This window comes from Pristis pectinata, chromosome 27 (assembly GCF_009764475.1).
Source record: "Pristis pectinata isolate sPriPec2 chromosome 27, sPriPec2.1.pri, whole genome shotgun sequence".
NCBI classification, from domain to species: Eukaryota; Metazoa; Chordata; class Chondrichthyes; order Rhinopristiformes; family Pristidae; genus Pristis; species Pristis pectinata.
Window position 1 is genome coordinate 24,198,119 of NC_067431.1, and position 576,716 is coordinate 24,774,834.

Below are 576,716 nucleotides of genomic sequence, written 5' to 3' on the forward strand. Positions count from 1 at the left end.
AATGCCAACATCTCCAAATGAAATTGCAGCACTTCCTCAAAAGCAGTGGAGTGTAAACAGATTGCAATTTTATCATCCAAGAGAGGTATCAACTAATTCAAGTGAAATATAACCAAGTAAGGTGTTGGATCATGTAGTGCTTGGATTCACTAATTCTACCTCCCTATTACTGAAGGCAAGTAGATTCATAAAATAATTAGAACAGAAGGCCACTTGGCCATCAAGCTTATGCCAAAAATTCTGAATATAGTAGAGAGAAATAACATCTCCCAATGCCCTGTGAGATTCAGAAAATAGTTTTAATACAAGGATTTTCACAGCTCATTGCTCATGAACATTTCTAGCTGAAATTTAATTTTTAGTAGACATTTCTTTCAAATTGAAGTACTTTAACAACACAAATAATACAAAATAAATCTACAAATAATCAACATTTTTATAATGTAACACATAACTGCAATATAAATATTATTGTCAAGCAAATCATTTTAATCAACAGTATGTGTGAGAGACAAAATATTAAAATTATAGGACTTGATATCAACCCTTTCTCACCTATTTTAAGTTGTTCCTTGCTGTACTTCTTTGCTTCAGCTGTTGCCTAGATCCCAAGGATCCTTGTATATATCACTCAGCAGTTATCTCATCTGATAAGGAAGAGAACTATAAACTGAGCTTTGTAAGTTTTAGTTATGTGGAAGTATAGAGATCAACGGCCAGAGTTCCCAACTTCCAACAAACACCAGAATAGTGCAAAGATCAACTGACCGTATAACCAGTCTTATCAAGAGGTTGTGTTTAACCATTTTCTTCCTATAAAACTAACTTTGGCTCCTTTTAACTGTACCATCTCACCTATTTCCTACTTAATGCCTTGCTAAAATTATTTGCAATTGTTTTTATCTTCTATTTCTTTAAGCTTCTACCCCTCTTAATCATTCCTCTCTGCAATGGTACTAACACAGATCAATGCATGTATCCTTATGCTCCTTCACTCAGAGTTATTCTAATGCAAGGTAAACATTGGTATGTTATTTAACCTGGAAGCCTTCACAGCTAACCTTTCAGCAAATTCATCAATTGCAATTAGAGAGAGGAACCCTAAAGGATTATTGAAGTTTTCCTTCTTAATCTAATCAAAATCTATTAACTTATCCCAGACTCCCATTTGGAAGGGTACTATCTGGTCCATAATGATTCAACGCCACACAAATTGACCAGCTCCCTCAAATTAGTGAAGGCAAATGACACCTTTGAAGAAGGGACCAGATGAGGAAACAAAGCTGAGTTACAGACCTTGATCCTGAGCTCAGTAGTTACACCTACCTGTGCCATACAGCACTGAGCCTGCTAGAATGCAGGGTCAGTGGGAAGGTATCGTCTTAGCATGAAAAGGTGGGAACAAATTTTACTACAGGTGCATCACTGATGCCAAACACCACGGGTGGCGGGTGTTGTCCAAACCTATCTTTGATTGCAGGCTGAGAAAGAGGACCAATCCCAAAATATCTCAATTAAGTACTTGAAGGGTTCTTTGGGATTGGCATTTTCTTGGCACGGATCCCAAGTGTCCACTTCAGCCATATAGACCACATCTGATTTAGCACACTGGACCTCTTGGTCCTGACCCCAAGGAGCTGCATCCCCTATGCTGAGTGTTCCTACTACTAATTCCAACACTTTGCCATCATTTACTTTGCAAGTGTCAGGAAAAAATTCACACTTCAAGCCAACTAGAAGACTCCTGCAAGGGCAGAGGTCTAGTTCAAACAGTCATCTTCCATTTAGTATGGTTTCCACTGGTCTCCTGTTGAATTATGGCACAAGCAGACATCTACCACTTTAAAAAAAAGATGACGACATTAGGTGTTTTATTGGGGGTGCCTTCCCCACATTCAAGTACTTAACCACCAACTTTCATCAAATCAACACTTTCCTGGGCTTTGGGCTGTGGGGGCGGGGGGGGGGGGGGTGGTGTTGCTGGAGGGAGCATTTTATATCATCAACATCCTTTGCAAGATCAATCTCACCATGACAAATTTTATGAATGAATTCAATAAATCTGTGAGCTGGAATCAGACAAGCTGACTGATTCACTAACATATTTGAAGGATATGAACTCATCTCTCCTACCTGTTCAGGCCTTTGTCACTTGCTCATTCTAAAACTTTCAATTCCTTCTTAAGTGATCTAGAAACAATAGTTAGCACTCATTCAGGACAGTGGGTCATCTCAACCTTCCAGAAATAAGAAAAAGAGGTCAACAAATCTAGTCTTGCCAGGATTATTCACAGCCCAAATGTAGACAATTTTTAAAAGCAGGCAGTAATTTTATATGGTTCCTTCTTTCACTTCTTTGCCAATAAAAATTATGCTATATTTCATTGCTGCTTCTGCCTTGAACACCACAAACAAATAAAAATGAGAAAGATTTGCATTCATACAATGCCTCAATGTGTCTCTTAAAATTTAAATATACAGTACTTTTAAGTAATTAATTTGATGCCTCTGGTCAGAGTATTTTCAAGTACACAAATCAATGCAAACTTTATCAAAGGTATCAATGGAAGTTGGTGGAAGAGAGTACTATGAGTGAGAATTGTTTCTCTGGCCAAAGCACTTCTAGACATTATGAAGCAAGTAAGGTGCAATCCAAAATAGAACACTATCACTGACTTTTTTTTCTACTTCTTGATGTCACAGAGTTCAATCACATTTTGGTGATTGACAGTGGTTGGAAGCTTAAGGCTAAAGTCAGTAGCAAGGGAACAGTTTCTGATGAGAATCAAAATCAGTGGTTTTGGTCTTCCCAACAGCAGGAAATTTCTGCCTATACAGTACTACATGCTGGACATGTAAGGCACTGATAAAAAAAAATCACGTTATACTTGACCAATCAGATTTAAGCCATAAACATGGAAAACAGTTACATGTTCCACAATTGATATCCTTCACTCTAATGGCTGCTTGTTTTATTTCAATTTAGTAATAATATAATTTCACACAAAATTAAGAGGCATATTTGAAGTTTGTATTTCTCTTTAAAAAAATGAGTCATGCAATCAGGCTCTTCCACCCACTAAATCCATGCTGACCATCAAGCACCATTTATACTTATTCCATTTATTATTCTCCTCACATTCCCATCAACTTTCTCCCCAGATTCCACCACTCACCCATGATCTGCAGTGGCGAATCAACCCACCAACTTGCATACCTTTGTGATGTGAGAGGAAACCAGAGCATCTGGAGGAATCCCATGAAGTCACAGGGAGAACACGGGAACTTTACGTAGACTATAAAAAAATAACATGGGTTAATAATGTGCACAGTTCTGGATATTTAATGGAACGTGCTCAAATTTTGATGGCTCCATATATGCTACATTTACTGGATTCTGAGCTCACAACATCCCCCTTGTTTGCAGCTGCTCACACCTAACAGTTCTGTTTTGAATTTGCACAGTCTAATCTGACAATGGCATAATGAATTGGACCTTCCTGGGAATCCACAAAACAATAAAGGAACTAAAATGGAGGAGGTAGGAGACTAATCTCAAGAGACTGTGTTTCAGACTTTAATGATCTAAGGCATTGTGTAAATTCATGTTGTTCCTTAGTCCAAGAATTTCTAGTTTGCACTGATTATAAAATGTCATGGCAAGAAACTCTTAAACTACCATAAGCATTTGTGTTTTGGATACATTTCCATAATAACTGCAAAAATTTTACTTGATGTTATGGATTAATATAAATAGAGATCAATGTTCCAAATTAAACACAAATTTCTCATAGACCAGCATCAAATGCTTTATACCGTGGTAGGCCATGGCAGTGTAGCGGTTAGTGTAACGCTATTACAGCGCCAGCGACCCGGGTTCAAATCCGGCCGCTGTCTGTAAGGAGCTTGTACGTTCTCCCCATGTCTGCATGGGTTTCCTCCGGGTGCTCAGGTTTCCTCCCGCATTCCAAAGACGTACGGGTTAGGAAGCTGTGGGCATGCTATGTTGGCGCTGGAAGCGTGGCGACACCTGCGGGCTGCCCCCAGAACACCCTACGCAAAATATGCATTTCACTGTGTTTCGACATACATGTGACTAATAAAGAGCTCTCATCTCTCATCTTAAATGTTCAGGTTTAGACCTTTATCATTAACTATCAAATGTGTATGTCATTGCCACCACACAACTCAACAGGTCAACTGCAAGCACTGTATTTTGGACCAATGTAATTGTGCTAGTAAAATCATAAATGTATTATGATACATTGTGCAACTGAGAAACAACATTGGTGATAACTTAACAAAATCTAAATAATAACAATTGTCAGGTCAAATTACATAGGTTTTATTTGTCATGATCCCACTTTCCAACTAAATTACTAGTTGCAAGTGACCCACACAATGTACTAGATCACTGAACCTTTTGTCCAACATAAACAAGAAAAAGGTACTTTCAACATTTCCGAAACAGAAATAGCAAAGTATATTAATATACATTCAACATATACTGCGTATTGATTACTACAATACAAAGCAACATTAAAAATGTGTTACAGATGAGAGATGGCACTGCATTTCAGTTCTGATTTTTTTCCTTGGATTGGCAGTTGACTCTCCCATAAATACAGTGTCATGTAAACAAAGAAAAGATACATACAATAAAAGCTTTCAGTGTTTTCTTGGTACCTTCCCGTTAAACAGCTGAATATCAAGTTTTTGACTTTTTTTTCATCAAATAAATGTAACAAAAAATTTACAAATGACAGAAATTGGACAGATATGTAGTTTAGAAGCAGATAAATGGATGATATTTTAATTTTCAATCAGGTCTAAAAATTCTCTGTCCCAAGCTACTTTTCTGTTTTTGTTAAAAAACCATGATTACTAAAATCACAGTTCAACACTGCTTGACTGGGTTAGCTGTAGTCTCTCTTTCCATTCGTGCAAATTCCTTTCAAAGTTCTGCCTCTTACACTTTTTGAAGCAGATAAATCTTTCAATCTAAATGTATTTTTTTTCTGATAAATTTTAGAGTTCAGAAAGTAGCCCAAAACCTGGTCTTTTTGGCAGGCTCTAGGTGTTTTTTTTATATAAAAAAAGACATAGAAACATAATACGCACTGTGAAATTTCAAAGGGTTAACATTAACAAGTTTCACCTGGCACAAGGAAACAAGTCACAATTACAATGCCATAAAAAGGGAAAAATACTTTAACAAAGGTGCAAGTTACAATTCAAATATAACAAAATCATCTATTTTGACAATTTCCTTTTAAACACAGTTCATTTAATTCATATCGTAAAGTAACATAACAGGTTCTACATGGATGGGAAATAAAAACCATAAAATCTAACTTGCCTTAAAAGAAATGGCCGTACACTTTTTTTTGGTAAATGACGCAGATATTAACAAGAGAAAGAAAGCACAGTGATCAACACGGGTAAAGAAACATGAAAAACAAAGCATATTGCACCACTGTTAGGCAAAAATTGAAAATGGAGGAGTACCAGAGGGACAGCAAGCAGTCTTATTGCTCACAGAGTAAATTAGGCCTCAGGGCGCATGCTGAACTACTCAGTTACTCTCCCTGGATAAAGTGACATCACAGGGCTTGGTGGGTTTTTGTTTCGGCAGGCTTAGGTCAGGAGAGGGCTTGACATACGAGACTGCCTGGGAGCCAGGGCTGTTTGCACTTTCACTTTTGTAATCTTGAAAACTTCAGTCTTCTCTTCTCCACATGACTGGTACTGACAGGTGTGGCAAGTAGCGCAACCACTCAACTGACAGGGGACGAGTCACGATATTGTGCTGGAAAGAAATACAATGAAGTTTGGGCATGATGCTGATAGATACTGTTGGCAAAATGGACCTTTCACCTCAAAGCTGAACACACTCGTCTGCAGAAGAACAAAAAAGAACTGACGATTAGCTTGATGTGATGGATGAATGAAAAATATTTTGACTGTATAACTAGTTTGTGACCTAGTTCCCTTGATACCTCAGTGAGTGGCTGAGACCAACAGAGCAACAAGGATCCAATTGTGATCTCCGATCAGTGTAAAGTTAACAAGACTCTCAATTTAAGCAGCACTGGGTTAGTAATCAGAAAAATAATAAGCAGGAAAGAACTTTGCTGGAGCCTGTGCTTGGATGTGGACATAATGGGAAGATAAAGATTGAGTTCCACTGTAAAGGAAAATAAATTGTCAACAAAGTTTGCACAAAATTAATGGTGATATCAACCATGCATTGAAAAAAAACGTAGGTGTGGCAACAGCAACGAAGGACTTCAGAAGAACAACAAAATGGAACAATCCTGACCCAATCAACTACAGAGTGATGCACTTCCCCAAGCACAAATAAATGTACGCATAGAAATCTAGCAAAAGGTATAGTCTATCAGGCAGATGTGGTAGGGGATTTCATGTCCAGTAACACTTCTGTCGTCAAGTAAATTGAGCAGCCAATCACATTGAAGAATTTTTGACAGACATCAAATCAAAAAGTAAAAAGCCAAATGGTTAACTAGCTTTTTAATCGTCAAGAACTTGAAACAATAATTAGAATATACATGTGAAATATGAAGCAGCCAATATAAAACATTTTCATTGTTTTAACTAAGGCAGAATTTCAAAATACGGCAATGTTGATGAAAGGTCATTGACCTGAAGCATCAACTCCATTCCATTCTTCACTGATAATGCCCGGCTTGCTGAGTATTTCTATCATTTCTTATTTTTTTATTAATGAAATACTAGATGAACCAAATATGCACAAAATCCTCAGAACAACACTGTAGCTCACCACTCTATCCGCTACACTCCTGCTTGCTCCATTCCAAAGGCCAAATCAGGATGTTTGTAGGGACATAGTTTGTTGTCAAATGGTGGATTCAGTTCTTTCAGGATGTCAGTGATGCATTTGGCAGGGCAGCAAGAACTGTTTGAATGTGCTGAGCCCTCTCCTGGGTTTGGTTCGGCAGAACTTTGCGAACTTCCATCACGCTCTGTGAAAAACAAATAAGAATCAAATAATAATCAATAAGATTATTAAACAAAAACATTTTAAATTAAACCTTTATACATGGTTTTTTATTCAAATTATCGTCAGCTATACTGAGGGTCAGTGGTAGCACTTGCAGAAACAATGAATTTACCAGTGTTTTAGGATATACGTTTCCTAATTCTAGCTATTCTTAGCTAGGTTCACTTGTTTACAATCAAGTAAAATCCTGCTTTTATTATGTGATATTACAGTATTTTAATCAACATTTCTATGATCAAATTCTAGAGATTCACCCACTTTCCAGTGAAAAACCACAAGCCAGTAGCCTCACTAAATATTTTTTCTGAAGTTTCATTAAAATGGAGTTTCCATTTTTTTTTACAAAGATCTGCTTCTTTTGATTTTCAATTGCCATTTTAGGATGGAGAGAGGCTACAATATTTTGTTCCATGTTAGCATTGCAGAGATTTTACACCTTGTCATGCAGGGAATGGTCAACTCCAGCCAATAATAGTGAAGTAACTCCTACAAGGCATGAAGTATGGCTCACCCTCACCTTTCCTTCTGGTTATATCTCCTTTCCTGCTGAGGGACATTTACCTGTGGCACTTCAGACAAGATCTGAAATTCTACACCCTGCCATTCTTGGCCATTCATTCTCACTTTGTCTTCAGACTTTGCTGCAGAAAATTGAATCAAGGTTGTTCATAATTGACTATTGCTAGCAATCTGAACATATATTGCTGAAATCATTCTTTCAGTGTTCATGAGACATTCTCAAAATTACATTGAATTCTTGTCCCTGCCCTGGATGGATACTGCTTTCTACCTTTAGAAGCAACTTAAAGAGTCAGCATTTTCACAGCATCACAGAACAGATATAGCATGAAAGGAGGCCACTTGACCTGTTGTGTTCATACTAGCTCTACACAAGTGCAATCCAGCTTGTCCCACTCTCGCCTCCTCTCTCCACAGCCCTGAAAATTATTTCTTTTGAAAACTTATCCAGCTCTCTTTTGAACACCACAAAGAAATCTGCCTACTATGTAGTTAATTGCTGCTTCCACATCTAATATTTTGCACAATGCTTTAAATTCTCTTTAATGTTACTGATTTAAGCGTTTAAAAAGAACAATTTTTTTTGGTGCCAAGGCAATCAAAAGATATGGCAACTGGGCTGGAGGGAAGGCTTGAAGAACAGTTCAAAAAGCAATAAACAACACAAGTTCAAGAGGCAATATTATCTCAAGCTCAAAAGGCAACATGATTTATCCTGCTTCTAATTACATTCTTGTATATAATGCAGAAAGATAGCCAGATCAGTGAGATCTCATAATATTCCTAGCTATACGATAAGTGTAAATTGAACTATAATCTGATACACTGGGAAAAACTCTCATAAATTAGTCAGGATTTATTTAGAAACATAGAGAACCTGCAGCACAATTCAGGCCCTTCGGCCCACAAAGCTGTGCCAAACATGTCCCTACCTTAGCAATTACTAGGCTTACCCACAGCCCTCTATTTTTCTCAGCTCCGTGTACCTATCCAAAAGTCTCTTAAAAGACCCTATTATATCTGCCTCCACCACCATTGCCGGTAGCCCATTCCACACACTCACCACGCCATCTACTTTTAATGAGACATATACAAGTAGTGAAAGTTCAGTGCTCTCCATTTTGTTACAAAGTTTGAGGAATTTTTCTTCCCTCATTCTACATACGACTCTCCATCTGAAAACAACTTAAGAGGGGAAGAAATATTATACTCATGAAAGTCTCATGGGACTCCTTTGACAACTGACCATAGACCTAATGTGATTTTATTTTCAGGATATTATACATTTAAAAACACCACTTTTTAAAAATAAATCCTCACTTTGATTATACCCAATTTTAAACTAGATTGTTTTATTCAACTAAATCATGATCACCCTGATAATAAATGAAATAACATTCAATGTGGGAACTGGATTAACATAAAATCCTTTATGCAGCTGGAGAAGAGATTAATCATAAGGAAAGAGTTTGTTACACCCAAAACCATTCTCTCAGAAATCACCTATGAACAGTGAATACTTGTGCACCATGGAATATCCAACTTATGCCATCTCAACAAAAACAAGATTAATGTGCACAGAATTGCAATTTTCCTTATTCCATTTGCTTCAAAAATACTACAGCTAATTATTAATGCACAAATATCATCTCAAAGCAAAAAAAAAGTTGGTTTGGCCTAATTGCAGATGTGCATCTTTATGGATATTATGTTTTAAGATATAATTTGTATTTAAAATATCACTGTTTATCACATTTCAGAAGCTCTCACCTTCACTCTCTCTGTTCTGCAGTTGTTGACTCCCCGTGAGTGACGACTGGCTAAGAACATCTGACATACGAGCAGAGCTAAGCACCTTTCCAGCTAATAAACTCATCCCTGAAGGTTCTGCCTGGTCCTTTAAGATGAATGAAAAGCAAAATTAAATCTGGCAATAAATGTAGAATGGATTTGTAAAATTAAGGAATAAGCAGCAAAATCAGTACTTTAAAAACTATAAAGATTTCCTTTTCTTTTTTTTAAAATGAGACTGGTGATGACATCACATGAAGGACCTGGCTCGGAAGTGTTTCCTCCAAATGACGGTGTAGCTTCTCCAGCACAGTTCTTTTAACCATTACTATTTAAACAACCTCCCAAGGGAACACACACCAGAGGGCACACAGTTAAGGTGAGGAGTAAGATGTTTAGAGGGGATCTGAGAAAAAAGTTTTCATCCAGCCATAGTTGCAATCTGGACACACTGTCTGAGAAAATGGTGGAAGCAGGTACTCTCACATTTAATTAGCATCAGGATGAGCAATTGAATCACCAAGGCACAGTAGGCTTCAGTTGGTAAATGGGATTATTACAGATAGGAATTGAATGTCAGTCTGGACATGGAGGGCCGAAGGGCCTGTTTCTGTGCTGTGGTACTCTATATTTCCCATAGCTGATTTTCTTTCCTCCTGTTGAATCCTTGATGCTGCAACTTAGTCTTTAGTTGACCAATTAAGTTGTTGTGTCATCTTAGAGTTTTATGATACACACACACACAGAGGCACACCAACACCTCAGAGGGTCTTCATGGGACACAGGGATCAAACCTGGAGGTGTTATAGTGGATGTTGCAAATCTGTGGAATAAAATGAACTACTCAGTTGGAACTGCTCGGTAGGTCAGGCAGATGTGTGGTAAGGGAAATCTGAGTTAATGCTACAGAGGGACGACCTTACATCCCAACTTGAAACCTCACCAAGTCTGCCACAGTTGGGAAAGGCTAGTTATCTGAAATCGTTCAATTCAATATCAAATACGGAGAAACACAGAGATAGGCCTTTGGAAGCTTTTGTAAATTAAATAGAGGTGCCGTGCAAAGTGATCACCCAATTTGAGTCTTGTTTCACCAATGTATGGGGTAGCTCATCGTGAGCACTGTATGCAATACACTGGATTGGAAGAAGTTCAGCTGAATTGCTGCTTTATCTGGAATGACATAGCTTGGGTGATCACTTTGCAGAGCACTTATGCTCAATCTGCAGGAGTGACCCTGAGGTTATTGTTGCCTGGCACTTTAATTCTCCAGCCCACTCCCACTCTGGGCTATCCACCTAGGACTTCCTGCATTATTACCATGAGGCCCAATGCAAGATCAAGGAACATCAACTCATCTTTTGTCTGGGTACATTTCCAGACAATAATGGATTCTCCAATTTTAGGTAACTCACTTCCAGAGGTGATCTGTTGACTATGAAGGCTAGAAAGGTGGAAGGTGTGTAAAATAGGGAACTGCATTCTTGCTGTGGCTTGGAGGGGGTGAGAACAGAAGCAAGGAAAATAGAAGAGATACAGTTGAGAGCCCACCCAAATAAAATAAAGGGGAAGTCACAGTTAACGAAAAAGGAAATGGTATGGAAAATCTCATCATCAGAACAGATATGACAGAGACAGAGAAACTGGGAGAAGGGAATGGAATCCTTACAGGAAGCAGAGTGTGAGCAGCTGCGGTTGAGAACACCATGGGAGTCTGTGGGCTTGAAATCGGTTGCTGATTATCCCTTGAGATGGAGTTAGAGAAGAAATGTCAAAGTGGAAAGTGTCAGCAAAACTACTGAGAGTTTCAAGTTGAATGCATGACGCAGCTTCAATACAATGATCAATATACCTGGAAAAGAGTTGAGGAAGGGGCCCTGAATGTCAATGTTCTATGGACTGCTCTACAAAGAGATAAGCATAGCTCGGTTCCACACTGATTCACATAGCTACACCTTTGATTTAGAGAAAGTGAGTGGAGTAGAAGGAGAAGCTGGTTAATGTAAGAACAAGTTCAACTAGGTGTATGAGAGTGGTGGTGGAAGGAAGTAATTGGGCCTCTGTTCGAGAGAGATATGCATGTTCCTCATACCATCCCAATGAGGTGTAGAGGGGTGTCTATAGTGACCATGAAACTGGGTGGAGGGCATCAGAAGTATCACGGATGTAAGTGGGATGGGGCTGGACAAGGGGAGAAAGGATAGCGAAGATAGGAAGAAATAAATCTTGTGGGACACGAGCAGGTTGAAACAATTGGTCTACCCACCCAGCCCTGCTTGTCGATCACAAGAGGAAGTAGAAGTGGGCTGGGGTTCCCTTTGTTCTCTCCACCTCTCCCCCACTCTGGAGCATTATGTGCCGTTCTGGTCACCAAACTATAGGAAGGATGTGGTTTCACTGGAGAGAGTACAGAGGAGATTCACCAGGATGTTGCTTGGACTGGAGGACTTTAGTTAGGGGAAAGATTGGATAGGCTGGGCTTGCTTTTGAAGCCAACGGGTGACCTGATAGAAGTATAAATAACTTATAGGAGCCACAGATAGAACAGAGAGTCAGAATCTTTTCCCAGTGGTAGGGGTATCCAAAACAAGAGGGTATACAAGGTTTAAGGTGAGAGGAAGGAATTTTAAGGAGGATTTGAGGGGAAAGTGTTTTTTTTACACAGAGAGTGGTTGACATCTGGAATAGGCTGCAGAGAGGAGGTGGAATCAGATAAAATCACTACATTTCAGACACATTTAGACAGGCACTTAAATAGGCAAGACATAGAAGAACATGGACCTAATCCTGGTAAATGGGATTATTGTAGATAGCTAAAAGGTTAGCATAGACATGGTGGGCCAAAGGGCCATTTCTATGCTGTACAACTATGACTCTGCAACTTATAACGTGCACATTTTCTCACTTTTTCGGTTCTGATGAAGGGTAATTGACCTACAATGTAAGTTCAGTTTCTCTCCCTACAAATACTGCCTGACCTGTTGAGTATTTCCAGTTTTATTTTTCCTTTTACTGCACTATGGAAGAGTTGGGATAAAGCCAGAGCTGAAGAGAAGAAATTTAGAGGAAGATTTGGTCAATGTTTTAAGGGACCATAGTTAGAAATCATGCATTTTTAATTCTTTGGTGATTCCCAGTCATATTATTTAGTTAAGTCAATGGTAATGAGCTTTGAATTTTGCTGGGCCAAGATTGAAAAAACACCACTGTTTCTGGTTAATACTTGTTTAACAGTCTGAAATATGAAAAGCACAAAACCGAACATATTAATCTTGAAGCAAGTATGTCATTTTGTTCAGAACTCATCAATTACATTATAAACCAAGGGAATAATTTGCCACTTAATAACTACTGATGCAAGAGAATTAAATATTGTGCACATACATAAGCATCATCACTTGTCTGAATGGTGTGATGCCGTTGGAGAGTTCTAGTTGACTGTCTTATTGTGTAACCAATTCCGTTGTGATCATTTACTTCCATTGGCTGCATGGGAGCCCTTCCATCCATTCGATCCCCTGTCATGGACTCTGAAATAAGAGAGCGATTTGAAGTAGTTTCAGTGCTAGTATCTGTTATAACTTTAGCAGCTGCAATGATCTTTATTGTGGTATTGTTCGTGATCTCATAACACTTTCTATATCCACCTCCCTCTCTGCATTTGTGTCATTTGTCACAAAATAGCATCCAAAGGCTGATCAACATATTGTTTCCTGGTAGTCCTAATAGCTGATCCATTTGCACTTTGGATCACTTGAACTATACACGAGAACAAAGGAACACGAGAAAGAACACAAGGAGTAGGAGTAGACCACCTGGCTTCACAAGCCTGCCCTGCCATTCAATATGATCATGGCTGATCTACCCCAGGCCTTAATACCTCCTCTGTTCCAGAACCCCCCTCCCACAGCCTTCAAGCCCAATCTTTCAGAAATTTATCTACCTCCACCTTAAATATTTTAATGAGTTAGCCTCCAGAACTCTCTGGAGCAGAGAACTCCAGAGATTCACCGCCCTCTAAGGGAAGTTTCTACATACCTCAGTTTTAAATGACCGGCCCCTTATTTTGAAACCATGTCCTCTTGTTCAAGATTCTCTCACAAATGAAAACACCCCAACATCTAACCCGTCATACCCCCTTAGGACCTTATTTTGTTTCAAGAAGATCACCCTTCATTCTTCTAAATGCAAAAGAATTCAGAACCAACTTCTTTAGCATCTCAACAGGTCATTCTTCTCATCCCAGGAAACAGTCTGGTGAATCTCTTTTGGGCTGCCTCCAATGCTACTATATCCTTTCTTAGGTAAAGAGGCCAGGGCCATGCACAGCATTCCTGGTGTGGCCTCAACAACACCCTGAACAATACTAATAAAACATCCCTTATTGCAGTAAAGGCCAATATGCCACTTGCCCTCTTAACTACTTGCCGTACCTCTCTCTGTTAACTTCTTATGATTCATGCACAAGAACCTAAATCCCTCTGTACTTTTCTCATTTGTAATAATTTTCCATTGCGATAATAATCTGCCTTTTGATTCCACTTAGTGAAGTACATGACCTTACACTTTCCCACATTAAACTCCATTTACCAAGTTTTCGCCCACTCAGTCTATCTATATCCCAATGCCGTCACAATATCCTCATCACAACTTACTCTTGCACCCATTTTCATGTCATCAACAAATACACTGGTTTTAATCATGTCATTAGCAGTGAAGCTCTCATTACTGTAAGAATTAATGAAGTTTTTATTGGAAGAGGCATGATTTTTACATTGGTGACTAATAGAAAGATACATGACAAATGTGAAGGAGCAATAACTTGTCACAACCTATTGAATCAAAAGCATGTAGTAGCAGCTAACAGCTGTTTAAATGCCAGACTTCTTTTCTGGGACAAAGTTAGTCCTGAAGTATTGGGTCTGCGCCAATTATCAATGCATAGAATGTAAAACTAAGTAAGAAACTAAGTTCAGACTGGAAAGAGAATAAAATTCTTCCTTCGGGAGCCAACAGAAAAGAAAATCCATCCTTCTAAATCTGAGACATTCTCATCAAATGTAAAAGTGATCTATGACACATCAGTAGTTGACATTTCAGGTATGTAATATTGTAGGATCAATGGCATTAGCTTCACTATTGCTGGTTTTAATTAAAGAAAAACTGAATTGTTTTTTGCAGTTATTCAGATGGTTTTAATATGTGAACACAATTTTGAGTGCATTCATTAACAATTCTAAGATAATCATCATCTGAGACTCCGACCCTCGTGGTTCAGGTTTGAAATGTTTCATTATCTGGAACACTTGTGGGAAGGAAGTTCTTTGATTCTTGACACTACTGAAGGTCACTGCAATTGTATCAGCTCAGAAAGGTGTTTGAGTGGTCCTCGTACCACAATGGTAATGGACATTATTTCATAATTTATAGTCCTGAGTTTGTGACTTCCAGACCAATTGCTGTTCATCATCCAGAGCTCGGCATTCAACACAATCATCCCATCCAACCTCAACATCAAGCTTCAAGACCTGGGCCTCTGTACCTCTCTCTGCAATTGCATACTTGACTTCCTCATCAGCAGACCTCAGTCAGTGAGGATTGGCAAAAACATCTCCTCCTCGCTGATCATCAACACAGGTGTACCTCAAGGCTGCACGCTTAACCCCCCTGCTCTACTCTCTACACACACGACTGTGTGGCTAGGCACAGCTCCAACGCTATTTCCAAATTCACCGATAACACTACTGTTGTTGGACAAATCACAGGTGGCGATGAGTCAGCTTACCGGAGTGAGATTCGACACCTGGTTGAAATGTGCAGCAACAGCAACTTCTCGCTAAACATCAGCAAAACTAAAGAGCTGATTGTTGACTTCAGAAAGGGAAAGGAGGGCGAACATGTGCCAGTCTACATTGGGCAATCAGCGATGGGGAGAGTCAGCAGCTTTAAATTCCTGGGTGTTAACACATCGGATGACCGGTCCTGGGCCCGGCACATAGATGCAATCAGAAGGAAAGCATGTCAGCATCTTTATTTTCTTAACAGGATGACATTCAGCTTGTAACCAAACACTCTAACACACTTCTACAGATGTACTGTTCAAAGTATCCTGACTGGTTGCATCACAGTCTGCTACAGCTATTTGAACTCACAGGAACGTAAGAAGCTGCAGAGAGTAGACTCAGCCCAATACATCACAGGCACATCCCTCCCCAACATCAGTAGTATCTACAGGAGGTGCTGCCTCAAGAAGGCAACATCCATCATCAAAGATCCCCACCATCCAGGCCATGCCATCTTCTCGCAGTTACCATCAGGCAGGAGGTACAGAATCCTGAAGTCCCACACCATCAGATTCAAGAACAATTACTTCCCTTCAACCATTTGGTTCTTGAACCAACCGCAAAAGTCCAATCACCACTACAGTTTAGCAATATTATAACCACTGTGATCACTTTGCATTGAAATGGACTTTGTTCTTTTTTTCTAATTGTGTTTTTTTTCTTGTAAAAATTGTGTATAATTTATGCTTAATTTGTGTTTTTCTTGTGAATGTTGCTTATCTGATGCTATGTGCCTGTGATGCTGCTACAAGCAAGTTTTTCATTGCACCTGTGCATACATGTACTTGTGCATATGACAATAAACTCAGCTTTGACTTTGAAGATTGTGGCCTCTCCTAAAATGTGGAGAACAGTGTGATAAGAGTGTTGCTTCTGAGTAATAAACTGGAATTTGTTTTCCTTTTTCAGTACAGAGAGGAATATTTCCTGTTTCCATATTTTAATATGACATAGGAAGAGGCCACTTTGGCCCATCGAGTCTGTGCCTGGTCAGATAGCAATCCTATTAACCTGATAATTTTCCCTGTAACTTATTCTCCCCACATTCTCATCAACACCCCACAGATTCTACCACTCACCTTTGTAGGAGCAATTTACAGTATCTAAGTAACCTACCAACCCACACACATTTGGAAGGTGGGAGATAACCAGGTTCCATTTAGCCATTCCATTTGCGTCATGAAATTATGCAAGATGAACAAATATTATGAGTGAATTTTTTGAAAAAAGTATCACAAACTCAAACCCGAGCTCAGCAACTCTACACTATATGGGGTGAGACCAAAATTATACCTAGCACTTCTAAATATCACTTTCTGATACTTCTGTACTTTCTGCCAGGTGACACAAGACAAATATAATGGTTCAGTTATTAGCAGTTAAGGAATGGTGCCTAGAAAGTCAAGTGCACCTTAATGGATCCGTGAGGTGGGACATAGTGGCAGGGTGCCAACAATGTCAATGATGGTCCCTCACTGTGAACCTCAGTTTAAAAGCCCTCAGGCAAGTGTAGCGAGGGTGGCACAGTAACGTAGCGGTTAGCGCGATGCTATTACAGCGCCAGTGATTGGGGTTCAATTCTCGTTGCTGTCTGCAAGGAGCTTGTACGTTCTCCCCGTGTCTGTGTGGGTTTCCTCTAGGTGCTCTGGTTTCCTCCCACATTCTAAAGACATACGGGTAGGTAAACATGGGTTTAAAAAATGGGCGGCGCGGACTCATTGGGCCAGAAGGGCCTGTTACCGTACTGTATGAATAAAGTAAATAAATAATATGTGCCCTCGAATGCTATGCTGCTTAGGTTAAGGATGGCTGAACTGTGGCCAAGGGAGTGAAACTGGAACACATGCAACATCTGAATGTTGGTAGGGTCAAAAATCTGTACACTGGCAAGTTAGCTGGGGGGGAAATGTGGATACCCACAAATCTGAATAGTGGCAACATGGGCAAGGTTCGAGGTGGGGGGGATGCATTGGGAAAGAAAATTGTGAGGCTACTGAAGTTTGAAAGGGGAGGAAAATTGAGGAGCTGGAGTGTGGAAATTAGCTGATCTCAGGGCTGAGGCTGCAGATCAAGGTAATCCCAGGTCTGGCAGGGAAAAGGGGTCAAAGCCTTGGACTTGGGAAGTGACAGGAAGGGTGGGAGGTTTAGGGTTGGGACTTGGGCAATCATGGAATTAGACAGGCAGAGCTGAGATTGGGGGCTGATGTGAAGCTGATGAAGTATGGGCAATAAGGATGAAGGGTGAAGGTAGACGTCCCAATCCAACACTGTCCTTGGAAGACCAGGTTGTCCCAGAAGAGCCCAATCCCAAAACAACTTGGTCCAAGTTCCTCTGTAATGCTCCAGAAGGGGCAATGCAGGAGAAATTACAGCGTCCCTTAAGCCCCTGTTATGAAAGTGGTAGCAGGAGGTGAGATGTTCCTGGTCTAATTTCTGAAATGGTGTGAAATGACTGGGAAGTTGTCAATGCTGCACGTGAATTTTGAGGCAAGTGGAGAGAAGATGGAGGCAGAGTATGGGGCGAAGGTGGAGACAATGTGTTCCAGTGCATTTCATGCCCAGTGCCCAATATCACAGGGACAAGTGGGTTACCTGCTTTTTTCTAGTAAGTAGTGTACAGAATGGATGGTAGAATTAAAATTAGGGAGATACTTAATGAGGGACTAGAAACAACAGAGCAAATTATTTTTTTTTTAAGTGAGATTTTTTTCTCTGCTCTGCTCAGCTTTATCATTCACCATCTGCTCTAAACCTCCTCTCCAGGATGCCTATTGCTGTACCCAAGAATCTGTATGCCTGCATCCACTTAATTCACCTTTGCAGTAAAACGACATATTCACCACCCCTACCTCTGAACCCACCCCTCCCCCGACTTTAGGAGTGAGAATATCTGGTATCAGTCTGTAATCATATTTATTCTATTACGCAGCAATCAGGAATGCAGAGAATAGGCTGAACTTTAACTCAAAGAGTCACAAACTGCAGGAAACTAGGCTTAGTCCCATCTTCTTGAAGAAAAAGATTATCTCACCAACAATGACAAATTCCAAAATTTCCTGAATATGAAAATATACACTATCTGCAAAGTATGTTAAGAAACTCAGAAATTAATTCTTAGACGTCACTATTGTTGACAAAATATGTATTTTACTTAGTGTGTAGCTACCTCCTTTCACGGACTGTTACAATTGTGAAGAATTTTCTGGATGAAAAGTGAGGCAAAGAGTTGTTTCTCTATTTTTGTTCGACTCTAACATATTCATTGCTAAAACCATCTAGTTACCTCCCCATTTTTCCCCTCTTTCCTAACATAGGACAGTACAGCACAGGAATAAGCCCTTCAGCCCACAATGTCTGCACCGAACGAAATCTCTTCTGCCTGTACATAATCCATATCCCTCCATTCCCAGCACATTCATGTATCTAACAACCTCTTAAACACCACTATCATATCTGCTTCCACCACTACCCCGGCAGCCAGTTCTAGGCACCAACCACACTGTGTAAAAGACTTGCTCTGCATATCTCCTTTAAACTTTCCCCCATCACCTTAAATGCATGTCCTCTACTACTTGACATTTCTACCCTGGGAAAAAGATTCTGTCTACCCATCTATGCCCCTCATAATTTCCCACCACCCTTGGTATCAGTCTTTGTCCACAGGGGCTCCCTATCACATATCCACTTGCACAAACTGGTGTGGGTGTCCCATGTAGACTACTTTAACATGCCTTTTCAGGCCACACCCTGGCATTGGACTTCAGGGATTTTGAAGACTTTTAGTAATACAAACTTGTTATCACTCCACTTTCCATATCTTAGGTTTATCTGCTCTCTGATTCTTTGGAACCTTGCATTGAACTTCTCCCACCATTTGGTAACCATAAATTCAATATATTCTCATGTCTTATCTAAGACACTGCTACTTCTTGATGTAAATTTCAGCACAAACATCACACACACACACAATATGAAAGGTATAGTGATCATAATCTTTTACACTGATGTGTTTAAATGCTGACATAATCAGATAAAGCTCTCATTTTTATCACTGTTGAGTTTTAATTCCTATCATACTAATTACACAGAATTTTAATTAAACTAGATAACAATGCAAAACATAAGATCTTACAGACAAGTAATCAGATCAATCCGACAGCTGAATCCCTATTCCATTCTTGGCCTGAAAAGACATGTTAAAATAGTGCTACATGGGGCACCCAACACCAATTTTGTGCAAATGGATATGTTTTGAGGATGCCAAAGAACAGCAACCTGGAGATGGTAGGATGGTGGGAGCAAACATCAAGAAAAATCACTTAAAGGAGGGCACAGCATGAGGGCAATGGATATCACAACTTGCCCGAAAGTGGATCAGTTGAGATCAGCCTCCTTTTAACTCCAATCCTTAAGACTTGCTTCAGTGTGTGGCGCCAAAGGTACTCACTACTCAGCTACTTAAAAAGACACGTATAAGGGATTGACCACAGTTTGGCATCACTATATGTGCCTCGCGTTCTCTGTATTTATGCACAGAGAAGCTAGAACAAATTGCCAAGTGTACACTACCCAGCACTAAGTATCTGACTGTGTTCAGCAATTAGTCTTCTGATAAAATTCAATTGCACTGTACGTAAAAGTACAACAGAATATTTAGTTCTAGAAGTGTCTAATTATCTGTTGTACCTAAATTACTTTGCAAGTGGGCAGGACACAAGGGTAGTGATGTGGGTGTAGGGAGTTTGGGACAGAAAACTCTAATGTTCAGTTTTCCATGAATGCCTTAGCATTTTCACTCTTACTGCAGTCAGTGGCCTGAAGGCTGGGTGCTGGGTAAAACAGGCAGCCAAAACATATTGTTCCCTTTATACCATCCTCCTAAAAAGAAAATCACTCCCTTAACGTATTAACAAATCATCCAACTCTAATCCAAAAGCTAAAATGCTTGGTATATACGTTCAACAAAACAAAAATGAGAAAGCAACAAGTGTAGACTTACATAGCATTATGGTAGAAAACAGTGCAGGCATAAGTAAACAAAGAGTAGGTATAAATGGATCTTTTTCTGGTTGGCAACATGTAACAAATGGCATGCTACAAGGATTGATGCTGGGGCCTCAATGCTTTACAAGTTATATAGATGACTCTGATGAAGGTACTGATAACACAAAGATAGGTGGGAAATTAAATTATGAAGAGCATGCAAGGAGGATACAAAGGGAAATAGATGGGTTAACAGCATGGCAAAGATCTAGCAAGTAGGGAATAGTGTTAGAAAATGTAACATTGCCCAATTGACAGGAAAAATAAAAAAATATTGTTATCTGAATAGTGAGAGATTTCAGGAATTTCTTATCAGGAATTAAAAGTGTTCATCAAGGTTTCATAAGGAAACCTGAGTCATCCTCTACCTGCAACACCCTGTCTCCAGCTGTTCTTTTATTCCTTTCTTCCAGCCACAATCCTTTCTGAACTCCTTAACAAATTAACAAAGTTTCAGCAATCATTCTGCTGAGCCCCTGGTTTCTCATGCCTGAAATCTACCTCCTTTTCCCTGGGCAAGTAATGATTCCCACCAATACAATTATGACCTCCTGTATGGAAAGCTATTTCTCTGGGATCTTGCATGTCAATAGCATGCAACTTGTCAAGCATCAGTCCACCCACCAGTGAAATCATTCCGGTACTGGATTTTGGAAATAGCAAATAAAAATAAATCTGCTGAATGTAAAATCATGTCAGACTTGATCTATAACTAACAAAATTTGTAAGTGATACCCAAACATTAATTAAGTGACTGAGTGTTATTCTGGACCACAAATATTTATGATGGACCAGTCTGTACAAAATCATTTAAGATGCAACACCAGGAAAATTTTCTTTCTGTAAGAATCAAGTGTTAAGGATATGGTATGAAAAATCATCACAATTAGTGATAAATACTACTTCTTATCACTTACCTCTGCTTGGCACTTTGCTTCCGGCAAAGCCAGGGACTGCCTGGTGACTGTAAGGCTGTGAAACACCCATTTTGTGCACATGATTTATATTTGCTAGTAGTGGCTCTGCAGCCCCACACCTAATAGCATTGAGCAGCACTGGATTCTCTTGGCAGCATTTGGTGGATGTGTCAGTTGAGTCTGTATTGTCCTGATACCCCTCCCTGTTCCCCTCATTCACACAATCCTCTTCCATACTCTCCGAATGCATCAGTGGGGGATGACGTACAAAACTGTGGCCTTGGGATGACGAAGGGGGCTGTGGAATATGATCTTGGCCTCTGACCTGGAGCAGACGATGCTGATGATACGTTTCTGTACTCTGATAAGGCATATTTAATGTCTGTCGCTCTGATAAAGTCTGTTGCTGCCCACACAAGTTGGCAGTCATATTTCCAGCATCCCCCACCCCTTGGTTCATGTGCCTCAGCAAGTCATATTCTTGCTGTTGTTGCTGCCGCTGGTGACGTTTTAAAAAATGTGGCATTTCAGCAGGAGGTAAACGCAGGTCCTGTTGGCCTGTCAAAGAGTGCCTGGGTGATAGCAGTCCCTGAATCATATGGCCATACTGCTGAGAAACTTGCTGGTGTCTTGTGTAGTCAGATGGCGTTGGAGAAAGCAATGCCTGATGTAGTGATGAAGCTGTGAAATCTTGTTGTTGATGTTCGTGCTGCATGACGGCTTTACCAGCTATATTTTGGTTATAGTTTGAAAGTGAGTCCATCTGTGCAATTTTCATGCCTTGGGAAAACATTGCTGTTGCTGGATTGAAGTTGTTAGTTAAAAATCGGAACTGCTCCTGGAAAAGGTGAGGGTGCAAGTGCGTCTGGTCATAGCTCAAAGGAGAAAACCGACTAATAGGTCGACTGAAAATAAACAGAAATCAGTGTTAAAAAAGTTAAGATCATTATGAATCAAACTGACAGTCACATATAAGCCAGTCCAGGTAGGAGTGTCAGGATATTAGCGAGCAAGTTGGGTTTTTAATCATTATCTGGACCCAGAAATTATTATATTTATAGAATTCAACAGCAGATCTTGCCAGGTGGTTTTTGAAACCATGACCTGGGTTTTGATTCTGAACATAAATCAGTGAACTTCCATACACATCAGAGATTTGAAAAGGTTCAAAGACAGATTGAAGCAACATCTGCCTTTCACTTAATGGTATTACCACACATGTTGACCCCTATAATGACAGGGCAGTTTGGTAAGCAGGGGGAAGGAGGTGGTTTTGCTTGGGAAATATCTAAGTATGGGTTTTCCTGCATTGTGTGCATTCAACTTTCCAGTAAGCAGATTTGACCTGTAACTGTATTATTGCCTTGGGAGTCAACCTGATTAGCAGGCTTGGAATCCAGTTGGTTAGACAGCACTCCAAAACAGACTACTATTATAGGAAAAAAACCTTCAGCTACTAATGTAAGAGTTGCATACTAGTGGTGGGGGATTTGGGAGGAGGGTGCAAAGGGAGGGAGTAAAACAACTTATTTCCAACAAGAGAGGGGGTAGGGAATCTGATCCCCAAGTAGGATTCTGATCCAATATTATTAGCTAAGCTTGGTAGAGTAGGAGGAAGTACTGCTGCTTTTCCTTGCATACTTTTCCTTGCAATAAAGCAATTTACATTATTCCCTAAGCTCCTCCCTTTAACTGTTGGGAAGCCAAGGAAATTAACTGGAAGGCTCCCAATCTCATTAAAACATTTAAAAGGTCAGGCCACCTCTTTGGGAGCAAATTAGTTGCATGCCTTTTCCTACTTCTGTTGCATCAGGAAGTAGGGAGTTTTTAAACAGTTTGGGGTTGGACTTGAGAACTGGACAACCTACCCAACCCAAAATAACCTTCCATGGCTTTTCCTCTCACTATCTCTGCAATCTTCTCTAGTCCTACGCCCTCCATGATATTGGCTCTCCTTCAGCTCTGGCCTCTTGATATTAATCTCTTCAACACTCATGACCATTTCTTCAACTGCCAAAGCCTTAAGCAGCCAACCCAACTTCATTTTTCTTTCCTCTCATTAAGATAATTCTTATAACCCAGCTTTATGATTACCTGCCCTGAAATTTCTTTTACAATTTGGTCAAATTTAGTAATGTTCCTATGAAGCACCTTAGGATGTTTTACTATTTTACAGGTGATGTATAAATATGTTGCTTTTGTAGCAGATTTCTTTCTGAACTTATTAAGCTTTAAAAGCTATTATGTTGTCATTTACAAATCATGAAGAACTCCATAACCAAGCTAAACCACACAGTACTAAATTGTTGCCAGATTTTTCTAAAAAATTCAGAAGCATTAATCATCTTAATTTTTCAACAAATATTATTTGATCTATAAATCTCAGTGGAAATATAATAATTAAAACAATTTTTAAAAGTCAGATTTCACGTGCTGTGTGATGATTTTCATTTAAAGACAATTATTAACCATATTAAAATGCAAATTAAGGATAATATCCAACATTAAGAACAAAAGGCTAATTAAAAAAAATTCAACTTGTCATTTTAAATCTGTAATTTTCAGAGATGGTTCTAACTGATATTGAAAATGCACTGCTGGCAGCGGAACCAATGCCTGCATAACTCTGGAAGTTAGCAGATTCCTTACTAACTTTTAATTCCAATCAGCTAGAGTACTAAAACTTAGCAATCAGATTCAAGTGTACTCTTACCTGTTTACCTCTGCACTGTCAGCACTCAGTTGTTTTGCCAGGGCCCTGTGTTGTCCAAGCCCAAGAGATGGCATGTGCAACCCTCTCTGTTGAAGGGGAATCTGATTCCCTGAACTGATGATTCCACGGGGACGTGTGGTGTGCAGATTTTGCCCAGCACCTTGTAGCAAGTTGTTGCTGAGCATATCTGGAGGTTCCTGGACTTGAATTGTAACTGGCTGTGTTTGCGACTGCTGTGACAATCCAGACTGTAAATTCATTCGAGGAAGATTAAGGTTTGGGGGAGGGGGGCTATTACTGGGCTGTTGAAACAGAGCATGTTGGGATGGTATGCCTTGAAACTGGGATGGAGAGGCAGCACAACCTAAGAAATTAAAAGTGTAAAAACAAACATTTCAGACAGTGAACTTCCACTGTACAAGCAATGGTCTAGTCAGTACTCAATCCAGTGAAACACTTCCAGCAATACCCCACATTAGCCTGGGAACCTGCAAATAGCTCAGTACTAACAGAAGACCCAATTAACTCATTAATTCAACTGAACAGCTTTGCTCAGAATCTCTAGACTCATTTTATATCCAAATAATGATTTAGCAACCGTGGATTTTTATTGCCAGAAGAAAACTCAAGCAACTATATATAATTTGATAATGAGCATCAAGATGCAAGAAGTTAAATGGAGTATTTCACATTTGAGAATGCACTACAGTTCTTAGTTGATCTCAGTTACTTTAGAACTGGACAGTGCCATAAAACAAAGTATATAAAAAAAAATTAAAAGTGGCTTAGCTGAGCAATATTATACGCCACTGAAGAATATATTTTGTTTGTTCCATCAGCCAGCTATCTTGTATGCTTGGAGAACAATCAACCTGTTCAAATTTACAAATAAAACTACAGACAAATCTATGTATGCAGAATTTCTGTTTGCTTATGGCAAGATATTCAAAGCTCTTTACGATATAAAAACATTATTCAGAATGGAGACACAAGAGTCTGCAAATGCTGGAATATGAAGCAAAAACAAACAGCTGGAGGAACTCAGCAGGTCAAGCAGCATCTATGGAGGCAAAGGGATGGTTGTTGTTTTGGGTTAAGACCCTGCATCGGGACTGAATTATCCAGAATGATTAGAAGCAGGCGAGTAATACCAGAATGCTATTTTGATTAAGATTCTTACTGCTTGAACATATTCGTGCATTAGCTTGCAAGACTATGTTAAGCCAAGAAGAAAGAATCCTGGTTTGCCAATGATTGATTTACCTTCCATTAGTCAATCAAGTAGGTGGTCAATCAATAATGTCCTGCAGTATACGGGTCTTAGTATACTATAAAGAATGAACAATTCCAAACTTCTTCCAACATGGAATCACCTCTATTTCACTTACATAGTTGGGGAAAAAAAACAAATAATAAACAAAAATACAGTTTCAAAAGATGTTTAGCCTGGAAAACCTAGTCTCTAAAATTGACATTGGACTATACTTACTGCTGGACTGCATGATGGCTGTGGTGCCAGGTGGAGGACTATTATTAGACTTGCTGAAGAGATGATTGTTGGGATGATTTGGAGGGGGGCTTGACTGTTCATGTTGAATTCGTAACCTGTAGAAGGCATTTTATTTTAAGTTGTAACTTGGAGGCAGATACAGGTAGTTCAATTAATGAACCTTTGTCTCATAATTCCCAAATGCTGCTTTCAACTGAACTGTAGAGATGCCCATTGACCTTATTAAATAGCAACTTCCCAATAATGTATCACATCTAAAGTAAATGGGATTTAACAAGCTTATGCAATATATTCGGCTTATGGCTTTAGCATGCTTCATGTAATAGGTTTTAGATGTTTTTTGACAAATGGTGCTAGGTGTGGTTGGAAATAAGCTTATAAACACAAGATTAGAATGTTCCAAGTATCATTTCACGAATACTTCAATTACAGTTTTAAGAGCACTAACTGTATTCCAATTAATAAAGTTTGAAAGATACTGTAAAATATACTTATTAAAAGGACATTTAATTCAACATGGCACTTCTTTACAATCTGTTTGAAAATTTTAAAGAGTATTCTAAATGCGGTACTTTCAAACTAATTCCATTGTTAATAATACCAGTGCCAACTTTTTCTTGTGTAAACGAAAGTTTTAAGCAAAGTATAAGGGTTAATGGCAAGTCAACGAAACCCATGCTGCCTTATCATTGCATTGTTCCTTAAGTAACTTAACATGCGAGTTCACCTACTCCAATTGATATGACAGCTTATTCTCCATCAAAATATTTTAAGACATTCACATACCAAATTATTTTTGAAAAATCATTATGCATCTGACAACAATGATTAGTTAACTTATTTATTGCCAAAGAAATGTCCCGGATACCGGAAGAACTCCATGCCCCCTTATTTGCAAATTGGATCTTTCATGCTCACTTGAATCGTCAGAACACGCGGAGGATCAAAGCCGAACATCTGGTCTGTCATTACAACAGAACAGCACTCTCTTAGTGTTACCCTTGATTATGAGAGCTCAGAAGCTGGTATGAGACTTAAACTCACAATAAAGGATCACAGGTATCAGTCAATTAGATATACAATATTAATAAAATTATTAACATACAGTAGTTACAAAACAGAAATTTAAAAAATAGTACATTATTATTTAGTTACTTAACCCAGACTAAGATGTGCTTGGATTGCTCACCTTTGGAGCTGATGAGTTATTAATGCTGGTTGGTTTTCCACATGTTGTACCAATGAAGCTGTTGACAATGGAGGTGAAGGCTGAGCTGGCCGAATACATTCCTTTAGGGGCAAAGAAATGAATGGTTGCATTTGGCAGTAAAAAAATATAAACAGGAATCATATGCACCGATTGCCAGCTAGGACTACAACAATCACAATTTAATTTTTATTTTAATGTTTTCTGTGACATTAAAACTATATAAATCTTCCATAACCTGGATATCCTGCGTCCCTTAGTTTAACACTCCTGAAAGACTAAAAAGGCTGGAATATTTTTTCATCCACTGAACCTAAAAAAATCCTGTGGCACAACTGAACCTTTCATCATCTTAATCTCACAAATTGTTGCTACCATTCAACAAGCTATAATGTTAAAAGTTTCCATATATATTCTCTCTGAAGTCTGCTCTTCTCAACTGAAAATCATTCGGTTCAATAACACTCTCAGTACAAGGGGTATGTCATTTTAAATCACTCCCTACCTGAATCTGTTGGTGTCGGATTTGTTGTTGCTGTTCTTGTTGGTAAAGAATGTGCTGTTGTTGAGTCTTCTCAAATATTTTTTCATCCACTGCATTTCCATATATCTTTTGCAAATGTTCACATTCCTAAACATGAAAAGAGCTTAGAAGTGGTCACTTGGATACAAGATTTGCAATTTGAGCTTCTGAAATCTGTAGTAATAAAACCAAGATCAAAATAATTCTATCAATCAAAACACAGGAATCGCTAGATTTATACACAAGATAAATGTTGTATTTTCTGATTTTCATTTTTGGAAGACAACAATAATCATCCAACAGGTGCATCATGAAATATTTACAGCATATGTTTACTTCTGGTGCAATGTGCCAATATTTTGCTTTGTTACCAAGGGTAAACTGTACCAACAACCCTCAGTATTCAGAAGAAATTTTTTCCCTATTTGCAGTTCAGGTTTAGCTATCAGTCAATAATCATGTAGCTGATCAAGCAGGCAGCTCTGAATCAAATTCCCAAAGGGAAATAAATGATGGGCAATTAACAATGGCGTTGCCAGCAATGCCCAGATCATGAATTATGAAAACAAAATTATCCAAAATTGTTGGTTAAAATAGTTTCTTTTCCATTTTCATCTTATGACATAAGTGCATAATTGTCAAGACGCGATAGATTAGGCCTGTACTTGATGCCTAACACACCCACGGGAAATTCAAATTTGGCTGTTCCCTAACAAAACTTCAATTACAGTTATGGACAAAGAATCAAGCTAAATGGTAAAAATGTTCACATTTACAAAGGAATCTTTCGCATCATAGGTACCTCGTACAGATGAATCCAATTTTGAGTATTTTCTTTGGCTGTGAAACTAGTAAAGAGATATTATTGAAAGATGAAATTCTTCTCCTTACTGGCATTGCCCTTTTCCGTTAAATCGACTCAGTCTGAATAGCAGGGTGGATAAAATAGTAGTATGGCCATCTATTTAGGTAGGCAATATTCAATACGAGCATCTGGTCAGTGTCCCTCTGAAGATGTCCTGCCTCCGGGCATTTATGGGCATGATGGTGCAGCTGAGTAACTGATGGGTCAGAATTTTAATACTCTGGGGCTTTCAGTGGGATTTGGATTTCAGATGACATGAAAATTGGTGGTGTTGTAGACAGCAAGAAAGGTTATCCCAGGCGACAGTGGGATATAGATCAGGTGGAAAGTTGGTTGGAGTGTTGGCAGATGGGATTTAATCCCAACAAGTGCAAGGAGATGCACTTTGGGAAGTCAAATAGGGGTAGGTCAAATACAGTAGATGTAGGGCACAAAGAAATGTTGATGAATTGAGGGATCTTGGGGTTCAAGTCTGTAGTTCCCTGAAATAGGCAACACTGGTAGATAGGCTGGTGAAGAAGGCATATGCCATATTTGCCTTTATAGGCTGGGGCACAGAACATAAGGTTTAGGACATAATGTTGTAAATTACCAAGCACTGGATAGACTGCACTTGGAATACTGTGTGCAGTTCTGCTTGGCACACTATGAGAAGAGTGTGGTTGCACTGGAGAAAATGCAGAGGAGAATCATCAGGAGCAAAAAACAAACTGCTAGAGGAGCTGAGCGGGTCAACCACCTCCTTCTGCCTTCCACAAGGATCTCCCTCCCCACTGACCCTTCCATGTCCCCAAGCATTTTCCCCTGCAACCATAAGAGATGCAACACCTATCCCTACACCTTCTCCTTCACCAACATCCAAGGACCTAAACAGCCCTTCCAGGTGAGGCATGCCATTTCAACTCCCTTTCCCATTCCCACACAGACTTGTCTGTCCCTATTCTTCTCCACTGCCAAGGGAGGCCAAACGCAGACTGGAAGAACAGCACCTCATATTCTGTCTGGGTAGTCTACAACCCAATGTTATGAACTGAATTTTCCAATTTCAGGTAACCCACACCATCTGTGTTCATTTCTCTCTCCTTCTGACCCAGAATCTCTCAATCCTCCCTTCTTTCCAAACCCTCCAAGCCCCTTACCCAGTTTCTTTCCACTCCCCTACTTGGTTCCACCTGCCCATTATCCACACACTTAATCCAATTGGTCTCCCATCCTCTTCCCTCCACTGGTTCAATCTGCCCATCATCTCTCTCTTCTCTGGTTCCACATCACCTTCCTTACTAATCAGATTGCAGAATTCGACAGCCCTTTGTTGTCTCCACCTATCACCTTCCAGTCTCTGACTCTACCTTCACCTTCCCCTCCTGGCTCCATCTGCCCATCATCCCCCACCCCACCTGGTTCCATCTATCACCTGCTGGCTCCTGCCTCACCACTCCCCTTTACCTCTTTATACTGGCTATCTGCCCTCTACACTCTCAGTCCTGATGCAATGTCTCGACCTGAAATGCCAACTGCCCATTTCCCTCCACAGGTGCTGCCTAACCCATTGAGTTCCTCCAGTAGTTTGTTTTCTTCTGCAGATTCCAGCATCTCCAGATTTACCAGGATGCTGCCTGGATTGGAGGACTTATGGGGAGGAATTGGATGTACTGGGTTTATTTTCCTGAGAGCTAAGGAGGCTGAGGGCTGACCCGATACAAGTATATAAAATTATGAGAGGCATAAATATGGTAAGTAGCAAGAATCTGTTTTTCCATGGTAGGGGTATCAAAATCAAGAGGGCATAGGTTTAAGGTGAGAGGAAGGAGTCTTAAATACACACAGAGTGATTGATATCTGGAATGCCCTGCTGGAGGAGGTGTTGGAATCAGATTCAATTGATATGTTTAAGAGGTTTAGAAGGATACGGACCTAATGCGGGCAAATGGGATTAGTACAGGTGGGCAAAAGGTCAGCACGAACGGTGGGCCAAAGGCCATTTTTTTTGCAGTACACTGTTATCTACAATTATGTGCCATCACTGGGAATGACTAATGAGATTAAATTACTTCCCAGCCTTAGGTCTTGTGGCAGCTTTACTCTACCCTTGGCTGCTTGACTTTATCTAATCACTGCTGTCAAACTGCCTACCTGCTGCAGCTGCTTTATGCTACTGTTTGTGTTTGTGCTTTTCTCCATTTTCTCTAGATGAGCTTTGAATGCCTGTATGGTAGCAGCACCATCTGAGAAACGACGAACTGGAGAGAATCGTTCAGTTGGAAGGTGCAGGGTATTGGGGTCTTTGTAGCAAACACTGCAAAACAGACAAAACTTAGAAAATTAATAGGTTCTGTGAAAGTGCAACAAATCAAACTCCATTTACCACCCTAACCTCAAATTCGCATCATCTTGTTTCATTTTAGGGCTGTGTAAAGATCATGTTTTCTCAGATGCAGCTCTTTCCAAATCCCTACACATATAATTCCTATAATTTATTCACAACTTATTTATTTTCCTCTGTACAAACTTGCACTAAAGAAATCATGAGCGATCAATAACAGTTATGTTGCAGAAAGATTCTGGAAATTGTAAAAATCTGATAAAATATGTTTAAGATCAGTAATTCTTCTAAGCCAAATTGCTAAATTGAAATGTAAGCTATATCGAACAATAAAGAACAGACTGGACTAATAGGATGGTAAGGTATATTGTACTGCATTTACCTTTTTCTGCAGAACACTGATTTCATTCTCACCCACCCCACGAAGTATTTTATAGAAGTAGAGATATTTTCCAAGCTGTTACTTGTTACAAAGAAAATGCTACAGAAAGATAAATTTACCAATCCATATTCTTATGGGTCCTACAATAGATAATTTTACCTCCCACCTTCACTGGGAGAGCAAGATTGGTGAATTTACCCATTGCACACAAAAAAAATCTATTTATTTTCTACTTTAATATATTTCTTAGATGAATTGTTTTATGTATTTAATAATCATACATTTAGATCTGCCAAAAGAATACCAATCAATTTCTGTAAAAATTTAATTATAGCTGCGCTGAACTAACATCACCTGAGCACTTGATGTTAGGCATGGCACCACCTCAAGAAGCAAGTATTTTCTAATTCTATCTCTGTATCAGCTGCATAATAGTTAAAAATAATGCAAATTTTATCTTAGACACTAAAATTGAAGAAAACATCCATGACCTAGAAATTCTATCACTCTCTCAGATGGTAGCAAGAGACCTCATGGCTAGTTGGACGGTGATGGGACCTGATGGTTTGAACAGGAGTACTTTCCACATATTGTTACTAGTTGCCCTGATTTGACACTACTTTTAAAATTGTTAAGGGAATCAAAGCTCTGACTCGATCACATAAAATGAAATAGTCGATTATTAAGAATTCTTCTATACTGTGCTCCATAATAATATTCATAATAAAATGGGAGAATATTTTAATAATACAATGTTAATGAGTTAGTGTTACTTATGAAAAGCACTGATTTTGAACAATAAACACTGTTCATTTGTGGGTTCCTCCAGTGATCATTGTTACCACTTAAATTCATTTTATGAAGCTGAACAATAATTTAGCTAGTCAATACTAAATTGACAAAATACATGAATTGTCAAATATAACAGTTACTTGCATAGTTAGCACCAATGAGTATTAGTTCCTGCACATTTGTTTTACAATCATTGCTCTTAAAATAATAAAGTTAAATTTTAGCATTATCTCAAGGGAAATTGAACCAAACCACTTGATAATTAAATATCTTGATACTAACATGAATAAAGAAACATGACCATAGTACAGATTATAAAATTACAAAATCTAGCGATAAATTTAAGAAAATGCCTAATTTATGTAATCTGAATTACAAGTTCAAGACTTTCTAACAAATGAACAAAAATTAAGCTTTAGGATCATGGTTCAAAAGTTAGAAATCTTGATTGCTCTGACGTTTCTGTTAAATCAGTAAGTAGAACTACCAAGTCCTGGCAACGCCACTGAATTGGACAGTAGTTGGCAATTTGTTGCTATTAACAGCTTCCATATCTCACCAATTATCTCCTTTACTGAGAATTCCAATGTAGCGGCTACCATGTGGTTCATGTGAATACCAAGTGTAAACTACATTCAAGTGTGTGCTTTCAGATTTTAGTTCTGTCAATCTGTTGAATATATCTGATGGAATAGCAAATTAAGTAAAATTCTTGGTAACCACATGAAATACAAGCAAAATTCTGAGATTAGGTAAAATATTTTTTCAAGCCCAAATCACTTTGCTACGTTACTAGCTTATAAAAGCTGTAAACAGTGTAGTATTAAACATGTGCAAGCAGTTATGTAAACTCTTTTGCATATTATTCTCCTCAGATCACCGTGCAACAATAGGATTACATGTGAACCTGGGTTCAGTTATCTGTGTACCACTTAGCCTGTAGAAAACATCATTCATGAAATGTTAAGTGTCTGTCTTTTTCAATGAGAGTAATTATTATCTTTAGGACTTCCAATGTCCTTACTCTTCCCCATCTCTGTAATCTACAAACAACCAAGATCGATGCAGGTCTCCAATTCTGGCATCTTGTGCTTTTCTCTCTTCAGTCACTCCACCGCTGACAGCCAAACTTTCCATTGACAAGGCCTAAAAGTCTGGAAATGTTCTCTTTAAATCATTCCACCTTTGTGCATCTCCCTCCTCCTTTAGAAGCCTATCATTTTGACCAAGGTTTAGGTCACTTTTAGCAAATATCTGGACCTGTCAAATTTGATTTGACAATTCTCCTTGAGCTATTTAACGAGGTCAATAGTGCTATATAAATGCAAGTTGTTGCTGCAATAGAAAATTTAATAACCAATATTAGATTAAAAGACTATGAAACCAGTATTTATTCACAAATAGCAAATGGCAAAACTATATATATTAAAATAGTGATGAATAGCAAGATACCAGAAAACTGAATTAAAAACTAGATGTTGAAAGTAGTCAGTGAGTCAGCCAGCAGCTATGAAAAGGGAAGGAGAGTTAATGCGTCAGACTGGTGAACTGTCATCATACAAGTTGTTTCATTTCAAAATTTTTCAGTTTAAGTTGCAGAGAAATGGTGGAGGGAAATTAAGAAATGAGAAGGAAAGTCTGTGATAGGGTGGAAGATACAAATGTCAGAAGAGATGAAAATGAAGGACCAGCTGGGAAGGTAATAAGTAAAAACACAAAAGATCGATCTAAAGATGGAAGTAGCAGAATCATTAGAAGAACCTGTTTAACTCGGGCTTGAGTCAGGAAAGATGTATTATATAGGTCAAAAGATGAGGTAGCCTTCCTCATGCTTACACTAAATATTATTGGAGTAATGTAGAGAGCCAAAGACAGAGAGGTTAGTGTGGGAGTGAGCTGGAGGAAATAAAGAGAATTAAATATGGTCAGTTGCTGCAATAGTTCAAAAATATTGCATCTATTGCTGCAAAGGTTATAATTTGTATCATATTATGTACAGCAGTGACTATCTAATGTTTCAACACAGCCCCACTGCACTGTTGCTAAATTCTCTAAGCTGTGCGATGTAAAATGTCAAGGAGATGAACTTGATCATTTACACTGGAAGTGATGATCTATTTCCATCCCCCATTTCCCTCCATAACTTTTTTTTTGAAATTATTATCCATTGCTCATTATTGAGGGGAAGGGGTGGCGAGGAGGTCCGCAAGCAATAAAACAAATCCCTCCAGCCCCACATAGCAAAAAGAATCTGAGCCAACTTCTCTTGCCCATTAATCAGAAAACCTGACTTGGTACACATCTCTCTCCCATCCCTTTCCCCCACCAAACTGGGCATTGGTGACTTCATCCACAGATCTGTCTACAGCATTGCCAGTGCTCTCTCAGACTAATTCATTTACCCTGACTTTCCATGAGCATAGCCAAGGGAGATCCACTAGGACCATCATGTACACAGAGAAGTTATTAACAACATTAATAACTGAGGGTGTGAATAGAGTGGCATTACGGTTGTGTTATTGGGAGAGAATCAGAGATCTGGACTAAAGATTCTGTGACATGAATCCCACCTTGGCAGATGGGGAATTACAAGTCAATTAATAAAATAGGTCTGGAATAAAAATCTGGTATCATTAGCAGTGATTATGAACCTATCAGGTTGTCATAAAACTCATCTAGTTCACAAAATGTCCTTCAGGGAAGTAAACACATTTCCCTTACCAGACCTGGCTCATAAACTCACAACAATGTAGTTGACTCTTAACAACCTACTGAAATAGCAGTTTAGGAGCAAGTAGGAATGGATAACAAAAGCTGCACCTGTCAGTGAAGGCCACAAATTGTGAATGAATAAAATAAAGAACACAAAAGAGCAAAATAAAAATTGCCCATTGATTTAATCAAGTTTTTATGGAATGTGGAAATTAACACTCTCAGGTTTTGTCCTTAAGTGGTCAGTTATGTTTACAAAATATAATTTTATTGCCATATAGCTTTGGAAGTATTTCCTCTATTCTCCAACCCCACCCCAAAACTTCCATTTTTTTTCCATTATTCCGTTTAGTGATTTTCATCAGAATCTCAGCATAGAAAGAGGCCGTTTGAAGTACCGTGCCTGTGCCAATGCTTCCTCTCCAGTGAGGTGATTTTACCTCATTCAGTTTCTGTATTCTTTTCTTATACATCTTAATTTTCCTTTTTGTGTTTTATTCTCTTAAGTGTTCTGCCATAATCATCTACCAACTGTCATTCATGATTACAGGTCCTTGCTGCATTACGAACACCTAACTTATGTACAGCCTGTACACGAGCGAGCATTTGGGAGACTGGCGGTATGGACTTGCCAGATGCTGTGACTGTAGGCATCTTCTCAGTGTGGGAACAGTTCACAACCGCAGTTCCGACTTGCTAACCGTTTGGCTTATGAACGGTTCACAGGAATGGAACCCTGCCATAACCTGGGGAGGACATGTATACATTTTCCCCCCTTTATGCCACCAGCCCTAACAATGGGTAAGAAATAACAAGAATTAAGTGTACACGTGTGATCTGTTGCATTAATTACTTAACTGATAATGATATATTAAGTAGTTTCTTGATTCCTCATACTATTCGTATTCTCCTACGTTTTCCTATTTTCACACTATTCCCTGCCACAAAGGGCAAGCAACTAACATATTCCCAATTCTTGCTGCTCTGTAACGGATTGCTTCGACTTGGCTCAGGACATTCTAGGATCGCTTGCTAACTGATGTACTCCTTCAGCCTCTCCAGAAGATTCAGCTGGATTGGAAACTAGTATTATGGATTTAACTGATGTACAAAAACAACATCCTTTTCCTCCTAGGTATGCCACCTGAGGTGTATTAGCATTGAAAGTTATAGATAAGCACGTGGACTACTATTCTTTTCCTTTCAATTTTTTTTAAAATGGGGCACAGGAGATCTCTCAAATAATCTATTCTACTTCCTCTGGAATGCTGAAACCAGCAGTAGTTCCACGGTGACATCTGAGGTTTAGACTCAGACTTCTGTGCAAAAGCCACTCACCGGCTGTGCTGCTCAGGGTGAGGAACCCAGGCCCGTGAACGGATTGCCTGCTGCTGTCCCAGCTGCCTCTGCAAATCTAGGGGAACCTCAGCTGTAGGATTGGTCATTGCGAGAGTGTGGCGTTTAGACCTGTTAGCCAGATACCTGCAACACAAGTGTATGTTTAAGTTGAAATTTATCTACATAAGGTAGATACTGTAATACTACAGTCTAGTAGATAGAAAGCTATAGTTAAATTTAGTTTAGAAATTTTTGATAACTATATCTGGTTTAACTTTATTTTTAGAAGTGATATTAACTCTTAAAAGTAGTTTTGTGCTTATTAATGTTAATATAGATTGTTTCTTTGTATTAAGTAGCAGCATCAAGCATGCCAGGGTTAGTTAATGATGAGAATAGATATAATTTATCACTGTTATCTACCAGTTTCATTTCTTTTTATTAATTAGCTTGACTTATGTATCAGATATTATCAAATAAACATTGTTTCTCTATGGGTTATTTTGCTCTCAAGAGCAACATATGCAAGGCAAGGCAGTGTTTCTGGAGCAAGCAAAGGCTAAATTATTTTACGTCAATGAAAACTGAATTAGATTATTTAAATAAAAAGCCATTTATTGGAAGGACAGAGCCCAAAAGCTGCCCACCAAGATACAGCTCACAATAATCCTCAAAGTGGCATGACATCAATAAAACTGATCTCTTCTTTATACAATTACTAAACATTTATGATCTCCCATGGCATTGCTCAGGTAATAAGCTGCAACAGATACCTTGTTTCATTTCAACAGCTGTGCTTCAGCATGTGTAATGTACTATTGTAGAACACAAAGACAATTTGATCTTTTCTGTTCAGTGCAGGTTCTAGATTGGAAATGATAGAAGATATTTGACAATGTGATTGTTGTGCAAAGGTTGCTGGTTCATCCGGTGGTAATAACTTTCCTTCTCTGCCTAACGATAGTCAGATATTTAAAAAAAATCAAAAGGCTTACCTGAGCAGGGACTATCAGAGCAGAAAATAGTTATGTTGGTATTTTAAATTTTAAATGCAAGACATTTAGTTGTGTATGGATTTAAATATGGTTTCTTCCCCCTTCGGGATAAGATTTTCTCTGATTAACCTATTCCAATGATATTGATTTAATTTTTGAATGAAGGTTCTTTCCAGCACTTAAACATAGACACCCACCATTATTACTAATTTCTCCTCCTTCCAAGCAGCTGTTTCTGAAATATCAACAACTGCAACTTGCACTTGTAGAGCATCAAAAGCACAGAGGACATTGGAAGGTGCTTCAGAGAGGCATAACCAGGAAGGTAAACACTAAGCCAAAAAAGATCTGAGAGCAGATTAAAAGATTGTTCAAAAAGGTGGATTTTAAGGAAGGTTACAGAAAAAGTGGTGTTGGCCCTAAGGATTTTAAAAGAGAGGGTGTGTCAAAGTCTAGGCTACCAGATGTGAATGAATTCAGGGAGAACTGACAAAAGTCAGAGCCACAGAAAGATACAAGGCCACGAAGGGATTTAAAAACACAAGGTGAGATGGACTTTGTACACTAGAGCGTAACAACAGAACATAGGATGAGTTGAAGCTTATGTAAGATAAAGGTCAGCCATGAGAATGCTTAAAGTTGATTCCAGGGAATCGTGAAGCTGTGGTTGATACTTTCAGCAGTTGATGGACTGAGGCAAAGCCAAGGCACACAGAAGTAGAAGTAAACAAAACCAAACTGGAAACATTCAAGGCATGCCTCTTTCTGGAAAAATCCAAAGGTTGTAAGTGAGTAAATGAACTCACCAGTACTGCTACATACCTTTCCACAGCTTCCTGGTCTGGCTCACCATCTGAGCCCTCCTCATCCACTGGTGTCACGACTGGCACAGCATGCTGTGAGAAAAAGAAGCGAGTACACACTGATGTGTAAGGTATAGAGAAACTACAAGGGAAGGGAACCAATTGTATAAAGATATGCTGGACTACATTCACAGAATCATAGAAACATTCACAGAAATGGGCCCTTGAGGCCCACCACGTCCATGCCAAGCATGATGCATATCTACACTAATCCCATTTGCCTGCATTAGGCCTGTATATCTCTACTCCTTTCCTATCCAAGTATCTATCTAAATGCTTTTTAAATATTGTAATTATATCTGCCTCCACCACCCCTTCTGACAGCTCATTCCAAATAGTCACCATCTCTATGTGATAAACGTACCCCTCAGATCTCCTTCATATTTCTCTATTCTCGCCTTAAACCTGTGTCCTCTAGTTCTGAACTCCCCTGCCCTGGAAAAACGATTCTATCGATCCTATCTATGCCCCTCATAATTTTGAAAACCTCTATAAAGTCACCCAACAGCTTCCTATATTCCAGTGAGAATAAATCCAGCCTATTCAACCTCTCCTTAATAACTATATAGCCCTCCATCCCAGGCAACATCCTGGTGAATTTTTTTGGCACTCCCTCTTTTGCTACCACATTTTTCCTGTAGTGTGGCAACCAGCACTCCACACAATACACTAAATGAAGTCTAACCAATGCTATGTACAACTGCAACATGACGTCCTAACTCTTATACTCTCAATAAAGAAAAACAAATGTGCAACTTTGCAAGATATTTTTTAGGAGCAACATTATCCCAAAAGAGAGCGCACTGTGGTGTCAGCCAGTGTATAATTATGGCAAACAGCCTTGAAAAGATCAAGGAATTGGAAAGACCTTGAACAAACTACTGCAATAATAGACTTTAACTTAAAGATGGTAAATGTCAATTAAGTGACTTCTGCAAATTTATGAATCAATTAACAACTGCTCAGTATGTTGCTTACTGGCAAGGAAAGAAAATCTCTTCAAGAATCTTCAGTGGCTCTAAACTAAATAGATAAGCCTAAGCTATTGTTTCCTACAAGATAAATACCTTAAAAAGCATACCAGTGATTATAAATATGGTGATACATGGTAGTTATAAAATGTTTTACATTCTCTTGCAGTTTTTTATCAAGGCAAATGCTCAAAGTGAAAACAAAGAAAATTTTGCTTTCACAGGCAGATGAAAATTGCCACCACCCTGCTCACTAACACATCCAATCACCAGCTCAATGTCAGCACTCCCTTGGGAGATACGACATAGTCAGAGTTGCTATAAGCCAAGCTGAGAAACTAATCAGATATTTTAAGTTCTACCACATTCCTAGCTGTGCACATTTAATGTTTCATATATAAATATTAATACTAGCTCTTTTAAATTCCTGTTGATGTTAGTTTTCTATATTGATCTATTTGGTTTACTACTTACTGGATTCATGGTGACCAAAGGTGAAGGGCCTCTTGGACGTTTTAGTAACTGCTGGGCATGCAACTGGATGTTGGCTCCACCATCAGAAGCACGGCGACCGAGAGGTCCCATACCATTTAGCAATTGTAGAGTTGGAGGTTGAAGTAAGGATTGTTCCTTAGGAATTCAAAACAGAGATGCAGGAACATATATACATGAAATTCTGTTCACTGAATGATGGTAACTTCCTGACCAGAAATGATGAGAGAGAGAGAAATAAACTATAATACCTTTCCCTTAATTACCTTTTTTTCCCAATAATAAGTTTACCATTAATTGATCTGAAAATGCAATTTTTTTTTACTGAATGAGTGATTTGTGTAATGGGAAATCAATTTAATACCAGAATGGAAGGTAATAAAAAAAAATTACTGGAGGAAGAAAAAGAAACAAAGAAACTCAAAATAAAAAGATAACACAGAAATTAAGAATTAAATATATACAACGCATGCAAACTCTGTAACCTGGGCCATTATGCTTGATTACACAGAGTAAATATTTGTTGCTTGCTCTAAAGGTTTTCAAAGAGCTACAATGACATCTCTGGGAGAAACAAAACTAGCAGCGTTTCTTATACCATATCAGAAGTGCCTCAATCCAGTCAGAACATTATGGGCAATTAAGAGTCAATCATCTTGGTGGGTCAAGAGTCGCATTTAGGCCTTGCTGCATAAGGATGCAAGATTTTCTTCTTTGAAGGTCCTTAATGAATATGTGTTTGTATAACAATCAGTAAATCAGTCATTCATTACTACAGCTAGCATTTTATTGCAGATGTACTTAATTACTTGAATTCAAATTTCCAAGCTGCCCTTTGAAATCATACCTCTGGTTTACAGTCTGGATCTCTGAATACTATTCCAGTAACTTAACCAATATGCTACTTTGACCTTGGCTCAGCAGCCCTGAACTAAAGGGAGACCCAAGACTGCACCTTGCCATTCCCGATTTGGAAAGCATTAAAGTGATTGCTTTTTAAGAATTATTAACATAATCTTAATAAATTAAAATTTGTACTTGTCACTACTAAACTGATCTGTTCTGAAAGTGAATGTGACACGCACTCAGGCTCAACTTTGATATTCTGCTTAATACAGAGAAAATTACTAACACAGCAATGAAAAACATTATAGAATCATTCATTTTGGAAATGGAATGTTTATTATCATTGATTTATTAAAACCTGCCAAAAGTCCAAGGACAAGGCAGAAATACAGTTGTTGCACTGTAATATTTTATTCTCTAGAAAGATGATCGAGTACTTCACCATTAAGAATGAAGTGGTGAGCTTGTACCTTTATTATGAACTCATAATTTAGGTTGAGATCTGCAATTATCATGTTTTTCTTCCCTAGAATACTAACAAATATTCATTGTAGTTTTTTTAGAAAATGGGTCTTCCTTGGCAAACCTGAAAGAATTTTGCAGAGTTTAATTCCCAGAATGTTTCCTACTTTGATTTAGAAGTAGCTAAAAAGGGATATCCAACTGATCCAAATGATTCATCCACCTACACTGGGGACTTCAATGTCAGTTACCAAAAGTGGCTGGAAGTGGAATGTTGGAGAGATTTTTCTCAATTTTCATGTATATGTTGCTGAATGATTTTCTTCTGCACTGTCTAGTTCTCTGATTCAGCCATAATATTCCATCACTGAGTCAAAACTGTGGAACTCCTTACCTACTACATAATATTGCAGCTGTGGCAGTTAGAGAAGGTGAAGCCACATTGCCACCTCATTAGAAATGGACAATGAATGACGGTCTTGTAGCAATACCAACATTTATAAATAAAAAAGGGTTTAAGAAATTCAAAAACTTTGAAGGGTAAATTTTACAATTACACATTCCTGCAATGTGGCTTCACCTTCTGAATGAACGCTGCAGAATATTACACATAGGCAGCCCACAACATCTTGTCCATTCATTTTAATATCTGAAAATTTATCAGCTACACAAATTAGATTTCCAGCTAGAAACATATGGCAGGCAAACTCTTTTATGATACTTCAGACTCATTAGAGAGTGTGACCAGCATTGTTAGTGTGCAGTCACAGAACAGGAACTAGGTTTAAAGTAAGGTTTAAAAGATTTAGAGGGGATCTGAAGAACTTTTCTCATCCAGAGGGTGGCTGGACTCTGGAATACAGTGTCTGAGTGAGTAGTGTAGGCAGGTACTCTCAACATTTAAGAGTACATGAATTACCCAGGCACAGGCAGCTAACAGACCAATTGCTGTTGAATGGGATTAATATAGATGAAAACTTGATGGTCAGCATGAACATGGTGGGGGAGGAACCTGTTTCTGTGCTGTATGATGCAGGTGAATAAGCAGCCAGAACCAAACGTTGGGGACAGAACCCAGAATGCAGCCAGGTTTGGAAGTTAAAAACTGCACCATAGCAAGAAGGGAGTGAAAAGACAGGAGGAGGGAGTGGGCAAGGACTTCTGTGCCTGACAGGTGTGAGGGCAAGGATTACCAGGTGGACAGAGGAAAGGGATGTGCTCAAAGCTTCCTTGAAGAAATGCAACATACCACTTGACTGTAGGAATCACTGGCTCATGACCATTCAAAGAGAAGGAACATATGGGGTGGTATTGAGAATGTCAAGACAAAGGAAGCACGCCCCCTCACAAGCTACCCATCCCATCAGTCATGACCTTCTCCACCTACGTAGGAGTCTGTGGTTCCTATACTGGCCTCATTAGTCACCTTAAAGCCCACAAAACTAGGGTGGAAGTAAGTCATCTTAATCCCAAGAATTCCTCTAGTTTAGACATATTCACATATACCTAGATACAAATTCCACAATGCAATTACTTTCATCTGTTGAATCGTTTAAGAAATGGAGATTTTAAATTGCATGATTTATATCTGAAAACTCTGGACATAGTTGCTGCGCTTCCAATTCCTCATAAAGGCAATGTTGATTTATGGTTCTGTTCAGGGGCACAACGACAGATTTGTATTAATTAAATTTATAATTTGCATGGAAATCCGGTTACAAAATTTCTGGGATCAACAGTGACAACTGGTTGGTGCTTCCAATGCAGGGACACTACTGATACTTAACTTAGGGACTGCAGGGTATTTCAGTTAAATCCCGTTTATTATTTACTAATAAATTTTAAGCAGAGGCATCCATACCTTGTATTCCAGCTGTGTGGCTGGCTGTAAATTCTGCGTGGGAAGCATGTTCTGCATTAAATTAACATTTGGAACAACTTGCAGGAAAGGAGCCTGAGGCACGGTACGTGGAAAACCAGGCAGGTGGCATTTCTGCAGATCTTCTGGAACTTCAGTTCTACATTATAAAAGAATCAGAATATTGTTAATTATAATTAGTTTTATTATTTAATTTCTTTATATACTTAACCACTTTCTTCCAAAGCTGGGAATTTAGCTTATTATATTGAGCTTGCACAATAAGGGGTAACTTCGTCAGACATCCTAGATGCTAGGGTCAGAGAATGAGTATCTGCAACTTGTCTGTCTACTAAGTTTTGAGGAGTGGGTGGGGGTCTGTGGAATCACAGCCAGGCTTGATCATGTCCTTCATATTGCCTTTACATGAAAATTTGCTTGAAAGAATAACTTCATTGCAGTTAAACCTGGGAAGCATATGCAATTTCCCCTCTCCATAGCACTAGAACACTGAGCTTAGTTATGAAGTCTCCATCATCATTCTGGCACAGCACACTGATCTGATACTGCAACTGGAACCTTTCTGCATAAGAATTCTGTGCTGCACCAAGTCATGCTTTATCCACTGGACCACTGGGGGCACTGTAACACCATCTTTTAGAACATGAAGGCTGTAAGTTTTCTAACAAAACTATGTTTAACTTTTGATTTATGAAATAAACATTACAACTGAAGTTCAATAAGTAGTTTTACGGTGTATATTTCTTTCCCCTCTGTTCAAACCACCCAGATCCTGAGAGTTTTCAAGTACATGTAACTTCTCACCACACCTCTGCATACCTGTTAATCCACTGAAGCTAATTCATATCTGAGAATGGACAACTCCATTTTGCCTAATTTTCCAGTAAAGTGTATTTCCCAAACTACACAAACTCCTGTTCCTTTTCTTCTTCGTGCCTCTCCCAACCTCAGTTGCTATACAATTTTCATATCTGCACATGAATTTCAAATTTATTATTGAACATACATCTAAAATATGATGAAAATCAAAAAGTAAATTTAAGTTGCTTGTTGCATAACGGTCCCTCATATTTGCTACATCTGATTAAAACAAAAAATGAGGAATGAAATCACCTTTCCTCTTTCTAATGCATACATTTGAATTTTATCACATTTCTCAAAAACAAGAGCCAATCAAGCCTGGGGATGACTACATTCAGTTTGGATTAAATTTAAATGTGCAGGCATCCAGTTGTTTTTTTTTCATGTATTGGTTGCATTGACAAAGTCATTAAAATACTAGTACCAACCTGGGGTCAGCAACGCCAACAGTATGTCTTCTCATGGAGAGATATCGTGCCAATGCTTCTGGTGATGGCTCTTCACCTTCATCACTATCTAGATTCATGTTACCATCAGTCTAAGGAAGAAAACCAACACTACATGTGACAAGTAGCAGTAATAACAGGATCTGTCAGTATTAATCTCATTCATCACAATCAAACCTAATCTGGTGTTTCAATTCTAAAATAAATTTAGAATTGGTGGGAAAAAATCTCAATCTTAGTAAAGAAATCTCTGAATCCATAAATTTTATTAACAAGAGTTCTTAAAACTAATACTTTGGAGTACTTTCAAAAGTCTATTCTAATTAAAAGTAATATGATTAAGCAAGTAATTTACAAGACAAAATGATAAAAATGTGACTTATTCCAGTGACTAGCCTGGAAAATACTATGGCAATGGTAATCTAATTGGAATTAGAATTATAAGAAATAATAATAATCTTGAAGATTTTGGTTAATTTGTTTCTAAAAACAAAAATTTAAAAGCCCAACCCACAAATATAAGCAATAGAGTCTTCAGTTAATAGAAAAAACAATTTACAGTGTACCTTATCAATTGCACTGAGATGATGAGTAGTAATTATCCATACTCATAAGTCAGACAAAAATCTGCACTCCATTTCTTAAATAGTAAATAAATAGTTTGGGTAGAAAATGTATTTGCAGTGAGCATGGTATTACATAAAACCCTTTTTATTTTTCAACACTATTTAGTTAACAAATATTCCCATTATATTATCAAAATACTTTCTCGTAAGAAGAACATGGCACAAAGAAACTGATGGACCTACTTCATCTATATGGGATATCAAGAATGCTGAGATTTTGGTGGGTTCAGATAAACTGAGGTAAAGAGAAAGGGAGAAAGGAATATTTTTTATTTCATCAAGGATGATGGAAGCCTGCCAAGACCAGCATTTTTGCCCTATCTAGTAGCCCTTGAGATAGTGGTAGTCATCTGCCTTCTTAAACCATTACAGTCCACGTGGCAAAGTTACTCCCACATTGCTGTTAGGTAACCGATTCAGAATTTTGATTTGGCAATAATGGCAATATATTTCCAAGTCAAATGGTGTGGGACACAGAAGGATAAGCTGCCAGGGGTAACTTTCCTGTGTCACTGTTGCTCTTGATTTTGGGGGAGTGGTGTCACAGAATTTGCGTTGAGCTGTTAAGGGAATCTTGTATATGGTAAATACTGTGGCAATAATGCACTCTTGTTCAAAGGAGTGAACACACAAGGAGGTAGATAGAGGATCAATCAACCAGGTACATCATTCTGGATGGTGTTGAGATTCTTGAGTGTTGTTAGAACAGCACACATTCTGGAAATTAAAGACTATTCTGTCATATTCCCTTTCTGTAGTTTATCAATGGAGAAAATGTTTTGGGGAGTCAAGTGAGTCACTCGCTACAGAGTACTCAGCCTCTGAGCAGTTCCTGTCACCAAGGCATTTATGTGGCTGGTCTGGTTAGGTTTTTGAGAATATTGATGGTACTGGATTTGGCAATGGTAATACTATAGAATGTTACGATGAGGAGGTGAGATTCTCTTATAGTGGAGATAATCATTGCTTGGCTTTTAAGAAATGATAATCTGAATGGTCTTTTTTCTTCAAGTGTTCATATGTCATTTTTACTTATATTCTCTATTTTTTTGTTGTCAAAATCCAAAATTTTGCTTACTGGTAGATTCTACTGACCATTAATAAAAGAAAATAAGCTAACTCTTGTAAATGTTTTTGCAACAAATATAAAGCTCTTTCAGAAAGATAATCCATTATAAATAAACTCCAAAAAGAATCCTGTTTGTTATCAACAGTGGAGCTTGGTGAATTTTTCATATTTTTATATAAATGAAAGAAAGAAACATCAGTATTTCATCAAGATAACTCAATCAATTATAAGTATTTTCAATTTTATGCAAGCGTGGGCAACATTACAAATGCCATAACTGACATATGCTGCAAAAAAACAAATTTCATGACATATGTCAGTGATAATAAACCTGATTCTGAAACAATAGCATTAAAACAAATCACACTGGAACAGTACGTATTTACCATAAAACATCCAATGGTGCAAAAGAGCGTCATAACTGACCTGCACTATCTGGTTCTCTGGATTGATGAGCTGTACCTGTGGCACATTTAGGCTCAATGTGTTACCCGTCTGCTCAGCCTGATTTATTGATCATAGGAAAAACAGAAAAGTAGTAATCAGATCCTCCACACTTCCAACCTCAACATGAAAGTCAAACTGTTTAATATCTAAAGATTTCCATTCAGATATCTGTGAAAACATTAGTTTTTTTAAGGTACAGTTAGCATTCAAAATATATTAGATGTACATAACAACTGGATAAAGATGAACAAGATAGGGATGCAGTCCACAAAAAAGGCAAGGACTTATGACTTTAAATGTCACAAAGAAAGGGTAAGATCCCAGTTCAAGAAAACAAATACTCAGTAACAAAAGGACAATGTAAACAAAGGGAGAGCATTAGTTATAAACATCCATATGCTAGAAATAAGCTCAAATTAGCAATGCACTCCTAAAATAAATGATGATGCTCTGCATGTTCTAGAAACATAGGTTTGATTCCAATAAGAGATGAAGGCGGCTCCAGTGGATAGGGAGAACAATATAGGAAAGGAAGGTGGGAAATGTAGAGGCATGAACTGACGTTCAGACAGATGACAGACGATGATAGCCCCTGGTCTGAATTAATAAGTAGGTATGGGACCAAAGAGAGTGAGATGACAAGGATATGTGCAAACCTTAATACATTTTCAACGTTTACTTTTAATCATCCCAAAGTGAAAATGAGGTAATAAATCAAAATTAATATTATTAGCAGTGGATCTTCTGGTGATCACAACCTCAATAGGATAACTTTGAAAATGTTTTGGCATCTGTTTTATGTGGAAAGCATATGCTTTTTAGAAAGAAGAATAAATCAGGATGTCTCTATTAAAATCAGTGGAAGTATTACTGAAATTTAACTCAGTCAAGGAACTGCAAATTGGGACACTGACATTATAATTGATCTTATGTAAATGATTATAAATGTTTTAAAAATAAAATGTACAAAATCTGCAGGGAAAAGGGGAGAATATTTTCTCGAACAGGCTGAAAGAAATATTAGATGCAAAAGGAACCAGTAAGTAATAAGTGAAGTTGGTAATGAGAAAATGTTCTTCTGTTATTAGAAGCTAAAGTGGTAGTACAGACAAAATAACTGAAATACTTATTAATACTTTTCACAAGAATTCATTGAAGCATTATTCCAATTTGTTGTTCATTTTGTTAATAGTGCTAATGCTCCAGAAAATTCTCAGTTCACCATATCCAAGGCATAAGCTTGCTACAGTTTAAGGCCAGTGAAATCCTTGAAGAAAGTAGTACAAAATTTGCAAAGTAGAAGGAGCCTTGGGAAGAAAATTAGGTGAGGAACCACTGGAGGACGTGACTGAGAATTTCATTGGATTGAGAATGAGCTAATATTACACAGAAGCTCTGTTAAAAGGGCTACACACCTGACCTGCGTCAATATCCAAGCATCAATAGTGAGTAAAAAAAGTGTAATCTCTCTAAGGAGTAAGCTAACTGAGTTCTTGTACAGCAGGGATTATGAACTATATTCATTTCCACCTACCTCTCATTAATCTAAAATATCATTAAAAATTTTGAAGATAAAACCAATGAAAAGAATGTAGGTCTGTTAAACTTAAAGTTCATAATGAACATGCAAGACCACCATTAGAGTGGTTTAATTTATGGTACTATGCCACAAAAAGAAATTGATACATAAATTTTAAAAAGGGCACAAATACAAAGAAGATAAATCATGAAGGTAGATCAAAGCTTTACATGCTAAAGAGGATCTCTTTGAAATGCATAAGATATTGATTGTACACTTAAAATAAACCTATACTGTCATTTTAAAGGAAGACAGAAAAAAAGGGCAAGACTGATGGAACCAAATGGAAATTTAAAGTTAAGCTTAAACTTAAAGCTAATAAAAACTTCTTAAAGACAAGGGATAAGGTACTAATTTGCTGAGCTTCAGTTGATTCAAATGCTTTTTTTCCCTTCAAGTTGCTATGCGACAAAGCACTCCACAGTGTACATAATAGTAGCTCAGGCTACAACCATCTGCTATTTTGTAAGAAGTTTGTTTCATGGACAGAAAAATTAATTGTTTTGTCAAGGTCCCTCACCATAAAGGAAATGAGCCACACCAAACCTTTATATCTGGCATATAAAACTATTGGCAACTATGCATGTCTGACATGTGACAGTTCACTTATTCTTTTAATGGCACAAAATTAAGCTGCACAACCAGATATTACTGGATTCAAACAGCACAAAAGCATCTTTAATGTCACTGTTGAGAGTTGTACCTCTTTCTATTTTAGAAAACAGTTTCAAAAAGCAAAAAGAAACAGCAAATGCTGGAAATTTTAAATAGAAACAAAAAATGCTGGGAAGACTCAGCAGATCAGGTCAGGCAGTGTCCGTGGAGAGAAAACCAGAATTAACGTCTCGAGTTGATAACCTTTCATCAGTTCTGATTCTGATGAGGTCGCTGACCTGAAATGTTAATTCTGTTCCTCTTTCAACTGCTGAATGTTTCCAGAGTCTTCATTTTCATTACCCAATAGTCTATTGTTGTTTTCTTTATTGATATTTTGTGTGTTGATTGTTGTACGATTACTTTTCGTCATAAAGAGCAGGAATATAGTGTATGGTCTTATTGCAATGACATATTACGACACCTTAAGTGGATTGATTGGATCATAATTTGTTTTTCTAACTCCACTTATGTGCTTCTATTTCTCATTAATATCACCACCTTTCATTCAGAATATGTACACTGAACCTCATTTTCTTATATTATTAAGATTTATGCAAATTATGTACTTTACTATGTCAGACAAATAGGGAGAAATTCATCAATGGTTACAAGCACTAACAGTGTGTGAGGGTACCAGCCACTGGTTACCCTTACCTCCCCATATTTGGTTTCAAATACTTCAGTGAAACTTAATATGTAGAGGTGAGTACAACTGGTAGCTGATACTCTCACACACTGCATGGGGTATAGTTGCACAACCATTAAGTTATTGGACTAGCAGCCAGAGGACTGGACTATTGATCTAGACACACGAGTCTGAATTTATATGAAGGAACATAAATTCAAATAACTGAATAAAATCTGGAAATACAAAGAAAATCTCGTGTCATTAACCATGACTACTGGACTGTCATAAAATGCCTTCAGGTTCACTAATGTCCTTCAGGAAAGCAAATCTGCAATCTTTCTCCGGTCTGGCTGCACGTGACTCCAAACCCACCAATGTGGATGACTTTTAACAGCTTCCTTTGTTCAGGGCAATTCGGGAAGGACAATAAATGCCAGTGAAAGTCTTCATGCCATGAACTAATGCATTTTTAAAAATGGTGCTTGTAACCAAAGATGAATTTCACCCCCCATTAAAGTTCAATTATTACACCATCATGGGGCAGATAGGTTCAATGAAATTTATTGCCACTGCATCAGCACTCCCAGTCAGGAATCTGACTTATCAAGGCAGCAAATTTCTAATCACAGCTTTGCATTTTTAAGAAGTAACCAGCATGGTAGATTACTCTCCATATCTGCTACTTCTCCAAATCATTGTGTTTTTTTTCAAGAGCAGTATCAATACAAAAAACAGACACAATTAAAGCTTGAAAAATAGAAATAGATTAACAATAGAGATATTCAGTTGAGTTGGAAGTGTACCGATATATGTGTGCAAGAGTAACGATTATATTTTCAAAGCTAAAAATGCTCTCCAGAATAAGGCACCGGACAGTCAAATCAAAACAGGAATGAATTTCACAGCTTTCCTTTAGACTAGTAAGATTTTTAAAAACTCACTCAAAAATAATTAAGGTGTGATAAGAACATAAGTCTTTAAATGCTTTAAAATAAACAACACAAACATATGAAACAACCCTCATAATTAACCATTACAAACATTACTTCAATTTTTTCCCTTAATTATCAGAAATTATATAAAATCATGTCCATGAAAAACTGCTTGGCATTCAATGTCACAGGTAATTTATTGAAACTAGCCAATTCACCACACCTAGCTTCCTAATTTTATTCTGATTTTTATAATATGGGTTAGGAAAGCAAGAAAATGATAGAAACCCAAGATATACAGTGCTCACAGTGATTTTTTCAATAGCATATCAGTTTTTTTTTCACTTTGGGAATGGATTCAAATACTTCCACAAAAAATGTATGGTATTAGAATTCCACACCACCCTCTCCTTGCACGTAGACCCATTGGAATATCTAATTTCAAGTGAGATAAATGGGTAGATCAACCCAAGTACTAAAGTTAACTTTTCAAACTCCATTTAACCCAGAAAATGGGTTGAAATATCTGATTTTGTCAGCAGATGAAAACTTTTGATGTGCTAAGTGGCAATTATTGTGAATAGTCCCGAGAGCTTTCTGGAGCATTTTCCATGACTGCAAAATTTCCATTACCTCCCAAACTCCAAAGTAAAATTACATTCTAGCAAAATGTACACAGTGATTTCCAATGCACCCATTTTCAAACAGAACTTGTCTATAAAGTGAATCAATCTGCATCCAATTGGTATGCACAAATAGTACCTAAAAGCAATTTAACCCAGGTTAGGTCTTTCTGGTTATCATTTCCTGATGAAGTAGCACCCATTGTGTAACAAGACCCATCACCTCTGCATGCTTTTCATGTAAGTGCAACCTATGTTTTTCCCACAGCAAATGATGTCACAATTTGCACAATGCCCTTACTCACATAGGACTGGATCTTCAATGTAACCTACAAGCATAGTTGATCAGTTACAATACAACTGAGAGTACACTCTGCAAACTCGTTGCACTAATCCGTTTCATTACTTAAGGGACAACTGATTACACACCTTTAGAACTTGTTCCAGGCTATGGAAACAACTTCAAAAATCCACTGTGTGCGCAGAGTAATGCTGTGTGCTTTCTCTGGCATTTATACACTCTTTCAATAGATGCCTCAGTTGGGATTCCTCTGGCAGTAATCTATTACTGGAGCCATTGTTATGGTAATGACTGGCCAGATAGAATGGGTTGGGAACCTTAGGGTAAGAGGTAAAGACATTCTCATTTGCAAAGTCCCAGAGGTGAACTTCAGTATTTGCCCAGCTGGTCTATGGTTATGTACCATGTTCTGCACAAACCAGCAATCCAAAACAGCAGCCTACGCAAGAGGAAGAGTAACATGCAAACACAGAGCCCAAGGGTTCTGAAGCATGGGCAAAAGAATAGCAGGAGCAGGAGGACGAGAAAAGTTACTGGGGGAAGTCTCAGTAGAATGCTACCAGTCTCATTGGCCTATGAAGCAAAGGTGGGAGGCATTGACTTTACAAACAATATAGGACTCCTTGATTGAGAGATACTTTCCATAAGAAACATGCATTATGGGTGTGTTGACCTATGATGAAAGATTAGACAGGCTAGGATTGTATCTGCTGGAGTTTAGAAGAATTAACTCCCCTTAACTGAAACAAGTAAGGTCCTGAAGGGTCTTGACAGGGTGGGTGCAGAGAATCTTTTGGGAGGATATACAACTAGAAGTCACTGTTTAAAAATAAGGGATTGCCATATAAGACAGATATTTTTTTCCCCTCAGAGGGTCATGAACCTTTGGAACTTCCTGCCACAAAGAGTTATGAAAGTAAGAATGTCTTTATGGCAGAGTTTGATAGATTCCTAAGAGCAAACCAGCCATCTCTGGAACCATTCCCATAAACCTTCACTGCACCTCCTGTAAGAAATTTCATGTTAACTTGTCGAAAGATGATCATGCAACATTTAGCAACATTAGCCACAAATCTATGGAATTCACTGGAACTTTACCTGGACATTAGCAGGCGACTGAAAGGGCATAGAGCGAGGAACACTTGGCGGTGCAGAGATGCGCAATGTCTTATGCCGCTTTAGCTTGTCGCACAGCAGACTGTAAATTGCACTAAAGGGATCATAGGCATCTGCTTTCAATGACTAGAAATAAAATTAAAGACAGAGTCAAACTGACCTATATAGAAACTGATTGGAAAACAATATTAATTTACTCATACTCAGAGCCAGATCAATTTCTTAATGTATGCAGCATTCAACAAGTTGTGTTTTCTGACCATGATACCAATGGTAACCCATTACTTGCAAACTAGTTGCTGTTGGTAACTCAATCAGAAAATCACTGCTGACGTAGACAGACAAATTAAAAACATACAACAAAAAATAATCAAATAAAAGAATTCAAATGTTAAAAAATGAATAACTGCACACACTTTGGACTGTACAAAAAACACGAAAGACTGTCACAGTACCTGTAGTGTGCGTTCTCTTTCCAAACCCAATTCCGTCATGTACATGAGTACCTGCTCATTCAGAGGCTCTGTCTTGATTTCTACTTTGACTTGTTTGGATTCTGTTATTAACTATGAAAAGCAATAGCATAATTTTTAAAAACTGGCCTGCAACTTTACAGCATTTTGCATTTTAACTGCATTAACTGGAAGTTTTATTTGTGCATAGGATGCATAAAACTAATAGCTACTTAACACCAGCCATTTGTAAAGGAAAAAAAATGAACATGAAGTTTTAAATCTGAATCATCCTGACGCAAAATGACAGAATCAGTCAATTTCACTGCAGATTTCAATTTACTGCACTTTACATCTCCTCAAGACTTCCCAAGGCCCATAACAGTCAATTAATTACTTTGAAGTGCATTCATTTGGTGGTATAAGCAAATGATCACATCAAGTCAGTGAATAGCATAGTCAGTGGAAGCAATCTTATTTCAGATTTAGAAGTCTATGCATTTTAGGTTGTCATTCAATGCAGTGCTCCACATCAGCACTGTTACCTTTCAGATCAGGAAAGCACAAGAGACCCGACAGCTCTTTTGAAGACAGGGGATGCTCACTGGTTCCAGGTCAACATTTATCCCTCAACCACCACTAAAAAACTCTTTGTCTGCTGTACCTTACAATATGTAAAATGGTTGCCATGTAATAGTGATTTAATTTCAAGAAATGGGCTGGCTATGAAGCACCTTGGAATGTCCTGAAGCTATGAAAAGTACTATATTAGTGCAAACATTTATCTATTTGATTTGGTTTTGGTAAGATTGGATGAAAGATGAATGTTGGGCAAGACAATGAGAGACCTCTCGTACTCCAATCCTTGATCTTAACAGCAGACATGACCTTGGTTTAAATTCTTATTTGATGGCAGCATCTCCGACAACTTCTGTACTACACTGAAGTGTCAGCCTTGGCTTAGCTCAAGAACTTGGACTTGAATCAACAACATTCTTAGAGGCAAGGTACAAGTACTCAGCAAAACTGACATGATAAGGACTTGTTTCTATTTTCTTTACTCACAACTTTAACACTCATTACTCAGCCCTGATACCCTAGATGTGAAAAAAAATCCTCTTCATTACAACCCATAATCTGTATTAAACTGCATATAAATCATAACCATCATCATCACCAGCAGTAGAAAAGCTTCCTTATTTCCTCCCAAACCAGTACCTCAGATTGCACTCTCCTTTTCACAATGTTGACATTAATTGAATTTGGTGAAATCTGTCTGCTGGCAAATGATTCACCCATATATCATTTGAGCTAAATCTATTGTTTTCCTCAGCCACCATTAGTGAACAGGGACTTTAAACAGTATTTTTCCTTTCTAGGGTTAAGGATTTTGAGGTCAGCTGTAGTGGTTGTAACATCATAGTTAATGTCAACCAAATCAATATGCCCTGCAAGTAAAAGCTGAAGCTACTTAGTGAAAAAATTTACCAAGGCACTGGCAGCAGAACAGAATACACTGATGAAACACATGGATCCATACCCACCTCAATTAATTTCATCACAAGGCTTTGAAATTTTTTTTTACTATATTCACTGAGGTGGCAAAAGTCATTTTTTTTAAAAATGGAAATGAGATAAAATAAGAAAGTCCAATATTGCAATTCCATCTTCACATGTAAAGAATTGATTCTTTCTTGACTGAGCCACTGTTTTGTTTACAAAATGTGATGTTTCACTTTCGACCAAAGAAATCGAATAATTGTCCGACTTACTTGCTATAATACCTCTCGTCATACAGTAACAGTGACAGCACAGTCAAGAAACAACAAGTGACCAGTGTTTCCCTTTACTTTTCAACAAAAGTGTTTTTAAAAAAAGTGCAGGTTTTTAGAGTGAGACAGAAGAGATCCAGGGACACAGTCAGTCTGGAGTTTGCACATTCTCCATGCAATTGTATGGGTTTCCACTAGGTGCTCCAGTTGCTTCCCACATACCAAAGCTATGCAGGTAGGTTAAATGTTTACTGTAAATTACTCATTCGTGTAGGTGAGTGGCAAAAGAATCAAAAGGTAGTTGTTCGGCATGTGAGAGAGAACAAGTTGCAGGGAAAGAAGAGAGGGAAAACAGGACTGGTGGGATTGCTCTGCTCAGAGCTAGTAAGGACCTAATGGGCTGAAGGTTTCCTTCTACAGCATAGTAAGTAGATACTGAATTACCCTCACCCGGTCAAACTCTGGATCAGGGTCACCTATTTTCATCCATTTATGTTTGCAGATTTGTTCCACAGATAGGCGTTTGCTTGGGTCTAGCACAAGCATATGTCGAATCAAGTGTTCACATTCTGAAAGGAAACAAGTGTAATCAGCAAACAGACATACACATTTAGCATTGGTTACTTTGTGGATCAAAATGATCAAAAATGCAATGTGTTATTACTTTATAGTAAACAAACAATCAAAAATACTTTAAATAAAAATGCCACCTTATATGGTAGATATAAGCACATGTTTTGAGGGATTTTAAGTCATTACGTTGACTTTTCCACAAATTCTCTTCCCATATTATAAAGAACCTGCTGGTGCAAGGGACAATTTAAAATAGGATTATTCTGTAAAAGATGCATACCCTATAAGCAACCTATTATGGGATCTAATGACCAAGAGATTGTTCCATACCATTTGATTACCATTAAAACAGCACTGTAGGTCACCCTAATGGTGTTTATGAAAATAGCATAAAAATCAAAACTTTCAACTGCAACAGCATTGTTGTATAACAATGCCCTAAAACTAATTTCAATGTGGCCTTCTATATTAATGTACTGCAAGTTCTTGCAGTCTCAAGAAAGTAGCACAGTAGGTATGATCTTTGCAGCCAGTTCTTCAGGGACACACCACAATACAATCAACTCTTTTAGGTATAAAAAGAGTATTACTACTGAATGAGTGGATGCTGCATGATGGGAGGAGATGGAAGATTGTTCTTAGGGCTCTTTGGGATCTGGACAGACCCGTAAAGAACACTGCCACAAGAGATATGTTCTTTCTACATAGGGCCGTGGAACCCTCCAAACCTCCAGCCAGGTGTTCCTGGTAAGACGTTGCCATGGAGTTCTCTGTTAGGTCTCTGAATGCTTGTGCCCACTCTGCCTGCTCATTATGAGCAATAGGAAAATCAAATAAAGTTTCCTCGCCTTGAGTGAAAAGTCTGGGTGCTATTCCTAATTCAGTGGTGAGAAACAGACTGTAAGATGTGGTAGAGTTCAGCAGCAACAGCTTGTAATAATTTTAAGGCTAGGAAGCTAAGAGTAATCAAGATCCTAACCTCTTGGACAGGGCAGTTCAGATGCACTTGGGGTTGTTTTTGAGGTCATAGGAGATCAGGGGTCTCAATGAGGACAAAGAATGCACTTTGAGTGTTGTCCTTTTAAGTTGTACAGTTTCAGGGAAATGGGATTCACAAAACATGATTGTCCTTGAGTAAATAAGAACCATCCTTTGTCAGACCAGTGAGGTCCAGAAAACTTTAAGTGTGTTACGTGGGGGGGGGGGGGGGGGGGGGGTGGTTTAACCACAGAAGAAATATGTTCAGAAGAAATACGTTCAGAAGAAAATCAATAAAAACCCTACAGGGAAACGAGAAGACGAATTTCACAGCAGATGGTAAGGTACCAGAAATGTCCACAAAATTACATTAATCCAGAGTAATCAGATTTTCAACACAAAAGTACCATTCTTGTTTTTGGAACTATGTATATTTCTAGTCCAAAAACTCTAACCAACCCCAATGACAATTTTATTTGCATGCTATAAATAAAGTTCAATGACCGTGATGAAAGCCAATCAAAATGTTGCATACACAGACAAATCCTAGCTGCAGTATTCCAACTTAGGAAATTTGGCAATTAATTATTGTCTTGCAACTGCAAGAGCACTACATGACAATAGGCTGGAACCTTGTGCAGTGTAAGCTTCGCAATCACATGAACACTGCAAATTGAGAAGATTGACCAATTTATAATACAGCAAAGCTTCAGCTTCTTTGTAAATGTTATGCATTAAACATTAGTACCATAATGTGGGGAGACAGAAATTCAGTTGCAACCTATCAATTTCCATTGGTTTATTCACCTCCAAGTCCATAAAAATACACTGTCTACCTATTAAAATGGTTCAGTGTTACAATAACCCACAACATGATGGCAAATGGGGATCAAATTATACCACATCTCAAAATTAATTTTACCTTACAATACATCTTGTGGCCACCAAGTAATTTAGTGGCTTGAGTTCTTGGCACTTAGAGGAATCCCAAGTGCCAAACAGGATCAGTAAACAACAAATAACTGTCTAACTATGCACTTTCAGATCTTGTATTGCATTATGTATTTCTGAAACACTACCTAGCTCCACTCTGTCTGGACTATAATTAAAACATATACTTAAAGTCTGCATCAGAAATAATTAGTCAAACAGCTTGCCTTTGCTCATGAAGCAACAGAAATAATCATGAAAGCACATAAGATTTAATTTCTTGTTTTTAGTAAGAACGATTTTAACATACAGGTTTTAGTAGTACAGCAAGTTATCATAGTGCCCTCTTAATTCTCGGAATTGGGTCTGAATACAGCACAGAAAGATATTGGTATTGGTTTGTTATTGTCACTTGTACCGAGGTACAGTGAAAAGTTTGTCTTACAAACCGATCGTACAGGTCAATTCATTACACAGTGCAGTTACACTGAGTTAGTAGAGAGTGCATAGATGTAGTACGGGTAAAACAATAACAGTACAGAGTAAAGTGGCACAGCTACAGAGAAAGTGCAGTGCAATAAGGTGCAAGGTCACAACAAGGTAGATCATGAGGTCATAGTCCATCTCATTGTATAAGGGAACCATTCAATAGTCTTATCACAGTGAGGTAGAAACTGTCCTTAAGTCTGGTGGTACGTGCCTTCAGGCTCCTGTATCTTCTACCCGATGGAAGAGGAGAAAAGAGGGAATGTCCAGGGTGGGTGGGGTCTTTGATTATGCTGGCTGCTTCACTGAATACCTCTTGTAACTGTTATCTAGAATGCTGTATCAGCAGTTTCAATGAGCAAATGAGGACAATCACACACTTCTAGACAGAAATACATATGTGTGCACACACATACATCCACACATATTTGATCTGTGTTATTTTCAGAAAACTAAATTTATTTTGTTGCACAATAACAGATTACAAACTACAATAAAAGTTAGCACACTTCATTCAGTGCATGTGATATTCTATGTGTATTCCTTCTGTGTTTACAAATTGCTAATTATTAACTTATGTGCAAGTGTTCTTTTAACTGATGATGGATAGCAGCTTAGATAACTGGGGATCACAAGTCTTATGAAGATACATCAAGGTCAGAAAGTCAGAAGCTGAATTCACTTTGGGCTTGGTTCTTTTGGGGCTGAAGTATAAATTACTTAACACTGGCCTTCTTCATAGCACTGAAAACCATAACTGGCAACTGCTGCTCGTGCTTCTTTGTACAGAGCATTATTGGTGGACATTAATATGTAAGCAAAGGAAACTGGAATATTGCAGATATCTGAATTCCTCCCTCATGGCTAGCTGTAGTTCTTCTCCAACTGAGTTCAAACCAGCAAGTTGTTCCAACAGCTGAGCCATTAATAAGAGGTAATCTTACTACTATGTTCACCCCTGAACTACAGGCCAGTACATGTATACACTCAAGTACTGAAATATAGCCCACGTGTGTCCTCGAAGACCTCACCTGTGCTTCTTTAACCCCAGATGTGGTCCTAGAGGGCTGGAGAATAGCCAATAATGTTTCTGTGTTGAGGAAGGGCAATAGAGGCAAACCAGGAAATTATATGCTGGTGAGCCTTCCATCAGTGATAGGGAAGCTTTTGGAGAAGATTCTTAGGAATATGATCTACCCGCATCTGGAAAAGCATAGACTTATTTGGGATAGTCAGCATGGCTTTGTGTGGGGGAGGTTGTGTCTTAGAGGTTTTTGAGAAGATGACTTTAGTAAAGGTTTTGACAAGGTCCCTCATGGTAGGCTGATCTAGAAGATTAAGGCACATGGGATCCATGGAGACTTGGCACACTGGATTCAAAACTGGACTGGCCATAGAAGACAGAGGATAATAGTGAAAGGGATGTTATTCTGACTGGAGGTCTGTGACCAGTGATGCTCAGCAAGGATCAGTGCTGGGATCTCTGTCATTTGTGATATATTTAAAAGATTTGGATGAAAATGTACGTGGGCTGATTAGTAAGTTGGCAGACGACACAAAAATGGGATAATGAGAAAGTTTGTCAAAGGATTCAGCAGGATATAGACCAGTTGGAAATGTTGGCAGAGAAATTGCAGATGGAGTTTAATCTGAACAAGTGTGAGGTGTTGCACTTTGGGAGGTCAAATGTAAGAGGAAAGTATAAAGTAAATGGCAGGACTCTGAGGAGCACTGATGTATAGTTCTGGCTGCTGCATTATAGGGAAGATGGGGAGGCTTTGTAGAGATTCAGAAGGATGTTGCCTGGATTAGAGAGTATTAGGTCTAAGGAGGGCATGGACAAATTTGGATTGTTTTCCCTGGAGTTTCGGAGGCTGAGGGGTGACCTGATAGAAGTATATAAGATTATGAGAGGCATAGATAGATAGTCAGAGACTTTTTCCCAGGGTGAAAATGTCAAATACTAGAAGGTGAGAGGGAGAAAGTTTAAAGGAGATTTACACAGAGAGTGGTAGGTGCCCAGAACACCAGGGGAAGTGGTGGAAGCAGATACGTTATCAACATTTAAGAGGCACTTGGATAGGCACAGGAGCAGACAGGGAATGGAATAATATAGACCATGTTCAGGCAGACGGGATTAGTTTAAATTGGCATCATGGTCAGCACAGACATCATGGGCCGAAGGGCCTATTCCTGTGCTGAACTGCTCTATGTTCTATGTTCTCTCATCATCCATTGGAAAACAGGCCACTTAAGGTCTGTATCCAGAAGCAACTCGCGAGGAGATATCAGCACATCAAACCTTCACTCTAAATTTGCTGACCATCAAATTCCAATTCATTTCATTATCAGCATAGCTCTCGGTTTCCTTAGCTATGTGTCATCGTGCATTAATGCTGCTGTTTAATGAAAGTGCATGTGGTGACAATTGGTACTCCGATGGCTCTTGCTCCTTAAGTGATTATCTTTCTCCTGCAAAGAGGAAAATTGGAACATTATGAATATAAATAAACATTTCTAAATTTGGGAACTGTAGCATTCCATGAATAAGCAAATGAATTCTGCAAATGTTTACAATGAAGATACCATTTGATACTTTAAGTATTACAAGTTGTATCAATTGGCTTCCATATCACTGTAATTTACTGATGCTCAACATCTTTGAACACACATTTGCCGATAATTAATTCCACATTTTTCATTCAAATACTTGCTCTCTTTTTAAAGATAACTTTGTCTTTTGGCAGTGTTAATTGATGCACGGTAATTTGGAGCATCGAATTTTTTTGTGTAGTACACTTTTAAATCTTAGCATTATTATCATAATTTTAACAGCATGGCTACTTTCCCTGCTAAATGGTGAACATTTTAAAATGTGAGCTCAGTTTTTTCCTCCATGTATATAAGTAGTAAACTTTAAATCAGTAATTTTTATGTTACAATGATATCTTTTTCATACCTTGGTGTTTTTTTCAAGTGGTGGAACTTCATTCTAGCCTCCTTCCAGGTCCTCAAAGTTTTTGACCCCAAGCTCCATTTTAGCACCACACAGTTTGCTGTGAGATTATGTTTGCAGGTCTACTTTTAGGCACAGAAAGGTCATTCTGTTTCTTCATAATGCAAACAAAGATCTAAAAGGCTTGATCTTTTGCTGCAAACAATTTCTCCAAACTTCACAGATGACACAAAAATATCAAGCACGAGGTCCTTAAGTAACGGCTTAAGGTGCAGACTGATTAATAGGTTGCGCAGATAAATATAAATAAGCAGATAAAATTTTGTTCACAAGCATGATACATTTGGGAGGCCAAACAAATTGAAAACATAAACTAACTAATATAACCTAACAATAATAAGAGACAGGGTTGTAAGTGAGAGGAAAAATTACAAATATGCAAATCTACAAAAATGAAAGCTAGGTGTACTATGTAGGAGTATAAATTGCTAAGGCTGAGCTAGTATTTAATCTTGAAAAAATCCACTTAGCCATAGTTAGAATTTCAGCTATTAGAAATAATGTCACAAAATAATTTACTAAATTAACACTGGGGATGAGGGTGTTTAATTAAAAGACTAGACAAACTAGGGTGGTTTCTAATAGCACTGAGAAGGGTGTAGGTGAACTTAAAAGGAAGTTTACAATTATGAAGGTTTATCTTATAAATAGTGCAGAATTATTTCCTGGATTCAAAGCCAGTTAGTACAGTACATCCATTAAATATTTTCATCAAAAGAGCACAAAACCATAAGAAATAGAAGGAAGAATATGCCACACACACACTTGAGCCTGCTCAGACATTCAGTATCATGGCTGATCCCTGTATCTCAAATCTGTTTTCCTGTCTGATCCCCATGTCCTTGAATTCCCTGGTGTCCAAAAGCTCATTATCCCAGCAGTGAATTTACTTCTATGATACATGTCTACAATAATATGCATTGTATGATATTGATACTCTAGAGGTCCAAAGATTCAAAATCCCCTTTGAGAAAAAGTTATCCTCATCTTAGTGCCAAATGGCCAAACATTTATTCTGAGCCTCTAAATTCTATTTCTAAATGCTCCATGGAGATAAAACAGCCTCTCAGCATTTGTCCTGTCAATTCCTCTCAGAATAATTTATTTACCTTTCATTTTTGTAAACTTCACTGAATAGAGCGGCCAATCCTGTTCAATCTCTTCTTCCAGATTCCAGGGATCACTCTAGTGAATTTGAGTTTGAACACTGAAACAAGTACTTCATTTTTTTTAGGAAAGGAGACTAAACTGCAGAGAATACTCCAAGTATGGTCTTATTAAAATGCTGTTGAATCGCAACAAGACCAAGTTATATTCTAAAGCCAACATCAACTCCAACCACAGATGCAGTTTTTTTGAAAAATTTATTTATACAATAGGCTGTTAGGACATGGAAAATTCTACCAGGAACAATAGTAAATGCAAAATCCGTGTTAGCTCTTAAAAGCAATGCAAACAGAATATTTAACAAAAAAAATTAAACAAGAAAATTGGAGGTGAGTAACCCTTTTGAGCAGTCTGTACCAACATCATTGGTCAAATTATCTGTCTTTGTTGTAAAATTCAATGACGTACAAGGACACCAGATTGAAACAGGGAGATTTTGTAAAGATACAGAGTGGCTTTGCCAATACCAGGTGGTAAATAAACTTGGAATACTATGCGAGATTAACATTGAGATGTTTTAAACAGGGTATTACAGAGCAGGAGAATAACATGTACCATTTAATGAGACTACCTCAAATAACCTGTGGATAAATAAAACAATTAGAAACAAATGATAATTAAAGCAGGTGTATGTAAATATGACAACAATTATTAAAAATACTGGAAAGCATAAAACAAGTGTAGCAATCAGAGCAGTGTCAAGTATCCCATCAGGATCTAGGAAGACACACTGATGGCTAGGAAGAGATGCTGGGAACCACAGAACAAAGAAGCACAGTGAAGGAAGGTCATGTAATCGACACTTGGTCGGTATTAACTGAGAACACAGATGAAACAGCTTTACAGCCCTGTGAAATATCCCATTGTAAGCCATCCCACTGTGAGCTATCCAGAAGACAGAACAAGCAAATGGGAATTGACATCTTATGAAATGGACAATTTGATAAATTGCAAAAAAGAGCAAATATTCTGGTAATTAAGGAACCAAATGGTTAAGTAATTGTGGAATTGCACCAGCAGGAATTTGTAGAACTTAAAGAAACATTTATTCATATGGATAAGGTTTGGAATTACAGCTGTGTAAATGGCAATAAAGAACTAAACAATATTTGGAAGGAATTCAAAGAAGTGTATAAAAGCGTGTCTTAAGATATGACCAGCAGCAGTGACTCTGGAGACCAACCACTGAAGAAGAGGCTGAGCCAAGATCGAACCCCAGCCAGGTTCATCAAGAGTGGGTAATATCTGAATACAAGTAGTGGGTTTCGGAATTTGTTAAAGTAAACTAAAGAGTGGTGTAACTAAAAGAATTCTGAAACTAAAGAGTTAATGAGCCTTGTTTGAAACTACGTGGTGAACCTTTGAGTTGTTTGAATCAATTGCAAGTAATAAACTATAGATGTTAGGCAAAGTCCTTGTCTAGTATGCTTTATTGTGTGCTGCATTTAATTGGCAACACAAGTCAAAAAATAATTAAAGGGACAGTACAAATATGAATCAATGAGATTAGGATGTTCAATGCGAGGTCAACTCTAGTGGGGAAAAAAGTGAGTTAGCAGATAATGTGGAAATTATCAAGAGATACACACCTGATATTTACAGAGTTCTACCAAGCAATTCCAGGGCAGTTAATTAAATCTGATCCAGGAAAATGTTTTAAAATAGAGATGAAAATGATTATATAGATCAAATCTGAAGCAGACATCAATTTCAATGGGGAATGTGTTTGACAAACCAGTCAGAATTCTTTTCAAGAGAAGTAGATATAGCAAATGGATGTAATTCTGTGGAAAATTTTTTCAGAAAGCTTTTGATAAAGTGCCACAAAGAAGACTTTTGGCAAAAATGCTGGGGAACAGAAGAGAAAAGTCACAAAGAGGAATTAAAAATTGGTTGGAACAGAGGAAAGGAAGAGTAGGAGTTATGGGCAGCTTTGAGTGTGGCTGGATGCGAGAACTCGTGCTGTTCAAGGTTTTGTTTTGGATTCACTTGTGCTTCCTGTGTCCAAAGATTTGGGCTTGGAACGGTACCCAAGCTTTCAGATGGTGCTAAAATAGAAAAGATATACAAAATTCTAATGAGTAAAGAAAGTTGTAAATGAACATTGAACTGTCAATGGGAACAGGAAAGACATGTTGGATTAGAGTAACTGCACGAGTGAACCATAAACACCACTGCAGACTGGTTAAGGTAAAGAGCATGTTCTATGTGGTAATTTCTATGTAGTTCCATACAAGTGATCACTAAGACATTTGATGATAGTGCAGAAACAGGAGTGGCCACAGTCAATACATTAGCATGCAACTAAAATGATCAGTAAAGTAAAAGAATAAGAAGGATGCTGAAGCATCAGCAGTATGTGCATCTCAAGTCCTCACTGGGGCTCTGTACAATACAAAGAACCGTTTGCCATAGTTGTTAGTATTTCATTACCAATCATTGGACAAAAACATATTGGTCAACTGCATAATATTCAAAAGTACACAGAAGTAATCAATGGCATTAATCTAAGTCAACTACAAGCAACATAAATAAAGTTACAAAACTAGCAATTGCATTTCTTAATTAAGGCTGAATAGATGTTTAAGGCAACGAGAAAGGATCATTTAAGAGAAGATGGTTGGATACTAAATGAGATGGATGTTGAGCCAAGACTTTATGGGTACTAGAGTGGGAATCTAAGCTAATGCACAAAATACTTCAAGGAAAAAAAAAATCAGAAGTTCAAAGAAAGTGATGATGGAAAAGAAAAAGAAATCGCTTGTTGGGTACTTGATGACAGGGCAAGGGGAGGGAAGGAGCCTGAGGCTGGAACAGGGAACTCTGCATTAAAAGCTTCAACTTTAAAGCAAGACTGATGAAATTTGAATTATTTGGCCTTGAAAAGATTTGACAGATTTTCAGCTGTTTTTCCACAATTTTTTCTTTGACCATTAAACAGTGCAACTTCTAAACTGTTGGGCATAAAATGTTATCAAATAATACGTTGTTATGTGTATTCAGAACTGGTGGTTCACATTATTTTTTCCATAGAGAACTCCTGAAAGCAATAACGCACGCCTAAAGAGCCCTTCTCCAAACTTTCAAAATAGAGTTTTTACATTCGGTATCTGACACAGGATCTTAAGAAAGCAAACTGTACACAAAAGATCAATTTGAAACACTAGAATTGAGTCACAACAGTTGAACACGAGGGCACAGGTGCAAACAAAAGAGGCATGTATATTTTTGAATTAATATCAGGACATTCACAGAACATTTAACATGTAATTTCAAATGTGACAATGGAAGGAAAAAACTTTGGAATAATTTAAGATAGAAATTGTTGCTTTATTGGAAGTACTGAATTGTAGGGGCTTCCTGGATAAATGAGCTAATATGTGACAATTGTTCTCCCTCATCTGCAGATATTTTAAGACCTCCTGCGCATAAACAGATTTGTACAGGACGAAATAGGCAGTCTGAAAATCAGATGTACCAAAAGCAGCAGCATGAAAATTCTTGTCAGTGAGGTTGAGAGCATATAATTGCAGGAGAAAAAGGTGTCGGAAATGTAGAACAGAATATTGCTCAAGAGATGGAAAAGAAATACTAAATTAAACTGTAAAAAGTGACAAACAAGATAACAAAATACAGGCACGTATCACCAGAAGCCAAGGTTTGCTTACTACCTCGATAAAACACCTTAAGATCTAGAGGCATTAAAAGAAATGATATAAATATATCAGAAATAATATTTGACAGTAATGCATGTCGAGTTATACTGAGAAGTCAGCTCCATTTTAAAATACTGTCCACAACTTGCAAAACTCTGAAAACATTGAAGTTGGTGGATTTTCAAACACAAAAAAAATCTTCTGAATATTAGACAGTGCAGTTTCTAAGTAATTTTATACTAAATATTATTAAATGTTTCCAAATTTATTCATAACAGTTGTTTACATTATTTTATTCACGTACAACCCCTGAAAACAATGATGCATTTCCAAGGAGACTTCTCTGAACTTTCAAAAGATAGCTTTTATTTTGTATTTCTGATATCAGCAGCAGAATGGATTATTTGTAATAATACTATAGAATTAAAAGGTTACCAAGTCAACAAATGTAGAAATTTTATGGTAAATGATGATGTATGATAATCCTGTGAAACCTCATTGACTCCTTTTCCAACAGTCAGAACAATAATTGGAAGAGAAACATAAAGCAAAGTGTGCAGTAAATAAGTAAAAAAAAAAGGCATTACCAGGAAGTTTCCATCCAATTGAAATGCTATAGCAATAATAAAATCTACATTGTCAGTAAAATCAAAAGCATCAGAGCTCTACTCTGCAGTTATGGAAATCAGAGCAATTTTATCACCAACGGTATTGACAATGCAGACTTGTATCAGTCAACAGGGTACAGTGCCAAGCACCAGAAATAATTAATATCTGGAAGCAACTGTGGAGGTGTGAACCAACTGTTTAATTACTGAACCAGAGAAATATATTTAGATGAAGGCAAATGGGAACTCCTCGTTGCAAATCTGGAATTAAATTTACATCTCTGATTAAAATTGATGTTCAGATCAATGAAAAGACCAATCCTAACTGACCTAGATTTCCCTAACCACAAATGATTCCCTGGAAAAATCACTAATTAGTTTTCTTTACATGTTGCTCTTTAAAAATGTCCTACTTGACAATTTAATTATAAAAAAATTATTTTATTGAACATGAATAAAGATGTTTTCTAAGTTTTACCTAGACTTTTGTTTCTTTGTAAATCCAGCACCAACTCTAAAGCACTCTAATTCATGAAAAGTTAATAGAAATGAGCATAGAATATATTAAGTGTTATGCAATTAGCCTAGAATATCGGAGGAAATTTCTAATCTACCAAACACACAAACATTAATTGATGCTTGAAAAAATTTTCTAATGTTGAAAAAAAAACTGTAAATTTTGCTATATGGCAGACACTTTCAAAAATTCAAGAACTGGAAACTTCAGAAAATGTTATAACATAAACTGTACAGTGGAGTGGCCAGTACAATACCAACAACAGTAAACTGACTGAGAAGTAAACTGGAATTCCAATTGCTTTTCTTTCATTTAAACCCTCAGATCAGACAAAAAGTTTAATAACTGTCAGTCTTTAAATTATTCTTTATGGAACCTGGCAAATTTTAGGACTTGCAGAAATCCAGAACCTTTTTGTTCAGTATGACTCAGTAGAACACTCCGTACTTCTATGCCAATACTAATGATTTTATTATTGATATCAGAATTCTATATGGCACTTCTAGCAAAGAAAATTCTAACAGTTATAATAGCAAGAGACATTATAAAAAATGTCACAGGGATTGTAACGACATCTAAATAGAGATATAAATTATTGAACCCGGTGTACTCCAACAACCAGTTAGTACCTTTTTAAAGTATTTCTACCAATACTTTGAATTCCTTTACTAACATTATTCAATTTGACAATTAAATTATGAAATAACAATGACTTTATAAGTTGTTTGAGAGAAAAGCTCAAAGAAGAACAAGAATGTTTCTGTAATACTAAAAGGACACAACAGATCAGACAGGATGTCAAAATTAACTAAATCAGATAGATCAAAATAAATTACGGTGGCCAGGAAGGCAAAGTCTGCTTTCAAATAAAATTAAGAGCTACCCAACACCACAATAACTAATTCTACAATTGCTGTACTAATGCCAGTGTGCTAACCAATGTCAAATATAGCCAGTGACTTGTACACACTATTGCTTCCAATAGACTATGGAGACTATGACATAATAAGGGTGCTATCACAAAGAATGGAAACATTGCCTGGTAGATTAAGAACAATGGTCTATATATTTAGGCTAATTTATTGAATGCTGAATTAATACCCTATAGAATAATGTGTATTCAATACAAGTACGTATTTATAATTTAAATTAGGCGATTGTGACTGGGAGTAGTTACTCATGGAGTTTCATAGGGCTCAGTAATCAGTCTTTTGCTTGTTGTGATATATATCAATGATTTAGACTTGAATGTAGATGACAGAAAATAGCCCTTATTTTTGACAGTGGGGGGGGGGGGGATACTTTACACTACAGGAAGGTACAGTTTGGTCAGCCGGAAGAAAAGTGGTGAAAGGAAGTTAATCCAGAGAAGTGTGAGGTAATGCATTTGGGGAGGTGCAACAATGAAAGGAAATACACAATAAATGGGAGGATTTATTGTGCATTTCCTTGCCTTGTTGTACCAGAAAGATGTGAAGAACTGGGGAATTCATATCCACAGTTCCTTAAAAACAGCAGAGCAGATTAATAAGAGAATTAAAAAGCACACGGATGTTTTCCTTTATTAGACAAGGCATAGAACACAAGAGCAGAGAGGCTATAATAAAATTGCTTAACAGTAGTAATACCATGGCATGAATATGAGGTACAGTTCTGTACACAAGTATATATGTGAGATTCCAATGGATAGAGTAAAAAGAAAATTTGAGGATGTTGCCAGGACAGGAAAATTTCAGCTATGACAAAAGACTAAGTAGGCTGGGGTAGATCTTTGCAGCACTCTGAATTCAGTTTATATAATTTTACCATTTACAATCACACGTAACATCCGTAAAAGCACTAAAGGAAATTTTAAAACCAATAAATTATAAAATATTGCTAGCAACAATATTCACAGCTTAATTTTAAACACAAAATAGTGATATTCTGAGATGGTGTTTCTGCTATAACATGACTCCTTTTCTGAAAGTATTGACTACTGTAAATGGTTGTTCCACAAGCTCCAACAAACTTCTGGTGGTCAATTCTTTGCATGTGGACATAGAGAATGAAAGCCTATAGACTACCTGGTCAAGAACACCAGTACCATCAAACTTGTTCCTGCCTTCAATCCAATTAAATACCAATTTGAAATCCAAATCCACCTCTCTCTATCTCCATCTCTCTTTCTCATCAGCTTCCCATATTTCTGATGCGATGCTCTCATTCCTCTTTCCTCCAACCCCGAAAACATGTTTAACTCCCCCCACTGATATCTCATGTACAACTCTGCCCTCCCAAAATGTTTGTCCCATTCCCTTCTTCTCCCTGCCCTTTAACCACCCCCTTACCCTCCCCTATCTACATCTGAATCACCTCTGCACTGTTAGCTGCCTTCCCGTCCATCTAACAACCAGACTCTCTATCTTGCTGGCTGTGGCCAAGACGCCAATACAAGAACAGAACAAAGCAGTTCTCGCCATTAGACTTGCCAAGGTCTCCAGAAACTCTTTGGTTCTAACTTTCCTGGATGATAAACCACTTCCAAATTTCCAGGCTACTAAACTTTCATCTCTATTAAGACCAGACACTTTCCGCCCTGCTTGACCATCATTAACATGCAATAATCTTCTCTGTATCTGCTGAAATCCATTCCCTGGTAAAATGAAAGAAATAGGTGACTCAAGACGACTCAGATTAGTCTTGCCCTAGCTTATTTGAGAAATGCTGAGATTAGATATTTGGTTTTTCACTTTCTCAAATACAGGATAAGATTCCAAATATCTTTTCTGAAATCAATTTTGTGCCTTCTGAAAAAAATATGCATCTATAGGCTGCAACCAAGAGCTCAACATCCAGCAAGTTATGTAGATGTCACTTTAGGCCACACTTAAAATTCTGAAATGGAACACTGAATACAACTGCTGTAGTTGAAAATCATTGTCTATCTACCATGCAAATCAAATTGGTATTCAAAATGGAATGAACCTTTCTTACATCTCAAAATAATTAACAAATATAATGAATCAGATTTTGGTGTTTAATGCTGACAGCTCCAAATGGAATCACAGGCACTTAGCCACTTAAGTGTTTTAGGTTTGACACTACTGCACATGCATTGTCAAATGTAGAAGTTCTGACTTATTTTTAGATTCAGAATACTAAATCTATCAGATTACACTGCCACTGATCCAATAGCAAACTGCCATCTTGCTGAGGTTCCCCAACATTTGTACTAGGGAAACTGTCTATCAGCTCCTGTGCCAGATTACACTGAGACCCAACTGATTTCAATGGTGATTGTGGTGCTATGGACTAGGAGGCACAGGGTAGGGTTGCTTTCCTAAAAACATATTTAGCTTAATTATTTGTGTGCTTTACCATCTTTTTTAATTTGCTTTAATTATTTACTTCAATTTTTAATAGTTTAAATGTTTCTGAATGTTAGTAACATTTAAAACCTGTAAAATGATGCCAACAAGCCTCAGGTGCCAACTGTCAAAGCTTTTGGGGGACAGGACTTCCTTAGTGCATAGCCAAAGGTCCTGCTGTGGTTCAAAACCATGCTGCTGTCCAGGATGCTTTACGCCAGCAAGGTAAGACAATCATGAAGAAGGCACGCCAGTGGCTCTGCCTCATTAGGAGTGTGAGGAGATTTGGTATGTCACCAAAGACTCTTGCAAATTTCTACAGATGTACAGTGGAGAGCATGCTGACTGGTTGCATCACTGCCTGGTTGGAGGCGCCAATGTGCTGGATCAAGAGAGGCTGCAGAGGGTTGTAGACTCAGCCAGCTCCACCACGGGCACAACCCTCCCAGCTATCGAGGACATCTTCAAGAGGCGGTGCCTCAAGGCACCATCCAGGACATGCCCCCTTCATGTTATTACCCTCGGGGAGGAGGTACAGAAGCCTGAAGACTCAACATTTCAGGAACAGCTTCTTCCCCTCTACCATCAGATTTCTGAACGGTCCATTATTCCCTCTTTTGCTCTACTTATTTATTTTTGTAACATAGTAATTTTTACGTCTTTATGTCTTACACTGTATTGCTGCCGTAAAACAACACATTTCATGATATATGTCAGTGATCATGAACCTGATGCTGATTCTGTAAGCCTCCACATCTTGATGCGGTAAGGACAAGCATGTGAAGACCACAGGTGGTTATTCTGAGCAAATGATCAGGCCAGTAAGACCTGGTCCATCACATGATTAAATTTCCAACCCTGAGAATTATGAATACCATCCCCAACATTGTCAATAAATGCTGACAAGATTGAAGAAACCACTTAAACAATAAACTACAATGTCTACTTTTGAAATAGCATCATACATATTTGATTAAAATAATATTTTTAGATTTTTTTACCCTCAGCAAAGCAATTACCTTCACATTATGGAAATGTTAATAGCGAAAATTACCTCATATCAAAGCAACTTTCAAAATTCTCTAACATACAGAAGTGCCAGTTTAGTTAGTTAATAGTTAATATTTCCATCAAACATAAAGGCGGCACACTATTAGTAATATTCCACATCTTTAAACTGTAAAAGGCAAACATATCCTAAGAATCTACATCTACTCCTTGCATCTGCAGAAACTACAAAGGGATTTAGTTTAAAATCACACACACAAATGAAAACATACTGGCAATTGCTTCCTTATTATAGCTAAACAGGATAAAAGATTATATCAATTCCTAAATATGTTCAATCACAAAGGATGCTTTTTCAAAGTGTTATGTTAATAAAATCTCAGAATCAAGATGTATTAATCATATCCTCATGACTGGATTTACCCCTTAAAATTTGTAGCTCAGAATTCCATCAATATTTTAAGGCCCCATTTCTATTCACTGATTCATGCAAAATCACTTTTCTTACCTGTAGACATAAAGAATGGAATTCGAAATTTGCCACTTAGTACCCTGGCCCGCAAGTTCTGCAGTGTGTTGCCATCAAACGGTAGGGCTCCACACACCAGCACGTATAACACCACCCCCAAGCTCTGAAAGAAAAAATATATATAATGAGATGAATCGTATTACCACAACTCATACTTTGTATTTGACTATTTATTCTGTTCTTTCTTTCTCATCTGCCGCTAATATCTGGTGTGAACATGTAAAATAAAAATGCAGACTCCTCAACAACACTTTAATGAGTCTTACACCATCAACTCAGCTAGATGAACATCTCCATCTTCAGTAAGATGAAATTAGCTACATACTTCACATTTTTCAGGGAACTGCAAGCATAACAAAGAGGTTGAGATTACTGGGTTGAGTATGAAACTGATGGCATGACACATTTCTCTAAAAGTGCTACAAACATAGAATCAGCAAAACTTTTGTCATATATTCAGAAGAAAAGTTGTATTGCCTGTAATTTGATAATCTTACTTTCTTGTGTGAAATATAGAAGTTGTTTTATTTAATGCAGTGCTAAATGTGAAAAAGACAGTACCAGGGACAGCGGGAGAGGGTGGAGAAAAGTTTCTGAATGCAATGTATGAGAATACTGCAATCAACTTAAAAATTGATATTAATCACCTCAATTTGTCAGCAGTAGTGAGAAATACTTTTGCTCCTTGATTATACAGTAAAACAAAATTATCTTTCAATAGACAAACATTGAAATAATACATTAATTCATCAAGGAGTTAACGATAAAAGAATGCAGATTACATGAATAATTGGGACAAAGCAACTTATCAAAGAGCAAACTAAAAGATGTCAAAGACAGTATGTATGAAAAATAAAATTAGTCTTTAAAACTCACCCAAATATCCACTTTGGGGCCATCATATTCTTTTCCTTCAAATAGTTCAGGAGCTGCATACGGTGGACTCCCACACCATGTTTTCAGCAACTGTCCTGGTGTAAAGATGTTACTGAATCCAAAGTCTGAAACACAAATTAATTTAGTTTAGTGTGTCTAAGTAGTGTGGGTTACAGTGTATGTTATCTTTACACTTAAACGACACATTATTTTATATTAATCACTGATATTTGCGAAAATAGTTTTCTTTATTCATCTTTTGGGATACAAGATGTACTAGCAGGCCTAGCGTTTACTATTCATCCCTATATACACTCGAGAAGGTAGAGGTGAGTCCACTTCTTGAACTGAAGTTCTTCTGGTGAAACTATTTGCACAGTGCTGTTGGGTAGACAGATTCAGGCCCAGCAACAATGAAGGAATGGCAATATATTTCTAAGTGGAGTTAACGTGCAACTTGTAGAGGGATATACAGGGGGCACCATTCCCATATGCCTTACGCCCTTGTCTTCCTGATTGATGAGGGTGCGTGTACGAGAGGCTATGCCAGAGTATCCTAAGCAAGTGTCTGCAGTGCATTTTGTTGATAGTATATATTTTAGCCACAGTTTTCTGGTGGTGGAAGGAATGAGTGCCAAGCCAGTAGGCCATTTGTCCTGGATGGCACTGAGCTCCTTAAGCCAGATAAGTGGAGAGTATTCATCACATTCTTGATGTGCCCTGAGGATAGTGGAATGGAATTGTTGAGTCACATTGGTGTGTCACTCACTGTGGGATACCCAGCCTCTGACCTGTCCCTGTAGCCATAGTATTCACTTGGCTGGTCCAGCAGAGATTCTGGTTAAAGATAACATCTAGGATATTTATGATGGGGGACTTGGTGATGATAATGCCACTGAATTCCAAGGTAGTTAGACCCTCTCTCATAGGAGACAGTCGCTGATGGTACTCTTGTGATGCATGTATCTCTAGTCACATATTAGCTACCAAGCCTGAATATTGTGTACATCCTGCTGCATTTGGAAATGGACTGCTTCATTTACAAGGAGTTGGACATGCAATTGAAAAGTATTCAATCATCACCAAACATCCATACTTCTGACCTCACGATGGAAGGAAAGAGGGTGCTCTCAGGGTGAACATACGAGTTTGTTTCCACAGGGACTATGGGTTGGTCATTTTTACCAGGTATTTTGGTGAGGACAAGGTCAAGGAGGTTTATCGTTCAGTAGATGTATATCTCATGTTAGCTTGCTCACTATCCACCACAGATCTGATCTGGTAAGTATGTGTTTCAAGACTCTACCAACTCACTCAGTGGTGGTGATGATCAAAGTCCCTTATCCAGAGATTATTCTGTGCCCTGCTACTTTCAATGTTTCTTTTAAGTGTTCATCATAGAGGAGCACTGATTCATCAGATGAAGGAGGACAGAAGGCGGCAATCAGGATAAGCCATTATTCTGGTCTGCACATACATTCAGAAGGCTAATGAAAGCAGATTAAACCAATAATGAGCAGATCCAACAGGACATGACAATAAGCAAGAAGCACTCAACTACATTATAGAGGAAAAAGTGATATGCCTTGAACAGAACTGTTTCAATCAGCACTGTTATTTATCACACTGATTAAGTAAAAGCAATTACGGGACAAAAATCTGGAAGCTGAAATATGATGAGCTATGCCTATAAACTGCTGCATTTCAACAAACTAATGTAAGGGTAGCATTTCAATTGATATATACGTACAATGCATCACTTACTGAAGTTCAAAAATATTAATCAAGAAAGGTGACAAAGAACATTGCCAAGTGGAGATATCATGGCCTAGAAACAGTACCATGACTAAATATATTTGCTAAAATAGCACTACACAGGGTTCCGCAGGTATCTTATCAGGAGGCTCCCTAAGATTTTGTGCATGGCGAAATAGTTAAGAAAATGGGCATAAAAGTTTCTCCTCTGCAAACTCCTGTCAGAGTAGACTGGTGAATATCATGGAAGGAACGAATTGAGGATGGGAAGATAATTGGGACAGGGGGGGGGGGGGGGGGGGTGGGAGGGGTAAGGTGTGGAGGGGAAGAATGGGATCATTGCAGAGGAGGGAGAGACAGCCAGCATGTTGGAAGGTTAGGAAAGGATCAGGAAGGTCATGTAACAATGATCCTATTGTAGAGATGGTCAAACAAATAATACACCCTACAAGATTTGATCAGGGAGATATCAGATGATTGTTGGGGAGCTAGTGTCAAAGGAGCTGGGAAGATGATCAGGTAGGTTGGGGCCAAGAACATTGGCAAGGGGAGAAGGGTAAATAATCTCTCAGAAGATATAAGGTAAACACACACCTGGAAGAGATGGGCAACCATCAATCCCCATCAGCTGGCCGTATAAAGTTCAGCTCTTTAAATGAAAGTCAAAGCAAATTCCGACTCTTATTTGAAACTTACTTTGATTGGTTGTAGAGTGAGGTTATTGTTTGCAAGTCTCATCTGCCCAGTACAATTTCTTGCAAATGCACACCATTCGATGTCAATGTGCATGCCCAGCAGATCCTGTGCATATTGTACTGTTTGGGCAAATGACCTGCACCTAACTTCCAGAATGTGCTACTAGTGCACAATGCACACAATTGCTTTCTAAAAATACTTTATCATATAAAATCCTTGTACTGTGTGACAAAATTTCCAGGCCTTTGTTCTGTATCTGTTTCTCTTTGTTTTAAATTTAATCTTATTGAGTGGCATGGATTAGAAACAGATTCTTTGGATTGTGTAGCTGAAAATAAAGACCGTAATGGTTGCTCAGTTGTTATTAATAGGACAGTGAAAGATAAAATAGTTAGTCAGGAGCCAAGCAGCTAAAACAGTGGGTGAGAAGTCCCTCCTTTCTGTGTTCTTTTGAACAAAGCAAGCTGTCATCATGTGAACTTTGTTTGGTTTTATGCTATTATTTCTAAACCAAAATCTCTTCTGAGGAGGGTATTGTATTTTCCACTGCTCCATCATATTGGCTGCAATAAACTGTTCAGAGTGCCTTTACTAGAAATTAGTAACCACTTATCAGCTGATACTTAGAATGTTCTCACCCACACACTAATTGTATCAATGTACAGAGTACTGTAAACAAATGATCAGAATGACCAGACAAGCAAGAAAAACATCAATGGCAAAAATCTACATTACTTGATTGAACTTAACACCATGACTGCACGATTACATAATGCATTATTTGATGTACTCATATTCATAATAATACTCTAGTACCCTGCATAATGGAATTGAAGAGCTTATTCAGATGTCTCACTCAGTACCGTCAACTTTCTATTGCAACTCTACACTATCCATCACCAAAGAATGGCATACAATTAGGCATAGAAATCCATAAACAATTGCCAGAAAGAATACCTTTATCCATGGTCCAATGAAAGAAACTTATTCCAACATGTCCACTAATAGCTACAGATCACTACAATATACATACTCCTCGCTCCAGGGCATTGAGGATTTTAACCAACTGACAGATTCTGTTATCACCACGTTTTCTCTGTCACCACTCGAGCAAACTACCACTCAGTCAAACATGTACTACTGCTTCAAACAATTTAGTAAAATGGAGCAAAAGTCATCATTGAAACAAGTTTTCTATTCCAACAGTAAATGACAAGTGCTTTGCTGCATGTAACCACAGACCAACTGCTCTACAAAAAATATAATTCACTATGAGGAAATTAGTTAATAAAAGGCAAAGACTCGTGATACTTCCAAATAGAAAGAAAATACCCAAATTAAAAATTACAATTAATTTTTCACAATATTCCTTTTTGTTTTTGATAAATCCAGCACTGAAAAGCAAGCTGTAGTTGAACTGAATTACAATTAAAAGGGACACAAGAGACTGCAGATGCTGGAATTTGGAGCAAAAAACAAACTACTGGAAGAACTGAGGTCAGGCAGCATCTGTGGAGGCAAAGGGGTAGTTGACATTTTGGGTCAAGACCGTTCATTAGGTCTGAGAGCATAGAGGGGAGATAACCAGTATAAAGAGATGAGAGGGAGGGTTGAGACAGAGGTTGATAGGTGTTAGGTAGAACCAGGTGAGGTGGGGGATGATGGGCAGATGGAGAAGGGGTAGGGAAGAGTTTAGAGACAGAGGCTGGTGGGTAACAGGTGGAAAAAGATAAGGAAAAATATTGGGAAGATGGAGACAGGCGAGAAGAAGGGAGGACGAAGATAGAGACAGAGGCTGGAAGGTATTGTGGAACCAGATAGATAAGGGAGATGATGGGCAAATGAAACCAAATCAGGGAGGGGATTAGAAGAGTAGGCCAAAGGAGAAGAAAGACAGGTGAATAGGTGTGTGGATAATGGACAGATAGAGGTGTAGGGGAGGGCAACTGATTTAGGTAGCCTGGGGCGGGGGTGGTGTGGGGTGGGGGGGGGGGGAGGAACAAAGGGAAAGAGAACCTCGGTTGACCAGTAGGAGTGGGAAAGGAAGACAGGGAGTGTGGGTTACTTGAAATTGGAAAATTGAAAATTCAGTGCTTATATCATTGGGCTGTAGGCTATGCAAGTGAAATATGAGATGATGTTCTTTAAGTTTGTGTTTGGCCTTATCGTGGCAGTGGAGAAGGCCGAGGGCAGTGTGGGAATAGGAAGGGGAGTTGAAATGGCATGCAACCGGAACCCCAAGATGGCCATTGCAGACAGAATGAAGGTGCTCTGCAAAACAGTCACTGAGTCTATGCTTGGTCTTCCAATGTAGAGGAGACCACATCAAGAGCACCAATGCATTAGACGAGGTTAGAGGAGGTATACCAGAATCTCTGCCTCACCCAGAACAGTTGTTTAGGTCCCTGGATGGTGGTAAGGGAGGAGGATGGGAGGTGAATTACGATTAAGGTATTTTAAATCTCTTGGAGTAACAATTTTAGTGCAGGAACAACAATGTCAGAAGACATCAAAGTGGATTTGAATTTTATATGGTTGAGGTTTAAAATTGTAGTCATCATCCCATTCAAGCTGCTGAATTCAAAACTACTCACAGTTAAAGAAAAACTCCTCAAACAAATTCAGACAGAGCAATCAGGAGACTGTATTAAAAATTGCTCTGACATATAAACATTTCCAAGACTGTTGTTAATGCCACAATAAAATCACTAGAAAGCAAGTTTGAGCATCATCAGAAAGGACTTATTCTTAGCCAGCTTTAACACTGCACAGAAAACTCTAAAAAGACAACCTCACCAGCACTGTCTTACAGAAGTGTGAAGCACTTGATGACTTCTCAATAAAACTGAGCTAAATTACATTCCATTCTCCCACCAATCCAAACCTAATTTCAAAGAACCATTGAGTCAGTGATTTATTCTGTGATAGAGAAAAGCCTGGGACTCAACCTACTGTATTATAGTACTCCATGTTTCATCTCTTTTTCCTGATATTCAGTTTGAACTGAAGAAGATGGGGTAGTTCTCACTGAAACATTATCAGAAGGATCAAGAACCAGAGGGCATAGAATAAAGGTGTGTGGCAGAAGAACCAAAAATGACAAAAAGAACATTTGCAGCAGAATCTGAAATGCACAGCAGGAGGGGTAATGGAGTCAGATTCAATGGTGGTTTCTGAAAGGGAAATAATTAAGTACTCGAAAGGAAAAATTGCAGAGTTATGGGGAGAAGGCAGGGTAGTGAGACGAGCTGGATTGCTCTTGCATAGAATTGGCTCAATCCTGATGGACCAAATGGCCTTATGTGTCGTGATTTTTCTGCAATTCTGTGATATTTATTTAAGCTGAGCTCTCTTCTTTTATGATATGCTAACAAGCCAACTTGTAAGCTTGTTCTTGTCAAGTAATGTTAAAAAGTTACAGAGTCATACTATGGCACACTTGAATATATTTTCAGGCACTGACCAACTTGAAATCATGAAAACATGCAGAGTTCTTCCATAACAAAGATTGATGATATAGGACAAATTCATACGATGGCCACGATGCAACAGTGGATTCTTCCCCCCCCCACCCCCACCCCATCACTTAGAGCAATCCTAAATGACGATTCAAAAGCTCATAATTTGGGTTAAATTGCTGTCTTTATTCATTTTAATGAAAGGAAAAAGGAAGAATTAATCAGACATATTTTATTTTCCATGACAGTAATTATCAGGTCCATCATTATAATTTAACACACGCAGCAGCCTGTGCTTTGGTTGCTTGAAAACATTTAACATGTTGTATTTAAATATTAACTGGAAGCAATACATCAACAAAGATGTCCAATCTTTTGAAGTTGGGTGCTGGGGAGGGGAGGAGTGGTTGTGACTAGAAATGTGCCAGAACTGGTTAGCAAACCGCATATCTTCAGATAATAATGCAAGCCTATTGTACACTCAAAGAAACACAAACAAGGAAGTAAAACTCTAATGTCCTATCTTTCTCTACCTCAATTTTTTCCACTCTCAGCCTTTCTATCAAGTATGATTCTTCCAATTCATTTTTTTTTAATCTTTGCAGCTTCCTCCCAAGACCTTTTCCCCGTTTGATGAAGATCACAGACAAAGAGCACAGCAGCACTGCACTCTGATTCATCTGTTCACATGTCCTCGGACCAAAGAGGTCGCAGCAAAGGAGGGGCTTGGCTGTGACTGCCAACCCAATCAACAGAGAGATGTCATATCCAAATCTTATTGCCCCCCAGTTTTAGAACATAGAACAGTACTGCACAGTACGGGCCCTTCGGCCCACAATGTTGTGCCGACCTATATAAACCTACTCCACAATCAATCTAATCCTTCCCTCCTACACAGCCCATAACCCTTCATTTTTCTTACATCCACGTGCCTATCTAACAGTCTTTTAAATGTTCCTATTGTATCAGCCTCTGCCACCAACCCCAGCAGTGAGTTCCAGACATCCAACACTCTGTGTGTAAAATTACCTACTTCTGACATCTCCCCTAAACCCTGGGAAAAAGGTACTGGCTGTCCACTCTGTCTATGCCTCTCATAATCTTATACACCTCTATCGTCTCCTCTCATCCTTCATCGCTCCAAAGAGAAGAGCCCTAGTTCGCTCAACCTTTCTTCATAAGACGTGTTCTCTAATCCAGACAGCATCCTGGTAAATCTCCTCTGCACCCTCTCTAAAGCTTCCACATCCTTCCAATAATGAGGCAACCAGAAATGAACACATAATGTGGTCTAACCAGAGTTTTATTGAGCTGCAACATTACCTTGTGGCTCTTGAACTCAGTCCCCCGACTAATGAAGGCCAGCACACCTTACTCCTTAACCACCTAATCTATGGACTTAATCTATGAACTTGGACCCCAAGATTCACCATTCTACCTTCATCAATTTGTTTTGTCACATCCTTGAAAAACTCAATTAGGCTTGTGAGGCACAACCTGTCCCTCACAAAGTCATGCTGACTATCCCTAATAAGACTATGCTCTTCCAAATGCTCATAAATCCTGTCCCTAAGAATCTTTTCCAAAAGTTTGCCCACTACTGATGTAAGATCCACAGGTCTATAATTCCCAGGTTTATCCCTAGTACCTTTCTTGAACAACGGAACAACATTTGCCTTCCTCCAATCCTCTGGTACCACTCCTGTGACCAGGGAGGACGCAAATATCATTGTCAACACCCCAGCAATCTCTTCCCTCGCTTCCCATAGTAACCTGAGGTATATCCCGTCTAGCCCCGGGGACTTATCTATCTTAATGTTTTTCAGAAGCTCCAACACTACCTCTTTCTTAACCTCGACATGTTCCAGCACATTAGCTTGTTCTACACCAACGTCAAATTCATCAAAGTCCTTCGCCCTGGTGAACACTGAAGCATTAAGGACCTCCCCTACCTCCTCTGCCTCCAGGTAGATGTTTCCCCCTTTATCCCCGAGTGGTCCTCCTGTTCTTCCTCCTGTTCTTCACGCATGTATAGAGATCTTTGGGGGTTTCCTTAATCCTACTCGCCAAGGCTTTCTCATGCCCCTTCTAGCTCTCCTAAGTCCCTTCTTAAGCTTCTTCCTGGCTACCTTATAATTCTCAAGAGCCCTCCCTGATTTTTGCTTCCTAAACCTTAAGTATCTTACCTTCTTTCTCTTGACGAAATGTTCTACCTTTCTTGTTAACCATGGTCATTCCTTCACCCTACCATCCTTTCCCTGTCTCAGTGGAAAAAAACAATCCAGAACTCCATGCTAGTGGTCTCTAAACAACCTCCACATTTCTATTGTGCACTTCCCTGAGAACATCCATTCCCAATTTACACTCCCAATTTCTTGCCTAATACATTGTGATATTGAGTGACTAAAAATAAAAATTAACAAAACTTGTTGTTTCTTTCTCAGTTGTGTTTATTTATTTTTCCCCACAAGTTCTGTAAAAGCAAATTTTATTCTGTACTTCAAATTTTTGGGTAGTGATTTGTGAATTTCTTAAGGGTGAATCTCCGTAACCCAAACGGCCGGAATGCGGGGATTGCCTGCAGTGTTCCTCAACTCATTTTCACACTTGACTAATAATTAAACTGACACAAACTGCTCATCTTGCATTTAAGCAAGCTGACAAATCTGTCTCGTCTGTGATCATTTAACAGAATTTTCCAATTGAATTTGCACTATACACCAAACACATGTGTGACATGTGAGCTCTTACAGCTAACAGCATTAATGTTTCAAGCTAATTAACTGAACAGCCCACACAAATCCTTTGAGGACTACAGTACACAGCCTGAATAAAAATTAAATTTTATCAGCAGCATACTAGACAGGAATACAAATGTGATAAAATCAGGTCTGTTCCTGCAATTCCCAAGATGATCAGTTCTGGCATAAACTGCTAATGAAGGGAAGAAAATTAAAATGAAATGATGCCATCTTTGACCACTAGCACCTGACCAACACTGATACTGCAACATCCTTTTCCATAGATTAAATTGCACATATTTCCCTAATTACCTAATACTATAACCAATATTACAGATGTAAAGAAAATCACATCAACAGCAATTAATGGAAAACTGCAGAAGAGCTTTTGGTTAATCTGGTCTCCAAAGGTCAAAAATTCATGATTAGTTCTGGTCTTTGTAATAAAACATGCAAATTAAATGTATAATCATGATTCTTTCTGATTTTTGTGGAAAAGTCCATTAATGCACATCTCTGCAATTCATTACTCTAAACCAGGGATACAGTTGGTTTGGTTCGCAGGATCTGCTGTAAAAACAGACTAATCTTGATTTCTGGGATTGTGTGGGAAATGGCAAGCCCAAGGTGTGACCAATAGGGATGTCTGAGACCCCAGGAGTAGAGTCTCTGAGATGGTCAGACATTCTGAAAGCAGGACTAGGTCAGATAATCTAGCCCAATGCTGTAAAGGCCTAATAAGGTGGAATCTGCAATTTCTGCAGAGCCATATTAATTGTCTTTTCTTTCTGGTGCAACTTTGCACATATGGTAACATTAAACTAATTTCAAAGTACAAGGTTAAGGCATTGACACAGAAGTATTTCCACAACTTCAAGCAACACGATTTCATCTATATGACTGAATCCAGCCAGTGTTAACTTCAGTAACCAAACAGTCTTTGACCCGAAATATTAACTCTGTTTGTCTTTCCACAGATGCTGTCTGACCTGCTGAGGATTTTCAGCATTTTCTTTATTTCAGATTTCCAGCATCTGCAGTTTTAATGATTTCCACCAATTTGTAGTGATCACACATCAAATAGTCACAGAATCATACAGCATGGAATCAGGCTATTCAGCCCATCACATCCATGCTGACCAGTGGGGAACCCATCAAGATTAATCCTATCTACGAGTCCTTAGCCCACAGCTTTTCACGCCAAAGTGATTTGTGTTTGTTGCAACACTTCTTAAATGCTGTCAGTGCCTCTGCTTCTACCATTCTCTCAGACAGTGTATTCCAGGTACTCACCACTCTCTGGGTGGAAAAGGTCCCTCTCAGATCCCCTCTAAATCTCTTAATCCTTACCCTAAATCTATGCCCTCCAGTTTTATATATCTATGATATAGGGAATAATTTCCTGCAGTCTATCTATACCCCTGATAATTTTATGTACCTCAATCATGTCCCCTCTTAACCTCCTCCACCCCAGTACCCAGTCTCTCCTCATAACAGAAACTTTCCATCCCAAGCAATATCCTGCTGAATCTCCTCTGCACCCTCTCCAGCAGTATCACAACTTTCCTAATGTGTTCTGAATCATAGGACCCAACTTCATGAATGACTAGCTAAACCAACTTCTGCTGATTAAAGCCAGTCTACACCTAAAGTGGAACTGCCTTGTGAGTAGAAACGGCAGTGTAATTCATTCCAGAAGCACTTATAGCTTATTGGATGAAATGAGAAAACAGCAGTGAGTCTGACCAACCAGATTTTCCAATTCTCCACAGGAAGTCCTACTCGACAGGCTAAAGAAATGTGTCCTGTACCTTCAAGATCCAGGAGGCTCTCCCTGCACATGCTAACATAAAAGAGACATAAAAACGGAAAATACTGTAAACTCTCAAGAGGTCAGGCAGTAACTGTAAAAGACTAAACTGAGTTAATGCTTCAGTTTAAAGACCCTTCATCAAAACTCTTTCCCACTTCCCAGAGTCTTTGAACGAATTCTGATGAAGGATCTTTGAACTGAAATGTTAACTCTTTCTGGTTCCACAGGTGCTACCTGACTTGCTGAGTGTTTCCAGCATTTTCGTTTTTATTTCAGAATTTACAGTACTTTTTCTGATGGGAAAAGACAGGCATAAGTGAAGAGCACAGTCCCAAGGTCTGGATGCAAAGAAGGTCAACGATATCCACCTTGATTAGGATCAGTGAATTTTTTTTTTTCCAAATTTCATCTCACTCCAACTGTACCACTAGGCTCACACATTTATTAATGCACTGAACCACAAAAATCAGGACCTAATCTTCATCTGTTTCACCACATATACATAGCAATCTTAATCTCACACTGATATTTCACAACTTGCGCACATTTCCAGCTATTCAACCATGCTGGACAATATCCTAATCACCCATAATACACGTTACTCAACCTTGCAAGCTATAGTGATGCAGCACTGCCACTAGTAGCAACAAACAAGGAACAAACACAATCATAACACTTCAATGGAGAGAGGGCGCTGGCCATAACTGGTCTACAAAATCTGTGGCCAACTGTAGGATTGCAACCATTAACCATGTGCTGAGAGGCAATACTTTCCACATTCACTTCAGTCTCATCCAACAGTTTCTTCTATTTTACAAGATGTAAATGGTATAAGGATGCACTCGCTCTATCTCCTTCCACTACCATAACCCTATACTTGTGCCTTTCTCCTTGCAGCCAGCAAGAACTCCAATCTGCCCACAGACAGGATTGAACAGCAAGAAAGTGAAGATGAAGGCAACCCTTCACTTAAATTGGTTCACTGATATCAGCTTAGACATAGTCACACTACAAAATAACTTAAAGGCATAATCTAGATGTGGTGAAACATTCAGCATGGGTGGTGGAGGATGGGGTTGGGCAGGAGAAGGTACTTCAATGAAGCAGCCTGCAGAAGAACATTTATCAATACACATAATTCACTATTAAGGCTCAGCCTCCCATTGTCCACTCTGTCCAGTCCCCTCATCGTTTTATATACTTCTATCAAATGTCTCCTCAGCCTTCTCTTCTCCAATGGAAAGAGTACCAAACTCACTAATCTATGCTAGTAACTGCAGTCTTTTAGTGCAGGACATGTTTAGTACATTTTGGTTTGGTCCTTCTCTAATGCCTCCTGTCATGTAGCAGCCAGAATTACACTTAATCCTCCAGCTGAGGCCAGACCTGTATTTTGTAAAGAATCAGCATAACTTCGGCTGCTTTTACATTCTACGCCTCTATTGATAAAGCCCAGAATTGTGTTTGCCATGGCTTTCTGTTGTCAGTCTTCATACCCATGGGTCATCAATGCTTTTTTTTTGTGTCACGCGTTTCAATTTTGCTGATAAGCCTGTTGTGTGGCATCCTATCAAGTCTTCTAGGACTGCACATACTGTACACATCATTTGCATTACCCTCATCAACTCTCTCACCAAAAAATTCTATCAAGGAGCCAGGAGGGGGGTGGTGGAGTCCTGCTCCAACCTTACTCAGGACTGTGTATAATGGAAACCAATTCTTTCCAATATGGGAGTGGTAAACAGCACTATTTCAATACTTGCTAATCTAATCATCGTACATCACCTGATAACCAATGTCTCAGCTAATTTCAGCACAAGCTGAAGCCACACCTGAGGTCAGCAGTGGAAACTCAAATTCCTGCCACACAAGCTCAGACCGCTCTCATTATGGCACCAATATTAGTGTGGAAAGGGGCTTTGTGGGCATCTTGACACTTCAATCTGTTCACCAATGCTTTATTTGGAATGGTATGGCACTGCCCTGGGGAAAGTAGCAGTGGGTTTATGGAACAGAAACTTGGTGCCCTCTCATAGCATGACACCATTGGTGACTTTATCACTCCCACCGTGTCAATGCCCTTGCTATCACCCAGATTGTCCAAACTGCTGTTGCTCATGCTGAAATGGTACAGTATGAAGCCAGTCTTTCTAAGCCCAGAGCTGCCAGAGATCACCTTCCAAGGCCATGTACAGCCTCCACCAGTTTTCTACCAATCACGTATTGAGGCATGGATGCGCAGAGGACCGGCTATAAGGAAATGCACAGAGTATATATTTGTTTATTTTCTCAGGACAGGATGTATAAATGTGGTTTTAATGTTCCTTTGGTGTTTTTATTCCATTATTATGATCAAGTTAGTAATAGAAGGAAGATAAGATGGAAACAGTTCTGGAATGTGGAAATGAGAACGTGTTCATTTATAAGACTACATTAACTGGTCATTCTTGTGGTACTGGATGCATAATGGATCCCTTGTTGATAATGCTCGCATTAGCTCTACAATATGTGCTGTGTATTATTTTCAAGGTATTGCTTGGAATTCAACATTTTTTTTTAAGAAAGCATTTACTATATCGATTGGTTTTGGACAACAGTACTCTAAGGTCAGGGTATTCTCCTGATGTCGTTTGGAAGTGAGTTCCAGAATTTTGACTGTGGTATTGAACGGGCTCCTAACATTACCTCCTTCCCACCTTGCCATAACGTACCATCAACTTACTGTTGCTCCCCCTCCTGCTTCATAGTTGCTGGCAAGGGCTGATCCCATATAATTGCATGGTTGTGCGGTATAAAGCAGATCACAACAAATTTTGAGACACTTCAATCCTCAAGTTACTTCCATTGCACTTCTGCCCCGACCACTCAACCTCACTCCTGCATCCCCCCCATCCCACCTACTGTAGTGAAGAAACTTGTCCTAGATGTCTGCAACTTTTGCATTAGCAACTGTAAGTGAACATTTCCCTCTATCAAAGTGCCAGCTTTCCTCACATTCATCACAAAAAAAATTCAAAGCAATCAACCTAACCATACGCAGTCCCATTGTATGGCCTGCTCTTCTACCCAATGGTGGCACAATATTTTAATACATAATTTAGCCCTAATGCATCAGTTATTTTCTTTTAGTTAACCTGCTAAATCTGCATTTTACTCTATACAGTAGACAGAAAATATTTTCATCAACAGGGTAGATGCTTAACAGTTAAAAGTTATTCTGCCACAGCTACTGAATCTATGGACCCTTCACACGATAAGCAAACCAAACATCAATTTGCCCTCCAGAACTTGCATGCTATCTACTGCTCTTTCTTTCCCTTCCACTGATTTCCTCTGTTCCCCGCACTATTCATTTACAATAAACAACTGTGTCCTCTAATAAATGTCAACATTTACACAAGGTTCATTACACTAGGTAAAGCATGTCATGTGTGTGTGTAAGTGAGTCAACTATTCATCTTTCCAGTGTGCAAAGATCACACAATATTTAACTCCTTTAACTGGCCTACTGCCTTAAATATAATTTCATTGCCTACCTGCACTACACTTTGTCTGTAACTGTAACACCATAGTCTGCATTCTGTTATTACTTTTCCCTTACACTACCTGAATGTACTGATGTGATGAAATGGTCTGTACGGCTTGCATGCAAAACAGTTTTTCACCTCAGTACATGTGACAATAATAAACCAATTTACCAATTTAAAGCTTAATATTAAAAAGCTTCTAATGGTGATATTTCTTCCCAACAGAAGTGCTATAAAACCAACAACTAAATATAAAATTGTCATGTAATTTTAAAGGAGGGAATGTTTTGGTGCTGTGTAATTCCTTTGTCCAACTTTGCTACAAATATTAACTTACAAAAACATTTTCACAGATGTAATATATTTTTAAAATACTTATTTTTATTTTTTTCACAAGAACTGCAATCTCAAAATATATATGTTTATAATTGACAGTTCCAGCTTTAAAGACCTACTTCCAGAAAATGTTACATTCTGGAAATACTTGGCGGTATCTGTGAAGAGGGACAATCATAGCTGATGAGAGGTCAGATATTTGAAATGTTAACACTGATTCTCTTTTTTACAGATGCTGCTTTGACCTGCTGAAAATGTCCAGCAGTTTTGTGTTTCTGCAATTCAAAAAAATATAATTCATTATACAAAGCAATTTAAGCAGATAAAATCGGTGTAATGTTCAGCTGAAATCTAACAATAAATGCAGTATATCTTAAGGAGAAATGGCCCAGAAAAGCTTGCAATCTAGTTTCCCCTGTAACTAAATGCAAGACTCGTGTATTGAGAGAATACTACTGAAATTCTACATGAGGAAATACTGCCTTGTCCTGAACAACACAAACATCAGCAGCAACTGATTAAATTCTAGGCCTTTCTTATTAGCAAGCTATAGAATAACAATAAGAAGCACCCTCAAAACTAGATATCAGAAACAAAATGCATATTTTAAAAGTTGGAAAATGGGGTAAAACAAAAGTAGTACCAACATTTTTATTAGATTTTTAATCCAAAAATTAAGTTTTAAAGAGACCTCGTATTAATAAAATATCTTTCACAGATTACAAAAATAAATACAATCCCTATGTGAAATAGCAGGGAAAAGATATTTCATTTGCTTTTCTGCAGTCTAGCTAATCAAAAAAGGCAATCAATTTTCAATCTAAATTCAGCATTATTGCCATTGCTCCATATAGTAGTGACTGGGACACAATGTGCTCCAAAAGACCAAATTCATTATTTTAAAATGATGAAATAAAACAAAATATATGTTGCAAAATGTTTTTAAACAACATCCAATTGGCATTTAAATGAAATGCAATACATAGAGGTAAGATTATCCAACTGTATATTCAACCACAATTTTTCAAACAACAAGGAACTGGGGATATAAAATGTAAAAGGAGAGCAAGTTCAATTTCTTGAGTACTATTTTACAACAGACATGAACGAGCCATCCACATTACAACCCAAGTTTGGGAATGCCTATTTAAATTACCTGACTTGCCTTAAATTGTGCAAAATAAAAATTTTGACTGATATCATATTCCACTATAGCTATAAACTTTAAGGTTTTAAAAGATATTAAGTACACGATTTGAGTCACAAGAAAAACTAAGTACTCAAAATGATTATACTGAATGAATGCACACAAGAAACTCAGGAAGGACCAACAGTAAACATGAAAGTTGAGCAGTTTACAACTATAATATGTTTACATTCCTGAGTCCATTTCCCTAAATAAATGGTTTAATTTTTATATTATGTAATACCAACAGGCCCAATGTTTATTCAATGCAGACTAGAGACTTGTTAATTGAAAAGCTCTGCAGTCTTATTTGCAAACTTCATGATTATGAACAATATGAACCATACAACTTCTATTTAAATCAATGTCACTTTCATTGATTTTAAAATTACAAAGACCTCACAAGGTTCTCAGATAATCTTGGCAGTCCAGGAATATAGGCTTACATATATAACACATGAATGTACTCTGAGTTCTGAAGGACTTAACATTTTTGGTGAGTCTTGCACATAGATAAGGTGGAAATAAATGAAGACAAAATAGAATGTGAATAATGGAATCTGGAACAGAAAACAGAATACTGGAAGAACTGAGCCGTGAAGCAACATCTGTGAGGACAAAAGCTGCAAGTCAGCGTTTCGGGTCCAGACCCTGCATCAAGACTGAGAGGGAAGAGGTAAAGTTGCCAGTACAGGGCAGGGGTGCGGGATGGAGGGGGATAGAGCCTGGGTAGATGATAGGTGGAACCATATGGGGAGGGGATGATGGGGTGATGGACGGAGGCTGGTAGGTAATTAGGTGGAACCAGATGGGGAGGGGATTTTGGGTAGATGGAACCACCGGAAGGAGAGGTGGGTGACATACAAAGGGAAAAGAAAAATAGGCGAATAGGTGAGTGTCTGTGGGAGGAAAACACCAGGGGTGTCAGTTATCTGAAATTGGGAAATTCAGTGTTCACAACACTGGGTTGTAAGCTACCCAAGCAGAATATAACATACTGTTCTTCCAATTTGTGCTTGTCCTCTCTGCAGCAATGAAGACAGAGGACAGACAGGTCAGTGTCTGAGTGAGAAGGAGAGTTAAAAGAGAAAAAGTAACTGTAAGCTTAAGATGGCCGGAGTGAACAGAGTGCAGGTGCTCTACAAAACAGTCACCTAGTCTATGTTTGGTTTCACCAACACAGAGGAGGCCACACTGTGAGCACCAAATGCAGTACACCAGATTGGAAGAGGTACAGGTGAACTTCTGCCTCACCTAGAAGAGCTATTTAGGTCCCTGAATGGTGGTGAAGGAAGAGGTGAAGGGACAAGAGTTAGACCCCCTATGGTTGCAGTGCAAATGTACCAGGGGACTGGGAGAGGTGCATGGGAAGGGACGAGTGGACCAGGGAGTCCCGAAGAGAACAGTCCCTGCAGAAAGCAGAAAGTTAGGGGGCTGGGGTGGGGAGGAGAAGATGTGACTGGTGGTGAGGTCATGTTCGAGCTGGCAGAAATGGCAGAGGATGATGTGTTGGATGCAGAGACTGGTGGGGTGAAAGGCGAGGATAAGTTAGGTCAAAATAAATATTCTAAGGATGAAACAACATAGAACACAATAAAATATGAGTACGCCTCCTGGCCCTAACGAGCCTTCTCTGCCATTCAGTATGATCATGGCTAATCTGCCCCAAACCTCTTCTGTGCCAGTTCAACATTGTCCTCAATTCCCTGATCTATCAAAAAGTTATCTACCTCCTCTTTAAATATGTCCATTGTTCTAGCCTCCACAATCCTCTGGGGAAGAGAATTCCTGAGATTTGCCATCCTCTGAGAGAAGAAATCCCTATCCACTTCAGTTTTAAATGACTTCTCCTCATCCTGTTACTGTGTTCCCTCCTTTGGGACCCTCTCACTAATGGAGAAAAAAACTACCATCGTGCTCACTTAAGATTTTAAATGTTTGAATAATATCACCCTTCCTTCTTCTGAACTACAAAGAATATGGGCCTAACTTTTTTTAGCCATTCATGATAGGACAACCCTCTCAAGCCCAGAAGAAATTCTTAAATAAGGGGACCAAAATAGTGAGTCCCCACCGACCAGTGACTACCCATTTTACACAAAATTACATGAATCCCATTTTTTATTCTCCCCACATTCTCTTCAACCACCTCCACCCACCCCCCAATTCAACCACTCACTGACACACATGGGACAACATTTTTCTTGTGAGTGCTGCTTATATGATGTTATGTGCCTGTGATGCTGTAAGTTTTTCATGGCCTGTGATGCAAGTAAGTTTTTCATGGCACCAGTGCATACATGTACTTGTGCATATGACAATAAACTCAACTTGACTTGTTTCTCTTCTGATTCAGGGAATGCATTCTGATCTTTTCAAGAATGGATGAAGCTCAAGCATCAAAAGCAAAAAATAATTTCACAAAAGTTATTGCAAATTCATTAGGTAGTTTATTTAGGACCATGATATATTCATACATCTTATAAAATAAAAAGTAAATCAAAACTTAATTTATTTTACTGATACCTTCGGGAAATCTTTGATGCTCTATTATTCAAAGAAGACAATAATATGAAGGCATTTTGCTGATGTCATCAAAGGAACATGAAATTAAACCTTGAGCACAAAGAAAGCAAATTTTTGTCACCAGACAGATCTAACCATGAACAAAATAGAAAGGGAAATACAAAATTCTGATTTATAGGCATTACAGCAGCAATTATGGGATGATTCAGGGTTTATGGAAAATAAAATTCTCTGTACACTGCAACTACTTTTAGAACAGAGGGATGTTATCAAGTTTCCTTTTACTTGCTCCAATGAATGTAATTACTCATAACTGGAGGCATGTAGGTAGGAACATATCTCAATCTCCTGAGCCTAATACACCAGCTTGAATTTAAAGTGCATCTGGATTTATATGCAACATTTTCCATGAAAAATAAAACAGCTTGGTCTTTTAAGAGAAACATGCCAAGAAATAGACACAAGATTTATAATTCAGGAAAGTTCCAGTGTCGGACGATTTCAAGAAAGATGAAAATGAAGTTTAAAACGTACTCTACCAGTCATCCAATCTACCATAATGGCAACTACCAAAATGTAAAACTGATCCAGATGTTGTAGATACTAATTTCAGTGCATGCCATTGTCACATACACAATCCTGCCAGCAGAATTTACACTTTTCCTCTCATAAGAGCAAAGCTGCATTCAGCGATTAGGAACGCAGGATAGATGGAATGGTACGGGGGGGGGCGGGGGGTACTGATTGAATATCAAGTTTTGTAAAGTTAACACAGCATCAGTGGATACCTGCCACCAACCTATAATAGTTAGTTAAAGGCAATGAAAGTATGAATTTTATCAGTTATTTTAAATAAAATTTCTAGCCTTAAAAACTGTCAGTACAAGATTCATAAACATAATTTCTGACGCTTATAAAATTCCTTTGCCTTATATTGTTAACTTTACCTTGCCTCCACTAAAGATTAATAGTGGCTTGCTGCTTCTAAGTTATATTTGTAATTGAAAACAGTTCTTTCCAGTTAAGCAATAGATTTCAAGGAAAACAAATACATTTGGGAGCATGTGGTGGAAAACACATCACCTAGAAAATTTTAATCACTTCAAAATCATGGCAAACTTATGTTGTGGAGAGAACTCATGCTAGTGTTAGGAAACATTTTCCCTACATGCATAAAAAGAAAGAAACCTTGGGAATAACTATAACAGAAACAATGCATAATGATCAAAGATAAGCAAAAAACACAATTCCAACATCCTGAAGGAGTACTTAAAGTGATAGTTCTCAATGCTTTGTAATACTACTACAACTAATTTAGCTTGATTAAGAAGTTAACTGGCATATTTAAGATGAAAAATCATATTACAATAAAATGCCCAGGAACTGGAGTGTACAAAATTGATGATTGAATTACATTGTGCAAAGGTGTCAGAGGATCACAGTCCTTGTCTGTGCACAATTTTGGATTTGCAGTGCTTATGACTCTATTGAGCATGCCAAGCAGCCTGCAGCCATGTGCACGTCATATGCACACCTAATTTACATCTAATTTAAGGAAGTAAGCTACTGGCACACTAAGCATCGGATCAAATTTACTGATTATATTTTTGTTTAATTCAATAGAGTGGTGCACATGAAGTGTACGCTCGATTAAAGAATTTCTTGGCAACTGTACTGAAAAGTTTTCATTTGAAACATGTGAATTACACCCAAGCTTGGACCTTGAAAAACAGGCCAAAAATGTTATTTCCTACTCTATTCCTTTCCCTTGGTTCAGTTCTTCAATCTACCATCTGTATAAATTTTCTGTCCCCACAGAACCTTGGGTAAAGAATCATTCTTACTCTGTTTGTTTTACCAGTCAACTATGTCTCCTCTGCCCTTTGCCCAACCATGCTTGATGCATCTCACTGAATGCTACTTCTCACACAAACTGCTACTCTCCTAAGGCACAATTCCTGATTCTTATTACTACTTGAAGCTGTCCACTTTGTATTTCTGCCAACTTGGTCAGATAAAGAGAGAGCACAACATCTCTCTTAATTTGAACAAGGGATAAGAATGGCATTTGAGAAACAAGTTTTCTGTGCCTTGCAAACCTACAGGATGTCATCTCCATTTTACGGAAATCTTTGGACTCATTTTTATCTTCCGGCTATATTTCCAGCACTGTATTGAGTTATGTTAATTCCTTCATCACAATATTATCTTGAGGCTTCCCACCACCAATTCAATTCCATTCATAATTGGCGTAATGCATAAAGTAGAATATTCTACATTATTTAGATTTATTTGTTCAGTATTTAAATTTTTGTTGCTTGCATTGGTTAGATTGGCAAATTTTCCATAATAAAGAGAAGGGCAATTTAAATATCTGTATTTACAAACAGAATTTAGGTCTAGAAGCAGGGCGGCACAGTTGTACGGCTAGTAGACCTGCTGCCTCAGCTCCAGCAACCTGGATCCAATCCTGACCCCTGGTGATGTCTATGTGGAATTTGAAAATTCTTCCTGTGACTGTGTGGATTTCCTCTGGGTGTTCCAGCATCCTCCACATCCCAAGGACATGTAGTTAGTAGGTTAACTAGCCACTGTAATTATCCCTAACGTGCAGGTGAGTGGTAGAATTTGGCGGGACTTGATGACAATGCAGGGAGATTAAAAAAATGGGATTAGCATAAATAGATGCTTGATAGTTGGTGCGGACTCAGTGGACCAAAGGTCTTGTTTCTGTGCTGTATCACTCTAAGTGCTTACCATATACAATATTACTGTTCTAGTTTTTTTGTTTATCTTCGGGGGTACAAGTCCATAGCTCCCTGAAAGTGGCAACACAAGTGATTAGGGTAGTAAAGAAAGAGCATGGCATGCTTGCCTTAAATCGGTCAGGCCATTGAGTACAAACATTGGGAAGTCATGTTGTAGCTGTACAAGAGTTTGGTTAGGCCACATTTGGGGTATTGTGCGCAGTTCTGGTTGCCAAACTATAGGAAGGGCATGGAGGCTATGAAGAAGTTTGCCAAGATGTTGCCTGGAATGGAGTGTATTAGCTATAAGCAGAGGTTGGATAAGCTTGGATTGTTTTCTCTCGAGCTATGGAGGCTGAAGGGTGACATGATAGAAATATATAAAATTAAGAGAGACACCGATCGGGTGGATAGTCTTTTTCCCCCCAGAGTGGAAATGTCAAATATTTAAGGGTTTAAGGTAAAAGGGGGAAAACTTAAAGGAAATTTGCTAGGCAAGTGTGTTTTTTATTTTAAACACACAGAGTGATAGGTGCCTGGAACGCATTGCTAGGGGAGGTAGTTGAAGCAAATATGATGGCAATGTTCAAGCTGCATTTAGACAGACACATGAACAGGCAGAGAACAAAGCGATATGGACCATGTGCAGGCAGATGGCATTAGTTACTCAGGTGTCACGGTCAGTGCAGATTTAGTGGGCCACATGGCCTGTTTCTATGCTGTAGTGCCCTATGTTCTTTACTATTCACTTGGAGAAGCATATGAAAAAGTGGCATGACTTGCTAGCTGGCTACCAGGCTGCAAAATGAATGTTCCTTACAAACCTATAACCATCTCTACACCAGCGGATAGGTTGGTCAATCCCACAATTGCCATTCCCAACTCCTGCAGGTCCAAGAGAATGAAGAGGTGTCCAACAATAAGTGTAAATTTCTGGTATAACTAATTCCCACCCAGGGCAGGCAGTCATGCTCAATTACATGGAGCATGAAGTAGGAATTAGCAGCAGAGCAAGTAGGAGTAAAACCGAGACCCACAGCAGGACAATTCTTGCTTACTCGGAGAACAACCTGCCTTAACTAATCCTGTTTCCCCATGCTATTTAAAAGGGACAACACTCAAACAGCACCTTTTTGTCAGACTGCTCCACAGCATTCTATGACCTCATTGCCTACTCTTAAGACTCAGCCGCAATGATATTTCTGCACTCCAAATTAATTTCCTGTGAGGTTTTTTCTCCACCTAATACTTCTCTTGCCAGTGTGCATGGAGATGGATTATAGGCATCGGAGACATTGTAGGGACCATCAGGCAGGAGGCATAGAAGGGCTTATCCACCCACATGGCTATACTTTTCTGAGTTGCAATATCTATATAGGTAACCTCCTGCAACCTCAAACAAACTCTAATACGAGTGAAAATTTTAAAAAACCCCAACACTGGAAATCTGAAATAAAAAAAGACAATGTTGGAAACTCTCAGAATCAATGAGTGTCTTGGAACCGAAATGTTAAACATTCTCCTGTTCAGGTCCCTCTGATGCCTTGGGAATACAGTGAACCCCCACATTACGGAGGGGTTGCATTCCTAGAAAACTGCCTGTATCACAATTTTCCATAATGCAAACCCTTGACCAAAATTGACAAAATATGTTTTTTTTTCACATCGTGTTTATCTAGTTATTTTTTCCTCTCACATAAATTCTGTAAGAGCGAATTTTTGTTCAGTATCTCAAAATTTTTGATAGTGATTTGTGAATTCCATAAGGGGAAATTTCTGTAAACCAAACTGCTGTGACGTGGAGGTACACTGTACTATCCCTTCATTTCTGATCATTGCAGCAACCATTCTTGAAACAGCGTCACTCTGCAGTAGATGGAAAAATGCTGCTTATATTGTGAGAATGCCCCTTTAATGACTGACTCCTGAGTTTGCAACTGCAAGGGTAAGTCCTGGCAACAGGTCAATACAACAGCATGCAAAGAAACAATGCTGATCTGAGAACCTCACAACTGAAGAATGAATCCTTCATGGGCATTCGGACAACAGGATGGTGTTTTAATACTATTAAAACAGGAAAGCAATTTTGGGGCTTATAATGTTATCTTAAAAGTTATATTCTAATGAAAATCTCATTTCCCTTGTGTATATTTGTAATAACACTAAAATTATAATATTTTGTTTAACACCATCAAAAACCAATAGAAAATAAGGGAGGGGGTGGAAATCAGAGCACAGAACAGTAAATCATGAAAATCAATGAAATTCAGTTCTTATTTTAAACACTAACTCAAGGAAAAATGCAAGAGGTTAACAAAGAGTTAAGCTACATGTAAACACAGTGATTTACACGGTTTGTGGCCACCATTTTCTGAGATTCAACAGTAGTTTTTAAAGCTACTTTAGGAGTAAATATATTTAATTGTGGCACAATAGTGGTACAAAAGATGACTGAAATACATGTTTATGCAACATGTTACTATTATAGTATAATAAAGGAAAATTTATATTTAAAATGCAAAATGAAATAATTAATACAGTATACCAATCTACGCCAAATGGTATACTGTGGCCATTATACATAGTCTATTTTGTTAATAACATTACAGTCATCATGATCTAAACACTTCAGTGTGTGTGATGACATTACAAATGTTACAAGCACACTTTGACTTTGCTAAGAAGAAATTGGGAAAATTTCTTGGAGTTTTCTTCAAATCTGCATCTAACATTAAATCAAAATAACACATTTATCAGAGGAAATTACTTTAAACTGATTTAAAGGATTCAAAGGTATGTGAAATATTATGAAAAAACAGTCTGCTTTAACAGATCTGGCAAGAACCATCACAGTCTGCCTACAGAATTTAGAACATTTGGCTACATGTTAAACCAAAACAGTTTATAAGAATGAAGGTCTGTTTTATAGAACAGTGGAAGCCAGGCACTTCCTCAAGGTTATAGCGAGAGAGAGAGACAGACAGACAGACAGAGACAGACACAGAGAGAGACAGAGAGAGAGAGAGAGAGAGAGAGAGACAGAGAGAGAGAGAGAGAGAGAGAGCTGCCAACCTGCTGCAGACTCAAAACATTAGCAAAGGCCTTGCAGCAACTCTTTTTGAATGAGGACTTCAATTTCTTGGATTACTAATAATGGATGTTAAATTATCCTTAAGATGCATACTTACACTAATTGCACCTGCTTTATTTCAACCGGATAGTTAAATCAAGGTGCCCTCCCAACAAAGCAGCTAGCTAAAGAAATCTGATCAATTGACTCCATGCATAAATGAACATAAAACTTGGGACCATGGATGAAACTGCAAATCAACCACTGAGTTGAGAGCAATAGTTTTGTGTCGAGAAGTATGAATCAAAATGGATTAGGGTAGCTTTTGTGCTAATTGTTAATATAGTAATCAAAATTACAACAGCAAATTTAATCCTTCAGTTTCGAAGGACCGGTAGGTTTCTTCTGGTACCAATCAAAAACAGGAAAATATGCACCAAAGAGATTTTGAAATCTTAAAAACTTCTATTCAATTGCTGGTCTTGATCATTTATTACCTTGACACATTACAAAAACACATTGAAAACAATACTGTGGTTGCAAAATCAGTATGAAAAAGGAGAGAAGTAACAGACATCATGATCTTTCATGGGAGCTGCAGTGAGAAACAGCTTAATGTTGGTGAGAACGTTTTCTTAATTTATTCATATTTCAGGATCTGGTCATCGTTGGCATCAATCAACCTAGTTGGGACTTTTTTTTAAAAACAATTCAGTCCTTTTGAAATTGTCATTACCAATCTCCAGTTCTTTTTATATAATTCCAGATTATTAACAGAATTTATATTCCACATCTTTAAGATTTAAACTCGATTCTCTGGATTGTTGGTCCAGACCTCTTGATTACTACTCCAATTACTAAGTCGGTGTGCCACCACCAACATAAAAAAATCTATAGAGCTGTCTTTAATGATCTGGTGAATCACCGTCTTCAGTTGATAAGAGAATTAATCTAAAGTTCTGCAAAGAATACTTTCCACCAATGGAAATACACCACCCATAGTATGAGCAAAGCAACAGTAACATGAATAATGTGGTTTTCTATTTAATGATTTGGATTGGTTAATGACTTCTGTGAACAACTGCAGACACTTAGTCTATTACAAAAAAGTAAAAAAAGTAATAACATGATTCACACATATACTCTCCATGTTTATGCTGTCTCCATGTTGCACCTTTGACACTAATGCCGTGCCAAAACTAGCTCCAGCAGATGGTAAAACAATGCTAATGCCGACTAGAATTGGAGGAAGCAAGAACATCTCCATGGGATGATTGCCTGAATGGTGTGAAGCCTGCATATTTTTTTTTAAAAGAAAAAAAAATTGGTGGTACTCATTTTCAGATTCTTGTGTACAAATGATCGCTCTTCCAGCAGTGCTTCTCAAGTAGGGGAACAATATTTAAGTTACCTACTAGATCATATAACATGCAGGGTCTGCACTATAGTCTCATACCTGTTAAGCCTTACAGATTACCCACACTTCTTTGGCTTTTTATAAAGTTTTGTATCTTACAGTGCAAGATTAAAATCTTAAAAAGAAATCACACTGGGGTGCAACACATTTCAAGATGTTAATAAACCATAGGTCGAGGTATATGTGCATGTAACTCAGGGGAGATTGTGATGCAGGGAAGTATGCGCACCACACTTTGCCCCATTACCACAAAACTGTTGGGACCCCAGCGGGTTCAGCATGCTGTCAGACAGACACACACCACCCCACCCAGCCTTACAAGTTTGAAAACTCTTGCATTTAAGTTGGGCTCAAAAAAATGGTTGATAGACATGCAATCCTGGTGTGGGAATGTTACTGGGCTGTTTAAGTATGACTTGCCACTGCATCAGGACTAAAATACTAATTCATTATCAGGTTCTGATTTCTTGTAAATAAGAACATTGTTACAGAAGTAAAATATTCTGCACTGCACACATCCCCATCCACCCACCTACCTACCTACCTATCTACCCCAAGCCTGTTCTCCCATTGAACTACAAATGGCTGATCTGTGCTTCAACTAAATTTACTCAGTAGAGATGCTAAATTTAATTGATATAGCTATTTAAATTAGCTTATTTCTGAAGAACTTGCATGAAGAATGAGAAATGCATCTAAATGTGTTACTATCTGTAGGAACCCTAATTTACATTATAAATAGCTTTAAAAGCCAGAATCTTAGAGTTTTACTGGCAGGCTCTTAAGGAGTATATTCATCTTCAGTTACTTGCAGTAACGATGCAATATAATCATGGTTTTCTGTTGTATTCTGTTTCAGAAATTCTGTACCAGAAATGACAACACACAGCCAATACCATATGCACAGTCAGTGTATGTGACCAATGACAATTTTCAAAGTTATAGTCCTTGGAAGGAATTACTGGAAAATTAGCATTAATTTTGGCCATCAATATATTATTATGATTATGAATGTGTTAGGAGGCAGCAACCAACAGTGATTCACAGATCGGGCAGACAACTATCAATGATTCATGCCAAGATATTAATAGCACTGAAGTGAGAAATGAACAATTGTGTGACACAATAATTTTATTTGCACATCCTCCTCCTTTTATATTCTTCCTCCAAACCTTTTTCATACGAGTGTCATTGTCCTTCAAAAGTTTTTCTGAAGTAATCAACTGAGTATTTTTGGCTAACCCAAGAAAATACGCTCGTCCACACCCAGGCCTTCAATTAAGGGATTGTTCACTTCACCTCACTCTGATGATACAATCTCTAATACCTGGAGGTCGCTGTTCAGTTTTAATCTCTTATCTAAGGAACCATAGATCGGTTTCGAGACAATGCAGCACAGATTTATCAGAATCTTTCCTGGGATGAAATCTCTTTGAAATAAATAAAATTCTTAGAATACTTCATAGATGCTGACAGGTGAATTTCGCTGGTTGGAGAGTCTAGAACTAGGTGTTACAGTTAGCTTCTTAGAATGAAGATAAGGAGGAATCACCATGCTAGAGGACTCTCTGAATCTCTGAAATTCTATACTCCAGAGGGTTAGGTTCTTAGCCTTTGAGCATATTCATGAAAAAGATGGATACAGTTTTGGACATTACGGGATTCATGGAATATGGGGATGGAAAAGTAGAGCGGAGATTGTAAATCCAGCATGGTAACATCAAACTGCAGAGGAGGCTTGAGGGGTAGTATACTTCTACAATTTTTTTTTTTAAGTGTTCAGTAATAATTTATCCTGGAGAATTTTCATGGAAGGAAGCGAGTAGTAGAAGCTCATGAGTGAGAGCCAACATTTTTCTCAAATAAAATGTCGAAGAGAGCTTATCTTACACAATAAACTTTTCTAACATAGAACAGTAAACTTGTCTAATTATGAAGGTGCATTAGAGCCTTTTGAACTCAACAATCAGTTCAACAGTTTCAGGTAATCGGCCAATCCAATCTTGTATCTCACACTTCCAGCATTCAGTACTTTCTTCGCTTCTCTCCCCCCTCCTTCTGGTATTTCAGATTTCATTCATATCCTTCAAGTTACACCTCCTCCAAATGTACCTTTTCATATTCATGAGCCTTTATTGCATTTTTTTCCATCACCACTTATGTCACTCAACCTCTCTCAGTTTCCATCTCATCAGAGACCTTCTATGTTCTACCCACTCTCCTTTCTGCGACTTTAAGTGTGTTTAATTTCTGACTTTATCCAGTTCTAATGAAAAGTCATTAACTAGAAACTTCGATTTGGTTCCTCTCATCGTGAGTGCTGCCTGATCAGTCAACATTTCAGGTCGGGACCTTCATCTGGACTCCAGATGAAGGATCTCAACCCAAAACATCGACTGTCCATTTCCCTCCATTGATACTGCCTGACCCACTGAGTTCCTTCAGGGCTTTGTGCAAAAAGGGAAACCTTCAATGGAATCAGGCATAAATGTGATAAATTAAAAGAGAAGCAAAAGAAGCCTCTTCAGGAAAAATGGAAAATTTCTAAAACTACATTGAAAATGCAGATTTTAGCAACTCAAAAAAATGAGGAGTTTGTAGGCAGACTGCACATTGCATGAACAGCCTAATAAAAACTGAAATTAAGAAAAAGTGAAAAGTTGATACAAAGCCGACAGAAAAGAGATGGGTGAAAACTACATGATGGAAACAAAGGTCATTAGGTACAATTGGACTAGGATGCTGAAGACAGCAAGAACTTTGTAATCGGTTTAGAGTAGTATTATACATTCTACTTAATTAATCAAACTTTTACGACGTGCAGCTAATTGTTAAACTGGTATGGTAATGCTTAATGTGGTAAACAGCTTGAATAAAGCTGGTTTCAGTAATGATCTGTCATGTGACCAGAAGTACTTGTCATGCAACAGGAAGTTGTCTGATGATGTGTATAACAAGAGGTTTTGCCATTGATAGTGAGAACCTCTTTGGACTAGAGTTGGAAGTAGTGTCAAGGACCATAAATAGAGAAAACATGCCTACGTTTGCTTTTGCCAAGGCCTTGCAACTGTAGAAGGGATGTCAGGGCATTGTTTTGTTTTCTCTTGAGAACTATTTGTTTCCTGGATTGAATGAGAAAACTTTGCCTTCAAACTGTAGTTGTGCTGATTAGGATCAGTGGGTTACTGAAGACTCTTACATTTGCTATTGCCAGGAACTGCAGGCAAGATATGAGAATTCTGTTTGCTTGAAGAGTGTAAGCTGCTTGTTCTTGTTACTAATGGTGTAATAAAACAATTTTCTTGAACATATTGATTGGATCAGAACCATATTGTAATAAACCAGTGCAAACAATGCAAATGTTTTGCTATTGCCTGGAATAGATAAAAGTAGCTAAAGAATTTGGTTCTAATTCTAGAAGAGATTCTGCAATATACTGTATAAGGTGACCAAAGCAATAAATAGGAAATTAAGGAAAAGTGTCTTTATCCAGCAACTGGTATAATTTGCTACTGCAAAGAATTGAGGTGAATGGCATCAATGCAATTAAGAGGACGCTAACTAATGGGGAAGATATAAAAGGAACACAAGGTAATGTTGATATTCCGGGTAGGAGGCGGCATCTTTGGTATATAAACATCATCATACACCAGTTGAGTTAAATAATCTGTGCAGTTCATTGACTGTAAAGCTGTGGTGAATTAGAAGAAATAATTAACAACTATTAAGTAAAACATAAGATTTGAGATGGAACAAATGCTAAATCGTTGAAATCAATGATGTAACGATGGGCTAAAACGACTGAGTAAAGGTTGGTAGAGATATTAAGGGATTTCACAGTATGATAGTTCACAAAGTGCCAGAAGATGATCAATTATCTTTTGACTGTTCTTTGCTTTGATTAATAGTCCTCATGTTAAATACTTCCCACTTCTTTCTGTGAGGACATGTCCAATTTACCTTCTCTCCTAGGCAGAGATACCAGGTAAAAAGTCAAGTACCTCAAGGAACAGCATGTGAAATTTACAAATCTTTGTTCTGTGATTATCAAAAAATAAAACTGCAAAAGCGTGCATCATACCAAATGTATGAATAAAAACTGGCACAAAAATAAGTAGCCATAGTTAAAAGTAAAATGTGACATCTCTAATGTATGTTGACAATAATTTATTCAATGTTACATTTACTCCAATTCACATGCTTCAATCCATGCAAAGTGGTTCATATAAAATTCAGTAGTTTATAAACAGTGGGAAATTAAAATCTATGTACCTGCAATCTTTATGTTAAGGTTAGCATCCAGGAGTAGGTTTTCAGCTTTCAGGTCTCTATGTACAATATTTCGACAGTGACAAAAATGGACAGCTGCAACAATTTGCTTGAATTTCTTTCGGGCTTCCTTCTCTGCCATTCGTCCATGGGCCACAAGGTGATCTACAGTTTTGAAAGAGGAGTGGAAAAAGGAGGTAGAATGTGAAGTACATGAATTAAAGAGCAGCTTCAACAAGTGATACCTCACATTTTTCTGGCTTACAGCCAGTAAATGTGATGATACTAAATAATAATAACATAAAAGGTAGTTGTTGGTAAATTTATCAAGACCAAAAGCTATATACTTTTTCTTTAGGCACCACTGCATTACCTCCCTGTACAACTAACAGATCCCTTCATATGTATTTTTGTTTCAACCAATACAAAAGAATTAATGCAGAGAAAAGGAAAATAATCCATTATGGTAGAGTTTAGCTTGGAGGCAAGTCCATCCTACTTGGAACATATTTTAGAAAAGTCAACTATAACTGGTACTCACTCATGATTCCAGCAGCAAATACTGCATAATGCTTTTATTAGTTAAAACTAAAATATTGAAACCCTAAGTTTAAAGGACCACTCTCTCCCGTAACTCAACCACCAGTTAGACCATTACCTCCAACTACAGTAAACACTGCTGAACTCATGCAAGACCACTGGTACATAGGGTTTACTGCGTTCAGGTTGTAACCATGCTACAGACTGAGATGCCAGAACCTAGACAGCTCAGTTCAGACTCGGAGAGGAAAAAGTAAATGGTCTCCCTTCGCCAGGCTGAGCCCTCGTACCTCCTGGTAGATTTTCAAAAGCAACATTTACAGCAACCAGAGGAACTGGGCATCTACAATGAATGGCATGCTTTCCTTAAGGATACTATGTACATTCAACCAAAAAGAGGAAAAACTACAATGATGCCAAACACATCACTTAATGCTCTACTATGCAGATTTGAGTTCAATGTATATTCTTGCTAATTTCAGACAAGGTACTATCAGAAATTTAGTTTTCCCAAATTAATTCTCTGTTAAAGACTTCAGAATAGCTGGATTTAGCAGTTATCCATAGTTAGCTTGAGAAGGTTGTTGGTAATTTGACAAGATTCCTTGATCTGCTGCATTCCTTGCTCCAACACTGTTGCTAAATATAAAGTGCAAGGATTCTTAGCCAGCAACAATAAAGGAACAATGATGCATCTAAGTCAGGACAGAATACAAGTTGGAGGGAGACTTCCAGGTGATAATCCTCTAGAGGGTAGAGTCATAGGGTACAAAGTACTCATTTAAGACTATACACTGAGGGCTTTAATATTTTGGTTTTAGTACGTAAAAACATTCTGTGTCACACCCCACCCCTCCATTCAAAGGGACTTCTTGGAAAAATCCCTTTCCACCCCCGCCCCCCCCCCAAACCAATAATATTCTATGCTAACAATTAATAGCAACCATGCAGTATATATAATTTTCTTTCAGAATATGATGTATGGTTTTCAAAATGAGCATTGATCAATGCTCTGGTGGTAGTGAAAAAAGAACTAAAGAACAAAAGCACAGATGGAAATGGGGTGTAAAATCAAAGGAGTGCACGATTGCATGGAAGAAAACTAAATAAAATAAAGGAAAAGCTTGAAGAAGTCTGCAAATAGAGTTGTTACTTTCTATGGTTATCAACAAAACTGCCTGTTAGATTTAGGAGCAACTACATGATGAATCACACAAAGTCAAAACATCCAGTCTCAACCTCTGGTGCAATAGAAATATTAGACAGAAGTTGTAACTAAAATAAAAAGAAAGAAGATATCAATACAAATGACTTTATATGGGCAATGGTGCAAATGAGGATCACATTGAACTAAACAGACAGACCTGTCAGTGAACTGCTTTGCAAGAGAGCCCAGCAGTGAGAACTCTACAGAGTACCCACACTAGCCTTACAGAAAGGATTTGCCGATGGTTATTAAAATGATTTGTGACCCATTGCCAGCATGATGGGTAATAAAAATATTCTTTAGGAAAGCCTGGAGATACCTGGCAATCCAGCTGCAAATGTGCAGAACACACAGGTCGCTATTTTAATTTAGTTGCACTTATTGAAATTGCACTGATTGAAAGATAATGCATCTTATTCACTGAAGATTTTAAATGAATTAAAATAAAAAACTGAAAGATTTAACCCCATATATATTACAGATACAACAAACTGGTGGTAAACACTGGTAAGTTCAAATTTCAGTTAATGGAAATCATCAGGACATAAGCACTAATGCAGCTTCAATGGAACTGATTTTCAGTACTGAATTCTACATTGAAAGTACAATACGTACAACTGAAGACAATTTTTTGCACCAAGGTCTTTGTCCTTCTACCCTGTGCTGAAAGTATAAATCTGTTTTGACCTTCCACACCAAGTATGACAACCATCTGCTCCATGACCAGCTTCCTTTAACACGATTTATACAATTTTGATTTCACTCCAAGCAAGAAATTACACTTTTTTATAACAATATTATTTAATGATAATTCTACATTAAATTCTGTCAAGTATATAAATCTCAAACTTACAAGATATCCTGATGCAGCAAAGAAGCTATGCTCTAAAGAAAATATAGATTCCATGTAAGTATCACAGAAATATTTTATCTACTCATTCTCACAATGTTATTCATAAGAACATATCATGTGTAAATTAGCTGCCACATTTGCAGTAATGTAACAGCATCTACATTTCAAAAGCAATTAATTTATTGTAAAGTGCTTTGGAAGGTTGAGGTTGGGAAAGCCACTAAGTAAATGTAAGTGAAGACACAAGAGACTGCAGATGCTGGAATCTGGAGTGAAAATGAGATGCTGGAGGAACTCAACGGGTCAGGCAGCATCTGTGGAGGGAAATGGGCAGTTGACATCTCAGGACAAGACTCTTCATCTGGACTGAAAGATCAGAAGGAAGATAGCTAATATAGAGAGATGGGGTGGGTGGGGGAGACGAGGCAAGAACTGGCAAGTAACAGGTGGATCCAGGTGAGGAGGGGTTGATTGGTGGACGGAGTCAAATGGGGGGAGGGAAGAGTGGAAATAATGATAGAGACTGGGAGGTGAAAAGTGGAGACAACAAAGGGCTGCAAATTATGGAATCTGATAAGAAAGGAAGGTGAAGAGTGGAATCAAATAATGGAGAGATAGTGGGCAGTTAGGAACAGTGGGGGGAGGGAGGAAGAGAGAGACATAGGGAATCTAGGGAGTAATACATGGGTGACAGGAAGATGGAGCAGATAGGGAAGGGAAAACTGGATGATGGGGGCTGGATTGGAGAGAAGGGTATGTGTGGGAGGACCTGGGTAGATCAGAAGGAGGGAGAAGGAGACAGAGAAGAGGCAGGATACCTGAAATTGGAGAATTCAATGTTCTTGGAATTGGGTTGTAAACAACCCAGACAGCATTGGTAATTGGTTTATTACTGTCATATGTACAGAGATACAGTGAAAAACTTTGTTTTGCATGCCATCCAGATCATTCCATATACAAGTACATCAAGGTAGTACAAAGGGAAAAGCAATAACAGAATGCAGAATACAACGTTACTGTTATAGAGGAAGAACAGTGCAAGGGCTATGACGAGGTAGATTGAGAGATCAAGGGTTCATCTTTATTGTACAAAAGGTCTGTTCGAGAGTCTTATAACAGTGGGATAGAAGCTGTCCTTCAGCCTAGTGGTTTCATGTTTTTAAGCTTTTGTATCTTCTGCCTGATGGAAAGGGGAGAAGAGAATGACTGGGATGGGAGGAGTCTTTGATTATGTTGGCTGCTTTCATGAGGTGTTCTTCTAGTTTGCATTTTGCCTCACCCTGCCAGCGGAGGAAGCAGAGGACAGACAAGTTGGTGTGGAAATGGGAAGAGGAATTAAAATGGCTTGCAACCAGGAGTTCCAAATAGCCAGTGTGGTCAGAGGACAGATGTTCGGCAGTGGTCACCTAGTTTGCGCTTGGTCTCACCAATGTAGGAGGCATCATCAAGAGCACCAAATGAAGTAGACGAGGTCAGAGGATATGCATGTGAATTTTTGCCTTGCCTGGAAGGGCTGTTTAGGTCCATGGGTGGAGGCAAGGGAGGAGGTACAGGAATAGGTTCAGTCTAGGGATTCTTTCCGTCCTGATGAAGGGTCTCGAACTGAAACGTTGACTGTCCTTTCCTTCCCAGATGCTGCCTTGACCCCCTGAGTTCTTCCAGCATCTCATTTTTTGCTTAAATAAATGCAAATATGTTTTTTTCAAACACTTCTTTCAGAAATGTGTTGCTAAAATGAGGCATTAAGTTCACCCTCACAAGAATACAGTTTTATAATGAGAGCTTAGTCATTGAGTAGCACAATCAGGAAATGCATTTTCACTCCAAGGGTGATAGCACTTCAAAATCTACGGATGTTAGGACAACCGAAGCTTTCAAGACTGGGAGACACACATTTCTGTTAGGTGCAGTTATCAAGGAATTTGCACTAAAGCAGGAAATTGGATTTGTCGTCCAGATTAGTCATAATGTAATGAACAGCAGAGTAGGCCCTCAAATGCATACAGTGGTTTATTCTTGTTCCTATATTTCTATGTTTATTTGATCCAAATTCAAAGTATTCCAGATGTTATGAAATAGGACCCCATGATATCAGTTTGGTTGGCAAAATAAATATTTCACTTTCATGTGAAATGCTAAACTGGCAAAATAAATCAAAGGATAGCATGTGCCAACAGATTAATGTTCTGCCAAGGGACGGATACATTGATAGCTGTAAAAGTTTATATTTTAACAAATGTACAAATGAATCACAACTACTGAAAAGTTGAATTGCATGGAGGTTAACAAAATCTGAAAGCAAGGTCATCCATGAGCAAATATATTAAGTTTTCATTAATTCATTGGGCATTTAACATTTGGATTAAAAAGGGATATTTTACTGCAAAAAAATGAAGCATTTTACAATTTTATAAAGACATTCCCTCAAGTCCAAGCAGCAGAGATTTGGAAGTATCTGCCACATCACCAATACAGTCCTCCATCATGAAATCCATCTGGACCACAAAGTACAATTAGACCCTGCTCTCTTTTGATAAAACCACTCAATTCTACAGGATCATTCACAGATGTAGAAACGCTATCTTTTTCTTTCACTTCAAATTTCTTCTGAAATCCTTCTCTCATGCCCCACATTGAGTGCACCCATATTACACATTTGTGCAAAGGCTTACTTGTCACAGATTAATACTACTAATTTAATTACTTCTGCTGCATTCCACTTCCCAGCCTAAAAAAGGCAACTATCTACCAAGATTCTACTTCTAAATAGCTCTCGACTCACTTCTTGGAGTTTCCTTCCTATCAAACTCTTTCGTGGCTCATTTCTCCAGGAGACCTCTGAACCTCATGGTCCTTCCCAGTGAAACTCTCACAAATTCCCCTCCAGACCTCCGCGATTCCAAACTATGGTCCCACTTCTAATGTTCTTACCTTTTCAAAATTCCTCAAACATGATGCATATCCATGGCTTTCTCTTCAACCTCTTGTGTGAATGTCTCCAACCAATATTCCATCCTTGTTATAGCACTAAATTAACTTCAACTGAAGTTACACTTTGTATCATTGACTGTGGTGCATTATCCCTGCTTCATAACACAGTAGTCTTTGTCATATTTCTGAACCATTTGTCATGGTCAAGCATTCCTCCACTACCCCTCCTCTACTGTGAATCGGTAGAACTAACTCCCCTTCGTTGACTTCACTCCTATGTATAATATAACCAAAGCATCTTAGCCATGGTTTCCCTTCCCAATCCCACAAAATTATTTCCAATGTCCCCCAAGGATCCATCTCTATCCACATCCTTTTCATCTGACCGCTACTCCTTGATGACCCCGACCAAAGATACAAGATCAGCTTACATGGGATCACCATTCCACAATCATGTAGCTTTTCCAAAACCTATCACCAAATCTATAAATCCAACCACCAATTCTATCTTTCAGGTCAAATTCCACTACATTCTCTTCAATCTGAACTTCCAATTCCACATACTTCCCATCATTATAATCCACAGACACTCCATATCACTGTACTCACCTCATACCAGCCTATCTATTATTGCAAGCTTCATCCACACTTGTGTTACCTGTAGACACAGCTATTTAAACCCTCCCCAGGCTAGTATATCATCCTCAGCTCTCTACAAACTTCAGTTCATCCAGCACATTGCTTATATTCTTTCCCTCCCTCAATACAACATGTCAAATCATCCTTCAGGGCCTCCCCAATGAAACAGGGAAGCTGAAAGTAATCATGCATTGGGGAGAAGCAGACACAGTAGATATATCTAACTGCAGGAAAATCAGGATTGGGAATTAAACATTGCAGGGCATAACACATTCAGAAAAGATACAAGCGGAAAAAAACGTGAGTGGATTCACAATACTTATTAGGGTTAATCTAATGGCAGTACAAAAAGAGTGACACAGCGAAAAGGAAGACCAAAAATAGAATCCACATAGACAGATATACAAGGATCAATCACATTAATATGCATAAACTACAAGTTACCCAAAGTAGGTGAAAGAAAAATTATACAGACAAATAACAGAAGTAAAAAGCATAGTTATAATCAAGGGGATTTCACCCACCACAATATTAACTAAAGAATCCAGTGAAGAGATAGAGGTGTTACTACACATATTTAATAATTCATTATAGTAAGATGTAGTGCTAGAGGACAAACCATTGGCTAATATGATACCTATATTTTAGAAGGGGGCTAGAACATATCGAGATAACTTAAACCAGTCAGTTTAATATTGGTTTTGAGAAAAATAATGGAATTCCTATTAGAGGTGACAATAGAAGAACAGCTAGAAAAAATGATGAATAGTCAGCATCCATTTCAAAAGAGAAAATCTTGTTTGAGTTGAAGATATTAAACAAAGTAGATAATGGCAAAACAATCTGCTGGAGGAACTCATCAGGTTAAGGAGCATCCGTGTGGGAAAGGAATTTTCGGTGTTTCGGGTCGAAACCCTGGATTAGGACAGGCTCATGTCTGGATAATGGTAATGCACCTAATTTGACAAGGTACCCCATAATAAATCAGAGAATGCAGAGCCAGGAAACAAGCAGCAGAATGAATTTCAAGCAGGCTTCAAGATAGAAGGCAGGATAGTCATTCACAGTGGGAAGGATGGGTGATTGTGTTCCATAGCTCCCATTAATGCTTTAAACCCTGGGAGTCAAAAACAGAATTCCTATTTGCAGATGATACCAATTTTTTTGGTGGGTGTTGCAAGTACTCAATAGTGAGGAGGACTACAACAAATTACAGGATAACATAAACTTGCAAAATGGACAAATAATTGGCAAAAGAAATTCAACATTAGTAATGCAAGATAGTATATTTTGGTAAAAAGAATAGGAAGGTCATTGTTACTTGGAAGTTGCAAGTCTGGCTTGGATAGAGGCACAAAAGGATCTTGAATACAAATACACCAATCAGTAAAGTTATGCCACAAGCTAAAGGCCGTAAAAGAGCAAACCAGCAGCTCCGAGTGAAAGCGAATGTTTATAACGATGATACCAGAAATGTGAGGGAATGAGACCAGAGTTCTTTTCTCTTGAGTAAAAAGATCCAAAATACAGTCTAACAGAGGTCTTTAATATCGTTGAAGGTTTTTTTTAGAGTGGAAAGAGAGAGCATGTTTCCATTTGTGGAGACAAGCATAGCTACAGGTCACCTGTCCTAAAGTGTGGCTGAGGCAAATATGACAGATGCATTTACAGAAAGGCTGGACAAATCTGTAAGGGAGAAGGAAACAAAAAATTGTTGATGGACTCAGATATAAAAAAGGCAGGGGAGGCTCGAATGGAACATAAATGCCAGCAATAGACAGGTTAAATCAAATGTTTCTTTCCTACATAATCCGATTGCTGGGTTGCGTTCAGCTCAGTGACAAATCCTTGCTTTGTATATTCTACTGACTCAAGCCAAGCATCACCATTTCCGTCGCACCACAAACGGCTGCCATTCCTTTGTTGCCTAGGGTGGGTGCTCTAGTATTGATGCCCTCTAATCTTCAGTTTCACTTGCCTTAAAACTTCCCACTTTTACAAAGTTTTTAGTCATCCCACCCAAAGCTCAATGTTCATTTTTCCCTTATATGCCTATGAAGTGCCCTGAGCCATTTTTTGTACAACATAGGCACCATAGGACAACACTAAACTTCCGCTGCAGCTAAATTGATGTAGTAATGACAAGCTACAGATTTATATAGTCAAATAAATGCACTTTGGTTTTGAATATTTTATTAGGACAGATATGAGTGTACACAAACTATATTACAGCACTGCCATGGCCAAGCAAACCTTCAGTCCCTCTGTCACTTTGACATAGAACATGCTGTCACTATTGTGAAAATAGTGTCTATTCAAAATTGCTCAAATCAAAAATTATTTTAAAATCAAGCAGATGAAAGTGGAATTACACAATAATCAAAACTGGAATTATGCAACCCTAAATACAGGTTACAATTTCTAACTAACTTATCAATGAATATTTTGACTAGACAAAACAATTTTTGACCTGCATAGCCTTTTAAAAGTGGAAGGTAATTACAATTCTCTTACTGATGTTTCTCAAAATTATATTTATTACATCATTCATTTGCTGTCACCTTTATGATTAAATCTAAAATGATAAAGCACAGCAACTTTCAATATTGAAGTTCTACTTACGTCTACAAAACACCCCAGCTTTTCTCTAATGGCTTAGGACAGAAAAATATTTAACTGAATTACTGTATTCTAACCTTCTGTTAGCCATTTTTACCCCAGACAGGAAACTGCAATTAGGTAAACAATTTTCTCCTTTAGTCCTAATAGCTCCCACCTCACACTTTTCCAAGCCAATTCCCAATGTAAAAGCCTTTACTCTAAAGACAATTGTCATATTTTCTCCATAAATTATTTTATAAATTAATTCTTCTCATTTTCTAACTTTAATCACATCCTGTGCCATTATCTAACCTCTGCTGATATCATTCTCTATCTGGTTAATCTGAAATATTCAGCTTTCTCAGCTCTGTAACCAAGTTGGTTTTAAAGATTTTTCAGAATGATAAATTCTCAACTCAAGCAAGAAACCAGCTCAAAAGTTAGAAAGAAGTACTTCCTTTATGTTAAACTGTCAGTTGGCTAAACTACTACAGCAACTGAATCCTCACTTTGCACTAATGATTCCCACTTGCCAAGTATAGTTTTAATTGTAAGAGAAAATGATGGTGCCAAAATCAGATACTTCCCTAAGAAGGCAGAGAAAAACTACCATATACTTTGACCCAAGGAGCTTCTCAGTACTTGGTGGTTGATTGCAGGTTAAGAGATTTAGAGCACAGCCTTATCAGGCAACATTGTACAAGAGGTCCTAGCAAAGGCAAGAATAAAATCTGAATTCAGTTAGGAATAAAATAAAGGGCATAAAGTGAAGGGGAAGGTTTCTGACACAATAGTGCTCTTGGAAAATATCAAGGAATTAAAATAAATCTTTCAGCCGATTTTCTTAAAAGTCGTAATTTGATAAAGAATAATGGTCATTGAATTTAGCAAAGGGTAGCAGATATTTTAAAAAATGTACAACTGGCATAAGTTTTTTGAGAAATCTTAAGACTAAGCACTCTTGCAAACTAGGCATTTAAAAACAAATCCTTTTGTCAGATCAAAATTAGGGCACAAAATTCTTAATGCTTTTGTGAAAATCCTGTTAATAAACTTGCCAAATTGTTATCCATTAACATTAATTGACAGCAATGCTGTAAAGATTGGAAGAGTTGTTTTACCAGAATAATAATAATGTACTCTTCAACTGAGAACCCTGATGAAAATAATTTTCCTAAGTTGAATTAACATCAAGGCTGTAGCACAGTAAAGGTGAAGAACACTGAAAAAATTCTAAATCTGTCCAAAGAGCTTGAATATAATTAATATCCTGACAATTAGTGATATGAATCATGAGAAAAACTGCAAATAAGTGAAGTAAATGACACTCTTGGTGCAGAACATCAGAGCTGTTGCTAGAAACAAGTGTCGTATCAATGTTGAATATGAGATCGTGTCACTAGGAAAGATTATACAAGGGTTTCAACAAGGAAAATCTTAAAAGGGACTGTGTTCTGTAATTATCTCTATTCCTTCTCAATTGTATGACAGCCTATTAATTTACTTTCCTGCTTTTTCTAAAGCAAAGGATTCAATCTTTGCAGCTTACAATTTCAAAAACTATTTTTGGATCCTAAAATATGTAGCTTGTTAGCTATTTGATGCAATTTCAGATACTCATACTCCTATTAATTTGTTAGCAAGTCATTATGATAGCTGGAAAGTTCATAAAGGAAGTAAATGATCATTAAGACATCAAGATCTTTATTGGTAATCCACAATTCCAGCAAAAAAATAAGTTATCAACAGCTGCAATAAATTAAAAATTAAACAAGTGGCTAAAAAGGTAACTATTTATCTCATTTGTGGGTCAAATAAGCATAATTAGATGCAGGACTTAGGACCAAACATAAGAAAAGATTCAGGAAATTCGCTGGAAAAGGAAAATGGTTAGCTGATTGACAAGCCGGTCCACCAATGACAAGCCAACAAGCACTTATTCTCACATAGTAACACAGCTAGAAAAACATCTCTGCATGTTTCACATGTTGTAGGGGTCCAGTGAGAAAATTCACACGTGAGCAGACAGGTATGGAAAATTAAGTAGTACTTGAAGGCACAGTTTAAGATACAGATTTTAAAAAGCCTTTTGATATTAGAGAAGTACATTTAGAAGCGCAAGGCAAGTATGGAGGACAAATACTAGTGAACAATATGATAATAAGTGACAGTTCATAAACAGGAATAAGCATAGCCATTTTTTATTGCAAACGTTGAAGTTATCAAGAAGGGTGATCTCAGTTGAAAATAAGTTATTTTGCTTTTGTTGAAAATCACAATTATCACTTAATTTACACTATTCTTAATTGCACAAGCTGCAATAAAAAACATAAAAGATAAAATGATTTGTAAGTTGGTGCTCCCTGTCTTCATTAACCAAATTAACAATTATGTGTCATCAAAATTTTAAATCAGGCTTTTTCCCCCTGCAGAAACTATTCAGTAAGAAAATTAGTGATTTCACTAATTAACCCAAACAAACTGCACTCTATAAACACTGTGATAAAGAGATGCCTTGGGAAACTGAGTTTAAGGTTTAATGCCTCAAATTAGAGTCAGAGTTCGGCCCACCATGTCCATGCCAACCTTTTTGCTCATCTATACTAATCCCATTTGCCCACACAAGGTCCGGATCCTTCTTATATCTTGACTATTTGAGTGCCTGTCTAAATGCCTCTTAAACAAAGTGATTATATCTGACTCCACCACATCCTCTGGCAGCACATTCCAGATATCAGCCACAATCTGCGTAAAAAACTTTCCCCTCAAAACCGCTTTAAAACTCCTACCTCTCACCTTAAAACTATGCCCAACCATGTGAAAAAGATTTGGACTTTCTACCATATCTATACCTCTCATAATTTTATACACCTCTGTCAGGTCATCCCCCAGCCCCCTTTGCTCCAGGGAAAACAAGTCCAGCCTATACAATCTCTTCCCATAACTAAAGCCCTCCAATCCAGGCAGCATCCTGGTGAATATTCTCAAAATCCTCTGCATTCTCTCCAGCGCAACCATAAGGTGGCAACTAGCACTGCACACAATACTCCAAGTGCAGCCTAACCAGCATCCTGTAAAGTTGCAACATACTGTCCCAACTTTAATATTCTATGCCAGCATGCCACGCCTTCTTCATCATCTTATGTTGCTACTTTCAGGGAAGTATGGACTTGCACCCCAAGGTCCCTTTGTTCATCAACATTCCTTAACACCCTACCACTTATACATATCCTACCTCCATTTGACTTCCCAAAATGCATCATCTGGCACTTATTGAAATTAAATTCCATATGCCATCACTCTGCCCAACTTCCCATCTGATCTATATCCTACTGTAGTTCTAAACAACATTCCTCGCTATCCATAACACCACCAACTTTCATGTTATTCACAAACTTACTAATCACACCAACAACATTCACATACAAGTCATTAATGTATATCACAAACAAGGGTTCCAGCACTGATCCCTGCAGTACACTAGTCACAGACTTCCAATCAGAAAACCTTCTTCTGCAAGTATCTTCTGCAAGTATCTTCTGCCTCCCATCACCTATTTTGCCTATATAAACATAAGTAACAAAGGAGCCTAGCAGCTGTCGTCATACTTCCTACCTTAAAATATTTCACTCGTAACAGCAGAATTTAATGCGGTTAGTATGCATGCATGCAAACTTGATTTCATCTACTTTTAGTGCACTAAAATGCCTCAGGAATTAACATTAATGCTGATTTTAGTTACCCACAAAATCTACGAGGATACTGGAAAAGATATTTGAAACAGTGCTAGGGTGATTTATACCCAGAAAGATGCACAAATGGAATCTGTGCTTTTCCCAATGGCAGCTGCATAGAATCAATGTAATTGGGGCATCTTTGCCAAGCTGTACACAAAGAGGCTCATCAGACCTTAAAGATCCCAACCCCATGGCAGCTATACACCAGCTGCATAAAACGCTGGCATGGTAAGGAAAACGTGAATGGACAATGCAGTCTTCAGTTTATGTGGCCACACTTCCCCACCCCCAACCCTCACACCATCCCCAATGCAATCCACTGTCGTAGAGAAGTTCTATGCAAGGAGTTAAATTATCAGTGAGGAAGAGATATAGAATACAACAGTAAACTGATGGGAAACAAAACTGAACTGTAAAGAAATGTAAACTATAGGTATATAAAACTAAAATACCAGCGAGGGCAAATGTGGGTCTCCCACAGACAGAAGGGAATAAGGAAATGAGAAAGAATTTAAACAAATATCTTGAGTCTGTCTTCACAAAAAAGCAAAATCTACTGAGAAATACTGGAAAATTAAGGGTCTAGTGAGAAAGAGGAACTGGAGGAAATTAGTATTAGTAACAAAACAGTACTAAAACTATTGGTAAAATTGAAAGCTAATAAATCCCAAGGGTCCAATGATCTACATCTCAGTTTTGAAAGTAATGGTTACATCGATAGTGAATGCATTGGCTTTCACCTTTCTAAATTCTAGATTCTGAAATTGTTACTGCAGATTGGAGGGTAGGAAATGTGATCTCACTTTTTGAGCAGGAAGACTCATGACTGTGTGGTCAGATTCTGCTGTAAATTATCTACAAGTTCGCAGACAACACCACCATAGTGGGCCAGATGTCAAATAACTATGAGACGAAGTACAAGAAGGAGATAGGGAGCCTAGTGGCATGGTGTCAAGACAACAACCTTTCTTTCAATGTCAGCAAAACAAATGAGCCGATCATTGACTTCAGGAAGTGGGGCAGAGCACACACCCCTGTATGTATCAATGGTGCTGAGGTGGAGATGGTTGAGAGCTTCAAGTTCCTAGGTACAAAATTCACCAGTAGGTTGTTCTTGTCCAGCCATGTCAACACTATGGCCAAGAAAGCACATTAGCACCTCTACTTCCTCAGAAGGCTAAGGAAATTCGGCATGTCCCTGTTGACACTCACTAATTTTTATAAATGTGCCACAGAAAGCATCCTATCTGGATGCATCACAGCTTGGTACAGCAACTGCTCTGCCCAAGACAGCAAGAAATTGCAGAGAGTTGCGAACACAGCTCAATCCATCACGAAAACCAGCCACCCCTACACTACCCGCTGCCTCAGAAAACCAGCCAACATAATCAAGGACCCCTCCCATCCCAGTCATTCTCTCTTCTCCCCCTTCCATCGGGCAGAAGATACAAAAGCTTGAAAACACACACCACCAGGCTCAAGGACAGCTTCTACCCCACTGCTATAAGACTCTTGAACGGACCTCTTGTATGATAAAGATTAATTTTTGACCTCAGAATCTACCTCGTCATGGCCTTTGCACCTTATTGTCTACCTGCACCGCACTCTCTCTGAAACCGTAACACTATATTCTGCATTCTGTTATTGCTTTTCCCTTTGTACTGCCTCAATGTTCTTATGTTTTGAAATGATCGGTATGGATGGCATGCAAAGCAAAGTTTTTCCACTGTATCTCGGTACATGTAACGATAATAAACTAATTACCAATTACCAGGAGGAAAAGGGTGAACTATTTAGCCTAACATTAGTGGGGAAAATGCTGGAATCTATAATGATGTAATAACTAAACATCTGGAAAATCATTAAAAGGACTGAGCAGAGTAGACATAGACTGAATGAAAGGAAAACTATATCTGACTAATCTTTTGGAGTTCTTTGAAGATATGATGTGGAATAGATAAGAGGGAACCCAGCTGATGCAGTGTACTTGAATTTTCAGATGCCTTTGATAAATTCCCAAACAGGAGGCTAGTCAGCAAGAGTAGAGCTCACTGAATTGGGGGTTATATGCCAACGCAGTTTGAGAACTGGTTAACAACAAGGTTGAGAGTTTCTCAGGTTGGCAGGCTTCTGACAAGTGGAGTACCAGATTGGAACAGTGCTTGGGTCCCAGCTGTTCACAATCTTTATCTATATTTTGGCTGAGGGGAGAAGTAGCATGCTGCCAAGTTACTCAATGATACAAAACCAGGTGGAATTATGATGAAGAGGAGGATGTAAAGAAACTTCAGGGGGGGGGGGGGGGGGGGGGGGGAGACAAGGTAGTTAAATGGGCAACTGGAATACAACATGCAAAGATGTGAGATCGTCCACTTCAGTGTAGAAAATAGAAAGGCTGAGCATTTTTTAAATAGATTGGGAAACAATGATGTGCACAAGTCATTGAAAACTGACATGTAGGTGCAACAAGCAATTAAGAAGGTAAATTGTATGCTAGGCTTTATTTCGAGAGGATTTAAGTAAAGTAAATTTGTCTTGCTGTAATTATAAAGCACCTTGGTGAGACTGGATCTGCAGTATTGTACACAGCTTTTATCTCCTTTCCTAAAAAAAGGACGGATTTGTCATAAAGGGAGGGCAGTGAAAATTCACCAGACTGGTTCCCAAAATGATGGGTTTGCCACAAGAAGAGAGATTGAGTAGGCAAGAGCTATATTCTCTACAGTTTAGAAAGAAGAGTTAGGGAAGATCCTATTAAAACTTACAAAGTTCTTTCAGGGCTTAACAAGCTGGAGGATGCTTCCCCTGCTTGTGGAGTCCCAAATCAGGGATCAGTGTCTCAGAACAAGTGCTATGTTATTTAAACAGATGAGCAGAAATTTCTTCAAGCAGGGGGTGTCAAATCTTTGAAATTCTCTATCCCTGAGGGCTGTAAAGACCTTTAAAACAGAGATTACTAGATTTCAGGATATGGTGTTGAGGTAGAAGATCAGCCATGAACTTGATGAATGGCAGAGCAGGCTCTAAAGGCCAGCTGGCCTTTTCCTGCTTCTAATTCTCAAATCTTATGTTCTGCAATTTTCCCCTTCCCATACAACTCAACCCCACCAACATACACTACTTGTACCAATCCACATCAGAACCATCAAGATCAAATGTTGCTCTCTGAATTCTGATTCGCCATTCCCCAATCTCTACCTACCAAGACTAGGACCTGCTCCTAATCCCCCATAAGTACCAAGACCATTCAAGTTCCCAAGCCGTGGTTCCCAACCCTAAAACACCCTGCCATCCAGTAGTTATGGTAGAGGGCTAATCTCCTAAACAGTCACTGATGCCAAGCTGCTGATCCTTTTTGATACATCTGTTAGGGTGCATTAAAATGTCTAAACAATTAAAAGTGCAAGGAGTGAATACTGATATCTGTTGAGCAAAGAGCTAAATAACCTAAGTCTTTGACATGACAAGTACTTTGACCCTCACCACATGCCTCTATAAATCCTTTAAAGTGAAAACAATGTAATTTGGACACTAGCTTTGAGTAGAAATATTATTTTGCCAATTTATTAAATTAAACAATAATACTTTTAAAATATTTAACCAAGAGCTGGGAGGTTAAGAACATCTCTTTCTACTTTCTCCTTCTCCATCATGTTAAAAGAAATTCACGTTCCAAACTATTTTCCAAATGGGCAAATCGTTTTATTTTCATATGGTAATCGTTGTAGTCAACCTAAAATGAAGTTTCAATCCATGATACTGGAACATTTATTTCATTCAAAGAAAGGGAGTGCGAGGCCTGGAACGTGTGTGTGTGTGTGTGTGTGTGTGTGTGTGTGTGTGTGTGTGTGTGTGTGTGTGTGTGTGTGTGTGTGTGTGTGTGTGTGTGTGTGTGTGTGTGTGTGTGTGTGTGTGTGTGTTTGTGTGTGTTTGTGTGTGTGTGTGTATTTAGAGATAATTCCATGATCCCATACTTTAAGGGCCAATTCCATATTCACACAACCTGGGTTAGGATAGGATAACATACTTCAACGTGCAATCTTTATGACCTGCATTGGGGAAATTATTTGCAAAATTACTCCAACTTTTTCACGTTACTCCTTAATAACTGACAAACAAAAGGCACAAACGGATCTTTGACAATTTATGTAATGTTTCTATTTACACTAGCATTCACTTCCCTCCCAACAGCTTTATTATTTTTTTCTCTCATTATGATATGCCCCACAAAAAGTACACTATAGAATGTGTTCATTTTGGAAATCCAGATAAATGAACACTGTACAATTCAGTCAATGACTGCAATGATTGTAATTCAAACTTGGGAACCTGTGTCACATCCCAACCTATACCACTTTGAAACAAAGATAAAATTAGCCTTTGCTTGGTAGTGCTTAAATGGACACGATAGTAAAGGCTGTTCATTATGCTCCACCCCAATATTCAATCCCATTCAATGAAATGAACCCAAGTATTAGATGACTGATATTACATTGTCCATTTCGCAAAAGTGACAAAAGACAAATTTCTGTCACTGACAGGAAACTTCAAGATCTTCTAAGTTTAATGCAAGTATGGTACTCTAAAAACAGAGAACCCTGTGCAATCTCCTTCATGTGACTGTGGAATTTGCTCAGTATATGCCAGAGTGCTGTATGTGTGCTGTTATAGATGGGCCTTTGTACAGTGTTCAATTAAGCTGAGCTAAAGGAATGTGACACGTGCTGTTCTGTAAACATTGCTATGCTAGTTTCCATCTTTCTTCTATGCCTTTATTATTTATTTTTTAACAAAACTCAAGACAAGGAGCTATTTATTATAAAGTTCTAGCTTAGAGCTAAATAAAAATACTGTGCCAGTGACAAACAGGCCGACGTGTGCTTGGAGGACAGTATTTCAAATATACAGATATATTAATTTTACAGCTGTGAACACTTTCACATATTTTCTGAATAATTAAGAAATCTATGATTAGAAATATGAAAACTGAAATGTTTTCTCCGGAGGCATTTAGCTTCTTAGAAAGCCAAACGTAATTACAGGGTGGCATTTACAAACATATAGCAATTATTCTGACATGATACAAATCTGCAGTTAGCATTATATGACAATGTGAGCACTGGAGAAAGTGCAGACCAGATTTACAGAGTAATACCACAAAACAATGGGAATACGTATTATGAATAAACAGACTAGGTCTCTTTTCTCTTGTGAAAATAAGGCTAAAGTCTTTAAAATTATGAAAACTTTTCACAGAGTGGATACAGGGAGAGTGTTTCCACTTGTGGGGATGAGCATAACTAGACGCCAACAATATGAGACTGTTATGAAAATTTAACAGGAAGTACTAAAGAAACCTCTTTATCTGACAGAACTTGCTCTCGTGAGTGGTTGATGCAAGTAGGATAGATGCATGTCGGTGGAAGCTAGACTGGCATACGAGGGAGAAGGGAATATTGATAAATTTAGCTGAGGAAAGATGCAGGTTTTGAGTGGAGCATAAATTCTATGTGGACTGGTTAGGGCAAGTGGCCTGTTTCTATGCAGTACATTCTATATTATACAATGTAAAGGCTAAAAATATACCATATCACAAGACCCAATTTGTTGCATATTGGCTGCTGGATATAAAGAAAGGTTTCATTGTTGGGGATTTGGGAGAATGGTGTGGAGGGGATGGTGAAAGTTAGGCTTGCATTCAACTTGAGGAAGGGGGTAGTGAGACTGAAGGAGAAGACATGAGTTTGTGGGGCCCAAGGGAAGAGCCATCAAGACAGGCAAGTATGCTGCTTCAGGAGGCCCTTTCTGAGAAGGATCTCCAGCCGTGGACTCAGTAGCTTAGGATTTCCTCAGGCAGAATATCTTTAAATGACACCAAAACCATGCATTATGAAAGCCCGTTTTTGCATGAGTAACCTGTCCTTCCCCCAGGTAAAGCACGTGTGGTGGAAAACTATGGAAGTTACATCAAAATGCATGCAAGGCACCAATGGATACCCTCTTGCATGCCTCCATTCTTAAATGCATGAAGTGCAGAGAAAATCTGGAAGGAAAATTGAGACTTTCCTTAACAAAGACATTTTCATAGAAATTCACTTACGCAGTCTACATAACACTGCCGTATGTGATGGTATTTCTAAGCAATGAAATACTAATGAAAGGACAAAAAAGAAAATGCCTCTAAAAAGGGATTTGAAAATTAACCACTTTTGAATGAAGTCAATATTGTTCCACTTAGTCAGGAAATTATTTTATTTTACAAGTGTTCCAAGCCATCAAATTGTTCGATGTTTCAACAACTTTAACATTCTAAATATAGCACCCGAATACCACTTTATGACATCAGAGAGAACAGAAAGACTGAAGGATTGATTACTTGCCAATTAGTCAATTATTATTAGCTTCATATGGTGAATTAGTTTAGTCTAGGCTAAAACTGGAGGAAAATGCTGTATGATAGATATTGTAATTTGTCAAATTATTCAAATATGTTTTAATATTTTGATAGTAACAAACACATTTTTCCAAAATTAAGATAATTCAACATTGAAGGGACCCGACTTCCAAAATATCTTTTTTTTAATGTGCCGGCCTGAATTTCTGTCACAAAATCTTCATTCTGCAAAATTTATATTCCGCAATTTTCTTAAAAGCCCAGATTTTGCTGTTAAAGGTTGAGAGCCATGGTGGTCACTGTTATTTATCGGAGATACCACAGCAACATCAGAAGAGGACCAGGTGAATTCAAATGCCAGTTTACAAAGGTTGCAATCTAATTGTGCCACCTTTGCTGTTAACTTGCAAAAGAAAAGGCATCTCACTAACTCTTTGGCCTTCAAAATGCGCTGAATGGCATGAAGCCCATGTATGTGTGTCGTTGACACCAACTAAACTTGCCTCAAAAAATTTTTGTATTTCATGTTTGAATATCCTCTTGAGATAGAATCTAGTTACAGGAGAATGCAGTGCTTCCCTTCAGTAATATGATTGCTCTTCAGATATCATTGCTCCAGTTGCCAGCCCCTCAGTTCTGTCCTGTGCAACAGTAGATGGCATCCTTTTCAGCAATACAGACTCTGCCTAGATTTTTTTAAGCACACCTGGAATGCTGAGTGACAAGAAACCTCTGAGTGCGTGAGGCCTTGGGAAGACATGGAGATCTGTGGTTCAACAGGGCTGGTGGGTGGGAGGCAGAAGGGAAGTTGCTGAAGGAATTGAGCTTGGTCTCCTAGTGGGGGAGGGGATTAAGATATACTTTTCCACCCAGGTGATTGACATGGAAAATCTTAGTGACATTTCTCAGTTATGTCCTGGTTTGAAGTGAGGATAGGCATGAGGCCCACAAGGACACAATGAAGAAATGCCTGTTAATCACCTGGGAGGCCCAAGAATTACAAATCACTAGCTCGCAACAAGGCTGGTCACATAGCCTCTTCTGAATATGACTGATCAACGAGCCAGCACAGAGTTCACCATCAGCTTGGCCTGCTAAATTCATTGGAAGTTTGGCAGCTCGCTGGCAATAATCATATGCTGCATGTTGCTGCTGCAAACTAGACACAAGTCACGTTAAGATGTCCAATTGGACAATCCAGCCCAACTTATTGCCGGTTTTGCAAGGCCAGTGGACTATTTTTTTTCCATAAGAAATTCAATTAGGGCAATATGTATTGAGATAGAAATCTGTCCAATGTCACAGCATGAATTACCTAATATTGAAGGAGGGGCATTTTGTACTCCTCTTTAATTCAATGGAACCACATTAAGAAACTAAAGTTTAACACTCATGTGCTAATATAGTACATATACAGTGCTTGCAGCTAAGGATGAACATCTATCCCATTAGATTTTATTGAAAGGTCAGGCATATACCTAGCAAAGATGACAGATTCTTATTTAAGCTACCAAATTAGGAAAGCCAAGGAACTGCAATGGATGAGGTCAACGATAACTAATAAATAATTTTCTCTTCACTGTTGTTTGACTTCAATCTCAATGAGAGAAACAATGAGTTAAAAGGGCTTTTTGTCAAGATAATCCTGGTGTATTCACCAAGAGGCAACAACACTGAAGGATCAAAAGATTCGGTCTTCTGAAGGGCTCAGTTATAGGACAGAATGCTAAAATAGTTACTGAGACTCCTTTAAACCAACCAGAACCATAGATATTACCCTGTTGTAGGGCATATTGCCAAATGTGAGGGATAGTATGCATAGTATGTGAGATTTGGTAATATCCTATTCACAATAATAAAGACCTGCTTTGTTGCCTGGTCTAAATAGCGTGGTTTATCCATTATGCAAGCTTCCAGCTCAAAGGAAACAATTCACAGCACAAATTAATTGCCACAGAATGTATCTTCATATTCCTTGGTCTATGTGAGACTTTTCCCAAAAAATACCTTTAAGGTAGCACTGTAAGGAATGAAGGAATATCCCATAGTTGATCCATTATTATAATTTTGTGAGAGTGAAATAATTATAGATATAGATAGCCTTTAATTAATCAAAGTTTGTAAGTTCACTATAAAAATGTACAAATGTAGTGAACTAGCCTTCTGTAGATCCAAGCTTAGTTCTTTAGTCATATCTCTTTTTGCTGAATATAGCAAGTTGTGGGATGATTTCTCTATCAACAAAATAATTCCTAAATGAAGGAGAAAACAAGCCCTTATTTATAGAAAATCAAAGCAGCTCAAGTAGGGATAGGAAGCAGATGCGGAAAAATTTCTGACAGATCACTGATTTCATTAAATGTGTGTAAAGGCATTCCTTCTGATGTGGGCTACCACAGCAGAAAAGTATCTTATAAGTAGAATGATGATGAGCAAAAAAAAAATAGGAACTTTGAACTGCAGACTCTTGGCATCTCTCAAATGTAGAGAATCAATTCACACAAAACAATGTATCATTTTTAATGACATCAGCTGCTTTGGATCAAAGGCGAGAATACAGGCAAACATCTTAGAACCACAGATTGTTCACAGTCAGTAAAATCAACTGACCCAGAAAGTAAAACAGCAGCCTTGCTCATCAATAAAACTGATAGTGAGAATCATCAATTTATTGGGTATCTGAATGTTTTTGAAAAGTCATCACATTGCTGTCAATTTGATTTGCAACTCATTTTTTTAAAACAATATTTTCCAACTTAAAATCATTAAAAACTGAAAATTTCAAGAGAGAATTGGAAGTGGATTCTCATCCTTTTTCCAGAGCCAAACAGACTTATTCTTCTTCGGCTTTGTTCCTTACATCTCTAAACATGGATGAAAAAATTCTAACAAGAAAATGATTATCCTGATTGTTAAAGTAGCTCAAGAACAAGTGAATTCTCCGCAATATTTAAATATTTTTTTCGATATCTGGCTTTAGGATAGATTCACATATTCCTCCTTCATGACACTATATTTTTGCAAATAGTTTATCTAACACTATCCTGGAACTCCAGCATTGTCTGCACTATTGTTATAGCTTCTAGTGGAGATCACCTCTTTTCAACCCTACTAATATTCTTATCCAGCCTCCAAAGACAATTTAGTATTAGAATACAAGAGTTTTATAGATATGTAAAAATGAAATTAAAATCATTACTGTATTAGTACCTGGGATGTAGGACAGTCAAAAGTTAAGAATTCTAGTGAACTTTTTCTTACAGTGTCTTTAATTTATACCTATTTTTATCTCATGTCAACAGTAATTATATTTGTATCATCTTCTGATAAGGACAACTTGAGCTAATATTCCAATCTCTGATAAGTTTATTTCCCACAGTAAAATTGGGAAGAAAGTAACTTGCAATGCAACAACTACACTTCTGCTATCAGGAATTTAACTACTCTGCAAGTCAGGTCACCCAGATAGTTCAAGAAATCCCATTTTGTGGTAAAAGTATGTACTAGATAAAATTACTATGAAGGCTTTTCGTAGTCATATCATGAACTACAAACGATAGGTGAATGGTTGTTCTTTCATAACTTGATTAGCCAAAGGTGGCCTATCTTTAAAAAAGCTCTTACAAGGGACAGATAACTCAATAGTTTTCTGGCTGGATCATTGGCATAGGAGAGCAAACCAGACATTAAATAACATGGAGGAGAGTTAACTAGTCAAATCAAAGCAGTATCACTAAAATATTAATAAAACAGATGAAAATTAACAGTAACTGTAGTTTGTACTGATAGGTTAAATGACTACTGCAAATTACTCCTTAGTATAGGTATGTGAAGAAAGAATCATACTGGAGTTGTTGGGCATATGAGAGACAATAAGTTGCATGACTACAGGGAAATACGGAGGGGAAATGAGACCAGTGTGATTGCTCTGCTGGAGCCAGCAGAGATATGATGGGCTTCTGTGTCATAATAAGTAATTAATTGGAAAAGACTGTTGATCTCATTTTACATATAATGAAGTAGAATGTAATGATCGACTATTTAATTCAATATGTCTGATTTGATGCAAATTCTTAGCAGCATAACAACAGATGATCAGATTTGTTGAAAGATTGGAGCATCCGTTACATATCAAAGATAAATACACTCACCAAATATCTCTCCGCCACTTGCATACTCTGTCACCAAATAAATCATTCTTTCCGTCTCCATAACCTGTGGCACAAAGACATAGAGAAGCCAAAGTTAATACACCAAAATTAAATAATAACGTCCATAAAGACCAGCAGGTGATGGTGGTTAAATATACAACATCAACTTAAAAAGCAAACCCCTTCAATTCATATTTATAAAACTGAATGACTTCCAATGTTGCTCACAATCAAAAAAATTACTCTTCATGCAACTCTCTTATTCATAATTTTTATGAAACTCACTTTATCATGTTTTCCTCCACTTTCTCCCCCTCTGTAATTTAAAATACACTTGATTTCTCACTTTTCTCAGTTCTAATGAAAGGTCATTGAACTGACACGTTAATTCAATTTCTTGCTCCACAGATACTGTCTGATCTGATGAGTATTTCCAGTATTTTCTGTTTTAACTCCTTTTTCCATCCTCCAACTGAGGTAATATCTTCTGTTGTATTTATCGGTGGAAATGTGGGCCTCACCCTTTATCTTCTTATTAGTTTCTTCTCTCAGTGTCCTAATACTGGTATTCTCCTGCCCTATGTATATAGTACATTGTTTATATTTTACCCTGTATTTGATTGTACTACTTTAAATCTCTAATCCTTTTAGTCTTTCTTCCTTTCAAAACATCAGATAATTTATATCCTTGTCACATCATTTATTTAATACTCCTGTATAAACTTCCTTTGTTACATTTATCTTTCAGACTTCTACTTTTCTTGTATACACTTCTAATATTCTATTTAAATTCACCATTTAATTCTCCATTTCTATACCTGCAGAAATGAGTTAAGGTAAAGGCTAGGATGGAAGCGAGATGGAATGAGCCATTAAACTCATAAAACCATCATGCTTACAGGGAAGTGAGATTTGGACTGTGGAAAACAAATGAGTTGGACCCCTAATACATGACAGTGCTTAGAGAGAAAATTCTGGTTATGGAGGCTCAGTCACCTGACATCTCAGTCCTGTAGGTATGCTTAGAAGGAAAGAGATTTGAGATAGATGCAGCAAAGAGAGTGAGAGAGTCGGAACCTCAATAGCAGGCAAAGCTGAACAGATTTGGATTCAAGACAGCTTTGAAGCATAGCAATTCAAAAACCAGTTGCACAGGAAAAATCATAAGTAATATACTTTTTTGAATAAAAATAAGACATCTTTCTGTTACCCAGAGAAGCAGATTTCATACACCATGAATTACCATCATTCATACACAAGTCAAGGGCAATTGTGAAAACCTAGCCTAAAATCTTCAGTCAATATACCTTCTATTATGCACTTTGCCTAGTTATTTAAAAAAAAGAGCAAGAATAAATAGAACAGGGCCTTATGAAAACAGTTTACACATGAACAGCAATGAATAGCAGAATGCAGAGCAAAACTGAAGTATTCCCAACTTTAGTTCAAACCACTAACACACCCAACAGCATTTGACATCTGTTGCACAGACCATTGCCTGTGGTTTGAAACACCAATAGATAAGTGTCCTCATTCTGTAATCCCTAGCCAACAAATAGAAGGAAATATTTTTAAAAACCATGTCAATACTATTGACACGTTTTCAGTATTGCAAAGACACACCCACTACACTGAAACATGGCAGACACCAGACAGTTTTAAATCTCGAAAGAACAGTAGAAATGCACCATTACGTGGTACAGTATTTTTGAGTTTCATAGTATTACTGGATGAAAAAGATTTCTGTGATGTAAGCTGCCATCTTTTACTCACGTAATTAATGCTCACTGGAAGGGAAAAACACCAGTGCAATACCAAAGAGAATATTAGGGCAATGTAATGTAAAATCTGTATCAGAAGTCTGTACTGAAAAGCTGAGTCATCCTAACCCCCAAGTATTGTCCTGCAGTGCACATTTCTTTTGTATTTAAGAATTGCTAACTATATGGCCTGGAAAGGAATACAGTGATCTATGTCAAAGTTCCCCCTGAGCAGTAACAGAGGAGATTGTGCTCTTGGGGCTGTTCTCAGATACACATACTATCTATTCAGTGACAGACACACATTGGTCTGCCCAAAACTTGTTAGCTTTCCAGTGCAAGGAGATGTCCACAAGAGAATCATGCCGACTGACACATACAGCTGCAGAAGTACGTGCTAAGGGTTGCACTGAAGCTAGATGCAGCCACTGCATAGACTATTGTCTAGGGTCCTGGCACCACAGTCCAATGAAGGGCTGAGCCCTGTGTAACAGCCTCTCAAGTGTTTTACTAATGCAATATTTAAAGATGAAACATTAGTGAAATTGAAATGTTGTAAATGAATGAAGTGAATTGCTTGGTGCAGTGAATGAAGATAATAACATGTCTCTATGATATTATGTTATATATTATGAATAAAGTACATTTTGGAAAAAAATCCTCTCGATATGATAACAAGTAATGTTCCTTTAAAGTGGTCATTTTTTTAATCTAAATGTTAGGTTAGGTATGTTAAGCAAATGTTTATTGTTTTATCTGACTGGAACAGGACATTGCAATGAAAACAGAGTACAAAACAATGGTTGAATCAAAGTAAATGCAGATTTCATTACTTTAACTCAACCCAGAGTAAAACTGCAATCCAAATACCATTCTGCTTCTAAAAATACATATAAGCAGTTTTAAAACTGTACACTGTGGTTCTTTTACAAGAAATAAGCAGAAAATATGGAAATAGAAGATCAGGCAGCATCTGTGGAGAGAGAAAGAGAGAACATTTCTAGATGAATGGCCACTGATCAGAATTGACAAAAGGCCAACTACATGAAATCCAAGACACTTATGGCACAGAATGAGGCCATTTGGACCACCATATCCACACTAGTTAATCCCACTTCCCAACTCTTGTTCCATTGCTCTTCAGGTTTTTTTAAAAATGTGGCTAGCATTTCAGGCAGCAAGTTCCACAACCCCAACAGTTATTGTCTAGAAAAGTTCTCAGTCCCACCACTCCCACCCACCCAATCCTTCTACTAATTAACATAGCTATGTCCTCCACTTACTGACCTCTCTGATATGGGAAATGGGTCCTTTTGTTTCCTGCCTAGGCCTCTCATAATTTTAGATACCTCAATTAAATCTCCCCTCAGTTCCAGTTGTTGCAAAGGAAAAAGAAACAGCATTGACTGTTTTTCCTCATAATCATAATTAGGCAGCCCTCATAAAACTATCCTCCATGCACCCCAACACTATCACACATTTCCCAGTTTGTTCAGTAAAAGTGTACAGTCCTCCAGCTGTGGGATAACTAATGTTTTATACAGTTCTAGTGTGACCTCCCTGCTTTTGTATTCCATGGGTCAGACTCCCACACTTATTCTGACTACACATCCTCCCACTGTGTCTCCTATAACAATACCATTCTATTCTCCCAGTTTCTCAGACTCCATCACATCTGTTCTGACAATAAAACTTTCCAGATAGATGCTTCTGAGAAGTCTTCATCACATGTTCCTATCCCCCCACCCCACCCAAGGTGACAGGGCTCTTAATCATATCTGCTCCACTTCTAGCACTTCAGCTCTCAACCCCTCTCCTCCCACCAGTGACCACAATTCTGCTAATGGAAAAAAGATAGGACTAGTCCACAAATTAAAGTCCTCAATTGGGGAAGCCTAATTTTGATGGTAATAGGCAAGAATTTGCAAAGGTTGACTGGGAAAGGCTGTTAGCATGTAAAGGAACATCTGACAAGTGGGAGGATTTTAAAAATAAGATAGGAAGAGTTCAGGGCCAGCATGTTCCCATTAGAGTGAAAGGCAAAGCTGGCAGGAGTAGGGAACCCTGGTTGACGAGAGATATTGATACTCTGGTAAGGAAAATGGAGGCATATGTCAGGTTTAGGCAGCTGGGATCAAGCGAGTCCTCTGGGTATAACAGATTGAGAAGTGATCTTGTACCTTTATTTAAGGGCTGCAAGGACAAGCCAGGGAACTACAGGCCAGTGATCCTTATATCAGTGGTGGGAAAGCTACTGGAAGGAATTCTGAGAGACAGGATTTATTTGCATTTGGAAAGGCAAGGACTGGTTAGGGGTAGTCATCACTGCTTTGTTCATGGGAAATCAAGTCTCTCAAATTTGATTGAGTTTTTTTTTAAAAAAGAGGTGACCAAGAGGATTGATGAGGGCAGGGCAGGGCTGTGGACGTCGTCCACATGGACATTAGCAAGGTCTTTGTCAAGGTCCCACATGGTGGGCTGGTCAGGAAAGTTAGAACACATAGGATCCTGGGTGAACTAGCCAATTCGATACAAAATTGGCTCGGTGTTGGGAGGCACGAGGGTGGTAGTGAAGAGCTGTTTTTGCAGATTGAAGGCCTTTGACCAGTGGTGTGCAGGGATCAGCACTGGGTCTCCTGTTGTTTGTCATATATATTAATGACTTGGATGAGAATGTAGCTGGCATGATTAGTAAGTTTGCAGATAACACTAAAATTGGTGATATAGTGGACAGTGAAGGTGGTTGTTTTGGTTACAACAGGATATCGACAATTGGAAAAGTGTGCAAAGGAATGGTAGATGGAAGTTAATCCAGACAAGTGTGAAGTGATGCATTTTGAGAAGTTAAACAAGGCCAGGACATAAACAGTGAATGGCAAGGCCCTGGGGGTGTTGTTGAACAGAGAGACCTAGGGATACAAGTACATAACTTCCCCAAAAGTGGCAACACATGTAGACAGGGTAGTTTAGAAGGTGACTGGCATGCTTGCCTTCATCAGCCATGGCAGAGTATAAGAGGTTGTGTCAGACTTGTACAAAACTTTGATTGACCATACTTGGAATATTGTGTACAGTTCTGGTCACCACACGATTGGAAGGATGCGGTTAAGCTAGAGAGGGTGCAGAAAAGATTCACTAGGATGAAGATTGGATAGACTGGGACTGTTTTCCTGGAGCGAAGGAGGCTAAGAGGTGACCTTACAGAGATTTATAAAATTATGAGAGGCATGGATGGGGTCACAATCTTTTTCCCAGGATTGAGCAGTCTAAAACTAGGGTGCATAGGTTTAAGGTGAGAGGGGAAAATATTTAAAGGAGATTAACAGGCTAGTTTTTTTCCCCCCCCACACAGAGGGTGGTAGGTATATGGAACGAGCTGCCAGATGAGGTAGGAGAGGTGGGTACTATTACAACATTTGGGCAGGTACATGGATAGGAAAGGATTAAAGGGATATGGACCAAATGCAGGCAAATGGGATTAGCTTAGATAGGCATCTTGATCAGCATGGATAAATTGAGCCCAGGGACCTGTTTCTGTGCTGTATATTTCTATGAATCTATGATCACTCACAGAAAGGATTGGGGTCTTCTTGTCCTCACCTTCTGCTCTACCAGCCACCATATTCAATGGATCATCCTTCTTACTTTCTGTCACCTTCAATAAGATGCCACAAACAGACATACCTTTCCTCTATCCCCTTTTTCTCCATGATTCGCTGGTTTGCTCTTCCATCTCCATTCTCATTGCACTTTCCCATTCAAAAGCAGGAGATGCAACATCTACCCTTTTGCTTCTTCCCTTCCCATGAACCAGGGATCCAAACACTCCTTCCAAATGAAATAGCAATTCACCTGCACTTCTTTCAATTTAGTGTACTGCATTTGTTGTTCATGATATGGTATCTCTGCATTGGGAAAACCAAATGCAGATTGGATGACTGCTTTTCAGAATATTCCCATTTAGTCTACAAGGGTGACCCTGAGTTTCCAGTGCCTGTCACTTTGATTCTCCATCCCATTCCTACTCTGACCTCTCTGTGTCTCTGGCCTCCAATACTACTCTATTGAAGCCCAACATACACTCAAGGAACACTGGTCAGTTCAGATGCAAGGTCAGCTACTTGTAACAATAACTCAGTTCTTCTTTTTCTACAAATGTTACCCGACCTGCTGAGTATTTCAACCATTCTCTTTTATTTCAGATTTCCAACATCTGCTGTGTTCTGCATCTCAAAGTTTTCTCCTCTCTTCTATCCCAATTCGTCTCCCTACATTCATACCTACTCAAGACAGATCAGCCATGGTTAATAAGGAATCACCATCCTTTCTCAGACAGCACCAACCACATTTGTGTCATCTGGATTCTCTTGATCGCCACCATATCACAGACATTACCTTTGTTCTCTCTACCTCTCGACAACTCAAAATATGTTTGTTTTCTCATTTTCTAATTCTATAAACAATCATTGACCTGAAACATTAACTTTGTTTCTCTCTTCGTAGATGCTGCTGGCCCTACTGAGTTTCTCCAGTAGTTTGTTTTTATTTATGTTCTATGCCTCTCCAATAAAAACAAGTATCCTACATGCCTTCTTAAGCTCCTTATCTACCTGCCCAGTTATCTTCAGGAGTAAAAATCAAGAGTTTTTCTTTCTCAAAGATATTGCTTGACTGGCTTACTCTTTCCAACACTTTTTGTTCTTGTTTCAGTTTTGCAGTATTTAAGCTTTGTAAAATGATTCGTAATGATGAGCTGTTTAGTTACAATATTTGTTGCACAATATTAATTTCCAGTAAAAGTAGAAATATTTTGATCAGTATAACAAAGGTACTTGATATTAATGGTCTAACAGAAATAAAAAATGCAAATTAAATTTTATAAAAGGTGTAACTGTCTCACCTGATACAACCTAATTATGTGAGGGTGCCTTAACATTTTCATGATTTGAACTTCTCTGAAGATCTTCTTCAGATTTTCCTCTTCCAGCTGTGTCTTATCTACTATCTTTATAGCAACCTGAAAAGCAGAAATTCTGAAGATTAGAAAATTTAAAGAGAATCTGTGCTATTATCACAGGTAAGGAAAAGTGTAATTTCAATCTATCTTGCAAAAGTTGCAACCTTCTCAATAAATCCTTTTATTCTCAGACAGCATAAGCTTCTGACTGCAGGTTATTCTTCTGGCCATGACTCTGCTTATGTCACAAACACTTCCACAATCTCAAGACCCCATCAAGCAAATAACAAAAGGATTAGGAGAGACTAGGTTAGGTGTTCACCATTGTTCAAAACATTATCAAAGTCAGCACCACTGATGAGCTAAGAACTGTTGGGTGCAGCATCTCTTCCAGCACCAACTTCTTCAGAAACAAAGAACATCATAATTTGTATATAGTTGATTTCCAAAGAGGATAATTAACACACAGAATTTATCATTTCACAAAATAATATGACCCTTCACCAACTAATATTACATAGAGTTAATAGATCTCTTGCAACACTGATCACAGCAAGTTAGAGGACGTTTCTTTACAAAGACATAGTGAACAATATTTCTTTCTCAATGAACACCTCTGAGCATTAGCACATTCTTGATTCTGGGAGTTTGCTGTGTGACCTCATATCCCGCATTAAGATAGTGACTACCTTCAAAAGGTAATTTGTTGTGTACAAGTACCCTGCTGTGTCTAGTGTATTTGAAAAATGATTGATTGATTTATTTCCTGTGCATAAATTAGAAGTAGCTATATCCTCCATTCACTGCATTTTCTGGAAATAATTAACATGCTTTCATTGGGAGAAGTCATTGTGGCTTTTGTTGTCTCTAGTCTTTAATAATACTTGTTTACAAGTAAATTTACTTTGGCAATGCAATTACTTTGTGAGTCACCTGCCCTGCCTTAAGCAAATTTTAGCAAATATTACCTTATGTCCAATGAAACTACCCCATTGTGTAGAAGAAATGGATACTGTAGTAGTGCATAAAATGTACAAGATAAAGTGGCACTTATTGTGAACAGCCATTTGTACACAATGGCTTAGAACCAATGCATAGGAAGTTCATTACATCAGAACTATTTTTATTTCAATATTCAAGTTGCCATAAATTTCTTACAGTTGTATTTATGTTTAATAGAACTGTAAAAGTTTACATAACAGAGATCCCATCACACCAAATATTTTACACCCTATCAACAAATTCACACTGAAATGTTCAAATGCCCAATAGTACCATAAAAACTATGCAAACAAAAATCAACTGCATATTCTGCAGTGAGTATGTGCACTCCTTTGGAATGATTTCTTTTTCTTCTTATGGAGTCCCTCAAGGTGGAGGATGATTTGGTTTCACTCCAGTTCTGTGGGTTCTGAGGTGGCTGACAAGGGATATGCAGGTTCCATGGGCCCAGTTGGGATAGGAGATTCATCAGGATGGATGGGCAAGTTTGTGGAAGGCTCTGCACTCATCGGTTACTTTCATGTGGCCCACGCATGCTCCCACAGAGACTCGAAATGGTCAGTGCCTTCCCAGATACTCATTTGAAATTTGAGCAAATGCAGGCCAGGGGTTCCCAGGTGTCAGAGAGATCTCACATTTTTGAAGAGTGTTGAGAACATGTTGGAGGTGTTTTCTCTGTCCTCGTAAAGGAGCTCAGAGTGTTATTTTCAGAAGTCAGATTGGTCTCAGGCATGTGATCAATGTGGTCTATTCAATGAAGCTGGCTGAGCATAACTAGAGTCTGGGTGGGCCTGGAAGGCCATGTTGATTGGTATGTTTATTCTGCTGCTCAACTTGGTGCACACTGTGGAGACTGCATCAGTGGTCAAGTCTGCAGTGCTTTGAGGTGCCTGCTCCTGGTAGTCAAAGCCTCCAAATCTTACAGAACAGAGATCACTTCTGCTGGTAAATAACCAGGACTTCATCTTCGAATACTCTCATCTGTGGTGAATTGGTTCTATGGTGCACCCATTGGTTAGAATCCATCATTGTGCCAATGAAGACAACCTTCTCAGGTGAACCAAAAATGACTAAGACTCTCCACAATCTCTCTCATTTGACAGTTGAAGGCTTTTGTGAAGTTGAAAAGGTCAAGAACAATTTCAAACTCAAAACTGTGGTAATTTTTTTAAAGAAATGTCACATTTAATATTTTCAGATGAACTTTCCAAATTAAATTTAATATTTTTAACAAGCATTTCCTCAATTATATATATTCTCAATTATTTTACCATAAAGAATTACAGAATATTTATAGCAGAAGTGTGTGCTAACTTTCTGCACCAATGCAATGACATTAGTATCGTGTCCAGAGTTGGTTTGGTGCATTGACATTAAAAACACACTGGCCTAACAGTTAGATAACATCAGCACTGAGCAAGTGGGGCTAATGCAATTCCAATGCAGACACAACTGGAATAAACTCTGGATGGAATCAAACAAGATAAAGTCCATTTCAGAGTCTTTTTCAATAATTCCAGAAACTCAGCCAAACACTTCCCTGCATATGAGTCACAGTTATGCAGAATCACGGCGTCACTGTCATCAATGTAGGAGACATAGAAAAGAGACAAATATATGATGGATATTTCTTCATTGGTCACTTCCAGAAGAGCTATATTTCACAATGCACCACCAGACCAGGACCCCACTCTCTATCCTTACTCCATCTCATCTCCAAAAAACACTGTAACAATTCCACCCATTCACCACAAGCCCCCACCCAGACAATGCCCATTCCCAAATCCGAAGACCCTAACACCCCCCGCCCCCCCAAGGCCCCAAACCACTGACCCATTTACTTCAGGATTCTGAACAGTGACCATGATCCCCAACCAAACACACACCAAATCCCCACCACTCACCCAACCATGGCCACCTTCCTGGACACAATCTTGTCCTCCCCCATCATCGTACAACCCCACACCTACCCCACCCCTGCTCCCCAGACAAAACCTCAGCCCCAAGAGGCATACTTTTGTTCACAAAGTTCAATCTTTATTCAGTAGCATGCAAAACCTTGGACCTCTGATACTACTGTTTACAGTGGCAAATCCACAATCAAGGCAGTTATTGGCACACCAGGCAGAACTACATTGCTTGCCTTTAATAGTGTACTACAATTTTCAGGCCACTTTCTTTTGGTAAAAATTTTAATTATACCTCTCATTTCAAAACCACTATTATGTGATAGGACTGAAATAATGTAACATCAATATAATTCCTTGACATTTTAATTATTGTTATTCATTAATGAGAGTACAAAACAAACAAAATTCTTTTTTTCCACAAAGACATCACAAATTAAATGGTACATTATTCCACTGACAATTCTGACAAAATGGTGTGTGCTCAATTTACTTGTATGATTTTCCATCAGACATTACCTTAAATCATGTGACACAAAATAGAAACAAACTCACAATTACTCAGGTTTCATATGGAAACAATGAGACTATTACTTGCTCCCTTGCATACAATAGACCTTTAGACAAGCTCCCTGGCCTAAAAATTCAAAGGCTTATGTTTTTTGCCATACACTACGCAACTGAATTAGAGCATAAAATTGATCACTGCAGCACTTCCAAATGCACAAAATAGATATTGGGAATTATAATTGGCACCTAACATACAGGCCACTGGCCATGCAACAACAACAGGCATGCAATGCATTTTTGACATAATCGCTAAAACACTAAAGTGCTCGTACATGACTGACAAACGGAGTTGGCCTCAAACTTAAAAGCAAGCCTTAACGTCACAAAGATTAATCTTTTCCTGGGTCGTTATCATGAAGGCCAGCATGGAAGACAATGATAAATTCATCACCAGTGAACCAGACGTAGATGAATTTTGCATGTAACATCTTGCACTTTCTTTGATAGGAGGGAAGCCCCAATTACTCTCTTTGCCTGCTGCCACAATGTCCAGTCTTGAACTGGAGTGCTCACTCCCAAATCCAGTCTATCAATTCTGGCATTAGGTCAGTCAATGTAGGCCCTGTGAGAACTGCTCATTAAGAGCTCCCTCATGACAGGAGATCTTACAGGGCAAGTTTATGCCCCCATACAACTTCTGGAATTGTGTGGTTACTGCACATGACCACAATAAAGACCAGGAAATTATGCAATTTACACGATTAGAAAATTCTCCTGTATATCCTTGTAAGGAACTGATACAGATCCACAGGACATCATGCAAATTAATTTCTAGTCCCAATTAACAGTGTCAAGAATTACAGATCATTTTTTTATGGATTAACGTGTCCTTTAAGTTCTACATTAAAATATGGTTTTAAAAAATTCTTACTAAATCTGGGTCGAATAACATTTTAAACCAAGTCCACATTAAGTCCCTGAATAGACTGAATTTCAATTTATGGTCTGTCAGGGAAAATTTATTTTTAATCTATTATGTATATATTCAGTGTATGTGTATGAGGTCAGTGACCTTGTATTGAGTGTTTTGCCCCGTGCACAAATTTAATTCTAAATAAATGCTTATTTTTGCCTGAAATGGATATGGTCTGCTTGTAAGATATTTACAGTGTTTTACAGTAGACAGGCAAATGTAATCTTCATTGGGATATCCTGTAGTTAAAAAATACTTGTCAGTCCCACACCAAAATATTCAACATTAGGCATGTATAACTATGTTGATTTCAGCTTAAAAGTCTGTGTGCTTATGAAAGTGCCCTTTATGCTGTAACACAAATTAATCATTTTCCAGAAAAACCAAAATGTAACACCAGGCTTGTTTTATTAGCAAATAAAAATCATTTACTCTCTTGGCCTCTTTCTCTAGAAATAAATGCTGGTCATTACAAGTAGAGATGTCAAGAGTCAGAGACAATACCAATTTTCAAACATTCAAGAATTTGTCAGCACATCAAAAAAATCTATCAGCATTGTAAGGTTCCATGGAACACATCGACTGATTCACACACTCCTCGTATCAAAAATGCTCTTTTCTCTAGACCCAGTGATTAAGGGAATGACTGACTTCAACTCCTAGTTTATGTCCAATTCAATCAAGCCAGTGATACAGCTCCATAAACTAAGATTACTATCTGCTCTTTGGGTCAAGGTAATGAGAGCTAAAATTGTTTAACACTTGCCACTGCAAGCAGACTTTCAAGAGCATTTTCTAAAGCTTCTTTCACATTCATATGCTTTTACTCAGGCTCCAAAAAATATACAAATTTTCCTTAAAGTTCAAATGAACTCACTCAAATTTGATGATGGTAGAGAGCTTCGTCATTAATTCATACTATGGTATGATGAAGGATGTGTTCCAATAATAAGTGGGAGATGAACTCTGGATTTTAATGTAGCTTCAGCCAGAACTGAAAGTATATACGTATGTTGATGAGTCATGGAACAGGAATCATAAGCCACATGACAGCTGACTTAATAACTCTTGCAAGAGGATCAATGACAAAATTTAAGTGGAGATCATAAAGAAAATTCTAATCATCCATTCTGTGAATATTACACATGGTTTAATAAATGTGATTAAGGATCAGAAATAATTGTATTTACTCTGCATTGCTGTTTAGACTGCAGTATAATTCTCAATGTACCAAATGCTAAGAGCATAAAATGAGCATTTTAGTGAGATGTTTACAATGCATTGCTCATGGACTTGCCTATTGCAATGTTAGAGCTTGACTGCAGCTTACAGTTAGAATTTTGTTTTGACAGACAAAACAAGCTCAATGCTACCCAAGGCATATATTGTTCAACAATACATAGATTTTCAACAATATATACAGATATTGTTTAATATCTATATTTAATACATTATTCAACAATACCAACAAGGCACACAACAAGGGAACATTTTGAAACACAATTATCAGAAATGACAAATGTCTGCCAGAAATGCCAAAACATAATTGACCATAGGTGAAAAAAAGTCAATACAACTAATGGAACTTCACAAAATCAGACACTAAAATTAATGTCTACATTCGTGCATATTGTGTATTGAACTGAAGTTTTAAGTAAATGAAAGCCACTTTAAAGTTGTGAACTGTATGATACTCAATTTATTGGAGCTCAGCAAAAATTACTTTCATTTTAGCTGGAAGCTGAAAAAGGAGCTAACATGACACAGGTCGAAACTATCCAGTCTAGTACCCTTGTGACCTCACTGGTTCCAGACCACAGAAATTGCCCCAATCATCTTCCTCTCGCTGTCTCGGTGAAGCAGCCAGCAAAATCAAAGACCCCAGCCATCCCAGACATTCTCTCTTCTCCCCCCTCCCATTTGACAAAAGACACAAAAGCCTGAAAGCATGTACCACTAGGCTCAAGGACAGCTTCGATTACACTTTTATAAGACTATTGAACAGTTCCCTAGTGTGATAATATGGACTCTTGACCTCACAATCTATCTCGTTATGGCCTTGTACCTTATTCTCTACCTGCGCTGCACTTTCTCTGTAACTATAACACTTTTTTCTGCACTCTGTTATTATCTTACCTTGTACTAACTCAATGCACTGTTGTAATGAATTGATCTGTATGAATGGTATGCAAGACAAGCTTTTCACTGTACCTCAGTACATGTGACAATAATAAACCAATTTATCAATATTCTGAGCAGGAGAATTGTTCTTTTTGTTATAGACACTGCCCGGATCACACAAGGGTTCCCAAGTTGTCAGTAATCTGAAGTTTCCGTAAATCAGAAACACTGTTGGCTGAGATCACAAAAGTTGCACTGGTAGGTTAATTAAGTAGAGATTACCGCAAATCTTAGTTTTTGATCTTCATTAGGTCTTAGTCAGAATTAGTCAACTAGTATAAACCTGTACTACAAATTCAAAACATGCTGGATCGTGGGAGTTGGCAGACCACAGAATGCTGGACTAGAGAGCTTCAACCTGTATGACAATCTCAGAGATACAATACTGCAAATGCTTATTAATTTATTTAAAAGGGACAAGTAAAAATGCTGCTACAGATTCAGAAATAGTAGGAACAGTTATCATATGGCCAAAGGAACTGAGAACCCAATTAAAATACAAAGATATTGAATTCCACACATCCACAAAACTTGTCTTGATTAATTTGATCTCTAAATTAAACCTTTGCCAGCCATTTGATAGCAGCATCACAAAGATGTAACAAAGGGTGTATAGTGTCAGTAAATGAACTTTATTTGACTGGTGTATTTCTAATATTCGCAGGTGAAAAAGACCATTTATTTGGAGAACTGCTGCACTGCAACTGGAAAGTTGAGAGTGTCATTGAATGTCTTCATTAATACAGCTACACATGAATCTGAATTGGTCACAAATCATTACCCAGCAACAGGGATGATCAATGTCAGTTCTTTTGGGCTTGTATCTGTGTGCTTTAGCTGTGGATAGAAAATGGGTCAAATTTACTTCAATCTTCACTGCATGACAAATACAAAAGGGCTATTAAGAGCCATCCAGGTGCATGGATGCTTTGTGTTAGTTTTCCCTCTACAAAATGAATTGGGGTTCTCTATGGCTATCACTGAGTTTGGAGAAGATTTCGGAGAGGGGTGCACAGAAAACCAGATGTCCCACTCAAAAAAAAAGTTTATAATGCCTGATGCTGATATAATGCTGATGCAAAAGCTGCAATCTAAAATAAAGCAGTATCCCAATCCAAATTTCTGAAGGCATTTTGAGTACTAGAAAAGGCACTGCTTTGCAGTCTTGCTGACAGATTTTAATTTGTCCTTTTCTCCTGTTGAGCTCCAATATGATGCCTATAAAAGTAGGATCAGCCTTGGTTAATGCTTTTCTGCCACACCATTTTGCAAACTGCTCCCAGGAATTCAAGTTGATAATCACAGTCTCCTTTTAACAAATATTGTTTGAACACACCTCTGTGAAATATGTTGCTCTGTCAGCCACAGAAAACAATCTTTTGCAGCCTGTCATTAGATCTCCATAGGAAATGCCACAGACATCCCAGATGAACCTTAATAGTCTTGATCTGTGCCAACATAGAATAAGCCAAATCTTGAGAGATTGGCATCTTGCTGTTTAATGTACACAATGGTGCAGAAATTGTGATGGTGGAAGATTTCAAAGTCTTTTAAAATAACTGATCAGTTTCATAATGCTTACAAGCATGTGGTAAAGATTTTGCCAACACCTTGCAGAGTTCAACCACCATGTAAACGGGTCTATAATTTTCACAAGGATATTTCTCATTACTGTCTTTTAGGACAATAGCAAACCTAGATGCCAATTTTACCATCCGTGCTTCACATTAATTAGAAACATAACTAAAGTTAGAATAGAAGCAAAAATGCAATCCATAAGCTCATTAATTAATAAATGTTGGAATAAATTACTGCTTGGAAATCAAATCACATTGCTCCAGGTTTTGTGCACTACATGATACAATTTCTATGAAAAATAAATCACGAACGTAAATCAGGGATTTACAATGAGGAACACAACATCCACAATTTTCATTCCATGTTCCTAAATGCATCTAAATGTTACCTGAAATGGAGGGCTATAGTTGTAAGGAGAGATTCGATAAGCTAGATTTATTCTAGCAATGGAGGGCAGAGGCTTAGGGGTGACCTTAGAGAGATTTATAAAATTATGAAAGGGCATATATTGGACAGATAATCAAAATCTCCCCCCCACCCCCCCCCCCCCCCCCCCCCGGGGCAGGGGAGTCTAGGACTAGAGGGCACAGGTTTAAGAAAAGAGGAGAGAAATTTAAAGGAGATCTGAGGGGCACGTTTTTCCACACAAAGGGTGGTGAATATCTGAAACAAACTGTCTAAGGAGATAGTGGAGGCAGATACAATTACAATATTTAAAAGGCATTTATGCAGGTACTTGGATAGGAAAGACAGAAGGATCCAGGCCTAATGCGGGCAAATGGTATTGGCATGGACAGGCATCACAGTCAGCATGGACGAAGTGGGCCAAAAGAGCTGTTTCTGTGCTGTACATTTCTATGATTCTAATGCATAATGCTCAAAAGAACCATACGTGTATTGCATCATCCAATACGTGGTGCAATACAATGTCTTAAAACACTTTCATTTGCAACCAAGTGGGCTGTATAGTATGTAGGCCATTCCTGTAGAAGCAGGCATTCATGTTACCCAAGGAGGATCTCTCAGAGCAGGTTCCAGCATGATATTGACCCAGGTGGTTCCCTTTAGTTATTTATAATGTTTGTCATTCCACTACGCATCCTACTCACCAAGGATAAGGTAAATCCCCACCCAGCACGCCTCAATCCTGCCTTCTTCCTGCCTCCCAACCAACATCACCACTGATGGTCAGCAGTCAACTCTCACCCCATTCCATTCTTTTAACCCATAACCTCACTGCCATTTAGTCCATTCACTCTCTATTCCATATTGCCAACAATTCCCTAGGATTTACCTAGTTTCCTTTGCACAATTTTGAAGGTTAATTCAGTAGTGTACACACCATCAGCATTGAATACTACTGAACTTCTGTGTGCCAGGTCCTTAACCAAGACAATCATTGGCATGTTTTAACTGTGACTACTTATCACATCATTGCAGATGTTAAAACAATTCCAAGCTCAATTCTTTATGTACTCAAATGCCTTTAACTTCTACTGATTTTTAAATTTAAAAAAAAGGTTAGTTTATGATTGTCATATCATCTCTGTAACCTCTAATCAAAAGATGGAAAATCCACAGTTCACTTTACTCTTGCATCATGGAATATATCACATTCAAAGGTCTTAAAGCTAAGTTGCATCTTCTCTGCATCCATAACATGAAATACTCATGTGAATCTGATGAAAATAATACAAAAATGTTTCAGAGAATCCAAGCAATCATACTAGTAGTATCTAAGCCAAGGAAACAGTATACCACTGGGTGCTCATGCAAAAATCTGTATCTTACTGTATTGCAAATATTCACTATAAAATGTGCTACCCTGAAAAAAAAAATTGCCACAATCCATTTCATTTCTCAGACTTGTGTTTTAGGGCATCTCTCCCAAAGAAACAAGAATTAACAATTTCCCATTTCGCAAACCTTTTGCTTTGCTCTTTCAACTTGGATGTGAAATTTAAAATACACAAAATCATTGTGGCAGGGCAGAGCACAAAAAATATCACATACATATCATGCCCTTTACACCCTAAAGGAAAATGAAGTTATGTAATAGTTCTACCATGAGAGCTATTAAACCTTTCAGTGCTCTTTAATAAGAATAACAATTTCATTTCACCCAGAACATTTTTCCACCAAATCAACCATTCCAAGTCACTGGCAGGCATAGGAAGTTTCTTGCTCAACCAATAAAGAAAACGAAAAACTTAAGGACATTATTTCATGCCTTTTTTCCCCCCGTAAGAAGAAAAAATTATTTTATGGCACTTTCCATAATGCCCGAAAATACTTGAAGTCCAGTGTTTTTAAAATGAACACTGTAATAATGTAGAAAAGAATGGCCAATTTGTACAAAGCAAGCTCCCACGCACTCTCAAAGAATTGCAATAAAAATACACTGGATAAAAAACAAAAGGGACGTCAATTAGCTCCCTATATAATAAATGAATGTCCACCTCCTTAACAACCATTGCGAATTTTATTACTTTAAAACAAGTTCAAAATTTTACAACTAAGATGTGTATTGACTATCTCATGGTATAATACTATCACAATGTCTTTCAGAATACTTTATTAGAGCATTTATAATTTTATAAAATATACATTTTGAACAACCATTCTGATTGTTTCAATATGACAGAAAAGGATGATTATATTGATGTGTGTACAATGATGATTCAAAGTTTCAGCACAGTATCCTATAAAAAAATAGTAAGAGATGGAACCTCTGTTCAACTTCATCTGCCCCTCAAACAGGATAAGGTATCTTTATTAGTCACCTGTACATCGAAGCACACAGTGAAATGCATCTTTTGTGCAGAGTGTTATGGGGGCAGCCCGCAAAAGTGTCGCCACGCTGCCAGCACCAACACAGCATGCCCACAATTTCCTAACCTGTACATCTTTGGAATGTGGGAGGAAACCGGAGCACCCGGAGGAAACCCACGCAGTCACAGGGAGAACGTACAAACTCCTTACAGACAGCGGCCGGAATTGAACCCGGGTCATCGGCGCTGTAAAGCATTACGCTAACCGCTACACTACCATGACTGAATAAAGTTCAAAGGCTTGGAAGCTTCAGTATTAATTCTGTTACTGTTCAAAATGTTGCTGCCATAATTTAATAGCTTCAAAGATAATTAAATATCTCTAAGGTGTTTAAAAATGTTAACAATTTTCATTTTTTTTCCAGCATCTTTGGATACTTCTTTACTTACATCTTCATTCTGCAGTACCAATGTATCATAACTCAATCCATCACAGTATAAAGCAATTATAAAGCAAACCAGTATGTTTAATACAGGCCTAAGAATAAAGATAGCTATTACTAATTTTGCTGACAAGATGCACTGCCACTGCAGTACATTCATCATTACATAATTACATTAAGTGCCAATAAAATCTGTTGTTTCACTGTGGCTGACAAGAGTTTAATATCATTTGCTTTGGCATCAAGATCATATTTTTTCACTTATTTCAGGGCAAGATCACTTTCTTTTAGTTGCTCAATTATTTTCGTTTGGTTGCTCCATTATTTTCATCACTGATATTAATTTCAAACTAAGTGTTGCTACTTCAGGCTTTCAAGTACTGGAATAAAAAAGAATGGCAAAACAAAAGAATAGGTCTTTGATATAAATTAATACTGGTTTGCTTGACACCAAGACAGGGGTTACTCATCACCAAGTCAGGGGTTATGGAATTCCCCTCTATTCCAGGACCCCAGCAGCTAACCAAGGCTAAAAATCCAATGAAATATTGGTGGAATGGAGGGAGTGACAATGCACAGGTTTAATCATTACACAAAAGCTCTTCCAAATGGCTCTGGAGCCTTGTGGACAATATGAAAATCTCCTTATGTCCTTGCTAATATTTCTCTCTCAAATATACAAAGTCATTCATTCATTTACTATTTACAATATAAACTGCAGGTCCACAGCAGATACCATCTCCTTGGCCTAGGCTATCTGGATAACAAAGACACCCATGTCAGACTCCATTTATTGACAACAGCTCCTCCTTCAATACCATAATTCCAAACAAACTCATCTCCAAACTCCTACACCTAGGACTCAGCAGCTCCATCTGCAACTGAATCCTTGACTTCCTAACCAACAGACAGCAATCAGTAAGGATAGGAAGCAACACCTCCACCATGATTATCCTCAACACTGGTGCCCTACAAGGCTGTCTCCTCAGTCCCTTACTTTACTCCTTATACACTCATGACTAAGTGGCCAGATTCTGCACTAACTCCATCTACAAGTTCACAGACAACATCACCATAGTGGGCTGGATTTCAAATAACGATGAGACAGTGCACAGGAAGGAGATAGAGTGCCTAGTGGCATGGCGTTGAGACAACATTTTCCCTTAATGTCAGCAAAACAAAAAAGCTGGTCATTGACTTCAGGAAGTAGGGCGGAACACACGCCCCTGTATGTATCAATGGTGCTGAGGTGGAGGTGGTTGAGAGCTTGAAGTTCCTAAGTGTAATTATCACCAATAGCTTGTCCTGGTCCAATCTCGTAGATGCTATGGCCAAGAAAGCACACCAGCACCTCTACTTCCTTAGAAGTCTAAGGAAATTTGTATGTCCCCATCAACCTTACCGATTTTTATAGACGTGCTACAGAAAGCATCCTATCTAGATGCATCATAGCTTGCTATGGCAACTGCTCTGCCCAAGACCACAAGAAATTGCAGAGAGTTGTGCACACAGCTCAGTCCAACACAAAAACCAGCCTCCTTCCATGGACTCTGTCTACAGTCCCCGCTGCTTCGGGAAAGCAGCCAACATAATCAAAGATCCTTGTATGATAAGATGGACTCCTGACCTCACAACCTACCTCGTCATAGCCTTGCACCTTATTATCTGCCAGCACTGCACATTCTCTGTAACATTTTATCCTGCATTCTGTTATTGCTTTTCCCTTGTACTACCTCAATGCACTGATGTGATGAAATGATCTGTATGGATGGCATACAAAACAAAGTTTTTCACTGTACCTCTGTACATGTGACAATAATAAACCAATTTACCACCTCAGTCATTCTCTATCCACCCTTCCATTGGGCAGAAGATATAAAAGCTTGAAAACGTGTACCACCAAGCTCAAGGATAGCTTCTATCTATGCTGCTATAAGACTCTTGAATGGGCCTCTTGTACAATTAAGATGAAGTCTTGATCTTACAGTCTACCTCATTGCGGCCCTTGCATCTTCTTGTCTACCTGCACTGCACTTTCTCTGTAACTGTAACACAATATTCTGCATTCTGTTATTGCTTTTCCCTTTGTATTACCTCAATGTACTTATGTTTTGAAATGATCTGTATGGATGGCATGCAAAACTAAGTTTTTCACTGTATCTCGGTACATGTGATAATAATAAACCAATTACCAAAAGTGTACTTTAAAGTAAATACGCAGGGACATCCTCAGGTGCAATAAGGTGCTACACAGATCTTTTGTCCTTTTCTCTCACTGTCCTGGCCAATATATTTCCCTTGAGTAATGTCACTAAATTGGGTGATGCAATAATTTATAATGATATTTTTTAAATGAAATACCAGAAGCAGACTAGGTGTGTTTCTGTTAACAAGGGGATCAGAAATCATGAGCAGTTGGTGCTCCAGATGTAGTCATCCAAGGGGCTGTCCAACAATTTCACTCTTTTGGGAAATTACAATTTAGACTAAAAAGATGCCTGTGACAGGCTTGAAAGGGTCACAAACTGAGCCCATGTAGTAGACTAAAAGGGAAGATGGGATAAAGAAAGAGAGCAGTTGACAATTTGTGTTGTTAGTGGATTGCATTAGTTTAAAGGTAGAATTTAACACAAATAAGACCCACAAAGACAACTAATGTACGTCTCCGAAGACCCCATTTGAAAGTCCAAGGTTTATAAAAAGTTAGGGGGAATGTGGGAGGCCAAACAGATAAACTACAAAAATCATTATTATGTTGATCAAAAACCAACATGCCAAGCTTTCATCCTTGTACCTTAAATTCAAAGAAAGAACAAGTGTATTTTCTTAAATCAGGTTTCTGATTTCTCAGAAGGGCTGCTTTTGCATTACAGAAGCTTACAGAGATTTCATAGGTTCTACTGAAACAAACAGCTTTTCAAGACTAGCTCGAGCTAGATGCAAATGGTGAGGATTGTTTAAACAAGATACTGGGGTGGTGGTATTGACACAAGGGGGCAGCTTTGCTGCTCAGTGCAAGCCTGAAAAAGGTGAACAGTGAAAATATAAATAAAAATATTAGGTTGTGGGAGATAAATCACATAAAAAGTTAATATATTACATGGAGAAAGCAAACAATTAATGAAGCAATCTTGCATTAATTCATGGAATTTACAACAAAGTTATTATATCACTTCTTGTTAATGGAGGTAAACAAGTAGAAAATGTATGCTTATTTATGGAAGAATTGATCTAGATTTGTGTGAGGAGATAGAAGGCTTTTGAAGAATTAGTACAATAAGTATAATATTTAGGGATTTTAGGAGAAATTGATGGATGATGGGTGTGTCCACTCTTAGGACCAGTAAAGGGATTTCAACAGTCAAAAGCTTAAAAGGGCTGACAACAGCTTGGATTTGATTATGAATAACAGGAACAATCAAACTCCAACATAAAGATGGATAAGGTTTAGGTAACAATGATTTTACTGTCATCAGATTTAATTTTTTTTTACAAGCACTAGTGAGGTTACAAAATATTAAACAAAAGCCAAATTTTAAAAATGGCCAACTTTTCATGCTTAAGATGCCTTGTCAGGTTTAAATAGGTCGAGGGGAATTAAGTAACTGCAGAATTCCATTCGGGATTTTGAATGCAAGGTGTGATCATGTACCAAGCTAAGGCACTCATACCTGACTGGATGGGTCAACCAAGCCAAAACGCATACCAGAATTATAAATAAAAGAAATTTGAACTTAGTAGAATTTTGAATCCAGAATGGCAAGGGAAGTTGAATAAGAAAAATAAGTGGAATATCATCATTGTAGCATCATTTGTCATGTTCTTAGCTTCAAAGATATGAATATATAAAACTGATGGGCAGACAAAGGCTGCGGAAGGATAGCTTCAGTTTTCATGAAGAAGGCAACATTACTTGTTTGACCTGGAAAGAGGATGGAAAAGTGTGGCAGAGGCAAGTTGTGTCACTATTCACATTAATATCAACATGGCTGCCAAACAGCTGTGCATAAATATAAAAATAAATCTCAAGGGCTAGATAAATTACAACTTAGGGAGTTTAACAAACTAAGTGATGAAACTGCAGGAACGTTTGATATGAACATGCCAGAAAACATTGAATATTGTAGTGCGGCTCCTATTGTTAATTACATTTTTTTAAAAGAACAAAAAATATCCAGCAAATTATAGAACAGTAAACAATATCCACTACAGATAAAATTACGGAGATGCATATTAAGGTAGGATCATGAAGTATCTAGATAGAAAGAAAATTATAAAATATAACCAAGATGGATTCAAGGGAATATTTTTCATTTAAATTTATCGACTTTGCTTGAAGAATTGATAAGGATGCTGGATGAAGACAAGAGAGTACAGATGCTGGAATATGGATCAAAGAGCTGCAAGAATTCAGAAGGTCATGAAGCATCTGTGGAGGCAAAAGGTGCAAGTCTACCTTTCGAGATACTAAATAATGTCCAGCATTATTTTTATATACATGCTCAGGCAGCATCTATGAAGAGATAAACAGAGTAAATATTTTGGGTCTATAACCTTTCAGCAGAACAGTTTGGATTCGCATATGACATAGTTGCTGCATTCGAATCAGGTGACCCTGAGCTTTACAAGAAATCTAGATACAACTTCCGTAAAGCCATCAGGAATGCCAAGAGACAATACTGATTCAAAATAGAGTCCCAGACCAGCCGCCAGTTGTGGCAGGGCTTACATGCTATAACGGGCTACAAAATGAAGTCAGGCAGCATAGTCAACAACAGTGCATCCCTTCCTGATGAGCTTAACATGTTCTATGTATATTTTGAACAGAAGGGGAGTGGTTTGTCACCACCTACCCTGACAGCCTCCAATGCAACTGTACCCATGGTCACCGTCGAGGATGCAAGATCAGTCTTCTGGAGAGTGAACCCGAGGAAAGCATCTGGCCCGGATGGTGTCCCTGGCTGTGTGCTCAGATATTGTGCTGATCAGCTAGTGGGAGTACTTGCAGACATATTTAACCTCTCCCTGCTTCAATCTGAGGTTCCCACCTGTTTTAAGACCAATATCATCCTGGCACCTATGAAAACCAAGGTAACTTGCCTTAATGACTACCGACCAGTGGCTCTGACATCCACCATCATGAAGTGCTTCGAGAAGCTGGTCATGGCATGCATTAACTCCAGCCCACACAATCTTGATCCACTGCAATTCGCCTACCGCCAAAACAGGTCTACAGTGGATGCCATCTCCTTAGTCCTACACTCTGGAGCATCTGGCCAACAAAGACATGCATGTTAGACTATCGTTTATTGACTACAGCTCCACCTTCAATACTATAATTCCAAACAAACTCAACACCAAGCTCTAAGACCTGGGACTCAATACCTCCCTCTGCAACCAGATCCTTGACTTTCTGACCAACAGGCCACAATCAGTGAGGATAAGCAGCAACACCTCCAGCATGATTATTCTCAATACTGGTGCCCCACAAGACTGCTCCCTTAGCCCTCTACCCTCCTCCCTATATACTCATGCCTGTGTGGCCAGATTCTGCTCTAACTCCATCTATAAGTTTGTAGACGATACCTCCGTAGTGGGCTGCATCTCAAATAACAATGAGTTGGAGTGCAGGAAGGAGGCAGAGAGCTTAGTGACATGGTGTCATGACAACAACCTTTCCCTCAATGTCAACAAAAGAGCTGGTCATTGACTTCAGGAAACGGGGCAGTGTACATGCATGTGTCTACATCAATAATGCTGAGGTCGAGAGGGTTGAGCGCTTCAAGTTCCTTGGAGTGAACATCATCAACAGCTTGTCCTGGCCCAACCACGTAGATGCCATGGCCAAGAAAGCTCACCAGCATCTCTACTTCCTCAGGAGACTGAAGAAATCTGGTATGTCCCCTTTGACACTCGCCAACTTTTATTAATGCACCATAGAAAGCATCCTATCTGGATGCATCACAGCTTGATAATGGCAACTGCTCTGCCCGGGACCAGAAGAAACCACAGAGAGCTGTGGACACAGCCCAGCACATCACAGAAACCAGCCTCCCCTCCGTGTCTACACTTCTCACTGCCTCAGTAAAGCAGCCAGCATAATCAGAGCCCCCACCCACCCAGGTCATTCTCTCTTCTTCCCTCTCCCATCAGGCAGAAGATACAGAAGCCTGATGGCACATACCACCAGGCTCAATGACAGCTTCTATCCCATTGTGATAAGCCTACTGAACAGTTCCCTTATACGATGAGATGGACTTTTGACCTCTCAATCTACCTTGTTTGACCTTGCACCTTATTGTCTATCTGCAATGCACTTTCCTGCAGCTGTGACACGTTACTCTGTATTCTGTTATTGTTTTTACCCTGTACTACCTCAGTGCACTGTGTAATGAATTGATCTGTACGAATAGTATGCAAGACAAGTTTTTCACTGTACCTGGTACAAGTAACGATAATAAACCAATACCTATACCTCCTGAAAACCTGGCAATATAAATGAAGCAGAGATCAAAAAAAATCTTAAGTTGATATGTAATAGTTTGATTAATAGAACACTGATATTTGAGGTTCAGGGATTGCGGGAAGGATTGAATATTATCCACCAGTGTTCCACAGGGATCTATTTTTGAGACTTCTTTTACTCAACCATAAATATTCTAAAGTTTTTGATGAACTTTTGGAATAAGCCTCTTAAAAATGCAGTGCAAGCAGTAATTCCTATTCATTTCGATACAAGATTCATTTAGATTGAGATGAGCAATCTGAGAGACAAAATAATCCAAGTGTAGCACGTTTCAGAGAAACTACTTTGAATACATGATTGCTAAAGGTTTCTAAAGATTTTCACCATTTGCAGTGGTGTTTCTATGTGCCTATGTTGGGTCTGTTTAAGAATCATTCAAATAGATCAATTGCCATGATTAGCCTGTTGTATCATGCAACACAACTCACAAGGATATGGTCTTTTCTCAACCAGCAATTCCAATGTTACACATAGCCCAGTGTAGGATACTGCTGTATATACAACATGTTATCGCATTTGGTTACATATTAGTCAGATTTCACCTTCCAACCAAAGCACAGATTAGAAGTTTATATTGATGAAAATTTTGTGAGCAAAACACTTTCTGGTTAGTGGAAATGTAAACTAAAATAAAAAACAGCATCCAGACAATTTCTTGCAGCAACAGAAAACAAAGACCAAATGTTTGGATGATAAGCATTTTTTCTGTGATAAGTAATTTTAGAACCCTTTCAACAAAGATATAGACACATGATCAAAATATGGATCAAAGCAGGATTAAAGTTCAGGAGACAAATTAATTTGAAGAATTTGCATATCATCATGTAGATTGAGCATTACGACGACATTCTGCTATCACAGCATTTTCCATCTTTTTATATAATTGCCCGTTTCATAAGAAGCTAAAGTTTAAATGTGATCTGTTAGGGTTGCAGTGTTCTGCCAACAACAATATCTACTGTGCCATATACTATATTAATGCCTATCATCGTTTTGAGAAAGTTAGCTGGGGGATTGTTCAGACTGTGCTAACCATCAGGTTGAAACATTTGAGTGCCCTCATGGATAATTGGCTCAAATAAAACTTTCTACTGAGGCTACAAGAAGGGGCAAATACAATAACTCACTGCAGCCATACAAAGGTGGTAAGTAGTATTACCCAGCATTAACAGTTCAACTAGGTCAATCATGTCTTCAATAAATCATTATTTAAAATTTCACACTGGATGTCATACAAGAGCGAACAAAAATAAGCACTGATGGCTGTCGGATTGGTATCAATCCTCTCAGATGTACAAATGAGGACGGTCTCAAGTGACCTGTGGTGAGTGATGAACCTCTGGCAAGGTAACAACGAAGGCATTACGATTATTTGGCACCAGCTATGGTTTCATAAAGGAGGAAGTTGACAGGCTTTATAATACTAACTTTATAATCCACTGTAACAAGTGAGTAATTGGACCCACAAAGATGGTCACAAAGGCATAAAACCTGTATCCCATCCAATGTATTCACTCCAGAGATTAGAGAATGTTACCTCTTTTCTCGGTCATCAACTGCAGTTTTCACCAACAGACTCAATTCTGGCACTTCAATCACTTAAATGACAAAAGAATGACTTTTCTTCTAAATTGGTGGGCAGGAGGGAGATAGGGGCAAGGGAAGGGGGAGGATTTCTTTAGTTGTTCCTGCGGCTAAACAGAAGGTTTCCAAATTCTGGCATTATTTGCTGGATCATTCCAGTCAAATTTGACAAGACTACCAACAAATTACTGTAGCACAAATAGGATCGCAAGCAATTGGCTAATCTGTACATGTCCAACATGCAGTCTCTGCTACACTATCCAATTTGTAAAATACCCATGCCTCATTAAAACATGCCCTGGTGATTTGAGATGCAAATAGGAAGCAACTTGACAAAAAAAGAACAAAATAGGATCCAATTTTGTAGCTTTATAAACTATAAACATTTATAGTGGTGGACAATGCACCTACCAAACAGATATTCTGACTTGAAAATTGTAGAGCTACTTGAGTAAGCCTATACAATTGTTATTATTGTTGGTTTCATTTAGATCATTACTTTGTCTTGCAAAAAAAAAGCCGATAAAAATCTTATAGTACTGCTCTCTATGAACTGGATAGTATACTTTTATTATCAAATCACTGCCCAATGAAATGCAAATACGTTATTCTTCTACTGAGCAAAAACTTAGCTTAATAGGCCTGGGTGGGTTTTTTCTGCCTTAAAATCTGTCATAAGCATCCTGTGATCAATTACAGTCAGTGAGGAAAATTGGGTAATTTATAGAAGTTTCTGGCACATTATCAGAACAATATGTGATAGCAAAATAGAAAATGATGGAAGAACTCAACTAGTCAAGCAGCATCTATGGAAAGAGAAACGAGTTAACATTTCAGATCAGACTCCTCCTCAGAACTTGAAGGGTGGAGGGTTTACAATTTTCAAAATAGAAGTGGGGAGAGGAGTGAAGTACAAGACAAAAAACTAAATGCAGATTGGTTAAGACAGATCAGGTGATAAGGATCATAGGTACTTAGCATTAGGAAGGCATTTTATAAATACAAGCAGGACATAAGCAGGATAATGAAAAACGATGAGGGAGCAGTTTCCCCTTAAGTTAGAAAATTCAATGCTCATTCCAGAAGGTTGCAAAGTGCCCAGACAGATGATGTTCCTCTAGTTTACATTGGGCCTCACTGTGGCAGTGGAGGAGGCTGCAGACAGATAGGTCGGAATAGGAATGGGATTGAGAATTTAAGTGGTATGAGCTTCCTGTTGCATCAGTATTCAGAAATAGTCAGGCTTACCGCTTTTTTGGCAAAATTATAAATATTTTTCAAAAACCTTTTCCCTTTATCTAACACTATTCTTTGCTGTTGAATAATCGAGGTACAAATCAAGGCTGGTCCATTTCTCTATATTTAACTTTTAAACAATATATTAATTAAGTGTTATCCATTGCTTGTTCACTGTCACAGTTTTCCAAACTATCTTTGCTGACTCACACCCCATGCCTTGTGGTTTGCTATATTCAGATTTAAGACCCTGGTTTCATATTGAATTAAATTATATCCATTTGTATACAAAATTCTATCGTATTAGGTTCCTGATAGGTCATTAACTAGGAGATCATTATTTTCATCATTTATGCAATACTAGATCTAAAATAACCTGTTCCTTCATAAGATCCTTAGTGTACTGATCCAGAAAACTCTTACTTATACATTCCATGAATTTGTCCTCCACACTTTTACTGCTAATTGGTTTGCTTAATCTATATATAGATTAAATTCCCACAGAACTATCATATTACCAATGCTACATGCATTTTGGGAAGACAAATGAGGGTAGGACTTTAACAGTGAACAGTAGGGCCCAGGGGAATGTCGTAGAATTGAGGGACCTAGGAGTACATGTTTCCCTGAAAGTAGTGTCACAGGTAGACAAGGTAATGGAGGCAGCTTTTGGCACGATGGTCTTAATCAGTCAGGACACTTATAGAAGTCGGGATGTTGTAATTGTACAAAATATTGATGAGGCCGCATTTGGAACATTGTGTACAGTTTTGGTCACCCTGCTATAAGGAAAGATGCCATTAAGCTGGAAATAGTGCAGAGGAGATTTATGAGGATGTTGCCAAGACTCAAAGGATTGAGTTACAGAGATTGAGCAGGTTGGGACTTTTTTTCCTGCATTGGAGCAAAGCAGAATGAGGGGTGATCTTAAAGAGGTATATAAAATCATGAGGGGCATAGATAGGGTGAATGTGTCTTTTCTCCCCAGGGTTAGGGAGTCAAAAACTAGAGCACATAGGTTTAAGGTGAGAGGGGACAGATTTAATAGGAACCTGAGGGGCAACTTTTCAAAGAGAGAGTGGTCAGTATATGGAATGAACTTCCAAAGGAAGTGGTTGAGACAGATACATTAATAACATTTAAAAGGTAGTTTGACATGTACATGGATAGGAAAGGTTTAGAGGGATATGAGCCAAAAGCAGGCAAAAGGGACTAGCTTAGATAGGAACCTTGGCCAGTAACTCTGCAACTTCTAATTTCCTGACCTGTACCTTTGGAGGCTTTATACAATTCTCACCCATGTTTCTGTCCTTTGCTCTTCCTAAGCCGTCCCTGAACATATTTTTCTTGATTTTCTGAGCTTTTTCTTGTCTCCTCGTTTATCCCATTCTTTATTATCAGAGCTACCCCAACCCATTTCCCATTTTGCCCATCTCTTTTGAAAGTAGTATTCTGGAATATTTAATTTGTTGTGTAACCATGTTTCTCTAATGGCTCTTAGATGATAGCCATTTATTTCTATTTGTGCATTGACTGGTTCACCTACTATGTTATGAATGCTGTATGCATTCAGATTAACAACTTTCATTTTTTGCAGGTGAAACCTTGGTTAACATCTCATCCAAAAGATACCATATCTGACCAGACTATAATTCTCAATATTCTACCCAGGTTTATGCCTAAGCTACGAATACAAGTCTCCGGAATGGGCTTTGAATCCCTGGCTGTCTGACATAGAGATCAGAGTTCTACCAAAAGTACCTCAAGAAATTTTTGAAACAAATTCATTGTTCAGTAAGTGACTGCTTTTCACAAAGGAAAACGTTATTAATTGAGATGATGATCATGATCAACAAGAGGACAAGAACATAAATATTAATTAATATTTTATATTGCTATATATTTTCCCCATTCATAACATTCTTCAGATTGCAGAACCCCAATGCAAATTCTTTATTCAGGATTTCAATACATCATCCAAAATATTTTTCACCCAGCACAACCCATATTGTCTATTTTATCAAAACTGTTATAACTACCATTTCCTTAAACTGTTTTCTCATTCACTCTAACCCCTAAATCATCCCCTTCTTCGGCAGTCCAGTTCAGTTATGCAGTTCTGAGGTGGTGATGAGGCCATTGTAGAAATTGCAGACTCTACAGGACAGGTGGGTGGATAGTGTGGGAAGCAATATAGTCCTTCCACCATTTGGCCGGGCTTCCACAAGCTCTTGATGAAGAGACTTAAGGTTTTCAGTAAAATCATGGATGTTCCTTCTCCATTTTGAGCAGTCATGAGCCAGGGATTCCCAAAAGTTGGTGAGAATGTTACTTTTTGTTAAGGAGGCTGTGAGAACATCCTTGACTTGTTTTCTCTGTCCTCTAATAATGTCATGACAAAGTTCAGGAACCAGGAGGGCAGAGATCACTGTTGCCTGTTAGACTATGAGCCATTTAATGGGTTTGAGCTCTTAATCTTCAATCTTTTTTTCAGGTGGCCAAAACTCTATTGGTGCTGTGGAGACAGTGTTGAACCTCATCAATGATGCCTGTTTTCGAGTAGCTCCTGGGAAATGGAAAATGGTCCACTGTAACCCTGTTAGCACTAATTGCCCTTGCTGTATCCTCTCTTGAAAGTAAGATTAAACAGTGTCACAGTCTGATTCATATTTCACAATCTCCAACATAGTTATGAAGCAAGCTTTTAAAACTCATGTTTGTTGTTAACAATGATCACTTTGTTTAACTCGTTTGTTCCTTACTTTCTGTTGATAGTATACCCACATTATACATCTTAGTACTTCACTTAATTTTCTTAATTTATAAGAGGTAACATTTTTATCGTCAACTTTGTAGTAATGCTTCTCTTTTATTATGCAAGTACAAAATTAACTCTGCTCACAATACCAACACAACTATTGGTAAAATGCTTCTGCTATTCAAGTAATGAAATTGTTTGCTTTAGGACACATAGGCACAAATTAAAAACAGGAATACTGGTATTCATTACCAAGGAATGTATAGAATGCAATGCCATTTTTGAAACTAAAACATGAACTAATCAACTCAATCTAGACTTTTGTGAATATTTGCTAATTGACTTTAAATTATTTCCAATCGTGAAGAATTAAATCAGCATCAAATATAAAAAATTTGAAATTCTATTTTATTTGAATGCTGGCTTTGGTACTTTGTGGAAATTTCTTATAATCACTGATCAAAAATTCTATTTTTGGAAAGCTACATAAACCTAAAAAAAATTCAGAAGAGTTTAATCGCATAAATACAAAAGCAAAATACTGGGATGGTAGCTCTCTGAAATAAAATAGAAAATGCTAGAAAATGTCTGCATCAGGCAGTACCTGTGGAGAGTGAAACAGTTAACATTTCAGTTAAATGACCCTGTTTCAGAACATACTGCATCTTTGCAACCATTTTGATGAAGGTCAGAGACCTGAACTGGTATGTCTATCCACAGATCCTGTCTAACAAGCCAAGTATTTTCAACAATTTTTTTTTGTTTTTGTTAACATTACATAAACTCTGAAGACTACTTATGATTATACTGCTGAGCTTAAATAACTCAATCTTTGTACAACACACTCCAAATTAACTTGGAATTCATGCACACAAATATTTAGAAATCTAGATCCAAACTTCAAAATTGGTACACTTGAAGCATGATTGTCTAAGTACGTTGAGTGCCAAATTAGCAACGTTTGCAAAGATTCACTAAAAATACTTCATACTTGGATAAAATAAATGATCAAACAACTAACTTATTTGAATGCTTGCAGTGGTTCATGTGAGACATGCAAAAGGAAGTATAAAATAGGCCAAAGGAAAATATCAAGGGGAGCTATGTGATTGTGCCACAGGAAAAGGTAATTAAAAATAAGTAGGTGACCAGCCATGTTTAGTAATTTCATATTTTTCTCAAATCAGTAATAATAAGTGTTAACTGACCCTTACATGCTGCTTCCATTGTCAAAACAGTAATAATGCTTCAGGTTGAACAACAGGAACTTGCAGTGTACAGCAGTATTTCCTGTTGTTTGACTTTCAGCATGCTTGGTTCCTTTTAATGAACGCTGATATACAAGTTGTGAACAACGTGCAACAGTGCACTGCATTAACGATTATTTTTAAAAGGTGGTGAAACTATTTCTGAAAATGCTCAGCAAGATTAGTTCAAAATAGTATCTAACATCACCGATCATTTAGCTGAAATCATGTCCAAACAAGGGCAAGTATGATCTAACTTCAGCAAATCCACCATGGATATACAGCGGCTTATCTTTGATTTAAAATACCTGCTCCAAGCGAACAGGGAGAGATATGAATAACATAATTTGTCTGCTGTGATGCCATTTCTCAGAAATTGCATGGGAATTACATGACACAACCATTCCAAAGATACCAATTAGGAATTCATACAATATACCACTGCTTCCGCAAGCAATTTAATATTTGAATTAAGAGAATTACGCATGGCATTTGGGATAAAAAAAAATCAGAATTTAAATACAATATTATTTCTTCTTAGACTCTTCTGCTATTTTCTGCCCTGACCCTTTTATGTTTTAAGATTTTATGTATAGTACCAACATTATTAAGGCAGTATTTGCAAAGAGCTACATAAATAGATAAGAGTCACCACTCCATAGCAGTAATATGCTGACCTACAAACACTCTGTTGACTAAGTAGCTATCAGAAACCTTGCAATATAATCACGTGCTTCTGTATCAGGCAATGCCTCTAGCCAGACAATTCCCACTACTATCCCTGGTACAATTTAGTACCAGCTACAAAAGTTCCCAGCTATCTTCAGCATTCATTCTCCTCCTTCATGTAGATGGATTTTGTTAAAAATCTGCATAGTTAGCTAAATCAAGCTTTCTTACCAAATGTCACCAACTTAACCTTCCCAATTTAAAGGATGTACAACTACTTATAGGGTGGCATCATTCAAAAAAATCAGCTATGAATTTAGGTACTCAAGTATGGTGAAACTATTTATTGTAAACCAGTATTTGCACTTCAGTGGTTCTTTACAGTCTTGTGATCTTGGTTTATTAACAACACATTTTAGTTAATGCTCTATAGTCATGTTAATAAGTTCCTTCATTCATTTCTTAATTCATACCTCTTATTTCTCACAGCACAACTATTATCTGGAATCACAGTTAAATAGCAGAGAAAACTTTTTCCAGGGACAGCATGGAGTTTAGAGGGACAAACCTCTGTTAACTGTACTTCTTGACTCATAATTCAAGTAAGATTAACCAACTTTTCAGGCACAAATGATGTGTTAATGAGAGCTAGATATTACAATTGTTCTAGAAAACTTGACAAAAATTGAATATATCCAGCCGGACTTTGAGGAAAGCAATGATCAATTGGTATCACTTCTAAACTATAACATATTGTTGCATTAATGTTTTTGATCCAAATCAAACTGGCAAGATGGCCAATTTTTCTGAATTGATGCCAGAAGTTCTACTTCATTTCCACAAGCATTCGCACAATCAGCCATTTCGAAAGTTGTCAAGGTTCATTGAGAGGGCAGCTGCAATAGTGGGACAGGTGATTTCATTGCAATGCTAGACAATGATGGAGATACTTGTAAAGAGACAAATAAAAATAAATTAACCAAAATGATGCTACTGAAACAAGGTGAAAGCCAACCATTATTTCAGTTACATTCCATTCCAATGTAGAAAGAATTGTTTTTTAAATATACTTCTATAGCACTTCTCATATTCCTGGGATATCCCTAATCAATCTGTAATCCATTCATTACATTTTTTTAAGTGTGATCCCTGCTGTTAATAAAGGCAGACATGGCATCTAATTGCACACAAGCTTGTATAAGAAGAGAATGAAAGAAATTTTACAACAGAAAAGGAGACCACTTGGCCTGCCCAGTAAAACAAAAGTGTTATCTCATCTAATCCCACCTTTCAGTACTAGGTACGTCACTCTGCAGATGAAAGTTGGCAAATACACATCAAAATACTGTTTTAAAATATGATGAAGAGTGTGTGCCTCTGATGTTCTGACAGAGGGTTTTCAACCTGAATCATTAAGTCTGCCTCTTCCACAAATGTGGCTTGACCTGTTGAGTATTTCCAGAATTTTTAGTTTTTATTTCTGCCTCTGCTTCTCTTTCAGGCAGCAAGTTCCAGACCACCATACCCTGGGTGGAATGTTTTTCTTCATCTCCCTTCTTATACTTCTACCAATTACCTTAAATTTATAGCCCTTGCTTTTTAAGCTCCCTGACAAGGAAAAAGCCCCAATTCAATTCAAGCCCCCTACAATTTTATGCAATTAAGTATCCCCTGACCCTGCTCTGATACAAGAAAAACAACCCAAATTTATCCAATCTTTCTTCAAATTTTAATTTAATTGAGAGATAGATGCCAACCACAGATACTTGCCGGTTCTGTTAAGTACATGTGCTCAGTGTGCATGTGTAGTTAACCTCAAATGAAATCCACTGTAGTGAGTACAGACTTATGCACACAAGTCACGGGGAACAGAAACTAAGCGTATCTGGTTTATCGAAGGATTCTTCACAGACTGTCACTTGAACTTTCCATATATATTGCTGCAGGCCAGAAAACAGTCACGTAAGACAATCCTTAAGTGTATAAAAGCCTCAAAGTAACAATTATTCATATTACCTGTTCCAAAAGATCGAGAGTGATTCTTCTCAATAATGGTGGACACATTAATTTAATTTTGTATTTTTTTTCCAAAAAACTAGTAAAAATATTAACCACAGTTTGTAGTGTCCCTGAATTTTGAGAAAGTTCAATAATTTCTTACATTGTCTGTACTATGTCATAGCTCAATCTCGGAGACAAAAATTAAAAATATATAACTGGGTCACAGAGATAAGGAAGGAGATGGTTCTAAGTTAAATCAAGTTACCTTAGCCAAGATTGTATGTCCTCAAATCTTTATTTAGTGACTGAAAAATACACATGCATTAACACCTGTTCTTGACAGTCCTCTCTAACATTTGTCTCCCTAACTCTCATTGACAACTGACACAGAGCTCACAAAACGTCAAGAGTTACGCATCAGATAGCTTTTGCTACCTATGAAGCTCAAATTTCCATGGGTGAAATTGAGGAAAAGTTAAAACATCCAGCAAATAAGCTAAACTCTATAGATAGGAGCTACACCACAATTAAGGCAAACACAAAATTAGCCATTCATATGTTACAGTCATATCTCATGATTTGATAATCACATCCAACAGAATCCCGATGTGACTCTTCAACAGACAACATAAATTTAAAAATCATTAATTAAACTGATCTGAACATGTGCAGTTACAAACTCTGTGGATCAAGACTGAGAAAGGACCAAGATTTCACAATGATCTGTAAGCATTTAGGATCCCAATCATCACACAATCTTAAAATTCAATTTCATTAAATGAATGAAGTATAGTGTCTATCCATAAATCCTATTACTAAAAGTCTAGGGATTAGATTTAAGTCAGAAGTGAATCCTCTTATGCAATTACAATTATATATGATTTAGTTGCATAGCTAGTCCTAAAATCAGACTGTCCTTTACAAATTATCAGCCTAATTTATTTATTATTTTCTTTTGTGGATTTCTTTATAACATCCAGTAGGTGGTGCTCTAAAGGTGACTATTTTAGCTAAGATATATTCCATTTAGAACAACACTTCACTGAGAATGATGGGTTATCGAAATCATGGAATAGTATAAAAATGGGGATGCTGAAGCTAGTTATAAGAGTCGTTCCAGGATGAGATTGTTTTCTTTTGAACACTGAGGGGCAATTTAATTGAACTGTATAAAGAGATGAGACCCCTTGACAATAAACATTACAGATAAGTTTCCTTTCTCAGAGAATCAGTAATTAGAGATGTTAACTGTAAGTTAATTGGTAAGAAGATTGGAGAATGGTTGAAAAAAAATTATTTCGTGAAATGAATGGAGGGGATTTGGAACTCACTGCCCTGCAAAGAGTGATGGAGGCAAAACCCTCATACATTTGAAGTTCTCATACATTTAAGAGCCATAATGTGCAGGGCTACAAATCAAAAATTGGGAAGCATCATTTATCTATTCTTATCAGTATCAATGTGATGGGCCAAATGATTTCTTTCCGTTCCATTTTTTTTAAAATGATCTTATGATTTGTAAAAGTTGTCCACAGTTTGAAAATGTTTATTATCAGAGGCACATTTCAACCTACTCTATCTTTTTCCCTTAATGATGGACTGTAACCAGGTCAGACAATCTGTTATAGAGAAAAAGTACCAGGACCAAATGGATGCACAACTGTTAGAAATACTAAAGAATAGTTCTTTCCATTCCTACTTTTAGATAGCACTCTATCAAACTTAATAACAAATCAAAGAATTATTCAGATCACAAATGATCGAATCTAGTTACAGGTAATGTTTAAGAGTGTAGAAAGGAATATAATCTACTCCTTGTCCTCTCTTCAGTGAAGACATGAAATCAAATTCTTATCCACCAATTCAAGTCAAAATAAAAGATCAAATGGTATGCAGAATAGTGTTCTGATATCCAGCAAACATCAAAACAAATTATCTGGTCATTTGTAAATCCTTCACAAGGACATAAAAACATGGAGTAGGAGGAGGCCAGGGTATCTAGCCCTACAAACCCGCTCCACCATTGGTCCACAGCTGGTCCAATCTTGGCCTCATCACCACTTTCCCCATTCTCTCCCATACCCTTTGACATTCTTATGGTTTAAAATACCTTTCAAGCTCCATCTGAATATATTCAATGACTTTGCCTCTACAACTTACTTGAATAGAAAATTCAAAAGATTCTCAATCTTCTGAGAAAAGTTGTTCTTCCTCATTCTCTTATTCTGAAATTATGCACCATAGTTGTAAATATCCTGTCAAACCCATTAGCAACTTGCATGTTTCAATAAGATCACCTCATCCTGATCAAAGATCACCTCATTCTTATCCCATGGATGAGGTGGGCCAAAACAGCCCCTTTTGGCCCACCTCATCCGTGCAAACTGTGATGCCCATCTACGCAAATCCTCTTTGCCCCTATTAAGCCTATATCCCTTTACACCTTTCCTAGCCAAGTACCAGTCCAAACACCTCTTAAATATATCTGCATCCATGTTCTCTGGGAGCTCATTCCAGGTATGCACAAAGCTCTATATTCCAATGAGCATAGGCCCAACCTACTCAACCTTTCTTCATATATCACAGTCCTCACTCCAAGAATCAACCAAATGAACCTTTTCTGCACTGCCTCCAATGTAAGCACATCCTTCTGTAAATATGAAGACCAAAACTATATGCAGGTGCAGTCTCACCAATGCTCTGTAAAGAGTCAGAGTTATACAGCATGGATACAAGCCCTTCAGCCAAACTCATCCATGCTAACCAAGTTGTCGACCTGAGCTAGTCCCATGTGCCTGCCTTTGGCCCATATCCCTCCAAACCTTTCCTGTCCGTGCACCTGTCTGAGTGTCTTTTAATTGTCGTAATTGTACCTGCCTCTATAGCTTCCTCTGGCAGCTCGTTCCATATACCCAACACCGTGTGTGTGAAAAAGTTGCCCCTCAGGCCCCTTTTCAATCTTTCACCTCTCACCTTAAACCTATGCCCTCTGGTTGTACCCTACCATGGGAAAAAGACTGACTATTCACCCTATCTATGCCCCTCATGATTTTATAAACCTCTACAAGGTCACTTCTTAGCCTCCTTCGCACCAGAAACACAGTCCCAATCTATCTAAACTTTCATTATAACTCAAGCCTTCCAGTGCAGGCAACATCCTCATAACCAGGGAACTATGTACCTGTAACCCTCTTTGTTCTACAACACTCTCCAAGGCCCTACCATTTACTGTACAAGTCCTGAACATGCAAAACTCCACAAAGACAGGACTTGAGGTCAGGATTTAACCAGAGTCTCTAGCACTGCGAGACCAATGACTCTCTTACTGCGCCACCATGGCACAATGTAAACTGCATCAAAACTTCTCTTGTACTCGATAGTCCTTGCAACAAAGGCCAATAATCCATTGGTGTTTCCTAATCACTTGCTATACCCACATGCTAACATTTTGTGTTTCAGTTACTTGGACTTTCAGATCCCTTTGTACTGCAAAACTTTGTGGTTTCATTCAATGTAAATAATAATTTACCCTTGCATTCTCATTTCAAAATGGATATCCTCACATTTTTCCACAATAAGCTCCATCTACCACTTTCTTACTCACTTATCAATATCGCTCAATAAGCTCTGTGTGTCCTGTTCACAGCTTACTAACTTACCTATTTTTCTATCAGCAGAAAATTTGGCTACAGCACTCCTGATTACCTTCATCCAAATAGTCAATATAGATTATAAATAGTTAAGGCCACAGCACTGATCCCAGTGGCACCCCACACGTTACTGACTGCCAATCCAAAATAACCCATTTGTCTCGACTTTCTTTTCTTTTAGTTAGACACTCCCCTATCCATTTTAAAATATTAATCCCAACCCCATGCACTCTTACCATGTGCAGTAACCTTATGTGGTATCATATCGAATGCCCTCTGGAAATCCAAATACAAGCCAAACAAGATTTCCTTTCATAAAACCATGTTGACTCTGCTTGATTATCTTATGATTTTCTGAACATCCTCCTATTAGCTGTGTGCTAATCCCAGTTGTTCATCTAAACAATAAAACATAGCTCAAAAATACTTCATTGTCTTTGAGGTTCTCTGCGATACCTGAGAATATTAAAGTGATTTATAAATTCACATTTTCTCTTTCTTCTAGTCATTATTATGCAAATGTGGTTTAAAATGCATTTAGATGATAATGCAGTTTATTAAATCCCCAACAAACTGCTGATATTTAAATAACGTAGAGAACATAGGTAGAGATCTCCAAATCTTCATTTCCTGAGTTTTCAATCCATGTTACAATAGGAAGATATCAGAGGAGGGACCACTGGAAAAAAGATATCCAGCCTATTCTAAGTCACTTAACCTAGTAAGAAAGCAGTACTGTCAACCATCCAAGTCCAGGTATTTCACTACTGCTTAATTGGTGTACGTCAAGAGAATACTTAAAGATATTTAATCTGTGATCATTTACACTGGCTATATAAATGTAATTATTTCAGAAAGTCTGGTTGAGACCTATTTATAGCCTAGAAAAAGTTGAAGCTTACTTGGAAAAGAAAGAACATCTATTAGAAAAAAAGAACTTATCACATTTCTTTAATGTTCCATACAAACTATTTCATGTACAATTAATTACATTGTGCCATTGCTGATTAATAGGAAAACATGGCAGCCAATTTGCATATTCTAATCACACAGAAAGAGCTGTAAAACAAGAGGCGAATTAATCCAGTACAATCAAGTTATTCAAACATGACCTTTTACTACCTCCACCAAAGCAAGAAATCAACATAAAGTCACATCTGGATGGCAGCACTTCTGACAACGCAGTACTCAATATAACACCGACTCACAACTTCTGACTTTATGGTGAAATGCTTATGCAAGGTCTGAATCCATAACATTTCGACTGAGAAAAGTGTTACCAAAGGAATTATAATGATAATAGCTGAGGCTTCCATTACCAGATTATGCCCATGATGAATTACAATACTTTTAGCTAGTTCCCTAATCAGACAGGTATTCAAAAGAGCCACACAATTGATATTTGTTCTTGAATAAAACAAAAACATCTTGCATTCAAGTAGCATCTTGCACGTTCTCAGAATATCTCAAAGTGTTTTCTCACAATACAATATACTGAATTGTACTGTCTTCTTACGTAGGGAAACTATTTTCCTACTTTGTCAAAACTAACTGAACATCTTGAACTAATCAGCATCACCATTATTTTAAACGTGTCCATATGAATGATGATTTTATGTTAAGCATCTCTGAATCTCTGCTTTGAAAATTAGCGTGAACCACATATTGTCAAGAATATTTCCAATATTATCTTAGACAAGATCTAGGGCCATGAACTGGAAAATAAATTTCCATTATATCTTCCACAAAGCTTGGTTACCTAGATTCCTCTAAAATCATACCATATTTAACGAAATAGATCATTCTCTTCCGTATTCTGCTTCAAAAATTTCCCAGAACTGTACTCTCATCCTTTTGCATTTCAATTTCTGCCCACTTCATCCTGATGAGACCATTTTGATCTTTACCATATTTGTAAATGCAACAGGAAAATAGATTCCTTCAATTTTTAATTTCATTCATGTGTCTCAGATACAACAGCAATTAAAACCTTACTTCTTGGACACACTGATTGCCTTTTTCTGCCCATGCATGATGTTTGTCTTCTAGCCATGCACTTGGACAGCTCAACTGCAGCAAACCCCTAAATTGACAAATCTTCTTCAATCATATTTTAACACAGTTTGCTGTACAGAATGCTGGCCAAAAGCTGGTTCTACTGGTTCCATCCTCATTAATTGGTCTCATCATCTCCTCTGGTATTACTGATCCACTACTAAAAGCTCTGTCCAAAAAAAAAACTTACTTCCCCTTTATACCAAACATTCATCCAAGTCCACAATGTTGCTGTGACATCTACTGAAGCTTTTCCAAGCCACAACTTATCTTTTGATTAGCAAGCATTTCAGATCTCACCACAGGGAACTATTTCTGTTGCAAGAGTTTTATTTTTGGCTTTTAACAATATTGTTGTATTTACAGCTCCTCTTCATCTTCCCAAGCTGCAAATATATCTCCCTAAAAACACTTCTTGCTTCCTGCATCCTCACTAATGAAATCAACGTTTATTGTTCAAATTCCAACACTTTCATTCTTTGAAGATCTCAAAATCATGTAACACTTTGCATCATTCTCTCCCTGCATCATTCAAACTTTACAAACTAAACATTGGCTAAACACCACTTCTTAATTTACCTCTTTCTATCTTTGTGATATCTTGTACTTTTGACTTCAGCTCCACACCCTGAATTACAAATTTTAATAAGACCCAAAAGTAAAATCGGTTCTAGTTGTTTGATGAAACTATAGAAGGCCACTGACCCTATTGTGCCTGTGTGGATCAATAAAGACCTACCCAACCTAAACCCACCTTCCAACACCAGCTCTTACAGCCCTACAAGTTATGGCTCTTCTAGTACGCATTTAAGAATGTTTTTAATAAAACGTGATGAGTGTTTCTGCCTTTAGCTTCAGCCAACAAGTTCCTGACATCTGGGTGAAAATGTTGTTCCTCTTCTACCCTTTAATCTTCTACGATTACTTTAAACTATACGCACTAAGAATTATCAAGCTTTCCTATTTAATTTTATATAAATTATGCCTCCCCTCAGCCTCTTCTGTTCTAAAGAAAACAACCCTAGCACCAATCTTTTCTCATGATTACAATTTCCAGTCCTGGCAACATCCTCGTAATTCTCTTCTGTGATCTCTCCAATGATATAAACCTTGCCTATCATGTGGTGAGCAGAACTGTACACTGTATTCAATCTGTGGACTATCTAGTGTCACAGTCACAGAGTCGGAAGTAGTTCTAACATAATACCTTGTTCTTATATTTTATGCCTCAACTGAAAGGAAAGCATTGTGCACGTCTAAGCATCATGCTGACTTTTCCAGCTTCCTTTCTGGATCTGTCTACCTCTTAATATCCTCTCATTTATTGTATATTCCCTCACTGTGCTACACCTCCCCAAATACAGGATTTTACACTTCTCTGGGTTAAACTGCACTTGCTATTTTTTTGCCAACTGGATGAGCGCATCTTATTTTCTTACAGTCTAAACTCTTCTCCTCTATGTTAATCACAGGGTCAATTTTTGTATCACCTGCAATCTTCTTTATCCAGCCCCCTACATTCAGGTCTAAATAATTAATATGCATTTTGCAAAGCAAGGGACCAAGTACTGAACACTATGGAACCATATTGGTAACAGTCTTCAAGTCATAAACACCAGTCAACCATCTCCCTTCGCTTCCCATCACTGAGCCAATTTTGGATCCAATTTGCCATGCTCCTTTGGATCACTTGGACTTTTACTTTTTTTTTCCACTAGCCTGCCACACAAGACCTTGTCATAAGCCTTGCTAAAATCCATGAAAACCACATTTGAAGCACTGCCCTCTGTCTCCTCAAAAATTAAATCAAATTAGTCAGACACGATTTTTTTTCTTACAAATCCATGCTGACTGTTCCTATTTGTATGTGCGTCTTTCTAAATTAAGGTTTATACTGCCCTTTAGAATGGATTCCAATAATTTTGCCAAAATTAAAGCAACCGTCATGTAACTACTTGGTTTATCTCGTCCTCTCTTTTCAAACAAAAGGGCATAATGTTAGTGGACCTCCAACTGAAGACTGAAGAATTGTCATCAGACCTTCACAATTTCCTCCCTTGCTTCTTTTAACAGATTGGGATATATTCATTTGGGCCTAGATATTTGTCCACTTTCAAAATTGCTCAATGCTGCCTCTTTCTATGGTTACCCCCATCTAATATTTCACACACTTAACTACAAAGCAGCATTATCATCCTCATTTGGAAAGAGAGTTGCAAAGTATTCATTAAGAAACATACACATATACCACCTTCACACTCAGGTTATCTTAATTTTTTTTAAATTTCTGCTACTAAGAACATTGTTAACAAAAAATTAGATATAATTAGGTTTTCACATACATGAAAATAGATTGGAGACATGACAGACTGCAGATGTTGGAATCTGGAGCAACAAACAATCCGCTGGAAGAACTCACTGGGTCAAGTAGCATCTGTGTGGGGGGAGGAATTATCAAGGCTTCAGATCAAAACCCTGCACCAGTCCTGATGCAGGGTATTAACCCGAAATGTCAACAATATGGTGTCGATCCAAGCTGGGCCCAATGTTCAAGAGTCTCATTCTGTTTTGTTCTATCGGATTGGATTTAGCACAACTTTAACATTCGTGTAAAATTGTGCTGTTTCACAGTAGCACTGCAGCTGTCGTAAAAATGCGATCTTCATCAAATATCAGGATACGTCTGAACATCTGATTAGCTTTGTTGATTATGACTTCACATATACTAAAATATAAATACATGTCATCACACAGCCTTAGTTAAACAACAATATGTACACAATTAGTAGGCATCAAATCAATACTGCTCGAGTACAATGTACTTTATAGAGGCACTGCTAAATTCCAAAATGTTTTGCGATACACCAGCAATCACACAACTTGCAAGTCAATCATGGCAAAAACCTGGTTTCTTGGAGAAGTAGCTTACTATAGATTGAAACTCTCTAGTCTGGCACCCTTGGGACTTGACTGATGCTGGACCACAGAAAATCCAGAGCACAGAAATGACAGCCCCCCCCACCCTCCCAATCATCTTCCTTTGAGCAGGAGAACTGTTCTTTTTAAGTACAGCCTTACCGGATCACAAAAGGGTTCCGAGAACTCTGCATAACCCAAAGTTTCCCTAAGTCGGAAACGCTATCAGCTGAGATCACAAAAGTTGCACTGGCAGATTAATCAGTTACAGGTTAGTATAGATCTTAGTTAATTTTAGATCTTATTTAAAATGAGTTAATTAGTTTGGATTTGAACTACCGATTCAAAATATGCCAGACCACAGAAGTTGACAGACTAGAGAATGTCAGGTCAGAGTTCAACCTGTACTTTATATTTAAAGAAAATCGGTAATAATGTGTATGTGGAAAAGCACTGTTGCAGATGCAAGTCTTTATATGTGCTGTAATAATGGAAACAAATTTAGGCCATTAATGAGTAACTGGTATTTTTCTTACATTAAAGCTAAATGATTGTACTGCTAACTTCTGCAGCATCACTGTTCAGATCTTCCTCGCCATCATCTTTTTCACACCACTATCAATTGCTTGTCCAACATACAGTAACAGATAAGCAGGTATTCCGATTAAATATTGGGAAGAACAAAGCACTCAAGTTCAGAGTCGAAAACTCTGCTCCCCAGAATTTCTCCCATTTCATTGCTTCCTCCCAGCTACTTAAAACTGAACAAGACTGCTTATAGCCTGGGTGTTATGGTTAAGCCACAGACAAGCTGCGGTTCAGACTACATATTAATGGCATCACTGGCCACCTATTTCCATCTCATAGTATAATCTGCTTCAGCTAATTTACTGCCAAAAGCCTCATCCACATTTTTGTCACCAAGAGATTAGCCTTCTCCAACAGATTCTCGGAGAGCTTCCCACATTCTGCTTTCCAGAAACTTGTCATCCAAAAAGTTTGTTTCCCTTGTCCTAAGTTGTACCAAGTCTCAATCACACATCATCCATAAGCTTGCTGACCCACACTGGCCTTCAGTTAAACAATGCAGTACTTTGACTTTAAAAAGTCTCAATCCATGTTTTCAAATTTCTCCAAGGTCTCACTCCTCCATATTTCCTGCTTGAGTTCTCACTAAAACAAACTGGACTAGATATTCTATTGTCTAGCATGTTTTTTTTAAATATGTGCCATATGAAAGATATGAAATAACGAATTGATCACAAAATGCAAATAGCTCATTTGTATACAGTATTAAAATTATATCACAGTAATGCCCTGACTCACTGAGGCTGCTGAGCATACAGCAGCAATGCTGATTAGAATGTAATGCATATATGCAGGTTATTTTAAACTTATATTTTCCAAACATGCACAATTTCCCTATTCAAGAACTTCTTCTCTATCATTATTGTCTGAACCTACCACTGAGAAATACATGCAAGGGTAACATTTATTTCCCCTGCAGTCAAACCAATGAGCAATTCCTGCATTGTATCCCACTAATGTTTACAGTTGGGATAACAAAGTGGGATATACAGGTAAATATCCCACCTCCTCAGTGTAAGCGTAACAGCTTTGCCACTTATTTTTCTTCTCAGATAAGCTTCAGTTTAATCTTGAAATCTTATTGGGTTTTTGAGTTTTTTCATTCCATCTAAGAAGCATCTTTTGGCCAAGGGGATCTATCTATGCCACTTCCAAACCAAGCATTTGGAAGTACACAATATTTCCCTGATCTTTTGTAGTCCTCGAGTTAGGAAATGCACAGTATATAAGTGCATGTTGTTCAATATCTTTCCTAAAGAGAAAACAAAGAAATCTGGATAGAGTTGCAGTTAAGAACCAAATGGTGACCAAAAAGTGTAGAGGCTGGTTTTGTTGCATAAACCAAAACTGCTTTAACTATATTCCATTCTGATAAGAACTTGTTAAAGGTACCTTTAAAGCACTTGGCTTCTTCAGAAATCAAATGTTACCTTCTGCAGGTTCTCAGCTTGTTGTTCAACTTCAGCTGAGCACAAGTAAATGCTTTCTCCATTTAGGCTGATAGCAAATTATTTCTGAGTTTTAAAATTATTGGACTAGTCAGAGCTATGGTCTATCTTGGGATGAAAGGGATAGATTCTGAACTCTTTTAACTCTTATCAGGAGAGAATATGGCATCAATTACTTAAATCCCTGAAATTTACAATAATATTTTAATTATAATTGATTACCCTCACATCAGTTCAAATGAGCTGCTAAGTGAACTAAACTATGAACTCTGATAGCCAGATCTTTGGAGGAGTAAGATCTTACAGTCCAGAAAGTCTGCCAGATCTGCACCACTAACACACCAAAACATTTAATTCACCTTTTTTAAAAAAAAGTTGCATAGTAGAATGATAATTTTCCAGTGAACCACCACATTTTTTAAGTGAGCATGAGAATGGGGCTCTGGAGAGAAAGGAAGTATGGAACAGTGCCCAGTGAGTTGAAGGTGAGCATAGAATGAGGCACCAGCAAGTTAAAAGAGCAGGTTGGAATGGGAACCTGGTCAATCAGATACCAAGCCATCTGGATTTCCAAACTATTGGGTACCAGATTATTGGAGTTTTATTGAAGTGTGAAAAGAATGCCACTTTGGTTTTGAAGGAAAAAGCATCCTAAACCCAGTCTAGTACAAAAGTACATTCCTATCAAATAGCCACATGGTAAAGAAGAATCCTGATTTTGCACCTTCTCTCAGCTACTTAAAAAAGAATTGTATAAAGTATTATAATTTTAATTTTCTTATAGAACAGCAATATGTAAATATCAAACCTTAATGGTTTGTTTAAATGAGTTTACCTGGAAATCACTTTTTTTCTGTTCACAAAATATGATACTAAAACATGAACAAATCAATTTAAATGCCAAGAAATTTAATTATTTTGACATTAATCTTAACACCAAATTAAGCTGTTCAATTCCATTTCCAACACTTTATACTTCTCACCCTGCATTTCCTTTTTCACTATCCTTCCCCTCTTTTAATTCGTCACCATTTTCATTTTGAAAAGCTTCCAAGTTTAGCAAAATATACAAACTTTCCTCCTTTCCTATTCTACATTTTCTTGTGACTCTTAAACTCTTTCCCTTTCACCCACAAATAGAAAATGTGAATCTGTGAATACCAGATGACAAAGTTAACTTTTATTGCGGTTTACACATTAATATCTCACCCAAGTGAGAAGTGCCTGAAGAGTGCCTTTAAAGAAGATCACTAGTAGAAGAAAAGGAAATTAACAAAGAGACTCATATAGTAAAGACCAACTGAGCACTGAAGGGGGCAAAAAAACTTGAAAGAATATGGAGAACTGGAAATTTATCTTTTATTAAATTAGACAGACAGCAGATAATAGAAGTAAATAAAGTTCCAGAGTAAACTCTTTAGATTTGAGTGTTACCAAATGAAACAACAAATTATAAGTAATTGCCTGTTCGGTTTCACCAATCAAAAAAAAGACATTCTTTTAATTTTCAAGAAGAAACAAACTTTTCTACATGCACATATAAATATGAATCACCAGCCAGAATTTAATCTCAGGGCCAGAGGTCATATGTTTGACATTTAATAATAAATTCTATATGAAAGGCAAAAGAGAAAATGCCAACATACTAAGATATACTCTGGATACCCACCCTTTGGAAATTGAGCTAAGAGTCTGATGAGAGCAACACCATATAATAAGCACTCTCATAGCAATAGATGACAGGAAGTTTGAAAATTTGATTTCAGATGAAATGTGTTTTATTTTGTCATAAATTTGTATAAAATTCATTGACCAGCTGATTTTTTTCCCCAAAATGCCACAAATTTGAACATGCAAAATAGAAGTCTTTCACAGGGCTTAGTACTCCACGACTGACAGTACACTTTTCCAGAATTCTGAGACACTGCAGTGCCTACAGTTTGTGAATTATGCATGGTGGACACAAAACTATTGATTAACGATTAAAGTGTACTTTATGAAAAATGTGATCAGAGGACAAATCAGATGTATTGAATAAATAAGCATTGATTATTTTTTCTATAGACAGCTCTCTCACTGATTTCATTAATCCAGGCATATGACAATACCCAATCCAGGATCAGATTCAGATTAGTTTATTGTCATATACACCAGGGTGCAATGAAATTCCTTGCTCGTGTAAAGCTCACAGAGTAAACAGTATACATGGTAATAATAAATACAACAATACAGTAACAAACGCAAAACAAAATGATGCAAAGTACAGTAGTGCAAAAAGAAATACTGAAGTGACAATAACAAGAGAGGAAGAAATAAGGGTTCAAGAACATGGCAGCACCACCAGGAAGGGGACGTGAAAGATGATTGCTTCAGAAGTCTGATAGCAGCGGGGAAGAAGCTGTTCTTGAGTCTGGACATCTGTGCTTTCAAACTCATATATCTTTTCTTAGAAGGTAGATGAGAGAAAAAGGGAACAGCCAAGGTGGCAGGCATCCTTGTCAATGCTATTAACCTTCCTGATGCAATGCACGATGAAGATGGACTGGACAGAATAAAATGATGAACCTGTGATTGACTGGGCAGTGTTTATCACTCTCTACAGGCTCCATTGGTCCGGAGCAGAGCAGTTACCATATCAGGCTGAGATGCAACCCATCAGGATACTTTCTAGACTGTATCTGCAGAAGTTCAAGAGAATTCTCAGATGCCCAAATACATATACCGATGTGCTTTTTTGATCACTGTGTCAATATGGAGGGACCAGGAGAGGTTGGTGGTGACACGATGGATGCCTAGGACCTGGAAGCGGTCAACCATCTCTACAGCAGCTCCATCAACAAGGACAGGTTGTGTTCACCCCTGCTTCCTTAGGTCAACAATCAGCAGCACTACTACACTAGTGCCGCTCCTCAGACATCAACACTGAACACAAATGAAAACATTTGCCAAACACTGGATACTCATATAGTCAAGTGTCTGCACTCAATTCTCCCTGTACCATTGGGAAGCACATATTCCTTAGAAGTCATATGCACATGCTCTCTTGTTGCTCTCTTCCAAGTGAGAATGCCATTACTAATTCCACTGATCATTATTCCTGAGGAGTCAGATCTAATTCCAAAGAGTACATAATTAAATATGTAAGCAATGTCCCTTTTTTTGGTCACATTGGATTATTTTAATAACAAAACCTATAAATGTGTAAAGAATTGTGTGGAATGTACACTTTGTCTTTTGCTAATCCTACATTTGGAATTTTTTTCTAACCCATAACTGTTTTCATAATTTATGTACATACTTCAAAAACAATCCTACCTGAAATCTATCTGTAGAAAGAAGGTCAACTTCACAACCTCAGTTTTTCAGTAATTCTTTTCAAATAGACCAAGACATTTGCAAATAATTGCAATTCACAACTCCTCTGAAAATTATGCAGACCATAATTGCTGCACAAGATCTGGACAACATTAAGACACATATGGATAATTAGGTGGCAAATAAACATGCAAGCCTCACATGTGCCTGGCAATAACCATCTTCAATAAGACAGAATCTAATCACCATTTACATTTAACAGTATCACTATTGCTGGGTCCCCCACCATCAACATCCTGGGGTTCACCAATGACCAGAACTTTAACTGGACCAGCAACATAAATGCGACAAAAGCAGGTCAGAGGCTGGGTATGATGCTGCAAGTTACTCACCTCCTCAAAGTCTTTCCACCATCTTCAAGGCACAGCAGTGTGATGGAATACTCTCCACTTGCCTGAGTGCAGCTCCAACATCACTCAAGCAGCTCAAAACTACTTGAGAAATTCAAGACCATCCAGTACAAGGTAGTCTGCTTGATTGGCACCACATCAACCCCCTAAACATTCACTCCTTCCAACAGTAGTGCACAGTGAGTGCAGAATGTGGCATCTATAATGTGCAGAAAATACATGTGATCTTCAACAGCACCTTCCAAACTCTCAACCTCTACCACCTAAAAGGACCACAGCAGAAAACATGGAGTAGGCCACTATCTGCAAGTACCCTTCCCTGTCACACACCATCCTGACTTATAAATTTCCTTCCTTTCGTTCATTCTCCATAGACCAAAATAGTGCAACTCCCTAGCTAACAGCACAGTAGGACTATATTTTACCTGGTGAACTGCCACAGTTTAAGGCGGCAACTCACCACTACTTTAAGAATGCACAATAAATACTGACCTTGTTAGCAATGCCCACATTCTAGAAATGGATAAATAAAAATTAATTCTACATGTTGATGCCATTATTAATTTTGCACTATAAAAATTATAAATATAGCATAATTCAAAACTGAAGACAAATGATGGTGACAGAAAATCACAATGAGACAAAAATAAAACAGTAGAAAATATTCTTAATTTTGATGACTGAGTTTATCAGTAGAGGAATCACTATGTTTAAGAAAAATATAAAAAGTGGTGAATTATGCAAAGTTATGAGAGGCACTCTTTATTTTCTGGCAATATTTGAAACATTGTCCATTTAAACTAAATATAATGGAAAACAGAAACCTAGGTTTGGCCCATTTGCAGAGCTTTAGCAGGCAATAACACTATTTCCATTAACTTAGACCAGCAATTACTACCATGCATGCATGCACTTGGTTATGTAACACAGGCTGCTGAAGCACATTAAATAATTTCTGCTGCTTAACAGAAGTAGGTCGCCCACACACAAAAAATACAAGACAAGGCTAACCAGCTTCATTTCTCAGTGAAAATTATCCAGTTAATGTACATTTATTATAAAAGGTACCCCTGTACTTTTAATTTTTGTTTTACATACAGAAATAGATATCAAAGAAAGCACTGGTTTACATATGAAAAAGAAAATTCAGGCCAATGTTCAAGTAGCAGTAAAATTTCAAACCATCCAAAAGAAATATCTGCAGGATACTTGCCAAGGAAGACCAGGTTGCCTAGAGACAGGAGAGAAAGAAGAACTATACAATGTAACCTTTAACTCAAGAGGTAGGCTTTGAGTAATCAACACCCTGTGTTAATACCATTGAGCCAGTTGTCACTTAAAGACTGTTGTGGAACAATTGCTTTTATCTTTTGTATTAAAACATTTAAAACAGATGAATAATAGCAAATAATATGAAGTTAGAGTTAAAGAAAAAGCCCTGTTTGTAAATCTTGCCATATTTATGTGGAATTCCTGTAAAATTATTCCACAAGTTCAATTCCATGGACAAGTATAACCAAAGGAATTGAGAGGAAGGTGAGGAGTGGGGGAAGGAAAGAGATGGTGGAGATGGCTATGAAAGAGAGAATGCCTTTACAGTGACTTAAAAGTAGATGAAGCCTAAACCAACCATACAACATGCAATGCAGAATTACAATGTAGATGGTGAATATACAGCTATAATCACTTCAATAATTATGTCAGGTCAGCATATAACTGCACAGGCTTATAAAACAGCAGGCAGGTCACATCACTGATTTATCACACTTTTTTTGTTTTCCTCAAGGGTTAAGGCTAACTGGATTCAAAGCTGCAAAACTGAGATCTAACTGTGTATGATGCAAATCAACAAACTAAACCAGTCACAAGCAGTGGCTTAATATTCCTGAAATGCCTGGCTCACAAACAATCACAAATAAAATCATCAGTTCTAAACACCATAATTGAAGTGGAACTTGAAACTGTTATAGCAGAAGAGGACACCTTTTTTTGTCTTACACACAATTAGCTAACAGGTAATGGCATTTTATTTTTGATGCAATTCCAATGAACTTTCATCAGCTCATCAGCTGTTAATTCTACAGGCATCTCTATCCTTCCCTGTAGAAAATCTGCTAGGAAATGAATTTAGGGTATAGTAAAACCTATGATAAAGTCTACTTGATTGGCACCACATAAAGTGACGACGTATCAAATGTCACAATTGTGTCATGTCACAAAACCAAATCAAAGATTGGCTGCAGTTTCATTGTTCAATATGTTCCAAGAACCAGAAGGTAGACAAATAATCTGACTGAGTAGCCAATCCAGTTGAAAAATTCTTTCAGAAGGAAAAATAATCACAATTTTTAGCTATTATTTTAAATAATTTATAGAGTGCAAACTGTAGAACATATACTGTACATAAGATAATACAAATCCAATGTTCTTTTATTCATATCTGGGCTTCGCTGTCAAGGCCATTCCTAATTGCCCTTGTGTAAATGGCGGTGGGTCAATTTCTTAAACCACTGCAACCTTCTGGGTGATGGTACTGCCATAGTGCTGCGTGAAGAGAGTTCCAGGACTAAATCCCAGAGAGAGTTACTTTCCAGTCAGGCTGGTGTGCGACTTGGAAGGGAACCTGCAGGTAATGATGTTCCATGCACCTACTGTTCTTGTCCTCTTGGCGGCAGAGGTCATGGGTTTGCGGGGTGACTTTAGAAGCAAGACTGCAACCACTGTCCACTGGTGATGGAGTATATGAATGCTTAGGATGCTTGATGGAGTACCAATTAGGTGGGCCGCTTTGCCTTCGATGGTGTCAAGCTTCTTGAGAATTGTTGGCATTGCACTCATGCAGCAAAGTGGACAGTATTCCATCACACTCCTGACTTGTGCCTCACAGATGGCAGAAAGACCTTGCAGTATAGGGAGGAGAATAACTCACTATTATATCCAGCTTCCAACCTGCTCTGATAGCCATGGTATTTTTTTGGCTGGACCAGTCAAGTTTCTGGTCAATGGTGACCCATGGATATTGATGGAGGGGTACTCAGCAATGATAATGCCATCCAACGTCAAGGCTGGATGGTCAGACTATATCTTGGTGAAGATGGCCATTACCTAGCATTTTTATGGCATGATTGTTACTTGCTATTATCATCCCATGCCAGAAATATTGTGTCTGGGTATTGCTGCATGCAGGCACAGACTGCTTCTTTTGCTAATGAGTTGCAGTTTGAATTGAACATTGTACAGTCATCTGCAAACATCTCCCCACCCCACCTTCTGATCTAAAGATGTAAGATTATTGATGAGGTAGATGAAGATGGCTGAGCCTTAGACACTGCTGTGAGGAACTCTTGCAATGATATTCCAGTGTTGAAATGATTGACCTTGCACAACCATTACCATCTTCCTGGCAAGGTATGACTACACCATTGACTTCAGTTTTACCAGAGCACCTTCATATCTCACTCAGTAAAATGCTGACTTGATATCAAATGGAGTCATTCCCACCTCATGTCTGAAATTGGACCTAGGCTGTGGGCTTCAAAGTAGTCCAAATGAGCCCAAACTGAGCACCATTAGTAGGTAATTAGTGAATGTGCCCCTTGATAGCATGGTTTACAACAGCTTCCCTCATTTTGCTGCTTGTTGACTAATTGGGCAGTAATTACCAAATTGGATTTGTCCTGCTTTTTGTGAGCAGGACAAAACTGGGCAACTTGGATGTACTAATGTTGGAGAGGGTTCAGAGAAGATTTACGAGGATGATTCTCAGAATGAAAGGGCTTACATACGATGAGCGTTTGTCGGCTCTTGGACTGTACTCACTGGAGTACAAAAGAATGAGAGGGAACCTCATAGAAACATTTCGAATGTTGAAAGGACAGGACAGAGTAGATGTGGCTAAGCTGTTTTCCTTGGTGGGTGAGTCCAGAACTAGAGGGCACAGTCTTAGAATTAGAGGGTACCCGTTTAGAACAGAAATGAGGAGAAATTTCTTTAGCCAGAGGGTTGTGGATTTATGGAATTCTTTGCCACATACAGCTGTGGAGGCCCAATCATTGGGGGTGTTTAAGGATGAGATTGATAGCTATCTAATTAGTCAAGGTATCAAGGAATATGGGGAAAAGGCAGGAAATTGGGGCTAGATAGGAATAGTTTAGTTTAGCTCACGGAGCAGACTCGATGAGCCGAAAGGCCTACTCCTGCTCCTCTGTCTTGTGATCTTTCCATATTGTTCGGTGAGCACCAGTACCGCAACTGTACTGGATCAGCTTGGCTGGAAGCACAGCTAGTTCCAGGTCAGTACTACAAATAAGATGCTGTCTGGTCCCATGGCCTTTGCTGTATTCAGTGTTCTTAGTTGTTTCTTGACATCACATGGAGTGAATCAAATTGGCTGATGGAAGGGATTCTCAGAGATGGATCATCTAATGACACATCTGACTGAACATGTTATCTACTAAACATCAAAACAAACTAAAAACTTTTAACACTCACTTTTGAACCATGTATCTGGCGGGAATGCAATCCACATACTTATAATTAGAGGCTGCTAAAAACAGTTAATGTGCCATTAAAAATGTGCTGCACAATGTTGTACGAGGAATACATTCAGGGTGTTCTGCTAGAAAAATAGTTGATCCTTGTCAGTTCACCGATTTCCAGAGATCGTACAGGAGAAGGCGATATTTGAACTCTGCTTGGAAGAAATGTTCACAGCTGTGTTGGGATTTCTGGATTAAGCTACACATACATGGATATCCTTAAGTTTCTCTAGACATTACGATGCTATAAAGACAAATACAAAGAAACAATCTCAAGATCCAAGCCACACTCTTAATTTGTGATGTAGATTGGCTTTCCAAAGCTAAATCAAATACTTTTGTCCAAGTTCAACTTAATATCAAAAAGCAAGCCTCTCTTCCTTCCGTAAAACTTGAAATAAGTTTTGTCTAACATTTGTCAAAATTACATAATTTGTCTTGTACCCTCAAACAGTGTTTCAAAGAAGACAGGCTACATATAGTTATTAAACTCAAGGTACGGTTAAATCGCTATCCCTGAGAACAAAATATTATTTGTACTAGAGCAAAAGGAATATTATTGCAAAGCTATCAGCCAAGGCCCCATGAGACAAAAGAGATAGTGTTTCCTTGGAGAATCATATAAAAAGGATGATGCTTACATGCTTTCATTTTGTGCCAAAAAGCATTATAATCCTCTCGGCCATGAAGTTTCCTTACATGTTTCCTTTCAAAATTCTTCCAAATCTTATCTTTAATATGGCAATTTTTCTGGCCAAGTTTATCAGCACATATAATGCTATGAAATGTCACAAACAATGGTTTCAAACACCATTGTTCACGTGCTTGTTTATACTGATATAGGATGCTAATTTCACTATCACCTGACATTCAAATCTCCTGCAGCTTTCAGATTAATTCATCTTTTGAAATCGTCTCTATCCTGCATTGGCTCTAAGAAATAGCATAGCCAATGTCCATTCTTATAGCAGTCTCTAACGGACATCTCGGTGTACTGGAAGACCAACAAGTTTCGGTCAGACCAGAATATGTCTTTTACCGAATTGATAATCTTCCAGCAGCACATGATTTTTGTTTCAGCATGCATCCCTGGGGGAAGCCCGTAATCAGCTGCTCGGAGTGAACCGTGACAAGGACCCTTGCATTCTTTTCCAGACTTTCTTTGCAAATGCACAGTCCAGAAAGTGGTATCCTCTTCATGACCAAACTGAGGGCAGCACAGATTAGGAATGAGACTCCGACCATGCAGGAAGGATTTGATGAGAAGGGCCCCTCTCAGAACCAGCCAAGTGAGATCTTGGTGTTTGTTGGTGAGTTCTGGCTGATGAGGCATTCTGCCAAATGGTCTTGACAATCTGCTCAGGGAGCCATCCCACAGGATCCACCATAGCCTTCTCCCACATTCCGTGCTGACCAGTGCCTGATGGATGTGTGGTCAAAGGTGTTTTTCCAAAATAACTTTTCCCATGAAGGACGGGTAGTTTGGCAATGTCCAACTGAATGTGACACTGCACAGCAACAAAGCCAGGCCCATCCTTTGCAACACCGGGGACAGGTAGAACCTCAGCACAGTGACACTTCGTGTCCATGTACTTTGGTTCTATAGGCAGCTTGATGCAGCCACACACAAAGGTAGCCATCAGGATCAGGGTGTTATTGAGTATGCTTTTCACCCCATTGTCTGGGGACTTGTGCATCACAACCCATCAGACAAAACTGAAGATGGTTTGGGTGACTGCCACGGCAGAGGAGCAGGGTATGGGCCAAACCTGCGCCAAGGACAAGTGACCTCCACGTTACAGCAGTTCAGGGAATGGAAATTCACCCTTACGGAGTTTAAAATCACAAACCAAAAAATCTGGGATACAGAATAAAAATTCGCTCTTACAAAAATTATGTGAAAAAATGTAAATAGACAAAATTTGTTTTCTTTCAACTCAGTTTCTTGACACATATGCAGATGACGTAGATTCACATTATGGAAAATTGCAAAACAGACCATTTTCTAGGAACACAACCCCCACCTGCACAACATGGAGGTCACCTGTACAGCAACCCTGAGAGCACCTCGTACCTGATGACCAGGTTCTTGCCAGTCATCAAGAGGAAGTGCTGCTCCCACAGTCCCAATTTTCCTTTAACCTTGCCTATCCACTCCAGCCAATTTTTGTTACACATCTTGACCCCTCCAAACCAGATCCCCAGCACCATCAGGTAGTCAAATTAGACAGCAAAGGGAATGGTGGACTAGTTGAGCCAGTGATCTGAATGCCCCAACTGCCTGCCATTGCCACTCCTCTTATGCCCATGTTCTTCCTAATGAATTCAGCAAAAAGTTTTATGCAGTACACAAACCAAACAATGGACAGTGGGAAACTCTGCCTTACACCTGACTTGATGGAGAAGCTCTCCATTTCCCATCCATTGATTTGAACTGCACTACTGACGTCTGTATAGAGCACTTAGATCCTATTCAGAATTCCCTCTCCAGAGCCTATTTTGGAGAGCATGTCCATCTCATATATGTCACCATCTAGAAATGTGCTGGTTTGAGCTGCAGAGAAAGAGGTTTATATTTTTAAATTTTTAATGTAGTTTCATTTGTTTAATGCATTTTTAGTTAACGATGTTTGGGAGGATTATTTTTATGGGGTAGGGGTTACAGAGGGGTTCTGGACTAAGAGATGCTTTGTCAAAGTTGCCATTACCAATGTCAATCTTGGTTTGGAAAGTATTGAGATAAGGTTGTGTTTCGCTGTAATCAAATTACAATCCAAACAGACATCCATTCTTCCACACATTCCAATAAGTGCCGATGTATTAGTTAAAAACTGTAAAAGCCCTGACAGATTTTTCTCTTCCTAATTCCTTAATACTAACACAAAATATAGCCGAGGTCAGTTAACAGAGTACAAACCAAGAAATGACCTGAAGACCTTCAGGTTTTATGATTCAGTTACATGTCAGCTTTAGCAACATCCATTAGATGAGCTCATCTCTTTGCATATGATATTTATGATATTTCAAAATTCCCACTGTATAGCTGAAATGTATAACAAATATTCTAGAAATAACGAAAGACATGCAAAGGCAACATCAATAAATATGAAGCTAGCAAATGTGTTCAAGACTAATGAAGACCCCTTTCAAAATTAACCCTCAGATTAAATGCTTCTAAGTTTTGAAACATCAGCTTAATACTGGGTAACAGGAACCTTAAATATCACTTTCTATTTATTATCTGGAATGCAAATAAGTTTTCTGTAGTAGTTTCCTTTTATTAACATTTCTGTTTGCAATTATCCTTATCATAAAAAAATTGCAGTAGAAAAGAAAACAGATGCTGTCATGTGCCCCAGGATTAAATCAATTGTAGATTAACTTAGTTTGCCTGAAAGTTAAGGGGCAAAATCCAAATAAAAGGCAAGTCTTGCACCATGAAAATTGCCAAGCAACCACTACCCAAGGTGTCTTCACGTTCAGAAATAAATCACTTCTTTATCACCCAAATAAAAAGCTAGACTTCTGATCAAAGTAAATGTACTGCTTACACAATGTGCAAAATACTTAACTGTGCAGTGTTCCTTTTTCAACAACTCATCAGTTCATTTCAGACAAATTTCTTCATGATCAAAAACAAAGTTTCCAATTAATAAATAAAGCTGTGCAGTAATATTATTTTAAAATATCCAAACAATGTAATAAAAACTGAAGCCAATATCCTTCCCTTATCTGGTCCACTCCACACCTTCCTATTTTTTAAAATCAGATTCCATAATCTGCAGCCCTTTGTTATCTCCACTTATCACCTCCCAGCCTCTGTAGCGATCTCCACCCTTCCCTTCCCGCCTGGCTCCATCTACACATTAACCTCTCCTCCCCTAGATCCACCTTGCCAGCTCCTACCTCATCCTTCCCCCTCACCTCTCTATACTGGCCATCTCCCCTTTACACACTCAGTCCTGATGCAGGGTCTCAACCTGAAACATCAACTATCCCTTTGGCTCCACAGATGCTGCCTAACCTGCTGAGCTCCTCCAGCAGTTTGTTTTTTGCTCCATTACATTAACAATTTTATGAACTCACATCCTTGTTTTTAAAATCACTTCATACCTCATTGTTTCATTTTTCCCTCAAGCCTCACACTCCTGTAATGCTCTCTTACTGACTAACTGCCTCTAACTCAATGGATTGGTGAAGTGTAGAATTTTTTTTGAATAAAATTTGGTATATTAATTACAAATCTCTAATGTAGCCCAATAAAAATGTAAAAGGCGGTCTGTAAATTGACCAGTTTATATGAACGACAAACCCAAAACTTGAATTTGCACGCTGAGGTGACCAGAGGTCCTTAAGACTTAAAGTTTCCCAAGTTTGTACAAGATTCCACTAATTGTTAACAATTCATCTCAGAAATGTTATTCTGGTGTGGTAAATAAAATTCTGATATTCATGCTGCATATTTGTTAAGTATTGTATGTACATATTTTGCAGGTGTATTTTAATTGTTTTTTCCATACCACAGTCTTCACAAGCAAATGGGCCAAGTATAAAAATGTTCATGAATCATAATTTGATTATTCATAAAATATCTATCAAGAGGCTGACAGCAAACACTTCATAGTTGCATGAAATTTCATCTCAGAAAGGTACTTTAAAATGTTTTCCAAGATACGTCCACAATAAAAAGTGAGAATTAATGCTCATTATATCCTTTAAATATCAAGGCCAAAACTACTTGCCATCACAAGAAACAGAATAGCAAACAGCCATAATATCAAATCAGCAAGTCTAAAATTCATGACTTCAGTGGCTACAATTTACCATCTGATGTGGTAAATGCGGGCTCGCTCTTAACTTTTAAGAGTAAATTGGATAGATACATGGACGAGAGAGGTCTGGAGGGGTAGGGGCTGGGGGCGGTAAATGGGACTAGCCAAATAATGTTTTGGCACAGACTAGAAGGGCCGAATGGCCTGTTTTATGTGCTGTAGTTTTTCTATGGTTCTATGGTTCTAATTTACAAGATGCACCAGCAATTCATCCAGCTTCTTCGACAATACCTAGCATGACCTTAACCATGAAGCAGAACAAGGCAGCAACCACATGGAAAGACCACAACTCAAATAAACATCCAAATTATGCATATCCATATTTGGAAATAGATCGCTAATCCTTCAACATTGCTAGCTCAAAATCCTAGCAGCATTGTGGGAGCACACAGCCTCCAGCTGTTCAAGTTGATAGCTCACCACCACCTTCTAAATAGGAATTAGGGACAGGAAATAAATGCTAGTCATGCCAGTTGTACCCACATACCTTGCAAACAGAAATAAGATCCTGTCACACAACTTTTCACCCACCAGAGTCCTGAACAGAATTTGTGACAACTTCTGTTAATGGTGAACAAAGCATTTCTATTCACTAATAAAGTTTTCATTACTGAACCTCAAAAAAAACATCACAACATCTAGTGATCATGTCATGGATTTCACCTTTTGTGATATTAATTTTATTTCACTGTCAGCTACAGCAGGATTTGTGGGATTCAATCACAACAAAATCATCAAACAAGCTGAAAGACCAATCACACTGAAGAATTCTCATGAACTGTAAATCAGGAAGTAAGCTCATTTTTTATCCTTTTTTAATGTGTTTACAAGAACAAAATAATAACATAAATGGAGTTTAGCAAGTATCATTAACTTTAAGAACAAATATCTACAAAATTTTTATCCTACAGTGAAAAGATTTAACATTCCAGAAATTTAAATTAATTTTTCAAAGCTAGCCAGATTGTCCAGTACTAATTACAACTTCAAACACCTTAAATAACTTAGTTACACATTCAACAAGGTCTAAAGTTTTTAAGGCGTTCATACCAAAAATAGTATGTAAAATGTTGGTCAATTCAGTTATTTCAAAAATGATTTCCATCTGCACTTCAACAGTAGACCCTGTGGAGAAACAGGATATTACAGATATACTGCAACCTTGATATAATGCGCTTTGTTATATCAGTTTCAGATAGGCTGCAAGTGTTATGTCCCCAAAACAGAAATTAAGTAAACCTTAGTTCACTTAAATGCAGATAGCTTATATCGCAGGAATTAAGGTTGTCCCCCAAAACCCACTTTATATCAAGGCTACACTGTAGTAATTTCTCAATACACATATTTTAACTTGCACATATTGACTCCAGAAGGTACCGTCAGCTTCACCATGCAAAAGTTGTTTTGCTGATGATACCAGGACTAAAGGTAAACAACGGAATATGCAGCATGATCAAGATACTGTATTTAGTAGTATATGTGTCAGGCCAATACATGAACCCAATAATTTTTCCTGGAATCTAAAATTGGAATAAAACTGCTTAAAAGCTAATAAAAACTGAAAATGCTAAAAATACTCTGAAGATCAGCAGCATCCATGGGTAAGGAAAAAATGTTAGTTCAATAACCTTCAGAGTTATAAGAAGTTTTAAAGCAAGTCCTGAGGCAGGGAAAAAACAAGGTCAGAAACAACAAAAGGGATGGTCTGTAAAAAGTGAAATAGAGATACTACTTGACAAAAAGGAAAATGATACAAAGTAAAATGGAGAGACTTCACAGTCAGGAGGAAAAGTAAGTGGTTTGTAAAGGGGCAAATACAGAAAATTAAAAACCTGTCTGGAGCTCATAAGTGGCAAAATTAAATGGAAACAGTGAGTTCCAATGAATCATCAACTAGAAAGATTTATGAATCAAAAGTAATTAGAAGTGGGTAAGTGAAAAAGTCGAGATATCAAAAAACATTTTAGATAAAAAGTCATAAATTTAATGAAATTAAGCATCCCTCTTAGAAAGAAATGGTCCAGGTACTTCAGCTATTTTATAGTTAAGTGACTACAAGCAACCTCTGTCCTACAGAGGAATCGCATTCTTAGAAAACTGTCCGTATTGTGATTTTCTGTAACGCGAACCCACATTTCCCATTGAATCCCATGTTATAAGAGGAGATACATTCCTACAGGATGTTTTTCTCTCACATTAAGCCATTTTATTAGTGACGATAAGTGACCCACCACCATTATTTAGCAGCTGAGCAACATTAGACTCGGGGTATGTCGAAACAAACAACAATCTTTGTCGATTTTTATTTTTTGTTGCCCCACAGTACTGAGTGACAAGATTTGGATATGTCGTCACCGTGTCGATTAGGTTGGTAGTCACAGCCAAGTCCCTCCATTGTCATGCCCTTTCCAATGCAAGGACATGTATCAGAGTGCAGCGCTATTCATCTGCAAGATATTTTCTCTGATGGTTAAGGCTCATGGATAAGGAAAGGGCTTTGGAATTGGGGATATCAGGGAAAGGGATGGGATTCGAAGATCAGGGTTCATAGGAGAAAGGTGGTGTAGAAAGAGTTCAGGGGGGTAATGAGTTAAAGCACAGTGACTTAATGGAGTGGAGTAAAGGCCGAGGAATTACTTTAAGGTCCTGGCCATGGCTACTGGTGATCCCCACAATATACTGAAGACGGCTTGACAGAGGAGGGACTTGGCTACGATTGCCAACCCTATCAACACAGTCACATTTTATCCAAATCTTACTGCCATACGGTATTGAGTGGCAAAAAATAAAGATTGACAAAACTTGTTTCTTTCGCAATTTGTATTTATTTATTTTTCCCCACATAAATCCCATAATTTTATTCCCCATCTCAAATTTTTGGGTAGTGATTTGTGAATTCTCTAAGGGTGAATTTCTATAACCTGAACGGCCATAATATGGAGGTCACCTGAAATTGAAAAGTTTAAAAAAAATTGCAAATGCTGTATATTTGAAGTTAAAATTAAAAAAAATGATGGATGCTCTCAGAAAGTGAGACAGAATTTGTGGAAAGATAGAGAGAGATAACAAAGAGAACTGATGAAAAGTCATTGACCTGAAACATTAATTCTGTTTCTCTCTCCATAGATGCTGTTTCACCTGACAGCTTTTTCTGTTTCATTATAATTAAGCTAGTCTAATTGCATTCCCTGCATATGATCAGAGTTGTTACAGTAAGTTGTTGCATGATTTAGCTATGGCACGTCATGCATTATATTTCAAACCCAGGGAGACTTCCGTAATGCTTACAGAAACTTACAAACAACTATTCTTTCCATTATAATCAAAAAACACACAATTGTTACACTTCAGATTCTCTCCCAATGCACCTTACTCATGTTCACAGCAAGAGTAATTTGACATTTTTAGCTACACTAAGAGCCTTCCATAAAAGACTATGGGACCATTGAAATATTTTCCAACACAAGTTGGAAAGCTTTCTCAGGACTTATCATAGATATAAAATAATTTTTAATAACTTTTTTTCATTTGAAAATAGTGCTCAACCAACAGCAATGTTGTGCAGTTAATAGTAAAAATGACAGTATTAAAACAGATGCAAGTGTAATCTTGGAGACAATAAGGAATTTAAACAAAGATCAAGATACCAGCCCAGATCTTGAGTAACAGTCATCTCATCAATTTGACAATTAATAATTAAAATGCTTGATGATATCACAAGATATAATATCTGATATTCAAAACTGAGATACCATCATCTGGAACTCTCAGATGCTGTTTCCAGAGAAGAAAGATGTACCTAATTTCTTTAAAGAAGTTACTATATTGGGGAATATTTCCCTGAACTTTAAGAAAGCTTCTGATAGGATGCCTCACAAGAATCTACTGCAATGGATAAAGAAGAGGATTAAGGCCAAAAGGGAGGAAGTTGTCTATAGATTTCAGTTTGTTTGGAAGCTGCTTACCAGCACTACAGGGAACAATATTAATATTCTTGCTCCATTTGATCTTTCACAACGGCCTAGATATGTGTGTTTGGTGATTGATCTACAAGTTTACATTCACTCATCGTTTCATGTCTTCTGTAAGGACTGTGTATGGACAGATTCAATGCTAAAAATAAATACACACAGGAAATAGAAATGCAACCAGCAAAGAGAGAATAAAAATTGGGAGTTTTTGTGGATTACACTTTAAAAAGCTTTACATCCAATGCATTAAAGATATATATAAAGCAAAAAGAGCCAATGTTATATTCAGAGAATAGTTCATAACCAAATAAAACTATTTTGTCATAGCACAAGAACTATGTGTGCCTTATTTAAGATATCCTATCCAGATTTGTTCCCCTCACGTGCTGAGGGGTGTAAAGATTTTTGAGAGTGCAAGAGGGTTGCAAGATCGATTTCCAATTCAGCTGTTATTGCCACTCAGAAAGACAAGACCATGGAAAGATTTTGTACCCCTGCAGTAAAAGAGATTTCACCATAACATTTTAATTTTTTTTTGTATCTACCCAATTTCCTTTTGAAAATTAATACTGAATCTGTTTTGATAACCTTTTCAGACAGTACCTTCCTGATTGTAACAAACTGCTTCATTTCCCACCTGAGTAACATACAAAAAGCGAGAGGAACTCAGCAGGTCGGGCAGCATCTATGGAGGGAAATGGACAGTTGATGTTTTGGGTCGAGTTGAGATAGCCAGTATAAAAAGGTGAAGGGAAGAGGTGAGCAAGAGGGGGGAGGGAGGTGGAAATGATAGGCACTTGGGAGAGGAGAGGGTGGGAATAGCTTCAGAAGCTGGGAGGGACAAAGGGACGAAGATGATGGAATCATAGGAGTGGAAGGTGGAGCATGGAATAAAGGGAGGAAGGGTGAGGAAGGGCTGTGTGGAAGGGGAAACTAGTGGGAGGAGTGTGTGGATGATGGGCAGATGGAGAAGGTGAGCAAGGGGAAAGAGACATGGTTATGAGGCCAGGTGGATCAAGAGGAGCGAGGAAAGAGAAAAAAGGACAGGAGGAGCAGTTATTGGAAAATTCAAATGTTCATGCCGCTAGGTTATGGCTATCCATGCAGGATATGAGGTGCTGTTCCTCTAGTTTGCATTTAGCCTCAACTTGGCAGCGAACGAGGCCAAGGATAGACATGTCGGTGTGGGAATGGAGAGTTGAATTAAAATGGCTTGCAACTAGGAGATCCAGATGGCCACAGCGGACAGAGCACAAGTGCTCAGCGAGGCGCTTGCTCAGTTTAACCAATGTAGAGAAGGCCACAATGGAGCACTGGATGCAATAAATAACGTTGGGGGTTTTACATGTAAAAGACTGTGTCACCTGGAAGGGCTGTTTAGGGCCCTGGATGGTTGTGAGGGAGGAGGCATAGGGACAGGTGTTACACCTCTTGCAGTTGCAGGGGAAAGAGTGCCTGGGAAGGGAGAGGGTGGATGGGGAGGGATAAGCAGATCAGGGTCTTGACAAAATGGACAAGAAGATGTTTCTTCTTGTAGGAGAATCTAGAACAGGTCACTGTTTAAAAATAAGGGGTCTCAGAGGGCCATGAATCTTTACAACTTTCTTCTTCAAAGCTAGTGGAAACAGACCCCGAATATTTTTAAAGCAGGGATAGACAAATACTTGTTCAGCAAGAGGTTTAAAAGGTTACCAAGGGTATACAGGAATGCAATAACAATCAGACCAGGTACAATCTTAGTAAATAGCGTGGTCTAATATTTGATTCTCTGAATTGGTTTACCAAGAAAAAAGTATGTTGATGATAAATATGGCCTTACCCATGATAGTCACATGTAATAAGCGCAAGTAACTAGTTCATCCCCTTTGGCGTTTTGGACATGGAGGCAAGAGCTTCAAATAAAGAACAGTTTGAATGCTAGAAATAATTGGCTTAGGATCAACAAACAAAATGCAGTTTCCATTTCAATGATAAGTAGGAAAATATATTGCAATTTGAGAAAAAGATGTACATCAGTTGAATCAAAGAAGCTGCTCTGCAGTACTGAGTAAAGAGGTACAAACTTATGTGTAGCAATATCACTGCCAGCAAGAGGACATGATTACATTGATACATTTATATAGACATAAATACGGGCAGAGGAACGATGTGTAGAAAAATGCCAACTATCACTAATTTTAATATATTACAAATGGCTACATGCAGGTAAATAAACTAATTCAATATTGAAATTCTGATACTCATGAAACATTTAAAGATTATCTTGTGGTTCTGTACATCTTCAATTTAATTGCAGCATCATAACTCACACATGTTCATCCTCTATTCCCCAAGCATAAATAAATCAGAAACCAAGTACCACAGTGGATTATTAATACATAGTTCTTTCACCTCTTTGCCTAGCCTAACAGGGCAAGGGTCTTCGAACTCTACCCACTATAAATGGACACAAACTAGATCTGAGCTGCCTCACCTGTTTTCAACACACAAGCCTATACACAGAAGAGCCTTTAATATGACTTAATTGAGAATGTCCAGTGTAAGAAATGTAGCTGTCACAATTTACAGTACAATAGTTGAAAAATTGGTAAATTGGTTTATTATTGTAACATATACTGAGGTACAGTGAAAAACTTTGTTTTGCATGCCACCCATACAGATCATTTCATCACATCAGTGCATTGAAGTAGTATAAGGAAAAGCAATAACAAAATGCAGAATAAAGTGTTACAGAGAAAGTGCAGCGCAGGCAGACAATAAGGTGCAAGGACATAACGAGGTAGATTGTGAGATCGAGAGTCTGTCTTATTGTATGGGACTGTTCAATAGTCTTATAATAACCATTCAATAGTCTTATAGACTACAGTATATTTTGCTGCAAGGGCCCACTCTTCACGACCGATACTTGAAATGGAAAACAGCCCAATTTTTCAAACATTAATATGCTTGGTCAGATTTATTGGAAGGGAAAGAAAATATATAAAAAAAAGTAAGAGAAAAAGGTAGAGGAGAAGCAAGAAAGAAAAAGAAAGATGTAAAAGAAAGGAGAGAAAGAAAAAAAAAATCAAACCAAAAAGAGCATTGGACAAACATCGTGCCTTTCACAAATTCAGCATGCCTTTACAGATTAAGTATTTTCTTTTAAAAAAAATCTGTTGTAGTATCGGAAAAAAAAAATCACAGCCAGATTGAATTAATCAACCACAATAATATGATAATGAGCAAATAACTTTATTGTAATAATGGGGATAAATAAAGATTGCACAGGATATCACAGATAGTTATAAGATAAGATTTCTTTATTAGTCACATGTACATCGAAACACACAGTGAAATGCATCTTTTGCATAGAGTGTTCTGGGGGCAGCCCACAAGTGTCGCCACGCTTCCGATGCCAACATAGCATGCCCACAACTTCCTAACCCGTACATCTTTGGAATGTGGGAGGAAACTGGAGCACCTGGAGGAAACCCATGCAGACATGGGGAGAACGTACAAACTCCTTACAGACAATGGCCGGAATTGAACCCCAGAACATTCTACACAAAAGATGCATTTTGATGTACATGTGACTAATAAAGATATCTTATCTTATAACTATCTGTGATATCCTGTGCAATCTTTATTTATCCCCGTTATTACAATTATTTGCTCATTATCAAATTGTTATTATCAAGTTGATTAATTCAATCTGGCTGTGATTTTTTTCTGATATTACAACAGTTTTTTTAAAAAGAAAATACTTAATCAGTAATGCTGCTCTTCTTCAATGTATTGCTGCACAAACTTTTGCATCTGGCGTCATCTGTGAACAGAAAAATAGATTAAACATTTCAAGCTAAAGACCTGATGTACTGGTCCCCCTTCTGACACAGCTAACAATGCCATCCTCCTCCAGCTACATTGGACTGCACTCACTTATTCTGCCAAACCTTGAGATCCTCCATCATAACTTGTACCAAATCCCATGCTTGATGGCTTCTACTGGCTCCAAGATGACCAACGCCTTCTTTTTTGAAATTTTCACCTTTGTTTTCAATTCTCTCCATAACTCTACCATCCAGTAACAGAATCATGGATTATAGCCAAGAAGCAGTCCTTTTGTCCTATCATGTCAGTGTTAGACAAAAATAGATTTTAGAATAATCACACTTTCCACTATTTAATCCATATCCTTCTGCCACAACACTTCAAGCATCATCCAGACACTTAGTAAAAGGCTGAGGGTTTCTGTCACAACCTCCCATTCAGTCAGTGAGCTTCTGATGTATGGTAACCAGAACTGCACACAGTGCTCCTAGTTGAGTCTTAACTGATGTTTTGTACAGATCTAGCATGACCTCACTTCCCTTGTATTCTGTACTTCAGCTGGTAAAACAACTATCCCATGTGTCTTCTTAATCACTTTATTTATGTTCAGGGATTTGCTCACCAAGAGCCTTCTGTCCTCTACCCTTCTCAGCATCCTACTTTATAATCATTTAAGTTCTTGTTTTTGGTTGGGCAAACAACACATCTCACTTCTCAAACTGAAATCTATTTGTCACCTAACCAATTCACTGTTACCTTTTTGTGGCAGAAAACATTCAACCCTACTATCAACCATACCTGGCCAATCCGACCAAATGTGAGGTGTTGCACTTTGGGAGTTCAAATTTAAAGAGTACACCGTTAATGACAAGGCCCTTAACAGTGTTGATGTACAGAGGGATCTTGGGGTCCAAGTCCATAGCTCCCTGAAAGTGGCTGCACAGGTTGATAGGGTGGTAAAGGCGGTGTATCTCATGCCTGCCTTTATTAGTCGAGGCATTGAGTTCAAGAATCAGATAGATATCTTCATTAGTCACATGTATATCGAAACACACAGTGAAATGCATCTTTTTGCATAGCATTCTGGGGGCAACCCACAAGTGTCGCCACGCTTCCGGCGCAAGTTACGTTGCAGCATTATAAAACTCTAGTTGGGCCGCATCTGGAGTATTGCATTCAATTCTGATCACCCCATTATAGGAAGGATGTGGAAGTTTTGGAGAGGGTGCAGAAGTAGTTTATCAGGACAGTGCCTGCAATAAAGGGCATGTGCTACAAGGAGAGGTTGGACAAACTTGGGTTGTTTTCTCTGAAGTGGCGGAGGCCGAGGGGAGACCTGATAGAGGTTTCTAAGATTATAACAGGCATAGAGAGAGTAGACAGCCAGTACCTTTATCCCCAGGGTCGAAATATCTAATACTAGAAGGCAGGCATTTAAGATGAGAGGTGGTAGAGGCAAATACAATAGAGATGTTTAAAAGACTCTTAGATAGGCACATGAATGTGCAAAGAATGGAGGGATATGGACATTTTGAGGGCAGAAGACAAGTTTAATTAATTAGGCACAACGTCATGAGTTGAAGGGCCTGTTGCTGTACTGTTCTATGTCAATACTGCCAATTTTGATATCTTCAGCAAACTTCTATATTGTGGTTCCTCTATTTAAATCTGAATCATTTACGTATACACACAATAAGCAAGGAGTTTAGCACCAAGCCCTGCAGAACTCACTGCAGAGAGTCATTACACTTTCTTGACCGATCTGTCACATAGACAATACATTAGTCAATTATTTGACAAAATCCTATCAAATACTCCTTCCTGATCAACACTTCTTGTAACCTCAAAAAATTCAATTAAGTTAACCAGACACAATCTTCTCTTAACAAATCCAAGCTGGCTGTCCTTGATTCACCTGTGCTTCTTTAAATGCTAATTTATGCTGTTCTTCAGAATTTGTTTCCAACAAATTCCTTGTCAACAACACCAGCACGATAGGAATGCATTTCATCCAAACCTGGCTAATTTCTGCAGATGCTGAAATCTGGAGCAACACACACAAAATGCTGGAGGAACTCAGCAGGTCAGGCAGCATCTATGGAGGGAAATAAAGAGTCGACATTTCGGGTCAAGACTGTTCATCAGGATTCTGTCGACATTTCGGACTGGAAACATCAACTTGCTGCCTGACCTGCTGAGTTCCTCCAGCATTTTGTGTGTGTTGCTTTTGTTCATATCTTTTTTTATGTCTATTATTTCCTGTGATTTTGTCCTCATTAATTCCAATGCATGTATCATTCCCCTCTTTAACAAAGACTAATGCCAAGTATTCATCCACAACGTTATGCGTCTTCTATCAAGCCCCTGTATACACCTGTGCTCCTTCAACTGTGCTCTCTTGATCATCCCCAAAGTTAATCATTATACTCTTTACCACATGCTATCAAAGCCCCAAGCTTTAAAACATCCTTTCTGAACCTTTATCTCTATATCATTCTTTAGAACATTGCTTAAAATCTCTCTTTGACCAAGCCTTTGGGTCAACATGGCCCAAAAGTTCCTGTGAGTTTGCTACATTACAGATGCTACATAAATAGAAGTTGTTGAAATGACATTGACCTAAAACATATTTTACATGCAGCTAAAAGAGAAAATAAATCACAGCTGAATAGCCCTTTTAAAGGACAATATCAAGGTCATCAATACCACACTGGAACGTCAACCTAAATTTTGGCGCTCAAGTCTCTAAGGTGAAAGTTGAACCTTCAACCTTCGATCTCCAAGGCGAGATTGACTCAAATGGAACCACAACTGACATGACTAAGCAGATACAAGATTGATAAGCTTTGTAATGGATATAACTACACAAATCAAAATACAATCAATTACATGTGACAGAAATGCACTTCATCTTTCTTTATAGTAACAGTTACTGGCTCACTTTATATTAATACTCAGTTTTCTACAGGCAAGGCTGGATTTTTACCTTTCTTTATGACGGACCTTCAGACCAAGGGGAAATATATACAACTATTTTGTGAATTAGCATGAGAAGCGCTGCATCAGCATCATACTCTTGCATAACGATTGGTAGTATCTACAGGATGCACTGTTCAAGTTGGCATCTCACCATCCCCTTCTCAAGAGCAGTTAGAGATGGACAATACATGCTGGCCTTGCCAATAAAGCCCAGATTCCAAAAACTGGATACAATTTTTTTAATTAAATTCCTCAGCTATTGTTGTGAGATTTGAATTCACGTAGTGGATTCTGCCCAATACATCACAGGCACATCCCTCCCCACTATCAGTAATATCTACAAGAGTAGCTACCTCAAGAAGGCAACATCCATCATCAAAGATCCCCATCATCCGGACCATGCCATCTTCTTGCAGCTACCATTGGGCAAGAGGTACAGAAGCCTGAAGTCCCATACCACCAGGTTCAAGAACAGCTACTTCCCTTCAACTATTGGGTTCTACAGTTCAGCAACGCTATGACCACTTTCATCACTTTGCATTAAAATGGACTTTTTTTTGTTCTAATTGAGTTCTTTCTTGTAAAGATTGTTTAATTTATGTTTTTCTTGTGAATGCTGCTTATATGATGCTATGAAACTGTGTTGCTGCTGCAAGTAAGTTTTTCTCTGCACCTGTGCATATATATACTTGTGCATATGACAAACTCGACTTTGACGGGCATTTAATATGTAAATGTTACAAGTATGAGATTTATTTACTACCTTTGTTCAGCAATGCTCAGAAGTGATCTGAACATCTTATTGTTGTGTCTACGTTGCCCATCACCTAACCAATTTAGAGTGAACAACATGAATGTAAAAAAAAAAGGATACTATCGCAAGTTCAACTCGGTATTTCCATTTTTCATGTGGACCCTCGTGTGCTTCTCTTTAGTCATATTAAAGGTTACAAAAAACAAGTAAGACAGGACCAGTTTGTTAAAATGATTTATTGAAACAATAGAGTAATAAGTATAAGTATAAACTTACTTACATAAGTCAGTCAACAAAATAAAGAACATGGCACATTACCTAATACAAGAGGTTGGTTGACAGGTTTAATACTTCCAACTACTCTTTTCCATTCTACTGACATTATGACAGAGAGCAAAAGCCTACCCTATAATGCTTCCTATTGAAAAGAAATCTAGTTACTTGAATTTCTCTCTCTCCTGATTTTATCTTTGTGCTCATGGCAGAGTACCATGTAGTAAAAACAATCCAACACAATTGGTGCAAAGTATTTATCGATAGTTTATCCTGGCAAATGGGTTTACTTGCATCTTTGCTTTCATTCATGTTTTAACATAGAACAGGTTTATGAGAACATATGGAAAAAAAAGTTCATTGGAGCATGCTCCACATCAGAATAAGATCATTGCAGATTCTGTGATACATGTCCACTAGAGTCAGATCACCTTATCCCCAATCCCCTTAAGTGTCCAAAAATCTTTTACTCTCAGCCTTGAATATATTTCATCACTCACATTGTACAGTCCTCTGACATAAATTGCAGATTTACAACCCACTGCATAAAGAAATGTCTCCATAACTCAGTCCTAAATGATCAACCCCAGCTCTGGAAGCAAACAGCTTCTTGGCATACATTCTCTCAGTCCCTTTCAATATCTTAACTCTTTCCAAAATCCTTCTGTGAAGAATTGGTTAAAAATCCCAAAGCACTAATAGAATAAAATATGGTATTTAAAAACAATGATACCTGGAAAATGGAAGAAAATTATAATATACTACTACAAAACAAAAAAAAACTTATTTGACACATTTGATGCATTCATTATAATCACAGAATAAAGAGAAAACTCTACATGGAAGAGTAATTCAGAAAATACTTCCTCAAACCTGTTCTTCCATTCTATTAGAACATGGCTAATATGCATTTCAACTTTAATTGCCCTTGCTACCTTTAGCAAAAATTTAATTCAGTCTTGAAAGTTTCAATTACTTTACTTTTTGGGGAAGAGTTTTCCAGATTCAGAATATCCTTTGAAGTGCTTCCTGTTTTTTCTTCTTGAACTGCATAGCCAAGTCTCAGACTAACTGTTTTATATCTACTCTTGATTCTATCAAAGGTATTTAACTAAATCCATCGACCTTTTTCAAGATTTTCAACCTTTCTTAGATCATCCCTCAATCTTCTATGCTCAAACAGCAAGTTTCTGCATTTTGTCCTCAGTCATTTCTTAAGCTGTTGTTAATTTTGACAAAAATTGCTTTGCACTCCCTCAAAAGGTCAATATATCCTTACCTGCAGTTCTCAAAACAGATACAGAATGGTTCTGAATAATATTCTATATAATGGAAGCTGATTTTCCCTCCTCCTCGTCCACACTCTCCCTAATGCTTTTGTATTTCCCCATAATAAACTATTTTTCCCCATTTAATTGATTTGTCAATATTTGGTTGTAACTGGCTCTTCCTAACTGCCACTCCAATTACTTATAAAATTCACTATCCTTATCAATAAAACGATAAAGAACAGGTCCCTGGGTACACTACTTCTCAAATCCCACCAACATGAATACACATCTTTGCTTCCTACCTCCCAACCAATTTCAAAATAAAATCTAAAAACTATCTATCTCTGTTTCCATTTGCTCTAATCTTTGTCAGACCTGCCATAGGATCTGAAGGGAGATTCTTAGGCTGGAGATTCCAAGGAAAGATATTTATGTATTGTAATACATTTAATTATATCTTGGTGGTTTAATGTGTTATTAACAATTTTAAGGCAACTTTAATAAATTTATATGTCTGAATATCATGAACAATTATAAATCTTTAGAAAGGCTTGCAGATATAACATAAGGCACAGGGCCTCAGCAGTTACACCAGCCAGGTCTCACACTACAGAAGCCTTTCTGGACACCTCCTGGGTATGAAGGTCCAACTCTGTCAGCCCTCTGCATCTGACCTAAGCAAGTGTGGGCAGGTGGAGAAACCTTTGAAGCTGACAGGACTAGTTAACAAAGCTAGCAATAAAACCTCTGGGATCCTTAACTTTGTCTCTTTATTTATAAAGTACAAATTCAACACTACATTAATTCTATATAGTTCAGTAAATCAGTCCCATGGGCACATCATTTAGGAAGGTTGTGAAAGCTTTGGAATGCATACAAAAAAGATTTACTAAAATAATTTTAGGAATGGGTTACATTGAGGGACACACAACAAAACATATAGGCTCACAGAAGCAAAATTCAGCAGTACCAGAGGCCCAAGGCATGCTATACTATTGAAAGGCCTTTATGTACTCCACCATTATATCAGTCCAATCACAGTTTGGTATCCAATGCAAGGAGGAAAGAGCACCAGCAAATGGGGATATGAGGTCTAATTTGGGACTGGCAGGCTGGAAGGGGCAGTGTACAAAGTGTCATTCAGTGAACAATTGGGATGTTGGCCAAAAAAGTAATCAATGGAAAAGATATTGTTGCTTCCAGAGAGGATGAATGGGAAGCCACAGAAAGTCAGTAAGTAAATAAATAAAGGGAAACCTACCATGGGCTGAGACCTGTTCAGAAAGATTCCTTTTAAACTGAATTGTTGAGGAGGCAGCAGTATTCCTAAAACCTTTTTGCTCCAGTTGTGGTCAATTACAAGCACAGTCCAGAATAATTTCCCAGACAATACTCACAACAACTGTTGCATGGAGAGTACACAGAATTAAGATGATTGTCAAACAATCAAAGACAACATAAGAGGGCATTTTTATGGAACAAATGACTAAGATTTGGAACAATGCCCTGACGTAACTGACAGATGATCCCCAATTGCATGGAATAGCTTAACAGTTTATGCCCTAATTTTATCTTTATAAAATAACTGTAATAGATAGTTTATCACCAATGCTGCCTTCATTAGCTGAGGCATAGAATACATGAACATGGAGGTCATGGTGCAATTTTATATAACTTTGGTTTGGTCACAGATGGAGAATTGTATGCAGTTCTGGTTGCCATGCTGTAGGAAGGAAGCAATTGAATGGTTTATCACCATTTGTCTACCTCAAATAACTGTAACTTTCATTCAACCATCTTTTATCTGGAGTAGTCAGTATTTAATAGTAATTGCAATCAATGAAAAATTTTCAAATTACTAACATGTGATTTCTAAGAAATCCAGCAATCTGATTTTGCCAAAATAATACATATTCAGATTCCTGCCAAATCAATTATCTGCTGAAATGCATTACAAGCCTTCTGTTCATTATAAAACTGTGGCATATTACTTTTTTGTGACTTAGTAAAACAAAATGTATTGCATGCCACTATCAAGCCAGCAATCAAATATATAGACTACTCAATTCAATATCTTTATAACTTCTGTTAGAAAACTGCTGTAAACTGCAATGTACACCTTTGAGTGAGATGATAAACCAGGCTGTAATTTAGTTTTACGGTTCTATCACACTATTCAGAAGGGAGAATGTTCTCTGGTATTCCAAACAACATATTTCCTAAGTTATCATAGCCAAGAAACAGACAAAAGAATATAGTTAAATATAATTCATCAACTGTAATACACCTAGGTGGCTAAATAAAAATGTGGAAAGTATTGTTCTTTCTTTTACAATTCAAAGACCCATGTTCAGAATCCATCCAAAGACCTACACAAAAAGCCCTGTGTTTTGGGACTTTATCACACACCATTGTCATGTATTCTATCTCCCTGCACTTAAACATTTTTATGCAACCACTTCAGCATAAAACATTTTAGTTCCAATAATAAGCAATTAAACTAATAAGATAAATTCACAAATTCTTTACTAGAACCAAAAGTTAAGATCTCACTTATGAAAATCACAACAATCAAGTACAACATGTTGCAAATCAAATCAGATGATTAGTATGGAGTAATAGAGTCATACAGCACAGAAAAAGAGCCCTTGACCTACCATGTCCATATCAACCATCAAGTACCCATCTATACTTATCCCATTTACCAGCACTTGGTTCATAGTCTTCTATGCCCTGGTGATTCAAGTTTTTGTCTAGATGTGTGTTAAATATTGTAGGAGTTCCTTAAACCTATGCGTTCCAATTTTAAAGTTTCTCTCTATTCACCCTGTCTGTGCCCTTCATAATTTTGTATACTTCTTTTATGTCCCCCTTCAGCCTTCTTAACTCCAAAGGGAAATAACCCACCTATCTAGTCTCTCTTTGTAACAGAAACATTCCATCCCAGGTAACATCCTGACAAATCTCCTCTGCACCTTCCTTAGTCAATCGCTTCCTTCCTACAGTGTGGCAACCAGAACTGCATACAATTCTCCATCTGTGACCAAACCAAAGTTATATAAAATTGTACCATGACCTCCATGTTCTTGTATTCTATGCCTCAGCTAATGAAGGCCGGTATCCTGTATGCCTTCACCACTTTGTCTACCTGCGCTCCCACCTTTAGGGATCTATGGACTTGTATACCAAGGTCCCTCTATTCCTCAATACTCTCGATTTTGTGTTTGTCCTCCCCTTACTAGACCTTCCAAAATGCATCATCCCACATTTACTGGGATTAAACTTCATCTGTCGTTGTTCTGCCCAATATGTCGATATGGTTCTATAACGCAAGATGATCAACATCAAAATCCTCACCATCAACACCACCACTATTTTTCAATATGGCAGCAAATATTTTGAATCAGCAAGTTATTGAACCAAACAAATAAATTATTGAAACCAATCTACCAATTGTAGATTTCGACTACTTAGTAATATGTTTGCACTACATTATAAGTTAGAAACATTGAATTAATGTTAAATTTGTAAAGCATACAGAAACAGAAAAATAATTTTTAGGGGTCCCACCATTTCGCTATGCTGATCCACCAAACTAGCACTGTAAAACATTTGAAGAAAGTGGTTCATGGAATTTTTACACTTTGTATTGATAATAAAGTAAATCATACCACAATGTAATAATCTTAAGCAAACTTATCCTGATATTGTACGTAGATTTGCCCAGGTTTCTGTACCTGAACCTACAGCGCAGGACATTAATCTGTCAATTTAAAACACTCCAGGATTTGCAGAGTGATACAGATCGTAACCGTAATGTTCAAAAATGTTCGAAAGACAATATTGCCATAAAATAAAACAGAAAATGCTGAAAGGACTTCGCAGGTCAGACAGTATCTGTGGAAAGAGAAAAAGTTAACTTTTCAGGTCAAAGACCCTTCTGTTTTTATTTGGGTTTTCCAGCATCTACAGTATTTTTGACTTTCGTCTAAAATAGTACCAACTGCATAACAAACATCAAACATCAACTGAAGTCAGAAACTGTGTGAATATGTGTTAGAAGAAACTGTGGAAGGACATTGTCAATGACTTCGCCAGGTTTCCCCCTCTGATTGAAAACGAATTACATAGTTAAGATTACTATAAAGCCAGCACACGAGGAAGGAGAGGAGCAATTTGATGATCTAGTGGAAGAAGAAATGAATGAACTGCTTGGGACGGAAACATTTAGAAGACCTTGTGATAAGTGGAAGTGATGAGGGCGATGAAGGCAACAGTGAGGAAAGGACTTGGGATCTTCATAAAATGGCTAGAGTTCAGAGCAAGAAAGATACTAACTGGTTTGCTCTTTGACTGCTACCGGAGTGCAACAATAAAATGAAGTGAGGAATTGAGTTTCTACAATACCATATCAGAACAAAAAGAACAAAAATGGAAAGCAAGGCACCCATTCGGGATCAAAGATACCTAAAAATGAAATGCCAACCTGGTGAAGTTACAACACATAAATACATACAAGCTAAACAGCAAAGCAACAGTTTATGGTCAAAGCTAAGTTATCCCCACAACCAAAAGATTAAATAAAAACTCTGCAGCCTTTCTACCTTCCATCATGAAGCACTGAGAAAAATTAAGCAGAGTGAATGAACATCTACGTCCAATGATGGTGGAGCAAAACACGAATGCAAAAAACAAGACTGAAACTTTTGCAACCAACTTAATCAAAAGCATTAATTGGACGACAATCCATAGTTGCTTTTTCCACAATACCTCAGGAAGGCAGTATCCAACCAATTCTATTCACCCCACGTGATTCAAGAAACAAGCGAATGCAAAGCTAAAGATATAGAAAAGTCTATGGATCTTGACAAATCCCCAATATAATGTTAAAATCCTGCATTCCGGGATGATATGCATGTCTAACCAGTCTATTTCAATACAACCATAACATTAGGACCTACCTAACAATGTTAGCAATTATCTAATTATTGCTTTGTACATAAAATGTAGAACCAATCCAAGCTGGTCAATTGCCAACCCAACAGTATACTCGCTAATCATCAGCTATGTAAGGGAAGGTGCCATTCACAGAGTTATCATGCCCCATCTACCAATGCACAGTTTGGGCTTCAGCTGGAGAACTCAACTTCATAGCCTTCATTAAAATATGAACAGAACATCTTAACGAGGCAAGGCAAGGTAAAGACAGTCCTAATAAAATTGAAATTGTTGGGAGTCAGAGTCATAGCCATCAGAAAAGATGACAGCTGTTGTTAGTCAACAACTCAGCCCAGGTCATTTTCTTTCTTTCATTTTTTGAACCTAGGAGTCACCGACAAGGCCTAACCCCAATTGCTCTCTGGAAGGAAATGAAGAACTACTTTCTTGAAGAGCTGCAGTTCTTCTGGTAACGGTACTCCCAGAGTGTTGTTGATAAACCCAACAATGATAAAGGAATGGCAATGTTTCTTCCCAAGTCAGAATGGCGTACAACATGGATAAAAACATGCAGGTGGTGATGTTCCCATTGGCCTGAGCCATTGCTCTTCTTGAACAATGAAGAGTGTGGGTTTGTGAAGTGCTATCAGGGTTGCCTAGGCGAGTAATTGCTGTGCACTTTAACAATGATACACATTAAAGCCAATGTGCTTCAGTGGTGAAGGGGGTACCAATCAAGTGGTGTCAATATCAAGTTCTTGAATATCAATATCAAGTTCCACATGGATTCTCTTGAACTTCTACAGATGTGCCATAGAAAGTATCCTGACAGGTTGCATCTCAGCCCAGTATGGCAACTGCTCTGCTCTGGACCTAAAGAATCTGCACTGCACCTTAGGAGAGTGGTAAACACAGGCTCGTCACTTCCTTCCATCCAATCCATCTTCATCGTGCATTGCTTCAAGGTGGTTAATAGATTTGTCAAGGATGCCTGCCACCCTAGTCATTACTCTTCTCGCTTAGAGTAATACAGCATGGAAACAGGCCCTTCAGCCCAACTAGTCCATGCTAACCAAGATGCCCATCTTAGCTAGTCCCATTTGCCTGCGTTTGGACCATATCCCTCTAAACCTTTCCTATCCACGTACCTGACCAAATGTCTTTTAAATGTTGTTATTTTACCTGCCCCAACCACTTCTGCTGGCTACTTCTACCTTCTGTAAGATACAGAAACTTGAAAGCCCAGATGACCAGACTCTAGAACAGCTTCTTCCCCACTGCTATCAGACTTCTAAACCAATCACCTTTATCACATCGCCCTTCCCTGTAACGCTGTCACATCTTGGTCTCTTAATTTTACCTCCATCGGCTATTCTGTTATTGTAATTTTAGCATTTCTTCCTGCACTACGTCAGATTGCACTTCTATCTTTGCACTATTCTGTTGTTCTGCGCTCATCGCTGTATTTATTTTATATTATTACAATGTATACTATTTACTCTGCGAGCTTCACATAAGCAAGGAATTTAATTGCACCCTGGTGTCTATTAACAATAAACTAATCTGAATCTAATGTCAGGGCTGCACTCACCCAGGCAAATGGACAGTGTTCGATCACACTACTATCTTGTGCCTTATAGGTGGTGAAAAGGTTCTGGGGTAATTTTTTTTTTAATATTTCAAAAATAAACTTTATTCATAATAAAATATACAGTGGCATGCAAAAGTTTGGGCACCCCAGTCAAAATTTCTGTTACTGTGAATAGCTAAGCGAGTAAAAGATGACCTGATTTCCAAAAGGCATAAAGTTAAAGATGACACATTTCTTTAACATTTTAAGCAAGATTACTTTTTTTTTTATTTCCATCTTTTACAGTTTCAAAATAACAAAAAAGGGCCCCAAGCAAAAGTTTGGGCACCCTGCATGGTCAGTACTTAGTAACACCCCCTTTGGCAAGTATCACAGCTCGTAAACGCTCTCTGTATTCTTGTTTGGGAGAGTTTCGCCCATTCTTCCTTGCAAAAGGCTTCTAGTTCTGTGAGATTCTTGGTCAGTCTTGCACTGCTCTTTTGAGGTCCATCCACAGATTTTCGATGATGTTTAGGTCACGGGACTGTGAGGGCCATGGCAAAACCTTCAGCTTGTGCCTCTTGAGGTAGTCTATTGTGGATTTTGAGGTATGTTTAGGATCATTATCCTGTTGTAGAAGCCATCCTCTTTTCATCTTCAGCTTTTTTTTTACAGACGGTGTGATGTTTACTTCCAGAATTTGTTGGTATTTAATTGAATTCATTCTTCCCTCTACCAGCGAGATGTTCCCATGCCACTGGCTACAACACAAGCCCAAAGCATGATCGATCCACCCTCATGCTTAACAGTTGGAGAGGTGTTCTTTTCATGAAATTCTGCACCCTTTTTTCTCCCAACATACCTTTGCTCATTGCAGCCAAAAAGTTCTATTTTAACTTCAACAGTCCACAGGACTTATTTCCAAAATGCATCAGGCTTGTTTAGATGTTCCTTTGCAAACTTCTGATGCTGAATTTTGTGGTGAGGACGCAGGAAAGGTTTTCTTCTGATGACTCTTCCATGAAGGTCATATCTTTGCAGGTGTCGCTGCACAGTAGAACAGTGCACCACCACTCCAGAGTCTGCTCAGTCTTCCTGAAGGTCTTTTGCAGTCAAATGGGGGTTTTGATTTGCCTTTCTAGCAATCCTACGAGCAGTTCTCTTGGAAAGTTTTCTTGGTCTTCCAGACCTTAACTTGACCTCCACCATTCCTGTTAACTGCCATTTCTTAATTTCATTATGAACTGAAGAAACGGCTACCTGAAAACGCTTTGCTATCTTCTTACAGCCTTCCCCTGCTTTGTGGGCATCATTTTAATTTTCAGAGTGCTAGGCAGCTGCTTAGAGAAGCCCATGGCTGCTGATTGTTGGGACAAGGTTTATGAAGTCAGGGTATTTATAAAGCTTTGAAATTTACATCATCTGGCCTTTCCTACCGATGACTGAGAACAAGCCATAGCCCTAACAAGCTAATGAAGGTCTGAGACCTTGGTAAAAGTTATCTGAGAGCTCAAATCTCTTGGGGTGCCCAAACTTTTGCATGGTGCCCCTTTCCTTTTTTTTCCAACTCTAAAATTGTACAAAACAAAAATAATACACTAATCTTGCTTAAAATGTTGAAAAGAATGTTTCATCTTTAACTTTATGACTTTTGTAGATCAGTTCATCTTCTATTCATTTAACTATTCACAGTAACAGAAAGTTTGGCCAGGGGTGCCCAAACTTTTGCATGCCACTGTATATGTGCACAAAAAGAAAAACACAATGCAAAAACATTCTTATTGTCATTTGGTTCATACATTTATGAGTGTTAACATTTTTTTTAAAACGATGAAACCATTGTCACTTGTGGCCCCCTGGGGTGATACATCCTTTCAATGTTGGAGGGATTCCCCACCCGATTCAGCAACTCCACGTCCAGTTGCAGAAGGACCCTAGACTGTGATCCTTTCCCATAGAGCCTTTGTGTTGGCTGCACCAAACTTCAGTGCATCCCTCAGCATGTACTCCTCCAGTCTGGAATGTGCCAGTTGGCAGCATTCCCTAATGGACATCTCACTGTGCTGGAAGATGTACAAGTTTCTGGCAGACCAAAGAGCGTCTTTCACCAAGTTGATGATCTTCCAGCAGCGCTTGATGTCTGTCTCAGTGCGTGACCCTTGGAACAGCCCATAGATCAGAGAGTCCTCTGCTGCACAGCTGTTTGGGAGTCACTCTACAGGATACACAGGCAATGACCTGCTCTTATAGCCACAGTATTTATGTGACTAGTCCAGTTTTATTCAATGATCAACCCAGTATGGTTACAGTGGGGGACTTGGTGAAGGAAATACTATTGAATCATCACTAAAGGGGTTCCTCAGAACACCAGTCCAGACCAATAATTGTTTTTTTTGGACAAGGTTACATGGACAATCCAAATCTACGGTCACGTCTCATGTACCTGAAAGTTTTAAACATCCTAAGAGCTTCTCTTCACCACCATTCTGATACACTGCAACAGATTGTTTATGGAGTCTAGTGGCAGACCACCATGTTCTCAAAGATTCCCAAAAATTAAAATTGAAAATCTGGATGCTGTTCCTTGACCAAGCTGGACCATTTCCCAGAAGAGGAACAGCTCTACAAGATTTAGGCAAATTTGAAGTAATTTACAAGTAATACACTTTTTTTGGAATTGAGTTAATTCAGATGCATTTAAATTATGGAATTTAAATATTTTCTGATACTTATATGTTAATTCTTTTTAAAATAATTTTAATTTATTTAATATCAGAAGTAACTGCATGCAACATAGGTAGAGCTGGACCAAGGCTATAACAAGGTGGACCAAGCATCCTGCAAGCAGATATGACCCATAAGTCTTATGTTATGGACCACAGTGCTAGACTCAACCACTTTCAGCTGGTTCATCTCAATTAACTCAGTCACGAGGTTAGAAATTGGGATAGGGTTATGAATGCACGCAATCTTTAGCTCCATTCACAACTCCTCAGATAATGTACCAATTATGTTAGCATGCAATAAGACAAGGACAACACTCAAGCATGGGCTGGTAAGTGGCGTGCAACATTTGCACCATTCAAGTGAAGGCAAAGACCATCTCAAACAACAAGAACTCTAACCACCCAGCTTTGATATGCAGTGGCATATCACTAGGATTTCCTCCCCCCCTCCCCCATATCAACAATATAAGCATCAATGACCAGACATTTAACTGGACAAGCCACTTATATATTTTGACCATTAAAAGACATCACAGGCTGTAAATCCTATGATGTGACTCATCTACTGACTCTCTATCACCCACACAGCATAAGTTAAGAGTGTGAAAGAACAATCTATATGCCTGAACAAGTGCAAAGTGGAAAAAAAAGTAAAAGAATGAATGTACTACACAACATTTTTGATAACAGATGTCCTCTATCTCAGGTGTTCTGGAGTTCTTCTTCCAAATCTCTCAAAATTTGATTCTGATCGCAATCAGGTTAGCTGTAGAAATTGTATTCATTTACAAATTTTACATGATTTTTTTTAAAACCACAGGAAACCCAGATTACAAACAACTTCAAGCAAGAATAAACCTTGATCTCCAAGGTGCACTAACACTGCCTCTCAATTTCTTCCTATAATCAAATAAAAAGGATCACCAAAAAAGAGCAAGATAGCCAAGTGGCCGAATGTTGCAACTACTTTAAAAGACTTTAAAATCTGGTCTGGTTTTAAAAATCAGAAGACTCTAATCCAGTTATGCCCATGGGTTTGTGCATGGCTGCATAGCAGCAACATGGATTAAGGATTCAACTAATGCAGACCCTTAAGAAACAGTAGGTTGTTTCAGGAAAAAAGCTAACTATGCTTCTACAGAGATCTCTTGTATGAAACAGAGCAAGTTCAGCATCTATAAAACAGTAATAAAAACTCTCTAAGAACTATAACCTTACACTGAATTGTCAGAGAAAAAAATAAAACGCTTTGCTGGAGTTACACTAAACTCAGCAAAGCAATTTATAGAAGAATCTCAAACTGTTTAGCTCTAGTGCATCTGATAATCTATTAGATCACATTGCCATATTGTGCTGATGCTGACACCCAACACTACAAAGCTACTATCTAAAAATGCTGGGTGACATAACTCCTTCCTAAATCTCATTCTACAAGAATTGGGAAAGGACGGGTACATCTAACCGTCAATTAAATAATACCATATTTTTCGGTTGGGAAACAAATAGTGATAAGTTTTGCGAGTGAGGGGTTGAGGGAGAACAAGTGCGAGAAGAGATAACTGGTTCAGTGGTTCCTCAGCAAGAAGCCAAGCTCACGAAAGCCTGTACCAGGACAGCCTGCGACTTAACTAGTGGTGGCACTGGGGAAAGGGACGGTGGGGTGGTAATGGAGGGGTCACTGAATTCTGGAAGAACTAACAGATCAGATCTTTGAAGGAGACGATGAGGGGATAACTATGGATGGAGATAAGGTTACCCACGCAAACAAGGAAAAAAAAGTTAACTTGATGAGTCGGGAGGAATCACCGTTTCATCTTGGCCAACAACCAATATTATAAAGGTATATAATACTTCCATACAGTAAGCATTGCCTCCAATTAGCTGCCACGTTTCCAGGAACCAGCTAGGGTTAAACACAGGTGACAGGTACATTTGAAACAGAACCTTACAGTTAACATTTAAATGCCCAACTCAACTCCTGGGATCAAGTTGGTCACCCCAGCCCCACCCCCTACCCTCCCTCGACCTCCACCTCTCTGAGAAGTTGAGGCAAACATGTTAATGGCCAGTTAGGGAAAATATTGTGAATGGATATTTTCACATTTCACCTGACCTAAATCCACCCATTTTTTGTTTTGAGGCTACATTTCCTACCACCCCTACCCATCCCCTCCTCCTCCACTGAATGTATACATGTTATCATCTCCCGAACTTCAAATAGTTTTAATACTTGTGTGTTTGTAAGTATTCATGTACTATTTTGTGATGCATAAAGAATGACTTGAGTTCTTCTTCTATCCAAATTATAAATGAGGTTATTGCTAGAAGTCCAGATGGGTCACATTTGGGTTCATGTGTGACTAGGTCATTATGCCAGACCATAAAGGTTATAACTGTATCCTCTGTGGAAGTGGTGTGCTGGATGGCCATCCATCAATGGGCACTTTAATGTCTATTTTAGTTCTCTGCATGAACAGCAATGTCTTAGCCAGTGTTACTTATCAGGATAGTGCGTTGAATAACCGGAAAAAATAGTGCAGAATAAGGAGAGAGATGAAATAATGTGGCTAAACAGTTAAAGTTTTAAGTAAATCGATAGAAGTTTACTTGTAATATGTGTTGGAACTAAAATATTATGGAAAGCAAAATAGTAAATATGCCATGAAGAAACTGGTGATCACGAAAGTGCAGGTGCTCATAAAGATCACTGACTTCAAATGTTAACTGTGTTTCTACATGTACAAATGCTGTCTGGCTTGCTGACCATTCCCATTATTTCCTGATTTTATAACAGAATTGTGGATAACGAGGAAAAGCAGCAGGAAATAGAAAAATCTGAGCAAATATTAATAGATATAGTTGTAAAGAGCAATTAATAATGATGGAAGATGAAAATGTTACAAGAATTTTTAAGTCCTAATACACAATGTAAATACCAATATGCACTAAGATAAGATTTTTCGTGGTGCGTAGTATTTCATACATGTTAAATACACCAAATAAAACATTCTTATGGAAGGCATAAAGAGAGGAGAGTGCAAAAAATATTACAGATCTTGTCAACATTAGCACCTATAAAAAGCAACTTCAGTGATGTAGAAGCATTTTTTTAATGTTTTCTTTTTGTAAATAACAAATGTTGATGACATCAGTGACTTGAGGGATTTACAGATGACATCTCAGCAAGAAGAAAACAAGGAAGATCTTGAATTTATATTGATCCTTTCAGCTCTTCAAGAATATAAAATGGTTACAGTCGTTCACCTAGAATATAATTATACAATTTCAGTTGGACAGACTTATTCTCACAGGTGTTCAGTTCACTTTCTCAACACCACTCTTCAATACAAAACAATGATTGGAAAAGAAAAAGAAAAACAAGGACACTAAAGTTATATTGAAAATCTTAATGATGACTTAATTAACAAAATGGGGCTCCCTGTCAAATTTATTCTTTAAAATTATCCCATTATAATAGCCAAAACCAATGAAAAGGAGGTTTCAGCCTTCTGTTATTTCTCCAATTCCTAAATAACATGGTTGATTTTGTAACCATTATGATTGTTTTCTCAAGCACATAAAATAGTATCTTTGGTTTGTTTTCCTCAATTCTCATCAACCAATTGCACCAACTTCAATGAACATTTTAATAAAAGTACACAATTACAACATAAATGAAACATGGCATCTTTTAAATCTACAAGGAAAACTTGCGTGTTTAATTCACTGAAATAATATGTACTGTTTAGCTTCATTCTTCCTAAATAATATTGGCAAGCATCTAACAGTAAACAGCAGGAAAAGGTGCTAATGTATGAATTTGATCAAAAATGTACTACCACAAAAGTACTGTGGCTTTAAAAGTAAAACAAATGATAAAAACAGTGTCACAAGTCCCTTGCTAGAAATGTAACATATGATGGCTCACCTTGAACTGTTTTACAATTATATATACATTTGCTTTTACTTTAACAACAATGTAATTACATGAACCTTGAGGAATGAATAACTACTTTTGCTGACAAATGTTTTGCATACTATATTTTAACTGAAAAGTTATAGCATTCATAGAGTTAAAAGGGACTGCCACACATCTGGCGCAAGATCTCATATACAATTATGTCTCTTCACTGAACACTATATAAACCAGTTTAATAATATCTGGAAGTTCAACTAAACCCAGGATTGACCATCTCATAAATCAGTGCTCTCAAATCTGAAACTATGACGCAGAGTAGTGTATTCTTGAAGCTTTGCTGATATTGAACATAAAGAGACAATGCAGACAGCAGAAATTCAATATCCCATTTCCTCTACTTGCTTTATTCCTTTAAACAGCATCATTATTCTTGTTAGTTTCAGTATAGTTTTCAGACATTTACTAAAATATTTAGTTTACAAAAATCTAGGCATACTAACAATTTAACTTTTAAACTTTGCTATAATACCACTTGACAATGTAACTACAGCACAGAGTACCTTTAATGCAGAAAAAGATCCCAGAATGCTTCATAGGGGAAAATCATACACAAGCAAGAACCAAAGGAAAGAAAACACTATTCAGCACAGTTACTAGGAACCTAAGAGTTGGATTTTAAGAAAGGTCAATGAACCAAGAGGCAGAGGGGCTCAGGAAGGGAATTTTTGAGCACAAGATCTAAATGGCTGTCAAAAGTGGCTGTCAGTGCATAAAAGGGTGGAGTTGCAGGAAATCTTGGAGGAACATAAATGCAGTGCTAAAGGAGGTTTTGAAGGAAAGATGAGGCTATGAAAGGATTTGAAAACTTTAAATTGGAGAATTTGAAACCAATGTACGTCAGCAAGGACAAGGAGATACGAGAGCCTAGACAATATCACAATAGTCTAGTCTGAAGGAGATAAATGCACAAATGAAAATTTCAGTAGCACATGAACTGAGGTATAGGTGAAGATGTTAGATAAGGGAGGAGGGGAAGTAGGTAGTCTTTATGATGGAGAGGATAAATTATCAGAAGTTCATAACATAATTGAATAAGACACTAAGGTGTGAATAATATTGTTGACTTATAACAATGGCTGGGAAGGGAGTTCTGAATCTCTCAAAATCGTAATGAATTGTTGCTGGAACCAAAGATCATAGCTTCCATTTTCCCAAATTTAGATGGAGGAAACTGCAACTCAGGAATCTCAACCATAACATGTTTATATTGTGCCTTTAACATAGCATAACATAAAATGAGTTAATATAGTGTTTAATAGAAGCATTATCAAAGTTTAATACCAGGCCACATAAGAAATTAGGACAGATAACCAAAAGCTTACTCAAAGAGGTGAGCTTCAGCAGTGTCCTAAAGCAAGAAACACAGGTTTAGAGATGGTAGTACTTTATGAAATATTGGAGCTTCAAGTGTAGTTTATTGTCATGTGCACAAGTATGGACAGGTACGGGTACAATGAAAAACTTGCTTGCAGCAACATCATGGGAACACAGATTTAGACAACGCACAGAATATAAATTATACAAGATAATGAAGAGAAAGAAAGACTGTGCAAACCAAGACATCAGTGCAAAAAGAACTTGGGGAAATGATAGTCAAAGGGACATCTGCAAATGACAGATTAAATTCAGGGATGATCAACAAGTCAAAATTGGAGAAGTGCATGAATGGCAGGAAGAGTCTGAAGTCATCCAAGATTGACACAATCTTTATGTAAAAACATTGAACATTTATCAACCATACAAACCTTCTAGTTTTAGACTACGTGGCCTTCTGGTGTATACAAAATACTTGAAAATTCAATTTATTGAATCAATTATTTTTAATTATAACTAGATTCTTTATTCTCCACATTATAACTTAAATTGCTTTGAAGCAATTACGTCAAGCTCAAATCAGGACTGCCGTGCAAACAATGCCTTAGTTGCTAAGTGCTGCCAGTAACGTTATGTAGTGCGTAATGGACACATCATGTTCATTATCTGGTGTCTAGCCAGTTAACTTACAACAAGGGCAGAAACCATGGGGAAAGAGGGGAGGAAGTGCATCAGTGGTAACAACATGGTGTCATGACAACAACCTTTCCCTCAATGTCAGCAAAACAAAAGAGCTGGTCATTGATTTCAGGAAGTGGAGGTGGTACAACATGCTCCTGTCTACATCAATGGTGTTGAGTTGAGAGGATGGAGTACTTCAAGTTCTTAGGAGTGAACATCACCAATAGCCTATCCTAGTCCAACCACGTTGATGCCATAGCCAAGAAAGCTCACCAGCACCTCTATGTCCTCAGGAGGCTAAAGAAATTTGGCATATCCCTTTTGACCCTCACCAATTTTTATTGATGCACGAAAGAAAGCATCCTATCCAGATGCATCATGGCTCGGTATGGCAACTGCTCTGCCCGTGACCGCAAGAAACTGCAGAGAGTTGTGGATATAGCTCAGCACATTACAGAAACCAGCCTCCTCTCTGTGGACTCTGTCTACACTTCTCGCTGCCTTGGTAAAAGCAGTCAGCATAATCAAAGACCCCACCCACCCCAGACATTCTCTCTTCTCCCCCCTCCCATCAGGCAGAAGATACAAAAGCCTGAAAGCACGTACCACCTGGCTCAAGGACAGCTTCTATCCCACTGTTACAAGACTATTGAACAGTTCCCAAGTACGATATAATGGACTCTCGACCTTACAATCTACCTCATTGTGACTTTGCACCTTATTGTCTACCTGCACTGCACTGTCTCTATAACCATACACTTTATTCTACACTCTTATGGTTTTACCTTGTACTACCTCAATGCACTGTTGTAATGAATTGATCTGTATGAACGGTATGCAAGACAAGCTTTTCACTGTACCTCAGTACATGTGACAATAATAAACCAATTTACCAAATAGTTCGGGTGGAGTACAGAAGGTGAAGAGAAAAGAGAAAAACAGTCAGCATTTGCATTTTAATCACTATCTAATGATCTTGGCTACAAAATGCCATGTGCAGATGCTGGGCAAGAATAGAATCAGAGTTGACTATAACAACTCTGTGGATGAGTAAACAGCTAATATTCATTTTCCATGATGCAATACATTTGTTGAAGAATGCAAGAAAATTGGGAAATGAATGCAAAAATACTTAGCCAGATCATCAGACAAATAAATGAAAGATGGTATTACAAAAATAAAATAGATTTTTGTTCTTGCAATTGAAAGTATAAATAGATTTGATTTGTGATGATCTTTGGATCACATTCTTTAACCACACAATTCCTGAATAATGCAAGATACTCAAGTGTCAGGTGTACTCACAAAAAAAATGAGAAAATAAGCAAAAATTGAAGGATAATAGCTTAAATGAACATCACACAGGTTATGTAAATCTGGATGATTCTTGGGATTTGTAAGCTGCAACTTAAGTAGAAAAATGTGATATACAATCCTTTCCAGTTTTTACAAATCATTATCAGATATCATTATTTTCTGTTACTTTTAAGACAAAAAAAATTCTGGAATTATTAAATCACCAAACCAGGAAACATTCTCTCACCTGCTTAGCCCTACACATCTCAGGGTTAAAAATCTATCAGCAGCTCTCAGTAAGTGTGCAGAGATAACCTTGTGCACACTTGCCTGCAGCCGTCAACAACAGAAATAGGTTGTCATTCTGGTTGTTTCTCTCAGTAGACTTCAGTAAAGTAGGAGTGATTCACCTCTCTATCAAAACCTGCCAGCTCCAGGTAAAAATCTACACAAAATAAATCTAAGGACAAAGCAAATCTATCTATAGATAACATGCCGAACCCTGTTATGCAATGTAAAATCTACACTGTTTTGAAGTCGCATTCGTTCTGTAAAAATGAACTGCCTCAAATACGAGATGCACAACATATTGTGCATGTGCAGAATATATTCTGATTTCAAAATATTGAAAGAAAATGTTTGGGAAAAAAGTTAGCAATCTAAGAAGATCTGCCTCATTCAACACAGCTAAGCAGCAAATGTTAAAAATCTGAAAGAAAAGCAGAAAACGCCAAAACACACAGCAAGTCAGTTAGTTTCTATAGAGAAAAACAACGCAGCTGCTTCAAGCAATTTCCCTCTACAGAGCCAGATTTGGAGCATTTTTGGTTCTTCCCACTGTTGGTTTTATAAGGAATGTAATGGCACTGAGGAGCATACACAAAATAGATGATATTAATTTATATTCTAAGCTACACTATCACCCATTTAATTTAATTACCTCTGCCTATTCTTCTCTTCTCCCTTATCCATATTGACCCTCCCAGTAAATGCTTCAATAATTGAAAGACAGCATCTCCAACGATACAGCATGTATCATCCTTGCTCATGTCTTCAAGTCTGTAATATGCCAAACCCTCAAAAGCTAAATTGGCAGTCGCATGTACATTGAGAAAATTGTCAGGAAAAATAATAATAATCATGCATTTTGGAAATATTGGTGTAGTGTTGCATATTTATCCTCAAACAATTATCACATTTGAAAATATGAATGAAGATCGCCACATGCATCACAAGTGTTCACAATTCAGAGTTGGTTTAAGGTATTTTGCTTCTATGGTTCAAAAAAAACTTAGAAATCCTCTTAAATCCTACTTACATCTCATTACTGACAAGCCTCAACCTGCAAATTCCTTTTCTCCATCTACCCTTGGAAGAAGGTAAACAAAACGGGTCTTAGGTTGTAAAGAACAGTCACTATAATTGTAGCACTCATTTCTTGAATGAAGACCAGTTATTTCTGCTATAGGCTTTGCTTTGGATTAGCATGTGCAGTGGGAAGGAAAGAGATTATTTTGGTGCAGGGTCTCCAATACTTTTTTTTTTGTTTCAGATTTCCAGCATCTGTCTTGTTCTGATATTTTGAGGGGACTTTTTTTTGCAAAAGAACTAAAATCTTAAACGATGTCACTTTCTCATAATAGTGACTTACACGATTCAAAAAAGCTCCTGTAAGAAAAAGTGGAAAACACCTTGTGTACAATAAACATCCAAGAGCAGAAGAAGAAATCCAACAGAGCATGCTTAAATTATATATTTCAAGGAGCGGCAATTAACTAAACACCTGGAAAAAAAAACAACTGCTAATTTCCTTCATGATTTATTTAAAATGAGTCTATTCCTATGATTCCTGCTTTCTCAATGTATAACTCTTCTAATTTTCAATATATCCCTTGGTATTGTTTCAATGGGCTCTCCTTTTCAAAAGAAAAAAGGCACAAAAGTAAAATTTTCATTTCAGCCACACTATTAGATTATTTTTGCCACTGAAATGTTCCTTTGTAAACCTATTGATAAAAATGAGGCAGATTAGCAAGAGCAGCACATTAAACAAAAAAAATCTAGCATGTGGTTTACACGAGGACAACATGGAGAACTTTGTAGCAAGGAATTTTCTTTATATCTGTTCATATTCATTTACTTGTAAATTGAAATGTCTTTTCTCTCAAAAACAAAACCCACATTAAATAACATCATGTTTTCAGGTACTATATATAGATCTCTGTTTACTGCAATATGTCAGCAAAAAAATTGTCACCTTCAAGAATATATTTGTCCATTAAATATAGAAATATAGTATTTTGAATAGATGATTTTCCATATGAAAGCAATATGGTGATATCAAATGCAAGGTGATAACTCAATCCATAAAAATGGAAGTCAGCTTCTATTAGGAAATAGCCTGGTACTGCATTTGTAACTAATCAACAGACCAATTCCTCGTAGCATAATTTCAAAATGGTACTGAGTGACAACTTTTAATGAAGGAATTGTAATCTTTAGACGCATCAGTGCTCATGGTACAAATTGTCAAGAACACCAGTTCTGGGCAATGTCATTGCAAGCCCATAATGCTGAGCAGACATTTTTAGTTAAATTCAGTACTGCAAAGAATCAACTTCCAACATGGCCTATTTGTTCATAAACAAAAGAGGAGTTTCATCAACAATACACATGATTTACTGTTCATCTCATTTTCCCTGCAATTTATAGTCAGTGTCTATTTAACCACTTTGCAACAGAGGAAAACTTTCCAGTTTTCCCAAAAATGATGCCCTGTACTTTTAAGAAAATACAAAATTTAAATTTGTTGATACAGAGCAAATCCTAGAAAAGATTGTCTCCATCTTAAAAACTGTTAGATTTTAGAGAGTACAAACCATCGAAAGTGACAAATTTCCCACAGTAATGGTAACTACATATACATGAGTAATATGTTTCAACTAATCCTTTGCACTCCACTATCTGCAGTCAATTAAAACTCAGAATTTCCTTCCATTATTTTCAGTGCATTATGAAAAAAGGAAGCATACTACCAAAATGCATTATTCACAAAATCCATCTCTACATTTTTGGTATGTGGCCTTCTGTGGAAAAAGATGGAACTCTAATAAATTTGAAAGATTTGAGGGTTTTGAAAAAGCCACCGGAAAGGTGCAGATTTTTTTTAAATGGGGAAGTTATTTTCTGCATGCTAATTATCTATCTTTGGCCTCCTACTTAGCATTACTACTTCCTTTGCATACAACTGCAAAAGCAATTGAATTCTTGCACAATACATCCATGAGCAACTTCTAGAAGCTGTAGTTTTATGGCCACATTATTTCTCAAAGGAAAATAATTATTAAAACCAAATACAAAAAAATTTTTAATACTAACTTAGGAGTCTTCCTCTTTTCGTAAAAGAAACTTTTTTCCAGTATTTCTGATGAGCAGATATACTGACGATTTTAATCAAAGGATTTGCTCGAGAACATTAGCACCACATAAAGATGCAATGAAGAAGCTTTATTGAAATAAGTTGAATTAAATGTCACTAATTACCTTAAATTAATAACCATGACATTCCAGTATGGAATAATTGCATGTGAGTGCTAATATAAACTAATGAGGGTTAGCTCACATACCAGCTTCAACCTCACATCAAAGTCTATTTTACACCGCAAACCTGAAGTTAATGTGCACACTTCTAAGAAAACACTCAGATCATACTGGAGCTACTTCAGCAAAAGTGCAGCACCAAAATGCAGCATTTTGCAGTTCAGATTCAGAGCAGAGCAAGGACACAAATGAATGCTCCCAGAAAGGAAGGGATATAAATAAAAAAAGTCTTTAAAAAATCTGTGGATAACGCAAGAAGTTTTTTTAATTAGTTATATATTTAACTAAGAGGCAGGTGCATATGCATCACGGTATAATCATTCAGTCATCACAAAGCAAAAACATCACTGTACTGGCTATTTAAATCCACAAAATATAAATCAGATTTTGAAGAGCCACGATAAGTCAACTCTCCATTAGTAAACAGGGAAGCAATTCCCTTTCTATGGTGTGAATGCACAATGAAAATCTTCTGACTAGTATTTTAAGTTTAAATCTGTGTAACTTTATAAATAATTCTGGACTTTTCCAGAGCCACAAAGAAAAATTCATAATTCATCATTAGCCAGAGAAGGATCCTCAGTGCACAAATCCTCAGTAAAAAATATTTTGACTGGATTGTGAAAATGATGCATATTAATGCACACAACAATATAAATGTAAACTTAAAACAAAGATCCACCAGGGAGCATTGTATGAATAGAGGCAAATGCTCGTCTATCAGCTGGGGGAAATCTGCTGTCTGATGGAAACAAATGCAAGACTCAAAAAAAATATATACAGTGTCATCATGGAAGTATTTGCAACTGCAGGATTACATGTTCTGAATAAACACATATTACTTATGATATTAGAAGTTTTAACCTTATATGAAACTGTGTAATAGGGAATTTCCATGTCTACTGATAATGACCATCACATTTTCCTCATAACCAAAGCTTGGGTTTTTCCAGACAAATCACATTATTTGTAAAGCAAGACAGGAGAAGGAACAGCCATATGCAGAGATTAGGGAACATGTTTTATTTTTTTTTAAAATGTAGCATTGATATAGTTCAGACTTGCTGATAAACTTTGGTATTCAACAGGGTGATAGATGTCACTGCTTGTGAATGAAGTGTTTTTTTGGACAACCAGTACAATAATCTCTCAAGTCAGATACAGCACTGGAGGTACTTCAATGGTCTCAGTCTTGATTTTGTCCTCAGATCTCTGGACATTTATGGTTATCCAAAGGGAGAAAATTTGTATATTACTACTTAAAAGACATACAGGTTAGGAAGTTGTGGGCGTGCTATGTTGGCACTAGAAACATGGCAACACTTGCGGGCTGCCCCCAGAACACGCAACGCAAAAGATGCACTTCACTGTGTGTTTTGATGTACATGTGACTAATAAAGATATCTTATCTAAGGAAAGACGAGATATTGGAATTATTTCCACTGGAATTTTAAAAAAACTCAAATTATAAAAGGTTTTGCAATGGTGGATTGAGAAAGTTTATTGCTTTTGTTTTGTAAATCGGTGACATGGAGGCATTGATTCAAATTTGTCAAAGTATAAGAGAGGCTAGGGGATTCATTTCACTGAGCTACACTGCAACTAAGGAGCAGTATATAGAAATGAATCTTTTAAAAGAAAGCTGGATACATTTCTGAAGGAGAAAAAGCTACATGGCTATGGGAGAAATAGAGCCAGTAGGAACAGTATTAGACTGTCCTAACAAAACCACCACAGACAAAAAAGTCATTCTTCTTTATTCTAAAGTACAAAACATATTTAAGTTGCAAGGTTAACACAGCAAAACATTCCAAGGTGTTTCACAGGAGCATTATCAAAGTCTGACGCTCAAGCACACATGCAGTTTTACACCACAAGGCTCCTACATCTAAAATTAACATGTTTGCTGGAGTACTGGAACTTCCACCAATTTAGACCAATCAATAATAATTTCCATCCCATCAGTTCCTAGACATTTGTAATTATTCTATGAAAAATATATGTGATATGGCACTAAGGTTATACTTCCTTCATGAAACATTCTCAGTGTTGCTTTTGTCAACCTTGTAAGTATAATGAAAAGTGCAGTGTGATAGATTCATAAATCACTACAGGTTATAAAGATTTTGCTAACTGAGAGTATTTGATTTAAAAAAAATAGATTCACTTTGTGTTTGAAGCATTTTCAGTACCAGTAGAATGTTGGTGCAAACATACCTTTGCATTGATGCTGTTGCCTTAAAAATACCAGACTAATTTCAATTTCTTTTTACCTGAAGAGTGCACGTCAGCAATAACAGAACACATTCATGTGTTTAGAAGTTTCATTTTGTATCAAGTCAGCTCCCTATTTTACCCACAGAGAGCCATAAAGTTACACAGCATGGAAGCAGGCCCATCAGCCTCAGTCCATCAAGCACCCATTTACTGCACTAATCCCATTTTAATCTGTGTCTTTAGGACGTGGAAGGAAAACTGCAGCACCCAGGGGAACCCATTGCAGTTCACAGGAAGACTGTGCAAACAACTCACTGAAAGCACTGGAGTTCAGGTCAACACCCAGGTTCCTGGAGCTGCAAAGGTAACAGTTTCCACGAGCTGTAGCCACTGTGGTATTGGTATTGGTTTATTATTGTCACTTGTATCGAGGTTACCAGTGAACGATGTCTACAAACCGACGTACAGGTCAATTCATTACACAGTGACCGTTACATTGAGTCAGTACAGAGTGCATTGATGGTAGTACAGGTAAAAACAGTAACAGTACAGAGTAAAGTGTCACAGCTACAGAGAAAGTGCAGTGCAATAAGGTACGAGGTCACAACAAGGTAGATCATGAGGTCATAGTCATCTCATCGTATGGGGAACTGTCAATAGTCTCATCACAGTGGGATAGAAGTCTGGTGGTACGTGCCTTCAGGCTCCTGTATCTTCTACCCGATGGAAGAGGAGAGACAGAGAGAATGTCCCGGGTGGGTGGAGGTCTTTGATTATGCTGGCTACTTCAGCAAGACAATGAGAGGTAAAGACAGAGTCCAAGGAGGGGAGGCTGGTGTCTGTAATGCGCTGGGCTGTGTCCACAACCCAATTTTGTCACCATGTAGTTTTAAAAAAAAAGACAGGCACCAGTCCAAGTCACCTTCTCGGGATTCTCAAAAGAGTGATATAGTGGCACAGCCAATAGAACCACTGCCTCACAACACCACAGACCCAGGTTCAATCCTGACCTGTAGTGAGTTTGTACATTCTACCTATGAGTGGATTTCCTCAGTGCACTTCCATTTCTTCCCACATTCCAAAGACGTGAGGCTTGGTAGCTTAATTGGCCACTGTAAGTTGCCCTTTGCGTGCAGATGAATGATAGAATTTGGAAGAAATTGATGAATACATGTAGAGAATAAAAATCGGATTAATGTCAGCTTTGGTGCAAATGGGGTGATTGATGGTCAGCACTGATTTAATGGGCTGAAGGGCCTGTTTCTGTGCTGTATGTCTCCTTGACTTTATATCTCTATGATTTTTAAGAGTACAGCTTAACTCATTTTGTGCGTCTTTCAGGACAAAAAATGCATTTGACCATGTGAAGGTCAAAGCACTTCTTGAACAACAAGTACCTCACAATCACCAACAGTTTCAAACATTAACATTAATTTATAAAGTTTAACCGTCTTATATTTTTACAACTGCAGTGTGATGCAATTCTTCAGTCACATTAAAACTAACATTGCAAGCTCAGTCTCTTTTTAATTAAATTGAAAGAGGAGACATATTTGCAATAATTCATTTCCAATAAGATTTTCTAATTCTCTCCTCATTCCAATATTTAAAATGTTCCTGATTGGAAAGTAATGCTTTTCTACATCAAAAATTCAAGAAATTATTGCATCTCCCATATGCAAATGAACACAAACCAAACATCTAATTTTAAATAAACATCAAAAACTATGTTAAAATGCTGCTTTACACCTTCTGGTTAAACCACACAAGATGCACCACAAAACTGTTACTGGTTTCCAATACAATACTTATCTTAAAAGTCTGGCCACACCATCCTCCTCAAATGCCACTCTTCTGTTTTCCAGTTCAACTAGCCTCACTTCCATCTGTCCAATTGTGACTATCTACAGCAAGGTCTTTTTTAGCTCTTCATTGGATTCAAGGCAACAAGAGATGAATCCTATGAACAAGTTTAGATCAGACAGCTTAGCAAGGAGAAACTAAAGAAACACCCGAGTATTGGGTTAGTATAATGGAGATGGTGGCAAATTCTTTCATACAAGTAAGTTGATTCAACAAATCTCTGATCTTTAAGGGTGAGCACTAAAATATATTTTGCTGCTAAGGACAAAAGATTTTCTTAAATTGAGCAAAAAAATGAAAAATTGTAGCTCACTTTGTCATTCCATTTATGTCAATTGAAGAATTACTGTTGCAATGTGTAAAAGAGTTGAAAGTTAACAGATCATAAAACCACATCTTTCTAAACATTACTTCCAAAAGAACAAATCTGCATACAGGACTCAGAAGTCATTCTAACCGCAACACAGCCAATAATGCGTTATTTCACGTCCTCCAAAAGAAATAAACTGGGTTAGGGAGGGCTGGAAGTCAACTCCTCTCAACTAAAACTAGCTATGGTATATTCAAATACTATACTTCACATCCACTGCAGCTCTTTTTCCATATGCCTAGCTGTCATGGGGGTCTGAAAAACAAGTTTTGATTTTAACTCCTCCACCTGTGAAATAAAACAGCAAATGATGCAACAACTTCAGATGGGTGGCAGATGTCTGATTAAATACAAAGGTTTGCTGTCCAAAGTGCAGCAGTTTTCAGTTAGCTATCCAGAGACAACACAACTGCCTCAAACATTGATAATGAGCTGAATAACGTGTTGTATTTGTACTGAAGTTGCATACTCAATTTGATGCAAAATTTCTAGTCCAAATGTCTGAGCTGCTGAGGTGCAGGGACATATCTAACTAATGGCAAATGCCTTTAGATACTATGCTTCAGCAAAAATCTGGCCCAATGTTTTTAAAGTGGACTTTTACAAATCAATTACTGGATTCATTATGCAAACAAATGTAAGTTGTATGAATCCAGTAATTCACTTATTATATTAATAAAAACACAATGACATTCCTTTCTATATAAACTAATCTAATCCTTCTCTCCTACAAATCCACTACCAGCTTTATTGAATTCACCAGAAGACAAATGCACTCAGTGCTATAAAAGACGTAGAATGTAACAACTCAGTTTTAGGTTCAAAGTCATTTTAATATTATGCAGAGGAATAGGCCTTTGTCCTATGATTGTCTGTGCCAACCATAATGCCAAATTAAACCAATCCCATCTGCCTGCACACGATTCATATCCCTCCATTCCCTGCATGTTCATGTGTATGTTTAAATGCCTGTTAAACATTACTATCATCTCTGCTTCCACCAGCTGCTTCTGGCAGTGTGTTCCAGGCACCTACCACTCTGTGTAAAACAAAAACCTTCCCTCACACATATCCTTTAAACTTTGCCCCTCTCACATTAAAGCTATGCCCTCTAGTATTTGACATTTCCACCCTGAGCTAAAGGCTACCCTATCTATGCCTCTCATTCTAAAATTATAACTTGGGTGGTTGTTCTATCAGTTCACCCCTCAACCTCCAGAGATAACCACCCAAGTTCGTCCAAACTCTCCTTGTAGCTAATACTCTCTAATCCAGGCAACATCCTGGTGAACCTCTTCTGCACTTTCTCCAAAGCCTCCTACAATACAGCAACCAGAACTGCACACAATATTCCAAATGTGACCTAACAAAGTTTTATATAGCTGCAACATGACTTCTTGACTTTTATACTCAATGCCCTAACCAATGAAGGCAAGCATGCCATACACTTTCTTTAGCCCATATCAACTCGTGTTGCCACTTTCAGAGAGCTATGGATTTACATCCCAAGATCGCTCTGTACATCAATGCTGTTAAGGGTCCTGCCATTTACTGCATAATTTCCCCTTACATTTGACCCCCCAAAGTGCAATACCCAAAGTCCAGATTAAAGTCTATCCGCCATTTCTCAGCCCACATCTTCAACTGCTCTATATCTTGCTGTATCCTTTGACAACCTTCTTCATAATCCACAACCCCATCAATTTTTGTGCCATCTGCAAACTCAATAATCAGCTCATCTAGATGTTTATCCAAATAATTTATATACATCACAAACAACAGAGACCCCAGCACTGATGCCTGCAGAACTCCACGGATTATAGACCTCCAGTCAGAGAAATACCCCTCCACCGCTACCCTCCATCTTCTATGGCCAAGCCAATTTTGAATCCAATCTACCAAGTCACCATTGATCCCAGGTGGCTAAATTTTCTGGATCAGCCTACCATGAGGGACCTTGCCAAATGCCTTACTAAAGTCCATGTAGCCAACATTCACTGCCCAATTCTCAATCTTCATCACCTCCTCAAAATCTCAATTACTCATGAGACATGACCTGCCCCTCACTAAGTCATGCTGACTGTCCCTAATAAATTCCATGCTGTTCCAAATGCGAGTAAATCCTATCCCTAACAACCCTCTCCAATAGCTTCCATGTTCTTAATATAAAGCTCACTGGCCTATAATTTGATGAATTATCCTTTCTTCAACAAAGGAACAACATTGGCTACTCTCCAGTCCTCTTGGGACCTTGCCTGTGCCTACAGAGGGTACAAAGATCTCTGTCAAGGCCCCAGCAATATCCTCTTTTGCTCTCACAATAACTATCAGATAGATCCCATCAGGCCCTGGGAACTTATCCACCTTAATATTCTTCAAGAGACCACCTCCTTCTTGATATCAACTTGGCTGGAATATTAGCATTCTCTACACTGATCTCACTACCATCCGTGTCCTTTTCCTTGGCGAATACCTTAGCAAAGTATTCATTTTGTTAACTTACCCACAACCTCCAACTCCAGGCACAAATTCCCTCCTTAATCCTACTTGCCAAAGACATTTTATGGCCCCTTTAGGCCATCCTAATTCCCTGTTTAAGTTCTTTCTTGCTTTCTTTATATTCCTTAAGGGCCCTGTCTAATTTCAGCTTCCTAAACCTTACATATGCGTCCTTTTTCATTTTGACTAAGTTTGCAACATCTCATCATCCAAGGTTCCTGAACCTTGCCATCCTTGTCTCTATTCCTCACTAGAACATGCCAGTCCTGAATTCTGACCCACGAACACTACCTTGTCATTCCTTTTTTTTAAATGCAGTATTTATTTAGTTTTGTAATTTATAGTAATTTTATGTCTTTGCAGTATACTGCTGCTGCAAAACAACAAATTTCACGTCATCTAAGTCACTGATAATAAATCTAATTCTGATCTTTAAAAGACTCCCACAGGTCAGATGTAGATTTATCCAATAACAGCTGCCCCAATCTATTTTCCCCAATTCCTGCCTAATAACATCGCAATTTGCCTTCCCCCAATTTAGCACCTTCCCCCAAAATCCAGAATTATCCTGATGCATGTTGATTACAATTTAAATCCAAACATTGCTGCATTCAAGAACCAGAGGTATTAATGTGATTTCCTACATACTGAGTTACAAAATTTCATAGCTTTCACTAAAACCTGGATTCTCTTCAACAGAAAGGGAGACAGAGTACAATTAATAAAGGAAATTCAATAAATAGTTTGCTTTGTTGAAGCAAAGGGTTTAGGGTGCTGTCTGATAAATTTATAAAAATAATAGACTTTAAGTCAGAAATTTCAGCCAGTCACAAATTAGTTTACTAAGCACTTTGTATGAATCTTTCTACAGGAAGTTTTGTCAAAATTCACTGTAAAAATAAAGTGTGTTTTTTTCACGATTTGAGTTTCAGCAATTATCTCCTCTACATTTTGTTTTTAAGTTGGGACATGATATTATTGTATAATGACAAATCTGTCTCATTCAGGATGCACAGGGATTCACAAATGATGTTTTGGAATTGATTAAATCTTACTTGAAATGGGCAAGTAACAGTGAAGATACATATGCACTTCTTATTTAAAAATCAAAGCAACATGATTTACTCAGTTGAACAATAATGTCCTCCCCTGTTTCACTTTACATACGAGTCATCCAATAGAAGCAAAGAATAGTTTTCCTATTTCATCTTGTAGCAATCAGTTTTAATAACTAGCTATCATTATTAGGAATGACAGATATAACTTTCAAGCAATAAAGATTATAACAACATGCCTCAACTTCCAAAAAAAAACACTAATATAAACTTCAAAGTTACTCCATGTCAGCAGCTGAACCATACTGAACAGGAAGTTGTCAAGTTCTATGGCGTAACTGTGCTGAGATAACTGATTTTGGGCAGGATGATGGTAGCATGCCACAAATGCATTAACAATCTTGGGACAAGGAGGGGAAAATGAGTCAGGGTTTCTACTCCTGATCTTTATCTTGTGACCTCAATTAGAATCATACATACAATTTAATCAAGACAACTATGCTCAGCTGTGATGCCTCAAGGCTGCCAACATTGCCTGCACTCAGGCTTAAATAATGGCCATTTGTGTGAGGCATACCTCAGCGAACAGCCAATACCTTCAGGAAAGGGTAAGAGGCAACACTTAGACAAGAGAAAAACAGTTCATATGACACACAATGCCGCATATTGTTTTCCTTTTTCTACAATAATAGATGAGGTCATTCTACTTCACTATATAGGATGCATAACAATATCAAATAACTTGCAAACATACATTGTAATTTGCTACATTGAGGAAATCTTTCCACTAAGATGGAACTACTTAACCTGGCCACATAGTTCTCTAAGACTAAGATCACACACATTCTGAGCTTAAAAGAGATCCATTGAACATCATCAAACTCAAGTTTAAGCACTGTCTCTTGTTTTAGGCTTCACCTGTAGGAAAGATATAAAAGTTTCAATGTACATTCATTAAAATCTTACCAGAAATTAGGGTCACTGTAATCAAAGATAAGAAATTTCAGCGTTTACCTCCTGAAGAATCAAACAATGAAGTGAATAATTAATGTTACTATCAATGCAACTATTAATGTTTCAAAGTTCTTTCCAATATTATTAGTCCTTAACTGTATGTATCTACCCAAAAAATAAATCTTGATACAATTCCTAGCCATTCCACTTTTTAAAAATGTGTCACCAACAATGCTATTTACAACTCTGTGCACATTTCTGGGCATCTTGACCTCACAATCTACCGCATTTTGACCTTGCACCTTATTGTCTGCCTGCACTGCACTTTCTCTGTAACTGTAACACTATTCTGCATTCTGTTATTGCTTTACCTTGTACTACGTCAATGCACTGTTGTAATGAATTGATCTGTGTGAACAGTATGCAAGACAAATTTTTCACTGTACTTTGGTACATGTGGCAATAATAATAATAGACCAATACCACAATGCCCATTGAGAAATTAATCTCCTTGCTGTTTGCTGGAACTTTTGTTCTGCCTGGTATACTATTCTTTGCATAAAACTACCCCAAATGACATCAACAATAGTGGAATGTAGAAAACTCATCTCTGGTGAAATTTACAATATCACTGATTTGAAAAGCAAGATTTCTTATTCACTCACACAGCAATCAGCTTTACCAATCCTGTTTCCCCTGAAAAAACGCTACTTTAGGGTCAACATTCAAAGTGTAGTGTAATCACAGAAACCTCTGTCCACCTATGACCTCAAAAACAATCTCATGTGTTCCTGGACCGCTCTGCCCATGGAGATCAGGATCATGGTCACTCCCAGCTTCCTAGCCTCAGGATCACTCTAGGCTGTTGTTATTGATCTCTGCCACATCTCAGAGTTTTCAATTCACTCCTACATTAGGGAGGTCACCAAAATTCCATAATCAAAGGGAGCAGAGTCCATTCTTTTTCTTCAGATTACAAGACCAGGTCTGCATGCATTCTTGACTGCATTTTCCTGGCAGGAATGCCTGTCTGTATTCCTGGAGGGTCTCTGAAATGCTGCACAAGAAACATGCCCCTGTTCTTCACCAGTCTGTCCATGGCAATCAGACTCCTTGGCGGCAGTCTCCCACTATCTTCCAGCCCACCTTCACTGCCCAATGGTGGAGCTTGGGGCAGGTGCACACCCACAACCAGGGTTACTGAAACGAACAATCTGTTGGAGGAACTCTGTGGGCCAAGCAGCATTTGTGGAAGAAAGGGAATTGTCAACATTTCAGGTCAAAACCCTGCATCAGGCGTTGGTGACGTGGACCATATGGAACAGGGAATCTGGAATGTGGGTCATGTATGTGACCTAACCCAACAAATGGAAACATGGTCTAGGTGCACAGCCCAAGCCAGTGGTCTGAGATGTAGGCCAGGCATTCAGTCAGGCCCAGGGATCAGTAATATGGGCCATGTGTGCAGCTTGAACCAGGGATCAGGGAACATGGGCTGGGCACATAGCCAGGCTTGGGATTTGGTGACCAGGTGAGAGGTGAGAAAGAAGACATGAGCTCCTATGCCCGAAGCAACACATGTATATGCATCCGCACCTACAAGTGGGTCCTGTACACACATGCTATGCGCCCACCTTTATGTGTAAAAATTATTATCCATGCAGCAGAGCCTGGTTTCCAAGTGTCTTGCTTCCCCCTTGCCACTGGATTAAAGTCTTGATTGTTACCCCATATTTAAAGAGAGCACATACAGGCAACTTCTAATCCACAATATGAAGCTGGAGAAACTGCAATGTCACAACCCTTATGGCCAACCCCAAGTGACCTACCTAAACACTCTTTACATATATGAAAAATCTTTTGGTATCTTCTTTCATATTATTGGCTAGCTTACCTTCACATTTCATCTTTTCTCCCCTTATTTGCTTTTGTTGTTTTTTTTAAAAACTTTTTGCGATTTGTCGTAGAAAGATTACCAGGTGGGCAGAGAAAAAGATTTAAGAATGTACTCAAAGCTTCTTTGAAGTGCAATGTCCCTACTGACTGTTGGGAACATATGGTGCACGATTGCTCAAAGTGGAGAAGGAGCATTCACAACAGTATTGATGACCCAAGCGCATACATCAGAAGCATGTAGAAGCCATCCATAAATGGCTAATAAAGCACACCATCCCACCAACTACCCAGCTGCCTGCTCAGTCATCACCTCCTGTGCAACCTGTGGAAGAGTGTCTGCGGTTCCCACAATGGCCTCATTGGCTTCCTCAGAAGCAACTAAAGCAGAGTCATCCTTGATCCCTGGAGACTGCCAAAGGAGGAGGAATTCAGCATCCATTTATTTAGCACTAACAGTCCCCGTAACTGGAAGAGTGTTGCTTGTATTGCGGTATGAACATTTAAGAGCTAGCTGCAAATATCAGACTTCAGGCCCTACATGCTAGCAACTGCAAAAACCTGCAAAGCATCAATAATGATCACCATGCTGAAACCAAAAATGTCTGCTTCGGTGCAACATTACACAGGGAAACCCAATGATTCTGTTCTGTGAACATTGGAAATGAAGTAGGCACTCTTTTTGCAATTTCCACAAACAGTTTTACAGTTATGCACAACAAAGTTGAAGCACCAAAAAAAAACTGAAGAAATCTCTGGACCATAGGCTACAAGCTATAGAAAATGTATATAACATCTCAAATCTGAAATAACTTTTAAAACTTTAAAATAACTTTCATGTTTTGCTTCAATGTCTCAGATTTATTACTTGTTTATGTTGATAGAGTATCGCCTAGATTTTCACTCCATGCCAAACATTTTGACCACAATATGGAAAAATTTACTGAATCTACCTTCGTTAAAGTGGCTGTTCCAGCAAAGTTATAACTATTCATGGAACAACTTAAAGCATAACTCAGGTACCCAATTTCTAACTATGTAAAACAAAAATCAGATTCAAAAAAACAGAACCAATTTCAAAGAGATGAACATGCTAAATACCAACAACAAAATATTGAAGATGACAGTAACTCAATCTTTAAGAAGGCATGTTGCAATACAAGGAAGGCCATATTTATAGGTTAACCCTGGCTACTTTAAGCAGTTTTGAATTTTGAACTTTGAACTGTGTTTTTTTTTGTCACAATTTACTTCTATTTCAACTGTCAATGCACCAATGGAGATATCCAGAATCCTCAACAGAACTTTTGCTTCCATTTAAGCCAATTCCACTTTCATTATTAACAATCATCGATTAGCTAACTTTGACAACATAAGCAACAGCACGATTTGAGGCATATCATCTTCAACATCCACTCACCTATTACAATGTTTCTCGCCCCTGTATTTAGGGCTATAAACTCCAGAACAAAGAGGGCAAGCCAAACTCCATCATTCCACTACTTTGATAGAACACTGGGAGAAATTTAAAGAAGATCTAAGGGACAATTTTTTCCACACAGAGTGTGGTGGTTCTATGGAACGAACTGCCAGAGAAGGTGGTAGAGGCAGATACAATGACAACATTTAAAAGGCATTTGGACAGGTACTTGGATAGGAAAGGAGTAGTGGCATAGGGGCCGTGGTTCTATGACCCAACTGAAAGAATATGAGAGCACTAGAGATTATGCAAAGGAGATTCACAAAAATGTAGACTGGCAGTGATATTGATAACTAAGGAACACAGACAGATTAGAAGGCAGATGAGGAAGAAAACAAAATCATTAAAAAATTGGAATTCTGGAACTCACTATCTGAAAGGTTAGTGGAAGTAGAAATGCTCATTATATTTAAAAAGTATTTGAAAATACATTTAAAGAGCCATGCCACATAAGTCCAATATCTGGGAAGCAACAGTTAACCAAATACTTCCATTTTTGTCCAACATCAATGCGATGCACAAATGGCCTCCTGTGTAAATTTCAATAAGAATGTGTCATCTTGTGGCAAATTCAGCTGACTAAAAGATGACTAATTATTTTCAGAAACCTAGTCTGATGAGTCAGAAACAACAAATAGTTTGCTTCAACATGACTTAATAAGTGTGTTCTAACATGCTCTATAGTAAATACACTGTAATTTTAAGCATTCAAGTTACCATAGTTATTGTATCTTTGCATCAAGATCTGGCAATATTTTGTCACATTTGCAGGTTTTGATTCTTGGACAGTAATCAAGCTCACTTAGGAACAAAGAAATAGGAATAGTAAATTTATCCCTCCATCCCATTCTATTAATGAGGTTAAGGCTATTATCTGATCTAACTCTATATAACTACTTTTCCCCAGTTCTTTAAACACTCGGTTAGCAAAAATCCATCAATTTTCTATTTCAAATTAATAATTTGATTTTGTATCAATTGCTGTTTGTAACAGTAGCTTCTAAGCTTTTACTCCCACTTTGACTCTATAACTGGTTCTGTAGTTACAGTTACACGGTAAAGAAACAGCCCTTTAGGCACACTGAGTCTGCACCAACCATCAAGAACCCACTTACAATAATTCCATTTTATTCTCCTGAGAATCTCACAACTCCCTGCTCCCATATTCTTTCACTACACCTTAGTGGCAATTTACATTGGCCTATTAACCTACCAACCCATACATGAAGGGGAAGAAGCCAGGGCACCTGGAGGAAACCCACCTGGTCACAGGGAGAACATACAAACTCCATACAGACAGCACTAAAGGCGAGGAGTGAATCTGGGATGTTGGAGAAATGAAGCAGTAGCTCTACTAGCTATGCCACAGTTCTTTTAGTTCTATACTTTTAATGTAACTCCTAACTTCAGCCTCAAAAAAACCTGGGTCTAATTTTCAGACTGATTCCTGGTGTGAGACTTCCCAACAAATGGAAACAATTTCAGGGAGAAATTTCATCTTTAGTTCCTTGTACTCATTTCAAAAGAACAAAATGTGCAGGGCTGAATACTGCCAGCAGCTGATACTCTAGCCTTAATTTAGCATTATTTTCCAAAGACAAATTTCTCTCTTCTTGGTCCTGAATCAGACAACTGACGATGGTTGCACCGACTATGCAAAGGCAGGCCGTTCTCTTTTCTCAGTATGATTACACAATCGAATGTAGAACCTCACAACAAAATGTCATTGCAGATACGTTGTCAAGGTTACCATATAAGAATTCAGTAAGGGAACATCACTTTCACATTGAAAATACTGGAAGATTGTTACAGTAATGGAGCTAGCCAAGATGACACAAAAAAAATCATTGTCAAATGCGAATTGGAAAATACTTTTAAAGGATGGACTGAACCATGCCCAGATGAAGGCAAACGGCCATACTATAACTGACAACACGAGTTGTCAATGGAACAAACTGTATTTAATTAGGACACATGGTCATGTTGAAAAGACAGATTTTGGAAAAGTTTCTCAGTGGGAGTTCTGGTATTATGAGTATATAGTTAACTGCCCAAAGTTTTGTGGCACATATAAAGAACTTAAAGTGCTTGTAGACTGTCATTCTACCTGCTAAGATTGCAGAGCCAAGACAGCAAAGGTACCTTTAAAAAGTTGGAAATTGCAAATGAGTTCTTTCCAAAGAGTACTCATTAATTATTGTGAGAAAAGGATTGACAACTTCTTAGTACTTATGGGTAATCATTGGAAATTGAAGTGAAACATGTCTGGTATAATACTACACAAGAACATACTATTGGAGAACTCAGATTAATTTTCTCATATCTTGTCACATCATATCATGGCTTACCAGAACAATCAGGCTTGGACAATGGACCTCAATTTCTTTCATTTCTAGTTGAATTAAACAAAATGGAATTAGACACTTATTTCATCAATATCCTCTTGCATCCAATAGTGAAATGGAGAGATATGCAAGTGTTGTCAAAAAGTTCTGAAGAAATAAATATTACAAGGGTGCTCAAAGTTTAACGAGTCATCCATTAACAACTTTCCATAAATAATTACACTTCTGCTGAGTTACTAACACAGAAGAATCAGTACACAACTGAGCTTACTTTAGTCAAATTCTTAAAGGGAGAGTGGAAAAGAAACAATTATGATAAAAATGAAATTATGCCTTACGCCTCAAAGAGAAATATTTTAAACAATATGACCTTCTTCTTCAAGATCAAGGATGATTTGTTACCACTCCACTTCTGTGGCTATCAGGATGGCTAATGAAGCCAATGTGGACCCAAAAAATCTACAGTTACGGAGCAGAAAGTGCTTACCAGAAACAGGCAGGCAGGCAATTTGAGAGGTATAATACTACCTCTCAAATTGCCTGCCTTATACTGAAAAGTCTCTATGCCCCAGGACACATGAACTTGAAGCTGTCAATACCATCCTATATGCATTTTGCCACTTTGAGCAGTCGTGAGCCAGGGATTCCAGGAGTCAATAGGGATGCTGCATTTCTTCCAGCAAGCTTTAAGATCACCCCTTACTCAGTGGATTTGGAGGATTTCACAGAGACAGCATTGGTGGCATCACCAGTATTGAAGTTGTCCAAATTTCAGAAACATCTAGGAAGGCAGGAATCACTGCTGCTTGATAGACCATCAGCTTAGTACCAGTTTTTCAGCCTTGGTCTTCAAGCATAATTTTCCTCAGATGGCCAAGATTGTTCTAACACATTAAAGGTGATGGGGCTCATCATCAAGTTTCCGATCTTTAATGAGAAGTGGCCCTCAAAATATGGGAAGTAGTTTGCTTTATCCAGGATATTACGGTGGAGGGCAATGTTGTACAGCAGCAGCAGCTGGCAGAGCACCTTTGTTTGTGGATGTTCAGTGTAAGGTACATCCTCTCATATGCTTCTGTTAACAAAGTTAACAACAACTTGGAACTTGACTTCTGAACAGCGCAAACGCAAGTGTCAAGAGATTAGGATGATCTTTGCTGAAGTAAATAGTTTCTCATTCCAGGTCATTCCCAGGTTACAGCGGGATTCCATTCTTGTGAACTGTCTGTAACATGACAGTTTGCAAGTTGGTAAAGCAGCCGCAAACAGAGTTCCCACACAGCAGAAGATGCCTGCAGCCCCCGCACCAGCCAGCAAATCCATACCGTCGGTCTCCCAAACACTTGTTTCGTATGTAGGGCTGTACACAAGCAGACATTTGTGAGCCGGAGAGCACTTGCAGTCCTGTAGCTCAGTTCCACTCCAGAGAGAAACTTGCTGGAGGCAAGATGCAGCATTGCAGCCAGAAAGATCTAAAAGCATCAGAGCAATAGCAATACAGTCAGTGCTGAGATTGGCTCTCTCGTGCGTGACGTTGATTATGCCATCATGAAGCAAGTGTAAAATAGAGACGAATTTGATTGTGCTCTTCACAACTGATAAGAGTCAAAGGCGTTTGTGAGATCAGAAAAGGCCACATACAGCACGGCTCGCTGCACTTCCCTTGGAGCTATCAAATGATGAAGATATCCATTGTGCCTCTAGATGACAGAATCCAGACTGCAATTCAGGGAGCAGCTTTCCATCCATTGAGAAGTGGTAGTCAAGGAGGACCCTAACAATATCTTTCCAAAAACAGCAAATAGATCCTTCTGTAGTTGGAGTTCTCCCCTTTTTTGAAGGCAATAATAATTATGGTATCTCTGGTCCAATAGAATACCCTTATCTTCCTAGATGTAGAGGATGAGGTTGTGAATTTGTGACGGATGTTCCTCATCATCAAGTTTTAGAACTTCATGCACCTAAAGTCTGAATTTTTTAGCAGGCATATGATATTTTCAATGTCTTGTCACTCAGCAGTGGCAATCAGAAGGCAATAGAACAGTCAGAGGGCCACAAAATGTTCACTTATTCCATGTGAGAATTGTGAAACAGAAGACTTGTGAAACCCACTTGATGAATATCGTATTGCTCTTCCAGTTTATCCCTCCAAAAGAAGTATATCCACTGAGTCAGCCATCTCCTGAACAGTGTTTCACTCAAGGCAGCAATGTCAATGTTAAAGTGCCTGACTTCCTGAGTTACGATAGCAATGCAACACTCAGACCTGTCTCTGTTACAGCTGCCTGCAGAGGTCCTAACTGACATTCTGGGTCCTAAACTTCATATTGTGAAGAGGAAGCATACCCACTACTACACAGAATTGACAAAAGTAAGGAAAGGGCAACCAAGACAATTATGAACCAGTTTTGGAGATACAAAACATTCTGCAGATGCTGGAATCTGGAGCAATACACAAAAAGTGCTGGAGGAACTCAGGTCAGGCAGCATCCAAGGAGGGAAATAAACAGTCGACGTTTTGATCCTGATGAAAGGTCTCAGCCCGATATGTCAACTGTTTATTTCCCTCCTTGGATGCTGCCTGACCTGCTGAGTTCCTCCAGCACTGTGTATTGTGAACCAGTTTCTGTTGTTTGGCTATTGCTACTTACACCCACCCTCCTCGACCCCTCACAGCCCACCTCTACTGAATCTCATCTCTTTAAGATCTCCCCAATGCTCCCCCAAGCCCCTGCACCATCTTCCCTCCCAAATATACAATCCTCCTGCCTTTACACCCCCTCACTCTCCGGACACACCCACCCATGTTCCCAGCCATGCACCATCAAACCCATTCCTGGCCTTGGATGAGGTCACACACCTGCCCATGCTCCCAGCAGTACACTGGTACTCATTCCCAGGTTTGCTGTCCCAAATGCACACCTGGCCCCATTCCCAGCCATGTTCCCACTCCTGGAGATGTAGGATGTTGTGCCTAATAAATAACTAAGGCAGAAGCAGGTGAGCTTGGCTTCTGTTATCAGCCTTCTTGGACAATCTTGAATACCACCTAACAAATCTGATATTTGAAAATGGTTATGTTGGAGGTAACAGTGAAAGTATATGACACAAAGATAGTATCTTGCTAAAACAGGGAGCAGAATTAGAAGTGTACACATAAATCTGTTCATTTCTACAACAAGTGTACAAGCACCAGTTATTTGATCATGAGTGCAATCCAGAACTTAATCCAGTGAAGACCTGGGAAGAAATTATACTAAACAAAACCTAGTTACATGAACTTGTCGAAGTCAATGTCAAGACCCGAAGGGTACACTTGCATTTCTTCCAATCTAGTGTTTTGCATTTGGTGCTCACAACATTGTTTCTCGACAATGAAAAAAACAAATGCTGATTGGATGACCACTTTGCAGCATGACTCTGTTCAGTCAGACCCCTAGCTTCTAGTTGCCTGTCACTTCACTTCTCTATTGTCTGGCATCCCACACAGCTCCAACAAGACCTAACATAAGCTTGAAGAGCAATTCATCTTCTGTCTGGGCATGCTGTAGCCTTGGGGTCTCAATATCAAATGGAACAATTTCAGGTAGATGGCTTTTTCCATTTCTATCACACTGGCCAGTTCAGCTGTAAGGCTATCCAGCTGTAATATGAACTCAGTATTTTACTCTGCACAGACAATGTCTGATGTGCTGGGCATTTACAGCACTCTCCTTACGTCTTCAGACTCTGTCTCTCATTGCCCTCATTAATCTATTAACCAGATGTCTCAGTGAATATTGGAATCGCCTCAGCAACCCTAGCCTCCCCTTAGCCATCCCTTCCCCACCCCCTTGCAACTTGTTTTCTCATGTTCACAGTTCTTAGGGTCTTCAACCTAAAATATTAATCATGGTTTTCTCTCTAACTATCTAACCAGCTGAGTTTCCAACATTTTCTATTTTTATTCACAGTATTGGAAGTAATTCTACCGTTCTTAGTCAAAGTAGCCTTGAGAAAAGGTCACTTAAGAACATTCAACCAAGAAAATGGGAAAACAAGTTCAAAAATAACTTCAGGATTAAAAAAAGTGAACTGGAATTTATATTTTTCCAACTGAAGTAAATCAAACATCACAAATAAAGTTATCGTGGATACCATACTTACGACATTTATTTTTATTACTACTTTTACAGACAAGGAAAGATAAATTAGAAGTCACCAACAGTTTCTCCATGCCCCCCCCCACTGTTGATTTAGTCATATTTTTTAAAATCTATGAAGTAAAAAGAATAACAAATGAGATTCATAGCATCAGCAATACAATGGAGGTTACTGAACGTACACATTATAAGGTTGCAGTGGATTATTCATACAATAATAATTCCATGTAAAAAGTGCTGTAGAACATTAATTTTAAGCATTTTTGCATCTGTATTAAAGTCAGTAATAAACATTGTGTTTTTCAAGATTGTGAGAGTTGGAAGCTGTAACCATGCTCCTTCAAACCATATTGCAGCTCCCAAAACAAAGCTCACCTCAAGACTGAGGAATGTAATCATTAGGCATAGAGTAAATGAACTATTTCTCTCTTTATCTCACGCATCTGTCCATGCATACATACAATGTGGAAAATACACCCCATACATGAGATTTTAGAATAGTCACGACTGATTATCTATTTTTAAAATCACTAAATAGTTCTTAGCCATTTGACTAGTAAAACATCCAATATGAAGCCACAAGTTGCAACAGTACAAACATGTACTAAAGCAATTGTTACTCATCATTTATATTTCTGAAGTTTGAATTGTGAAATAACAGCCAACAGCTGCCACTGTCATTAGTTTGATATCCAGCTTACTTCGTTACTGTGTTATTTTAACCTTGTGTAGATCATTAGTGAGGCCACACTGGAATACTGTGCAAACTTTTGGCCAGTGCTTAGGAAATGTTTCAGGCAATTGCAAGCACCAAGGATAGTTGCGGACAGTTACATCCCACCACAAGAACATTTTCAATGGAAAAAAAAGTTTAGGAAGTTGTGATCTTGGTTTTCAATGGGGAGAAGAATGAATAATAGTATTGCAAGCACGCTATTTTACCTGGGCCACAAGTACAAAATTCACATATTTAATTGCAAAATTATTTTTAAAGTGTTAACTACATAGCAGTGAATATGTGGCACATGCACCTTATAAAAGCAGATGGCTGGCAATAAATTATTTAAAAAGCTGGAAAAAAAAACAGAAAAAGATTGAAAATTACAAATGTAATATTAAAGAGAAATGGCCTATTATCTGCTATCAAAATATAAGTGTGCACCCTATTATTCATGTATTATTGTTACAACAACTTCAGACAATTAAAAGCAGCAATCCAAAAATTGCCTTGCATACCATAAAAAGCCATTGAACATTAAGAAATGGGTGTTCTTGCACAAAGGGCTTATTTAGGAGCTATTTGAGGACAATTAAATAAGCCTGGATTAGCAGTCTATTAATGACAGACACCAATTAACCTCTCTAATATCAGCTATAATAACTATGGAGGTTCTTTGTTCCTTTGTTGTTGCGTTTCTTAAAAATGTAAAACATTGGTTATGAAGAAGAGGGAAAATAGACAATCTTTCATTTTCTCCATTTCTCTTTCTTTCCCAGATTTAGTTGCAAATTTACCCTCTCCAATTATGATAGTCTCAGCACTATTACTCATTTCATAATTTTCCCCAAATACATTTGATTGAAAGAGATAAATCACTCAATTTCCTGATTCCCTTTCCTCCTTTGGGTTTGACCAGCTCACAATATCAAATTATGGACTCAATACTTGCTAATTTTAAAAGACGTGTGTGGAAAAAAAAACAAATATTTTTCATAGTTGAAGATACCACTTAGCTCCACAAGTAATTTTGGAGGCAGGTAAGAAGCAGAGATAATCTGCCAATAGAAACCAGAACAATTTTAGTAGCCACAGCAATTACAAATAATCTTGAGATTATTGAACAAACTATTACAGTCATACATGGAAATGGCATAGCACGATACTTTTCCAAACCATCTAAAGTTTTCGGTATTTGAAAAATTAGAAATGGCTTCTCATGCATGGTCACAAAGATTAGCCATCATATGCAGTCAATACAGGCAACCCCTACGTTACAGCCATTCAGGGAATGGAAATTCACCCTTACAGAATTTACACATCACTAACCAAAATTTTGAGTCAAGGAATAAAATTCGCTCTCACAAAATTTGTGTGAACGAAAGGTAAATAAATAAACAATTTTTTTTCAACTCACATTTCTTTACACTTGGAGTTACTGTTCTTCGACACCAAACCCTCATTATTCTCGAGGAATAAGGACACAGACTTCCCGCACATTATAAAAAAATGTGGATACGAAAGGCCATGTGTTTCAGGTTGTCTTGATAAGTATTTCAGCCAGCCCACACTCAGACCCTGGCTCTGGCCTTGCATCCAACCCACATTCTGGACCAAACTCCATGAGTACAATTAAGCATCCCTGTTTTTTTTGGTCATTTCAAAATAAATTTGATGTGGAATCGTGGGCGGACCTCACGGATATGTGGATCCACAGATAGTAAGTCAATGGATATCAAGGATATAGTGTACGCATCCAAGTACTGTATAAACACAAAGGTTGATGCCTTTGCCACCCTTTCAGGCCGAGAGTTCCAGACCACATCTACCTTCTGGGTGACATTTTATTTTCTTCATCTCACCTCAACAGCACTTCTACAGACTTTTTGTATTTCTCATCCTGCTTAATAACTCCCTTCTCTAGTTATCATTCTACCGTCATGCAAGATTTTATTAAATGGCTCATCTCATTCTAATCCTTCTACTTGTTACTTAAAATCTATGCCCACTGATTTTTGACCCCCTCAACACCTTCTGTTCTGAAGAAGGTAACCACAGCCCATCTAATCTTTTACTAGTTTTTTTTCCATCCTGGCAACATTCTCATAAATCTCTACATCTTCCCCAAGACCACATTTTTCTCAGGAGATTCAACTTTTCACTACAATCCACTTTATCCTGACTTTCGTGGAATTGCTAGAGTATCAGTGGAACCTTCCTTAACATATTGCCAAATTCTATCTTTTACTATCATTAAACCCACACATGAACAAAAGGTATGAAGCTGCACATAGCAATAAATTGTTACTGTGTATGAAATTCTGTGTCAATTTTTCTCCACCCACATAGCAACTTATGTCATACTATCAGCAAGTGGCAAAAAGTGGAAGTTATTTTTCCTTCAGGAAGAGAATAGCTTGCAACAGTAATCTACAGTTGCCGACTTCTTAGCAACTATAGTCACCAGCACTTCCGATCAACATATAGGATGTACTTTGAAGATGATGGATGGTGCGGGATGTAACAATCAAACTAAAGACAGTGATTAGAGGAAATTATACTGTAAATAATATCAAAATATTTATCAATGCACTTTATTCTTTTGTTTTCAAATACTGACCAAAAAGGAAAAAAAAACAAACACTTTCAAGTGGCGTGCTAATATCTCAGTTTGCATTAGTTAAGGGAGAAAGGGTTAGTTAAGTACCTCAAAAAAGTCCTTCTCTTGACATGGCAGCAAAGAAACAGAGAAGGAACCTCACTAACTTCCCATTCCAGAATAGCACCTCTGACTCTGCAGCTCTCCCTCAGAGCGGTACCCAAATACCAATATCATTAGTGAGTGGGGAGTGCTGTGTAATTAATTGCTTTATTCTCCAAGAATGATGTGCCATAAATTATCTCCAGATAGTACATATATACTGTCCATTAATTATGTTGGAAAAGATATAACCTGAAACTTATTACTAAACAGAAACTGATTAGTCAATATCAAACTAGTTCTATTATCAGATTTCGCACTGTGGAAACAGGTGCTACAACAATCTTGCTATCTGAACTGAAGTGCTACTGTCACATTTGAAGTAAACCATAGTCATGCTAGTGTAATTATTTTTATTGCTTTAAGGACTAGAATATATAATTGGAAAATTCAAAAACACTTTTTTTTAAGGAACTGATGCCATTGCTTTATTCAGGAGCCTATTAAAACCAACATCCAATTACTTTCTTCCACCTTCCCCCATTTTGTCTTCCAGCATCAAATGCAAAGAGCTCAAAGGCTGCTTTATCTCAGCTCAGTACTACCTGCAAAAATGTCTCAAACACATCCTCTTACTCCCCATAATTCCCTTCAAATTCTCTCATACACTTGTACTAGCCAGGACAACTCTTCAGCTTGTACCCTCTCACGTTCAACTTCATCATGCTCATCTCCCCAGGATGAACAACCACACTGTTATCACGCTTCAACCAATCTTTACATGTAACATCAACGTCATCAGGTGCAATCCTTGCACCCACAATCTTTCTCTTAAAAATAATCCTTGAAACCTCTGCTCTCTTCAAATATCAGTAAATATTCAATCCCTTTCACCCTAAGGTTCTCATATATCATCAAACCACCCAAATCTATATCCAGGTATTCTTTCAGTGCATCATGCCTGTGAAATGCAAAACCTTTGGGTCTAGAAACTAAATTATGCAGCATATTAGTTTCAGAAAACTGACATTTCGGACCTCATGCTTCTATGCACATAAAGTGTAAGTGTGTGTGTGTATATTAGATACACACACACACAGACAAAAAGATGTTGTTCACACAGCAGTGATATCAATATCATGCAATGCACTGCCACAAGTGACTGTGCATTTGCTACTAAGAAACAATATGGGCTGTACACAGGAAAGAAGGCCCTAACTTAAGGAAGCAGGCCAATTCATTTGTGCAGTATTTAAAAGAGATATACCTTTCCTGTTTCTTTGTTACAGAAGGAATTGAAGGTGCCTACTCAGCTACAAAGATGACCAAATTTCTGAAGGTGTATACTCAGCTACAATAACTGAAATCCTCAATGAGATTCAAGAATTTTTCTATATTCACTTAAAAGATCAACTAAACTTACTAGCCACTATTACAGCATATAAATTAACATGAAAGTAGTCAATATTACATTTTTTAAAATACTCTCTCATCTAGTATCCCTTAAAGTCACATTTTTACTCTAAAAATCAACTTAACTTAAATTCTCAAATGACTTTTTCATACCCTTTTGCAATTTTTTTCTTCTGAAAATGTTATGCACTTAGCTTCAACTACCATTTCAAGTTTTCAGGTTATTTACATCACGTAAGAACTATAACAAAATGCAGGAAAGTTACTCAGTCCTCTTACTTTTGTCCACATATTCATACCACTTCTGTCCAATTTCTTGGAAGTCTAAAGCTGCCGTTTCAACCCACATAAACAAATGAAACGAGTCAGAACAGATGAATTGAATCAGTAATACAGATAAAAATCAAAAAAGTTTGGTTTGCAACTCCAAAAGTACTGGGAAAGGAAGAATGCAGACTGAGGTTTCATTATCTCCTAACAGGCTTTCCATCCATTGAGAGCAAATGGAACAGCAGTGCAATTGTGCAACATTAATGAGAAAAAACAATTTTATTTTGGTAGGTGCTGACCATGTGATTAACCTATCAAGAGGATACAAGGGCATACAAGAGGATAAATTTCTTCCTCAGCAGGGCATACATATTCCAGTAACTAAGAACTATCAGGAGGATGCATAGTAGTTATTTTCTGTTATGCTGAGAGGGCACATCAGGACAAGGAATAGTAAAGTTGTAAAAACCATTGGTTTGACTACAGTTAAGAATATCACGTGCAACTTTGAGGTGCCTATTGTAAAGGACATCATAGCTGTAAGAAACAGAACGGATTAACCTGAGTGATAGTAGAGATAGTGAACGATAGTTACAAGGCCAAATTTGAATTATTGGGTCTATTATCCAAAACAGAGAGATCTGAAATTAAGTTAGACCAAAATTTTAAAATACTAGATAGTTTTAAATTATGAAAGCAAAGAAAGACTAAATTCACCCTGACATGATGTCATCAACTGATGATTTTCACCAAGGCAGCAAGGACATTAAGAAATCAGTCCGTATAAAGTGGAACACAGAAAGTATACCACAGACAGTGGTTGCGGTACCTTTGAGGGAAAAGGTGAATAAGCACGCAGAATATATAGGACTTTGAGAAGGTGGTGAGTAGTGAGATTAATTTGGACTTCCTTAGTATACAGCTGGAATTGCTACATATGACAAAGCAGTCTCATTCTGTCCTGGTGTTCCTCTGTATAATCCTTCATGGTTCTGTACTCTAATGAAGGTTTTCAGACCTCCACATTTCCCCAGGAACGGCAAGTAAGGTCAATTTTACATCATAAATGGCTACAGACCAAAGAGTACAATGAGGAAAACACTGTTTGCACTGCTGAAGATACCAGCTCTCAGCAGGGGCTGCTAGATTTCGAACAGGACCATCCTTTACTTTCTTATGAATAAAACTGAAATGCTACAGGTGGTTATTACAATTAGAAATCACGCTAACCTTTTAAATTTATATTTTCTCTCTACTGGAAGTAGAATTTAAAAAGTTAGCTGAGGGGGTGGGGTTGGAATTAGGAATCTTTGAACCAGTATTGGCCTCAGGTTTGAGAATATTTCAAGAAAAGAAGTGCAATTCTAAAGTAAACTCAAGAAAAGTAATTGTAAAAAATATTAATAATTTTTGTTCATTGGGCACAGACATAGTACTTATTGCTCATCTCTAATTGCCTAAGTTCCTCCTCTTCCTTAAACTTCTACTTATAATAGATAGGAAATTTCAGGATACTGATCCAGCAATGATGAAGAAATGGCAAAAGATGTTTGAGGAGGCATTTTAACCATAATAACTGTGTCAAGAGGTTCGACTTCACTCCAATGTTGGAGCCCAACTCCAGAGTTAAAAACAGGTCGGACACTAAAACTAAGTGTATTGTCACAGTACCTAAAGAATCAGTTCTCATGTTAGTTAAGAGTTGATTTGGCTTTCAAATCCAAGTTACATTCCCAAGATTGTCAGTGTGAAACAATTTCAGTTTTAGTATGAAAGCTCTTAAGTATTCATAGACTGTAAAATTATTGCCTCATACTATATTTGATGATACATTTACAATGATTTGTTTTCCACTACTGTGATGCAAAATTGTTTATAACTTAAATTGAAAACAGATAAGTCAACAAAACAAAATACTTTCTTCCACATAAACAGAGCTAATGTTAACAGAATGCCATAATAACTAGCATCTGATGACAGATTATGCACACACATACCCTCCATCCCACATTTCTCCATTTTATATTTTTGTTCTTTTAAAAAAAACAATTCTGCTGAACATATCCCACATTATTTAAAAGGAAAACGATCAGACAAACAGACAAGGTTTTAAACCTTAACTTGCTAAATACTTTTTCAAAACACATAAGTGGAAGTGAGGAAGCAATGCTTTCTCTTGGCAAATGGAAAGAAAGAAATAGGGTTTTGATCTCAAAATCCAATTGTATAATTTAGAACAAGCTACTTTTACTCTGACGGTCTATACACCTCTGACCACAGTCATAGCTAGAAAAGCTACAATACACAATGACAAACATGAAAAATACATTTTTCATTAGTTATTACACTATTATTAAGTACGCAATTTGTGATCTAAATTGTTTTTACTTCTGTGTCATTTGTGTCCTCAGATGTTATGTTAGTGTGCAAAGGAATAATCAAACAGCATACTTACACAGAAACCATTGTTGCAGATTAAACTTAGTACCTCTAGGCCAACTGAGTATACTACTGGAGGATTGCCACCTACATAATACAAACTTCCAAGACCATAAACAAGATAAAGAGAATCTTACAATAACTTGTGCACACCTACGTGTTCAAATTTCTCTCTTACAGAAAGATTTTTTATGCAATAACCTGAGAAATAACATTAACTGGTGTGTCCAAATTCAATGACCCAATAGCCTCTGGTAATATGGAGTGAACAAAAGCTACTTATCCAGCATGGGATCCAAGTAACCCATGGCTCACAAAATACTTTATGATTTGACCAACTCACTATTGTCACACATCAAGCTACTGGAGGGAGACGGCAATCTTTACATGATTCTCAAAGCTTAATGCATTCCAACATTGCTTATTCAAACAGAGCTCATAAGCTGCACGGTATTTCAGGTCCTGTGTTCCAGCATGTGTACATTATACAAAAAAAAAGGAATAATGACAGAAATGTGCGGATTCATCCAAAATATCACAGACAAATATGCTATTTTGTTCATTGTCCGTTCCAATATTATCAAGGCAATCAATTTTCAATCAATGTCACTAACAGTCCATAAAGCCAACAAAAGTGCTGAGAAAAAGTTCATACGATCAGATTATTGCTCAATAAGTAAAAGGGAGATGATATAACATGTTATGAAGTGAAGGGTGGAAAAGAATAATCCAAAACTGCTGGTGGTTCATGTAGCTTTGCAAGTCTTGATACTGCAAAACATATTCGATGTTTCTACAGGGAACAAAATATAATCTTTAGCAGAAAGGGGAACTTTTACTGCAGTTAGAAAACCTACTGTAATATTATGACATCTCATAAGAATAAAGTCCACTGTGATTTACAAACCATGATAATCCAATTAGCACGCAAACTGCAATATGTTGTCAGAAAATGAGTTAAATCTAAACAATAATCTTTACCGACCTGGTGGAATACATCATCCACCGCTGTAGGGCAACAGAAATTCTACACAAATAAATTATTCTGTTCACATAATCTCATGCCATGCTGTCCAGTCTCTTTCCCTGAAGCAAGAAGGATTTTTACCAACATTTACCAACTAACATTTCCAAAGCTCACCCCAAATACTGACATTTCTTCGTAAAGTGCACAAAAAAAATGACTGCTGAACAGAAATGATGATGATGAATGTGTTGAAATCAGAGGGGAGGATTTTTAGATGACCTGAAAGCAAAATGGGGGTTGAGCTGGTAGGACAGAGAGATTGGCAGTCTGAAGGAAAGAGGCATAATAGCTGAAAGAAAAGGCTGCAACACTAGAAAACAAGATGTGATTTGGATTTGGAAAAGAACAGGGTTCATGTGGGGACATAGTGATGTCACCAAGCAGGGTGGATATGGTTGTGGAGAGATTTTAAAGTACTGACAAGGTTTTGGGGAAAACAGTACATTGACAGTGGAGTAATGGAAACATAACTGAGGATGTAAGCAGTGACAGTCAAAATGAATCATAACTTGCTGAGGCTGGTTTGAGAAGCCAAGCCTTCAGGTGATAAAAGTGTGTTTTTTGATTTTCGTAGCAGAGAACATGAGGAAGGGATGGAGCTAAATGTTACTGGCCCAATGACAATAATAGAATGGATGCAGGAAGAGAGGTAGAACAACATATCACAGTTCACATTACCAAACTTAGTTTACACAGTAACAAGAGTGATCAAGTCAAGACTTGAAACATGTAGGCATTGGTATAAAGGATAGCTTCAGTTTTCTCAGCTCCTGTGCTGAAGGAAATTCAGCTGAAGTTGGACATAATCAAGACTGTGTAATTGGAATGTGCAACAACATCGCACAAGAAAGGTAGGAGTACAGTGACCAAGTTCAGCCTTATCAATAAACATAAAATTAAGACCATTATTCCATTTAGCAATAAGACTGTTAGGACTGTTTGTATAGGTTTAGTTTACATATGGTTCTGTGTTTTCATTTTCACATTATGTATAAATGAGAAGCAGAAAGACAAAAATCACACAAATGAGAAACATCACAAGATGTAACTGCTGGTATCTGGATGCCCAATTACAAGAAAATTTTGGTGGATTTTAAATATCAGAAATAATTAATTTAAATTTCTTTAAAATTACATGACATCCTCACACATGGCAGAGACTGGATTGTACTCTTCACCTATGCTATGCCTGACTCCTCTACTTACCAATACTTGCTGTGTCTATCTCCACTTCCGACTACTTATCATTCTTGTTCTCCCTTAACAAAAAAAATAAAAATCACAAGCACATGCTCTACCTATGTGCACAACTGCAGAGAGTGTGATGTCAGAGTCAGATCAGTAATGATGCAGGAACTGCAACTGTTTCCCTGGAAACACACAGAGGTAAGCAAACTGGTTTCAAATGGTATGCATCTCTGACAAAATGAAAAAGAGGTTATAACAATAGCACAGATCATAATTATGGACTTCAGTACCAACAGCAGAGAATTTTAAATTTATGAGCACAGTGCAGATTGTTGTTATTACTGCCTCAACTCAAACCTGCAAAATTACTGCAAAGCCTGCTTTCGCCAGCTTTGGCCCAGAATACTGTCAATGAAATAGAATAACAGCATATATTTATTTAGCACCTTTAATCTAGTAGAAGATAAAAGTTACTTCAAGTATGTAAAAAGAAAAATTGTAGCAAAAGAAACATGGTTCACTTACAAGCAGAAATGAAAAAAATTATAATGGGTAATAAAGACAACTACTTTGCGTCCATCTTTACAGAAAGACAAAAAAAATTGATGAAATTACCAAATAACCAGGAATCTAAGAAGAATATAAGGAATTCAAAAAAATAAGTACCAGTGAAAAATAGTACCAAAAAAGTTGGTGAGACGAAAAACTGATAAATCCCATGGACCTGATGACACAACCCAGAGTTTTAAAAGATGTTGCTATACAGACAATTATCTGGTTATCAATTCCAAAATGCTTTGGATTTTGTAACCTTTTCTGTGGATTGGAGGGTAGAAAATGTGACCCCACTATTTAGGGAAGGGAGAAAAAAAAAGAAAATACCTTCCTATTGGGGGTAACGTCAGTAGGGAAAATGCTAAAATCTAAAATAAAAAATGTAATAACAGATGACTTGAAAACAATAATTGAATTGAGCAGATAAAACATGAATTTATGAAATTTATGTTTAAATAATCTATGCACTTCTTTGTAGCTGTGATAAATAGAACAGAAAAGGGGGAACCAGTGGATGTGCTGTATTCAGACTTTCATAAGGCTTTTGAGAAGATCCTACACATGGGGAATGGTTGACTAGGGTTAAAGTCTCATAATAAAGAGCAAGCCATACAAGACATGCAGAGGATGATGAATCTGGGAATTCTCTACCCCAAATGGACTCCAAACAATGATTGTTAGATATATGGATATTAAGTAAAGTATGAAAATGGGGATAATGCAGGAAAATGGTACTGAGGTAGATTATCCATGATCTTTATAAATGGCAGAGTGGGCTCAAAGGGCCAAATGGTCCACTGTTCCTATTTCTTAAGTTTTTACATGACAGAGCATTCTGATAAGCAAGCACTGGCTAAAAATGAAAGAAACTGACTCTTTCCGGTCACATATTTATTCCCCTTTGAGCTTGCTAGAAAGTAGCCCAGGATTATGCAATTACTGACTAGCAGACTATTTTAAAGCAAAAATGTAGTTTCAGATGTCGCCAGACAATAAATTTGCACAAAGAGAGCAGACTTTACAACATTTCTGTCCTTTATGAGGATTGTTGAGTGATGGCATGGCCTCACAATGACAGTACAGGACTCAACTCTACACTAAGAATATCTTAGGCTACAATTTTCAGGCACAGTGAAGTCTACCTCAAAGTAAAGGTTATTAATCCAAATTACGTATTATTCAGTTACGCAGCACAAAAACAAATGTGAATGAATAGCAGTAGCATGAAGTAACGTGAAAAACATATTTAAGTTAAATGTTATCAATGATAAACTGTTACTCCTATATATTTATTTCTCTACCAAATTGTCAGAGAGTTGTAGAATCTCCATACTTTATCACTTCAAAACATCTACTATTAATTTAAAACAATAATTTAATCAAATAATTTGCTTATTTTAGGATTTTCAGAAATCTAACTCGCATATTAAAAAATGACTTGGGTTGATTGAGAAGTACTAAAATAAAACCAGACCAATTCAAATTTTTGGCACATGCTACCCTACCTGTTTTCAAGTGTTCCGTCTCATTAAGTGTGCCACTCAGACCTTTCTGGTCAGGTCTATGCCAGCATAACTCAAAGTCAACAGTGCACAACATTCTCTCAAAGAAGTACCACAATATTTCATTGGCTTTCATTCCACTTCCACAGAATCAAAATAAAATCCTTTCTTGGCACCATCATAAAATGGAACGTTCCACCTCAAGGGCAGGAAAAAAAATTCAGAGATCCTTTTCCTGAATTACGAAAGTACTTATCAAGGAAGCCAGTTACAGGATCACCTTGACTGCAGCTGTGGGCAAGATGTAACTTAGACCACCTCCTCACTCTTCTCACCAAAGGAAAAACAAGGCAGAGACAATGAGTCTCAGTGAGATAACAAGGAAAAAAATACAGACAAAAATAAAGGAAAAACAGTTTCTTGACATAACATATACAGAACTATTCTCATCTTTCATGAATACAATGACAATCCAGAACCAAAATGAAAACCACCATAGGATTATGTAATAAATTCACAACATCGAAAACACTGATAAGATTCTCCCACAGTCAAGGCAGATGACTTACTTTGGGTCACCCTTTCCAAATCTTCATGTCCACGTGCACAGCAGCACAGGCAGAAGTCTAGAGTAAATCATGTGCCTGTTCACTCAGTTATAAACTGATGTACAACGCAGGAAAGAAAAAGACCAAATTGTAGGGATGTAAGATGAGGATATACAGAGACATCATTAGCGCTCTTTGTCACAGAATAGCTGTAGTCAAAAAAATTCCAAAAGCAATTCCAAATAAAAAAATGCTGAAGGAAAAACAAATGCTATAAAGTTTTAACACATCACAACATAGCATCATTGATTAAGCAACAGTCAGTAAAATAACAACATCTATAATATGATTTAGTATATCTGCTCTCAACTAATTGTGGTTTAATTGGGTTGCCCAGCTAAAATATTATGAAGTATAAAAACTGTCATAAAATAGAGATTCCCTTTCATTTTTATTTTTTAACATTTTCCAGATTCTGCAAATTTGACTAGAAAGCACAAATTTCACCACAAATGGTAAAAATGGTGTGAACAACATCAAGAATTCCTTTCTGCAGTACAACGCAGAGATTTTTTTATGCAAGATTATTGAAGGTTAGCAAGCAGCACATCTACAGTTGAGCAATGACAACACATTCAACAATTGTTCAAAGAATTCCTAGCATAGAAATACAAATGTTGGTGCTTAATATACAAGTGTACGTCAGTCATCATGGCACAGCAAATTTTTTTTAAAGGGCACATCAAAAATAGTTGACTAAGATTAACTCGCAGAAAAGTGTAAATTAATCAGTCCCCTGACCATATGGCATATATTAAAGAATTTTCTAATACAGAAATCAGCTACAACATCCACAAACATCAGCAACTATGATGAATGAAATTAAGGCAATAAAATTATACTTAATCATTGGCTCATATGTAAATAATGTGGATAATTACCTATTGCTTTAAAAAGAATCTGTCTCAATATGAAAAAAATAATGCAGCACAAAAATACCGATGGCACTAAAACATAAGTGTACTTCCATATTTGTACCTTTTAAAAGGCAAATGAAATTGCATTGCACTGAGAAAAGTTCACTGTTTGATAGAAACCAACCGGAAACCTATTTAATCACCCAAAAATTATAAACTAGTCTCTGTGATACATGTTATTATAAAAGAATAAATACTGAACTGAAACTGACCTCTCAACCTTTAACTTTTAGGAAATATATTGCACATCAAATGACAAATGTGTAGCCTCCTCTTCATTTCTAAGCTCTGACACTAGAGATTCTCCATTAAATATTTCCAGCAAATCCAAAATTTCATTTTACCAAACATTGTATGATTAATATGACCCACACTGAGCAATTACAAGAAATGTATATATGGCAATAATAATTTCACTCAATTTACAAAAAATAGGTAAACACCCATGTTTTCCTCTGCAAATAATAATGTAACCATACTTTTAATTAAATCGAGTATGTTTTCTCAGGTCAGTTTTTTTTTTCTTAAATTATCGCAGATCAGCACAATAACCATGATCAGTGTACGTAAACAGTAAATGCACTATGAAAATGATTCTAATCTGGTCAATCCCGGACTGTGATAGGGGTGTTTTCAGTTCAATTCACGGACTGAGAATAACTGAATATTGAACTCTGTACATTGAGCGCGGAATGCTCATGTAGTGCGTTGCAAGTTAGTTACTTTAAGAAGAGTGTGGGGTCCAAGAGCGACAAACAGTCCCCGGAACTTCTGGAAAAACTTCTTATGTTAGGAAAAACACATTGGCGGTGGACGGGCTACGGAGCTGAGGACAGGCCGAGTTGACAGCTCCGGCCCGGCCTTGCCTGACCCCCTCCGGCCGAACACTGAATAGAGGGGCTGAAGTGACATCTCCAACAACTACAGGGGAAACAGAACAGTAAACCTCACTGGTAATAAAATCCAAGTTGCGGGCTGTTTTTACAAAAAAAATGGGGGTGAAAGTGAGAAGGGGGGAGGCAGGAAAGGAGACGTTTCTGCCCCGACTGGACCACTGACAGCTGTCAAACCCGTGGGGCTATACCCTGAAATGGGCCACCTCAGGGAGCAAACCTTCCCTGGCCGGCGGTAAACTCCAGCGGAAAGAAGGTGACCGTGACTCGGTGGGGAAGGAAATAACACGACGTTACACATTATACCCCGAGAGACATTCGCGAGGGGGGGGGGGGGGATACGTTACTTTAGCCTTGGTGACGATGTGGGTGGCCAGCTTGACCACGGCGAAGTTGCCCTTGCCGATGGTCCTCTCGATCTCGTAGTAGCCGATCCTGGCCGACCCGGTTTTGTGCGGCGAGGGCTGAGGGAGGCTGCCGTTCCTCGCTGCACCGCCGGACGCCATCTTGTCGAAAACACCAGCGGGCGGGCGGGCGGCCGCGCGCGAGCCGAGAGGGGGAGGGAGGCGGGGCTTCCCGGGCACGCGAGCGCGCGCGCTCCACCCCTTCGGCTTCCCCACCCCCCCCCTCCGCCCCGTGCGCGCACACTGGCGGTCGTGGGTCACGTGACACCTGGTCGGGCGATCAGCCTGGGAGCGCTGACGTCAATGCAAATGAGGCGAGTGTCCTGAAGGTTATTTCCGATAAGGCGCTGCATGCATTCGCAGGCTGGTGGCCGCGCACGGTCACAGGGAGCTGCCTGCTTGCAGGATTATCACCCAGACAGTGTGTAAACATCTTACTCAAATACGATTTGCTGCTATCTTTGACAATGCTCTGTTTTTTTTCTTTTAAATAACTCATCTTGCACCAGTTCTGAGGAACTAAAACAAAATGCAAACTACTGCAGTTGCTGGAACATCAGAAGTAAAATGAGATCTGCAAATACTCAGCGAGATAAGCCGCATCTGCGGAGAATGCCGAGTTAATGTTACTGAACTTTTATCCGATGTAACGTAATCGACCCGCAACGATGACCATATACTCTAAAGAGTGCAATTGAAAATAACATTTGTTTTCTTCAGATGTGTTTCAAACGAGAAAATGCTGGACGTAGCAAGTGCATCGGCACCTTGAAGAGAAACATTATGTTTTAATTGAAGTGTGCAGTCAGATGCTAATAGACTTTTTATGCTCTGTACATTTCTGCTTTTACTTCAGAACACAAAAAGTTGCAGACTTTGTGAAACAACTTTCTTCGCTCCCTCTCTTTCCTCCTGAAATCGCAAGCTTTTTAAAACTAGTGTTACCATTCAATACTAACTGCCCTGGGGACATGAGTTCAAATCCCACTGTGACAGCTTGTATAGCAGAATCCAATAAATCTGAGTGATTGCAGGCTAGCACCAGAATATAACCATGCTTTTGAATTGTCATTAAATACCCAGCTGGTTCACTAACATCCTTCAGGCAAGAAACCTTCCCCATTCCCCCCCACCCCCCCCCCCCCATCCCTGTACATAACTTCAGATTATGCGCTTGTCTCTTAACGCCCTCCAGGCAAGTGGAAAGGAGCAATAAATACTGGCTTATTAGCATCAGACAAACACCATGAGCAAACCCCATGATTTACCTAATTTCACAAAGCATATTTACAATGGCCTATTATTTGTCACTTGGCAGCAGCAGGTTAAAATGGAAGTTTCTAACAATCGTTGGAATTTCTGGAAAATCTTCTTGTGGAAGGGAAAAACAAAGATGTGGTGGACAAGCTTTGGAGATGGAGGACAAACCGAGTGAACAGCTCCAGCCCGGCCTCCGTGTACCTATCCAAGTGCTACTTAAATGATACTATTGTACCTGCCTCAACCACTTCCTCTGGCAGCTCGTTTCATATACTCACCACACTCTGCTCGAAAAAGTTGCCCCTCAGGTCCTTTTCAAAATTTTCCCCTTTCACCCTAAACCTAAGCCCTCTAATTTTGGACTCCCCTACCCTGGGGAAAAGACCGTTACCATCCACCTTATCTATGCCTCTCGTAATCATTTGGCATTCAGGATGAAGTAGTCAATTGGATTAAACATTGGCTTAGCAGGAGAAGCCAAAGAGTGGTAGTGGATAGTTGTCTGTCTGACTGGAGGCCTGTGTCTACTGGTTGGTCAGTGCTGGGTCTGTTGTTGTTTATCATCTATATTAATGATTTAGGTGATAATGTGGTAAACTTGGCAAATTTGGGGATGACACCAAGATTGGGGGCGTAGTGGACAGCGAGGAAGGCTATCAAAGCTTGCAGCATGATCTTGACCAGCTAAGTAAATGGGCTGAAAAATGGCAGATGGAATTTAATACAGACAAGCATGAAGTGTTGCACTTTAGGAGAACAAACCAGGGTAGGACTTACACAGTGAATGATAGGGCTCTGAGGTGTGTGGTAGAACAAAGGGACCTAGGAATACAGATCCATAGTCCCTTGAAAGTGGTGTCACAGGTAGATAGGGTTGTAAAGAGAGCTTTTGGCACTTTGGCCTTCATAAATCAGGGCATTGAGTACAGGAGTTGGGATGTTATGTTGAAGTGGTACAAGACATTGGTGAGGGCGAATTTGGAGTATTGTGTGCAGTTCTGGTCACCTACCTACAGGAAAAATATCAATAAGCTTGAAAGAGTGCGGAGAAAATTTACAAGGATGCTGGTGGGACTTGAAAACCTGAGTTATAGGGAAAGGTTGAATAGGTTCGGACTTTATCCCCTGGAGCACAGGAGAAAATTATGAGGGGTATAGACAGGGTGAATTTTGCAGGCTTTTTCCCCTAAGGTTGGGTGAGACTACTAGAACTAGAGAACATAGGTTTAGGGAGAAGGGTCAAATATTTAAGTGGAATCTTCTTCACTCAGAGGGTGGTGCAGTGTAGAATGAGCTGCTAGCAGAAGTGGTAGATCCGGGTTCAACTGAAACATTTAAGAGAAGTTTGGATAGGTACATAGATGGGAGGGGTTTGGAGGGATATGGTCCGTGTGCAGGTAGATGGGACTAGGCAGAAGATCAGGCTGCATGGACTAGATGGGCCGAAGGGCCTGGTTCTCTGCTCTAGTACTCTATGACTCTATAATTATAAACACTCCTATGAGGTCGCCCGTCATTCTGCTACGTTCCAGGATTAAAGACCTAGCCTGGCCAATCTCTCCCTATGACTCAGGGCCTCTGAAACTCAGGCCCTCAGTGAGCTGAAGACTCTTCCACAGATGGAGCAGGAGGTGCCTGATGGGGCAAGTGGCTGGGTTGCATGTGAGGTGATGCATTCCTCCCACCGCTTATACTAGTGTTGCTGTGTGTTCCCAGTGTATGGGCTTGATGTTCTCCATATCATCCTGAATGCTCCTTCTCCACCTTGAGTGTCCGAGGGAGTAGAGATTCCCTGGAGTCAGTGGGGACATTGCATTTCTTCGAGGAGAGTTGGTCCATTAGGTAATGAAATGAAGGCGAACGTACTCTGGAGAGCCACTTGGTGTGACCTTGATACATTTCTGTCCAAGTGCTACCGATTAGTTGGAGAATGGTTCCCTTTAAAATGTATGTTTTGTTGTCAGCTCTGTTTAGGCCTTGCAGCAACACCAAGGAAACACACAGACACAACACTGCTGACAAGTTTGGGATGTTGCTACTTGTGAGATTAACAGGAGACAGCAACCCAGCATGGTGAAACTAAAGGACCTGGCTCTTCATGCAAAAGCACGTGAGGTGAGAATGGCCAGAAACGGATGTCTAAGGTGTCAGGAAGCTCGACCGGTATGACCATACTCAGCAACTTGCCCTGTTCGTGGACCAGGTGGAGTTGTATTTTAAGGTGAACAACATCATTGAAGTTCTGGAGAGCATGACGATATGTGAGGAGAGGAAGATAATGTTGCTGCTGACAGAAGAAGATCAAGCAGCATGGACTAGATGGTCTGAAGGGCCTGTTTCTGTGCTGTATACTATGACTCAAAGGGGCAGAGACAAATGAGTTTGGTCGATCCACTGGTGCCATGAACAAGGTTCTTTTTCAAGGACATTGTTCAAATCTTGAAGAGATATTCTAATCTGACACTTTGGAAGGCTGTTGAGAGAATTCATGCAAAGTTAGTTAATAGGATGGACTAGTGCTCAAGGGAGGATGCAGGGATATTTTGCATGAGGATGTGAATCTGCTTTGCATGGAGTTAAATCTGTGGTGCAATCAAGGAACTGGCTCAGAAACAGTAACAGCAACCTGCTGTTCTTCAACATGGCTGAGTCCTATGTTCTTCAACATGGCTGAGTCCTATGTTCTTCAACATGGCTGAGTCCTATGTTCTTCAACATGGCTGAGTCCTATGTTCTTCAACATGGCTGAGTCCTATGTTCTTCAACATGGCTGAGTCCTATGTTTGTTCCAAATGGGTAAGCAGCAGGGGCAAGATGGTGTTGTGTACTCCTCAGTATCATTGGTGAAATGGACTGCTGGGTGTCCAGGAAGGACAGTTGGATCTAGTTCTTACTGAAGTTTAAGGTATCTTTATCTTTATTAGTCACATGTACGTCAAAACACACTGAAATGCATATTTTTTGCATAGAGTGTTCTGGGGGCAGCCCACAAGTTATGGGCTATGAGCAATCACTAGCAATCAGTCCTGGGAGTGGACAGATTGAGTAACTCAGACTGGGGCTGAGAGATGATCTGAATCCTCTCATGCTTACCACGGGTCAGGTGAGCTTGGATGGCACAGAGGAGTCTACAGCAAGCAGATCCTTGCAGATGGGGATAACAGCGTGCAGTTTAAATGAACTAGCTGTGGAGAATATGAGTTGACGGCCACAGTGCTACTGAGGAAGCAAAATAGTTGAGAATAATGAATGTAGCATTTTGATGAATGGAAGGCATATTTCAGGAAATATGGCTGACAACAAAGTCTTTGGAAGAAATATAGCTTTTACTTGGTACTAGTCTTCAGATGAAGCTGGAAGATTCAAAAAGGCAGGTAGATGATCTCCGAAATATGTTGGAGCTGTCATCAACTGAACAGAAGGGGAAACAGAAGGTTTCAGATAAGACTTTCCAATAATGTGGGAAACAAGAGCAAGGCGATGTTTCAGAGTGAGGAATTGGTAGAGGCTGCAAAGGGGAAGAAACAGTTCATGAAGAAGTTGCACCACTAGCAAGGAAGAAGTTGATGAAAACTCACAGCAGAAACCAGTTGTAAGAAGGTGTTTGTTAAGAATCTTCCATATAAAATAATGCTGGCTGGACACAAAGAGATCTTCAGGTGTGCCACAAATGTTAGTGTTCCTGCTTCTCAAGTTGGCCTAGAGCACTGGGGCATTGCATTTACTGAACAGGAGGATGAACAAGTGACTGTGACGTAAATGAGGCCAAGATATAGAAGTGAAAGGTCCGTCCATGGTTAGCCAAGAGATGGACAATGTGTTCAAAATGGATTACACATAAGCATGGCAAAACTTAAAGACAAGATGACAAGTTCTGACAGATACAACCCTTGAAAGTGATTATTTCATTGATAAAGGCACCAGTGAAGGTGACGTGACACAAGATGGGTTCACGTTGTAACAGGAAAGTCCAAATGGAAGCTTGAGAGGCACATATTGTATATACGAGGAAAGTAACTAAGACACACCACTGATCTCGAGTGTGCCAGGTAAACTTAATGTGAATGTAGTGACAAAGTCATAATTGGAAGAACCTAAGCTGAAGGAAGAATCAGGCAAGTACATGAACAGTGGCAGTTGTAGACTAAAGCAAAGAGGCTGACAGAAATCACAAGTCATGTGTGAGATTAGTCTGAGACCAATATTGCCTCCAAGAATGGAGGCACTGCTAAAAGCAGTACGACAACTCAGAAATGGAGAGAAGTCTCCACCGTTAATCTAGGGTCTGAAGACTGTTGATGTCAAAGAATGGTGCAACTAACAGACAAAAATAAGCATACAAAGTCTTTAAAGAGAACATGGAGTGTGACTCCCATCAGTCATGTTAACCAGTCATGTATGTCTGATCAATGTTGCTCAGGGACTTCAACTGAGACAGTCCACAAAAGAGGCTACAAGTGAGTAAAAAGACCAAGCAACTTTGTTCATAATTTGGGTAATGGAATCTCGAGGCAAACAGTGGATTTTGTGTCCGCAGCAGGATTATAGGTGGGGTGAGGGACAAGCCCAAGATACAAACCTCAAAAGGGAAAGCAGTGGATTGATTCATTGCAAAGGCTAAAAAATGGACAAGAAAAGGAGAGGAGCATTTTAGTAACTGGAAGAAAGAAGCAAAGTCAGAATGCAAATCAGCATGAAAACAAATGAAGGTAGATGGACTATTAAAAGGTAGCCAAAGTAGAGACTGTTCTCATTGCATTCGTGATATTTAATAATGCACCAAGCATATTGCATGATTATATTTGTTGCAGTATTAATTAGAGATCAGGTGTTTGTGCTAAGGTTTACGTAAACTATATACTGTGTATGGTGTGTTCAAAGTTATGGAGATGTTAAGCACAGCTTGCAAATGAAGATTTTTAAAGATGAAACGGTGAGAAACAGTAATGTTACATTTGATAAGATTTATAATTGTAAATAGTTACATGCAAATACTTACCTGATGGTATAATTTAATGAATGTATATAGCTTGCTTGGGGTTATTACTTTTTTGTAAAGGGCAGGTATTGCAGTCTACATGAGTATCAGAGAACCTTTAAGGTTGACTACACCACCTTGATGCATTGTTGTACCAGACGCTGTTGTTTAGTTTGAGAATATCTGTCTTCAATAAAGTGTTCTGTTTTTAAGATAAGATCTCTATTAATCACATGTACATCAAAACACACTGTGAAATGCATCTTTTGCTTAGGGTGTTCTGGGGGCAGCCCACAAGTGTCGCCACGCTTCGGGCACCAACATAGCATGCCCACAACTTCCTAACCCGTCTGTCTTTGGAATATCAGAGGAAACCCGAGCACCCAGAGGAAACCCACGCAGACATGGGGAGAACATACAAACTCCTTACAGACACTAGCCAGAGTTGAACCTGGGTCACTGGCACTGCAATAGCCTTACGCTAACCGCTATGCTATATCGCTGCCTAGTCTGAGTGATTGTGTTTGCACAACCAGCAAAGATATCCACAGATTACAAAACTGCAATTAGACAATAGCTTAGCTTGTGATTCATGTATACAACACACAATGGGCTGGGATTTGCAAGAAAATCAAAAAAACTGCGGATGATAAAAATTTTAAATCAAAACAAAAAGTACTGGAAATGCTCAGCAGGTCAGGCAGCATCTGTAGAAAGAGAAACAGAATTAATGTGTCAGGTCTGAGACCCTCTGTTGGAGCTGGGAAAGAAAGATAACAGATTAGTTTTTAGTAGCAACACACCGAGGAGCTGGAGGAACTCAGCAGGTATTTCTAGCATCTGCGGTCTCTTGTGTCTCCTCTTAGTTTTCAATAGCAGAGAAGTTGGGGAGAATATTGCTGACAGGGTGAGACCAAATAAGTAAATGTGGCCATTAGAATCAGATTAAGCTTCTTTGAGCAAATAGTAGGGTTGTAGGATATGCCCAGCAGACCAGACTATGCTAATATATCTGGCATTTGTATACGTCATTGGTGAGGCCACACTTGGAGTACTGTGTACAGTTTTGGTCACCCTGTTATAGGAAAGATGTGGTTAAACTGGAAAGAGCGCAGAAAAGATTTATGAGGATGTTGCCAGGACTAGTGGGCCTGAGTTATAGGGAGAGGTTGGCCAGGCTTGGTCTTTGTTCCTTGGAGTGTAGGAGAATGAGGGGTGATCTTACAGAAGTTTATTAAATCACAAGGGACATAGATAAGATGGATGGTAACAGTCTTTTCCCCAGGGTAGGGGAGTCCAAAACTAGAGGGCATAGATCTAGGGTGAGAAGGGAAAGATTTAAAAGGGACTTGAAGGGCAACTTTTTCACACAGAGGGTGGTGAGTATATGGAACGAGCTGCCAGAGGAAGTGGTTGAGGCAGGTATAATAGAATCATTTAAGAAGCACTTGGATAAGTACATGCAGGGGCGGGGCTTAGAGGGATATAGGCTGAACGCAGGAAATTGGGACTAGATGGGTGGGCACCGTGGTTGGCATGGACTGGTTGGGCTAAAGGGCCTGTATCCGTTCTGTATTGTTCTATGACTCTATGACTCTGATAGAAAGAGAAAAACTGAGCCCAAATCACAGGTAAATGGACTGGCAGAAATGCCCACTTCTGATACAGATAGAAAGAAAGAGGGAATTAATTAAGAAGTGGAAAATTCCATATTGAACCTAGAGGGCTGCAACATGCTCGGATGGAAGATGAGGTGTTGTTCCTCAAGCTTGCATTAGGCCTCATTGTAACAGTGCGTGGAGGCCACAGACAGAAAGGTCAGAGTGGGAGTGGGATGGGAATTAAAGTGACAGATAAATGGACACTCACAGTCACTCCTGCAGAGTGAACGCAGGTGTTTTGCAGATGATCTCCTAACCTACATTTGGCTTCTCCAGTGCAAAGGAAACTATATTGTGAACACCAATTACAGAGCACTAGATTGGATGAAATGTGAGTGAATCATTGCTTCAGCTGGATTGTTTGGGTCCCTGGATGGTGGGAAGGGAAAGGTGAAAGGGCAGGTGGTGCACCTCCTGTGGTTACAAGGGAAAGTGCCAAATGATGTGGAGCAGAAGGTGGGAACTGAAGAACAGATAAGGGAGCATGAAGAGAGTGATCCCTTCAAAGTGGTGAAAGGGGAAGGGAGGGAATTTGTTGGAGCTGGCAGGAATAGCAAAGGATGATTTGTTGAATACAGAAGCTAGTGGACAAAGGTGCAGAAAACAGATGAGACTTGGTCAAGAGCTCGCTACCGTATGGGAGAAGGGAAGCCACAGGTCAGGAAGAAGAAAAACATTTCAGAGGCGCCTGTGCAGAATATCTTAACGTCAGAGAAAATGCGATAGAGATGAGGAGCAGGAAGTCCTTATAGCAGTCCTTATAGGAGGCAGGGTGGGAGGAAGAATTGTCAAGATCACAGTGAGTCTGTGGGTTTATAATGGATGTTTGTGGTTGACCTATCCCCTGAGGTGGAGATGGTGGGACCTAGAAAGAGAAGGGAAGAGTGTTGGAAGATGGATCATGTGAAGGTGAAAGATAGGTGGAGATTGGCAGCAAAAGTGATGAAATTTCCAAGTTCTGTATGGGTCAAAGAAAACACCAATAAACTTGTCGATGTACTGAAGAAAGGCTGAAGGAGTGAGCCCAAGTAGGACTGAAACAAAGATTGTTCCTCGTATCCCACAAAAGAAGAGCTTAGCTTGGGCTCATGCGAGTGCCCATTGCTATACCTTTGCTTTATCCATCCTTCCCCCACCTTCACTAACTTGTTTCTCTCTTTCCCAGATCTGACAATAGGTTTCAGACCAGAGACGTTAACTGTTTTTCTGTTTCCACAGATGCTACTTGACTGGCATTTTCCAGTATTTTCTGATTTTATTTGAGATTTGCTGGAAACCTGTGTCACAGAAATGGTGCGCAGCATTACTAATTCAAGGGCAACTCAACCCAGTATTTACACCATAACACAATTTCTGATCCTTTTGTGCAACTCTGCCTTTTCCCTTGCTAAGTTATTGAACACGTAATTTTAATTCTGATATCACCTTAGCTGAATTAAAGCTATTAAGATCACTAAAGAATGGCACTAATAGGGCATATGCAGACATAAACAAAGAAGCAGGTTTTGTAGCAGCAACATCACTTTGGCACTTTATTATAATTACCTTATTGATTCTGAATTTCCTTGAGAATGTGGTGCCCATATTTTTGAAGGTTTACTGCAACGTTGTGTATTTGGTAAATACTGAAATCAGAAAAGGCTGAAACTCTGAAGCAAAAAACAAACTATTGGAGGAACTCAGTGAATCAGGCAACATCTGTGGAGAAAAATGGACAGTCGCCATTTCGGGTCAGGACCTTTCATCTTGACCGAAATTCTAAAACTGATGTGAGGAGTGATTGTTTCAGCATTGTTCCTGATATTTCTTGATGTTAAGCACAGGCAGAGTACAACACTCTTGTCGAATTCCACAACAGCCAGCCTTAGCCTTCTGATACAAAATGGAAGTTATAGAAATTTGTACCTCTGTTTATATATTTCCAGTGTTCCAGACATAAAAGAAACACATAACTTAGATTGAAATTCCTGTAAAAATCAACAAAGGCCATTCTTAATTATCCATTGGCCAATTCATTCCTAACCAGGTGCTCTGTGCCTTAGAATTCTTTTTTTACAGCATATTATGGTATAAAAGTATGTCTACAGTAAAGCAGTGAGGTTTTTCGAATGTAGTTTTACAATGTTATTTTAGACAGTAATCATCCAGCACGAAAAGCAAATGATCTGTTTTGCAATGCTCTGTGAAGTAATTGAGTCATATTCCTGGGTACAAGTCACATCATGTCATTGTCTTTTCATCAATGCTAATAATGGCTCCTGAAGAGTTAGGAGCTTATTCATATTTATTTTTCTTTGTGATAACATTTATTCTTAATTAGGAAAATGACATCACTATTCTGATCTTTTCCAGGCCCACAATGCTGTGGAGCTCCTTCCTTTCCTTTTAGATTTGACAATGTTATAAAAATACAGACAGGTTATCACCTATTACATCTTCGCTTTTATAGAAACATAAATTCATGGCAATTTATAGCACAGAAGGGGGCCATTTGGCCTATTACACCAGTAGAATAAATGCTATGCTGCCTAATATCATTTCAAAGCTCTCTATTAGAACATTGTGGTGTATAAACTGGATATATTTTTTTAAATACAATGAGAATTCCTGCCACTGCCACCCATTCAGGCATTGAGTTTTAAACCCGTGTGTTCTTCTGGTTGAAAATTTGTTTTCTCAATTTCCGTTTCATCCTTCGATGACCTTGGACCTGCGTCCTGATTATTAACTCCTCTACCACAGAAAATGGGTCCTTCACTCCCCCACTCTGCAGTGAAAGTGATTCAATCACCTCTTAGCAGAGGTGTGCACACATTTAAATATTCAGCTTTTGGAGGAGGATGTCACCCAAGCTCACACACTCATAAGAACGCCTCTCCGAAGTGTTCAACAATTGCTGGAGGTGGGGGTACATTGAGCTGGTGACCCCACAAATCACGAACTCCCACCACCACCACCCCCCCCCCCCGCCCCACCACTTCTTAGTAGGGGCTTTTATCTTTCATTTTAGTTTCTCGATGTAAGGTATGCGGGAAAGGCATAAGGTGGTAACACAAAAGAGTGAATTTGGTTTACTACCAGCTCTACAGGTAAGAGTCAAACAACAAAAGTTGCAACATAATTTGAGGGCACTTCTTTTGATCGCGTAAAGACAGTTTAATTCCTGTCACACTTCAGTTGTCACATTTTGGCACATAATATGACTCATCCCCAGCAGTGCAAAAGTAAAAATCCCCAAAAGATTATGTAATTAAAAATAGTTTCACTTAATTATTATAAGCAAGTAGGGTTGTGAGGAAAACACTGTGTGTTTCAAAGTTAAGCCCTAAAAGTTACGGGCTTGAGCATTTAATTCTGGTACTCCCACCAAAAATGCTCCCTGAATTATTAAGTATTTCCAAAATTTACTATTTATATTTAATTCCTATAATTACTTTTCTAAAACTCTTCCTCTCTTCCTCTCTTTCCTTGTCTAAGGCATGAATTAAACCGACCTCCTTGATTAAACTTGGAAACATGACCTAACATCTCATTGCAACATCAAATTTTGTGAAAGGTCTTTGTATGTTGTACTGTATTCTCCAATGCTTTATAAGCAATGCAGTGGGATTTCATCTATTAAAGAAAACTGTGAAATGTTACAGCTTTAGAAATCCAATTCTCAGGATGAATATTGGACAGTGATTATAGCCTAAAGAACTGATCATTTTCTAAAAACATGTTTCGATCCTTGAACAACATTTCTTTTTTAGTGCTATGTGACAATTACTATTTGTATCTAAAAGGCCCAGAAGGGAGAGCTATCAGAATCATAAGACAAATGCTAAGTGCAAGATTTTTCATCACAAGAATATAACTGAAGCATCAAAGCCAGTAAGATAGTTAATAACGATCAGTAGCATTTATTACATGAACCGCTGGGAAGAACAAGTGCCACAAATACATTAACAGTTTTGCTTACTTCTTTTCTTCATTCCTCTGTTTCTCTTTGTCTTTTTATTGGCAGCTGTGGAGATCTACAAATAAATTTGCTTGCTATTTTTCACTGAGAAACCCAGTATTTGGTTTTACCTATTGATTTGATAGATGGCTTTCAGTGTTGCAATGAATGCTGGGATAGTGCCACCTCCATGGTGGTCTTTTAACTTCCCACTCACACTCTAATGAAAGAAGGCAAGGAAAATTCAAGGTTTTCCAGAATAATGTGTACACTTAGAAGATGTAATTCTCAAAGAGGAGAGTAGGAATCTTTGACTGCATGATCCAGAAAAGTTGATGAGTCCAAGTTCCTATATTGATTCAGTTTTGCAGTTGCTGGAGGTCAGGTGATTATCACTCCTGTGTGAAATCTGTAGTACTGTTCCATTCCCTGCACAGACAATACTGACAGTCTACTTTGTGAAAATTCCTGTTCTATATCAGAATTGTCTATTTTTTTCTGATAAATTTTAATATCTAGTGACTTCAATGTAAGATGGGATATTTTAGTGTTGTGGGTAAAACAACAGAGTGGATTTAGGATTGGTTAATGGACAGAAAAAAACGAGGGTAAGAGTAAATGAGTCAATTTGGGGTTGAGAGCCTCTGACTAGTGAGTACTTTAGGGAACATGGCTGGGCCCCAGCTATTAACAAACAATATCAATAATTTGGATGAGGGGATCAGATGTAATGTATCTAAATTTGCTGCTGAGGTTTCCGGTTGAGTGAGAGAAAATGCAGATGTCACATAATGTTACAAAAAAGAGAAAGGAGGAGTATTTTTTAAACGTCGCAAGTGTTCAAAAGGTCCTGTGTGTCCTTGTGCACAAATCACTGAAGTTTAAAAGGTATAGTATGCAATTTGAAAGGCACACAGTGTATTGACCTTTAATGCAAGAGAAGTTGAGTACATGAGTGGACTTGCTTCACCTTGCTTCAATTATTAAGGGCCGTGGTTAGACCGCAACTGCATTCTTATTTACAGCACTGGTCTTCCCACCAAAGGAAAAATATACTTGCAATAGATTTGCAGCAACTATTAACCAGTTTGATTCCTGACAAGGCAGGTTTATTGTAAGATGAGAGATTGAGAATATTGGGCCTATCTTCTCTTGAGTTTATTGGTGATCTCAATGAAACATACAAAGTTCTTACCACGCTTAACACGGTAGATGAGGATGATGTTTCCCACTGTCTAGAACTAGGGATCATGGTCCCAAAATAAGGGCCAGACATTCAGGACAGAGAAGAAATTTCTTCACACAGTGAACTTTTGAAATTCTCTACTCAAGAAGCCTGAGAGGTTCAGTACCTGAGTGTATCCAGGAGAGACATTAATAGATTTTTAGATGTAAACAGAATCAAGGGATGTGAGGTTTGTGCAAGAAAGAGGGACAGAGATAAAACCATGATCTTATTGAATGGTGGAGCAGACATGAGGAGCCAAGTGGCCTATGCTTATGTCTATTTCTAATGTTATTTAATTGCAGGTTTATTTCTTTCAAGAATTGCTAACTTTTATTAGCATTCTGATCAAAATCCAATGCCATGGTGTAGATCTCTTTTTGATATTCTCATAGCCGGCATCAAAATAATCTTCATAAATCTTGAGATTGATGGCATTTCCTGTACCTATTAAATAATTATACAAGATAAGGTTTTATCAGGTATTTACATTTTTTGAGTTAAATATTTAACTGCATTTTTATTTAATCTGGTTCAGGCATAGATCCAGCAAGTCTAATATAACTCTGGAGGTTTGATCCCTCTTTCTTTAAAGTTCGATGTACCGCAGTTGCACATACTTTGCAAGGAATGTTATCCACTCAGATTGGTAAAGTTTGTTTGCCTTTGGTATTCCGCAAACGTTCCCCAGACAACCTACCGTCAATCTTCTGAGGCGGCATCTTCGCAACCAATGAAACACTTCTGATTTATCTGACTGCCCTGTGTAGCATGAGAAAGATTAGATTTCCTTCAGTAATGTTTGTGACTTCAGGACATCATAAAACACTTTACAACTAATTAAATACTTTTGAACTGCAGTTCCTGTAGCAATGTAGGGAAACAGAGCAAGATAGCACTAAAAGCAATGAGACAATGATGAGATATTGGGCTAGAAATTCCTTCACACAGCTCCATAAAAACAAAGTTGTGCTGTTGAAAATCAGCTTAATCCTGAGTTGAGCTGTTTTGCTCCCTTTCCTGTGGAAATCCACCTCTATCTTGTTTTGTTTTCTCTAGCACGTGTTTTCAGGTGTATTGCTCCTCAATGACATCAACGCGCTAATTTTGTCTGCAATGACATTTTCATAAATTACACATAGAAAACAACCAAGTTTTACTGAACCTCTTTTCCCCAAAATCATGTTTCTTAAAGGGCCAGCACTCAAACTGCATTCTTTGTCCTCACTGATACCTGTAACCTCCAGTTGCCTCAGATAGAACCTCGATCTGTCACTGAATTGTTTTACCCATGGACATCAGGATCACAGTCAATGTTAGCTCCCTAATCTCTGAATCATTCCAGGCTGCTGCTGCTGATCTCTGCCACATCTTACAATTTGCTGATCACTGCTGCATCCAGGAGGTCACGCTAACTCCATACTCAAGCACAGGATACTTCATTTACTTTCCCTTCAACCCACAGGAGCAGGCAGAGCCCGGGCATTTGTCTACATCACAGGCTACCCTGTAGTGCAGGTATTCATCAGCTGTGCTTTTGCCCAACAGTGACTTCCTGCCAAGAGCGCTAGTTTGTAGCCCTGGAGTATCTCCCTTGTCTCATGCACCAAGAACATGGACACTGTTCTTCATCAGCTTGTCCAGGTCCATCTGTCCCCACTGAGAGCACTCTCCCATGTTCCTCCCATCATTACATCATCCATTCATTCAGTAACAACAACTGGAAGAGTGGTTCTTTCTTAGTCTTTGACTTTTCTTAAGAGCGTTACTTTCTTCGGAGGTTAAGGAGGTTCGGCTTGTCACCAAACACTCTAACAAACTTGTACAGATGTGCTGTTCAAAGTATCCTGACTGGTTGCATCATGGTTTGGTATGGCAATTCGAATGCGCAGGAATGTAAGAAGTTGCAGAGAGTAGCGGACTCTGCCCAATACATCACAGGCACATCCCTCCCCACCATCAGTAATATCTATGGAGGCGCTGCCTCAAGAAGGCAACATCCATCATCAAAGATCCCTCCACCCGGGCCATGCCATCTTCTCACAGCTACCATCGGGCAGGAGGTACAGAAGCCTGAAGTCCCACACCACCAGGTTCAAGAACAGCTACTTCCCTTCAACCATTCGATTCCTGCCATCTGGCACAACCCTAATCACTACAACACTATGACCACTTTGATCACTTTGCACTAAAATGGACTTTGTGTTTTTTTTATTCTGTGCTCTTTCTTACAAAAATTGGGTATAATTTATGTTTAATTTATATTTTTCTTGTGAATGCTGCTTATATGATGCTCTGTGCCTGTGTTGCTGCTGCAAGTAAGTTTTCATTGCACCTGCACACATGTGTACTTGCGCATATGACAATAAACTCAACTTTGACTTAGGCTTACATTGTGGTATGTCCCTTTAAGAACTGGCTGCAAAGATTTTACCTGATACAGTACATACTGAGAACTGCAAGATTTTGCCACACATCAGTACAGAACCCTGTGCTGAAACCAACAAGCTTGGCATGGCATGTATACAGCCAAACCCAACAAAAGTTATTCTGTGAACCTCACAATTGAAGTCCTCACTCATTTTACTGACTTTCACAAATGGCATTAGAGAGTGATTCACAACGCTGTTTTAATGATACAACAATATTAAACTAGGTGGGATTGTGAGTGCGGAGGAGGATGAAAAGAGGCTTCAAGGGGATATGGACAAGCTGAGTGAGTGGGTGAGAACATGGCAGATGGAATAAAGTGTGAAAAAATGTCAAGTTATCCACATAACAGTAAAGTGGAGTATTTGTTAAATGGTGAGAGATTGGGAAATGTTGTTCAAAGGAACTTAGATGTTCTTATGTTCTTATGATGGCAAAAAAAAATATGAAATGGTTTTTAGACCAATCTGTTTTGATGATATTGATGGACCAGGCGTCAGGGATGTTTTTGAGTTAATGCCATGTGGTCCTGAGAGCAGGTGAAGCAGGGGGTTAAATTCCTATTCAAAAGACAGCCTCTCTGATCATGCAGGACTCACTTGGCGCTGCATGGAAAGTTAGCCTGGCTTATGTATTCAAGTCTCATGGAATGTGAATGGAGCCTATAACCTCCGGACACATTCTGCTCTTTAGCTTGGTCTCAATGCGCTCCCATCAGAGACCCTTCTTGGACCTTCTCCACCTGTTTGAACTGCTTCAGGCCACGGAGTCAGTGAGGATGTTATATTTCTTTCAAGGAGGCTTTGAACATGTCACTGAAGTGTTTTCTCTGCCTTCCTTCTGCTCAGAGTGGAGTACTTGCATCAGGATTCTGGTCTCAGATATGCAGACAATGTGAACTGGCCATAGGAGCTACTGAAGAGTGGTTGGGGCTGTAACAACAGGGATGTTGACTTAGGACAAAATGTTGACACTGGTTTACCTATCGTCCTGATGGATCTGAAAGGTTTTATGAAAGTCAAGTCAAGTTTATTGTCATGTGCTCAAGTACGGTGAGGTACAGGTACAATGAAAAATGTGCTTGCAGCAGCATCACAGGCACTTAGGTACAGGCAACACACAGAAGATAAATATACATAAATTTTACAAGACAGTGAAGAGAGAGAAAGACTGTGCAAAAACAGGACCTCACTGCAAGAAACTGGATTCTTGACTTTCTGACCAGCAGACCGCAATCAGTGAGGATAGGCAACAATACCTCCGGCACGATTATTCTCAACACTGGTGCCCCACTAGTCTGCGTCTTCAGCCCTCTACTCTACTCCCTATACACTCATGACTGCATGGACAGATTCTGCTCTAACTCCATCTACAAGTTTGCAGATGATACCACTTTAGTGGGCTGTATCTCAAATAACAATGAGTCAGAGTACAGGAAGGAGATAGAGAGACATGGTGTAATGACAACAACCTTTCTCTCAATGTCAGCAAAACAAAATAGCTGGTCGTTGACTTCAGGAAAGGGGGCAGTGTATAGGCACCTGTCTACATCAATGGTGCTGAGGTCGAGAGGATTGAGATCTCCAAGTTCCTAGGAGTGAATACCACCAATAGCCTGTCCTGGTCTAACCACGTGGACGCCACGGCCAAGAAAGCTCACCAGCGCCTCTACTTCCTCAGGAGACTAAAGAAATTTGGCATGTCCTCTTTGACGCTCACCAACTTTTATTGATGCACCATAGAAAACATCCTATCTGAATGCATCACAGCTTGGTATGGCAACTGTTCTGCCTGGAACCGTAAAAAACCGCAGAGAGTTATGGACACAGCTCAGTACATCACGGAAACCAGCCTCCCCTCCAAGGACTCTGCCTTTACCTCTTGCTACCTTGGTGAAGCAGCCGACATAATCAAAGACCCCACCCACTTAGGTCATTCTCTCTTCTCTCCTCTCCCATCAGGCAGAAGATACAGGAGCCTGAGGGCACATACCAACGGGCTCAAGGACAGCTTCTATCCCACTGTGATAAGACTACTGAACAGTTCCCTTTTGATGAGATGGACTCTTGACCTCACAATCTATCTTGTTATTACCTTGCATCTTATCGTCCACCTGCAATGCACTTCCCTGTAGCTGTGACAATTTACTCTGTATTCTGTTATTGTTTTTACCCCGTACTACCTCAATGCACTGTGTAATGAATTGATCTGTATGAACGGTACGCAAGACAAGTTTTCACTGTACCTCGGTACAAGTGACAATAATAAACCAATACCAATGCCAAAAAAAGACACAATCAGAGACATGTCCATGGTGATGCAAGAAGTGGTCTGTAGTGTTCCATTGCTGAGGTAGGGTTAGGGGTGTGCACCTCAGTTCAAGAACCTGATGGTTGTAGGAAAGTAGCTGTTCCTGAACCTGGTGGTGTGGGACTTCAGGCTTCTGTACCTCCTGCCTGATAGTATGGATGATGCTTATCGTACTTTGAGGTGTCTACTGTGGGTCTTTCAGGTCTCTGAAGCATGCAGGAGGGTTGTCATCACTGATGCCCAGTAGATCATGAGCTTCCTGCCGGGTTTGAGGTGCTGGTCTTTAAACACTCCTTTCCCTCAGGTAGCTGAAGGTTGCTGGCCTCTTGGAAGCAAGCATGGATTTCATCATCAATGCCTGCTCTTGCTAAGAGATGATACCCAAAAGAGGAGAAGCGGTTCATGTTCACCAAGGTCAAAGTCAAGTTTATTGTCATACGCACAAGTACATGTATGCACAGGTGCAATGAAAAACTTACTTGCAGCAGCATCATAGACACATAGCATCAGAGACATAACATTCACAAGAAAAATATAAATTGAATATAGATTATACAAGAAAGAACACAATTAGAACAAAAAAAATCTATTGGGTCTCATCATGGATCTGAGTTGTGGAGTGATGTTGTGTGGTGGGGGAGGGTTAGCAGACACTTGTCTTCCGTATGCTCTCTGTTAAACCCATCCTCTCATTTGCTTTGGTGAAGGAATCTAGTTATTTGTCACTTAACCATTACCGTACGCAACATGACCCAGCTTCCACACAGTCATACGTGATAAGCCCAAAGCCCAATGACCTTACTCTATCCAAGAAGGTCAGTCCATTTCTGTACAGGCACAGAGTTGGTATCAGGGTGCAGAGCTCAGCCTGATTATCAGCTCCAGGAAGTCACAAAGAGAGGAATTACAGCTGTGAACCCTCACCTTTTTGTTCTTTGTGTAAGTGCAATGCTCCTTATCTGCTTTCAATGTTGCACCTTTATCTGTACAACAGATACTCATGCTCATTTTAATGTATTCACATGCTGCCTCCGACAGAATAATTTCACTGGGGGAAGGGAGAACACTGTGATGTGATGAGGTACTTATATGCAATTTACATCAAGGTGTTATTATGAACAGTGTTGCCTAGAAATTCAATCGCCTAACATTTTTTCAGGATTTGTATTTGAGCTCTGACTTTTTTCCCCCTATTGGAATAAAACACAATAATGTCCATTTCTGGGTCACTTTGTGCCACCTAAATTCAACCAACCATTTCCAGGTGTGAGTCACCCTTGCGCTTCTGATGCAATGTTATTCCCTGTGCAATGTTCCTTTCAGACATTACGGGGTGTCATATGTGTATTGTGTGTATTGTATTATATGTCTCCTGGTTCCAGATCTCCCTGTAGAGGACATAAGAGAGACTGCAGATGCTGGAAATCTGGAACCACGCACACAAAAAGCTGGAGGAACTCAGAAGGTCAGGTAGCATCTGTGGAGGGAAATAAACAGTCGACGTTTCAGATCAAGACCCTTCATCAGGACTCAGCCTCCAACCTCATAGTTCCCCTACCCCGTACTGCCCATTTCTACCTGTGTCCTGATGAAGGGTCTCGGCCCAAAACATCAGCTGTTCATTTCCCTGCATAGATGCTGCCTGACCCGCTAAGTTCCTCCAGCATTTTGTGTATGTTACTCCCCATAGGGGAAACAATCTTTGGGTACCTACTTGGTCCAGATCAGGACATCAGGCACAAGGCAAGCACAGGGGTATTTGCTGCTTTAAAGCTGCTTCTCCTTTAAGTAGAATATCAGGTGGTTGCATGCTCTCTGGGTTGCAACATGATTAGTAATTTCCAGTGTCAGGCTAGAAGATCTTTTTGAGTGAATAGATATGTATGACCTCTGGAGCTCCTGTTAGTGTGCTCAATGCTCACGCTACAGTCAAACAGGGAATTCAGATATAACATGGAGGAACTTGCATTACAATATCCTGGGAACAGCTATGGTTGTCACTCCCAGCAGAATTAGGTCTTCCCTGCACAAATTAGGACTTCTGGCAGGTAAATCCCTTATTTACCTTTAAATCGTCTGTCATTCCCAACTCATATCCCACCACCCCGCTGATATCTCCGCCAATCTCACAATCCCCCAAGGCCCCCATTGGAGATCTTGATCTCCACCTCCTCTGCATCCACCTTTACCTCATTGCTGGCCCCCACCCACTGCACAATCCACACACTTTTCCCTAACTCAAGTTTTGAGGCCCCAGTGCTTTTCCTCTCCCTACCCCAACGGAGCACAGAGCTCCTCATCTTCTCCCCACACACTACTTTCCACCCTAAGCCCCACCCAGTTCTCAAAACTTGCCTCTGATGCACTTCCCCATCCTTGGGCACAACACTTCTCACAATATTGCAGAAGTGTCCAGATGACCAATTGAATTGCCAAGGCAGTAGAAGGTTATGGAACAAGTGCAGATAAATGCAAATAGTATATATTTGTGGTCGGCATGGACATGGTGGGCCAAAGGGCCTGTTTCTGCATCGGCAGGGCACAGGCTCGAATGATATACGGCTGTCTGCCATTCCACTCTCAGGCTAGACTATTGGGTGGGCCAAGAATGTGCAATTCCTATCCAGCACATCCTTTCAGCTGCACCAACGTTTAAGACCTATGCATTTTACAAACCGGCAACAATAACCTCCATTTATGCAGTACCTTTAAAGTAATAAATGACCCAACGTGTTTCACAGGACAGTAATCAAACAAAAATTGATGCCATGCCACCAAAGGATACGTTAGGGTAGATTACCAAAAGACAAAAACAGAGAATACCGGAAAAAGCAGATCAGAGAGTTTCTGTGGAGAAATTTACTGAGTTAAATTTAATCAAATTGGTCAAAGAAACAGATATTAAGGAGCAACACTGGAGGAACTCAGTGGGTCGAGCAGCGTCTCTGGGGGGGAAAGGAATTGGTGATGTTCAGGATCAAAACCTTGCATCAGGACTCATGAAGGCTGATGCAGGGTTCCAACCCAAAACATCGGCAATTCCTTTCCTCCCACAGATGCTGCTCGAGCTGTTGAGTTTGCTTGTTGCTCCAGATCCAGAATCTGTAATCTCTTGTGTCTCAATATTAAGGAGGTTCTTCATTTGGGAAAGAGCCAGAAAAGATTTTCATAGCTTTGGGACTTGGTGGCTGAAGACATGACCAACAGTAGAGTCGTGATAACGCAGAGGTCAGAATTTGAGGAGTGCAGATATCTCATTTGGTTATAATAGGGTTGAAGATTACAAGTATAGCAAGTGGCAAGACCATAGAGGTCCTGGACAGTAAGAATGAGAATTTTAAAATCAATCCATTGCTTAACCAGAACCAGTGCAGTTCAGTGTAGGGGAAATGGTGCAACAGAGTTTGGGCTGACATCAACTTTTAAGAGGATTGAACAAAGGAGGCCATTCACCAGAAGGATCATGGATCGCCATTACTGCCTTCACATTACTAAAGCTATAAGCCAACATCTATACTGCAGGCACCAAGCAGGACCAGACAAATCACAGCTAGAATTAAGTGTAGAAAACCTCGAATCTAAGCAGAGGACATTGAAAATGAGCAGAAAGGCTTTCAGCATTTGTAAAGAGAAAGAAACAGATGATTTTATTCACTTTTACAAGCAAACTGTGTAGCTGTCTTTAATTTAACTTAAAATTGAGATCATTTAAATTGGACAAAATAGTAAAAGGAAACCCCCCCCCCAGTAATGGGAATGAGTAACAGGAGACATTGGGTCATTGGGCACCTTTATGATGTGGTTTCTTCTGTTCGTCTGTGGCTCAGTTAGCAGAACTTTCACCTCATACTTGAAGGCTGTAAATTCAAGCACCCTATCAGATACTCGAGCTCAAAACCGATGCTGACACTCGAGTACAGCAGCGAGGGAAGGCTGCACAGCTTGGAGGTATAAATAGGGAGGCTAGCCCACCCCCACACACCCGTTACTCAACTGGACTGGGTGGGTTCTAAAGTAAGTTCAGTGGACTCAGGCAACTGCCTGAACACACAATTACACTTCCAAACACAAACTCAAATAATAATCTCCATATGTGTTCTATAACTTTTGCTAACGACACCATTGAAAGTAGCACTAACATTAGCTCCATCCTCAGTAAATTCTCTACCTCATTCCTGCAATGAGTAAATTATAAGACCACCATTGTAGCAGTTAGAATAAGATTCCCTTCACTCATTGCACGAGAAACTGCTCTGATACTGGTCAGAGGCACTGCCTCTCGGATGAATTGTTAAACTGAAACCCCATCTATCCCACTGCATGGGTATAAAAGATATCATAGTATTATTTCAAAAAATAGCATTTACCTCATGGGACCGGGAACCAATATTTATCCCTCACGTACATCATGTAAACATTCTTTGATCATTATCACATTATTCTTTTGCTATGCACAATACTGGCTGTTTTGATATCCACATCATAAGATGATTATGCCACCAAGATACTGCACTGACTGTTTTATGGTATCCCCATGTTGTGAAAGAACCACATAAGTGAAAACTTTCTTCCCTCCAGTAAATTTCCCTTTAGTTACAATGGCTGAGAAATGTGCAAAACAGATTCTCAAGACTCCAATATGCCGAGTGCCTCTCACACAAACGTTCCATAGGTAGGTGTGCTGCCTGTCATATTAGCAAAGTCTGCAGTGTAGGTGTATGCAAAACAGACACTAAATTCTGTTTACTCAGAGAAATCCATTATGCTGGCACACAGTTCAACTATCAGCTTGCTAACCATTTCAGTTTCTATTGTTTATTCTTCCCCTAAAGCTTTATCTTTGTCTGTACTACCAATAGATTCCTCTCTTTAAATGTCCCACAAAATCCACTTCTGATAATGTACTCAAGACCACATGTTATTCTTCTTTGTGTGTTCTTGTTGTTAATTTCTTCTCCTTAGTAGCAGACTAAATAAATAAATCTTTGGATCCATTTTCCTGATTTTCCCAGGGCTGCCTTTCCATTTTGTTGTTTGCTGCCATGTTATTCTCTAAACCAGTGAATTTATTTTGTGCCATTTTCAGGTGTATTTTCTACATTTGTCTCACTGGAAGTGCTTTTGGTGTCCATGGTAACCATTTTGGTGCTATGTGTGTGTTTGAGATGATAATTTGCTGCAGTCTGCTTCTCCCACTGATATTTCTTATTTATGTATGGACGATGATGAAAATCCCATACAACTATATTCCATTTGTATTAACATAGCTTAAATTTCTCAAGGTGCTTTGTGGGAAAGTTATGAAAAGAAATTGTTGAGTCAATTGAGGGATATTGGGGAGGATGTCCAACAGCCTGGCAAAAGATGTAGGTCTTAAGCAATATCTCAAGGGAGGGGAGACGGTGAAGTGGAGAGGTTTTGAGAGGTAACGTTCAGGTTTTCCAGCTGAAGACACAGCTTCCACTTCTGGGATGCACTAGGGTCTAGCATTGGAGCAGCACAGACATCTCAGAGGGTTGCTGAGGTGCAGGAGATCTATGGAGGGGAACAACCATGGACAGACTTCAAAACCAGGATGAGAATTATAATATGGGAGGTAGGAGGGGGAGGTTAGTGGTTTAACCAAGAGCCTTGAAGGTCAACAGGGACAGAGGCGATGATTGAATTGGCTTGATGTGAACTAACATGGGGCCAGATGCCCTCAGGTTTATAAGGGAGAACAAGGGAAGCAACAGAAGAGTGCACTGGAAATTCAAGTCGAGGGGTAATAGGATTTGTACTTGGACTATTTCTTATCTGTGCGCAGCCATTTCCCTATTTGATTGCAAAAGATAGAGTCAGAGATCTGTAGCTAGTCTAGCAGAGCCATTTTACAGATTCCTCACTGACTCCAGGAAGGTACAGGTCCATACATCATTTTGCAGAAGGTGCAGTCACTTCATTTAGCAGGAATCGACTGGAACATCCCCGGTCCTGAGCTGGGTTGATCTATTTACCCATTAAGATATCTTTGCATTTTAGCTTGATTTCTACATTTCAATCATTACTGCACAGTCCTTGTAATGATTGTTTACAGATCGTTGATGCCACTTTGCTTTGTTGAAGCTTTAAGTAGATGCAACGAGCTAAGGCACTTCTTTCAATTGCCTCATCGTTGTGCCCCACATGCCATATTAAAGGTCGAGAGTATTATCACACTGGGCCAGAAAATGGTTCATGCCAATTAATTTTCATGCTGTAACATGAGCTCAACAATATCCACTAGAAATATCCACAGCAGCAGGAAAAAAAGTTATAGTCACACTGGCACCCTGCATTATCTCCAGTCATTGGTCCCAAAACAACTTCAATGGATGCCTGAAGGAAAGCACCCCTCCAAGAAAAACTGTGTGACAAAAGAAGAAGGAAAGTCTTTAACTACACCTAAGCAGCATGTTTAAAATTCTTCTGATGTAAGGTCCATGTTGCATTTGCAACTGAGGCTCAATGCAGCACCCTCACCCCTTCTCCAGAGTTTGTAGGTAAGACTTTGAGCTGAAAATCTAGGCTAACCCTCCACTATAGTACTGAGAGAATGCAACAAGATTGAACGAGGTGTTAAAGTGAGATTTGGCTGCTCTTTCATGCAAAAGATCACGTGGCGTTATCTTGAAGAGTGGGGAAGCTTTCTTTGCGCCTGGTTAATATTTATCCCTCAAAAGCAGTGCCAAAAAGGATTATCTGGTTATTATCAACTTGCTCATCATAGGGCCTTGCATTTATTACACTACAACTGAGACAGCAAAAGGATTTTACAACACATTGGGTCTCCTGAGCTCATGAAAAGTGCCGTGTAAACAGCAGCATTCTTTATTATTCCAAGAATCAGAATTATGAAACAGCAACAAAATGTAAATGAACATTATTTTTGAAAATAGACTATCATTTCTTCTTGCCCACTGTGACCTTGATGACCTGTATTAAAAATTACAAGTAGCTGCCAAGCTGCAAAAATTCCTTTTTTCAAAACATTTCCCAAAGAAGTTCAGCTAATGTTTTCTTCTAAGTTGTGCTCATGCAGAAACTTTTAAATAAGAATGAACATTAATCTCAAAAATCCAGATTGGCAGTATCAACCAGCGATTTTGTTATTAATTTTCCTCACTTCATTGCACCTAATGAAATAACACAAGCTTTCGAATTGAATTCTTGATTTAATTCTGTTTATTTACTTATTTTGTATGAATAAAAAGCCAATTCTGCTTCTATGAGAGATCCCATTCACTATGTAAACAAGACTCGGACCCTGGGATGCTGTTAAATGCCTTCCAAAGCTAACTGAATGTGTCATCCCTCTTTCCCAGTGTGGTTCACTGGCAAAATTTCAGGTAAACTATAATAACAGACCCCATGGATTATCACATCTCAATAATTAAACCAAATTTGCAGCTCCACTTAAACAAGCCTTGGTTATTTTGGGGAGTAATTGTAATTAAAGAGCATTTTGGAACTGTGTCTTTAATCAAGTCAGATAAATGCATTATGTAGACTCTGTTCATGAATAAAGAGCACCACTCACACCGTGCCATTTGTATAAGACATTTGTGGGGAAAGTCTGCGAGCTCTAAGTGGACTTCAGCACTGACTTGAGTGACTTCAGCAGAGTACCGAGGGAATGTCCCTTTCCAGTATTTGCCAGCCTTTCTGAACAAAAGCTCCATAGTGTTCACACCCTGTAAAACATACGCCACTCACCCTACCCCACCCCCACCAATAAGTATCTGACAATGCCACAGTCTGCTCCTTTAAGCAGTTGGGGTCTCCCAGTGATCGAGAGGACTGCTGGCAGCCCCAGGACAGGGGCAGTGAGCAGGCTGATACTTTTGCATGTCTTTCACCTTCTTATGAGCTTTTTAACTAAATCACTTTGCTTTTATTAAAGCTTCCCCCTTCCATAATCTTCAGTGACCTCTTCATTCCATTGCCTCCCACGAGAGGTGGGTGTGCACCCCGGGTTGGGAACTTTTTTTTTAATATTTAGACTTTTCAATATTTAGGGAAGGAAATCTATCATCTTCATCTGACTGAGCCTATTCTTCCAATGAGGTTAAACTGAGACCCTTCCTTCTGATGACTCAAGAGCTGCAGATTCTGCAGCAGTATTCAAGGAGACGATCCCTGGTGCTTTGACTGATATTCATCCATCTGCTGAAGGTAGCCAAAACAAAACACAAATAGATTCACTGCTTTATGCAATGCTCTCTGTACTAAATAGCTGCCGCATTGCCCAGGGAAACAATTGCTGCTGTAAGAAATCATATGTGAAGCATTTGGAGACATTACTGAGCAATGCGATAAGGTGCTGCATGAATATAATTCTTTCTTCCATTATGTGGGAGTGCAGTTTCTTTTTCAACACTGCCAGATCTCTCCTCGACTGACGGTACTGTAGTGTGGAGGTTAAATTACTGGATTGGTAATCCAAAGGCTCACGATGTGGAGATACGTGTTTAAATCCTACTGGAGAATTTGACTTCAGTTACTTTAAAAAGTCAGGAATTAAAACAAAAATGGTTGTTGTTAGTAATGTTGACCAGGAGTCTGCCAAATTACTGCAAAAAAGTGGGTTCCATAGCAATTGTTATGGAAGGAAATTTACCACCTTTATCCAGAAGTGCCTATATATAACTCCAGGAACACAGCAGTATGCATGAATCTTAATTGTCTTCTGAAATGGCTCAACAAATTGCTCAGTAATTCATGAAGATGATTCATAAATCATTTTTTTTTAAATTTTATTTACAGCGTGGTTACAGGCCCTTCCGGCGCAATGAGTCCGCGCCGCCCATTTTTTTTAAAACCCAAATTAACCTACCCGTACGCCTTTGGAATATGGGAGGAAACCAGAGCTCCTGGAGGAAACCCACGCAGACACGGGAGAATGTACAAACTCCTTACAGACAGTGACGGGAATTGAAACCCGATCGCTGGCGCTGTAATAGCGTTGCGCTAACCGCTACGCTACCGTGCCGCCCCATAAAACATAGTGAGGTCCCACCGAGATCACCATTGAAGTTCATTGAAGTTAGGGTTGGGTATGAAATGATAGCATCGTCTGTGATGCCCACACCCTGGGAATAGAAAGTTCCACCAGGCAGGCTCACCCTAAACTTGGATCAGAGTTCTAATACTCAGTGCCCTTTTGTCATTGATTAGAAATATTGCTGCTTATATAAACTTTGAAACCAGGTTTGACTTTCCTCCTGTGTTTAGCAAAGAATTCCCTCATTCTTGTGGAATCACTGGTTTATTGAGTAAGTAGGGTCCCTGCCAACTCCACTAAATGGGAAAATCAAAAAATCTGCAGATATTGGAAATCTGAAACAAAAACAGAAAACGCTGGAAACACTCAGCAGGTCAGGCAGCGTCCGTGGAAAGGAAAACATAGTTAACATTTCAGATCGAAAACCCTTCATCAGAACTGGGAAAGAGAGAAAACAAGCTCATTTTAAGTTGCAGAGAAGGTGGGGGAGGGGCAGAGAGAACACAGGAAATATCTCTGATAGGGTGAGAGCAAGGTTGTCATGGGGATAAGCTGCTTGATGATTAATGATTAGTTTAATGATTGGTTGGTAGAATAATGAAGGCAGCTGGAGAGAGCAAAGACAAATAAAGAAACTTCAAGCTGTAAGATGAGAGCAGTTGGAGAGAGAGAGATAGAAAACACAGACAGAGGAAGGTAAAAGCTGCAAAGTGCAGAGCTGTAGGAAATACCAAATAGGTCAATCCATGTTAGAGAAATGTTACATAGGGATGACTTGTGGCAGAACTGGCCAGTTTTACTTTAAACAGAAAGCCATTACCTGAAGCTGTTGAATTCAATACTGAATCTGGAAGGCTACAATGTACCTGGATGGCAGAGTAGGTGCTGTTCCTGAAGCTTACGTTGAGCCTTGTTATAACAGTACAGGAGGCCACTGATAGGAGAGGGGAAGTGGGATGGAGAATTAAAGTGGCAGGCATTGGAAGCTTGGGACCCCCCACACACTGAATGAAGATGCTCTGCAAAGCCATCAACCAATCTGCCTTTGATTTCTCCCAAGCAGAGGCAGCCACGTTGTGAGCACCAAATGCAGGACACTAGACTGGAAGACGTGCAAGCAAATCTCTGCTTCTCCTGTAAGGACCATTTGAGTTCCTGGATGTTGGGAAGCCAGGAGATAAAAGGACAGGTATCACATCTCCTGTGGTTACATGGGAAAGTACTGTGAGGAGGAGAACGGTTGGAAGTGGAAGAGGAGACCAGTGAATCACCAAGGGAACAATCCCTTAGGAATGCAGAAAGGGGAGGAGAGGGAAGATGTGTCTGGTGGTGGAACTTCATTGAATATGATGGAAAGAAAAATCGTTGAAAGCAGAAGCTGTTGGGATGGAAAGCAGGCATCAGGGAAACTATATCCTTGCTCTGTCTGGGAGGAGAGGTAGGTGAGAACAGAGATGTGGGAAGCAGGTAAGATGTGACGAAGGACTCTATCAGCTATGGTTGAGAAGAAGATGTGGTTCAGGAAGAAGAAAGATAATTTGCAGTTTTGGTCACCACACTATAGGAAGGATGTGGCTGCAGAGGAGATTCACCTGGATAGCTGGATTGGAGGACTTTAGTTATGGGGAGAGATTCGATAGACTTGTTTTTTTTTCCCTGAAATGAAGGAGGCTGAAGTGGAGACCTGATAGAGGTATATAAAATTATAAGAGGTGTAGGTAGGATAGGTAATCAGAATCTTCTGTCCATGGTAGGGTATCAAAATCAAGGGCCCTGAGGAAGTGTTGTTGAACAGAAAGACCTTGGGTACACGTACATAGTTCCCTGAACGTAGCAACACAGGTAGACGAAATGGCAAGGAAGACGTATAGCATGCTTGCCCTCATTGGCTGAGGTGTTGACTCTAAGAGTTGGGACAGTTGTACAAATGTTGTTCAGGCCACACTTGGAGTATCGCGCGCAGTTCTGGTTGCCACATTACGGGAAACGTGTGATTAAGCTGGAGAGGGTGCAGGAAAGGTTCACAAGGATATCGCCTGAATTGGAGGGCTTGAGTTATAAAGAGTTTGGTAGGCTGGGTCAAAGGAGCAAAGGAAGCTGAGAGGTGACATTATATGAGCGGTATAGACAAGGTAAGTATCAGAATCTGTTTTCCATGGTAGGGGTGTCTAAAACTAGGCAGAGGATTTAGGGTGAGAGGGAGAAGAGTTAAAGGGGATCTGAGATGTAAATTTTTCACACAAAGAGTAGTGGGGATCTGGAATGAGCTGCCAGAGGAGGTGGTGGAGGCAGGAACAGTAACAACATTTAAGAGGCATCTGGACAGGTACTTGAATGAGCAGGGCCTAGAGGGATATGGATTTAATACAGGCAAGTGGGATTAGTATTGATAGGCATGATGGTCAGCATAGACCTGGTGGGCCAAAGGGCCTTTTTCTATGCTGTACCACTCCATGACTCTATCTAACAGGGCACAGGTTTAAGATGAGAGGAAGGGGTTTTAAAGTGGATCCGACGGGTAAATTTTTTACACAGAGAGTGGTTGATATCAGGAACACGCAGTAATCAGGTACAAGCTCTACATTTAAGAGACTCTTTGACAGGTACTTAAATAGGCAAGGCACAGAAATGATACGGAGCTAGTGCAGGATTAGTGTAAACGGGCCACAGGTTGGCAGGGACATGGTTTCTGTGCTTTACAACTCTATGACCCTGTGGCATCTCAGAGGTATGATGGAGATGGAGGAACTGGGAGAATGGAATGGCATCCTTACAGGAGGTAGTGTAGGTAGAAGTATAGTCAAGGAAACGGTGGGAGTCTGTGGACCTGTAAAGGAAATCTGTTGCTACCTAAGGAAGCTGGCTATTAGCTGGTGGATATGGGCAACAATGTCTCCTTCAGTCAGTACCTGTGGGGAAGAACTTGGCTTCAGCTGGGTGAAATCGTGACTAGGGGTCATCAACATCCAATCTAATACTTTCAGTAGAAATACATTGGAAAGGAAGATCCGTGTTTTATCTGTAATTCCCCAAATGTTAAAAAAGTCCTAATTAAAATGCATTTTGAAAAATGAGAACAATATACATTGGGATGTTCAGAACATTAAATGATTCCTTATAAATACAACGTTTGCTTCTCAGAGTGAAGCTTCACAGAACTCACTGGCACCTGTAATTATATTCAGCACAAAACACTGGATAGCCTCCATTTGCTCTGTAAGAGTGAACATTATTCTATGGGAGTGAAGTTGTCCTCATCTGGATGAAGAAATCTTTTGCTTCCCAAACAAGCAATGATTCACCACGTTGAAAATAATAATGCACTCAATTAAACTGTCACCAAGTACAGCTCTACACAAAACCGCACATAAAAGTCAAAGAAAGCATTAAGGCAGTGACTAAATTTCCCCTCCTCCAGGAAATTGCACCTCTCTAAAAGTTATTTTGAGGTTCCCCAGAGAATTCCAGATGCTCCTGAAAAGGATCCTCGCTTTCCTGTCTTCCCTGATTTCCTCCCCCACCACACCACTCCCACCATGCAATACACCAACCACTCCATAGAAAGAGCAGTCAGAAACAAAGTGACCAACAATCAAAACTGGAATTCTTTCCTTCTGTTTCAATTACTCAAGGGATCCAGTTTCTTTATGAAGTCGTGGTGGGGCTAAACACTGGTGAAGTGTAACGATTCTGATCTGATTACATTATGTTTTGGATAGATTTGTTTTTGCATTTATATGCAGTGACATTGTAAATAAGTCCTTTTACAAAGTGATCACAATTTTAAAACTTTGAAGGTGCACAAAGGCCATAAAATCCCCTTCCCTGTCAACTTTCTGAAGTAACAGTCACCCAACCTCATTCTCCTGTCCCTTCTGTATGCCAATTTAAGTATTTTTCAATACTTTTTTAAAAGTATGAATTCCAACTCAAACCTTAGTGTTGATGTACAGAGAGACCTTGGGCTGCAAGTTCATTGTTCCCTGAAAACGATGACACGGGTGGATAGGGTAGTGAAGAAGGCATGCTTGCCTTCATAGGACGAAGCATGGAGTATAAGAATTGGGATGCATGTTGCACCTATGCAAAACATTGGTTAGACTGCACTTTTATAGTGAGATAGATTTTTTTTATTAATCACATGTACATTGAAACACACAGTGAAATGCTGAGAATGTGCTGGGGGGCAGCCCGCAAGTGTCGCCACTCTTCCGGTGCCAACATGGCATGCCCACAGCTCCTAACCTGTATTTTGGAATGTGGGAAGAAACCGGAGCACCCAGAGGAAACCCATGGAGACACAGGGAGGACGTACAAACTCCTTACAGACAGTGGCAGAATCGAACCAGGGTCACTGGTGCTATAATAGCGTTATGTTAACTGCTACACCACTGTGCCGCCCGCATTGGAGTATTGTACTTGGAGTATTGTGTAAAGTTCTGTTCGCCAGACTACGGAAAGAGTGTAGAAGAGATTCATCAGGATGTTGCCTGGAATGGTGGGCTTTAATTTTTTTTTAAGTTTTCTTTATTAGTCACATGTACATCGAACACACAGTGAAATGCATCTTTTTGCAATAGAGTGTTCTGGGGGCAGCCCGCAAGTGTCGCCACGTTTCTGGTGTCAATGTAGCATGTTCACAACTTCCTAACCCGTACGTCTTTGGAATGTGGGAGGAAACCGGAGCACCCAGAGGAAACCCACGCAGACACAGGGAGAACGTACAAACTCCTTACTGACAGTGGCCAGAGTTGAACCCAGGTCACTGGCGCTGTAAAGCGTTTTGCTAACCGCTGCACTACCGTGGGAGAAAGGCTGTTTTTTTTCTCACTAGAGTATTGGAGGCTTAAGGGGTGACCTGACAGATTATGAGGGGCTCAAACAGAATAGATAGTCAGGGTCCTTTTCCCAGGGCAAGGGACTCTGGAACTGAAGAGGGCATAGGTTGAAGATGAGAGGTTAGAAATTTAAAGGAGATCTGAGGGGCAAGTTTTTCACACAGATGGTGGGGGTTATCTGGAATGAGCTGCCAGAGGGGATGGTAGAGGCAGATACAATTGCAATGTTTAAGAGGTATTTGGACAGGTACTTGGATAGGTAAGGCATAGAGGGATACAGACCTAATACAGACAACAGGTATTAGAATGGGCAGGCATCAGGGCCGGCATGGATGAAGTGTGCTGAAAGGCCCATTTCTGTGCAGTAAAGTTCTATGACTCTGTGGCTCTATCCCACACTTTCTCATTGGAATATTCCATGATTGAGGCAGGTACAATAGTATGGTTTAAGAACCACTTGGACAGGTACATGGAGGGGCGAGGCTGGGCTGAACGCAGGAAATTGGGACTAGCAGGGTCAGCACAATGGTCAGCATGGACTGGTTGGGTTGAAGGGCCTGTATCCGTGCTGTTTTGCTCCATGACTCTGTAATTTAACAGCCTACTGCATTCTCCTAATCTTTCCTTGTTTTGGCAGTAAACTTAAATTTAGCCTTTCTGCTCATCAGCTGGAAAGTTTTGTTGGCAATGTTGGATAAATGAAGATTTTGAAGTGCAGGTCGGCAGCTGGTGCTTTTACTGAGAAACTGGAGTTTCAATTCACCATGCTTGAGAAAGGAAACAACACTCAGTCCAGATGAAAGGTCTTGACCTGAAGCATCAACTGTCCATTTCCCTCTGTAGATGCTGCTGGCAGTGTTTTTGTACAAACAACAGTAAGCCTCAAGTCTCCTCCTGAAAACACTTGACAAAATAGGAATAAGTCTCTTGACTGATACCTTGCTCATTCTCTAGTCCCAGAAGATAATGAGAACTAGTAACACTATTTACAAAGCCCATCTCTCCCTAACCAGATTAACTGCCCAGCCTAAGTTGTCTCATCCCATGTGTGGACATCACATTGACCATGAATCTTAACCTGCCCTTTGTTCTTTCTCATGTCCATTGCCCCTTTCTCAGTTCTCTGGAGGATTTTCCAGTATCGGTCATTGCCTGCAGACTAATTTCCTTCCATCCATCATGGCACCTGCCATCACAATACCATTGTGGATTTGATTTTTACTATTCAGGTCTGACTTAAGTGTGGTCACTGGCAGCAGGTTTCCTGTCTCCAGTGCCTCTTGATTAATTCACCCATCAAGTTCTTTACCCAGACTTATAATGTTAGAGCAAAAGGCAAACTGCTGGAGAACTAAGCAGGTCAGGTGGCATCTTTGGAGGGAAATGGACAGTCGGCGTTTCAAGTTGAGGCCCTTCATCTGGATGCTGCTCGACCCGCTGAGTTCCTCCAGCAGTTTGTTGCTCCAGATTCCAGCATCTGCAGTCTCTTGTGTCTCTGTTGTGATATTAGGTTCTTTCTTCTAAATTTCATCTCAGCCCCTCTCTCTACTTAGTAAATGAGTTTTGTCTTACACAATTCCTTTTCAAATGTTGCCTCAGTTCCAGAGATCCCTGATTTGTGGAGAGCAGTTCATCTTTATTGGATATATTTATATGTAGCACTGAAGACAAATACCAAGGAAAGTGATCCTTACAAGAGGGGCAGGGGTGGGAACGGGAAATACAAAGGCACAACTGAAATGTGAAAGGAGAGAGAATGGGACAAAAAGTATTGGGATAACAAGGTCAAAAGGGTAGGTGAACCATACAGTTTGTGTAGACGTAAATCATTAGGCAAAACTAACTTGACTTCATGCCAATAATTGTCTTACAATCACGCCATCTCACAGCTAATTTTAGTGAGACTTCACATCAGACTGAAGTTGGACACTCTGGCATTGAAACAACTTGAACAATAGGAGGTGACGTTTAGAGCCACTTTCCTCCATTGACACAAGGATATTTAAAGGGGATTGCATTGTCAGGAGCTTCCTGTTTACAAGAATCACAGTTGCAACATGGCTGTGCTGCCTTAATGTCACAGATAGAGGGGAGGCTTTTTCAAATACTTGTCATGTTCAATAGGTTTCAGACTGTAGGTGTCAAATTGTTAAACACGACTTTACTGTAATAACCACAGCAAAGTAAAATTAATGCTTAATGTGAAGGTATTGAATTGACTGGTCTGCAGATTGCCTTAGAGAAGCATAACGACTATATTCACTCATTATGAGTGAACATTGAATAATAAAAGGAGACAAAAATGATTAAGGCAGAGCTCTAATAGTTCTGACAATTTCATTATTTTAAGCTTGGTGTGTGAAAACAAACTAACTACAGAAAAATAATCTTTTAATAAACTTTTTTATTGTATCTATGTTCAATTTGGAATAAAAAACCATGCAGTCACGATTTGTATAGTTTCATAATACAGAGTATATTCTCAAAAAAGAACACTGATTTTTGACGTTTACTCTGTAGTGGGAGTCCTGCAGTAGCATAACTACCACTAAGTATAACTTTAGTGGTGTATTTCTGAAAAATACAGAGAAGGAAATATGATCAGAGTTTCCATATTATTTACAATTCCACATTTTACAACTTCATTTACCTTGTACTTTAAAAGGAGGATTTTACATCTCATCCCTATTTACGAAACCACTTTGTGAAATGTGGATATGTAGGCAGGTTTCAGCACGCTGCAGCACTAGTTCAACGCACCCAGTGAAGCTTCTTTCATAACCACTAGCAGGTGGTTCCTTTTCTGTGTTTTGCCAACATGACAGCAAGCAGAGAACAAGGTGTCTCTCCCTAGGGCTGGAAAGCAAAAGCAGAAGTGAGCCTTAGTCTTGTGTGTCCTCCAGCGGCAAGCGGTTCAATGTCTCCTAGTTCCTGGAGGTAGCCCACTGGTATGTAACTCTATTCATGGTGAGACAGAGGGACAAAAGTGGCCACAGGAGTCTCACTGCTAATGAAGGTCATGCTGCCAAGAATGATCCATAGTTCACAATGATCTATTTTTTTTAATCTTTTGTTTCTGTGGACCATCCATATCACATCATTCAGAATCAGTTTATTAGATTACTTTGCTATTTCCCTGCTTTATTAAAGATCAGGTTCAGCTCCCTCTTATCAAGTGAACTGAGGGTACTTGCCTGGGAGAATCATTGTTGCTGCTTCATTTATTCTTCTGGGTTGAACTGGAATGCCAGCCCATTCCCATGCCTGACCCCAGACTCCCAAAATAGATGCCATTCCAACCATCGTGTTCCTCAGCAATTAAACACAGTGGGCCATTCCTTGCACTACTATAGACTTGTCCCTGACTATGTTAGTTTTTTGCCCTGATGTCTTGTTTCGCACAGTCTATTTTCCTCTTCACTGTCTTGTATAATATAGGTATAATTTATGTTCTACCTGCTGTCTGAACCTTGTGATGCCGCTGCAAGCAAGTTTTTCATCGTACCTGTACCTCACCATACTTGTGCACATGACAATAAACTCAACGATGCCGTCTGAGCTGCTGAGTTCCTCCTGCAGTTTGTTTTTTGCTCTAACATTATAACTCTCGGTAAAGAACTTAATGGGCAAATTAATCAAGAGCTACTGGAGAGAGCTGCCAGTGACCACACTGAAGTCAGACCTGAATAGTAAAAATCAAATCCACAATGGTATTGGGATGGCAGGGGCTATGATGACGTGGGAAGAGATTACCAGATTGACAGAGGAAAAGGTTCAAGGACATGCTAAAACCTTCTCTGAAGAAATGCAACATCCCTACTGACCTCCAAGAATCCTCCACCCATGGCCACTCAAAGTGGAGAAGGAGCATTTGGCGTGGTGTTGGTATTGGTTTATTATTGTCACGTGTACTGAGATACAGTGAAAAACTTTTGTTTTGTGAGCTATCCAGACAGATTGTGCCACACATAATTACATTGAGGTAGTAAAAAGAAAAACAGAATGCAAAATATAGTGTTGCAGTTACAGAGGAAGTGCAGTGCAGGTAGACAAATAAGGTGCATTGAGAACTTGGAGTCCGTGCATTGGGAGCACTGTGAGTGGCAGTAGGAATGTACCGTCACACGAACTACCCACCCACCTGTCCTGCAGCCCTCTCCCGACCCTTCTGTGGAAGTCTACAGTTCTCATAATGGCCTCAGTAACTTCCTTCTACAGAACTGGACTGGAAGCAAATCATCTTCAGTTCTGAGGGACTGCCTAAGAAGAGAAGGAAGATCTCACAAGCAACATTTCACAACTGTTTATAAAGTCTTTTCCTGTTCATTTTCAAGATTGAAGCCAGCATTTATTGCCCATCCCTAATTGCCCTTGGGAGGTGGTGAAGAGCCACCTTCGTGAACCACTGCATCCCTTCTGGTGAAAGCCCTCTCACAGTACAGTCGGGCAGAGAGTTCCAGGATTTAGACCCAGTGACAATGAAGGACCGGCAACGTATTTCCAGGACAGGATGATCTGTGACTTGGAGGGGAACTTGCTGGTGGTGGTGCTCCCTTGCACTTGCTGCCCCTTGTCCTTCCTCATGGCAGAGGTCATGAGTTTGGGAGGTGCTGATAGAGTAGCCTAAGTGGGTAACTACAGTGCAATTTGTAGGTGATACACACTGTAGTTGTTAACTATGTGTCCCTTCTGAATTCCAATGCCTGTACATGCAAATCACCATTTGGGACAGAGGTGGAAAACTCTCCACTTGCCTGGATACCTACAGGTACAACAACTTCAAGGAGCTTGACAGCAACCAAAGGGAATCAGTTAAATAAGTCCAAGTGTCACTGCACCCACCAATCTGATCGGCCTCCATCTGTCACACACTATGGCTACAGCTTCTACAGGAGGCACTGCAGCTCATCACCAACACTCCTTCAGCAACATTTCCAAAATCCAAGACCTCTATCCCACATGGGTGCATGGAACACAGTCACCTCTAAGTTACCCTCCAAGGCACACACCCTTCAGATCTGGATGGTTGTGACTTTAATCTCTCAGTCTCACAACACAGTAACAGCACATTTACTATGCAGTCATTCAAGACCATCACCATCTTCTCAGTGGGTAATAAATTCTGGCCTTGCCAGCAATGTTCTCGACCTGAAGATTGATTCGTTAAAAAAAGATGTTAAGAAAGTATATATTCAAGACCTGCTTTCTCTTCCCACTCTACATGGGTCTATTGGAGAGTGAAAGGAAGTGTGTGCATCATTTGGGAGCTTTTGGGCCACCCAAATTAGGTGGGTACTGGAGAACTTGAAGATCTATCTCATTTTGTTTGCATTGATAACGTGCCATCAAATGCTATCTACTACAGTTGCTGTTTGACTGTCAATAGTGCACTCCCATTGGATCACTGCGGAACTTCCCCTTTCCACTGCTTTGTCCCATACAGAACAGAGGTTTCCTTTGAAAGCTCTTGCTTTGAGTCTTTCCATAAAGCAAATGGTACCTGTAAATGGTACCATACCTGTAATACACTCATTAACTGAAGTCATCCACACAATCCTCATCTATATCAGAAGGTATATATGCAGCTAAAACTGCTAGTATAAGACCACCATTCTTCTTTTGGTTTCATTCAGAACACAATGCACCCTGGCGTAATTTACATATGTTATGCTTTGTTTTGTATCAGAGCAAAAATCAACTTCTTTCTGGGTCTTATGTTTAACTTGCGGAAATTGAGCTGACTCCAGGCTCTGAGGCCTGACATGGAATAAGCTCCATTTTTAGTGTTTGACACATGGTTTTCCTTAAGGTTCCTGCAAGTTCTTAGTCCTTGGTCCTGGAGGGGAATTGGTAAGTTAGTTGGAGGAAAATTACATGTCCCAATGGAAGGGTTGGTCTGGAATTAAGAGCCGAACCTGTCAGGGCTGAAGTTACGAAGCTTTTCTACACACAGAACCTGGTTGAAATTGGGAATTTTGTTCCTGTAAATTGCAACTGATGCTGGGTCAAATATTAATTTTAAATCTGTGAAATATCTGTTTCTGTTTACCAAGGGTATTAAGTGGATAATGTGGAGTTAGATCACAGATCACATGTTAGATCACATGATCCCATAGAATGGCAGAAGAAGTTTGAAGGGCTGAATTCTTAATCCAATCTTCTTTGGTGGAGGTTGCATTCAAGTTCAATCTGATAGACTGGGTTGTACAGAGAACCAGAAACCAGAAACTCTCCTCTAAAGTGTACAGTTCGTATTAATGTTACTGACATTAATAAACTTTCAGGTAGGGTGGTGACTGGGTGCTACATTTGACTTCAGTAACCCCAGGCCAAGCAGAGAAAGTCACAGCAGGATACTCTGTTACTTTGCATCTTCAGTGCTTTTGGAAAATGCTCTCTTCTAGCTCCAAACAAAGATCATTTTCTTCCCACCAAATCTTAATATCTCAAATGATGGAAAACTATTTCTTTTTGGAGTGAAGCCACATGTTTACAAACTTTCAAAGAAAATTGAATTGTTGTAAACTAACAAAGTATTAAAGATCTGAAGATTCTGTTGGATACAGTTCAAAATCTGTGGCCTTTATTCCCATTATAACTTTCATTAAATTCCTTATCAGGGAAAGGCTATTGTAGTGATGTCAGACCCCACAAGTTTCAAAGTGACAGAGAAATTCCTTTTATGGTTCATGTGAACAGAGCAATCATGCCGAACCTTCTGAAAGTGAAAAGTCAATTTGGGCCACAACGTCCAATTTTCAGGAGTTTAATATTGGATTTCAGGAGACAAACTCAAGAAAATAATACTATCAAAGAGACCCTGATAAACTTTCAGCACCTTGTAAATGTTCTCCTCTTCCACTTTACCTCATAACCCAAAAAAGGAGATTTTTTTTATCAAAGAAGTTTAGAAAACCCAGGTAACAGGTTGAGGCTATAAAACAGGTCACAACTAAGGCGTGAACAGATTCAGAAAGTTAGCCGAGTCAAGGTGTAATGAGTCAGATACCACACAATGTTGGTCAACTGTAAAAGTTAAATGTTGTGGAAGAGCATATTGAAGGAAGTCGGAAATTCCACAGACTTGAAATTTTAGTTAAGTATCTTTTTCATTCTAATTCATTTTACAGGATATGGGTGTTGCTGGCAAGGACAGAATTTATTTCCCAACCCTAATTACTGTTGGAAAGGTAATAGTGAACCACCTTCTTCAACCACTGCAGTGAAAGAAAGAGACTAGGCTTACTCATCTTCATTCCAATTAATTACATTGTTGGCTTAATTTTAACAGAAGAAAAAAATAATGCATGGGGTGAGTAAAGAGGATGTGCTGGACCTTTTGAAAAACATTAGGATAGATAAGTCACTGGGGCCGGGCGGGATATATCCAAGGTTATTACGGGAAGCTAGGGAAGAGATTGCTGTGCCTTTGCTGATGATCTTTGCGTCCTCACTGGCCACAGGAGTAGTGCCAGATGATTGGAGGGTGGCAAATGTTGTTCCTTTGTTTAAGAAAGGGAGTAAGGATAACCCTGGGAATTACAGACCAGTGAGTCTTACTTCAGTCTGGGCAAATTACTGGAGAAGATTATTAGAGACAGGATTTATGGACATTTGGAGAAGCAGAGGCTGATTAGGGACAGTCAGCATGGCTTTGTGAGGGGCAAGTCGTGCCTCACGAGCCAGATTGAATTCTTCAAGGATGTGACAAAGCACATTGATGAAGGTAGAGCAGTCGATGTGGTGTACATAGATTTTAGTAAGGCATTTGATAAGTTTCCTCATAGAAGGCTCATTCAGAAAGTCAGGAGGCATGGGATCCAGGGAAACCATGCTGTATGGATTCAGAATTGGCTCACCCATAGAAGACAGAGGGCGGTTGTAGATGGAGCGTATTCTGCCTGGAGATCGGTGACCAGTGGTGTTCCGCAAGGATCTGTTCTGGGACCCCTGCTCTTTGTAATTTTTGTAAATGACTTGGATGAGGATGTGGAAGGGTGAGTTAGTAAGTTTGCTGATGATACAAAGGTTGATGGTGTTGTGGATAGTGTAGAAGGTTGCTGTAGATTACAACAGGATATTGATAGAATGCAGACCTGGCTGAGAAGTAGCAGATGGAGTTCAACCTGGAAAAGTGTGAAGTGATACACTTCGGGAGATTAAATATGAAGGCAAAGAATACAAGGTTAATGGCAGGACTCTTAGCTGTGTGGAGGAACAGAGGGATCTTGAGGTCCACGTCCATCGATCCCTCAACGTTGCCGCGCAGGTCGATAGGGTTGTTAAGAAGGCGTATGACTAGACAAGGTTGCCCTTTAAGCCCTTTATTATTTGATATTGCTTTGGAACCCTTGGCTATTGCACTCCGGGGTTCTTCAAATATATGTGGCATTACTCGCGGACAGAAGATTCATAAGATATCTCTTTACACAGATGACCTGTTACTTTATATTTCTAATCCGGAGGAATCTATCCCCACAGTACTATCACTACTAGATCAGTTTAGTGTTTTTTCTGGCTATAGCTTAAATTTTAATAGGAGCAAACTTTTCCATTAACTATGCAAACCCCAATTTACAGGCAATTACCTTTTAGATTGGTAACTGACTATTTTATGTACTTAGGTATTAAAATTACCAAGAAACATAAGGACTTATTTAAAGCTAACCTATTGCCTTTAATTGACCATGTTAAACAATTATTTACTAAATGGTCCCCACTGTCTTTATCATTGGTAGGCCGAATTAATGCGGTTAAGATGAAGATTTTACCAAAATTTTTATATTTATTTCAAGCGATTCCAACTTTCATCCCGAAAACTTTTTTTGACACCATTGATTCTAAAATTCTTTCATATATTTGGCAGAATAAAAACCCAAGGTTAAGTAAGAAATATTTACAAAAACTAAAAAAGGATGGTGGTATGGCCCTGCCTAACTTTAGATTATATTATTGGGCAATTCATATCAGATATTTAATTTTTTGGATACAAGATTCAGATGTAGTTCAATGTCCCAATTGGGTACACCTTGAGCACCAATCACTACTTGGAGTTTCATTAGTTTCTATTTTAGGAGCTTCACTCCCTTTTGCACTTACCAAATTATGTAAACATATGATTAACCCAATTGCTAAACATACAATACGAATATGGTTTCAAATTCGTAAATGTTTTGGATTGAATAAATTTAATTTGTCAAGTCCCATTCAATCTAATTTTTTCTTTCATCCATTTGGAGTTGAATCAGCTTTTTCCATATGGAAAGGAAGGGAATCGTATGTTTTCGTGATTTATTCATTGATAAATGTTTTTCATCTTTTGAACAACTGTCTAACAAATACAATTTGTCTAGATCACACTTTTTTCGATATTTGCAGATTAGAAATTTTTAAAAAGCTACTATACCCTCTTTTCCGACACCTTACAAAACTGAAATTACGGAAAAAATTTTAGGTCTTAATCCTCATCAGAAGGGCTTGGTAGCAATAATCTATGATTTAATTATGAAAATACATGCAGAATCACCGGACAAAATGAAGAGTGATTGGGAAAGCGAACTCCAGACATCTTCACCGACAGAGACTTGGAAGAAAATTCTTCATTTAGTTAATACATCTTCAATGTGTGCCAGACACTCTTTGCTACAGTTTAAGGTAGTTCACAGGACCCATATGTCAAAAGATAAGCTAGCCCGTTTTTATCACCATATAAATCCTATATGTGACAGATGTAAATCTAATGTGGCTTCTTTGACACATACATTTTAGTCCTGTCCTCTTTTGGAAAAATATTGGAAAGACATTTTTAACATTATCTCAACTGTATTGAATATTGATTTACAACCTCACCCTATCACTGCAATTTTTGGATTACCGAGGATAGAGTCTGGCCATTTATCTGCTTCCACTTACCGTATGTTTGCCTTTGTTACATTAATGGCCAAACGATCCATTTTGCTTAAATGGAAGGATCCAATACCCCCTACTACTTCTCAATGGTTCTCTCAAACTATATCATGTTTAACCTTGGAAAAAATTAGGAGTGGTACTGTCGATCCTTTGCTTAAATTTGAAGATATTTGGAGTCCATTTATCCAATATTTTCACATGATATAGATCCCCTTTCAATAACTTTCTAATTTAAAGGAATGGAGTTGACGACATAATATTGCTCTGTTTTTACTGAGAAATTTCAGTCCAGTCTTTTTTTTTGTTCTGTTTTGAAATTTTTCTTAGTTTGGTTTGATATATTGTTTATAATTTTTCTTATTGACTTGGGGATTTTATTTTTTCTTTCTTTTATATATATAATAAATCTTTTTCTTTCTTTTCTTTTATATTATATTCATTTACTAAGAGATCGTGGGATTTACAGATTTTTTAAAATATTTTATTGCTCTTTATGATTACCTATGCTATGATTGTTCTCCTGATCTCTCTGCATTACGTGTACAAACATGGATGGTATATATTAATCTGTACTAATTTGAAAACTAATAAAAGGATTGAAAAAGAAAGAAAGAAGGCATATGGTGTGTTGGCCTTCATTTGTTGGGGTTTGGAGTTCAAGAGCCGTAAGGTAATGTTTCAGCTCTATAGAAATCTGCTTAGGCCACACTTGGAGTACTGTGTTCAGTTCTGGTCACTTCATTATAGGAAGGATGTGGGAGCTTCAGAGAGGGCACAGAGGAGATTTACCAGGATGCTGCCTGGTTTGGAGAGCATGTCTTATGAGGATAGGTTGAGTGAGCTAGGGCTTTTCTCTTTGGAGAGGAGGAGGATGAGAGGTGACTTGATAGAGGTGTACAAGATGATAAGGGGCATAGATCGAGTGGACAGTCAGAGACTTTTTTCTAGGGTGACAGTGGCTAACACGAGGGGACATAATTTTAAGGTGATTGGAGGAAGATATAAGGGGGATGTCAGGGGTAAGTTATTTACACAGAGAGTGGTGGGTGCGTGGAACACACTGCCGGCAGAGGTTGTGGGGGCAGATACGTTAGGGACATTCAAGAGACTCTTAGATAGACACATGAATGATAGAGAAATGGAGGGCTATGTGGGAGGGAAGGGTTAGATAGATCTTAGAGCAGGATAAAACGTCGGCGCAACATTGTGGGCCGAAGGGCCTGTACTGTGCTGTAATGTTCTATGTTCTATGAGTGCAGTTGAAGTTCAGGGGAGTTTGAGGAAACTTTGGAAGCAACATTGACAGAATCACAAGGTAGATTGTAATGGAAAGAGACAGGTTAGAGGCTAGAGGATAGAGAAGTATCTGTTTCCATACACTTTTACATATCCTGTCCAAGTATCCGAAAAGAGTTTGAAAGGACTGCCCAAACACACTCTGATCATATAATAAATATGTCCTTACAGCTTATGGAAAAAACATTGATCCACTGGTACTGTTCCACTGGAGATCTCCATTCCAATTAATTACACAAATGGTGCGTTCATTAAATTCACTAATGTAGTAATTTCCTTTAGTAAATATGATCACGACATCAGATAATGAAAGTTCAGTTAAATGTGCTTGTACTCAGTGACATAAATTCCTAATTACAGTGAATAATCAGTGAGATCACATCATTGAGATAGAATGACATTCGGATTGGAAGCAAAGTTTAACCTCATTAATTGCATCTGTTACTGTCCAGATGGGGTTGGAATTTATAATGTGAACCATGCAACTTAACCAGACTTTGACTGCAGTTATAGATCTTACCAAATTCTGACTTGTTTTGTCACAAAGGTTTTTGAATTCCTCGAATAATACAGCTTCTTCCTGCCGGTGACAGTTTCTCAGAAAATAATTCATTCAATTTAGGTTAAAAAAATCTGGAAAAAGATTACCTCTTGTAATGCTGTGAAAAAATCCTGTTGTGTAGCTGTAAGTGCACTGTAACCAAGGGAACAGCCTCCACAATTGTCCTAAAACCCCAAAGCACATGTACTCTCTAATTTTCCAGGTGGTACACCCCTCTGTTAAAGCTCAGCTTGTGTTCCGGTGTTGACCGGAGTCAGAAGTGGAGCTGGCATTTCCGTGGACAAGAACCAAAGAATCAGGTGGGGAGAACAGAGAGCCAAAAGCACAATGTTCCCAATTTCACAATGAGGAATGCAGAGGTTTAGGTATATGGATTGGTCCAGCCAATTATCCCCATCATACATCCAGGAATAAAGGCTACCAGGAACCTTGTCTCAAAATTTAGGCAGACTAAGTTGTTCCTTGTATGAAGAAATAGAAGTGAAAGAAGTTACAACATTGTGGGCCAAAGGACCTGTTCTGTACTGTACTGTTCTATGTACGCTCTATGTACGCTCTATGTACGTTCCTATGAACCAGAGCAGCACCAGATTCATCCCATTCCGCATACGGCCTAATGTGATCCATGCAAACAACAGGTTCAAATCGCTTTTCAATTGTTCCATTATTTATTAAAACCTTGTTATCCTGTTGTGTGCTGCACTATGACACTACGCTGTTTAGGGAAAGTTTCAAATTGTCTCCCAGATATTGTTGAATGATTGGAACCATAGTCAAAATGGCTGGAAACATGGCCAATGTTTTCATCTGTGTCAGACTGGTTCAGGTATGTAGAGGTTTACTGAGCTCTATATTACATCAATAATAAACATCTTCACACTTTCTGGCAAGCTCCCATGATAAGTGTCCATGCCCATACTGATTGCTTAATTGAATGGCTGTGCTGCAATACAACTACAGGGGGGAGGGTGCCATTACAGTATGAAAGGTTCACATAGACATTTTCATACATGTGCAGCCTGGAATTTTAAATGGAAGATTGAAATGATGATAGAAAATTGTAATTGAAGACCTTTTGATGCACAGTTTTTCAGTCAATCCATGCAACCCATGTTCCATGCCAGGAGAGGATAGAATTGATGTGAACATTACATGGATCTTGTAGGTAATTCTGTCAGAACTGTGGCCTCCCCAACTAAGAGACTCTTACCTTGTGACAGCAAATCCATCTAAGTGTGGAGACCAAAGTGGCACCATGATTCAGGTTCTATCGGCAGCAGTATCAGAGTTGTCTAAGGTGCCCATCTTGCCCTTTTGGCCTCAACACTGGTGTTAGTGTGAGCATTTAATGTCTTTGTGTGAGCTGTCGGCAGGGTGGTTGAGGGTCAGAGTTGCCTCGCTCTCTGAGTGGTTTGCAACAGGCACCTCAGGAGATGTCTCGATCAAGCATCAAAATGTTCAACCCATCACGGTAACCCTTTCTCTTTCCACTGAGGTTTTCCACCATTTTCTGCTCTTGTTGCAGTATTTTAGTTTTGGATTTTCAGTAGATGTCTTATTGGTTGCACTGGAGAAACGAAGCACTGCAGATGGTGTAATCTAGATGAAAGGGCAACAAGATGCTGGAGGAACTCAGCAGGCCAGGCAGCATCCGTGGAGAAAAACAGATGGTCAATGTTTCAGGTCAGGATCCTTTTTCAGGACCCGGGGCTTGGAATTTATGGGCTGCTGAGTTGTAGCGGTCAGCGTAACGCTATTACAGCGCCAGCGACCCGGGTTCAATTCCCGCTGCTGCCTGTAAGGAGTTTGTACGTTCTCCCCGTGTCTGCGTGGGTTTCCTCCGGGCGCTCCGGTTTCCTCCCACATTCCAAAGACGTACGGGTTAGGAAGTTGTGGGCGTGCTACGTTGGCGCCGGAAGTGTGGCGACACTTGCGGGCTGCCCCCCCAGAACACTCTACGCAAAAGATGTATTTCACTGTGTGTTTCGATGTACATGTGACTAATAAAGAAATCTTATCTTGTTGTCCTATTGGTTGAAAATTTCATTGGTAAAGAAATCAGATGGGAGATTAGTCCCACACAAGTTCTAAGTGACTCTTCAATCAGAATAGCCAAGGACTGGCACTGGTGATGCCAATGGCAGTGTGGATTGGCACAGAAAGTCCTGGCTTTGTTAGAGGACATTACCTCACTTCCTCTTGTGAACGCTGGAAGAATTCAGCCTGTCAGGCAGCATCTATGGGGAAGAGAAACAGGTTAACCTGTGGGATCAGGAACCTTCAGAACTGAGGAAGAGAAAATGCCTCTTCCTTCCACAGATGTTGCGTGACTGGCCGAGTTCTTCCAGCATTTCTGTGTTTGTTTCAGATTCCAGCGTCTGCGGCTTTATCAGTTTTCCACTTAACGTGCGTCGATGTTGCTGGCCGTGGTTATAAGTTCCCCATTCTAACACACTCCCTGCTCCTGGTGGTACTTACAACGCCTACTGTTCCAAACCATTTTTTAGCTCCCACGCTGGGAACACCGACCCCCTCACTATGTTTCAGCAACCAAGTGTCCCTCCGGCATCCTCGATATCGCAGCTCGGAGTTCCACCCGTTGCAGTTTTCCGCGGAAAGGAAATCTGATGAGTAAACGAGCATTGCACCGGTAACACTCAGGGCAAGCAAACCAGTGCCGCTTTGATAGATTTACAGGGGGTACAGGAAACCTATTCTTTAATAATGTAATAAGTTGATTGCATTTGACAATCAGTTACCTATTAGTTCACCACGTAACAGTTATGTATTCAAGCCTGCAGAATAAAATGGATCGACTTTAACATCTGATGTTTGAATCGCCTTTTGCAGGTAATCCCCGCCCCTTCACCCTTTCCTCCTCTCTCCACAACCCCCCTCCCCAACACACACACACACACACACACACACACACACACAATTTCCCTCTCTGTCTAATTTCTCGCTGGCAGCCGATTTGTCAGTGGAATATTTGTCACTTGCGCTGTTATGACGCAGGTTGCCCCGGGTAACTGTGAAATTAACCCGAATAATCTAGTCGTTACTCATAGCAACAAACTGCGTTAATTTGAGTGGGGAAAGAATCCAAAGGAACAAAAAAATCTAATAACCAATGTGTCGCAATCACTGTTTTAATCAACGAGAAAAAAAAGCAACAAAACAGTTTCATATTTAATATTCGTTATATGGTTAAAAATCAGAATGTTCCAAAATAAATATATTATTTACTGTGTCCTTTTGATCCTGTCAACCCACACCTATCGATTTAAATAATAGGTGTGAGTTTATCCCAATGCATCTAATGGTAAACTGATATTCTTTATGTTTAATAATTTCCGATTCCAATGTTTCATATAAGTAAAACAATTGCCTAAATGTTAAATGAAGCTTTGAATGGATTTTACCAGTTCACCTCTGGATCTGTAAGTTATACATGCAGTTTTCTGTTCCGAAGGGAGTGTCGAGTGAAGCCATCTGCTGGTTGTCATTTGACAGAACAATTAACAATGTTGGAAGTTTGTGTGGATCATGCATTTGTGAAACTATCCTTTGATTCTGTACTTCTACATCTATTGTGCTTGTTGCCATGGAGATAGAGTACATAGTTTCACTGCCATAATTGCGTTTAGAAAGAAAAAAATAATTGTATTAACACAACCAGAAAATGCTGGACTCACTCAGAAGGTCAGTCAGCAACTGTGGAAAGAGAAACGGATTTAACATTTCAGATTAGCACCCTTGACACTGGGTGAAGTTGAACTGATGGAGGTGCTATGATCTGAAATGTTAACCCTGTTTCTCTCTTCTCAGGTGCCGCCTGACCTAGTGAGTATTTATTTCAGATTTTAAGCATCTTTTAAGATTTTAAGCTTGTGCATATGACAATAAGCACAACTTTGACTTTGTTCTCAATTTGTTGATTTTCAGTAATTTGGGTGTTTTTGCAGTTGTGTTAAGCTTGAATTAGTACATGTCACAATTGTCTTGCTCACAGGACACCCAAGAGCATTTGCATTCACATCATCAGCTGCTCATTGCTGACATTAAGAACATTAAAGTACGAGAAGCAAGAGCAGGACTTGGCTGTTTGACCCTTCAAGCTTTTATTCAATAAGATCATGACTGCTCCTGTGCCTCATCCACTTTCCCATCCGACCCTTATATTGTCTGATTCTCTCAGTGTCCAGAAACCTATTGCACTTAACCTGAAATATAAACTGCCACAGTCCTCCAAAGTGGGGAATTCCAAAGCTTCACAGCCCTCTGCTTGAAGTAATTTCTCCTAATCTCAGTTCTTAATGGCCAACCTCAAGAGGAAATAATGTCTTGGCAACCGTTCTGTAAATCCCTTTGAGAACTGCCAAGTTGCTGATGAACTTCCTCAGAGTGTGGCTCCCTGGTTGGCAAAAGGGCACAGCAGCTGTGAGATGTGTCAGCAGCGTCTGAGTTCCACCTGGTTAAGACAAAGAGCTTTCATTTGACACTGAAAAGTGAGAAGTACTGGTGGAAACTATCAAATTCTTCCATTTAAATCCATCTTTTTCACCTTCAGATGTCCCCAAGAACCCAATGTCCAACTGAATTGTTGTCAATGTTGTCATATCGAAGACCTAGCAGCCAGTTTGCATAGATCAAGAACAAAGAATTTGATATAGTGAGATTGGCAGAGATAAATATTGGCCAGGACAACCTGCTTTTCTTCACAATATCACTTACATCCTTGGAAGACTGTGGCTGTTCAGTTGTTAAGCATATTAAAGTTGAGTGCATTAGGTTTCTGGGCACTAAGACTGCAAACTTTGTTTCACATCTTACCCAAAAGACAGCATTGCCAAAAGTGCAACATGCCATTCCAGTGGTGCACTGGAATGTCAGCTCAGAATTTGAGCCCATGTCTCAAACAGGGCTCAAGCACAAAGCTTTCTGACTCAGAGATGGAAGTGATACAAACTGAGCCACGGCTAATACTTTCAAAGTAAGTATCAGGTAATATGAAGGCCAGCGGTGAATCATGCAGTCGCAATGGGTGGGTGGGAGTGTTTACAGAAAAGGCACAAAAAAGCACCGATCAAGGGATTCCAGGAAAACCATAGAACTCAAGATAAAAATACTTTCTTTTACCCACTCAAACCCGCTTGTTAATTTTAGAACCTATTACTGTTTTTGATATCTACATTTTTGACACTAACATTCCAAATTTAAACTTGTCACATCTCTGGTGCAAGTTGACAGGGACTTATGCTAGGGTGGATTATTGCCCTAGCATAACAACGGTCTGCATATCAGAGGTCAACAATTTATTCATACATTTTTTGGTAGCTTCCTAATGTTAGCAACTTCACAAGACTAACCGTCAAGGATTGATTCCAAACTAGGACCTCCAGTGGGAACTAGTAAGTAACCTTTGGATTGTGGCTCTCATAACGTTACTAAATTATTGTCTTACGGTCCCTGAAAGTTTGGAGATGCTGGAATCTGGTGCAAAAGACAAGCGGATGGAGGAACCCAGAGGGTCAGGCAGTATCTGTGGAGGGAAATAGGCAGCTGACATCTCAGCTTGAGAACTTTCAGCTGGACTGATGAACGTCTCGACCCGAAACGTTGACTGTCCATTCCCTCCACAAATGCTGCCTGACCCGCTGAATTCCTCCAGCAGCTCGTCTTTTGCTCCCAGAAGTTTGTCTTGGTGCTGCATTTGATGATCTCCTACTACATCCTGGACAGCTGACAATTTTATTCACAAGTTTGCTTCAAGGTTCACTGGTTTCCAGGACCATGTGTCAATCAAAGCTCAGACAGTTTTAGATTTATCATACGGGCAACTTTTAAAAAGTTTTTCAATTAATTTTTAAAAATTCCAGCTATAAGTGCAAGATAGAAAAAGGACGATGTTACCTATAGGGATACAGGGGCTCTCCAGGTTACGGAAGACCCAGCTTATGGAAGTATGACTTTACACAAATTCTTCCCGAAATTTTTCAAGATAGGAATAATAATAATAAAACATTTTGTAGTATTCATTAACAACTGAGTACAATATATGTTCCACTAGTTTAATTGTGGGTCATGTTCAGGTGAGAATTCAACAAAAGGAAAGAATTATATGCAGTGTATGTAGAGTGATACGATATGGGTAGCCGTAAAAATGGATGTTTCTGACTTATGGAGAAGAAGGCTTACAGGGAGTTCTCAGGAATGGAACCTTTACACAACACAGGGACTGTCTGTATATTATCCAGAAATAGAGACATTTTGTTGGTGCCTAACCTTACCTTGAAAATGTCAACCTTCACCTGCCCTAATTGTTGTCCAAATGAGACTCAATCAGCTTGCTTGACAAATGTAAGTGTGTGGACAGTTATAGCTGGGGTTTATAGTAAGTGTGTGGACAGTTACAGCTGGGGTTTATAGTACGTGTGTGGACAGTCATAGCTGGGGTTTATAGCTCGATGCATCCTGTTCAACACACAATCCATTTGGCAGCCTTTCTGAGCAACATTTGGAAGATTCCTGTTGGAAAATCCACAGGTGGTTATAACTGTACCCTGAAAAGCACAGGATGAAATTTATAGATTTATGGAGTTATACAGCACGGAAACAGGCCCTTTGGCCCAACTGGTCCATGTCAACCAAGATTCTCATCTGTGCTAGTCCCATTTGCCCTCATTTGGCCCATATCCCTCTAAACCTTCCTACCCATGTACTTTTCCAAGTACCTTTTAAATGTTGTTAATGTACCTGACTCAATCACTTCCTCTGGCAGCTCATTCCACATGTGGACCACCTTCTGGGTGAAACAGTTGCCCCTCTGAACCTCATTAAATGTCTCCCCTCTCACCCTAAATCTGTGCCTAATTCCCCAACCCTGGGGGAAAGACTGAGTGCATTCACCCTATCTATGCCCCTCATGATTTTATACACCTCTATAAGATCACAGCTCATTCTCCTACGATCCAATGAAAGAAGTCCTAGCCTGCCCAAACTCTTTCCATAACACAATCCCTCGAGTCCCAGCAACATCCTTGTAAATCTCCACTGCACTCGTTCCAGCTCAATGGCATCTTTCCTATAGCAGGGTGACCATAACTGAACACAATACTCCAAATGCGACCTCACCAACATCTTGTACGACTGCAAAGTAACTTTCCAACCTCTACAGTCAATGTCCTGACTGATGAAGGCTAGCATGCCAAAAGCCTTCTTCACCACCTTGTCTACCTGCAACACTACTTTCAAGGAACCATGTAATTATACTGCTGGGTCCTTCTGTTCTGCAAAACTTTCCAGTTTAATAACACCTTTCCCATGGCAGGGTGACCAAAGTTGAACACAATATTCCAAATGCAGCCTCGCAACATCTTGTACAAGTGTTTCAGATACCTGAAGAGGAAGGGAAACAAGAGAGCGGAGGGCAGTGTGGAGCAGTTGGTTGTCCTTTTGTTTTCAGGACTGGCAGAATAGAGCAATGCTTGCACTTTGCACTTTTTTTTGTTAGTTCATTCGTTAGGATGTGGGCTCTGTGGTAAGCCCACCACTTATTGCCCTTGAAACACTCCAAGCTTTCGAGTGAAGTTGTTCCCACAGTGCCTTTGGGGAGGGAGTCTATGATATAGGAGGATGGGCAATCTATTTACCAGTCAGGATGGCGTGTGACTTGGATGGGAACTTCAGGTATTCCGATGTGTCAGAAGTTCTGTTGACCCACATGATTGTTCCTTGGTTTGATTGGCCCATGCCTGTGCTGCTATTGAGGCTGGTAGCGGCTGTTCTGATTGGCCTGCGAACCTCTTTCCAATGTTGTTGGCTTTCATTGATTGGCCATGTTCTCTGCTGCATGGTAATCTCAGTTTTGTAAAGGCTCAGTGGCAGTCACTACCTCACAGGCAGTCTCATGTGTGCAGAGAGCAGTGCACAAACCACAGAGGTAACGAATCTGTAATCAGAAGAAAACAGTTGAGGCAGTGGGGAAGCTGCAAAACTTGAATATTGTCAGCGACGAGTGATTATATTAATATTCTTGTCTTGCAGTAATCCCTGTTAGACAATCGTAGGCTGTTCTTTACAAGCCTGCTGAATCATCCCAGAAGGGTTATTAGTCATGCTCTTCACATCGTGGTCATGTTGCAGTCTCCCTGCCACTCCATTGTGGATCTGTTGTCTAAACAGCCCTTCTTTGTAATTAATCAGTTCCATTTGATTTGTATTAAAGATCTTTGATTATACACCTTTAAATGGCGTTCATCTCTCTCTCACTGCAGTAGTGCTGAACATCAGACATTACTGCTACTTCACAAGTCACCCTTAAATGCATCTCCCTACCACACTCTGCATCTAACAACTCTGAATTCCCTTTTGCAGTGGGTGCTCCTTTCAACTGCTGCAGATATTAAGGAATGAAAATTATGAGGGAGGCATTGGAGCTAAGATTCCAATGTCATTTGCAAGCAATTTAAATCTCATTGCCTGCTTCAGAAGTTAGCATCTGATGCAAGCAGGGTAGTGGCTTTGTGATACAGATCTCGACTCTTTTTTTTCCCTCTGTCAAATGCTGCAGTGTATTCCGCAAAGGAAAAAGAGCTTCACGTGTCGTACGCGACATCAACTGGAAATTATGTTTTTTTCTTTTCATTTACATAAACAACAAAACACATATAAGTATACAATATATATTTTGTTTCATTCCTCCAACACCTGCAGGGTGGTGGTCAGATGATGCAGTGAAGATAATAGCACCGGGCACACATCAGGAGAGCCTTTGTTCCCATTCTTTCGTGGCTTGGAGATATGCCCCTTGGGGCTGGGTATTTCCTACAGTGCCCTCCTCCATGAATATTCTCAAACTAACCATGCACTGGTAGCACAATAAATAATGCCGATAAATGTCTGAAGGGAAATGATAGCATTTACTTGACGTTTGGATGGCATGGTTTTACAATTACTAAGAAGCAATATGGCACCGGAGTGTGGTGACTTGTTGCAAGCTACTCTCTGCAGATCTACTCATTGCTTCTGTTATAATCATTCGACTCTTTTAAATCTAAACTCACTGTAGCTGTGACACTTTACTCTGCATTCTGTGTTGTTTCATCTTATACTACCTCAATGCACTGTGTAATGAATTGATCTGTACGAATGGTACGCAAGACAAGTTTTTCACTGTAGCTCAGTACCAGTGACAATAATAAACCAATACCAATACCAATTATTGAAGACCAATGGGACATAGGTTTAGGATTCTACTCTTCACACTGTCCTATTGATCCTTCCTGTTGATTTAATATGGAGACATTAAATGTATATGGCTAACAAGAAAACTCTGGAAGGGGCGGAAGGGAATAGTGAGAAGATTAAATTTTAACCAGTGCATGAATGGCAAATTGGACATTGCAATTCATCCGTCAAAATTTCTTCCCATAAACCTCATCAGCATGGAAGGAGGTTGTTTAACCTGTCATGTTGGTGCTTGATCTTTGCTAAAACAATAGAAACTGATCTTGCTGCACTGCCTTCAGCTGAGTCGGTGATCTGTCAAATGAAGGAATGGGCTGTATTTGGGAGGGGGCTCCTCTGGAGCATAAATGGTGTCAAAGAGCAGCTGACCTGTGCTCAGCAGTCCACATAACCTGTGGAGGGTAACGGATAACCAATCCATCACCATTAATTCCCCATCGTCCCTGAAACAAGTAATATACTTTCTACAATGGGTCTGTTTCCTTGATTTGACTGGGTTTTTAGGTGACAAGCAATTGTCACTGTGATCAGTCGGTGCCAATCAAGCAGGCTGCTTTGTCTAGGGTGGTGTCAAACTTCTTGACTGGTGTCAGAGCTACATTCTTCCAGGTGGGCGGAGAATATTCTGTCATACGCTCATCTTGTGCCTTGTAGATGATGGAAGAGCTTTGTACTCTCCACAGGAAGCCCAGTCTCTGACCTGTTGTGTGGTTGGTCCACTTGAGTCCAGTGACCTCGCTGCCTGTGACGTGGTTTTATATCTACCTTGTATTCAGCAAGACCTCAAAATTCAATGACATTTGTTGAATGAGCACCTTGCAGAGGTGCTGAACAGAGACTGTCTCGTTTGACCATAATAATAAAATGGAAACGATTTACCCTTCGAAGAAGACTCAGGAGTGTAATGCATGAGCCCACAAAGTCAGGTGATGGAGCATCTTGGTCCTACCTTGGCTGGGGCATCTTGGTCAGCAAGGATCAGTTGGGCTGAAGGGCCTGTTTTTGTGCCGTATAACTCTGTGACTCTAATGAACCCCAGGGAATGGCTACTGAAAATTATGGTCACAAAAGTCACCCCTCAGGGTGAATTTTCAAGGATTAGGATATGTTGTGTTCCTGGGATTTGTAACTGTCAAGTGATTCATTAGCATCAGAACAAAATGATCCAAGTCCTTTCAGACAGATCCCCTGTATGTTACATTATTTCAAGCAGGATTTACATTGACTTTATTATTTTTATTTTCTTCATCCAGCCTCTTGGTTAACAATAGACCAGCTTTGACATTGCCATGGCTTCAATGGAGCCGGGATGTGTGAGCGCAGGAAGTTGCTAAAATTGTCAAGGCTGCATATGTAATGGAACACAATTCTCATCTGTAGTGGGGATGATTGAGTAATTCCTCACTGTCAGTCTAGGCCAGTGACTACACCATTGCGGTTGAAACATGTAACTTGTGTGCAACACTCCTCCACTCACTGCGTTTCTCTAAAATTTACCTTGTCCTGATTGGGAGAAGTTGCTGTAGTTTCAGTCATAAGTTTTATTTGCTCAGCTCTTCAAAGAGTCTGTTTTCTGAATGTTGGCTTTGTTTACTGTACAATCAAATGTTTGCCGTGCATCATAGGTCCTGTCCCAGCACAAACTCATTAACTGACGTAGACTCTGATGGGGATTTATAAACTGAAGCTCCTATCAGCTTTAGATAAAGAAAATGATGAACAAGAACTTGCAAGTGAGGAAGGGGTAATCTGATGAGAGTTCACATCACTGGGAGAATGTGAAGTTGCCATTGTTAGTGCCTTGTTAGTTTACAATTCCTTTTAGTTACTGTTGTAATCGCCATCAATATGTAAAGAGATTTCTTTGAAGCAGACTTCACACAATTCAGGTCGTTTTGTTCCAAGTCTTCACCTGTTAAAAGAGGAAAGGCTTGGATTTCTGCAGCACCGTCAACAGCCTGTGGTTACTGTTGTAATGTAGGAAACACAGCTGCCAATTTGTATGGAGAAGCTACCACAAAGAGTAACCTGATAACAACCAGATAATTGGATAATAACCAGATAATCTGTTTGTGTGACGCTGGTTGAGAATTATTGAGGTTGATCTGGATAATTCCTCTTCTTTACCAAAGAGTGTCATGGGATGTTTTACATCTGCTTAATGAGCACACAGATTCTCAGTTTAATATATCATCCGACAGACGACACCTCATGTGCATTGCACCCTCAGTGCTACACTAACGAATTAGCCTTGGTTTTTACATGTAATTCTCTGTCTGTAATCACAACCTAGAGTGCTAGTGACTGAGTCACTGTTAATACCTTTTGGGATATTATGCTACTGGCTGTTACCACCTAAATACATTTGTCACCAAGCACCTATGGGCATGTTCAGGGAGGTTCATTCGGGGAATTGTATCATTGAATGAGTGATGGTCAGAAAGGCCAGGAATTTTGCCAACCACTTTTACACGGTTGGGGGGGGGGGGGGGTAAACCTCCTTTTAGATCACAATTCATAGAAATTCTGATTAACTCTGATGGAACAATAGCCATCCGCGCCTGTAGGAATAAGTTTAAGTTCTTCCTCTCTGCTGAAAAGTCCCTTTGTCGGTCTTCATTTACGCTGTAGAAGCTGTGTGGTATTTGAGTGGGGGTGAGTGCGGTTACCAAAGTTGCACTATTGCAGTATATAGTTTCATACCCTACACAGCTACTGTTGGGTATGACCAGGTTGCCTGGTTACTTTACAAGTTTCATGCATGCATTTGGTTCTATGAACCCTTTAACGTGGTTTCAAAACCCACATAAGGACAAAGAAGCTCCAGCCTCTTTCTTTTCACAAGAGATCAATTACTTTATTTTCTTTCCTGGTAACTGTATTTGGTATTTTCCCTTAAAATTTCAGGCAACAGTGTTGGAGCTGATCAATGTTATGGGAGTTACTGTACTGTAATGGATACATTAGCACAAGGGAGGTTGCCAAGTTGTTTGCACCTCTGGCACCCACCACTGAATGAAAGAAAGACTTAATGTAATACCTCATCCGAGACATTAGTTTATACAGTGCCAGCATAATTGTTTTGTAGAACAGAAGGACCCAGCGGTATAATTACATGGTTCCTTGAAAGTAGTGTTGCAGGTAGACAAGGAGATGAAGAAGGCTTTTGGCATGCTAGCCTTCATCAGTCAGGACATTGAGCGTAGAGGTTGGGATGTTATCTTGCAGTTGTACAAGATGTTGGTGAGGCCACATTTGGAGTATTGTGTTCAGTTATGGTCACCCTGCTATAGGAAAGATGCCATTGAGCTGGAACGAGTGCAGAGGAGATTTACGAGGATGTTGCTGGGACTCGAGGACTGAGTTATGGAGAGAGGTTGAGCAGGTTAGGACTTTATTTCATTGGAGCGTAGGAGAATGAGTTGTGATCTTATAGAGGTGTATAAAATCATGAGGGGCATAGATAGGGTGAACACACACAGTCTTTTTCCCAGGGTTGGGGAATCAAGAACTAGAGGGCATAGGTTTAAGGTGAGAGGGGAGGGTTTTAATAGGAACCTGAGGGGCAACTTTTTCACCCAGAGGGTGGTCAGTATATGGAATGAGCTGCCAGAGGAAGTGGTTGAGTCAGGTACATTAACAACATTTAAAAGGAACTTGGACAGGTACATGGGTTGGAAAGGTTTAGAGGAATAAGGGCCAAACACAGCCAAATAGGACTTGCTTAAATGGGAATAGGTTGGCATGGACCTGTTGGGCCGAAGGGCCTGTTTCCGTGCTGTATGACTCTATGACTCTAATTGGAGCAAAAACCAATTTTGCACAATTTTTGGGAAAATTACTGCCAGTCATCATGAGCATATTGGTTTTGGGTGCAAGATTTTCATATACCCTTGCACTATTAACAGTAAAGGAATGCTTAAAATGAGCTTCTCATAAGATTTTGTAACACTTTGGGGGTATTCTGTTCAATTGCAGAAGATCCAATTTTTTGGTTCTTCCCCAAAACTGTAAATTCTCTGCTTCTGTCCGCTCTATTAAAACCTTCTATAATTTTAAAGATTTCCTCTTGTTCACCCCTCAGCCTTTCCAATTGAAGATTCAGCCAGTCTATTCTTTCCTGACAGGTGTTACTTCAATGTTCTGGAGTCAACCATCCATGTAATACTTCAATGGCATTAAATCAAAGAAAAGGGCTTAGAAATGTACCAGAAAAAGCAGGAGGGTTGGGAGCATTTTAGAACTCAGCTAAACAGGATCAAAATATTGGTAAAGACATGTATGATAAAGTGTGAGAGTAGATTGGCAAAAAACTTAAAGATGGATTGTAAGAACTTTTATAGCTATGTTAGAAGGAAAAACAACTAGCAAGAGAAAATGTGGGGCTCCTTACAGATAGTGACAGAAAAATTTAAAATGGGGAATAAGGAAATGTGGAACAATTATAAACAATTCCTTTGTGTCTATCTTCGAGGAAGAAACTGCACACAATCTATATTGAAGAACTAAGGGTTTAGTGAGAATGAGGAACTGAAGGAACTGATCGTCAGAAAAATAATATTAGAGAAGTTGGTGAGCTTCAAGGCTGATAAACCCCAAGGACTAATGATCTACACTGCAGAGTTTGAAAGAGGTGGCTGTGGAGATGGTAGACACATTGAGTATCATCTTTCAAAATTCAGAAGATTCTGGAATGGTTCCTGTGGATTCAAAGGTAGAAAATGTGAACCCACTCTTTAAAAAAGGAGGGAAAAAGAAAATGAGGAACTGTCAAACTTACACCAGTAGTGGGGACAATGCCGGAGTCCACAATGAAGGATGCAATACTTGAACACCTAGAAAAAAAAGTCAGATTCAATATTGAAATCAATAACCAGCCTTTGATGAATGGTTTTGACTCAAAAGATTGACACTAAGCAACGCTTTGCACTACAATGGACTTTGTTCTTTTTTGTTCTAATTCTGTTCTTTCTTGTATAATTTTTGTATAATTTTATGTTTAATTTATATTTATCCTGTGAATGTTGTGCATCTGATGCTCTGTGCCTGTGATGCTGCTGCAAGTAAGTTTTTCATTGCACCTGTGCATACATGTACTTGTGCAGATGGCAGCAAACTCGACTTCGGACTTTGGCTGTCCATCTCCCTCCACAGATGCTGATTGACCCGCTGAGTTCCTCCAGCAGTTTGTTTTTTACTCCAGCTTCCGGTATCTGCTTTCTCTTTGTAGCCAGCTTTTCCTGCTCCTGTCAGAACTGGCAGCTTTGTTGTAAGGTCATAGACCTGCAACATTAACTCTGTCTTTCTTTCTCCACGGGTACTGCCTGATTTGCTGAGTATTCCCTGCCTTCTCTTTTATTCCAGATTTCCAGGATCTGCTGTGTTCTTCATCTCCCTTTTCCAGTATGTTTTTCATTATTGCATTTTTGTAACTCTCTCCAATTACCTCATTACCCACTCAGCACCAAAAACATTGTTGCCTAGGAAACCTTGGTCTCCACCGTCCCACAGACATCCTCTTTGTCTCTCCACCACTTCCCTCTTCATAACGAAGCAAAAAACTACAGATGAAGGGACATTGACATGAAACATCAGTTCTGTTTCGCTCTCCACAGATGCTGCCTGACCTGCCAGGTATTTCCAGCACTTGGTTTTCATTTTGTGTTTCCAGCATCTACAGATTTTTTGCTTGCTACCTAGAAAAGAACAGAACATAGAACATAACAACACAGTACAGGCCCTTCGGCCCACGATGTTGTGCTGACATTTTATCCTGCTCTATGATCTATCTAACCCTTCTCTCCAACATAGCCCTCCACCTTTCTATCATTCATGTGGCTATCAAAGAGTCTCTTAAACGTCCCTAATGTATCTGCCCCCACGACCTCTGCCGGCAGTGCATTCCACGCACCCACCACTCTCTGTGTAAAAAACTTACCTCTGACATCCCCCTTAAACCTTCCTCCAATCACCTTAAAATTATGCCCCCTCATGTTAGCCATTTTCACCCTGGGAAAAAGTCTCTGAATGTCCACTCAACCTATGCCTCTTATCATTATATAGACCTTTATCAAGTCACCTCTCATCCTCCTTCTCTCCAAAGAGAAAAGCCCCAGCTCACTCAACCTATCCTCATAAGACATGCTCTCCAATCCAGGCAACATCCTGGTAAGTCTCCTCTGCACTCTCTCTAAAGCTTCCACATCCTTCCTATAATGAGGCGACCAGAACTGAACACAATACTCCAAGTGTGGTCTAACCAGAGTTCTATAGAGCTGCAACGTTACCTTGCGACTTTTGAACTCAATACCCCGACTAATGAAGGCCAACACTCCATACACCTTCTTAACAACCCTATCGACCTGTGCGACAACCTTGAGGGATCTAAGGACCCCTCTGTTCCTCCACACTGATAAGAATAATAGGATTGATCAAAGTTGACATGGATTTACAAAGGGAAAATCAGATTTAACTAACTTATTGGAGGTTATAATGAATAGAGTAGATAAAGGGGAGCCAATGGTTGTGGTGTCGTGGATTATCAGAAGGTTGGTCAACAATGTTAGAGCACAATGAACTGTGGGTAATATACTGGCATGGATTTAGAACTGGTTAATGGACAGAAAGCAAAGACTACAAACAAATTACAGTCAGCAACCAATGGAATACTTCCGGAATCAGTGCTTGGGCCCCAGCTAATCACCATCTATTTCAATGATTTGACCAACCGATCCATTAGAAACATATGTCCATTTCCCTCCATAGATGCTGCCTGACTCACTGAGTTCCTGCAGTATCTTGTGTGTTGTTACCATATTTCTAGGTTTGCTAATGATACAAAACTAGGTCGGTTTGTGAGTAGGGAAGAGGATGCAAAGACACTTCAAGGGGATAGAGAGAAGCTGAGTGAGTGGGTTTAGTAATGACACATGGAATATAATGTGAAAAAGGTGAGATCATCCACAGTGGTACACAAAACTAGAAAGCAGAGGTGTGTTAGATGTGCAAAATGGGGAACGTTGATGTTCAAAGAAACCTAGGCAGCCTTGTGCATGCCACTGAAAGCTAACCTGCAGATTCAGCAGGTTGTTAGGAAGGAAATTGGTATGTTGGCCTTTATTTCAAGGGGATTTGGGTACAGTAGAAAGGATATGTTGCTGCAATTATATAGGGCCTTGGTGAGACTGTGCTTGGAATGCTTTGTACACTTTTGGACCCTTTAGCTACAAAAATGATATACTTTTGCAGAAGAGGTTTACCTGGATTAAGGCGTGTGCTATAAGGAGAGGTTGGACAAACTTGAGCTGTTTTCTCTGGTGTGGTGGAGGCTGAGAGAAAATCTGACAGAGGTTTATAAGATTATGAGAGCCATAGATAGAGTAGACAGCCAGTATCTTTTTCCCAGGGTCGTAATGTCTAATACTAGACAGTGTACATTTAGGGTGAGAGGGGGTAAGTTCAAAGGAGACGTGCAGTGCAAGTTTTTTACACAGAGAGTGGTGAGTGCTTAGAATGCACTGCCAGGGGTAGGGGTGGAGACAGATACAATAGAGGTGTTCAAGAGATTCTGAGATAGGTACATGAATGCGCAGAGAATGGAGGGATATGGACATTATATAGGCAGAAGAGATTAGTTTAGTGAGGCATTTAATTTCTAATTGAATTAATTCGGCACAACATCATGGGCTGAAGGGCCTGTTCCTGTGCTATACTGCTCTATGTTCTACTTGTTGTCGAAGGAATGCAAGAGAAATTGACTAGACTGGCTCATGGGGTGGCAGGTTTGTGATATGAAAAGAATTTGGGTAGAGCAGGTGTGTATTCCTTGGAGCTTCAAAGAATGAGAAGTGATCTCATTGAAACTTACAAACTCCCTACAGGTTCCACAGGATGGATGATTCCCTTCGCTGAGGTATCTTGAAACATAGAACATAGAACATTACAGTACAGTACAGGCCCTTCAGCTCACAATGTTGTGCTGACATTTTATCCTGCTCTAAGATCTATCTAACCCTTCCCTCCCACATAGCCCTCCATTTCTCTATCATTCATGTGCCTATCTAAGAGTCTCTTAAATGTCCCTAATGTATCTGCCCCCACAACCTCTGCAGGCAGTGCGTTCCACGTACCCACCACGATCTGTGTAAAAAACGTACCCCTGACGTCTTCCTCCAATCACCTTAAAATTATGCCCCTTGTATTAGCCATTTTCACCCTGGGAAAAAGTCTCTGACTGTCCACTTGATCTATGCCTCTTATCATCTTGTACACCTCTATCAAGTCACCTTTCATCCTCCTTCTCCCCAAAGAGAAAAGCCCGAGCTTGCTCAACTTATCAGGGGTATATCCTATCAGGGCTGCCTATAAGAAACAGGGGAAAGAGTCTCAGAGTAAGGAGTAGGTCATTTAGGGCTGATATGAGGAGAAACTTCTTCAGTCAGGGGGTGGTGAATCTTTGGAATTCTCCACCCTGGAAATCTGTGGAGGTTCAGACACTGAGTTTGGTCAAAAGAGAGATCAATAGGTTGACAGGTATTAATGAGATTAAGGGAAAATAGGGAGAATGCAGGTAAATGGAACTGCAATAGAGGAGTTGGCTAACAGGGTCAGAGCACCTACTGCTGCTCTTCATTCTTTTGTCACACACCCTCACCAAAGCCTCCGTAATATGTGACCAGAAATGTACACAGCATTCCGTGTGGTTAATCATATTATTGCACATTTCATCTGGAAGGAAACCCTAATGCTGGGTTTGCTTTGCTCCTAGCCTTGTGAACCTGTGTCGCAACTAACAGGGATCACTTGTACCCCCTTTGTTCATCCGCTTCATTTAGATTCCAATGATTCATATCCTTGGACCTCTTACCAAAATACGATAGCTCATACTTGTTGGAATTCCTTTGCCAGTTACCTCCTCACTTTGTGAGTGGAAATGAGAAATCAGAAAACAAAAATACTGCAGCTGCTGAAATCTGAAATAAAAACACAATTACTCAGCAGATCAGGAGAATCGACAGAGAGAACACAGAGTCAACTTCTCAAGTTGATGATCTTTCATCAGAACTAAGTTGAGTTAGAAATTGAACATGGTTGGAGTTGCAGAGAAGGGAAAGGGCTGGAGAGAACAAAGGAAATGTCTGCGATAAGGTGGAGACAGGGGAAATAGAATGACGCAGATGTTGCTTGTGCTGACAGAGAGGGTGGTGAAGGCTTGTCCACTGCAGCTGGCCTGTCTGAAGGTGTCATCAGAGGGAGATGCACAAAGACAGAGGAGAGTGAAACAAAACATCTCTGGAACTGTAAGCTGCAGAACACAGTAGTTCCTGAAATCTGAAATAAAAGGGAATGACGCAAATATCCATCAGGTCAGGCGGCATCTGTGGAGAGAGAAGTACCCTGTTAATTTCACAGGTTGTGGACCTTGCACCAGTTCTGATGCAATACGGAAAGGGTGGTTATCTAACATTGTTAAATTCAGTGTTGAGCCCTGAGGGTGAGAAGGTAAGGTTGGCTGGCACAGACTCATTGGGTCAAATGGCCTCCTTTGTGTTGAAAGGACAGAAAATAAAATATGCTGGTCCTCAGGCTGATGTTGGGTTTCTTTGGAACTGTGTAAAAGACTACAGACAGAAATCTCAGAGTGGCAGAGTGATGGAGAATTAAAGGGACAGGGTAATGGAAGCTCCGGGACTCACTGCAGACTGAACAGAGTTGTGCTGAGAAGCAGTCACCCAATCCGCACCTGGTTTTCCAGTGTGAAGAAGACCGCATCATGAGTGCCAGTGCAACACACTCAGTAGAAATCAATATGCTCAGGGGTCAAAGTAGTGGCATTCATGCTGCAAGGTCCCGGAGAGGAACTTGGACCGGCAGATTCATTTCTGACATAAACAGTTCCTATTACTAAAACAGAAAGGTGCCATCATCAGGAGAACAGAAGCTGCCCATGCATCCAAATACCAAAACCCAATGAGAATCATTTGGAGCAGAACCATTCTTTTGTTTTAGGCTGGTTCCAAGTTAAAGAATAAATTCTACTTTTACTTTTTAACCTGCGGGTGAAATAGCTTCTAATATCCTTCCACTGATGGTACACATCAGTGAGATATGTGTATCACTGGTGGTACAATCAGTGAGATATGTGTATCACTGGTGGTACAATCAGTGAGATATGTGTATCACTGGTGGTACAATCAGTGAGATATGTGTATCACCGGTGGTACACATCAGTACACAACACTGAGAATGGCATGAATGAGAGTGAGCTTTTCCGCTGAGGTCAAGTGGTTGAGAAGTTGCATCATTGACTCAAATGTCTGGTAAATTCCCTTGGCCACTAATCCTGAACCATTTCTTGTTTCCAGGAACAGGTACAAGGTTCGTAAGTGTTGGGTTCTAGAGACTTCGGCAACTGTCGGTGCTTTGATTGGAATTTAATAAGCACCTTTAAACTTGATGGGACTTATAATGTGTTGGATCAACTCCACATTCAGCAGTGGGTCAGCCCTTTGGTATAGCTGTGTTCTCTCATTCAATCAGAGATTTTTTTGAAGGAATACTGCTGGTGTTGGAGTCTCCTGATAAATATATTTTTCGATACTATTGTGTTCATCAAGTTGAGTCAAATCAATGTTGAGACAGAAGTTCATTACTTTTCATTTTTTCTATTCAGTGCACACCCACTCCAGTCAGGCACGGAGCAAGGAAGGCTCTCTCTGCTTGGCCTGATTAATTTAACAGGACTTGAGCACTTGTGACTTAGCACACGATGGGCCCTCTCTAAGTTTGACTGCAGATTCAGTCAGCTCTAGGCAAGTGCCAAGGATAGCATCATCTGTACCCTTCAGAACACTGGGTTCACCACAGACTTCCAGGAGCTGATGTTTTTATTCCATCACCGTGGCCAGTGTCCAGAAACGAACAGGAAGTCAAGAGTGGTAGAGTCATACAACAGGGAAACAGGCCATTCGGCCCACCATGTCCATGGTGACCAGTGGGGACACATTCAAAACTAATCTCATCTTCCAGCTCTTAGCCCACAGCCTTCCATGCCCGGGCGATTCAAGTACTCATCGAGACACTTCTTAAATGTTGCTGGGGATTCTACTTCCACCGCTCTCTCAGGCAGTGTGTTGCCTGAGGTACTCACCACTCTCGGGGTGACAAAGATCCCCCTCAGATCCCCTCTAAATCTCCTATCCCTTACCCTATTATCTACCTATGATATGGGGAATAGTCTCCTGCTGTCTATTCTATCTATAAGCCTCTTACTTTTCTAGACCTCATTATGTCCCCTCTTAACCTCCTCCAGTCCCGGGAGAACAGACCCAGCCTCTCCCGTCTCTCCGCATAAATGAAACGTTCCATCCCAGGCAACATCCTGGTGAATCTCATCTGCACCCCCTCCAGTGCTACCGTATCCTTCTTATAGTGTGGTGACCAGAACCACACACAATACACCAGCTAAGGTCTGACCAATGTGTTATAAGGTTGGAGCATAACCTCCCATCTCTTGTATTCAGTGATGAAGGCCAGCATCCCATATGCCTTCTTAACTATCTTAAAGATCTTTGAACTCTTACACAAAGGTCCCTCTGTTCCTCAATACTCCTTAAGACCCTACCATTCATGGTGTATGTCCTAGCCTCATGAGTGCTCCCAAAATGCACCACCTCTCAATTAACTGGATTAAACTCCATCTGCCATTTCTCAGCCCATTTCATCGATATCATCCTGTAGCCTGACCACCGTCCACACAGTCAACAACACACCATGTCATCTGTGAACTTACTGATCATGCCTCCTGCATCCACACCGAATGATTCACATACATTATAAACAGAAAGTGTCCAAGCTCTGATCCCTGTGGACACCACGAGCCACAAGCATCCAATCACAAAATCAATCCCCCACCATCACCCTTTTCTCTCCTATTGCCAATGTAATTTTAAATCCAATTTACCAACTTCTTCTGCATTCCCTGGGCCCTAACCTTTTACACTCCAGTCTCCCATGCGGGACCTTGTCAATGGACTTACTGAAGTCAGTGTATACCACATCTACTGCCCTGCTCTCATCAATTTATTGTGTTAGCTCTTTGAAAAATTCAATCAGATCGGTCAGGCAGGATCTGCCCTTGACAAAGCCATGCTGGCTGCCTTTCCAAGTGATCATTAGTCCTGTCCCTCAGAATTTTTTCCAATAACTTCCCAACTACTGATGTCAGGTCCACGGGTCTGTAAGTACCAGGCTTTTTGCTGCTTCCCTTCTTGGAAAGGGTGACCACATTTGCTGTCCGCCAGTCATCCAGTTCCTCACTCGTTGCCAGCTGTCTGGTAGGACTTAGCGAATTTTTCAACAAATAAGGTGCCGCCGTTAACATGAATGTGGCCTCCTATTCTCCAGAGAGACACAGGAGACTGCAGCTGCTGGGATTTGGAGCAACCAACAATCTGCTGGAGGAACTCAGCGGGTCGAGCAGCGTCTGTGGGAGGAAAGGAATTCCTGATGTCGGGTTTCGACCCAAAACATCGGCAATTTCTTTCCTCCCACAGATGCTGCTCGACCCGCTGAGTTCCTCCAGCACAGTGTTCGTTACTCTTATTCTCCAGCCTCTTCCAGGGTCCTGTTCATGTCTGGATTGTGTACACCATCCCCCTCCCTGTCAACATCAGGCCCAGAGATTCTGATCACATTCCCTACAGAGCTGTATAAAAACACAATTTGCATTATTCCCGGCATGTGGATGAATCATTGTAATTATTGAGGGGAAGTGTACGATGACTAAAGACTTCAGGACAAAAATTGATGTTGAGCTTTGCCTCAGAAATAGCCAACAATTGCATTTAAACAAAAGCTGTATAGATTCTCCTGATGTCTCAATATCTGGGGGGGGGGGGATGTTGGGGTGGAGGGGTATGATGGGGGCAGGGATGCTTCTGAGCAGCTGTGGACGTTGTTCTCATTGTTCCTGCTAAGTAATGCGACCTCTTCTCCAATCCAACAATGATTCAACTTCCCCTTAAAGGCGCATCAGCCAGCAATGGTCTCTGGAGCCTCACTGTTCTCTGGGAAAGAAAGTAAAGACCCACGGAGACACAGGAGACCACAGATGCAGGAATCTGGAGCTACAAACAATCTGCCGGAGGAACTCAGCGGGTCGAGCAGCATCCGTGGGGGAGAGAAGAATTGTTGATGTTTCAGGTCGAAACCCTGCATCAGGAGTGAGAGTGGAGTGGGGAGGCGGCCAGTGCAAAGAGGAGGGGATTTATGAGACAGGAGCTGAGGTGATTGGTGGACTGAGGAGGGGTGAAAGATGACGGGCAGGTTGCACCAGCTATGGGTGGGGAAGGGGTGGCGTTGGGAGAGAGTGGCAGGTGGGCAATAGATGGAGACAGAAAAAGAGAAGGAAAACGAGAGGAAGATGGAGCGAGGTGGGAGGAGGGGAGGGTGAAGGTTGGAGACGGCAGCTGGAGGGAGATCAGCAGGAAGACAAAGGGCTGCCAGTGCTGGACTCTGGTAAGTAAAGGAGGTGAGAACGGGAACCATTAGGGGAGAGGTGTATGGCAGAGGGAACCAGAACCATTTGGAAGAGGGGAGGGGGACCCAGTGGGTGAACTATACGTGGATGGAACCGGGAGGGGGAGGGGGATGGGTGATGGGGTGGGGGAAAGAGATGGGGGGGTAGGAAAGGGGGAAAAATGGGATGACTGGAGGAGGGTGGGGGGAAAGTGATGCCCATACTTACTATATATACTTTAAATCTACATCCCTTGCCCTCCCTAGTTATTATGATATGACATGGGTTATTCATTACATGAAATGTTTTGAGCTGATGCAGTTCTGTAAAAACACAAGTAATTACTACTGAAGGGACCTCAAGACCAACGTTATTTTGTAGGTGATAACGCCACACAAAAATAACACGCTCCTTGCATTGTATATTTCTTGAATAAAAATAGGTCCATTTTAAATGCCAATGTATATTCTTCCAGCTTAGATTGTTGATTAAAGTTCATTGATAGAAAATAGTGTGTTACCATCCTCTCGTATTTCATAACTAGCTTTAGTGGACATATTGTAACTGATAAGGTTTTTCAATGAGTGAATGGGAAGATCCAAAGTTATTGCAGTACGTTCCTCGTTCTCCAGTGAGTGGTTATAAGGACTGCAGGATGACCAGATGTCCTAATATGATACTTAGTGCACATAATGAGGTAAATTGGATATACAGTACTTACATTTCACAACCTCAGGACATCTCAAAGTTCTTTCCAATAATGGAGTCTAGTTACTGTTGTACTGTAGGGAAAATGCCCATTAATTTACAAATTCCCAAAAGTAGTAATTTGATAACATTCAGTTAATTGCCTGTAAATTCATCCCTGGTTGGTAGCTGCTACACATTTCACTCTGCTTCTGAAATTCAGTTCCAGACCTCTGTGGAATCTATTTTTGGAAGTGGAGCAGATGTTACCACAGAGAACTTTTCACAATACCAACTAGGGTGAAACTTGCAGCCAAATCTGTTTTTGGTATGAGTTGAGGGACAAATATTAGCCAGGTCACCAGGAGAGCTTCCCAGATTACTCCTCTAGCAGTGTGTTGGGATCTTTTGTGTCTTCCAGCAAATGTTTTATGTCCCATAGAATCATAGAATCTTTACATTTCAGAAGGAGACCATTCCACATATCGAGTTCAAGTATCTGAAAGCAGAACATTTAGCATATAGAACAGAGAACATAGAACATTACAGCACAGTACAGGCCCTTCGGCCCATGATGTTGTGCCAACATTTTATCCTGCCCTAATATATATCTAACCCTTCCCTCCCACATAGCCCTTCATTTCTTTCTCATTCATGTGTCTATCTAAGAGTCTCTGAAATGTCCCAAAGGTATCTGCCCCACAACCTCTGCCGGCAGTGCGTTCCACACACCCACCACTCTCTGTGTAAAAAACTTACCTCTGACATCCCCCTTATACCTTCCTCCAATCACCTTAAAATTATGCTCCCTCGTATTAGCCATTTTCGCCCTGGGAAAAAGTCTCTGACTGTCCACTCGATCTATGCCTCTTATCATCTTGTGCACCTCTATCAAGTCACCCCTCATCCTCCTCCTCTCCAAAGAGAAAAGCCCTAGCTCGCTCAATCTATCCTCATAAGACAATGTAGCATTCCTTTGGTATAATCAGGGACTGCTGTCATCTGCTGTGATTTGATGCTCAAATCTCTGGAGCAGTACTTGATCTCACAGGCACCTGGAGACAAAATTGCTGCCTTCGAAGCCACACCTGAAATGAGACTCTGTACTTGAAAGAGAGCTTCAGAAAGCCTACCATTAAGGAAGTATATGATATTAGAGTTTATATTCTACTGCCCTCACCACGGTGGGAGTACTGATCATGACCTCACCTTCAACCCCTGTTGTTGCTCCCCCTCTGAGCCATGGAAGTTGGTGTAGCAGATCAACAGCCTTTGTGCAGTGGGGTAGGTGTCAAGCATCTCTGAAAGGAAGGGAATTTGGAGAGAAGTGCTGTACCTGTCCACACGTTCACAACAATCACCGAGCCTACATCGAATCCACAGCCATTTCTCGAATTTAACGATGACTGCCCAAAACAGGACGCCGGCTTCTGCCAATCAGTCTTGCTGCTATTGAGTTCGAGTGTTTCCCCAGTAATAATGTTGTGAGCTGCAGTGACTACAGATCAGAATTTATGGAGAATGAGGAGCTGGTGTCATAGTGATTGGCAGTGTCATTGGAAGGTCTGAGAGACAGGGAAGATAATTTACTTCACTTTCAACAGAATAAAAACTGGTGCTAAATACTCCCATCGCAAGAGAGAATTCCCTTCGATATCAGAGTCCTGGAGGTAATGGGATGGTTATCAACCATATTCCTCCCTCCTCAGACACCTGCAGCCTCAGGCATATTTTCTGCTTCCTTTCAGTGCCAAGGCTTTTTCCCATCAACAGCTCTCGTGCAATAAACCAGTAAAGCAAGAGGAAGTGAGTTTTCACGGTGGTTAGTTAGCTGACTGGCAGGCCAGAGTTCCTGGACAAGAGTCAGAAAATGACGCCCACCTTTTCAAGTGGTTAGTATTCTCAGTTTATGGGAACCCTTCTGAATCATGGCTCTTGCTGTCAACTGCCTGACTGTTAACCGTGGGCTCAGCCTGGGTTCCTGGACACTGAATTCTGATCATCTCAAATCAATGTGCTGAGACCTGTGAATCCCCCATAATTTTGTTTACTCATAAAAGATTGATTTTAAAACTTTCATTTTCCCTTAGCAATGCACCTCCACTGACCACAGGCAATAGGAGAGGCACAGGGGCAGAGAGAGAAGACCTGCCACCTCCCTCTAGTGGAGAAGATTGTGACTGCTCCACAGAGCTCCCCAAAGTCAAGTCGTCAGAATCAGAATCAGATTTATTATCACTCACTTATATGACATGAAACTTGTTTTGTGGCAGCAGTACAGTGCAAAGACATAAAATTACTGTAAGTTACAAAAATAAATAAATAGTGCAAAAAGTTAAGTTTAATATAATATGCACACATACATGTGTGCACAGGTGCAATGAAAAATTCCCTTGCAGCAGCATCACAGGCACATAACATTAGAGATACAACATTCACAAGAAAAACATAAATGAAACATAAATTATACAAAAAGAACGCAATCAGGATAAAAAAAACACCATTGTAGTGCAAAATGGACAAAGTGTTGCTGTTATTGAGTGAGGAATTGGAGTTGGAATTGGTTTATTGTTGTCACTTGTACTGAGGTACAGTGAAAAACTTGCCTTACATCCCGTTTGTACAGGTCAATTCATTATACAGTGCATTGAGGTAGTATAAGGTAAAACAATACAGAATACAGAATAAAGTGTTACAGCTACAGAGAAAGTGCACTGCAGGTAGACAATAAGGTACAAGGGCATAACGAGGTAGATTGTGAGGTCAAGAATCCACCTTATTATACTGGGGAACCATTCAATAGTCTTATAACAGCAGGATAGAAGCTGTCCTTGAGCCCGGTGGTACGTGCTTTCAGGCTTTTGTATCTTCTGCCTGATGGGAGGGGGGGAGAAGAGAGAATGTCCGGGGTGAGTGGGGTCTTTGATTATGCTGGCTGCTTTACTGAGGCAGCGAGACGTATAGACAGAGTCCATGGAGGGGAGGCTGGTTTAATGGGCAGCACCTAGACCAATCGCACTCTACACTCTTCACTCCCAAACCACGACATAGCAAAAAAACACAAATCCAAGATACCTATTCTCAGCTAGTTTGACTGAATGATGTTGACTGACTGACAAACAAGCTCATTCCCGGGTTTGATCCTTAGGTTGTCCCAGTGATAAGGTGGACTGTCACTGTCCCCAAACTAAATGAGGCTGGAATGTTCTGGAACTAGGTGTCGCACTCAAAATAAGGGGTTGACCATCTAGGACCGAGCTGGGAAGAAATTTCTTCATCTGAAGGGTCATGAATCTTTGGAATTCTCTGTATAGGAAGGTTGTTGAGCCTCAGTCACTGAATATATTCAAAACGGAGAAGAGTAGATATTTGGGCATTAAAGGAATCAAGGGACGTGGGCTTGGTGCAGGAAAGTGGCACTGAGGTAAAAGATCAGCCGTGACCATATTGCAAGGATTCAATGATAGACACAGCATCCAACAACCAGACCGGTTAAGTGTTAACATAATTAACTTCAAAGGGAAGAAGTAAAATCTGATGCTTTTGGACATAAAATCCCACAATGATAGGAAAAATTTCTCTGGTTCCACACAAATCTGATTTGTTGTGCTTCACACAACAAGCATTTCACACTCCTCATGATCTTTTGAGTGAGATCAAAAAGGTAGGGGGGTAAATAGCCTTTAAAGTTCCTCTCCAATTCCGTTAGACAATTAGAAGTGGTTGAGGAGACAGCTTGGCGTTGCCTGCAGTCCTATTCTTGGAAAAAGTGTGCTCTGGTCCAGCCAGAAGGAAGGATCACTCACTGGATGAATCAGCAGCACTTCACTATCATCTGGGAAGGAGCCATCCCGTGAAGCTGAGCTCAGCACTCACCCTGTGCAACATAGGATAGCTCATATCACTGATACTCGAGCATCAGGAACCATCACAGAACCAAACAATAGAATGACCTTTTATAATTATAAAATTATGAGAAGCATAGATAGGGTAGACAGTCAAAATCTTTTTCCCGGTGTAGCAATGTTAAATACTAGAGGACATGCATTTGAGGTGAGAGGGGACAGTTTAAGGGAGATGTGCAGGGTAAGTTATTAAATAGAGAGTGGTGGGTGCCTGGAACGGGCTGCCAGGGTTGGTGGTGGAAGCAGATACAATAGAGGCATTTAAGAGGCTTTTAGATGGCACAGGAATATGCAGGGAATGGAGGGACGTGGATCATATGCAGGCAGAAGAGATTTAGTTTAATTTGGAATCATGTTTAGCACAGACATGGTGGGCCGAAGGGCCTGTTCCTGTACTCCACTGTTCTATGTTCTATACTCCATCCCATACTGAGTCACAGTCATAGAGACATACAGCACAGAAACAGCCCCTTTGGTCCAACGTCCACGCCAACCAAGATGCCCATCCAAGCTAATCCTATTTGCCCGCGTTTGGCCCATATTCCTCTAAACCTTTCCTGTCCATTTATCTGTCCAAGTGTTTTTTAAATGTTGTTATTGTGCTTTCTCCAACCACTTTCTCTGGCAGCTCGTTCCACACACCCACCGCCATCTGCCTGAAGAAGTCGCCCCTCAGGTCCCATTTGAATCTTTCCTCTCTCACCTTAAACCTATGTCCTCTAGTTTTCGGTTCTTTTTCCCTGGTAAAAAGACTGTGTGCATTCACCCTATCTATGCCCCTCATGATTTTACACATCTCTATAAGGTCACCCCTCAGTCTCCTACACTCCAGGGAATAAAGTCCTAGCCTGCCCAACCTCTCCCTATAACTGGAGTTATCTCCCCTGTAATGGTACATCATTGCCTGAGATGACATGAAGATCTCAGCATCAACATAGTTCACCTCAATGACAACAAAAATTCTCAATGGAAACTAAGTTTGATTGAGCTTAAGATCATAGGAAGGGTTTTGAATGCCGGTGAAAGATAACGTCAATAACCTAATCAAGAATTTGTAATGATGTAATAACTCTCAAGAAATAAAGTTCTGTGGTTTATAGCTATCGTTTTGCCCTTCAGATAAGATTGCTGCCTTGTAATTATTAATGTATGTCTGTTGTAATTTATGAAGTCTGCCCTTTCCTCCTGATGTTATGTTGAATGCTTCTATCTGCAGAGCAGATGCTGTCTGTCACTGCAGTGCATGGGTATCTTTACATTAATGGCAGCTTGCTCTCCTTACCGCTACCTGACGAGACATTATATTACAGCAAGGTCCTTGTCTGAATGTCAAGGACCAGAAACACCAGCTCTCTTGATTGCCCCTTTGGAGGGTTTATGTTGGGATGGACCTTGTAAAGCGTGGAACAGGGTACGATGATGCCCCCGAGCTTTTCCCACAGTCGGAGTGACACTCTGCATCGGAGTCCAGGCGTGGCTCAGCTGTCAGCCAGAAGACTGGATTCACATCCCATTCCAGAGACTTAAGGGATCTCTCTCTCTTGAAGTTCATGTCCATTGTGCCACAGAATCCATACAGTGATTCAGGGAGTAGCTCTTTGGCCACTGGGTGGAGGTTGTTGAGGAGGATGATGACTTTCCCTGTGGCACAGTTATCACGGTCAGATCGTGGTCAAAGATGCCACTTTCTGAAGTGGTGACCAAAGCTCCAGAACCAACTGACTGTCCATCTTATCAGGCATGCACTGCCCCACCTGTGGAGAGCCTTTGGTTCCCACGTTGGCATCATCCCTCACCTCAAAACCCACAAAACCCCAGAGCGGAAGCAAGTCATCCTCGATCTGGAGGGACTGCCGGAGCAGAGAGGGAGACAATAGCTATTCAACCTCTGGCCTTCTGCAAGAACCCGCCTGGTTCACTCGTGTGCAGGGAAACTGTTCTGCTGCTCTCGTCTATATACGTGACTCCAGGCTCAGTTGAAAAGCCCAGGATGGTAATTAATGCTGGTCTTGCCACTGATGCCCACGTCCACTGAATGAATAAAAAAAAATAAAAGTCCAAACAGCTGTCCTGAGCTGTAGTCCTGACCTACAGGTCAGATTCCCATGACTACCTTGACTACATCATCTCATTCCATTCTCCTAGTTCCTCCAGCTCCACTGTATCTGTTCCAATGAAGGGACTTCCTTCAGTCAAGGATTTTCCTCTGCTGTGCTTGACAGGGCTGTCAACGACATCGCCTCTGTTTCTCATACTACAGCTCTCTCCCTCTCTCCTCCCACACAGAACAAGGATAGGCCTCCCCTTGTTCTCACCTTCTACCCCACCAGCCTTCACCTTCAATGGACTCTGTCACTTATGCCACCTCTGATGAGATTCCATCACTGGCTCCATCTTCCCCTCTCCTCCCCATCAGCGTCCTGGAAGGGCTCATCCCCCTGCGACTCCCTGGTTCACTCTTCAATCCCCACTGTTGACTTTCCAATGCAACCACAGAACATGCAAAGCCTGCCTTTTACCTCTTCCCTTCCCCCAACGCAATCACTTCTTCCCAGCGCAGCAACGATTCTCTTGCACTTCTTCTAATTTAGTGCATGGCATTTAGTGCTCACGATGTGCTCTCTTCTGCATTGGAGAAATCAACTCCAGTTGGCTAACCACTTTGCAGAGGTCCACAGGGGTGCCCCTGAGCTTCTGGGTACCAGTTACATTAGTTTGTGATGATATTGAGAGTACCGTCCAAGAGCTCTAAACTTAAGTCAAGACCTTAAGCTCTATCTGGTGAAGTATCTACGAGTACCTTCACTGTAGGGAGATTATACTGTATCAACCTGCACTTCAAGGACTAGTTTACTTCACTACTTTAGTCTCTATGGAAAGGTCTAGCTGTCAATAATCACTATCCTGAGCAGTGGGTCCCTCCTCCAAACCAAGGAGGAGATACTTCCAGCTAACAAAGCAGTCTAAACGCAGTTTATGTTATTTTAAGTGAGACACGTTTAATTCTAATCAGTAATTCTTAACAAAGATTTGTAACTTACAAAGGATCTCCAAACACAAGTACAATTCTTACAGGGTAAAAAGTCATACCAACAAGTTGCAGATGAGCAAGTTGTCCATCGCTGAGGAATGAATTCTAGCTTTTCTTTCTGTCACCCCTTCTCTCTGTCATTCCTCCCAACCCTTACTGCCTTCTAACATTTGTACTGTTTTTCCATGAGTTGGCATCATTGGTTTGTGACATTTCTCAACTACATTCATCCGGCCAGGCGGATGGTGTGCTTAACTGGGCCAACGTGGACACTCTTGTTTCTCTTGATTAAGTCAAGAGGGCGAGCAAAGTGTACTGGTTAGAAGTTTAACTTACTGAACAACAAACATCTCGAACCTTGGACATTTTCTGCTGCTGTGCTAAAAGCTGAGGTTAGTAATAAGCCCCTTGGGGCCTGGAAAGTGAACGTGCATCACAAGTTCTCCATGCACTGTTCCAACAAAGCCCAAGGTAAGCTCAAAGAACTGTTCATCTTCCATCAGGCACATTGCAGAACTCAGGAATCAACATTGATTTCAACAGTTTCAGACCTTTCCAGTTTGCATCAGAACCCGTCAGTCTCTCTCCACAGATGTTGTCTGACCTGCTGAGTATCTGCAGCATCTGCAGTGTATTTGCTTTCAAATTATCTGTGGGCTTGATGCCTAGTGGACTTCACTCTTGCCTGTGTGGATTTCCAGTGGACCGTCTCTGCAACCCTTGTATCTTAGACTTTCTTATTGACCCTGATTGTACCAAATAACTGCCTTAGGAGACACAAGAGACCGCAGGTGCTGGAATCTGGAGCAACAAACAATCTTCTGGAGGAACTCAGTGGGTCAGGCAGCATCTGTGGAGGGAAATGGACAATCAACGTTTCAGGTTGAGACCCTTCACCTGGACTGAGAGATAGAGGGGAGGTAGCCAGTATAAAGAGGTGAGGGGAAGGGGTGGAGCAAGAGCTGACAGGTGATAGGTGGATCCAGGTGAGGAGGGTTGATAGGCAGATGGAGGAGGGAAGGGTGGGAATAATGACAGAGGGTAGGAGGTGATTGGTGGAGGCAGCGAAGGGCTGCAGATGATGGAATCGGAAAGGAGAGGTTGGAGCATGGAATCAAATAAGGGAGGTGGGGAGGGCAGATGGGAACAATCGGGGGAGGGGACCCAGTGGGAGGGGTGTGTGGGTGATGGGAAGATGGGGTGGGTGGAGAAGGGGAAAAAACCAGGGTGATGGGGGCTGGAGCGGGTGTAGGAGGGACAAGGGAGATCAGGAGGAGAGAAAGGTCAGAGGGGGAGTGGTTTACCTGAAACTGGAGAAGTCGATGTTCATGAATTAAGCAGTCTTCACCACAATCAAGAATGGAAGCAAAATTATGAAATGCAGCAGGGTGACTGACTTTGTCTGTGTTGCCTGGGTGATAATCTGACAGAGCAATTGTAGAATCCAATAGAATTTAACTCCAGAATCATTAGGTGGAAAATTAGCTCATCGGCATGTTCTCCGGCAACAATTGCTCACCACAGCATGGTACAGAACAGAAGCAAGGGTTTTACTATAGATGTAGAACAGTACAGAGACAATACATTTCTAACTGCACACTAAATAAGATAGTGCCTCATTCACAGTGGAACACCAAAGTTTGGTGTTCAGGCACCCGTGACAACTTCCAATGGTTTCTGAACTCTCCCCCCACCTACTGGTGGCATACAGAACTGCAAGGCCTGCTGTTTTGTCTTTGTATTACCAATTGGCTGGAAATTGGATTGACCTGTTCAGGAGTGCTGTAATGTGGAGGCCAGAAAAACTGGATGTAGTTGAGATATCCCCTTAAGTAAAAACCATTAAGTTGGATGAAAAGTTCTTTGAAAGTGCATGATTGTGTATCTTACCCGGAAAGGAGCAGGAACTGTGAAGTTGGGCATTCCCAACAGGAGCTCACAGCTGCCGCATCGTTACCACGTTGATCTTTGGGGAAAGCTGGACAGGCCTCTCTCCCCGGTGGCACTGGCCTGCTCCAGGAAAGGTTGCCATGGAGAGGGGTCAGAAGGCAGAGGAGGGGGGAACATGGCAATCTGTGTGTATGGTTATTGCTCCATACCACGAAGCAATCAGCAGCCCTCTTACAATCCTGTCCTCTCAGTGACCCATGTTACTGTAAATGCAGGATGACTCTCTCTCTCTCTCTCCTCATCTCTCTCTGTCCCTGTCTCTCTCTCTTTCTCTCCCTCTCTCCCCCCTCTCCTCTCCCTCTCTCCCCCTCCCTCTCTCTCTCCCCATCTCTCTCTCTTTCTCACTCTCCCCCTCTCTCTCCCCCCTCCCTCTCTCCTTCCCCGTCTCTCTCACTTTCTCTCTCTCTCTCCTCTCTCTCTCCCTCTCTCTCCCTCCCTCTCTCCCCATCTCTCTCTCCCCATCTCTCTCTCGCTTTCTCACTCTCTCCCCCTCCCCGTCTCTCTCACTTTCTCTCCTCTCTCTCTCCCCTCTCTCTCTCTGGTGGTCCCTCAAAGTTGAGGATAACTTGTATCCTGTCCATTTATGTCAGTACTTAGGTAGCTGATGAGGCCAATCTGGACCCAAACGCTCTTCCACGGGAGGGGCCAGTGGATTGTCTGTGAGGGGGTGTGTTGTTGACTTCTGCATCAGTAACACATTGGATGATCATTAAGGCTGAGGTCACTTCTCGTTGCAGTGAGATGCATAAAACCAAAAGGCTGTAATAGGTGACAGACCAAGCAACAGTGAGTTTGTGAATACCTTGAAATTTGTGACACGATGCTGGCAGATGTGGTGCACAAAAGATCGATGTCAGAATGAAGGCCCCTAAATTCGCATTTTCATGGTGATCTTCAGTGGGGTTTGTTTTGGTCTTGTTTTTGTGTCTGTCAAGTGACACACTTTCTCTCAGTATGGGAGCTTCAGTTCCAGCCAGTGGGGATGAAAGATGTCGTGTGGGATTTATGGATGTCACTACACTCATAGAGTCATAGAGCACTACAGCACAGAAACAGGCCCTTCGGCCCATCTAGTCCATGCCACCTGATCTTCTGCCTAGTCCCATCTAGCTGCACCCGGACCATATCCCTCCAAACCCCTCCCATCCATGTACCTATCCAAACCTCTCTTAAATGTTACAATTAAACTCGCATCTACCACTTCCACTGGCAGCTCGTTCCACACTCGCACCACCCTCTGAGTGAAGAAGTTTCCCCTCAGATTCCCCTTATATATTTCACCTTTCACCCTAAACCTATGTCCTCTAGTTCTAGTCTCACCCAACCTTAGGGGAAAAAGCCTGCATGCATTCACCCTATCTATACCCCTCATAATTTTGTATATCTCTAAAAGATCTCATCTCATTCTCCTGCACTCCAGGGAATGAAGTCCTAATGCATTCAACCTTTCCCTATAACTCAGGTCCTCAAATCCCGGCAACGTCCTTGTAAATTTTCTCTGCATTCTTTCAAGCTTATTGATATCTTTCCTGTAGCTAGGTGACCAGAACTGCACACAATACTCTAAATTCAGCCTCACCAATGTCTTGTACAACTTCAACATAACATCCCAACTCCTGTACTCAATGCCCTGATTTATGAAGGCCAAAGTGCCAAAAGCTCTCTTTATGACCCTATCTACCTGTGACACCACTTTCAAGGAATTATGGATCTGTATTCCCTGGTCCCTTTGTTCTACCGCACACCTCAGAGCCCCACCATTCACTGTGTGAGTCTTACCCTGGTTTGTCCTCCCAAAGTGCAACACCTCACACTTGTCTGTATTAAATTCCATCTGCCATTTTTCAGCCCATTTTCCTAGCTGGTCAAGATCACGTTGCAAGCTTTGATAGCCTTCCTCGCTGTCCACTACACCCCCAATCTTGGTGTCATCTTCAAATTTGCTGATCCAATTTACCACATTATCATCTAAATCATTAATATAGCTGATAAACAACAATGGACCCAGCACCGATCCCTGCGGCACACCACCAGTCACAGGCCTCCAGTCAAAGAGACAACTATCTACTTCCACTCTCTTGCTTCTCCCGCTAAGCCAATGTTGAATCCAATTGGCTATTTCATCCTGAATGCCAAGCGACTTAACCCTCTGGACCAGCCTCCTATGTGGGACTTTGTCAAAGACCTTGCTAAAGTCCATGCAGACAACGTCCATTATCTTTCCCTCATCAACCTTCTTAGTAACCTCCTCGAAAAACTCCATAAGACCTACCACGCACAAAACCATGCTGACAATCCCTAATCAGGCCCTGTCTATCCAAATACTTATATAACCTGTCCCTTAGAATATCTTCCAATAATTTACTCATGACTAACATCAGGTTCACTGGCCTATAATTTCCCAGCTTATTCTTAGAGCCTTTCTTGAACAACGGAACAACATTAGCTATCCTCCAGTCCTCCAGCACCTCACCCGTGACTAAGGACATTCTCTGCCAGGGCCCCCGCAATTTCTGCACTAGCCTCCCACAAGGTCCGAGGGACACTTCGTCAGACCCTGGGGATTTATTCACTTTCATTTGCCTCAAGACAGCCATCACCTCCTCTTCCATAATCCAGATACAGTCCATGACCTCACTACTCTTTTGCCTCAGTTCTACAGACTCTGTGTCTGTCTCCAGAGTAAATACGGATGCAAAAAATTCATTTAAGATCTCCCCCATCTCTTTCGGCTCCATGCATAGATGACCATGCTGATCTTCAAGAGGACCAATTTTGTCCCTTGCTATCCTTTTGCTCTTAATATAGCTATAGAAACCCTTGGGATTCTCTTTCACCTTGTCTGCCAGAGCAACCTTATGTCCTCTTTTTGCCCTCCTGATTTCTCTCTTGTGTTGTCTTGCATTTCTTATACTCCTTAAGTGCCTCTTTTGATCCTAACTGCCTATACCTGATATGTGCCACCTTCTTTTTCTTTACCAGGGCCTCAATATCCCTCGATAACCAAGGTTCCCTAAACCTGCTAGCCTCGCCTTTTATTCTAACAGGAACATACAGATTCTGTACTCTCAGTATTTCACTTTTGAGAGCCTCCCACTTACCAAGCATCTCTTTGCCAGAAAACAGCCTGTCCCAATCCACGCCTGCCAGATCAGAAGGACATCAAAATTGTCCTTACTCCAAGTTAGAATCTCAACCGAGGACCAATCCTATCCTTCTCCATAATTATCTTGAAACTAATGGAAATATGATCACTAGATCCAAAGTGTCCCCCTATACACACTTCTGTCACCTGCCCTGTCTTGTTGGCTTAACATCTGCTTTCCCCACAGCCACTTCACTCCCTGCCCTGCCACTCTGGTTCCCACCCCCTGCAACACTAGTTTAACCTCCCCTTCCCCAAAGCAGCACTAGCAAACCTTGCCGCAAGGATATTGGTCCCCCCTCCAGTTCGGGTGCAAACTGTCTCCATTGTACAGGTCCCACCTGCCCTGGAAGAGAGCCCAATGATCCAAAAATCTGAAGCCCTCCCTCCTGCACCAGCTCCTGAGCCACGTGTTAAACTGCACTATCTTCCTATTTCTTGCCTCACTAGCACCCCATCGTGTCTGGTGGGGCGTAAGTGATAGACATTTGTGTATGGTAGAGTGTAAGCATGTATCCCGAATGGATCCCAACTGAATCCCTGCTGGAAGGTGGAATTTTGCAATGGATTTAATTTCTCTGCGAAATGATCACTACCGTGAACTAGAAGCAGATAAAATAGGAGCAGGAGTAGGTCATTTGCCTCTTAAAAACCTGCTCCACCATTCAATATGATCTTAGCTGATCCTCTGTCTCAGTATAATATTCTTGCTCTCTCCTCTTTCCCCATTGATACCCTCTGAGTCTAGAAATTCATCTACCTCCTTCTTAACTCTGTTCAGTGATCTGGCTTCCACAGCCTTCTGGGGTAGACAATTCCACAGATCCTGAGTGAAGAAATTTCTCTGCAATTCACTCCTAAATACCTTTCCCCATATCCTGAAACTGTGACCACTCTTTCAGAAGCCCCCAGTTACGGAAAACATCCTCTCAGTCTCCAGAATTGTGTATATTTCAGTGAGATCCCCCCTCAATCTTATAAACTGTCATGAAAACAGGCCTGATCGATACAATCTCTCCTCAAATGCCAGTCCTGCTGTCCAAGGAACTGTCTGTTGTCTGTTCAAAGTCTGTTGAACTTTCTGTTGCACTTGATCTCCACCGAGTCCAGTGGCCTCCTGGGTTATGAATCACCCGACTTGTGGAAATCCAACTTTACACAGATTCTCCCATAAATTTTTAAAGAATCTTTCAAGATAGTAATAATAATAAAATGTTTTGTGGTATTCATTAACAACTGGACATAGTATATATTCCATTTGTTTAATTATGGGTAGTGTTAGGGTGAATAATTGATGAAATGAAAGAATTATAGCAAATATATGTAGCGTGAAACAATGTGAGTTACTATAGAAAATGGATGTTTCTAACTTACGGAGAGATCCGTTTATGGATAGTTCTCAGGAACAGAACCCTTGCGTAACCTGGGGATGACCTGTCTAGTCTTTCTTAGGTAAGGAAACCAAAACTACACAAAACTCCAAGTGTAGTCTCACAAAAGCCGTCTCTAATCATAGCAAGAGATCCTTGCTCTTGTGCTGGCAAATACAGGACTTGCCTTCAACACTGCTTGCGGCAGCTGCAAGCTTGCTTTCAGTGACTGTTGAACAAGGACACACAAATCCATTTGTACATCAACAAATCCCAACCTATCATCATTTAAATCCTTTTCTGCCTTTCTGTTTCTCCACCTGAAATGGATAAGTACACATTTCTCCATGTTATATTGCACCTGACCTGTACTTGCCCACTCATTCAACTTGTCCAAATTGTCTTGAAGCTTCTTTGCACAACTCGCAATCCCACCCTGTTTAGTGTTGGTAGCAAACTTAGTAATGTGACATTTGATTTCCTCGTAAAAATCATTCATGTATTTTATGAATAGCTGGGGCCCAAGCACTGATCTCTGTGACACCCACTAGTCACCACTTGCCACTCTGAGAAACCCATTTTAGTCCTACTCTCTTTTCCTGTTTGAGAACCAATTTTAAAAGTCAAAGTCAAAGTCGAGTTTATTGTCACATGCACATGTACATGTGTGCACAGGTGCAATGAAAAACTTACTTGCAGCAGCATCACAGCATCATATAAACAGGATTCACAAAAACATAGATTAAACATAAATTATGCACAATTTTACAAGAAAAAACACAATTAGAACAAAAGAAATAGATTCCATCTTAGTTCAAAGTGATCAAAGTGGTCATAGTGTTGCTACACTGAGTAGTGATTAGGGTTGTGCAGGTTGGTTCAAGAACTGAACGGTTGAAGGAAAGTAGCTGTTCCTGAACCTGGTGGTGTGGGACTTCAGGCTTCTGTACCTCCTACCCGATGGTAGCTGCAAGAAGATGGCACGGCCCAGATGTTGGGGCTATTTGATGATGGATGTTACCTTTAAGATACTTCCGATGGTGGGGAAGGATGTGCCCGTGATCTATTGGGCTGAGTCCACTACTCACTGCAGCTTCTAACATTCCTGCGCATTCGAATTGCCATCCAGACTGTGATGCAACCAGTCAGGATACTTTCAGCAGTATATCTGTGGAAGTTTGTTAGAATGTTTGGTGACAAGCCGAACCTCCTTAACCTCCTGAGAAAGTGAAGGCGCTGGCACGCCTTCCTTGTGATTGCATCTATGTGCTGGGCCCAGGACAGGTCATCCGATATGTTAAAGCCCAGGAATTTAAAGCTGCTGACTTTCTCCATGTCAATCCATGTCAATATTTGACTCCCAATCCCATGCTTAGACTTTATCTAAGCTTTTCTGAACATCCAAATACACCATATCCACTGGCTCTCCCTTGTCTTTCTACCAGTTACAGCTTTAAAAACTCCCAAAGGTTTGTGAAACACATTTTCCCTCTCACTAATCCATATTGACCTTGTCAAATCCCACTGATATTTTCCAAGTGTTCTATAATCACATCCTTTATAATAGGTATTCACATTTTCCCTAATACTGACATTCCTTGGAGCATGGGAGAATGAGGAGTGGTCTTAAAGAGGTGTATAAAATTATGAGGGGCAGAGATAGGGTAAGTGCGCACATTTTTTTCTCAGGGTTGGGGAACCAAGAACTAGAGGGCATAGGTTTAAGGTGAGAGGGGAGAGATTTAATAGGAACTTGAAGGGCAACTTTTTTACACAGAGAGTAGTCAGTATATGGAATAAGCTGCCAGAGGAAGTGGTTGAGGCAGGTGCATTAACGACATTTAAAAGGTATTTGGACAGCACATGGATTGAAAAGTTTTAGAGGGATATGGGCCAAACATGGGCAAATAGGACTAGCTTAGATGGGAACCTTGGTCAGCATGGACCAGTTGGGCCGAAGGGCCTGTTTCCGTGCTGTAGGACTCTATGATTCTATTACAGAAACTGGTCTGTAGTTCCCTGTGTTCTCTCTCCTTCCTTGTTTTTAAATAGTAGATATTTTAAATATTTTAAATATGATGGCGGCATGGTACCATAGTGGTTAGCATAACGCTATTACAGCGCCAGTGACCCAGGTTCAATTCCAGCCGCTGTGTATAAGGAGTTTGTGTGTTCTCCCCGTGTCTGCGTGGGTTTCCTCCGGGTGCTCCGGTTTCGTCCCACATTCCAAAGACGTACAGGTTAGGAAGTCGTGGGCATGCTATGTTGGCGCCGGAAGCGTGGCAACACTTGGGGGCTGCCCCCAGAACATTCTATGCAAAAAGATGCATTTCACTGTGTGCTTCAATGTACATGTGACTAATAAAGATGTCTTATATTTGCCATCCTACAACCTACAGAACCTGTTCCATAACCTGTAGAATTCTGGAAGATGACAGCCAATGCATCCACTATTTCTGTGGCTTTTCGAATATTTGACACCTCAAATATAGGGACATTTCCGAGAATACAAAGGAAACTTAAGAGAACCTTGAGAGATGATGTTATCACATTTCTCACTTCCCGATGGCTTCTCATTTTGTTTTTGTAAAGATACAAGATAGATTTTGTGGTTTATTTTTGAAAACTAATGGTTGTCCTTTTCCACACGTACACTCATGTTCAGCTGGTAAGAGGCCTGAAATAACTCACTGGATCTGCAGGTCTTAACTACTCCACCCTCCCATTTGGACAGTCATAATAGATGGGATTGTCTCATTTACAGTTCTGATCTTTTCCTGTGGTGAGTCACAGAGCCACTATGAATCATTAGCTCTATGACTCAATGCTAACACACAGAGACAGATAAGATTACACATATCATGAAACATTGTTCAAGAGTAAAGCTCATGGTTCTGGCTTCTATTCCACACCAATGGCTACAAACATAGAATGAAAATTTGTCAAGAGATTTTAATAACACTTACTTATAATGAGGGCAGAGCTGAAAATGAATCTCTGTTTCTTCAATCTACTTGTAACTAAACTGTCCTTGAATCACAGAATCAGAGAATTATAGGAGGTCATTTGGTCCATCAGATGTATGTTAGCCCCTGGTCAAACAATCCTGTCAGACCCATTTCTCTCCATCGCACTGCAAATTATTTTCCCTTTCACTATCCAATTTGAAGTCTGTTCCCACAATCTTGCTAATGGTGTTCGAGATTGTAACTATGCGCTAAGATTTTTCTCCTTTCAGGTCTCCTTTCTATCTCTTAGCCAAAAGTTTATATCTGTGCTACCTGGTCACTGAACCATCCGCCAATGGGAAAAGTTAACAGCTTCCTTCTACTTATCCTAGTTAATCTCTATCAAGTCTCCTCTCAAAATTCTTTGCTCCAAGGAGAACAACCCCACATCCTCCACCCTAATCTGTAGCTGAAATTTCTCATCCTTCGGACTGAAATGATTCTATGATTTAATTGCCCCAAAGGAATTAACTTCATCCCTTCATTTTTGGCCAAGGTTTCTTCAAAAGTATTTGGGTGATATGAGACAATAAAATTGTGCCATGGTGTTTGCCCACAATATTCCTCTGATAAGGCAAGTCCATGGGGTAGTAAATATTCATTTGTAACCACGGTTAGTTCCTACTCTCTGTTTCCTCCATTCCAACTACTTTAATTTGCTACTTTCTCCTAATTCTATACACATTAATGTTCTAACTTAGCCTTCCACACGGCACTGTATCAAAGGGTTTTGAAGGCTCCAATGCACAGGATTACAAGAGGCTGCAGAGGGTTGTAGACTCAGCCAGCTCCATCATGGGCACAACTCTCCCCACCATCGAGGACATCTTCAAGAGGCGGTGCCTCAAGAAGGCAGCATCCATCACTAAGGACCCTCACCATCCAGGACATGCCCTCTTCTCGTTACTGCCATCGGGGAGGAGGGACAGGAGCCTGAAGACCCACACTCAACAATTCAGAAACAGCTTCTTCCCCTCTGCCATCAGATTTCTGAACGGTCCATAAACCCATTTGTTATTGCTTTTTTTTACACTATTTATTTATTTTGTAATTTGTAGTAATTTGTACGTCTTTGCACTGTACTGCTGCTGCAAAACAACAAATTTCACGACATACAAGTTGATGATAATAAGCCTGATTCTCATTCTCAAGTCCTTGTAAATCACATCCACTTAAGGCAGACACTTGAGCAGGCAGGGAATGGAGGGATGTAGGTTGTGTGCAGGCAGATAGGATTCGTTTGGATTGGCATCGTAGCTGGCACAGACATTGTGGGCTGAAGGGCCTGTTCCTGTACTGTACTGTTCTATGTTCTGAGGTTGTCGCAATTTAAGCATTATGATCATGTGACTATTTCCCACCTGAGCTGTAACAAGGTCTGTACAAAGTTCCAAAGACTGTGGTACAGGAGGCCATTCAGACTGAGGGGAGTGAGCTGAATTGCAGTGGGAATAGGGGATGGTGCGGTTACTGGAGTGGAGACCATTCTCCGTGCCTGCGAACTCTTCCCGAAGGTTGTGTTTCCTGCCCAGTGCTAGGATTAAGGAGAGGTCCTGGGGACTGGAGAGGAACTGGAAAGGGAAAAGACTAGTTGTTTGGTCCAGATCTGAACCAGTGGATCTACAAAGGAAGTTCAGCTGAAGTTAATACGAGCAGCTGGAGCAGTAACAGCTGTGATATTGAATGTGGCATAAATCGGGAAACTAGAAGTGCATCGGACAGCGGTAATACAGTAATCATGGAAGACCCTAACCTAGACATTAACTGGACAGATCAAAGCAGCACGTTAGCATAGCAGTTAGCACGACGTTATTACAGCGCCAGCAATCGTGGTTCAATTCCCATCGCTGTCTGTAAGGAGTTTATATCTTCTCGCCTTGTCTGCGTGGGTTTCCTCCGGGTGCTCCGGTTTCCTCCCACATTACAAAGATGTACGGGTAGGTTAACATGGCTTTAAAATGGGCGGCACGGACTGGTTGGGCCGGAAGGGCCTGTTACCACGCTATAAATAAAGTTTAAAAAAAGATAATAAGGAGGAAGGTGCAAATACGATAGGAACGTATACAAGATCCCAAAAATATGTGGGTTGACAGGTTAATTGGCCACTGTAAATCACATTAGTTTATTGCCATATACCCCAGGGTGCAATGAAATTCCTTGCTCGCACAAAGCTCACAGTATACATGGTGAAAATAAATACAATAGTACAGAGACAAGTGCAAGAACAAGGCAATGGTGCAAAGTATTGTGCTGCAAACTGAGGTGGTGCAAAAAGAAATGCTAAGGTAACAACAACAGTAGAGGTGGAAATTAGCACCAGGGGAAAGAAATATTGGAGAAATTAATGAGACTGAAGGTCTGTTGACTTGATGACCTGATCAAAATGTTTTAAAGGAAATGGCTGCGGAGGCAGTGATGCTCTGGTTGCCGTCTTCCAAAATTCCGTGGATTCTGTGATGGTTCCCACGGAATGGAAGGCAGCAAATCAATCACTGCTATTTTGGGAAAGGGAGAGAAAAAAAATAGAGATCTGTAATCCAGTTGGTCTGATAGCAGCAGTAGTGAGAAAGATATCAAATGTAACAAGGCGCTTGGTAAATTAAGTGGTAAATTGGTTTATTATTGTCACATGTACCGAGGTACAGTGAAAAACGCTTTGCATGCCATCCATACAGATCCTTTCATCAAATCAGTACATTGAGGTAGTACAAGGGAAAACAATAACAGAATGCAGAATAAAGTGTTACAGTTACAGAGAAAGTGCAGTGCAGGCAGACAATAAGGTGCAAGGTCATAATGAGGTAGATTGTGAGGTCAAGGGACTACTTTATTGTACTAGGGGACATTCAATAGTCTTATAACAGTGGGATAGAAGCTGTGCTTGAACCTGGTGGTACATGATTTCAGGCTTTTGGATCTTCTCCCCCATGGGAGGAGGGTGATGAGAAAAAGTCCAGGGTAGGTAGGGTCTTTGAATATGTTAGCTGCTTTACTGAGACAGCCAGAAGTGTAGACGGAGTCCATGGAGGGGAGGCTGGTTTTCGTGATGTGCTGGGCTGTGTCTACAACTCTGCAGTTTCTTGCAGTCTTGGGCAGTGCAGTTGCCATATCAAGCTGTGGTGCATCCAGATATGATGCTTTCTGTGGTGCATCAATAAAAATTGGTGAGTGTTGACAGGGACATGCCAAATTTCTTTAGCCTCCTGGGGAAGTTAAGGTGCTGGTGAGCTTTCTTGGCCATGGCATCTACGTGGTTGAACCAGGACAGGCTGTTGGTGATGTTTGCTCCTAGGAACTTGAAGCTCTGAACCCTCTCGACCTCAACACTGTTGATGTAAACAGGAGCATGTGCAGCGCTTCCCTTCCTGAAGTCAATGGCCAGCTCTTTTGTTTTGCTGACATTGAGGGAAAGGTTGCTGTCATAATACTATGCCACTAGGCTCCTTATCTCCTTCCTGCACTCCGCCTCATCGTCATTTGATATTCGTCCCACTATGGTGGTATCATCTGCAAACTTGTAGATGGAGTTAAAGCAGAATCTGGCCACAGAGTTGTGAGTGTATAGGGAGTAGAGTAGAGGGCCGAGGACGCAGCCTTGTGGGGCACCAGTGTTGAGGATAATTGTAGCAGAGGTATTGCTGCCTATCCTCACTGATTGCGGTCTGTTGGCCAGGAAGCCAAGGATCCAGTTGCAAAGGGAGGTGTTGAGTCCCAGGTCTTGTTTGCTTGGAATTATAGTATTGAAGGCGGAGCTGTAGTCAAGAAACAATAGTCTAATGTAGGTGTCTTAGAAGATAATTATAGTACCACGCAGAGTCAACCTGGATTTATGAAAGGGAAACTGTGCTTGGGAAAATTCTTAGAGTTTTTTGATCTTGTAGCTCACAGAGTTGATAAGGGCGAAACAGTGATTTTGCTGCATTTGGCCTTCAGTAGGCTTTCAATACAACCCCAAATGAGAGGTTATTAAACAAAATTAGAATTCATGTTATTGAGGTTAATATATTTGTGTGGATTTGTGTTAATGACAGAAACCAGGGAGTGGGAATAAAAGAGTCCATTTTAGAGTCAGAGAGTGTGGGATGCTCAAGGGGTTGGTGCTGGGACCCCACAATTTATATCAGTAATCTGGATGAGTGGATAAAATGTAAGAAGCCCAAGTTTGTAATGAAAGAAGCTGAATGGGTGTGTGGGCTGTGATGAAGATGCACAGAGGATTCAGGGGATATGGACTGATTAAATTAATAGTCAAGGACATGGCAAATGGAATATCACGCAGAAAAATGTTGGGTCATTGTTGTGAGAAAGGTTCTTTTGGATCTTAAAGATAGAGATCTGGACACACAGTCTTTGTACTTCAAAAAGGAGAATTTTTATTTACAAAGACAGACGCAGGAACAGAATGGAAAGGAACAAATGCACACTCGCACACTCTCAAGCAGGAGATCGCAAACGTGGAGGGAATCGCAACAGGGGGTGAGGTGCACACACACACACACACACACACACACACACACGCACGCACGCACACACAATAACTGGTTACAAATGATCAGGGAATAAACAATACAATGTTTGAACACCCTGATATTCTGGACAAACATTGGCTCTTTGGTCTCGGGCGTCCTTAACTAACTTCCCTGAAGTAGTGCACAGCTTACCTCAACATCCTTGGAGACAGAGAGAGATAGAAAACCAATCATGCAGCACTTTTATACAGCTGGGGGGGCTGCGTGGTCCAGCAAGGATGAAGGTGTTTAAACGGGCCAATGTTTAGGTGTGCCCAGGAACAAAGGTGCTCGCAAAGACCAATCCGAGTGGTCCAGCAAGGACAAAGGTGTTTACCTAATGGGGTGGAGCCAAACCTTGATTGACAGTGGTGTCGCTTTCGGCCATGTGCTCAATGGTGTCATCCCAGCCAGAGGGGTCAGTGCTGTCAGTGTTGTCATGGTCACGTGACAGCCATGACCTTTTACACTACAGTCATCCTTTGGCAGAAAACGTAGAAATGCAGGGTATTTTTAAACGATGAGACATTGCAATGTGTGAGTGAATCATTGAAGGTTCAGCAAGCAATAGGAGGGCAAATGGTACATTGGTCTTCAACACAAGAAGATTTAAGTACAAGAGTAGAGATGTCTTGCCTCAGTTATACAGAACCCTGGTGAAACCACATCTGCAATATTGTATAGAGGTCTGATGTCCCAACTGAAGAAAGGATATACTTGCCATAGAAGGAGTGCATTGAAAGTTCACCAGATGGATTCATGACATGGTGGGTTTGACCTTTGAGAAAAGATTAAGCAGATTGGGTCTATACTTTCTTGACAGGTCATCTCATTGAATAATGTGGTGTTTGACAGGGTAAATATGCATTTAACATTACCCCTGATTTAGGTATCTCCAGTCTGAGGTCACAACCATAAAATAAAGCATCAGCCATTCAGGAGAAATGAGAAAAGAATTTCTTTGTCTGGAAGTTTGTGAATCTTTGGAATTCTCTATTCATGAGGACAGTAAGGTCTTTACACAAGCAACAAATTTCATTGCACCCTGATGCATATGACAATATACTAATCTGGAGAAACAAAGGACTGCAGATGTTGGAATCTAGATGAAAAACACGATGATGCTGGAGGAGCTCAGCAGGCCAGGCAGCAACTGTGGAGAAAAGCAGGAGGTCAACGTTTCGGGTCAGGACTCTTCGAAGAAAACTTCTTCAAAGTGGGCATCCTTGACCACCTGCTTTTCTCCATGGATTCTGCCGGGCCCGCTGACTTCCTCCAGCATCATAGAGTTTCTCATACACTAATCTGATCTGATCAGTGATGGTTAAGCCACATGGTATATTCAAGACAATAACCAATAGCTTTTTTGGATATTAGGGGAATCAGGGAATACTGGGAGAGTGGTGCTGAGCTGGAAGGTCAGCCATGATCAAGTTGAACGGCTGATGAGGCATAACGGGCCAAATGTCCCATTCCTGCTTCCACTTCACATGTCCTTATGTTGAGGCAGCCTGTGAGGAGCGTGGGGTGAAGAAGCCACACCATGCCCATGGACTCTGCAAATTGACTTTGTTGGATGTCAGGAGTCCACAAAGGACACCCACCACAAAATGCTCAAAAGTTGCCTTATGCTTTTTTTTTCAGTCTGGCAACGTCCAAAGCTTTCAATGTCTCCTTAAAATCATCTTATTTACAAAAGATGAGTGTGCATTTTGAAGGTGTTGATCACTGAGATGTGCAGAGTGTGTTTGGACCAGGAGACCTTGGCTTGCTGCCCTGTCACCGTTGCAGAGCCGCTAGAGAGCGCTGCACCCCGCGCATGCGCACAGGTTGTAAGGGCTGCCTCCGTGCAAAGGGTGGAGAAAGAAAAGCTTTAAAAATGAAGGCTACATTTCCCAACAACTGCAGCATTTGCAATGCATAGAATGCAGGCGGCAAGGCGAGAGACCAGCAACAGGCGGCTGCAAACAAACTCCGTGCCTTTACTTTCCTGAAAGGAGGAGAGCGCTGCGGATCCCGCCACGATTGACAGCCCAGCCGACCAATCAGGCGGCGGGGTGCCGGGGCAGCGGGACAAGTCGATTGGCAACGGCGGCAGCCAATGGGGGCGCGCGGCGGAGGCGGGACTTCTGCCGGTTGATTGACGGGGCCGGGCGGAAGTCGGTGGAACGTTGTGTCGTCCCCGGGAGGCTGGGATCTGGTCGCGGCGGCGAGGGGAGAGGAGGCTGCGGCGGGACAGAAGGAGCAGCTGCAGCCCCCGGCGGCTCAGCCCGCAGGTATCTGCCCATTGCAAACCGTGCAATGCACACCCTGCTTCACCCCCACCCCACTCCCAAACCCCGCCTGCCGCCCTTTCTTGCAATCCCGGGATCTACCTGCTGCCCCTGGCCTGTGCATGCAGGATGCACAGTTTGCCATTCTGTTTCTCTGCAGCCTTTTTGCTTTTTCAATCTTTGCCCTTCTTTCCCCCCCCCCCCCCAAACGTGCAACCTGCACCAACAACCCGTGCATTCGGTGTTGCGGGGATCTAGGGCTTAGATTCCGCGGAAAACCCATTTCAGGGGGTAAAAATTGATGCAATGTAATATGTCTGCAAGTACAGGAGGCCAGAGAGGGAGCAGCCACCCAAATCACATATTCTGTTCGAGCTTCTTTTGAAAGAAGGCCTAATTTTTTTTTCTAATTTGCAAAACCACTGGAAATATAAATATTTATTTTGGAAACTATTCCACCTTGCTCAAGGGAGGCTACAAACATGGCTGGTTTGAGAAATCAGAGGATGTTCCACCGGTGCAACGCTGTGGTTGGGTCGTGGGACCAGTGTTGAGCCAATCGAGAGACAACTTCGCTCCCATATGTCCTGCCCCATATCTGGGAGCACTTGATTCTGACAGTTTGCAATGGGAAAGTATTCAGTGCCTAATTCTAAGCCTCATGTTGAGGACTTGATGGTAAATAAAAGGTCAACTCGGGGTTCTATAAGTTAAAAAGTGCATCATTTTGAATTGATTGTATTGGGAGTAAATTCTTTTAGATTCACCTACGTTGTATTGGGAGTAAATTCTTTTAGATTCAGCCAGAATCCTTGCTGACCTACATTGGGTCCTGATTCTGCAGTGACTCAAATTTAAAATGTTTATACTTGCTTTCAAATGCTTTGGTCCTGATCCCCTCCCTAACTCTCTCACTTCCTTGGCCATGTGGTGTTCACCTCCACCACTGCCCCCACTGGCCATTCCTTTAGCTGCCAGCGCAGAAATAGAATGTGCTATCTGTGTGGCTGACCTAAAGCTGAAAATGCTAGAAATATGCAGCAGATCAGACGGTGCCTTTGGAGACAGAAACAGCAAATGTCTCAGGCCAATAATCTGTTACAGGTTTTCATCTGCAGTATTTTATCTGCACACAGGAATTTATTCCCTGAATCTCTGCATTCCTCTCCTCAGATATTCAGTAAGTATTAGGATAGGTGACCAAAAGCTTGGTCAAAGGGAAAATCCAAGTCGAGTTTATTGACATATGTGCAAGTACACATATGCACACGTGCAATGAAAAATTTACATGATAGAAAAATAGGGGGCTATGTGGGAGGGAAGGGTTAGATAGATCTTAGAGCAGGATTAAATGTCGGCACAACATTGTGGGCCGAAGGGCCTGTACTGTGCTGTAGTGTTCTATGTACTTGCAGCAGCATCACAGGCACATGGTATCAAATAAGCAGCATTCACAAGCCATGCCATCTTCTCGCAGCTACCATCGGGCAGGAGGTACAGAAGCCTGAAGTCCCGCACCACCAGGTTCAAGAACAGCTACTTCCCTTCAACCATTCGCTTCTTGAACTAACTGACACAACCTTAATCACTACTAATCACTACCTCAGTACAGCAACACCGGGACCACTTTGCACTACAATAGATTTTGTCGTTTTCTTGTAAAAATTTGTGTATAATTTATGTTTTTCTTGTGAATGCTGCTTATCAGATGCTATGTGCCTGTGGTAATGTTGCAAGTGTTTCATTGCATCTGTGCATATGACAATAAACTCAAATATGACTGACTTTCCCTTTGACCAAGCTTTTGTCCTGATACTTACTTCAGTGTAGGAGGCCATTCTGTCCACTGATTCCATTGCCAGCTTCCAGCAAACCAATCCCATCAGTCCTATTCCTCACTGCAGTTATTTTCTCTCCAATGCCAATCAACTCTCCTTTTGCCACTTACATACACGTAAGAAGTAATTTGCAGTGGCCATTTAACCTACCACCACAGCTTTGCAATGTGGGAGGAAAACAGAGCACCAGGGAGAGGGGAAAGAACCCATGGGTCATGGGAAGAACATGCTAGTTACAGGTGCACAACACCTGAGGTCAGGATCAAACCCAGGAACCAGGGGCTGTGAGACAGCAGTGCTACCTCTGTGCCATCAGGGCAGATGCAGATTCTGTTGTAAAGCACAGCTCTGAAGCGGCTTTGCCCAGTTATGGTCGATCACACACGTGCAGGTTTTTATTATTTATGACGTCTGCTTTAAGGTTTGGGGAACTCTAGAGTAAGATCGGATGATGACGTGGCCCTGTTAACTTGCTGTTTACTGAAATTCAAATTCCTTACTGTTGAGATTCATTAGTAACTACTTTTTTCTTTTTCAACACTATTATTTAAACAGTGACATCGTCAGGAGGACGCTGGTGAGTCCAAAAAGAACGTCTGACCTGGATTAAGATCAACACAGATCATCATTACCCTGGGGTAATTGACTGTGATTTCAACTTGAATGCAACACTAGAGAGATCACCTTGAATCAAGTGCTTGAAAAGGTTGGAGGAGTAATGCAGTGGTCAGTGCTGTTGCCTCACAGCTCCAGTGACCCAGGTTCCATACTGACCTGTCTGTGTGGAGTTTGCACATTCTGCCTGTGACTGTGTGGGTTCCCCCCTGCCACCAGAAGCTCTGGTTTAGTCCCACATCCCAAAGACCTGCAGGTTCGTAGGATAATTGGCGAGTGTAGGTGGGTGGTTGGGGAATCGAGGTGGAGTTGATAAGCAGGTTACAAGGAAATAAGTGAGGTAAATGTCACTGCTGAGGTTGAGAGCTAGCATATCCTCGATGGGCTGAATGGTAACTGTTGTAAGAAAATATAAAATATGATTTTAGGGGTGAGATATTCTTGCAGAATGTGGGGTTTTGGACTTACAGCCACACTTGTGAGGAAATGTTGACAAGTGGTCGTCATCTGGTGGAGTTTGGCGGGAGAAGTCCAAGGCCCAGAGTGAGAGGGGACCAGAGTCACACAGGAGGATGCTGATGGGTTTAGTCCGGAGAAGGAGGAACTGGGGGAGGCCCAGGTTCCAGACCCTGAGAGATGATGTGTGACGCATTTCCTTTCCAATGTGCTTCCCTTTTCAAGAAGGGCAGCAGGGAAAAGCCTGTCAATTACACACCTCCGAGGCTAATGTCAGTAGGAGGGAAGTTATTGGGGAAAATTTCTGAGAGGCAGGATTAACGATCACTTGGAAAGGTGAGGACTAACCGGAGATGAGGGTTTGTCAAGGACTGATCCTGTCTGACCAATGGAATTGAACTTCTTGAAGAGGTAACAACGTGCATTGAAGGCAGTGCAGTAGATGTGATTCACATGGACTTTATTAATGCCTTTAGACGAGTTCCCACATGGGAGACTGGTACAAAAGGTTAGGGCCCATGGGATACATGCTGGGTTGGTAAATTGGATCCGAAATTATCTTGGCAATAGGAGACAGGGTGATGGTCGGGGATTGTTCTTGTGATCAGATGGCTAGGGCTAGTGGTGCTCGTGTTGTAACATACGTGAATAATTTGGATGTGGATGTTGGAGGCGTGATCAGTAAGTTCGCAGATGACGCGAAGATTGGTGGAGTTGTCGCTGGTGTGGAGGGTTGTCAGGCTACAGGGTGATATCGATGTGTTGGTGAAATGGGCTGACAAATGGCAGATGAAGTTTAATCCTGATAGGTGTGAGGATCTGTATTTTGGGAGGACTATTGGGGTTAGGACATGCACTATGAATGGTAAGGTCTTAGGAAGTATTGAGGAACAGAGCAACCTTGGTGTACGAGTCTAAAAATCCTTAAGTGGCAGAGCAAGTAGATAATGTAATTAAGAAGGTGTAGGTTGTAATGGAGTTTCTAAAGAAATTGCTGGAGGAACTCAGCGAGTCAAGCAACATCAGAGGAGGGAAATGGACGGGCAACATTTCAGGTCGAAACCCTTCATCTGGACCAGTTTTGACAGTTGCAACATGATTGCCCGACTTTTATACTCACTGTCCCGACCAATGTAGACAAGTATCCCGTACGCCTTCTTTACCACCCCATCTACTTGTGTTGCCACTTTCAGGGAGCTATGGACTTGCACCCTTATATCCCCCGTACGTCAATGCTTCTAAGGGTCCTGCCATTTACTGTATCCTTTCCTCTTGCCTTTGACCTCCTAAAGTGCAGCACGTCACCCTTGTATGGATTAAACTCCATGCGCCATTTTTCTGCCCGTACTTTCAGCTGATGTACATCCTGCTGAATCCTTTGACCTTCCGCACTGTTCACAGCTCCACCAATTTTTGAGTCACCTGCAAACTTACTAATCAGCCCACCTACATTTTCACCCAAATCATTGATAGAAATACATCACAGACAACAGAGGTCCCAGCAGCGATCCCTGTGGAACACCACTGGTCACAAACCTTCGTTCGGAATAACACCACTCCACCACTGTGCTCTGTTTTCTATGGCCAAGCCTATTTTGAACCCGGTGGTGTATGTGAAAGGCACCCAGACAGCCAGTGAAGCTGGAAATGGCTCATTCGTTCTTAATGATCACTGTTCTTTGGTGTGTGTGATTGAAAATTGGACACACAGCATAATTTACAGCCATTTGGCCCATCTAGTGTCCAGGATCAACACAAGCCTCCTGCTCTCCCCTTCCTCATTTAATTCCAACGGCAGATCCTGCCTCGTTACTCCCCCAAGCACGTTTTCAGCTTCCACTTAAAGACTGCCGTTTGCCTCGGACTCCTTGGGATGGGGAGTTTCCCGTCCTTGGCCTAAGCTCTACTTGTCTACTCTCTTGTATTGGTGGCCTGTGGTTGTGGAATGAGTACTCTGAAGCCTTGGATGATTTTAATGGCCTTTACTACCCTTCAGCCACCCTTACAAAAGCCTGCAGACTTTGGTTATTATAACCACTTGGTTCAGTCATCACCATTTTAAATCTTCCAGGCATGTTCCCTTCAGATTTGCTTTGGCGACCAGAGCAGTACACAACACTAAGAGTTGGGGTGTTTCGCAATGTAATATTTTTTTCCATAAAGTGACTTATAAGAATCCCAAATCTCAATTTCTCAAAGCGCACTGCATGAAAGTAGGTGGTAATAGTTCCAGCATCTTGACTTTACTTTGCAGGCAGTGCTTGAGATGGAAGTGGTAACGGTCTCCAAGGATCTGACATTGTTTTAGGTTTGAAGCCTCTATGGTTTGGCTCATCAGTTTGCATTTCCCCTCTTTGCCGTTTATCAATCTGGTCAACTGGGTTCTGGGCTCAAAATGCAGCAACCAAAAACTGTTGGTGTTTTCCTGATTTATTTTAGTGCATCTTTGTGAAATGGCAGTGGGGATGTTAGGTTGTGAAGCAGTGCTGTTGAGGACAATGATTTAAGCTGCTGGCTGTAGGTTATGGAGATGACGCCAGGAGGTTGGTGCCACGTGAGGTTTGGGCTCCTACTATGTGCAGTTAAAACAACAGGGTAATTGTCCCTTATGGTGCCTTCGTCAGCTCAATCTTAAGTCCCGATCCAGGTCTTATTTTTTTAAAATTTTATTTACAGCGTGGTAACAGGCCCTTCTGGCCCAATGAGTCCGCGCCGCCCATTTTAAACCTCCAAATTAACCTACCCGTACGTCTTTAGAATGTGGGAGGAAACCGGAGCACCTGGAGGAAATCCATGCAGACACGGGAGAATGCACAAACTCCTTACAGACAGCGACGGGAATCGAACCCCGATCGCTGGCGCTGTAATAGCGTTGCGCTAACCGCTACACTCCCGTGCTGCCCCATTTGAATCAATGTTTGTGATTTCTTCTCGTGTAGTCGTACAGTTCTGTACGCATTTGTTAAATTTCCAATTCAGCAATATTCGAAACCTAACAAATACTGAAGGGCCTGGATAGAGTGGACGTGGAGAGAAAGTTTCCGTTAGTAGGAGACTAGGATCTGAGGGCACAGTCCCTTTATTCTGACATCACTTTAGAACTGAGATGAGGAGAAATTTCTTCAGTGGATGGTGATGAATCTGTGGAATTCGTTGCCACAGAGGGGTGTGGAGGCCAAGTCACTGGGTGTATTTAAGGCAAAGGTTGATAGGTTCTTGATTGGTAAGGGGGTTAAGGGTTACAGGGAGAATGGGGTTGAGAAAAGAAGAAAAAAATCAGCCATGAGTGAATGGCGGAGCAGACTCGATGGGCTGAATGGCCTAATTCTGCTTCTGTATCTTTTGGTCTTATGGAACATTCTAATTTTGAGCAGCCTGTAGAGGGATGGCTGGCACACACGTACACCGAGCTACACACGTGTCACACTGGGTCGGGCACCCATCTGTGACTGAGTCCATTCTAGTCCAGGTCGATGGTCAGAGACCTTATCCTGCTGAGTCTGAGGGCACACTTGAGGTGGTATTAGCATTGGTTTATTATTGTCACATGTACTGAAATACATGGAGCTTTTGTTCTGCGTACCATCCAGACAGATCATTCCATTTGTAAGTACATCGAGGCAGTAAAAAGAAAAACTGAATGCAGAATATAGTGTTACAGTCACAGAGAAAGTGCAGTGCAGGCAGGCAAAAAGTGCAAGGGCCACGATGAGGTAAATTGGGAGATTAAGGGTTCATCTTTTGGCATGACAGGTCCATTCAAGAGTCTTATAACACCGGGATAGAAGCTGTCCTTGAGCCTGGTGGTATGTCCTCTCAAGCTTTTGTTTCTTCTGCCCAATGGGGGAAGGAGAAGAGGGAATGTCTGGGGTGGGAGGGGTCCTTGATTATGTTGGCTGCTTTCCTGAGACAGCAGAAGTGCAGACAGAGTCAATGGAAGGGAGGCTGGTTTTTGTAATAGACTGAGCCGTGTTCAAAACTCTCTGCAGTTTCTTGCAGTCTTGGGCAGTTGCCACACCAAGCTGTGATGCATTCAGATAGGATGCTCTTAATGGTACATCTGTAAAGATTGAAATGTGCTGAATTTCCTTCAGACACCTCTGGGATTAGATGACTTTAAGCCTGCTATGCCGAATACAAGGCTACAGAGTGTAACCACCACTAATCCGACAATCACGCTCCCGAGACTGAGAATGTTTGTTTGTTAAGGGCTCTGCCCAGAGTGTTGGGGCACAGGTTTTATTGTGTGCCTGAGCATACCCACCCAGGCACCTCAACTGGGAGAGAGTTATCTCCTGACAACCTTGTGGCAATTCTCCTGGATGGATTTCCTGTGATTTTCTATTTTAAGTCTGGAGGTCATTCGATCCATTAAATCTATGCTAGCTCTTGGAGCAATGCCGTTCCTTCCAGTAACCTTCTCTTTATGACGTGCCCATGGAACTCCCTTCATGACTCACCTTCATTAGGGGGCAATTTACAGCAGCCAATTGACCTACCACGGAACACGTCTTTGGGATGTGGAAGGAAGCCCACACGGTCACAGGGAGAACTCCACATAGGCAGTACCGGAGGGTGGGATTGAACCTGTGTTGCTGGGGCAGCGAGCCATCTGCACTACCTGCTGTGCCGGTGGGCTGCCTGTGATGGAGGCAAACGTGAAATGTTTTGATTGTGGATTTTTGAACAATGACATTGATGCTCCACTGTGTGTGATTTACCCTCAAATAGCCTTTATTGTTGAAAAGAACGGACTAGTGGCAACTTTTTTTTTATAATGGAAGTTGAAGGTCCGCAGAGTGGTGCAGCTGGTAGAGCCGCTGCCTCTCAGTGCCGGAGACCCGGGTTCAATCCTGAGCTTGGGCGCTGTCTGTGTGGAGTTTGTACGTTCTCGTGTTTCCTCCAGGTGCTCCGGTTTCCTCCCACATCCCAAAGACGTGCGGGGTTGGTGGGTTAGTTGGCTGCTGTAAATTGCCCCTAGTGTGTAAGTGAGGGGTGGGGAGAATAAAAGATGGGATTATAGTAGGATTGGCGCAAATCAACTGGTTGAAGGTTGGCACAGACCCGGTGGGCCAAAGGGCCTGTTTCCATGTTGTGTATCTCTCTATCATTCTGTGGATGAAAGGAAGTGAGCAAGTGATGAGGGCTGTGCTTTGTTGGGCTGCCTTCAGCGGTTCGATGGCTGGTTTCTGTGACTCACCCCTGTTGGTATCTTCAGCTGTGTGTGCACCTCCCCTCCCAGTGCACTTGGCCAAATGATGCCTCCTGCCCACACCCGCCACACAGACACAGTTTGGTGTCTGGTAATGCTTCTGTACGCTGTTAAGTTCGGCACTGTGTGGAGGACCCGGACCCACAGTCCCTGGTTTTCACATGCCAACCTGCTTTCCCAGAGTGTACCTGGATTTGACAGGCTTCAGTGCATGAACTGATGTCCGTCCTGATGGGTGTGTCAGTTTTGTGTTCTCTCCAGATTTTTATCTCCTTCCTTTCACATTTCTGCTGATTTCACTCTCTCCCACCCCCATTTCAGTGCAGCTTAAGTTTATTGAAGCCTTTGGCTGAGATCGACTCCCGGTGACAGTAACTGTGCTGGGGCCTCTCCAGCCGTGCAGTGCCTTGTGCTGTTAAATAAAGGAGCACAATAATTGTTGGCTGCGTGCCCAACACACCCCAGGAGAGATTTCTCCTGGAGATGGCAATGTCTAGCAGTCATCAGTTGGAAATTCTGAGAGTCTCAGTTTAATCGGTTTAAGGAGCATTGAGTCAATGTTCAAGTTTATTGTCGTGGGCAAACATACTCGGGGTATAAATGCCATAAAAATTAGTGTTTTTGCAGCAGCACGGTACATTACAAACATGATAAATATAAATTTAAATTAATATAAGCTGTACCTACCTTACAGGACAAGTTGAGGGAAATATAGTCCAAGGTAGAATTGGGGTCTTTCAGGTCAGTTCAAGATCCTGACGGCAGTGGGGAGGAGGCTGTTGTTGAACTTTGAGGTGTGGGTCTTCAGGCTCCTGTACCTCCTGCCTGACGGCAGCATCAAGAAGAGAGCACGGCCTGGATGGTTGTGGTCCTTAATGATGGATGCTGCCTTCCTGAGACATCACCTCTTGTAGATGTCCTCGATGGTGGGACATTCAGGTGTTTGTGTTAGTGCATTCCCTCTTGCTCTCGCTATGCCATTTGCCTGGATTTGGACCATATCCCTTACACCTTCCCCATGTACCTATCCAAGTGGCTAAAGTTTCTAATTGGCCTTTCATCTGAACTGGAGTTGACCGGGTGTTAATTAAATGTGGAATCAGGGACGCAGAGGACAGGAGGGAGGGAGGAATAAATGGGAAGGTGAGTGGCTGGGTCAGTGATACAAGGGATGGAGATAAAGGGAAGTAGTCACGTGACCTCAAGAATGAGGCTTGGGAAGATGTAAAAGTGCTGCAGAAAACTCGAGCCACTGGAGGTAGTGGACAGGTCGAGACCCTTCGTCTGTAAATGTCGTAGTATTGTCACCTGCTTTCTGAGAAAATAGGTTGTAAAACTGTTGTCCTTGTTCTTCACATCTTGTCCCATTTTCAGGTCTGTTCGTCACTGAGCAGCACAAATCCCACAGGGACCTTGGGTGCTGGTTCCTCAGAGCTGCAGCTCCCTGCTTTATTCCTGGCCTTTCCCACCGGGGAGACGATGAGTCAAGAGGAGTTCAACTCGGCCGCGGTTCCCCTCTGTGCAGAGGACGTCCAGGGCGACGGTCGTTGGAAGTCGCTGGTAAGGCTCACCCTTCCATGGATGGGTGGTACTTGAACAAAGCTGGGTCTGTCCACCGTGCACAAGTAATTCTTTGGAATGCTTGGGTCAGTGTAAGAATGGAACAGGAGTAGGCCATTCAGCCCTTCAAGCCTGTTCTGCTGTTCAGTAAGACTTTCTGCTGCTTTCTTGCCCCATTTTCAAGGACCTTGGGTCCCTCACTTAATAAAACTTGCAGATGATGAGAATAGATCTCATCCATCGGCTGTGGTTGCCGGGAACTCCACTGAATACTTATGTCCCATTTTCCTTAAGATGGAGGAAACTTGCCAAATCTAGAGTGTTTTGTTCATTTCCGGTTAGATACTGTGTTGGGAATAATGGTAGCAGCCTGGGTAAAGGGACTCTTTGATCTCAATTCTTTTAGCGATAGGATTACATCATCTAGCCCAGGGTGCACTGTTATTAACCAACATACAGTAAAAATATGCTCTATTCTTTCAAAGTTATTACTTCCCTTGGCTGCAAGTGCAAAAGTAAGGGGGTTTCTCCTAACTAGGGAGTCTAGAACCAAGAGTCGTACTATTGAAATGAGGAGTAGAACATTTCAGACTGGGAGGAGGAACTTCTTCACTCAGGTCGGTGAATGTTTGGTATTCTCTGTCCCAGAGGGCTGTGGAGACTCGGTCATTGAGGTCTCTGGATATTAAAGGAATCAAGGATAATAAGGATAGTGTTGGAAAATGAATAGTTCAGCCATGATCTTGTTGAGTGGCTGGACAGGTGAGCGGACCCAATGGTCTACTGCTGCCTCTTGTTATTTTCTAACGGCGGCTGAGGACTTCTGGAATTAACCTCTGGCCTATGTGGTGACTATTGATTTGAGGATAATAATTTTAAAGCCTTGATGTTGCTCTTCCTTGAAGCTGTATTGGGATTTCAGTGAGATCTTTCCACTTGCAGCACAGTCGGTTTGTCTCGGACTGCAAGGACAAAGAGCCTGACGTTCTGTTCGTGGGGGACTCCATGGTGCAGCTGCTACAGCAGTACGAGGTGCGTATCTCCGGTGTCCCAACCATCCACTCTTCCCACTTCTCCATCCAATTCCAGGGTTGTGGGCCGTCACTGCTACTCAATTGTCCCTGGTACCCCTGAAAACGTGGTCAGCAAACTAAGTTGAGTTTATTGTCATCTGCACAAGTCCATGTGTGCACAGGTGCAATGAAAAACTTACTTGCAGCAGCATCACAGGCACATAGCACCAAGAAAAACATAAACTGAACATTACAGCACAGTACAAGCCCTTCGGCCCACGATGTTGTGCCAACATTTAATCCTGCTCTAAGATCTATATAACTCTTCCTTCCCACATAGCCCCCTATTTTTCTATCATTCATGTGTCTATCTAAGAGTCTCTTAAATGTCCCTAATGTATCTGCCCCCACAACCTCTGCAGGCAGTGCGTTCCACACACCCACCCAATTAAACATAAACACAATTTTTTTCACAAGAAAGATCACAATTAGAACAAAAAAAGCAGTCCATTTTCGTGCAAAGTGGTCATAGTGATGCTATAACTGAGGTAGTGATAGGGTTGTGCTGGTCAGTTCAAGAAGCGAATGGTTGAAGGGAAGTAGCTGTTCTTGAACCTGGTGGTGTGGGACTTCAGGCTTCTGTACCTCCTGCCTGATGGTAGCTGCAAGAAGATGGCACGCTCTGAATGGTGAGGATCTTTGATGGATGTTGCCGCCTTGAGGCAGCACCTCCTGTAGATACTACCATTGGTGGGGAGGGATGTGCCCGTGATGTATTGGGCAGAGTCCACTACTCTCTGCAGCTTCTTGTGTTCCTGGGCGTTGGAATGCCATACCAGCCCGTGATGGAACCAGGCAGGGCACTTTCAACAGTACATCTGCAGAAGTTTGTTAGTGTTCACAGAGGGTGGACTACATTAGTGTAGCACTTCATAGAATCGTGGAAGCATATAGCACAGAAAAGGAGCAACGAATAATCTGCAGGATGATCTCTGCGGGTTGAGCAGCATCTCTGGGGTGGGTGGGTGGGGGAGAATTGTTGACGTTTCGGGTGGAAACCCTGCAGGGCAACAGAACCTTTCACCCACCTCATCCGTGCCGACTGTGATGCCTGTCTACACTGATCCCATTTGCCTGCATGAGGCCCCTATCCCTCTACTCCTTTCCTATCCAAGGATCTGCCCAAACACCTTTTAAGTGTTGTAATTGTACCTGCCTCCATCACCACCTCTGGCAGCTCGTTCCAGACATTCACCACCCTCTGTGTTGGGGGAAAACTCACCCCTCAGGTCTCCTTTAACTTTCTCCCCTCTCTCCTTAAACCTGTGCCCTCTAGTTCTGGACTCCCCTACCCTGGGAAAAAGACTGCGTCTACCCTGGCTATGCCCCCTCATAATTTTATGAGCCTCTATAAGGTCACCCCTCACCCTCCTATGCCTGAGTTGTGACCAGGTTAAAATGGCAGGGTATTTAGAACATAGAACAGTACAGTACAGGAACAGGCCCTTCGGCCCACAGTGTTGTGCCAAACTAATTAAACTAGTAATTAAAAGCCTAACGAAACTAATCCCTTCTGCCTACACAATGTCAGTATCCCCCCCATTCTCTGCACATTCATGTGCCTATCTAAGAGCCTCTTAAACGCCTCTGTCATATCTGCCTCCACCACCACCCCTGGCAGCGCATTCCAGGCACCCAGCTATACTTCCATGGGACATTATTGCCTCGGGCAGAAGGCAGGGAATGGGAAGCTGAACAAAGTCCCGGGAGCTGGGCAGGACTGGAAATGTAAAGCAGAAAGTTAATGAAAGTGGTTGAAAGGGAAAGCAAACATTAAAGAAAATACTGAAAAGACGGCTGGCTGTGCTTAATGAGTTGTACCTAAATGCAAAGAATATAGTGACTAAGGCAGAGCACTGATAGGTGTGGGTTTATGATACTATAATATCTTGTTTAGTGATGCAGGATTTAAAGCTTAATGTTCCTGAAAAGGGGCTTTCAAACAAGAAAGGAATTGGCAGTATTGGGTGAAAATAGTGGAGAGGAGGGATATGTGTCAGAATCATCAGTTGAGGCTTTATAGGTTGTATGGAAGACAGTCTGAGCGAGAAAGAAAAGCACATTTGACAGCAAATTTTTAACTAGCATTGGGGTAGTAACAGTGGGAGGTTTCAGTTACTTGAATATTAACAGGAGTGGGTTTGATCTAAAAGTACAGAGTGCAGAATTCCTAAATTCATTCAGGAGAACTTTATTAGGCAGGTAGGACGGTTGCAATTTGGGACTTAGTTTTAAGAACTGAAGGTGGACAGAGGGGAAGATTATTTCTGTCGTGCTGTTCGTACCTACACTTCAGTTGAACTGAATTGTGGAAAAGGGTGCAATAAAACGGCAAAAGTTCTAACTTGGAGTAAGGCCAATTTTACACAACTGAGAGGTGATTTAATAAAAACAGACGGGAAGTGGTTTCCTTACGATCTCTAGGCAGGAGAGACATTTAAGGAGATTCAAGGGATCTGGGGTAAACATGTTCCCACAGAGATACAGGGTGGGACTGCTAAATCTTACTCTCTGGATGACTGGGTAGAATAAGGCTACAAGGGACCTGTATGTCGGACACTGAGAGAGCAGCAGGAAGTCTGGATGGGTAGAGAAACTGTCAAGTGAAATTACAACAGAAGTTAGAAAAAAACCAAGTGACTGAAAAATATATTGGCAAATAAAATCAAAGAAAATCCAAAGTTATTTTCTGTGCCCAAGGATAGCTGAGGGAAGTGTCCAAACAGATAACGTGTGGGGGAGTGGAGGATATGGATAGTAGGACTTATTGATGAGGAGATTGAAATGCTTCATGGAATGGTTTCCTTTGTTCACCACGATTTATAATCTAAGAGCAGTGATATGGTGCTTGAACACCAGGTCTCCCATACCCTCACTGTCTGTGGCCTGCCTTGTGCTGACTCCTAATCCCTGTCACGCAAAGGCAGGACCTAATCAGGGTGGTGAGTGGAGCTCCAGTGATGCGGGTTCAATCCTGACCTTGGGTGCCGGGGGTCGCAAAGTCCTGGAGTCACACAGCACAGAAACAGGCCGAACTCACCCAAACTGACAAAGGTGCCTTCCTAAGCCAGTCCCATTCGCCTGCATTTAGCCAGTGTCCCTCTAAATCTTTCCTGTTCATGTATCTATCCAAATGCTTTTTAAAATTGTAACTACACCCACCTCTACCACCCCCTCTGGCAGCTCGTTCTGTATACCCTCTGTGTGGAAAAACCTGGCCCTCTGGTCATCTCTAAATCTTTTCCCTCTCACCTTAAAACTGTGCCCCTTAATTTAGACTATCCTACCCTGGGAAAAAGACTGTGGCCATTCACTTATCTATGCCCCTCGTGGTTTTATAAATCAGAATCAGATTTATTATCCCTGACTTGTACGTTGTAAAATTAGTTGTTTTGCAGCAGTGGTACAGTGCAAAGACATAAAATTACTATAAATCACAAAATAAATAAATAGTGCAAAAAGAAAAGAATAACGAGGTAGTGTCCATGGACCATTCAGAAATCTCTATACGGTCACCCCTCAGCCTCCTACGCTCCAGGGAAAACAGTCCCAACCTATTCAGTCTCCCCTGTTAACTCGAGCCCTCAGTCTCAGTACATCCTTGTAATCTTTTCTGCACCCTCTCTAGCTTAATCGCATCTTTTCTGTAGTATGGGGGCCTGAACTGCACACAGTACTCCAGGGGTGTCAGTGTGGAGTTTGCACGCTCTCACCATGACAGCAGGACCTTCTCCTGGGGGCTCCAGTTTCCTCCCACGTCCCAAAGATGTGGAGGTTGGTAGGTTAGTTGGCTGCTGTAAACTTCTGTTTGTGTAGGTGAGTGGTGAACTGTGGAAGGGGTGGCTGAGAACGTGGGGAGAATGAAACAGGATTAGTGAGACTGGATGCTTGGTGGTTGGCACTGACGACGGGCCAAGGGGCTTATTTCAGTGTTGTAATACTCATGAAAAGCTCCATCATTTTCAAATCCCTCTGAATCCTTGCCTCATCTCTGTAAACAGTTTCAACCCTCATGGTTCCCAACATCTCCCATTCTAGGGTCTTGCACAGTCCAGGTTTCCTACCATTAGTAGCCCTGCCTTCAGCTGTTGAAGTCCAAAGCCCTGGAATTCACCCCAAACACTCTCCCCTTTCCTCTTAAATACTCCCTGAAACCTATCTTTCTGATCATGCTTTTGGTCATCTGCCTCAAAGTACCCCTGTGCTATGCCTTGGGGTGTTTTGCTGTGTTAACGATACCATACAGATGTGATGCCCACACTGATCTTTGTGGCCAAGTGGTGTTTAAAGTCGGTATTGATTTGCTGTCCGTCTGTTGTTTGACATTGGTGCTGTTGTATCTTTATATTGGAAATGCATCTTCTTCAAAGGGGGATATCTGAGGGGCTATCAATCTCTTAACTGGCACAAGGTATCCCAGATATTCAGGTTGGAAACTTAATTTCAATCAAAAAGCACTTTTGCTGTTGTTCGAAAAATCTTCAAGAATTTAATTGAGCTACTGAAAGGCTGGATGGGTTAAACGTTGGAATTGTCTTGTCTGTTAGAAGAATCATTTCATTTAAATGTTCCAATCAAGTTCAAGTGGTCGTTCAGTGAAATCTGGAGGTGCTTGTTCACCTTGGCCACTTCTAACCCTTAGAACACTTAACACATTCAGATTGTGTTTCCCTTTCATAAAAATTGTATTTCCCTATGAGGTGGAAGGAGGACATTCATCCTATCAAGTATTTGCTAGCTGTCTGAGAAATCCCATCCCATACTTGTCTCTCTGGAACCAGTTCTCTCTCACATCAGCTCCCCCTCTCCCTCCCCCCAGATTCTCCTCCCACCCACCTACGTTCAGAGGAATTTACAGTAGCAAATTAACCCATCAGCCAGCAGGTCTTTAGGATATGGGAGGGCGGGAAATCAAAATGGGAATCTGAGGTCTTCTGAGACCAGGTGATTGGATGAGTCATTTTTTGACTTGTAAGAAACTTGTGTTCTGACCATTTCTTAGACCACTGTTGAAACCTCCAGTCGTTTTGTTGAGCAGCCAATGTCCTGGGAATGATACCTTGGGGTTTTATGCAGTGCCTTACATTTTTTTTTGGTGATGCTACATACAGAAGGAAAGGCACTTTCCTCCCTTGAGTACAGGTATCGCACTTTCACTCACCTTCCTGTATGGACTCTCAGGGTTTGGTGACCTTGGTTAGAGTGAGGAGAATCAGGAGAAGGGAGAATTGAACTCTATTTTATTTTCAATTAAGTATTTTTCTTCACTTGACGTTTGCTGAAGAATAATCTAATAGCATATGTGTATATTTTCTTCCAAACAAGACTCAACAGTGCAAAAGTAAAATGCTGCAGGTGCTGGAACTCTGAAATCAAAACGGAAAATGCTAGAAAGCTCAGCAGGCCAGGCAGTATCTGTGGGTATAGAAATAGTTAATACTTCAGGTCTGTGACCGTTCATCATATCTGATCTGATATGAAAGGCCATCGACCTGCAAGTTGACTCTCTTGCTTTCTTCACAGATGCTGCCTGACCTGCAGAGTATTTTTTATTCCAGTATCTCTATTTCCATTTATAGGGAGTAAATTTTCTCTAATGATCCAACGAGCAAAGGAAACAGAACAATTTTACACACTTCTTTAATGTTATCCCACTGGTTTTGTTTAAAACAAACAAGTCAGATTTGCTGGGATCTCATGTGACCTGACATGGGTTTAAGTTGATCCAAAAACCGGCAGATTTAATTGCAGTGCTGTCTGTCTGTTGCAATAGATCTGGAGGGAACTGTTTTCACCACTCCACGCCCTCAACTTTGGCATTGGTGGAGATACCACGCGGCACGTTCTGTGGAGGCTGGAGAATGGCGAACTGGAAAACATTAAACCCAAGGTAAGGGGGGAGAGAAATGATCCCAACCAGTCTAAACCAATCTGCAAGCGCGTGAAATTATACTGAAGAGTTCAACTCCTTTTGAGCTGCATTACTGCCTTAAAGGTGCATTACCCAAGCTGCTCAATTGCAAACATATTGGTTTATAGTATTAACGTCTGTTAGGGAAGAAACTTTGAAGTCCTTACCTGGTCTGGCATATTAGTGACTCCTAGCCCACCAATGTCATAGAGTCATACAGCATGCAAACGGGCCCTTCAGCCCAACTCGTCCATGTTAACCAAGATGCCCATCTAAGCTAGTCCCATTTGACCATACCCCTCCAAATCTGTCATATCCATGTATCTATCCAATGTGGTTGACTCTTAATTTGGGGGCAATTAGGGATGGACAATAAAAGCTGGTGTTGCTGATGAAGTCCGTATCCTGCAAATTCTGCATCGTTATTGTTTCCTTTTGTACCATCTTGATGTACTCGTGTATGGAATGATCTGTCTGGATGGCATGTAAATGAAAGCTTTTCACTGTATCCTGGTACATGTGACAATAATATTCCATTTACCAAATAAAAAAAGTTTAATCTGTATTTGGACCTTGGGGTTCTTGAGATCATTACAGTGTTTGTAGAAAATAACTAAGCTGAATGTTGGAACTTAGTCCAAATCCAAACTGCTTCCAGGTGATCGTCCTGTGGGTGGGGACCAACAATCACGAACACACGGCTGAGGAGGTAGTCGGTGGGATTGAGGCCATTGTACAGCTCATTAATGGACGCCAACCCCAGGCTAAGGTGGTGGTTTTGGTAAGTGTGTGTTTCATTCCGTGCGAAACCTGCTTTTCTTTTGCCTTCATTAACTAACCTTTCCTCGAGCGGGGATGGTCTGTGCACTGTATAAATGCCTGCCTTGTGGTGATGTCCTCTGTCAGAGCCTCCTGCCTCGAGGAGAGAAGCCCAATCCGCTGCGGGAGAAGAACGCACAGGTAAACTTGTTGCTGAAGAGGTCCCTCGTGAAGTTCCCCAAAATGCAGTTCCTGAACGTCGACGCAGACTTTGTGCACTCCGACGGCACGATCTCCCACCACGACATGTTCGATTACTTGCACCTCACCCAGATCGGCTATGCCAAAGTCTGCAAACCTGTCTACGAACTGCTCATTCAGCTGCTAGAGGAGACACCCGAGGAGAAGCAAGCCACCCTGGCATGATTGGATAATAAATCCTTAGTTTGTCATCACTGGGATCTGAGCAGAGCCATCTATAGAATCCTGCAACAATCTTGCCTGGAACACCCAAGTTAAAGGCACTTTTGTTTGTATCATAATTTGGTGTAGGATTCCCTCCAAATTGGATGCATTAATTTTCCACAGCAAAGCAGTCCATTCATTAGGCCACAATGCAGCTAATACATTGTTCTTTCACTGTCATTAGGCAGAATGTCTTTCCTATTAAACGCAGTGTGTGTCTGCAGTAATTAGCCAGTGGTTTGCAGATATTAGAAATACACACTTATGGCTCTCATTGATTTTATAGCTGATGTGAAGCAATGGGCTTGCGTACAGCCAACTCTCTTTTAAACATAGAGCAACCAGAGTAGTTAAAATATTTTTTTTGGTATGGTCCAGATATCCTGTAGCTGACCCTTGATGGATTTTTGCACCACTGGGTGTCAGTCGTCTACAGTACTTTGTAAGTACTGCCTTGTGGGGTCAGGAGACATCTAGTGGTAATGAATGGAATACATGAGGCTGCTTCACCATTTTGGACATTGACCTTGTTGTCTGCGTCATGTAACAAAATATGACACTGAGTTGCTTTATATTTTCATTTCCAAGTTCTTAACATGTCACAGTTGAATTGGAAGAGTAAAATCCTTGTAACAGACATCTTGTTTTGATGCAGTTTGCCTTAACAAGGATCAGTAACCCAGCACAATGAGTTCCTAAAGTGGAAAACAAGGAGAGCCTTTAATTAGTTTTAATCATTTTATTTGCCCATCTTCAGATCTCTGTCTCTATACTTGTTCCTTTCAGGGATGTTAGTAGGCAAGTGATTGCTCTGCCCCTGTTTTGACACCTGTATTAATTGTCTAAATCTTCAAGTTAGTTACTGCTGTCTCAGAATTGTAGATACTGTGTTGCAGTTAAGAGCTACCCATGCTTACGTGAAATGCATTGCACTCCTCCTGCGACGTATCTTTAAACTGCAATATTGAAGGAGCCAGGTTTTACACAGGGTCAAGGTTCCTGACGATATCCAACCATCTGTCAGAATAGTACAGTTGTTGCTATGGCAAATCAAGTGATTAAATAAATGATTGCATGGCATTGCATCTGGGAGAGGTGAGAATTTTGAATAAGTTGGGACTTGGCCTTTCTGTTCTGAGGGAGAGGAAATACTTATCTTTTATTGCTCCTGCCTGCATGCTGAATCTGTCTTTCCTTGATGGCTTTTGCTCAGGTTCACCCTAAGAACAATGGTATGAGGAGGGGCCACAGTTTACCACTGTGTCCGGGGCTATCTGTGTGCAAGTCATTGAGAGGAAGATTCTGTTTGAGCACCTTGCATTATAGTTTAAATTATATGAAAACTGCTTGTAGGCACTAGCATGCCTAACACGTCCTGATTTTAGAACTTTTTTTGTAGTTTACTCCCATTTTACTCCACTGCTCTTGCCAGGGATCATGCAGTGTAGAGTACTGTAACGTAGTGGTTAGGTTATTTGATCAGCAGCCAGAGATCTGGACCATTAGTCCAGAGGCATGAGTTCGAATCCCACCATGGCAGCTGTGGAATTTAAATTGAAGCAATTAGATAAATCTGGAATTTGTTGGACGAAAGCTGGTCTCGGAATTGATTGTCATAAAAACCGTCTTCAGGGGAAGAAAGCTTCCTTGCCCAGTGTGTCCTACATGTGACTCCAGACCCACCAGAGTGTCTCTTCACTCAAGGGGCATTAGGGATGGGCAATAGCCAGCAGCATTCACATTCCCTGACCAACTTAAAACAACATCTCTGCCTAAACCAGGTGGCCAAGTAATCTCAGTAGGTGAGAAGATGGGAGGGAAGGTCGAGAGAGCAGCCCCTGGGATTTTTTGGGGGGAAAGAGGGGGAAGTGAGTTTTCATGAGTTTTACTTGGCAAAAAGTTCATTGTGCTGTAGTCTGTTGTTCTTCATTCTGAGTGCATTCCTTATTGTGAGCACCACACAGTCACAGCTGTATTGTATCATTCACAATTACAAGCTGGGCAGACTCCACATTTAACTCTACCTGCTCTTTGCTGCACTGTGGCTTTTGTTACTCAGCGACTGATTCGCCATTCACTGTGAACATTAATTGAGCAACATTTTAATTAGTTAACCCCTAATGTGATGTAGATCAGTGTCTCTTGATGTACGAGTGCTCGCCTTTCAAGTTAACAGTGTCCACAATTCAGGGACTTGTAACTGTCTCCTATGAATCTGAAATCCAACTTGAGTACGCAGAGGTGTTTGAGAAGAAATTAATTATTGACCAAAGCAACACAGTTCTCGCTGTCAATACAAAGCCAAACAGCCTCATGTTTCACACCAACCATTTTTCTTTTGTTTGACGTTCTAAGAAAAATTCTTGGATTGTCCGTTTTTTAAAGTCCTGATTGGGAAATCATCGTTTGTAACCAAAACATGTGCTCTGAGCACGATTGAAGGACCACAGGATGCTGCAAGGCGTGAATTGCAGGATTCTTTACGATGCTGCATTGACTCAGCTCCCCTGAGACCTGACTATACCATTCCACGTTGAAGTGTACAAGTTATCAAGTATTAGTATTGGCTGCTTACTCCAATAATGCTGCACAAAGTAGATGCCAGTGTGCATCCTAAAATGCCTGCAGTGATGGTAAGCTTATATTTTATCTCCAGCCCTCTTTCAGTTTGCAGGTTTGATTGATAATGGAGTTGTATTAATAAACAGAGTCTGGCAGCATCTGCCAGTAGGTGGTCACTGTGGGGTTAATCACGCATCTGTGTTCCACACCTTTTTGGAGATGTTTACACTTTGGAAGAGGTCTGATACACAGGACTTGGACCCAGCACGGTGAGGACTACCACTTGCCCAAGGTGGTCAGGATTTGCTTGTACAGTGGTTGGATGCTTGGGAGAAGACGTACACGCATACAGACCGCTGTTTAAATAAAAACACTCGCACTCAACAGCCAAGGGCTGAGAGGTCCTTCACCTGAAAAGGAAGGTAGACCATAATAAATAAAATTCTTTTCAATCAGTGACTCACCGGAAACCAGCTTTATAGATACCTTGTATGCAGTAGTTATGATTTACATTTAAAAGGCCTGATTTGTAGTGACATCTTTTAACTTCATTCTAGCAAGTTTTGTCATTTTGAGCACCCCCTTTCTCGTGTGTGAGGTGTCAGTTTGATGGAAGAGTGGAATTGGTGTTGCAGAGAGGACTTGAAGAAGGATTGTGCTCTGTATCGGCATTTACCCAGATTTCTAAAGAGAAAATTACCCTTGACCTGAATATTCCAACTAAACAGTGGAGGCTAGTAAAGAGTCACTTCAATGAAAGGTGTTATTTTCCAACTCGGAGTTTATTTTCCTGAATTAGATGTTGGATTATCTGTGAATGTATCTTTAGAGAGGCTGAGCCAGTTCTTGTGTGTGAAGGATTAATGATTCAGTGTGTGAGGGATAATGCAGTAGCTGCCAGTACTTTATTACTGCCCATCTACATTGAATGTATCTGAAAACACTTATGTAGTTTAAAATACATTGCCTCACTTACTCTGCAACTTAAGAAACTGCTTTGACTTTACACTGTCATCTGAAATCTTTTTTTCTGGAAATCCATAAATAGATAAATGTTTGAGTGAAATTATCGGGGATTTCCACACACGCTTCATCCCCCAGGTCCTTGTGTGCCCTCATAGAGTCACTGCACAGAAGGAGGCTATTCCGCCCGTCATAACCCTGCTACTTGGAAGAAGAATGACCCCACCTAGTTCCACTTTTCAAACACTTAGTCCATAGTCCTGCAGTTGATGACTCATCACATACACATCCAAGTTCTCTAACTTGAATTCAGGTAATAATTAATTGTAATGGTGCATAACATACATTTGTGAAACCATAAACTCAAAGTACAGGTGAATGTGTCATTTGTTTTTGGAAGAAATGTTTGTTTCTGCTCAAATTATTCAAAGCGTACTTAATTCCATGAGGTATCCTCCTCCTCTCCCCACCCACATCGAAAATGAAACTCTGATACATTATTTTTTAAATATACAATTATAAAGGGATTTCTGAAACATGGGACCATGTTTTTTCAACTGTTGGCGCACTACATGGATTAGGGAAAAATATCCTCAAATGGCTTTTATGAAAACGTTTCCTCCATTCTCATATTTTACTTTTGGCATGTATGATCTCTGCATAAAATTATGCTTCCAGAAACACATTGTATAGTAATGCTTGATAAAATTGTGCTGTAGCCAAATACTTGTCTGTTATATCCAAGAGTGAAGAAAGCATACAGTACTATTTACGTCTTGTTTGGGTGACTTGCTGAATGGTAGTATATATGCTTATTTAATAAACAAGAATGTGTAACTGTCATCAGGTATCTGAGCAGTGGTGTGTTGTGCTTAAATGTACTGTAATTTATGCTTTAATGTACTGTAATATTAAAAATAGTTTGAAACTTTTCAGTTGTTTCTGATGTGTAATAGAGACAATCTTCACTTTCTGGATTGATGCAGGATTGTGTCTCATTGACCTCTGCACCACTGCATTCAGTACTATTGCCTGGGGAAGCGAAATACTTCATTAACACCGCATTAAAATGTATGCAGGCTCTCAATAAAATACACCAGTCTCTCTCCACCTTGTAAGTACACACCCTCTTTTCCCTCTGTCTCTTTCCCCACATCCCCATTTTCTCTGCATGTGAGGTCATTGTCTTTATTGCAAGTTTATTAAATTACTGGAATCTAAATTTCCCATTAATATGGTGGATCAGGGGTCAGATCCCTGAATGACTGTCTTGTACTGGATAAGAACAATAAATTTCTGTTAGAAAACCAGTTAGGATTTTTGCAACAATCCAATAGTTTTGTGGATTACTTTTGCTGAACTATTTTTTACAAACTGAATTTAACTTCTCAGAGTGGTGAACTCCTGATGTGTGGTTAGCTGAGTATCATAATTGCTTCAGTAATGCTTCATGTGAGCTGAACTAGAACAGGAAACCCTGTGAGATTCAGACGATGTAAACAAGGGATTGCAGTGAACCTGTATCTCAGCTGCTACTGTATAGAATGGGGTTATTTTCTGCTCCAGGTAGTTACTGCGTTAATTTCCAACGTGGCCCTTTCTGCCGTTAATAGGAAGAATGGAGGTAGAGATTTGTTTCCACTACTAGTGAATCATACAAAATTGTGGCAGCAGTAACACCAATCTGGACCAAGTACAATCACCACAAGTTAATGGTACATAAAATTATTTTAAACTAAAGCAAATCAGTGAAGTACTGAGGGAGTGCTATAATCACTAGGTTACCACCTTTCACATAAAAACAGGATCCATCTGCTTTCAGGTGGAGGTGGACCTACAAGAACTCAAGGTGTTGTACTGAAGAGTAAGTGTGTTAACCCTGGTATCATGGCCAATACTTACTCCTCAATCAATATCACCCAAACACAAGTTCGGGCTGTGAGCATATTGATGTTTTTGTCAAAGTTGCTGGGCTTATTTTTGGCTGACATGTTTCCTATATTGCTGCATAAAGACAACTTCCAGTCTGTTTGAAAGTTATCTCTTGCTGTGAGGAACTGAAGTGAAACTAGCAGTGGTTTAGCAAATCAATGGAGCAAGGAGCAACTCTATCCTCAGAGCCTTTATCTATTGGCTCCCACGTTTTGGACGCATTAAGAAACCATTTCTCAATCTTAAATTGCCTAATCTTTATTAAAAAAAAGTCATGAGCAAGATACTTCCCAGTATTATACTGTTATGTTAAAGTCTTGCTAAATAAATGAGTCCACACCACTGCCCTGCTTCCCCATAGCAGTGGAAATTCTGTTCAAAGAAGATAGAGGTCTTTGGAATCTTAGATTCCAGAGTGGATGCTTCCACATGGGGAACACCTTAACTGGAGGCTATCGATAAAAGATGGTCACCAAGGAATCCGATGAGGACTTAAGACAAACTTCTTTACCCAGTGAGTGCTGAGAACGTGAACGGGGAGTGGAGGAACTGAAAGGTATCGATGCATTGATGGTGAGGGAGGCCGGACAAGCATGTGGTTGGGAAGGGAATCGTCGTTACACCGTGATTTAGATGAAGAAAGACGAGGGATCTGAAGTGGAGCGTAAACATGGCCATGGTTGGGCCTGTTACTGTGCCGCTTATTCTACGGAATCCTTATTCAACTCCCATTTCCATGCCACAATTGAATAGCTCCACCACTACATCTGGCAGGGAATCGTAGACCTCACCCACTTGCTCCACAAATATGTTTTTCTTCATGTCACTTCTGGTTCTTTTGTTGTCACTTTCACTTCGTGTTGCTGGTTCTTGACCTTGCCGCCAATGAGAACAGCATTCCTCATCTCCTTTCTCTCTCTCTCAATGTTCCATGATTTTCAACACAATCGGGGCCCCTCATCACCTCTTCTGATCCAGGGAGATCGACTGCAGCTTCTGCAGTCTATCCACGAAACTAAAGTTACCACATCCCCGGAATAACGTTATAAAAGAGACAAGGCAGTAGATTACTACGCTTCTCTGCAACTTGATTGTTGTGGATCAGTACCTGAACTCCAGTTAAGTGCATCATTTCCATAATGCCGATCAAAAAATCAGTCGCAGCTTTGAATTGACTGAGTCTCAACACCATTTTGTTCTCACAGAACCGTATGAATTCAATGGGCTAAATCATCTTCTGTGGACTAACTGTTCTTTGATTCTCACTGTGAAAGACAACTATGAGGTGCATATTTTTCAAATAATGTAACTGCAATGACTAAAAGTGCATTTGCTTCAGGATTTTCACATTTCTAAGGACTGTTTATGTGGAATGAATTACAATAATGAATTTGGATCTCCCACTGATAGTACTGGCGTCAATCCCAACCACTGCTTAGGACATTCTGTTTGGCACTTCATCTCCAAACTTTATGCAGGTGCCCCCTTTCAATGGTTGTAACCCTACAAGGAGTTTAGTCTGAATTGTAAGTTTTATAGCTACAACCCTGCCCAAATTGTGACTTGCAGAAATTGCAGGTCCTGGAATATCAGGCCCCTGCACTGATGGACTGGGTCAGCTCACCTGCCCCACCTCCAGGATCACTGACCTCCAGCTTGATGCCATAATTAATAAAATTAAACATTACTTTTCCACAATTTCGCTTTGTCTGCAACTCAGCCACAAGTTTTTGAAGTTCGTCCCAAATTCATGTATGACTTAAGAAAAGCCAAAACACAGATTTTATAAAAGAGACAAGGAAGTAGATGGAAATGTGAATACTTGCTAAAGGCCTTGAGCAACTGATATAGTTACTGTTCACAATCTTCTCACAGTAGATGTGAATACTAACACTGCATTTGGGTTGTCCCATGCAACAAAAATCTCCCTCTGCCTGGTTCCACCACACCAGCAGTACTCAGTGATAATAAACCTAATTCCGATTCTGATTCTGAACATAGGAATAGGCACTATAGGCCCTCGAGACTGTCCGCTCATTTTGTTTGACCATGGCTGATCTCCCTTGTCGTGGTTCTTGAACATTCACTTCTGATATTCCTCTGCCCCTTGGAATCTGAGTTCTGGACTTCAGAAATCTTTCTCACACACTCCATACAGATCAAAAGGACTCTAACCTCAGGCAGTGAAATATTCTCTGAACAACCTAGTGTATTATGGAACATCCATCATATAGCAACATTATAAAACGCCTTTAACAGTGTTCCATGACATTTCACAGCAGTATTCGCAAACTGAGGTTGACTGAGACATACGTGGACAGGTTTTAAGTAACATCTTAAAGGAGGAAATGGGAATAGGTTCAGAGTTTGGGGTCTTGGCAGCTGAAGACATGATCACCAACAGTTTTCTGATTAAATTCAGGTATGATCAAGAGGCCAGAATTAGAGGCTGGAGAACATGGATGAAGACTTTAAAACTGAGGTGTTTAACGAGGAGCTGATGTAGAACGGCAGTGCAGTGATGATGGATGAACAGAGCAGTGCAAATTGGAACACGACCAATTCACTGAATGATTTGCAACAATACCTTCTCAAGCACAAGGAAAGCTAATTAAACATCAGCAACGTCCATCTACTTCTGAAACAAAAACAGAAAATGCTGGAAGATCTCTGCAGGTCAGGCAGCATCTGTGGAAAGGAAAACAATCAATATTTTGGGTTGGTAACTGATGAAGGGTCATAGACCTGAACCTTGACTGTTTCGCTTTCCGCAGACGCTGCCCGGTCTGCAGGGATTTTTCAGCATTTTCTGATTTTGTCTCAGATTTCCGCCATCTGCAATGCTTTGATTCTCTGAATCCTGACTGTAACTTCCCATGAATGACTGACAACAACAGTGTATGTTCTTCATACCAAAATATTGCACATTAGTTGGTGAAGCATGAGTTTGAACTGCTTCAGCTGCTTTGTTGCTCCAAAAGATTCAGCTTGGAACCTGTTGCTCTTCATTCATTCATTCATTGAATTCTCCAATTTCAGGTAAACTGCTCTCTCTCTGACCTTTTTCTCTCTACTCCTGATCTACCCAGTTCTCCCTACCCTCATCCCATCACCCAGTTTCCTTCCCCTCCTGTACCCACTTCATCTGCCCGTCACCCACCCACTCCTCCCACTGGTTCCCCTCCCCTACTGTTCCATTTTCCCTCCCCACCTCCCTTGTTTGATTCCATGCCCCACCTTTCCATCAGATTCCATCATCTTCAGCCCTTTGTTGCCTCCACCTCTCGCCTCCCGGCCTCTGTCGCTATTCCCACCCTCCCCTCCCTCATCTGCCTGTCACCTCACCTCACCCGGATCCACCCACCACCCACCAGCTCTCGCTCCAACCCTTCCCTCCATCTTTTTATACTGGCTATCTCCCCTCTATCTTTCAGTCCAGAGGAAGGGTCCGTCCATTTCCCTCCACAGATGCTGCCTGACCCACTGTGTTCACGAGTCAGAATCAGAATCAGGTTTATTATCACTGACATATGTCGTGAAATTTGTTGTTTTGCGGCAGCAGTACAGCGCAAGACATGAAAACCTATAAATTTCAAAAAAAGAAAGAGGAATAACGAGGTAGTGTTCATGGGTTCATGGACCGTTCAGAAATCTGATGACGGAGGGGAAGAAGCTGTTCCCGAAACATTGAGTGTGGGTCTTCAGGCTCCTGTACCTCCTCCCCGATGGCAGTAACGAGAAGAGGGCATGTCCCAGATGGTGAGGGTCCTTAGTGATGGATGCTGCCTTCTTGAGGCACCGCCTCTTGAAGATGTCCTCGATGGTGGGGAGGGTTGTGCCCGTGATGGAGCTGGCTGAGTCTACAACCCCCTGCAGCCTCTTGCGATCCTGTGCATTGGAGGTTCCATACCAGGTGGTGATGCAACCAGTCAGAATGCTCTCCACCGTACATCTGTAGAAATTTGAAGGAGTCTTTGGTGACAGACCAAATCTCCTCAAACTCCTAACGAAGTAAAGCCGCTGGCGTGCCTTCTTAGTGATTGTATCACTCTGTTGGTCCCAGGATAGATCCTCCGAGATGTTGGCACCCAGGAACTTGAAGCTGCTCACCTTTTCCACCGCTGACCCCTCAGTGAGGACTGGTGTGTGTCCTCCCAACTTCCCTTCCCTGAATTTCCTCCAGCATTTTGTGTGTTGCTCCAGGTGCCAGCATCTGCACTCTCTTGTGTCTCCATTAATACTCTCTGTCCTGCCAGTCCTGTTGCTGGAGCCTTCAGGGTCTGACCATTTGTGTTTCACCATGTCAGAAATTCCTGCACACAGCATGGAATCCAATGTTTGAACCCAAGCCATGATTCCAGGTGGGATCTGCACCAGAACCAGATAAGTGGAGTACAGCTAGTAAAACTGCGGATGTTGGAAACCCAAAATGCAAATAGAGAATGCTGACTGGGTATAGATGTAAGGTCATTGACCTGAAACATTATTTGTTTCTCGCTCCACAGATATCGCCTGTCTTGCTGAGTATCTCGGACATTTTCTAGTGATCACTTCCACTAATTTAGGAAGGGAAGGAACGAGCACGGTAGTGTAGCAGTTAGCGTAACGCTATTACAAAGCCAGCGACCCGGGTTCAATTCCGGCCGCAGTCTGTAAGGAGTTTGTACGTTCTCCCCGTGTCTGCGTGGGTTTCCTCCGGGTGCTCCGGTTTCCTCCCACATTCCAAAGACATACAGGTTAGGAAGTTGTGGTCATGCTATGTTGGCGCCGGAAGCGTGGCGACACTTGCGGGCTGCCCCCAGAACACTCTCCACAAAAGATGCATTTCACTGTGTGTTTCAATGTACATGTGACTAATAAAGATCTTAAATCTTAATCTGGAGTAGAAAATCTCTTGGAGAAGGGTTTTGACATTCCCATCACAAATACCGGAGAATGAAAGTTTCAAAAATGCACTGATCTGGAGAGTGCAGAGAAGCATGCACTTGCTTTCATTTCTGCATCATAATTGACCGGTCTTTAGTCTAAAGTGATTAATTATGAACAAAATGAACCAAAGAGCAACATTCAGGAAAACATCTCCCTGATGGAGTGGACATGGTGTGGATGGGGAGGGCCCCATGAGGGGGAGCAGTGGCGATCCTGTTATGTAATGAGTGGGAAGAATTCTACACTGGGGTCCTGGCGCCACCAATCTAAAGCCCCACTCGTGCTGGGAAACAAAGGACTGGGATTCCTATTGCACTGTCACTATGTTTAGGAAGCAAGGGATGGTCAAGGAAAGGTGGGCTATGAATCAAGTACAGTGAAATGGGATTAGTATAGGTAGATACTTCATGGTTGGCATGGGTATTGGTGGGCGAAGGGTCTGTTTCTGTGCTGTGTGACTCTAATATCTCATAGGTTATTACAGCCAATTGAAGTCTAGTTTCCCAGGTCAGTCTATGTTGTAGTATAGGAAAAGACATCAACCCAGCAAGCTCCCAGTCTGGAGGGAGAACATGACCAGTTATGTGAATGATTTGCAACATTATCTTCCTGCACACCAAGGAAGCTAAACCTCAGCAACATCCATGTACTTCTGAAACGAAAACAGAAAATGCTGGAAAAACTCTGCAGGTCAGGCAGCATCTGTGGGAAGAGAAACGGTCGACATTTCTGAGCAGTAAGTGACGAAGAGTCATTGAACCATAGAACCATACAGCACAAAACAGGCCCTTCGGCCCACCGTGTTGTGAGCTGAAACATTGACGGTTTCTCTTCCCACAGACGCCGCCTGACCCACTGAGTTTTTTCAGCATTTCCTGTCTTTGCCAGAATTCCAGTACCTGTATTTTTTTTATTTTCACGTATTCCTGAATCCTTGTTGTTCAGCGCTGTGACTGTATCTCCCCATAAACGACTGACAACAACAGAGTACATTCTTCAAAACAAAATATTGCAGTACGAGATCTCTATTTTGTGAGGGATATACATAGGTCCAGGTCACCAGAAATCAGGGACCTAAAGTTACAAAACAAATGTTTGTAAGCATCCATAATCTTGCATTTTTCAATTCAGTTTTGCTCACCCTGCTATAGCGAAGGTGTTATTAAATTGGAAAAAGTGCAGAAAAGATTTATAAGGATACCGCCAGCACTCGAGGGACTGAGTTATAGGGAGAGGTTGGACTTTGCTAGGACCTTTTTCCTTGGAGTGAAGGAGACTGAGGGATGATGTTATCGAGGTGTATCAAATCATGAGGGGCATCGATAGGGTGAACGCACTCAGTCTTTTTCCCATAGTTGGGGAATCAAGAACTAGAGGGTATAGGTTTAAGGTGAGAGTGGAAAGATTTAATAAAAACTTGAAGGGCAACCTTTTTACACAGAGAGTGGTCCGTATATGGAATGAGCTGCCAGAGGAAGTGGTTGAGGCAGGTACATTACAACATTTAAAAGACATTTGGACAGGTACATGGATAGGAAAGGATTAGAAGGATATGGGCAAAATGTGGGCAAATGGGACTAGCTTGGATGGGCATCTTAGAACATAGAACAGTACAGCAAAGGAACAGGCCCTTTGGCCCTCAATGTTGTGCCGAATTAATTAAACTAGTAATTAAGTGCCTAGCTAAACTAATCCCTTCTGCCTACACAGTGTCCATATCCCTCCACTCTCTGCACATTCATGGGCCTATCTAAGAGCCTCTTAAATGCCTCTATCGTATCTGCCTCCACCACCACCCCGGCAGTACATTCCAGGCACCCACCACTCTCTGTGTAAAAAACTTGCCCCACACATCTCCTTTGAATTTTCCCCCTCTCACCTTAAATGCATGCCCTCTACTATTTGACATTTCGACCCTGGGAAAGAGATACCAGCTGTCTACTCTATCCATGCCTTTCATAATCTTATAAACCTCTATCAGGTCTCCCCTCAGCCTCTGCTGCTCCAGAGAAAACAACCCAAGTTTGTCCAACCTCTCCTCAGAGCACATACTCTCTAATCCAGGCAGCATCCCGGTAAATCTCTTCTGCACCCTCGCCAAGGCCTCCACATCTTTCCTGTGATGGGGTGACCAGAAATGAACACAATACTCCAGATGCAGCCTCTAACCAGAGTTTTATAAAGCTGCACATATTTTCCTGACTCTTGAACTCAATGCCTCAACTAATAAAGGCAAGCATGCCACTACACCTTAATAGTTGGCATGGACCCGTTGGGCTGAAGGGCCTGTTTCCGTGCTGAATACGATTATTGTGTCGGGCTGGGGACACAGCTGCTTGTCCCCGCGTTAGACACCCCCCCCCCCGTTCTTCTTCTCCGTCCACGTGGAAAAGTAGAACAGGGCCTCGGTTTAAAGTTTTATCTGCGCCTCTGACAATGCGGCACTCTCCCAGTAGTGCCAGCGTAGTTGTTTTGTGCTGATGTCTCTGGACAATATTTTCAGACACACTGTTAACTAACCGAGTCAGAGCTGACACACTAAACCAAGGAAAATGCTTCTTAAAAATGCACTAAAATCTCCCATAACGTCTTGCTTTAAAGGAATTAAACCCAGGGAAAAAATAATAGTCCCGCCCCTGCTGCTGGTTGGAACTGAGCTTGGAAGCTGGCTGACGGATGACGTCAACCCAGCTCAGCATTTGTTTACACGGGGGCCGCTTGTTGCTGCAGCCTGGAGATCCGACGTGTGCTCAGCGTTTAGCCGGAGGGAGAGGGCTGGAGAGGCCATCACCCAGAGGAGAAGAGAGGAGAGACAGGCCGCAATTAACAAGGCACAGGACTGAAATTGACCGGGATCATTGACTTCCTGGTTAGAACGTAAGGACCATTGTCTCTGACCGGAGTCTGGACGTGATTGGTCCAGGCTAAAATGATACATTCTCCGGTCGCTGTAGCAGTTTTCAATGACTCCTCTACCAGCCGCTGGCAACGTTTTGCTTCGCTATTCGCGGGACTCCTTCGCTGCTAATGCTTGAGGACACGGCTCCTCGTCGCCCTGAAGGCTAGGGAATCTGCCGGGCGGAGGGAGGCATTGCTTGACCGCCGCCTCCCCAGTGCGATGCCGGCGGGTAATTCGGCATTGCGAGGCGGCATGATGCGACGGTCCAGGGGCCAAACACTTTCCCGGTCGGGGTGGACTTTTTTAATGAATGTCTTTCTGCTGGGCTCGTTGGTGCCTTCGGATGTTGGAAGGGGAGTTCTGGGCCAAGAAATTATCCAAGTGAAGGGTGCTTTCGACGACGTCTATCTGGTGGTAGTCAATAACAGCGTCCAGAACATATTTGCTTTCAATCACACGGTTTCTCGGGACAAGGTATGTTGTTTAACTTATTGCAGTTCCTATTTCCATCTGTCTGTAAGTTTTGCAGCCCATCCCCCACTCCTCTGCTGAAATCACAAGACGTGGACCGATGCTATATTGTGACAGTAACGGCAGCGGCCCGGAAGCTGGTGGTTGGCTGATCCCTGCACCCAGTCAGTGTCAACCCGGATCCGATAGCGTCCGACCCGAGTCAGCGGCAAAGCCTTGCAACAACGTTCCCCACTGCCGCTGCATGCCTTGGATTTTGTTTTGGGAGACGTTTGGTAACATCATTGCAGCCTAGAAAAGCACCCGAGTTAGTCTCACACCCCAGTACTTTCCAGTAGTCCTGAATATTCCCCTTCCTAACTAATTCCCCAATTCTTTTATGAAAACTACGATTGAAGCTGCTTCCACCGTCCTGGAAGCACTCCTAACGTACCGTTTTGTTTCAATCCGTGCCCTATGTTCCCAGACATTTCCACCAGTTGAAACGGTTTGTGATTATTCACTTAGTCTGGACCTCCTGATTTTGAATTTTGATCGGCCAACCATCAAACCTCCTCCGCTCCAAAGAGAACTGCTTCCACATAACTGAAACCATACCAGTCAATTTTCCTTGCGCCAACGCTAAGACCTTCCTATCATTTCTAAAGTGCAGTGCCCAGAATTGGAAGCAATCTACGATTGTTGCCAAAACAGCGTTTTTATAAAGTTCAACGTGACTCTGCTTTTGTACTCCATGCTTCCGTGGAGTCCGAGAATATGTGCAGATTTTAACCAACTTTCAGGACACCTCAGATTCTAATTCAGAATAGTTTATTGTCATTTCCACCAGGGTGCAATGAAGTTCCTTGCTGGTCTGAAGCTCACAGGGTAAACAGTATACATGGCAATAATAAATACAGCGACGCATAACAGCAGAATGGTGCAAAGATTGTAGTGCAAAAAGAAATGCTAAAGTGACAATAACAGAAGAGGTAGAATTAAGGGTCCGAGAACGTGGCAGCTCCACTGGGAAGGAGATGGTTGCTTCAGAAGTCTGATAGCAGTGGGGAAGAAATTGTTCGAGTCTGGGCGTCTGTGCTTTCAGGCTCCTGTATCTTCTCGCAGAAGGTAGAAGCGAGAAATTGGAATGGCCAGGGTGGCAGGCATCCTTGACCTTCAAACATTCTGTCTCCATTTGTGCCCAGGTCTCTCCCTTCCTGCACCCTCATTTGAATTACAATTATATTACATCTTATTATTTTTCCTACCATAATATAGTTTGTCCTCTTGAAGTCGATCATTGATCCTTCTCACTGTTTACAGCACTTTCAGGTCTTGGGATACTTGTGAAATGGTCCCCTGTACCTCTATTGAAGATATTAATAAAGATTTTTTTAAAATATTAGTGGTCTGATCAATACTTGGAAGTGCTGCTCGAAATGCCTCCCCTGAAAATATTCAGGGCCCCTGAAGTACAGTTGTATGAAATACAAAACCTGCATCTTTGCTCTGTTTGGAAATTACGCTGTTGAAATTCTTTGGGAGGTCTTCCCATAATCTTCCAGGTTTTTGGTCAGCGTGAAGTAGCTATGAATGCTTGGTCGATCTAATGTAGAAGCAGCTTTGTAACAATTAAGCTGAAAGGAAAACCTTATTAGCTTGCCACTGTTATGCCAAGCAGTATAACTCTAGCCTAGTGTTGGGTGTTTATTCCATATTTGTGCCCAAGACAGCTAGAGAATATCGACCCAAACAGCTTAAAAAATTTGGAGAATTTCAGGTGTGAATATCATGTGCCCAAATCTCCTCGATTTTTTTTTATATGTCTGTCTACGAAACTGTCTAAATGTAACTCCATCCACAAAGTAGGGAGTGTCCTTGACTCTAAAATGCAAAAATCCAACAGTTTTGTTTGTCTGGAGAGCTCTGTGTTGTGAGCAGGTTTTCAAGTGTAGCTCAAACAATTAGTTCCTTTCAGCTCATTTGATTGCAATTTTCTAAACAAAACCCATTTGTTTTTATTTGAATGCATTTTATGGTCATGTAAGTGCTTGAAACATTGAAGATTTTCTCAGTTGCTGATTTTTAAAAAAAAAATTATGACCAAAAATGAAGCTGAAGTACGTTGAAACAATTAATTTTAAGAGAAAGACACTGGTTTGGACCACCTCTTTGGCCAAGCTTTCAGTCACTGATATTGTCATCTCCTTTGACTCAGCAGCAGATTTTCTTTTGGGTAACATTCGTGGGAAGTCCGTTGGCAGAAGTAGCTATGTAAAAAGGTGTATTGCACATAAATATTGTTGTTGTGTGCACTTCCTTGGGGTCAGATGACGTACCTATATTCACACACACACACACACACACACACACACACACACACACACACACACACACACACACACCTTAAGACTCCTCCTCTTCCAATGTGACTGCAAGGACTCTTTTACGCAAACCAATTTGGGTAAAATTAGGTTGTGTTTGGCTGGAAGTTAGTGTGCAACTTTTGGCTTGGTACTGAGGTTGGAGAGGTAAATGGTTGATCTAAGCTTGGCCCTCAGGGGATCGGACCATCAGGGGGATCGAGAGGCCCGGAACCATTGGTTGAGGGTTTGGAATCATTGAAGGGTTGGGGGGAGCCTCCAGGGAATTGGAGGGCTGGGACCTTGTCCTTGTGAGGATTGGGTGGGTGGGCAATGAGGTTGGGGGTGGTTGGTGTAGCGGGGTAGGGATGGTTCAGAGAAGGTCAAAGCCAAGTATGAGATGTGCCTTGTAGAGATCACAATTTGATGCTATGATATTAAAATCTGGTTGACCAGAGAGTGCTCAGTGATGGTCACTCATGGGTCAATTTGGTCCCACAATGGTCCAAGAGGAGTGTGGTATGGGAATGCTTTTATACAGTGCCTATACAGAAACCACATCAGGCGTGTGAGCTTGGATCACTCTGGGAGGGTGTGGTTGGTTTTGTGGTGTGACGTGGAAATGATTTTAACCACGTGTCACTCTATGTAAAGTCAATAGTTGATCACATTAAACCATGATTGAATTTACAAGTCAATATGCTCTATAGGCCAGAAAACTCAATAGAAAAGAGACAAGATAACAGTCAAGTGGATAATGCCAAATGGTGGAATTGCATGTTAATAAGTAACTGTAAGTCAGTGGCAGGCAAGCCAGGGAGGTGTGGTTGTGGAGATATGGCAGGTGGATGGAGGTGGGGTATGGGAAGGGCCGTGGTCTCAATCAATGCAGGGACAGACTTGAGGGGTTGAATAGGTTCCTGTTAGAGTCATAGAGTAATACAGTGTGCAAACAGGCCTAACTCATCATTGCTGACAATGGTGCTAACCAAGCCAGTCCCATTTGCCCGTGTTTGGCCCACATCCTTCTAAACCCCTCCTGTCCATGAAGATATCTAAGTGTCTTTTGAATGTTGTTATTGGTTTGGTTTGGTGTATTATTATTGTCACTTGTACTGAGGTACAGTGGAAAAACTTGTCTTGCAGTGCAGACAGACAGACAATAAGGTGCAAGGTCATAACGAGGTAGATTGTGAAGTCAAGAGACCATCTTATCGTGATGGGAGAGGGGAGAAGAGAGAATGTCCAGGGTAGGTGGGGTCTTTGATTATGCTGGCTGCTTCACCAAGTGAGAAATATAAACAGTCCAGGGAGGGGAGGTTGGTTTCTGTGACGCGCTGGGCTGTATCCACAACTCTCTGCAGTTTCTTGCGGTCACGGGCAGAGCAGTTGCCGTACCAAGCCGTGATGCATCCAGATAGGATGTTTTCTGTGGTGCATCGATAAAAGTTGGTGAGTGTCAAAGGGGACATGCCAAATTTCTTCAGCCTCTTGAGGAAGTAGAGGCGTGGTAATGTGGTTGGACTAGGACAGACTATTGGTGATGTATATCGCCTCAACCACTTCCTCTGGCAGCTCATTCCATATGCACAGCACCCACCGTGTGAAGAGGTTGCCCCTCTGGTCCCTTTTAAATCTTTCACCTCTCACCTGAAACGCATGCCCTCTAGTTTTTAGTTCCCCTTCCCTGGGAACTATCATGTGTATCTGTTATGATGCAGTGGAGGAGGTGTGCTTCAGAATGTTGGCTCGATGGATGTTCTTGCACTTTTATCTTCTATGGGATGTGGACCATGTACCGGCAGATGGGATTAGTTTGGATTGGCTTCATGGTTGGCACAGACATGATGGGCTGAGGGGCCTGCTCCTGTGCTGTTCTATGTTATCATAAACTTATAACAACACGGAAGGAAACCGTTCAGCCCATCAAGTCCATGTCAGCTCTCAGGGCAGCAATCACCCTTGCCCTATTTCCTGCACCTCTGCCATGTATTCCCTCTCGCGCCCATCCTTTAACCCACCGCCCCCCCCCCCACCCCCCGAATCACTTGCCGTTACTGTGGGAGGAAACTAAAGCATCCAGAGAAAACCCAGGTAATCATGGAGAGAATGTGCAAACTCCACTCAGTCAGCACTCGGTCAGGATTGAAGCTGGTTCCCTGGAGTTGTGACACAGCAGTGCTAACTGCTGTGTCACAGTGCCATCCCTTCCCTCCAGCATCCTTCCACCCTCTCCCCACCACCCCCCCCCCCCCCCCGCCAAAGCGCCAACCTGACGTACACCTGAGGGAGGAGGGTGTAGAGGGATGAGATGAACTCATTGGAATGGTCTAGGCCATCTGCTCTGGACCTTAAGCCATGATGTTTTCCATCTGATAACCTTTACAACAAACAATCTGGTGACGGTCCCGAAGACTGGAAGTTGTTGTTCTGTTGTTTAAGAAGGGTAGCAAGGACAAGCCGGGGAACTACAGGCTGGTCAGCCTGACGTCAGTAGTGGGGAAATGACCAGAGGGAATTATTGATGGACAGGATCTACCAGCATTTGGATAGACAGAATCAGAAGGTTAGGTCCCATGGAATCCAGGGAGAGCTTGTTTGATGGATTCAAATTTGGCTCGGAGGTAGGAGGCAGAGGGTGGTTGAAGGTTGTTTCTTGGAATTGTCAGAAGGTCGCTTCTCAGAAGGAATTGTCAATGTCTCGGGTCAAAACCCTGCATCAGGACCGTTCCTCCAGCAAATTGTTTGTTGCTCCAGATTCCAGCATCTGCAAGTGTCTCCTGCTCACCTTTACACTTTGATTCTGGAGCCGGTCCTGTTCCAGGATGGAAAGGTTGCCTAAGGGTCCAGTTTCTCTGCGTTAACTTACCTTCCTGAACTAAGATATCCTGCGAAGCTTAAAAACACGAACACAACTTCATGTAACTGGAATTATTCACGGTTTATGCCCAGCACCAAGACCCGTGATTTTGTTTTCCCACTTATTTCTGGATTTAATGATGTGACGACGTCTGTTCCACTAAATAAAATTACACCCTCAGAAACCGGCCTTTAAAAAGCTTGCATTGTTTTAGGCTGCTAGTTATGGCCACAGGACAAAAAGCTTCCTGATTTTCATTGACAAAGAAATGAATCCTACCCTGTCGTGTTCCCCAGAAATAGATGGGCAGTCTCCTGCAGTTTAGCACTGACCACTGAATTAATCCCTATTTGTTTTACTGCTCAATTGTTTTGCAAATCGCACTGAATTAAACTGTTGCCCCTCTCCGGATTCCTGTTTTTAAAAAAACTTCTTGCCTTGCACATCTTCTTTAAACTTTCCCTCTCTCATCTTAAGTGCACGTCCTCTTGTATTTGATTTTGACTGTCCACCCTATCTATGCCTCTCATAATTTTATAAACTTCTATCAGGTCTTCTGTCAGCCTCTGATGTTCCAAAGGGAACAACCCAAGTTTGTCCAAGCTCTCCTTTTAGCACATCCTCTAATCCAGGCAGCATCCTGGTAAACCTCTCCAACAGGATTCATTCTTCTTCAGTCCTTTGCCTCTTCTACCTATTACCTCTCAGCTTACTACATCTTCCCTCGCACCCCCCCCCCACCTACCTTCCCCCTCTCACCTGGACTCACCTATAACCTGAACTCGCCCATCACCTGCCTGCATGTGCTCCCCCCCACCCCCCCCCCCCCCACCACATTCTGGCATCCACCCTCTTTCTCTCCATGGATGCTGCCTGACCTGCTGAGTTCCTCCAGCACTTTGTGTGTGTTGCTCCAGATTCCAGCTTCTGCAGAATTTCTTGTGTTTCTGGTTTATTATTGTCACTTGTATTGAGGTACAGTGGAAGAACTTGCCTTGCATACCATTCCACAGTGCATTGAGGTAGTACAACAGGATGCAGAATAAAGTGCCACAGCTGCAGAGAAAGTACAGTGCAGGCAGACAATAAGGTACAAGGTCATAACGAGGTATATTGTGCCTGTAACTGAGTCCTGATTGTAACTGAGCAGAAAACATAGTAGATGTCGATAGGCTTGAAAACCCGGGGCAGTAGGATTGGTGGTATTTGCATTGAGAGCTGCCCTGGACTCAAAGGGCGAAATGAGGTTTATAAAGTCATGAGGAGCAGAGATGAGATGAATAGCCAAAGTTTTCCCAGGGTAGGGGAATCCAAAGCTAGAGGGCATAGGTTTAAAGTGAGAGGGGAAATTTAAAAGGGACCCGAGGGGCAAGTTTTTTCACACAGGGGGTGGTAGGTATGTGGAACGAGCTGCCAGAGGAAGTGGTAGAGATGGGTATAATAACATTTAGAAGGCATTTGGACAGGTACATGGATGGGAAAGGTTTAGAGGGATATGGGCCAAATGCAGGCAAATGGGACTAGCTCAGGTAGGCAACGGCCATCATGGACAAGTTGGGCTGAAGGGCCTGTTTCCATGCTGTATGACTGTATGGCTCCTCTGTGTCTGAAATGTCTAGGACTGAGATGAGGAGAAATTTATTTATTCAGAGGGTGGGGATCCTGTGGAATTTTCTACCACAGAAAGCTGTGGAGGGCAAGCAGGTGAATATAGTTAAAATGGAGGCAAATAGAAAACGCTTCTAGGGGTTTGGGGAGAGGGTAGCAACGTGGTAATGAGATGGAGGATTGTATTGAACGGTGCAGCAGGTTAGAAAGGCTGCTGCTCCTATTTTCCACACTTGCATGTTTCTGGATTGTAGTGTGGAAGAGGTGTGGACCAATGAAATCTGCACATCCAAAGGGAAGGGGAAATTAATGCTTGTGTTTTTACACTCTTTTACCTCTCCTTTCAATTCATTCACACCATTGGCAAGGCTGATGTCCATTGTCCACCATATATTGCCTCCTGACTTGTTGCAGGCTGACCTGTTTCAAAGGGCACTTAACCATAGTCGCAATGCTGGAGCCAATCAGGTCAAGTTGACAGAAGGACATCAGCAAAACTTGATTTATTTACAACAATCCAGTAATCCCTTGGTCCGAGAATTTTAATGAAACCATTTTTAGGTCTAATTCCAAATTTATTTGTGTTCTGCAACAGCCACATTGGGACTTGAACTCATTTTCTTGGATCAAGAGTTGAAGTTACTAGGTGAGTAATTTAACTGCTGTGGCACCATCTCTTAGTCACGCACTCTGTGCCATGAAACCACAACATTTTATTGCGCTCTGTAAGTGGTGCCGTAACATTTTACGCAGCCTGACACTGCAATGTCATAACACCTGATCTTGCCTCTTGGTCAAATTTTGTACGTTCGGGGAGAAACATGTTCAATGAGAAGTTTAATAAGAGACGTATCAACTTGTGATTGAATAAGAGTTTATATTTTAGCCATTTGAAAAGTTGCATATTTGCACGTCCATTTGGCTGAAGTAAAGCTGCTTTATGTTAATTTACATTTTAACTTCTGTGCATACGGCATGTAAAACTGGAAAGGTAGGTTGGGATTGTTTAAGCTGTAGAATAGAGAGGGTCCTCAACAATGCACAATGGTTATGTTGTTGGACTAGTATTCCAGGCTATTGATTTGGTGACATGACTCAGTCAAGTTTATTGTCAGGTGCACAAGTCCATGTATACACAGGTGCAATGAAAAACTTACTTGCAGCAGCATTACAGGCACCTAGCATCAGATAAGCAGCATTCACAAGAAAAACATAAATCAAACAGTTCTTACAAGAAAGAACATAATTAGAACAAACGGAAAACAAAGTCCATTTTTGTGCAGAGTGATCAAAGTGGTCGTGGTGTTGCTAAACTGTAGTGATCTTGTGCTGGTTGGTTCAAGAACCGAATGGTTGAAGGGAAGTAGCTATTCTTGAACCTGGTGCTGTGGGACTTCAGGCTTCTGTACCTCCTGCCCAATGGTAGCATTATTGGCAAGGCCAGCATTTATTGCCCATCTCTAACTGCCCTTGAGAAGGTGGTGGCGAGATGCCAATTTGAATTGCTGTATTCCTTCTAGTGAAGGTGCTCCCACAGTGGTGTTGGGAGAGAGTTCCAGGATTTTGACCCAGCAGCCATGGTGATTTGTTTCCAGGTCAGGATGGTGTGTGACTGGGAGGGGAGCTTGCAAGTGGTGGTGTTGACATGTACCTAATGCCTCTTTGTGGTGGTTGCAGATTTGGTGGATGCTGTCGGAGTAGCCGAGGTGATTAAATGCAGTGCATTTTGTAGGCTGTACACACTGCAGACACTGTGCATTGGTAGTGGAGGGAATAAATACTTAAGGTGGTAAATGGAGTGCCAGTCAAGCAGCCTGCTTTGTTCTGGATGTTAATGAGCCTCTTGGGAGTTGTTGGATCTGCACTCTTATTGGAAAATGGGGAGTATCCCATCCCACTCCTGACTTGTGCCTTGTACATAGGATTTGCAATGTCAGGAGATGAGATGTTTGCTACAGGATACCCAGCCTTCTATAATGGTTACGGTATTTTTCAGGTGGTCCCAGTTAAGTTTCTGGTCATTGGGAACCCAGGGTGTTGACTGTGGTGGGTTTAACAATAGCAGTTGCTATTGAATGTCAAAAGGGTAGGTAGCTAGTCTCTCTTTTGTTGGAGATGGATATTGTCGGGATCTTGTGACATGAATGTTACTTGCCCCTTATTAGCTGATGCCTGAATGTTGCCTAGGGCTGGCTTGTGCAGGCATGGGCTGCTTCACTTCCTGAGGCGTTGCATAATGTTCAATTCCATTTGCAATAATCAGTCACATCCCTATTTCTGACCTTATGACAAGAGGAAGGTAATTGAAAAAGTAGCTGAGGAAATGCTCTGAGGAAGTCCTGCAGTGGTGTCCTGGGGCTGGGATAATTGACCAATAATTTAATTGAATTAAATAAACATCTGTAATTGGTGGTATAAATTAAAGCAAAGTTTTTTTTAAGTAATCTAAAACAAAAGCAGGAAATGCTGGAAATACTCATCAGGTCAGGCGGCATCTGTGGAAAGAGAAAGAGTTAACATTTCAGGTTGATCACCTTTCATTGGAACTGTTCTGATTCTCTTTCCTAGATGTTCCCTCACTAATTGTTTGCAGCATTTGTTGCTTTTGTTTCATAAGATGATTAGATTGTTGTAAAGCCCATCACCAGTTGTCGATATTTATCCCTATTTCAGTGATGCTTAAACAGATTATTTGGTAATTCTAGTGCTGTTTGTGGGAAATTGCATCAGCAAATTGGGTCCCAAATTTCCTATATTACAAAAGGGACTACACTTCAGACCTGATTGGCAGAATAATGTGCTTTGGGATGGTGTGGAATGTGCTCTGTAAATATAAGTCCCTTTACTCTAATATATTTTAGGGAATAAAATCTGCCTTCCTCATGTGGCAGGTTGGAGGTTTTGTGGAAGGTATAGAAGGTTGTCGTAGGTCACAACAGGAGATAGACAGGATGTAGAGTTGGGTGGAGAAGTGGCTGATGGAGTTCAATCCTGAAAAGTGTGAAGTGATACACTTTGGAAGATCGTATTTGAAGGCGGAGCACAAGGTTAATAGCAGGACTCTTAGCAGTGTGGAGGAACAGAGGCATCTTGGGGTCCAAGTCCATAGGTCCCTCAAAGTTGAAGTGCAAGTTGATAGGGTGGTTAAGAAAGTGTATGGTGTGCTGGCCTTCATTAGTTGGGGGATTAAGAGCCACAAGGTAATGTTGCAACTCTATAAAACTCTGGTTAGACCACACTTAGAATATTGTGTTCAGTTCTGGTCACCTTATTGTAGGAAGGATGTGGTAGCTTCAGAGAGCATGCAGAAGAGATTTACCAGGATGCTGCCTGGATCAAAGAACATGTCTTATGAGGAAAGGTTGAGCGAGCTAGGGCTTTTCTCTTTGGAGCAACGCAGGATGAGAGGTGACTTGATAGAGGTGTATAAGATTGAGAGGCATAGAGCAGACAGCCAGCACCTTTTTCCCAGGGTGGCAATCAGCAATTCCAAAGGGTATTAATTTAAGGTGAGTGGAGGAAAGTTTAGGGGAGATGTCAGAAGTAGGTAATTTTGCACAGAGAGTGGTGGGTGCCTGGAACGCACTGCCGGGGGTGGTGGTAGAGGCTGATACAATAGGGACATTTAAAAGACTCTTAGATAGGCACATGGATGTAAGGAAAATGGAGGGTTATGGGCTGTGTAGGAGGGAAGGGTTAGATTGATCATGGAGGAGGTTTATATAGGTCGGCACAACATCATGGGCCAAAGGGCCTGTACTCTGCTGTACTGTTCTATGTTCTATGGCACACAGTAGTGTGCCTGTCACTTAACTACTCCCTGAAGTGGCCCTAGCAAAGCTATTAGTTGTGTCAGAACACTGCTAGGCATTGTGAGAGTGTCTACATCATAACCTTCCCAGGGTAGCTGGGGAAGGGCAATAAATGCTAGTCTTTTCCAGTGAAGACCTCGTACCCTACTTAAAAGAAAACACTACTTCCGGAACTTCCTGGTTCATTTCCTCTCAATGTCCTGGTCTGTGACACCTTGGTTTCTGCTTCACTTTGCTCCATTCTATGCTCCCTGCTCCCTCCATCCTCTATTCCTGATTTGCAGATTTCCGCACTCCCTCCGGTTCCTGAGCGACCTTCTCCCGTCGCAGATCTAACCACATGATCCGCACATCCAAGATCCTGCTGCCCAGGGAGAGCTCACTGGATTGCGGATAACGGGTGAAAATCAGGAACCTGCAGATGCTGGAAACCTGAAATAAAAACAGAAAATGTTGGGAGTACTCAGCAGGTCAGGTAGCGCCTACAGATGCTTGGTGTTTCCTGCATTTTCTGCTTTTACTCTGGACAATAGATGTATTTACTGTTTTTTTTCCAGCAGCATTGTGGAAGTGAGTCATCCTAAATGTTTTATTTTCACACATGTGGCCCTTCCAAGAGTTTATCAGGCTAGGATTTTTATTACTAATTCCTGCTTAGACAGTGTTTAAACTTGCCCTGTGATCTTCCACAGTCGCTTTAAGGAATTTCTCCCAATTCCCTGCCCCAAGCTGATTTAGTGTTTGCAGCCTCTTGATGACCTAGGAGAGCAAGAGAAATCTATTCAAATGGACCTCAAGTTCAAGTTTATTGACATGGGCGTAAATACCCAGGGTATAATTGCCATGAAAATTAGTGCTTTGCAGCAGCAGCACAGTACATTACAAACATGACAAACTTAGATTAACATAAATTATATATAACCTACAGGACAAAATAAAAATAAAAGAAAGGCTGTGAAAATGATGGGATTGCCACGGCAATGAATGGAACATTTACCTTTTTTTTGCTGCTTGGAATTGATCAGCTGAAAGGGAGGTCTTCAGTTCAGGAGAAGCAATCAAAGTCGATGGCATTACATTGTGTTAGTGAGAATGTTTCGGCCCAGTGGTTTCCATCTTGGTGTGAGAGCTGAAGATTATGGGGGAGTCTGAGGCTGCAATAATACTGAGGTAATTTTAGTTAGAAAGTTCACAGGAAATTAAAAATATATTTGGCAGGCTAGCTGACCCAGCTTGGAGATCCCAGGATACGCCCAAATCTTTAAGAGGAGGATCGCACAACATCATTAAACTTGGGGGTGGGAACATGTCGAAAGTCGAGTTTATTGTTATATGCATAGGTGCGGTGAAAAACGTACTTGCAGCAGCATCAGATACACAACATTCACAAGAAAAACATAGATAAACAACATAAATTATACAAGAAAGGACGCAATCAGAACAAAACAAAACAAAGTCCATTGTAGTATGTGTGGGGAAAAGTGGAGCTTTCATTCAGAAAAGTGGGAGCCACTGTTCCAGCTGATAGTCTGAAACTAGCACTAGCCTCTGAAGGGATTAATTCTATGGTGAGTCTGAATTAACTGCGTTCTGTCCTTTCTGCAGACGGAGGGGGTGCGTGTCCATGTGAATGTTCTCTCCGAGCAAGCCAAAAACCCGGTTCTTTTTGTGATTCGACAGCAGAAAGCGGTGGTCTCCTTTCAGGCACCACTGATGCTCAGGGGACTGTGAGTATCACTAGAGCTTCTCATTTAATCCCTGCTCTTAGTAGCTTGTAAACCTGGCCGTGCTTGTAATTCCAGTCTGTGCCTCCTTGCCATTGTTTCCCAGGTAAGGGCACTCTCGTCTCCCAGAAAGAGCAAGGAAACAATGTAGACGCAAGAGACCGTAAATCTTGGAATCTGGAGCAATAAAATAAATTACTGGAGGAACTCAGTGGTCAAGCAGCATTTGTGGATCGTGGTCCTGATGCAGGGTCTTGACCCGACCTGTCACCTATCCCTCTGACTACACGGATACTGTCTGACCCACAGCATTCCTCCAGCAGTTTGCTTTTTAGAAGGAAATAACTTACATTTGTATTGTTTCTTTTATAGCTTCAGGATGTCCTGTTCATCAGTCACAGTATTGAGTATAGGAGTTGGAATGTTATGTTGTTGTCATTGTGTAAGATGTTGGTGATGCTGCACTCCACCAGGCTCAAGGACAGCTTCTATCCCACTGTTATAAGACTATTGAACGGTCCCCTAGTACGATGTACGATACGATGGACCCTTGACCTCACAATCTATCTCGTTATGGCCTTGAACCTTATTGCACTTTCTCTGTAACTGTAACACTTTATTCAGAATCAGATTTATTATCATTGTCTCATGCCGTGAAGTTTGTTGTTTTGTGGCAGTAGTACAGTGCAAAGGTGCAAACTTACTATAAATTACAAAATAAATAAATAGTGCAAAAAAAAGGGAATAATGAGATGGTATTTATGGGTGCATGGACCATTCAGAAATCTGATGGCGGAGGGGAAGAAGCTGTTTCTGAATCATTGAGTGTGGGTCTTCAGGCACCTGTACCTGCCCCCCCAGTGGTAGTAATGTGAAGGGAGCATGTCCCGAATGATGAGGGTCCTCAGTGATGGATGCCACCTTCCTGAGGCACCACCTCTTGATGTCCTTGATGGTGGGGAGGGTTGTTCCCCTGAAAGAGCTGGCTGAGTCTATAACCCTCTGCAGCTCCTTGCGATCCTGTGCATTGGAGCCTCCATACCAGGCTGTGATGTAACCAGTCAGAATGCTCTCCACTGTGCATCTAAAGAAATTTGCGAGAGGCTTTGGTGACATACCAAATCTCCTTAAACTCCTAACAAAGTAGAGCTGCTGGCATGCCGCCTCTGTGATTGCACCAATGTGTTGGTCCCAGGATAGATCCTCTGAGATATTGACAGCCAGGAACTTGAAGCTGCTCACCCTTTCCACCGCTGACGCCTCAATGAGGACTTGTGTGTGTTCTCCCGACTTCCCCTTCCTGAAGTTCACAATGAATTCCTTGGTCTTGCAGATATTGAGTGCAAGTTTGTTGTTGCTTCACCACTCAACCAGCTGATCTATCTCACTACTGTATGCCTCCTCATTACCATCAGAGATTTTACCAACAACAGTGGTAATTCTGTGTAATTCTGCATTCTGTGATTGTTTTCCCTTATACTTCCTCAATGCACTGTTGTGATGAAATGATCTGCATGGATGACATGCAAAACAAAGTTTTTCACTGTCCCCCTGTACATGTGGCAATTGTAAACCAATTTACCAATTTAAATTGACTCACCGATAGAAGTACTAGTCACTCCGGGATTGAAACTGACCATCACAGATAAAGACATAAATGATAGATCCTGAGATACAGGAACTCACTTTCCCTGGATTCTGTGCTGTAGCTTGGTGTGTGTGTGGAGTGCCTGAGATGTGAGTTGAGTTAAATTTCATGCTGTGTATTTTTTTTGCAAACTGGATGGCAGCCCAGACGTTTAGAAACACCTTCCTGCCGCGTGTCTTCGATTGTTATTCCTTTCCTGGATGTGGGTGACACGAGCAAGGCAAACTGATATCGTCTGTCTCTAACTGCCCTTGGGAAGATGCTGGTGGTCACTGACTCAACCACAGTGGGTTTTGTGCTGAAGGTTCCCCCCCCCCCCGCCAACAGTGCAAGGAGTTCCAGGATTTAGACCCAGGGAGATGAAGGAAAGTCAGGATGGGGTATGATTTGCAGGCAACAGGGAGGTAGTGATGTTATTGTACACCTGCTGCCCTTGTCATTGAAGTTGTTTGTGTTTGGGAGATTCCATTGGACACGTAGCCATGTAAATAATGGAATCTGTAGTCCCCATTTCAATGGTGGAGAGTACACTTAAGCCACGCACAAAGCACTGGAGGAACTCAACAGGTCAGGCAGCATCTGTGGAGGGTAATAGATAGTCAATGTTCCAGCATCTGTGGAGGGTAATAGATAGTCAATGTTCCAGCATCCCTCCGTAGATACTGCCTGACCTGCTGAATTCCTCCAGCACTTTGTGTGTTGCTCCAGATTCCAGCGTCTGCAGTCTCTTGTGGCTCCAGTATATTTAAGCCGATGGCTTTGTGCTGTTCAAGTATTCTGCTTTGTTGCTGTTCTTATTTGGAACTAAAATAAGATTAACAATAGTTCTAGGCAGTAACTTTCTGTGTGTTAGCTCTCAGGAGAGATCCACAGCCACTGGGAACAAATATCAGCAATTTGTGTCTTAACCAAACATTCTTCCTTCTGAGGTGTTCCCAGCAGACAAAGCTTCCTGTTGGTAGTCTGCACTGCACTGTTCTACGTTGATGAAACTGGTTGTCTGAAACACATTAGATCCTAAGGGGGCTTGGCAGGGTCAACGTTGAGATGTTTTCACGAATGGCTGAGTCTCAAACAACGGGACGTGGCCACAAAATAAGGGGCTGGTCATTAAAAACTGAGGTGTGTTGAAATTTCTTGGGGTGAATCTCTGGAATTCTCTGTCCCCAAGAGTGGAGGAGGCCAGATCATTAGATACTCCTAAGGTGGAGATAGATAAATATTTGAAAGATCAAGGAATTGAGCATAGAAGAGGCCAGCATTGATCAGCCTTCCCCTCCTTATTTTCTTGTGTCAGATATCCTAGTTACCACATTGTTTCCTCCAGAATTCTCCCTATGCCAATTTGCTTTTCATTGGTAATTAATTTTTCACTATCACTATGCTCCAGATTTTAACCTGAGGTAAAAGAGGAAGCAAAGAATCCTGTAGCACTCTTTCAGTGAAAAGGTGCGATTTTATTTCCAGCATTTGGCTAAAATTTTTCCCTCAAACAACGTCACTTATAAAACAGATTAGCCTCAGGACAGGACAGCTTCTATTGCACTGTGATAGGACAATTGAACAGTTCCCTTATATGACGAGATGGACTCTTGACCTCTCAATCTACCTTGTTATGACCTTGCACCTTATTGTCTACCCCTAGCTGTGACACTTTACTCTGTAGTCTGTTATTGTTTTTATCTGCACTACCTCAATGCACTCTGTACTAACTCAATGTACCTGCACTGTGTCATGAATTGATCTGTATGAACGGTATGCAAGACAAGCTTTTCACTGTGCCTCGGTACAAGTGACAATAATAAACCAATACCAATAGCTTATCTGCTATTCACATTATCACGGTGCTGTTTGTGGGAGCTTGCTTTGCATATTGACCGCCAATGTTTCCCACATTATGACAGTGACTTTGCCTCAAAAGTACTTTAAAATACTGTGCAGTACTTTTGGGCAGCCTGAGATTGTGAAGGGCGCTATAAAAATGCAAGTTCTTCTTTGTTAACCTCAAGTTTGATCCACAGCTGAGTACATTGTTTGGGGAGAGTTGCAAACCATGCCCCCCTCTCTCCAGCAGAGAGAGGTTTTACGACTGAAGTGTTGTTGCTGTAGTTGGTTTATTAATCTGAGGGACATGTTGTGTTGCATGTTGGACTAGGGAGAGGAGGAGGAGGAGGACATACCCCAAAGTTCAGTACTCACTGCAGAAGAAATTGGTCATTGGTCACCCAGCACTGACTGCATAAGAGCATCTGCCTCCGGTTGTACTGATATCTGCCTTTATTTCCATTGAGTTCAACAGCCTCACAGCTCCAGTGACCCAGGTTCGGTCCTGACCTCCAGAGGTGTCTGTGTGGAGTTTGCATGTTGTCCCTGTGACTGTGTGGGTTTCCTCCGGGTGCTCCAGTTTCTTTCTACATCCCAAAGATGTGCTGGTCCATAGGCCAATTGGCCAGTCTAAATTGTCCCTGGTGTGCAGATGAGAGTTAAAATCCAGTGGGAGTTGTTGGGAATTTGGAGAGAATAAAATCAGATTAGTGTGGGATTACTGTAAATAGGTTGTCATGGACTTGGTGGGCCGAAGGGCCTGCTTCTGTGCTGTATGATGCTAATACTCTAGAAACAAATGCCAGGGATATCCTCACACTAATTTAATGTGGGCAACCTAAGTGGAATTTGTCCCCCATTGAATTCCATATAACATATAATTATACAGAACTATTAGTGTCCCAAGGTGGTTCACCAGTGTTTTATTAGACAACATTGGACAGGGAGATGTTGGGTTAGATAACCAAAAGCTTTGTCAACAAGGCCCTTTTTGTTGCTATGAAGCTGGCATAATATTTGCACCAATATCCCTTCGGAGACCATTTCCACCTTCCCTGCTTACATGGTGGAGAGGGGAGGTTAGTTGATCCCTGCCTTTGCAGAGTACTCTTGGACATCACACTTTGAAATGGAAATACAGGAGAAATTGGCACTAGTCTCCTTGGTATCAAAAACAAGAGGCAATAGGTGAGAGGAAGGAGCTTTAAGGGGGATCTGAGGGGTAATTTTTTCTTTACACTGAGTGGTTGACATCTGGAACTTGCTGCCAGAGGTGGTGGAATCCAATACAATTACTATGTTTAAGAGCGATTTACACACTAATGTAGCCAAGGCAGAGAAGGATATGGACCTAATGAGGCAAATGAGATTAGTGTAGATGTGCAAAAGGGTCGGCATGGACTCGATGGGCTGAAGGGCCCACTTCTCTGCTCTATGACTCCATGACAAAGAAGGTTGAGAGGGAGTCTGATCACTGTTTAATCGTGAAGAGTTTGGACAGAGGAACAGAGATAAACTCTTCCCACTGATGCAACAGTAAAGAATGGAGGTGATTGGCAAAAGGACCTAAAGGGGAAAATTTTTTTTATTTGATGAGCGGTTTGGATCTGGAATTGACCACCAGGATGGGGCGGGGGTGAAGCAGATTCAACTTTGGCACCCAAAAAGGAACTGCGAGAAGGCAGGGGAGCTGGACTAGTTGTGGACACTAGGCACGGTAGTGTGGCAGGCATGGTAGTGTAGCGGTTAGCATAACGCTTTACAGTGCCAGCGACCTGGGTTCAATTCCGGCTGCTATCTGCGAGGAGTTTGTATGTTCTCCCTGTGACTGCGTGGGGTTCCTTCGGGTGCTCCGGTTTCCTTCCACATTCCAAAGATGTACGGGTGAGGAAGTTGTGGGCGTGCTATGTTGGTGCCGGAAGCGTGGCGACACTTGCGGGCTGCCCCCAGAACACTACGCAAAAAAAATTGCATTTCACTGTGTGTGTTGATGTACATGTGACTAATAAAGAAATCTTATCTTAATACTCTAGCAGAGAGCCAACACAAACTTGATGGGCCAAATCGCCTCGTTCTGTGTTGCAATCTTTCTCTGATGCTGAGAAGTTGCCAAGCAATTGACAGGGCCATCAAGATAAAAGTAATGTTAATCCAGGCTTGTGTGCCAGATAAGGGGGGGGAGAAAGATCACTTGACGAAAATGACCAATTTATAGCAGTATAAATTAAGCTCTGACCAGGATAGATTCTGAGCACTGACAACACAGCCACTAATTATCCTTTAATTAATTTTAACAGTACTTTTGAACCTAGTTGCCAGGTCTAAGATGTTTGGATGGCCCCAGACCGTTTCTGTCGAATCTGTGACATTGTTAATGCATTATTAATCCTGCTCCGCTTTTGAACTACTGTAGTTCAATTATCGTAATATCCTTGGGCACAGAGACTTCTCAAGTGCTTTCTAAGGAGCAGAGGAGAGCTTTGTGTGGGATATGAGCAAGACTGAAGTGGCAAAGCAGTAGACACAGAGGATTGAATCTTTTAAAGGAGGAGGGAGTGACATCAAAGCATAACGGTTCAGGACAGAGTTGCAGAGAACAGGAGTGCCACTGACGGGAAAATTGTTTCCCAGTTCCGATGGTGAAATTTGAGCGGCAAACCAGATTTGGAACCCAGATGGTGCTGGGTTGTGAGGGGTGAGGTGCAGATGTTTCCAGTAGGTTGTGGTGAGGAAAGTCAGGAAGATGGGCTTGAAGTCTGATAGTCTGTGGGGGAATGGAGCTGGGTATGTGTGGGGATCGGCAGGAGATTGGGTTCATTTCTCCATCAGGGAATGTTCTGTTCTTAACTGGCACGGTGCAACTTTCAGTCTGATCACCCTCCTGGGAAGTGACGTGAGGATTCTCGGGGAATCTGAGGCCATTCGCCCCGTTGAATCCATGCTGGCTCTGTCCAGGAGCAAGCCAACTAGTGCCCCTCCCTACTCTCTCTGTAAATGTTTCTCCACCACTCCCCCCCCCCCACCCCATTCAAGTACTTATACACTTCAGCTTGAAAAGCTGTGATTGAATTTGCCTCCACTAACCCCCACAGTGCATATTACAGGCTCCCACAGATATCCCAGCTACACCTACACTAACCCTTCCTCCAATGAGAACTCCATTCCATTCTCCAAATTTCTCCAACCCCATTGTACCTGTTCCGATGACAACAGGTTCCACAATGGTGCTCCCGAGGTGCTTTCCTTTCTCCTTGACCCTAATGGATGGTGTTCTCAACCGAGTCTGTTCCATTTCCTGCGTTTCTGCTCTTGCTCCCTCTCCTCCCATCAACCAGCAAGAACCGTGTTCCTCTTGTCCTCGCCTCCCACCCCGCCAGCCTCCACGTTCAACAGATCGCCCTCTGTAATCTCCACCACCTTCAACCTGATGCCACATCTGGATGTATCTTCCCCATCCCTCTCCTTTCAGCATTCCAAAGGGACTTTTCTCTCCATGACTTCCCCGTTCACTGTTCTGTCTCAACTGATGACAACTCCCCTTCTTGTGGCATCGTCCCATGCAAGACCAGGAGATGCAAAAGCCATCCTTTTACCTCTTCCCCTCCCACCATCCAGAGACCCAGATACTCTGTTCAGGTGAAGCATTGATTCATTTGTATATCTCCCAGGAACAGGAACAAGCCCTTCGGCCTATAATGTTGTGCTGGACTAATTAAACTAATGACACCTAATCCCTTCTGCCTGCACGTGGTCCATATCCCTCCATTCTCTGCACATTCATGTGCCTAAGAGCCTCTTAAATGCCTCTATCGTATCTGCTGACTGCTTTGTTTCGAGCTTTCAGACCCCTGTTACTTTAATTCATGACCTCACTCCGTCTCTGATGTCTGACATTAGCCCCTTACGTTGGCTTTTTTGGAACAGTGCAAGTCTGAGGAACAAGATTTCATCTTCCGACTAGGCATGTTACACCTCTCAACAATGAATTCACCAATTTCAGCTAATAAGTCTTTCCAATTCGTATCAGAACTGGCCAATTCTCATAAAACCCATAATATGAACTCGGTTTTTCTCTCCCCAGAGATGCTGCCTGGCCCGCTGGTTATTTCCGACAGCTGATGCATTCTGGAGTTCCTTCTCTTCCTCTCTCTCCTGGGTTCTCGTTCATCTCCCTCTATTTATACCTCTGTCAGACAGGTCAACTGCAGTGAACAACCCTTCACCACCCCCCTCTCAGCTGGCACCAGCAACATCTGTGTCATTCTGGTTCTCCTGGTCTCAGCCCTATCACAGACACTCCCCACCCCTGCCCCTTCCCCTTCCCCTTCTCTGCATCTTAAAGCATGCTTGTTTTCTTAACTTTTCTCAGTTCTGATGAAAGATCATTGACCTACAACTTTTTCCACCCAGAGGGTGGTCTGTATATTGAATGAGCTGCCGGAGGAAGTGGTTGAGGCAGGTACATTAACAATATTTAAGATACATTTAGACAGGTACAGGGATAGGAAAGGTTTAGAGGGATAGGGGCCAAACATGGGCAAATCTGACTAGCTTAGATGCCCATTTTAGTTAGCATGGGCAAGTTGGGCTGAAGGGCCTGTTTCCATAGAACCATACAGCACAAAACAGGCCCTTCGGCCCACCATGTTGTGCCGTCCATCAAACCACCCTCACACTGCCTAACCCCTTCCTCCCGCATATCCCCCCATCCCACACTCCTCCATATGCCTATCCAACAAGCTCTTGAACCTGTCCAATGTATCAGCCTCCACCACTACCCCAGGCAGTGCATTCCATGCACCAACCACTCTCTGGGTGAAAAATCTCCCCTGAACCTCCCACCCATAACCTTAAAGCCATGCCCTCTTGTCTTGAGCATTGGTGCCCTGGGAAGGAGGCGCTGACTGTCTACTCTATCTATTCCTCTCAATATTTTATATACCTCTATCATGTCTCCTCTCATCCTCTTCCTTTCCAGTGAATAAAGCCCTAGCACCTTAAGCCTCTCCTCATATTCAATACTCTCTAAACCAGGCAGCATCCTGGTAAATCTCCTCTGCACCCTGCCAATGCCTCCACATCCTTCCTATAATGAGGCGACCAGAACTGAACACAGTACTCCAAGTGTGGCCTAACTAGAGTTTTGTAAAGCTGCATCATCGCCTCGCGGCTCTTAAACTCAATCCCGCGACTTATGAAAGCCAGCATCCCATTGGCCTTCTTAACTGCTCTTTCCACCTGTGAGGCAACTTTCAATGAACTGTGAATATGAACCCCCAGATCCCTCTGCTCCTCCACACTGCCAAGTTTCTTGCCATTTATCCAGTACTCTGCCCTGGAGTTTGTCCTTCCAAAGTGTACCACCTCACACTTTTCTGGATTGAACTCCATCTGCCACTTGTCAGCCCAGCTCTGCATCCTATCAATATCCCTCTGTAAGCTCCGACAGCCCTCCACACTATCCACAACACCGCCAATCTTAGTGTCGTCCGCAAACTTACTAACCCAGCCCTCCACCCCCTCATCTAAGTCATCTATAAATATCACAAAAAGTAGAGGTCCCAGAACCGATCCCTGCGGGACACCACTAGTCACTGCCTTCCAATCCGAAGGCACTCCTTCCACCACAACCTTCTGCTTTCTACATGCAAGCCAATTCCTAATCCACACAGCCAAGCTTCCTTGGATCCCTTGGCCTCTGACCTTCTGAAGAAGCCTACCATGAGGAACCTTATCAAACACCTTACTAAAATCCTTGTAAACCACATCCACCGCACTGCCCTCATCAATCTTCCTGGTCACCTCCTCAAAGAACTCTATCAGGCTTGTGAGGCAAGATCTTCCCTTCACAAAGCCATGCTGGCTGTCCCTAATCAGTCCATGATTCTCTAGGTGTTCATAAATCCTATCCCTTAGAATCCTTTCTAACAGCTTACCCACCACAGATGTGAGACTCACCGGTCTATAATTCCCTGGCCTATTCCTATTACCTTTTTTGAACAAGGGGACAACTTCAACACATCCTCTCTCTTGATATCTACAACCTTGAGAACATTACCCCTACCAGCACTCCCTTCCGCGTCATCAAGACCCCTCTCCATGCTTGTGACTCTATGAAGCATTGACTGTGTTTCTTTCTCCACAGCTGCTGCCTGACCTGCTGAGTATTCCTAGCATTTTCTGTTTGGAATTCCTCGTGTTGTGTATGGTCCTTCAGTGAATTACTCTCATTCCATTTCCTTTTTCATGGAAACAGTTTCTCTCCATCTACGCCCATTGTGATTTTGCTCATCAACTCCCCTTTGAACCTCCTGCCACCCACTTATATCAGTTACTTTACCAATGTGTCTTTGGGATGTGGGAGGAAACCGGAGCACCCAGGGGAACCCACGCAGTCACAGGGAGAACGTGCAAACTCCACATGGACAACAGCTGAGGTCAGGATCGAACTCGAACAGCTGGAGCTGTGAAGCAGCAGCACCACCTGTCGCACCACTGTGCTTTGTTTTTAAAACCGGCTTCTCAACCTACTCTGCCACTTTAACACTGATGCAGTTGTACCTCCAAGTCTCTCTGTTCTGTCAACTCCTTTTAGAATCGTGCCCTCTAGATTATAGTGCACTCCTTGTTCTTCCTATTAGAATGTAACACTTGCACATTTCTGCATTAATCTTCATCTGCCAGAGTTCTGCCCATTCTGCATCTGCTGGTATTTTGTTGAAGTCTATTATTGCCCTCCTAACAGTTCACTATGCTTCCAAATTTTGTGTTGTTTGCAAATTTGGAAATTGTGTCCTGTGTACCCAAGTCCAAGTCACTAACTTGCATAGCATATACATAAGTTGTGTATAATTTATGTTTTGTGCGTTGTCTAAATCTACGGCACGGTAGCGTAGCGGTTAGCGCGACGCTATTACAGCGCCAGCGATCGGGGTTCCATTCCCGTCGCTGTCTGTAAGGAGTTTGTACGTTCTCCCGTGTCTGCGTGGGTTTCCTCCGGGTGCTCCGGTTTCCCCCCACATCGCAAAGATGTACAGGTAGGTTAATTTGGGTTTAAAATGGACGGCGCAGACTCGTTGGGCCAGAAGGGCCTGTTACCATGCTGTAAATAAAATTTAATTTACATGTCTGTGATGTTGCTGCAAGCAAGGTTTTCATTGTACCTATACCTCACTGTACTTGTGCATGTGACAATAAACTCGACTAATGTATATTAAGAAAAGCAGTAGTCCTAGTAATGAATGCTGGTGAACTCCTGTGTCCTGTGAACTCTAGTCCAATAAACCTATGTTCACTAACACTCATTTTTTCCCTGTCACATAGACAGTTTTCCATCTGTGCTGCTGCTTTCATTTCATGGACTTTACTCTTGATGATATTAAATCCAGCACGTAAATGCAACTTCCTGTTGCTGAATTCTTACAGCAGAGTATCTGTGTGAGACACCTGCTATAAATGTTGACACCACTACCAACAAGTGCACAGCTATTATTGTAGGAAGCAGAAATAGAATGAACTCATCAAATATGGAAAACCTTTGGACCTAAGGGATAGCCTGGGATCGTTTCACAGATTCTCAAGTATCTGAGGAGCCCTTCTGGAAAACCTGTACTGCTAATTTTATGGCATTGACTCCATTTGGAGAGGCTCTCTGTTTAGAATGACTTATTCCTGATTGTTTTTCATGTGGACACTTGTTCATTGTATTTTAAGGTGGAATGTGATGGATCCACTAACACTGTAATGGGTCTTTCCTTCCCTTTTGACTTTAGCTGAACCCATTTGGTAGGAGTTGCTTTGCTCCTGACCTTGCTGGTGTATTGCACTGCTGGTTTATAAGTAGTCTGCGTACAGACAGCAGGCGAAAGCTTCATTATGTGCACATCAGGCCTGTCAGTAGCACAAGTGCAAGTCGCCAACCTTTTCAGTGAAGTTCTGTAAGAAATGACTGACCAGTGTACTCATTACCTCAACCGTAGTCCTTGATAATAGTCAAATGCTTCTTCAACAGTCCATTTAGTAAATGTGCTGTTCTTCAGAGTACAGTTCTTATCACTGAACCAGTGAGAGAGAATTACACACAAGTTACAAAACAAAAACAGGCCACCTGGTCCAGATCAATGTTTCTGCTACACTTGAGCCTCTTTCCATTGCTCTTGTCATTGTCAGGCCAAATGCTTATTCTTCTGTTAACTTTCTCTCTCCTGTTTGTCTAGCTGTAATTGGTTTATTTTTGTCTCGTGTACCAAGGCACAGTGAAAAAACTTTGTTTTGCATGCCATCCATATGGATCATTCCAAACACAAGTACGTTGAGGCAGTACAAAAGGAAAAGCAATAACAGAATGCAGAATAAAGTGTTACAGTTACAGAGAAAGTGCAGGCAGACAATAAGGTGCAAGGCCATAAAGAGGTAGATTGTGAGGTCAAGAATCCATCTTATTGTACTTGGGGACCATTCAATAGTCTTATAACAGCAGGATAGAAGCTGTCCTTGAGCCTGGTGGTACGCACTTTTAGGCTTTTGTATCTTCTGCCCAATGGAAGAGGGGAGAAGAGAGAATGTCTGGGGTGGGAAGGGTCTTTAATTATGTTGGCTGTTTTCCCAAGGCAGTAGGAAGTGTAGACGGAGTCAACAGAGGAGAGGCTGGTTTTTGTGATTGACTGAGCTGTGTCCATGACTTCCCACAATTTCTTGCGGTCTTGGGCAGAGCAGTTGCCATACATCCTCACTATGATGTGCGTAAAGAACTTTCTCCTGAATTCCTAATTGGATCTAGTATTAACTGAGTGCTATCTTTACGACCCCTAGTTTTGGAGGTCTCATAAGTGGAAGCATGTTCCTCATGCTTGTCCTATAAAACCCTTCTGTAATCTCTGTCAAGTTGCCTCTCAGTCTTCCCTTCCAGAGGAAAGTGTTCCAGCCTCCTCTGGGATTGGGATTGGATCATCAGGTTAAAAGCAAGATGTGGGGAGGGAGGGGTTTAAATATCAGACCTCTTGCTTTCTCCTGATTGCGGTCTGTTAACGGTGTTGGGGAAGCTGTCAGGGTGAGTTCAGACTGGGTTCAGTTGCGATATTCACAAGATTGAGCAGCTTGTTGACATTTGTTGTATTGAATGGGAGAGTGGAAGCAACCATCAACCTGTTTAGAAAGGAGCAAAACAGTAAGCAGCTTGTATTATTTTCTAATTGGTTGATTCTATCTCCCAAGATTTCTGCTGCAGTACCCCCACTGTTCACTACTGCTGTTACTATGCTGTACCAGTGTGGTATAATCTCACTGTACCTTTCTGTAGGTATCAGAGGAAATACATCTACCAGGATGTGAGTCGTACACTTTGTCAACCAGAAGTTAAGAGTGAATTGAAGATGCAGTACTTCTATGTGGATGTCTCAACACTGTCAGAAAAGAATGCCTCAGTCCAACTCTATGTGAAACGCATCGAACACTTTGTCCTAAGGTGGGTGAGAGTGATGCAACATCATCATTGCACAGGCCTCCAGGAAGGTGTGGAGCTCCTGTCATCTTGCTGTGGTCTCCATACAGAATACAGCTTCATTGGTCGTGGATACAGTTTTACTTGGTTAAATACTGAGGTTTTACCTTTATCCGTGGAGAGAAAGTTAACATTTTGGGGCAATGACCCCTCCTCAGATGCTGCCTGACCTGCTGAGTGTTTCCAGCACTTTGTTTTTATTTTAGATTTACAGCATCTGCAGTTTTTTGATTTTCAATTTTACTGACGCTTGTGCGGCTATTGAATTGTGTAATTTATGCACTGAAAATTTGTCAAAGTGTTGCTATCTGGTGATTATCTGTCAATTAATAGAATCAAACAGCACAGAAACAAACCTTAATGTTCCTGCTGACCACTGTATTTATCTGTGCTAGTCCCAAACTTATTGTCATTTGACTTTGATGTAGAAGGCTATGAACTAATTGACATAGTATACTAACTGGACATAGAAGGCTATGCCTTGGCGATTCAGTTGCTTGTCTAGATACTTCATAAACACTGTGAGAGTACCTGCCTCCAACACCTTCCCAGCCAGCAAATTCCAGATTCCAACCACTCTTTGTGGGGGTGGGAATCCCTCTCAGATATACTTCACACTTCCCACCTCTCACCTTGTACCCATGCCTTGTTGTGTTAGACATCCCACCAAAGGAAAAAGACTCTTACTATTTACTCTATCTATGTCCTTCATAGTTTTGAGTACATTAATTTGCTTCTTGGAGCAGGGATGTAATTTGTGTGATTCTCTGTAGCTTCGGTGGGAGGATAAGGTGAAGTGGTCTGAGTAGCATCTCATTTGGATTGGTCTCATGACTCAACTTCTACAGACATTCGAGATCTCTACCTATTTAGCCACCTATGGAACCATTAGTAAATAATAACACTTTGAGCAGCAAACCTGTACAAAGGTATAAGTGGTGGCAGCCTCCACTATTTGATCTGTACTGAGTTTGGCACAGAGTTGAGGGCTTGGCTCCTTATTCCCTGACATTGCTGATTCACTGTTTACCGTCTACGTGGCCACAGAGGGCAGAAATAAACTGTTCAATTTCATATGACAGCCAGAATCCTAAAGTTTTAATTGTGCATTAATCATTTTACATATTATTTATCTCACAGAACTGCAGAACCGTTCAGATTTAATGCAACACCTTCTCAACCTCAGGTAAGGACAGATACTTAATATTCTCAGGCACAGCACTGAGAAATCTCCAGGGAGAATTTCCTCTCTGCTCTCCGCCTCTGAGCACGTGATGTGCGCGCAGCTGTGGGCTTTGTTCTTTGCCACCCCTGCCCGCCCCGAACAAAACCTCCAGAGTTTTGTATGTATTGACGTCTGTGGAACAGAATGGCGGGTGTGAATATACTGGTGCCCAATATGTCCCCCCACGTTCAGCACTGATGACTCAGCTTGTGCCCCCCCCCCCACCTCTTGGAGGGGGGGATCAGGAGATTCTCTGTGGAGTGAACCAGTTGCTTGATATTACCTGAGAAAAGGGTCACTGCCTCATGAAGAATGGAGTGGAGTCCTTGCAGGAAGTGGGGTGGCAGAAAGTATAGTTGAGGTTGAATGTGAAACAGTACCTAACGGGAACAGGCCCTTCGGCCCACCATGTCTGTGCAGACCATGTTGCCAATCTAACTAATCTCATCTGCTTGTACATGGTCTATGTCCCTCCATTTCCTGCCTGTTCATCTGCCTGACGAAATGCCCCTTAAATGTTGCTATGGTATCTGCTCCCACCACCTCCCTGGCCATGCGTTCCAGACACCTACCACTCTCTGTTTTTTAAAAAAAAACTTGTCTCTTACATCTCCTTTAAACTTTCCCCCTCCCACCTTAAACCTATGCCCTCTGGTATTTGACACTTCCATCCTGCAGAAAAAGACTCTTGACTGTCTACCCTGGTCAGGTAGCTGTGAGGGGTGGTGAGTTTGTGATGAATATTGGCTGCTAGTTTATTCCTTGTGATGGAGATGGAGAAACCCAGAAAGGGAAGAGTCCGAGAGGGGCCCAAGTGAAGGTGAGGACGGGGGGAATAGGTAGCAGAAGCGATGACATTTTCCGATCTTGTGCGAGTGCATGAAGCAGCACCGATACAGTCGTCGGTGTACAGGAAAAGGAGTTGAATGAGGGGCCCCCAAGTAGGATATAAGTGAGATGGGAATGCACGAGGGGAAATGGGCTGGAGTGGCAGTTAGCTGGCTTAAGGGATCTTTTGTGAGAAACAAAAGTATGGGCCTCTCATTATCCTTTTGGATCCTTTATCTCCCCTCTTCTACTGTAGGCTTTGTCTCCCTTGCTAGAGGATGTCTCTTTGCTGTAACGGTTGTTACTCACATGAGCACTGATGAAGCATCCAATTGACTCGGGGACATTGCAGCACTGGCTTCACCTACTGAAAACACCAATGTTTTGAAGCAGGACATTTTGTTATGTCAACGGTGCTAAGGAAATCTGGCTAGTAAAGTAAATTGGCTAGTAGCCTTGATAATTGTTACTGGAGAGTTAACAGTGAAGTATCAAGCAGAGAATAAATAGATAGTGATCTGGAGCAAAAACCTGTCCATTCCTGTCCCTGAATGATCCTGTGCTCTCAAAGTTATCCCAAGTATATTTTACACACCTACTCCAGAGTACTCTCCATAACGTGTGCTTGCTAATGTCTGCCAAGTGATGTATGTGAGGTTGAGACCTCTACCATTAAGAGCTTATGATGTCTTCATTGTCATCCTCAGTACTTCAGGTACAAGTTCTCCGATGGAGAGGACTCCGTAATAGTGAAAGTAACCTCAGATTCGGTGTTTCCTTGCTCTGTGGTCTCTATTCAGGATGTCCTGGTAAGTGTGGAACACCAGTTTAAGAGTTCCATGTGAGGGCTCAATGTTTGGCCTGTAACTCCGTCTCATGCAGACTTATCTTGGAACTGAAGCATAAAAATGAACTGAATGTCACAATGAACAAGATGGGAGATCGCCCAGTGAATACTGTCTTGGGAAACTGGGAGCAGAAGGATGAAGAATTGTATGTAAGGTACAAGGAAGTCAACCAGAAACCTAATTTTACATTTCTTTCTTCTTTCAGTAATTTCTGAGTGTGTCCCACCATCTCCACACTCAGATTAATGAACCATTCTGAGTTGTGATTGAATTTTGTGTAAAATCAGCCAGAAGAGGGCAGGATCTGAGATGGTCTGGGTCACTTTTGCAGAGCTTAATGTGGAGTGCATTACTGTTAATATTGTGTTGCTTAGTTTGTTCAGCCAAGTGAAAGCTGATCATTCGTCAAAGCTCAGTGCTGCCATGTTGATGGTGGTGCACCCAATGCCACCTTGGCTAATATTCTGAACAGTGTGGACTGGTGCGGCAGGTAGTGCTGCTGCTCCATAGCTCCAGGGACCTGATCTCCTGTGAAGTTTGTATGTTCTCCCTGTGACAAAATGGGTTTCCTTCTGTTGTCCTTGCACATCCCAAAGACGTGTTGGTGGGTTAACTGGTCACTGTAAGTTGTCCCTCGCATCATTGGGCAGGAGGAGAATCGGGGGAGTTGATGGACATGTGAGAGGGGATAGATTGTAGGAAAATAAGTGGGGGAATGGGAATGTACTGAGAGCTGGTGTAGATTCGATGGGCTGAATGGCCTATTTTGTATGGAAAGTTGTAAAATTGGAGAACTTTTTGGGAAAATATGGAGAAATGCATTAAAATTAAGAAATAGCCGGGAGCTGTGGACCTTCATTTTAAAAACTTGATCCTATTTGCATTGGGAGTTCATTTATGATTTCCTTATTTTGCATTTCTTTCAGTGTCCTGTCAATGATTTGGACAACAATGTCGCATTTAGTGGTACCTATCAAACTATGACAAAGAAAGCAGCCATTACTGTACAGGTAAACTACACTGCATGTGTGAGGACTGCTGTGTTGTGTCAGTATGGAGAACCAATGTGTCTACTTCCTTTGCTGTGTGCATCACCGTAGCTGAATTGGTAGTCCCCTTGCTTCCAGTCAGAAGGTTGTGATATGAAGCCCAACCCTTAGTTCCTGAGTTCCAATCCTAAACCCTGAGGTATTTTGCAGTGTCAGGAGAGCCACCTGATGGATGAGCTGTTAAACCTGGGACCTCACTGCCTGTTGGGCAGGACATAAATGATTCCATAGCACCATTGTAGGAAGAGCAGGGAATTCTCCCAGTTCCCAGAAGGACATTGCTTCGTCAATCAACATAACCAAAAGAACTGGACGTTCCTGCATTTGCTGTGATTCAACAGATAAAGGTCCTCAGTCCTACATATTGCAACAGAATCCTTGTGTATTGAGCTGCCTGTCTTCCTGTAGCCGCACCTGGATAAGTCAGACTTGAGGTGATGCTTCAGCAGTGTTTGAGAAGCTCAGTCACTCATGACAAGGCAGGCTGCTTGGCTGACACTCACTCCACTATCCTCAATGTCCACGGCCTCCAGCACTGGTGCTGCAAGGTGCACTGCAATGGCCTTTGACAGCACCTCCCAAACCCACAAGCTCCAGTGCCTAGAAGGCCAAGGACAACAGGCACATGGAAAAAACCTCTCGAAGGTGCACGTTGTGCTGGCTTGGAAATGTATTGCCATTAGTTCATTGTTGCTGGATTCCAATAAGGGACCTTCCTCGCCATTTGGTGAAGGTGGGAGTACCTTCGCCATGTGGACTGCGGCAGAGCTCCATCACCTTGTCAAAGGCACCGGGCGTGGCTAATAAATTCTGGCTTGGAGAGCAATGCCCATATCTCATAAATGGATAAGAACTCCCAACTGTATATAAAAGCAAACTGTTGGTTTGTATGTGTACAGAGGGCTACTTAATGCTCTGTCGAGTTGGAGGGTCTACTTTGGATTCTCCTTGTGCTTGGTTCCTCACTTGGATTGGGGAACTTTCTCATGGGGACGAGCAGAGTGGATGTGGGCTTCTTTCCTCCACCTCCTCCCCCGCCAAGGGAAAAGGAGGGGCTTTGAGAAAGACTGGGCGTGTTTGCCAATCAGCTGAGGAAGGGCATATACTGAATAGTGAGGAGAAGAAGGGAATTAGTCTTCAGCCGTCAGTGTTTAACGGGTGCATGCGTATCGGGCATGGGACGTCTCCTCTCTCGTGCACTCATTTCCATTCATTTCAACAAAGCTGATGGTGTTGAGTAAAATTTAGCCAGTGGCAAATCTCGCACATGCATCTAGAACGAGTGACCCGAGGTGAATTTCTCCCCCGATATTAAAAGAACTACTTTTCTGTTTCTATAGAGGTTGTCTGGGGCAGTGAATCCAATGATATTCAGCACCTTTCAAGATACTCAAACGTTTCTTGTTCCTGTCCTAACAGCGAAAGGATTTCCGGAACAGCAGTTTTTATGTGGTGGTGGTGGTGAAGACTGAGGATGAGGCGTGTGGTGGTGCACTACCCTTCTACCCACTGAAAGAAGGTACGAACAAAGGGGACTGTGGAAGGGAGGTGGGGGCGTGATGGTGGTTGCAGTCAGTAAACACAAGGGCACGTCTTCCTCTGGATGAAGGCAGAGTATAGCACGCAGCAAGGTAAGGGTTAAGAGGCACCTGGTTAAACCAGCCTGTCCAGAGAGGAAGGAGCCACACCCCAGCACTCTGACTCAGTAGCACGTTAGATTTTTATAGCACCTCTTGTATGATAAAACACCCATGCCACTTAGCAAGAGCATTATCAGACAAATTTGCCACCATTGATCAAAAACTCAAATGGACCAGCTGCACAGGGATTGCGACGTCAAGAGTAGGTCAGGAGCTGGGAATCCTGTGGCAAGTGGCTCGTCTTCTCCTCCTCCACCATCTACAAGCACAAGTCAGGAGTGTGACAGAATACTCTCCCACTTGCCTGGAGAAGTTTGGTACAATATGTGGGGGGGGGGGGGGGGGGGGGGGGCGGCTTAAAATAAAGCTTAATTTTGCAAGAACATATTCCAGCTTGTCCTGATGCCTTTGTCACTGAGAGTGATTGTCATCAGGCAGAAACTCCACAAGAAGTCCATGCCAGCTTTCAGTCTCTGGTGACTACTTAAAAGTATTTTCATTGAATCCACCTTTTTCCAAGCGCTGACTATATTTCGAAGCGTTCAACAGCGTCGAAGGTTGGTTGTCTTCCCCTAGTGAGGAGATAAATGTGACAGTAGAAGATTGTGTAGCTTACCACAGCGGTGAGCTCATACGGTCATGGGAACTGTGCAGAGCAGAGAGACCATTGAACCCTTTGAGTCTGCACCTGTCCTTTCAAAGCCCAACTCTGCTCTCCACATCCCCTTCTCTTTCCCATTCCTTTGCAGTTTTTTTTCTACTTCAAGTAGTTCATTATTGAGGGCTTTGATTGAACCCTCCCATACTATCAGCTGGTGCATTACAGATCAGAATGCTGGCTGCCTGATTGGCAACTTAATCATTCTGCCACAGTGTCTGTACATTATCTGCCTTGCCTGACAGCACAGGACTGCAGCCACTCCCAGTCCCTTCAGGAATCTGCACAAGGAAACAACTCTGGTTTGATGTTCTGAACTTTCCTTCAGGGATGGCCCACAGCCACGGGTTGGGTACTGTGTGAGTCAGATTAGGAAGCGAGGGGGAAGGGCCAACACCTCTGCACTACCTAGCAGAGGCACAAGCAGCAGTTTAAACTGTTTGGGGAGCACACCCACTTGCATGCCCATGACCTTTCGTTTGGAGGCAGTTCAGAGAAGGTTCACCAGGATGACACATCTGTCCACGGCCTCCTCTACTGCCACGTTGAGGCCTGACGCAGATTAGAGGAGCAACACCTCGTATCCCGTCCTGGTAGTCTCCGACCTGACAGCCTCAACATTAATTTCTCCAACTTCTGGTAATCCCTCCCCTCTGTATTCCTTCTACCCCCCCCCCCTTCCCTCACTCACCTGGACTCGCCTATGATCCGCCAGCTCCCGCTCCTCTCCTTCCTGCCACCCTTTTATTCTGGCTTCTGCCCTCTTCCTTTCCAGTCCTGCTGAAGGGTCTCGGCCTGAAACGTCGACTGTTTATTTCCCTCCACAGGTGCTGCCTGACCTGCTGAGTCCCTCCAGCACTTTGTGTGTGTTGCTCCAGATTTCCAGCATCTGCAGTCTTTTGTGTCTCACCAGGATGATTAATGGGCTGGGGCGAGTGTGTGTGCCCCTCTCTCTGTTCTTTACCCACTCCCCTGAAATCTGGTCCAATAAGAATGAATGAAAACCTGATCAGTGAAGCTTGCAGTGGAAGGGAACTCTGTTTCTCTTCCCACAGATGCTGCCTGACCTGCTGAGTGTTTCCCAGTATTTACTGCTTTTATTTTAAATTTCCAACAACTGCAGCTTTTTAAAAAAAATTTTATCTGCTGCTTGGAGTTTGGTGTTTGCTGTCAAGTTGGATGCAAGCAGAAAGACAATTACAACATTTAAAAGACATTTGGACAGGTACATGGATAAGGAAAGGTTTAGTAGGATGTGGACCAAATGTAGGCACCTTGGTTGCCGTGGATCAGTTTGGTCGAAGGACTGTATAACTCTAATGACTGTATGAAAGAAGTTGCAAATTTTCTATTGTTGCAACTCTACTAAGTGCCTTAATCTGACGGTTGTGCCTTTTCCCTTCTCTCTCTCTCTCTCCAGATGAGCCAATGGGTTTGGGGAATCGAACCAAAATCCTGAATGTGACTGTGGTGCCAGCTGTGAATTGTAAGCAGTTCAGCTTGGAGCACTTCCTTGTTTGGAGAAAGTTCCTGTGACTACTTCCTAAGAATGACTCGAGTGCCAGAGATTTTGTGTTGGACTAGCTCTCTAATGTTCAACACTCCTTGTGTCCGTATAAGGCAGCAATAATCACAGCTTGTCTGGATGGCACAGATATCCTGTACACGTGCTCTTTTCTGCTCCCTGTGTCTCCAAGCCCTGCTTCATTGGGATATGGTGTTCCATTTTGTTAACTCATTTGCAGGATTGCTGGCAAAGGTGGCATTTTCTGCTCTCCCCTGATTTTCCCTGAGCAGGTGGCGTTCTAGGGTGCTGGTCTGAAGTTGCACATAGACCAGACCAGTTAAGGATGGGAGATGGAATCGGAGTTAATTTTGCAGGTCCTAAACCCTTCACATTTAGGACCTGAAACATTATCTCTGTTTCTTCTTCCCACAGATGCTGCCTGACCTGCTGAGTTTTTCCAACTTTTTCTGTATTTATTTCAAATTTCCAGCATCTGCAGTCTGTTTTTGGATTTTTCAAGGATGGGAGATTTCCCTTCCTAAAGGACATTAGTGAACCAGATGGGATTTTGTAACTATTCAGTGATTTCATGGCCTCAATTACTGATGCTTTATATTTATTTAAGTTCCCCAGCACCCTGGTGAGATTTCCATTGTGACACATGTTCAAGAATCATTAGTCCTGGCCTCTGGATTACTCATCCAGTGACATAAAGTACTGTGATAGCATACTATTCCTGTTGTCTTTTAGTCAAAGACAAAGGACTGCAGCTAGGGAGGTGGAATCTGGCTATTCAGCAGAAGCATCAATCACTGTCTCTATCACTGTTCACGTGGGTAAGTTCTTGGGCTATTCCAACTCTGCCTATTAAAACCAGGAGTAAAGACCAGCAGGGTCTCCTTGACTTGATGCATGTCGGATGTGGCATGGTGTGAGTTATTTGTCTGGACTGCTGGCTTCAATGCAATGCTATTGAGGAGATGCTAGTCTAGAGGAAGTACGAGCTCTTGCGCCTTAAATGCACATCTAGGCAGAGAACCATAGAGTAGTACAGTGCAGAAACATCTTTCAGATGATTGAACTGTGTGCTACATTAGCGTTCCCTTTCATTAGCGAAGACTTTGATTTATGATGTACCATATTCTTGGGAAGATTTTCAATACTGAATCGCTCTTCTGTTTCCTCCTGCAGCTGTGGCCTATGTTAAAGGGGTGCTCTTCAGTCTGGGGATTTTCCTGGCATTTTACCTGCTCACACTGTTGATTGCGTGTTGGGAGCACAATAGGTAAGGGTATTGGAATGGCACTTCAAATACTTTGAGGAGAAGGAGACTTCTTTCGCAGGGATGATCCTTCAGTGGCCCTTTTTTTATGAAAAAGATCATTGTGACTATTACTGCATCCACAGTTTTATTATCTCTCTCTTTGCTGTGTTGATCTCTCTGCTTGATTAGTGGGGGCTTGGAAAGGAAGTTGCTCTCTGCTCCAGTGGCAACCTCTATTGAAAAGTACATGTGGCTGCAGCCTTCCCATTCCCCACCTCCAACCTCCCACCCCTCCTCCCCACTGGGTTTGGGCAACATTGGACTAGGAACTAATTTCCATATCTAGAAGTTTAATGAGCTGTACTTGTACTCGGGCACTCAGTAGCCGCCTAAGAACTGTCCGCCATATCGGTAAGGGCAAAAATTTAGGCGTCCAAGGCCAATACTTGAAGCTGGAATTAGACACTTTATAACTGTTGATGGGGGGCCCAACACCTGTTTGGGAAAACCCCCTATAAAGATTTAGGTTAACATTGAAAAGCAGTTTTGTTTCTTATGTGGCCTAGTGAAGTGGCTACGTGCATTGGCTCTGATCCCCTACATCTGACTTTTTAAAACATCCCATTTTAACGCTGAGCCACTCAAACCAAGGATTCCAGTCAACAGCTGATCATCTGATTTCACTACCTTTCCTGATGGTTGTTCTAAAGTCCTCACCTCCCCGACTCTCGCCCCTTCAGTCCTTCTCACTCTCCCCTTCCACTGATGCAGGGACCTGGTGTTGGAGACCCCCTTAGCCAGGATCTGCAGATTTGTCCTGCTTCCCCTGGAGTCGGTTCTGTACAGCTTCTCGTACAACATTCAGATGCCCTCCCCCCGCCCCAGTGAAACAAGGGACTCAGCACCAACAGGAGAAGAAGGGGTCCATAACAAGTGGGCCACCTGGGCAATAGCCATTGTAAGCTACATCTGGATGGCATTATTGCAAATCCATCACAGGAGGAAACTGGGGCAGCTCTCCCTCTTGGAATGGGCAAGGGCTTGCCAGAGCAGAAGGAAAATCTGCCAAGGGGACTCTATTGGTGGCGCTCGATGGAGTAAGTCATAACTTGGCTTTGCTCGTCGCTTTTCAATCCTTCATTTACCACTCTTTAATGTCTTTTACAATACCGACACAAGTTTAATTTTGATTTTTTTACTGTTGAAATGAACACCAGATCTAAAGCGTCAGCTAATGAAAATCTGCCACGTTGAGGCCAGACGCAGGTTGGAGGAACAACACCTCATATTCCGCCTTGGGAGTCTCCAACCTGACGGCCTCAACATCGATTTCTCTTAAGTTCCAGTAACCCTTCCCCTTCTTTCCCTTCCCCCTCCCCCGACTCCTTTGTCTTCCCTTATTCCTATGGCTCCCTTCCCCTGCCTTGATGACCTGCCCATCTCCTCCCCTCCCCTCCCCCATCTTTTATTCCATGGTCCACTGCCCTCTCCTATCAGATTCCTCCTCCTTCAGCCCTCTTCCTCTTCTACCTATCACCTCTCAGCTTCTTACATCTTCCCTCCCCCCCCTCCATCTACCTTCCCCCTCTCGCCTGAACTCACCTATCACCTGCCTGCCTGTGCTCTTCCCCCTCCCCCCACCTTCTTATTTCTGGCTTCTACCCTCTTCCTTTCCAGTCCTGATGAAGGGTCTCGACCGGAAACGTCGACTGTTTATTTCCCTCCATGGATGCTGCCTGACCCACTGAGTTCCTCCAGCACTTTTTGTGTATTGCTCCAGATTCCAGCGTCTGCAGAATTTATTGTTGTCAGCAATTTTTACTCCTCATTTGCAAAGTGTTGCTGCCCTGCTAGATAATTACTGACTAGAAGAGAGGGTGTCTATCTGCTTCACTTAGTTTATTGATCTGTTCCACCATATTACAAACCGATTGATTGTTAATGCCTGTGACTATATTACTCACTAAAGAGTGAGTGGTGGGAGTATATCCTGTTGTGTCCGGATCTGTGACCGTTGTAATGATTGCATGCACTGCCTTAGAACGAGGGCAATCTATGCCTAATGACTGTGTTTGCTGATCCTGCTCTATAATTTTCCTCCTCAGGCAGCAAAGGAAAAGAGAGAGACTCCTGGGGAAAAATGTTTCATCTCCGGATCAGTGTGGTAACTATGGAAATAACTTTACCCTTTGGAATATGGACCTGAACATTTTATTTCTATAGTTTCCACAGAAAAGCAGCTTGCAGCCATTATTAGATATGGTTTTCTGTAATCTTCCACACCTGTTGTCCAGCAGTGTTAGCCCATGGTGTCTCTCACGTGTTGCTAGAAACGTTCTCCTCTGTCCACTGCAGGTGGTGACAAGCCAGTGCGCCTGGATGCTAATGACTATAGTCCACCCCACGTTGCAGGGATGAAACACAAACATTCTGGTACATTCTTGGCCTGGGGTCGCAAGAGACAGCTGTTGCTGGAATCTGCAGCAGCAAACCATCTGCTGGAAGAACTCGGCACGTCGAGCAGCATCCGTGGGGGGATTTTGTCCTGATGCAGGGTTTCAACCCGAAACGTCAACAATCGTTTTCCCCCCACAGATGCTGCTTGACCTGCTGAGCTCCCCCAGCAGGTAGTTTGTTTCTGTACATTCTTGGCCTGGTCTGAATGAGAATTTTGCCATGGGCAGAGAGGCAACCCATCCAACAGGGACTGACCTACGTTTAGCTGGGACTATTTCAGAGACCATGAGACTCTGGTAGTCTGCAGATCCCAGTGCTGTCCTGAGGCAGAGCTTGCACTGAGGTGCCATTTTTTTTTAAGAAGAGGCACGACACCAAAGTCTTAAGTGGATTGCTGACCAGCACTACTTCCATTTACACAACATCTCTAAAGTTGCAGAAGATCCCCAGGGGTTACACAGGAGCATTAACACAGAAGCATTCTTTCCGATAAGAATCAATTCCAGGTTTTCCAGCTTCTTGACGTAATTGATGTAGCATGCTACTTTACTTCCTATCTATTCCATCTGAGACCTTGACTTTCTTCAGAGTTCAGTACCCTGAAATGTGTACAATTGTTCAGTGAGGTTTAACCACATTATGATGGTTCAGCTGTTTTATAACCAAAGAGCCCATATGCATTTTTAAAAGCTTTCTGAACCTTCTCTCACCTTCAGGGAACACGTACATGCAGCCTTGGGTCTCTCTGTTCCTACACTCCCTTTTTAAAATTGTACCGTTGATATTGTTATTCTTCTCATTGTCCCCAAGTGTGTACAGCTTGTTTCTATTCCACTGCATTCTATGCTAACTTGTATTAAGTGCTTTGGTGTGTTTCTGTGTAAAGCTTCTCTCTTTTTCTCTCTGGTGATTCTGAACAATAATCCTTCTCTTTTTGTATTTTGTGGCTGCTGGTCTCTATGGTTGCAGATCCGTTACTAGGTAAGACTCATTTTTTTCAGTCACTTTATAGCAAAGCACGGTGGATCTAATGGCGGACTTGGGCAGATTCACATTCAGTCATCATGTTGGACATGCACCAGTTTCAGACCTCTGTTGCCCAGCTCCTTGACGTGTCATAACAAAAGCGGAGACGCAGAATGCGAAATTGGCTAAAGGCTCACTTGTCAGGAGTGTAATGCTTTGCACTCGCTTGGATGAGTACGGCACCATGTCCACTCGAGGGTTGGCACCCAGCAACTTCACTGGGACCCCATCCACCACCCTAGACGTTCATTTCCTCCACTCTTGTGCACAGTGTCTGCAGTGTGTACTGTCCACGATATGCATGGCAGTTACTCATCCAGGCCAGTCCGACAGTGTCATCCAAACCCGTGACCTCTACCTCCAAGAAGGAGAGGGCAGCAGGTACATGGGAACACCACCACCCGCAGGTTCCATTCCCCACATCACCTGCCATCCTGATTGGAAAGTGTATCACCATTCCTCTATCCGCACTGGGGCTGGATCCTGGAACTCTGTCCTCGCAGCACTGTGGTAGCACCTTCACCAGTAGGGTAATTGGTTTATTATTGTCACATGTACTGAGATACATGAAAAGCAATGCATGCGTCCACTCAGACAGATCAATCCAAACCTGAATATGTCAAGGTAGTACAAAACAAGGTAATACAAAAGGAAAAGTAATAACAGAATGTAGTGTACAGTTACCCCTTGCCTATATCCTGAAAAGTGAACAACAGAGAGATGTTCAGGGCCCATAAACCTGCCCCTTTATATTAAAACAGGCCCAAAGGAGAGAATGAAGGAGTGTCTTCTAGTGTGGATCATGGGTAAACAGGTGTCAACCAGGCCCGACGCTCTGTCCCTGGATAAAACTGAATAACAAGTGCAGAGCTGCTAATTTGGTCAATGCTTCTGAACCTCGCTGATCATTAAAAATGAATGAGATCACATTGATGTATTCAGTTCACAGGCTGGGTTAAGACAGTCTGATCAGTACAAGGTCACCATAAATACTTGCCACTAAAACTGAATTCCAGTGTGTGCTTCTGGTGTCTGATCTGCTCTGTCCTCCCTGTTGCAGACTTATCTTACATTGTGGTCTTACTGCCTTTCCTGTAATGTTATCAGACATTAGAACTCCTAAACCCCTTTTAAAGCTGTACGTACTTTACTGCCAGGACTCGGGGGCCTGAGTTATAGGGAGAGGTTGGGCAGGCTAGGACTTTATTCCTTGGAATATAGGAGATTGAGGGGTGACTTTATAGAGGTGTATAAAATCACAAGGGGTATAGACAGCGTGAATGCACACAGTCTTTTTCCCAGAGAAGAACAACTGAAAACTAGAGGGCATAGGTTTAAGGAGAGATGTGAAAGATTTAAAAAGGACCCGAGGGGCAACTCATTCATGCAAAGGGTTGTGCATATGTGGAACGAACTGCCAGAGGAAGTGGTTGAGGCAAAGTCAAAGTCGAGTTTATTGTCACATGCACAAGTGCAGTGAAAAACTTACTTGCAGCAGCATCACAGGCATATAGCATCAGATAAGCAGCATTCACAAGTAAAACACAAATTATACAATTTTTACAAGAAAGAACACAATTAGAACAAAAAAAATACAAAGTCCATTTTAGTGCAAAGTGGTCGTAGTGTTGCTCTACTGAGGTGGTGATTAGGGATGTGCTGGTTGGTTCAAGAACCAAATGGTTGAAGGGAAGTAGCTGTTCTTGAACCTGGTGGTGTGGGACCTCAGGCTCTGTACCTCCTGCCCGATGGCAGGTATAATAACATTTAAAAGACATTTGGATAAGTACATGGACAGGAGGGGTTTAGAGGGATATGGGCCAAATGCTGGCAAATGGGACTAGCTTGGTCGACACCATGGTCAGCATGGACGAGTTGGGCCGAAGGGCCTGTTTTGATGCCATGTTACTCTGACTCTCTCTGCATTCTAATTCTAGCTTCTTGTGCAATCCCCTATTTTAATCACTCTTCCATTTACCCCAAAACCTTCAGCTGCATCGCCCTGAGTTCTACAGTTTCCTTATTAAACCTCTCTGCCCTTCTATCTTTCCTGCTTCCTTTTTTGGACGTTTCTGACCAAGCTGTAAGTTGCCTTGTCTTAATATTGGTACTGGCTTATTACTGACCCATATACCAAAGTACGGTGAAAAACTTAGCATGCTGTCTGGACAGATCATGCCACACGTAAGTACATTGAGGTAGTAAAAACAGAATGCAGAATATAGTGTAGCAGCTACAGAGAAAGTGCATTGTACGTAGACAAGTAAAGTGCAAGGGCTGTGACGAGGTAGATTGGGAGATCGCGAGTTCATCTTTAGCGTATGAGAGGTCCGTTTAAGAGTCTGATAACAGGAGGATAGAAGCTGTCCTTGAGGCTGGTGGTACGTGCTTTCAAGCTTTTGTATCTTCTGCCTGATGGGAGAGTCAGGGAAGAGATAGTGACTGGGGTTGGAGGGGTCCTTGATTATGTTGGCTGCTTTCATGAGGCAGCAGGATGTGTAGACAGAGTCAGTGGAGGAAAGGCTGGTTTTCATGATATCTCCTCGTGTAGCCTACTGTCAGATTCTGTTTAATAATGCTCCTGTGAAACATTATGGGAGATTTAATCTCTACTATACATCTTGTGTGAAGTAAAATAAAAGCCAAGATTTCCACCAGTAGCGTTGCTGTATAAGCATTTGAAGCCTCTAACCTCTCCTCTTGTGTTTTCTATTCTACCACAGGCATTAATGCATTTATTTTGGAAGTTCTAAGAATGTATTAAGTGTATCTTTGCTGATACTGGAGACGTTACAAAACTTTGGTCACATGCTGTTATTTTCCATCCAGCATAAATGAGGTCACTTTAAATACATGCAATCAACTCTTGGCTGTCTTAATGTTTTCCTTCTCAGCCTCTGTTATTCGTATGAGGGCTAAGTCATCCAATGTCATTCGAATTTGCCATAATTCTTCATCACTAATTGAAGCAAAATTGACTGGCTGTGTTGAAGGGAACAATTGGAGCAGGAAATGGAACAGTTTGTATTGGTGCTCTGCAAACCTCTGGGGGGGGCGGTTTGGAGTTAAAATGTGTTGCTCACATAATGCAAAAGGAGGGGCAGCTGACACATTTTGATTGCAAGGAAAAGTAAATAAAAATGTTCCACTGGCTTCCAGTGCAGGGCAAGAAGTTGCCATTGTCCAGTTAACATGCTGAGCCCAAGTTTGATTCTGACCTCTGTGATTGCTGCGAGTGTGAATGCTGTTGATCACTGTAGGCCCACTCCCGCTGCAGATTCACTCTGAAAACTGGACTTAAAGCCCAGCAGTTGGTTTGTGGAGAAGCAAAAGAGAGTGCAGTGAATGAGCGCACTGTTTTTGTACAGTGCCTGATCTTTGAGCGCTAACTGCTGTACAACTTGTATTACATTGATTCATTTGGAATCTGCTGTTTGCCACTTATATTCCCAATGACCATGTTCAGACATTTTATTACAACCTGATGATGTCATTGATGGAAATATAAGCTGCAATGTAACCATTAAACCTCAGCCTCTGTGACATCTATGAGTGTGGGATCCTGGATGAATTAGATATTTCTGCCTATTATCTGCTCTGGTGACATTATTGATATCTTTCATTTGTACTTTGATTATTTTCTTTTTAAAAAAAAAAGTCATGAAATGTTTCACAGAGAAATAATCGGACAAAATGGATGTCAAGCTAGAGAAGATCGACACCTTGTAGGGCAAGGCAGCCATTACTTGGTAGCCCATCCACCATTGTACACGTTCACTCCCTCCAACCCCATCACACTGTAACTGCAGAGTGTACCATCTACAAAATGCACTTTAGTTACTCACCCAGATTTAGCAGGAGATACAAGAGATTGCAGACGCTGGAATCTGGAGCAACAAATGACCTGCTGGAAAAACTCAGCGAATCGAGCAGCATCTGTGGGGGGAGGGGGGGAGAGGAGGAGGAATTGTTGATGTTTCGGGTCCAAACCCTGGATCAGGTCTTGATGTAGTCCTGATGCAGGGTTTCGACCCAAAACATCAATGATTCCTTCCCCCCACAGATGCTGCTCGACCTGCTGAGTTCCTCCAGCAGGTTGTTTGTTACCCAGATAGCACCTCCCCAAACCCGCTGCATCTACTACCAAGAAGGACAGGGCATCAGGCAGATTGGTACACCGCTCTCCACAGGTTTCCCTCCAAGGAACACACCTGCCCTTCATTGTCACTGGGTGTAAATCCTGGAGCTCCCTCCCCAGAAGTGCTGTGGGAGCACTGTCACCAGAAGGACTGCAGTGATTCAGGAGGATGGCTTACTCCCATCTTCTCCACTCCCACTGGTCCTGCCAGTGATACCCACATCTTGAAACATGAATAAATGCAGAAAAAGAGATGTTTGGAAAGGTTGGATTTAAAAAAAAAGATGGGCTTTAATGAGGGTTTGGGTGAGGTGGAATATTTAGAGGAGAAACTACACTGTTGAAGACATGGGGACCAATAATACTGTAAAGCCCTGGGGTGGGGGGGAGCAATCCCTGTTTATTTATTCGTGCCTACCTATAGTTATGGCCATTAGATTTACTCTTCTCCACAAGAAATGGCATCACCTCTGTGTCTACCCTATCAGACCTCTATCAGGTCAAGTCTCATTCTTCCTCTACCGTGAATGTCTGATGCACTGGAGAGACTTGCAACAAGATTCATCGTTGGCTGATTTGGGCAAGGCTTGACTGGATCATTAATTACTGGCTCTCATCCATCCCTAAACATTTCCAGAGGAAAAGGTTTGGCCAATATTTCCAAACCTCACTGAGAATATATTTTTGTAAAGTGACAATCCAGGTTGCTTTGGTCAGGAGCCCATGTTTGATTTCCCAACATTTCACCAACCCCCACCGTTTGTTAAACTTGTTGGATGTCTAATATCTGAAACTCTAAATCACCCTGGCTAATTGATTTATTGGAGAAAATTAAATTTGTTGATGAGCTTAACTGGTTCCACATGGATTTGCCCCCGTGTCCTTGTCATCTTTTCCACCCTGGCTACACATCAGCGTCTTTTTCACTGGCCAGTTAAATCACTCAATAGCAAATCCATTGTATCAAAGCCCAACTGAGCCAAGTCATGTGCTAATGAAATATTGGAAGTTTTTAAGTAAGTGCATGAGATTTATATTCTTCCTGGGCCAACGTTATTTTTGCTCTCGGTGAGAAATATCACGAGGGAACGGGAGTACTTCATTTTGTGGAATAAAAGGGAGCTGGTGTGGCCCTTGCCCATGACCAAAGCAACTCCTCCAGTCTGAGATGTTCCCTTTCCTCCACCTTTTCCAATTTGATCTTCCTGTGCTGTTAAATCTGAATTAAGACTGTCCAGGCTCATTTCACGTGGCAGGGATGTCCACTACCAGGGCAACAAAGGTGAGAGCAAAAGGGCAACCTGTTTCACCCCCAACATTTTTCCACTGAAGTGACTGGAAGAGTAATTGGGATGCAGGAAGGAGGGCTCTCTGCTGGCTGGATCATGCTGCTGGCTGGATCATGCTACTGGCAAGGACTGCTGATAGCCAGTGGACAGTCTGGGCTGAGTTAGCACCGTGCTCCCACATGGACTTATATGAATATTTTCATGCATTCCTTAAAACTCAGTACTGTGTTCCATTTCAGCTGGTAGTTACACTTCTCAAAGCCCTGACCTCTACACTGGAAGTTCAGCATGTCAAAGCTATGGCTCCTTTGGTAAGTCTCGCTATTAATGATGTATTAAGGGGTACAATACTATAGCGACTTACTGCATTAGTAACTCAAACCCATCAATATTAATCCAAAGATGCGGGTTCAAATCCCATGTGGGCAAATTAGCTGTGGCATTTCAGCTAGGGAAATTAGAATCACTTAATTAAATAATCTAAAAAGCTACCATCAGTATTGGTGACTATTGTAAAAATCAATTTACTTTATTGTCACTCAAGGAAGGAAATCTGTCTCTTATCTGGTCTGGCTCCAGAACCTCTAAGCAAGGTTTGTAATCACTGAGTTTAATGATTCCTTGTTCAACTTTCTGATCCAGATTGCCATTGAGAGACTCTGCAAGGTGTGCCACATCTGAGCATCCTAAAGGATTCATTCTCCGCATGTGCATCTCCAGATGCAGTGAGGGGGCGGAGCTGGGCAATAGTTTGGTCTGCATATTTCTTTTTTATAGAGATTTGGCACAATCAGGTTCGCAAACAAGGCCAGGCAAGAGTCAAACACTTGTGTGCGCGACTGGAGTCACATATAGATTTCCCTCCCTGTGAGACACTTTGAAACAGTTGAAATAGTCTGACAGTCTCACGGTTACTTTTACAAATAACTTATTGCTTCCAAATTTTACACACTGTAGTAAAATTCTCAAACGGACGGTGATGTAATTTGAAATCTTGTTCTCTGGATCATCAGTCCAGCACTCTGTCATACACAGTCCAGAAATCCAGCCGAGATAGATAATGTCCTGGGGCTCAGCAATTTCTGCAAAGTTGCTCAAATGTATTACACTTGTCAGTGTTTTTCACTGCAATAATGCACAGTAGATTCCCGAGACATTCTGTGCCAGAGTCAGATCTGTTCTCCAGTTTTACAACATGGGAGTAAGTGTTAATGGTACCTTGATGATAATTATCCTTGGATTGGGGTTGGGTTTGGGCAAGGTCCTGCTACGTTTGGAATTTTTATTCCTCATTGTGTTGTTTTCACTCCATCCTTGCCCCACTGCTTTGACAATGATGCTCCTCACTCACCCCAAAGAATCCACCAGGTTCTTCTGAGCAAATACAGCTACTGACCAGGTGGTGGACAATTCAACCAGGTGATTCCCAAACCACTGGGATGTTGTGTGGTCTCAGTTGGCAGAGTGGACAGCCCACCTTAGTTTCTCATGGTGGTGAAAACAGTTCAGTTTCCTATTCCTCATCAATGTCTGGTAGCTCCTGATATATGTGAATATCCAGCGAGGATTAGATTGGGTCTGACCTGATGGTGCTGTGGTTGAAAAGCCAAGTGACCTTCACCACAGAGGCTCACTCATGGAGAACAGCTGGTGGACAACACAGTGGTACAGCCAGTGGATCTGCTGTCTCACAGTAGCAGAGACCCAGCTTCAATCCTGGCCTCAGCTGCTGTCTGTGTGGAGTTTGCATGTTCTCCCTGTGACTGTATGGGTTTCCTCCAGGTGCTCCAGTTTCCTCCCACATCCCAAAGACCTGCAGGCTGGTAGGTTCATTGGCCACTGTAAATTGCACCCAGTGTGCAAGTGAGTGTAGAATCTGGGGGGAGTTGACGAGAATGTGGGGACAATAAAAAATGTAGGATTAGTGTCAATGGGTGGTTGAGGGTTGGCAAGGACTTGGTGAGTTGAAGGACGTGTTTCCGTGCTGTATGATCTGTAATCAAATCTCATTGCTGTATAGCGAAGTACACTTATTATACTAACACTGCTCTTAGTCTAAGGCAGTGATGCAATCTGCTGAGTTTAGCTTGTGCATTACTGTTCTGCGAGAGCTCTTGTGCAGATCATGCCAGGTTTGTGAAGGTTTGACCCTTCTTTAATGTTGCCCTACTGTAACGAACAACCCCGCTGCCTCTTCCAATCCCTTCCCACCTTGGTCCGTGACACATCACACCCACAAGAAGGACTGTCCGGGCAGACCTATTGTCTCTGCATGCTCTTGCCGCACAGAGCTTGTATCCTTGTACCTGGACACTATCCTATCCGCCCCCCACCACCCCGCCGCCCCCCGGGTCCAATCCCTTCCCACCTACATCCACGACACATCTCACTTGTTTCTCTAGTATTACCACTGCCTCTTCTCTGGCACTTTCCTACTCATTGGGACCCATAGGGCGGAGGTGGGTGAGAGGGAGGGTTTGCGGTTATTAGATTTGATCCTAAGGCTGTCTTCATTGTCTGTTGCAGAGAATGGCTCCGTTCTTGGGTCAGAGGCTGTTACAGACAGCATGGAGTCTGATTCTACCTACGGCTATATGGGTAAGATGATGACTGTTTATCACAGCGACACAACCTGCAACCCAACACTTGCCCTAGATTAGCCCACACAGCCAGGTCATCAGAGTGTACAAGTGTGGTCCTGGTGTAAAGACTAATTTATAGGCAGTGTTACAAAAACAAAATCCTTTTCTTCAAACAGTTGTACTTCAAGGTCCCAGGAATATTGGATATAACAAAAAAAAGCTAATGGAGGGCTGATAGTGGCAGGAGATAAGGTGGCAAAATCCTGGAACTCTCTCCCTAACTGCACTGTGGGTACACCCACACCTCAGTGACTCCAGTGGTTCAAGAAGGCAGCTCACCACCACCTTCCCGAAGGCGATTAGGGTCGGGCAATTAAAGTTGGCTCAGCCTGCAAAGTCCACATCCCTTGAAAGAATATATAAATAAAAGTCGTGAACACATCCGCTCCAAGATGGTGACCTGGGCTACTCTGCTCCCAGCCGGCTGAGATGTTACAGAGTGTCAATGACCATAATCAGGAAAGACCCTCCCACCTCAGCCACGGAGTCTAGGATGGGTCCGGGCTCAGTTATACTTGTCACACTAATTTTGAAATGATTTTGAAGAGTTTCCAGCAGTAGTTTATTTGCATCCTTTAATAATCAAGTGAGGGAACTGATTGTATTGCTATGGTCTTGAGTTGGACAGAATTTCATCCTTGTTTTCCATGTGTGTACGTTGAACTCTGTTTCTGAGATGGTGGGGGGGGGGGAGGAGGCAGGGATATGGTGGGGGGGGGAGGAGGCAGGGATATGGTGGGGGGGGAGGAGGCAGGGATATGGTGGGGGGGGAGGAGGCAGGGATATGGTGGGGGGGGGAGAAGGGAGCATATGGTGGGGGGAGAAGGGAGCATATGGTGGGGGGGGAGAAGGGAAGATATGGTGGGGAGGAGGTTGCCAGGAGACCTGTTCCTGATCGAACTGGAAACCTTCAACATCAAAATCTGCTGGGTTGGGACGGACCACACAACCTGCCAAAGTTCACTGTCTAGTATGAAGCAAAAAGAATGTTGAAAGTTTCAGAGACTGTGTGCTGCCTTTGGAATAGTTTCCCCAGGTCAGTGATTTACCCCAGCGACACCTCACATACCCCTCTCCAGCAGGCGACTCTGGGCAGTGTGAACAGACTTGGAGCTTTTGTTAAGCCTTCAGTTTATAGAGAAGAAGGAACTTCTAGCAGAGAGACTATTCCAACCATGCCAGCTGTAGAAAGGCTAATCCCACTTCCCAGCTCCTGGTCATCGCTTGTTAGTCACAGCTCTCTGCATAATCACCAACACACTTTATCAGTCTGTTTCCTCAACCCTTATGAGCCCCTGGCAACCCTGGATCAAAAAGTTTTCCTTGCACTCTCCCATTCCTTCTTTCTTAACTCTTTGGATCCTGCTATTGACACCATTGCTAAAGAAATAGATTTTCACTATCCCATTCATCTAGGCCTCTGAAACTTTATACGCTGCATCCTCAGTCCTTGGAGTACGTAGTATTTGCACCTTTACTCACTTACCCTGATCTTCACAGAGAGGCCACTGGACAACGTGATTCGACCTCGCCTCGATTCTCTCAGCTCCATCGAAGAGGACGAGTACGACACCCTGGCAGACATTGACTCCGATAAAAATGTCATCAGAACCAAGGTGCGTGAGCTGAAATCTGGCAGACGACTTTAGTTAGGTATCCATGCTGAGGAAGCAGGTGTTTTTGGAGAGACGGGCATTTATTACTTCAGCTGACGCCCTTGCACTTTATTTGTCTACCTGCACTACACTTTCTGTGTAACTGTAACACTATATTCTGCATAATACCTCGATGTACTTGCTTATGGAATGATCTGTCTGGCACGCAAACAACAGCTTTTCACTGTATCTCGGTACATGTGACAATAATAAAGCAATTACCAAGTAAACTGCAGTAAAGCTGATTTTAAAATACTTTAGAACTTAGAGAAACAAAGAATTTGCACTTGTATAGTGCCTTTCACAGCAGGAAGTGTTGAAGCCTGATTCACTGTTGTAATGCAGAAAATGTGGCAGCCAATTTGTTGATTTACTTACTTTAACTGCCTTGTCTTTTGCTATTTTACACAACGCACTCTACAAAGATCAGTGTGTGTGTGTGTCAGTTTTTGTTTACTGTAGCTCCTCCCCCAAGTCTCACAATTATTTGCATTTTGTTCTAAGTTTTAATTATATAAACTAACGGGGTAAGTGACCGAATAATTGGTTGAGTTACTGTACCAGCCAGCATTTTATTGTTCACACTGCAAAGGGGATTGCGTGTTTTTTGATATTCCCAGGACGCAAAGAAACAGCAGCAGAAGTCTTTATTGGTATTGGTTTATTATTGTCACTTGTACCGAGGTACAGTGAAAAACTTGTCTTGCATACCAATCGTACAGGTCAATTCATTACACAGTACAGTTACATTGGGTTAGTACAGAGTGTGAGGTAGTATAGTACTTTTTAAAATGTGTTTCTCTCTTGTCTGTTTACAGAAGTTTCTCTATGTCTCCGACCTTGCCCGCAAGGACAAGCGAGTTCTCAGCAAAAAATACAAGATCTACTTCTGGTTAGTGAGTTCTCTAATGTGGGGAGTTTGCCAAATATTTGATTTCTGTTAATTTTCAATGTGGCCTAGGAGTTTCATCTCACTCCTCTTCCAAAGCCTTGAGGGAAAAGCAGTTTTTTTTTAAAGATTTCTTTATTAGTCACATGTACATCGAAACACACAGTGAAATGCATCTTTTTGCGAAGAGTGTTCTGGGGGCAGCCCACAAGTGTCGCCACGCTTCCGGTGCCAACATAGCATGCCCACAACTTCCTAACCTGTAGGTCTTTTGGAATGTGGGAGGAAACCCACTCAGACAAGGGGAGAACGTACAAACTCCTTACAGACAGCGGCCGGAATCGAACCCGGGGCGCTGTAAAGCGTTAAGCTAACTGCTACACTACCGTGCCTGCCCTCTGGGGGTGAGTTGGAGTCGTAGGGTAATGCAGCATGGAAACCAGTCCTTTGGCTCAACTCATCCATGCCGACCAAGGAGCCCACTAAGCTAGTCTCATTTGCCTGCATTTGGCCCACATCCTTCTAAACCCCTCCTATCCATCTACTTACCCACATGTCTTTTAAATGTTGTTAATTTAGCTGCCTCAACCACTTTCTCTGATAGCTCAGTCCCTATATCCACCACCCTCTGCGTGAAGAAGTTCCCCCTCTGATCTCTCTTAAATCTTTCCCTGCTCACCTTGAACCTATGCCCTCTAGATTTTGATTCCTTTTCCCTGGGGGGAGAAAGACTGTGTGTGCATCCACCCCATCTATGCCCTTCATGATTTTGTACACCTCAGTCTCCTACGCTCCAAGCAGTGAAGTCCCAGCCTGCCCAACCCCTCCCTATTACTCAGGCCCTCGAGTCCCGGCAGCATCTCCTGAAATCTGTTTTACAGATTAGCAGTAGCGAGGCTGATTCTGATTCTGTAAGTGACATCAGGAACTTCAGATGAGCAGCATGAGTGACACTTGGTGATGGGGGATTGTCAGGACAACTTCCTCTGCTCCTGGGTGACCAATGCCACCAAGTGCACTCTCTACCGTTGGCACATAGAACAGTACAACATAGTTGTACAACATAGTTCATAGAGAAACGTAGAAACAGTACAACATAGTTTGGCACAATGTTGTGTCAAACTAATTAAGCTAATGACACCCAATCCATTCTATCTGCACATGGTCCCTATACCTCCATTCTCTACATACTCACGTGCTTATCTTAAACACCTCTATCGTATCTACCTCCACCACCACCCCTAACAGTGCATTCCAAGCACCCATCGCTCTTTTCTTAAAAAAAAACCTGCCCCACACATCTCGTGTGAACTTTCACCCTCTTGCCTTAAATGCATGCCCTCTAGTATTAGCCATAATTAGGCACACTGAAGAGTTTTTGATATTATAAGTTGGTAGTGAGAGATGTCCCCATTTAACTCAATGCCAGAGAAGTGAGAGGGTTGTCTTATGATCACGTGACCTCTTCGGCAACCCTGTACCATGTGAAATAAAACGGAAAATGCTGGAAACACTTAACGGGTCAGGCAGCATCTGTGGAAAGAGAAACAGAGTTAATATTTCAGGTCGAATACCCTTTGTCAGAACCATGTGACTTTGTGTAGCAGTCGTGTGCTGTGTGACAGTTCAGCATCATGTGACTTTTTCTCTGGGGAGCCAATGTTATGTGCCTACTGCACTTTGTGACAAAATGCCGGTGTTGAGCGATTAGTTATGCAGCCTCCTCGTATGGCTTGTTTTTAATGATTCTGTGTGACCCATTGTGATTCTGCTGAGTTTTATTTTGGGCAATACTGGAGGGAGATTACAAGCCCTTACTTCAGATATGGTAGATCAGGGAGAAGGCATCAGCAGTTCATGGTATTTGCTCTCAGGGTGTTAACGGAATGTGTTGGTACACGGGAATTGACTTGATCATCTTATTTTTATGCACCAGGAACATTGCAACGATAGCAGTTTTCTATGCCCTGCCGGTGATTCAGCTGGTTATCACATATCAGACGGTAAGGAGCTGAATTATTCACACAATTACGGGCTGCTTTGGCATTTGAACGCTGGAGGATAGTGTTGGGAGGGCAAGTTGTGGATGTTGAAGCTTCTACATGGGTCTTGCAGTCTATGGGTGGATTTTCCAGTTGGGGTGAAATGGTGGTATGAAGGGTTAATGTATCACACACTCCTGGGAATGGTAATGATCACCTAAAGATGGCTCACACGGGAATCTGGTGTGTGTGTCCCAAAGGGCAGTAGCTGAATTGGAGTGAGCATAGTTACATGGCAGAACGTATCAGGATGTTGGGCTCTATAACATCATATTTTCAGCACTGCCATTCGAGCTACAAATGATCAGAGTGGCTGGTTACCATTAGGCACACAGAGAGAAAACTATGGTGGGTTTCATTCCGACCCTACGTGCTGTTGTGTGGTCCTCGTTTTAGCCCACTGCACATTGGTGAAACCCTGGTGCAATTTAGACCAGAGAAACAAAGGACTGCAGATGCTGGAATCTAGATGAGAAACACAATGATGCTGGAGGAACTCAGCAGGCCAGGCAGCATCCGTGGAGAAAAGCAGGCAGTCAACGTTTTGGGTCAGGACCAATTTAGACCAGGCATGTTTGGGTGGGATCCCTCGGCTTTCTAAAATGATTGTGAAAGATCCCATGGCACTATTCCAAAAGGAAACGGGGACTCCCTGGTGTCTGAGCAATGTTTATCCTTCAGTCAATTTCGCCAACATAGATTATCTGGTCTTTATCACATAGCAGCTTCTGGGATCTTGCTGTATGTAATTTGGCCACTGCATTTCCCACATCACAACAGTGACCACACTTCAAAAGGGGCTGCTCATAAGGCCAGGCAAGGTGTTCTGTAAACCCAGGTCTGTCTGTCTACCTTTCGCTCGGATCCCAAGCCCATTAGCTGGTGGGAGCCATGGGAAAAACCCCTTGAGGGCTGGGTGTGGTGGCATCAAACTGGTGTCACTATCTGAAGTGGCCCTATTTACCCAAGCAGTGCTGGCGCTGAAGCCTAGTGTACCCGACTTATGGCCCTCACACGGTTTGTAAAGCCAATTGTTTTAAAGCTGGTTCTTTGGGATGCACCCAGTTCTCAAACCTGCACTCCCATCGAGCAGAATCCAACAGCAATAAGTGCTGGAATTTTGGGGCATTCTGAATCCAGGCTCTCAGCAGTGGGGGTGGGCTTGGGGGGGGTTCACAGTGGGGGCAGGAAATAAGGAAAGGGGAGGGGGAAGCAGATCATCAAAATCAGTTTCCACCTGCTTCCTCTCGAGGCCCATCGTGAGACGATCACGTTCATTGTATGCCTCAGTGTTGCCAATAGGATTGTGTATGTTTGACATCAAAACGTAAAATGCTGGAAAAACTCAGGAGGTCAGGCAGCATCTGCAGAAAGAGAAATACCTGACATTTCGGGTCAAAGAACCTTTATCAGAACTGAGAAAGTGAAAAAGCATGTGGTATTGGGAAAGGCAAGGGGTGAAACAAGGGGAATGCCTGTAATAAGGTGTAATGATGTAGACGTGGAACGGACAATTAAGCTCCTTTATCTGTGTGTAATGTGTTGGTAATGTTGTGAATTCTGGGTGACGTATAGTCTGGGTGACAACAGTGGAGAGGAATGACTAACGTAAGTAGCCCGTCCGATACAAACAGAAAGAAAGAACGAGTTATCTGAATTTAGTGTTAGGGTTTGGAAATGGCTTTTGAGAAACCAACTGGAGATTTTTTGAGGATGTAACTGGTGGAATAGATAAGGGAAACACAGTTGATGTGGTGTACATGGAGATCAGAAAGCCTTTGATGTCCACAGAAATAGTTAAAGTGGATGGCAGTGGGGGTAGTGTATTGGATTAGATTGAAAATTGATGGACAGACAGGAAAATGATAAGCGGTCTTTATTGGACAGCAGGCAGTGTCTAGAGGACTACTGCAACGATCAGTGTTCAGGCCTCTGTTACCGATTGGAGTGAGGGAACAGAACGTAATGTCTTGAAGTTTACTGATAGCACTTAAACCCGCTGGAATTGTGAAGATGTTAAAGAGGCTTAGACAGAGCAAGTGGACAAGAACGTGGCAGATCCAGCATAACGTGGATAAATACGAAATTTTCCAGTGGTAAGAAAAACAAAGTGGGTTATTATTTAAACGTTCTTTGACTGGGAAGTGTTACAAAGAGACCTGTGTATCCTTCTACACCAATCACTGAAAGCAAATTTGTAGGTGCAGAATGCAGTTAGGAAGCAAATGGTACGCTGGTCTTCATAGCAAGAGGATGTCAGTACCTGCTACAGTTGTGTAGAACTTTGGTGGGACCACACTTGGGGTATTGTGCGCAGTTCTGGTCTCCTTACCTAAGAATGAACTTGCTGTGGAGGGAGTGCAGCAAAGGTTCACCAAATTGATTCCTGGAATGACAGAACAGTCATATGAGGAGAGATTAGACAGACTATGTTTGTATTTGCGTTTGGAATAATGAGAGGGGATCTAATTGAAACTTACAAATTCCCACAAATCTCGTTATACTGAAGGTAGGGAGGATGTCTCCCTGGTTGGGAGTCAAGAGTGAGATGTTACTATCCAAGGCAAGAGGTTTAGGGTATAAATGAGGGAAAAAAAGTTCTTCACTCATTGGGTGGTGAACCTATGGAAGTTGCTACCACTAAACAACGTAGAGGCCAAGTTACTAAACATATTTAAGGAGATGGATATAACTTCAGATGCAAAAATGCATCGAGGGATATGGAGAGGGAGTGAGAACATGGTGTTGAGAGAGAGGATCAGCCGCAATTGTATTGAATGCTAGACTGAGCTAGAAGGGCCAAATGGTTTACTCCTGCTTCTGCTCCCCAGGTTCACATGACCTACACGGTTATGGAGCTGGAGCTGAGAAGTGGAATTAATTTACAGTCCATTTTTTTTCTAGCATGGACAAGAGGCCAGAATGGCCTCTTTTACTGACCCATCTCCAATCCAGCTTGTCAGTCTGGGGTTCAATAAAAGAGGTTTGTGTTTGTAGTAGATTCATTCAACACTTGTCCTGCAGTCTGCTGGACTTTCCAATGGTCCGGGTGGGAATTTTGAGTTGTGTTGACTTGTACGTCCTGTGTTATTCTGAGGAGTTAAGCTCCCAGTCAAATGATCTGATGTCATTACGAACGGGTGATTACTGCTGGTCACACTCATTGTTTTCCTCTGACAGGTTTTCAATATCACAGGGAATCAGGATATCTGTTACTACAACTTCTTGTGTGCTCATCCTTTGGGGGTGCTGAGGTCAGTCATCTTACCCTCGCTGCCGTGCCATCTTATTTGATGTGGTTTCCTTGCTGAGGTGATGGTGTCAGAGAGAGGCGTCCTGCTGGATGGTGACAAGAAAGCAAAGCTCTTGTGATTTGGGCCAGTTGTCCTTTGACTTTGTTCTGACATGTCACAGGGAATAGTCAGTCATCGCAAGAACAGGCCCTTCGGCCCACCACATCCATGCTGACCATCAAGTACCCATTTACCAGCTCCTGATCCGTAGCTGCCTGTGCTTTGGCAATTCAAGTGCTTGTCCAGATCTCGTTCAATGTTGTGAGAGTCTCTGTCTCCACCATCTTATCCAGCAGTGAACTCTAAACTCCAGCTATCCTTGAATCCCCTTGAAACTGCTTACTCCTCACCTTAAACCTAGACTCTCTGGTTTTAGACCATGAATGTGTAGATGACCAGTATTTTAGTTCTCAGGTCAAGAGCAAATCCAGTATTAAATCCCATTCTTGACTCTGCGGAGAGTTACTGAACCCCTGTATGGTGAAGGCGCTCCCACACGTTGTCAGGCAGGAAGTTACAGGACTTTGGTCTAGCGACAATGTTCACATGTGGGAAGCAATGGGGGGGGGGGGGGGAGGCCAAGCCTAAAGACCCTTAAAGTGGTAGTCCATCACCTGACTGAGCCACTGTAGTCTGGTATACATGTCCAACCATGGTGTATGAATTTGGGGGTAGTAGAATTTCCATTCACCTACCATTACAGAATCATACGGCACGGAATTGGGTCCTTTGGTCAAATGGGTCTGCACTAACCATCAACACCCATCTACACTAATCCCATTCTATTCTGCCCGTGTTTCATTCAACCCTCCCCTGATTCTATCATTCACCTGCACACTAGGGGAAATTTACACTGCCCAATTGACCTACCGACCTGCTTACCTTTGGAATGTGGGAGGAAAGTACGGAACCCGGAAAACCCCACGTGGTTCCAGGGAGAACGTACAAACTCTGCCCAGACAGCATCGGAGGTCAGGATTGAACGCAGGTTGTTAGAGCTGAGAGGCAGCAGGTGGTCGAGCTTTGCCACTGCCGTACATTGTTCATGTTCTTTAAGGGGGTAAAAGCTGTATGAGAAACTGTAGTCAATGGTGTACAACATAATGTAATGTAGTGTGGAAGTTATCCACCCTTGTTCTGTTTGTTCATCACTTTCTCCTGCATGTCTACTCGGAGTTGACTGTGTGCTTTTCCGCCAACAGTGCATTTAACAACATCCTGAGTAACCTTGGATACCTGATGCTGGGTCTGCTTTTCCTGCTCATCGTCTTGCAACGTGAGATTCTACACAAACGAGCCCTGATGCGGAATGACATCTGTGCTCTGGTACAAATCCAACCAACTCCTCCATGTTTGTTTAATCACTGGTTGTGCCTTAATGTGGTTGAAGAAAATGAATATGTATGATATAAGATATTTATTTATTAGTCACATGTACATCGAAACACACAGTGAAATGCGTCTTTTTGCGTTACTGAGACAGCACTGGGGGCAGCCCGCAAGTGTCGCCGCTCTTCCGGCGCCAACGTAACATGCCCACAGCTCCTAACCTGTACGTCTTTGGAATGTGGGAGGAAACCCACGCAGACACGGGGAGAACGTACAAGCTCCTTACAGACAGTGGCCAGAATTGAACCCGGGTCGCTGGCGCTGTCATAGTGTTACGCTAACCGCTGCACTAATGTGCCGTTGGCATTGGGGAGCCCACTACACTGTATTCCAACCACCTTTCTAGTTAATGAAATTATGTTGCGCCACAGTGTCACTTAAATACTTAATCTATTAAATGTCTTTGCTAACTTAAAATAGTCATATATAAAAATGGTATACCTGTGTACAAGTTGCCCCCCCCCCCCCCCACACACATCCACTACCTCCCCCCCCCTCACCTGGACTCACCCATCCCCTGAATTCACCTACCCCCTGCCTGCGTGTGCTCCTCCCCCTCCCCCGCCCCTGCCGCCTTATTCTGGCTTCTGCCCTCTTCCTCTCCAGTCCTGATGAAGGGTCTCGGCCCGAAACGTCGACTGTTTATTTCCCTCCGTGGACGCTGCCTGACCCGCTGAGTTCCTCCAGCACTTTTTGTGTGTTGCTCCGGATTCCAGCGTCTGCAGAATTTCTTGTGTCTCTGGTTAAGCCATTAGGATTTCACGTGTTAAAAATGTATTTGCGTAGCACCTAACACACCTCCAAAGTTCTTCAGATGTAATCAATTATTTTTGAATTGTGCAATAGAGACCATTCCTGGGTTACAAATGCCTGACTTATGGACACCTAGACATGTGAATGAGCTGCAATACTCGGGGGGGGTGGAGCTGAGCAGAGCCGGGGGCGCTGAGCAGACTCGCTCACTCACTGAGTCAGTGAGGCAGCTGGCGGCTGCCCTTCCCGTGCCTGCTCGTTCTCCCGTCACCACTGTTCCTGGGATCCTCTCCCACACACTTGTTCATTTCCAACTTATGAACGGTTGAGGTTATGAACAGCTCTCAGGAACAGAAAGCTTTCGTAACCTGGGGACTGTCTGTATAGAGAAACATAGCAACCAGTCTCCCTACAACTATCGGACCCTTGGATCTGACTTGCTGCCTTAAACAACAGATGAAATATGTACATATCTACACACACATGCGTGTATATTTCTATATTTCCTTCCAACAGAGGAGGCCAGTTCCCAAAGCAAACCGTTTCGACTAGTTTCCCCTGTAAACAATTTTCCTATGTTCCCAACAACTCACGCACCCCCCCCCCCCCCACTCCAGATCCTCCCTGTAACTAGGGGCAATTTATAGCAGGCAATTACCCTACCAACCAGCCCTTCCTTGGGATGCGGGAGGAAACCAGAACCCCTGGACGAAATCCACATGTTCACACGGGGAACATGCAAACTCCACACACACAGGAGGTCAGGATTGAACCCAGGTCACTGGCACTAGGGGCAGCAGTTCTAGTAACTGTGCCACTGTGCAGCCATATCACACATTGCAGATTCACTTATTGCAATATCATCGCCAAAGATCCCCAAAAGGGTACTGCCACACCAAAATGCATCTTGTCTCGTGTACTATTTTATGACTACTTCCCAACAAAATACACTGACAAAAATGCACAGAAGTGTTATCTGTATGACAAATCTGCACTCAGAGAAGTTCACTGGAGCCCTTCTACTCTTTTTATCCATTTTATTGCAGTAGTTGGTAACTGGTTTATTATTGTCACAGGTACCGAGATGCAATGCCAAAACTTTGTTTTGCATGCCATCCAGACAGATCATTCCAAACATAAGTACATCAAGGTAGTGCATAGGGAAAAGCAATAACAGAATGCAAAATATGGTGTTGCAGAGAAAATGCAGTGCAGGTAGACAAATAAGGTGCAAAGGCCATGATGAGGTAGATTGAGAGATCAAAAGTTTATCTTTATTGTACAAGAGTTCCGTTCAAGAGTCTTATAGCAGTGGGATAGAAGCTGTCCTTGAGCCTGGTGGTGTGTGTTTTCAAGTTTTTGTATCTTCTGCCCGATGGTAGGGGATAGAAGAGAGAATGTCCAGGGTGTGAGGGGTCTTTGATTATGTTTGGTGCTTTTCTGAGGCAGCGATGATATTCTCAATGTTTTCTGCTGCCTTAGCCTGGTCAGTTGTTTTATTATCTTGGTTATTTCTCTCCAACCTTTTCCAACTATTTTCTGTACTACACGGAAATGTATTTTCCTGAAACCTACCAACAGAACACAGAGCTTTAAACTTGCATACCCACCCCTAAACTCATCATTTGCTGATCCGAGAGACTGCTAGACTTTGAGGAACTCTGGTAGGGTGTCTTTCCTAGCCACAACAGCAAGGAGCCACAAACAGTGATGAGAAGAGGAACAGAAAGCTTATTTCAGTGGTTAGTTTTAACCAGAATAGTGAAGGAGCTTCTCTAGAGAATGTGTTCCCAGCCACAGAACCTGGCTATCAGATGAGGCGACCACAAAGGAGCCAGTACCAGTGATGTGAGAAGATAGGTTGATACCTCTTTAACTTGCGAAGGTTAGCAGGACATGAAAGTGGTGATGTAGGTAGATGGTCGTAAAGAAGGCATTTGGTACACTTACCTTCATTGGTCAGGGCATCGAGTACAGGAGTTGGGACGTCATGTTGTAACTGTACAAGTTGTTGCTGAGACCACACTTGGAGTATTGTGTGCAATTCCGGTTGCCCAGCTATAGGAAGGGTGTCATTAAGCTGGAAATGGTGCAGGCAAGATTCACAAGGATGGAGGGCTTGAGTTGTAAAGAGAGACTGGATAGGCTGGGACTTTTTTCCTCTGGAGCGTAGGATGCTGAGGACTGACCTTTATAAAGGTTTATAAAATCATGAGGGGCATAGATCAGGTGGATAGTTGGTCTTTTTTCCAAGGTAGGGGAGTCTAGGACTAGAGGATAGAGATTTAAGGCGAGCGGGAAAGATTTAAAAGGGACCCGAGGGGAATCTTTTTCACACAGAGGGTGCTGGGTATATGGAATGAGTTGCCAGAGGAAGTTTTAGAGGCAGGTACAATTACAACGTTTAAAAAACATTTAGACAGGTATATGGATAGGAAAGGTTTAGAGGTAAACGCAGGTAAATGGGACTAGGTTGGATAGACATCTTGGCTGACACGGACAAGTTGGGCAGAAGGGCCTGTTTCCGTGCTGTATGACTCTATTGTAAAGCTTATCTGTCCTGGTCTGAGAGAGAGACTGGAATAAGAACAGAAAATGCTAGAAATATTCAGCAGGTTGGGCAGCGTCTATGGAGAGAGAAATAGAGTTCAGGCTGTGATGCAGCAGTTAGTGCTGATGCATCTCAACTCCAGGGATCTGGGTTTGATCCTGATCTTGGGTCTGTGTACTCATTGTCCCTGTGAACCCATGGGTTTCACCCGGGTACTCCAGCTTCCTCCCACACCCTGATGATATGCTGGTAGGTTAATTGACCACTGTAAACTACACCTTAGTCGGGGTAAGCAGCACAAGAATCAAAGGGGAGTTGATTTGCATGTTATTGTCATAGTTATGCAGCATGGAAACAGGCCCTTCGGCCCAACTCGTCCATGCCGCCCAAGATATCAATCTGAGTTAGTCCCATTTGCCTGCGTTTGGCCTATATCCCTTTCTATACCTGTCCAAATGTCTTTTAAACATTGTAATTGTACCCACCTTTACAGCTTCCTCTGGCATCTCCCATAATTGTGAGAGAGAATTGTAGGCGCACAAGGGAAATAAGGAGAAGGAATTGGAGCAGATGAGGTTGCTCTGTTGGGTGCTGGAATGGAGTTCACGGGCTGAATGGGCTCCCTCTGTCATAAATAACTGTGTGAGCTTGATGACTTCTCATCAGAACTTGAACAGGTTTTGAGCAAGTACAGAAACCAGGAAAGAGGGGAGAGGAAACAATAGTGATAGAGTGAAAGGCAGAGGGGATTAAAGAAACAACTGAATTCGTCCAAGTGCTTGCTATCTGTGAGAGAAGAGAGAGAGAGAGTGGTTATAAAATAGTTGATGATAAATAAGGAAATTGTGCAAGAGGTAATGTTTTACTCTTAACTTCCATTGAGCTTTGAGGTGATAGAGAGGGTGTTGTGGAGAATTAAACCAGCAGGCAACCAAGGGCTAAGGTTCATCCTTGTGAAGGTGCTCAGGAGCGTTGTCCCCCAGTGTGGAGGAGGCTGTAGTTGGTGCACATAACACAAAACACTAAATTGAAATTTCATTTAAATCACTGCTACGCCTTGAAGGAGAGAACATGGATCTGGGAAAGCATGAGTGAGATCTAACCGAGTGGATGACTGCAAGAACTCTTATCTGTTGCCAGCAGTAATTTTCATTTGTATTGTGGTTTTAACCTGGCCCCAAACTCTTCACAGGAGTGTTATCAGATAAAAGATTGATAGAAGCCACCAAAGGAGACATCAGAAAGAACTAGCAAAAACTTGGGGAAAGAGATGGGGCTTCAAGGGGTGTCTTAAAGGAGGGGAGAGAGAGAAGGAGAGGGTTGGAAAGGAGTTGAGAATATTTGACCACTGATGGAAAGATTAATTTCAGGGATAGTGAAGGGACCAGAATTGCTCGAGTGCAGATATCTCTGAGGTGTACATATCTCCAAGGGTTATAGAGTTGGAGGAGGAACAGCAAGGCCATGGGAAATTAGACATTATGGGATCGAACCTGATCAACTTGCTCTGATCTCGGGACAGCAGGACATTTATCATTCACAGTCAAATAGTCAGTGGAAGCAGTTTATTAAACTTCAAGCAATACTTTCTCTCTGCCTTGTAGGAATGTGGAATTCCGAAACACTTTGGATTATTTTACGCGATGGGAACTGCACTCATGATGGAAGGTCTCCTCAGTGCCTGTTACCATGTGTGCCCAAACTACACCAATTTCCAGTTTGGTGAGTCTACATTTATTACTCATGCATGAAGCTTATCACACCCGAGGACAATCAGCATTGGGGCTAGAACCTGTGATCGGGTTCAGCTTATTAAAACTTAAAAACATCTAACAGTTCAACAGCACCAGAAATAAATGGTGAGCTGGGAAGATTACTGTTAAATAAAGCAGCAAAAAACAAACTGCTGGAGGAACTCAACAGGTCGGGCAGCATCTATGGAGGCAAAGGGATAGTTGACATTTCGGGTCAAGACACAGCATCAGGTCAGGCTGCTGCTTGACACGCTGAGTTCCTCTGGCAGTTAGTTTTTTGCTCCAGGTTCCAGCATCTGCAGTCACTTGTGTCTCCCATTATATAAACATCATTCTGGATAGATGGTGATCTCAAAGAGCAGAACGCATTGGAGGTGCAGTTCAATGTGTCACTGACAGGGAGAAGAGAGCAATGGGGCTTCAGTAGGAGTTTGAAGAATTGGAATGTGATTCAGTCTGGACTGCTCTCAAATCTCCTTAGGCTCAGAAGAAAAAAAATGTCCTGCCTTTTTGACATGAAATGGTGTGGGGTTGAATGGATCAAAATCCAAAGATGGTCTCTAAACAAAAATGTTTTCCACACCGGTGACAAACTCTACATAACAGTTGACCTATCCCTGCCCTATTTAGCCCAAACTAATTATACAGTTAGCAGTATACCCTGAAAAGCTAGCTGTTTTTCTCTCCACAGATGCTGCCTGACATGCTGAACACTTCCAGAATCCTCTCTTTATTTCAGATCTCCAGCATCTGTGGCTCTTTGCTTTTCAATAATGAGGGAGAAGTCTGTTTCTTCCCAGTGCAATTTGAGATAATTTCCCACATCTGCTGGCATAATCACTGGGCTTTCAGACAAAAGCATTTCCAATTTATTGTGACCTTCCTTACTGCTCCCCACACCCAACCCTTAGGAATTTTGGAGATGCAAGTGACTGGAATCGGGAGCAAATGATAAACTGCTGGAGGAACTCAGCAGGTCAGGCAGTATCTGTGGAGGGAAAGGGACGGCCAACGATTTGGGTTAAGACCCTGCATCAGGACCAGAGGAATTTTTGCAGCTTCCCAAGTCAGTGTCAAGGCGGCAGTTGGTTCTGCTAATGGCCACTGCACAGGCCCATTTTAAGTCTTCATGGAGGAACCTTGTCCCTGTTGTTCTGATGCCTCTTTCTGTTTGGCACTCAGACACCTCCTTCATGTACATGATAGCTGGCCTCTGCATGCTGAAACTCTACCAGAAGCGCCATCCAGACATCAATGCCAGTGCCTACTCTGCCTATGCCAGCCTTGCCTTGGTCATATTCATCTCAGTGTTGGGAGTGGTGAGTCCAGCTTCTCTTTGCTAAGCACTTCTGGTTAAAGGGAAGAAAGCTGTGAGTAATGGCTGTTATATCATGACAAGGAAGATCAAGTTCAAGTTTATTGTTGTCATAGGCAAACATACCGAGGGTATAAATGCCATGAAAATTAGGTTTTTGCAGCAGCAGCACAGTACGAGGACAAACATAAGTTAACGTAAACTTAAATTAACATAAATTATACATAATTTCTGCAAAAATAGATAACAAAATGAATATAATGAGACCATAAGACATAGGAGCAGTATTAGGCCATTCGGCCCATCAAGTCTGCTCTGCCATTCGATCATGGCTGACTTATTTCTCCCTGTCAACCCCATTCTCCTGCCTTCTCCCCGTAACCTTTGACACCCTTACGAATCAAGAACCTATCGACCTCTGCTTTAAATATACCCAATGACTTGGCCTCCACAGCTGTCTGTAGCAATGAATTCCACAGATTCACCACCCTCTGGCTAAAGAAATTCCTCCTCATCTCTGTTCTAAAGGGATGTCCTTCTATTCTGAGGCTGTGCCCTCTGGTCCTAGACTCTCCCACTATTGGAAACATCCTCTCCACGTCCACTCTATCCAGGCCTTTCAATAGTCAGTAAGTTTCAATGAGATTCTCCTCCCCCCACCCCACCCACCCCCCCCCCCCATCCTTCTAAACTCCAGCGAGTCCAGGCCCAGAGCCATCAAACACTCCTCATATGTTAACCCTTTCATTCCCAGGATCATTCTCATAAACCTCCTCTGGACCCTCTCCAATGCCAGCACATCCTTTCTTAGATATGGAGTGCAAAACTGCTCACAATACTCCAAATGTGGTCTGATCAATGCCTTATAAAGCCTCAGCATTACATCCTTGCTTTTATATTCTAGTCCCCTCGAAATGAATGCTGACATTGCATTTGCCCCTATGCCATAATGACACTAGCTCAGGAAACTATTGGGTAATATTTACCATGTGATAATCCATATAGCAAGCTATACATCCGTGTTTGTTGAAGAGACTATTATATTGAAGACCCGTGGCGATGGAAGAACATGTTTCATAACTAATATGTTTTCACCCCCATTCTGGTTGTTTTGGCACCATTTTGGTATCAAGGTGCTCAACACCATCTAGAATCAGTCAACCCACTGGACTGGCACCCCATATACCCTCCCAAACATTCCTTCCTTTCACCACCAGCACACATTGGCTGCCGTGTGAACCGTCTACTAAACACACTGTGGTTACTCAGCCAGAGTACTCCCACAGCACCTCCCAAACCCACCACCTCTGTCATCAAGAAGGACAAGGGCAGCAAGTACATGTTAACGTCACCAGCTGTAGGTTCCCCTCCAGGTTGCACATCATCTAATTTGGATGTTGGAAGTGCTTCATTGTTGCTGGGGCTAAATGTTCCTTACCCAACTGCATTGTGGGTGCACCTCACCCCAGGACTGTAGTAGTTTAAGAAGGCAGCTCACTGCCACCACCTCAGCAGAAATTAAGGAAATGGTAGCGTTTCCAGTCCTGAAAAAGTGAATACGTTTTTTTAAAAAAATCAAAGGTCTTCCCACAAAGTGGAGAACTGGAGGGAGGAATCTCACTGGATACCACCATGAGGTCTCTGCATGAGTGCAGCATTGGACAACATTCAGGCAAGTGACATTCACGTCACAGAATGCCAGGTAACTACTAACAAACCACTAACCACTGACCCTTGATGCTCAGTATCAATATCATCAGCAGTTCCCCACCATCAATGTCCTGGGGGGTCACCATTGACCAGAAACTCAACTGGACCAGATACATTGACCCAGTGGTCAGACTTGCCTTCTGCCACACAAAGCCTTTCCACTATCTGCGGTGGGAGTGCGCAGGAGCGCTATCGATCTACCTGGCTGAATGCAGCTTCAACAGCACAAGGAGCTCAACACCATCCAGGATTTAGCAGCCTGCTTGATCGGCACCCCTTTGTATTCACTTCCTCCACCATCTACACACAGTGGTTGAGCCTGTACCACCTACAAAATGCATTGCAGGCTACTCACACCATGCCTCCCAAACCAGGAAACTCTACCACCAGGAATGACAAAGAGATTCGGCTGCATGGGAACACCACCATCGGCTGGTTCCCTTCCAGGTTGCCGTCATTCATCACTGGTCCTTCATTGTTGCTCCGTTTAAATCCTAGGATTCCTTCCCCACCACCTTGAACCCCTGCCGTCCTTCTGCTGCAGGTCCTCTCCATGGGAGAGGTTGGGCAATAACTTGGCCTCGCTGGTGATGCCAGATCCCAAGGGATCAGAAATAGTATGGGGGGGGGGGGGGAACCATTGTAAAAGGCAGCATTTGTTTTGGATGTTCTCTGACTTTTTTTTTGCCATTTCTTCTTTCTCTCCAGGTCTTTGGAAAAGATTACATTGTATTCTGGGCAGTTTTCTCCTTTATTCACATCCTAGCGACACTTTTGCTCAGTATACAGCTCTATTATGTGGGCCGCTGGAAACTGGGTGAGTATCAACTCCGCTTGAAGTGTGCTAAAAGACAAGTACTGTCTCTGTTGTGGTTCCATCTCCTTGCTGCTTATCTGGTCTTCCTGGATAATGTCTCTGGCTCATATCTGAAGTGGTACAACTTGAACCACGGGCATCAGCTTTAGTGGGAAAGAGATGGGATTGCATTTCTATTGCACCTTTCACATTCCTCTCATGATATGTCAAATGTCACCGTTATTGTATTATAGAAAAGCTCAGCCTTACCTGGCTAGGGACTGGCACCTAAAAATGCACACAGTAGGATTCGCGGACTGTGAAAGGCCTGGATAGAGTGGACGTGGAGGGGATGTCTCCATTAGTAGGAGAGTCTAGGATCTGAGGGCACAGCCTCAGAATAAAGGATGTCCCTTTAAAACTGAGATAAGGAGGAATTTCTTCAGCCAGAGGATGGTGAATCTGTGGAATTTGTTACCACAGAGGGCTGTGGAGGCCAAGTCATTGGGTGTATTTAGGTTCTTGATTAATAAACGGGTTATGGGGAGAAGGTGGGAGTATGTGGTTTATATAAAAAAAAGCCACCATTGAATGGGGGGGGGGGGGAGCAGACTCGATGAACCAAATGGCCTAATTCTGCTCCTGTATCTTGTGGTCTTATGGACAACAATGTGATAATCATCTAGTTTCTAGTGTAGTTGACTGAAGGTTTAGCGTGGATCTCTTCTCCTTTGGCAAATAATGCCATGGAATCTTTCACCTTCACCTGAGAGAGCAGAAGGGGCCTCAGTTTAATGTCTCTTCTGAAGGATGGCATGCCTGGCAGTGCAGCATTCCCTTGGTACCACACTGAAGTGTCAGCATAGACTTCTGTGCTTGAGTTCCTGAAGAGGGGCTTGAACCCACAACCTTCTGCTTGAGGAACAAGATGGCTGTCTTATGAGCCACAGGTTCACCAATGGACAGGTCATAAATTGGCCACATGTTTTGGGCTCTGCTGTTTGATTGTTGACTTTTGGGTAAGTTGAAAACTAACTGCAGCGTTGCCGTTTAAAGCTGCAGCCCAAGCTGATCTTATTTCCCATAGTTTGCAGACCTCACCTGGCTGGGGTTTGGGAACCGAAAACCCAGCTGAGTCTGAGCAGTCCTGAGCTTGGACACCATTGCTGTCTGTGTACAATGTTTTTTAGACAGGAAGAAAGATATGTATTAATTATTGCATTGTTAAAACTCTTCAAATGCCCAGGGGACTCCATTGAAGATAGAAATCATTGTTACTTAAGCACCTGTAGAAGTTGTTCCCTTCTGAAGTAGTGTCGTCGTAGTGTCATGCAGCACAAGGACTGGCACTTTGGTCCACCGAGTCTGTGCCGACCATTAAGCACCTGTTTTATACTAATCCCCACTTTTTTTTATTATTCTCCCCAAATTTGTGTCAACTGCCCTCAGAGTCTAACACTCACCCACACACCGGGGCAGTTTACAGCGGCCAATTAACCCATCAGCCAGTACGTCTTTGGAATGTGGGAGGGAATTGGAGCATTCCGGGGAAACCCACGTGGTCACAAGGGGAACGTGTAAACTCCACGTAGACAACACTGGAGGTCAGGATTGAACCTGGGACCCTGGAGCTGTGAGGTAGCAGGCTCCAATAACTGACTTACAAAAGGAGCTGCCCAAATGGTATATAACCAATGGCGTGGATTGAGAAAGTAACGTTAGACGGGGTTGTCTGTAAACTCTCCCCTCCTCTTCAGATAACTCTCCTGCTCCTGTAATATTCACATGAGCCTCCAGAGAAGGCAAACAGGGCCTCAATTTATGATCTCAGTGTAAGCAAAAAAAATCTACTGGAGGAACTCAGGTCGGGCAGCATCTATGGAGTGAAAGTGATAGTCAATGTTTTGTGTCGAGACCCTGCATCAGAGAGTGTAGAGGGGAGAGAGTCAGTATAAAGAGCTGAGAGAGAGGGGTGAGGCAGGAGCCAGCCAGTGGTGGCTCCAGGTGAAAAGGGAGATGATGGGCAGATGAAACCAGGGTGGAGTTAGGACCCCATTGTAAGCCTTGCCCTTCCTCAGTGTTGTATTAGGAACGTCAGCCTGGATTGATCCACTCTTGGGGAAGCTGTAAATTGTGGATTTTGGGTAATCTCTGATTCCAACCGCACTAAGCCCGACGGGGTCGTGTGAATGCTGAGCTCTGGAAAGATGCAGCAGTGAGCTACGTTTGGGTGTGGGCCAAACGGTTTGTTGGGCAGTGTTGAGTCTTTAAGTACCTCATAAATGTATTTAAATAGGTCGCCATTACAGACACCTGTGGGTGAATTTCCATGTCTCCTTCCTTCCCCACTCTGCTGAGGAACCCTTGGTGGAGGACCTTGGTGGGATTTCTGGTGGATCTGCAGTGTCGGAGCAGGAGAAACAGTAAGGAAATTTGCCACTTGGGAGTGCCAAGCTTCCAAAATGCTTTCCTTGAAGCTACAGGCCCTCCCCAGGTTACAGCAGGGTTCTGTTCCGGTGAGGAGCCTGAACAGTTCGCAAGTCAGAACTGCGGCTGCAAACTGAGCTCGCACCTGGCAGAAGGTGCCTGCAGCCCCACAGCAGTTGGAAAATCCCTCTCTCCGCTCTCCCGAACACTCGTTCATCTGTACGGGCTGCACGTCTAAGTTGGGCATTCATAAGCTGGGGAAGACCTGTTCTCTCAAAACCAACATCTTTCCCCCCTGCAGACTGCTGTCCTCGTGACCTGCCTCAGCTTTTTCCACTTCTGTGATGCACTTACTCCCCATGGATTCAAAGTGTTACAATAGCTAAGCAGCAGATGAACGATGGCTGTAACCATCCCTCCCACCCACCCCGCCGCAACCAATCCCCGTTTGGATATCACAATCTAGTGGCTCCAACATCCAGCAGTGGTGAAGTCCTGACGTGTACTGATTCTGGCAGGCACGGTAGTGTAGCGGTTAGCGTAACGCTTTACAGCGCCAGCGACCTGGGTTCAATTCTGGCCACTGTCTGTAAGGAGTTTGTACGTTCTCCCTGTGTCTGCGTGGGTTTCCTCCGGGTGCTCCAGTTTCCTCCCACATTCCAAAGACGTGCGGGTTAGGGAGTTGTGGCCATGCTACGTTGGCGCCGGAAGTGTGGTAACACTTGCGGGCTGCCCCCAGAACACTGTATGCAAAAGCTGCATTTCACTGTGTGTTTCGATATACATGTGACTAATAAAGGTATCTTATGGCTTCTATCATTAGGGAGGATTTTAAATGGTGCATCTTTTCTCTTCCAGATGCAGGGATATGCAGAAGGATAATTCATGTAATTTACACTGACCACATCAGACAGTGCAGTGGACCTGCCTACATAGTAAGTGCTCTTTAGCTGCTCTACAGCCACAGCTGCAGACATTTTGCTTCCACTGAGCCTAGTTCTGCTCAGCTAATTTGACATTTCCACCCTGGGAGAAAGACCCTGACCCTATATATGCCTCTCATAATTTTATACACTTGTATATATTTTCAAGAATCACTCCCATTCCTGGTGGTCTGGATAACTCCAGGATCACTCCCCTTTGCCATTCCAACTGGTCTGACCGTCATGCTGTTTATAATTACTCTGCGTGATACAGGTGTTGCTGGCAAGGTCGGCGACCTCACTGTCAGAACCTCTCGCCTTGACTCTCCCCTCCTTCCCCAACCACATCCAGTGTCCTGGAGCCTAACGAAGTGGAGCATGTCACAACAGATAAAGAAGGTTGCAGTAATATCATCATTCATGAAAACGTTGTGTGCTTTGAGTCACTGACTTGTGGCAGTCATGTGGGTTTGTTTCAGACGTGCTCGTCCTATTAAAGTCTTCTGTTTTCTGCTCTCAGGATCGGATGGTGTTGCTGATCATGGGGAACATTGTGAACTGGTCACTGTGAGTATTAGACTGCTGCACCTGTACTGATGCATGTCACATTGCAGCTCTCAGATCCTCTAGTCTGTTCCTCTGGGGGTTCGAAGATATTGCGACTTATCATTGAGCACCAGGTTGGGTCAGGTGCCTGGAAATTGGATTACGTAGCATCACATTGCTGAGCTACGTGATCTAATTCCTGAAGAAAATAAAAATTAACTGAACATCACAAAATTGCAGTGTGCATGATGGTTCAGTTTTTCTTCGTGGTGTAAAATGTAACACGGAGAGGTACCTGGACACTCCCCGACATCGCACTCAAGTGCTGTGCCGTCCAATGATAATCTGGACGGCTCTTCTGTAGGTTACACTGATGGCCCACAGGTGCACAGCTTAAAATGGATCTGCCAGGTGATGGGAATCTGACCCAGGTAGGTCCCCTTTAAGTAATTTACTCAATCAGGTCACCATGTCCCACCATACCCGGCCATTGGAGGGGGAGAGATTCCAGCATCTACAGTCTCTTGTGTCTCCATGGAGATGACTTGCTGACCTGTAGATTGGATTGACAGATCTCTGGAGCACTTCCAAAGGTCAGTTTGTGTCTGGGGTTGGGTTGACTGAGATAGCTGCAGATGTTCCCCACACAGAGAAAACTGTGTGTCCTTTCACAACCACAAGTACATTGATAATGTGGGATTACAGTGGGCAAGCGTGCACAGCAAGCTCCAAGAAACAGCATTGAGAAATTAACCAATCTGTTCTAGTGATGTTGGTTGACAGGTACATTTTGGCCAGGGTACTAGGGAGGACTCTGCTCTTTAAGTACTGTCAGAGATCTTGTACATGAGATGGAAGGTGGTTCAATGTCCAAAAGGCAGGTCCTCTGACACTGCGGATACCTGATCAGAAATCAGTCCAGCTTTTGTGTCTCTGTGGTTCTTCAACTCACCATCTCCGGTAACCCTTCCCCTCTTTCTCCCCCCCACCCCCATGTCTTCCTCATTCCTGTGGCCCCCTCTTTCCCTTCCCCACCCTCATGAGCTGCCCATCTATTCCCCACCTCCTTTATTCCATGGTCCACTGCCCTCTCCTACTGGATTCCTTCTCCTTCAGCCCTTGGCCTCTACCTATCACCTCCCAGCTTCTTGCATCTTCCCCCTTCCCCCACCCCCCCCCTCACATTGACTCACCTATCCCCTGCCAGCCTGTGCTCCTCCCCCTGCCCCAACCACATTATTCTGGCTTCTGCCCTCTTTCTTTCCAGTCCTGATGAAGGGTCTTGACCCGAAACGTCGACTGTTTATTTCTCTCCAGAGATGCTGCCTGACCTGCTGAGTTCCCCCAGCACTTTGTGTGTGTTGCGATGGTTAGTAGCTTATGGTTAGCTTCTGGGCTCCGGGTGGTGACCCTGTCTTTTTGACGTAATTGTGTGAGGAAGCTGTGGAAACCTTGGGGTGATGGTTGTTCAACAGGTTGCGTTGTGTTGAGGTGCCCCTCCTGCCTTAACGTGGTATGAGCTGGACTGAGCTGGGTTTATTTTTCAGAGCTGCGTATGGGCTTATTCTAAGACCCAAAGATTTTGCCTCCTACCTGCTGGCAATTGGAATCTGCAACTTGCTGCTATATTTTGCTTTTTACATCATCATGAAGGTAAGAGTACAGCTTATAAAGTTTTTTTTAAACTAAGTTTTTAGAGCTCAGAAACAAGCCATTCAGCCCAACAAATCTGTTCCAGGGGTCATGCTCCACATCAGCTTCTATCCACCTCTCTTCATCCAACCTTGTCGACAATTTTTCTATCCCCCTCCGCTCCTGGGCTCGGCCATTTCCCTTTTAATGGACCTATACAATTTGCCTCAACCTCTCCATGTGGGACCAGGTTCCCCTTCTCCAGATAAGCAAATTTCACCTGAATTCCATATTGAATAGATTTATTTGTTTATGATTCATTGTTGGGACCTGGGTGTTGTTGGCAAGGCCAGCAGTTATTGCCCATCCCCAGTTGCTCTTGAGAAAGTGGTGGTGACCTTGAACTGCTGCAGCCTTTGGGTGAAGGTGCTGCTGGGGAGGGAGTTCCAGGATTTTGACCCAGTGATGGTGAAGGATTGGTGATCTGTTTCCAAGGGTAGTGTGTGACTTGGAGGGGAACCTGTTGGTGGTGAGGTTCCTGTTGCTCTTGTCCTTGCTGCCGGTAGAGGTCGTGGATATGGGTGATACTGCTGAGTAGCCTGAGCAAGTAACTGCAGTGCATGCTGTGGATGGTACACACTGCACCCAATCTGTATCAGTGGTAAAGGAAATATTATCTCACTACATTCTAGGAAAAGTGAAGCAAACTGCTGAAGTAGGCAGTGCTCCTTGGGCACATTCCCAGGGCAATTGACATTTTCTGGGTTGTGTTGATCCATGCTATTGAATGGTGTGTTGGTGATTTCGTGTTCAACCCTCTATTCAAGATCCCTAGATTAGACTATCACTCTGAGAATTAAATTGTAGATGCAGTCATTATCTCTGCTTTTTAAAATTAGGTTAAAGACAAAATCGTTTTTTCTCTTTTAAGTCTATCTGACCTGTAGTTAATTTCTGTTCAACCTTATTCTACAGGATTAATTTTAATCAACTCATCTGATGAGAAGCTGGTGCAATTGATTACCTAGCTCAGTATTTTAATTTTGATTAATAATAATGATGGGTTTAAGCTGAAACCTATTAGTTCACATTTGATCTTCAACACAGGAGAGCATCGAGCAGATGACGTACCTCTCTGGAAAGAACAGGGAAAAACATTAAGCACGTAAAAGACCTTGTGCTGCTGTTGTAGACAAATGGGAGCTTGAGGGTTGGGATTGTCAGAGATCCAGGGACGGACATGGTAGTGTAGCGGTTAGCGTGATGCTATTACAGCACCAGAGAGCCGGGTTCAATTCTGCCGCTGTCTGTAAGGAGTTTGTACGTTCTCCCCGTGTCTGCGTGGGTTTCCTCCCACATTCCAAAAGACATACGGGTTAGGAAGTTGTGGGCGTGCTATGTTGGCACTGGAAGCGTGGCAACACTTGCGGGCTGCCCCCAGAACACTCTATGCAAAAGATGCATTTCGCTGTGTGTTTTGATGTACATGTGACTAATAAAGATATCTTATCTTACTGGAATGTGATGCAGGAAAACCCAGTGATGGGGTGGGTGCGGGGAAAGAATACGTCTTTAGAACATTTTTAGAACTAGGAGTTGGAGCGTCAGGATTGGGGCAAACATGCAGGTCTGAGATGAGAAATTTCAGAAAGCTGAGTGTTGTGAATCCTCTGCCTGAGAGAACTGTAATGATCAATTGTTGAGTATATTCAGTACTGATGGATTTTTGGGAATCGGGATAAGAGGATTGGTGGGAGGGGGAGGGGAAGCGGAGTTTCTTTATTTTGGCCATGATCTAATTGAACGTCAGAATGGGCTCGGGGTGCTCCTGATCATATTTCTACTTAGTAAATTAAGGGTGGTTTTCAAACACCAAACACAGCAGCTTCAGTGGATGGGGGCAATGGACAGGCAATCCACCAGCTTCTGTCGCCACAGATAGCCACAGCCCCAATGATCCTTACATAAGTCTTCCTCTCATCAGATTTCCCGTGTGCCTGGTGGAGAATGAGGCACCTCAGAAAACAATATTGTGATGTAGTTTGCTTTGGAGTGATGTTACAGCAGAGTAAAGTCGGTTGACTGTTCTTTTTCCAAGCTGTGGGCATTTGGTAATTGGTTTATTATAGTCACATGTGCCGAGATACAGTGAAAAAAACTTTGCGTGCCATCCATACAGATAATTCCAAACACAAGTATGTTGAGGTAGGACAAAAGGAAAAATAATAACAGAATGCAGACTATAGTGTTGCAGTTATGGAGAAAGTGCAGTGCAGGCAGAGAAATAAGGTGCAAGGGCGATGATGAGGTGAAAAACACGATGATGCTGGAGGAACTCAGCGGGCCAGGCAGCATCCGTGGAGAAAAGCAGGCTGTCAACATTTTGGGTCAGGACCCTTCTTCAGGAGCTCCTGACCCAGGACGTTGACCGCCTGCTTTCCTCCACGGATGCTGCCTGGCCCGCTGAGTTCCTCCAGCATCATCGTGTTTTTCATCTAGATTCCGGCATCTGCAGTCCTTTGTTTCTCCACCACGACGAGGTGGATTGAGAGATCGAGTTCAACTCTCTCGTACAAGAGGTCCATTCAAGAGTCTGATAACAGTGGGATGGAAGCCGTCCTTGAGCCTGGTAGTATGTATTCTCAAGTTTTTGTACCTTCTGCCGGATGGAAGGGAGAAGAGCGAATGACTGGGGTGGGAGGGGTCCATGATTACTTTGGCTGCTTTCCCGAGGCAGTGGGGAGTGTAGACAGGGTCAGTGGAGAGAAGGCTGGTTTTCGTGATTTAATGACTGTTTGCTGTTTGTGTCCCCAGTTAAGGAGTGGTGAGCGGATCAGACCGATTCCACTGATTTGCATTATCTGTACGGCTGTGGTCTGGGGTTTTGCTCTGTTCTTCTTCTTTCAAGGTCTCAGCACATGGCAGGTAAGATCATTGCTTGTTAAGTCAGTCTGCCATTTTAGTTCTATAGCACCCTGGACTTCTTTCTTCCTCGCTTACACTATCAGAACTTGATTCTGATGACAGACCATTAATGCCACAACCTTCCTCTCACCAGAGAATACCTGGTCCATTGTGTTTTTGTAGCTTATTATTTGCCGACACTTCTATATAGAGTCATAAAGCATGGAAACAGGCCCTTCGGCCCTACTCGTCCATGCCAACCAAGATGCCCAAATAAGCTAGTCCCATTTGCCCTCGTTTGGCCCATATCCCTCTAAACCTTTCCTATCCATGTACCTGTCCAAGTGTCTTTTAAATGTTGTTATTGTACCCGCCTCAACCACTTCCTCTGGCAGCTCGTTGCATGTACATACCATCCTCTGCATGAAGAAGTTGCCTCTCAGGTCCCTTTTAAATCTTTCCCCTCTCACTTTAAACCTATGCCCTCTAGTTTTTGATTCCCTTTCCCTGGGAAGAAGACTGCACACCTTCCCCCCCATCTGTGCCCTGAATCGGAATATAACGTTAGTCATTTTGAAATTTTCATCCTTGTTTTCAAGTCCCTTCACGCATCCCTTTCTCTACAATCTCCACCAGCCTTACAACCATTCACAACCTCTTGTGCCCTTCCGATTCTTGATCCTCCCTAAGTTTAACTGCTCCACTACGGGCATCTGTGCTTTAAGATTCCAAGGCCCTAAAATATCAGGAATGAAAACTGAACCACTCAGCAGGTCGGGCAGCATCAGTGGGGAGAGAAACAGTCAGTGTTTTGGGTCAAGGTCCTTCATTAGGACTGGAAAAGTGAGAAGATGAGTGTGTTTTAAGTTTGCAGGGAGGGGGTGGATAGAACAGAGGGAACGTCTGTGTTAGAACGACCACCAAAGTTGTCAAGGTAACAATTACTTTAAATAATGACAATTGAGAACAGAAGAGGAAAATGAAACTAACTGAGACAGCCATATCCATAGAGAGGGGAAAAAAAGGGTTACCTAAAATTGTTGATTTTCATTGTGAAGTCCAGATAGCTGTAATGTACACAGGTAATAGATGAGGTGCTGTTCCTCGAGCTTACGTCGGGCCTCATTGGAGTAATGTGGGAGACTAAGGATACAAGGTTGGTGTGAGAGTGGGATGGGAAATCAAGGTGACAGGAGATTGGAAGCTTAAGGTCACTCTTGCGATTTGAACGTGGGTCTTCTGCAGAGCGGATGTCCAATCTGCCTTTGGGTTCTCCATATCGCGAGCACCCAGTGTCGTACACTAAATGACCCCTTCCCCTCTCTGCACTTGACGAATCCTTAGGTCATTTTCCCTCGCAATCTTGCTCGACCTGGAATCAATAATATGCTGTGGATTATTATGCCTTTGGGTCAATAATATACCATTGGTTCATTTACGGTTGAAGATAAATGCACGTTATTGTTATTTAATTGCTATAACTACAATTGCAGCTCGTTTAACATTCTGAGTAAAGTTCTGCTTCCTTTCCTATGGTAAAGAAAACTCCTGCCGAGTCCAGAGAGCACAACCGGGAATGCATCCTGCTCCAGTTCTTTGATGATCATGACATTTGGCACTTTTTGTCCTCCATCGCACTCTTCGGCTCTTTCCTTGTGAGTAACCTTCTCCACTCTACTGCTGCACAACCGAGTTTTCGTCCGTCTCCCCAAAGCCTCCTTTATGAGTCTCAATGTCAAATGTTGGGAATTCTCCTGTGGGCAGCTGACATAGAACAGTACAGCACAGGAACAGGCCCTTTGGCCCACCATGTCTGTGCCGAACACGATGACGAATTAAACTAAATCTCTTCCTCCAGCACTTGAACAATTTCCCTCCATTCCCTGCATAGTCATGTGCCCAACAGCCTCTTAAACACCACTATCGTATCTGCTTCCACCATTCCCCCGGCAGCCTGTTCCAGGCATCTAAATGCATGTCCTCTAGTACGACATGTTTACCCTGGGAAAAAAGACTGACCGTCTACCCTATCTGTGCCTCTCATAATTTTATAAACTTAAGTCGGGTCTCCCCTCAGCCTTAAACGCTCCAGAGAAAACAACCCAAGTTTGTCCAACCTCTCCTTGTAGCTCATACCCTCTAATCCAGGCAGCATCCTGCTAAACCTCTTCTGCACCCTCTCCAAAACCTCCACATCATTCCTGTAATGGGGTGACCAGAAATGCACACAATATTCTACTATTTTAAATGTGTTTTATAGTTTTTGGTTGTTGTTGCAAATGGTTTAACTGCTCTACTGGAAAAACTCAAACAAAAAAGCAAACGTAAAATGGACTGCCTATCTTTTGGAGGCTTTGGAGAGGGTGCAGAAGAGGTTTACTTGGATGCTGCCTGGATTAGAGGCATGTGCTATAAGGAGAGGCTGGATAAACTTGGGTTGTTTTCTCTGGAGCGGTGGAGGCTGAAGGGAGACCTGATAGAAGTTTATAAGATTATGAGAGGCATAGATAGACAGCTGGTATCTTTTTCCCAGGGTTGAAATCCCTAATACCAGAGGGCATGCATTTAAGGTGAGAGGGGGTAAGTTCAAAGTAGACACATGGGCAAGTATTTTACACAGAGAGTAGTGGGTGCCTGGAATTTGCTGGCAGGGGTGGTGGTGGACCCCAATACAATAGAGGCTCTTGGGTAGGCACATGGATGTGCAGGAAATGGAGGGATTGTGTTGGCTAAAGAGATTAGTTCAGTTAGGCATTTAATTACTAATTTAATTAGTTCGGAACAACATAGTGAGCTGTAGGGCCTGTTCCTGTGCTGTATTCTATCCATAGGCTTTGTTTACCAACCTGTTCAATCGTTGAGCTTTGGCCTTTGTGCTGTGCCCACACATCTCTTGGAACCTTTCATGGTGGGTAACGTCTGTAGATCCTGTTACATCTTGGGGTGTCACATCAAGCTGCAGAGCTAGCTCTAGGATGAGGAGAATGGAAAAAGCCCAGTGTGAGTGAAGCGGTTAGTCACAGAGGGGAAAGTGACTGGTGGTTGACACACTCTAATCAGACTTAGACTGAGTGATTCCTGAGCTCTGTTCACAAACACTCTGCTGCCATTGGTACAATCTGGGGATGTTTGTGAGTTTCTTGCTGTTCAGCGTTCTCTCTCAAGCTTCCAACAAAAGCAAAAATGCCATAGATGCTCTAGATCTGAAATAAAAACAGAAAACTTTGGAAGTTCACGCTGTCCTGGGGTAACGGCCGGGTTCTGTTCCCGAGAACTGTTCGTAATCCGAAATGGTCATAGGTTGGAGATGAACAGAAACGGTGTGTGGGAGAGGATCACAGGAACAGCGGTGACAGGAGGGTGAGCTGGCGCAGGAGGGTGGCCATCAGACGGCCTCACTGACTGAGTGAGCGAATGAGCCTGCTCAGCGCTCCTGGCTCTGCGGGGCTTGACCCAGCCCCCAAATGTTGTGGCTCAGAGACGGGGGGGAAAGAATCCACACAGAAATGCCCTGTTCCCACTGGGCAAAGATACCTGCAGTCCCTCAGCAGCCAGTAAATCTCTCCCCATCCATCCTGCCAGACTCCTAAACACCCCTTCATATGTATGTGCCGGGTATTCGTAACCCAGGGACAACCTGTACCCAGCAGGCCAGGCAGCTTCTGTGGAGGGAGCTAACGTTTCAGGCCAATGACCTGAGTTGTAACAGATAATTCACCGGCAACGTAATCTGTTTCTTTCCCCACAGGTGCTCAGTGTTTCCACCATTTTCTGCTTTTTTTTCAATGGTGGTTGTTAATCCTGTGCCCATCAAGCTGAACTGTGACCAGGCCGGTGACTGCAACCACTCTCAAGTACCACACACTGGAGAACTTCAGCTGACTGAAACCTCCCGAATTACAGGCCACAGCTTAGCTCGGCTCTGCAGACATGACATTCTCACCGCCCTGGGGTGGGAGCAGTGGATTGAACCTCTGGCCTGAGTTTACACCAACTCCCAAAGAGCCTGTCATTTTCCTAAACTATGGTAGACACCCACTTAATCCAGTGACTTTTCCCAGAGTGTCTCCACATCCACCCTCCCACTTCAGGCTGAGCAGTGGGTTGGTTACTTGTAGAATCCGCCTCCTCTCCCAGATGAGTTCCCTTTCCTGATCCAGTGTCATCCTTTCCATTTCAGACACCTGCCACCTTGTCATCTGTCTGAGTTAGAATGTCGTAGAGTCCTACAGCACAGAAACAGGCCCTTCGGCCTGACTGGTCCATGCTGACCAAGATGCCCCATCCAAGCTAGCTTGCCAGCGTTTGGCCCATAACCTTCTAAACCTTTCCAACCCATGTATCTGCCCAATTGTCTTTTAAAAGTTGTGATTATACCTGCCTCAACCTCTTCCTCTGGCAGCTGATACCACCCTTTGTGTTTCTCCCTCTATCCCTCTCTATCTCTATAAAAAGTTGCCCCTTAAGGCACGCACGGTAGTGTAATGGTTAGTGTAACACTATTACAGCACCAGCGACCCGGGTAATTCTGGCCGCGGCCTGTAAGGAGTTTGTACGTTCTCCCCGTGACTGTGTGCGTTTCCTCCGGGTGCTCCAGTTTCCTCCCACATTCCAAAGACGTACGGGTTAGGAAGTTGTGGGCATGCTATGTTGGTGCCGGAAGTGTGGCAACACTTGCGGGCTGCCCCCAGAACACCCTATGCAAAAGATGTATTTCACTGTGTGTTTCGATGTACATGTGACTAATAAAGATATCTTATTAAATCTTTTCCCTCTCACCTTAGACCTATGCCCTCTAGTTCTTGATTCCCCAATTCTGTGGAAAAGACTGAGAGCATTCACCCTACCTACACCCCTCATGATTTTATACACATTTAATGCTGGATTGTAGTGGGTATTTAAGACAAGCCTGGCTCTTCCTACATATTTGATCCCTTCTGTAGAATCGTGTAGTAAACTGATACTTCTTCCTGGTGGGGGTTCTGTGCTCAAAGGGAGTGTAGATCTGAGGCAGGGCCACAGGTCCAGCTCTCCACACACACTGCTCAAGCACACCTCCAGTGAGGAAATGGGACTGGTGAATTTAATCCTGTACTTACACCATTTTGCTCTTAATTACATAGATCAGTGAGCTCACAGGCCATTTGCCCCAACTTGTCTGAGCTGTTTATCACAAGCTTTCTCCCACCCCTTTTCAGCCCAGGGTAGCTCAGTGATGCAGAAGTTAGTACTGATGCTTCACAGCTCTCGAAACCTGGTTTCCTTTCTGACCTTGCTTGTGGTGTGGTGTTTGCACATTCTCTTCATAACGCTGAAACAGCCCCTTTAGAGTCATAGGGTTATACAGCACGGAAACAGGCCCTTCAGCCCAACTCATCCATGCTGACTAAGGTGCCCACCTAAGCTAGTTCCATTTGGCCCATATCCTTGTAAACCTTTCCTATCCATGTACTTACTCAAATGTCTTTTAAATGTCTTTATTGTACCTGCCTCAACCACTTTCTCTGGCAGCTTGTTCCATGTACCCACCACCCTCTGCATGAAGAAGTTGTCCTCTCAGGTCCCTTTTAAATCTTTCCCCTCTCACCTTAAACCTATTCCCTCCAGTTTTTGATTCCCTTTCCCTGGGAAAAAGACTGTGTCCATCCACCCTATCTATGCCCCTCATGATTTTATACACCTACATTCCAAGGAATAAAGTCCTAGCCTGTCCGACCTCTCCCTAGAACTCAGTCCCTGGAGTCCTGGCAACATTCTCGTAAAAGTCTTGGCAACATTCTTGTAAAATTGCATTTATTAGCAACTATCTATTACATTTATCAGCAACCGTATTACATGTACAGTCCTTGGTTTCCCACAAGTGGAATCTGTTCTCTGACCTCAGTCTAAAACCTTTAATGATCCAAATGATCTTTGTTGGGTCACCCTTCTGTTTTCTAATTCCTAGCGATGTGCCACAGCGTGTTCAGTCTCTCCTGGTAATTATAACCACCTAGTTCTCGTATTATCCTTGTGAGTTTTAATGTGTCTCTTCCTCAGATCTTGCTGACCCTGGATGAAGACCTGGATGGTGTACCGAGAGACAAGATCTACGTGTTCTAAGCCCAGGTGGAGCTAATGTACAGGAGAAGCAACTGCACTGCACACTTGGTGCCTCCATCATCTGAGGCTCGTTCCTTTGACTCCAAAGGAAGAGAAACAGGATTTGCAGGGCAGTTGCGAGCAAGCTCCAGAGGCAGTGGAGCCAGTTGCGACACGTACGCCCAAGGGCTGCCTCGTCTTGCATTTCAAACAACAAGTTTTTGTTGTTGATCCTTGCCACATTGCATGGACCTTCAGCTCAAGACAGACAGTGTGGTGCTGAGATGTTGGCTTCTCCAGTGTTGATTGGTCCCCAATCTTTTAATCGTCATCTGGTTTTACAATTTTACTTTCAAGAGGCTGCTTGAGTTTGAAGAACTCGACTTTTCTGCACAGATTTTAGAATAAAGTCAGGCTGTGGCGGCAAAAGTGGAAACTATCACTGACTAAAAGCAAAATAGCCTTTTTGTGTTTCGTCACTGCCTTGCTAATGGAAAGCCACAAAGAAAAAGTGTTTGTCTATTGGTATATTGGTCTAGGTGGTGGATTGACATTGTATCCTGCCTGTCGGAGGTCAAGAATCGAGTATAACGAATCGAGTGTAACCCAAAGATTGATCGTAGCTTATTTTTCTTTGAGTTCTGGTGACCAATCTGTGGGGCACCATTGGCTTTGGAAACTTTGGTGAAACTTGTAGCCAGTGCATTGGTTTAGCCACAACGTAGACAGTGGAGAAAGTGGAACTGGGATCAGAAAAGCCAACTTGCAAAAATAGTGGCAGAGATGAATCCTTTGTTGATTGCAGTGACCACAGGAAAAGTTGAAGTCTCAATATGGGATCTAGCACAAAACTGGCGCTAATTCCTGAATCTTGTCAAAGGGGATAATGAAATAATGATTAACATAATCTTTAGTTGGTGCTTTTCTATGCTGATGGTTTAGAATTGAAGTTGGGTTGCGCTGTACTGGAAACTCTACATTCAGTTAGCACAGACTGCAGGGGCACACGCACAGATTATATCTGATTCCTGCGCGATGTGCAGACGAGTCCTAAAAACTGATCCCTGGTTGGTAGTTCTACAGAACTGAATTTCGGGGTAGGGTATAATATGCTGCTGTACTGTGTGTCGTGACATTGCTGCAGATTGGGGTTGAATTTCCAGGCAATTTTACTTTTGCTTGGAAATATTCTCTCCCCCTCCTTCATGTTATACTGTGAACCAGTTGAAGAATTTTTCCCAAAGGATCAGTTTTTAGGACTGTGTGTTTTGCATTGTAAGCTCCTTTATAGTTTGCATCAGGGTTTAAATTTTGCCTACAGCTTTTGTGCTGAGTTGGTGTTAATCCATGATTTGTCATTGTGGTCTATTTAATGTCCTCAGGTTTAGGGAAGCTCAGCCTCTGCGAAAATTAACCTATCTGGGAGATGGCCACATGGGTCAGTAATGATATCACATAGTGGGCATCTCCAGTGTATTCCATACATTAGACCCTCAACACTTGATGTCTGTGCCCCCACTCACAAAGGCTTCTCTTTGTAGCTGTTTGGCATTCATGGCTATACAGTAATGGCAGGTGTGTGTCTGATAATTGCATGGGTGGAGTCACAACCCACAGGGATCACTTCAAATAAAGGCAGTGACATTAATGACAATTTTGAAGAATTCACTGGTTAGAAATGTAATCTAGGGCTCCATGATGTTTGAGATGTGTAATTTCTGTTTTAATATTTGCAATTATTCTTTGTGGGACAGGTGATATGATTTTTGCATGAAATCCCACAACTGTCAACATTTACAGGATGTACAGTATAATTTACCAACCAAAGAAACGAGTGTTTAATGCCTGAGACAGACAAATGCCATTTTCTGCAGTAGGATCTCTTACAGCAACGTACTTGCTCTATTTATAGCACACCATTGTACACCACACCGTTTGTGTATACAAAATTCGTAGGTATGGAGTGTTAGAGAAGGATCCTTTACAAAGTCCCTGTGTTGTTTATCAAGACAGGAATAACAGTTAACCCCCGCCCCCCCCCCCATTAATTGATTAGCCAAAACTCAACTTTTAAAAAGAAGTAAACAGTATTTGCTGACATAAATGGAATGTCACTGCATAAAATCTCCGTCCTGTGGTTAGGGTTGGAATTATAATGTGCCTAAATTTCTAGCAGAAAATTCTGATCTTGGCTGGCTCAGGAAATTGTTCAAGTTTATTTTTTTAAGAAAAAAACCAGTTAATTAAACTGGAAACTTTTTTTTTGGTACTTCATAGTTGCAGATGCTTGTAGTGAGATCATTTCATAGACATCATAGGTGGAGAGTTAGGAGAAGGGGGCACTAAATGGAAGAGGGTGGATCTGTGGATCACAAGGTGCATCTTAGTGAGACTAAATCTCTGGAAGTGTTGGCAATGGGAGTGGGTGGCTGCTACCACTAGGTAGCGCCAGTGAACCTTCGGCTGAGCAAAAGGTAGCTGGTTGTAAGTCTACTTCCCTCAATTGTATAGCTCATTCATCCAGATGAACATCAGAAATAAAGTGATTATTTTGCTGTTAAAATGGTTTAAGTTGGAAAGAGCAAAATTGGAAACAATCAATACAGGCAGTCAGCATGAGATCAAATAGCAATTCAGAAAAATCTCGTGTGGAAATGTGAACGCGCGTCGTCTGATGAGGGGTCTCAGTCCAAAACGTCGACTGTTCGTTTCCCTCCATAGATGCTGCCTGACTTGCTGAGTTCGTTTAGCATTTTGTGTGTGGTGTGGAAATGCGAAGCTTGCCTCCATTGGGAAGGAGCTGAGGTGAGTGGCACTGCTGTACTGAAGAGTGAAGAGAGAGCTGGGAATACAGGCTTGTACTGATTTAACTTGAAACAAGTAATCACTGGGTTGGGCTAGTCGCATCGATTGCCGTGTTTTTGTGCTGTACGCTCTGTAGAGTTATATCAACCTTGTTACTTTCAGATGGGTTGTTAGTCAGCTGCTTGGGAACAAACTGTGTTAGCCAATCTTAAAATTTCACTGGCCAAATCCCACCCAATGGTGTCCATGTTATTGGGCTGTAGAAAGGGCAAATAGTGGGCAAATGCTGCACCTCAGCCTGGGTTTAGTTCACATTGTCCACCTATTGTACATCACCATTCATACACAAGGATGCAGGGCAACACAGGCGAATTCTCACCTCAGAAAGACTCTGTGCAAAACTCTAGCCATAGCAAGCAGTGACACTTTAAAATTGTGGTTTTGTTCTTACCTCATTTGGTGAAATCTGAGGCTAATGTTCATTCTTTCGAGAGTTAGAATGTGTTCACTAGGTTGAGACAGACTGTTGAGCATCCAAGACGTGTTTGCATCAATGTGAATGTGGCACTGTAACTACACCCACTCTGAACATCAAGGTCACCAAACAGCCATTGCTCAGCCTTACCTACAACCATTACTTTGCCAACAGGGGACGAGAGATGAGGATCTTGTCCATCTTATTATCCCATTTAATTTACGATGCACAAAACTTCAGGATAATGTATGGTTTGGCTTTTACCATGTATAGTCTAATAAACCTGGGAATATGACAATGGTGTTCCATGTTACCCTTCTTAAACAGAAAGGACAATATCCAGGTTTATTTATAAAACAGAGTTCAAATCCATCTGAGGGAAAACTGCTAAGGATCACTCCTTCAGCAAAGGTGAAAATTGTTGTGAACAGGTATTTTATATTCTACCTATTTCAAAGCAATTCAGTTGTCCAACCATATGGTGAATTTATGGATGGTTGCTATTGTTGTATGTCACAGCAGAGTGTGTGTGTGTGTGTGTGTCTGACTCATCAGTGGTGGGGGCATTAAACTATTATTAGGGTGATGGGAGTCAAGGCACAGCTTTGTACTGTACTATATTGTTCAATTCCAGGGTGCTTTTCAAACAGATTTCTCAAAGTGGAGATATTTGAAACTCTTTCAACAAGGCAATTAATGATATGAAACAATGAATCCTGATAGTTAAAAATTACAGATGCTTCTTAACTGAGAAACCGTCCATAGATAGTTCTGACTGTGTTAACTGTGATCAGGTTTGTGCACAACTGTCTTCGATCTTTCTGCCCTTTTTAAGCCTTGAAGGCAAAAGGTTGAGGGGTTCATTTTGTTTACAAAACACAAAGAATGATCATGCCTTTGTGGAGAAGTGGCTCAGATTTTCAGCCATTACTAAAATTTGTCCAATTCATTTACTGTCAATTTTACTACTTGCTGTGCTGCATTGTTTCAGTAAAGCATATAATGTCACAAAATCGTTACAATAAAACTTGAAGCCTATTTTGTGTCTTTTGAGCCTTGTGTTTTAGCTTTCCTATTGCAAGAGCATTCATGTCGTGGTCTTGTAAGAACACCAATCCTCCTTTGACCCAGTAAACCGACAACAGTGAATCTGCCACAGGAAGGATCCATGACTTTGCATTAATGCACAAAGCAGCAGCTTTCTAACTTTACCTCTCTCTAGGGCACTAACCCTTTCTGCTGAAAGGTCTGGGAGCAATGGCTACTGTCCGATTTCTGTTTGCCAGAGCAAAGCTTAATGAGGTGAATGCTCTGAAAGGAAAATGAGATGGTCCCAAAAAGCACCCTTGCCTAATATCAACAGGAGCTTACAGGATGTGTGGCAGCAGGATTGAGTTACTCTCCTGCCATCTCAAGGGAGGTCAAGCACAAGTTGGCAATTTTGAGCCTTGGTAGCTGTCACTTCAAGCTTTCAAGGCACATTGATCTGCAGGAGTTCTGCTGCCACGTCTTTTGTAATTGTGAAGCTTTTAAAAAGGGAAAATAATCAATATTTTATAATGAAACATTTTAAAAGCAAATCCTTTAGGAGAACTGGCACCAGCACAAAGGGCCAGTAAAATTCCATGAGAAATTCAGTAAGCTTGTAGTTGAACTTCCCTGTACCCTTTTTTGTAGAATATTTTTAAGACCTATCAATAGTAATAAAGTGTAAAATGCAACAAAAACTAACCATCTCTTATGTAAAAATACTTCTCCATATGTTCAGGCACAAATTATGGCCATCATTAATGAAATATCTGTAACTTTAGTGTAATATTAACACAAGCAATTAAGTAGGTCACATCTATTGCATAGAGTCAGTCACGTGCAATTTCCTAGGAACCAACTGAAGCACATCAGCTTCAGTGTATCTGTGTAGATTTGCCATAGAATTCTTTGCAAACATGTTCAGCATCCCAGTTCAAATCAACCACTTAATGATTCATACAATGGAGAGCCAATGTTGTTATAAATACCACCGGCTTTGTAAAAAAAAATGATTCTTTCGCCATGAAGCAAGTCTACCATGCAATGTGATACCAGGGAGCATAAATGATTCCATAGAACCACAATACAGGCCCTTCGGCCCACCATGTTGTGCTGACGTTTAAACCACACCTAAGACTATCTAACCCCTTCCTCCCACATATCCCATTTTTAAATTCCTCCATATGCTTATCTAACGAACTTGACCAACGTATCTGCCTCCACCACCCCCAGACAGCGCAGCAGCGCATTCCATGCACCAACCACTCTGCGTGGAAAACCTCCCTCTGATATCTCCCTTGAACTTCCCACCCATTACTTTAAAGCCACACCCTCTTGTATTCAGCATTGGTGCACTGGGAAAGAGGCGCTGGCTGTCTATCTATTCCTCTTAATATTTTGTATACCTCTATCATGTCTCCCCTCATTCTCCTCCTTGCCAAAGAGTAAAGCCCTAGCTCCCTTAGTCTCTCCTCATAATCTATATTCTCCAATCCAGGCAGCATCCTGCTAAATCTCCTCTGCACCCTTTCCAATGCTTCCGCATCCCTCCTATAATGAGGCGACCAGAACTGGACACAGTACTCCAAGTGTAGTCTACCAGAGTTTTGTAGAGCTGTATCATTACCTCGTGGCTCTTAAACTCAATCCCACGACTTATTCCATTCTCCTAATTACCTTTCTGTCCTCTGTCTCCTACACTGTTCCAAATCCAACAAGCCTGAGGAACTGCACCTCACCTTTTGAATGAACGTATTATAGCCTCAGGACTCGACACAAAGTTCAACAATTGCAGATAGCTATTCCTGCTTACACCCAACTTCAGCTTCTTTACATCCCATTTCCATTGACTTTTGTCATTATCTTCTGTGGTCTTTCAACATATCCTCACATTTGTTTGCTCCAACTTGGAAGTGGTTTATAGTTGACTTTAGGTCTGATGAATAGTCATCAACTTGAAATAAAAACACCTTTTCTCTCTCCACTGATGCTAACTTGAGTATTTCCAACATTTTATTTCAGATTTTGCTTTATGCATTTTTCAATTCCCAAATGGATATCAGTATCTTCAATTTTCTAAGGCTCCTCCTAAATAAACAACCTAACCATCTAGAATGTCACATCACTACCAGCAAGAATCACTCCAGATTATAGTCACCACCCTGATATGGCAATCCCTTCATCGTCCTGTAACCACTGACTCAAATAGCACTGTGGAAGTACTTTCACCGCAAGGCTGCACTGGTTCAATGCCACCTTCTCAAGGGTAGTTATGGATAGATAGCAAATACTGGCCTTGCCAAATGCTATGAACAGATAAAATAGAATTAGCTTGAATGCCAGATTAGAAAGGAGAAATATTCCCAACTGTTCTGCAGGAACATTCAACTGCCAAGAGAAAATTCACCCTTACATTTTATTAAATTTGTCACAGAGTTTCATATACACACACAGTAAGCTTTTTAAAATATTACGGGATACATTTTAATTTTCACCAGTTTGGTAACCATCTCATGGATCACAATCCCCCTCCCAATTTCATGAAAGTTTGATAAAAATGGATTATCAGGATGTATAAAGGGCTTGCCAGATTATCACGAAGACAGAAGACTGCAGATGATGGAATCTGGAGCAACACACAAAACTCACCAGATGCAGATCGGTGAGACCAGACGCACATTGGGTGACTACTACGCCGGGCACCTTCGCTCCATCCGCCAGGATCTCCCAGTTGCTAGCCATTTTAATTCTCCTTCCCATTCCCACACCGACACGTCTGTCCTCAGCCTCCTCCACTGCCAAGTTGAGGCTAAATGCAAATTAAAGGATAAGCACCTCATATTCCACCGGGGTAGTCTCCAACCTGGTGGCATGAACACTGAATTCTCCAGGTTCCGGTTTCTGCTCCCCCTCTGTCCCTTTCCTCTCACTCCTGATCCACCCGAACCCCATCACCATGTCTCTTTCCTCTCCCCATCTGCCCATCACCCTCACACTCTCCCACTGGTTCCCCTCCCCACCTCCCTCCCTCCGTCCATTTATTCCAGGCTCCACCTTCCTCTCCTATCAGATTCCATCATCTTCAGCCCTTTGTCACTTCCACCCGTCACCTCCCAGCTTCTGGCGCCATTCCTACTATCCCCCCTCCCTCATTTGCCTATCACCCCCTCCTCACCTGGATCCACCTATCACTTGTCAGCTCTTGCTCCACCTCTTCCCTCACCTCTTTATACTGACCATCTCCCCTCTTTCAGTCCAGATGAAGGGTCTCGACCCGAAACGTCAACTGTCCATTTCCCTCCATGGATGCGACCTGACCCGCTGAGTTCCTCCAGTGCTTTGTGTGTTGCCAGATCATCGAACAGAGGCTGAAGACAGAAATTCAGTCCAAGGGTTAACACAAATGCCATTTGAACCTCTCAGAACTCCAAACCCACACAGCTAATTTTTTTTTCAGTGTGCTTACTTATTTTGAACAGAAAAGTAGGAAATGATTAATGATTCTCCGTTTCCTCAAGTAAAGCCTCAAATTGTCCAGCAACTCATTGCAATGAATTAAAACAAATGGCAGAGATAAAATGACAGTGGTATCCAGGGATCGGAGACCGATATAGTATTGAGAAAGCTCCATTAAATGACCTCCGGTTCCCCCAAAACACTTTATGACCAATTAAGTATTTTTGAAGTGTAGTTCCTTTTACCACACTGGAGAGAACTGCCTCTTAGCTCAGGGCCTCTTCTAAAGCACACCAATAGAGGAATTTTAAGAACCTTGTAAATATTATGTCCCTTTTCCAATTTGTTCAAGGAAGCTGTTTTTTTTTTAAACTGAGAAGTAAATAAATGGTAAAACTTCTTTATGCAAGAATTGACTGAAAGTTATTCAAAGTTCTAGGCTGTAGCAGGGCTTTCATTTCTAGCATTTTGCTTAATCCAGGGCCATTCCTTCCATTTTGGTGACTGGTGGGTTACTTTATTCTCTCTTACAATGCGTGGTTACTCACTAGTTACTGGAGCAAGGCAGTTAACATTAACTACCAATAGCTTTCTCATATTTTCTAACGGCATAGAAGGAAACCATTCGGCCCTTCAAGTCCATGCCAGCTCTCAGAGCAATCCTATCAATCACATTCCCTGTATTTCCTTATTTCCCTGTAACCAGTTTTCTCTTACATGCTCATCAACTCCACCCCAGTTCTCCCCAATCCACTGAGACTCGGGGTCATTTACAGTAGCCAACTAACCTACCAGCACATCCTTGGGGTGTGGGAGGAAACTGGAGCATGTAAGGGGAATCGGCACTGTCACATGGAGAACAAGCAAACTCCGCACAAATAGGACCCGAGGCCAGGACTGAACCCGGCTCACCGGAGTGCCAAGGCAGGGCTAGTCACTTCTGATCTTTTTTTGTTAACTTCTTCATAAGGTCGTCAATGACGGTGACAAGCAGCTTCAAGTCATCAGGCTGCGACAGTCGGTGGTCACCGTTCTTCCGGAGGATGATGTCGACATCGTCACTCTCCAGCTGTTCCGCGACCCTGACGGAGTTCTGCCATGGGACCACGTCGTCCTTCATTCCATGCAGGAGCCGCATTGGACACGAGATCGGGATGCTGCTCTGTAGCAAACAGTGCTCTTCTGCCTCCTTTACAAAGGCATACTTCATGGTGTAGTCACCAGTGGCACTGTACTTGGAGGATATCTTGTACTGGCCCTTCACCTCAGCCTCTTTCCTCAACTGAAGAGCAAACAATAAAGCAAAGAGCACAGGCACAAGTTAGATGCATGTATAACAACCTCAGGGAAGTTCTCTTTCATTAATTTTTCAGGATCTGGCCATTTCTCGCAAGCCCAACATTTACAGCTGATCCTTGGATGTCCTTGAGAAGCTGGTGATAGACTTGCTTGAAACACTGCACCCCTTTTTTGCAAAGGTACTGCCATAATGACATCACGATCTACCTTGTTGTGACCTTGCACCCTATTGCACTGCACTTTACTCTGTACTGTTATTGTTTTTACCTGTACTACATCAATGCACTCTGTACTACCTCAATGCGCTCTGTACTAACCCAATGCAAATACACTGTGTAATGAATTGATCTGTACGATCGGTATGCAAGACAAGTTTTTCACTGTACCTCAGTACAAGTGACAATAATAAACCAATACCAATAATGCTGTCATAGAGGAGGTTGTGGGATTTAAATCCACCAGCAATGAAGGTCTGGCGATATATTTTCACGTAAGGGTGGCAGGTGACTTGGATTGGGCACCTGCACGATATGGTCTTATGTACCTGCTGCCCTGGTTCTGTTTGGTGGTGGAGCTTTGGATGACAAGTTCAGCTTTAAGAATAGGTCAACTGGATTGAGATTCTTTTCTTTAGAACAGAGTCGACTGATTTTTATAAAATTGCAAGGCAAAAACAGGGCAAAAAGGGCAAACCCATCCACCTTAATTGAACATCAATAAAAGGCAGCATGGAGACAAGGAAATTAAAGGGTTTCCAAGGGAAACACTCTCTCTCAAAAGCGGGTGGGGACTGGGGATTTTCTAAGAGGCAGGTGGAGGCTGAAACAATCATCACATTAAAGAAGTAATTGGATAGGCGCATGGAAAGATGTAACTTACAAGGTTACAAAGTGAGTGTGGGGAAGTATAATGAGACTGATATTCCACCAGGTATATTGGGTTTTCCAACTTCAGGTAGCCTGCACTCCCTTCTGCCTCGTTCTGGTCCACCCACCCTCCCAGTCCCTCACCCCCGTCACACAGTTTTGTTCTGCTCCCCCACCTGCATATCAATCACACAAACTATACCTACTGAGTCTCCTAACCACTCTCACAACTGGTTCTATCTGCCCACCTCCCCCCCACCCCCCCTCATCTGGTTCCGCTTATCACCTCCCTGTCTTATCAGATTCTAACATCTGCAGCCCTTTGCTGTCTCCGTTTACCACCTTCCAGTCTCTATCTCCACCTCCACCCTCCTCTCCCCCACCTTTTTGGTGCTCTCTCCTTATCTGTCTCTACCCATCAACCACTAGTTGCCGTCTCCCATCTCCACCTGTCTCCCTCGTGAGTCCCTCTGCTCTTCATAGCCCTCCTCCCCTGGTTCCACCTGTCATCTGCCAGTCCCTGCCTCGCCCCTCCCCTCCCTCTCACCTATTTATACTGGCCATCTCCCCTCTACACCCTTAGTCCTGATGCTAGGTCTCGACCTGAAGCATCAACTATCCCCTTGCCTCCACTGACGCTGCCTGAGCTGCCAAGTTCCTCCAGCAGTTTGTTTTTCTCTCCAGATTACAGCACCTGCAATCTCTCGTGTCTCCAATGAGGTTGGAAAGCCATTTTTATTTTGCTTGGCCTGTATATTACAGGATGAATTGCCCCCATCTGTGCTGCAAATTCCAAGTGTTTGCTGACAGATTCCATCCATCTCCTTCACCTCACATGCTTCCACCACTTAAAAAAGGCCAAGGTGGGATTCAAGTCATTACTAAGTACTTTGATCAGCTCAGCCACTGGAATCCAGAGCTTTCAAACTCACAGCTCTCTGACACCTTACGAACAGGCAGGTCTGTTAACTTCGCTACAAAAATGAGGCAGTACAAGTCCAAAACTAAAATGAACAACTATCCAGGAAATCTTTAAAATTAAGGGCCATCCTACAAATACATTACTTCCCCTTTAATTCTCATTCCCTTTGCACAGGTGCTTCTGCACATACAGTGATGATGGTGAGTGTATTGGTTTATTATTGTCACATGTATCGAGATACAATGAAAAGCTTTTATCTTGTGTGCCATCCAGGCAGATCATGCCATACATAATTACATTGAGGAAGTAAAAATAAAACAGAATGCAGAATATAGTGTTGCACTTACAGAGAAAGTGCTGTGCAGGTAGACAAATAAGGTGCAAGAGACAGGATGAGGTAGATTGGGAAATCAAGAGTTCATCTTTAACATATGAGAGGTCTGCTCAAGAGTCAACAGTGGGATAGAAGCTGTCCTTGAGTCTGGTGGTTTATGCTCTCTGGCTTTTATGTCTTACGAGGATAAGTTGAGCGAATTAGGGCTTTTCTCTTTGGAGAGAAGGAGGATGAGAGGTGACTTGATAGAGGTGTACAAGATGATAAGAGGCATAGATCGAGTGGACAGTCAGAGACATTTTCCCCAGGATGACAGTGGCTAACATGAGGGGACATAATTTTAATGTGATTGGAGGAATATATAAGGGGGATGTCAGGGGCAAGTTTTTTTTTTACACACAGAGAGTGGTGGGTGCGTGGAATGCATTGCCGGCAGAGGTTGTGGGAGCAGATACATTAGGGACATTTAAGAGACTCTTAGATAGACATGAATGATAGAGAATGGAGGGCTATGTGGAAGGGAAGGGTTAGATAGATCTTAGAGCAGAATAAAATGTCGGCACAACATTGTGGGCCGAAGGGCCTGTACTGTGCTGTACTATGTTCTATCTTCTGCTTGATGAGAGAAGGGAGAAGAGAGAATGACCAGGGTGGGAGGGGTCCTTGATAATTTTGGCTATTTTTCCAAAGCAATGGGAAGTGTAGACAGAATCAATGGAGGGGAGGTTCGTTTGTGTGACGGACTGGGCTGCGTTCACACCTCTGCAATTTCTTACAGTCTTGAGCAGAGCAGTTGCTGTGCCAAGCTGTGATGCATCCAGACAGATGTGACACCAAGCCCTTGTAACTTTGGATATGAAAGGCTTACCCAAGTGCAAAAATGCCTTTTCCCCTTCAGGGAAGTAAAAGGAAAATGTGATGTGGTTTGGTCTTAATTGAAAATTTAAGACTGAATTTAAAATAAACATGTTATTGTTACACTAAAAGTAATATGATTTAATAGGTATTGATGAAAAGTGCCAAACAGCCCACCTTACATAACACATGCCCTGTAGCGCTGACGCCATAGATGGAATGTCTTTATACAAATCAGTCCTGGTAAATAAGCGGGTTGCTATGACATGTTATACTTTTAAAGTGTGTAATGTAAAGAATTTACTAAAACTGTATGTTTGGAGAAGGTGTCAAGGAAATGGGTACACCACACTGACAGTCTGTACTTTGGGTATGTAATTATGCAAACCAAATAGAAATGATATAAAATCAGTATCTTTAAAGAGAAAAGATATGGATGTAGAAATTTATTAGTGCTCAGGGAAGGTGTGCTAGAAGACAGTTTTACAGTACACCTACAACTGCTTTGATTGTGGGACTGATAAAAGAAAATATTTATCAATTTACTCACAGGATGTATACGACATGAACTCAACATTTACTGCCCATCTCCATTTGATCCTGAACTGAGGCACAACCAGTAAGGGAAGTGGATGTCATAGAGAGAGACAGCACAGAAACAGGCCCTTCAGCCCACCGAGTCCATGCCGACCATCAACCACCCATTTACACTGATCCCATTTTATTCCCCCCCCCCCCACATTGCCATCAACTCCCCCCAGATTCTACCCCTCACCCACACATTCGGGGGACAATTTACAGTGGCCAATTAGCCCACCAACCCCGCATGTCGTTGGGATTTCCTACCCTGAAAATCATTCTCAACCAAACAGGTCTGCACAACGATTTGGTTGTTTCATGACTACAATCACTGAAACTAGCTTTCTTTTGCAAGTTTAATTACTTGACTTTAAGTTACCGGGTGTCATAGTGGGATTTGAACTCACGACTGCTGTTTAGGGAAGCTAGCCCTGAAGCTTAATCACCATGCTGCTGTACCCCAGCAGTACTCACGATCCACGGTATCAGTCATTATTAAGTATTCGTTACACACTTTCTTTCATCCAATGCAGAGATTGCAAAGAAAAGCACCAGGAATGTCAGGGCAGAGATGGAACCAGGATGTCACAAGGGGAGGGGAAAATAGATGGATCAGGGCTTTGGCAGGGAATTAAATCAAGCAGTTGAGAATGGGAGAGGTGGGATCAATAGGAGAGGAGAGATCCGCAAGATAGCCGAAGAAAAGAGAGGTCCCCAAGAGAGTGTAGCACTGGTTAAAAACAAGACATGCACCTGAATTTCTAGACCACAGTGTTTTGAGCATGCACTCTTCAAAAGGTCCAAAGTTTCAGATTCTGTGAAATTTCCAATGCAAAAAGGAAGAAAAACATGAAAAAAATTATAAAGGTTCTTCTACATTTTGTCTTAGAATGTCCCAAAGCACTTTACAATGATGCATTTTGGAAGCGTGGTCACTGTTACAACTGAATTACAGAGAGGCGAGTGATAACGACCAGGGAATCTGCCTTTCAGATTTGTCCCTCAATCCACACGTGCAGTGTTCTGCAGGACTCAAATCTCCCTTTTTGTTCATGTAAGTATTAAATGCAGATTCTCTTACCTCTGGGGGGAGCTGTCTTAAAGCAGATACAAAGTAATCAGCAGCAGTTGCTATGCCGACCATTCCGGCCACTTTCTCCGGTCTGGCAAGTGACACCAGTAACATAAGCCATCCTCCCATGCTGGAGCCCACGAGAATCTGAAGTGTTGGAAGCAGAAGAGAGCCAACTGAGGCAGAAAACATACTTTTTTTCAAAACAAACTTCGTACCAGAAATGTTAAAGAATCAGTGAAAAGTGTAGTTATGGACATTTTCTCTGTATCACGCACACCCTCCCCACCAAATACAAATGTTGTTGAGGGAAGTGCGAAAGATCAAACAATCCAACAAATGTTACATCACCAACTCTGCATAGAGTCATACAGCATGGAAGTAGGCCCTTCGGCCCAACTGGTCCATGCTGACTGAGATTCCCACCTATGTAAGATTATAGATTTCTTTATTAGTCACATGTACATCAAAACACACAGTGAAATGCATCTTTGCATAGTGTTCTGGGGGCAGCCCGCAAGTGTCGCCACGCTTCCGCCGCCAGCATGGCATGCCCACAACTTCCTAACTCGTACATCTTTGGAATGTGGGAGCACCCAGAGGAAACCCACGCAGTCACAGGGAGAATGTACAAACTCCTTACAGATAGTGGCCTGAATCGAACCCGGGTCGCTGGCGCTGTAAAACATTACGCTAACCACTACACCATCATGCCTGCCCAAGCTAGTCCCATTTGCCCGCACTTGGCCCATATCCCTCTAAACCTTTCCTACCCATGTATCTGTCCAAGTGACCTTTAAACTGCATATTCTAACATACTACAGATAGCTCTTCATCTAAAGAATTGTTCTTACATTGCACCTTTCATGAAAACGAAATTAATAGGTGGACACATTGTCGTAAGATAGGGCACATGCAGCCAGTTCATATAAAGCAAGCTCCCGTGTGATACCAGATAATACAGTTTAATAGAGACACAGGAGACTGCAGATGCTAGAATCTGGAGCAACACAGAATCTGCTGGAGGAACTCAGTGGGTTGAGCAGCATCCGTGGGGGGAAAAGGAATTGTCAATTTTCCAGGTCGAAACCCTGCATCATTTTTGGAGTTTAATTCTCCAGCTAAAGGCCTATCTTAACCATGCACAGCTGAACTCCTTCAGAGATACCAGTATAAAGGCATCATTTGCTATTTATGCAGTAATAGGATTGATGCAGGGTTTCAACCTGAAACATACACAATTCTTTTCCCTCCCCACAGATGCTGCTTGGCCCACTGAGTTCCTCCAGCAGATTGTTTGGTGACTGAGTAATATTGGCTCCATGCCCCAGGAAGAGTTCCTCTGCTCTCCTTCAAAAGAGACGTGGACAGGGCCTTGATCTCACCTGAACGATGGCACTGCCCAAAGTAAACACTGTCTCCACAGCACCGCAGTGACAGTCTCAATGTTTGTGTTCAAGTTTCAGGGGGTGTTAAGAATTCTCGTCACAAATGCTTGACTGAAAGCTACCAAAATCCATCTTTATACGTGTATTAGAGACACCAGGGACTGCAGATGCTGGAATCTGGAGCAACAAACAATCTGCTGGAGGAACTCATCAGCTCAACCCACTGTTTGTTGCTCTATATACATATACTATCCTATTTTGTTTTGTATCCCACCCATTATTACCCCAAGATGTTTTAATTTACAAAAAGGCTCTACATAAATGCAAGTGGATATCAGATATGAAGGAGAAAACTTGAGTATTAATTGAAAGCACGCACGGTAGCTTTATAGCACCAGCGACCCGGGTTCAAATCAAATTTATCTTATCTTACCTAAAGCTATGTGATGAAACATGAAAGAGAACATCCAAAGTTGGTAACTTAAGATGTTCTGGTGTCTTGCAGCCTTCTCTGAACATTTTATTTTACTCATTCACTGGGTGTGGGCAAAGCCAACATTTATTGTTCAGCCTAAATTGCCCATGAAGTGAACTCAAAACTTTTAACTCCTGTCTCTGGCTTCTGTTATTGGTAATAGACCTGCGACCTTGAAGCTTCTGTTTTGTATGTAGAACACACACTAGTGCGTTTCTCGCACACTAACCATTGGAGAGCACTGGCAAATAAGAGATAAATCTTCATAGAAGCATTGTGCATGTATTCAAAGCATTTCCCAGTATTGTTGAGAAAAACAGTGACGGCTATCTCAAGCAAGATGGCTCAGTGTTACTTTTCTCTCTGGCCTGTCACATTTGATGAGTGGTTACTTACATTATAAACACAAGATCCTTCCACTTAGAAAATTAAGTCCAGCATTTCTGTGAAACCTTAGCATCACCTGCTGCTCAGGTCAACAATTCACAGGGGTAATATCCCTTTAAGGATTACAAATTGCATGCCTGCTCCACTGATATATAGGGAAGGGATTTCTATAAAATAATTGACACAGAAGCCCATCAGGCTGAGGCCTATGCCAATTCATCTCACCCAACTCTCTTGATTACAAGCTCTGAACATTTTTCCCTTTTACATATTTAACCAATTAGCTTTTGAAAGATGCTAATAGATTATTCTCAATTAACATAGGGAAAAGGAAGTTCGTTACAGCTCAGTGAATAAAGCAAGTTAATAAAACAGCTATAACAAATGGGTTCCCAATACTGACCTGAGGTCCTGTGGTAAGATTATCCAAGACCGTTAGCACATCATTCTTCCAATCCCCTAATAAGCAATCCTCAAAATTTCCTTCTGAGCTGCCACAGCCGGTGTAATCAAACCTGAAAAGCACCCAATATGCCAAGTAAATTATTAGAAGTTATATTTTTGTTGAATCATCACAGAGTTAAACAACACAGAAGCAGACCCTTCAGCCCAACTGGTCCATGCCGACCAAGATGCCCCATCAAAGCTCGTCCCATTTGTCAGCGTTTGGCCCATAACCTTAAAAACCTTTCCAATCCATGTACCGGTCCAACTGTCTTTTAAAAGTTATTATTGTACCTGCCTCAACCACTTCCTCTGGCAGCTGATTCCACATAGATACCACCCTTTGTTTAAAAAAAGTTGCCCCTCAAGTTCCGATTAGATCTTTCCCCTCTCATCTTAAACCCCTCGAGTTCCTGATTCCCCAACTCAATCTTAGACCAAAGTTGAACTTGATCTATATCCTCTACAATTTAAACCAAAAGCATGAACTTTCTATATTTAAAATGTGCAAAAAGGCTACAAAGCAGCTGTAAACTAATAATGGATTTCATTAGTTGACATCAAAGTTACAACCAGCAGGTGGCCTGGTGGCTCTATTGCATCCAATTCAGTGGGAAGTACTGGATTCCTTCTATCTTCATTAGAGCTAATCTTCAGATAGATCAGAGACCTTTCGTTTGGCAATGCCCATTGTCACTGCTTGTAAATGCAACACTGCATTTAATCTTAGCTGGACAGATAAATCAAACCCCTATGTTATTTTTCTCCCCCAGACTAAAAATGCTTGGCCATGTTATTATAAATGATGTTGAGTTTGGAATTCAAGATCTAAAATGGATTCCATCTGGCACTTTAAAAATAATCTAAAATTGTCAGTGGCATTTCTATCATACAGGCAAAAAACTCTTTCACTTGGGTGTAAATTTGATTGTATACTTAAACTAATATTAGGATCACAGGATCTGAAATTAATGAATTGTTGAACAAACAAAATGTCCATACAACATTCATTATGACTTTCTCTATAATATACCTGGTACAAACTTAGAATATAACAAATAGCACCATTATTGTCATACACAAAAGTATTGCTACTTTGACCATGTTCAACTAACAGCCATTCCTTCCAAAGGAGCTAAAAGTTATTAAAAAGGATTTTTCTGATATTGACAATTCTGCTTTGCTTAGATTTAAAAATTTGCCAAGACAAAACATAGCAATCTAAACCTTTGGAGATGAAAGATAGTCCACACTCCCCGTCACACACTAATACACACACATACTTCTCTTTTCCAATCAACAGGAGATACAGGGCAGCCTACCATATACTTTGCACAATGATCCATGATTAATATCGCTCAAGAATTCCAAAAACATTTTATTGTAAGACATCAGTTTAGGTTGTGAGGAAATTACAGTGTTGCCTATACTATGAAGACAGACCTAAAATAATTCATGAGAAAAAGATATTGCAAGACTAATTTTAACAATAACAATATTAAGTTTAATTAACCTCTTGTGAACCACTGAATGATCTTTGTTTCACTTTTTTATAAAATTATGGCTCACAAACAGTACAGAACTTTTAAACATAGTCACAGTTAAGGGAAAGGTAGCGGCCATTTTATGAACAGAAAGCTCCGAAAAACAGTAAAGTGATAGCGGTTAGATAATTGACTTTGTTTAGAAATGTTGAGTGAAAGATAAATATTGCACAGGACAGTGATTCCATGTAGTAGTACAACCTGAGAACGCCTGAGGAAGTTTGATTTACTGTCTGATCCAAAGGACAGTGCAGTATTCCTCTAACAATACACTGGAAAGCCAGCCTTGAATCTTGTGCACCATCCTACATCCTCAGACTATACACACGTGATGGCCCCCAAACTAGTAATCAATGTTTACCAATTAAGAAAATATGCATACATGGGTGAGGAGGTGGAGGACGGATGCCCAATTTATAGCTGTACACTTATTTGGTCCCATGGAAATTATAGCAAACAATTATAGCAAATTACTGCTGAATATGGATAGTCTGGTAGCTTGCAGATGTGGGGTTTTTTGCATCGTTTTTAAAAAGAGCACACAAACTACATGTATTGAACTCGCTGGCTTCCATCTGCAGCTCAAGGCAGTGAATTACTGGCACTACATGAAACATTGTGCATGTCCCTCCCTGTAATTAGCAGGTTTACCTTCCTGGTGTGTGCTGTGTTATGCCCAGGATTGGGATGGCCCTGTCACAATGGGACAGAACATCCTTTTGCCCATTTTCACACACAGGAAAAGTAGCAATTCATAATTAGTGAGAAAGAACAGGCAGGCTCTCATTTTTCACAGAAAACAAAAATATCTGTTCCTTCACGGCTTTCAGCATCTCTCACTAGCCATTACATAATGAAGATTAAATGTTGACTGGTAGAGCAGTGCACAGGGAAGCCTCTCCCACTCATCACCACCTCATCCCCTGGGTCTGATTTGTTGTACACAGATGTTTCAAATTTATTTGGCAGACTTTGAACACTGCATGTGCATTTCATAACATTTCCCTATGAAATCTACTCTCTGGTAATAACCTCATAGATGCAGATATAGGGTGTAATATAATTTTCATAACCCTTTATTAGAGGTAAATGCCTTTTGCATTACCGAATACTTAAAGTAACATGCAAAATGTGAAGTGCGCTAGTCTTAGCTACTCTTTCTAACCACCCATGCATTATCCTGTGTAAACAAATATAAGCCTTGGGTTAGGAGCAGCAAACTCAACTTCAAATGAGAAGTTCAAAGCTTCAAGCCCCATTCCACAAATTTAAACATCTAATCCAGGCTAAAAATTTAGCTGTTGGAAGGTGTCATCTTGTTCGTGAGAACTTAAAATCAGTCTCTGACCGCATTCCATTCACTGAACATAGACAATCTCCTCAAAAGAGAAGGAGGGAGGTCTCCAACACTGCCTGGCCAACACTTAACCATCAAGCACTAATTATTGCTTGTGGCTGACTATGGGATCTTGCAGTGCACAAATTGGCAACGTGTGGCTACAGTGACCACATTTCAGAAACACTTAATTGGCTGTGAAGTGCACTGAACCGTCTCTAGACCTCAAAAAGGCACTATATAAATTCAACAACAGGATCACCAGAGTTTTCGACCACAGCAGATACCAAGTGAGAGTTCGGGATCTCAAAACACTGGGTGCTTTCTGGAGGGCTGTGATTATAGTGAAATCACAAATGTGTTATGAACACATAAGGGCAATAGAAATAGCAGGGAGGCCATTTAGCCACTCAATGCCTGCTCCATCATTCAACGAGATCATGGCTGATTTTTTACCTCAGGACCATTTTCCTGGACTAACCCTACATTCCTTGATTTCTTTAAAATACTAAAATCGATCAAGCTGTCTTGAATATTTGCAGTGAGTGACTGAACTCCCACTGCCACCTTGGGTAGAGAATTCCAAAATTTAATTGCCTCCTGAAGAAATGTCTTCTTATCTCTGTCCTGACAAATCAATCCCTTATTTTGAGATTGTGATCGCTGGTTCTACACACCCCAGCTAGCAGAAACATCCCTGCACCACCTGGTCAAGCCCTGAAAATAATTTTGTATGTTTCAGACACCTCTGAACATAAATGCCTTGCAATCTTTCATCATTTAAAAATTGCTCTATTTTTCCTGCACAAAAGTGATTAATTGGCTCCCTTTATAAAAATGCTTTAAATCTGATATTAACACTAATTCACAGAGTAAATTTCACTCTAAATGTTCATATCTTCAACAGGATATTTATGGATCAAAGATACCTGCTGTAAATGCCAAGTAACACATTCCAAGTAGATTTAATTCAGAGGTCAATAATAAAAATAGTACATCTCCAACAATTATAATCAAAAATGATTTTTAATTTAAGCGTGAAGCATTTTGGATTTTAGGTCAGTAAGACTGAATGTGTCTGATCTCTACTTATTAGCCAATTTTATTCGCAAGATTGGTCATTTTAATTAACTGAGTTGGATATTGGAACATCTGAATGTCAAATGTTACAGGACAGTTAATTGAAGTGACTGTATCAAGCCATTTACTTCCTTCCACGCTGTAAATTTCCAACAATTAGATTTTTTTTAATCCAATCTTGTTATTCATTTCTCATGAAGACCTCTTTCTGTCTCACAGACCCATATACAGTACAACAGCATGAATAATTCAGGCAGATGAGTGCAAATCCCACTAGAGCCGCTGAAGAATTTAAATTCACTTAATTAAATAAAAGCTGGAGCTGGAAAAACACCAATTTCAATAATGTGACCGTGAAACTACTGGATTGTCATTACAAAACTAAAATTTGATTCACTAACGACCTTCAGGAAAGGAAGTCTAACTTCCTTACCCAGCTGATTCTACATCTGACTCCAGACCAACAACAACACAACAATTATACACGCTCTTGGTGCAACTACACACTCCGAGCATTGTGTGCACTTCTGGTCTCCTTACCCGAGAAAGAATTTACAATAAATCCCTCATAACCCAGCCCACTCATGGTGTTGGTGGTTCCACACTGGCAGACTTTCCAGAGTACTGGAGATTACTCCCAGTAATACACCAACATACTTCAAATTCACTTGCTTTTTTCAAAAAATTATAGATATTATATAGCGGTATAATAGATTTTCTAAAGAACCCAGAGAGTTTAAAGAGACTGTGGGGAAATGGGGCCCTGTAAAGTTTAAGGGGAACATGAGAAGCAAGGGACAGGGAGCCGGATGCCAAATCATTGGATTTCCAACAATGGGATAGCAGATTAGCGGAGATTTTCTGTAGAGGGAATGCAACAAAGATTTGCCAGACTAATTTCCGAGGTGGCAGATACCAAGATAGACCACACTTGGAATACTGTGCCCAGTTCTGGTCGTCTCATTATAGGAAGGGTGTGGAAGCGTTGGAAAGGGTGCAGAGGAGATTTACCAGGATGCTGCCTGGTTTGGAGAGTATGGATTATGAGGAGAGACTAAGGGAGCTAGGGCTTTACTCTTTGGAGAGAAGGAGAATGAGGGGAGACATGATAGAGGTGTACAAAATATTAAGAGGGATAGACAGACAGCCAGCGCCTCTTTCCTGGGCACCAATGCTCAATACAAGAGGGCATGGCTTTAAAGTAATGGGTGGGAAGTTCAAGGGAGATATCAGAGGAAGGTTTTTCACCCAAAGAGTGGTTGGCGCATGGAATGCGCTGCCTGGGGTAGTGATGGAGGCAGGTACGTTGGTCGAGTTCAAGAGATTGTCAGATAAGCATATGGAGGAATTTAAAATAGCGGGATATGTGGGAGGAAGAGGTTAGATAGTATTAGGTGTGGTTTAAAGGTCAGCACAACATGGTGGGCCGAAGGGCCTGTATTGTGCTATGGTTCTATGGCAGGACTATCATATGAGATTAGGTCGACTAGATCTGCGATTCACTGCTGTTTCGAAGAATGAGAGGACAACATACTGAATTCTGATAGGGCTCAACAGGACGGATACAGGGAGGATGATTCCAGGTCTAGAACCAGGAGTCAGCATTTCAGGATACAGGGCACGATATTTCAGGCTGAGATGAGAAGAAATGTTTTTCACTCAGAGGGTGCTGTACCTGTGGAATTCACTATCATAAAAGGTGGTGGAGGTCAAGTTGCTGACTATTAATAATATTTCGAGACACAAAAGGCAAGAGAGAGAGTATGGTATTGAGACAGAGGATCTGCCAAGATCGTATTGACTGACAGGGCAGCAGTAAAAGGCTGAATGGCCTATTTTTTCTACTAAAAGCAAAATAATGCAGATGATGGAAATCTGAAATAAAAACAGAAAATGGCAGAAATGTTCCACATCAAGCAATTCAGCAGAGAGAGGGAAAACAGTCTTAATGTTTCAGGTGAGGGAACATCATCAAGCTGAAACATGGCTCCACTTCCTCTCTCTGTGATGTTCTCTGACCTGATGAGCACTCATGGCACTTTATCCCACAACAATGTGATGGACTATTAACTGCGGATTGAGCCACATGGGCAATAAGTGGTGACCTCACCCACAGCCGTGTATGAATTTAGACAAGGTATACACTGCTGAAGATCATTCAGCCATCCCTCTGTGTTAGGGATTGTTATGAAGAGCTGTGCATTCCTTTGTGTGTATTGGCTACACTATGACTAGCTGCATTCAAGAAATTTAAGGCTGAGACTTTTTACTTTCCTGCAGTAATGTCTTAATTCTTCAACTTCATTGATCTAATTAAGTCACGTAAATTGAAACTGAGGTAGTTTACATTCTCAGTGGGATCTGCACTAGTTGACTAATACTCCCAGTGGGATTTATTTTCTTATAATTCTTATTGTCTGATCATTACAGTGAATTAATAACTACAGATGAAGGAGGCCATTCAGTTCCAGGTGAGCTCCTGGACTGGGTTCATTGGCTTGGTGTCCTGGTAAATGCCAATCCCTCCAAAAATGTCACTAGTTTATTGGCTCATTGAGCCATTGCTATTTATAGTTTTCTGCAGGAAAATCGGCTGCCACACTTCCTTAACTGCAACAACACTTCTAAAATAATACAACAGCTGCAAAGTATATTGGAACTCCCTAAGGGTTACAAAGGGTGGAGAATTTTCTCTGAGATTTTACCCCTTCTTAACCTCAGAATTTTCTCTGGTTTGGTCTGTCACCTCTCCCAGGAGATGGCAAGACTGCTGCATTGTGGGAGGGGAAGGAGGTTGAAAAGATATCCAGTTAAGGCAATCTGGCCATATTAAATGTAGGGCCAGCTTATTGGACCTACCCACCATCTCTGTATGCTCATAGCCTTTCATAAAAACCTACCTGACGGTTTTAGGATTTACTAGCACATTCAAAGCACTCATTCCAAGTAGCAATCTTTGTGTAAAGCACATCTGGAACGTTGAGGCACTACCTGATGAAGGAATGGCCTGCTGAACAGCAAAACGCTTCCAAAGCCAAGGCTTTCTCCCCATTCATGTTGGAATTGTATCCCGAAAGGAACACAACTCCAGGGTTTTGCGCGGAGATCCTACGGTAGGCCAGACGAGGAGAGAATAACCTTGATAGAAACTGAATGGAAGACATGGCTCTGCAACAAGAAAGAAAGAAAACCAGGGAGTTAACTATTCCCAAAAATAGGGAAACTACCTCCGGCTTAGTGACACAGCTGCTAACTTCCAGTTTCAGTGAAATGGGTTTGATCCTGACCTCTGATGCTGTCAGTGTGGAGTTTGCATGTTCTCCCTGTGAGCATGAGTTTACTCTGGGTGCTCCAGCATCCTCCCACTTCCCAAAGGCGTGTGGCTCAGTAGGTTAATTGGTCACTGTACGTAGGTAGGTGAGTGATAGAATCTGGGGGAATTGTTGAGAATGTGGGAGAATAAAATGGATTCAGTATAGGATCAGTTTAATTGGATGCTTAATGGTCGGTGTGACCTCGAGGGGCCTGCTTCCATGTTGTGTGATGCTATGACATTTGTTTTAGTTACAATGGGCAATTCTAAACCATGGTTCTATTATCATCAGCAAGAAAATGTCTGGTTTGGTCTGTCACCTCTTCCAGCAGACTACAAGTGGTGTGGGAGAGGCAGGAGGTTGAAAAGGTATCCAGTCACGACAATTCAGCTATATTAACTGTAGGACAGGCTTATTCTCATCAGCAGGAAAAGCATATCATTAGCTGTAAAGCACACCCCCATATCCTGATGGCCAGCATATCTTCGTTCATACTCTCTGATATGGCCTCGAATTTGCATTATTTGGAATTGGTTTAGTTGGCACCGGAAGCGTGACGACACTTGCGGGCTGCCCCCAGAACACTCTACGTAAAAGATGCATTTCACTATGTGTTTCAATGTACATGTGACTAATAAAGATATCTTATCTCTTATTTTACAGTGAAAAACGTTTCTGTGCCATCCAGGCAGATCATACCATACATCACAACACGGTTACAGTTACAGAGAAAGTACAGTGCAGGTAGACAAATAAAGTGCAAGGACCACAACAAGGTAGATTGGGAGAACAAGGGTTCATCTTTGCACAGTGAACTTCAAGTGAATTGAGAAGCAACCATCATACAAGTGTGTGTGTGCAAACCCATCCGTACCGGGCTAGGAATGAGCCTTCCAGATGCCGCAGCCACCAGATGTGTTAATTTAGAACTGCTGGTGCCACAGCTTGCATTCACATAGATTTTCTTTTTTTTTAAATTATATACTTCATTTTATTAAATTATACACAAACATTCCACTGTGAGATTCGGGCAACATAGTTCCAAACCATTCTTTTCTGATCATATGCTGTGCAATCCCATAATTTACAAAATTAAAAAGATAGGCTGCTGTTAATGTTTACATTTCACATCAATCCCTTACAGCCCCGAGACAGATAATTTGCAGTCTACCAGTGTGGACTGGATTCAGATACAGGTCGTGAGGTGAAAGGCCATCAAGTCCCAACTTTGGGTGATTTGATACATAAAAACTGAATGATGCTGCAAAACTAAATTACCTGCTTTTTCTTTTAAATCAAATGATACGCTCCAAATTAAGTCTTAAAGAGCTTGTACACTAAATGTCAAATTAATTCAAAACAGCAGACAACTCAGATTCTTGCGATGAACTGAAAAAAATACACAAAATGACTGTGTTATGATCCAGTTATATTTTCAAATCTGAAAATATAAGAGTAAATGGATGTCAAAATAAGGTTCATGCTCCTCAAATATCCACAGTGCAAGCACAATAGTTCAAACAGGTGGCTTTGTCGTATGAATAACCAGCATTTTCTTATATCAACTCAAGACTAGCAGTTTGGTATCTTCACAGTAAACATATTGAATTGTGATCTCCAAATTACTGGTAAAAATTGGAATCACTTGCAATACAGAGTAAGACTTACTAAGTGACCAGTGATTGCATTTATAAGACAAATTAAATGATCAACTATATAAATTTATGTATTCTATGAAGATTAATGGCATTGACTGAGGCCACTCAAGTCAACACGTTTGTAGCACTTAAGAGTTTTCCATTCTAATCCCATTTCCCAGCTGTCATTCCATACACTTACAGCACATCCAGTGCTCATCCAAGTATGCTTTGAATACACTGAGGACTTTTGCATTAACCACATGCTCAGACAGTGAGCTCCAGACTCCATACCATCCTACAAGGCAAAGTATCTTCAGTTCCACTAATACAACTATTAATGAATTTAAATCGACAGTTCTTAGTTATCAAACTCTCTGCTAAGAAAACACAACCCTCCTAATGTAATACACCTCTCCAGAAAAAAAAGCTAGCCTTTCTAAATCTTTCCTCACCGATGAATCACGTCCTGACAACACCCTGGTAAATCTAATCTGAACCCTCAGTAGTGCCCTTCTCCCACACTTCCTCTGCTACCCTTCCCATTTTAATGTTCACATCTTTCTTGTAATATGATTACCAGAATCACACTCAGTTAGTCCAGCTGCAGCTAAATTGTACTTCTCATAATGGGACAGAGGTGTTGTTCTACCACTACCTGTCCCGAACCATCTGCATTGTTTACACTGGAGCATGTCCTCTTCCAATATTCAACAGTAGACCCCAATCCCAATAAAAGGCAAAAAGCAGCAGATGCTGGAAATCTGAAACAAAACCAGAAAATGCAGGGAACATTCAGCAGATCTGGCAGCATCTGTGGAAAGAGAAACAGTTAATGCTTCAGTTCTGATGACGGATCTTCAATGATAACTCAGTTTCTCTTTCCACTAAGACAAAAGAGACTGCAGATGCTGGAATCTGGAGCAACACACAAAAAGCTGGAAAAACTCAGCGGGTCAGCCAGCATCTACGGAGGAAAATGGATAGTTGATGTTTTGGGTTGAGACCCTTCACCTGGACTTGACCTGAAATGGTGATTGTCCATTTCCCTCCCTAGATATTATCTAACCCGCTGAGTTCCTCCAGCTTTTTGTGCGTTGCTCTCTTATCCACTGATCCTGCCTGACCTGCTGAGTGCTTTCAGCATTTTATGTTTATTTTGTTCAAATAAATCCATAGAATAGGGGTCACAGCCTGTAACCGTCACTGTGAGTGGCATTGTTAAAGACACTCATATTACCACAGCACCCATCAAATCCCATACAGGACACTTCCATCCAGTAAAGCACTTTCGAAGTGTATTCACCCATATAACATAAAAAAGGCAATTTCCAATGTTCACAGAGCAATAGTGTGAAAAATGACCAGAGAATCTGCTGTTATTAGTGATGGTAAACAAGGCACAACTTAAAGTTATTAAACTGGCTGTAACGCAGTCAATGATGCTTGGAGGTGTGGATAAAATGCAGATCATAACTCAATCCCTAGCCACATCCCCACACAACACTCCCCGTACCATCACCTCCCTCCAACTTCTACATCACAAAACCTTCTTAAACCCCTCCCCTCACACCCAGCCCCCCTGCATTCCTCCATAGTCCCCCACATCCACCCAACCCCTCTCCTCTCCATCCCACCCCATCCACCTGACCACCACCCTCCACGTCATTGGATCCCTCCCCTTCTCCCCATCCACCAAACCCCTCTCCCCAACTTCCCATCCACCCAAACCCTCTCCCATCCTCCCCTTCCTGTCCACATTCCTCCCCCTCCCTCCTGCTATCCACCCTTCTCTTCCTCCCTCCTGCTATCCACCCTCCTCCCTGTCGTCCCGAAATTAATTTTCCCCTTCTGTCCGCTGTAAGTAACACAGTGCCACGAGGTCAATTCGAACAAATACCTTTATTAGCAGTGCACCACTAGGAAAATTCTCTTCAGCACTCACTAAGAGTTGCTTCCCGAGTTCTCCCTGCACAAAGGGCAGACAGACATTTATACAGGAATTGTCACGCACATCCCATGCAAACGGCGCCGCGAGTTTCAGTCAAGCTATAGAGATCCCGAGACAGCTATCACACCTCTTGTCTTAGTATATTTGAGTTATAATCAAGGCATTCAAAGGCAGGTATCACCCTTCATTGTTCAGACCAAGCCTTCACCTCGATGTTAATTACACCCAATATCGCCACCGTCTGATATATCGGAATGGTCTGTTACCCGAAACAAAGGCAACTAACATAGTTAACATTCCAACCTAACTAGTGGGTCAGCAGCTTGCTAGTCCTTGCTAGAGAAATATAAATGCATATATATATTTTGTTTACCAGTTATAGGTATGGTTGCAATTCTTAACCCTTCACTTCCTCATCCCCTCCCCTCCTCCTGTCCATCCTCTCCCCTCCCCTCCCCTCCTCCACCCTCCCCCTCAACTCTCCCCTCCTCCCCGTCAACCCTCCCCCCCTACCCTATCCCCTCCATCCCCTCCTCCCATCCCTCTCCCCTCCTCCCCATCCCCTACAGTCCACCACCCTATCCTCCTCCCCATCCGCCTCTGCTCCTCCCCATCCCCCTCCCCTATTCCCTTCCCCATTCCACTCCTCCATTCCCCTCCCCAACCCCCATTTCCTCCTCCCCCCATTCTGCCTCCCCTATTCCCCCATCCCCCTCCCCTATTCCCCCATCCCCTTCTCTCATTACTCCCCTCCCCTTCCCCATTTTCCCCCTATTCCCCCATCCCCCTCCCCTCCCTCCCCCTCCCCCCTCCTCCCCCCCTCCCCCCTCCTCCCCCCTCCCCCCCTCCTCCTCCCCCCTCCTCCTCCCCCCTCCCCCCCTCTCCCTCCCCCCTCCTCCCCCCCTCTCCCTCCCCCCTCCTCCCCCCTCCTCCTCCCCTCCTCCTCCCCCCCTCCTCCCTCTCCCTCCTCCCTCCCCCCTCCCCCCCTCCTCCTCCCCCCCCCTCTCCCTCCCCCCCTCCTCCTCCCCCCTCCCCCCTCCTCCCCCTCCCCCCCCTCCCCCCTCCTCCCCCTCCCCCCTCCTCCCCCTTCCTCCCCCCTCCCTCCTCCCCCCCTCCCCCCCCCCTCCCCCCCCCTCCCCCCTCCTCCCCCCTCCCCCCTCCCTCCTCCCCCCCTCCCCCCCCCTCCCCCCCTCCTCCCCTCCTCCTCCCTCCCCCTCCCCCCTCCCTCCCTCCCCCCCTCCCTCCTCCCTCCCCCCCTCCCTCCTCCCTCCCCCCCTCCCTCCCTCCTCCCTCCCCCCCTCCCTCCTCCCTCCCCCCCTCCCTCCTCCCTCCCCCCCTCCCTCCTCCCTCCCCCCCTCCCTCCTCCCTCCCCCTCCCCCCCCTCCCCCCCTCCCCCCCCTCCTCCCTCCCCCCCTCCCTCCCTCCCTCCTCCCTCCCTCCCTCCCTCCCTCCCTCCCTCCTCCCCCCCTCCCTCCCTCCTCCCCCCCTCCCTCCCTCCCTCCCTCCCCCCTCCCTCCCTCCCTCCCTCCCTCCTCCCCCCCCTCCTCCCTCCTCCCCCCCTCCCTCCCTCCCCCCCCTCCCTCCCCCCTCCCCCCCTCCCTCCCCCCCCCCCTCCCTCCCCCCTCCCCCCCTCCCTCCCCCCCTCCCTCCTCCCCTCCTCCCCTCCTCCCCCTCCCTCCCCCCTTCCTCCCCCTCCCCCCTCCCCCTCCCCCCCCCCTCCTCCCTTCCTCCCTCCTCCGGCACTCCCTCCTCCCTTCCTCCCTCCTCCGGCACTCCCTCCTCCCTTCCTCCCTCCTCCGGCACTCCCTCCTCCCTTCCTCCCTCCTCCCTCCTCCTCCTCCCCCTCCCTCCTCCTCCTCCCTTCCTCCCCCTCCCTCCTCCTCCTCCTCCCTTCCTCCCCTCTTCCCCATTCTCCCTCCCTTTCTCCCCACCCCCAGTCCACCCGAACTCCCTCCCAACCAACCTACTCTCCCCTCCCCCCCCCCCAACGAGCCCGAGCCCGGGCCCGGGCCCGCCGTCGGGAGGAGGGGGGGAGAGGAACCGTCCCCCCCCCCATCCGCCCCGGGCCCGCCGTCGGGAGAGGGAGCGGGGGGGGGGGGGGGGGGGGGGAACCGGTCTCACCGCGGGAATCGAACGCTTCACCAGCGCTGCAGCACCTCCGGGAAGTCAAGAGGGACAAACCACCGGGGCGTTCTCCCGGGCTCAGCCCGTCCCCTTTCTCTCCGGACTCTGCTCTCTCTCTCTCTCTGCTTTGTTCTCCCCACATAAACCAGCTATTCCACTAATTCTGTATGAAAAATTAAAAAAAATTTAATGGGTTCAGTACGCAAATTGTTCCTTAATCATTTCGACAAAATATCGAAATAAGATATTTATTCATTGGTGTTAATTTCTAACATTAACATACTTGTATGAATAGTAGAACTTGTCTGTCTGGCATTATCCCAATTAAGGAAAATACATCAGTATAATTTTTTGAATGGTACTTAATATCTAATTAGGCACGTAGTCTCTATAAATGTCTTAATTTATTATAAATTATAATAAACATAATATAATTTGAAATCAGATCTCCGCTCTGTGACAACATTGTACCACGTGAGCCAACCTGGGTTTCCAAAATATTGTGAAATTGGCTGAAAGGTCTAGAACACTGGGATCGCAGTTTCCACCAAAAAAAATGCAATAAATTCTCATCTACACGGGACCTAACACTGCTACCACTTTGTGCTGGTTTAATGCACACTCCAGGCAGCAGTAACACACACAATGGCTGGAGAGAACTGGTGAGAGCACCAAGGTTTGCTCAGACATTGGAAAGCTGGTTTAAGAACATGAAAACTAGGAGAAAGAGTAGCCCAACCCCTCACCCCCCTCCCTTCAGGTCTCCTCAAGATCATCGCTTTCCAGAATTATTCTCATATCCCTTGATCTCTTAATGTTCAGAAGTCTATTGATCTCTGTGTTGAATGAACACAAACACCGAGAGTCCACAGTCCTCTGAAGAAGAGAATCCCAAAGTTTCACATCTCCATGTTTCTTCACATCTCAGTCCTAAATGCTCAGCGTCTTATTCTGAAACTATGCCCCATGGTCCTAGACTCCTCAGTCAGGGGAAAGATCCTCTCTGCATCTAGCCTGAAGCCCTTTAAGAATATTGTAAATTTCAGAGTCATGGTGAAATACAGCACAGAACCAGGACCTTCAGATCACCGAGTTTGTGCCAACCATCAACCACCCGTTTACATTAATCCTACATGCTCATCTACTCCCCCAGATTAGGGGCAATTTACAATGGTCAGCTAACCTACCAGGTCACAGGTCTTTGGGATGTGGGAGGAAACTGCAGCACCCACACAGTCACAGGGAAAATGTGAAAATTCCACGCAGACAACACCCGGGATTGAACCTGGGTCCCAGATATTGTCCATATCCCCTTGAACCCTCTTTACATCACCCTTCAGGTTCACAATCTCACCTGATGAAATATCTCAGTCTCTCAGCCACGTTGTTGATATAGATTGTGAAACGCTAGGACCCAAGTATCATCTCTGCCATGGCCTGCCGACCTGAGAGGGATCCGTATATTCCAATCTTTGCTTCCAGTACATTGCTCCCAAATACATGTGCTCTCACCCTGTTAGACAACGTCCTATGAGGGACCTTATTGAAAGCCTTCTGGAAATCTAAATATACCACATCCATTCATTCCTCCTTATCTATTCTACTCATCAAATCCTCAAAGAACTCCAACAGATTAGTCAAATATAATTTTTCCTTCATAAATCCCCATTGACTCTGCTCAATCCTATTATGCTTTTCAAGATGTTCTGCAATTACAACCTTCATTATAAAGGTTCCCTCCCCTTTGACATTAAGCTAACAGGTTGACAGTTCCCTGTTTTCTCCCCCCTCTCCTTCCTTAAATAGTGGGGTCACCCAATGATTACAGAACAATTGCAGAATCTACAGAACTTTGGAAGTTGATAACTTGAGCATCCAGTACCTCTAAGGCTACCTCTTCCAAAACTCTGGGATGTAAATCAATGGGTCATAGAACATAGAACGTAGAACAGTACAGCACAATACAGACCCTTCGGCCCACAATGTTGTGCCGACCTTTAAACCTCACCTAAGACTATCTAACCCCCTCCTCCCACATATCCCTCTATTTTAAATTCCTCCATATGCTTATCTAGTAATCTCTTCAGTTTGACCAATGTTCCTGCCTCCACCATCGCCCCAGGCAGCGCATTCCATGCCCCAACCACTCACTGGGTAAAAAACCTTCCTCTGATATCTCCCTTGAACTTCCCACCAATTACTTTAAAGCCATGCCCTCTTGTATTGAGCATTGGTGCCCTGGGAAAGAGGTGCTGGCTGCCCACTCTATCTATTCCTCTTAATATTTTGTACACCTCTATCATGTCTCTTCTCATCCTCCTTCTCTCCAAAGAGTAAAGCCCTAGCTCCCTTAGTCTCTCCTCATAATGCATGCTCTTTAAACCAGGCAGCATCCTGGTAAATCTCCTCTGCACCCTTTCCAATGCTTCCACATCCTTCCTATAATGAGGTGACCAGAACTGGACACAGTAGTCTAAGTGTGGTCTAACCAGAGTTTTACAGAGCTGCATCATTACCTCGCGGCTCTTAAACTCGATCCCTCAACTTATGAAAGCTAAGGGTCCTTGGCATTTACCAGCTTTCAGCCTCACCAACTCCTCTTGAACTCTTTCTTCACTAATACTTAGTTCCTTCAGTTCCTTCAGTTCCTCATTCTCAGTAGGTTCTCAGTGAGTCTTCTTCAGTGAATGCAGATGCAAAGTAATTGTTTAATTCCTCTGCCATTTCCTTATTCCCCAATGTAAATTCTTCTGTCTCAGTAAGGTATTCACATTTGCCCTTGCTAGTCTTTTCCTCTTTATGCACCTATAAAAGTTCTCACAATCAGTTTTCACCAGTGTAGTCTCTCATAGTCTATCTTTCTTTATCACTATCTTGGTCTTCCAATGCTGAGTTCTAAAATGCTTCCAATCCTCAGCACCACTGCTATTTCTGGCAACTTTATATTTAATATCTTTAATTTCTCTGGTCAGCCATGAATGAATCACTTTTCCTTTTGGGGTTTTGTGCCTTAATTTTTTTTTGCAATTTGTGCATTATTTCTTTAAATGCTAACCATTGGCTGTTCACCTTTCAATGTACAATCAACAATAGTCAACTCTCCTCCCATACCTTCAAAGTTTCCTTTATTTTGATTTAAAACCCCAGCTTTTTATTGAATTACATCACTTTCAACTCAATGTCAAGTTCAATCATATTATTGTCATTCTTTCCCGGAGATCCTTTGATTACAAGATTATCGATTAACGCTGATCAGTTAACAGTGGAAAACAAAGTGATTTTCTCACTTTTCCCAGTTCTGATGGAAGGACTCAGACCTGAAATATTGACTGTTTCTCCTTCCACAGATACTGCCTGATCTGCTGAGTGTTTCCAGCATTTTCTGTTTTCATTTCTGATTTCTAGCATCTACAGTTTTTTTGATTTTCATTATCAATTAATTGTTTCCCACTGCACAAAACAAGATCCAAACTATCCTGAGAAGCATTGATCTGGTAAATTGATCTAGAAAAGCAACTTGTGTACATTCCTACATTCCATGAATTCATCTTCTACCTTATTAATTTGATTTGCCCACTTCATAAGTACATATGTTAAAGTTTCTCATAATTATTGTAGTACCTTTTTATATGCTCCTCTAGTTTCCTGATTTATGGCATGTGCAGTATTACAACTCCTAGCTGGTGGCCTATAAATAATTCCTACCAATGTTTTCTGCCAATGTTAACAAACTTGCCAGAGGGAGAATCCACAATCAATGGAACAATGTTGGAACATGTATCATGACATTACTCACATGTCAAAGTGACCTCTACAACACAATAAATACTACTGTTGAATGCTGATACTCATGCACTTGTATATACACCCACATGCACTTGCACACCCCACTTAATCTCATCCATTCTACAGGCCCCCATGCCCATCTCCAGTTCATCCATGAATACAGATGTGTCCCCACAAATCCCCACACATAGATCAGGCCTATAAAGTTATAATATAAAGGTGGGGACACAAGAGACTGCAGATGCTGGAATCTGGAACAACAAACAATCTGCTGGAGGAACTCAGTGGGTGCAGCAGCATCTGTTGGGGGGAAAGGAATTGTCGGCATTTTGGGTTGAAACCCTGCATCAGGATTGGAGCATGGTTTCGACCCGTAACATTGACAATTCCTTTTGCCGCTCGACCTGCTGAGTTCTTCCAGCAGATTGTTCGTTGCATAACATAAAGGTGGTTTGCTTCACATCATCCACTGAGGAGGAAACTACCAGGAATAGGGGGAAGGCCACTCGTTCGGGAAGTGGGGGCACTATTCAGATGGGTTGGGGGCAGGCCCTCTCTGGTGTAACGCCTCACTACATTGGAGGTTGTATCCTCCTCCTCATGGGCAGAGGGATCACTGAGGTGCCATCAGATGGGTTCCTTCGTAGTTAAAGTCTCCAAAAGGCCCTCTTTGTTAGTTTGCAAAGGTGTGCAATGGGCTGCTGTGACTTTTGGATCTGCCTTGTGAAGTGTCCCATTGTGAGGCTGAATGGCCCTTTAAATGTGAACTCAATGGATTCTGCCGCTTGTTTCTTCTAGAGCTGGGAGCTCCAGAGTTTGCTGGGAAGGCTTCAGACACACACTGTGGTGATGATTGATGTCATTAGGCGTGTCCGACATTGAGAAAACATTGGACGTAGCAGTGTAGATTCCGACCAGTTACATGATTGGCATGATATCACTTGGAAATGATTGCTAGTGCAATTTATTCCATGTCACTCCAATTTTGGATCACATGAAGCTGAACTAATAATGCTGTGTGTGACCTGGTTACTAGGCATTTATCGTTTACTGACAATTAATCAGTTATTTTAGCAGATGGTTTGGTCTGTGGTGTTCAAGGCAAGATTTTTAAAATGATTAGTAGAGACTTACTTAAGCCAAAGATAAATGAAATAAATTTGAATAATGTGACAGCATCCTGGTTATCACTTTGATATGTAGAAAAATAATAATTGTATTTGAAGTGACTTAACAAGTGCAAATATTGAAAAGAGTTTCACACAATTAGTTGTTCTCTGATAGTGTAACTGTTGTTTTTTAACAAGGAAGATTAAGCTATGGGATAGTTAACACCCCCTTGGTCACCAAAGATTCACATTTAACAGAAAACAAAACATCATTCCTATGTCATGTGACAAGTTTCCAGCCTGATCACACACTCTGGAGTTTGATCTCACAACCCCGAGTCAAGTTGACATGCACTGGATGTGTTGAATGCAGAATATTTTCTCAAAGGTTTCTGAGCAGGGGTGCAAATACATAGTGATTTTTGAACACAAAATATCAGGCTGTTAGAGCAAATGTTAATGTATGTTTATAATTATGAAAGAAAAAGCCACTGGAGAAAGCTGTTTCTAGTTATTGAGAAGTCCACAACAGGGGAATAAGGTTAAATGTGAGAGATTTGGGGCAATATCAACCACACAAGAACCTCAAGGCATCTGGGCCAAAACTGTCAACCCACCTCCTTCAATACTCACTCCACGCCCCCCCCCTCCCGATACCCAACCCACCACCGGCACATTGGAGCTACAGTGTGTACGCTCCACAAAATGCACTGCAGATACTCACCAGGGCTACACTGTCAATACTTCCCAAACCCATGACTCTTCCATCAAGAGGGGAAAGGGCTTCAGGGGCATGGGATCATCACCACCTCCAGTCACACATATTCCTAACTTGGAATGATAGCATCAGTGCTTCATTGTCACTGGGTCGAAACCCTGTAACTCCCTATCCAACAGCACTGTGGAAGTACCTTTGGCTGATGAACCATGATACTTCAAGTAAGCTAATTACATTCTGTTCAGGCTAAGCAGTCCTTACGTTGTAAAGCATCCATTATGTCACCATCTCCTTCTCAACAGGCAATTGGGGATGGATAATAATGCTGGTCTTGCTGGCAACACCCACATCTGTAAATGAATACAAAATAAATTTAAACACAGAGAAGTTTTTTTGTCAGGGTTTTGAAGTGGTGAAATTCACTATTAAAATTGGTATGTGAAAGGGCGGTTTGAGGAAAAAGGGAAAGATCAGGTTGTTTATCTCACTGCCATTTGTGGAGATTTGCAGTGAACACAATAAGTGTCACATTTCTTACATTATTGATATTATTCACACTTCAAAAAATACCTCGAGACACATGTGGTTAGGTTACGAAAGGCACTATATAAGGCACTCTTTAAAAGAACATAGTGAAGCAATCTTTTTAAATGGTGCAGCTGCTTCCTAATTGTTTTCTTGTGTATGTTTTAAGACCCATTCGTTTAAGCACACTGTTCAGTTCAGTCCCAATTAGAAGCATGATTTCATTGTAAATGAAACAGTTCTAATTAAAGTAATTTTCTCATGCAAAGGCCAGTAATTTCCAGCAATAAGTGTCGAGAGAAGGGAGGAAGAATGGAGAATCTAAAAGGTGCTGGAGGGAGAAGAGATTTAATCCGGGCAAGTGTGAGGTGTTGCACTTTAGAAGGTCAAATGAAAGGAGAAAGTATACAGTTAATGGTAGACTCCCTTAATAGCATTGAAGTACAGACAGATCTTGGGGTCCAAGTCCATAGTTCACTGGAAGTGGCTATGCAAGTGGATAAGGTGGTAAAGAAGGCGTGTGACATGCTTGCCTTCATTGGTAGGGGTGTTGAGTATAAAAGTAAGGAAGCCACGCTGCAGCTATATCAAACTTTGGTCAGACTGCACTTGGAATATTGTGTGCAGTTTTGGTCGCCCCATTATAGGAAGGATGTGGAGAGGGTACAGAAGAGGTTCACCAGGATGCTGCCTGGATTAGAGGGTATGAGCTATAAGGAGAGGTTGGACAAACTTGGGTTGTTCTCCCTGGAGTGTCGGAGGCTGAGGGGAGACCTGATAGAGGTTTTTAAAATTATGAGAGGCATAGATAGTGTAGACAGTCAGAATCTTTTCCCCAGGGTAGAAATGTCAAACACCAGAGGACATTCTTTTAAGGTTAGAGGGGGGAAGTTTAAAGGTGATATGAGCCGCAAGTTTTTTTTATGCAGAGAGTGGTTGGTGCCTAGAATAGGTTACCTGGGGTAGTAGTGGAAGCAAGCAGTTTGGTGGAGTTTAAGAGGCTTTTAGATGGACACATGAATGTGAAGGGAACGGAGGGATGTGGATGATACACAGGAGGAGGACATTTAGTATAAATTGGCATCAAGATCGGCACAACATCGTAGGCCGAATGGCCTGTCCAGTGTTGTACTGTTCTACGTTCTATGAAACTAGAGCACAAGAGCAAGGAGGTTACGTAGAATCTTCATAGAAAAAATGGTTGACCACATTTGGAGTGTTGCATCCAATTCTGGTAACCACATTTTAGGAAGGTTGTGAAGATCAAAGAGAAGGTGCAGAAAAGATTGACAAGGATGTTTCCGGAGATGAGGGGTTTCAGCTGCAAGGATAGACTACTGTCCTTGGAGCAAAGAAGGTTGAGTGGAGATGTGCAGGATCATGATGGGTTTTTACAGGGCAAATGGAGAGGTACTGCCCCATCACCTGATAATCTAAGCACCAGTGGACTCAGATTAACAATGAAGATGTGAGGAAAAGCTTAGGTGTTTTAAGCAGAATGGTAGTGATCAGGAATTTACTGCCTGTAGTGGTGTAGAAACGAGTCAAATAGGGCTTTAAAAGGAAATTAAACAGGCATGAAGGGAAATGTTTTGCGGGGGAAAGAGCAATGGAGAGGAACTGAATTAACATGAATTCAATGACTGAATAGCCTCCTGTGCTATAACAACATGGATGCACATAGACTGGGGTTGATCCATGAACAGGGGTTGTGCTTAAAACCTAAATTCCAGTCCTAACATTTCTATTACACCTGAATTTTGGGAATTAAACATTGTAGTTGCCTGCACAGGAGCTATTATTGAGGTGTCACCCTCCGTCTCTGTCAGCATGCTCCGACAATGCAGGTAGGGTCGAAAGATCTTTCTCCAGGAAATATTCCACTGGGAACAAAGCAATGAGCTGTGCAGTGACAAAGGGCAAGGCAAGCTTGGCGTCATGGATGCTTGACAACTCAAGGGTTGCTCAGCCCAGACAGAATGTAATTAGCTTTTGAAAATATGCAACTTTTTAAATTCCTTTGACTGTGGTCATGAAAACATTCTCAGCATAAGCTTAACTCAGGCTGATGAAAATGTACTTCGGGGGGAAAATATGTATGGTATTTTCAGGGGAAGGATGGTTTATGTCGAAAAGAATTCTTGTGTAATTGCTCGGTAAAAAAAGCGACAGTACAGTCTTGCCTCTTCCAGTTTAAATTATGACGTCTAAAATTATAAATATATCGAATGAAAAACAGAACAATGCCATTATTACAAAATAGTACTGGAATATGTTCAGTAGTAACATCACAGATAACAATAATTGTTGAGTTTCTCCTCAGCACTAGCTGCTAACCTTTCCTTAAAAACCTAACAAAACAGGAGCAGGAGTAGGCTATGAAGCCCTTCAATCCTGCTCTGCCATTCATAAGATCATTAAGATCTTTTCCTGCTCCCTCCCTATACATCTCACCTCCCTTGTAGTTCAAATATCTATCAGTCTCTGCCTTGAACATATTCAATACTCCGTGTTTCACCTGTGGTTTGATGGATACCTTGCATCAGAATCAGATTTATTATCACTGACTTAAATGACATGAAATTTGTTGTTTTGCGGCAGCAGTACAGTGCAAAGACATAAAATTACTATAAATTACAAAAATAAATAAATAGTATAAAAAGAAGGAATAATGAGGTAGTGTTCATGGATCATTCAGAAATCTGATGGCGGAGGGAAAGAAGCTGTTTCTGAATTGTTGAGTGTGGGTCTTCAGGCTCCTGTATCTCCTGCCCGATGGTAGTAACGAGAAGGGGGACTGTCCTGGATGGTGAGGGTCCTTAGTGATGGGACACCATCTCTTGAAGATGTCTTCGATGGTGGGGAGGGTGGTGCCCAATGTGGAGCTGGCTGAGTCTACGACCCTCTGCAGCCTCTTGCGAACCTGTGCATTGGAGCCTCCGTACCAGGCTGTGATGGAACCAGTCCGAATGCTCTCCACCGTACATCCATAGAAATTTGTTAGAGCTTCAACTCGTGAGGTGTGAAGCCACCCATTAAACTAAGGGCTTCCAGTTCTAGATTGGTTCATTTCATTTGGGGACCTATGGGGACATTCGGAGAGGAACAAATATACAACCTGCTCATTTCTGTTGCACAATACCATGGGACTTTTGCCTGCAAGTCATACAAAGACTCCAGAGACTTAATTACAAAAATCTAAGCTTGTTCTCCAGTGCAGTCCTGAGGGCCTGCAGACTTGTCAGAGATGCCATCCTTCTGATGTGTTCTACTGAGGCCAACCTCCTCTCTCAGGTGGCAGGTCTCATCCAGTGGTGTAAGTTTGAAAAGCAGAGGTGATACTCCTAGTGTCCAAGAAATATTGACCTTTCATTTAACATTATTAAAAACATCAGATTATTAGATTGTAATCACATTGCTTAATGTTTACAAATTGGCTGCTGCAAAAGTGACCGTGCATCAAAAATATTTCATTAGTTAAAGAGCTAATGTTTACACCATCCGGGCCATGCCATCTTCTCGCAGCTACCATCGGGCAGGAGGTACAGAAGCCTGAAGTCCCACACCACCAGATTCAAGAACAACGACCTCCCTTCAATCAATCGGTTCTTGAACCATTCAGCACAAACCTAATCACTGCAGTTTAGCAACACAATGACCACCTTGATCACTTTGCACTAAAATGGACACTTTTTTTCTTCTAATTGTGTTCTTGTAAAAATTGTTTAATTCATGTTTTTCTTGTGACTGCTGCTTATATGATGCTATGTGCCTGTGATGCTGCTGTAAGTTTTTCATTGCACCTGTGCACACATGTACTGTGCATATGACAATAAACCTGACCTTGACTTTGACCTTGAACTGCTTGGATACCCTGAAAGGCAAGCAAAGGGTGCTATATAAATGCAAGACTTTCCTTCCTTAAATTGCCCATGTGTAGATAGCAGGTAAATGCACAGCTCCATGCTTTTTTGTCGGCCAACATTCACAGTCCAGCTCCTGGGAAAGGTTTTCTTTGTTTCAACAGTAACTCAGTGGTTATGTTACTGGATGTGTAAACCGGTGGCTTGGACTAATGAGTTCAAACACGAGTTCAATTCCTGCCATGGGAACTGAGGAATTTAAATTCAATTAATCTAACAATCTGGAATTGTAAGATTACTGCCATTGATGGTGAAACTATCAGCTTGTCATAGAAACCACTTGGTTACCGATGTTCTTTAGTGATGAGTCATAGAGTTATACAACATGGAAACAGACCCTTCGGCCCAGCTCATCTATGCCAACCAAGATATATATATCCCAGCTGGTTCCTTCTGCCTGCATTTAGCCCATATCTCTCCAAATGTTTTCTATCCATGTACCTGTCTAAATGTCTTTTAAACATTGTAATTGTACCTGCCTCAACAGCTTCCTCTGGCAGCTCATTCCACGTACCCACCATCCACTGTGTGAAAACATTTCCCCTCAGCTCCCTTTTAAATCTTTCCCCTCTCACCTTAAATCCGTGTCCTCTAGTTTTAGACTCCCCTACCCTGGGAAAAAGACTGTGACCCTCCACCTTATATATGTCCCTCATGATTTTATACACCTCTATAAAGTCACCCTTCAGCCTCCTACACTCCAGGGAAACAAGTCCAGCCTCTCCTTATAACTTGAGCCACCAGTCTCAGTAGTATCCCTGTGAATCTTTTCTCTACCATTTCCCGCTTAACTACATCCTTCCTATAGCTGGCGACCAGAACTGTGCAAGTGTGGTCTCACCAACGATTTGTACAGTTGCAACATGATGTCCCGACTCCTGTATTCAATGCCCTGACCGATGAAGGCAAGTGTGCCAAATGCTTTCTTCACCACCCTGTCTACCTGTGTTGCCACTTTCAGGGAACTATGTCCTTGTACCCCAAGTCTCTCTGTTTTACAATAATCTCCAGGGCCCTACCATTTACGTCCTGTGTCTTAAGCCAACAACATTGTGCTTGATTCCTATTTACCATCCTGAAATGGCCGAGCTCAGCTGAACCTGTAAAGTCGCCTTTGTGAACAATGGGACATAACTAAATTGGGAGAGATCTCCCATGGATGAGACTGCAAAAATCTGACAGTCAGATTTTCCCATTATAATCCATTGGTATATTCTGTACTGTCAGTGAACCAGTACAGTGGGATATTGTGAGGCATCAAAGTGATTGAGCAGCACCTTCAATGAGCAGGCTGTGTCCAAATTGACTTCAGTGCGACACTGGGTCTGCACCTAGTGTTCAGTGAACCATCGTAAGGCATCAAGTTACTTAGAGTCATAGAGTTGTACGGCATAGAAGCAGGCCCTTCGGCCCACCAGGCCTATGCCGTCCATCATATCTATCTATACTAATCCCACTTGCCTGCATATATTCCATATCCCTCTATGTTCAGCTCATTCAAGTACCTGTCCAGATGCCTCTTAAATGTTGTTACTGTTCCTACCTCCACCACCTCCTCTGGCAGCTTATTCCAGATCCCCACTACTCTTTGTATGAAAAATGTACCCCTCAGATCCCTTTTAAATCTCCTGTCTCTCACCTTAAACCTTTTCCCTCTAGTTTTAGACACCCCTACCACAGGAGACAGGCATTGGGAATCCATCTTATCTATGCCTCTCATAATTTTATTTACCTCTTTCCTGTCACCTCTCAGCCTCCTTCGCTCCACGGAAAACAGACCCAACCTATCCAATCTCTCCTAGTAACTCAAGCCCTCCAATCCAGGCAACATTCTTGTGAATCTTTCCTATACTTTCTCTGGCTTAATCACTGTAAATTAATCACATCCTTCCAATGGTGTCATAACCAAACTCCACATAACACTCCAAGTGCTGCTCATTCTCATCATTCTACCTGCTGTAGAGGCATCAGTCCATGACAATTATTGCTACGTGACCACCCAGCATTCTGTGTTCACACTGAGAACATCCTCCTTCGTACCAGGATACCACACAAAAAAAGATAGTCTATGTCCTTAATTCTTACTTTTTACATTATTGGCATCTTCCTATCTATCCCACGGTGATATGACTATTGAACAGTTCCCTTATACAATGAGATGGACTCGTTTGATCTTGCACTGTAGTGTAGCGGTTAGTGTAACACTTTACAGCGCCAGCGACCCGAGTTCAAATCCAGCCGCTGTCTGTAAGGAGTTTGTACGTTCTCCCTGTGTCTGCGTGGGTTTCCTCCGGGTGCTCCGGTTTCCTCTCATGTTCCAAAGACGTACGGGTTAGGAAGTTGTGGGCATGCTATGTTGGCGCCGGAAGCGTGGCGACACTTGCCGGCTGCCCCCAGAACACTACGCAAAAAAGGTGTATTTCACTGTGTGTTTCGATGTACATGTGACTAATAAAGATATCTTATCTTACCTTATTGTCTACCTGCAATGCACTTCACTGTAGCTGTGACACTTTACTCTGTATTCTATTAATGTTTTTACCCTGTCTGACCTCAATGCACTGTGTAATGAATTGAACTGTACGATCGGTATGCAAAACAAGTTTTTCACTGTACCTTGGTACAAGTGACAATAATAAACCAATACCAGTATCAATGTGGAAAGTTAGCTAAATATAGCATAAACAGCACAAAAAGCAGCATAAATCCAATTGAACCACTTATCACCCCAATTATTATCCAGAGGTGACATTGTCCTCAATATCAAACCTGCATTTAACCAAGTGAAGCATTGTGGAAGCCTGATAGAAATGAAATCAGGTGAAAACCGTGCACTGGCCAGATTCATACCTCATGCAGAGATGATCATTGACATCTATTTCCCCAGGATATCATTGCTGAAATTCTTAAGCATAACAATCTTCAGCTGGTTTATTTTTGACCTTCCTTCCAGCAGAATATCAGTGGTAAGGATGTTCACAGTACAGAATTCTATTCACAACTCCACATGTGTCTGCATGAAACATGATCTGCATAACATTAACACCTCTGTGACCATCGCTGACAACAAGGAACCTGATCATGTGCCCTTGAAAAGTGGATCTCCACGGGAGACATGAACATCCTGGAGTGCAGTGTACTTTAGGAGCGGCGAGGGGAGGTATCGAGGTCAAGAATGGGAGGTTAGGGTCATCATTGATCAGAAAATTAACTGCTCCAGTCACATAATTACTGTGACAAAGGAAAAAACAAGTCTGAGGTTGGGTTTCCACGTGAACGGCTCACCTCCTACTCCTCAAACCTTCCCGGCAGGCACGATAGTGTAGCGGTTAGCCTAACACTTTACAGCGCCAGCGACCCGGGTTCAATTCCCACCGCTGTCTGTAAGGAGTTCGTACGTTCTCCCCATATCTGCGTGGGTTTCCTCCGGGTGCTCCGGTTTCCTCCCACATTCCAAAGACGTACAGGTTAGGAAGTTGTGGGCATGTTATGTTGGCGCCGGAAGCATGGCGACACTTGCGGGCTAATCCCAGAACACTCTACGCAAAAGATGCATTTCACTGTGTGTTTCGGTGTACATGACTAATAAAGCTATCTTATCATCCACTGGGAACATCAGGAGCATGTCAGAATGTTTTCCATATGCCTGCATGAGAGCAGCTCCAACCAAACTCAAGAAGCTTGATACTATCCAAGACCACCAACACCCTCAATATTCATTTCCCTCCATCACCTCCATGCTGTGTAGCATCTACCTTGTACAAGGACCTACAGCAGCTCCTAAACCTGTGACCTCTATCACCTGGGAGGACAAGGCAGAAGACACATAGGAACACCACCATCTGCATATTCCTCTCCAATTCTAACATCATCCTGACATTCATTGTTAGAGGGTTAGGTCCTGGAACTCCCTGCCAGCCACACTGTGGGACAACCTTCACCAGAAGTACTGCAGTGGTTTCAAGAAGTCAGTTCGTTGCCACCTTTTCAAAGGCAGTGAGGGAGGGGTAAGAAATATTGATCTGGAAAGTGAACCCCAGATCCAGGAGTGAAGAAAAATCGATCGTACATCAAAAGATATCACCATCTTTGGTTAAGGGGAGGCAATCAGAACAAAGACAATTCCATTGACAGGATCCATCTATTTTAATAACTTGGGCTCTTGTGTGAAATGCATGAGCTTCGTAATAGAACATCAAACAGTACAGCACAGGCACAGGCCCTGACACCTCATTAAATTAAATTAATCCCTTCTGCTTGCACATGGTCCATACCCTATTCTCTGTACATTCATGAGCCTATCTAAAAGCCTCATAAACACCTCTGTCGTATCTGCCTCCACCACCACCTCTGGCAGCGCATTCCAGGGACCCACCACTCCCTGTGTAAAAAACTTGCCCCGCCCATCTCCTTGGAACTTTTCCCTCTCACCTTAAATGCATGCCCTTTAGTATTAGACATTTCAACCCTGGGGACAAAGATCTATGCCTCTAGCCTGTCTATGCCTCTCATAATTTTATAAACTTCTATCAAGTCTCTCATAATCTTTTAACATTGTAAATAACCTTCAGCATGTTGTAGGCTTACTAAGAGAGAGCATTAACTAGTGTTTCTTTGCACTGGTGCCAACATAGCCCATTTAAAAAGGACATTTCATCATACTTACAAAGTGAGATGAATACAGTAATATAACTGATGCTGTAATACCAGGAACAGTGGAGCAATGCCTAGACTCAGCTGCTACAGTAACTAACACACAAAAATGGTAGTGCAGCCTTTGGTATTTCTAGCTATCTATAATCATCACCTCCCTCAACAGTTCCCAAACTTTTCATGAACACTGTGACTATCTAGTAGTTAGGCAAATAGAGGTTAATATCTTCAGCTAATTAAAGAACCAGAGGAAATACCTCAAAATCATGAACGCTATGAACCAGAACGCAAATAGTTAAAGAAATATATGTTTCTAAATACTTTCACCACACCAGAGCTGAGTACAACTCAGGTTGCAAAAAACCTTCCCACCTAATAGCTACAAAATTGTAAAGCAAGTTATCAGCGAACCTACCAGTGAGACCACGGTATAACTGTTCAAAAAGTAATTAGATAAACATACAGAGGGGAACAGGGATTACAGTCAGATGATGATGTTGATTGAGATAAAAGGAACAGGGTTTGCTGAGCATAAATGACTTTCTGTGACTTCAGAAATTGTTTGCATTCTGGTTAACATCTCAAAGTAATGTAAGAGTTCAAGGAAAAAACCTACAAACCGAACTCATTCTGACCAAAAATTCAAAAATAATTGTAATCATGAGTGAATATTGTCAGCAAGATAAGGTATAAATCATATTCCTTGACTTCATCAAAATGTATGCTTTTAAACTGTAAAAACAAACTCATTACAAATAAACTACAGGTAGAGGCACATTATTATAGAACAGTAACACTGTGCTTCATGGATTGATTTCAGCAATGTCACACTGACCTGTCTTTTTAATAAACAGGAACTTTAAAATCAGGAGGAGGCCGTTTGGTTCTTCAAAGCTCACCACCTTCGTTAGATCAGGGCTGGGCTGTACCTCAATTCTAACTTTGACCTCTGGATCTTGCTGTGCACAAATTGACTTCTCATTACATTACATTCACATTATGGAGAGGAAGTTGACCACTTTTGCTGCAAATCACTCTCGGGCATCCCAGGGACATGAAATGCATGAGTAGAATATTGTTTTTTTTTACTTAAATGAGATGAGGCCTGAGTTTAATACCTCAATCAAAAGGGCACTCCATAGGAAGTATCTGAAGTGCCAGGTCTGGATTTTATGCTCAGCTGATAGAGTGGAGCTTGAACACATGCCTTTCTGTGCTGTGATTGCAAACTAAGGCAGAATTAGAGAATGAAGGATTTGCTTTTGGATAATTTAACTGGTCTTTAACTTATAGCTAATGGTGATTCGAATGGACAGTCAGAGACTTTTTCCCAGGGCAAAAATGGCTAACACGAGGGGACATAATTTTAAGGTGATTGGAGGAAGGTATAAGGGGTATTTCAGAGGTAAATTTTTTTTACACAGAGAGTGGTGGGCGTGTGGAACGCACTGCCGGCAGAGGTTGTGGGCAGATACATTAGGGACATTTAAGAGACATGAACAATAGAGAAATGGGAGGGAAGGGTTAACATTTGGTAGGGAAGGGTTAGATAGATATTAGAGCAGGATAAAATATCGGCACAATATTGTGGGCGGAAGGGACTGTACTGTGCTGTAGTGTGCTATGTTCTATGTTCTATGTTCTAAATTTAACATGACATGGAAGAAAACCTTATCACTTAAAAGAATCAAGAAATACAAAATGGTGAATAAACAGATTTAAGATGCAGAATAATCTTAACCTAATAGAACTACAGAGGGAGGGCTGGACGGTGATTTGTAATCGGATATTCGCAATCTGAAGACTTTGGGTAGCTGCTACAGGAATATTATTCCAATGGGATTGGTTCAATTACTGATAGGTTGTGTGAACCTTGAAGGATTAAGGCTTCTATTTGCTATGAAGTCATCTGAAGACACTCACTGAGAGTTGCTGGCATTACAAATAAGCCCTTTCTAAGCAAGCGCATTTCTCTTCCGGTGATGACATTCAGTGCAGAACTGAACAAATGGTCACTGACCTTTCCACAATCACGTGGTCTCCCATGCTGTCTCCAGTGCTTAAAGCTTGGTCAGAAAATCCACCCAGAAAACAAACTAAAATGCTTTCTGATTGTTAGAACTATATTGCAGCCCCTCCACTCAGTACTGGAATACCACAGGAAAATGGAAATATAAATCACTCAAAATTTGGACACAAGAAATTCTGCAGATGCTGGAATCTGGAGCAATACACAAAAAGTGCTGGAGGAACTCAGCAGGTCAGGCAGCATCCATGGAGGGAAATAAACAGTCGACGTTTTGGGCCGAGACCCTTCATCAGGACTGGAGAGGAAGAGGGCAGAAGCCAGAATAAGAAGGTGGGGGGAGGGGGAGGAGTAAACGCAGGCAGGGGAGATGTGAGTTCAGGTGAGGGGGGAAGGTAGGTTGGTGGGGGGGGGAGAAGATGCAATAAGCTGAGAGGAGATAGGTAGAAGAGGCAAAGGGCTGAAGAAGAAGGAATCCGGTAGGAGAGGGCAGTGGACCAGGGAATAAAGGATGGGGGAGGGGGAGGAGAGGAGATGGGCAGGTCCATCAAGGCAGGGGAAGGGAGCCACAGGAATAAGGGAAGACAAAGGAGTGGGGGGGGGGGGGGCGGAAGAAAAGGGAGGGGTGGGGTTACCGGAAGTTGGAGAAATCGACGTAAAGGCCATCAGGTTGGAGACTCCCAAGGCAGAATATGAGGTGTTGTTCCTCCAACCTGCATCTGGTCTCAACGTGGCAGTAGAGGAGGCCGTGGACATGTCAGTATGGGAGTGGGATGTGGAATTGAAGTGGGTGGCCACTGGGAGGTCCTGGCTGTTGTGGCAGACGGAACGAAGGTGCTCGACGAGCGGTCACCCAATCTGCGTCAGATCTCATTGATGCAGAGGAGGCTGCACCGGGAGCACCAGATGCAATAAATGACACCTCCAACTCACAGGTGAAGCGTTGCCTCACCTGGAAGGATTGTCTGGGACCCTGAATGGTCTTCCCTTATCCCTATGGCTCCCTTCCCCTGCCTTGATGACCTGCCCATCTCCTCTCCTCCCCTCCCCCATCCTTTATTCCATGGTCCACTGCCCTCTCCTACCGGATTCCTTCTTCTTCAGTCCTTTGCCTGTCACCTCTCAGCTTATTACATCTTCCCCCCTCCCCCACCCACCTACCATCTCCCTCTCACCTGAACTCACCTATCACCTCCCTGCGTGTGCTCCACCCCCTCCCCCACCTTCTTATTCTGGCTTCTGCCCTCTTCCTCTCCAGTCCTGATGAAGGGTCTCAGCCCCAAACATCGACTGTTTATTTCCCTCTGTGGATGCTGCCTGACCTGCTGAGTTCCTCCAGCACTTTTTGTGTATCACTCAAAATTTGTTCTATAACATCAATCCTGGAGGAATAAGTAATCCAATATTTTGATTTCTTCTCAGGCAACACTCAGTTCAACTTCTTTTAAGGAACGGCCTTTCTTTAGCAAGGCCAATTCATTAATTCTGGAGCTATTCATGACAGTGCCGTGAACTGTTATTCCAACAAAGGGTCCCGCTGAATCACTACTGATGTATGACCGCATGGCTGCCCCTGCATTGGCCGTTGATTGGTGTTTATTCCAGACCTCTGTTCTGCTCTTCAGTATTCCGTTGACAGGAACTTTGGTTCCAATACAGTTGGTAAGACTGAAGAATGCCCAGCAGATACAACAAACCAAGACCTCGATCTTCTCGTGTCCATTTCCTTCTGTTACCTTTGAGTTGAAATGTTGAATTATCTGATTCCCAACAGTATGCAAAATGCTTTCAGACTCCTGGGTCCTGTCAATGCTGAATCTGTAAAAGACATTTTCAATTCAGGTTATTCTTCCTATACCTGCTCTCAATAGTTAAGAAACTACATTAAGACTTATTAAAAAGTAATATATAGCTGATTGTATCTTTCTGTTACCACATCTCACTAATTCCCCACCTGGCATGCTATTACACTTGAAGAGGTTCATCCTTAACAGTTTTATGGCTTTAATACACTCTATCTGGCAGCCAAAACTATTAGAAATATTTCAATCCCACTTTCTAGAATATATTCTGGGCATAATCATCTCTCGATAAGCCTGCACCAATGATATTTGCAAGAGGAAATTCTCTTCAGATTTACCACTAACCATCAAGATGTGACACTGGCCTCCTTACTGACAGCCTTGAATAAAATGACCCAAACTGGACTAAAACCAAGCATACACCGAGGTTGTACATCACAAGCAGGAACAGATTGGACAATGACTTTGAGCATTTAATTTTAGGCTTCAGATATCTGTCCTAGACCAGGTAAGGACTTCACCTTTAGATCAGAATTGGAGTCTGATACACTCCCATGCAACCATCTTTCCTTTAAAATTTACAGATCCTCTCTTATTTTCTGGAATTTTATTTAAAAACAATTTGGGCATCACCGTCAGAAGAACACAGAAAAATAAGCCAGTCACTCAGTCTATGAGTCTGCTCATTCCATTATTTCAGAACTGATTTATACCTGTTCCCTTTATGCCACTTGACATCATACCACTGTTGTAACTTCTCTTCAATACAACTAAAAGTTTTTAGTCCCGAGAGATAATCATGGAAACTCTTCAGGAAATCAGGCTTCACAGACTGATGGCTGGGACAGTGTTCAAGGTTCCAACGCAGTGATCCTGGAGCAGAAGAATGCAAGTTTTGGCTGCTTGGAATTAGAAACTGCCTGTCAGAAACCTGGGCTGAGACTGGATAACCTCATTTCATGCAGAACTCACACATTAATAAACTGAGAAAACTTTCATATCCTCAGTACTCACTGGATCCGAACATAGGGTTCGTTGATGATGAGTCTATCCCACTGCATCATCAATATCTCCTTCCCAGGATGTTGTACCAATTAAGTTCACAAATTAATGAAAACTTGCTTATGATTAAAATATCTTGAGATATTGGGATGGTCTTTTATGTTATAAGTTTTTATTTCTGATTTCAGACTAAAGTTTAAAGAAAATGTTTAAGCCTTATGAATTATAAGAAATCAAGTTTATTGCCATCGGCATAAGTACCCAGGGTATAATTGCCATTAAAAATTAGCTTTTTGCAGCAGCAGCACAGAATATTACAAACATGACAGACGTAAGTTAACATATACTTAAATTAACATAAATTATACATAACTTACACGACAAAATAAACATAATGACACTAGTGCAAGTTGAGAGAGAGAAAAAGAATTATAGTCCAAGGTAGTGTTAGGTTCTTTAGGTCATTTCAAGAACCTGATGGAAGTGGGGAAGAAACTATTGTTGAACTTTGAGGTGCAGGTCTTAAGGCTCCTAAACCTCCTGCCTGATGGCAGCATCGAGAAGAGGGGTCCTGATGATGGATGTCGCCCTTCCTGAGACATCGTTCTTGTGGATGTCCTCAATGGTGGGGAGAGCTGTACCCGTGATGAAATTGGCTGACTCCACCACTCTCTGTAGCCTCTTGTGTTCCTGTGCATTGGGAGTTTCCATACCAGGCCAACCAATTAAAATCTTTCCATTGTATATCTGTAGAAATGAGACACAGAGGAGAGTATTACGTTTATGAAGCACAAACTGCAGGTGCTGGAAATCCAAAACAAAATCAGAGAACAGCAGAACAATCAGCAGGCTAGGAAGAAAGTGGAGAAATAAACTGATCTGAAATGTTGGCTCTGTTTCTCTCTCCACAGATGCTGCCTGACCTGCCAAGTATTTCAGACAATTTCTGTTTTACAACAGTTTTATAGTCTGCTTCCTGTCATCTTCTAGAATGCAGTTGATTGTAGACAAACACCACAATGGCTTTGACTTTTAGTGCAGTTAAAAATGGCCCAAATGTGTCACTGGAGTGTTATACATAATAGCAGTGGACAACAAGCCACAGATCAACCCATCAAGACAGGTGATCGAGAGCTTGGTCAAAGAGGCAGGAGGGTCTTAAAGGAGTTGTGAAGATGGATGGGAAAGGAGGTTAGGAAGGGAATACCAGAGCTTAGGCAGCTGGAGAAACAGCTGGTGATGTTGGAACGAAGGAAGTCAGGAGGGAGGACATGGGTGTTCAGTTAGCTGCACTGCATAGTACTAACCGTCTACCCGACATGAACATAAGGATGACGCCACCAAAGTGCCACAGAGTTACGGCCAAAGCAACTAAAGTTAATGTGATGACTTAGCTGCAGTGTGCAAAGGGTTAGGGTTTGGGTTTTTATAATCTAAAAATTGGGAGAATGTGTCGTGGCTTTATTTGTTAACACTGAGGTCATCGCTTCTTTAGAAGTTTTACAACTGAGTCTTTGTCCCCAAGCAGATAGTTCTCTGTTTCTCCTAGAAATACACTTCCCCAATCAAAGATGAATTATATCCCATGTAATCCTTTTCATAGAACCAGTCATAGAGTCATCCAACAGGGAAACAGGCCCTTCGGCCCACTGAATCCATGCTAACCATCAAGTATCCATTTACTGTCATCCTACACTTATCCCATTTTATTTTCCTCACATCCCCATCAAGTCCTGTCAGGTTCTACTGCCCACCAACACCTACAGGGCGACTCACCATAGCAATTAACCAACCATCCACCTTGGGACGCAGAGCAAACCAATGCAGTCACAGGGGGAATGTGCAGACTCCTCAAAGACAGTGCCTGAGGTCGGGATTGAACCTGGATCACTGGAGCTATGAGGCACTGTGCTGCCTCTTCTTCCAGTTCACGGTATTCTTTCACTGCTGTATGAACCTTGTCCAGATGGTCCACTGTGACGTTCCCATTTTCGCTGCCAGTCCTGGTTGTAGTTCCCAGCTGCCATGTCCATTTCATTCGAGAATGATTGCTGCACTATGGGCAACAATTCCTACATTATTAGGGGACTAGGTCACAACACCTTCTCTGCACCTGACAGATAACAGAAGTGAGCTCTAGACACCTGGAGACAGTGAGGAGCATCAAGAACCAGGGCACTGGATGGCACCCTCACTGCAACAGGAAAAGAGCTTAAAGCATTCGACTGAAAACAAGTAACGATTCAACTCTCACACCTGGAGACTCAAGAGTCTACTGATGCTGGAATCTGGAGCAAAGCACAAAGCGCTGGAGAACTCAGTGGGCCAAGCAGCAGAAAACCTGGATCTCCTGGTTGCCAGCCAATTTGATTCTCCTTCCATTTCTCACACCGACATGTCTGTCCTCGGCCTCTTCCTCTGGCAGATTGAGGCTAAACGCAAACTAGAGGAACAGAACCTCCTATTCTGCCCGGGCAGCCTGATGGTATGAACACTGAATTCTCCAACTTCCAGTAACTGCTCCCCCTCTTTCCCTTTCCTCTCCCCTCCTGATCCACCAGGCCCCCATCACCCTGTCTCTTTTCTTTCCTCCACCCACCTGCCCACCACCCACACACTCCTCCCACAGGTTCCCCTCCCTCACTTCTCCCCTCTGCCCTCCCCACCTCCGTCCCTTTATTCTATGCTTCACCTTCCTCTCCTATCAGATTCCATCATCTTCAGCCCTTTGTCACCTCCACCTATCACCTCCCAGCTTCTGGCGCCATTCCCACTCTCCCCCCCCCCCCACCTGTCTATCACCCCCTCATCTGGATCCACCTATCACCTGCCAGCAATTGCTCCACCCCTCCCTCCACCATTTTATACTGGCTACCCCCCCTCTATCTTTCAGTCTAGATGAAGGGTCTCGACCCAAAACATCGACTGTCCATTTCCCTCCATAGATGATGCCTCCAGCACTTTGTGTGTTGCTCAACTCTCACACTTTACAGTCACTTAGAACAAAAGCCAGTGCTGACTCTCCAGCACAGGGCAGTGGGACTACTGCAATGTTCAGGGCCGAATGGCCTGAGCGTTTTGGATGAGAAGTTAAGCTATGGCCCCATTTGCTCTGAGGTAGATGTAGAAGATCCAATAACACTCTTGGAGAAGTGTACAACCCCTTCAAGGTGTCTCAGGATACAGGGCACCTTACAGCAAATGGCATACTTTTGCAGTGTAGTTGCTGTTTCACACAGCAAGATCCAAAGAATAGTAACATAGAAACAACATTTATCTTTGTGATGTACATCAACATCAGTCAGGACCGTCAACTCTTCCTGTTCTTCTCCAAAACAGGATAATAAGATCTCTTACATCCCTGGGAGAGTAGACATAATCTTGGTATAACCTCTCAGTCAATAGATGGGCCCTCCAACAGCATGCACTCTCTAAATGGGGCACTAGAGTTTCAGCGTAGACTTTTGTGTCGACATGTCTGCAGGGTGACCTGAACCTCCAAATCTCTGGCTCAGAGATGAATATCTAAAATGGACCTAGGGCCAACATCCAAACAACATTAAGACTGCCAGGGAGGTGAGTTAGTTCTTCCAGGTTTATTGCTCTTGAATAAACAAAAGGAAATGAGGTTCTGTCAGGAATGGATGTTACATTGAAAAGTTGTGGCAACAAGAACAAAGCAGGAAACATTTGGTTTGCATCTTAAGTTTTTCAATTAAAAAATAAACTATGAAACTTGTTTTATCCATTGTACTTGGTACAGCTGAAAATTAGCTCATAATTAAAATAGAATCGTGCTTTCATTACTAAATGAAAAGCAAAAAGCTGCAGATGTTGGAAAACCAAAATAAAACTAGAAAATGCTGGGATAACTCAGCAGGTCAGGCAGCATCTGTGGAAAAAGAAATAGTTAAGATTTCAGTTCTGGGACCCTTTGTAGGAGCTGGAACAGAGGGAGAAAAACAAGTTAGTTTTCAGTAGCAGCGAAGTGAGAGAAGGATAGGTAGAAGAAAGGACATATCTCTGATAGGGTGCACTTACCAGCACATTCTTTTTTATCTGTGTAGTACGTTCATAGTTCATAGAGTCATACAGTATGGAAATAGGCTCTTCAGCCCAACTGGTCCATGTCAACCAAGATGCCCCATCCAAGCTAGTCCCATCTGCCAGCGTTTGGCCCATAACTTTCTAAACCTTTCCAGTCCACGTACCTGTCCAACTGTCTTTTAACAGTTGTTAAAATGTTGTTAAGGGCAAGGCTGTAGGATAGGCCCAGTGAACCAGACTATACCAACAGAATAAAAAAAACTGAGCCAAAGTGATGAGAGACAGAAGTGGGGATACAGATAGGAAAAACAAGCGAGTTACCTAAAGTTGGAGAATTCGATAACGAGTCCAAAGTCTGCAACGTACCCAATCAGAAGGTAAGGTGTTGTTCCTCAAGCTTCCATAGGGTCTCATTGTTACTGTGTGGGAGGCCACAGTCAGAAAGGTCAGAGTGGGAGTGGGATGGTGAATTAAAGGATTTCAGACCCAAAACATTAGAAGTTTCCCTTTCCACAGATACTGCCCGACCTGCTAAGTGTTTCCAACAGTTTCTGCTTTTATTGTGCTTTTTTTTAAATAGTCTCACTTCAGATGAAAAGAATATTGTTTGTGGTTGTTTAAAAGTATACTAATTTCTTTGATCTCTTTGGGACATTGCAAGAAAAATGCTTTAAGTGAGATTGTTATGACATGCAATGAATTAATAAGTCTTAATAGTACTTGGAACATCCTACTTCTCTGTATTCTGTGACCAAACACACGTTGTTATGGGACAGTATACTCTGTGTTTCAATTTCAGCAAAATTGTAAATGAGAGCTGCATGTTTTGCCAAGTTTATGCTCACCCTTCCTAACTAAACCTTCTGTGGCTAGGTGTCAAATTTTGTTTGATGTCGTCCTCCAAATCTCCTTGGGACTTTATAATTTGTTAAAAGTGCAAGTTGATGTTCTATCCATAACGTCATTATAACATATAAATCTTGGTCATTAACCTGTCAATTTTAAAACTACATATTTGATAGAATGGTGCCACTACAGGCCTGAAAAGGATAAGCAGTTGTGCCAATGGATTGCAGTTGCTAGATTCACTGACGAGCTGTACAGTTAGTCTCTGAAGCACAAACGGTCCTTTATGATTCCTGAAGCATGAAGTTTCTTTAATGCACCACACAGATGGGATGCCTGTGTGTAGAACAAGTCACAGGAAAGTCAGAAGAACAAGTCCCATTTGCTGCTGGGATTGATTGAATATTCCAGCAACTGCTCAAAGATCATGGCCTTGGGATAAGGTTTATAACAACAGAGACCTGGAGAAGAGGAGGATGTGTCAGAGTGGCTCACATGGAGAGGACAAGAAGAATTAAAACACAATATGATTCAGAGGGGAATTAAAAGGCAAATGGGTTTGAAAGGTACAGAAAGAGCCAGAGGAAGATTCAGAGAAGGCTTTTTGTAAGAAGAAGGGTAGATATGGAGGATAACAGGCCAGGAACATAACAAAAAATTTTAAAAACTGTAGATCCTGGAGATCAGAGACAAAACAGAAAATGCTGGAAACACTGAGTGTTTCCAGCATTTTCTGTTTGTTCCTCGAACGTACTGGGTGACCAAGGGTTAATGGGGACAAGGTGGGAAACAAGGAAATACATAAAAGTGTATAAGCTACCCTCAGGAATTTCAAGGGATGTGCCGGTGGAAGAAAAATTGGACATTTTCAAGAAAATGTTAGTTTGTGGGGAGTCAGTGGGATCTGCAGAAGCCAGCAAGGCAATGGAGGAACTTCTTGAGACAATGGGAAGAAAATATCTGGGAAACTAGGACAAAAGGAGTCAGTCTTGGCTGTGTGGCACTGCTGAGCTAGAAGGCTACACAGTCAAGCTCTTCTTGAGGCTGACATAATACAGAGGGAGTGAGGGTGGCACAGTAGCATAGCGATTAGTGTAATGCTATTACAGCGCCAGCGACCCGGGTTCAATTCCCGCCGCTGTCTGTAAGGAGTTTGTACGTTCTCCCCGTGTCTGCGTGGGTTTCCTCCAGGTGCTCCGGTTTCCTCCCACATTCCAAAGACGTACGGGTTAGGAGCTGTGGGCATGCTATGTTGGCGCCAGAAGATTGGCGACACTTGCGGGCTGCCCCCAGCACATTCTCAGTAACGCAAAAGGACACATTTCACTGTGTTTCGATATACATGTGACTAATAAATAAACCTCTCACCTCTCTTACTTTGCGGGAGGAGTTGTTTATCAGACTAAATGTTAAACTATTGTCCTGGCTGATATCTCAGATGGACACACCACAACCTGTAGCACTATTTAGGGTGAGGCTGATTTCCGCCTGATTTTTATCTCTGAAAAACTAAGCTAATTATCTGGGATCCAGGAATAGACACAGAACGTACAACCCCTCGAGCCTGTTTGTCCATTTCTTAATATTGTGGCTGATTTGGTGATTTCTCTCATTGCTGGTTTTTGTGCCAGTTGTTTGTGTGAATATCTAAATTGCAACAATGACTAAAGTTCAAAAAGTACTTCTTGGCTGGGAAGCAACTTGGATTTTTTGAAAGTTCTGGTATAAATACCAGTCCTTCGTCACTCTTTCGAAACACACAATCAAACAAAGCAATTGCTAGACCATTCCTGAGGCTTGTCCAAGAACACTGTGTGCAGGATCATGACTAGCTTAGATAGAGTGGGTAGCCAAGGGCTCAAAGACCAGACAGGTTTAACAATTTGGGCATAAAACAGAGAGGGGGGAGGGAAGGGAAAATCTTTTTTAGTTTACTCAGACAGTAGTTAGAATTTGGAATTCACTGCCTAAGGGAATGTGGAAATAGAGTCAATCAGGGCCTACGGTAGGGAACTGGAACGGCATGAGAGAGATTGATTTGCAGGGCCTTGGCAAAAGATTGAGGGAATGGGATTGATGGGATTGCTCCATGGAGCTGGCAAAAACCTCAAAGGCTCTCTGGCCCGATGACTCTCACCAATTTGCTTCCCCAATGACTTTCACCAATTTTTACAGGTGCACCATAAAAAGCATTCTATCCAGATGCATGATATCTTGGTGCGGCAACTGCTCTGCCCAAGACCACAAGCAATTGCAGACAATTGTGAACACAGCCCAGTCCATCACACAAACCAGCCTCCCCTCCATTGACTCCGTCTACACTTCTCGCTGCCTCGAGAAAGCAGCCGACATAATCAGGAACCCCTTCCACCTGGTCGTTCTATCTTCTCCCCCCTCCTATCAGGAAGAAAGTACAAAAGCTTGAGAGCATGTACCGCCAGGCTCAAGGACTGCTTCTACCCCTCTGTTATCAGACTCTTTAACAGACCTCTCATACGCTAAAAGATAAATTCTTGATTTCCCAATCTACCTCATCATTGTCCTTGCACCTTATTGTCTGCCTGCACTGCACTTTCTCTGTGACTGTAACACTATATTCTGTAATCTTTCTATCATCTGTCTGGATGGCACGCAAACAAAAGCTTTTCACTATATCTTGGTACACGTGACAATAATAAACCAATTCCGATATAACAGAAACTTTCACATTATTCAGGGTGTTCAATGGGATTGTCAACACAATGTTTCTTTGACCAGGTTTCTCTCTTCCTCTCCTGCAGGAGAAAGCAGTTCTTTGATTAAATTCTCTGTGGCCAATATCCATCCTATCCTCCACGACAGGTGGCTCTGGCCGTATCTGCAGGATGCACTGCCACAATTCAAGTTTACTGCAACAGTACCCTCTGAACATCAAACCTTCAGCCACAAGAGGCAGCACCAGTGCCTCCAGGTTCCCCTCAATCACACAGCTGGTTTCTAGCCCAACAACTTAGCCATTGTGCAGTGGATAAGTTAGTGAACTTGAACTTAGGTTCAAGATCAGCTACTTGAGATTAAAGTTTCTTTATTAGTCACACGTACATTGAAACACACAGTGAAATGCATCTTTTTGCGTAGTGTTCTGGGGGCAGCCCACAAGTGTCGCCATGCTTCCAGCGCCAACATAGCATGCCCACAACTTCCTAACCCGTACGTCTTTGGAATGTGGGAGGAAAGCGGAGCACCCGGAGGAAACCCACGCAGACACGGGGAGAACGTACAAACTCCTTACAGACAGTGGCGGGAATTGAACCCGGGTCGCTGGCGCTGTAAAGCGTTACGCTAACCGCTACACTACTGTGCTTTCAATCATTCGGTTCTTGAACCAACTTGCACAACCCTAATCACCACCTCAGTACAGGCAACACCATGGCCACCTTGCACTACAATGGACCTAGTAATTTTGTTTTTCTTTGTTTTTTATCTTGTTTAATTTATGTTTTTTGTGAATGTTGCGTCTCTAATGCTACGTGCCTGTGATGCTGCTGCAAATAAGTTTTTCATTGCACCTGTGCAGACATGTACTTGTGGACTAAAAGAAATCTGATCACTAATGTCCTTCAAGGTGGAGATCCACCATCTCACCCAGTCTGACCCACATGTGACTCCAGACCCACAACAATGTGGTTGACTCTTAAAACATCCTCTGAAGTAGCCACCCTGTTCAGGGGCAATGCAAGATAAGCAGTAAATGCTGGCCTTCCTTCATTCAATTCTGTATTTCCTGCTGAATAGCCATTCATTACTCACTCTATATTGGGCCACTAGAAGGCATCATGAACTGCCTGAGTATGATCTATCATCTCACTTTCTCTCCTTCCTCTTAGAACAAGCTGTGCCCAGTCATTAGTGTCTGAATATTCCACTTAGCCCAATAACTTCATTATATCTCTATTATTCACCCAACATCTGATATCTTCAGAGGCACAAGAGACTACAGATGCTGGAATCTGGAGCAAAAAAACCAATCCACTGCAAGAACTCAGCAGGTTGAGCAGCATCTATGGAGGGAAACAGACAGTCGACGTTTCAGGTCGAGACCCTTCATCTGGACTGAAGGATAGAGGGGAGATCGCCAGTATAAAGAGGTGAGGGGAAGGGGTGGAGCAAGAGCCAGCAGGCGATAGGTGGAGGTGTGACGGGCAGATGGAAGATGGGAGATTGACGACAGACACTGGGAGGTGATAGGTGGAGGTGACAAAATGCTGAAGATGATGGAATAAAATGAGGGAGGTGGGGAGGGCAGATGGGAACAGTGGGGGAGGGGACCCAGTGGGAGGAGTGTGTGGGTGACGGGCAGATGGAGCGGAGGAGGGGTGAAGGAGGGGAAATGAAGCAGGGTAATGGGGGACTGGCGTAAATGTAGGAAGAACTGGGCAGATCAGGAGGAGAGAAAAAAGGGACAGAGGAGGAGCAGTTTACCTGAAATTGGAAAATTCAATGTTCCACGCCATCAGGTTGTAAACTACCCTGGGGGAATATGAGGTGCTGTTCCTCTAGTTTGCATGTAGCCTCACCCCGGCAGTGGAGGAGGCCGAGGACAGACATGTCCATCTGGGAATGGGAAGGAGAATTAAAATGGCTGGCAACCGGGAGCTCGAGACCGCCATGGAGGACGGAGTATTTTCAAACCAACCGGGCAAAGCCACTCCATAATTAAAACAGAAATTTATTACACTTGCTGCGTGTAACAGAAAAGGCTGAGCAGTGGCCAAGCTTTTTAAGATAATAATGGAGTTTTATAGGGTAGCCACAGATAAAACATTCACACTTGTCTGGACGAAGAGCTATAAATATAAGAGACTCATAATAAGCCTAAGGTAAAAAACAGAAAATGGTGCAGACACCCAGCAGGTCAGGCAGCGCCTGTGCAGGGAGAAAACAAATCAATGCTTCAGTTTGGTGACCTTTCATCAGACAGAGAAATAAGAACTCAACCATTTCATATCATCAACCATTCCAGAATTGGCATCTTATGTTTCCAGCTTTCAGTTGTCTTTCTCTCCTTCTGGTATTTGCAAATTCCATCTATCTCCTGGTGCTGCCACTTGTTATTTACCCTCTTATAGTTGACGTCGCTGCTACCTGTATCATTTACTTTGTCCCGGTTCCTGCCCCTTCACAAATTTTCCTTTTGTTCTCAACCCCCCACTTTACATGTAACCTAAAACTTATTTCTAACTCTTCTCAGCTCTCAAGGAAAGGTCGTCATCCCGAAACATAAACCATGTTACTCTCTCTCTGCACAGGTGGTGTCTGATCCACTGAGTATTTTCTGGTTTTATTTCTGATTTCCAACATCTGCTGTGTTTTGCTTTAGAGCTAAAAATCCAATGTGCGATTCTTGGGGGGAAATCAGTGGGAAAACTGGTTCTTGCCCAGGTAGAGCACGGACATTTAACATGGGAACGTGATAATAGCGTCACAGGGGGCAGCTAGTGTAGCGGTTAGCATAACACTTTACAGCGCCAGCGACTTGGGTTCAATTCCGGCCAATGTCTGTAAGGAGTTTGTACATTCTCCCTGTGTCTGCGTGGGTTTCCTCCGGGTGCTCCCGGTTTCCTCCCACATTCCAAAAGACGTACAGGTTAGGAAGTTGTGGGCATGCTACGTTGGCGCCAGAAGTGTGGCGACTCTTGCAGACTGCCCGCAGGACACACGACGCAAAGGATGCATTTACTGTGTGTTTCAACGTACATGTGTCTAATAAAGATATCTTAGATGCTGGAGTCTGGAGCCATACACAAAAAGTGCTGGAGGAACTCAGCAGGTCAGGCAGCATCCATGGAGCGAAAAGGACAGTCGACGTCTCGGGTCGAGACCCCGCATCAGGACTGACATGCTGACATGGATGGGGGAAGACTGTTGTGGGTCACAAACACTGATACACCGCTTGACGTTGACTTACGCAACTTTTACAAACAAAATCCCACATTTACCCTCAGGCATCTGGAGTTAAATATCGCCCGAACCCAGTGTTCTGCGGCAGATAAACCAGCAGGCGTCAGTCTCTCCGCGGAATTACGACAGTACAAGTTACCCTTCCGTGCAGTGGAGACGGGTGGTCACATTATATCAGGTGGGAGGGATAGAGAGGTAATTAAAAACATTTCAAACCACAGTTAACAGGAAACTAAAGTAAAGCACCGTGTCACAATATTAGTACTTATCAGGACTTGACAAACTTTGACCAACATATTTTCTTACCCAAAATAAAATCTTTCTCATCTCTTATACATAGAGCCACACCAATAAATGTCGTTGTGTTTTCTTGGAGAAGAGCTTTTACACACACATACTCTTTCAGTCGTTCAATTATATAAAGAAAATCTGTCACACTGGACAAGTAACAACATTTTGGAGATTTTCTTTCCAGAGACTGCTTTAAAAAGAATACCTTTCCAAAAGAATCTAATTCTCAGCTGTCCATAAATGGGCTAGGATGACTCTCTGCTCTAAACCCAACTGGCTCTGTCGTGAGCATAAGTTTGGAATCTGGAGAATGTGTCAGTTTAATGAACCAACCTCTTGCATATTGTCTCTTTGTGCCTTTCACCAAATAAGGATTCTGCCCCAATACTCAGAGTCCATGTAAGGCGTTTCTTTCCTTTACTTAATAACTGACGTCATGATGATAAGGAGATTTTTTAGCCCGTTCCAGGCACAGCAGCCGCACTCTGGGGTGAGCACTGAATCTACCAACATCTGTCTGTCTTGTGGAAAGGTAAGTGCGTAAGTTCAATGATTGCATGCTCCTTTTTTTGTTTGTCTCTCAAATGTAATCCATGCTTTGTAGCTGAATTTAATTGAAATGGGGTTCTTTTCACATGGTTTAACATGGCAAAACAAAATTTAATTGTGTCTCTAGGTTGTTAAGGATATTGGTCCTTGCAACTTGAATCATTTTCCCGATAAACTAAACGCATGTAACAGTTGGCATTTCTAACTTGTGTTATTCCGAATAACAAGTTTATAAACTTTATACCGTTGTGTGTCTTGTATTTCAAAAGCTGTGACAGTCCCCTCTGCCCTGTTGCTCTGTGGTTTATGTTTCAGATCTTGGGTGTGGCTGTCAGGCTGCAAAGTGAAGCTCTCTCGAAATCAGTGAAAGTTGGCTGTAGGTTTTTTCGTGAAAAAGATGTTTTTTTTAAAAGAAAAAGTAAACCCACGATTCCAGAACGACTTTAATATACATTTAGTTCTCAACTTGCAGTGTAACTGTGACGTTCACTGACTTCGGTAAAGTGGTAATTTTCAAAACAAATTAATCTGGAGAAATAAACTCGGACCCAACCCGAGAAACTACAGGAAACACTCGGCATGTCTTTGACCTAAAACGTCGACTCTATTCGTTTCTCCACAGGTGCTTCTCCATCTGTGCCAACGATCCTATTTGATTTCACAATCTGTTCGCTTCCTCCTGTAACTTCCCCACCGAATCGCCCTTAATTCCCAGCACAGTGGATTTTTGTTGTTCTCCAGCGGCTTTAGGTTCCCGTGTTCCTGCAGAGAGCCGGGATCCTGGTCGCAGCTTTGGGGTGGTCTCATCTTGTCCCGTCCGAGTTAACACGGGAGACGGGAGTGTCACCTCAAGGAAAGTCCAGCTCGGTTGCAACTTTCCTTCCAACCACTTGCAATGTGGCCAATATAAACCACTCGATATGAATATTTAATTTGGAGTTTTTCTACCACTGTTGGTATCCACCTGTATCTATTCCAGTTGTTAGTTAACTGTATGCACCCCCCTCCCCCACCTCTGGCCAACCTACAACTCTCCCCAGCTCCTCCCTCTCCTTCACCGAGGACGCTGGTGTGTTCGAGCCCAAGAGCCTTGGGGAATTGTTCTTTGGAACCTCCTGTCCATACTCTTCAGAAGCCGAGTTGTTGGTCACATCTCCCGACATGATCCTCCTCCCACGCGCTTTCTATTCCTCCAGTCCTGGGGCCTCTACGTGCCGGGATACCACATGGATACCAGTTGTTGAATTTGGAGTAGATGTCGCTCAGATGTTTATCTGAAAGTCCAGAAAGCTTTTAAATATTTAATGATGGAAACTGGCAGGTTGTTTATTCTTAAACATTCCCAACATGTGCCAATTTACTTGTTTAAAGTTGCCTTTTTGTTGGAGACTTCCATGGCTGACAGTTTTGCAGGATTTAATGTTTGCATTGCTCTGGTACAAGCCATGCTTTTTCATCCTGAACTGGAAGTGGTAGGTTGCAGGGTGGAGTCTGTAAATTTCCTCTGACCCAGTAGTGAGGCAGTTGCTGGGAACTATCCCAGAGGAGAGCATGGCTGCTGAGCCTATCGGGTGCCATCTTGTGGGATGGGGGAGTGGCTGGGAGATTTGTTCTATGGCACCTTGCAAGATATCCCAGTGCTTTGCAGTCATGAAGTACAGCCATTACAGTAATATGGGAACAAGGCAGTCAATTTGTGTACAGCAATCTTTCACATAGTAATATAATGACTAATCTGTTGTGTTTTGGTTGAGGCATTGTGAATAATAACCTTTTTTATTTGAAATGGGATTTTTTTTTAAGGTCAGCTGGATCTTTGTATGATACCTTAACTAATAGTAACTCCAACTGTGTAGCACCCCTTCAGTGTCAGGCTAGTGTCAACCGAGTCTCTCTCTATCTCTGGAGTGGGACCTGACGTTGGGGGTAATCTGGTAATCTCAACTGCTTTAGTGAGTAGTAAGAAAAGAAGGGAGGAGTAGTGGTTTAGGATGGCATTTTCTCAAAAAAAAATCTTGAGTAAGGTTATTGATTACCTGTCCTAATTAATGGAGATCGGACAAAGAATCCAAACTGATGGGAGGGGGATTGTGGGGACAAAAAACTTTTTAAATGTCATTGGTAGTTGGAAACTGGAATGTACTGCCGGGGAATAATGGAGGTAGATTCAATTGTGACCACGAAGTAACTAGGTACTACTAGAACACTTGCAAGGCGTGTGACTGACTGGATTACTCCTGCAGAGAGCTGGTGTGGGCTTGATTGACTAAATGTCCTTATGATTTTTGCATGTGCTCCATTGTCACATGTTTGATAATGTTGTGTTTTAGGATAAATTTATCTTTGATGCAAGTGATTAGTAAATGTGCAGGAAGGAGGGCTTTGAAGTCAAGTTTGTTATATGCACGGATGCAATGAAAAACTTGCACAGCATCACAGGCACATAGCATCAGATACACAACCTTCACAAGAAAAACATAAATTAACAAAAATTATTTCCAGCGTGTTTCTTTGGTATGCTGTGTGGAGATGGCTGGAGTGTTGATCCTATTTGGAAAAGCTGCTTCACAAATCCCTGCTTTTTAATGAAAAAATACTATATAATATTATACACATTATTAGAAGATCAGTTGACGTCTGGGCATTGGAAGCTAAGGAGGTTTTTTCTTTGAAGAAAGAATTTCCTGGGCAAAGCTTTGAAACATTTATCAAAATGATTACATACATGACTAACATTCAGCTCTGTTGACTAAATCTCCAAATATTCAGACCTACCAGGCCATTGTAATGAGCTTTAACATAAACAACTGTAATCAGACTTGAAAGTTGAAGGTTTCAGTGAACTAAAATTAACGTAATCTGGCCTCCTGAGAGGAAGTGAAACTCCTGTACAGCAAGAGTAAACTCGAACTTGTACTTCCTCCAGTGCCACTCATCAGAAGATTCCAGTTTGAATCATGATGACAGGTGATGAGCAAAAACTGATGCAGTTTCCCCTCTTTAACCCCACCCCCCAATACTGTGAAGTCCCAGAAGAGCACAGGAGTTGCATACTACCTAACCTGTCCTAACCCATTTTATTCTCCCCATATTCCCATATAATCCCCTTAGATTCAACCACACATAGGAGCAATTTATAGCAGCCAATTAACCAACCACCCTCCCACATTTTTGGGATGTGGTAAGAAACTAGAGCTCCTGAGGAAACCCATGCAGTCACAGGGAGAATGTACAAACTCCACACACAGCACTGGAGGTCAGGATTGAACCCAGGTTTTTAGAGCTGTGAAGCAGCTGGTCTATAACTTCATCCCATTCAATTTGCAGAGTTTGTGTAGTCCTCTGTGAAAAGGCCATCCCAAAATCTATGCCCATGGCATACTTGGAAAATTGGTCTTGCACTAATGCAGACTACCTACACTAACACATCTGTTTATTCCCTCATTCATTTTAAAAACACTCTATGGGCTTGGATGAAGAATAGACGTAGGTGCCCTGTACCTGTGGCACTGTTACTAGCAAGGGGAACAACATCTAGAAACTTTATAGTGCTCTGTACTAAAGAATCCTTGTGGAATCTCCTGGTCTCCTATTGGACAAATCCATTTATTAATTCTGTTTTTTTTGATGGTGTAGTAAAAGGAAGGAGGAGGAGGTGAATATTGTCACTGGAGAGCACTTCTTTTGCATTTTAAATATGGCTCTGTATTAAGACTTTCATCCTTCTGATGGATGGTGTTACACCAGTTTATACTATATCAGCCTATCCTTCACCTTGGTGTTTCTACTCCCAGGTTTGGTATCTGCTTAGAAGGTATCAGCTGATGAAGGGTAATATTTGGGCCCTGTTATCTTTTATTTGTACTTGGATGGCTTCCAGGTCTGACATGAGTGCTATTTTTGTACCTCTCTGGCCATTGTTAAATTACTCAAGATGGTTTTGATGCTGGAAATCCAAAATAAAAATGCAAAAGCTCAGCTTGCAAACATCTGTGGTTGGCAGCGGGTTGGCATTCTGGGTCACGATTGTCCATCACAACTTGTGGCAGTGCTTCTGGATGTTATTGTCGTCTTTTCCTTGTCATCTTCTCGATTGATTCCCAATGAGAATCCACGCCATGCCATCATTAAAAATGGGCTTTTACAATCCAATGGTCATTCCTTATCCCTAGAATATGGCAGGAGCATCCTTCGTCTGCTTCTCAGGGGCTTGATTTGGTGTAGTTGAAGTTTAATAGCCTTTGAGTGTGGTGACAAACCCTACTTGCAGAATGGGGCATGGGTATGAAGGTATAGTGCTGACTACTGCAGATGCTCCAATGTTGTCAATAGACTGTTTATAGAATTGCTGGTGAAAAAGTGTCTGAATTCGGACCATTCAACTATACTAAGTCATATATTTGGAGCTCGAGGCCTTCCTTCAGTGAGTAGAACATAGTGCAGCAGGATGTGCACCATGAATGACATCTGGGGCTCTTGAACATTTATGTTTAAAATAAAATCCCCTGTTAAATTCTGCATCCAAAACCTATGCTTATTGTCTATGGGGAAAACACCATGTTGATGGATGAAATGTTTTTTTTCTCCTTTTGGATATCTTATTTTTCTTTCTGAAAGTAGCTTCTATGTTGTTGAAGGGATTGAATGAAACTATCAGAAGTCCAGTCTAATCTTGGTGATGCCCAGTAGCTGCTGTATCCAAAAAAAATTAATATTCCTACTCCCTCTGATCTCTATGCAGTATGTTTATTATTCAGTACATTGCACTGTTAACTGAATCTTTCTGACAAACATGGCATGGTATGGCTCGGTATTCTGGTCAAAGATTTTCATGGGAGTCTGGCAAATGGATAGAAACTTGGAATTTGAGGGCACTTCCACTGATGTGTCTAACATCAGTGAAACCCCATGGCTCTCTCTCTGCCTAGATTACAATGGGATATATACACAGTTTATATTTGAACTCATCAGCTCAACATCAGACTTCAGGCCTTGCATTTTATGTAATTGGCAGTTGTGTACATTTGTTTTGTGTTAGGATGGCAGGGCAGGGGCTTGAAGAGAAGCCAAACTGCTGTCAATTTGTCAACTTACCTACTTATCAGCTACTGATCCTGGATGACTTACGCTATTAGTGCAGGCCAATTTGAAATCCTCTGCTACAAGTGGGGAAGCTGTACAGCTCACTGACTTGTTCATCCAACCAGTCACTTTAACATCTCTATAAAGGAAACCCCCTGAAAATGCTTTATCTGAATTTATCTATATTGATTGTTCACTTGATGGGGAACATTTTTTTTGTATGCCAGCCCTTGAAACAACTTGAGTTTGAACCTGTGCCCTGAGGTAAGACTGCTGCAGTTCAACTTAAAGCATGGTTCCAAATTTCTTTTTATACCCAAGTATCTCTTTTCATCCTTGGTTCTAACATGGTTATTGGCACGGCAGCTGCTCTCTGCACTGCCTCCCAGCTATTCACGTTTGTTTCCCACTGACCAATTTAAGTTGTGCTCTAACCGGAGTACCACAGAACTTTGCTCATAGCCAATGCAAGTCAAAGGAGGGCAACATAATTGGACATGCTGTGTCCTGGTCCCCACCATCTTCAGCTGTTTATTAATGACCTTCTTTGCATAATGTCAGAACTGGAGACATCCAATCATCAGCAAACATTGGCAATGTTCCATTCCATCCACAACTTTTTCGGCATATGAAATGGTTCATATCAACAACTTTTGGATGTGGGTTTAAAAAGAACATGCTTGCTTCCACTTGTCACAAGTGTTAATGACCATCTCCAACAAGAGGGTCTAACCACCAACCCTTGACGATGCATTTCCTGGTCTACCACCAACCCCTGGAGGTCACCATTGACCAGGACCTTGACTGGACAACCACCCACACATTGTGGGTGCAGGAGGAGGGCACAAACTGGGTGTTCTGTGCCTTGCTTCTTGAAACCTTGAAAGCTGTTCTGTACTCTACAAGTCAGGAATGTGATGGGATATTCTCCACTTGTATAAGTGCAGTTCCAACATAGTTGAAGCTTAATGCCCTTCAAAACCACTTGGTAACCATCTACCCACACTAAACATTCTCTCTATCTGCAACCAGCAGCTCGGTATCCACAAAGTGCACTTGTTACTTGCCTGGGCTACTCCAACTTCGCTCACTAGTTGACCTCTGCCAACAGGAAGGACAAGGGTAGTTGGATCATGAAAACGCAACTTGTAGGATTCACTTCAAGGTTACATAATATCCTGACTTGGAAGGATAATAGACGTTTTATCATTGTCATAGGTCTAAGTCCCAGAACACCTGACCAGGAGGGCTGCAGCAATTCAAGGTGATAGCTCTGGGCAATAAATTCTGGTCTGGCAGTGTTACCCAAATTCTGGTTTAAAAAAAAGTAGAGCAATATTCTGATTCGGATCCCAGATCATCTACTATAAAATGACTGGAGGATTCTAGCAAGTCTGGAAGTATTGAAGTACTTCCTTTGAACAGAATATTTTCAGGCTTTAATTCAGTGAAAGATCTTGGGCTGCAGAAATAACCTCAGCCAGCATCATACGGCAGCATTGGCCAGCATTACTGCTTGGGGCTGTGTGACTGTGTGTGGATTATCACAAATTTTTAATTTAAACTGCATCCATTCTGATATTTCATTTGTAACCCAATGATTTGCAAGGAATGCACTAAAATTGGAAAATGATGAAAGGTTATAACTTGGAAGGATGAACAAATACAGAAAGGAGCAATGCATACAATCTTACCAGCACTTGCAATTTTAATACGAGATGCTAGTCATGTAATGAGTTTTCCATTGGTAAAATAACATCCTGACAAGTACACTTCCCAGAAGATCCTGGATGTATAATATTTTACAGTTACATGGGCTGTGCCTATTAGGAGATTATACACTGAGAATTTGGCTAATGATTATCTGGTTGGTCTGTTTTACACACTTGCATTGAAATTATCAGTCAGAAAAATATATCAATGTGCTTCTCTGGACCCTATATCAAATCAGAATATCAATGAAAGAAGCTAGTTTTAACTGATGGCCGCTTTCCCACTCATTATATACCAAACAACTGAAATATATCATGCTTGTTATCTTGATGCTGTACTCCAGCTTTAAGAATTAATTTAATGATTTTTTTTCTGTAAAGAACTGCTATTCTCCTTCAAATTGGTTACAGAACCAAATATTGATTATTAGCTAAATTCTCAGTGTACAAGCCTGCTATTGGGTGTTAAGTGCATTGCTCCTTGTATTGTTCATCCTTCCAACCTTCATTTTCCAGTTTTAGTGCATTCCTTGTAGATCATTGGGTTACAAATGAAATATTGGAATTAATGTAGTTGAAAAGTTTGTGGTAATTTTCACTTGCAAATCAGACTCTAATGAGTTATGAGCCTGGATTATCCCAGCATTGAACATGTAAGGAATCCGGCATCTCTGCGAAGAGAGCCCTTCAAGAATTACTTGACCAAGGCACCAGAACAAACCTGGTTACTTTTGTGACATTTCTTTTAATATTGTGCCTTTTCTGTGTCCCTATCACACATTACAGCTGCCTTTTTAATTTTGAAGTGTCATAACCATAAGTGAAGCCCGGAGTAGAATAAATGATACATAATTGAACTAAATTGAGTGGAAAAGCAAATTGCGCAGAGGATGCGGAGAGTCTGCAGAGAGAGAGAGGTTAAGTGAGTGGCCAAGGGTCTGGCAGATGGACTACAATGTTGGTAAATGTGAGGTCATCCACTTTGGAAGGAAAAATAGAAGATCAGGTTATTATTTAAATAGTGAAAGATTGCAGCCTGCTGTTGTGCAGAGGGACTTGGGAGTGCTTGTGTGTGAATCGCAAAAGGTTAGTTTGCAGGTGCAACAGGTTATCAAGAAGGCAAATGGAATGTTGGCCTTCATTGCTGGAGGGATTGAATTTGAGAGCAGGGAGGTTATGCTGCGACTGTACAGGGTACAAGTGTGGCCGCAGCTGTAGTACTGCGCGCAGTTCTCGTCTACTTACTTTAGAAAAGCCATACTGTCTTTAGAGCTGGTGCACCGGAGGTTCACCAAGTTGATTCCGGAGATGAGGGGGTTAGGCCTATGAGGAGAAATTGAGCCGCCTGTGACTTTACTCACTGGAATTCAGAAGAATGAGAGGGGATCTTATGGAAACATATAAAACTATGAAAGGGATAGATAAGATAGAGGCAGGAAAGTTGTTTCCACTGGTAGACGAGACTAGAACAAGGGATATAGCCTCAAGATTCAGGGGAGTAGATTTAGGATGGAGATGAGGAGGAACTGCTTTTCCCCGAAAGGAGTGAATCTGTGGATTCTCTGCCAGGGAAGCAGTAGAGGTTCCTCATTAAATATATTTAAGATACAGCTAGATAGATTTTTGCATAGTAGGGGAATTGAGGGTTATGGGAAAAGGCAAGTAGGTGGATCTGAGTCCACAGGACAGATCAGCCATGATCTTATTGATCTCAATGGGCCGGATGGCCTACTCCTGCTCTTATTTCTTATGTTCTTATGCAGATCTTATTACAGTTGATTTCATGATGCTGATTTGTATATAAAGTCGATCTCTTGCGCTAAGCTTGTTTTTGTTTGCCTAATTTGTGAACTCTCTGAACATGCTTTGATCCAGTGCCTTTAACGTAGCAGAATATTGTACTTCAGTTAATCATGGTTCCTTAACTCTTCTGACTTTTGCTTCTGTTGCAGACTTGCCTAACCAAGAAACATGGCCAACCAGGGACCCTCTTATGGATTGAGTAGGCATATTCAAAGCAAGATTGAGAAGAAGTATGAACCTGAACTGGAGGAGCGACTAGTGGAATGGATTATTGCCCAGTGTGGGTCAGAAGTCGGTCGACCAGAGGCGGGGAGAATGGGTTTCCAGTCGTGGCTTAAGGATGGCACAGTGAGTATTCCATATAGTCTAGATTCTACATTGCAGAGGATGTTAGATTTTGCATACAATCATCCGGAAACAAGTCGAGGAAAATAAATAGTTGACAAACCACTCCACTTGAAATGAAATACGTCAAACTTTAAAGGAATTGATGCACTTTAGTATCTTGTTGTGCAGCAAAGGGCAGTGTTTACTCAATCATTCAAGACCATCTGATGGATTTTTGGACTCCTGAGGGAATCGAGGGATGGGGTTGGGAAGTTGAAGTCAAAATAAACCATGATTTTTATTGAATGAAAGTTGATTCCAGTGGGTTAAGCATATAAGCAGCATAGAAGTAACTAATTGGAAGATTCTGAGAACTGATGAGAAAACCTCAGATTTTATTTTTTGTAGCTGGGGGGTAGGGAAAGAAAGCAATAAAAAGCAGATGATGGACATCTGAAATAACATCAGAAAACCAGAGATACTCAACTGTCAGGCAAATGACCCTCAGTCCCTCACTCTGCGAATGCTGCCTGACTGGCTGAGTATCTCCAGAATTTTCTGATACTTTGGGTCCACTGTATTTGGCACTGGAATTTAAGTGTGGATGCACTAGTCACCTTTTCTCTGCACTTGTTTCAGTTCAGTGAGTTAATCTGTGTAATATTAAGAGCGCTGGTATTTACTGTTGGTGTTTGTGGTTTGTTGTGACATCTGAAGTGCACTACTTTCTGCAGGTACTGAGCCAACTGATTAACAGCCTCTACTCGGAGGACAGTAAACCAATCAAGAAGATTCAGAGCACGGATAAGGCCTTCAAACAAATGGAACAAGTTTCTCAATTTCTGAAAGCTGCTGAGAGATATGGTGTCAACAAGACGGACATCTTCCAGACTGTGGATCTTTGGGAATGTGAGTACAGTAATAAACTCGTTATTAATGTTAGTTTGGAAGTTAGTCAATTAATAAATATTTGCATTGTTTTTTTTAAACTGAGTATCGGAATGTTGACCAGCTGAAGTTATTAAATATTTATCAACACACTTGATCCATGTTGTTTATGGACTGTGGATATCACTGATTAGCAATAATGCCCATCCCTAGTTGCCCCAAGCTTGCCTTTACAAGGCCTTTTCAAAGGGCAGTTGGGAGTTGACCACTGGTAGGTCCAGAGTTAAATATAGGCCAGGCTTGGATTTGTCTGCCCGAGAATATTAGTGAACCAGGTCCATCTTTTCCAGAATGTTCATGTAGTTTTGTATTCATGATTTTATTTTTTATTCCAGATCTAATTACCTAGATTAAAATTCCCCAGGCAAAATAGTTGGATTTGAATTGGTTTCCCGTTGTTCTGAAGCCACCAGTCCAATAATTTGACCAACATTTTAAGTGCATTTGTGAATGGTCTCTGGTGACCAATCAATAGTTGGGAGCTACACATGGAGGCTTAAAGTGCTAGTGTTTGAGGTTGATCTTCCCAAAAGAGAATTGGGGAAGGGAGAAACTGTATCTACACACCAAAAACATGCTATATTTGTGCAAGTAATCCAGATTTGAGCATGTGGTAGGGGCAGGGAGATGGGGAGGGAGAGAGAGAGGTAGACCCCAAATCAGGCATGTGCCAGTAATGGCGGCATCATCAATGCTTCCTTCTACTGTGTCCAATAGGTATGAACATTACAAACCTCTCACTAAAAATGTAAAATTCTAGATGCTGAGTTTCCACTTGTTTGCTTTGGGCAATTAGGCTTGTAGCTGTTTCTGAGTTTGAAGTTGAGATTTAGCATAAATTGATGCAATTGGGTAGGTAGATGGTTTAGAATTTTAATATTGCAGTTAATGGAACTTGGTGCAGCCTTGTAGTGCAATGGGTCTACCACATTTAACCTTTAAATATATCCACTAAAACGATCCAAAGCCATTTTCTAATGAGCTATTTGATGCATTCTTCTCAGATTTTAATTGCATCTCGGTACATTTGAGCTGATAAAAGCTTGATTAGGGACCCCTTAGAACTGGAAGCAGACCCAATTAGCAGGAACTTGACGTGGTAATTGGCATTGTGGAGATGTAGTCATTTGCAGTTTTGTTGATAAGCCAGTTTTATCTTTTAATTCGTGCAAAAAAAAAATCAACAAATGTGCTTCCTAGACCAGGTGAACAGAACTTGAAGTAGGAACACAACCAAGTATTATGGGCAGTTTTCCATCAGTGCTCTGGAAATTTGCAGAAGTTTGTGCTGTCTGTTTGAATTCCAAGGAGTTGACCACAAGGGCAGCACAGGGTTCTTGTAGCTGGAGCTCAGAATGGAAGTCTGCCATAGCCTCTGCTTGAGAATTGCCCAATTACATGTTTGTTTGCTGTTGGACCTCTGGATCTTCATGATACATTTGCCCTAATATTAGAATGAAGACAGTTCAACTTTTCTAATTGTCTTGCAGCTAAGGATTTGGCTGCTGTCCAAAGAACCCTCATGGCCTTGGGAAGTATTGCAATAACAAAGAACGATGGATATTATCGTGGTGATCCAAACTGGTTTCACAAGTAAGTAGCAGAATTGCTCCTGTGGTCAATTGGTGCAGATTAAATATCTGGTTAACTGCAAGATCCATGCACTTGGTCTGATGTATTTTATTGAAAAGAAATGCATTATTAATTTGTTAACCAATTTATCACCACTTCAGATTACCCAACACTGCTGTTTGTATTAGAGTCCATTATCACCCACTTCCTTGTTGCCCAGGCTAAAGATTGCAACCTGACAATCATTCTCCCCTCCTAATCTTGTCCTACACCATGATTTTTTTTAATAAAACTTTCACTCTGTCACTTTGACTGTTCCATATCACTGCGTTAATTATTCTTTGAAATTTTCCATGTGTCTGCTGGTCTTGTAGACTAGTCCAGATGAAAGGTCTTGGACAGTTAATGTTTCGGGTCATTTCCCTCCACAGATGCTGCCTGACCCACTGTTTCTCCAGCAGTTTGCTCTTTGCTCCAGATTCCAACATCTGCAATTTTTTGTCTCTACTTTGTTTATGATGGGATCTAGTGCCCATCAAATTTATAATTCTGACTCTGCCTAGTAATTACTGACCCAGTGACAAAATTCCAACAAGTATCATGTTTCAGCTTTGTTGGGATTGATCTATTTTTGTCACCTGTACTGAGAAAGTGCAGGCAGACAATAGAGTGCAAGGTCATAACAAGGTAGATTGTGAGGTCAAGAGTCCAATTTATTGTACTAGGGAACTGTTCAATAGTCTTATAACAGTGGGATAGAAGCTGTCCTTGAGTTTGGTGGTACGTGCTTTCAGGCTTTTGTATCTTCTGCCTGATGGGAAAGGGGAGAAGAGAGAATGTCCAGGGTAGGTGGGGTCTTTGATTATGTTGGTTGCTTTACGAGGCAACGAGAAGTGTAGACAGTCCATGGAGGGGAATATGATTTGCCATCTTTTACAAAGAAGCATTTTCTGGGGTAGTGAGGGTTTCTTTCTGAGCAATTCAGCACCTGGTCATCTTGCTGAAAAATTGTTGGATTAGCTTTATAGTGAATGAGGTCCTGTAGGTGACCACTTGCTCTATTTAATGCTGCTTCAACTTGACATGTTGCATCTACTCCCCATCTGAGATAAAGAACATCCTGTCCAAATGAAAAATGCATGGTTTAGATTTCAGTGAGGCTGTTTTCCCTTTCCTATCCTGTAGTATGCAGGGTTTAATGAACTAGTGAGATTTTTAACTCCTTGTCTATCATTGATCAACTTTTCTTTGACAATAAAGACTTCATTAAGACTGTAGGATGTGATTTGGAATAAAGCAGGAGTGAAATGCAACTTTGCACCTCATTTGTCTGCTCATTGGTTGGTTTTGCAATCCACACCACTTGAGTTCTTGATAGTATTTGGCATATGAGAGCAATGCATTGAATTGAGGGAGCTACTTGTCCCTCTTTGTGTGAATCCTCAATGAGGAGTACATTCCCATTAAGTTTCTTTGCTATTTCTCCCCTGCTGCAGGAAAGCACAAGAGAACAAACGCGAGTTTACAGAAGAGCAACTGCGCCAGGGACAGAACATCATCGGCTACAGATGGGGAGCAACCAAGGAGCGTCACAGGCTGGAATGCCTGGCTATGGGCTTGCCAGGCAGATTATCAGCTAAAAAAACTAATAATTGAACTCTCTCTCTGTAAAGCATGATTTTACCATTTCAAAGTCAATAGAAGTTCAAAACAGCCCAAAACACTAAAACCTTCAATGAAGTAAACAGTGTGATTTAGACAGGTAGTATTTATTATTTGGCAGTTTAAAAAGGTGTTTTTGTCCTTTTTAAAGTCTTGCAACACTTATTTTCCCCCTCTGATATGGGCTTGTAATTGGACATGTATGTAACAATTCCCCTCGTACCTGGATCTTTCCATCACGCATTTATTCATTTTGTTAAAAATTACCAATGGCTGCAAGGACTGCATGTCACTTTGCTAACTTGTCGTTTCAACCATGATGTGGAATTGTACAGGTGTATTACAGCATGCTGGCAAAGCTTGTTGGTTGTATGGCTTAACCAGTCTGCTTCATGTTGCTTCATTTTAAATTTTCTCACCACTGTCAGTCTGTCTAGTTGGTAAAGAAAATGTCCTTTTTATATAAAATATTGTATGAAGGTAGTTTGAAATGACTAAAATTGTCCTTTTTGTTTTTTTTTGGAAACTCACCTTTTGGAATAATTAGCATGTTAATTTTGATCACTGAATGCTCGGTTAAGCGGCCAAAGTAATTCAAAGGGAACACTTGGTTATCATCATTCCAGTGACTTTTTAACAATGAGGAAAATGTCTTGCTGCTCACATCGTCATGCATTGGGCAAGTTGACTTCAAGTATTGCCACTTGTCACATACACATCACTGATGCTATGAGGGACTATGTTTACTTTCTGGTAAACTTGGTTTCCAATGCTGCATCCTATATTGGAAGTACACGTTAAAAGTAACTTGCACAAGTTTGACCAAAACTGACCACTTGTTTTAGCATTCAGAACTGCAGTATTACAACTACCCCCTGTCCTGAAGTCAATAAATAGCTAAAGTTATGGGGTTAATAGTAGCAGGTTATCTTGTGGGAAGAATCTTCTGTGATCAAATTTCTAAAAACACATTGTACAAGTGCCCCTGCTGAAAATTAACTTTAGTTTCAATGTTGTACATTGATTTTTTTTTGCTTTTTTTTAATTCATTGGCCCTATATTTTGTACATTATTTTCTCTTGTCAATTGAAACAGTACCAACTTGAATAAAAATTTAAGATGGAAAGTTGTGGTTGAAATTTATTGGATGCTGTGAATTGGCTGAAGATGCTATGTGGACAAAACTACTGATTGGAGTGGTGGTGTTGAAAATCACTTTAGCACCAGTCTTTGAAAGGACAGATTTAAATGGCACACCCTCCCCACTACCTTTCACAGCCTGTGTATTCTCCAGGTGATTTATGGTTACTGGTGCAGCACAGCTAGAGTACCCAAAGTAATGATCAGGGAATCTTGTTGACCAGGACTAAAGAAATCTGTCTTTTCACTTTGAGAATGACATCAAGTCAAATACCGTTTTGGCACAGACTAGAAGGGCTGAATGGCCTGTTTTCTGTGCTGTAGTGTTCTATGGTTCTATCAAGTACATAGGACCACAGTTACATTTTGAAAAGGGAGTTTTTTTTAAAATACTGTCTAGTGCCACATTGGGGTGCTGGTCCAGCTTGTGAGACCATGACCTTCTGACCCATGGGAAAGCTGAGACTGCTGAGGTAAACAAAGAGAACTAATAACACACACCCACTTCAAATTGCATGCACCTAATCATTTGTCCAGGTTTCCATATTGAAGATTGGTAATTGGTAAGCACTAATCACTGGAGTCTGTCATCTCCTCCAACTGGTTCTCAATTTATCTTGGGTGACATTATCCACTCCTAGTGCAGTATAAGTGTAAATATAAATGGTCCAGTTTACATAACCCCATCGTTAAGTCAAAATGTGGCATGAAGAAACATCAAAGGTGCAGATCACAGACCTTGACAGGTGTATCAGCATCTATTCCTGTCAAAAGTTCCACAAGAGAAGTAGCTCTGCAATAAATTGGATTTTTTGGCCTTGTTAACTTAATTGTTCTAAGCTAGGTTTAAAGGATCCACTAACCCTTCATAATCATGCAATCATTATCTACAACACTCTCTTGAAAAAGATGAGCTGCTCTGGAGTTATGCCATCCTGGAAGGGCTGCTCCATTGACAACGAGTTTGGTTATTTTCCTGTAACTTGCCAGAATATAAAACACACTCCCCTCTAGGGAGTCCAGCAAGGAAGAAAGGAATTGAAACATGGGCAATAAAGGGAGGGAGGTTGCATTTAGACTGTTTTTGTTTGTGTTTAGACTCCATGGCATTGGAGGCACTAAGTGGATCCCAGGCTTCCTTTTACAGGAAGTGAAGGTAACATCAGATTGGGTTCGTTTCACACTTTTGTCTGACATTAAGATGTTGCTATGTGACATTACATGTGTTTCCTTGTTCAAATATTCCAGATAAATTATTGCAGCCAAGACTGAAATAGTAAACAAGGAAGTTCAGGGAGGCTTGTACTTGAGTTTCACTTAAACATTGATGGTGAGGGGGGGGGGGGGGGGGGGGGGGGGGGGGGAGAGATACTGTTACCAATTATAAACATCAAGTACTCCTGGATAAAGTATCCAGACTGAGAGTCCATTGTATCCCAACAGTTTACTGTGAAATTGGGCTTGGAGGATCATGTTGCCCACTGGAACATAGAACTGGTGTAAATGTTAAATGGGATGTGCAAGTTAGAATCCAAGAATAATTACAACATGGGGCGGCCATTTGGTCCATCGTTTCTGTTGCAGTGGGGGAAAAAAAGAGCTGCCCAGCCTAACCTACCACATCCTGCATTAAATCCACAGCCTGAGACATCTTGGTTCTCAGAACAGTTTCAGGCACTGTTTAAATGTGGCAGGTGTTGCTGCCTTGACCCACCTTTCGTTACCAGACCCATCCACCCTTGGTTGAAAAAATCTTTCCTCTAACCCTTCCACTGATTATTTAAAATCTGGGCAACCTGATTTTATTGACCTTTCTGACAGCAAGTTATTTTTGTATTTAGTCAGTCTAGGCCCTTTATTACTATACGCCACAATTTAGCTTCCCCACTCCACACCACCACAACCACCCCACCCCCCCCCCAACCCTCTGTTCCAATGCTGGCTATTCCAACCTTTTCTCAAAGCCACAATTTTCAGTTCATCTTTGTACATTTCCTCTCCAGTCACAATTTATAATCCAGTGCCCAGAAATGTATATAGTTTTGAAGTTAGTTTTGTACGTAGTTCTGACATAACCACCTCCCTGCTGTTATTTTCTATGATTCCACTTCAAACAGAGTCTGCTCCGTGCCTTTTTTGACTTTATTTGACTTGTCCTGCTACTTTTGAGGATCTGTAGTTCTACACTCCAAAGTCCCTCCATAACACCCTACATTCTCCCATTTGTTGTATATTCCCTTAATTTGTTACTCCCTCCCCTAATACATGACCTCACCCTTCTCTGGATTATCTGCCATTTGCCATTTTTCTCTCCAAAGTTCATGGGCTCCAATATCCTCCTGTTCAATCGTACCCTTGCATATGACAGATTAGAAATGGCTCTGGATGGGCTTCTCACCACTGGGGAAGAAGGTTGTGGGTTTCACATCCTGGAAACTTTCCAATGAATGATCAGGTTTCCAGGGACTCGGTTTCAAACTCTCTGCCACACGAATTGACGTCTGTGCCTGTAGATCTGAAACTGAGCCCACCATGCAGGTCTGGGTACACACTTTCTGACAGTGTGGGTAAGAGATAGGGTAAAAAGATTTCTTTATTAGTTACATGTACATCGAGACACACAGTGAAATGCATCTTTGTGTAGAATGTTCTGGGGGCAGCCCACAAGTGTCGCCATGCTTCCGGCACCAATGTAGCTTGCCCACAACTTCCTAACCTGTATGTTTGTTTGGAATGTGGGAGGAAACCGGAGCCACCCGGAGGAAACCCATACAGACATGGGGAGAACATACAAACTCATTACAGGCAGCGGCTGGAATTGAACCCGGGTCACTGGCGCTGTAAGGGCGTTACGTAACCGCTACACTACCGTACCTGCCTCCCTTCTGCACCTTTTGCCTATGACTGGAATGCTCTCTGGAAAACAGCAGGTACGGGTGGTTTCAAATCTCCAGAGACTTAAGCAGAAATAATCTAGGTTGACACTACAGTACAGTACCAAGAGACTGCTTCACCATCAGGGATGCTGTCTCTCAGAGGAGAAATTGAAGTCTGTCTACTTGTTATGGACTCATTGGTACTCTTTAGAAAAATGCCAAGGGAATCTCTCTGGTGCCCTAACTAATCTGCATCCCCCATCACTAAACAAATAGAGTAGTTGACTGTTATTACAGTGTTATGTAGGGGATCTTACTGTGCACAAATTGGCTGCCACATTTCCCATTTTATAAAGACTGTTGGTACCATTGATGTCCCGAGATTATGAAAGATCATAGAGCAATACAGCATGGCCCAGCCAGTCCATGCCAACCACGTGTCCACTCGGTCCCAATTTCCTGCGTTGAGCCCATATCCCTCCAAGCCCCACCCCTCCATTCATAGTTAAGTCTTAAGCATAGCATGTCTTATGAGGATAGGTTGAGTGAGCTCGGGCTTTTCTCTTTGGAGAGAAGGAGGATGAGAGGTGACTTGATAGAGGTGTACAAGATGATAAGAGGCATAGGTCGAGTGGACAGTCAGAGACTTTTTCCCTGGGTGACAAGAGCTAACACAAGGGGACATAATTTGAAGGTGATTGGAGGAAGGTATAAGGGGGATGTCAGGGGTAAGTTATTTACACAGAGAGTGGTGGGTGCAAGGAACGCACTGCCGGCAGAGGTTATGGGGGCAGATACATTAGGGACATTTAAGAGACTCTTAGACACATGTATGATAGAAAAATAAGGGGTTATGTGGGAGGGAAGGGTTAGCTAGATCTTAGAGCAGGATAAAATGTCGGCACAACATTGTGGGCTGAAGGGCCTGTACTGTGGTGTGGTGTTCTATGTTCTAAGACCTAAGCTGGTTATAGGTGTTCTATAAAAGCAAGTCCTCAACTTGAAGTGTCCAACTGGTTAGCAACAATGCAAACAGGCTTTGCAGAAAGAAATGAAAATAAAAAAAATCTGCAGGTGCCGGAAATTGGAAATGTTAACTGTTTCTCTTTCCATGGATGCTGCCTGACCTGCTGAGTATTTCCAGCATTTTCTGTTTTTGTTCCAGCAAGGAATCATAGATCTATATTCAGGTCAGGATGCAGACTAGAAACGTGGCTCAGGTCTGAGTTACATTCTTGCTGCTGACACAGAGCTTTGTAGGTTTCACAGTTGGAAAGCTTCCATATTTAACACAGTAAGGAATGGATCTTAGCCACTTTACAGAGGAATTCTGCTCACAAACTACAGTGTAAACTGGATCTTGGGAATGTGTGTAATCCCAGGTTTTACAGAGAGAAAAAGAGAATGGTTATTTATTAATAGAACTAGTCACTGCCATGGGAACAGGGAGGTGACTGGAATGTACTGTTTATGCATTTACACAAAGTAATCTTGGCACTAAACCTAGGCCAGGTTTACATTGGCTGGACTTTAGACGGGTATGAGTAAAGAGCTACCTTCATTGTGAAATGGAAGAAATGGTGTCCAACCAGGTCTCACTTGCAGGATTTCTGACCTCCCTCTTCCAGGATTTCTCAAAGTCAAAATCAAAGTCGAGTTTATTGTCAGATACACAAGAGCATGTGTGCACAGGTGCAATGAAAAAATTACTTGCACATAGTATTAGAGACACAACATTCCCAAGAAAAACTTAAATATAAATTACACAAAATTATACAATTATGACCTCCCTCTCCCAGGATATCTGACCTCCTTGACCCAGTATTTCCCACCGCTCTCTCCAGTATTCCTGACCTCCCAACTGCTCCAGGGGACTGCCGACCACTTCCCAAGTCCCAAACTCTCTCCTGTTTCTGTAGCAGACGCTGACCCACGCATGTCCCTGGATAGAAGCAGTGAACTGCAGTGCACCAACAGATGTGTGCTGAGAACAAAAACGATTGTTACTAAAGTAAAACAGCAGCGACTTGAATGCTTTTTAAAATATAAAAATCCCTCTGCTTCTCTCCCCTCAGAAACCAAATGCCTGCTGACTTTATTATCGCAAATAATAAATGTTATTTTCCATAATTTTGTCTAGCTCGTTTACAAATCAGTTGGAAACTTTTGAAATTCATCTCACAGTTAAGGTAGAGCCTCATAAACTGGAGGTAGTGAACCAGGGATTCTATGTAGCAAGGAAATTTCAGTGTGCAAACCATTGCTTCCCCACATGCACAGGGAGAACCTTCCCTGTATCCAGGTCTGACTGTGAATTTCCTCCCTGTGGGTAAAGTGACTTGCTGGTGAGAGTCTTCCATGCAAGTGTTGCTCTTGCCTTTCTGGGTGGTGAGAGTCAGGCGTTTGCATCACAGGTACATAGCATTAGAGACGCCACATTCACAAGAAAAACGTAAATTAAATATAATGAGAATGAGAAATTGAGATCCGTCTACTCCCTGGTTTTGTTATGGGCACTCCTGTTTCTGCAACAGACCCTGCAAACCGACCCAAGCACAAGTTCAGGATAAAGGAACATGTTAGTACCTACCAATCTTTGGAAATAAAGAATAATTTGTGCACAGTAAGCCCTCATACGTAGCAATGCAATATCTGCCAACTACTCTGTTTGTTAAATAAAAACAGAAAATGCTGGAAAAACTCAACAGCTCAGGCATCATCTGTGGAAAGAGATACAGTTAATGTTTCGGATCGAAATGTTAACTGCTTTTGATCTGAAATATTAACCTTTCTCTTTCCACTGATGCTACCTGACCTGCTGAGTTTTATCAACATTTTCTGTTTTTATTTCAGATTTCCAGCATCTGCAGTTTTTTTTTATCTTCATGCTTTTTGTTTGGTGATGGGGGATGTGGATTAGCTGGAACACCAGAGGGAATTTTCTTGTCCATTTTGTAAACGAGTACCAGAGCCCATAACAAAACCAGAGAGTAGATGGATCTCAATTTCTCATCTGACAGACGACATCCCTGACAGTGTAGCAGTCTCATGGTACTGTACTGCAATCCATGTTGTGACTCTATTGGTTGAAATGACAGAAAAACATTTCTGTCTTGTGTTTTCCTGTGCAAGAACACAAGAAGGGGAAGTTAGAAACAAATGACTTGCATCTGTACAGTGCCTTCTCTTATCGGAGAAACCTTGCAGGAAACTTTGCATACAGCAGATTAGTTTGCAAATGTAGCAACTATCATGTTTGGAAACTGAGCAATGACTAACATTGAAATTCTGCATTCAATCAATAATGCAAAACACTTTTGATTAAACTGACCTAGGTCAAAGGTTTTTCTGAGGTAACGCCTGTAATTTTTTTCATTGTCCCAGAAAATGTTGGTAAGTGGTAATTAGACTTATATTGTCACATATACTGAGATACAGTGAAAAACTTTTGTTTGTGTGTCATCCAGACAGATCATTCCATACATGAGTACATTGGGGTACTACAAAAGGAAATTTAAAAACAGAATGCAGAATATAGTGTTACAGTTACAGAGAAAGTGCAGGGCAGGGAGACAAATAAAGTGCAAGGGTCATGATGAGGTAAATTAAGAGATCAAGAGTTCAAGGTTGTATGTTAGTGTCCTATTACAGTACTTGAACAGACAGACCTAGGTTGGGTGCAGGTATTGGTATTGGTTTATTATTGTCACTTGTACCAAGGTACAGTGAAAAACTTGTCTTGCATACTGTTCGTACAGATCAATTCATTATACAGTGCATTGAGGTAATACAGGGTAAAAACAATAACAGAGTACAGAGGAAAGTGTCACAGCTACAGGGAAGTGCATTGCAGGTGGACAATAAGGTGCAAGGTCATAACAAGGTAGATTGTGAGGTCAGGAGTCCGTCTCATCATATAAGGGAATCCATTCAATCGTCTTCTCACAGTGGGATAGAAGCTGTCCTTGAGCCTGGTGGTATGTGCCCTCAGGCTCCTGTATCTTCTGCCTGATGGGAGAGAAGAGAGAATGACTCGGGTGGGTGGGGTCTTGGATTATGCTGGCTGCTTCATCAAGGCAGTGAGAGGTAAAGACAAAGTTCGTGGAGGGGAGGCTGGTTTCCATGATGTGCTGGGTTGACAAACACCTCCCAATCCCCTGACTCTTACTACCCAGAGGGACAAGAGCAGCAGGGGCATGGAAGGCTAACACCTGCACGTTTCTCTCCATAACAATTCTTTGCAGGCAGTCCCTCAGGATTGAGGATGACTTACTTCTGCTCCAGTCTTGTAGGTGGCTAATGTAGGAAGCACAGACTCATCCAGAGTTGGGGCAGTTGGTAGCCAACGGGGCAGGTGTATGGGTCACACATGAGGTGCTCTGCTCCTTCTGCCATTTACCCAGGGCCTCTCTGTACTTCCCATTGCATAGCCTTACACCAAGTACTCCTTCACTTTGAGTAGTCATGGGCCAGAGATTTCCAGGAGTCAGTGGGGAACTTGCCTTTCTTCAAGAAGGCTTTGAGCACATCCTTGAATCTTTTGTTCTGTCTGCCTGGTGATCTCTTCCCATGACAGAGTTTAATGTATATAAATATTGTAGCTATAACAGCAGATGAGTGACTCACCTCTTGATAACCTTGCCACCACCTACAGGCCACAGCTCACCTGTGATGGAATACCATCCGCTTGTCTCAATGTGTGCAATTCCAACAAAATTCAAGAAGCTCAGTCCCGTCCAGGACAAATCAACCACTTGATTGGCACCCTATCCACCAATATAATTCTGTGGCTGCAGTGCGCAACACCTACAAAAGAAACCACAGAACCTCACCAAGTTTTCTTCAAGAGCATCTCCCAATCCCTCAATCTCTACCACCTAGAAGGACGAGGAAAGAAGGTACAATGGGAACACCACCTCTTCCCTGCTCCCCTCGAGATCAGGCACCATTCCAACTCAGAAAATATATTTGCCGTTCTTTCAACATCCATAATGGCAACCTCCATCTTAGCACCAATAAAGTAGCAAAATGTCCCAAGACACTTCACATGAGTTTTATCAACAAAATCTGATGTCATGCCACACAAGGGCAGATGACCTTGTCTCTTGATGAAGAGGCAAGGAATATCTTAAATGAAGGAAAAAAAGGTAGGGACATTTTGGGAGGGAACTCCACTGCTTAGAACCTTGGGAGCTGAAGACACAGCCACCAATGGTGACAATGATGAGGAAGCAGAGAGAGGCAAAGGAATACAGAGCCTCCTGAGAGCTGAGGGGCCGGGGGGTCCGAGATATCAGAAGCCTGCCTTGCTTCCACTTCTTCACTATTCCCTGCCCTTAATGAATGTTGAGAACAGAGTTTTGGAAAGGTCTGTTCATCATGATCTAGAGAAATACAGCAGAGAACCAGAACCTCTGGCCCACCAACTCTGCACCGACCATCAACCACGCATTTACACCAATCTTTCATTAATCTCATTTTTTTATTCTCCCCCAATTTCCCGTCAACTCCCCTCAGAGTCCACCACGCACCTACCGTCTAGGAGCAATTTAAAGTGGCCAATTAACCTACCGACTCTTTGGGATGTGGGAGGAAACTGGAGCACCCAGAGGAAACCCATGTGGTCACGGGGAGAACATGCAAGCTCCGCACAGACAGCACCTGACGTCGAGATTGAACAAAGGTCTCTGGCACCGTGAGGTTGTGGCTCCGCTAGCTGTGCCACTGTTAGTCTAAACTACCCTTACAAATTACTTTGGATTTTCTGTCCAACAGATCTTATTTTACTACCCCATTCAATGAGATGAATAAAGTCAGTTGAAATGCAGCAAATAAATAAAAACCACAGAAGATAGAAAAGCTTTATGTTCCAGCAAATGTTGTCTCTGTGTGATAAAACTAAATACTTTTGGTTTAAACAGTTCATTTTCTTTTGAGATGCAGGAACCTCTTTAGCAAGCAGTCCCACCTTAACTATGTTCATTGTTGGTTTAATCAAAGACTTGTGTTAACTTTTGTTTAGAAAACGGAGTCTTAGGTGTTCCCATTTACAGAGCTCATTTAACCTAGTATCTCCAACATGGCTCAGAATCAATTTTGATAACACCAGTAAAATGCCCTGGGAGATGTTTGCTTTGCTAAAGCTGTTGTTGAGATGTCCAAACCACATTGTTAAACTCTGGGTCTACAGCCCCAATGGTCCTTTTCTTGGGGTGCCCGCAGATCCTGAGAATTTCTATTACTTTTAGAACATAGAACAGTACAGCACAGTACGGGCCCTTCAGCCCACTATGTTGTGCCAACCTATATAAACCTACTCCATGATTAATCTAACCCTTCCCTCCTACAGAGTACATAACCCCCATTTTTCTTACATACATGTAAGACAATCTAAGAGCCTTTTAAATGTCCCTATTGTATCAGCCTCTACAACCACCTCCGGCAGTGCGTTCCAGGCACCCAGCACTCTCTGTAAAGAACCTACCTCTGATATCTCCCCTGAACATTCCTCCTCTGACCTTAAACAGATGTCCTCTGCTATTGGCTATTATTGCCCTCGGGAGAAGGTGCTGGCTGCCCACTCTATCTATGCCCCTCATAATCTTATACACCTCTATCAAGTTGCCTCTCGTCCTGTGTCACTCCAAAGAGAAAACCCCTAGCTCGCTCAACCTTTCCTCATAGGACATGTTCTCCAATCCAGGCAGCGTCCTGGTAAATCTCCCCTGCACCCTCTCTAAAGCTTCCATATCCTTCCTATAATGAGGTGACCAAAACTGAACACAATACTCTAATTGTGGTCTAACCAGATTTTTACAGAGCTGCAATATTACCTCACGGCTCTTGAACTCAATCCCCCAGCTAATGAAGGCCAGCACACCATATGCTTTCTTAACCATCGTCAACCTGTGCGGCAACTTTGAGAGATCTATGGACTTGGACACCAAGATCCCTCTGTTTCTCCACACTGCTCAAAATCTTTCCGTTAACCTCGTACTCTGCCTTCAAGTTCGATCTTCCAAAGTGTATCACTTCACACTTTTCGACATTGAACTGCCACTTCTCCCCCCAACTTTGCATCCTGTCTCTATCTCGTTGTAACCTACGACAACCTGCTACACTATCCATAACACCTCCAACCTTCGTGTCATCTGCAAATTTACTAACCCATCCCTCCACTTCCTCCTCCAAGCCATTTATAAAATTCACAAAGAGCAGGGGTCCCAGAACAGATCCCTGCGGAACACCATCAGTCACCGACCTCCAGGCAGAATACTCTCCATCTACTACCACCCTCTGCCTTCTGTGGGCAAGCCAAGTCCGAACCCACATAGCCAAGTCTCCATGGATCCCATGTTTTGTGACTTTCTAGATGAGCCTACCATGGGGAACCTCATCAAACACCTTACTAAAGTCCATATACACATCCACCTCTCTACCTTCATCAATTTGTTTTGTCACCTCCTCAAAAAACACAATTAGGCTTGTGAGGCATGACCCGTCCCTCACAAAGCCATGCTGACTATCCCTAATAAGACTATGCTTCTCCAAATTCTCATAAATCCTGTTGCTAAGAATCGTCTCCAATACCTTGCCCACCACTGACATGAGACTCACTAGTCTATAATTCCCAGGATTATCCCTATTACCTTTCTTCAACAAGGGAACAACATTTGCCATCCTCCAGTCCTCTGGTACCACTTCTGTGGCCAGGAAGGATGCAAATATCATCGTCAATGCCTCAGCAATCTCTTTCCTTGCTTCCTGTAGTAACCTGGGGTATATCCCATCCGGCCCTGGGGACTTGTCTATCCTAATGTTTTTCAGAAGCTCCAACACTGCCTCTTTCTTAACCTCAACATGCTCCAGCACATTACCCTGTTCTATGCTGACCTCACATTGATCAAAGTCCCTCTCCCTGGTGAACACTGAAGCAAAGTATTCATTAAGGACCTTTTGAATGAACAATTATGAAGTTTCTTAAAGACAGTGCTTTACCTCCCCCCGGCCCCCCCCCCCCCAATCAGGTAGAAGATACAAAAGCCTGAAAGCACATACCACAAGGCTCAAGGACAGCTTCTATCCTGCTCTTATAAGACTATTGAACAATAAGGTGGACTTGACCTCACAATCTACCTCGTTGCGGCCTTTCACTTTATTGTCTGCCTGCACTGCACTTTCTCTGTAGCTGTAACACTTTATTCTGCATTCTGTTATTGTTTTTCTCTTGTACTGTACTACCTCAAAGCACAGATGTGATGAAATGATCTGTATGGATGGTGTGCAGAACAAAGTTTTTTACTGTACTTTGGTACAACTGACAATAATAAACCAATTTACTATAACATGCTAGATAAGTAACAACATTAAAAGTTAATGTGAATTATTATGGCTTCATTAGAAATTTTCAATGCAATTTTTAAGAATATTAATCCTTCACTTCACATAGGATGACTGTTCTGTTTTAGGGTTGGCCATATCTGGTGCAAGTGTCCAGTACTGAGCAGTCGAATGTTGGCTCAAACTAATATCTCATCATGTGTCTAATTCTTCACCCCTGATTCATTTGCTATGTTCAAAGTGCCCATTGTATCAACGGCTATAAGAACACCAACTGCATTTCAAAAGTAATTTGGGCTGTCTTATCAGTCTGATCAGATAATATTTAGGTACGCTAGATATATTTGGTCTCACCCTATCAGAGATATTATTCCCTTTGTTCTCCCCATCACATTTGGACAGGTTTGTGGATAGGAAAGTTTTGGAGAGATATGGGCCAAATGCAGGTAAACGGGACTGAAGGAGTGTAGCAGTGTCAGAAACTCGATCTTTTAAATGAGATGATGAAGTGGTCCAATTCAGTGGAACATTAAAGTCCCCACGGTATTATGACATGGAGATGCAGGGAAGTTATCCTCAGACTCAGGGCCATTATTTACCCTTCATTCTACACCTCCAAAGCAGGTTATTTGGTCATTCTCACATTGTGGCTTGGGAAGCTTGCTGTGCACATATTGGCTGCCATGTTTCCTACACTGCACAAGTGGTTACCTTTAAAATACCATGGAATAATGAAAGGTACTATAGAAATGCAAACTTCTTTTTGTTGGAGAGAGAAAGACCGTCAGTAAGAGGTTTCATGGATGGGAAGATAGGAAGCCCTAATAATATTCACCAAAGGAAGCTCATAGCTTACACAATATTTTATTCATCAATAATCAATATTTATCAATACTTATCTCACCTGAGTCAGATGGTAATGAGATTTCAAAGTTGAGTTTATTGTCATATGCACAAGTCCATGTGTGCACAGGTGTAATGAAAAACTTACTTGTAGCAGCATCACAGGCACAGAGCATCATATAAGCAGCAGTCACAAGAAAAACAAAAATTAAACATAAATTATACACAATTTTTACAGGAAGAACACAATTAGAACAAAAAAAACACTAAGTCCATTTTAGTGCAAAGTGATCAATGTGGTCATAGTGTTGCTGTACTGGGATAGTGATTAAGGTTGTGCAGGTTGGTTCAAGAACCGAATAGTTGAAGGGAAGTAGCTGTTCTTGAACCTGGTGGTGTGGGACTTCAGGCTTCTGTACCTCCTGCCAGATGGGAGCTGTGAGAAGATGGCACGGCCCGGATGGTGGGGATGTTTGACGATGGATGTTGCCTTCTCGAGGCAGCGCCTCCTGTAGATATTTCCGATGGTGGGGAGGGATGTGCCCGTGATGTATTGGGCAGAGTCCACGACTCTCTGCAGCTTCTAATGTTCCTGTGCATTCGAACTGCCGTCCCAGACCCTGATGCAACCTGTCAGGATACTTTCAACAATACATCTGTAGAAGTTTGTTGTCTTCTATCATTTAATTGAGAAAGACACATCGTTAACGGAGGCACCTTTCGGAATGAATGTCGTACCTTGGCCCTGCCCTCTATGGTGCATTGTTTTGTTTTCATTCACCCTTTGTTGTGGCTATAGCTGACAAGGACAACATTCATTTGCAAATAATTCCCACGGCACTATATAAGGAAGGGAATGGAGAGTCCACGCCAACATTCCTCCTCTCAGCCAACACTGCCTCAACCAGATGAACAACCTGCACATTCATTCAATTGCTGTGTTTAAAGTGCCTGTTGTATCAACCTCTGCAAGAACACCAACCGCATTCCAAAAGTAATTCATCGGTTTTTAGGTGTCTTGGGCTGTTTTGAGGACTCCGATGAGATAACATTTAGGTACGCTGGATACAGTTGGTCTCAAACTATTCCTTTTGTTCTATCCATCACATTTGGATAGATTCATGAACAGAAGGGTTCAGAGGGATATGGGCCAAATGTAGGCAAATGGGACAGGCTCAGGAAGGCACCTTGGTTGACATGGATGAGTTGGGCCAATAGATCTGTTTCCATGCTGTATAACTCCATGAGTTACTGGGTAGTCTACAACCCAATGGTATAAACATTGAACTTTCCAATTGCAAGTAACCTGCACACCCTGTATTCCCTTCTCTCTCCTTCTAATCCACCCTGGTTCTCTCGCTCCCCCTTTCTTTCCAGCCCCTGACCCCCAGCCCTGATTTGCTCAGTTTCTTTCCCCTTCTCCACCTGCTTCCATCTGTCCATTGTTCTTCCCTCATCTGGTTCCACTTAACTAACCTTCCTTACATATCAGACTCCAGGATCTGCAGCCCTTTGTTGTCTCTACTTATCATCTTCTGTCACTACCTCCCACCCTTCGCTCCCCCCACCTGGCTCCACCGGCCCGTCAAACCCTCCTCACCTGGATCCACCTATCACCTGCCAGCTGCTGCTTCACCCCTCCCCCTCACTTCTTTATACTGGCTCTCTCCCCTCTACAATCTCATCTGCATCTCCCGACGCAGGGCCTTGATCCGAAATGTCGACCATCCCTCTGCCTCCACAGATGCTGCCCGACTTCCACCAGTTTGTTCTTTGTTCCAAATTCCAGCACCTACAGTCTCTTGCATCTCCATCTATTACCAACATTTTCAATGGAACTTATTTCCAGAGGGGAATTTTAGATTGCCTTATTTTTATTACTTTACTTATACCTTTAACTAATCTAGTTCAATAACCAACACACCCACTTTTTCACCCTCCCATTTGCTCAGAACAGATGGCATTTGCCCAGATCTGGCTCTCACACCTGATCCTTCCACTAAAGTCCAAGGGCTGCCATCTCAAGTGGGAGTTTCCTACTGCAAGAAGTGGAGGAAGTAACAGGAGAGGTCTGGGCAAGTGAAGGAAACGTTTCATGTCTTTTCTCTTTTCTGATGTTTACTCACATTTTTTGATTTTTTCTCAAAATTTCAGCATTTCCAGCTTCCTGATACTAATTGATGCATAATATGAGCATAGGGAGTTGTTCCATTACATAGATAATCCCAGGACTGAGATCCTAGTTGCACTCAATTAACTACATTGGGCTGGCCATGTTGTTCACGAGCTCAACACACAATTCTGAAACGGACACTCTATTTTGAGCTCTGTCATGGGAAGACATTACAAGGCACTCAGAGGGAAGGATGTGCTCAAAGCCTCTTTGAAGAGATGCACCATCCCCACTGACTCCTGGGAATCTCTGGCCCATGACAGCTCAAGGTGGAGGAGGAGCGCTTGGGATGGTATTGAGAACCTCACAGCCATTCATCAGGCGCAACGTGTAAGTGGTAGTAGGAATGGACCAGCTCACAAACTAACCAACCGCCCCGCCGGGCATCTCCTGCCCCATCAGTGCAAGAGCCTGTGATTCACACACACAGGCCTCGTTAGCCACGTCTCCAACCTGGAGTGGAAGCATCTCACCCTTGATCCCAAGGGACAGCCTAAGGAAAATTACCACCTAGTAAGAACACATGATGAGACAGTGGTTAACTACATCAACTGGAGCATCATGACAATCATCGTCAAGTGATGGATAGATACCTCTACATTTTTCTCCACACTCTATATATATCTATCTATCTATACACACGCACACACACACACACACACACACACACACACACACACACACACACACACAAATAAATAAATAGAGAGATAGATATATACATTATTCTTTCAGTGTATACTATATATTTGTATCATAGAGTGAATTAGGAGCACTGCAGTAACACCAGAACAGTAGTGCACATGCAACAGATTACCTTGATTATTATCTACCAGTCAAAAGGTTGGGAAGGAGACCTCGCAGTGAGGTAGTGATCCTGTTCTCTGGAGGCATGTTTTTTTTGTCATGGACAGTCCAAAGCTTGTTGAGTGTTGTTCAGGGCTGAAAATAGTTGAAGGTTCTTACCAATACGGACACATTGGGAACACCACTTCAGCTAATTTTGTACTGAAAGTCCATCCCGACTTACATTCACCTCTGAGGCTGTTGGAGCTACACTTATCAAGGGAAGTGGAGAGTATTTGATCACTTGTGCCTTGTAGATGGTGATGCTTTAGGAAATACAAGAGATGAAACACTACAAAATATTCAGACTGACAGGCTTGAGTAGCCAATGGTTAAAGGAGTTTCTTTGTCAATGAAGATCCTCAGGTTATTAATTGTGTGTGTGGGGGTGGGGGGGGGGTTCAACAAAAGTAATGCCATTTAGTGACAAGGGGATGCAGTTGGGCTTTCTTAGAGATAGTCATTGCTTGGCATTTGAGGTGTGACTATTACATCAGTTTAATGAAGAGTGGCATTTCATTAAGTCCTGCTTCTGAAGACAAAGATATAAACAGACTTGGATACAGGTTTAGAAGACCTACATCAAGACAAACCACCACTAGACAGGGTGGGAAAAGCCAGCAACAAATGATTTTACAGAAGTCCTCGAAGATTACAAAGAATGAAAAACCACTTACTTGTGCTGCTTTCACAATACATATTTTACATTTTTATTGTAAACTGATACTTTTGATATTGTATAAAGATCAGAAATACCGCATCAATTTTGCCTGAATAAACTTTATTGCCTTTAGTTTCTGTCACAGTATCACGGTTAGTACCATACAATCTGGTGGTAACTTCACCGAATCAAAGGGTAAAGCTTTCCTCCTCTCTGAAACTCAATATTCAAAATTAAAATGAGCTGACAGCAAAATACTTTCTTTTACCATAACATCCTGTGGTACCTCCTAGTGCAAGCAAAGACAAATCATAATTCATTGCTATGTACAAGAGAATCAAGTTACAATATTTTAAAATATATATAAATGCCAGATTTTAAGTTTTTACCTTTTGTGTTTATTTACCAAAGCTTTTATTGAAAGCAAAAACCCAGCGCAGAATTTAACTACTTTTTTCTCCCCCTCACCCTGATAACAAAAAGAATCACTGCTAACCTGATAATTTTTTTTTACAAAACTTGGTTGTGCATCAAATGGTAGCTGAGGGAGCAGCAGTTAGCTCACTGTCTGCCACTCCAACTTGCATGCCACAGCTGTGAAGAATTTTGTTGGTTCTTACTAAGGACCAGGGGTAGCCCTCCTACAACAGCTGCTAGTTATGTCAAGGCAGCCTCTCCTAGCTGAAAGTGGAGCACTGTTGGTGTCCACCAATGGACAGCCAATTGTCTTGGTCACTCCTGCCCAATGAAAAGGTTATAAACAAAATAGTGGCTCACTTCTCCGTGAAGCTGTTACATATCTCAAGAGTATCACTGTTTAATATCTTCAGGATTGAAATAATATTGCACAGGACTGTATCTAAAACTTTATAGGGTGTTCAGTAAATATATTTCTTAACTTTACATTACTCTGGTAACCTCAGAGTCTGCAGTACACATGTAAAGTTTTAGATATACATCTGTATACTGATAGTTCAAAGAGGCAAATCAAAGTGCATAGTATTTGATGGCGCAGCACCAATATCTGGCCACTAAAATATCAAGGTAATTATTTTTACTTTTAAATTGTTCTCTGTTGGTAAATTATAATTTTAGCGTATTTACAACTTGACTCTTTAATTTATCCGAAGACAATATTCACACTCAGGTGAAACAACAGTGCTGTTGAGTCTAGAATTTTTGAAATGGGCCACAATGCAGCAGATGAAGCGAAGCACAAGGTTGCAAGGGGGAAAATCCCATCGTAAAGTCAAACGCTCTGGGCAGAGCACCAAAATGATGCCTCCAACCTTTCCCTCCCAAAAGGAAGAATAAAAATAGTGCAAATGGTGCACAGAACTTCAGCTCAAGTTCCCACAGAAGCTTCAACCCCACATTAATTGCAAAGTAAAAAACTGCAGATGCTGGAATTCTGAAATAAAAACAGAAAATGCTGGAAACACTCAGCAGGTCAGGCAGCATCTGTGGGGAGATAGAGTTAATGTTCAGGTCGATGACCTTTCATCAAAAACACCTTTCCTCAGTTTCTAGCATTTTAGTCAAAATATATTATGTGTCATTTGCTTTTATTATTTGGGCTCTGAAATGGATTTAATCAAACTCACACACTGCTGGAAACACTCTGCAGGTCAGGCAGCATCTGTGGGAGGAGAAACAATTAGCGTTTTGGGTCTGGGACCCTTCTTCAGTGTTGTGGAGAGACACAAGTTAGCTTTTAGTAGTAGTGGAGGGATGGGTAGAAATAAAGGAATTTTGCTGATAGTGTGAGTCCAAATTGCTTAATGGGGTCAGTTACCATATTGGAGACACAAGCTGGTAACCTCGCCCATTTTATCTGCCTCCTTCTACCACCCACCTGCATCTCCCAACTCCACACCTCCTCCTCCTCTAGCTGGCTTGATCTGCCCGCCATCTCCTCGGTCCACCAACTAACTCTGGCCCCTGTCTCACCACTCCCCCTCTCCCACTCTCAGTCCTGATGCAGGGTTTCCAACCAAAATGTCGACAGTTCCTTTCCTCCCACAGATGCTGCTCGACCCGCTGAGTTCCTCCAGCAGATTGTGTGTTGCCTAGTTACCAGCTTCTTTGTCTGTGTAATGTGTTGCAAATGGTGAGGCTGTGGCACACTCAGTCAGAAATAGAATATAGTACAGCACAGGAACAGGCCCTTCAGCCCACTATGTTGGTGCTGACCACGATGCCAATCTAACTAATCCCATCGGCTTGCACATGGTCCGTATTTCCTCCACTTCCTGCCTGTCTAAAGACCTATTTACCCACCTCTGACATAGACAGAAAAGAAGAGTGAGAATTTGATGTCGAGCCCAGAAGGCTCGGAGATGAGCTGCTGTTCCTCTAGCTTGCATTGGGCCTCAATGTAACAGTACAACAGGCTACAGACAGACAGGTCAGAGTGGGAGTGGATGCGGAATGGCGAATCAAAATGGCAAACAACCAGAAGCTCAGCGTTGCCCCTGTGGACTGAACTCAGGCGCTCTTCGAAGCAATCACTCAATCTGCCTTTGGTTTCTCCAACGCAGAGGAGACCCCATTGTGAATATTCACTAGATTGGAAGAAATGCAAGTGAATCACTGCGTCACTTGGAAGGATTGTTTGAATCCCTGGATGGTGGGAAGGGAAGAGGTGAAAGGACAGTGCTGCATCTTCTGCGGTTGCAAGGAAAGGTGCTGTACGACGGGGAGTGGCAGGTGGGAACAGCAAAGTCATAGATTCATAGAGTCATCTCACAGGTACAGGTCCATGTTGTCCATGCTGACCATTGTACTTACCTAGACTAATCCCATTTACCTGCAGTAGGTCCAGCACCTTCTGGTCACCACACTATAGAAAAGATGTAGTCATGCTAGAAAGAGTGCAGAAGAGATTCACTGGGACGTTGCCTGGAATGGATTTAGTTACAAGGAGAGATTGGATAGGCTAGATTGTTCTCACTGGAGCGTAGGACACTGAGAGGTGTCCTGATAGAGGTTTATAAAATTATGAGGGGCATAAATTGGGTAGATGGTCACAGTCTTTTTCCAAGAGTCAGGGAGTCTAAAACTAGAGGATACAGTTTTAAGGTGAGAGGGGAAATATTTAAAGGAGATCTGAGGGGTAAGTTTTTCCACACAGAGGGTGGTGCATATATGAAGCGAGCTGCCAAAGGAAGTGGTAGAGGCAGGTACAATCACAGCATTTAAAAAGCAGTTGGACAGGTACATGGATAGGAAAGGTTTAGAGCAATATGGGTCAGATGCAGGAAAATGGGATTAGCATAGATAGGCATCTCGGTCAGCATGGATGGGTAAGGCTGAAGGGCCTGTATCCGTGCTGTCAAACTCTATGAGCCATCCATGCCTTAGTGATTGTCTAAGAGCTTCAGATGTTGTGAGAGTATCTGTCTCCACTACCTCCTCAGGCAGCACGGACCAGATTCCAACCTCTCTCCGTGTGAAAAATTCCCCTCAGATCCCCTCTGAGCCTCTTACCTCTCACTTTAGACCTCTCATTTAGACCATAGAGAAAAGATTATTACCATCTACCCTATCTGTCCCCCTCCTGCCCATCCAATCTCTCCTTATAAATGAAATGCTCTAATCCAGACTACTTCCTAGTGAATTTCCTCTGCACCCTCTCCAGTGCAATCACATCCTTCCTACGGTATGGTGCCTGGAGCTGTATACAATACTCCAGATGGGGCCGAAACAATGCTTTATAAAGTTGTAACATGACGTCTCTACTTTATTCTCTGCCACAGCTGATGAAGGCAGGCATTCCAAATGCCTTCTTCACTACCCTTCTACTGTCCTGTCAGTGTTGGGGATCTTTGGACTTCTACCCCAAGGTCCCTCTGTTCACCAGCACTCCCTAGCATTTACTGATTATATCCTACCCTTATGTAACCTTCCAAAATGCATTACTCCACACTTGTTAGGATTAAATTCCATCTGTGCTCACTCTGCCCAAAATCTCTCAATGATCGATATCACACAGTAGCCGGACAACCCTCCTCACTGTCTACAATACCTCAAATACTCGTGTTATCTGCAGACTTACTAAACATACCTCCTGCATTCACATCCAAGTCATTCACGTGTATCACAAATATCAAGGGTCCAAACACCAATGGTCACAGGCTGCCAGTCAGAAAAGCAACCCTCTGCCTCCAGTTACCGAGCCAAACGCAGACCAGGGAGTTGTGAAGGGAGTGATCCTTGCCAAGTGCTAAAAGGGGAGGGGAGGGGAGGGGAGGGGAGGGGAGGGGAGGGGAAGGTTTGTCTTGTAGAAGAACCTTGCTGGAGGTGGGGAAATTGCAAAGGATGATCTGTTGAACACAGGGACTGGTGGGATGGAAGGTGATGCCCAAGGGAACTTTATTCTTGCTCTGCCTGGGACATAGATGAGATGTGGTCAATGGGGCTCCGCATGGGGAAACCATGGTTCAGGAAAAAGGAATGTATTTCAGACACACTTTTGTGGAATGTCTAATCATTGAAGCAAATGGAACGGAGGTGGAAGGCAGGCAATGGAATGGAGGAAGTACAGTCAAGATTGCTGTTGGAGTCTGTCGGCTGGTAATCAATGTGGCGGCTAGCCATTACCTGAGATGAAGATGGAGAGATCCAGAAAGGACAAGTTAGAGATGGACCATGTGAAGGTGAGGGTAGAAAACTAGAGTTCTGCTCGAGTGGAGGAAGCAGCAGCATTGAATTGTTGATGTACTGGAGAAAGAGTTGGGGAACAGGGCCTGAGTAGGACTGAAACTAAGACCGTTCCATGTATCCCACAAGGGGTCAGGTGTAGCTCGGGCCCATGCAAGTTCCCATAGCGACGCCTTTGACCCAGAATAAGTGAATGGAGTTAAAGGAGAAGTTGTTTAATGTCGGTCAAGTTTAGCCAGGTGAATGAGGTGTGTTGGCTCATGTTGAGTCTGGCCTGCTGGGTGTGTCCCACAGCCTCACCATTACACTGACAAGGAAACTTCATGTGCTGATAATTGACCCCATTAGAGTGATAACCGACACACAAAACACAGGAGGAACTCAGCAGGTCAGGCAGCATTTATAGAGGGAAATGGACAGTCGACGCTTTGGGTAGAGACCCTTGATCAGGACTCTGGACATCGGGAGTCCAGATGAAGGGTCTCGACCCAGAATGCCGACTGTCCATTTCCTTCCATAGATGCTGCCTGACCCGCTGAGTTCCTCCAGTGTTTTGTGTGTTGCTCTGGATTCCAGTATCTGCAGTCTCTTGTGTCTCCAGAGTGGTAACTGACCCTGATTTCCAGCATCTGCATTTTTCTGATTTCCTTTGATCCAAATGCTAGTCCACTCTGCTTAGATCAAACTATGGCCAAATAACACAATTGACCTCTGAGCAGCTTGGATGTCCCTTTGTTTGAGGAAGAGGAAATATTGAGCCACAGGTGAAGGCTGAGATAGAGCTTGAACATAGCAGAGACTATTATACACTTTCAAGGGTAAACCCAGACCATTCTCACCGAGCATTAAGGTGAGGCATGATATAAGTGTCTACAATGTTTAATTACCTATTTACTGCCTACCACAAACTACCCAGGCTCTTCTGGAGCCCACATGATGTGTGGTGAACGTTACCACCTTTCCACCAGCACAGGTAGCAGGTTGTACAGCTCAGATGCGCCTTGACAACAGGCAGTTCAAGAAACTGTTCGTTCCATTCCCGCATTTATCACTAACTTTCAACAATGTTGTTGTGGGTCCACCCAACCTCCTGTGTTGTAGCAGTACTCAGTTGGGATAGGCAACTCCCAGCATCCCTCTCCCTGGGCAAATATTGATCAACGCAAACAAATTCAGGAAGGACCCTGAGCTCTAGCTGCAGGTCCGTACAATAGAATTTGATTCTGAAGAATAGAAGCCAGAATCAGAGTACTGCAATCAGCTCACCTATTCAATTTGATAATGGCTTAATACGTTACTAGTATTAATTGTCATCATATTTGTCCAGCTTTAGTATGGAGTCAGCCCTGAATCCAAATAGCTGGATCTCCTGACTTATCAGGTCAAGCAGAAATAAGACCAAAGCTCTTACGTTTGGGTTGGGTATTCCACAACTTTAATTTTACGTTAAAGTTAACATAGCAGATGCCATTTGCTTTCGTAAATGACCTGCCTCCTAAATTTTTGTGATTCACGAAGTTCCCTCCAAACTTCACTCATTTGCAGTCTCTCTCTATTTGGATAATTATCCATCTTTGATTCCTCTTACTGAAGTGCAGGACCTCGCACTTCCCCACATTAAACTCCATTTGCCAGGTTTTCACCCAATCTGTCCATAACCTGTTGCAGAATCACAATGTCCTCACCACGACATGCTCTTCCACCTATTTTTGTATCATTGGCAAACTTGGAAACCTTACATGTTGTTCCCTCCTCCAGGTCATTAATGTAAATAATAGACAATTATCGGCCAAGAACCAATCCCTGGGGTACTCCACTAGTTACATCTCTCCAGCCTGAAAAGGACCCATTTACTCCAAACTTGCTTTCTATGTGACAGCCAGTTTTCAGTCTATGCTAACACACTTCCTCCAATACCTTGGGCTCTGCATTTATGTACCAGCCTTTTATGTGGCACCTTGCAAATGCCTTTTGGAAATATCACTTCTCCCTGTCTTTTCCTCAAAGAATGCAAGCAAATTTGTCAAATTACCTTTCATAAAACCATTTTGACTAGGTTTGATTATTTCAGCTTTCCTAAATGAAAGTCAATTTTCTCCCTTCTTATGAGATTTTTAGTCATTCGCTGCTGGATCCTAAATACTTCCCAGTCCTCTGGCCTACCACCATCCCTTGACACATTGTATGCCCTACTTTTCAATTTAACATTATCCTTGACCTCCTTTGTTAACCACAGATTGTGCCTCTTTCTCATGGAACCCCGTTTTATAATTGGGATAACGTCTCGCTGACTGTTATGGACTCACCACTGTTTGAATATCTGCCACTGTTCTTGCACTGTTCATCTACTGACCTGGCCCTTAGCTTATTTTTCCACCTTCATACCATTATAATTGTCCTTACTTTAGGTTGAAAAACAGTGGTTTTGGTCCCGTGGTGTTCACCCTCAAACTGCATCTGGAATTCTATCATATTGTGGTCAGTACCTCTTAGGGGAACTTTAACCACAAAATCTCTTATTAATCCTTCCTATTTACTCATGACTAAATCTAAAATAGCCGGTCCCTGGGTAAGTTCTGCTATCATACTGTTTTAAGAAGCAATTCCTGACACACTTCACTAATTCTTCTTCTGCAATACCCTTGCCAATTTGGTTTGTCCAGTCAATAAATAAATTAAAATGTTCCATGACAATTGCAGTTCCCCTCAAACATGCCCTAGATATTTCCTCATTGACGCTCTGCCCTACCAAGAGGTCACAGTCTGGGGTCCTAGAGACCACACCCGCCTGTGTCCTCATTATCCTGCTATTCATGATTTCAATCCAAACCAATTCTACATTACTATGCATTGACTCTATAGCATGACTCAACACTGCTCTAATAACTTCCCTGATTAACAATGGTAGCCATCTCCTCACCCTTTTGGTCTGTTCTTTTGGAACATCAGGTAAACTGGAATACTGTGCACCCACTCCTGGTCACCCTGTGACCACATCTCTGTAACAGCCATTAGATCATACACACGTTGCAATCTGTGCTGTCAACTCTTCTATCTGATTACAAATGTGACGTGCTTTCAAATAAAGACTGTTAAACTTTGATTTAAAAAAAGTTTTCACCAACTCTGGATTTGCTCTGCACTGCATAACTTTCTTTCTAATTTCTGACCCAACCTCTCACACTTTTCTTATCAATTTCTCCTCCCTATCCCATGTCACCACGCTCTCATTTCCTCTTGATATATTCTTGGACCTCACTTCCCTCATAGTTAAATCAAAGCCAATCTACCACCCTATTTATGCGATTCACTAGGACACTGGTCCCAGCACAATTCAAGTGAAGCCCATCCCAATGGAACAGCTCCTTCCTTCCCCAGTATTGGTACCAGTGTCCCATGAATTGGAACCCAACTCTATCACACCATACATTTACCTCTCTAATCCTATCTACCCTTTGCCAATTTGCATGTGTCTCAGGTAATAATCCAGAGATTGTCACCATTGTGGTTCTGCTTTTCAACTTTATCCAGAGCTCCTCAAAGTCCCTCAGCAGAATCTCCATCCTAGTCCTACCTATGTTGGTGCCCATGTGGACCACAACCACTGGATCCAAGTTCTTTTCCAGCTCAGAGGAGATGTGCTTAACCCTGGCATGATGCAGCCTCCTCTTTTCTCCCCCCACTTGAATGGCTCCCTGTGCCATGGTGATATGGACAGTTTACACAACCTCCCTGCAGTCCCCACCCTCGTCCACACAGGGAGCAAGAACCTCGTACCTGTTCGACACGGGGAAGGGATGAGGCTCTTCCAGAACTATCCTCTGGATCCCTCTACCTGCCTCTTCTGCAGTCACACCATCTTGACCCTGACCATTTGCCAATTTAGAGGTCGTTAATCCAAGGGATGTGAAGGTCTCCTGGAATATTGTGTTCAGGTAATTCTCCCCCTCCCTGACGTGTTGTGTTTGGAGTTCAGACTCCAGCTCGTCAACCCTGAGCCAAAGTTCCTTGAGCAGCCAAAATTTGCTGCAGATATGGTCACTGTTTACCACAATGGGGACCACCTGTTTCCACATGTTGCAACTACAACACAACGCCTGGCCAGCCATGTTCTAATTAATTAGATGTGTTTATTATATTAATTAGCCTGCATTATATTTCACCACTTTAAATGTGAAGAACTTGCTCACACTGATGTGCTCTGACTTGAAACACTTAACTAATCAGAACAGCCTGAAAGAAATAAAAGAAAAATACTCACCAATCATCTACCTGTTGTCCCGTGACCTCACACAAAGGCACCCACAATCGTGAAGAGACTGTGTTTCTACTTACTCTGAAACCCTTTGACTAGGTTAGTGTGTCCAGTTTTCTAAACAACTTTTATGTCTTGGGCCTCCCTGTTTAAGCCCTCCTTGCTGCTCTTAGTCTCAAAGTCTTGGGCCTCCCTGAGTTTTTAGATGATTATCCGTGCCCCTTTACACAACGTCCATCCCTCCTCACCATGAACGTTGCCTGCCCTGCTGTATATCACGACTCTTCCCTGCTTCATAGCAAATTTCCAACATTTATGTTTTCCCCTCTACCCAGTTAAAAAATATTCTCTTTAGATTATCACATAACAATGGCTTGGAGAAATGTACACAGTGGCACTGTAATTGATAAATAACGTGGCAGTATGCACCTAGGGTGCCAGATGAGACATCAATCACAGGATGACATTTTGAAATATTTACCATTTAGTCAAGTGGAAAGCTGATTAAATAAAATAAAAGTTATGTACAAACTACAGCCAGAGGTATGGATGTGATAAAACTCCTGTAAGAGTCACTTGTATGTAGTCTGCATGTAGAAATGTGCAAATTAGATGCATTACAACTTGATTAGCACCCTATCCATGACTGTGACATTGCAGCTGCAGTGTGTACCAGCTACGAGCATGCTGTAGCAGCTCACTAGGGCTTCTTGAATGCCAACTCCCAAACCCAGAGGCTCAACTGACTTGTAGGACAGGGGCAATCAGCTACAAGTGAACACCACCATTTCCATATTCCCCTCCAAGCCACACACCATCCTGATATGGAAATACATCACTGTTCCTTCACTGTTTCATAGTCAAAATTGTAGAGGGTTACCTCACAGCATGGCGAGAATATCCTCACCTCAAAAACCCAATGCTTCAAGAAGGTGGCTCACCATCACCTTAAGGACAATTATTGATAGACTATAAATATAACAACGCCCAGTTCCCATATACAAAAAGGTAAAAGAATATATGCTGAAAAGAGAGATAATTCTACAGTTAGATCCAACCAGGCCTCAATGATGATGTCCCGTCAAATCACCCATCACACATTTACTTCTCAGCCGTACAAATATATTATTCCACTATTCAGTCTCACAGCAACACAGACAATTGGCCTTCAACTCAGAGCATGAAACCTTGAATACCATGTCTGACTCACTGCAAGGAACAGCATTGCAAGATATATTCAGTGCACCAAACACCATTCTAACATCCTTCCCTTGGACAAGCTCCCTCTTCTGCTTGTTTAACTTCCTCCGGGTAGTGCACTAGTTGACACGGTTTCTTCTGTATAGTATTTTATTATGTTAAGAATCAATGGATTAACAATTCTGCTAAACCTGGGGGCAGTGGAGTTTTACATGAAAACATTAATCAGTGCATTCCCAGAGATAATTAAATTCATGATGACCAGTGATTTACATTCACTCATGTCAATTAACTGATTGCACAATTTTAAACAATTTAAAATTTATACCCCTAGAAAACCCTCACCCTTGGATATCTGGTTCTGCAAAACAAGAGGCACCAGTTTAACCGATCCACATGTTGCAATTAATTACACAATTCAGTTCACAAAAATTCACAAAAGCAACCCTGAGTAACACAGCAATGATTCCAGTTTTCAAGAAGTTAGTGATTTAAAGAAAAATCTAGGCTCTATAACACAGCCTGTGCTGTCTGCTCCTTTCACAAGAGCCAGCTGTTACAGAAATCTTGGAATATTTGGTATTACCAGCTTTCACTGATATGCCAGAAAGAAGCAAATCCAATCTGATTGGCCCTGTGTCAAGAGCCATGGAGATGAATGCAGTCAGTGATTGTAAGGAAAAATATAGTTACAAGACTCAAAAACTGTGGGGAATTTCTCAATCTTAGGAAATGGATTCCATAACGTATGGAAGTAAGATAAGCCAAAAATTTAAACGTATCAATTACATTATTGAAATAACACCCTCCCCTGTCAGACTCTAAATTCCACAGGCAGCCTATCAGATTTTGCCAGAGATTTATATGGCAAGGAGAAACTTGAAGCTACATTGCAGAATGGATAGAAAAACCTCCCAGGCTCACTGCATCCTTTGCTGCAGCAATTCCCTGAATTAACTTCTCTGTTGCACATTCTATGTCAACCACTGCACTTCAAAACTGAATCACATCTTGAAGCCCCTGTGGCCCGTTTCCAATGACATTGCAGCAGGCTGCACAGATGTTTCCTTGACATTCGCTGGGGTTCAGTCACCTTAAATCTGGACCAGAAACCCCAAGAGACACTGTGTTGGACAATGGTGCTCTTTTACAGAGGGAACATTTACTGTTTTAGCAGAAAATGAAACGCTGGTCACGACAGAACCAAAAAAGCTTTCGGCAAGAGGTGACAATGCTGCTTTAAAACCTCAGCCTCACCCCCATAGATTTGTATACACTCATTGTTTACTCCCTTTCATTAATTTAGTCTAATTCAGTTTATCCAGTGATGCTCATCTGTACAACACCAGAGTCCGAATCAATGCCAACAGCCAATGAGTGGAATCCATTTCTGAAATGGGGAAGATTATAGAAGCTCCTAATTAAATGTTTATGAAAGCGCTGGAAATATTAATCATCGGCTCTTCAAACATCACCTTGCCAAAGCGAACTGCAGGTTTGCCACTGTCTTACTGAGGATATACAGAGAGATGAGTAGTACCATATTAGTAAAATAACCAATGTCTCCCAGAAATTATTGCACTGTCTGATTACTTGGAATATTTCTCAGCTAATTTACCTTTCCGTTTGGAAAAAAGGAGACAAGAGCAATGGGATTAGAATGCATTCAACATGGTCACCCTGTGCTCTCGGAGGGACCCCAATGACAAGAACTATTTTGTACCCAAACCATATAATAGTGCTGTTCTTCAACGATGTACTGGTAAAATTAAGCACAGTCACGAAGCAAGATATTTTGGAGCTACATTTCACTTACATAAGCCTGAAATGAAGTGATCAGTAATTTGAAACCCAGTTTCCTTTTTGACTAGGAGGATGCCAAAGTAAATTATTACACCCACATTGTTAGTCAAAACCTGAATCAGGAGGCTGTGTCTGCATGGGCAAGTTCCATTTGAGATGATCTATTTACCATTTGTGACTGTGGGGGTTGCATGTAACGTTGTGTATAACAAGTCCAGTGATGAATGGAAACTTTCCAACAGTTGATCACAGTCAGAATGAAGGCAGTTTGTTTTTAAATGAAGATTCAAGGTCTACTGTGGCAAAATCTCTCAAGGAGACTTGCACTTCAATATCTGGACAAGTTCGGTAAATTCATAAACCAGCCATTGTGCAGCTTTAAGGCATCCCCAGATGTGGAAGTGAGGGTGACCCCTGTCTCACTCAAATCTTGTCCTTGGCTGATCTTCTCAAACATGTCGGTATGAGCCAGCATTAGATCGCTGCGGATCTTTCAGTCTCCTTGAGCCAACCGGTTTTGAAGTCAATTGCAGCTCTTCAGAAGCCCCCACTCTTAATGACAAATGAGAGAGAACCAAAAAGAGATCGAATTGGCAAAAGCTGCAATAGTGACACTGGATGTAAACGTTCTCCATTGATTACATGAATTAACAGAATATTTAACCCAGGAAGCTGCTGAAATGTAGAGAGAGATAGAGACGGAGAGAGTGAGAGCAGGAGGGAGAAGAGGGGGAAGTAGTAGAAGGACAGATGGGGAGAGGCAGGATAGAGGGCTTGAGGCAGAGAGGGAGGTGGGAGGAGGAGTGGAAAGGCAGAGAGAGTGGGAAGGGTAGCATGAGAGAGGTAAGGGGTAGAGAGGTGGAAGAGAGAAAGGAGAAGAAGGCATAGAAGGAAAAGAGAGAGGGGCAAAGAAAAGAGCGAGAGAGAGAGAGAGAGAGAGAATGAGAGAGAGTGAAAGAGAGAGAGCAAGAGATAGGAACACTGTGTTGACTATTCCACACTGATAGTCCTGATCCACCTGGCAAGCGGACAGCATTGTGGCAGCTAACGTCCAGATTCAATTTGTTGGTCCATGGTGGTTGAATCCGGGCAGCCAATGCTGATTTAAAAGTTCAATAAAGATTTTACGCTGCCTCGTTTTCATCTGTAGGAGTGAGATCACAATGGATTCATCAAATGTTATGTTGTTTCATTGTCAAAGGGGCAAAGCAGAGAGGAATCCTCACTGTCCCTGTGCTCGACCCGATGGTTTGGGGCTGACTGATCTTCAGCTGGCCCGGTCTCAGTTACAGTCAAGGCAACATTTCGCGTGTCGTAATCGGAGTTCACCCCCTCCGTTTTAATCACACAGGCTTCCTCGTTGTTTGATATCTGTTGCTGTCCAGTCTCACTGTAGTCCACACTTTGCAGTGGGACTAACTCAGACGCATACTTATCTGCTTCCACTTCATGCAAGGTTCGATAAGGTCCCCGACTAGAGTTATTATACAGCAAGCTGAACTTGAGGTCTTTCCTGGGGTAAAAAATGACCTCCAGGGTGTAATAAATGGACCAGAAAATGGTAAAGCAACCCAGGAGCAACAGCATCTGAGAAGAGAAACATTTTGTATTCTATTATTTCTTATTTCCTATTTCGCTTGGCTTGTTAATTGATCAATTTCGATATTTTCCTCCACTGCCCCCCTGCCAATATCAGGGCTTGTGTTGGGTATGGTTCCCCAAGCAGGGGGCATCATCTGGAACAAGGCCCCTCACCACCCCCAACAAAGTTTTCCTTATGTCCGAGTCTAGAGTCCAGCTCAGACAGGGGATGTCAGGAGTTTACAAGGAAAGGAATCACAGGTAGTGTTCGGTAGGTGACTGAAAGGAAGGGTATTGAAAACAAGATCAGCACATGGGATTTGGAAAACTGCTCATGTGCGAGATTAGGAGTGGCGCACTTGGTATAACTGGTAGAGCTGCTACCTCACAGCTCCAGTGACCTGGGTTCAATCCTGACACCCGGTGCTGTCGGTGTAGAATTTGCACATTCGTGAGTTTCCACCTGGTGCTCTGGTTTCCTCCCACAGCCCAGAGATGTGTAGGCTGGTAGGTCAATTGCCCCTCGTGTTAAGGTGGCAGAATCTGGGGGGGGGTGGTGAGGGCGTTGATAGGAACGTGAGGAGAATAAAAATGGGAGGAATGCAACTGGGTGATTTCAAGGTCAGCATGGACTCGGTGGGCCAAAAGAGCTGTTCCGTGCTGTGTAACTTTGTGACTCTATAAACGCTGACACCAATTGATTGAGCTGAATACACTTTTTAAAGTGTATTCATTCAGGGGATATGGGGGCCACCATCATTTGTTGCCCATCAATAATTACCGCTGAACAGAGTGATTTGCTGGACAATTTCAGAAATCACTTAGTCAACCACAATATGGTGGGTCTGGAGTTACATAAATCAGACCAGCTCTGGACAATAGGATTCTTTTCCTAAATTACAACAATGAACTAAAAGAGCTTTTAAGGATAATTTGGTAGTTTCATAGCTTAATTCCAGAATTAACCTAATTTAATTCCCCAGCTCTTGTGGTGGGATTTGAACTCAGATTTCTGGATTGCTAATCCAATAATTTACTCATCATTCCATGCAAGGCTGAACCAACTTTCACCCGAATGCTACACAACAGCATCTTTCAGCAGTGTCACTGGGGGTTACGGCAGGAATCATGGGCACTATTCCCCAGATAAATAACCTTGAAGCCAATTATAAAGCTCATTGGCTGAGACTTTAATGGTTTACGCCTGACCATCCCATGTACATTGAACAGGGGACTAAAGCAATGGTTAATCATCTAACAAGATCTTAATTGAAGCAAATTGTTTCTCACAAGGGCCCCTGAGATCAACGTCACTCACTATCGTACGAAGTGAAAAATTGGGAAACATATCAGGGGCTTCGTCAGAATCTGAAGGTCCATGTTTCAGGTGTAATTAGATCAGTTCTGATCAATGGCTCCCTCTGAAACATTAACCTGACTTGCTTATTCAGGTGCTGCTTGACCTGCTGTGTATTTCCAATATCTTCCTTTTTAACCTGGGATTCTTTGAATTTATATCTTTGTTTTTAAAGAGTCATAGAGCATACAGCACAGATACAGGCCTTTCAGCCCAACGAGTCCATGCCAACCACGTTGTCCACCCAGCTAGTCCCGATTCCCTGAGTTCGGCCCATATCCCTCCAGGCTCCTCCCCCCCCCATGTAACTATCCAAGTGCTTCTTAAATGATACTATTGTACCTGTCTCAGCCACTTTGTCTGACAGCACTTCCTCTGCCTTTATCAACATTCTCACAATCCCAAGGGTCAAGTGCACAGTCCTATCCCCACGTAACGTCAGACAGCTGCTGGGGTGCTGTGGTAAACATTACCTTGAGTGTATTGGGAGTCATATAAATCCATTCCTGATCCGAGATCTCCAATCCAGGGGGACAAGGCAACGAGAAACTGTCGTTCAGGAATTGTCCATTCATAGCTTCTTCAACAACCCTTTGTAAAATCAAGAAACACACAGTTAAACATGACGGTTGCTCAACTATCAAAAATTGCGGCAGGCCATTCCCAACAAGTGAGCTCCCTGAAGGGAAAGTACGGCTCCAGCTTTGTCAAGAGGATGAGGGGAATGTTTTCATTAATTTATTCATTAGATTTATTCATAATTCAGTGCGGATTAAGAGTCTCAACTGAAACGTTGACCATCCCTTTGCCTTCACAAATGCTGCTTGACCGGCTGAGTTCTTCCAGCAGTTTATTTTTTACTGCAGTAGTCCACAAGAAAGAGCATGGCCAAGAAAATGGGTTCTGAGGAGGAAGGTTAAATCAGGTCCACTGCATAGGTACTGTGGTCAGACTCAAGAATACAAAACAGTGACATCTATGCAGTCTTCCCCCTCTCTTTCCCCTCCCTGCCTTAGTTCATCCACACACTCCCCACCCAGTGCCAACTGGGCTGGAAAACAGAAGACCTTGGGGAAGAACGTTACCCTGCGAATATGTGAAGAAGAATTTACCTCTGCCGTTGCTTGACATCTTCAAATGACCAGGAAGAACCATATAGTGTGAGCTGCCATTGATTGAGGAAACCATTCTTCCGCTGAGGGTCGGTGTCTGAGGAGAGACAGAGAGAGGATGAGCACTGTAATATCTCTTTACATAGGAGTGAGATGTAATTCTGCTCAAATATTGTTCTTCAGTAACAGATTAATGCCTGAAAGCATCCTTCAAGCTTCCTTTGGAATCGTTGTGATATGACCAGGAAGTTTCCCAATGGCCTTTCACCCTCTATCACTGCTAAAAACGTATTGACGAGCCACTAATTTTTTTGCTTTCTGCAGTGGCTGATTGCCAATTTTTGTCTGCATTTCAGTTAAACTCAGTTCTCTCTCAGGTGGATGCAAAGATCCCATGACACTATTTTTAAGGAGGAGCGGTGCCCGAGCCAATACTTATCCCTTAATCAATATTATTAAAACCACGGATTATCTGGTATGTCTCACACTGAGGTTTGTGGGCTCTTGCTATGCACAAAATGACTGCTGTTATTTCTTACATTCCAACTATGATTCATGTCAAAAGTAGTTTATTGGCTGTAAAGCAATTTGGGGCACCCTGAATTGTATGTGAAAGGCTCTACATCAATGCCTGTGTTCTTTTCTGTGGCTTCACCTCAAGTCATTCACTCAGCTGCCAAGGTGCTTTGTGAAAAAGAGAGCATAATTTAAAACATTTCCCTTATCTCTCTCCGAAGAAGGAAGAGAGAAAAGTGACAAAAAAAACCAAAGGGAACAAGAATGTGGGTTAACTAAAGATGAAGAACCACCTGTGAGCTGGGAGCCCACTCCTTGTGGATGAAAGTTCTTCAGCAAAAGAGAAGAGAAATAGAGTCTAAAAATTTGGGCTATTAGAGGATCAGAGCATGAAAACACAGACAGCAACAGATAACAAACAAAAGAAAATAAAACCCTAAGCAGTAGCCAATTATAAGTCAGTATCCGCAGAATACGACCATTCCAGTGTGTCAAATATCCCCAGTGGAAATAATGAATGGAAAACGTCCAATGAGACACAGAAATACCTGAGCTCAGCCTGCAGCGGGACAGTGTAAGATAAAACTAATGAACAACAGATAAAAGCATAACAGTCTAAAGAAAGTTTAGTAGGGACTGCATTTCTCCAAGCCTACACTCACACTACTCTCTATAAAAGAGGTTATGCTTAAGCAGCACATTGAGATGCCAATGCATTGCTTTTTTAGCCGTTACCCAAACCAAGCCAATTAATCATGTTCAAACATCTTTATTTGCTATTTAACAGCACAGAGAGATGACGAATATGATCGTGTACAATTTTGGTTGCCCCATTATAGGAAGGATGTGGAGTCTTTGGAAAGGGAAGAGAAGAGGTTTACCAGCTAGAGACACAAGAGACTGCAGATGCTGGACTCTGGAGCAACACACAAGATGCTGGAGGAACTCATCAGGTCAGGCAGTATCTACGGAGAGAAATGGACATTTTCCTCCATAGATGCTGCCTGACCCACCGAGTTCATCCAGTATCTTGCGTGTTGTTACCAGGACGCTGCCTGGATTAGAAGGCATGAGCTAAAAGGAGAGGTTGGACAAACTTGGTTTGTTTTCTCTGGAGCATCAGAGGCTGAAGGGACACCTGATCGAAGTTTATAAATTATGAGAGGCACAGATAGGGTAGACAATCAGAATCTTATTCCCAGGGTAGAAATCTCAAATACTAGAGGAGATGCACTTAAGGTGAGAGAGGGAAAGTTTAAAGGAGATGTGCGGGGCAAGTTTTTTTTTACACAGAGTGGTAAATGCTTGGAACGGGCTGCCAGGGGTGGTGGTGGAAGTAGATACAATAGTGGTGTTTAAGAGGCTTTTAGATAGACACACGAATATGCAGGGAATAGAGGGATATGGATCATGTGCAGGCAGAAGAGATTTAGTTTAATTGTGCATCATGTACAGCATTGTAGGCCGAGGGGCCTGTTCCTGTGCAGTACTGTTCTATGTTCTATGATTAAGAAGACAGACCCTATTAGTTGGAAACCTCTTCTATTGACTCATTAGGTAAGTGCATTGCTAGGTGTGTTAGAACAGGGAGATTCCACACTTGGTTCTGTTTAATTAGCTTTGGTGGGTTTCAAAAACCCTAGTAAGAACATAAGAAATAGGAGCAGGAGGAGGCCATTTGGCCCATTGAGCCGGCTCCGCCATTCAATATCACGGCTGATCTGGCCATGGACTCAGATCCACCGACCTGCCTTTTCCCCATAACCCTTAATTCCCCTACTATGCAAGAGTCTATCTAACTGTGTCTTAAATATACTTAATGAGGTAGCGTCTACTGCTTCCCTGGGCAGAGGATTCCACAGATTCACTATTCCCTGGGAAAAGCAGTTTCTCCTCATCTCTGTCCTAAATCTATTCCCCCAAATCTTGAGGCTATGTCCCCTAGTTCTAGTCTCACCTACCAGTGGAAACAACTTTCCTGCCTCTATCTTATCTATCCCTTTCATAATTTTATATGTTTCTATAAGATCCCCTCTTATTTTCCTGAATTCCAGCGAGTATAGTCCCAGGCGACTCAATCTCTCCTCATAGGCTAACCCTCTCATCGCTGGAATCAACCTGGTGAACCTCCTCTGCATCGCCTCCAAAGCCAGTATATCTTTTCTCAAGTAAGGAGACCAGAACTGCACGCAGTACTCCAGGTGCAGCCTCACCAGTGCCCTGTAGAGTTGCAGCATAACCTCCCTGCTCTTAAATTCAATCCCTCTAGCAATAAAGGCCAGCATTCCATTTGTCTTCTTGATAACCTGTAAACCAGCCTTTTGCGATTCATGCGCAAGCACTCCCAAGTCCCTCTGCAAAACAGCATGCTGCAATCTTTCAGCATTTAAATAATAATCTGATCTTCTATTTTTCCTTTCAAAGTGGATGACCTTGCATTTACCAACATGATGCTCCATCTACCAGACCCTTGCCCACTCAACTTATCTACATCGCTCTGCAGACTCTCCATATCCTTTGCGCAATTTGCTTTTCCACTCAATTTAGTGTCATTAGCAAAAATAGATACGCTGCACTTGGTCTCCACTTCCAAATCATTAATGCATATCGTGAACAGTTGTGGGCCCAGCACCGACCTGCGACACCCCACTCACCACTGATTGCCAACCAGGGAAACACCCATTTATCCCAACTCTCTGCCTTCGATTGGTTAACCAATCCTCTATCCATGCTAATACCTTACCCCCAACTCCATGCATCCCTATCTTATGGATGTCTTCTATGCGGCACCTTATTGAATGCCTTCTGGAAATCCAAGTATACAACATCCATTTGTTCCCCTTTATCCACTGCGCTCATTATATCCTCAAAGAACTCCAGTAAGTTTGTCAAACAGGACCTGCCCTTCCTGAATCCATGCTGTGTCTGCCTAATGGAAACACTTCTATCCAGATGTCTCGCTAGTTCTTCTTTAGTGATAGCTTCAAGCATTTTCCTGGCCACAGACGTTAAGCTAATTGGCCAATTGTTACCTGCCTTTTGCCTACATGCTATTTTAAACAATGGTGTGACATTCGCTGTCTTCCAATCCACTGGGACCTGCTCAGACTCCAGAGAATTTTGGTAAATTATCACAAATGCCTCTACTATAACTTCCACCATTTCTTTCAGTACCCTGGGATACATCCCATCAGGACCAGAGGACTTGTCTACCTTTAGACCCACTAGTTTGCTCATCACTACCTCTTTAGTGACAGCAATTGTATCACGGTCCTCACCACCCACCCCCACCCCCATCACATCTATAACATCTGCTTATGGCATGTTAGACGTGTCCTCCACCGTGAAGACCGACACAAAATAGTTGTTCAAGGCCTCGGCCATTTCCACATTACCCAATATTAATTCCCCCTTCTCATCTTCCAAGGGACCTACATTCACTTTAGCCACCCTTTTCCACTTCATATAATTATAAAAACTTTTACTATCTGTTTTTATATTTTGTGCTAGTTTACTCTCCTTATTGATTGCTTGCAGGAAGAAGAGAGAATATGGCTTGGTTCCTCATGCTATGACCGGTGCTGGGAGTTGCATGTTGCGTTCACTGGGCGGGGATTGCACACATGAATTGGGTTTCATCACTGATCTAATAGTTTATTGAGATTCAGAAATTCTCAGTTGCTTACACTAAACCCACACAATGTATTAGTCCCTGCACATTGTGCAATTGGGTTTCAGCAGGGATTACAACAGAGTTGTTCCTATATTGTATATTTAGCTGAGGGCTCTCAGCGATATGGAATACTGTATGTGCTAATGAGTCTTTGGAGTGCCAATAGAGGCTTTGGTGTGCCAATGGAGGCTTTGGAGAGGGTACAGAAGAGGTTTATCAGGAAGCTGCCTGGATTAGAGGGTATGAGCTATAAGGGGAGGTTGGACAAACTTGGATTGTTTTCTAACCGCACAGTAGTGTAGCGGTTAGCGTAACGCTATTACAGCGCCAGCGATCCGGGTTCAATTCTGGCCGCTGTCTGTAAGGAGTTTGTACGTTCTCCCTGTATCTGCGTGGGTTTCCTCCGGGTGCTCCAGTTTCCTCCCACATTCCAAAGATGTACAGGTTAGGAAGTTGTGGGCATGCTATGTTGGCACCAGAAGCGTGGCGACACTTGCGGGCTGCCCCCAGAACACTCTACGCAAAAGATACATTTCGCTGTGTGTTTCGATGTATGTGTGACTGATAAAAATCTCTTATCTTCTCTGGAGTGGTGGATGCTGAGGGAAGATCTGGTAGGTTATAAGAGCACGGACAGAGTAGACGGCCGGTATCTTTTTTCCCAGGGTCGAAATGTCTAAGACTAGAGGGCATGCATTTAAGGTGAGAGGGGGTAGGTTCAAAGATGTGTGGGGCAAGTTTTTTTTAAAATAGAGAGTGGTGGGTGCCTGGAATGCACTACCAGGGGTGGTAGTGGAGGCAAATATGATAGAGGTTATTTAAGAGGCTCTTAAATAGGCACATGAATGTGCAGAGAATGGAGGGATATGGACATTGTGTAGGCAGAAGGGATTAGTTTAGTTAGGCATTTAATTACTAGTTTAATTAGTTCGGCATAACACTGCGGGCTGAAGTGCCTGCTCCTGTGCTGTACTGCTCTATGTTCTGTGTTCTATGAATCCCCATACTAAACACTGCGTCAATTTTGAATTTAAAATTAGCATAAACTGGCAGGAAGTGAGGGATTGAATTCTGCTGGTGAACTAGGCTTACATGTTATATAGAATTAATAGCTTTGGACAAGGCCCATCCACACACTTTCTCTGAACCAATCCTCCAATTCCTTTACCCCCACCTCCATCCCACGTGTACTTACCAAACTTCCCCTTCAATGTTGGAGTGATTCTTTAGATACAGTAATCAGGTGGAGGCTGTCCCATTAACAGAAGGTTCAAGAATTGGGGACGCAGATTTAAAATGTTGGGTGAAAGATGCAAGGGGGATGATGAGGAAAAATGTGTTTACTCAGGATGAGATTATGATCTGGAACTCACTGCATGCAAGGATGAAGGAAGCACTGATCAGTGCTTTCTAAAGACAGTTGGATTGGCACTTGAGGGGAATAAACTTCAGGGCCAAGGGGAAAGTGTGAGAGAAAGAGGCTGATGGAATTGCTCTTCTAGGAGCTGGCATGGACTCTGATGTCGTGACTATTCCCTGAGTCAGTGCATGGGATGGTAGAATCTCTCCATATGGCGGTTGGGTCTTCTAATCCAATATTCCCAGTGGCAGTCAATCCCAGGGAGTGGCAGAAGCATCCCACAGAGCAGTTTACCCTACAAATGGACCAGCCTACCACAATCCATATCCTTCACTGGCTGAGTGGGAATAAGATATCTTTATTAGTCACATGTACATTGAAACACACAGTGAAATGCATCTTTTGTGTGGAGTGTTCTGAGGGTAGCCCACAAGTGTCGCCACTCCTCCAGCACCAAATGTGGGAGGAAACCAGAGCACCCAGAGGAAACCCACGTGGACACGGGGAGAACGTACAAACTCCTTACAGACAGTGGCGGGAGTTGAACCCGGGTCACTGGCACTGTAAAGCGTTATGCTAACTGCTACGCTACCATGCCTGCCCATTATGCTCATCCTGAAGGTTCTGGGGAGCAGGTACCTGATGGGCCTTTTATGGATGATGCAGTTTCTTGTGCTCTGGATTGGGGATGAGGCAGGACAAGAGCACACAGGATGCAAAGTCCCATTCTGGAATTCTTCCAGAATTCTTCCAGAACTTCAAGGATGTCATTCCCCAGAAAGATCAGGAAATATAAAAGAGAAGTCCATGGATTCTGCCACCTTCACATTCCTGGAAGTGATGTTATAGAGCCCACCATGTCCTTCCTTCCGCTGTGTTGGTGCTGGGTCTTTGTAAGAGCTGTCCAGTTAGTCCATTCCCCAACTCCCCCCACCTCTCTCTCCATGGCCTTGTAACATTGAATGCAACTTCCTTTCACTTGGGAGGCCCCAAACCATAACATGAAAAACATTTGATCGATTCTTTGTTGAGTTGCTTCATTTCCTGTGGCCTCTACACTTACCCAAGTCACGAATGACCAACTTGTAGATGCCTTGTGCCCTCTCACCCCAGCATCGCACGGTGGAATACATCCAGTCAGTGAAGCCAGAAGCATCTCTGTAAGGAGGAAAACAAGACCGTGGAGTCAATCTACCTCCATCAGTAATGGGTGATTTGGGAGCTCGCTTGGCAAGACTGTTCACAAATCAGGGCGCGAACTGTTAATCCGTAGAGTGAGTGTAGCTGCCACTACCTGTTCACTGGAATTGATTAAATAAACATCTTGGTAGACATATGGTGAATTTTTAAATCCGTTTACAATTTGTCTTCTGAATAGGATCTAACGTCAGTCCTGGCAGCTCTCCGCTATACGGATAATATCATGTGGTTCCATGAATTCCCCTTCTTTCACCATTTTCAGCCAGGTTTTCCCCCCCCTCAGCCTCGAGAATTGGGAGCAGGCAGTCTTGCTGTGAGCATCACCCAAAGTTGTACTGGCTCTTCCAGCTCCTTCAGCAAGTTTCCCTTGGGACCCTCTCCCGAGTAACAACACCTTCGAATGACATGTGGGAGATATAACATTTTGCCCATCATCATTTCCATCACCACCCCCCCCCCCCCCCCCCGCCCCCGCATGCCACATTCACTACTGGACTGCATCAGCGAGCGATTACCACACCTCGAGATACAAAATCAAACACTATGTCACTCAGTATTCAAATAATCCTTGTACTCAAACTCATCTGCAAAAAGATTACAGTCTCTTCAGAATTTATACACAAGAGGAATATCCAAGCACAACTGAAAGTCCAAAGTCCAACAGAAAATGCCTGGAATGCTCAGCATGCCAAGCAGCATCTGTGGAGAGAGAAGTGGAATTAACTGCTTCCCCCTGTCCCTTTCCCCTACCTTTTTTTCCCTCCTGATCTCACTGGCCCCCATCACCCCATCTCTGTCCCCTCCCAGACCCTCTCCCTCTGCCCATCACCCACACACTCCTCCCACTGGTTCCCCTCCCCACCTCCCTCTCTTTATTCCAGGCTCCACCTTCCTCTCCTATCAGATTCCATCTCCTTCAGCCCGTTGTAACTTCCACCCGTCACCTCCCAGCTCCTTACATCATTCTCACTTTCCTCCCTCCGTCATCTGCCTATCACCCCTCTCACCTGGATCCACCAATCACCCGCCAGCTCTCACTCCACCCCCTCCCCCCACTCTTTTAGACTGGCTTCTGCCCTCTTTCTTTCCGGTCCTGATGAAGGGTCTCGACCCGAAACATCGACTGCCCATTTTCCTCCGTAGATGCTGCCTGACCCACTGAGTTCCTCCAGCTCCTTTGTGTGTTGCTCCAGATTTCCAGCATCTGCAGTCTCTTCTCTCTCCAGTGGAGTTAACATTTCAGTTTGATAACTTTTCATCAGAACAGACCTGGATCTGGTGCAATTCTGATGAAAACCCATTAAAATCTCTTTGCACAGATGCTGCCTGACTTGCTGGGTGTTTCCAGCATTTTGTTTTGGATTCTCAGACTGTATTTTACTTTTGATTTCAAATGACTATGTTGGATTAGCTTTAAAACATATTTTTTGTTTGAGTAGGACATATTCTTAATTATTTCTAACTGGGTTACAGCCAAGATTAAGCAACCAAATCACTATACTGAGTGTTCCAATGCAAGAATTTTGACTTCGAAATCCATTCCTGTTTGTCAGAACGTTGTTATCTAGATGCCAGACTGCACACAATAACATTATGCACCATGTCCTTCATTACCTTGTATGAGAGCAAAATTAAAAACAATATTTACAATAAGCACAAGAAAAACTCAAGGCTAAGATTATTAAAATATGCACACAACCAGGAACAATGTAAACTACATTCTTAGCAGTGTTCAGGAGCACAAGAGCAAGTTTTTTTAAACAGAGTTTTCTGTAAGACAGATCGCTTGTTGAAAAGGAGCAAGAAAAATATCAGACATGTCTCAGATGTGAGACATTCTTTGTGGGTTCTATAAATTTTATGGCCAAGCTTGATACTCACAAATATTGGCTATTGCATAAACATCATTTTTTTTATTCTCCAATTGCTTCAGAATTACACTTAATGAGTAACAGTTTGTTGAATTTAACCATTGTGTGGCCACCAATGCTTCCAAAATTGAGTGCGATATATGCCACAAGTAAAATTAGACTACAGAAGGCAGCCATTCAGTGCATGCCGACTAAAAAATAGCATCTCTTAATACACACCCCTGCAGATTATGCCTCTTCAAGTAGTTCTCCAAGCACATTTTTTATGTGGTAAGGGTTTCTACCTCCACCAGTCTTTCAGGCAGTGAGTTCCAGACCCCAACATTTGTTGAGTGGAGGCATTTTTCCTCGATTTCCCTCTAAACCTTTGATCAATTACTTCCTCTCCCTTCACAGCCTACAGGAATTGTTACTACACTACAGATTATATGAATCAGCTACACTCCGTGACTTACCTAGGTGACCTTGGTTCCTGATTGACTCAGGACATTGGGTCAACCATGACGTGCTGGTGGAGTTAGTCAATCAACCAACTTCCACTTTTACTTAATGAGACTCACTCAGTAAAAATGATTCTCCTTTTCTCGCTACTAATATATTTTGTTATGGGGAAATGTAGAAGAAAGATATTTGGCCCATCGAGCCTTTGTTGGTTCTCAGAGAATCTCCATCAGTCCTGTTCCATTTATTTCCCTGTTTCTATTCTTCTTTATGCACTCATTAACTCCCCTCTCCCACCATTCACCTACGCCTGAGGTAACTTACAGAGGCCAGTTTACCTGCATGTCTTTAGGATGTGGGGAAAAACTGAAGCACTTGGGGGAAATCCACACAGCCACAAGGAGGACATGTAAACTCCGCACAGACAGCATCAGAGGTCAGGATTGAACCTGGGTAGCTGGAGCTGTGCTGCAGCAGCACTACCTGCTGTGCCACTGTGCTCCCTTTTCCATTTCCTCCAACTGAATCCCTTTGTTAGTGGCCCACTTACTCATGGGCCCAGTTTCTACAATTACTATAATCAGGAATACCTTCATTAACTCACAGAAACCTCTGCCCCAAGGAAAATAATCACAGCTACTCAATTTCTCCGAAATATCTCACCTCTGGTATTATTTGGACAAATCTCCTCTATCAGCTTTGGCATCCCTTCTAAAGCATGAATACACGGTAGTGTAGGGGCGGCATGATAGCGTAGCGGTTAGCATAACACTATTACAGCGCCAGTGACCCGGATTCAATTCCCGCCGCTGTCTGTAAGGAGTTTGTACGTTCTCCCCGTGTCTGCGTGGGTTTCCTCCGGGTGCTCCGGTTTCCACGCATATTCCAAAGGCGTACGGGTTAGGAAGTTGTGGGCATACTCTGTTGGTACTGGAAGAGTGGCGACACTTGCGGGCCGCCCCCCCAGCACATTCTCAGGAACACAAAAAGACGCATTTCACTGTGTATTTCGATGTACATGTGAGTAATAAATAAATATCAAGCTTAACCGATGATTAATACAGGATCTTATTGCCTGATTAAATCAACAATAATCAGGAGCTCCATTTCACACATTGGAACTGAGTAGAATGAGAGGTAAGCTCAGTTTGTCTCTCAAGGTTCTGACAGCATTGATAGATACCACGTGGCTTCCTCTGACAGAAATCCAGAGCCAATGGGAAGAGTTGTCCATATAAAAGAGGAATGACGGATCTAACTCTTTGGACTCCTCCAACAAGGATACCCATTTATTGAGTTTATTCAAGGTTGAGGTAAAAGAATTTTGACACTGAGGGAATCGAAGGATCTGGGGATCAGACAGGAAAGTGAAGATGAGATTCAAGATAAAACATGGACTTGAGGAATGAAGAAGCAGGTTTGAGGGGACTGAGTGACCATCTCTGGCTCCTAGTTTTTAAGTTTGTGGGAATTACCTGACTCAGTGGAATGATAATACTACCAAACACATTTTGAAATTAACTCAGAGTTTGTTTTGAAACACTGTAAGGACTAATCTGTTTCATGAGCTGTATTTCTTATGAAGAGCAATTAATCCATTACAGAGCTTACTTCCTGTATTTATTTGAAACCAAAAGCAATAATTTGCAAATATTTTGGTCTCTCCATATCGATGTAGTTGAAAAACAGATGTATTAAGTAAGGGTAGGGTTTTGTCCGATACTCTGTTGTGATTGCATTGGGTAAATGAGGCTGGCTATATTTAATCCAATAGATACTGATTGCTGGAAGATGAGCAACTGAGTCAAACCACCCTGCATGCATCGATGATTGGGGAAGTAAAACAACCATGGGGGGGGGGACAGGGGGTCAAGAAGAGGGAGGGAGGGAGAGGGAGAGGGGGAGGGAGAGAGGATGGAGGGAGATAGGGGAAGGGGCAGGGAGGAGAGGGGGAGAGGGGAGGGGGAAAGGGGGGAAGGAGAGGAGGGAGGGAGGGGGAGGGAGAGGAGGGAGAGGGAGGGAGAGAGGGTCGGAGAGAGGGGGAGGGAGAGAGTGGGGAAGGGGGGAGGAGGGAGGATGAGGGAGGGGGAGAGGGAGAGGGGCGAATACTATTTTATGATGGGATATGGATCCATCCCTAACTAGCCCTGAAATGAGAAGGCAGTTAAGAGTCAACCACATTCGTGGGGAAGGGTCATATATAGGCCACTCTGGGTAAGGCTGGCACATTCTCTTCCCTGAATGACATTAGTGAACAAAAAGCAAAATACTCCAGATGTTGGAAATCTGAAATAAAAACAGAAAAACCTTTAAATACTCAGCAGGTCCTTAGATGACAGGTAAGGATGGCAGATTTCCTTCACTGAAGGAAGTTGGTGGATCAACCTAAATTGTCTATTTAATCTATCAATCTCTTTCTCCCTCCCTCCCTCCTGATATAATCTATCAATCCATCTATTTAGTTATTGAGATCTAGGCATTGCTGGCAAGGCCAACATCCCTAATTACCCTTCAGACGGTGCTGGTGAGCTGCTTTCCTGAACTACTGTGGTTCTTCTGGTGACAGTACCTCCACAACGTTGTTGGGGAGAGGGCTTCAGGACTTGGAATGCTGTTCGACTTGGACTTGGACTTGCAGGACTTGGAATTCAGTGCTGGTGATGGAACTAGTGGATGGGAGACCAATTAAGTAGGTTGCTTTACCCTGGATGGTGTCAAGTTTCTAGGGCGTAATTACAACTGCACTCATCTGGTCAAGTGGAGTGTGTTCCATTGCATTCTTGACATGCCTTTCAGATGATAGAAAGACTTTTAAGGTGTCAGAAGGTGAATCATTCCCTTCAGGATATCCAATACCTGTGCTGCTCTTGTAGTCACAGGATTTTGTTGCTGGTTCGGTTGGGATTTCAGTCAATGGTGACCCACAGGATATTGATTACAGGAAAGTCGATGATGATGGTGCCATTGAATGTGGTTAATTATTCTCTCCCTTGTTGGATCGTGACAACAATCCAGGAGTTTCATGGATACTACTACCAGATTTATTTAAATACTTGAATTTAAATGCCCCTGCTGCCATGATGAAACACTGTATATGCTGGTCCAGTAACTTAATCCTACCCCATTGTACTGGATGGAGACATGTAGGGGTTGTTGTGAGGAATGAAGCTCACTGTGCAGCTGCTGTCCTCTGTGGGCACTTTACCTTATTCATGTGGGAAACTTTAAACAGAAGTCTTACAGCTGATGAGTTGTGGAGTCACAGGCTGGTGGTCTGGTTTTGGGAGTGTGGGGCAAATGACTGACATTGTTTAGGGGCTGTATGCTTTTGCTCTTTTCAACTGTTGACAGTTTTAAGTAGTTGATCGTCTGATGTGGGGTGTGTACTGATACCTGCATCCGATGGAGAAAATTCAGTGCACTCTACACTTGGGGATTTCTGTATAATCCCACTGACCCACAGTGTATACACACATCAATGGAGCACTTTACCCCATGCAAAATGTAGACTTCAGCTCCATAATACTCAGCAAAGCAAAGTCGCCCATATACTAATTGAATGGTTCAGCATTTAGTTTATTGTCGTAGAAACTTAATTTCCTTTTGTTGTGATTAGATTAAGTTGTGATTCATAGTGAACCATATATATTTTACAACAAGCTATGACAAGGTTGCAAGGGGTATTGATAAGTACTGATAGATCATCTTCAAAAGTCACTGATACACAAAGCAGGGACACACACACACAAGGTGTTCATAAAGATCCAAGACATCAGAGGGAAAGAACCTGTTCCAGAGGTTGTTAAAACAAAGAGTCCCCTGTCACTGCTGTTGGAGCAACTAATCTTTTAAACAGGCTCCTTTTAAAATGGAATGGTAAAATAGTGTTAGATGCAAGTAGAACATGTTCTGGTCAGCGAGCTGTTGGGCCGTTTGAGGGCACTCCAGATCCATGGCAACAAACAGTGATGTGTGCACATCGTTGTCAGCACAGTCTGCATGGACCCTCAACCCACCATTTATGGAACCAGAACTGTTACGGCACAGGAGGCCACCGTTCATCCGATTGAGTCTGTGCTGGCTCTAGTAGAGCCATCCCTTCAGTCACACTACCCAGCTCTTTTCCCACAGCCCTGCAAATTATCCTCACTTGACGGATCTATCCAAGTCCGGCTGGATTCTGTTTCCAGTGAGCAGTGCGTTCCAGGTCATCACCACTCTCATTGCAAAAGGTTTTCATTGCATCCCCTTTTTTTATTTTCCCCACGTCCCCCTTGATTCATTTGGCTGTGAACATCATTCTTCTACCAACTCAGTCTAAACCAACCATAACTCTCCTTTCAGCCTTCTTCGCTCCAAGGTGAACCAGCTCCTCCTGTACTAAAGAACTGGAGAGAGCCACAAAGATCCTGCTGCCAAATCAAGGGCCAGTACTGCAGAAGGGAGCTTACAGTACAACAAAACTGCCGGATCACACATGATAAACCTGAGCAATGGGTGTACAAGTGGTGATAAGAGCCAGCTGTTATCATCCCCTCCCCTTCTAACTATTCCATTGGGTTCAAATGGAGAAAAAACAAACAGGCCTGATCTATGATGAACTGGATCACACTGACGGCCGGTCGCCAATTCTGTGGAGCAACACTAGCTGGCGGCAGTTCCTGTTCTGCATTGGTATGTCTGTGTACTGCTGTGCGGAAGTAATGCACCGGTGGTGCAGCCCATCCAACCCCCTGCTCTGGCTCCGGACTCAGCACCAAGTCCAGACTGAGCGGAGTGGCCGGTTACACATTCTGCTGGCCCTAAGATTTACGACAGCCAGAGCTGACATCACTTGAACAGGGTCACTGACTCTTTTTTTAGTGAAAGTCAATGCTTTTTAAACTTTATGTTAATGAATATTAATGTTTAATTAATTTCCACAAGTCAAATATGTTTTAAATTAATTTATTGTTTACGATTTGTTAAAATTGCTTAAATGATGTTTCAACTATCTCCGAATGGCCCTGATCATTAGAGACATTTAGATGTAGGGGCATAGGCTGTTAACTGCTCACGTTGACAGAAGCTGACTAGAATCACCGAGGTGCAGAAGGCTGTGGACCAAGTGCTGGTAAATGGGATCAGTACAGATGGGGACTTGATGGTCAGCACACACTCACTGGGCTGAAGGGCCTGTGTCTGAGTTGTGTGGCTCTCTGACTCAATAACATCAGGGAGTTGGGGGGGGGGGGGGGCTGGTGGGACTTTAGTTTCTGCACGTCTGTCTGCTCATAGAACACTCCAGCCTGTGGAACAGCCACTGGCAGCGAGACCAGAGGGACGTGGGGAGCCATGTAGTCATCCAAGGTCACGACAGCCACTGGCACCCCTTGAGAATTAAACACGTGCAATCCGGACACCTGAGTGCCAATCCAGAGCCTGCAGTCCTGTCAGAACCCACCCTGATGTTGAAAAATGGCAACTGATGCTTGGCCAATGGTTAATTTAAAATCCGTGAATTGTTAAGCAAAGGTTTAAAGGTTTATGAGAAAAGACAGGTAGACAGTGTTCTCAAGGATTAAGGCTTAATGACAGAATAAAGAATGGTACGTTCAGTAGTTGAATGTAATTTGAGCTACAGCTGTTAAAAGAAGCCGCTGTGTGGTCGGTAGCTCAGCAATGTCTATTGCTGATGAGGTAAGGAAGGGCAGAACTCCCGCAAAAATGTCAGTGTCTAATTATCGTAAGACAGGCCTGTACGTGCTGTATGTCTGTGGTATGATTAGTTCCTGCTGTGTGTGTCAGTCAGTAGAGAATGTTGTCTGTCCCAGACAGGACACTCTGTCCATTGTCAGTGAACTGTGGCTTGTTAATTCTTACCTTACTGCAATTAGCTGGTTTCAAGCACAGAGTAGCCACAGCTGGTCTTCATTTCCGCTTAGAGACTGGGCTTTGGTCTCTTTGCCTCCTGGTTCAAACACTATTGTTTCACAGGAGTAATTTTTCCTGTTCTCAATTACCTGGTGCTTTCTTCATGTTTTTATTGGAATGTGATTAGTTGTTTCACTGCCAACATGATTTACATGTCAAAACCTGATATTTTCACTTCCCTCCCTCTCTCTCTATTGAAAGAAATGATTACATCAGCTGGGTACAGGTAGTGGCTGTCTGTCATCCATGGAACACGCCATATGGTCCAAAGGCTATCTGACCGTGGAGATTAGTTTGATGTACGTGGACTGTTATTCCAAGGAGCAGATCATAACTAGGCTGAATCCCATCCTTGCCAAAAACCAGTCATGGAAACTCACCAGCAAAGGAAACTGGAGCATAATTAAGATCCAGAGATGTTTTATTTATGTGGGGACCAGGGCGCTCAGATCCACTTGTCACCACTTAGCACATCAACAGGCACCATCACTGCCACCATTGAAGTCCACACATTCGGCTGATTCTAATTATGTAATGATAGCACATACCAGAAATGGGCAGATTGTCTAATAAGAAAAGGTTGGACAGGCTTGACTTGAATCCACTGGAATTTAGAAAGGGGGGAGGGGGGAAGACACATGAGCCTGAGGGGTCTTGACAAAGTGGATATGGTGAGGGAGCTCCCACTTGTGGAAGAATTTACAACTATGGATTACTTAAATGTCACCCATTTAAGATAGAAATGAGACAAAGACACAAGAGATGAGGTGTTTTTATTTCTCTGAGGATCCAAAGTCTTTGGAACTCACTTCCTCAAAGAGCAGTGGAGGCAGAGTCTTTGAATATTTTTAAGGCAGATAAGCAAATTGTTAAAGCTTACTGGGAACAGGCAAGTTACAATCAAATCAGCCATGATATTATTGAATGGTAGATCTGGCTAAAAGAGCTGAGTGGGCCACTTCTGCTGCTAAGTCCAGAGTTTGTATGTTTGAATTCTGCACTAATGATCTGAAGACAAGTTCGAATCCCAGCATGACAGCTCATGAATCTAAATTCAAGTAATAAAATAAAACTGGAATTAAAAATTTAGCACCAGGAATGACAACCATGGTACTATCCATTCAGATCACTCATGCCCTCAAGGACAGAAATCTGTCACCCTTATCCCTGAGTTATGTTGGTCCAACTCAATGATGTTTACTCTTAAATGGCCCAGGAAGCCACTCAGTTCAAGGGGCATCTGGAGACAGATGCTGGCCTTCCCAGATTGTCCAAATCTCATGAATAAATGAATGGGGTGGATAGTTGTGCCGCTAGTAGAACATGGTTCAGTCCTGATCTCCAGTGCTGTTTGGGTGGAGTTTGAACATTGTCCCTGTAAATGCATGGGTTTCCTCCGGTTTCCTCTCACATCCCAAAGACAAGCGACTATAAACTGTCCCTGGTATGTAGGTGAGTGGTAGAATCTAGAAAGGTTGATGGGAATGTGGGGAGAATTAAATTGGGATTAGTGTAGGATTAGTGTAAGTGGGTGCTTGATGGTCACATCGGGCTGAAGGGCCTGATTCTGTGCTGTATCACTTTATGACAAAATTAAAAACATGGGAGTATTTATGGTAATTATCAAAACAGGAGTAGGAATAATAAAATAAAATCCTCCAACACCTGATATGATTTTCACTTTTCCTCAATCATCACTGAGTGCCCTGGAACATAAGCCTGAAGAAACTAGATAGTTTCTCAGAGATTAAAATTTGAAAGATGCAATCTTTCCACAGCTGGTTTCCACAGATGCCACAGCTGGTTTTTAATCAGGTGAGTTAACTTCCCTTTGAGCATGCAACTCAGGAAGCCAATTTAATTTAGATCTCCAACAGGACCAAAAAAAACCCAGCAGGCAGTCAGGCACAGTGTAAAATGAGCCATCCTTGCTGCTAAATTCACCTGGGACACCCACAATCAGACAGATCCTTGACATGCCTACAAATGGACATATTAAGTGGAGGATAAGTCCAATCAACCTAATACCCTGTTCAACCTTTTTGTTCAATCTTAATCAGCTTCCTCAATTTGTCTGTAACTTTGTTCTTACCCTCTCTGGGGAAAAAAAAGTCTTTTGAACTGGTTTATAATATTTTGAATTAATTTTTCCAAATCTCAATGATGCTTTGATGAATACGTTCAACGTGAGTTACTTCCCTTCGAAAAGATTTGTTAAAGTGGATGGTGGCTTCACAAATCCCAAAAGTTTTATGTTGAGATGTTAGATTTTGAGCAACAACAAATCATTTGTCCCAACCTAACAAAAAATGTTGTAAGTTTAACATTGTCATGAAAATACTAAAGGAAGATATTTCATAGATTTATATTGAGATACAGCACAGAAACAGGCCCTTCAGCCCATTGAGTCCATACCAACCATCAACCATCCATTTACTCTAATCCTACGCTAATCCCATTGATTTTTCTCTGCACTTTCTCAACTCCCCCCAGATTCTACCCCTCGCCTGCACGAGGGGCAACTTACAGTGGCCAGTTAACCCATCAAAACAGAATCTCTTTGGGATGTGGGAAGAAACCAGAGCACCTCGAGGAAACCCACACATTCACAGGGAGAACATGCACACTCCAAACAGATAGCACCCAAGGTCAGGGTTGAACCTGGGTCTCTGGCGCCTTGAGGCAGCAGCTCAAACAGCTGTGCTGCCCAATGTATTGAATAATAGATCTTTGCATTGGAAAAAATTAACAGCACTTGTAATGCTCTGTTGGATTGAAAAACACAAAATCTGTATTTAAATAGTGCCTTTAACATAGTACAATGACTGCAGGTGTTTCAGGCAGAATTCAATGCTGAACCACTTAAGGAAATGTGGAGGTAGGTAACCAAAAGCCTGGTCACTCAGAGGCAGAGATGTTAAGGAAGAGAATTCCTTAGTTCAGGTAGTTGAAGGCAAAATCTATACTGAATGGAGTAAAGGGTTGAGTTGGAGGAGGGGAGAAAGTGCAGAATAGGTTTCGCTCTTGACTGCCTTTATTTTGACGTTTATATCCTCTCTGATCCAGAAACCAGGGGCTAGAAACCCCAAGAAAATGGGGCTGTTGTTGTTGAAAATCAGGTTAGAGCAGAGCTGAGAAATTTTAAGAACATTTTGGGGAACCTTAGCAGGAAATTTCACTCTTCATTTCTTTGCAGAAATCTTGTTCTTCCTTGAGCTAACCTTCTGATATAGAACAATAGCATGATGTGCAAAATTTGCCTGCAGTGAGATTTTCAACCCCACTGGTCTGAAAAACAATGGTTCTTATTTACTCATAGAACCTGTGAAACTGCGCTATTTAAAGGGACAACTCGCAAACTATATTCAAGGCCATTCTTTTTCCTCACTGTCTCTGTCCTACAACCTCACGTTTGTCTGTGGCAATCAGGGTCACTCTCAGTTTCCTGTCAGGATCATTTCTGCCACATCGTATCATAGAGTCATAGAGTTATAAAGCACAGAAATAGGCCCTTCAGCCCAACTCATCCGTGCTGACCAAGGTGCTTACCTAAACTAGTCCTATTTGCCCACATTTGGCCCATATCCCTCCTATCCATGTACTTATTCAAATGTCTTTTAAATGTTATTATTGTGTCTGTCTCTACTTTCTCCGGTAGCTTGTTCCATACACGCACCACCCTCTGCGTGAAGAAGTTGCCCCTCAAGTCCCTTTAAAACCCTTCTCTTCTCACTTTAAACCTATGCCCTCTAGTCTTTGGTTCCCTTTCCCCGGGAAAAAGACGGCGTGCATTACATCCCATGGTTTGCTGCACAACGCTACATTACGGAGGTCTCCCATTCTCCATACTCAAGGAGAGAAGACTTCATCTGCTCTTCCTTCAGTCCACAGGAACAAGCATGGGTAATTGCCTCCATTGCAGGCTTCTCCAGAGAGCAGCCATTCAGAGATTGCACTCATGTCCTCACAGGGACCTCTCTGGCAGGAGCCCTGGAGAGTTTCTGTGGCCTCAGGAACAAAGAATATGCCTCGAGCAGATGCCGTTCTTCAGCAGCCTCTCCAAGGCCCTCCACCCTGCTCTGTCACTGCAGCACTCATTCATTCAGTACCTGCACTTCTCAGTGGCTGGAAGAGTGTTGCTTGATATGTCCCTTAAAGAGATTGCTGCAAAGATCACATCTGCTGGGCTACATGTTGCAGACTATGACATGTTGCAACATTTCAGTAGGGAAACCCGTGTTGAAACCAACTGTCTTATGCCAACGAAAATGGTGTGGAGTAATTTCTAGGTCATGGAGTTTTGCTGGAAATGTGGATAGAAAGGACATTGAAAATCTTTACCTAGAAAAGGAAAAATATTTCCTCTAAAAGAAAGGGAACTAGAATTCCTCCTGGATGGTGTGATGGTTATGTGAACTGTGCAGCAGAATTTTAATGGAAAATTGATAGCTTTGCGCATGGTATGCACATTGCGATATTCCTTTCACTTCCTCTCTATGTACAACATCCTATTACATGAGCAGCAGTGCTCAAAGGTCTGCAATACAAACCTGCAGAACAGGGTCCTGCCACCACTGGATACTGAGGGACTGGGCCTTGTGTAACAGTCTCCCAAATGTTTTATGGATGCAGTGTTTAATGAGTGGCATTGATGCTTTGTAAGAGAATGTATTGAATTGGTACAATGAATGCAGAGAAAGACATGTCCCAATAGTATTTAATATATATATTATGAATAAAATATACTTCAGAAATTAAAAAAAGCCTAGATGCTGCCTCCTCAGTGTTCTCTGTTGTATGCCTGGTCAGGAGACAGTATGGATAACTCACATTGGGAAGCTTCTGCAAAATATGAGGTATGCCATGGTGAGACCAAACAGTCCTTCTTCAGCAGGTTCCAGTCACGGGATGCTGTGGTGTACAACTGGCTGCAGGTTGATGCCCTTTTAAGTTCAAAACTTCCCATTTTCCTACGACTCCAGCTCTAACTTGGGGCCCTCCCTTATGCATCGCATCCAATCTCCACTCCACAATCCAACCTCAGCAAACAATCATGGTCCTCGCCCTCAGAAGCACCTCCCACAACCTTTAAGAACCTGATCATCCATACCACTACCACCCCCAGCTCTCTTAATCTCTACTGGGGGTCTCTCCCCCACACAGCCACACTCCTGAACCAGGGTCCTGGCCAACTTGTTTTCCTCAATTTGTTCCGCAATGGTGGAGCAAACAAATGGAAGGGCTTTGAGCTTGTTAATTCTGTGTGGGCTGTCCTATTGCACACAATGTAAGATAAGACAAGATATCTTTATTAGTCACATGTACATCGAAACACACAGTGAAATACACCTTTTGCTTAGAGTGTTCTGGGGGCAGCCCGCAAGTGTCGCCACACTTCCGGCACCAACATAGCATGCCCACAACTTCCTAACCCCGTATGTCTTTGGAATGTGGGAGGAAACCGGAGCACACGGAGGAAACCCACGCAGACACGGGGAGAACGTACAAACTCCTTACAGACAGCAGCAGGAATTGAACCCGGGTCACTGGCGCTGTAATAGCGTTACGCTAACTGCTACACAACTGTGCCTCATTCACAACAGAATTTTAAAGCAACAGGCCTTCGCAAGAAACATTCATTGACCTGCTGCACATTGCCTATTTAATGTCCGTCTCCTGCCTCGAAAAATTTCTCTGCAAGGGTAGCGCATGCTGCAACAGCTCATTTCTCTCAACTTATCTGTTAAAACCAACAGTCCTCAGTATATTCAGCAGCTGCAGAAGCAAAATTAGATAACTTTTCCCTACTAAATGCCTAGCAAGAACAATCCTATTATCACCAGATTGACGTCAATACTAATCACAAGAAATGAAAAACAAGCCAGACAGACTTCATTTCAACCAGTGTTTGGGTTTACCAGACACGGTCTAAAGATTGTGTTTCAGAGCTTTGAAACAAGATTTTTTTTCCCCCAGTGATGATAGGTACACAGTGCAGATTATAAAGTCCTACTGGGTATACTGGTGACGGCTGTATGTGTATGTGTGCATTTAACAGAGGTAATATTACCTCAGGGGAGTAAGATAATGTTAGACAACCTCTTCCCCTAATCTCGACATCCTGTCAGAAAATTTACTGAAACTAATTTAGTTAAAACAATATATTAAAAAAAAGCATCAAAGAGTAAACTAATGAAAATCCTACCAACCTTCCACCTTGGATGAAAATGATCTCAAATGTCCAAATGAAACCCTCTCAATATACAGAGCCTTCAGCGTTGAAAACCTATATTGCTGCCAGATGACATTAATAAATATTTTAATTGGACCTAATAATCCCTCAGAAATATTACGAAGTAATTCTATTCCTAAGAACTGAAGCCTATATCCTTCATTCTCAATTTCTAAAGTTCAGTAAAACCATTAGTTCTGAAACTGTTACAGTGGAAGGATCAATGGTTCCTGTAAACCCACCGAGCATGGCAGGTGTCCGGGGAATGGGTTGTATGTATGGTGACAATGCTGGAGATGAACCTTGCTGATAAATGAGAGAAGTTCCACAGCAAACTGCCAGCAATCACCCCTGTAAATGCAAGCAAGTTCTGGATTTGCAGAGGAGTCTGCTCACAGA

At 41.4% G+C, this 576,716-nt stretch overlaps 7 protein-coding genes across 18 annotated transcripts in view; 3 read left to right on the forward strand and 4 right to left on the reverse strand.

Moving 5' to 3' along the window:
* LOC127583711 (apolipoprotein A-I-like) overlaps positions 1–662 on the reverse strand; it is a 7,684-nt gene extending 7,022 nt beyond the window's left edge. Inside the window, exon 1 of the mRNA XM_052039984.1 lies at positions 556–662. The gene's annotated coding sequence lies outside the window, so the exon portion shown is untranslated. The remainder of the gene's footprint in view (positions 1–555) is intronic.
* A 3,667-nt stretch (positions 663–4,329) lies between these two features.
* Positions 4,330–248,431, reverse strand: sik3 (SIK family kinase 3). 3 transcript variants are annotated; one of them, XM_052039991.1, is made up of 25 exons: positions 248,242–248,431; positions 130,489–130,605; positions 123,829–123,892; positions 100,779–100,940; positions 71,235–71,359; positions 70,338–70,461; positions 53,991–54,109; positions 51,772–51,882; positions 51,299–51,442; positions 45,460–45,537; positions 43,321–43,430; positions 42,014–42,170; positions 38,827–38,982; positions 37,341–37,414; positions 35,524–35,667; positions 30,110–30,272; positions 27,094–27,219; positions 26,571–26,671; positions 25,361–25,476; positions 23,872–24,235; positions 21,159–22,063; positions 12,740–12,885; positions 9,335–9,461; positions 6,806–7,007; positions 4,330–5,809 (listed from the first exon to the last, which is right to left on the reverse strand). In XM_052039991.1, exons 1-24 carry the CDS (start codon positions 248,398–248,400, stop codon positions 6,817–6,819), a joined length of 4,083 nt encoding a protein of 1,360 aa, XP_051895951.1. In that variant the 5' UTR covers positions 248,401–248,431; the 3' UTR covers positions 4,330–5,809; positions 6,806–6,816. The 3 variants fall into 3 exon arrangements, with proteins under 3 accessions (XP_051895951.1, XP_051895949.1, XP_051895952.1); XM_052039989.1 differs by having other exon boundaries at positions 4,330–5,898; XM_052039992.1 differs by lacking the exon at positions 35,524–35,667 and having other exon boundaries at positions 4,330–5,898.
* An 89,565-nt stretch (positions 248,432–337,996) lies between these two features.
* On the forward strand, positions 337,997–360,720 carry LOC127583738 (platelet-activating factor acetylhydrolase IB subunit alpha2-like). Its single transcript, XM_052040028.1, has 7 exons — positions 337,997–338,377; positions 340,768–340,850; positions 347,870–348,055; positions 348,998–349,087; positions 354,902–355,018; positions 355,698–355,820; positions 355,946–360,720. The coding sequence occupies exons 3-7, from the start codon at positions 347,975–347,977 to the stop codon at positions 356,222–356,224; spliced, it is 690 nt and encodes a 229-aa protein (XP_051895988.1). The 5' UTR covers positions 337,997–338,377; positions 340,768–340,850; positions 347,870–347,974; the 3' UTR covers positions 356,225–360,720.
* A 7,133-nt stretch (positions 360,721–367,853) lies between these two features.
* sidt2 (SID1 transmembrane family, member 2) lies at positions 367,854–452,885 on the forward strand. 3 transcript variants are annotated; one of them, XM_052039730.1, is made up of 26 exons: positions 367,854–370,022; positions 382,247–382,368; positions 395,136–395,300; positions 396,477–396,522; positions 398,097–398,198; positions 399,164–399,247; positions 400,706–400,805; positions 403,005–403,070; positions 404,283–404,376; positions 406,461–406,519; positions 413,505–413,576; positions 415,792–415,863; positions 417,408–417,523; positions 418,381–418,454; positions 420,388–420,454; positions 423,674–423,747; positions 424,989–425,112; positions 430,084–430,201; positions 431,416–431,552; positions 433,967–434,075; positions 437,340–437,416; positions 437,925–437,971; positions 439,498–439,603; positions 442,397–442,507; positions 444,028–444,141; positions 448,526–452,885. In XM_052039730.1, exons 1-26 carry the CDS (start codon positions 369,768–369,770, stop codon positions 448,586–448,588), a joined length of 2,574 nt encoding a protein of 857 aa, XP_051895690.1. In that variant the 5' UTR covers positions 367,854–369,767; the 3' UTR covers positions 448,589–452,885. The 3 variants fall into 3 exon arrangements, 2 of the variants coding, with proteins under 2 accessions (XP_051895690.1, XP_051895689.1); XM_052039729.1 differs by lacking the exon at positions 448,526–452,885 and having other exon boundaries at positions 444,028–444,547; XR_007958273.1 differs by lacking the exons at positions 442,397–442,507; positions 444,028–444,141; positions 448,526–452,885 and adding an exon at positions 433,130–433,220 and having other exon boundaries at positions 439,498–439,583.
* LOC127583604 (palmitoyl-protein thioesterase ABHD10, mitochondrial-like) lies at positions 422,867–478,030 on the reverse strand. 8 transcript variants are annotated; one of them, XR_007958278.1, is made up of 10 exons: positions 477,937–478,030; positions 475,765–475,833; positions 473,506–473,616; positions 471,905–472,081; positions 464,913–465,024; positions 462,269–462,406; positions 457,245–457,614; positions 455,526–456,244; positions 445,333–445,456; positions 442,610–443,858 (listed from the first exon to the last, which is right to left on the reverse strand). XR_007958278.1 is itself a non-coding variant. In XM_052039732.1 (6 exons), exons 3-6 carry the CDS (start codon positions 472,075–472,077, stop codon positions 457,267–457,269), a joined length of 771 nt encoding a protein of 256 aa, XP_051895692.1. In that variant the 5' UTR covers positions 472,078–472,081; positions 475,765–475,833; positions 477,937–478,030; the 3' UTR covers positions 454,761–457,266. The 8 variants fall into 8 exon arrangements, 1 of the variants encoding a protein (XP_051895692.1); XR_007958274.1 differs by having other exon boundaries at positions 457,125–457,614; XR_007958277.1 differs by having other exon boundaries at positions 455,526–455,685; positions 456,100–457,614.
* Positions 478,031–508,975: 30,945 nt separating this feature from the next.
* On the forward strand, positions 508,976–523,388 carry LOC127583647 (transgelin-like). Its single transcript, XM_052039839.1, is given in 6 exon segments — positions 508,976–509,139; positions 517,903–518,101; positions 518,815–518,989; positions 520,519–520,621; positions 522,097–522,161; positions 522,164–523,388. Coding segments are annotated over 5 exon segments (600 nt in total). The 5' UTR covers positions 508,976–509,139; positions 517,903–517,921; the 3' UTR covers positions 522,241–523,388.
* Positions 523,389–544,338: 20,950 nt separating this feature from the next.
* The window catches only part of LOC127583555 (proprotein convertase subtilisin/kexin type 7-like), a 231,374-nt gene continuing 198,996 nt past the window's right edge, over positions 544,339–576,716 (reverse strand). The window contains exons 13-16 of the mRNA XM_052039648.1: positions 561,724–561,818; positions 555,112–555,208; positions 554,473–554,590; positions 544,339–552,648 (exon numbers count right to left, since the gene is read on the reverse strand). Of these exons, the coding sequence (XP_051895608.1) occupies positions 552,241–552,648; positions 554,473–554,590; positions 555,112–555,208; positions 561,724–561,818 (718 nt within the window). The 3' untranslated portion in view covers positions 544,339–552,240. The remainder of the gene's footprint in view (positions 552,649–554,472; positions 554,591–555,111; positions 555,209–561,723; positions 561,819–576,716) is intronic.

What these genes read in the sequence shown, in the direction of transcription:
- sik3 (XM_052039991.1), bottom strand. Translation starts at nt 248,400, where the DNA reads ATGGCGTCCGGCGGTGCAGCGAGGAACGGCAGCCTCCCTCAGCCCTCG. An exon ending in AGCCATCATGCAGTCCAGCA is followed by an intron (nt 24,236 to 25,360) that starts GTAAGTATAGTC and finishes TTAATTTCTTAG; the next exon opens with GTTGTGCTGCCTCTCCATCC. An exon ending in AAGCAAAGTGCCAAGCAGAG is followed by an intron (nt 12,886 to 21,158) that starts GTAAGTGATAAG and finishes CTCTTATTTCAG; the next exon opens with AGTCCATGACAGGGGATCGA.
- sidt2 (XM_052039729.1), top strand. Translation starts at nt 369,768, where the DNA reads ATGCCGGCGGGTAATTCGGCATTGCGAGGCGGCATGATGCGACGGTCC. An exon ending in AAATACAAGATCTACTTCTG is followed by an intron (nt 418,455 to 420,387) that starts GTTAGTGAGTTC and finishes TTTATGCACCAG; the next exon opens with GAACATTGCAACGATAGCAG. An exon ending in CTACACCAATTTCCAGTTTG is followed by an intron (nt 430,202 to 431,415) that starts GTGAGTCTACAT and finishes TTTGGCACTCAG; the next exon opens with ACACCTCCTTCATGTACATG.
- LOC127583604 (XM_052039732.1), bottom strand. Translation starts at nt 472,077, where the DNA reads ATGTCTTCCATTCAGTTTCTATCAAGGTTATTCTCTCCTCGTCTGGCC. An exon ending in GCAGGCCATTCCTTCATCAG is followed by an intron (nt 465,025 to 471,904) that starts GTAGTGCCTCAA and finishes GGTGCTTTTCAG; the next exon opens with GTTTGATTACACCGGCTGTG. An exon ending in ATCTTACCACAGGACCTCAG is followed by an intron (nt 462,407 to 464,912) that starts GTCAGTATTGGG and finishes CCAACACTTCAG; the next exon opens with ATTCTCGTGGGCTCCAGCAT.
- LOC127583738 (XM_052040028.1), top strand. Translation starts at nt 347,975, where the DNA reads ATGAGTCAAGAGGAGTTCAACTCGGCCGCGGTTCCCCTCTGTGCAGAG. An exon ending in ACGGTCGTTGGAAGTCGCTG is followed by an intron (nt 348,056 to 348,997) that starts GTAAGGCTCACC and finishes TTCCACTTGCAG; the next exon opens with CACAGTCGGTTTGTCTCGGA. An exon ending in AGGCTAAGGTGGTGGTTTTG is followed by an intron (nt 355,821 to 355,945) that starts GTAAGTGTGTGT and finishes GTCCTCTGTCAG; the next exon opens with AGCCTCCTGCCTCGAGGAGA.